Consider the following 576716-nt stretch of genomic DNA (forward strand, 5'->3'; position numbering starts at 1 on the left):
TCTAATGTCCATGGGAAGGGAGAGGGGCCTAGTGGGGTTCCCCAGCTCGGACGTCAGGGTAGCGTCCAAAAACTCTCATTGGCCCCAGAGTTGCTGAGTACCCCTGTGAGATTTCGGCTGGTTCCATCACAGCAGGATGGCATGGAAAGGGGTGCGAGTAAGGGGAGAGGAAAGGTTCTCCATAATGCCCACCAGAGTACTCGCCCCTTCTTGATCAGCCTTGTTTTTTAATGGGCAGGTAGCTACGAAATGTCCCGTAGCTCCACAATATAGACAGCTCTGGGTGTGGAGTCGGCGTAAGCGCTTAGCCGGCGTCTATCTAGCCCTGCCCAGGTGCCTGGAATCTGAAAGAGGCGAGTCGACGGCCCTCGGTGATTCCTCAGAGAACCCGGGTGACGTTGGGTTCACTCGAACATGTAGACTTTGGCGGTCTACGGGATTCTTCGGAGGCGAGGTGGAAATCGAGGACGAACGAGGGCGACTGGGCACAGATTCCCTCTCCCTCCTATGTTCTCGAAGCTGCTCATCGATCCTTATAGTCAAGGCTATGAGGGAGTCAAGGTCCATCGACAGCTCCCGGGCTGCATGCTCATCTTTGACCACCTCTGATAATCCGTGAAGGAACATGTCGAACAATGCTTCCAGATTCCAGGCACTCTCAGCCGCCAACGTACGAAAATCCACTGTGTAGTCTGCCACACTACGGGAGTCTTGACGTAGCTGGAGCATCTTACGAGCAGCCTCTCTCCCGGACAATGGAGAATCAAACACCTTCCGAACTTCTGCCACAAACTCCTCTAGACTGAGGCAGACAGCGGACTATTGCTCCCACACCGCCGTAGCCCAGGCGAGTGCCCTCCCGGACATCAGCGTTATGATGTACGCTATCCTCGAGGGGTCCGAGGTGAACGAACACGGTTGCAGCTCGAAAATGAGGAAGCACTGGGAGATAAAAGCCCATCAGGTTCCAGAATCTCCAGTATTGCGCTCCGGAGGAGGTAAGCAGGGTTCTCGGGACACTGGGATAGGCTGGGAGATTACAGGTGTGACCCGCTGCCCAGTGGGGAATCCGCGGAATTGCTCCAGAAAAGTCTTGAACGCTTGGTCATGGCATTCTGCCAGGGTATGGTCCCTCCATAAGACATTGCAGTAACTCCTTCTGTCGTCCAATGATGGCTCCTTGCAGGGAGATGGCATTGTGGAGCTGGTCTGTGTTTGCTGGGTTGGTCATGGCCAGTTCGTAGTATCACGTTTTTAGGGAACACCCAGATGCAGACAGTGTCGAAGTAACAATAGTTTATTATTAGAACAGGGGCAGGCAAAACGACAGGCCAATGGCAGACAGAGGTCAGTAATCCAGATCAGAGTCCAAAGGTACAGAACAGCAGGCAGTCTCAGGGTCAAGGGCAGGCAGAGGTCAATAATCCACGGCGGTGTGACAAGGTACAGAACAGCAGGCTGGCTCAGGGTCAGGGCAAGCAGAATGGTCAAAACCGGGAAAACTAGAAAACAGGAATTATAGAAAAAGACAGGAGCCAGGGGAAAACCACTGGTAGGCTTGACGGACAAAATGAACTGGCAACAGACAAACAGAGAACGCAGGTATAAATACACAGGGGATAATGAGGGGAGATGGGAGACACCTGGTGGGGGGTGGAGACAAGCACAAAGACAGGTGAAACAGATCATGGTGTGACACATGATCACTTTCTCCATATTGGAAGGCATTGTTTTCACTTCAAAAAGTGACTCTGTATTTTTATTACCAATCTCTGTTGGATATTCACTTTCTGCTTCAATATTAATTAAATGTCTATTATTTTAAGATTCATATGTAATGCGTTGGAGGGATCAATATGTATTAACTGGGTTGCACTGTCTTAGTGCCCAGTAGATGTCACTCTCTGTCCATAATAAGTCTGGCACCTGAGACAACAGGGAAACAGACGCAGTCTCTATTTTGCCTACTTATCGGGGGGGACCCACTGATCCTGAAGAAATTTTAACAGGAAATCATGTTCAACATTCATTGGTTCTTTTTAACTGGGTATGGGCTTATTTCAAAATGTATTACCAGGCTGCAGGAAATCTTCTAAGCTTTTATAGTTCTATTGGTTAGGAGTAAGTCAAGTCCTGTACAATGCTTTAACTCAAGACTTTACAAGTTGCATTTATATTTTCGTTCAGAATAGGTTGTGCCTTTAGATTTTGAGAAAATGAACAACTGAAGAAGAATTTTTCACTTCTCTTATTGATTTCTCAAACCCCAGACCATGGCCCTGTCTACTTGGTCTGCATCGCTGACCAAGTAGACAATGTTGCGCCTTTGGGTTTGAAACTCTGTGCTCAAATTCTCAAACTGCCTTGTACATTGGTCTGAAAGTTTGATATATGAAGTTCTGTAAATTATAATGTTCCAAGAAGTTACTGTCTGATATTCTATGCAGCAATGACAATCCGTTGGTGTACAATGTGAGCTTGATACTTTCTTATCTCTGTTTGCTCAACCTGCTCTACCTGTTTTAATGTCTATGGCTACAACACCTTGAAAAGGGGGTGCTGTATTGAAGCCATCATGCCTCCATCTTGGCACTCCCCCACCAGTGTAAAAAATATATTGGAAGCTATAGAAATGTTATTTATTAATGTCTCCGTTCGTTTTTGACATGTTTATTCTATTACAAACACCTTACTGCATACTTGTAAATTATATTAGGTGCACTAAACAAAAACAAAAATAATTCCTTAAAGTATCATTTTTTGAGATTACTAATGTTACTGTTCTCACTACAACAACAAAAATACTTAAATACAGGTCCTTCTGTCCTTCAAACATTTAATTGAAGTACTGTACAATTCCATTCATTCCTATGGAGGACTGCTCCTACTGGGGATTACCAATATGGCCAAAAGGTGGTTTCCAAGCCTCTCAATGGCCAATACATAGCAACAATTCGTCGGGGGCATGGACTCTAGGAGGTGTCGAAAGTGTTCCACAGGGATGCTGGCCCATGTTGACCCAGCAGCTTTGCAGTTCTTGACACACTCAAACGGCACCTACCGCCATACCCTGTTCAAAAGGAACTTAAATATTTTGTCTTCCAAATGGCACACATACGCAATCTGTGTCTGAAGGCTTAAAAAATCGTATTTAACCTCTCCTCTTCATCTATGCTAGGGTTTAATACATTTTGCACACTCTTGGCAAAGCATGCCATTCCATGAGTGCAGCATTTATTTTTATTTTCGAATCAATGAGCCCAATCAGTCCTCCATGACAACAAAATCATAAACAACAGAGTAGAGGTGGCTAATAAATCCTTCGTTTTGGGGTCGTGCTCAGGTAAAACAATTTGGCTAATCTATACTTCCATATTTCCAAGTCCTATTCTTGAAGATCAAGGGGTATAACATTTATTGGAATGACTGTATTTCTGATATAATTGAATCATATTATTATATGTAGTAGAAAGTGATGGGATAGAAGCCTACATAACCAAGCCATAAAGTAAAATTTAACATCCATAAATAGCCAGCTATGTAAACTTTAACATTGATTTATCCTGCAATATATGTCGTTCAATTGGTAACATACATTTTTGTCTATCACGCTGGTATGAATGATTCGAGAGACAGACGCAGGACTGCGTAATAGGTGTTTGTATTATACCCAAATATGGCGTGCCATGTAAAGGCACGGGGACGAAGACCAACCAAACACTATACAAAACACAGGGTTGAAACCCAAACAAAAGAACGAGGAGTACTTCGAATAAATAACACAATGATTATCACAAGGGACGAGACCTGTAATCATCTGCGCAATCCACAATGGCATGAAAGCCAAAACACACAGCACACGTACTCACACGCACCAACGGACATTGTAAAATAATCAACAGGACACTGGTAAACCAAGGGCACACTTATACAATTGCTAATCACTGGGAATAGGGGCCAGGTGTGCATAAAGAACGTTCCGGGGGGATCCATGACATTGTCTTCTTCTAATGCCTCATCTAAAAAGTAACGGAATGTAATCAGAAATGTCATCTAAAAGTAACTGAATGTAATCAGATTACGTTACTGAGTTTGGGTAATCCAAAAGTTACATTACTGATTACAATTTTGGACAGGTAACTTGTAACTGTAACTGATTACATTTAGAAAGTAAACTACCCAACCCTGCTGATGAGCCATATATTAAATACACTTTATGAGCCCTGCATTAACGATATTTAATGAGCCCAAATGATTGTGCTGTTATCCATTTCATATATGATATAGGCTACTGCACATTACACATGACAGAAAAACATAAAAGCCCATAGATGTAGCTAACTATATTCTATCTTGGGTAGATAAATGAAACTAGCTCCAGTAGCCGAATCTTTTTCAGTGTGAACTGTATTACTGTCCTGTATTGTAATATAGTGTATTATATGGACTGTATTATATGGAATTATGCACATCTTTCAAACCATGATAAAGCAGAAGAGAACATGTGATTCTAGTGCAGCACATGCGGCCTACAAAGTTTCAAGTATAGGCTAGCGAATTTGATTTTAACTATTAAATATAATTGGCCGTATACTGCTTCCCATACTGAGATGGGCTGTCTGTCCCCACCCTGAGCGTTGATTCATCATGCAGAGGGCGTAGAGAAGACAGATTTAGACATTGCATATAATTTAATTTTCCATTTCACGCTATGCTGTTCATATAAATATTTTATTATAATTTACCGGTTTCTTGCAGTTATTTATCCTGGGAAAAGGGAGTGGTTTTGGGTGGTAAATCCCGGTAAATCTCGGTTCCCGCCATTCAACCCTAAACTACACTGATTGAAGTGGATTTAACAGGTGACATCAATAGGGGATCATAGCTTTCACCAGGTCAGTCTATTTCATGGAAAGAACAGATGTTCCTAATATTTTGTACACTCAGGCATGCTGACGCCTGATGGTGAGTAAGGTAGCTATATCACTGCTTTAAAATGGAACAGCTAGCTAATAATTATGTAACATGGGTTAGCTGTGTTCTGCAGTTGGACAGTGTTGTAACCAGGTGGGCTGCAGGTTATGAGTTCTTGCTTTGCGGGAGCATTCATATGAAAACAAAGTAAGTACATTTTCCTAAAAAATAATTGATATGATGGGGAAAAAGTCAAGACTACCAGTAGTGAAGCAAATATTTCATCATATTTAACAATGTATTTTAGATGAATGCCAGTCACCTGTGTTTTTATCCCCTGTTGTGTAAAATGGGACAGGAAGTTAGGCTAGTGGTATGTTCTCATTTGACATACTCATGACTGGGCAACAGTATCTCTAACATTCCTTTCCTATTTTCTTTGTCATTTAAAAAGTAATCTACAATGAGGCTCTGAGCAGCTTTTTCCAGAATGTTGACTCAAGGTAATTCCATCCCGCCCATCTCTTGCTGTGACCCATTCAACCCTAGCGACTACATGCCTGTGAAACGTGCATACTCAGTCAGTCAGTCAGTCAACCTTTACTCACCTTCTCAAATGACCATTGTTGTTCCCTGCTATGTATGTATTTCCAGGAGAAGCGATGGGGTGCTTGTGACATCATCGGTGGGAGGATACGATCCCAGGGTAAATTCCAGTGATGATTTATTGTGTGTGTGTGTGTGTGTGTGTGTGTGTGTGTGTGTGTGTGTGTGTGTGTGTGTGTGTGTGTGTGTCAGCTTCACACACCCTCTGACAAGAAGAATGCCCTCTCTACAGGCGGTGTTGGTAAACGTGGAGGAGGCAGGGGCGGAAATCCCGGGGGGGACGGGGGGGACACGACCCCCCCATCCTGGGAAAAATATGATTTGTCCCCCCCAATATATCACTGAAACATAACTATGTAATTTAAATAATATTAATAATACGCAATGAAAGCAATTGTGCTGATTATAGACACTTAATAGCTCGTTTTTAAGTTTCAAAAGATTGCGACCCCCCCACCCTTTGCCTCACAATGGTTTGATCCACTGCCAGTTCCTTAGCTTGTGAGGTAAAGTAGAGGTTGTATCTACTGTCTGAAAGGCACTCAATGCACGTAACTGACGTGAGGTTAATCCAGTCAATCGCGCACACACACTAGCTGAATATGCAGAGCTAGCGCGCAAATATTAACTATTAAGCTAGCTAGTACCTATTCCATTTATGTGGCGTCGTCAAAGACGGAATCTTTGCTATCGTCAATTTATTCCAAGATCAGCATGCATGTAAGTTAGTGCTTCAAAGTCCCTGTGATAAGGTTAGCGATAAACTGAACAGAACTACACTCTCTTCTACCATTGTTTTAAATATATTTAATGGTCTCGTTGCAAAAGCTAAATTGTCGCAAGGGAACTTTTATTTATATATTTTATTTCACCTTTATTTAACCCGGGTAGCAAAGATTATAGCAAACACCACTGAATTGGTGCTCGCTAGCTTTGCAAATTCAGCTATTGTTAGAAGCCAGCCAATATGAAACAAACGATTAAAATTACAAAAGGTTGCAGCATATGTTGTGTAAATGGTGAACTCATACAGCTGTCAACTCTTGTCACTGCAATCCGTTTCACATTTGCTAGCTACCTTTTAGATCGAAGCCCATATAGAATTATAGAAGATAAGATGATAGAAGCCCATCTCCTACTGTAAATAACCTACATACTGTGTGTGTGTAGCCAACCAGGTAGAAAAATGGCAGAAAAAAGACAGACATCAGAGTATTTTTCAGTACACCAAAACGCAAAGTAAGAACCCTAGTAGCCTAATATCTCAAAGACTAGTTGATAAAATGTTCATAAGAAAGAAATGAAATTCTAATGGAAATGTTTCACAATGATGTCATTAGGCAGAGCAGGCAACAGATGGCACACAGACAGCAGAATTGGGGACAGATATGCAGGGACAGACTGGCAGAGACAGGGAGTCTCAGGTAAGTTTGTTGAGTCTTTGTTTGGCAACATTATGAAAGGTTCTCCATTTTTTTTACTTGTAAAATAGGAACATAATTGGAAAATGCCATGGATACCCCTACTCTCAACCTAAACTGGTGACTGAACTAAGATTTGTTAAAGGCAATGGTATTGCTGTTGTGATTAGTTGTGTAGTTTTGGGTACCGGTAGTTAGGAGTACGGCAAACACATTATTTCTTTGGTTCCTCAATATACATTTACCATATTAAACGTAGGCTATGTGTTACAGCACTACTTTTGGTGTCCCCCTCAGGAATTGCTCTTGAGAAAATGTAATGTAATTGTCCCCTCCAAAGTTGATATCAGATTTTCGCCCCTGGGAGGAGGGCATGGTGAATGAGATCCTACAGGGCCCGCATGAGAGAGATGTTTGACAGCACTCAGCTCATCATTGACATGTCTGGCTCAGGCAACTGGTGAGTGACTAACTGAGTGACTGACTGTCTCTCTGTCTGCATGCCTGCCTCTGCTGCCTCAGGATTGCCATCTCACATGCCCACATGCAGCATATGAAACTCCTTTTTTTGTAAAAGTTCTGAATAGGCCAGGTACCTCAAACTCAACTCTAGACCTCGAAGTTAGTTTCAATGTGCTTTTCCATTGTTCTCATCTAACCAGGGACTGACTTAGACCTACAGTAGGACTCCAGGTGGGTGCAATTAATTCTCAGGTATAACAGAAAAACAGCATGCTCCTTACCTTGTAGGGGTAAAGAGTTTAGTACCCCTGAGCTTTACATGGTAATCACTTCAGTATATGGCACATAAATAGTCTAATTCAGTGGAGATAGCATTGTCAGTGGTTTGGTGTGTAGTGATTAGTGTTTTTTTATCTGTTCGGTTTCGGTTCGATTATAAATAATTATCATGGTTTTCGGTTACGATTATTTATTTTTTAGACATTAAATGCACTATGCATTATGTGGGTTTAATGCTGTAACAACACAGAATAAAACAATTCACAAAAGTCCCTTGATGGTGGGCACTGCCCATTATTGCTTATCACTCATTAACCATAATTTATTCACATTACTTTACTTTAATAAAATATTTGTTTTAGTTGATGACTATATTATTTAATTCCAAGTCATCATCTCTATAGAGCTGCTGCCTATGCTGTCTGACAAAAATCACTATTTAGTAGTTCTTCAAAGTAAATAAGGCATACTTTTATGACTGCTGAATACCAACTATCAATCACATAGATCCTGTATTTTTCGTCTCACAAAGCACCTGCTTTCTATCCCTCTCGATCATGTGTTCCGCACAGACCAGACAAGTTTAAACCGACTCGCAATGGATTATGGTCATTGTAGTTAATTACAATGTTTTCTGCGCTAAACTATGTAGAATATTGTCCTGTTGGAAACTACAACTCCCTACTACATCGCACGGTTCAGACTTTATCTAATTTATCTCTACAGAAACTGCACATCTAGCTCACAGAAGAAAAAAAACTAAATGGCATTCAAATATTTAAGCCGACATCGGTCAATTAGTAGTTTGAAAATAACCGACTTTGGTTAATCGCTCAGCACTAATTGTCAAGCACCACTGACACTGATGATAGGTTTCTGGCTAAAATCTGAACATTAGGACTAGTCAAAAAACTTCTAATTATCGAGGTAATTCTGTGGTCAAACAATGCCAAACTTCTTCTGTACAGCAAGTGTGCAACCTCATTAATTTATCTCCAGGGCAGTGGGCCACTGGACGTTTGGCTCAGCCTACAGGGAACAGATTGTGGACCAGTTGAAGAGGGCAGCAGAGCATTGTGACTGGCTGCAATGCTTTCTCATTCGCTCAATGGTTGGCGGTGAGGACTCGGAGTGTACAAATGCATTCATAGTCTCATAACTACTGAACCACATTAATAAAAACATTATAACTGCATGAACGGCAGTGTAAAGTTTTGGATGACCATAATGTGTTGTGTCTTATGCTGTGATGGCCTGGGACTGGGTACCCGTGTGTTAAAACTTGACGTCATCACCTCCTACAACAGTGTCTTGGCCATGCAGTAGCTCACCGGGCATGCCGACTTGTGTTCTCCTTGTGGAGAATCAGGTGTGTGTCTGTCTGTGTGTGCGTGTTACTGCCTGTGTGTCAGGGTTAAAGTGTAATCTTAGTCTTTGATTCAATGCTCAGGTCTTTCCTCATTATGCATGTCCTCCATTCTGTTTCTGACAGTTAAAGTTAAACCACAGTGATTTACTTACTTTGTCCATTTTTGTTATTCTTCTTCCAGTCATTGGTAGACATAGTGAACAAGATAAAGCACATGTCCCACAGTGGAATGGTAGGTTCTGTGATCAAGAAGGACACTGCCATCATCTCAGGCCAGGGAGGGGTCAGTGGAGCGGAGAAGCCTTTGATGCCATGAACAATATCGTAGCCAACCTGCTGCTCAATTTCAGCAGGTAGACTACTGGAGATAGACAGACTGCTGTATGTGGCACTAGGCCTCTTCATTGAGCCTCCCAGGTGTTTGCAGTTTGGTCTCCTCCAGTGCATTTTACTGCCATTGTAAACACCAACATCTGTTTTTGGATAAAAAAGCAAGTTTTAAGAAAATGTAGAGGAAATTCTGAGTTATAAAAGTGCTATAATAGAATTACAAAAGACCCACCCCACCACCAACAACATAATTGCACAGTGCAGTTATTGCACTGTTAAAGGGGGTTTATTTGTGTCAATAAAGAATAATGCTTGTTTGTCTGAGGTATTAGCATCTGTCTGCTTGGTTCTTACATGTCTGATGTGCTACCAATTCACTGTTTATGTTTCTCTGCTGCTGTAGTTCGGCTCGTTTTAAAGGATCGCTCAACATGGACCTGAATGAGATAGCCATGAACCTAGTTCCCTTCCCTCGACTGCACTACCTGGCGCCCAGTGTTACCCCTCTCTACACCCTGGCTGATTTTAACATCCCCTCTAGGAGATCTGCTCTCCTGTCCCAACAGCTATTTTTACCCATAGACTTCTCTGGAACTCAGGATATTACATTGCCCACCGCCCTCTGTACAAGTGCCCATTGTTGACAGTCAGTGAAAAGCAAAGCTCCGTCTCACCGATGCTGTCTACTCTGATCTATGCTATATAAAACTGTAGTATCTTGAATAGACAAACATATAATTGGAGAACACTGGATGTAATCTTTACTTGTCATTTATTAGAAACTGATTTACACCACTATCTATCATGGAGACCAATACTCAACTAACTCTCTCTATTGCTCACAGAACCTACCAACCTATGATGGCGCCGCCTATTGGTTAGATGAGCCAGCATCATTTATTGCTTCATAACAAAAACAGTGAGTGATAGTGATAGCATGGTATCAAGCACTCATTATAAATTCTGGTGTCTCAAAGTGGAATCGCACAGTGAACTAGGAATACTAGAGAGACCTATGAATAGCCCATTATGCCAATGGTGTGTCCTGGCGTGTATAGTGTAATGTGAAAGCACTATACAATAGCATATTATCTTTGTTAGTTAAATGCGTTTAGTTACGGTACATTGCAGTCTTGTGTGGCGCTGTTGGTAGAGCATGGCGCTTGCAACGCCAGAGTTGTGGATTCGATTTCCAAGAGGGACCAGTATGAAAAAAATTACAAAAATGTATGCACTCAATACTGTCTCTGTCTGTGTCTATCCTACCTCAGGCTGGACCAGATGTTCACTGATGCCTCCAGTAAAGACCACTACCTGGCCTGTGCCCTAAGGTTCCGGGGCAACATGCAGGTGTCTGACTTCAGCTATCCTCCCGTTTCCAATCTCTAATAAAAAGTACTGCAACTGCCTGTTCACCCAGACTCATACATACTCGTAAGGCCCAGAGATTACCTTCCCAGCCTCTCACTCTCAAATAGTGTTCCTATTCACCGCTGTGTGTTTGTGTTCCACTACAGGTGCCTCTGAATCATGACTGGCCAATTCAGCTCCCACCTTCTCCCCTCACCTCTCCCTGCAGAGATCATTTTCATGTGGCATGTTGTCAAGAGCAACAGAAACAGGAGCTTCTATGAGAGCACATACCTGTGCGTGACCACCATGTAAACCTGGAGGAGAAATCTCCTGGAGCACAGACACCTTGTGGCACATTTAGGTGACTTTGGATAGCGACAGTTATTATTCCCTTTGGTTGTTCAATTAGACTGTACATCTAGATGTGATTTAAAGTAAACCCTGGAAATGTGGGCTGCTTCCGTGTCTGGTAACCTATGGGCTCATTTCCAGGAGCCTAAACTTCTCCTTTGAGAATGAGAATCCTACCCTATATGTTTTCATAGAAAAGCAGATTGACCAATGGCAGCCCCATATTTATTCTCTCTTCTTCTCTTCTTCGTCTTAGACTGAGGCCCACACTGCCCTTTGTGTCGTGGAACCAGGAGGGATGGAAGACGGGGCTGTGTTCTATGCCCCCTGTGGATCACTCCTTACTGGCCCTGGCCAACAACACCTGTGTCAAGCCTACCTTCATAGAGCTCCGAGACCGCATCACCAAGCTCTACAGGAAGAAGGTGCATCCTAACCTAATCTTCAATCACAACAACCTTAAACTCTGTTGCAAAAGAAGTGTTTAGGGTCCAGAAGATTGAGAGGTAAAGACCGCAACAAGACCATTTCCATTTCACAGAGGACAATAGCAAAGTTCTACTAAAGAAGGAGAAGCGGTTCATGTTCTCTAAGCAGGGCTGTCGGCATCAGGATTTTCCCTGTGATCAGTGTAGAGTACCTCCCTATCTGACATAATGTATTGTTTTGGCAGGCTCACTTGCATCACTACCTGCTTGTGGACGGGATGCAGCAGGGCAGCTTCAATAAAGCCATATTCTCCCTGATGGACGGGATGAAGAAGGGCTGCTTCACCGAAGCCATCTCCTCCTTCTCCTACCTGATGGACAAGATGGAGCAGGGCTGCTTCACCGAGGCCATCTCCTCCTTCTCCTACCTGATGGACGGGATGGAGCAGGGCTGCTTCACCGAGGCCATCTCCTCCTTCTCCTACCTGATGGACAGGACGGAGCAGGGCTGCTTCACCGAGGCCATCTCCTCCTTCTCCTACCTGATGGACAATATAGAGCAGGGCTACTTCACCGAGGCCATCTCCTCCTTCTCCTACCTGATGGACAGGATGGAGCAGGGCTGCTTCACCGAGGCCATCTCCTCCTTCTCCTACCTGATGGACAGGACGGAGCAGGGCTGCTTCACCGAGGCCATCTCCTCCTTCTCCTACCTGATGGACAGGACGGAGCAGGGCTGCTTCACCGAGGCCATCTCCTCCTTCTCCTACCTGATGGACAATATGGAGCAGGGCTGCTTCACCGAGGCCATCTCCTCCTTCTTCTACATGATGGACAGGATGGAGCAGGGCTGCTTCACCGAGGCCATCTCCTCCTTATCCTACCTGATGGACAGGATGGAGCAGGGCTGCTTCACCGAGGCCATCTCCTCCTTCTTCTACTTGATGGACGGGACGGAGCAGGGCTGCTTCACGGGGGCCATCTCCTCCTTCTCCTCCCTGATAGAGGACTACAGTCAGCTGGATGCCACCAAGGACAGACTAATGCCTGACGCTGCCAGACTCAACATTGCCACATTAAGGTCCTCTCTGTGTGAGTGTGTTAGCACTAGCAGACTGTACACATAGTGGACCATGTGTGGTAATGTGTTGGTGTATATGTGCAAAGCAATTTAGTATTTTACTACAAGAAAATAGTACAGTAATTTGATAAATAACTGGTTTATTTCTTGTTTCAAAAGATTTCTTATACTTTTGTGTCTAAATGATATTCCTCATCCGTCAAAATAAATGACAATGGATTGCTGAGTAGTGAGTATGTATACCTTGAAACAAAAGGTTATTATGTCGACAATACAAACACACATTACTACCAAACTAACAATTCAAACTAACAATCCAAATCTGTAGTGAACCAAAGTGGATATGAGATTGTAAGATATTTTGGAGCTAACTTGGTTGAGAATTAACTGGTAGAAAGATTCATTTTTTATCCAGCTGGAATAACACTGTGTTTGGTATTGATAAGGGGTTACGATCAGTTGTTCTCTAGATCATAAAAAATGTTTAAGAAGAAAACTGACCCAGAACATGTTTGCTCTATCTGTCCCTGTTACCACTATTGGCCTCACTGACAGCACTACTGTTAATGAGGTACTGTAAAAACCATAGCATTTGAGGTTTAACCCCAAATTGTCGTTACTTACATTACGTTTCCCTTCATGTTAATTGTTAAGCAATCAGTCAAACCCTAGTTGTCTCTATCCAGTCACACTTCATGAGTTGAGATTCCACGTGTTTCAACTATCCTCTCTGCATCTAGAGGGGAAAAGGACATAGTTAGATTGACCCTGGCTGTGATCCCACACTCCAAGGGTGTCTTAGGGAGAGTTGGGATATGCAAAAATACACATTTCCAACTCACACATGCGTATTAATACACACCTGAAATAAGACAAATGTAAGCACCCACCAAATGATTACTTAAGATTTACATAGGAACCCTATCATACTTCTTCTGCTGTGAATGTATACAGTCGATCCAAGACCACTGTCATATTCAGGGTGTTGTGGGCATAGAGGGAATTCTTTTTACATTTCACCCATCATCACCATCTTAACAATGTATCATCAACCCCCAGAGAGAGCCTGGCTGGTCAGTGGTCGGTCACCTTGACGTTCTTCATGATGCTCTTCTCACACAGCCGCAGCAGGCAGAGGCGGCGGTCCTTCCTCATCTCACACTTGCCGTTGTCGTTGTTGACCCGGACTGAGAAACCCAGGCCGCAGGTCTTGGAGCAGGGGCTCCACGGAGTGGTCTGGATCAGGCAGTTCTTCTTCCAGACTAAAGGAGGATCCCTGTAAGCTTTCAGTATTAAAGGGCAACGGGTGAACACCCAGACGGCTTGAGGAAGGAACCCGCCTGCACCTGCCATTCTGCCACAGAGCACATGCTGTTCAGAGTGAATCAAGAGCCCTCAGTCCTCAATCATTCTGCCTGCTAAAGACTATTGGATAACCCAGTTGGAGAGAAATCTTTAGGCAGGCCATGATGCCAAGATGGTTTCAATTGCCAATTTATAAGATTTGAAATCAGCGATTGAAGTCATATTCAATTTGTGTAATGGCAATATCAAAAACATCAACACCAAGTGCCTGCTAACCTTTCAGATTCACTAGAAAGCAGGATGTTTCTTGTTTTTCAAGCCAAGCAAAGCAGACATTTATTCAAATATATCAAAGCATACTTAAAAGAGGCCTTGTTGCCTTTGATGGAAAGTGAGCTCCAGCTCTCTATGGTTCATGACTGGAACCATCCACCCTACTCCCTAACAGTCAGTCAGCCACACTCCATCCTCTCTACACTTCCCAGCCAAAGTCATTAAAATGCCCTCTGCCTCCCTCTTTCCATCCAGCTTACTTTCACAGAAATTAGCATTCCAGGGCAGACAAGCTGGCAATTCTGGCCCTGGTTTTCTCTACTAACACACACCTGGCATGGCGGCCATGTAGGTCGTATCCTGCTGGTGGTTCCTAGAAGCACCGGGGGCGCTCTGGAGGCCGGCTGGCAGGGGCGTGTTGCTCCTCAGAGGGGCAGGACCCAGGAGAACAGCACAGAGAACAGTATGAAGGCCAGGGTGCAGCCGATGGCTCCCGCAATGCATGTGCACTTATACAGTGAGCTGGGCTGGAAGGCCTCACCGTTCTCATAGTGGACCCCATTCAAGTCACAGCCCACTGCCATCAAGTCTAGAAGCAGGCGATAAGGGAAACAGAACTCAACTCAGTTGACTGGCCTGTGCAGTGCTTGCCACATTCTTGTGGTGTTAGTGTGTCTCTAAGTGTGGTCAGCCTTGGGGTATTTGCCTGATTGAAATGTGTGTTTGACCTAATGGGGTCTTTTGATGATCAAAGAGACCATGGGTAAATGAGTAAACCAGTCCTGTGGAAGTACAGGTTTATGCAAATCGCATGGGATTGAAGTATTTTCATGTAGTAAAGTATCTAGCCAGTTCTTTGAAGTAGCAGAGCCCTATTGCACAGTACAGCTCCTGCCCCCTTTGAAAATAAGTAATTGACCTTGAGACATTCAATTGTACATTGACTTAACTCTGTTGATAGCCCATGGGCTAGATTTGACACGTTCACTCACAAGCGCAGACTCCGACCTCATATTGCGGCTGGTCTTTAGAGAAATCGCAGTACATGCCCTTGTGGGGGTCGCAGATGTCCCTCTCGTTGCAGGCCTCTCTGATCTGCCGGGCACAGCTCTTACAGCAGCCGCAGCCGTCCAGCACCGAGCTGACCCCAGAGGCACACTGGGGCTGAACCCTGCACTTACAGGGCCACTGGCAGAACTGTTTCCTCTCCAACATGGCCTTGCTGCCTCTTGGAGCAGACAGCTGCCCACCATGGTTCTGAGCCCTGCATAGAGACTGGAGGGAAGACGAGGACAGGGTTCTTGTACGGTTACGGGTAAAAGAGCACTGCTTGGGAGGTGGGCTGGGTCCCCTTTAACTAAAATAAATAATATTATACAAAGCCTCTGATTTACTGTTCTGAAAGTGTTGCTTTATGTGACGTAATATAGAAGTTCTTGATAAAGTTTAAAGTTCACAAAGAAGTCACCTATGGTTAAAACATTCAGAACATTCACATTTCACATCAGTTAAGAGGCTAAAGGATAAAACAAGGATAAAAAGATCAGAACACCAAAACAAAGTATGATTAGGAGAAGTATCAACAAATTCCATAAATCGATTTGAAAAATCTATGTTAGCCAAAGGCGCTATCATTTCGATAAATGTTTTGGTACACACTTTACAATATATCATACATTCCTGATGTGTAAATTATGTGTATTTTTCTTTCCCTGTCAAACATACAGTTGAAGTCGGAAGTTTACATACACTTAGGTTGGAGTCATTAAAACTCGTTCTTCAACCACTCCACAAATTTCTTGTTAACAAACTATAGTTTTGGCATGTCGGTTAGGACATCTACTTTGTGCATGACACAAGGAATTTTTCCAACAATTGTTTACAGACAGATTATTTCACTTATAATTCACTGTATCACTATTCCAGTGGGTCAGAAGTTTACATACACTAAGTTGACTGTGCCTTTAAACAGCTTGGAAAATTCCAGAAAATGATGTCATGGCTTTGGAAGCTTCTGATAGGCTAATTGACATAATTTGAGTCAATTGGAGGTGTACCTGTGGATGTATTTCAAGGCCTACCTTCATCATGGGAAAATCAAAAGAAATCAGCCAAGACCTCAGAAAAAAAATGTAAGACCTCCACAAGTCTGGTTCATCCTTGGGAACAATTTCCAAACGCCTGAAGGTACCACATTCATCTGTACAAACACTAGTACACAAGAATAAACACTGTGGGACCACGCAGCCGTCATACCGCTCAGGAACGAGACGCATTCTTTGGTGTGAAAAGTGCAAATCAATCCCAGAACAACAGCAAAGGACCTTGTGAAGATGCTGGAGGAAAAAGGTACTAAAGTATCCATAATAAATCAAGTCCTATATCGACATAACCTGAAAGGCCGCTCAGCAAGGAAGAAGCCACTGCTTCAAAACCGCCATAAAAAAGCTAGACCATGGTTTGCAACTGCACATGGTAACAAAGATCGTACTTTTTGGAGAAATGTCCTCTGGTCTGATGAAACAAAAATAGACTTCTATGGCCATAATGACCATCGTTATGTTTGGAGGAAAACGGGGACGCTTGCAAGCCGAAGAACACCATCCCAACCGTGAAGCACGGGGTGGCAGCATCATGTTGTGGGGGGGGGGGGGGGGGGGGGGGCTTTGCTGCAGGAGGGACTGGTGCACTTCACAAAATAGATGGCATCATGAGGGAGGAAAATGATGTGGATATATTGAAGCAACATCTCAAGACATCAGTCAGGAAGTTAAAGCTTGGTCGCAAATGGGTCTTCCAAATGGACAATGACCCCAAGCATACATCCAAAGTTGTGACAAAATGGCTTAAGGACAACAAATTCAAAGTATTGGAGTGGCCATCACAAAGCCCTGATCTCAATCCTTTCAAAAATGTGTGGGCAGAACTGAAAAAGTGTGTGTGAACAAGGAGGCCTAGAAACCTGACTCAGTTACACCAGCTCTGTCAGGAGGAATGGGCCAAAATCTGGACAAGAGGAATACCTATGTAAGAATGCTGTTCATCGACTACAGCTCAGCATTTAACACCATAGTACCCTCCAAACTCATCATTAAGCTCGAGACCCTGGGTCTCAACCCCGCCCTGTGCAACTGGGTCCTGGACTTCCTGACGGGCCGTCCCCAGGTGGTGAGGGTAGGAAACAACATCTCCACCCCGCTGATCCTCAACACTGGGGCCCCACAAGAGTGCGTTCTCAGCCCTCTCCTGTACCCCCTGTTCACCCATGACTGCGTGGCCATACACGCCTCCAACTCAATCATCAAGTTTGCAGACAACACTACAGTGGTAGGTTTGATTACCAACAACAATGAGATGGCCTATAGGGAGGAGGTGAGGGACCTCGGAGTGTGGTGTCAGAAAAATAACCTCACACTCAATGTTCACAAAACAAAGGAGATGATCGTGGACTTCAGGAAACAGCAGAGGGAGCAGCCCCCTATCCACATCGACGGGACAGTAGTGGAAAAGGTGGAAGGTTTTAAGTTCCTCGGCGTACACATCACGGACAAACTGAAATGGTCCACCCACACAGACAGCGTGTGAAGAAGGCGCAGCAGCGCTTCTTCACCCTTAGGAGGCTGAAGAAATTCGGCTTGTCACCAAAAACACTCACAAACTTTTACAGATGCACAATGGAGAGCATCCTGTCGGGCTGTATCACCGCCTGGTACGGCAACTGCTCCGCCCATAACCGTAAGGCTCTCCAGAGAGTAGTGAGGTCTGCACAATGCATCATCGGGGGCAAACTACCTGCCCTCCAGGACACCTACACCACCCGATGTCACAGGAAGGCCAAAAAGATCATCAAGGACAACAACCACCCGAGCCACTGCCTGTTCACCCCGCTATCATCCAGAAGGCGAGGTCAGTACAGGTGCATCAAAGACTGAAAAACAGCTTCTATCTCAAGGCCATCAGACTGTTAAACAGCCATCACTAACATTGAGTGGCTGCTGCCAACATACTGACTCAACTCTAGACACTTTAATAATGAAAAATGTATGTAATAAATGAATCACTAGCCACTTTAAACAATGCCACTTTATATAATGTTTACATAACCTACATTACTCATCTCATATGTATATACTGTACTCTATACCATCTACTGCAGCTTGCCTATGCCGTTCGGCCATCGCTCATTCATTCATCTTTCTGTACATATTCTTATTCATTCCTTTACACTTGTGTGTGTATAAGGTAGTTGTTGTGAAATTGTTAGGTTACTTGTTAGATATTACTGCATGGTCGGAACTAGAAGCACAACCATTTCGCTACACTCGCATTAACATCTGCTAACCATGTGTATGTGACACATAAAATTTCATTTGATTTGATTTGAAATTCACCCACCTTATTGTGGGAAGCTTGTGGAAGGCTACCCAAAACGTTTGACCCAAACAATTTAAAGGCAATGCTACCAAATACTAATTGAATGTATGTAAACTTCTGACCCACTGGGAATGTGATGACATTTCACATTTTTTAAATAAAGTGGTAATCCTAACTGACCTAAGACAGGTTTTTTTTACTAGGATTAAATGTCAGGAATAGTGAAAAAGTGAGTTTAAATGTATTTGGCTAAGGTGTATGTAAACTTCCGACTTCAACTGTACATGGACAGTGTTTGCAGTTTCAGCACTGACTTCTTGGAACCGAGCCTTAACTGCTTCCCAGGGTCTCTGGGGGTTATGTCAAAAATCTGAAGCCTTTCTGCCAGGCTAACAGAATGAGGTCATTTCATGGTGTGAAAACGGACCTTCTCTACTGAAACCTTTCAAAACACAGAATACCTCATAACTTGCCCTCTCTTTTGGCAGTAACCTCTTTTAATTCTTTAGAGTCTAAGATGTGTGTGTGGGGAGGGGGGGGGGGGGGTCATACTAAGATGGTCATACTATGGATCATTTAGCCATTTGATTCAGAATTTTAGGACCCCTTTAGGTATAAAAACCATATATACATTTTTTTGGGATAAAATATTGACTTTGATGGATAAAAAATATATATTGATTATTGATTTTGTACTATTATATAAACACATTGAATAAAACATTCATAAATGTCAAAAAGGACATTGAAGTGTCTGTCCTAAATCTAGGAGATATATATTTTTTTAAAAATCAGGAAGCATTTTGTTGGTTTTAACACATATTTAACTCCTTTTTTGGGTTAGGCACAAAACTACAGTACCTTCATATTTCCATTCGTTTTTTTGAACCGGTACCGGTTACCCTCAGACAAGTCCCGTGACACTTGTGGGGGTCATACAGCAAACACCATCATGTTCGTGAGAATCTCCTCTTTCCACAGGGGTGTCACATTAGTTTGTAGCCCAACAGTTTGGACACTACCAAACATCAGTTGGCACATCGACGGTACCAACTTCAGATGAGTCTCCTGACACTTGTGGGGGAGAACACCATCATCTTTGTGAGAGTTTCCTCTTTCCATAGAGTGATCATAGTCAATAGTTGTGTAGGTCAAAATGTTATTTTTTTTGCGAGAAAACCAATTTTCAAGATGTCTCATGGTCTGAAGTCAGGATGTCTCATGGTCTGACAAACACAGCTCTAGCTCTGCCACCTTTCACTACAGATGTGGAAATGTGAGACTGGCGGATGCAGTGGATTCAGAAGCATCCAATGCAAACAACCTGATATCTTTAGCTTAAACTGACGTATTTTGATGGGGAATATTTGGGTTTGTAACTTAGATTGACAGACCGGTGCGTCAATCGACTCTAGAAGATTAAAAAGTGATGCAAAGGGAACCCTTTCTACTGCAACTTTACTACAACATTACCTCACTCAACAAGGCTCAATAGTAATTTCCTGCAACTGAAGAATTGGCTACTCATTCATTACATTTTTTTTTAATAAATAAGGACAAGAAAATACTTTCACTCAAATAAAATAACCTAGAAAGTAACCAATGCAAGTTCAATGTATTGTAAGGTATGAATAACATATACAACCATGGCCTTACTCTGAGACCAACCCTACCATCTTTCTCTATGACTTGCTGTCCTCACCCTTTTCCTGGTTCTCCCTAGAAAGCAGGTGTTGAGTATCACATCAAGCCCCATCCTATCAGAGACACAACTCATCTTTATTGTGAAGCAAGAGAAAAGGAAAGTCGCAGCTCTCACCTGTTGAGCTAGAATGACCAAGAGCGAAGAGCAGAGCAGAGATAGCATCTTTTAAGTACTCAGGTTTGTGTGAGCTCTGGGAGCTTGTGAAAGAGAAAGTGGGAAGGAAGAATAAAGAGTGAGAGAGAGGGAGGGGGAATGGGAAAGAGCTAGGGGGAAGAGTGATCGAGGTAGCTGACCTGGCAGTGAGGGGCACAAAGTGCCTCTGTCTCCTCTCCAAACACACCTTTCTGTGGCTTACTTGATCTGAAGGAGAAAGGTTTCTCTACATAACTGCTGGCTTGCTCTTAGACCTCCAAGCCCAGATCACTTGTTTATCCCCCAGTCTGTAGATCTATTGCCTAACACAAGCACATTTACATTAGATTCATCTGTGCTTTATTCTTAAACTTTGTACGGTTAAAACATATTTGAAACCACTGACACATTTTAGATGAACATGTTTGTTTACACTACACACATGCTCTCTAGTGAAACAGTAGATGTGATATATTTTTTTGACAGAAGTGATATTCTCTGTTCAAGCATGAGTGTACAGCAGGGGTATTCAGGTCTTACCCTACGACATGGTTTCCCAAACTCGGTCCTGGCGACCCCAAGAGGTGCACATTGTGGGTTTTGCCCTAGTACTACATAGCTGATTCAAATAATCAACGTATAATCTAGCAAAAACTAAAAAGTGCACCATTTGGGATCCCCTGGAACGAGTTTTGGAAACGCTGCCCTACGAGGTCCGGAGCCTGATGGTTTTCAGTTCTTACTAATGAATGAGAAAGTTACAAACGCACAAATGTCATACCCCCAAGACATGCTAACCTCTCGCATTACAATAACCAATAACGGGAGGGGGGTAGGATATCTATGCCTCTGTAACTTTCTCACTCATCATTATTCACGATTCATTCAGGATTATCCGTAATCAAGGTAGCATCCACATTCATGTAGAAGTATTTAGAAAACTGAAACAATACATTATTTACCATTCATTTCTATTGAATTTAATCTGAAACACAACCAAAACAAACAGCAAATGCATCCAACAAATTTGTAGAGTCACTAGCTTGATGTACTCATTGCGTGCTATGAATATGGGACCAAATACTTCACGTTTTACTACTTTACATATGTATATGATTGTGTCTATAGACAGTATAGACAGTATATGAATAGAAAAGGTACAGCAGTAGTTATATAGGATGAGCCTCGACTAGAATCCAGTATATACATATGAAGTGGGTAAAACAGTATGTAAACATTATTGAAATGACCAGTGTTCAATGACTATGTACATAGGGCAGCAGTCTCCAAGGTGCAGGGTAGAGTACCGGGTGGTAGCCGGGTGAAAAGGCCGTGGCTCGGGTGGCTGAAGTCATCTTGTAGTAGCAGTAGTAGTAGTATTAGTAGTAGTTGTTGTAGTAGTAGCAGTAGTAGCAGTAGTTGTAGTAGTAGTTGTAGTAGTAGTATTAGCAGTAGTAGTAGTAGCAGTAGTAGCAGTAGTAGTATTAGTAATAGCAGTAGTACATTGCAAGAAGTGAAATCTAAGCAAGCCTAAATATCTTATATTGAGTGATAATTCACTTACAGTTTGTTTTTACAAGCTAAATTATCACTCAATGGAAGGTAATGTTACTTAAAAAAAATTCAAACGCTTAATACAAGTACTTTCTTATTTCAAGATATTTTTCACGATTTTTCTCTGTAAAAAAAAACAAAACTAAACGTTTTAAGTGAATTATCACTACTGTAGTAGTAGAATGCCTATAGAAACATTTTTTTTCTTCAGATATGTTCACCACACCATTGCTCTCTATCTCACTCTGCTGTGTGTGCCTCTTGCTAACTGTCACTCAAATGTCAAGGAGCTGAATCTCATTGGAAAAAAATAAAGGGAAAATGGCGCCCGCACAGCTTCCAGAAAACAGTGGCTTTCAAACTAGAGATTTTTGGCTAATTAAGGTAAGACAGTAATTCTGCTAATAGATTATGCATGTAGGAACTACACATCGACACATCCAGCACAAAGCGGGATGTTTAAAAAATACTTACTAGTCGCCAAAGTTCTGGAGCATTTCTTTAAAATGAGTCCAAGACGTCAGTTGCTGCAAGTAGTCTAGAGGCAGAAGTACGCTGAATGATAGGTCAAGGCATTCTAGGCATTGATGCCCCTTAAAAGCTGATAATACAATGCCTGGGGTGAGAATATTATCAAACTCAGTCCTACTGAATTGTTGCTGTTAGTGTATTGAGAAGTGAAGTTGTGTTTCTTTAGTGTACCATAAGCCTCAACAAAATAAAAACACCAAGGATTATTTGGATGTTTACATTTTACTAGTCTCATTCGCTATACAAATGTTAGTGGCAGTGTTTAATAACACTTCAATAGGAAAAGTGCCAGGAAAGTCCAACTGAACTAACTGAGAAGCAGATCAAAGAAAGGGAAGCTAAGTGAGGATATGAACAGACCGTCAGACCTCCTGGTATTGACTGACAGACAGACAGGAATACAGGCTGATTTTAAGCCCAGTGAGTGTGAGGTCACAAGCTTCTTATGTGTCCCCCTCCCTCTTGTGCCTTACACAAGGAGGGGTCTGTGGGCAGGATACTGGGCCTAGGACAGAGCTGCTGAGACTGAGGTCACGCACGCACACAAACACACACACACCTGTATTTGTTTCTTAATGAAGTGGAAGGGCCTTTGGCCTGATGCCTTACTGTACACACTAACACACACAGTCTCTCTCTCTCTCTCTTTATCTCTCTCTCTCCCTCTTTCTTTCTCTCTCTATTTCTAACACACTGATCTGGAACGCAGCCACATTGTTCTACTCGTTCAGGCAAGACTCCCCTTCATGAATGATCACTCTTTCCAGGAGAATTATGTAATTTTCATAATGTCCATACATAATGGTTATTTTTACTCTATGAATGAAATATATTTTTAGCGTATGGCTTGGAGTTATGAAATATTTTCTCTTATGGCCAGTGTATGGCAGCAAAACATTCTGAAGACCAGTCTTTAGTAACCCTGCTGAGAGTTTTGTTACTGCCTGTTGCATAAAATATACTTCTCCTACCACAAGGGGGCACACAGAGTAATCTGAGGGAATCTTGTATTACAAACAACATTTGGGGATTGTGATTGGTGCATAAAGAGTTCTTATGGAACCCAAGGCAACATGACCTCATATGCTTTTTACATAAAGACACAAAATGGACCAATAAAATTGTCCCACGTTCAAGCCAGAGCTTCTTTCATGAACTCCATTGTGCAGTAAATGTCTCTGGGTTTCAAACAGAGTAGTTATTTTTACTGTCACTCTCGTGTTAATTAAATCACCAAGACCCAGTGTCTTGAACTTGACAGTTACAGCGCAATTACTCACACTTCTCTTTACGCCATAGGTGATCACTCAAACAACTTCACAAAAATGTAAGCAAAACCTTTCTGACTGCTTTCATGAATGTTGAAACAGAGCGCCACCTCCTCTCCTCCTCCTCCTAGGAGACAGCTCACTGACAGGTCCCCTAGACAGGAGGGCCTTAGGGGATATTCCTGTCCCAAACTGTGCCACTCCGCTCTCAGCCACTCATAAATTACACACACCTTTCACATCATCTCCCACTAGAACACAGTAAAGAAAATGCCATTGCCAGTTGCTAGAAGTGGGTTTAGTTATAGAAACCATCTGTGGTTGGAAATACTGTATGCTGGACTGAAAAATGAACAAAGTGATGCTTTGGCAGTAGTGTGACGCATCCTCACATAACACAACTTATTAAAGGTTTATGGGTTATGAAAGGTGGAAAGATAGTGTGACGCATCCTCACATAATGCGACTTATGAAAGGTTTATGGGTTATGAAAGGTGGTAAGAGTGTGACGCATCCTCGTATAGCATGACTTATGAAAGGTTTCTGGGTTATGAAAGATTTGTAAGGAATGTGTCAATCCTCAGGGCCCTCAGGCAAACCAAAGATTCCCCACATTTCCCCCACAATTTGACTAGTAGATTAATTAAGTTAAAATTACAAATGTATTGTTTTATGGATATAACATACATTAACAATATTAATAGTTATCCTTGAAACACATCCTTCAAAGAATTTTAAAAGATAAAGATGAGAAGAAACGGCAGAAATTGTCATTAAAAGATTTAGGCAGAGGCTTCCCACCACCATACGACTGGCCTAGGCTCATTTACATCCATTATCTTAACCCTAGCTTCATGTCCACATCCCAGCTCAACCCTAACCTCAACCCTAACCCTAACTCTAGCTTCATGCCCACATCCCAGCTCAACCCTAACCTCAGCCTCAACCATAACCCTAACCCTAGCTTCATGTCCACATCCCAGCTCAACCCTGACCTCAACCATAACCCTACCCCTAGCTTCATGTCCACATCCCAGCTCAACCCTAACCTCAACCATAACCCTAACCCTAGCTTCATGTCCACATCCCAGTTCAACCCTGACCCCAGCCTCAATCATAACCCTAACCCTAGCTTCATGTCCACATCCCAGCTCAATCCTGACCTCAGCCTCAACCATAACCCTAACCCTAGCTTCATGTCCACATCCCAGCTCAACCCTGACCTCAACCATAACCCTAACCCTAGCTTCATGTCCACATCCCAGCTCAACCCTAACCTCAACCCTAACCCTAACTCTAGCTTCATGTCCACATCCCAGCTCAACCCTAACCTCAGCCTCAACCATAACCCTAACCCTAGCTTCATGTCCACATCCCAGCTCAACCCTGACCTCAACCATAACCCTACCCCTAGCTTCATGTCCACATCCCAGCTCAACCCTAACCTCAACCATAACCCTAACCCTAGCTTCATGTCCACATCCCAGCTCAACATTGACCTCAGCCTCAACCATAACCCTAACCCTAGCTTCATGTCCACATCCCAGCTCAACCCTAACCTCAACCATAACCCTAACCCTAGCTTCATGTCCACATCCCAGTTCAACCCTGACCCCAGCCTCAACCATAACCCTAACCCTAGCTTCATGTCCACATCCCAGTTCAACCCTGACCCCAGTCTCAACCATAACCGTAACCCTAGCTTCATGTTCACATCCCACATCAACCCTGACCCCAGCCTCAACCATAACCCTAATCCTAGCTTCATGTCCACATTCCAGTTCAACCCTGACCTCAGCCTCAACCATAACCCTAACCCTAGCTTCATGTCCACATTCCAGTTCAAGCTTGACCTCAGCCTCAAACCTAAATGTAACCCTAGATTCAAGTCCACATTCTAGTTCAACCATAACCCTCCACCACAAACCTATCCCTAGCTTCATGTCCACATCCCAGTTCAATCCTAACCCTAGCCTCAACCACAACCCTAAACCTAACCCTAACCCCAACTTCATGTCCACATCCCAGTTCAACTCTAACCCTAGCCTCAACCACAACCACAACCCTAAACCTAACCCTAGCTTCATGTCCACATCCCAGTTCAACTCTAACCCTAGCCTCAACCACAACCCTAACCCTAAACCTAACCCTAACTTCATGTCCACATCCCAGTTCAACTCTAACCCTAGCCTCAACCACAACCCTAACCCTAAACCTAACCCTAACTTCATGTCCACATCCCAGTTCAACCCTAACCCTAGCCTCAACCACAACCACAATCCTAAACCTAACCCTAACTTCATGTCCACATCCCAGTTCAACCCTAACCCTAGCCTCAACCACAACCCTAAACCTAACCCTAACTTCATGTCCACATCCCAGTTCAACCCTAACCCTAGCCTCAACCACAACCACAACCCTAAACCTAACCCTAACTTCATGTCCACAGCCCGGTTCAACCCTAGCCTAATCCAGATCCTTAACCCTAGCTTCATGTCCACATCCCAGACTCCCTCACCTCCGGGCTCCATCCAGGGGTCTCCAATTAACGGAATTCAGGGAATAAATAATCTGCTCTCCTCCTTTCCTCATCCCTTCCCCTCCCTTCCTCCCCAACTCCCCTCTCCCCCTAAAGCGGCTAAACAGGGGCAGGGAGCCATGCATACAATGGGTGACAGTCCTGACCAGTAAACATTGGGAGAGAAAATGGGTATGTATGAGGATAACCACTGTATTACCTCCCCTGTGGAATGACAGGAATGCCATGTCATTTTATTGAGTGCCCAGACCAGTGGAGACTGCTGAGGGGAGGACGGCTCATAATACTGGATGGAATGGAGCCAATGGAATGGCATCAAACACATGGAGACCAATGTGCACAGGTCCTGAGTTACCTGAGGGGTGTCTACAAGCCAACAAGGGATGTCTCATCTGCAAACGCAGACATTCCACTACCCCTCTTGGTCATCACAAAAATGAAGCTTGGTTAGTAGAAAAGGTACTTATCTTTTCCTACTAGCACTGGCTTTGCTGATAAATACTTTGTTGAGGGAAAATGTACATGATACGATTGTGATGTGTTGTTGTCTCACCTAACTAACTTAAGATTAATGCACAAATTGTAACGTTTTTGTATACATCAGGGCTGTTCAGTTTCAGTCCTGGAGGGCCAAAACACTTCTGGTTGGTGATTCTACCTGGTAGTTAATTGCACTTACCTGGTGTCCCAGGTCTGAATTAGTCCCTTAAGATGAAAACCAGAAGTGTTTCGGCCCTCCAGGAGCAACATTGAACAGCCCTGGTATACATGTATGTGTATGAGTCTGTCACTTACATTTTGAGGTCAAACATTCCCTTTCTACTCCCCATTCTCCACAAGTGACCACAGCTATCATCCATTGTGTTGCAGATGCTCTGTTGTGTAATCTGGTGAGATAAAAGGATTGCAGAAGGATCCAATGTAGTTGCATTCCATCTACAGTATGTGTTCCTGTCAAGTATGGACAATGTTGGAGAAGATAACTCTTATCTATGAGTCAATGTAGTTTATGATAACCAATACGCAGCTCCTTTCCCCATCCTGCTGCAGCTCACTAGACTGTAAACCAGTCTAAATAGATTTTATTTTATTTTTGGGGGTTTAAATACCACGTTGATGGAATTTCCTTCTTCATTCCCTCTTCTTACCACAAACCTCTTTATTTACTGCAACAACTAAGAGTGTGGCCTTTTTCCACATTTTTTCCCCACTATTAAACCCTTAAATCACGGGTGTGCTGCAGCAAATCACTTTCTCTGGGAACCTAAAAGTTGACCCAGATTTGATATGTGGCCTATTTTATTGAGGGTGACTTATGATAGGGTTTATTTCTGACTCTAAGACCTTTGTAGAGTTCCAGCTCACCTGGAGAACAGAATATTCAGGTTCTCTGGCCTGCTGGGCTGAGACTTTGGTGCCGTGTCTGACATTCTAGGAGTATGTGGAGTGTTGTGTTCGGAAGCGGATGGCATTGGCTTCATCTGCATTAAACCTACTCCGGACCACTGCCCAATGCCCACTGCCCACGGCCGACCACTCAACCACTCCAGGTCTGTGACAGATCTGCCAACAGTTATTTACTGGAAAAAGCCATTTGCCATTCACTGGCCCAGCTGTTTGCCACTAAACTAAGGTTTTTATTCCTGTCCTAGTGATGTCATACCTTTGCCTGCAGTATCTGGCTCACTCAAAGATGAAGTTTCCGTTAAGAAATCCCCACTTTCTCCTTGAACAACTGTCAGAGTGTTCTCTGTACTACAGGTAACTATTTTTCCAGTGATCAGAGGTGTTGATGAATGGTGTTCACTTGCCCTCTGAGCACAAAGGTCCAAACAGATGCCAGATGAATGTAATGACTACCTTGCTCTCTGTAACATGAACTAATAGTATTTATGTGAGCATTTCCACTCAAGCTGATAGTATTTTTGTTTTTGTAACTCTTATTATTGATTGAAAGCTTTCCATTAAACATCCATCGCTGTTTCTTGTAGACCATTTATACTGAACAAAAATATAAACGCAACATGTAAACATGCAAAGATCTCCGAAATGTTCCATATGCACAAAAAGCTTATTTCTCTCATATTTTGTGCACAAATTTGTTTACATCCCTGTTAGTGAGCATTTCTCCTTTGCCAAGATCATCCATCCACCTGACAGGTGTGGCATATCAAGAAGCTGATTAAACAGCATGATCATTACACAGGCCACTCTAAAATGTGCAGTTTGTGACACAACACAATGCCACAGATATCTCAAGTTTTGAGGGAGCGTGCAAAAGGCATGCTTGACTGCAGGAATATCCACCACTTGCCAGAGAATGTAATGTTAATTTCTCTACCATAAGCTGCCTCCAACGTCGTTTTAGAGAATTTGGCAATACGTCCAACCGGCCTCACAACCACAGACCAAGTGTAACCATGCCAGCCCAGGACCTCCACATCCGGCTTCGTCACCTGCGAGAATCGTCTGAGACCAGCCACCCGGACAGCTGATGTAACTCTTGGTTTGCACAACCGAATACAAAAGGTGTAGACCTTACAGTGAAATGCTTACTTAGAAGCCCCTAACCAACAATGCAGTTTAAAAAATATGAATAAGAATAAGAAATAAAAGTAACAAGTAGTTAAAGAGCAGCAGTAAAATAACAATAGCGAGACTATATACCGGTACAGAGTCAAAGTGCGGGGGCACCGGTTAGTCAAGGTAATTGAGGTAATATGTACATGCTTAGATAATAACAGAGAGTAGCAGCGGCGTAAAAAGGGGGGGGGGGGGGCAAGGCAAAAAATCTGGGTAGCCATTTGATTAGATTTTCAGGAGTCTTATAGCTTGGGGGTAGAAGCTGTTTACAAGCCTCTTGGACCTAGGTTTGGCGCTCCGGTACCGCTTGCCGTGCAGTAGCAGAGAGAACAGTCTATGACTAGGGTGGCTGGAGTCTTTGACAATTTGTAGGGCCTTCTTCTGACACTGCCTGGTATAGAGGTCCTGGATGGCAGCAAGCTTGGCTCCGGTTATAAATCAATTAATCAAATATATTTATAAAGCACTTTTTACATCAGGTGATGTCACAAAGTGCTGTACAGAAACCCAGCCTAAAACCCCAAACAGCAAGCAATGCAGATGTAGAAGCATGGTGGCTAGGAAAAACTCCCTAGAAAGGTCGCAACCTAGGAAGAAACCTTGAGAGGAATCAGGCTCTGAGGGGTGGCCAGTCCTCTTCTGGCTGTGCCGGGTGGAGATTATAACAGACCATGGCCAAGATGTTCAAACGTTCATAGATGACCAGCAGGGTCAGATAATAATAATCACAGTGGTTGTAGAGGGTGCAACAGGTCAGCACCTCAAAAGTAAATGTTAGTTGGCTTTTCATAGCAGATCATTCAGAGTTAGAGATAGCAGATGCGGTAGAGAGAGAGTGCAAAATAGCAGGTCTGGGACAAGGTAGCACGTCCAGTGAACAGGTCAGGTTTCCATAGCCGCAGGCAGAACAGTTGAAACTGGAGCAGCAGCATGACCAGGTGGACTGGGGACAGCAGTCATCAGGCCAGGTAGTCCTGAGGCATGGTCCTAGGGCTCAGGTCCTCCGAGAAAAGAGAGAGAGCGAGAAAGAGAGAGAAGGAGAAAGAGAAAGAGAGAAAAAGAGAGAGAGAAAATTAGGGGGAGCATACTCAAATTCACACAGGACACCGGATAAGACAGGAGAAATACTCCAGATATAACAGACTGACCCTGTCCCCCGACACATAAACTATTGCAGCATAAATACTGGAGGCTGAGACCGGAGGGGTCGGGAGACACTGTGGCCCTGTCCGACGATACCCCTGGATAGGGCCAAACAGGCAGGATATAACCCCACCCACTTTGCCAAAGCACAGCCCCCACACCACTAGAGGGATATCTTCAACCACCAACCCACTGCCCTGAGACAAGGCTGAGTATAGCCCACGAAGATCTCCCCCACAACACGAACCCGAGGGGGGTGCCAACACGGACAGGAAGATCATGTCAGTGACTCAACCCACTCAAGTGACGTACCCCTCCTAGGGACAGCATGGAAGAACGCCAGTAAGCCAGTGACTCAGCCCCCGTAATAGGGTTAGAGGCAGAGAATACCAGTGGAGAGAGGGGAACCGGCCAGGCAGAGACAGTGATGTACTGGTCTGTACGCACTACCCTCTGTAGTGCCTTGCTGTCTCGTCGTTGTCAGTGATTAGGCCTACCACTGTTGTGTCATCGGCAAACTTAATGATGGTGTTGTAGTTGTGCCTGGCCATGAGTGAATAGGGAGTACAGGAGGGGACTGAGCACGCACCCCTGAGGGGCCCCTGTGTTGAAGATCAGTGTGACGGATGTGTTGTTACCTACACTTACCACCTGGGGGTGGCCTGTCAGGAAGTCCAGGATCCAGTTCCACAGTGAGGTGTTTAGTCCCAGGGTCCTTAGCTTATTGATGAGCTTTGAGGGCACTATGGTGTTGAACACTGAGCTGTAGTCAACGAATAGCATTCTCACATAGGTGTTCCTTTTGTCCAGGTGGGAAAGGGCAGTATGGAGTGCAATAGAGATTGCATCATCTGTGGATCTGTTTGGCCGGTATGCAAATTGGAGTGGGTCTAGGGTTTCTGGGATGATGGTGTTGATGTGAGCCATGACCAGCCTTTCAAAGCACTTCATGGCTACAGACATGAGTGCTATAGGTCAGTAGTCATTTAGGCAGGTTACCTTAGTGCTCTTGGGCACAGGGACTATGGTGGTCTGCTTAAAACATGTTGTTTTTACAGACTCGGACAGGGAGAGGTTGAAAATGTCCTGGTAATCCGTCTGGCCCTGCGGTCTTGTGAATGTTTACCTGTTTAAAGGTCATACTCACATTGACTATGGAGAGCGTGATCACACTGTCGTCCGAAACAACTGGTGCTCTAATGCATGTTTCAGGGTGATTTGCCTCGAAGCAAGCATAGAAGTAGTTTAGCTCGTCTGGTAGGCTCGTGTCACTGGGCAGCCCTTGGCTGTGCTTCCCTTTATAGTCTGTAATGGTTTGCAAGCCCTGCCACATCCGACGAGCGTCGGAGCCGGTGTAGTACAATTCGATCTTAGTCCTGTATTGACACTTGGCCTGTTTGATGGTTTGTCGGAGGGCATAGCGGGATTTCTTATGATCTTCCGGGTTACAGTCCCGCTCCTTGAAAGTGGCAGCCCTAGCCTTTAGCTCAGTGCGGATGTTGCCTGTAATCCATGGCTTCTGGTTGGGGTATCTACGTACGGTCACTGTGGGGACGACGTCATCGATGCACTTATTGATGAAGCCAATGACTGATGTGGTGTACTCCTCAATGCCATAGGAAGAATCCCAGAACATATTCCAGTCTGTGCTAGCAAAACAGTCCTTTAGCTTAGCATCTGCTTCATCTTACCACTTTTTTATTGACCGAGTCACTGGTGCTTCCTGCTTTAATTTTTGCTTGTAAGCAGGAATCAGGAGGATAGATTTGCCAAATGGAGGGTGAGGGAGAGCTTTGTACGCGTCTCTGTGTGTGGTGTAAAGGTGGTCTAGAGTTGTTTTCCCTCTGGTTGCACATTTAACATGCTGATAGAAGTTTCGTAAAACAGATTTCAGTTTCCCTGCATTAAAGTCCCCAGTCACTAGGAGCGCCACCTCTGGATGAGCGTTTTCCTGTTTGCTTATGGCGGAATACAGCTCATTGAGTGCAGTCGTAATGCCAGCATCGGTCTGTGGTGGTATGTAGACAGCTACAAAAAAATACAGATGAAAACTCTCTAGGTAGATAGTGTGGTCTACAGCTTATCATGAGATACTCTACCTCAGGTGAGCAAAACCTCGAGACTTCCTTAGATATTGTGCAACAGCTGTTGTTTACATATATGCATAGTCCGCCACCGTGTGTCTTACCACGACGCCAGTTCACTGTCCAGAAGTTATTTTCGGTCATAAGAGACGGTATCAGCAGTGTTATGTACAAAATAAGTAAAAGATTAAGTTACAAACAACGCAAAAAAACGAACATAAAAACACAATCTGTTAGGAGCACGTAAAACGTCCGCCATCTCTCTGGCGCCATCTGATGAATTCAATGGCAATTTGAATGCACAGAGACACCACAACGAGATCCTGAGGCCCATTGTCGTGCCATTCATCCGCCACCATCACCTCATGTTTCAGCATGATAATGAACGGTCCCATGTCGCAAGAATCTGTACACAGTTCCAGACATGCCACCCATTGAGCATTCTTGGAATGCTCTGGAATTGATGTGTACAACAGCATGTTCCAGTTCCCGCCAACATCCAGCAACTTCGCACAGGCATTGAAGAGGAGTCGGACAACATTCCACAGACCACAATCAACAGCCTGATCAACTCTATGCAAAGGCGGTGTTGCGCTGCATGTGGCAAGTGGTGGTCACACCAGATACTAACTAGTTTTCTGATCCACACCCCTACCTTTTTTTAAAGATATCTGTGACCAACAGATGCATATCTGTATTCCCAGTCATGTGAAATCCATAGATTAGGGCCTAATGAATGTATTTAAATTGACTGCTTTCCTTTTATGAACTGTAACTCAGTAAAATCTTAGAAATTGCTGCATGTTTGGGTAAATGTTTTTGTTCAGTATTTTGCTGTCCTTGTCATTGATTGACTTCATATTTGTTTGTGGTCATCTTTATGAAGAAGGCATTTGCCTTTTATGGCACTCCACATCTGTATCAAGGAGAAACAATTGGATTCCTGTTCTCCTCTCCAGATAAAAAGCAATGCACCTTATGTTGCCTATTCACTACAACGCAGCCATTTACAGGATCTAATGAATACCCACTAGGCACACTGGTTGAATCAATGTTGTTTCAACGTCATTTCAATTAAATTTAAAAGATCTGATGTGATTTATCAAAAGACCAATTAGTGGAAAAAAATATAATGATTAGTCTCTGTCTAAACGCAGCTTATGTCACTTTAGACACAGGAAAACTTCACGTGCTGAGTTTCACATGTGAGTCTGAGGAATATGATAATGATAGTCAGTTGCAGCCATTTCAACATCCCGACTTTAATGTCCTTTCCTAGCTGCAATGTTGTCATTTATTCATTTAATGTTGTCATTTAGGAGAGGTCATATACTGTAGATGTTTCCATTTGTGTTTTGTGTATTGTATGCATAGTACGAGAACCCGGAACTGAAGCCCCACACCCCTCAAAAGAATGCAGAACGGTTATCTCTGGGTGTTCCGTTCCATTTTGATGAATGGTTGTGATTTGAGATGAGAGCAATGGGCTGCAGCTCACTAAGAGAAAGAGCGCTCGCCATATTCAGACATGGGACACCACAACAGGGGAAAGGATAAAATGATAAGACTGAGGAACGGGAGCCAGGATGATGGATAATTATGGAGTTGCCAGAATCCAGCTCTTTCATTGGTGTCAAGGGGACAAACCTTAATCCCTTCTTCCCATGGCATTAATCTGTTGCTTTTGTCTGGCCAGTTTAGCCAGCTCTCCACTGTTGGCATCCCTATGTCAGATGAATCATTGGATACCAGATGGAATCTGCATTTCTTTAGAACTGTATTAGTTTTCCACTGATAGTGTTTTGCAACTGAAGTGTCCCAGGACGCAGTCAAGTGGATTTGTAGCTTTCATCGTTGTTGCAACAACACACATACACACCTGTACACACACACACACATGACTTATTCCACCATTTCTGACTCTCACCATGCGAAAAAACAGAGAGATGGGGAGCAAGAGGGATATACAGTATAGAGAGATTTTAACAAATGCAGTCACTCAGCCAGCACGAAGAGCAGTTCCTCCCTCTGAGCTGAGACTCCACCCGCAGGATCTAGGGCCCTCCCTCCCCGTACAGAATGGTTATATTACCCTGCAAATGCAGTGCTTCAAGTTCACAACACTGCAGACAGCGGCAGCAGCCTGTCTGCGCTTAGGGTTCACTACACCACAGACAGGTGTGACTTCATCTGAATGAGGACTGAATGAGAATTACACAAACCAGCCTGTGTAGTTTATCCTGAGCTCTGTGAGGTGTCAGCTGCCTCTCAGCCTTCTGTTCTACTCCACTCTCAGTCCATTCAGAAGTTTAAAATCTTTGTTGGCAACTTGAGAGAGCACTATTCTGTTGGACCTCTTATATCTGTGATGATACATTAGGGTAGCATCTGCATTGGAATAGCAGCTATGGAAAGAAGCATGAATTTTGACGAGATTCTTTCCCATATCGGAGGCTTTGGCAAGTTCCAGAAGATCTTGTATGTGTGGATTTGCCTCCCCCAGATCCTGCTGGCATTCCACATGCTGATATCGGTCTTCACGGGGGCCGTCCCCCCTCATCTCTGTCGCTCCAACAACACCACCTGGGCCTTGCCCGCCAGCTCAGACGCATTCAACTTCAGCCTGGTGACGGGCCCAGACGGTGACCCTGGCCTGTCCTGCTCTGCCCCTGGGGGGGTCCCTAGCACCCCGCTAGCCCAGTTGAATCACAGCACCGCCCTTGCCCTTAGCGATGACCACGTCACCGGGGTTTGTCAAGGGGGGTGGGAATTCAGCAAAGAAACCTTCCACAGCACCGTGGCAACTGAGGTGAGTTAGTGGTGGTGCAGTAAAACAGACGGGCAGGGCAACCTCTCTGTCTGTCTGTCTGTCTGTCTGTCTGTCTGTCTGTCTGTCTGTCTGTCTGTCTGTCTGTCTGTCTGTCTGTCTGTCTGTCTGTCTGTCTGTCTGTCTGTCTGTCTGTCTGTCTGTCTGTCTGTCTGTCTGTCTGTCTGTCTGTCTGTCTGCCTGCCTGCCTGTCTGTCTGTCTGTCTGTCTGTCTGTGTCTGTCTGTCTGGGGGGCTCAAACATGATCATTTAACAGTGTAGTGGTGGGTCTCGTGCTGCTTGGGTTTGCCACGTGACGGACCCTCACACAGTGACAGTAGCCGTAGTGGAATGGTCCCAGCCAGCAGAACCTGTTATGATTTATAAACACTAGGATCAGACCTTCACTGTGAGGCCCACTGTTGGAGGCTGTCTGTATGATCTATAATAACTCATATTTTCTGTCACATTCCACCCTGATTGATGTCAGAGCCCTGAAGGATGTTTAGATGGAATCTGTTGCATGGCAAGGTGCTCACAGGCTTCTATTGGAATCTGTTGAGAAGTAAGGTGCTCACAGGCTTCTATTAGAATGATTTGAGAAGCAAGGTGCTCACAGGCTTCTATTGCTCAGGGGCAAAGGAGTAGGACACCACAGTCAAAATACAGTTACCGTGTTGTGCGAGTGTTAACCTTCACAGTGTAATAGGCTATGTATAGTCAATCAAGGACAAAAGCCTGGTAACAGGGATATAGTATCATTTGAAATCTGAAATGTTATACCTAGTACATCGTTTATAAAGAATGTAGGTGAAAATACAGATGGGCTTGTCAATATGATGTAGCATTTCATCTCATTTGAACCCTCTGTCCTTGACAGTGGGATCTGGTGTGTGATAATGCCAATCTGAACAACATTGGTTCCTCAATCTACATGTTTGGTCTTCTGGTCGGCGCCGTGCTGTTTGGTTCCTTAGCTGATAAGTATGTATAAAACAACCATGCGTCTTCCACCAGTGATACTTATGCATTTTTAATCTAATTTATAATTAGCTTGGCTCAGATACATTAAAGAGCCTGAGGATCCATGGAACATGTATTGTAGGTAGGTCACAAACTTAATAGAAGGTCATGCTAAACAAATATAAAGAGAGAGGTCAGTCACACTTTAGGTGAAGTAAAACTAAAATTGAGCTCAATGAACACTTTGCAGCTTGTATTGCTATGTACATTTGCTAGTATATTTTATTTGTGTATCTAGGATTATTCATAGAAAGTACACAAACAAAATGTCTGTACAGACTATTTCAGTACTAGCTGTCTCATTCATTGATATTTCTAGGCGGCAGTGATTTTATTTGAAATGCACTCTTGTTGGCCAAAGTCAAATGTCAAAAGCATTTGAAGCATTTAACACTGGGTATTTTAAAGAGTGCATCTAATTTGCAGCACCTCCCAGTCCCTAACAGTCTAATTAATTCTCAACACACTTAGTGTGTTTTGAATTCTGTAATGAATGTAATGTTTTTAAAATTGTATAACTGCCTTAATTTTGCCAGACCCCAGGAAGAGTAGCTGCTACCTCTTTCTTGTTTCAGGTTTGGACGCAGGAACATAATCCTGGTTGGTCTGACTATCCAGTCAACCTTTGGGGTTGGTGCTGCTTTTGCCCCAAATTTCTACATTTATGTCTTTCTGCGCTTTGTGGTTGGAACCACTATTTCAGCTGTCATCATGAACGCATTTGTTTTAGGTTAGTCTCACTCTTGCTCCCTCTCACTCTCTCTCAAACACACCACACACATACACACACACATGAAACATTAATAAGGTTTTTGACTTGTGATCTGAGAAAAAATTCAGATGATAAGGTGTTAGTTTTCTACTCTCTATACTGTTCTGTTGTTGCCCCCAGGCACAGAGTGGACAGGATCAAAGCACCGGATGCTAGCTGGGATCATCACAGACTACTTCTTTGGGTTCGGCTACATCACCCTGGCGGGCCTGGCCTACCTCATCAGAGACTGGCGCAAGCTCCAGCTGGCCATCTCAGCACCAGGCTTCCTCTTCATCTTCTACATCTGGTGAGTCACTGGCCAGCCGCAGCACGCCTGTAGCCTTAAATACAAACGGAATATCACTCACTTTCAATATCTTCCGTGAAGTGAAAAGATCATTCAGTTTGGATTCCAGGCTAGCAAGCCAACTCACTAAAGGAGAAATTCAAGAGAATGTAGAGGAACTCTCTTTTTTCATCAATAATCAAAACCAGATGGGTCATTGAATGTCATTTGGGAATACCTAAAGTATATCTAAGTTGCAAAATTGTGTGCATAGTACCAAATTATTTTCTTTTCTTTTTCTAATATTTTAGTACTAGTATTGGCCTATATCCTGCCTCATGACTAAATGTATCTTCATGTTTATATCTCTTGTTCCCATGGTGCCAAACTTATGCGGAGTGTCATATGTAGTTGTTTATGTGTGTGGGTCAGTTGAACACCTCTCTTCTACATTCTTAGGGTCCTACCCAAGTCGGCTCGGTGGCTATTGGCCAACCAGAGGAATGAGGAGGCCATGGATCTGATCAGGAAAGCTGCTCTGATGAACGGCAAACCCCTGCAGGAGGACATGGAGACATGTCAGGTGTGGTTACGCATGTGCACGCCCACATACACACACACACACACACACACACACACACACACACACACACACACACACACACACACACACACACACACACACACACACACACACACACACACACACACACACACACACACACACACACACACACACACACACACATATAACTGGACTCAGGAGGACATTGTGGATCAGGTGTGTTTTTTGTTGTTGTGAAGCTAGCACAGTATCATTAACCTTGTCCCAAGGCTAATTGTTATAGAGAGAAATAGCCGGCTGGTGGACGAGATTAAGCTATCATTGATCATTATGAAATTCAACAACCTTGATTAAAGCACTTGCCAAACAACGTTTCTATGTACAGGCAATGTTGAGCGCAATACCGCCAAAACCTGAGCATATTAAAGTGCTTTGCATGCTATCCTCTATGCTGTGTAGGCATGCAGGACATGCAAATTATATGAGTTGCATTGGTGTGCTTTTTGCATTGATGAGGTCATTCCTTTTCTGAGAAGCATCAGGCGAAATGCTCAGGGCTCATCTGCTCTTGTTATTTTTCAGGGGTACAATGATATGGTGAAGATGGAGGAGAGGAAAAAGGACACAGTCATTGACCTGGTCCGTACCCCAAAAATGAGGAGGAATTCATGTATCATGTTTTACCTGTGGTGAGTGTCATACCGCTCCTTTCCCAGTATTCCGTGTGATGTTGGCAGTAGAACTTTGTCAGGACACATCCTGTTGTGGGGCAAACAAGAATTAATCAAATCTACTGTATCAACTACTGTTTCATTGAGATTTCTGTTTCTGCCAAACATTCATGTATCATTCACACTAATGATGAATTATTAACTCTTTTCATTATGGGTTGATTCCCTTGACGTGGTACGCCAATGGAGTTCTCAGAACTGTTCACTGCACAGGCTTCTTGAGGCCTCAGGTCACTATGCTTGCTGTGTAAGCCATTTGAATTGCAGTGTAACACTCACTGAGGCAACACTGACAGATTATTATTTGAATGGGAATACTTTACGTAGCTTCCCAGGCACTGAGAAGTGAGTGTTAATGTAGAAAACATTGTCAATAGATATCACTACAGTAAAATGTTGCACTATATTCCGTGTCAAATACAGTTTACAAGAGGTATATACTGTAATATTACTCTGTTAGAAAGTACCTTGATTTTGGTTCAATTATCCTGTCTGTGGCTAGAGAGACATTTCTGCTTCCCAGACATCTTTCCACTCTGCATGATAGACTTGTGTCAAACCAGCAAAAGAAGGGAGTCCTTGTTTCACTGCAGTGACAGTGATGTTATTAATCCTTCCCTTTCCTCACCAGTGTTTCCTCCACCATTCCATCTCTGTGTCTGTCCAGGTTTGTCAACGTGCTGGTCTACTACGGCCTGTCTCTGAACATCTCTGACTTTGGGATGAACATCTACCTGACCCAGCTGATCTTTGGCCTGGTGGAGATGCCTGCCAGGACCATCACCCTATTTACCCTGAACCGCTCCAGGAGGATATCCCAGCTAGCCTTCCTCGCTGTGGGAGGCCTGGCCTGCCTGCTAACCATCTTCATTCCTGATGGTATGGCCCATTCCATAGAACCCTCTGCTAGGTGTCAATACGTCTTTAAGACGTTTATACACACCCTGAGCTACATGACGAGTTACAGTATCCTCCGGGCCCTGAAAAGACTTCAGTTGACTTGAATTAAGTTGTTTACCAGTGTAATTAAACCATGGCAGTCCTTGAATGATGTCATAGTTGTGTAGTTTTATAGCCTTGTTTATAAGGACTTAGCTAGTAGTCAATGGAAAGTCTTTGTGGCTTGGAACTTGGCTTTTGTTCGAAACTGAAAAACTTATGCAAGCCACATTTAAACGTTATATAACTAGCTTCCTTTTGTAACAACCAGAGTTTGTCACTGACGTGACCTCCTGGGTGTAGAGTTGTTATTAACTCCCACCGGGGCCCTCATGGAAGTCATGTCAGCCGTACACTTGAAGACACTACCTTGGTTACGGTCTCCATTAAGTTCTACACTACCTTAGGTGGTTACGGTCTCCAGTAGGATCTACACTACTTTAGGTGGTTACGGTCTCCAGTAGGATCTACACTACCTTAGGTGGTTACGGTCTCCAGTAGGATCTACACTACCTTAGGTGGTTACGGTCTCCAGTAGGATCTACACTACCTTAGGTGGTTACGGTATCCATTAGGATCTACACTACCTTAGGTGGTTACGGTATCCATTAGGATCTACACTACCTTAGGTGGTTACGGTCTCCAGTAGGATCTACACTAACTTAGGTGGTTACGGTATCCATTAGGATCTACACTACCTTAGGTGGTTACGGTCTCCATTAGGATCTACACTACCTTAGGTGGTTACGGTATCCAGTAGGATCTACACTACCTTAGGTGGTTACGGTCTCCAGTACCTTAGGTGGTTACGGTCTCCAGTAGGATCTACACTAACTTAGGTGGTTACGGTATCCATTAGGATCTACACTACCTTAGGTGGTTACGGTCTCCATTAGGATCTACACTACCTTAGGTGGTTACGGTCTCCAGTAGGATCTACACTACCTTAGGTGGTTACGGTCTCCAGTAGGATCTACACTACCTTAGGTGGTTACGGTATCCATTAGGATCTACACTACCTTAGGTGGTTACGGTCTCCATTAGGATCTACACTACCTTAGGTGGGGATGCTGGAGAGTGATTCACAGTGATGTAACCTAGAGTTTCAGATGCTATACACACATAGCCCAGCTATTTACCCGTTTAATCTCGAACCCCATCACTTCTCTCTCCCCCATACCCCCCCCCCGTTTAATCTCGAACCCCATAATTCACCCCCCCTTGTTTAAGCCTAACCCCATCACTTCTCTCTCCCCCTGTTTAATCTCTAACCCCATCACTTCTCTCTCCCCCCGTGCCCCCCTATTTCATCTCTAACCCCATCACTTTTCTCTCCCCATACACCCCAATCACTTCTCCCCCATACCCCCCGTTTAATCTCTAACCCCATCACTTCTCTCTCCCCCATACCCCCCCATTTAATCTCTAACCCCATCACATCTCTCTCCCCCCCATACCCCGTTTAATCTCTAACCCCATCACTTCTCTCCCCCCATACCCCCAGTTTAATCTCTAACCCCATCACTTCTCTCCTCCCCATACCCCTAGTTTAATCTCTAACCCCATCACTTCTCTCTCCCCCATACCCCCCCGTTTAATCTCTAACCCCATCACTTCTCTCCCCCCATACTCCGTTTAACCTCTAACCCCATCACTTCTCTCCCTGTTTAATCTCTAACCCCATCACTTTTCTCCCCCATACACCCCCATCACTTCTCCCCCATACCCCCCGTTTAATCTCTAACCCCATCACTTCTCTCTCCCCCCATACCCCCTGTTTAATCTCTAACCCCATCACTTCTCCCCCATACCCCCTGTTTAATCTCTAACCCCATCACTTCTCTCTCCCCCCATACCCCCCCGTTCAATCTCTAACCACATCCCTTCTCTCCCCCAATACCCCCTGTTTAATCTCTAACCCCATCACTTCTCTCCCCCCCATACCCCCTGTTTAATCTTTAACCCCATCACTTCTCTCTCCCCCATACCCCCCCATTTAATCTCTAACCCCATCACTTCTCTCTCCCCCCATACCCCCCCCGTTTAATCTCTAACCCCATCACTTCTCTCTCTCCCCCATACCCCCTGTTTAATCTCTAACCCCATCACTTCTCTCTCCCCCATACCCCCCCATTTAATCTCTAACCCCATCACTTCTCTCTCCCCCCATACCCCCCCGTTTAATCTCTAACCCCATCACTTCTCTCTCTCCCCCATACCCCCTGTTTAATCTCTAACCCCATCACTTCTCTCCCCCATACCCCGTTTAATCTCTATCCCCATCACTTCTCTCTCCCCCCATACCCCCCCCATTTAATCTCTAACCCCATCACTTCTCTCTCCCCCCATACCCCCTGTTTAATCTCTAACCCCATCACTTCTCCCCCCATACCCCCTGTTTAATCTCTAACCCCATCACTTCTCTCTCCCCCCATACCCCCCCGTTCAATCTCTAACCACATCCCTTTTCTCCCCCAATACCCCCTGTTTAATCTCTAACCCCATCACTTCTCTCCCCCCCATACCCCCTGTTTAATCTTTAACCCCATCACTTCTCTCTCCCCCATACCCCCCCATTTAATCTCTAACCCCATCACTTCTCTCTCCCCCCATACCCCCCGGTTTAATCTCTAACCCCATCACTTCTCTCTCTCCCCATACCCCCTGTTTAATCTCTAACCCCATCACTTCTCTCCCCCATACCCCGTTTAATCTCTATCCCCATCACTTCTCTCTCCCCCCATTTAATCTCTAACCCCATCACTTCACCCACCCCCCACACACACACACACACACATACAGTGGGGGAAAAAAGTACTTGATCCCCTGCTGATTTTGTACGTTTGCCTACTTACAAAGAAATGATCAGTCTATAATTTTAATAGTAGGTTTATTTGAACAGTGAGAGACAGAATAACAACAACAAAAAATCCAGAAAAACGCATGTCAAAAATGTTATAAAATTATTTGCATTTTAATGAGGGAAATAAGTATTTGACCCCTCTGCAAAACATGACTTAGTACTTGGTGGCAAAACCCTTGTTGGCAATCACAGAGGTCAAACGTTTCTTGTAGTTGGCCACCAAGTTTGCACACATCTCAGGAGGGATTTTGTCCCACTCCTCTTTGCAGATCTTCTCCAAGTCATTAAGGTTTCGAGGCTGACGTTTGGCAACTCGAACCTTCAGCACCCTCCACAGATTTTCTATGGGATTAAGGTCTGGAGACTGGCTAGGCCACTCCAGGACCTTAATGTGCTTCTTCTTGAGCCACTCCTTTGTTGCCTTGGCCGTGTGTTTTGGGTCATTGTCATGCTGGAATACCCATCCACGACCCATTTTCAATGCCCTGGCTGAGGGAAGGAGGTTCTCACCCAAGATTTGACGGTACATGGCCCCGTCCATTGTCCCTTTGATGCGGTGAAGTTGCAAATCAATTTATAACATTTCTGACATGCGTTTTTTCTGGATATTTTTCTTGTTATTCTGTCTCTCACTGGTCAAATAAGCCTACCATTAAAATTATACACTGATCCTTTCTTTGTCAGTGGGCAAACGTACAAAATCAGCAGGGGTTCAAATACTTTTTCCCCCCACTGTACATAGATCTCTCCATTATTAGAACTGTCCTGGCTATGGTGGGGAAGTTTGGGATCACCGCCTCCTTGTCCATCGTCTACATCTACTCAGCAGAGGTCTTCCCTACTGTCATAAGGTGAGTGTCTGACTCAAATGGCACCCTATTCCCTTTATAGTGCACTAGTTTTAACAAGAGCCCTATGGGCCCTGGTCAAAAGTATTCCTTTACATAGGTAATGGGGTGCCATTTGGGACACACATTTGGAGTGTTCTGCTGACTAATGTGGACTGCTGATGTCTGGGCAGGTTTCCATCAGTATCATTCAGTAATAGTGCATTAGATCACAACATGAGTCTAACCATCCTTGGAGTTAATCCTCTACCTGACACTATCAATATCTCTGTGACCTTAATTTTGTTGTTGAGGGCTGAGACAAGGTATGTCATAAGAACGATAACGCGCCATTGTTTCATACAGTGAGCGTGTAGAAGGGGCTCCTGGGTACTCTAGAAGACTCCAAGAGGCAAGTCGCATTCAGATTCTCCTCCTCACAGGCCATGTCAGAGGGCCATGGTTTCACTCTGTGCATATGGGTCAAAAGATCCCTGTGTAACGGTAGTTGCCAGGGCTCATCGGGAAGTATCTGTGCTAGTCCTTTGTTAGCATGGTTGGCTAGCCTTGCAGCTAGTTAGCCAAGTTAGCTAAAGCCTTGCAGCGATAGCTAACCAAATCTCGAGAGCTAGAGACTGACGGGTAGAAAATGTATTTGCTCGGTACTCAACACTATCGACAGGAGCTGAAATACTATGTTCTGCAGTGTTAACTTCATGGTTCGCCTGAAAACAGTTCAGTAGCAAAACAGAAATCCAGTCGCGCTGAGGAGAGCTTTAGTGAACACAGTCACTTCCACAAGGAAGACAGGCAAGAATGACTAATTTGGCAGGCGAGTGGCTCCTTTTATGGAGGAGAGAGGCTCACCTCATTCACCATTCGACCACTCTGTCTCGAACAGACGCTGTGTGATTGGTTTCTTCGAGCTTGTGGACATGTCCAGGTGTATCCATAGTGAGACATCAAAACAAGTATTTGAAATAGAACTGTTACTATTTCAGTCAGCAAAAATGATTGATATACGTGAAGCTAAGTTTCGTAATACTTATTGATTGCATTTTACATCGATAAGTAAATGTTGCGTGTGTTCTTTTTTTATGTGGACACATCTTTTACCTACCAATGCCAATAACGTCTTTCCTCATTGCAATAGTCAACACTGACTCAATAGGTGTATAAAGGTCTGTTAATTCCTAACCCTAACTTTTGAACTTCTGATAAGGGCTGAAACAACTGTTGCATGATGTCACAAGAGTATTCTGAATGGCTGCTCAGTTAAATTACCTGTCCTGATTTGTCATAGACTCTTGCTAAAAAACTTTAATGAGCAAGCCTTCCTTCATTACCTGGTCTCTGTAAATTGGTATAATATCAGCAATATTATCTGTCGAAGATGCTTGAACCTTCTTTTTTTATATTTTCAGTGGTATTGTTAACAAGCACGCCCTCATAAAGAAAATGTGTATTCAAAACAGGTTCAGCCCCTGGTTCGACTGTGATCTGGCAGAGTTACTCCACCTCAAGAATACCATTTGGCGAAAGGCTCGGCACACAAATATTTAGACTGTCTGGCTGTCGTTCAGGCAAATGAGAAATAAGTGCACTCAGGCTATCCGGAAGGCCAAAGTTAGTTACTTTAATGAGCAGTTCTCTGTGGGTCTAACCTCAAGAACCTCTAACCTCAGCATCCTGGAGTCACCTCTACACTGTATACATTGAGACTGTTGTTTTGCGGGTGCTATTTAATGAAGCTGCCAGTTGAGGACTTGTGAGGCATCTGTTTCTCAAACTACACACTCTAATGTACTTGTCCTCCTCCCACTCCTCTTCTATTCTGGTTAGAGCCAGTTTGCGCTGTTCTGTGAAGGGAGTAGTACACAGTGTTGTATGAGATTTTCAGTTTCTTGGCAATTTCTCGCATGGAATAGCCTTCATTTCTCAGAACAAGAACAGACTGACGAGTTTCAGAAAAAAGTTATTTGTTTCTGGCCATTTTGAGCCTGTAATCAAACCAACAAATGCTGATGCTCCAGATACTCAACTAGTCTAAAGAAGGCCAGTTTCTTTAGTCAGAACAACAGTTTTTAGCTGTGCTAACATAATTGCAAAAGGGTTTTCTAATGATCAATTAGCCTTTTAAAATTATAAACTTGAATTAGCTAACACAACGTGCCATTGGAACACAGGCGTGATGGTTGCTGATAATGGGCCTCCGTACGCCTATGTAGATATTCCATAACAAATCTGCCATTTCCTGCTACAATAGTAATTTACAACATTAACAATGTCTACACTGTATTTCTGATCAATTTGATGTTATTTTAATGGACAAAAAATTAGCTTTTCTTTCAAAAACAAGGACATTTCTATCCAAACTTTTGAACGGTAGTGTATATCTCTCACTTTCAGGAAGTGTCCTGCCCGGTGTCTAACCATTCATACTATTCATAACATTTAAATCAGATTCTGATGTTTCCCGTGATTTGCCTAGTGTACATTTATCTGACCCAAACAACCTCAATAAGAAGGGAGGCAGCAGACTAGCTGAGCAGCTGTTGTTAATTGTTTGGAGATGTGGCAGAACTGGTCTTAATGCACATTCTTAATTACAGTAGTGCGACAATGTGGAGTTATTTTGGCTGAACACGCCTCCTCTTTGCTCCACAGGCAGAGTGGAATTGGTATGGGCTCCATGTGTGCCAGGGCAGGGGGAGTCCTGGCTCCCATCATCTACCTGCTGAGGGGTGTCAGTAAGAATGCTCCCATGGTGCTGTTTGGCCTGTGTACTCTGCTAGGTGCAGCCCTCACCCTGCTGCTGCCTGAGACAGCCCACCAGCCCCTGGCTGACACCATTGAGGATGTGGAGGGATCCAGCATGAGGTCTGAATCCCATCTCTATCCATTGAAGGGGAAGACAGTGAGAAGATTCTATTACATAGTATTTCAATTGAAACCAGGAGTGAACATCTTAGCTTGGGTTAACAGCCATTTCAACCTTTCTGATTGTAGTATAACTGTTATTCCGGTGCTGAACTGGGGTTAACTGTAGGTTCATGTAATGTTAATAGTAATCCAAAGATATCCGCTTGTCTCGTCTAGTGAGGAATCAGAGGAAGGGAACATGAAGCCAGCCCTCTATGAGGAATGTCCAACAAGGAACCCAGACATCATAATCTGAAGAACCAGGAGTGGGACAAGGCACCAGTCCACTGATACTTTGAGACCTGTGGTCCTGTCATCTGGAGAACTTTTAAGGGAAAATACCATTCCTCCAAGGAACTCAACTGTGCATTGTAAGATATCTGCTAAGAGTGTTAGAACAAATGTGTAGCTTGTAAAGCTATTTCCTATTTTGTACATAAGACATTGATGTCACTGAACTGACATTTTATACCGTTTTATTTTATATTTAAACATTTTTCTTTTGTTTTGAAAATATGTACTATATATTGATGTTTTATAGTGACTATCAGTTCACATTTAGATTGATAATGAAGTACATTAGTAACAGTTTATTTATGCATCAAATATCCATTTATCAGATTCTGTAAATACTGTCAAGGACACACCATTGTTTGGTGCCAATAGCCTTGTGCTCTTTTTATCCACATTTCTTTAATGGTGCATCCATCTTCCTGAAACGGAACTCACTCCCATCCTGTCCCTGTCTGTTAACTAGTAGGTCTTCCTGAATGCCTGTCTTGTCTGACTAGGCACCCCTACAGTACTGTTCATACCTAACAGGTTTACCTTAAGATGTTAGCTCAGTTTCAGCCAACGAATGCCGTACTGTTCATCATGCATTGTGATTTTGTATAAAGTGACCACACTGTGAACGAGCATAGATAACAACTTTTGCAAACTATCACACATATGCAAGATGAATAGCTAAATATTTTTTTTCTATTTTATAATAGAATTTTGTTTACTTGGTGGGTTCTGTATTAGACATTCCTAACTCTCAATTTAGAAGTGAATGTGTTTGAAGTTGATGTTGGTCTGTGATCATGATGAGTTTTTTAAAAGTGTGCACTCTCCAGAACAGCAGGCTATAGGACAACTGCTCCACAGAATGCTTGTTAGAAAATCATGCTGATATACTAGCCATCTGCTGGCAGCCTCCTACCAGCCAGGTTGTGAAAACAGCCATGGAATCTCAAGTGCCCATGTAACGGAGTTAAGAACGTTCTGTTCACTCCATGGCAAACATGAAATGTCGGGGATGGGAGCTATAGAATAAGATATTTTCCGGTGGAACGTTGTCAAGGAGGATGGTGACGTGTGTTGCGAAGCAGAGGATCACTGGTTCAAGCCCAGTATGGGGCAGTCAGACACTGGAGGAAGCTAAGCTGTTAGCAGCACACTGACCCCCAGTACAGCCAGTGTCCGCTCCAAGATTACCCAGTTAAAGGTTTCTAGGGTCAGCAGATGAGCTGTGGTATCTGTAATCAGCCTTTACACAAGACAAAGATGCCCTTATACAAGACAAGGATGCCCTTATACAAGACAAAGATGGATGAACTGAATGATAAACAGTTATGACAGTGTTACTCCAAGTTAGGAAGCCATCTCTTCAAACATGAAGTTTACATTCCACATTTACATTACATTATTAACATTTCAGCTGAAGGCTTTCATTCTGAGTGCTTACAGTCAGTATATAAAGTACATTATAAACTGGGTGGTTCGAGCCCTGAATGCTGATTGTCTGACAGCCGTGGTATATCAGATCGTATACCATGGGTATGACAAAACATTTTTACTGCTCTAATTACATTGGTAACCAGTTTATAATAGCAATAAGGTACCTCAGGGGTTTGTGGTATATGGCCAATATATCACGGCTAAGGGCTGTATCCAGGCACTCCTCGATGCATCCTGCATATGAACAGCCCTAAGCCGTGGAATATTGGCCATATACCACACCCCCTCGTGCCTTATTGCTTAACTGAACCGCAGCAGTAACACCAGAGAGACAGATCCGAGTTTGAGATCTTTCACATCGGGTGGAGAAGAATAGAAGACTGATGTGATGACATGCTCTCTCTGTGGTACTTTGGGTGGATCTTATTATTTTTATGGCAGTGGATGATTTGACAGGCATCAATTGTTCCCCTGTCATTGTAAGGCTTAGGAGAGCAAAGCCGCACATTCTTGCTTTGGATGAATCACAGGGTTTGCCTTACGGTCATGTAACCAAACGACTGTAATAGGCCTATATGTTTAGTAAAAGTAGTCAACAGGAGTTCGATGTGTTGTGTTAGTGATCACTGCCACTCTCTGGATGAAAGTGGTACTTGCTTCTTGTCTGACATCTCTGACATCTCTGTATATACGGTAAGTACTGTAATGGGGCACAAGCATGATGACCACAGAGATTGTGTTACAACATGTGCATTTCCTGATTCTGTAGAATCAGTACTTTTATACAAATGTATAACAAATTTACAAAATCAAAGTAAAATTGGGAAGTTATCCATGATGTGATAAAAAATATATATATACTAACACATTTCATTTGTACAATATAGTTCTGTTTACACAATGTTTGCTATGCTGTGTGTCATTTCAAAAAGGCCTATAGTCAATGTTGAGGGGCAGCACCGGGGCTGATAAGATGCCGGTGTTAATAGACTTGTTTTTGGGGATCAACTGCAGGTTTGTTGCTGTCTGACTGACTGAGTAGCTGGCACATAAATGCAGCATGGCTGTCAATGAGTCGCTGCCCAGGGGACATTAGCAACAACTGTTATTTCAATTAGACTACAGCAGAGGATCCAAGAACAGCTGCAAGTACCCACTGCCCATCCCGCCACCACACTACAGCCAGGGAGAGCTGTTGTACAGTATTTTGTCTGTGAAAGCTTTGACTAAATATTTAACAGTTGTAGTGGCATTGTGTAACGGCTGTCTTCGTGAAGAGATGACCAAAACGCAGACGGGATATGAATGCTCATCTTTATATTTAATTTGAATAAAGTGAACACAGAACGACAGGTGACAGTTTCACAGGCTATAACGAAGACTAGCAGTGCAAAATCAACAACCCACAAACCCCAGGTGAAAAACACACTCCTAATATATGACTCCCAATCAGGAACAACGATAACCAGCTGTTCCTGATCGGGAGCCACACAGACCAACAAAGAAACAGACATACTAGAAAAACCATACAACACAAACCCTTCTGCCACGTCCTGACCAAAATACTAATACAATACTCCCTCTGCTGGTCAGGATGTGACACATTGTCTATGTTGTGGAATGTACATTAGGCTTACTGTCATTGTACAGCCCAGATGTGAAAAGATGCATTGTAAAAAATTACAGAGATGCTTGTGTGAAACAAGGGTACAGCTGTAGGCACACATCTCCTTATCATGCCTGCACTGACATTTGTTCTGGTAGTATGCTGAGAATGTATCAACAGTGTCCTAGGCTCGTTTGTCATTTTTTAAAGGTGTGTTTTTTACAGTGTGGAATTACAGTGAAGTGAAATTATTAGGAGTTGTTTTCATTCCACTAGGACTATTACTTGCCAGAGCTCTGTTTCTAGAGTATAGACCCGAGTGCCTATTTCATTGGCATTGGCATCAAATTGAAAAACAGACGTTTCATAAGTGTGACTATGTTTCTATATCTGATCTCACTGGTATTTGAATAATCCAGATCTAATTTCCTGAATTCTATGAAGGTATAATGAGTGATAACTAGGGAGCAGTTTGAGTAATACGAACTGGTAATTGTTGGCAGCAGAGGGCGCCACAACGCAATGATTATTAGAGCGCAGTGTCAACGCGAGAAATCATTGATTGAATTCCAAAATCTTTGATTCAATCGCACTGATGATGATGATGATGATGATCTTCACAACACTTTGTCCCACAATACAATGTACACATTTTCCCTGTATTGAGCAGTTATTTTTCTATTAGGCTATCGTCTAAACTATAGAAGTATCGAACATTTGGTATTCGTGTAGGCATGTATGTTAATTGGTCACACACTTTTCTTAAGAACTGATGCAGTTGTCAATTAAAACATCACATTTTCCCCATCCCTGTCATGTGAAGTAGGCCTACTTCATCCCTCCATCTACTGATGAACATTCATTATGGGCAGCCATGTCTTCACCTAGTCTAGACCCAAAATGAATCTATTGTCCTGGAAATACCTCTAACGCAATAGTCTCGCAACCTTAATAATCTTCAAAATGCCAAACCTACTGACTTTATGGCTACCGAACCTGTTTACGATCCCCTGTTCCTCACTACTAGTAGCATCCTCCCATTCTATTGGCTGGTGGTGTTGTCAATCATTCCACTGGTCCCGTTAGTTTCATTGTGGTCCTGCAAAGACAACGCCATCATACCCCATACTCAGCAGCTATAGTGAGTGGGGCAGCTCGAATATCACACAGGATTTATGTAGGCTATTAGGTTATTATTGTCACAAAAACATCAAGCGTCTCATCTTCAACTACAATGGAATACATTCGTCCGGTTAATTAGACGCCTTCGAATCGGTAAGGAACCATTTGTCCTTACTATCCTGTTTCTGTTGAATCGCACCTATACCAATGCGAAATGAATTACTTTGATTTTATCTTTATTGGATGGCATAATGGATCTACTTAGTGTGTTCTTATGGATAACGCATTTGCTCTCATGTCTGTAGGCTAGCTGAGATGTTACAAAGCAGATTTTTCATAAATATCTTTATAGACTGCCTTTGCCATGATAACAGACAAATTGCATTGGCCAATTACAAGTATCCTGGCCTCGATCGCCGTTATGTCATGTGTAGGCCTATTCATTAGAAATAAAATCTATGTGCTGTGTCTGCAAAAACATTCAACCTTCTTGAGTGCCTTGTTGCATTCAGAGGCTTGGTGAATTTGTTTACCGTGATATAGTAGTGATAACCCTCTCCGTCAACATGCTATCTCATTCATTCTTAAAAGATGGCATCATGATGACGGATTCAATGTAGCAAATGCTCCTACACTTAGAAAAAAAGGTGCTGTCTAGAACCTTAAAGGGTGCTTCGTCTGTCCCCATGGGAGAACATATCCACAGAAGGTTCTACATGCAACCCAAAATAACCCTTTTGGAACACATTTTTCTAAGAGTATTATGTTGGGTAGGCTATATAGATTTTTGTTGATTGGTTTCTATTGATTTCTATTTTATATGGCGGACATATTCAACCAGTCAACAATCTTCCAATAACTTGGTTGTGAAGACCATGATCATATGCTCCCAATGTATGTTGTCAACTTGTATTCTTTCCTTTGCTATGTGTTCATCACGGCATTTGTTGATGACAAACTTTTTCCATTGCATTAAGTCAGAAATATGAAATCAAATAAATATTATTTGTCACATGCACCGAATACAACAGGTGTAGTAGACCTTACAGTGAAATGCTTACTTACAAGCCCTTAACCAACAATGCAGTTTTAGGAAAAATACCTTTTAAAAAAAGAAATAATGTAACAAATAATTAAAGAGCAGCAGTAAAATAACAATAGTGAGGCTGTATACAGGGAGTACCAGTACAGAGTCAATGTGCCAGGGCACCGGTTAGTAGAGGTAATTGAGATAATATATACATGTAGGTAGAGTTATTAAAGTGACTTATGCATAGATAATAGCAAAGAGTAGCAGCGCATAAAAGAGGGGGGAAAATGCAAATAGTCTGGGTAGCCATTTCATTAGATCTTCAGTAGTCTTATGGCTTGGGGGTAGAAGCTGTTTAGAAGCCTCTTGGACCTAGACTTGGCGCTCTGGTATCGCTTGCCGTGCGGTAGCAGAGAGAGCAGTCTTTGACTAGGGTGGCTGGAGTCTTTGACAAGTTTTAGGGCCTTCCTCTGACACCGCCTGGTATAGAGGTCCTGGATGGCAGGGAGCTTGGCCCCAGTGATGTACAGGGCCGTGCACACTACCCTCTGTAGCGCCTTGTGGTCGGAGGCTGAGCAGTTGCCATACCAGGCAGTGATGCAACCAGTCCGGATGCTCTCGATGGTGCAGCTGTAGAACCTTTTGAGGAACGGTCATTCAGAATAACACTGCTATTTGTGTATATTTCAAATAATCTTAATTACATCAAGTGAGTTAGATAACCTACTCAAGTAGATACTCCTGAGAATATGCAGTATTTGAGAATAAACCAACCCATTGTTGTGAAATTTGTTGCCACGTTCCTTTGATAATTGGGGTAAATTGCACTGGTTGACCATCACATCCTTCAATACAATACTAGTTATCCTTCCCAAATTCTACTCATGCTGAATGCACATGCTCTTTTTCCTCTGTGCAGGTCAGAAAAATACTAACTGGTTGTTATTACATAGGTCTATACATTATCATTGTTGCATTATGCTTACTGTCCCAAATAGGAGTACAGAGAGCATGTCTAAGGATTTGTCTTAGGAAACACATGTTTACCAAGTTCCAAACTACCTCTGGAAGCAACATCAGCACAGGAGCTGTTCGTCGGGAGCTTCATGAAATGGGTTTCCATGGCCAAGCAGCCGCGCATGTAACGTTCATCGTATGGAGTAGACCAAAACGCAGCGGGAATGTGTATACTCATCTTCTTTTATTTAGAAGGAAACTTGAACACTTAACAAAATAACAAACAATTGACGAATACAGTCCTGTAAGGCAACACACTATACACGGAACAACTACCCACAAACACAGTGACAAAACCCCTTACTTAAATATGGCCTCCAATTAAAAGCAACGAAGAACAGCTGCTTCTAATTGAAGGCCAAACCAAAAAACCCTGAACATAGAAATAGACTAAATAGACACAGACATAGAAATATACTAACATAGAACATTGCCCAAAAAACCCCGAAACACACTAAACAAACACCCCCTGCCACGCCCTGACCAAACTACAATAACAAACAACCCCTTTTACTGGTCAGGACATGACAGTACCCCCCCCCCCCCCAAAAAAACACAAAAATAAACCCCAAAACAAAAATAATCCCAAACTAAAGGGAGGGAAGGGAGGGTGGCCACCGTCACCGACGGTTCTTGTGCTACACCCCCCCCCTCCCCAATCCTCCCCCCTACGGAGGTGGCTCAGGAGTGGGACGCAGACCCCGCTCCACCACTGGCTCACCCCACGTTGGTGGCGCCGCTAGAGCGAGGTCCCTCGTCGCCGACCCCGGACTGGGGACCCTCGCGGCGGGCGACTCTGGCTGCGCCGGACTGGAGGCCGTCTCTGGTGGCTCCGGACTGTACAGGCGCACTAAAGGCCTAGTGCGTGGGGCTGGCTTTGGAGGCGCCATACTAGGGACACGCACCTCAAGGCTAGTGCGAGGAGCAAGAACAGGACGTACTGGACTGGGCTGACGCACTACATGCCTGGTGCGTTGGGCTGGCTTTGGAGGCGCCAGACTGGGAACACGCACCTCAAGGCTAGTGCGAGGAGCAGGAACAGGGTAAACCGGACCCTGAAGACGTATTGGAGGTCGGGAGCGTACGGCCTGCACAACCCTTCCTGGCTGAGTGCACAATATAGCCTGGCCATGCTGAGGAGCTTCCATCGATCGCACCAGCCGTTGAATGCTTCTTCGTATACAGTGCGCATTTCCGCATAACTCGGTGCCTTCTTCATTCGTCGCTCCCCATAATAAGCACGGGGAGTTGGCTCAGGTCTCCATCCTGACTCTACCAAACTCCCCGTGTGCCCCCCCCCCCCCATTTTTTGGGGGGGGGATGCCTCTCGGTCTTCCTTAAATCCTCCATAGCCCTGGATATACTCATCCTCATCTCCTCCCATGTCCATCCTTCTTCACAGTGCTCCTTACCCCGCTGCTTGGTCCTTTGTTGGTGGGTAGTTCTGTCACGTTCGGCGTATGGAGTAGACCAAAACGCAGCGGGAATGTGTATACTCATCTTCTTTTATTTAGAAGGAAACTTGAACACTTAACAAAATAACAAACAATTGACGAATACAGTCCTGTAAGGCAACACGCTATACACGGAACAACTACCCACAAACACAGTGACAAAACCCCTTACTTAAATATGGCCTCCAATTAAAAGCAACGAAGAACAGCTGCTTCTAATTGAAGGCCAAACCAAAAAACCCTGAACATAGAAATAGACTAAATAGATACTAACATAGAACATTGCCCAAAAAACCCCGAAACACACTAAACAAACACCCCCTGCCACGCCCTGACCAAACTACAATAACAAACAACCCCATTTACTGGTCAGGACATGACAGCGCACAAGCCTAAGATCGACATGCGCAATGCCAAGCGTCAGTTGGAGTGGTGTAAAGCTCGCCTTTATTGGACTCTGGAGCAGTGGAAACGCATTCTCTGGAGTGAAAAGAATCATGCTTCATCATCTGGCAGTCCGACGGACAAATCTGGGTTAGGCAGATGCCAGGAGAACGATACCTGCCCCAATGCATAGTGCCAACTGTAAAATTTGGTGGCGGAGGAATAATGGTCTGGGGCTGTTTTTCATAGTTCGGGCTAGGCCCCTTAGTTCCAGTGAAGCATACAATGACATTCTAGACAATTCTGTGCTTCCAACTTTGTGGAAACAGTTTGGGGAAGCCCTTTCCTCTTTCAGCATGACAATTCCCCCGTGTAAAAAGCGAGGTCCTTACAGAAATGGTTTGTTGAGATCGGTGTGGAAGAACTTGACTGGCCTGCACAGAGCCCTGACCGCAACCCCATCGAACAACTTTGGTATGAATCTTCCCCGCAGCAATGTTCCAACATCTAGTGGAAAGCCTTCCCAGAAGAGTGGAGGCTGTTATAGCAGGAAAGGCTGGACCAACTCCATATTAATGCCCATGATTTGGGAATGAGATGTTCGACGAGCAGGTGTCCACATACTTTTGGTCATGTAGTGTATATTTGGTACATTTCCTTTATACCCTGTAGGAAAGTTTGGTCAAAAACAGGTCGGAAATGTTTTCTGTTTTTCTTTTTGTGTATTTTATTGCGCAATGCAATTTTTCTTGATGTAGGTTACTGGTTTGAATAGAGTAAGTTTTCCGGTACAGTAGCTGATGCCGGTACTATCTTGTCTCTCCATCATCTTGGTTTCCTCTTCAAGTTGCTTACTGCTTCAGAATCATCCTGCACTTGGGCTTCATATCATATTTGCTTGCTCTTTATTATTGATGTGAATAACTCTCACAAATAGAAAAGGTGTAATTTGTGATCGTTTTCTTCTCCTATAGCTAAGAATATTAAGACATCAGCCTAGGCTTGTACTGTTATTCCTATTTTCCGTTGCTTTTTGACCAATGACTCGGAATGGCAGTGAAACCAGCTGATTCGACTTACTGTAAGTCTTTCACAGAAAAGTTGCTTGTATTACAATTGCAGAATATGGGCCAGTAATGTTGATTTCATGTATCAGGTATGGATGCATAGTATGATTGTTTGGTGTGAAAAGATGTTTGCAAAAATCTCCTACAGTTTTTGTAGGATCCACAAAGGTAACCTTGAAAACCACAGAAAGCCCTGGTCATCCTGAAGTATAATCTTCCATAGAAGTCACACAAATACACCAACTCAACATGGTTCACAACGTTACGGGTTACGGTCCATGTACGGTCTTGTTCTAATTGTTTAGTCCTTGAGGAAGTGCATGAATAGTTTCAAGCTTCAAGTTTTAATGTCACGTGCACAAGTACAGTGAAATGCCTTTCTTGCAAGCTCTAAACCCAGCAGTGCAGTAATCAACATCAATGTAGCACTAACAATAACATAAGGTAGAACAAAAACATAAGAAATAAGAAGAACACGAGAAGTAAGTAAGTTATATACAGGGTCAGTTCCAACACCATATTTACAATGTGCAGGGATACTGGAGTGATAGAGGTAGATATGTATAGGGGTAAGGTGACTAGGCATCAGGATATATGATAAACTGAGGGTGTTTCTCAATATGCATAATACCCTGCTCCACACTGTCATGCTCCGAGTGCATTCTCTGACCACGTTCTCTCGAGTACGTTCTTGTGAGGACAAGAGTGTGGAGAATGCATAAAACAATACATTTGAGAAATACTGGCACACCTACTTTATTACCTCACGCTTCACCATTCACTGAACCTTCTTCCAGCCAGGAAAATGGCAACAATAGACGAAACAAGATATACACAAAGCAAACATTTCACTTCATAATTATCAGCGAGATATGTGAATTGTAATAATCTAGCTAACCAGCTAGTTAAACAGGCAAAAGTGACCTAAAACTAATGTTATGCAATGTAGATGTACATTTCCCATGGGTAGCTACTAATTTTTTGTGGCTATCTAGCTAGCCAGTTAGCCCTATTGACTTACTATGGACTTACAGCACCCATTCACTGAACTATCTTCCAGCCAGGACAACAGTGACAATAGAGACTAAACAAGATATACACAAAGTAACCGTTTTACTTCATAACTATCAGCTAGCTATGAATTGTAATAATGTAGCTAACCAGATAGTTTACCAGGCAAACATTTCCTAAAACTATTATTATGCAACATAGATGTCAATTCTTTGTGGGTAGCTAGCTACCAATTATTTGTGACTATCTGGCAGTACTATTTTTTATTTATCTTTATTTAACTAGGCAAGTCAGTTAAGAACAAATTCTTATTTTCAATAACAGCCTAGGAACAGTGGGTTAACTGCCTTGTTCAGGGGCAGAACAACAGATTTTTACCTTGTCAGCTCAGAGATTTGATCTTGCAACCTTTCGTTTAGTAGTCCAACACTCTAACCACTAGGCTACCTGCCGCCCTACCTACTGTTACTAGTAGCTTGCCAGCCCTATTGACTTATTATGTAAACATGCCAAAATTAACACAACATGTATTTATTAACGTGGCAAGATAAAATAGCCAACATTCCGAAGTCTGAGTTTATTTTCTCTCGCTTCAGCTCAAATAATGTCCGCCATTGATTTCAAGAAATGTTGCGTAATTTAACCTGATATTGAAGATCCATGGAAAGTATTTTTTCTGTGTAATTCACCAGAATTCACCACAGCCCAGTCAGTCTGCATACAGTATGTAAGCCCAGTCAGTCTGCATACAGTGTGTAAGCCCAGTCAGTCTGCATACAGTATGTAAGCCCAGTCAGTCTGCATACAGTGTTTAAGCCCAGTCAGTCTGCATACAGTATGTAAGCCCAGTCAGTCTGCATAGAGTGTGTAAGCCCAGTCAGAAAGACAGCACTGTGCTCTTCCTCCCAATCAGTCCCATTCTTCTGCTGAAGAGAGAGCTGCCAGACACCCATGTTGCTGCTCACTGTTGATCCTGTGACAGCATGGCATGCTGCTACTCTCTGCTGTCACACTACAGAGAGACAAAACTGCTCTGAAATGCAGTGTATCATACTATACAGTAGGTACTTCGGACTGGCTTTTGTCCATCAGGTGATTTCATTTGAGCTGGGATGCTTTGGTTCATATCTCGCCCCAAACATCACCACATTTGTGGGCTTAATCAATCCAGAACTTTGTATGGGCATTTTGAGGGTTGGTTGGATGTAGGCTTGTTGGATGTGTATAGTACACTCCAACTACTTTGTGCTCCAGTTTGGCAATCTGGTTAAGTGGGGGCCGCTGTAGTTACACTCTTCTGTGTGACATCCCCTGTCCCGTCACCCTCTTCTCTGACAGCAGAGGCCATTTTGAACTGGCCATGACCAGGTGTGTGTTGTGTTCAGTGCTGATGTAATCACATAGCTCCTGTTCTGAGCCCACTATCAGTCAGATGTGGGGCTCACGCGTGGGTTGTCGTCCTCCTAGCCTCAGAGCTCAGCAGCCGCTCTGTGCTCAGCAGCCGCTCTGTGCTCAGCATCAGCCCAATGCTCAGCATCAGCCCAATGCTCCGTAGTCACACACAACAACGATGCCCTTTGTCACAAATATAGTGTGGGGAAATGAAACGTATTTCTGTGTGTATTTGACTGTTTTTGTTCAGTTTGTGTGGTTAACACTGACACACTGACAGGCTCAAATTAACTGCTTTTTACAGATGAGTAAATGTTTACCCATGGATGAATGCAAAGTATGACAGAGCCACGAGGGATGTAAACTCAGCAAAAAAATAAATGCCCTCTTACTGTCAACTGCGTTTATTTTCAGCAAACTTAACATGTAAATATTGTAAATATTTGTATTATGAACATAACAACATTCAACAACTGAGACATAAACTGAACAAGTTCCACAGACATGTGACTAACAGAAATTGAATAATGTGTCCCTGAACAAAGGGGGGGGGGGGGGTCAAAATCAAAGTTACAGTCAGTATCTGGTGTGGCCACCAGCTGCATAAGGTACTGCAGTGCATCCTCATGGACTGCACCAGATTTGCCAATTCTTGCTGTGAGATGTTACCCCACTCTTCCACCAAGGCACCTGCAAGTTCCCGGACATTTCTGGGGGGGGGGGGGGGGGGGGGGGGGGGGGGGGGGAATGGCCCTAGCCCTCACCTCCGATCCAACAGGTCCCAGATGTGCTCAATGGGATTGAGATCCGGGCTCTTTGCTGGCCATGGCAGAACACTGACATTCCTGTTTTGCAGCAAATCACGCACAGAACGAGCAGTATGGCTGGTGGCATTGTCATGCTGGGAGGGTCATGTCAGTATGAGCCTGCAGGAAGGGTACCACATGAGGGAGGATGTCTTCCCTGTAACGAACAGCATTGAGATTGCTTGCAAGGACAAAAAGCTCAGTCTGATGATGCTGTGACACACCGCCCCAGACCATGGCGGACCCTCCACCTCCAAATCGATCCCGCTTCAGAGTACAGGCCTCAGTGCAACGCTCATTCCTTCGACGATAAACGCGAATCCGACCAACACCCCTGGTGAGACAAAACCGCGACTCGTCAGTGAAGAGCACTTTTTTCCAGTCCTGTCTGGTCCAGCGATGGTGGGTTTGTGCCCATAGGCGACATTTTTGCCGGTGATATCTGGTGAGGACCTGTCTTACAACAGGCCTACAAGCCCTCAGTCCAGCCTCTCTCAGCCTATTGCGGACAGTCTGAGAACTGATGGAGGGATTGTGCATTCCTGGTGTAACTTGGGCAGTTGTTGTTGCCATCCTGTACATTTTAGGTAGCTAATGTAATGGATTTGTCTAGATGGCACTAGCTGTATTATGCCTACACCTAGCGGATTGAAACATCACTGTTGTATCTCCACAGCATGGACATAAACTACATTTCATTTGCATGAACATAAGATTAAACAACTGAGACATAAATAGAACAAGTTCCACAGACATGTTACTAACAGAAATTGAATAATTTGTCCCTGAACAAAGGGGGGGGGGCAAAATCAAAAGTAACAGTCAGTGTCTGGTGTGGCCACCAGCTGCATTAAGTACTGCAGTGTATCTCCTCCTCGTGGACTGCACCCTCAGTCCAGCCTCTCTCAGCCTATTGCGGACAGTCTGAACACTGATAGAGGGATTGTGCGTTCCTGGTGTAACTCGGGCAGTTGTTGTTGCCATCCTGTACCTGTCCCGCAGGTGTATGTTCAGATGTACCGATCCTGTGCAGGTGTTGTTACATGTGGTCTGCCACTGCGAGGATGATCAGCTGTCCGTCCTGTCTCCCTGTAGCGCAGTCTTAGGCGTCTCACAGTACGGACATTGCAATTTATTGCCCTGGTCACATCTGCAGTCCTCATGCCTCCTTGCAGCATGCCTAAGGCACGTTCACGCAGATGAGTAGGGTCCCTGGGCATCTTTCTTTTGGTGTTTTTCAGAGTCAGTAGAAAGGCCTCTTTAGTGTCCTAAGTTTTCATAACAGTGAATTTAATTGCCTACCGTCTGTAAACTGTTAGTGTCTTAACGACAATTCCACACGGGCATGTTCATTAATTGTTTATGGTTCATTGAACAAGCATGGGAAACAGTGTTTAAATCCTTTACGATAAAGATCTGTGAAGTTATTTGGATTTTTACAAATTATCTTTGAAAGACAGGTCCTGAAAATGGGACATTTATTTGTTTGCTGAGTTTATGTTGACATGTGAAGCTAAGCGATCAGGTGAATCCCCCAAGCATCTTTGTGTTGTTTGTGCTGTAGCATTTTCACTTTAGTGCTATGAAAGTGAAAGGCCTGTGTGTTCACTTCTATAAATCTCGTAGACTCCACCCCAAAATCACTGCCGCTTGGCCATTGTTGCAGCAATATCATGGGATTAAATGATGTATGAAACCAATATGCTTGCATGAAAGCCTGTCAAAACAAGGTTGGCTCAGGCCTATAGAGATGACCATCTTGGGAATATTCCTTCAAAGGAATTCAATTAGCTGCAACTGTTTGTCTAACATCAAGTCCCCAGATCCAGAGGCAGATTGTATCACACACTCTCCTTATCAACACACACATCACTTCTACACATCACTTCTACCTGTGTGTGCGTGTGTGGTTGAGAGCATCAGCACAGCAGCAGGGCCTCTCCTAATATGGTCCTCAACGGTTTCTATTTGAATATTTCTCTACATTTAATCTCGAACTCCAATGTACCTTTCATCATCAATAAAGGCCAGTATTCAGGAGTTTTGCAGTGTAATGGCACTCTTCTGTGCAAACAGACAAGACTATATTTAAAATTATATTGCTAAATAAGTACATGGATTCTACCAACCACCAACCCACATATTCTTACCAATGCACACGTACTGAGGCAGCAATGGTAGAGTTCTCGTAACAGATTTCCGCCATATGCTGCTGTCTGCGAAACAAGCAAAATCTCAATGCTATGATCTAGGTCACGTGTCAAACTCATTCCACGGAGGGCAGTGTCTGCATATTTTCGCTCCTCCCTTGTACTTGATTGATGAATGAAGGTCACTAATTAGTAAAGAGCTCCCCTCAACTGGTTGTCTAGGTCTTAATTGAAAGGAAAAACAAAAACCTGCAGGCGCTAGGTGTCACAGGTGCAGAGAGGAGTAGGCAGTCGCAGGTTTAGAACTACTGAATTGATTTAAGCACCATAGAACAAAGCGGAACGAAACCCAAACATTGTTGTGCTCAAAATATATCTTCATAAACATAAAGGCACAGGGCGAACCCAAAGTGCAAAATATAAAATTCTCAGGAAATAGTAGAAAACAAGTAACATGTACAATGACCGACAAAGACAAATGGCAGAGGGAGTATATATACAGCGATAGAGTGAGGATTGGGACCAGGTGAGTGTAATGATGACGAGACAAGTCCGGGGTTGATGAGTGAAGGGCGTTTTCCAGCAGAAGGTTCGGCAGCAGCTAGAAGGTCCACGATGCCGAACGTGGATCTTCAAGGATACTGTACTATATTGTTGCCCTTCATTCTTTGTTGAATGGCAGGCCGTTTTCTCTCTCGGTCCCTCCCTACCTGCATATGAAAGAATATCAGTATAACATGTGGTGAGATTGGGTGATCGTGTACGTTGTGATATGTATGACTCGAGGAGGACTCAATGTTTTTTCATACGTTTAAAGGTAGATATGGCATAGATGCAGAAAGTAAACAGTACAGTGGGTCAATTCCCGTACGAATTTAAGAGTGTTGAAGCGCGAGGCTCAACTTGTCCGCTGTTTTGGTCCCGTGGCTACCACGCTGTAAAAGCCTGAAGCGAATCCGTGCAAATGCTGTGTGCGACTGTGTGAGAGCGAAGCGTTGCATCTCGCTCATCTCAATATCTTCAGTGCTGCTCGTGGCAACGTCATTTCGCTGAGTCTGCCTTTAAACACTGATAAATGGTAAACATTTGAGTTGGTTTAATGCATTTCCCCCGCCAGAATAAAGTATGAATCATGTGCTGGTGCTATCCCCAATAGGAGTATGAAAAGAGTTTACAGAACAGTATGTTTGCTAATTTATTAACGATATGTTGCCCTAATGTCAAGCGTCTGCATTTTCAGGGGAAACAAAAGTGGTCTGTTTGTTTGCTGTATGATTGTGTCCCGGGAGATTTTATGCGTCTTTATTTGTGTTTGATGTCATACATTATACATTTTTGTCACAAAGGCTCTGTTCTTTTCTGTCAAAATATGTCCCTGTGCTCTAAGCTACTACTTCTGCTGTATCAAAAGCAATGCTACACTGCATTACAAAGAAGCCATTATGCATTTATGAATTTCAGTGAGAATGTTGTTCATGCCACATTTGAGCAGATTTTCAACCAAGATATAGGCTAGTTAACCGGGAACGATTGGGATATAAGCAGATAGCCTTTTAGGCTTACCCATTGGACTGCAGTAATATGAAGCAATACTCTCCCATGTCAACATAAGTTGTGATATACAGTAGTAGTACAGCAGAACTGTATGGCAGACAGCTTCATTGCAGTCAGTTATACAGTGTCTTAGCAGTGCCTGTCTGCCCTCCATACTGTATCACTCCAATAATACTGTATAGTGATATACTGGTTTACAGTATAACAGTAAAACAGTATAAGAGGTAGCAGTTATACTGTGTCTCTGAGTGTAAGTTCTGAGTCTACATATGTTGCTGGTATATTCTGTTTATTGTGGTAGCACCACTTCACAGAGTCAAATTCCTGTACATGCAAATGTATTTGGTGAATAAAGTTGATTCTGAGTGGTGCCTGTCTGCCAGCCATGCTCCCTGCTCCTCTCTGTTGCCTCTCTACAGTGTCATTTTTCTGCAATGCTGATGCAGCTGCTGCTGGCTGGGGGGCTGACAAAGGAGACGTTTGCTCATCCTGGAATCACGAAAGCAGCCTGGCTGGCACACCAGGCCTAGTTCCTCAGTATGCCCCATTCAAATCCCCCCTCATTGCCAGGGGATAAAACAATATTGACCGAATTATAGAGCTTTACCTTTTAGGAAGCCCTGATAAAAATCAAAGGGGCCATTGTTAATGTAAATGTATTTCTCTTTAATTAGTGTAGTGGGAGAGCAGCAACAGAGCTCAAAGTAATAAGGGTTTATTTCACACATGCTTCTTCTGCAAGTTATTTTGAAGGAATCTAATTTTCTCATAATTGTGTTGTGTATTCAGTGTTGACATTTGCAAAGTTCCCCTGGTCTAGGTTAATGTGAGGTCTCATTGTAGTAGGCTACAGTGAGTCTTCATCCAAACTACCATTCAACTCTAACCTTTCATTCATTGTGATCCATTGCCTCCGCTATGTTGGTGAAATCCTCCTGCACTGTACATTTGAGGCATCCTGCCCATACACATCATCCATGGAGCCAGAGCAGATATTTACAGTGAGGATGTTTGTCCATGTTAATCCACCCTGGCTCTGTCAGTCAGATGCTGAGTCCCAAATGGCACCACATTCCCTATATAGTGCACTACTGCCCCAATGGCTCTGGTCAAAAGTAGTGCACTATATAAGGAATAGGGTGCCATTTGGGACGCTCCCAGAGAGCCTCTGTGTGAAGGCTGTCTGCTCATATACAATCCTGACCTGTCAACCAAAGCCCTGTCTGTGTTGTGGGGACTGGCTGGGGAGTGGTGGTCTTTTCTCGTGTTTAGTGCCAATACCATATCTGAGATACTGCTGTGTGATTATTATGTCTATGCAAGACATGCAATTATTGCTCAGGATGTACTGTAGATACTGCTGCTACTGAAATGGCAAAGTGACTAGTCCCTTGGTCTTTAGAGGCAAGCCCTGAAATTAACTTGGTGTGCGTTAGAGATGGTAGATGTAGGAGTATGAGATCGGCCAGGGCTGTGGCTACTGTCCCTCAGGCGGCATATGGCGTGCCCCTGCTTAGTGCCTCCCCACGCAGGCTGTGCAGGGAGAGCTACTCCCCCTCTGGGGAGCCAGTCTATCAGCCCTAGCTTTGTGCTCTGCTTTCCACTCATCTGGCCCAGTAAAGAGCGACAGTAAGAATGACTGAGCTCGTTGTGCCCTGACAGTCATGTGATCTGTGTGTGGCTGAATGGCTCCCCCCGCAGGCCTCAGCCCCAGTGCCATTATGTTTTATTGGAGGGGCTGGGGATGAAAAGAGAGCCAGCTCTGCTCTGCCCCTGGTCCCTGGACTGCGGCTTCACTCACTCAGAGAGCACGGCCTGCTGGGAGCTCGTCGCCATGGCTGCCCAGTGCCCAGACAGACAGAGACAGAGCGAAAGACAGAGGGAGGGAGAGCAGAATGGAGAGAGAGAGAAAGAGAGAGAGACCACAGAGTGGACACAGACATGAGGAATGGCTAAATGACAACTTTCTGCTGGTGTAGGGTGCTGAAAATCACGTTTTACTTCCACACATAGAGCTGTGTATTTTTGGGACTTGCTCTCAGTTTCATCCAGATATACGCCCAAAATAGGATAGCTCAGCAAACCTCTCAATTTGAAAAAAAAATGTCATTTTTAGAGTGGTGTCTGGCAGAGCAGAATACTTCTGAATGAGGCGACTTGCTTTTTTGTCCCTTTGTCTCCAAATGAGACTTTTAATTGTTTGCAGATTTTGCCAAAATTATATCCTTTTACATTTGCGTGCCATTTTATCCTTTATATTGTATACCAGCCTATTAATAGCTATCTCAGCCATCTGCCTGTGATTTCTACACTATAACAGGATGGCTTCAATATGTGATGTCATGCATCACCCAGAACAACAGTAGAGAACAATGGGTCAAGGAAAGTCTGAAGGAGGGAGAATGTCAAACCTGATTATTGCTTGTCTCTACTGGCCCATTCTCTGTTCTCTGCCAGCAATTTCTGTCTATCTGTCTGACCAGCCTCAGTCAGAGAGAGGTAATCAACTACTGAAACTGCCTCTCATATATCTTACCCACCAATTTCCTCTGGCCTCAGTATCTAAATCAAGATATATTCCATTTAGTCTGATTGTGAGTTTTCATTAGAAAAACCCTGTGTCTACAGTATTTGTAGTACAAAATGGGGGGTGCGATTCAAGTCAATTTGTATGTTCAAGCTACATAATGACTGCCTCAGTTACCTCGTACCCCTACACATAGACTCGGTACTGGTACCCCGTGTGTATAGCCAAGTTAATCTTACTCATTGTGTTTTTATTCCTCGTGATATTATTTTCCTATTTTTTTATTATTTCTATTGTTTCTCTCTGCATTGTTGGGAAGGGCCTGTAAGCATTTCACTGTTAGTCTACATCTGTTGTTTACCAAGCATGTGACAAGTACGATTTGATTTGACTGCCAGACTATTTAGACTATATACAAACTGGAGAATTACACACAGAAGACCAAACTAGAAGATAAAATATTATCTCATGCTTATTCTTATACCGGTTACAACAAAGTCAAAAACAGTTTACAGATTCAGATAGAAATACATGCATTTGATGAACAGCTCTCTGCTCAGAAGTCGACTTTGTGTGCAATGAGTTATAACAGATTTGTCTGTGGAAAATCGGATTCTGTCGTAGATAAAATACATTTAGTCAATTTTCCATGTAGCTAACCCCTGTCCCTATGGGCACGATGACTCCACTCTGAAGCCTTAGTGTCTCCTCGTTTCAAAGTGCTGGCAGGGCATGGTGCATTTGTTGTGTGCTGTTTTAAGTGGAGATTTGTGTGCAAGTTCAGCTGTTGTATTTGCCGGTAGTAGATGTTTGGTTAAATGCAGTTTAGGATCTTATGCACAACAAATTCATACAAACATATTGTACGAATTGGATTCCTAACATATCATTACACTTATCTTTTTTTTTGGGGGGGGGGGGGGTCGTAGTACACAATTGGATGACGTAGTACACAGAGAACGGGCACCACTTTCAAAACTACTGGCTGAAATTATACAAACGTTTTGGAGCATCACTTTAATGTTGTGCAAAAGGTTGTGGTTCTTCAAACCTTGTCATCTCAGTTTGAATGAATTGTTGCAGCTTTATGTTTTTGGGGTGCTTTTATCAATTATTGCTGTGATTTCTACTGAAAGGCTGCAGTGGACTCTGTCTCTGTTATGAAGCCAATATTTCCACTTGCTGGATGAAGGATTACTAGATACTTAAGATGTTGTAAGTTACTCAGTAAATAGGTTAATAATTGCTTAAAGCACACTTTGCTTCATGCATATCGTCTGTAGTTATTCCAAGTATCAGGAGGCAAAGCTCTGTAACACCTGTATGAGGCTCTTGATTGAAGGATACTTGATGAAAAACACTCTCATTCAAGCAATTTTAGGTAATACTATTTCAGCTCAGAACATTGAATGAATTAAGCCCCCCAAATCCACCTACCTGGTACAGGAAATATATAGAGAGAAATGAGGCCATCATACAGACGGATTGTTTTATTAAGCCTGGCACCTAGAGTATGTCCCACACTGCAACCTGTTGTTTACCAATGCACAGATATTGAGGTCACGGTTCAACAGAGCACAGCCTGTCACAACTTCCAAAGGCATTAGCTCTGAGGGCTGGGGCCGGGGCGGAAAATGAAATTGCAAGACCCATTTTTGGAGTGACGCTTACGGTAAATGAAAATTGGCTGGCACACAGTTGATAGTCATGTTTTATTGAACACTATAAATGAATAATTAAATGCTTTTTTCTCCCCACAGGGCCTCTGTTTTCGCAGTACACAAAGCAATGTGGAGCAAATAAAGATCCTGATACACTGAAACCAGAGGTACGTACCTCAGCGCTGCCTGCCACAATAATTACAGCTCACACAGCAGACGGGCTCACACACACACACACACACACACACACACACACACACACACACACACACACACACACACACACACACACACACACCAGCTGGCCACCGCTGGTCTGGAGTTTGTGCTACAGGCACTCCTGCTGTCCACAGCTACACTGTCTGTCTTTCTACCTCTACAAGTAGGATGATACTCATAGCAAATGTGTGTGTTTATTGTTTCTCCTGTACAGTAGGTGTCTCCCAGCTAGGCAGCAGGGCCCTAGTGCCCCTACACTAGCTCAAATCTCAGGTGACCAAGTCAGGACGAGAATATTCAGTAGCGTCCCAATTGTGTCAATCTCTCACTGTCTGGGCTGTGTAGGGTGAAAAAGGCATAGGATGTTTTGGCTTAATGGGATCTCTCTCTCTCTGTCGCTCGCTCGCTCTCTCTCTCTCTCTTCTCTCGCTCTCCCTCCCACAGTCCTCTATCGCTTTCTCTCTGTCCCTCTCTCTCTCTCTTTCTCCATGCTGCAAGCTAAAGCTCTGTGCAGGTCAGCCCAGAAAATCACCCTACCAGTAGGGTGATTCTTACTGTTTATACAGTTGAAGTCGGAAGTTTACATGCACTTAGGTTGGAATCATTAAAACTCGTTTTTCAACCACTCCACAAATGTCTTTTTAACAAACTATAGTTTTGGCAAGTCGGTTAGGACATCTACTTTCTGCATGACATTAGGAGATTGAAATTATTTCACTTATAATTCATGTATCACAATTCCAGTGGGTCAGAAGTTTACATACACTAAGTTGACTGTGCCTTTAAACAGCTTGGAAAATTCCAGAAAATTATGTCATGGCTTTAGAAGCTTCTGATAGGCTAATTGACATCATTTGAGTCAATTGGAGGTGTACCTGTGGATGTATTTCAAGGCCTACCTTTCAACTCAGTGCCTCTTTGCTTGACATCATGGGAAAATCAAAGGAAATCAGCCAAGACCTCAGAAACAAATGGTAGACCTCCAGAAGTCTGGTTCGTCCTTGGGAGCAATTTCCAAACGCCTGAAGGTACCACGTTCATCTGTACAAACAATAGTATGCAAGTATAAACACCATGGGACCACGCAGGCGTCATACCGCTCAGGAAGGAGACGTGTTCTGTCTCCTGGAGATGAACATACTTTGGTGCAAAACGTGCAAATCAATCCCAAAATAACAGCAAAGGACCTTGTGAAGATGCTGGAGGAAACAGGTACAAAAGTATCTATATCCACAGTAAAATGAGTCCTATATCGACATAACCTGAAAGACCGCTCAGCAAGGAAGAAGCCATTGCTCCAAAACCGCAATAAAAAAGCCAGACTATGGTTTGCAACTGCACATGGGGACAAAGATCATACTTTTTGGAGAAATGTCCTCTGTTCTGTTGAAACAAAAATAGAACTGTTTGGCCATAACTGTTTGGCCATTGGCCATGTTGTGGGGGTGCTTTGCTGCAGGAGGGACTGGTGCACTTCACAAAATAGATGGCATCATGAGGGAGGAAAATTATGTGGATATATTAAAGCAATATCTCAAGACATCAGTCAGGAAGTTAAAGCTTGGTCACAAATGGGTCTTCCAAATGGACAATGACCCCAATCATACTTCAAAAGTTGTGGCAAAATGGCTTAAGGACAACAAAGTCAAGGTATTGGAGTGGCCATCACAAAGCCCTGGCCTCAATTCTGTGCGAGCAAGGAGGCCTACAAACCTGACACAGTTACACCAGCTCTGTCAGGAGGAATGGGCTAAAATTCACCCAACTTATTGTGGGAAGCTTGTGGAAGGCTACCTGAAACGTTTGACCCAAGTTAAACTATTTAAAGGCAATGCTACCAAATACAAATTGAGTGTATGTAATCTTCTGACCCACTGGGAATGTGCTGAAAGAAATAAAAGCTGAAATAAATCATTCTCTCTACTATTATTCATTTCACATTCTTAAAATAAAGTGGTGATCCTAACTGACCTAAGACAGGGAATTTTTACTAGGATTAAATGTCAGGAATTGTGAAAAACTGAGTTTAAATGTATTTGGCTAAGGTGTATTTAAACTTCCGACTTCAACTGTACATGCAACTGTTCTGAGCAGTTATCCATCCAGCTTTCTCACTATCTTTCTGTTTCTTCTTCACTAGTGACATGTTTTCTATTTTATCATAATCCTTGTCTTTGCATGCTGGGCGGTTCCTGTCACGGAGGACCAGACAGTGACTTCGATGCTAAATTACTTATCAACATCCAACAGCACTCTGTTCTCTCCTCCTGAGGCAAGTCTATGGATGCATCCCAATTGGTATCCTATAGTATTCACTACTTTTGATAGTGCACTAAATAGTGACTGCAATGAAGTGGCTTTCTTCTGCTTTGCAGTGAGCTCACTTGTTTTGTGAAAATCAACATAGAGCAATCAGCATAGCGCTCAAGCCATGCTTTGGCCCTGTCAAAAGACCTGCACTCTGCAGTTTCTTCTTCCTGTGTGAAGACTGTGGAGCACAGCATAGGCAAGCAGGCAGAGAAAGGGGATGGATTGTGGTAGGAACCCCGCCGGCCAGTCCGAAGCAACAATACAACAAGCTATAAATAGAAAGGAAGCTTTTTTGGGGGCAACCGGTTTCCACTTACCAGAGTGGAAACCAGTTGGTGCACAACGTTTTCTTCTTCCAAGAACCAGCTTGAAGCTTCTATCGAGCCAGCTGAGTATTCAACAGGCTTAGCAGTTGCATACATTATGCAGGCAGATGCACAGCTGTATGCCTCTGTTCTGTTACATACTGTATGTATGCTGTCTCTCATACATATACAGTAATCCCATGATCTGGTTGAGCCATGGCAGATGGTTTGTAATGAAGTTGATGAAGCAGAGAGAGTTGTGGATGTGACTGTAACGCTTGTGGTCTGAGTTGAGATTGTGGAGAGAAACAAGGCAACATGGCGGGCCAACCCTGTGACTCAGGCTCTGGAGAGTGTCTACGTCCCAAATAGCACCTTATCCCCTACATAGTGGTCAAAAGGAGTGCACTATGTAGGGAATAGGGTGCCATTTGGGAAACAGATGGTGTGTATGAAGTAGTGGTGCCTGTCTGCCTGGTGAGTCATGACATGCTGGAGTCATCAGGAGCTCTGCAGTGGTGACATCATGGCTGTTGTGGCTGAACATAGAGAGGTACAAAGTCACCCTCACTGGCACACTGTCAGTGGAACTATAGACAGTGGGAGTTTATGGTGGGTGTCGTGTGTGTATGTGATGGTTAGTGAGAGCTGAAAATGAATCAGTCATTCCAGTGAGGTTGTTCCATGTGAAGACCTCCCATCTTTCCCCCCCCCATTTTCTTTCCTTGTGTCTTTTTCATGGTCTAATTTTTATTTCTTTTGTCGAATCTAACTGAACACTGTTCTTCAGTATGCTTGGTTTTTCATAATTGCATCACTGTCTTTAGGCCCTTAACGATGAGTATGAATTATCTGTTTTAATTAGCTACTTTCTTACACCCCTTTATTTCACCCTCAATGAATAGCTGTGGTATGGGCTTGGAACAATGTTTCTGAATTGTCCGAGTAACCCTCAAACAGTTGTTGTTTCACTGTGGTTGACTGTAAATCAGATTAGCCTGAGACACAGCAGGCTGGGCTGTGGTGGTAACTGCTAACCTATTTTAGCTGCGCTCCATTATGTTGGCACATCTGTTGACATTTTACCTCCACATTTTACATTTTTAACCTTTATTTAACCTTTATTTAACTAGACAAGTCAGTTAAGAACAAATTATTATTTACAATGACGTCGGTGTGCTGACGTTTAAAGCTCATCTCCTTCTAGTTGCATCGCTATCGCTCTGTCGAGGTGCAGCGGTGTTAAAGAAACATGAGACATCACTCTCTGTCTCTCTCGCTCTTTCTCTCTCTCTCTCTCTCTCTGCGGATGAAAGAGAAGAAAGAGGGAGAAGGAGAGGAGTTTAGCAGAGGCAGCTTAATGATCTCAGACTCATTCAACCTCTCCTTACTTTTCCTCAGTCTATCCATCTTATTTGGTGGAGGCAGGTCTGCTGGAGGAGCACACACACACACACACACACACACACACATGCATACATGCACACGCATACACACACACGCATACACACAAACACGCACACATGTGCAGGGCATGTGTGTTTGGCTCCAAGGGAACTTGGTTATTTATGCTGTGTGTCTCTGTTTTCTCTGGATTTGTCTGTTTGTTTGTTTGAAGTTAACATGGTTTAGAGTTTAGGAACTGTCTCTGTAGCTGCTGTTGCTGCACTTAGATGCTGACTATGATGGGGGAGTGCTCTGCTCTGCTGCAGGATGTGTGGGGCTGGGGCAGGAGCAGCCCCCTCATCTTTGTGTGGGTGGGTGTTGATTGTGTGTGTGTGTGTGTGTCCTGTCTGTGTCTGTCTGTCTGTCTGTCTGTCTGTCTGTCTGTCTGTCTGTCTGTCTGTCTGTCTCTGTCAGGGATTTCTGGAAAAAAATGTAAGCTAATAAATAAAACTGTTGCCGGACAAAATTACCCCAAAAATAAAATCCCATTGCCAAATAATGCTTTTTATTCATTAATGGAAATACCAGTCGAAGGAAATAAACTCATTTTAAAGGGTTTAAACACTGTTTCCCATGCTTGTTCAATGAACCATGAACAAACAATTAATGAACATGCAGCTGTGGAATTGTTGTTAAGACACTAACATCTTACAGACGGTAGGCAATTAAGGTCACAGTTATGAAAACTTAGGACACTAAAGAGGCCTTTCTACTGACTCTGAAAAACACCAAAAGAAAGATGCCCAGGGTCCCTGCTCATCTGCGTGAATGTACCTTAGGCATGCTGCAAGGAGGCATGAGGACTGCAGATGTGGCCAGGGCAATAAATTGCAATGTCCGTTCTGTGAGACGCCTAAGACAGCGCTACAGGGAGACAGGACAGACAGTTGATCGCCCTCGCAGTGGCAGACCACGTGTAACAAAATCTGCACAGGATCGGTACATCCGAACATCACGCCTGTGGGACAGGTACAGGATGACAACAACAACTGCCCGAGTTACACCAGGATTGCACAAGGCTGGACTGAGGACTAGTAGGCCTGTTGTAAGGCAGGTCCTCACCAGACATCACCGGCAACAACATTGTCTATGGGCACAAACCCACCGTCGCTGGACCAGACAGGACTGGCAAAAAAGTGCTCTTCACTGACGAGTCGCAGTTTTGTCTCACCAGGGGTGTTGGTCGGATTCGCGTTTGTTGCCAAAGGAATGAACGTTGCACTGAGGCCTGTACTCTGGAGCGGGATTGATTTGGAGGTGGAGGGTCCGTCATGGTCTGGGGCGATGTGCCACAGCATCATCGGACTGAGCTTGTTGTCACTGCAGGCAATCTCAACGCTGTGCATTACAGGGAAGACATCCTCCTCCCCCATGTGGTACCCTTCCTGCAGGCTCATCCTGACATGACCCTCCAGCATGGCAATGCCACCAGCCATACTGCTTGTTCTGTGCGTGATTTCCTGCAAGACAGGAATGTCAGTGTTCTGCCATGGCCAGCGAAGAGCCCGGATCTCAATCCCATTGAGCACGTCTGGGACCTGTTGGATGAGGGGTGAGGGCTAGGGCCATTCCACCCAGAAATGTCCGGGAACTTGCAGGTGCCTTGGTGGAAGAGTGGGGTAACATCTCACAGCAAGAACTGGCAAATCTGGTGCAGTCCATGAGGAGGAGATGCACTGCAGTACTTAATGCAGCTGGTGGCCACACCAGATACTGACTGTAACTTTGATTTTGACCCCGCCTTTGTTCAGGGACACATTATTCCATTTCTGTTAGTCACATGTCTGTGGAACTTGTTCAGTTTATGTCTCAGTTGTTGAATCTTGTTATGTTCATACAAATATTTACAATACTTACATGTTAAGTTTGCTGAAAATAAACGCAGTTGCCAGTGAGAGGACGTTTCTTTTTTTGCTGAGTTTACATTTGACCGTCATGCTATAGGTTAATTTGCATAATTTAGTGGAATTAAATTGGCCTGTGTGTGTTTTTGTTAGTCATCATGTATCTGATTTATCCAACACAACTATCACACGTGCACAGCATAAAGAGACTATTTTGAGCAGGATTTCTCCTGCAGCTCCTCAGCTGGTTGTTTTGGTGCATGATTAAAAATGGCTACTATTTTTATTTTCTCAACTGGTAATTGAAGCGCGCTTCCCATTCACCATTCAAGTACAGGCAATAGGCTATCAGCGCATCACCCACCACTTTGTGAGCTGGAGACAGTAAGCATTTTGAAAACATACTTTGTTGTTGGAAACCTGCATGCTTTATTACATATTATAAGGCATGTCTTACCTTGCTTCAAAGCAGCCAAATCATATGTGCATTTTCGTGGAACAGTTTCATTTCAATAATAAAGTTTTTGTTTCTCAAAATTATTATCATGTGGTTAATCATAAAAATCTAAAAGTTAAAAGTCAACTAATGCGAGAACACCAGCCTCTGCGATATGGACACATTGATACACCGTGATCCATTGGCGGCTAAAGAAATGAGCGGATGGAACTCATAGCCTATAAACCAATGCAGCAGTACACTCTTAGAAAAAAAGTGCTATCCAGAACCTAAAAGGGTCCTTCGGCTGTCCCCACAGGAGAACCCTTTGAAGAACCATTTTTGGTTCCAGGTAGAACCCTTTTGAGTTCCATATGAAATCCTTTACACAGAGGGTTCTACATGGAACCCGAAATAAATTGTTGGAAAGATTTTTCAAATAGCATACTGTGAGGAACTTTAGTTTTTATATACAATAATTAGGCCAGGTACTCTATACGTACTCAGCTGAGCGCGCTCCCTCAACATTATCAGCACAGAGAAACCAGACACATGCTCATTGCCCACATGGAGCACTCCACACAAAAGTAATTGAAAAAAATGACAAATCTCATAAATTATGGTTCAACCAAAACTTGTTTCTCACAAGTGTAGCAGGTTGGGAACTCTGCAAACAACGTTTCCACTCTGAGAATGGTAAATGACTGTAATTAATACATGCATTAACATAAATTAATGTAACGAAATGACGCGGATTAACGCTACATTTACTACAGGTGGCATATGTAATGGGGATTTTTTTTTTTTTTATCTAGATCAAAGGGCATACAATTCACATAATGAAACAAAGACACCTGAGCCATTCTGGAGAGAGACTTGCCTATATCTTCGCCACACACCCCTCCTGTCAAGGCTCAGGAGAAGACCCAGATGCAGACAGTTCCGAAGTAACAAAAACAAGGGGGCAGGCTAACGACAAGTCAAGGGCAGGCAGAGGTCAGTAGTCCAGAGCAGAGTTCGAAAGGTACAGAACGGCAGGCACGCTCTGAGTCAGGGCAGGCAGAGGTCAGTAATCCAGCCTTCCCTGTAGCTCAGTTGGTAGAGCATGGTGTTTGCAACGCCAGGGTTGTGGGTTCGATTCCCACGGGGGGGCAGCAAAAAAAATGTATGAAATTGTATGAAATGTATGCATTCACTACTGTAAGTCGCTCTGGATAAGAGCGTCTGCTAAATGACTAAAATGTAAAAATGTAAATGATGTGACAAGGTACAGAACGGCAGGCAGGCTCAGGGTCAGAATGGTCAAAAACCAGGAAAGCTAGAAAACAGGAACTAGAGACAGACAGGAGCACGGGAAAAAACACTGGTAGACTTGACGAAACAAATGAACTGGCAACAGAGAACACAGGTATAAATACACTGGGGATAATGAGAAGATGGGCGACACCTGGGGGGGTGGAGACAAGTACAAAGACAGGTGAAACCTCCCTTTATTCTTGTCTCAACATTTTCAATTATACTCGAGACACGTTATCTTCATACATATTATAGATGCTTTTCACTGACATCCGCAGCTCAATAATCAGCTAGGCCTATTGCCACGTGCGCTGCCTAAATTGCGGGTTTCCCAAATAGTCATAGGCATATGACCTTGTGATTTTAAACAATCCACAGCTATTTTTTAATGTAGCTAATGGTTCTCGATTCCTCTGTGGCTAAGTCAAGTATTACAATTTATTTTATTGATTTATGTAAACACAGGAGTAATTATGTAATTTTGGCAAGTGTATTTTTAGTTATTTCCCTATAGGACTCACCGCTACGCGTTTTCTCTCCTGTTCTATTGGTTTTCATATACATTTTATTTCGTTGTCCAGAAGCAAAAGGCACAGTCCTAGTCATTTTAGCAACCTATCCTAGTTGTTGCATCTTTACATTCCCCCTCTTTCTAAATTTCTAACAGGGAACCGCTATCAGGTGCACTGTTTACAACGGTGTTATCCCAGGTGCACTGTTTACAACGGTGTTGTCCCAGGTGCACTGTTTACAACGGTGTTATCCCAGGTGCACTGTTTACAACGGTGTTATCCCAGGTGCACTGTTTACAACGGTGTTATCCCACGTGCACTGTTTACAACGGTGTTATCCTAGGTGCACTGTTTACAACGGTGTTATCCCAGGTGCACTGTTTACAACGGTGTTATCCCAGGTGCACTGTTTACAACGGTGTTATCCCAGGTGCACTGTTTGCAACAGTGTTATCCCAGGTGCACTGTTTACAATGGTGTTATCCCAGGTGCACTGTTTACAATGGTGTTATCCCAGGTGCACTGTTTACAACGGTGTTATCCCAGGTGCACTGTTTACAACGGTGTTATCCCAGGTGCACTGTTTACAATGGTGTTATCCCAGGTGCACTGTTTACAACGGTGTTATCCCAGGTGCACTGTTTACAACGGTGTTATCCCAGGTGCATTGTTTACAACGGTGTTATCCCAGGTGCACTGTTTACAGCGGTGTTATCCCAGGTGCACTGTTTGCAACAGTGTTATCCCAGGTGCACTGTTTACAACGGTGTTATCCCAGGTGCACTGTTCAGAATGGTGTTTTCCCGCAAATTGCACTTTGGTAAATGTTAACCCTCAATGGCAGTTAGAAACGCCAAGGTTAGCTTTTTCAAACAGAAATTCGCTTCGTGCAACTCCAACTCTAAAAAGTTCTGGGACATTGTAAAGTCCATGGAGAATAAGAACACCTCCTCCCAACTGCCCACTGCACTGAGGATAGGAAACTCTGTCACCACCGATAAGCCCACTATAATTGAGAATTTCAATAAGCATTTTTCTACGGCTGGCCATGCTTTCCACCTAACTACCCCTACTGCATTCAACAGCACTGCACCCCCCACAGCTATTCGCCCAAGCCTCCCCCATTTCTCCTTCTCCCAAATCCATTCAGCTGATGTTCTGAAAGAGCTGCAAAATCTGGACCCCTACAAATCAGCTGGGCTTGACAATCTGGACCCTTTCTTTCTAAAATTATCTGCCGAAATTATTGCAACCCCTATTACTAGCCTGTTCAACCTCTCTTTCGTGTCGTCTGAGATTCCCATAGATTGGAAAGCAGCTGCTGTCATCCCCCTCTTCAAAGGAGGTGACACTCTTGACCCAAATTGCTACAGACCTATATCCATCCTACCCTGCCTTTCTAAGGTCTTCGAAAGCCAAGTCAACAAACAGATTACCGACCATTTCGAATCACAAGTAAAACTAAATGCATGCTCTTCAACCGATCGCTGCCTGCACCTGCCCGCCTGTCCAGCATCACTTCTCTGGACGGTTCTAACTTAGAATTTGTGGACAACTACAAATACCTAGGTGTCTGGTTAGACTGTAAACTCTCCTTCCAGACTCACATCAATCATCTCCAATCCAAAGTGAAATCTCGAATTGGCTTCCTATTTCGCAACAAAGCATCCTTCACTCATGCTGCCAAACATACCCTCGTAAAACTGACCATCCTACCAATCCTCGACTTCGGCGATGTCATTTACAAAATAGCTTCCAATACCCTACTCAACAAGCTGGATGCAGTCTATCACAGTGCCATCCGTTTTGTCACCAAAGCCCCATATACTACCCACCACTGCGACCTGTACGCTCTCGTTGGCTGGCCTTCGCTTCATAATCGTCGCCAAACACATTGGCTCCAGGTCATCTACAAGACCCTGCTAGGTAAAGTCCCCCCTTATCTCCGCTCACTGGTCACCATAGCAGCACCCACCTGTAGCACGCGCTCCAGCAGGTATATCTCTCTGGTCACCCCTAAAGCCAACTCCTCCTTTGGTCGTCTCTCCTTCCAGTTCTCTGCTGCCAATGACTGGAACGAACTACAAAAATCTCTGAAACTGGAAACACTTATCTCCCTCACTAGCTTTAAGCACCAGCTGTCAGAGCAGCTCACAGATCACTGCACCTGTACATAGCCCATCTATAATTTAGCCCAAACTACTACCTCTTCCCCTACTGTATTTATTTATTTTATTTATTTTGCTCCTTTGCACCATATTATTTATATTTTATCTCTGAACTTTCTTCAAACTACAAATCTACCATTCCACTGTTTTCTTGCTATACTTTATTTACTTTGCCACCATGGCATTTTTTTTTTTGCCTTTACCTCCCTTATCTCACATCATTTGCTCACATTGTAAATAGTCTTGTTTTTTTTTCTACTGCATCATTGATTGTATGTTGTTTTACTCCATGTGTAACTCTGTGTTTTTGTATGTTGTCGAACTGCTTTGCTTTATCTTGGCCAGGTCGCAATTGTAAATGAGAACTTGTTCTCAACTTGCCTACCTGGTTAAATAAAGGTGAAATAAATAAAAAAAATAAAAAAATGATTGTGTGACCTCTGACTGATGGGGACACGTCACACTCTGGGTTGTTAGTTTATATGTATGAGAGGGAGGGCTGTAGGCTTCAGGCGGCCATATTGCCTTACTGAACCCAATGTGCTCATTACAAGTGGAGTTGAGCTGACCTGAGCGTCACTCTGCGCAGATTTTATTGGCCAAAATGAAAAGGCATTGACGCAGGAATCAGAGACCCCAGGGACAATGATCGCTGCCTTTTCTTCATTGTTAAGGTTAGACTTAATGCTCCCCCTGTTGAGAGGTGTGACAGGTATGTTGTGAGAGGATCTGAGAAAGCCTTAAAGTGGCACTGCAGTCTCCTTTTCACCCAATGTAACTCCTTTTAACCTTACTTAAAGCTGTAATCCTTAATGGTGAAACGGCCACGTCCGTTTGCGATATTACAACAAAGAAGTTACTGCAAACAGCGACCACAGTTTTTTCCCCTCGGGCATCATTGCACGCGCGATAGAAGAGCAATGTTTGTTCTCTATTGCGCCTCTATTGTTCCTCAAGCAAGGGGGAGGCTGATGACATCACCGATTCCCATCACACCAACTCTTTGAAGTTCGCAGTTGTGTCTAAAAAAAAAATACTATTTTGCTCAAAAATATTTTTTACCTTTTAGTGTGTGTACTTTACTGTATTTATACTTGGGATATCGCTTTTCAACAGTGAAAGTAAAATCGCTGGAGGACGTCTGGACCAGGCCAACTAAAGGCTTCACACATAGATGGGCATATTATGGACTTGGGTGGACGGTGACAATGGTCTGTTTCACTTGACCATGATGCGTCGGACACTCCTTTATGGAACATCTGTCGCTGGGATGCAAATTTGCCAAATTCTACCCAGTCAAGATGGCCGCTGACACCAAGATCCTTTAATTCCCTCTGTATCAGGGGTTGAGACCCATTTAGAATGCTTTTGCTAGTGAACTGAAATTCAACTCAAGAGTCTGATTCGATAAAAGAAAAAGGTTTTGCAAAACATCAGACCAAATCTCTGATATTAATGTTGCTTAAGGATGATTCACGTAGCTAGCCATACACTTGATCTACAGTACCACCTTCTTTCTCTGCAGGGCAGAGGGGGAAATTTGGAAACAATCTAGTGATTGTTGTGGACAGGCTGGTCAGTCCCATTAAACAGTGCCCAGACCTAGCATGGTGTAGTGCTAGAGTAGGAGGGGCTCTTTGATGTTCTGTTTGCTTCCTCTGCTCCAGGCGGACCCCATGCTGTCCATAAGCTTACATAAGCACCACTCCACTTGTTGGAGGTTTGGTTTGTTGACAATGGCGATGTCCTTTTAATTATAATGGAGGGAGACAACTGTTGAGCTCTGGACATATGGCCGCTCTGTGGCCAATATCTTTTAGCGACTAGCCACAGGCGTATAATGAACAGTCCCAGTGGGTTCACTAGCCTACTACTCACTGTTATGCTGCTGCTGCACCAGTGTTGTGTCAGGTCGAAGTGGAGTGGCCCATCTGAACTCTAAACTGATTGAGGGCATTAATAGAGACAGGTGTTTCAGTGGGAGAGGAGGGAATAGGCATGTGTACTGTACCATAAAGGGGGAACCCAAATCACTGACCTATTCAGGACACACATGTAAATGTCATTAACCAGATGAATGAGATCTGACTGAGGTTGACCCATCATCTAGTGATTGAGGAAACATGAAAAGAGGAACCTGTGGTTACAGGCTGAGCAGCGAGACTTCATCAGGGAGTTCATATCCAGTTCCTTATCCTTATTCATCATAGAGTTTCTTTATTACCCAATGTTGGCACCGGGAATGACTCCTTTTATACACAAGAGAAAGACATGCATATGCTTGCGTCACAAATGCCATCCTGTTTCTTGTAATACGGCCTATATAGTGCACTACTTTTGACCAGGTTCCATAGGGCTCTGGTCAAAATGATTGCACTATTAAGGTAATAGGGTGCTATTTGGGACGCAAACCTATAAGAATGGCTATTTGGGTGAGTGGCGGCAATAGGCTTCCATATAAACGTGCTGGCAGAGCTTGTGTGGCTAAGTGGGTGCAGTGTTGGCACAGAGTGGGCATGGTGTTGGCCACGTGGCAGTGCTTCAGCCTGGGCCGGGATAGTAGGTCTATGAGGTTGGGTTTTAACTCTGCGTGCCGTTCTGATTAGTACTGAGGCTCCCACAGTTGGCCGATCTGGACGGGGAAAGGAAATTAAGAGCACTTTTTCTTCTTTTAAATGCACCCCACCCCTTGCTGTCATGAATTTAAGGCTGAAACCTCTCATGTACAATACATCTGTGACAGTAATTTACCAGCTGACATCTAAGCTTTAATTTCGTTTCTGCTATGAAATCATACTCATTTCGTTAGTTCTCCATTACATGGAATTTCATAAGCTCTTAGTCTCAGTGCTCTCAGTCTCAGCACTCTCTGTTTGTAGTCACACAGGAAGTTGTCAACACAGCGGTACTGCAACATAAGCAAAAATACTACTGTACTGCACTGTGGTACTGCATCTCTTTGAGGTATTCATACATTATCTGTTGATTGATCCTAATGGAAACCACCCGCTGAGCAATGCCAAAAGCCTTGAGAAATGTGAGGCGAAAGATCCTTTGAGCCAAATCAGATCAGACCATTGTGAATAACATACTTATCTCTAGTGACTACTGCATGCTCAGGTGCAAAAGAGAACAAGTGGAGCATTGGCTGTGGGTTGGCAAAATATCTTAATGTACCATCTTTCTCAGGGTGTTAACAGAGTGTTGGTCAGAAATGAAAATGAATGTGGGAACATTCAGAGCAATCCTATTAGAGTAACCGTGTTCCATATAGACCGGGTTAACCAATTGCCGTTGCTGGTTCAGTGGACACTGCCTACCACACCAACTGATGATAGAACAGGCTTCTCCAGTCAACAGAACAGTAATGACGAGGACAGTTCCTGTTCAGTTCTGCACCAGTTCACACCATTGATCATGTATACACTTAGTGTACAAATTAGAAACACCTTCCTAGGGCTGACCCCATTTAGTCAACTGGTCGATTGTTCGGTCGATAGGTTGTTGGTCGACCAAGATTCTTTTAATCGTGCAATCGCAAATATATATACAGTACCAGTCAAAAGTTTGGACACCTACTCATTCAAGGGTTTTTCTTTATTATTACTATTTTCTACATTGTAGAATAATAGTGAAGACATCAAAACTTTAGTAACCAAAATTGTTAAACAAATCAAAATATATTTTATATTTGAGATTCTTCAAAGTAGCCACCCTTTGCCTTGATGACAGCTTAAAACACTCTTGGCAATCTCTCAACCAGCTTCACCTGGAATGCTTTTCCAAAAGTCTTGAAGGAGTTCCCACATATGCTGAGCACTTGTTGGCTGCTTTTCCTTCACTCTGCTGTCCAACTCATTCCAAACCATCTCAATTGGGTTGAGGTTGAGTGATTGTGGAGGCCAAGTCATCTGATGCAGCACTCCATCACTCTCCTTCTTGGTCAAATAGCCCTTACACAGCCTGCAGTTGTGTTGGGTCATTGTCCTGTTGAAAAACAAATGATAGTCCCTCTAAGCGCAAACCAGATGAAATGGCGTATCGCTGCAGAATGTTGTGGTAGCCATGCTGGTTAAGTGTGCCTTGAATTCAAAATAAATCACTAACAGTTTCACCAGCAAACTCCCCCACAACATTACACCTCCTCCTCCATGCTTTACCGTGGGAAGTGGGAACCACACATGCGGAGATCATCCGTTCACCTACTCTGCGTCTCACAAAGACACGGCGGTTGGATCCAAAAATCTCAAATTTGGACTCATCAGACCAAAGGACAGATTTCCACCGATCTAATGTACATTGCTCATGTTTTTCTTGGCCCAAGCAAGTCTCTTCTTCTTATTGGTGTCCTTTAGTAGTGGTTTCTTTGCAGCAATTCGACCATGAAGGCCTGATTTTGTCCTATATTTATATTTATTTTTTATCCCAGCCCCCGTCCCCACAGGAGGCCTTTTGGTAGGCCGTCATTGTAAATAAACATTTGTTCTTAACTGACTTGCCTAGTTAAATAAATGTTAAATAAAAAAAATCTATACAAAAAGTCACGGTCTCCTCTGAACAGTTGATGTTGACATGTGTCTGTTACTTGAATTCTGTGAAGCATTTATTTGGGCTGCAGTTTCTGAGGCTGGTAACTCTAATGAACTTATCCTCCGCAGCAGAAGTAACTCTGCGTCTTCCTTTCATGTGGCGGTCCTCGTTTTTCCGAATGCACTTTGTCACATCCGTCGAATGCAGCAGGTGTAGACCTTACAGTGAAATGCTTACTTTCAAGCCCTTAACCAACAATGCAGTTTTAAGAAAAATAAGTGTTAAGTAAATATAGTTAAATAAAATAAAAATAACAAATAATTAAAGAGCAGCAGTATAATAACACTAATGAGGCTATATACAGGGGGTACTGGTACAGAGTCAATGTGCGGGGGCACAGGTGCAGCAATCATGTTGTAGCAGCGGCGTCTCTAATCCACTCTGAACATGGGCCTGTATTGTCTAGCTGGCTGCCAGTACAGGGGGTTCACTGTCTGTACCCAGGGATAACTAATGACTGGCGCAATGGGCCACCATGGTAACATGCACACTCCCTCTCACTCTCTATCTCTCTCTATCCTTGATTTCATTGGGATACGATCACATATCCCACTGTATTTATGCGTGGAAATACTTGGGAACAGATTTTCTCAATTACAATCACTTTGAGCTGATTTCCTGGTAATTTTTATGTCTCTCTCTCTCTCTCGCTCTCGCTCTCTCTACTCACTCACGCTCTCACTCTCTCTCTTTCTACTCACTATCTCACGCTCTCACTCTCTCTCTCTCTCTCTCTAACTCTGTCGAGGGCCAGCAGGCATCCTGAAGCCACCCAGTGTCCCTTGCGCACACACACACATACACGGCTCACACACTTATCCCTTTCTCTCAAGCCTAGTCATATGCTCCTGTATCATTTTCCCTCTATAGTTGACACTCCCCAGACCTGAAAGGCTCTCCTGGCCAGCAGCAAAATGGCTGATAGTACTCTGTGTGTCAAGGAATGTCAGTAACCTAGCAACGGGTCTGAAGTGAGTGACAGATCACTCTGTTGGTCTGTGATGGGCGGCTGTGCGTCAGGGATGGCTGGCTATTACAGTGCTCTGCTGCTGCTGGGTTGGAACTGGTGGTGGTGGAGGTGGTGGGGAGGTGGTGGTGTTGGAGCTGGAGCTGGTGATGGTTATGGTAAGACTTAATGCTGCTATAGCCAGGCTATATCTGGGCCATTCATTCATCCTGATATGAAGTATGCATGTGATGTAGCATGTCATAGACCATGGCTCCCCAATAGCCGGCACATGGGTGATCTCCCCCCCCCCCCCCCCCCTCTTGTTGTTGGACATAAAAACCACCAGGAAATCAGCTCAAAGTGATTGTAATTGAGAAAATCTGTTTCCAAGTATTCCCACGCATAAATACAGTGGCATATGTGATCGTATCCCAATGAAATCAAGGTTTAAAATTATTCTGTTTTTGTTAAATATTATATCTGTTTGGGCTTCTTGCGGTCAATTTGCAGTGTACAAATTATTTATAACTATGTTCCGGCCCCCTGAACATCCGCTCAGGAAAATAATCTGTCCTCCTACATATGGAAGCAGTGAATGGAAGTAGTTAGTGCCTGTTTCCACTGTCTGACTGTGGGGACTCTATTCTCTAACCATAGCGTTAAGCTAAAACTCTGCACTCTCACCCACGCCTATAGTCAAAACGTTATTCTCGGCAGCAGAGTAATTGGAAACTTTACACTTGGAAGCCCACATGATGGTTAACCGCATCCTGCTCAAGCAAAGTTGTAAAGTTGTGATGCTGCTGTGAGATAGCCTTCACGCTGTTTGTGTTTCTGTGTTAACCACCAAGGTAGCTTGCTAGCTTATGGGGGGCAGAGTGTTGCACTTACCTTCAACAACATGTGCAGTAGTGATGGAAAGTTCAGCTCTTTTTTTTACTGACTCAGATCTTTTCGACTTGTTCAGTCAAAATAACAATACTTTCGACTCATTTCGTTCATTTCAGTCAGTTATGCCCAGAGCACGCAGGACCCGATACCAGCAAACGATAAACTGAAACGTTTTTTGCTAGACTGGATACAGCTTTTGTCAGAATTTTTTTTCGTAGCAGGTTAGGAGAACTTATGCAGCAGGTTAGGATAAATATGTTAAGGTTAGGAAAAGGGTTAAGGTTAGGGTAAGGTTTAGCTAAAATACAAATCAAGGGGCCTCCAGAGCTGGGCATAATAAAAGTAAATAAAACGAATAATCTTTTTCTTATATATACACTGAACAAAAATATAAATGCAACGTGTAAAGAGTTGGTCCAATGTTTTAGGTGCTGAAATAAAAGATCCCAGAAATGTTCCATATGTACAAAAAGCTTATTTCTCTCAAATGTTGTGCACACATTTGTTTACATCCCTGTTAGTGAGCATTTCTCCTTTGCCAAGATAATCCATCCACCTGGCAGGTGTGGCATATCAAGAACCTGATTAAACAGCATGATCATTACACAAGTGCTCCTTGTGCTGGGGATGATAAAAGGCCATTCTAAAATGTGCAATTTTGTCACACAACAATGCCACAGATGTGTCAAGTTTTGTGTGAGTGTGTAATTGGAATGCTGACTGCAGGAATGTCCACCAGAACTTTTGCCAGATAAGTGAATGTTCATTTCTCTACCATAAGTCGCCTCCAACATCGTTTAGAAAAACATTGTGGTACATCCAACCTGCCTCACAACCGCAGACCACGTGTAACCACGCCAGCCCAGGACCTCCACATCCAGCTTCTTCACCTGAGGGATTGTCTGAGACCAGCCACCCGGACAGCTGATGAAACTGTGGGTTTGCACAAGCAAAGAATTTCTGCACAAACTGTTAGAAACCGTCTCAGAAAAGTTAATCTGCGTGCTCATCGTCCTCACCAGGGTCTTGACCTGACTGCAGTTTGGCGTCGTAACCGACCTCATTGGGCAAATGCTCACCTTCGATGACCACTGGCACGCTGGAGAAGTGTCCTCTTCACAGATTAATCCCAGTTTCAACTGTACCGGGCAGATGGCAGTCAGCGTGTATGGCGTCGTGTGGGCGTGCGGTTTGCTGATGTCAACGTTGTGAACAGAGTGGCCTATGGTGGCGGAGGGGTTATGGTATGGGCAGGAATAAGCTACGGACAATTCATACGCCTCCATCACCTCATGTTTCAGCTACCTGGAAGCTGAAAATGTCCCAGTTCTTCCATGGCCTGCATACTGTACTCACCAGACATGTCACCCATTGAGCATGTTTGGGATGCTCTGGATTGACGTGTACGACAGTGTGTTCCAGATAACAGCCGTTTTACAGGCTCCTGACCAATTTTGTGATTTTTACACTGATCTTAACTTTTTTGTACATAATGTCTCCGCCATAATTTCCTATGACTGAAAACAGCTTCTGGACATCAGAACAGTAACCTCGTTTTGGATGACAGTTTCTACTTCATTGAGTCGGCAGCTCTGCATGTTCTGCTTAGTCCGGACCAGGCCCTAATTCTCCGGGACTCGATTCGAGAAAGCAACGGCACAAGAGAGGCAGACAAGCCGGCATCCTGACGAGAATACGTTGGCAAGCAAATTAACCGCCTCTACCCTCTGTTCTATTGGCGAACGTACAAACACTAGAGAACAAACTGGACGAGCTCTGTTCGAGACTATCTTATCAACGGGACCTGAAAAACGGCAATATTCTATGTTTCTCGTAGTTGTGGCTGTACAAGGACATGGATATTATACATCTTGCTGGGTTTTCCATGCATCGAAGGGGGTAGGAGTGTGTCTGTTTATTAAAAAAAGCTGGTGCGTGATCTCTACTGTTAAAGTAGTCTTTAGTTTTTGAATACCTCATGATGAGCTGCAGACCATACTATTTACCAAGTTTTCATCTATGTTTTTCGTAGCTGTCTATTTATCACCACAAATCAATGCTCTATACTCCACACACAGAAACACATACAACACTCTCCCTCACCCTCCCTTTGGCAAATCTGACCATAACTCTATCTTCTTTGATTCCTGCTTACAAGCAAAAACTCAAACTAGAAGTACCAGTGATGCGCTCAAGTGGTCCAATGAAGCGGATTCTAAGATACAGGACTGTTTCACTAGCACAGACTGGAATATGTTCCTGGTTAACATTTGGGAGTTTACCACATCAGTTACCGGCTTAATAAGTGCATTGACGATGTCATCCCCACACTGTACGTACATATCCCAACCAAAAGCCATGGATTACAGGCAACATCCGGCTCTGGCGCCAGCTCTGGCGCTCGTCGGTCGTGGCAGGGCTTGCAAACTATCATAGATTACAAAGTGAAACCCAGCCACGAGCTGCCCGGTGAGGCAAGCCTACCAGATGAGCTAAATACTCTCTATGCCCGCTTCAAGGCAAGCAACACTGAACCATGCATGAGAGCACCAGCTGTTCCAGAGTGTAATTTCGCTCTGCATAGCCAATGTGAGTACCACCTTTAAACAGGTTAACATTCACAAGGACACAGAACCAGATGGATTACCAGGACATGTACTCAGAGCATTCGCTGACCAGCTGGCAAGTGTCTTCACTGACATTTTCAACCTCTCCCTGACCCAGTCTGTAATACCTACATTTCTCAAGCAGACCACCATAATCCCTGTGCCCAATAATGCCAAGATAACCTGTCTAAATGACTATCACCCCATAGCATTCACGTCTGTAGCCATGAAATGCTATGAAAGGCTGGTCAGTACTCACATCAACACCATCATCCGAGACACAGTGAACCCCTACAATTCGCATACCGCCCCAACAGATCCACAGAAGACTTAATCTCTATTGAGCTCCACACTGCCCTCTCCCACCTGGACAAGAAGACCACTTTCGTGAGAATGCTGTTCATTCACAACAGCTCAACATTCAACACCATAGTGCCCTCCAAGCTCGTCACTAAGCTCAAGACCCTGGGACTGAACAACTCCCTTGACAACTGGATCCTGGACTTCCTGACGGGCCGTCCCCAGGTGGTGAGGGTAGGCAACAACACATCCACCATGCTGACCCTCAACACGGGAGCCCTTCAGGGGTGTGTGCTTAGTCCCCTCCTGTACTCCCTATTCATCCACGACTGCATGGCTGCACATGACTCCAACACCATCAAGGTTGTCGACGACATAACGGTGGTAGGCCTGATCACCGACGACAATGATGCAGCCTATAGGGAGGAGATCAGTGACCTGGCATTGTGATGCCAGGCCAACAACTCTCTCTCAACATCAGCAAGATGAAGGATCTGATCATGGATCACAGGAAACAGAGGGCCGAGCATGATCCACATCGACGGGGCTGTAATGGAGTGGGTCTAGAGCTTCAAATTCCTTGGTGTCCACATCACTAAGGAATTAACATGGTCCACATACACCAACTTTGTCGTGAAGAAGACACGACAACACCTCTTCCTTCTCAGGAGGCTGAAAAGATTTGGTATGGGCCCTCAGATCCTCAAAAAGTTCTAAAGCTGCACCATTGAGAGTCTCTTGACTGACTACATCTCCTCTTGGTATGGCAACTGCTTGGCACCCAACTGCAAGACACTGCAGAGGATAGTGCGTACGGCCCAGTACATCACTGGGGCTGAGCTCCCTGCCATCCAGGACTTCTATAGCAGGCAGTGTCAGAGGAAGGCCCCAAAAATGACTCCAGCCACCCAAGTCATAGACTGTTCTCTCTGCTACCACACGGCAAATAGTACCAATGCACCAAGTTTGGAACCAACAGGACACTGAACCCCCAAGCCATAAGACCAAATAACCAAATAGCTACCCGGACTATCTGGATTGACCATTTTTGCTCTAACTCCTATGACTCATCACATATACTGCTGCTACTTATTATCTATGCTGTTGCCTAGTCACTTTACCCCAACATATACAGTATGTACATATCTACCTCCATTACCTCGTACCCCTGCACATCGACTCGGTACTGGTACCCCGTATATACAGTTGAAGTCGGAAGTTTACATACACCTTAGCTAAATACATTTAAACTCAGTTTTTCACAATTACCTGACATTTAATCCTAGTAAAAATTCTCTGTCTTAGGTCAGTTAGGATCACCACTTTATTTTAAGAATGTGAAATGTCAGAATAATAGTAGAGAGAATGATTTATTTCAGCTTTTATTTCTTTCATCACATTCCCACTAGGTCAGAAGTTTACATACACTCAATTAGTATTTGGTAGCATTGCCTTTAAATTGTTTTACTTGGGTCAAATGTTTCAGGTAGCCTTCCACAAGCTTCCCACAATAAGTTGGGTGAATTTTGGCCCATTCCTCCTGACAGCTGGTGTAACTGAGTCAGGTTTGTAGGCCTCCTTGCTCGCTCACGCTTTTTCAGTTCTGCCCACAAATTTTCTATACGATTGAGGTCAGGGCTTTGTGATGGCTACTCCAATACCTTGACTTTGTTGTCCTTAAGCCATTTTGCCACAAATTTTGAAGTATGCTTGGGGTCAGTGTCCATTTGGAAGACCCATTTGCGACTAAGCTTTAACTTCCTGACTGATGTCTTGAGATGCTGCTTCAATATATCCACATATTTTTCCTATCTCATGATGCCATCTATTTTGAGAAGTACACCAGTCCCTCCTGCAGCAAAGCACCCCCACAACATGATGCTGCCACCCCTGTGCTTCATGGTTGGGATGGTGTTCTTCGGCTTGCAAGCCTCCCCCTTTTTCCTCCAAACATAATGATGGTCGTTATGGCCAAACAGTTCTATTTTTGTTTCATCAGAACAGAGGACATTTCTCCAAAAAGTACGATCTTTGTCCCTATGTGCAGTTGCAAACCATAGTCTAGCTTTTTTATGGCAGTTTTGGAGCAGTGGCTTCTTCCTTGCTTAGCGGCCTTTCAGGTTATGTCGATATAGGACTCATTTTACTGTGGATATAGATACTTTTGTACCTGTAATCCTCCACCATCTTCACAAGGTCCTTTGCTGTTGTTTAGGATTGATTTGCACGTTTTGCACCAAAGTACGTTCATCTCTAGGAGACAGAACGCGTCTCCTTCCTCAGCGGTATGACACCTGCGTGGTCCCATGGTGTTTATACTTGCATGCTATTGTTTGTACAGATGAACATGGTACCTTCAGGCGTTTGGAAATTGCTCCCAAGGATGAACCAGACTTGTGGAGGTGTACAATTTGTTTCTTAGGTCTTGGCTGATTTCTTTTGATTTTCCCATGATGTCAAGCAAAGAGGCACTGAGTTTGAAGGTAGGCCTTGAAATAAATCCACAGGTACACCTCCAATTGACTCAAATTATGTAAATTACCCAATCAGAAGCTTCTAAAGCCATGACATAATCTTCTGGAATTTTCCAAGCTGTTTCAAGGCACAGTCAACTTAGTGTATGTAAACTTCTGACCCACTGGAATTGTGATGCAGTGAATTATAAGTGAAATAATCTGTCTGTAAACAATTGTTGGAAAAATGTGTCCTAAAATTTGTCCTAACCAACTTGTCCTAACCAACTTGCCAAAACTATAATTTGTTAACAAGAAATTTGTGGAGTGGTTGAAAAATTAGTTTTAATGACTCCAACCTAAGTGTATGTAAACTTCCGACTTCAACTGTATATATACTCATTGTGTATTTATTCCTTCTATTATTATTATTATTATTATTTTTCTGCATTGTTGGGAAGGGCCTGTGAGCATTTCACTGTTAGTCTACATCTGTTGTTTACGAAGCATGTCACAAATAAAATGTGATTTGATTTTAATTAAGCAGCAGCAATGCGATGCTTTCAGAGCGGGGCAGAGAAAAGAAAAAGAAAGAATGAAACAAAAAATTTTTTTAACCTAAGTTAACGCATTTCTTTGCTAAAAAGACACAGATACTGCTGATAATAGTGCCATCGTTGTCGAGACAGAGAACATGTATGTGTAGCCCGTGGGCTACATATAGTAAGACAGAGGGGGCACTGTTTCACTCACTCCAGTGAGATAGTTTCAGCCACTTGCAAATTGAAGGAATGTTGACGGGTGCATAGTGCACTGTCCGGATGCTGGAATTATTTGGGATGAGCGTGCAAAGGTAACCTAGTTTTTTTGTTGATTTGTTTGACAATCTGATGAAAACATCATGACATCATACTGGCTCCTGCCTGCGGCCTCCGAATCAATAAGTCCGACCCTGCTTATTGGAGCTGTCATTTGTGACTGAGACTTGTAAAAGACTTGTAAAATGTACATTTGTTGATTGCTTGGCATACAAATACGATTATTTCTTGGTACATTTGAAACTAGGTCTAGTTGTGGCTGCAACCGGACTAGATTGTGAACGACTCTTGATGGAATGCCTTACTTGACTGCCATCAGGGTGATAAGTACAATATTGTTTCCGAACTGCAGAAACGATTAGTTTTCAAGTTCGAGTTTGTTGAGCAGAGGCTTTGTATGTTTTGGTTCTACAAAGCTGTGTCCATCATAACGTTCAATAATGAATTCATTGCATTTATTCTTGCACCATGTGATCAATTATCAGTTCTGAACATGTATTTTTATTCCTTATGCTTCTTGCAGCATGATCTATTTTACCTGACAATATGACAGACCGTTTTTGGACAGCTGGTAAAACAAACAACTAAAATGAACGATTCACTCAGAAAAACGAATCATGACTCCCAAGTCAGTAAAAAGAGTCATTCAAAAAGAACGAGTCGCTTCCTTCTGCCTGACACACAAAAGCACAAGATGTTTACTTCCTTATTCCTAAAAAATCAGTTGAAGCTGGAGGATTTTCCCTTTTTAATGCCATGCCCAATGCTAAATTCCTTTTCATTTCAGACCTCTAACATTAGACCTCCATTTTGTGGTCCCCTGTAGCTCATTTGGTAGAGCATGGCGCTTGCCAGGATTGTGGGTTCGTTTCCCAGGACCACCCATATGTTAAATGTATGCACACATGTTGCTTTGGATAAAAGCATCTGCTAAATGGCATTTATTATTATATTATTATATTATTTTAGTTCAGACTTAAGTTTAGGCATAGTTTAGGTTTCTGCTACTGTGAGAAAATAAAGGAAATCACATCTGTGTAGTATACTAAAACAACAGGAGCAGTAGATTTGCATAAGCTGTCTCCGTCCAGTAACCTCACTGTCTTTGTGTGTTGTTCAGCCCACCATGCAGTCAAATAAGATGTATCAACAATGTTCCTGCTTCACCTTGAGTCCCCAGCCTTTTGTCTGATTGTGCTGAAAACAGAGGAACTGGGCAAATTGCAACAATGTGTCTTAACGATGCTTTACTTCCTTAAGTGTACTAACCAGAGGTGGGACCAAGTCATTGTTTTACAAGTCACAAGTAAGTCTCAAGTCTTAGTACTCAAGTCCCAAGTCAAGTCCCAAGTCAAGACAGGCAAGTCCGAGTCAAGTCTCAAGTCAAGACCGTCAAGTATCAAGTCCTAAACTTTGAGTTTCGAGTCCTAAACAAGTCATAATGTGCTCTTCACCAAATGTAATACCATTTCATATTTTTAACCAGAGTAATAGTTATTATATTACATTTACGCAAATCATGAATTCTTTTAAAAATATCTATATATTTATTACTTTCCAAATAAACATTATATTTCCATGGAAATACATGGGTAGCCATGAGGTAGACCCCCCCACCCCCCACCCAATAGTGATCGACTATCGAGGATTGCTATCGGGCGCAATCGGGCAATGTAGGCTTGTACACAGTCGCCCAACCTTGTTTTAGGAACATCAGGCAGGATTTAGGCTACCAACTGCCTAGCCAGTTGTAGCTCAATCTTGGGTGCAATGATCACGTTCCCGCACTGACTGACTGTGGAGGCTCATTGATTTAACGTTACATTAGCCTACATGATACACTAGTAAAGTTATAAAATATATAGCTGTCGGCTATATTAGCCACGACTTACTGTTCTTTGTGCAGCTTCAAATGTCGAACAAAGTTGGAAAATGTTGTGCCTCCGTCTGTAATTTTCTTCCCACATGTTTTGCAAGTTGCAATCCGTTTTTGTTGATACAGTGTCGTCTTTATATCCGAAAATAATAATTTTGGGTATCATCTTTCCAAGGGCTTCATCTGAATTCACCCACCGACGTTCCTCTGCACTGCCACACACAACTTTTTCTCAGTTGGCACAATTTGATTGGCTGCTGTCCGATTCAAACTGTAATCCGTTAAATGAAGAGTTGATGCACTGCACACTTTTTTTCAATAGCATAATTTTTATATATTTGGGTTTGGGGAGGGTATCAAGTCAGGTCAAATCATAAGGCTCAAGTCCAAGTCAAGTCACGAGTCATTGGTGTTAAAGTCAAAGTCGAGTTGCAAGTCATCATATTTGTGACTCGAGTCCAAGTCATGTGACTCGAGTCCACACCTCTGGTACTAACTGTGCTGCACGCAATTGGTCTTTCAACCCTTGCAGGAAATGCTTGGAAGCCCCATAGTGTCATGGCACATGCCTGCACGCACATTTCACTCACACATATGCTAGTGTCATCATCATTTTCTATATTTATATTACTAGGGCCTTGGCAACATCTTGGATAGGTGGTATAATGCTGTTGGTATAATGCTCCCCTCTCCGGGGGAGCTAAAGGGTGGAGGTCAGGGGTCACATCACGGACACAGCTGCATTGTTAACACAAGTTCAGCTGGCAGCATACTTCTGGAGGGCTCCATGACATGGTTTCAAAATGACATGTTCCATTTAGGGGAAGATTGTATTTATGTCACTGTTTATTTTTTTTTACTCATCCTCTACTTTTATGCTTGTCACTCGGCCAATCATTTACTCAGCCCTATGTTTTGAAGCATCTCTTTGAAATGTAACACAGAACAAATGCATGTAAGTGGTTGATAAACCTACAGTAGCATCCTATGTTATCATGCAATGAGAAAATAGCAGTGGAATAACTACAGTAATAGTGGATTGTGTTGTAAATGCATAATAACACAATGTTGGTACTTGATTCTTAGCCTGATTAAACACCGACTAACGGTTTCCACTGACTGCAGTCCCAGGGAGAGAAAGCAGGGAAGCCACATTGCTAATCCCTAACCAGAGCGTATTAGGCTCGGCTCATGCAGGCTAACAGGTAAGGGCTCAGGACGGCTGAAGCCCGAGGCTCAGTGGTTAGAGCAGCAGCTCTCCCAGCCAGGCAGGCAGCTCCTCTCCTTTCCCTCTCTGCTCTTTGGGATAGTGCTAGTCAGGTCCCCTCAGTCCCTCCTCCAGCAGCACTCTGAATGTCACAACTGACACTGAATGATCCTGACACAATGGTGCCAGCCCAGGCCCCTCCCATTCATCGAGCACAGCGCAGCCTGGGCTGCCCTGGCCTTTGACTGACAGGAGCAGGCAGGGCAGAGGACAGTGGCCTTCCTTGGGAGTTGAAGGAGGGGGGGGGGGGGGGCTGGCTCAGTGTTATGATCCTGGCTCAACCAGTGGAAAGAGACTTTAAGGAAGGAACGAGCGAGAGGAGAGAAGGGTTATCCACAGTTTTGACAGCTCACAGTTTCATAATCCCACCCAGAAAGACAGCCTCCAATGCCCTAAAGCAGCTTGTTGAAATGAACCATAAACGGTGGGGGGAAAACACGCTCTATTCCAGGAGGAAACACATTAACGTCACACAACTTAACTGTCTCACTTATCATCCTCTGTAATTTATGGCTGTGGCAGAGAGAGGCAAGGCTACAGAGGCTTATCTGCTCTTCTTATCTTCACCCCAGGAAGCAGAGTTAGACACTGAGGAGCTTATTGTGGGGGGATAGAGTGGCCCCTGCTTGTTTTTTAATTACGGAGCTTGGCGCATCCTCCAGCAGACCTCATGGTGGGCACGATTTGGGAAAAAGTGTCATGGAACAAGATAATCCAGCCCAGATACACACACTGACTCCCATTCCCTTTGAAATACCTGATATGTGTGCTCAAGGCTGCTAAATGCTTGTTTGGATTTTAAGGAGAAATATGTTTTGTATTGAGTAATGGCCTTAAAGAGACTCTGAACAGTGGATTGGTTAGTCTGTGTGTTGCTGATCAAGGTAACAGCAGGATAAGCCTTCTTATTAGGCCTAATCAGTTTCATATCTCACAAGATTCCAGATGGAAATGGGAGCTTCCATGCTGTTTTCCTTTCATTCAGAGTAAGCCATGGAGTGGGCAGGATACCGACCTCAGTTGCTTGGTCGGGTGAGGAAAGCGTGGGACACAGTCTTTTTCAGGTCTGGAGGGGAGATGAGGGGTCAGATAGGGATGTGGGGGGCAAGATGGTGGTGGGTGGGTTGGGGGGACTGTAGTGCTGAATGATTACTGGTTTTTGAAGTTGGTTTGGTTTTGGTTCGATTATTAAAAAAGATTCACGGTTTTCGATTTCGGTTTAGATTATTTGGGTTGAATGCTGTAAGAACACAGAATAAAACAATTGATAAAAATCCAATGATGGTAGTGAGTGCCCATTACTGCTTATCACTTACAGTATTAACCATCATTTATTCACATTACTTTACTGTTGTGTTGTTACATTACATGTTTTATTTGATGACTTTATTATTTCATCTGTATAGAGCTGCTGCCTATGCTGTCTGACAAAATCACTATTTTAGTAGTTCTTCAAAGTAAATAAGGCATACTTTTATGACTGCTGAATACCAACTATCAATCACTTAGATCCTGTATTTTCAGGTAGAGATACCCCGTGAAGCAACAGCTGCTCTCTATATCAAATCAAATGTATTTATATAGCCCTTCTTACATCAGCTGATATCTCAAAGTGCTGTACAGAAACCCAACCTAAAACCCCAAACAGCAAGCAATGCAGGTGTAGAAGCACAGTGGCTAGGAAAAACTCCCTAGAAAGGCTAGAACCCAGGAAGAAACCTTGAGAGGAACCAGGCTATGAGGGGTGGCCAGTCCTCTTCTGGCTGTGCCGGGTGGAGATTATAACAGAACCAAGATGTTTAAATGTTCATAGATGACCAGCAGTGTCAAATAATAACAATCCCAGTGGTTGTCGAGGGTGCAACAGGTCAGCACCTCAGGAGTAAATGTCAGTTGGCTTTTCATAGCCGATCATTCAGAGTATCTCTACAGCTCCTGCTGTCTCTAGAGAGTTGAAAACAGCAGGTCTGGGACAGGTAGCACGTCCGGTGAACAGGTCAGGGTTCCATAGCCGCAGGCAGAACAGTTGAAACTGGAGCAGCAGCACGGCCAGGTGGACTGGGGACAGCAAGGAGACATCAGGCCAGGTAGTCCTGAGGCATGGTCCTAGGGCTCAGGTCCTCCGAGAGAGAGTAAGAAAGAAAGAAAGAGAGAAAGAGAGAAAGAAAGAAAGAAAGAAAGAGAGAGAGAGAATTAGAGAGAGCATACTTAAATTCACACAGGTCACCGGATAAGACAGGAGAAATACTCCAGATATAACAGACTGGCCCTAGCCCCCCGACACATAAACTACTGCTGCATAAATACTGAAGGCTTAGACAGGAGGGGTCGGGAGACACTGTGGCCCCATCCGACAATACCCCCGGACAGGGCCAAACAGGCAGGATATAACCCCACCCACTTTGCTAAAGCACATCCCCCACTCCACTAGAGGGATATCTTCAACCACCAACTTACAATCCTGAGACAAGGCCGAGTATAGCCCACAAAGATCTCCGCCACGGCACAACCCAAGGCGAGGCGCCAACCCAGACAGGAAGATCACGTCAGTGACTCAACCCACTCAAGTGACGCATCCCTCCTAGGGACGGCATGGAAGAGCACCAGTAAGCCAGTGACTCAGCCCCTGTAATAGGGTTAGAGGCAGAGAATCCCAGTGGAGAGAGGGGAATCGGCCAGGCAGAGACAGCAAGGGCAGTTCGTTGCTCCAGTGCCTTTCCGTTCACCTTCACACTCCTGGGCCAGACTACACTCAATCATAGGACCTACTGAAGAGATGAGTCTTCAATAAAGACTTAAAGGTTGAGACCGAGCCTGCGTCTCTCACATGGATAGGCAGACCATTCCACAAAAATGGAGCTCTATAGGAGAAAGCCCTGCCTCCAGCTGTTTGCTTATATCCCCTCACGATCGCCTCTTGAACTGAATATATGAAAATATATTAATTTGAAGATTGTATCTGTAACCCCCCCAACGAAACAATTCCGAAATAAGAAAACATTTGATCATAAAAGAAATAATAAGCTGTGGAGAGGGAGAACATAAAATGGTATTTCCCTCACTCTCTTTTTGTGAAGGCAGCTCCTTAGAAAATGGGAGGCAGATTTCTCCTTTTGTGGGCTGCAGGAGAGGAAAGGGGGCTAGTCCGGCCAGCCAACCCTCTCTTTGGGCTATGCAATTCTTGGGAGGTTTCGGGGAGGTTTGGATCCCGCCTGCTCCTCCAGCAGTGGTATTGTGCCTGATTGTTTCCTCGGGGCCATGCCAGGTGACCCCGGTAACCCGGCGGCAGTGGGCCAGTCCGTCCTGAACAAGAGCTCTCTCTCCTCACAGAGACACAGCCAGATCAGTCAGACCCGGAAGCAGCACACCATTGCACTCTGTCTCTCAGCCAGCTGATGATGAATAACACCACACCAGACCATCGCACTCTGTCTCTCAGCCAGCTGATGATGAATAACACCACACCAGACCATCGCATGTGATGGAGGGAGAAGGAAAAGGAGGAGGGTTCTGATGCGCCACACAGTCCGATTAGAAACCTAAATAAGGATCTCTGTCAGACTGTTAGTGCAGTGATTTGGATTAATTCCATGGCTCGCCTTGTAGCTGTTGTGATAATTGTGCTGCTAGCACTTACACACACACACACACACACACACACACACACACACACACACACACACACACACACACTGCTTTGAGGGAATTGAGCAGCCCACCGCATTGTTTCTTGAGATCTCGCATGTGTTCATACTAAGAAGGGTGGTTTTAGATTGCGTGTGTTGGGTGCTGTGTTTGTCTTCCTGTTCATGTTAAGTGTAGGTTGATGATTGTGTGTGGAATGAAAGAGCCATAAGCCTCTGAGCGTTAACCTTGAATGGCGCAGACAGGCAGGCAGGCAGGCAGGCCTGCTCGTGATGCGGCTGGCTGTAATCACACTGAGAGCACAGAGGCAAGGCCATTTCCCGGCGGACTGAGTCTCTGCATGTGACGCCCAGCACTGATCATTATCTGGCTCCTTTTGTCAAGAGCTGTGCTCCTCCTCCTCCTTCTCCTCCCTCTCTCACACTTTGTTAACTTCCCTCTCTCTTTCTCTCTCCCCTTCTCTCTCCCTCTCTTGCTCTACCATATGTTTCTCTCTCATCTCTCTCTCTCGCTTTCTCTCTCTCAATTCAAATAAAACATTGAATGGGCTTTATTGGCATGGGAAACATATGTTTACATTGCCAAAGAAAGTGAAATAGACATGAATTAAACAAAGGAAATAAACAATAACAAATTAACAGTAAACATTACACTCACAAAAATGTTGAAAGAATATAGACATTTCAAATGTGATATTATTTGCTAAGTACAGTGTTGTAACAATGTGTAAATAATTGTATGAAAGGGGTAATGTATAAACAGATAAATACAGGTTGTATTTACAGTGGTGTTTGTGCTCCACTGGTTGCCCTTTTCTTGTGGAAACAGGTCACACATCGTGCTGCTGTGGTGGCACACGGTGGTATTTCAACAAAAAGATGTGGGAGTTTATCAATATTTGATTTGTTTTCTAATTATTTGTGGGTCTGTGTAATCTGAGGGAAATATGTGTCTCTGATATGATCATACAGTTGGCAGGAGGTTAGGAAGTACAGATCAGTTTCCACCTCATTTTGAGCACATAGCAGCCTCTCTCAATAGGCCTCTCTCAAGGCTATGCTCACTGAGTCTGTACATAGTCAAGGATTTTCTTCATTTTGGGTCAGTCACAGTGGTCAGGTGTTCTGCTACTGTGTACTCTCTGTATAGGGTCAAATTCTATTCCAGTTTGCGCTGTTTTTTTTGTTGATTCTTTCCAATGTGTCAAGTACTGTAATTACCTTTTTGTTTTGTCATGATTTGGTTGAATCTAATTGTGTTGCTGTCCTGGGGCTATGTGGGGTCTGTATTTGTGAGCAGAGTCCCCGTACCAGCTGGCCAAGGGACTCCTCTCCAGTTTCATCTCGGGACTCCTCTCCAGTTTCATCTCTCTGTATGTGAGGGCTTTCCTATGGAACGTTTGAGAATCACTTATTTTTAGGTGGTTGTAGAATTGAATTGCACTTTTCTGGATTTTGATCATTAGTGGGAATTGTCCTAATTCTGCTCTGCATGCATTATTTGGGTTTTTACGTTGTACACAGAGGTTGTTTTTGCAGAATTCGTCAAGCAGAGTCTCAATTTGGTGTTTTTCCCATTTTGTGCATTCTTGGTTGGTGAGCAGACCCCAGACCTCACAACCATAAAGGGCAATGGGTTCTATAACTGATTCAAGTATTTTAAGCCAGATCCTAATTGGAATGTCAAATTTGATGTTCCCTTTGATGGCGTAGAAGGCCCTTCTTGCCTTGTCTCTCAGATTGTTACCTGTGGTGCTGATGTTTAGGCCAAGGTAGGTATAATTTTTTGTGTGCTCTAGGGCAATGGTGTCTAGGTGGAATTTGTATTTATGGTCCTGGCAACTGGACCTTTTTTGGAACACCATTATTTTTGTCTTATTGAGATTAACTGTCAGGATCCAAGTCTGACAGAATCTGTGCAGATGATCTGGGTGCTGCTGTAGGCCCTTCTTGGTTGGGGACAGAAGCACCAGATCATCTGCAAACAGTAGACATTTGACTTCAGAGTCTAGTAGGGTGAGACCAGGTGCTGCAGACTGTTCTAGTGCCCTTGCCAAGTCATTGATACTGTATATATATTGAAGAGGGTGGGGCTCAAGCTGCATCCCTGTCTCACCCCCCGGCCCTGAGGAAGAAATCGGTGTATTTTGCCACAGACTAGCACATGTTCCTGGGTCTGGAAATGATTGTTCTCTCCCTCTAGGATGGAGAAGCTGTCTTCATTAAAGTATGGGGATCTAGTGGGGGGATATAGGTAGCACACAGGAGGACATTTTTCTCTGTTGAGAGCATTTCCTTATTTAGGCTTGGACCATTAGGTGTGAGCAGAGCATGCTGTGCATCTGGTGCATCTGGTGCATGGATAGGTCGCAGGATGGGGCTTGGGTAGGTGTATTAGTGGGCTTCTCTATTCATCTGTCCCTCTCTTAGACAGGCATTGTCCTCCTCCCCTCCGTCTCCTCTCGCCCCACTTAATCATCTTCTATCTCATTATCTCTGTAGACCTGATGCTCTCTCTCTCTGTCTGGAAGTTTATTTTAAAATCCCTCTGATGAAGGGCATGACACAGAGGCAGAGTAATATTTTACACGCACAGAACTGAAGTGAGAGAACAAAACCAAACGTCTTGATCCTTTGTCTGGCTCTGCAGTGGCGAGAGAGAGACATGACTGGCTGCATGGGCCACATCATTGACCTGGCTTGACTTTTAGACACACATTAATGACTAGGTCATTGAGATGAGCTCACCCAAATATCTACAGACCCACAAATATACATAGGAGTGTACAAAACATTAAGGACACTGCTCTTTCCATGACATAGACTGAGCAGGTGAATCCAGGTGAAAGCTATGATCCCTTATTGATGACACCTGAATCAGTGTAGATGAAGGGGGTGAGACAGGTTAAAGAAGGATTTTAAGCCTTAAGACAATTGAGACATGGATTGTGTATGTGTGCCGTTCTGAGGATGAATCGGCCAGACAAAATATTTAAGTGCCTTTGAACAGGGTATGGTAGTAGGTGCCAGGCACACCGGTTTGTGTGAAGAACTGCAACTCTGCTGGGTTTTTCACGCTCAACAGTTTCCTGTGTGTATCAAGAATGATCCACCACCCAAAGAACATTCAGCTAACTTGACACAACTGTGGGAAGCATTGGTGTCAACATGGCCCATCATCCCTGTGGAACGCTTTTGACACCTTGTAGAGTCCTTGCCCCAACGAATTGAGGCTGTTCTGAGGGCAGAAGGGGGCTGCAACTCAATATTAGGAAGGTATTCTTAATGTTTTGTACACTTAGTGTATGTCCTGTATAAGCAGCCATTTTGTTTCCCTCTCCTCCTCCCTACTCTCTGCTCAGAAAGGATGGCTTCCTGTAAAGCCTGAGGTGTTCTGTCCAGACAGAGGGTGTCCCAAAATTTTCCAGACCGTCCGTGTAGAGTGGTGATAAAAGGCTCTCCCCCCAGGGCATAACGTGACAGTGTAGCCCCCCCATACTAGTGATTCACCCCTCCCCACCCCATCACCCCCTATGAAATATACATGCCTCCATCCAGGGCGTTTGGTCCCTCTGCAGCTCTCTTGCAGCTAGCCCAACACCAACTCTGAGGCATGCCAACCTTGACTTTCCACAACCGCTCCATTCATATTTGACACTGATCTGTGGATGGATCTGGTTTTATCCCCTATCTCTTATCCTCTTTTTTGAGAGACGGATTGCAGAACATATGGTAAAAGGTGACACCCATTTAACTTGATGTAATCAATTGTCATCCCTTGTGCTTTTTATTTAGTTTAAAGCAGCCTTAGATCCTTCAAAGTTTTTGATCTTTGGCTTTCAATTAAATATCTTAATGAATTTGGTCCATATAGATCCTATATGAATGGCCTTTACTTTAACTAGCTTCTGGTCATGTTCTGCTTTATAATTGGTTTTCCATGAAGGACCATTGATCTGATTGGTTGAACCAATCTGATGAGAATAAGAGTGATAAGGCTGTGGGGTTCTATATACAACACTGTGCTGATGGCTATCAGTTGGTTTCTATATGCAACACTGTGCTGATGGCTATCAGTTGGTTTCTATATACAACACTGTGCTGATGGCTATCAGTTGGTTTCTATATACAACACTGTGCTGATGGCTATCAGTTGGTTTCTATATACAACACTGTGCTGATGGCTATCAGTTGGTTTCTATATACAACACTGTGCTGATGGCTATCAGTTGGTTTCTATATACAACACTGTGCTGATGGCTATCAGTTGGTTTCTATATGAAACACTGTACTGATGGCTATCAGTTGGTTTCTATATGAAACACTGTGCTGATGGCTATCAGTTGGTTTCTATATACAACACTGTGCTGATGGCTATCAGTTGGTTTCTATATGCAACACTGTGCTGATGGCTATCAGTTGGTTTCTATATGCAACACTGTGCTGATGGCTATCAGTTGGTTTCTATATACAACACTGTGCTGATGGCTATCAGTTGGTTTCTATATACAACACTGTGCTGATGGCTATCAGTTGGTTTCTATATGAAACACTGTGCTGATGGCTATCAGTTGGTTTCTATATACAACACTGTGCTGATGGCTATCAGTTGGTTTCTATATACAACACTGTGCTGATGGCTATCAGTTGGTTTCTATATACAACACTGTGCTGATGGCTATCAGTTGGTTTCTATATGCAACACTGTGCTGATGGCTATCAGTTGGTTTCTATATGAAACACTGTGCTGATGGCTATCAGTTGGTTTCTATATACAACACTGTGCTGATGGCTATCAGTTGGTTTCTATATACAACACTGTGCTGATGGCTATCAGTTGGTTTCTATATGCAACACTGTGCTGATGGCTATCAGTTGGTTTCTATATACAACACTGCTGATGGCTATCAGTTGGTTTCTATATACAACACTGTGCTGATGGCTATCAGTTGGTTTCTATATACAACACTGTGCTGATGGCTATCAGTTGGTTTCTATATGAAACACTGTGCTGATGGCTATCAGTTGGTTTCTATATGAAACACTGTGCTGATGGCTATCAGTTGGTTTCTATATACAACACTGTGCTGATGGCTATCAGTTGGTTTCTATATGAAACACTGTGCTGATGGCTATCAGTTGGTTTCTATATGAAACACTGTGCTGATGGCTATCAGTTGGTTTCTATATGAAACACTGTGCTGATGGCTATCAGTTGGTTTCTATATACAACACTGTGCTGATGGCTATCAGTTGGTTTCTATATACAACACTGTGCTGATGGCTATCAGTTGGTTTCTATATGAAACACTGTGCTGATGGCTATCAGTTGGTTTCTATATACAACACTGTGCTGATGGCTATCAGTTGGTTTCTATATGAAACACTGTGCTGATGGCTATCAGTTGGTTTCTATATGAAACACTGTGCTGATGGCTATCAGTTGGTTTCTATATACAACACTGTGCTGATGGCTATCAGTTGGTTTCTATATACAACACTGTGCTGATGGCTATCAGTTGGTTTCTATATACAACACTGTGCTGATGGCTATCAGTTGGTTTCTATATGCAACACTGTGCTGATGGCTATCAGTTGGTTTCTATATGAAACACTGTGCTGATGGCTATCAGTTGGTTTCTATATACAACACTGTGCTGATGGCTATCAGTTGGTTTCTATATACAACACTGTGCTGATGGCTATCAGTTGGTTTCTATATGCAACACTGTGCTGATGGCTATCAGTTGGTTTCTATATACAACACTGCTGATGGCTATCAGTTGGTTTCTATATACAACACTGTGCTGATGGCTATCAGTTGGTTTCTATATACAACACTGTGCTGATGGCTATCAGTTGGTTTCTATATGAAACACTGTGCTGATGGCTATCAGTTGGTTTCTATATGAAACACTGTGCTGATGGCTATCAGTTGGTTTCTATATACAACACTGTGCTGATGGCTATCAGTTGGTTTCTATATGAAACACTGTGCTGATGGCTATCAGTTGGTTTCTATATGAAACACTGTGCTGATGGCTATCAGTTGGTTTCTATATGAAACACTGTGCTGATGGCTATCAGTTGGTTTCTATATACAACACTGTGCTGATGGCTATCAGTTGGTTTCTATATACAACACTGTGCTGATGGCTATCAGTTGGTTTCTATATGAAACACTGTGCTGATGGCTATCAGTTGGTTTCTATATACAACACTGTGCTGATGGCTATCAGTTGGGTTCAGGCTGTTATTCTGCAGCAGAGGAAGGGGAGGAGAGAAGGAGTAAACAGCAATACAAGTGCCTACGGCTAGCAGGTGTTTTCTGAACAGGAGGGAAGGGGGCAAAGAAAGAGATGAAAGAGTTTGAACCCAAACTAAGGGAGCAGTGATGCTGAGCTCAGTCCCTAGCCTGTGTTGAGGGGTCCGCAGTGAGCAGGATTCGTACTGGGCTGAGGCTCTGTTGTGGCTGTCTGTTTGTCTCCTGCTGTGAGGGCTGTCTCATAGCTGCCTACTGAACGGTAGAATAACAACACTGTGAGTGGTGTGCTGTTACCAGAGGCAGCTTTGACTGTATTCAGTTAACAACATCCTGCTTCCACAGATTACTCTGACATTTACCACAACACAAGCCAAGCCCTCTGACCGGATAACAGAGATCAATACAAATGTCGATGTCCAGAAGCCAATCCAATCTCTCTCTGCTGCTCAGCGGCTATGTTATGAGATAGATTATCGAGCAACTTTGAGCATTTTAAGTGATGCAACAAGTTGAAGACGATTAGAGATGCTGTGGAATCCACCACTGACCGTTGCAGTTAACTGATTCTTGGCTCTCTTCCTGTCCAGGGCTTGTTGTGGTGGATTACAGTGTTAGCCCACTGAGTCATTGTAGTATTCGCACGTCGTTTTGCGGAGCCAGGGATTCGTTGGTTGCCAGGCCACGGTCAGAGGCCAAATACTAGCCGCTGTCTGATATGTTATTTATTATATGAGACTGGATGATGTCACAGAGATTCCTTTTTATCTGATCACTGTATCTGTGTGGATTTAGCCTTAATCTACAACTTTAAACCAACATGTGTATTGTTCAGTTGTTTAAACTTTAATAGATTGAGAATCCTAATGCTCTCTCTCTCGTCTCTCTCTCTCTCTCTCTCTCTCTCTCTCTCTCTCTCTCTCCATTTGCCAAGTGTTCGTCAGTCAGTGATGATGTGGGAAGCAGGTTCTGGACCTTGACCATGCTCAATGGGTGGCCATTGTGTGTCAGCTGTGCTGATTGATGGAAGGGAGGAGGGCTTCCTATAATCTGGGCCTTGTTTTTTTTCCTCTGGCCAAAGGGAAGCATACTGGACCACATTCTTTCTCCCATGTGTCTTAAGTGACTGCAGACTGCACTTCCTTCTTCTATCAGAAGAGATGGAATAGACACACCACACCAGGCCAGGAGGCTTGGGAAGAGGGAGCGAGAGATCAGAGAGAGGGAAGAGGGAGAGAGAGAGAGGAGAGAAAAAGAAGGATAGAGAGAGACAGACAGACAGACAGACAGACAGACAGACACAGACAGACAGACAGAGATCGACAGTGCAAGGGAAACAGGGCTCTTATTGATATCCTGAATATTTTCAAATGACACGCTTGAGGGCAGTCGTGGCTATAGCTGAGGACTAGATCAGCAGTCTGTCTCCAAGGGAACACGGCAATTTACAGTCTGTTTGTCTGTGCTGGTCTACACAGACAGTGTTATTTTCATGTTTATTTTGCAGGCTGGTAATGAGATCGCATTAATTGTCACAGGGTGAATAATTCTGTCCAGTGGTAATCTTCCCCAGCACCACAGTAGTAGAGCTCTACACTAGCCAGTTGATAAACTTTAAACGCTTTAATTTTGTGCCAATACCATCACAGCCAAGACATAAACAGTCTCCACAGAAGGTATTTGAACATGTTTTCTTGTCTGTAGGTGTTTACATACCAGTATTTGAAGACCTTGATTATACCATAAAAGGAGACTATACTTGGTTTAGTAATAGTGTCGAAACATAGAGATGTCCTACAGGAAATATGTCCTGTCTCTTTAACAGACAGAAGCAACGTCCCACAGAACCGGCCGGTCGATGCTGGCAGTGATGTTATCGTGGAATAATGGATGAGTGAATACCCCTATGACCGATCCTCCATGGGTCCCCTTCTCCCCGACTAGCTCTCCTTCCCCAACACTAGTTTTTATCTGAGTGTATTTTTTTCCCCTGGCCGTGAAAGAGACACAGTGTTTGTGTGAGTCATCCGGAGCTCTGCTGTGTGTGTGTGTGCGCGTGTGTGTGTGCGCGCCTGTGTGTGTGCGCGTGTGTGTGTGTGCGCGTGTGTGTGTCAGGCTATAAACCTCCCAGTGCTCCTTGAGAGACAGCATTTCTCTAATGAGACAAGGACATGTCATCTGAGGAGAGAGGAGAGCAAGCCAAGAACAATGTTAAAGTACACCTCTATTTCATGTACTGTGGCTTGTCATCAGCCCTGTAACCTACCTTTTCCTTTTCAGACTGGATGTTCTATTGATATACAAGCAAGTTGATAATCCCTCTTCTTCTTCTCTGTGTTTCTCTCTGTTTCTCTGTGTTTCTCTCTGTGTAGAATATAGATAATGGGCTGTGTACAATGCAAGGATAAAGAAGCAACGAAACTCACGGACGACCGAGACACCAGCATCTCCCAGAGTGCCACAGGCTTCCGCTATGGCGCCGATCCCACGCCGCAGCACCAGCACTACCCCAGCTTCGGGGTCACCGCCATCCCCAACTTCAACAACTTCCAGGCGCCCGTCGGCCAGGGGATGACCGTCTTCGGAGGGGTCAACACCTCCTCCCACACTGGGACCCTACGTACCCGTGGCGGAACAGGTAGGGGTGTCCATACATTCCCCTTTAGCCCCTCTCCTGACTTCACCTCGCGGCCCAGTCCCGGCCTCTCGACCCTGTGTTGGAACGTCCGGCGCTTGCACAGCCCTTTGTGTGTGGGTTCATTGTTTACATAGAGAATATTCCCAGTCAGGATATCCTTTATGTTTCACTGAGCCTCTGCTGCTACAAGAGGAGCTACAGCGTTTCCACTTAATTAACACGGCTTCCATCAAAGTGTGGATTATTTCTGTCCCAAAATGATCCAAATCCACTGTCAGTTGCAGGGGACAAGGGGGGTTTAACTTCGGTAAAAACTCCCTCTCTCTCTCTCTCTCTCTCTCTCTCTCTCTCTCTCTCTCTCTCTCTCTCTCTCTCTCTCTCTCTCTCTCTCTAAACCACTTTCATGACAAAATAGTGGTAGTGCCTTGTCTGTCTAACAGGCACCATTTTGCCGTTCAGGCTCATAGATGAGGTGCCATTTGTGACATTCTATCAGGAATCATTTGATCTGTATGCGCTTAGATAACAGTCTGAACTGAAATTCACAGCTAGTACTGTATGTCCCATGACCTTAAGTTACTGAATTGAATGGGCCTCACTCACATGCCAATCCTCAGATTACTATAATAAGTATATAATAAATAATAAACCATGCGTAACCAAAGCCTGGTTGTTGTATTCTGGCTTGCTAGGGGTTTCTTGTAAGTGGAGGAGATGTGGAGACATTTCTTCAGAAGTGATGCAGTCTGTTTGTATCTTGAGATGAGTGTGACAGGTAGATGCATCAGAGGTGTGGCATGCAAAATCCCCCTGTGTGCATCCTCTCTCTCTCTCTCTCTCTCGCTCTCTCTCTCTCTCTCTCTCTCTCTCTCTCTCTCTCTGTCTCTCTCTCTCTCTCTCTTTCTCTCTATCTCTCTCTCTTACTCTCTCTCTGTTCTGTGTCATGTGAAAGGCAGCAGCTTGTTCTCTTCTCACTGCTACTATCCCCAAGAGCCCTGCTCTCAAAGCACAGACTATTCATTTCCACAGTACACTCAACACTGTCCCAATACTCAAAAGACTGTGTAGGCTTCCACCACCACCATATTGCTGTGGTGCATCAAGTCCTTTCAGATCAGGGAAAGGAGATGAATAAAGAAAGCTCTTTAGACTTGTGGAGACTTATGCTGAGAGATTCAGCAGACTGCCTGGGTAGATGGAGCAGGCTCAGCCCCTCTCTCTTTGGACTTCCTCTCAGCTTGTCTCCCTGTTCTCTCTCTCAGCCTATCTCCCTGGACGGTGTCAGCCTGTCTCCCTGGACGCTCTCTCAGCCTGTCTCCCTGGACGGTGTCAGCCTGTCTCCCTGGACGCTCTCTCAGCCTGTCACCCTGGACGCTCTCTCAGCCTGTCTCCCTGGACGCTCTCTCAGCCTGTCTCCCTGGACGGTCTCTCAGCCTGTCTCCCTGGACGGTCTCTCAGCCTGTCTCCCTAGACGCTCTCTCAGCCTGTCTCCCTGGACGCTCTCTCAGCCTGTCTCCCTAGATACTCTCTCAGCCTGTCTCCCTAGATCCTCTCTCAGCCTGTCTCCCTAGATCCTCTCTCAGCCTGTCTCCCTGGACACTCTTTCAGCCTGTCTCCCTGGACACTCTCTCAGCCTGTCTCCCTAGATCCTCTCAGCCAGTCTCCCTAGATCCTCTCTCAGCCTGTCTCCCTGGACGCTCTCTCAGCCTGTCTCCCTGGACGCTCTCTCAGCCTGTCTCCCTGGACGCTCTCTCAGCCTGTCTCCCTGGACGCTCTCTCAGCCTGTCTCCCTGGACGCTCTCTCAGCCTGTCTCCCTGGACGCTCTCTCAGCCTGTCTCCCTGGACGGTCTCTCAGCCTGTCACCCTGGACGCTCTCTCAGCCTGCCTCCCTGGACGCTCTCTCAGTCTGTCTCCCTGGACGCTCTCTCAGCCTGTCTCCCTGGACACTCTCTCAGCCTGTCTCCCTGGACACTCTCTCAGCCTGTCTCCCTGGACACTCTTTCAGCCTGTCTCCCTGGACACCTAGGTAGTTGGTAATCATAATAGAACTCTTCTATTACATGTAGTATGTAGTGTATGTGCCACCTACCTGCTACCTACCTACCTGCTACCTACCTACCTGCTACCTACCTACCTGCTACCTACCTACTTGCTACCTACCTGCCTGCTGAAAGATTGTATGAAGGACCTTTTCATTCATAATTGCTGCAGTGTTTGTATGCTACCTTCCAGGGGAAAGATGTCCAATACTGTATGAAGGCTTATTTCCAGCTATTTATACTGTCACCAATTTAATGGATGATTTCACATTCAATTCACTACAGCTTAGTATATCCACTGCATCCAGAAATGGCTGCAGCCTCTAGTATAAAAGCTACCGTGCACCCAGCTTCCCTTCCAGGGTCAGTCAGTTCAATGTTAGTCTCTCAGACTCTAAGGTTCATTTGCTGCACTTCCTAATGGCGTGAGTGCTGACGCTGTGTGTTTCTCTCGGCAGGAGTTACCCTCTTCGTGGCACTTTACGACTATGAGGCGCGGACAGAGGACGACCTCAGCTTCAGGAAAGGGGAGAGGTTTCAGATTATCAACAGCACGTAAGTACAGTATAGTACAGCCACTTATCACACATCACACCTACTGCACTGAGAGTGGAAAAAGGTCTACATTCTACATGTAAATATCATATTAGAATCACTCTGGTAGCCTGGCTGCCTAGGTTTATCACTTTGACCGGGGAAGGTGTTGGAATGACTGTAAAATCAGTTTTATTTCCATTTTCAAGACATCAGCATTTAAATTGTATGGAGCAGGCAGGGGCCTTTAGTTTGAGGTGGGTGATGTGGAATGGTTCTGTGTTGTTCTTCAGTCTGCTTTAGTCTGGTGTAGACTTTCTCTTTGAATGGTCTGACACGAAGTGCAGCCGCTCTGTTACCCATCTGTCAGCACAACTGTCTCAGACCAGCCCACGAACATGCTGCTCTGAAACCTCATGGATAGTTTTTTTACGTATCAGAAGGTTTTAGTGACACACTGCAAAATGTAATTTGATATTTTCTCTCAGAAGTATGACTGTCTGTGTCTGTTTAGGTTTGTGATTTCCCAGCTCCTCCTCTGCTGTCCCCATGTTCATGTTCACCCATGTAGTTGTTCAACCTAAAGCCCAGGCAGCATAGTGGATACTCACCAGTCTCCATACTGCTTTAACAGCTGACATCCTGTCCTCTCTCCCCTGTGGAAGGGCTGCTCCTCATACCCCAGTAGCACACGTTTAACCACCACCACCCACCGCCCACCCATCTAGAGCAAAGGCAGGAAGACACCATCATTAGGCCCCTCCCTATTCTATCCTCCCCTCCTCCTCTCCTCCCTTCATCTTCTCCTCCTGGCCAGTGGCCAGTCAGAGCTGCAGCCTCAGCCCTCCATCATCCGCCATCCATCCGCCCACGCCTCCCTCACTTCTAACTTCCCTCCCTGGCAGCATCCAGGCTCTGTTCCAGCTTGGCGCACTGCCCCCTGCTGGAGAGAAGAGTAACTGCACCCAGCCCAGGCCCAGTCTTTCCCTCTCAGGCCAGGCTGCCTGGCAAACAGACAGTACATGGTAGATGCCTGTTCAGGCAGGGAATCACGTGAGCAGCCATGGGACTCCTGTGGGTACTGAGCACAGGGTCTGTTGTGTTGTATTACGATGGCATCTTCTCAAGGAATCGCTGAGCTTGGTGAATGCAAACAACACGTTACAGGGAAGCATCCCAAACAATAAGACTCAAGTGTTTATAATGGTTGATTCCGATTGCTTAGAATAGTTTCCTATAACGTGACTGCTGTAACAAGATGACACATGTATCGTCTTCATCATGCAATTGCACATTTAGCACATTTTTTCACAGTCTGTTTTTGTAAAACTACCTCAGAAATAAGCAGGAAATACCACATATGTTTTGTTTTTAATGATTACTCTGTCATTAGCAGTGACCACAGGGAAAGAAGCTAGTTTAAGCATAACAATACTTCTGGAGATGGGAGAAGGCTGGTTCTTTGTTTGTTTACCCATGTTGTTGTTTTCTGTCTTTGCGGCGCAGCCGAGTTGGTTTAAAGAGCGTTTGTTTAAGAAGACAGAAGTGGTGAATGGACAGGGGTCCATCCGGTCCCTCTCAATCTCTCTCTCTCTCTCTCTCTTTCACTCTTTCGCTCGCTCTCTCTGTCTTTCTCGCTCCTCCTCTCCTCCCAGCAGCCCATCATTCCTCTCAGCTGTTGACGTTAGCGTGTTAGCTTGAACATACTAGCCCTCCAGATGGAACCTCCATTGTCCTCTCAGAACAAATGAAACCGGTCTGTGATGTCATCCCCGGTGCTCCCCGTCATGTTTTTATTCAGGACAAATGAACCCGGTCTGTGATGTCATCCCCGGTGCTCCCCGTCATGTTTTTATTCAGGACAAATGAACCCGGTCTGTGATGTCATCCCCGGTGCTCCCCGTCATGTTTTTATTCAGGACAAATGAACCCGGTCTGTGATGTCATCCCCGGTGCTCCTCGTCATGTTTTTATTCAGGACAAATGAAAGACCTCTACTAGGGATGTAGTAGTAGACAGTGGTAGGTGGTTCTGTGTGTGGGGGAGACAATGTTTGAGGGGCCAGTGTGTGTGTGTGTGTGTGTGTGTGTGTGTGTGTGTGTGTGTGTGTGTGTGTGTGTGTGTGTGTGTGTGTGTGTGTGTGTGTGTGTGTGTGTGTGTGTGTGTGTGTGTGTGTGTGTGTGTGTACGGGCTAGCAAATAGTGGACCACTCCTTAAGGCATCACCTATGTCTCCTGTACTTTCCATGTGTGTTTTTGATGGTGTTGTGGAGGAGTCAGGGGGAAGGGGAAAACAGGGAGGAGGCTGGGGAGGAGAGGATACATGAAGGATTGGTGGGGTACTGTGGATTACATTGAGAGGAATACAGGGAGATTGAGAATGTAATGCAGTCTGGTGCTGGAAAGAAGAAGGGACTATACTGTGTTTGAGAGACAGCGAGGGATAACAGTTAAGTGTGTCAGGAAGTGGAGATATAAAAAGAAAGATGAAATGTGTGAGGGAGAGAGGGATATAAAAGAGGGCAGTGTGTTGGGAGGACAGGAGAGTGAGCGTGATGGAGAGATGGTTGTTAGAGGGAGAGAAAGAGGACAGGAGAGAGACGGTAATGGCTGCATGGGCATGCAAGCTGTGGTCGTTAAGAGCTCTCCCTCCTCCCAACCCCTGCTTGTGATCAGACAGTGCTGCCAACACATGCTGCCTCCCTACAGTATAGGATTCCATATGAACAAGGCATGTACTGCTACAAACGTATTCACGTCAAATGCATTATTGATCACAGTGGTTCATTTGTTATTTCTATAGGCGATCTCCTAATACATGGTGTACATGAAACCATCTGATCCCACGTGGGTCCCTTTGGTTAGCTGGGGTTAAACCCTTTAAGCCTCACCCCTACCATGACTGACTAGTATGGCACATGTGTATTGATCAATACTGTATAGAATGTTATGTAATGATGCTTTTCCTCTGCTCTCTCTCTCTCTCTCCATCTATCGCCCTCTCCCTCCCTTTCTCTGCCCCCCTTCTCTCTCTCTCTCTCTCTCTCTCTCTCTCTCTCTCTCCCTCAGTGAAGGGGACTGGTGGGATGCTCGTTCCCTCACAACCGGTGGAAATGGTTACATCCCCAGTAATTACGTGGCTCCAGTGGACTCCATTCAGGCTGAGGAGTGAGTAGCAATCTGTCATACTGGGTTTTATTGGGACACTCTCTGACAGAGCTGAATACATGGCATACCAGACACCAGGTCACAAAGTGACACTTCTCCTGTCACGTCACTCACACACGCGCGCGCTCTCTCTCTCTCTCTCTCTCTCTCTCTCTCTCTCTCTCTCTCTCTCTCTCTCTCTCTCTCTCTCTGTCTCTCTGTCTCTCTAACTCTCTCTCTTCTCACTCTCTTTCGCTCTCTCTCCTCTGTTTTCTATCTGAGACAACAGGGAGAGAGGAAGATGTCAGAAGTTTAGACAAGCGCAGATATCCTCTCTATCTCTCAGCGCCTGAAGTTAACAGTCAAGACAAGGCTCTGAGGAGAAATGTAAACATACTGGGATTTGTACAGTATGTCTCAGCAGAGCTGACACTTTCACCAGCTCATTAAAAACAATTTTATTAGACACTATAAAAGAGAGGAGAGTTGTGGGGGAATTGTTAAATGCTGTGTTTTCAGATATTTGAAATGTCAGATACAGTGTGAGAGTTTTCCTGTGTGTGTGTGTGTGTGTGTGTGTGTGTGTGTGTGTGTGTGTGTGTGTGTGTGTGTGTGTGTGTGTGTGTGTGTGTGTGTGTGTGTGTGTGTGTGTGTGTGTGTGTGTGTGTGTGTGTGTGTGTGTGTGTGTGTGTGTGTGTGTGTGTGTGTGTATATATATACCTTAGTGTCAGACAGTGCTATAGGCCCCTTCCCCCACCTCACTCTCCATCAGACTCTGGTGAATAATGATGTCATTATTCTATTGGTGCACCACGAGGTACAGTATAGCATGATGGACTTAAACAGCCAGGGTTTGTATGGGGGGTGGTTCAATCCACCAACACTGGCTTATTACTGTAAGAGAGGGGGAGACATTTCAAGCTCCCTCTCTGTATGTGTTTAGCCAGTGTTCAGCCTCTAGTCTCAGAGACCATGGCCAAATGGTGATTTATTGACAGTGTTGCAGTGAGAGTTTTAACTGGCCTTGTGACTGGTGTCACAATCAACGTGTCTCTGATCGCTGTGTATCAGATGATCATTTTTAAAGTCAAAGACCCTTTACACGCACAGTCTGTACCAAACCAAGATGGATGGTTTATGATGGTGCCTTCCTCACTCATTGTTACCCACTCTTCATAGCTGGTACTTTGGGAAACTAGGCCGGAAGGATGCGGAGAGGCAGCTGCTGTTCACTGGTAACCCTCGTGGCACCTATCTCATCAGAGAGAGCGAAACCACAAAAGGTAACCACCAACTCATCTAAGTAAGAGCCTGTATGCAGTGGTGGTGAAGTACCCAACTGTCATACTTCAGTAAAAGTAAAGATGCCTTAATAGAAAATGACTCAAGTAAAAGTGAAAGTCACCCGGTAAAATACTACTCGAGTAAAAGTCTAAAAGTATTTGGTTTTAAGTATACTTAAGTATCAAAAGAAAAAGTAGAAATTATTTAAAATGACTTCTGTTAGCCAATCCAAATACCACAATTTTCTTGTTTTTTTATTTATTTAGGGATAGTCAACAGCACACTCCAACACTCAGGCATAATTTACAAATGAAGCTTGTGTGTTTAGTGAGTCTGCTGCATCAGAGGCAGTAGGAATGACAAGGGATGTTCTCTTGATAAGTGTGTGAATTGAACCATTTTCCTGTCCTGTTAAGCATTCCAAATGTAACAAGTACTTTTGGGTGTCAGGGAAAATATGTGGAGTAAAAAGTGCATTATTTTCTTTAGGAATGTAGTGAAGTAAAAGTATAAGTTGTCAAAAATATAAATAGTAAAGTAAAATACAGATACCCAAAAACCCATTTATCCAACTGAGCAGCTGACTAGCAGGAGCAGCTGACAATTCTAGAAAAGCTCATTCTGTATCTGTTAATACTATCAATCATTTCCCATGACCCTCAGTGCTATTACTGCATGAGGTAAGTGATTGTTTCCCAGGGACACTCTACTCCCCACCTGTGTGTCCTATAGGTGCCTTCTCCCTGTCCATACGAGACTGGGATGACGTAAAGGGGGACCACGTGAAGCATTATAAGATCCGTAAACTGGACAGCGGTGGTTACTACATCACCACCAGAGCTCAGTTTGAGACCCTACAGCAGCTGGTGCAGCACTACTCAGGTAAGAGTCAGAAACGGTCCAAGTTACACCATTCATACACCATTCATTACACATATATGACAGAAATGCATACGATAGCCATATTGCCTCAAAAATGGCTAGTTTATCATCAGTTTAAGTGCAGGCCTGGAGTTACAGTAACAGAGAGCTGACCAAAACAGTCAGTTATACCATTCATACATCATTATTAGAATGTTTATTAGACATCTATGAGTGACATAGCTATGATGACCTGTTAGAGTTACAGTAACGTACAGTGGAACTCCTCCAGGCAGAGCTGTAGTCATATTGGTGTTATGGTATAGTGGAGACAGGACATGGACGTAGCAGATGATTGGAAAGCCTAAATAGATACAAGAGGCTTCTCCTCTGTCTGGTGTCCATTTCCTCTGTCTGGTGTCCATTTCCTTGGAGTGATCCAGAAATGCATTATGTTGACACTGTTCATCTGTATAATCTCATTTACACTGTTAAGGCCTCTTCAAATGCAGAAATAGAAAGTGAAGCTCAACCTTCAGATTTGAGAAGGGAATAGAGTGCAGTTGAAGTGAAATTGAAGTAAGGGCTAGTGGTAATGTAAAACATAAATGCAAACTTCAAATACTCAGCTTAGCACTTTCAAAACTTTCAGAAAACTGTTGAGGATGCAACAGATAAGTGATTAAAGAATTGATGAAGTGACACATTTTGAAATCAATTATTTTACTACTATTGAGACACTAGTGACACTTGCGCCACTTATTGTTGTTTGAAAAGGGGACCCTGCATGGGTGAAGTAGCCTACTCTATCTATCTAGTCTTAGTGTGAGTTACTAGGCCTATTGGTTCACTCTAATGGGCATGTTAGTCCCAGTCGTACAGACCATGTTCTCAGCAGACGACGAGGACTGTTCAACGTCACTCTGTTGATGATGACATACTGCAGTCATGAGGACGTGTTGGTGTAAGATGAGAGCTCTCTCTCTCTCTCTCTCTCGCTCTCTCTCTCTCTGTCTCTCTCTCTCTCTCTCTCTCTCTCTGTCTCTCTCTCTCCCTGTCGCTCTCTCTCTCTGTCTCTCTCTCTCTTTTGCTGTCTTTCTATCTCTCTCACTCTCTCTCGCTCTCGCTCTCTCGCTCTCTTTCTCTCTCTTTTGCTGTCTTGCTATCTCTCTCTTTCACTCTCTCATTCTCTGTCTTTTCCTCACCCAATCTCTCTCACTCTACTCTCTCCCTTTCTCTCTTTCTGCATCTCTCTACCTCTATGTATTTGTCCATCTCTCTCTATGAGAATGGTGATGTGCTCCAGTTATCACATTGACATATCGATGCTTAGTCCACTGGAAATGAACCGTATGGATTTTATGTGTATGTTTGTGTCACAGTGCATTAACCTTGTCTTTCCATGCCCTCTATTGACACCCCAGGGAGCATATAGTGTGAAGTGCAAACACACCTCTTCAAATGACCTTGACCGCTGTTGTTTTCTTCCAGGGCTTGTGCTTCTTCTGTTGCCTTTTGCTTTCTCACGATCTCTCACTTGGGTTTTTATTGAGGTTTAATTTCTATATTGTCAACGCATCTTTCCCACAGCAGTCACACAGCAATCACATAGGCCAAAACACCACCACTTTTTGGAACCAAAAAGGGTTCTCCTATGGGGACAGCTGAAGAACCCTTTTGGATTCCTTTTTTCTAAGAGTGTAGCTTAAAAAATTTAAAATGAAATCCTTATCTCGGAAATACCACTTTATCTTAATAGCCAACAAGGACAAATAACTGTTTTGATATCTGCTGTGTGCATGCAGTGTGTCCAACGCCAGCCTCTCCCATTTGCTGTATTGACATGTTTTATGATAGTGAGACTGAGACATAAAGTACAGTATTGATCCTGGGTCACAGCAGCAGGTCCCGATGGGCTTTAATGGCTGCAGCACAGTCAGACAGCACTCCCATTGGAGAGACACAAGCCTTTATCTCCCCTTTACTACCCTGAGCAAACAGCCTGGTCTTTATCTCCGGGGGGCCCGGGGGCCCTTGCATGTCAGGGGAATCAAAGTGGAGGGACAGCGGCGGAAGCACCATCCACACGCCTCGCTTTCAATCGATGGTGGGCAAACACGTCTACTTCCTCTGCGGAAAGAAGTAACGCAAATGTTCATGTCAGGGATGAGATAACGGGTTTTCATCATCACACACTAATGGACACACAGCTACCAGCCACAATGGCTTCTGCTGTCCCTGTCTCAAATCTAGACTACAGTACCCTCCTTTACTACCTAGTTTGCATGAACATTAAAATGTCCTAGTTGTGATGCACTGTGTTGTGCATTAATAACTATGTGGTCTCTATGTGTTTAACCATCATCACAACTAGGACGTTTTAATGTTCATTTGGAGTGATTGACAGGCCGGCTATCTCCAAGCAATTACAGTCATTATAATGAAGTGTTGGGAGTCACACATGCCATTAGCCAGAGTAGAACCATTAATGTGGCCATCTATAGCGGGCTGTTGCAGTCAAATCTGACCTTTGCTAATCACTTCATTATAGCTTTGACTAAGAGCAACCAGTACACAAAACAGGTTGCAACCTAAACAACACTGACCCTCCAATTCCTTACTGAATTCCTTACTGAATTCCTTACATTCAAAGGAATATAGTGCAGCTGGTAAAAATTCCACTTTTCTGTGTGTCATCAACAGAGCCGACAGAATCCTAATGCGGTACTGTGCGATACTTAAAGGGGGGAGGATAGCGGGTGGATGGAACAGCACTCAGTGTGATTTGATGAACAGTAGCTAAGAGGGCGTTAGACAGATTGAGGCTTGACTTTATGGCCTGGGGACAGACACTGTCTGGGACATCTCGTGGGACAGATTGACTGGCTGCTGTGGTGCTTACCGCTGGATGCACCTGGAACTGTGCTGCTAATAGAGTTCACCTTAACTGACTGCTACTACTTCTCTCTCTCTCTCTCTCTCTCTCTCTCTCTCTCTCTCTCTCTCTCTCGACCCTCTCTTTTTATCCTTTCTCTCTCTCTCTATCCTCTCTCTTTATCCTTTCTCTCTCTCTCTCTCTCTCTCTCTCTCTCTCTCTATCCTCTCTCTCTTTATCCTTTCTCTCTCTCTGTTTATCCTTTCTCTCTCTCTCTCTCTATCCTCTCTCTCTCTCTCTCTCTCTCTCTATCCTCTCTCTCTTTATCCTTTCTCTCTCTCTGTTTATCCTTTCTCTCTCTCTCTCTATCCTCTCTCTCTCTCTCTCTCTATCCTCTCTCTTTATCCTTTCTCTCTCTCTGTTTATCCTTTCTCTCTCTCTCTCTCTATCCTCTCTCTTTCTCTCTCTCTCTCTCTCTCTATCCTCTCTCTTTATCCTTTCTCTCTCTATCCTCTCTCTCTTTATCCTTTCTCTCTCTCTCTACCCTCTTTCTCTTTTTATCTGTTCTCTCTCTCTCTTTATCCTTTCTCTTTCTCTCTCTTTCCCTCTCTCTCTCTCTCGCTCTCTACTCTCTCTTCTCTCTCTCTCTCTCTCTCTCGCTATCCTTTCTCTCTCTATCTTCTCTCTCTTCTCTCTCTCTCTTCTCGCTCTTTCACTCTCTCTCTTCAAAGTGCTTTGCTAACTGCTTTCGTTCAACCCCCCTCTCTTTTCTATCTCTCTCTGTGTCTCTGTATGCGTGTGTGTGTGTGTGTTGTGGGTATGCGTGTGTGTATGTGCGCGTGCTCATTATGCCTGTCTGCAGAGCGGGCAGCGGGGCTGTGTTGTCGCTTGGTAGTGCCCTGCCACAAAGGGATGCCCCGCCTCACCGACCTGTCCGTCAAAACCAAAGACGTGTGGGAGATCCCGCGGGAGTCATTGCAGCTCATCAAGCGTCTGGGGAATGGGCAGTTTGGGGAGGTCTGGATGGGTACGGGCAGATTCGCCTCCGTAAACGTCTGGCCACAGGCTACATGAAAGGAGGCCACACTGACTGAGAAAGCAGAGACATCAGACAGAGAACAGATTCAGTCTCCTCACAACCTCTCTCTCTCTTAGAGAAAAGGGCGACGTCAAAAACGTCTTTACTGTTAAATGAGATCATCATTAGTTGGTCTCTCCTAAGGGACACTTTTAGTCCGTGATCCATGTGAAACACAAACAATGAATTCAACAAACTGTCAATGTCTACAAACTCTGCTCTCTCAATTCAATATGGCCGCCTTCCATCTGCCTGTTTGCATGTTCCTCTCCCTGGTAGTTAACCCTGTGTGCCTTCCCTTCCATGTTCCCTCCCCTGTAGAGAGTGCGGATGGTTTGTGCTTTAATTTAACCGGTGTGTGTGTGAACTACACCCCTGATACTGTGGGCCTGACTCACGATTCCTGGGAAATCGCCAGAGACTCACTTGAGTTCGAAGTAAAGCTGGGGGCGGGATGTTTTGCTGAGGTGTGGTGTGGTAAGAACAAAATAGTTCCATCATTTTCTTTTAATTTCTAATGAGGGGTGTCCGGGAGGAAAATTTGATAACTTATATTTATTTATTTTCTAAATATTGAATCACCTGGGGAAATTTTCAGTCTATAAATCACAAAATGAAACTTTTGTGCAGGTGGTTCAGTTTTGTAATGTAATGGTTAATGAAAATGTAAGTTATCGTTCCTTTTCCAGGATACCCTACATTTTTGCAAATATTATTTTATCATACTTCATTTCAGGGCTTAAAGGCTTAAATCAGTAGTCTAAAAGTTACTTTTTAAACATACAATCATACTATTATTTTAATGTATCTTGTGTAGAACTGGCTAAATGAACTACTTTTGTGTCCAGAGTTTCAGATCAGGGGTGTGTCCTGTTATAATGTTTGGACATGCTGTTTATGGGTTTGGGGTTTTGGTTGGGGCTAGTCCCACACCCTGCTGCTAGTGACACCCAGTTCCCTGGGATCCCATTACCTCAGAACCCAGCGGGTGACCTCAGCACAGTCACTGCACAGTACCAGGCCCCAAAAAGACTGACGAGGCCCAGCAGTCATAGCTGTGTCACTTATCAACACCGCTCTCCTGAATTTATTCAAATTCTTAAATTAAAATCCCCAAACTCACCGCAGTAGAAAAGCATGTGGAGCCCAATGTCACACACTGATTCGAGGTCTGTCTTGCCTTTTAGGTCACATTTAATATTTTGCCATTATTTACTGTGACAGGCCGCTTCCCAAATGGCATCCTATTCCTTATATAGTGCCCTACTTTTGGGCCCTGGTCAAAAGTAGTACAGGAATAGGATGCTATTTGGGACGCAGCCGCAGAACAAGCTAAATTACCTTGTATGAAGAAGACCTTGATTTCAGTGGTTCAATGTTTCACAGTGTGCTTACTGACACAAAGGCCTGAAGCTGTAGGTACAGTATTGTAGAGAACAGTGGCATGCTCACACTGTGCTACAGTACAGTAACTTGCACGACACCAGAGAGGGCCTTACTTACAGGGCTATTGCTTTTGTTAATTATCCTACAATGGATTATCCTTTCCCGTGTTGGTATATTGTGGGGTTTAAAACCTTGACAGATCTCTCTCATGGCTTTTGAAAGGCATTTGAAATTAAGGGTCACTATAAATGTCATACATATTGATTTGTCCCTCAGGACAACCTTTGTGCATGTGAATTAAAGGCAAGCAGACATCAATGTCCATTTCTGGGTTGTGTGCTGTGTTGTTGTATTTCAAAGCAAGACTTGTCTGTTTATTCAGTTTTTAGATATGTACATACTATATTGTACACAATATTACTTATTGAATTCACAACAAAATGGTCTCAAGTCTTGCTTTGTGACATGATGTACTGTATACATCAATGAACAGTTTTCCAGATCCAGATTGAGCCTAGTCCTGGACTAACAAGCATGCTCAATGGAGAATCTCCACTGAAATAACTTAATCCAAGACTAGGATTAAACTGTGTCTAGGAAACCAGCCCCAAAAGTTGTGAGATGTGATGGCTGTACTTATACTTTGTTATTGGTGGGTAACAGGAACGTGGAACGGCACCACTAAGGTGGCGGTGAAGACGCTGAAGCCGGGCACCATGTCTCCTGAGTCCTTCCTGGAAGAAGCCCAGATCATGAAGAAGCTCCGGCATGACAAGCTGGTGCAGCTCTACGCTGTGGTGTCTGAGGAACCCATCTATATCGTCACTGAGTACATGGGCAAAGGTATTGTCAATCACACACCCATGAATGGACGCATGCACACATAGAGACAGACACACACACACACACACACACACACACACACACACACACACACACACACACACACACACACACACACACACAGTTCATGTTGTAACACACAGAAAACACACAAAAACACACACACAATACAATACCTTTGTCCACGTACTCTGCGACGATTCTATGGAGAAAACGGACCCTAGAACTCAATATTTCTTTAAAGAATAATCCAACACTGACACTGTGTTGAGCCAGCACCTTCAGTGACACGCTGTAGGCCTAGCTAGATAGACTATGTAACCATCTGCCTTGTTGCAAGCCCTGTGTGTTTTTTCAGGGCAACAATAATTGAAGCCTATAGTTAACTATGGCACAGTCGGCCAACAAGCTGACATTTACGAGCACCACAAGAAAGAGCTTCAGATCAGTCAATTAAGTATAAAACAAATTTGATGAAAACTTTGATGTGATCATTGTTTCTTTGGCATGCTGGGAAGGAATCCCACATGTTGGTCAGACTGTTAACTGACGTTCAGAAGACTTGTTTCAATAAAGATCTTCTATTTCAAATGCATGTTCTGACAACAGATATCTCCTGTTGTGTAGGAAGCCTCCTGGATTTCCTGAAGGATGGGGAGGGACGAGGACTGAAGCTACCCAATCTGGTTGACATGGCAGCCCAGGTAAGCCCTGATAAAGATGTCACTCACTCAGCTCTGTGTTTATATAACTGTGTGACTTCACAAACAAGACGACTCAGCAGCACTGACACTTCAGGACGGGGCTGTGTCACCGTGTGTTGTATTCTCTCTGGAACTACGTTTAACTCAGTGATTTAACTGTCTGTCTGTCTGTCTGTCTGTCTGTCTGTCTGTCTGTCTGTCTGTCTGTCTGTCTGTCTGTCTGTCTGTCTGTCTGTCTGTCTGTCTGTCTGTCTGTCTGTCTGTCTGTCTGTCTGTCTGTCTGTCTGTCTGTCTGTCTGTCTGTCTGTGTTCCAGGTGGCAGCAGGCATGGCGTACATCGAGAGGATGAACTACATTCACAGAGACCTGCGCTCGGCTAACATCCTGGTCGGGGACAACCTGGTGTGTAAGATCGCCGACTTCGGATTGGCCAGGCTGATTGAGGACAATGAGTACACAGCACGGCAAGGTGAGGTCACACACACACACACACACACACACACACACACACACACACACACACACACACACACACACACACACACACACACACACACTAATGATTGCCTTAGTTCATGAAGAGAGTTATTCCAACACAATACTGTGTGCATCATCACACCCAGACAGGATGTCAATGGCTCACTGTCTGTCTATACCACTGTACTACAGACTAGATCAGAGACACTGAGAGACACTCCCATCTCTGGAGAGACAGAATACCGGTAGCCATATGTAGCTAAGTTACATCCTGCCATCCACTCATCCCCCTCTGTTCTCTCCCAGGTGCTAAGTTCCCTATTAAGTGGACGGCCCCGGAGGCTGCTCTGTTTGGGAAGTTCACCATCAAGTCAGACGTGTGGTCGTTCGGCATCCTGCTCACTGAGCTGGTCACCAAGGGACGGGTACCCTATCCAGGTGAGGAGGATCAAGAGACAGATGACCAGAGAGTCAATGGTTTCGTCTCTAATGGCACCACAGGGCTCTGGTCACTATGTAGGGTAGAGGGTGCCATTTCTGGACGCAACCCATGTGATATAATGTCCACATCCTGACAGAGCTCAAGACGATGTGTGTTGTGTTTGTTTTGATTAAGTTACTATTATGGATAAGCCTCACTTGTATTAAGAATAGGTAGAGGACTATGGTGCAATTATAAATCACAACAGCAACTTATATACCAAGTTGCAGGCAGCTCCTGCTGTTTACACTAAAGAAAAGAAGAGGTCTAACTATGGCTGAGTAACTTTGTTTTCCTGCCAGAATCAGAGATTTCTAACCGTTAATCCAGGGTCTGCCTCTGGGCCGCTGCTAGCCCATGTGAGAGGACTGGTCAGGGGCAGGGAGTTGACTGAGATCAGCGCGAGGGAGGGAGGGAGGGAGGGAGGGAGGGAGGGAGGGAGGGAGGGAGGGAGGGAGGGAGGGGGGGAACACGTTTGTCTAGATGGGCCACTTCACTGAGCTGGTGTGCAGGAGGGAGGGAGGGGGGGGGGGGGAACACGTTTTTCTAGATGGGCCACTTCACTGAGCTGGTGTGCAAAAGGGAGGGAGGGAGGGAGGGAGGGGGGGGGGGAAGTTTGTCTAGATGGGCCACTTCACTGAGCTGGTGTGCAAAAGGGAGGGAGGGAGGGAGGGAGGGAGGGAGGGAGGGAGGGAGGGAGGGAGGGAGGGAGGGTATGGGCACGAGGGGAGGGCTTGCACGCTATGGAGGCCAAGCTGGAGCTAAGGGGATAATAGCATCACCCTAACAGATGTCTTAGCAGCTTTTGAGGCCCTTTCTCCGGACTCTTCTTGTTGATGCAGAGGCTACATCTCTTAGCTAGTCAAAAACAGATAGTAAGCCATTCACACATCCCCAGGTTGTAAAACCTGTAACCCCTGTGTTACATAAATGCTTTTCCAGGTCCAGATGTTGCCTTAAGATCAGCATCTCTGAGGTTTAAAACTCAATGTCTCTGTCATTAAGGTCATTCATTAGAGGTCAAAGCTGATGTCTTTCATTGAACTGTCTTATCGGTTACTTTAAAAACCTCTGCTGTAGTTACTGAACTTCAGTCTATCTCTTTTCCTGTGTGTGTGTGTCTGTGTGTGTGTCTGTGTTTGTCCGGCGCGTGTGTGTGTAGGGATGAACAACCGGGAGGTGCTGGAACAGGTGGAGCGAGGCTACAGGATGCCCTGTCCCCAGGACTGCCCCATCTCCCTCCACGAGCTCATGGTGCAGTGCTGGAAGAAGGACGCCGAGGAGAGGCCCACCTTCGAATACCTGCAGGCCTTCTTGGAGGACTACTTCACGGCCACGGAGCCACAGTACCAGCCAGGGGACAACCTCTAAACGCTGGGCTCTGGGCTGGGAACAGGACTGGACTGAACCGTAGCTCTCTGGAGCCCCACCAGGGACCAGGGACCTGTACATCTTCCTCAACTTAACAGAGCATCTTGTCTCAACTCTCCTCACTCTCCATTGCTGACCCTGAAACTCAACAGACTGGATACCAGAGGTTTTGTGTGTGAGGGAGAGTGGGGTTTGATCTAGCTGGGGCTGGGTTAAATAGGTTGGGCGTGGATGGGTTATGAAGGAGGGAGGGAGGGAGGGAGGGAGGGAGGGAGGGAGGGAGGGAGGGAGGGAGGGAGGGAGGGAGGGAGGGAGGGAGGGAGGGAGGGAGGGAGGGAGGGAGGGAGATTTGGGTGTGGTTGGGTTTGTCATGATGCAATGAAATGCCTGTATTCAATGTAAATACGAACAGCTTGTTTGCTTAACTTTTGGGCTTTATTTTGTTGGTTTGTTTGTTTGACATATTTTCTCTAGCACAATAATGATGATGACGATGATAATAAAGAAATTTGACCATTTCAAAAGTGCACCATGAGACCAATATCTCAAGATATCTGGTCTCTTCCAATCCAGATTCTCTTCCAATCCAGATTCTCTTCCAATCCAGATTCTACAGGACATTCCTTTCTTTGCAAAGCCATCTGTTTTACCGACTTCAGGCTAGCATGACAAAGTAGTCCCTTTTTTTAGCAATGCTTCTTATGAAGTAAGTTTGATATGATTCATCAATGTGAGATAGCTTTGTCCTCCTCATAATAATAGATGTTGGGCTAATGCTGTAACAAAGTTATTTTACAAATAATGTATGTTACATTTTGTAATTACAGCCAAACGTGTAAGAATTATACTTTTGAACATATCTCTTCTCGCTTACCAGATTTTAAGAAAAGTAAATAACGGGAAAAAATCTGTCTTTCCAGGTATTATTTAGTGTGTACTGGAAGGGCATACCGTTTATTTAAGAAGAGAAAGATGTATGTCTACATTTAATGGTCTTATTTGAACTTGTATACAGAGTTCCATTTTAACAGCCATTCCAAGGCATCCATCTCATGGACCTTGTTTCCTCCCTGATGTGTAGCCATGTACTGGGAAGTCTTTGTGGGCAACGTCTCTTCCTCCCTCTGTGAACAGTGACATGTCCCCATTCACCTGCACCTCAATACTCATGTCCCACCCTAGGTCTGTCTGTATGCAGTACAGCACCACCAGTAGGATCCTTTCTCAGCTCATCTCTGGACCACTTCCTTTGGATTACTTTACCTTTTTATGTTTAAACTGACATGGATATTTTAAGTCTTGTGTCTTCTGTTTCAGAGTATGTTTTATTTAATCTTAATTGCTAGATCTTTGAGGAATGGGTTGTACTGTATCTTCAAGGGGAATGTTGAAAGACACTGGTGAAGCGTCCAGCTGTAAAGCTTGACCTTGTTTAGGCTCAATGTAGTATTTGTTCTTATCTTAAGACGGTTAAAGTGATAATCGGGATCTGTTTAAGATTGAACCCCATCGTTGTTTTCCAGTTTTACAGCTTCATGGTTTTAAAAGTGTCAGTAACCTTCCTAGTTTATTTCTTCCATTTTCAATTTTTTTTTACATTTCTGTTTTGTTAATTCAGTGACTTGGCATTTGAAATTCAAAAAGAACAATAAACATTTTACACTCTTTCCAAGACACTTATTTTATTTTTATGGAATTGCTGCTTCTATACGTCGTGTGTGTCTGGACATTGTAATCCACTAGGCTTGTCCATCTCTGCCTTCATGACCACCAGGCGTTGCTACAGGGTGAAAAAGAAGAGTTTTGAAGAAGACTCTCTCTAGCCCTGTTTATACCTGCCGTTAACATGCATCCTTCAGGACAAAGGACGCATGTTAGAACCAGGTATAAACAGGGCTGCTCTCCATCTCTCTCACTCGCTCTCTTTTGTCTCACTGACAGACTGGACCTTTGACAGCTGTGGTTCTTCAGCCCCATAACTGTATGATAAGGAGAGGGCCAGCAGCCAGCAGGTCTCTCCAGCCCCCATAGCTGTATGATGAGCGGGCCAGCGGCCAGCTGGTCACCTGAGGAGGTGCTAAATGACTGGTCCATGAACTCAGGGCAGGCCTGCAGCGGGTTGAGGCACCAGTGCCAGGTAGATACAAGGGAACACTATGGCCAGACACGCATACACACATAGTCTGCAGCTCAGGCAATCAGTAGTGACACACCTCATCATGTAGCTCATCAACTACATTGGTAAAGGTTGCTTAGGGACAGCTCAGCTATGACAGGCTCACACATCAGAGTCAAATACACAGCTTTCTAGCTCAGTGTTTAGTCATATAATCACTACCAGCAGCAGCATCAGTACTGTTGTTTGTTCTCCGTTATTTGATTTCTGAATCAATGTTTATGGGACGAGTCGTGATGGCTGATAAGCTGCAGGACACGTGTCTGTTATCAGGCGAGAGTCACTGCACAATCTCTGTAATAGAAAAAGCATTATGTTAGCAGGCAAGTGTGGAACGTTATTCACTTTTTTTTCTGTCCGTGTTCTACAGTAATCTTGAACAAGACCAGTCTGATAGTGAGTGTTATTTTTCTGTTCAGACCACCAGATGGAGTCTTTTCCGTGTGTGAGTGTGTCACTGGCGGGGGTGTACTGAGCTCAGAGACAGAAGAGGAAGCGAGGCACCTCACTCAGCTGTCTATACCCCCAAAATTGTGTGTGTGTGTGTGTGGGGGGGGGGGGTTCAATTAAAGTCAATTAGCTAAGTAGATCAGACCCAACTGCTATTGCTTTGGTGACTATGGGAGACATTCAGACACACCCAGTTAAGTAGGCCGGAACAGGCTATTTGTTTTCAATGGTAAACAGCCTGAGTGAAATATCTTCATTTATTCACCAACAGCTGCCACGATTGGTAACTTCATTGATGAATCATGGTGACTTGTAATACATCTGCTTGGATGCATCACAATAACAATATCTCAATCAATACTTCATTTGTTATAAGGACATTATAGGGATCTTATTCAATCGCAAATGATACCATTTTGGTTATCATGGCCTGGATCTCACAGATCAATATAAACCCTACAGAGGTCTGTCCTACGCTGTGCAGCTCTGTCTGTCCACCTGTGCTTCTGGTGACGTGACACCTGTAGATGAGGCCTCCTTCCTGTATGTAGATTTGCCCGGAGAGAGAGGGAGAGAGATAGAGAAGCTTTATATGACCTGCAGCTGGTTCACTTGGTCCTCATCATCACCTAATACTACTGGACTGGACTGGACTGGACTGGACTGCCAACACTGTGGATCTCTACTCTACCAGCAGGCCTGCCCCTCCGTGTAAATAACCTGTACTAACACATTATTGTTAAGTATGTGCTTACATTGATGGGATTATTGTAGACAAGTGCATGTTTTGGGGGGGTTGTAAATGTGTTTTCATTTTATTGATAAAATATTGGAATCTAAACTCTCAGTAGTGTTAAATTTATCATACAGTTTTCCATTTGTTTTATTCATTTTGAAAGGGATGGGAAAGGTACAGCAAGTAGATTCTAGCACTTAGTCATGCAGTATCATGATATATATATATATATATATATATATATATATATATATATATATATATATATATATATATATATATATATATATATAAATATATATATATATATAAAATTGTATAGGCTACAATAGATTTACTTGTGCTTAAAGTCTATGACATTCCAAGTGTTCTGCTAATTTCCAATGATTTGACTTTGCTATATGGCCATCCGGGTATAAAATGGTGTTAGTGCTATATTGACACAGGTGGAATTGCCTTTTATGTTTCCCAGTTCCAAGAAAACCACAGATATATGATAACAGCACAAATTCACCCTCATCTGCATGTCTCCTGGTCAACGTCGATACATTACCACAGAGTCATTTAGGCACCTATAGAAACCCTTCAAGGTCATAGGTACACAAGGGTCGTCATGTTGTACTCTCTTATTCTGTAGAGACTTGACAGATGAGATATTTGCATGTTTCAGGCAGTAAATATCCTTTGCTGTTGTTGACATAGCTATCGTGTTAGTCATCACCAGTTTCACAGTGTTTCACGGTATATGACACTGAATCAAATGCTGTCCGTACGTTAATCCTTGCCTTGAGATGTATGGAAGCTTTTCAAATGTGATCATGAAGTCTGACGAATCTGTTTTGAGTACTTCCTTTTCTCATTGAAATGTACCCTTAATGTCTCGTCAACAAATAACCAACCCCAATCATAATATATCCATAAAGGCCTAGTAAAAACCAAAGTGTTTTTGGGGGAGAAATATGTAACCCTTCTCGGTCCTTCTCCACATATTGTTTAGAACACTGTGCTCATCTCCGTGTCAATAATGTTCTCCCATCCAGCTAACCTTAATGGGTTTATTGCAGGCATTGCCATATCTGCTATTGCCTGGTGCTGAGGAGGAGGACGGAAACATGGAGGGGGACAGTGGCTTCATCACTGTTCAGAAGGTCTACTACCCTTTGCTGTGCATTCTGGGGATCCCAGGTGTGTGAATCTTCTATCTTGCTTGTGCTGTTTCCTAAATGTATTTGTGTCTGTGTGATGTTCAGAACTTGTTTTCATGAATTATTGTGAGAGCAATTGAAAAGGAAATGTCACAACTCAAAACGGATGCCATTCTATTTCTTCTTCCTCAGCCAATCTCTTCACGTTCTACGTGATCTGCTTCCGGAAGTGTGGAATGTCTGACACGGCCATCATCTACCTGAGTTGCTTGGCCATCGTGGACACCTTCTACCTGGTGTGGGTCATCCTGCTGGACCTGACGCTCACCTTCTGGCAGCTGCAGCCCTTCTGGCACTCCCACCCGGCCTGCGGCATCATGGGCTTCCTGCAGTACGGCTCCCTGTACAGCTCCTCCTGGATTGTGGTGGTGTTTACCATCGAACGCTACCTGGTCCTCAGCAGCACGTCTGCCAAGCAGCACTTCTCCCAGGCCAAGGTTACTAGGCTGACCTGTGTGTCTATCATCCTGGTCTCACACCTGGCCTCCGTGCCCATGGGCTGGATCAACGTGGTGACGCCGAAGAATTTCACCATAGAGGGGAAGAATGTGACTCTGCCCTGGTGTCACTACAGGGGCCATATCTATTCTACTGTCCTGGTGTGGGTCACTACATTCCTCTCTGGTGGCATCCCCATCATCCTGGTCATCATCTTCAACTCGCTGATCGGCCACCACCTGACCCGTGTCAGAAAGATGTTTACCAAGGAGGAGCGGCGGGTCATGCGGGGGGGGAGCACCAAGGGCATGGTGCGGAGGACCATCTTCCTGCTGGGCACAGTGTCTGTGACCTTCGTGGTGCTCAGCCTGCCACGCTTCGTCACCTACTGCATCCTGCGCACCAAGTACAACCACGACTGGTTCGACCGGAACGACTACCGCATTCCCATCAACTTGATTAGTGACCTGGCCAACATGCTGCAGAACCTCAACTCCACCACCAACTTCCTGCTCTACTGCATGGTGAGCCGGCGCTTCCGCCAGGAGCTGCTCCACACACTCACCTGCAAGTCCAAGGCCCGAGAGCTGGGCTCCTTCCTCACCCAGACCACAATGAAGGTGTTCTCTCTGGTGGACCATAAAACACCGCCGACCAGAGACCCCATCACTGTAGTCCTCACCAACCTCAAACAGACCCAGTAGAGAGGAGGAGAATGGGGGGGGGGGGGGGATGATGTGTATAAACCCTGCATGACTGACAGGAGGTGCTGTATTGAAGCCACTGCACAGCCATCTTGGAACTTCTCCATTGTAAAGCTATAAAATGTAAAGCTATAAAATGCAATGTCTACATTAGTTTTTGACACGTTTATCGTATTACCGACACCTTAATGCAAATATATTTCTTTAAATTCCTTTAAGTCGTTTTTTTTAGAGAGTACTAATGTTACCGTCCCTACTACAACAACAAAAAATACTTAAATACATATAATTTTGTCCTTGAACCATTGAATTGAAATACTGTAGAATTCCATTCATTCCTATGGATGACTGCTCCTACTGGGGAGTGACAATATGGCCGATCGCCTTGTGACTTTCAATGGCCAATACATAGTATTAGCAGTCCAGGGTTTATATACCTCATTAGGAAAGCAGGGGGGAACGGAGGACATGGTGATTGGACTACTTTTGAATATGAACAACTTTTAGAATTGCTTGTTTTCTTTACTGGATACCCATTTCTATAATTGTTGGTTTGAATGTTTGTATTTTATTGTATGTTTGTAGGATTGTTCTGTGTTGTTATAAACTATGTTTGAATAGTGTTTGTTAGCCTACATGGACTTTTTTCTAAACAAAGAAAACTCAACTTGTAAAACAACATTTGAATTTATACTGACGTGGAAATTCTTACACAGGGACACTCGAAGTCAATCTTAAGTGAATCATTGTTTATTGTCAGCGCCCTGGAGAGGTTCCAACCAACTCAATGCACCATAGCACACGTCAATCAGGAGCTCTGCCATAGGCAGACCCAGCAGTTGTCTTTCATACGGCTATACACAGACAAGTTATATTTGCATGATTTAGCATAGTTAATTCATCTTTACCATTTTGTTTCATTTCAGACCAATACTGGTTCATAACGTGACAGACCAATACCTCACGAGGCTTCTTCTCTCTAAGCTAGACCTTGAAACTGAGATATATTTTGTTTGTTCTCAAAACAAGGTCTGGGCGTACTGCCAACTTGCAGCTACTGATAGTGAGGATTTGTACAGTCAGCCACTTGCATGAACACAGAAATTAGTTATAAGAAAAGCGCAAACATAAAAATGTTCATTACAATACCAAACCGTGTGGGTTATTTTATATCCATTCGTGTGGAGGTTAAAAGCGTGTTCACTTTAATGAGCGGTATACTTTCCATTAACCAAGTGCCTTCATATCTGTGGGTATGTTTTCACTATCTCATTCCACAAGTACCGTCATTTATCAGTTCAAACTACAAGGTTCATCATGACTGGTCGCAGAATTCCTGCTCTGTTTGGAGAACAACCTGATTGGCAGACGTGAACTGCATGACCCACATTATTTCCATATATTGTGCAAAGGAACTTCTCTGCTTTGCATGAGCTGATCTCTTCTTCAAACATAAATAGTGGGAATGTTTGCTGTTCGCCTCATAGCAGATTTGCATGTAGAGGGAGCCAGCGAATACACAGCTCTGGCACAGATAGGTGTGTAAAGTTGAGTGGGGCTGGGCTCAGGTTTAACTGTTAAACGTGACTGTAAATGGCACACTTTACTGTAAGTTTTAACTTGTTTTCATTGTTTGAAGTCGGGAGAATTTAGTAGATGACTTGTTTTTTTATTACTCATTCACAGACACCATGCAGGAAGGTTTACAGTAGTTGCTTGAAAGAATGACAAAGTTCACTTTCTAGGAGCATTGATTTGACTGGTTATAATCGTATGTATTACAGTGACTCTTTGTCGCCAAAGGACTGCTTTGAGTTCTGTATAGTGAAGTGGTAAGTGCTTTACATCGATCTAGAATGATAGCTATAGATCACTGCTATCTGTTTCACTCTAAAACAGTTTGTTTCACTTGTGAATACAAGGCTCTGAAAAGTGTTGCCAGGAGTGTCATGTCATGCTGCTATCCACATAGTTCATATTCTATTCCTGATATACCACGTTTATTCCTGTAATACCGCGTTTGTTTCAGTTTCACAAGAAGTCTATCCCTCCTGAGAGAAGAATGGACTCTATCACGGTATGGAATTGTCAGCTACACTAAAGGAAACACTACTACACTACAGGAAAAACTACTACACTTAACAGACAGAAAAGTTAACCTTACACTTCACTAAACTCACTCCTAGTTATAACAAATAGTTTCGTCCTTTACTTCTTCTAAAAGGCTTAAGCTGAATAACAACCTCTCTTTTTATTTTTGTCAGATTCCTGTTGTCATAGAAGCATTCGTTTGGAGACAGATGAGTCTATGACATTATCAGCCCTGGACCTACTGTGACCTGTGGGCCAAAGGAAGAGGGCTGGTTCGCCCCTGAGGTGACTGTCAATGACGTAGGCCAGGTGGACGACCCCAAGGACCCCTGGAGAAGCCCAGTGGAGGACCCTCAGGGTCAGCCTCCACCCCCGCCCAGAGCCCCTTCCCTGCCTGGGCCATATCAGCAAGCTATGTCCCCCCACACCCCTGATTGCCTGATGAAAGACCCCCACCCTGACAACCTCAGGTTACACCCCTACAGAGAAAAGGCTCAGTGGACTGAGGATGAGGACTTCTCTTTATCTGGGCTTCTCCAGCGGAAGTGGAGGGCTTCGCTGGTCCTCCTAGCTGGCCACGACCTTGGGACTGTTCCCTTAAAGGAGCAGAACACGTAGAAGCCCCTCTTCCTCTCACGTCTGACTTAAACAACATCAACTCTGTCCCTCCAAGTCACCAAGCACACATGCCTCCTCAGTATAAGTAACATGATGTACTGTATATGACTACAGTATTCATAGAATTAAACAGAACAGATATACAGTCATGACCAAAAGTTTTGAGAATGACACAAATATTAATTTTCACAAAGTCTGCTGCCTCAGTTTGTATGATGGCAATTTCCATATACTCCAGAATGTTATGAAGAGTGATCAGATGAATTGCAATTAATTGCAAAGACCCTCTTTGCCATGCAAATGAACTGAATCCACCCAAAAACATTTTCACTGCATTTCAGCCCTGCCACAAAAGGACCAGCTGACATCATGTCAGTGATTCTCTCGTTAACACAGGTGTGAGTGTTGACGAGGACAAGGCTGGAGATCACTCTGTCATGCTGATTGAGTTCGAATAACAGACTGGAAGCTTCAAAAGGAGGGTGGTGCTTGGAAACACGTGCCATCATCTTTGCTTTGCACAAAAAGGGCTTCACAGGCAAGGATATTGCTGCCAGTAAGATTACACCTAAATCAACCATTTATCGGATCATCAAGAACTTCAAGGAGAGCGGTTCAATTGTTGTGAAGAAGGCTTCAGGGTGCCCAAGAAAGTCCAGCAAGCACCAGGACCGTCTCCTAAAGTTGATTCAGCTGCGGGATCGGGGCACCAGCAGTACAGAGCTTGCTCAGGAATGGCAGCAGGCAGGTGTGAGTGCATCTGCACGCACAGTGAGGCGAAGACTTTTGGAGGATGGCCTGGTGTCAAGAAGGGCAGCAAAGAAGCCACTTCTCTCCAGGAAAAACATCAGGGACAGACTGATATTCTGCAAAAGTTACAGGGATTGAACTGCTGAGGACTGAGGTAAAGTCATTATCTCTGATGAATCCCCTTTCCAATTGTTTGGGGCATCCGGAAAAAAGCTTGTCCGGAGAAGACAAGGTGAGCGCTACCATCAGTCCTGTGTCATGCCAACAGTAAAGCATCCTGAGACCATTCATGTGTGGGGTTGCTTCTCAGCCAAGGTAGTGGGCTCACTCACAATGTTGCCTAAGAACACAGCCATGAATAAAGAATGGTACCAACACATCCTCCGAGAGCAACTTCTCCCAACCATCCAGAAACAGTTTGGTGACGAACAATGCCTTTTCCAGCATGATTGACCTTAACCCGTTCGGCAATTTCATTGGTCTAATGAAAGCTTCATACCGCCAAAAAACTGAGCACGTCACAGAATGTGTTTTTTTTGAGAAAAAAAAATTGAAAGCGGGAAAAAGCCATATATTAGCCGCGTCATTGTTTAAGCCACAAGGTTCAAAGCATGGGAAAAAAGTTGCGGCTTATAGTCCGGAATTTACGGTAGTGGAGAAAGATAAGAATTGGGCTGCCTGTGTAAACGCAGCTGAAGTAATGACTTTGATTTGGAGCGCATCCAAGACAGGATGTTAAACCTTGTGTAGTCTTAACATTCTGTATACTCCCCTTGTCCTAAGGTTAAAAAATGACCCGCCTTCACTAAACCCCTAAAATAAAGCAGCTTAATTGAATTTTAAACCCCAAATCTATTTTGCATGAAGAATTAACCTGTCATTCTTCACAAACTTTGTGAATATCTGGGTTTTCCTTCTTCACAATCCAGAAAGACTGCATTTAATCAGTGGGCACCATTTGTTTTTATTACAACACACCTGTCATACTTGTTTTCTTTACTAAAGTAGAGGTTAATTATTATTATTATTATTGCTAAAGGTACTGCATAGGTGTAAACATACATTTTCAGCAAGAGATAGCACTTGTATAGCCTAAGAAAGTAGCAGAAATGTGCAGAGAGTAGTTTTGAATGCATTTTATTGAAGGTAATCAATAACAGTCTTGATCTTTTTTGGCAATTCTTGTTCTTATATACTGTACAAAGAGGAATTCAACTACAAAATACTAGTCTTCTCCCATTTTTTTTACCATTGCCCCCACCCACAAGGTGCAAAAACAACAACAATAAATAAGAATAATAGAAGATAATAGATACAAAACAAAAATGTGACGAACACAAATCAATCAAATCTAATTAGCATATGTAGGACAGTATGCAGGTGTGTGTGCCTGGACTTTGCAGATGTATTATTGACATGTGCAGCACATTGTATTTGTTTTACAGTCCTTCTTTGGGGGGCAGAATTGGCATCACCTCCTCTTGCCTGCCCCAGCTGCAGCCTCAGGTGGATCAGGACAAGATTCAGCCCCCTGAACAGCTTTCACAAGCGCTGCATAGGTTGCTGTGCGGGGAGGCACTCCCTTCTTTGAATGTGTGGGGTTACAAGTGCCTTTCCCAGCTGCTCCCTCCTCTTGTTCCGCTTATTAGGCATACAGATAGGGTTGATCTTGTTCCATATCACAAAGGCATTGTACGAGGACACATCAATCATGTTATGGAAGATGACCAGGGGCCAGCGGGCAGTCATCCTCCTGCAGCTGTAAGTTCCAATCACCTTATCCAGGTTGTCCACGCCTCCTTTGTTGTGGTTGTAGACCAGGATGATGGCTGGCTTCTTTCCTCACGATTACTGATCTCAGCCATTTTGTGCAGTGTGCTCAGGAGGACCACATTCTTGTTCCTCTTTGGGAGGTAAGAAACTAGAGTGGTGGTGAAGGCAAACTTTGATGAGAAGGCCTCTCTCCCCCTTGTTGTGAGGGGTGCAGGGGGGAGCTCAGGCTTGTTCTTTCTGTGCCAACCATGGTGATCTTCCTCTTCAGTAGCTGCTGGCAGAGTTCAATCAGCAGCACACATAATCAACATTTCTCATTGTGTGTGTGTGTGTGTGTGTGTGTGTGTGTGTGTGTGTGTGTGTGTGTGTGTGTGTGTGTGTGTGTGTGTGTGTGTGTGTGTGTGTGTGTGTGTATACGGGCTAGCAAATAGTGGACCACTCCTTAAGGCATCACCTATGTCTCCTGTACTAATGTTGGGGTCACTCTAGGAAAAGTCATGAAATTTCAAGTTGAGAAAATATCATTTAGGGGGTTTTCTCTGCTGTTAAACATAGTGGCGGGTCATTTTTGTCTTCTCACATCAATCGACAGGCCCAGATCCGGTGCACAGCAGGTGTCAGAGACGGTACACATGTCAGCAGCCCATAAATCAAATGTGTCTCCTCTATAATCATCATTATTGTAAGGGTTGCGGAAATGGTGGCAGTGAAGTCAGACGCAGGAGAGCGGGGATCGGTAATAGCCGGAGCAGTTTTAATTCCAAAACCCACGGCAATACAAAAAGAAACCTACATGGGTACAAAACCCGACGCGCACCAGTAGCATAGCGTACAAGCACTCACAAACAAACAATTCCACACAAGGATATGGGGGAACAGAGGGTTAAATACACAACAATTAATGATGGAAATGGAAACCAGGTGTGTAAGAAAACAAGACAAAACAAATCGAAAATGAAAAGTGGATCGACGATGGCTAGAAGACCGACCGCCGAACCCTGCCCGAACAAGGAGAGGAAACGACTTCGGTGGAAGTCGTGACAATTATAACCATCTTCACCCTACGGAACCTCAGCAGGACCCTCACCAGTGCCCACTGTCCTGGATCACTAAACTTTCCTACACTGTATTATTAGCCTATATATTAGCGTTGTTATAGTCAACTAGCAAATGTTTCTTAACCTCTACAGCCAATGTAATCCCGTGGCGCGATATTCAAATACCTCAAAAATGCAAAAACTTCAATTTTTCAAACATATGACTATTTTACACCATTTTAAAGACAAGACTCTCGTTAATCTAACCACACTGTCCAATTTCAAAAAGGCTTTACAACGAAAGCAAAACATTAGATTATGTCAGCAGAGTACCCAGCCAGAAATAATCAGACACCCATTTTTCAAACTAGCATATAATGTCACATAAACCCAAACCACAGCTAAATGCAGCACTAACCTTTGATGATCTTCATCAGATGACAACCCTAGGACATTATGTTATACAATACATGCATGTTTTGTTCAATCAAGTTCATATTTATATCAAAAACCAGCTTTTAACATTAGCATGTGACTAGCATGTGACTAGCATTCCCACCGAACACTGCCGGTGAATTTACTAAATTACTCACGATAAACGTTCACAAAAAACATAACAATTATTTTAAGAATTATAGATACAGAACTCCTCTATGCACTCGATATGTCCGATTTTAAAATAGCTTTTCGGTGAAAGCACATTTTGCAATATTCTCAGTAGATAGCCCGGCATCACAGGGCTAGCTATTTAGACACCCAGCAAGTTTAGCACTCACCAAAGTCAGATTTACTATAAGAAAAATGTTATTACCTTTGCTGTTCTTCATCAGAATGTACTCCCAGGACTTCTACTTCAATAACAAATGTTGGTTTGGTCCCAAATAATCCATTGTTATATCCAAATAGCGGCGTTTTGTACGTGCGTTCAAGACACTATCCGAAAGGGTAAATAAGGGTGACGAGCATGGCGCATTTCGTGACAAAGAATTTCTAAATATTCCATTACCGTACATCGAAGCATGTCAACCGCTGTTTAAAATCAATTTTTATGCCATTTTTCTCGTAAAAAAGCGATAATATTCCGACCGGGAATCTGCGTTTAGGTAAAAAGAGGAAAGAAAATAAAGCACGGGGTCGACTCATGCACGCGCCTAAGCCCATTGTCCTCTGATCGGCCACTTGCCAAACGCGATAATGTGTTTCAGCCAGAGGCTGCCTCGATATCATTCAGCTTTTTCCCAGGCTCTGAGAGCCTATGGGAGCCGTAGGAAGTGTCACGTTACAGCAAAGATCCTCAGTCTTCAATAAAAAGAGCCAAGATGAACAACAACTTGTCAGACAGGCCACTTCCTGTTCAGAATCTTCGCAGGTTTTTGCTTGCCATATGAGTTCTGTTATACTCACAGACACCATTCAAACAGTTTTAGAAACTTTAGGGTGTTTTCTATCCAAAGCCAATAATTATATGCATATTCTAGTTACTGGGCAGGAGTAGTAACCAGATTAAATCGGGTACGTTTTTTATCCGGCCGTGTCAATACTGCCCCCTAGCCGGGGTTTTGTGGGGCTCCAAACCCTGCTGCTGGGCATTAGAATATAAATTCAACTCTTCTACACTTTTTCCCTCTCTAGGACTCCCATGGCTCAAACAGACTATATGGACAAGAAGCTCTAAAAGCCTCCAGTCTAAATCTTCCTCAGTGTGTCGCCCCTCCCAGACAGGTGATGAGGGAGGTCAGTGTGGTGCCCTCCTACCCAGCGACCCCTGGGCAACCAGGTGGGGGAGGAACAGCTACACAGGAACTGAGGAAGACCATCAGTCTATCTGAGGAGTGCAGTAATTACGTATCAATGTCCATCGCTCAGAAAAACCAAGATCATTCATTTTTAGACATTAAAGATGATTGTTCATTAAACAGTGGACTTTCGGTGAATCAGAAGAAAACACCCTAAAGTTTCTAAAACTGTTTGAATGGTGTCTGTGAGTATAACAGAACTCATATGGCAAGCAAAAATTGTGTCACCCTATGATTTGGCTTTTAAGAATTCAATATTAGGACTTAAAACATCCACAAAAATGTACTGTAAATATTTGTTTGAGCACAATTAGCATCCATGTGGTACAATGCTTTGTTTGTGTTCATTACATATTCTGTGGACACAGCCAGTGAGATCTTTACCTTTGTGAAGTTTCTGACAGATCAGGGCTTTAAACCAGATGTACGTTTTCCATTTTATTTTATTCACCCACTCTTTGAAATACTACTATTCAAACATACTTCCTGTCTCTGGCAGATTGACATCTTTGATAGCACGGTTAGAATGGACATCAACAAGTGAATGGACAGCTATTTAAAGGATGTAAGTCTAAGCTGTCAGCATTTTTAGGACATCAATTGGACCTATCCAATTACGAAACTATACATAAAACAACTGAACTGACTAGGAGGTGCCGTGTTGCAGAAGTCAGTGCTGATCATCGTGGTCATCAGTCCCAAGTACAAGGCAGACGTGGAAAGAGATAGAGAGGATGAGCATGGTCTCCACACAAAGTTCAGGTAGACACTTACATGTACCTGTACGAGTATATCAGATACATGTGTGTAGCTACAGAATCTTTTAGATTATGGAGTCTCAAGACTAGGACTGTAGAAGGAAACTGCTGTGTCATTTGTAAACATACATAAAGCTTGCATACAGTAATGTTCATACACTGCTCAAATATTGTGCTTGTAGTTTCCTCCCTGTGGTTAGTCGGGGTCAATAAACCCTCAGTGTCCACCTCCCTGGTTACACACAGAATAGGCCGATGAAGTAACAGCTCCTGGGGCTGAAAAACAAAGCGGTTCATCTCAGTAAACCTATAATCACAACTGCCTGCTGTGCTCATTCACCCAGGTTCAACCTGTCACTGTCAAAACAGCGACTTGTCAGTGAAGAGCACTTTTTGCCAGTCCTGTCTGGTCCGGCGCCGGTGGGTTTGTGCCCATAGGCGACGTTGTTGCTGTTGATGTCTGGTGAGGACCTGCCTTACAACAGGCCCACAAGCCCTCAGTCCAGCCTCTCTCAGCCTATTGCGGACAGTCTGAGCACTGATGGAGGGATTGTGCGTTCCTGGTGTAACTTGGGCAGTTGTTGTTGCCATCCTGTACCTGTCCCACAGGTGTGATGTTTGGATGTGCCGATCCTATGCAGATGTTGTTACACGTGGTCTGCCACTGCGAGGACGATCAACTGTCCGTCCTGTCTCCCTGTAACCTCCTTGCAGCATGCCTAAGGCACATTCACGCAGATGAGCAGGGACCCTGGGCATCTTTCTTTTGTTTTTCAGAGTCAGTAGAAAGGCCTCTTTAGTGTCCTACGTTTTTATAACTGTGACCTTAGTTGCTTACCGTCTGTAAGCTGTTAGTGTCTTAACGACCGTTCCACAGGTGCATGTTCATTAATTGTTTATGGTTCATTGGACAAGCATTGGAAACAGTGTTTAAACCCTTTACAATGAAGATCTGTGAAGTTATTTGGATTTTTCGAATTATCTTTGAAAGACAGGGTCCTGAAAAAGGGACGTTTCTTTTTTTGCTGAGTTTAGTAACCAAAAAAAGTGTTAAACAAATCAAAATACTGTATATTTTATATATTTCTTCAAATAGACACCCTTTGCCTCGTAGACAGCTTTGCACACTCTTGGCATTCTCTCTAACCAGCTTGATGAGGTAGTCACTTGGAATGCGTTTCATTTAACAGGTGTGCCTTCTTAAAAGTTAATTTGTGGAATTTATTTCCTTCTTAATGCGTTTGAGCCAATCATTTGTGTTGTGATAAGGTAGGGGGATATACAGAAGATAGCCCTATTTGGTAAAAGACCAAGTCCATATTATGGCAAGAACAGCTCAAATAAGCAAAGAGAAACAACAGTTCATCATTACTTTAAGACATGAAGGTCAGTCAATACGAAACATTTCAAGAACTTTGACAGTTTCTTCAAGTGCAGTCACAAACACCATCAAGAGCGATGATGAAGTCGGCTCTCATGAGGACCACCACAAGAATGGAAGACCCAGAGTTACCTCTGCTGCAGAGGATAAGTTCATTAGAGTTACCAGCCTCAGAAATTGCAGCCCAAATAAATGCTTCATGGAGTTCAAGTAACAGACATCTCAACATCAACTGTTCAGAAGAGACTGTGTGAATCAGGCCTTCATGGTCGAATTGCTGCAAAGAAACCATTACTGAAGGACACCAATAAGAAGAAGAGACTTGTTTGGGCCAAGAAACACGAGCAATGGACATTAGACCGGTGGAAAGTTGTCCTTTGGTCTGGAGTCGAAATTGGAGATTTTTGGTTCCAATCACCGTGTCTTTGTGAGACGCGGTGTGGGTGAACGGATGAACTCCGCATGTGTATTTCCCACCGTAAAGCATGGAAGAGAAAGTGTTATGGTGTGGGGGTGCTTTGCTGGTGACACTGTCTGTGATTTATTTAGAATTCAAGGCACACTTAACCAGCATGGTTCAGCATTCAGCAGCGATAATCCATCACATCTGGTTGAAAAGCATTCCAGGTGAAGCTGGTTGAGAGAATGCCAAGCGTGTGCAAAGCTGTCATCAAGGCAAAGGGTGGTTATTTGAAGAATCTCAAATATAAAATATATATATTTAACACTTTTTTTGGTTACTAAAATGATTCCATATGTGTTATTTCATAGTTTTGCTGTCTTCACTATTATTCTACAATATAGAAAATAGTAAAAATAAAGAAAAACTCTTGAATGAGTAGGTGTTCTAAAACGTCTGACCAGTAGTGTATACCCTAGTCATCTATACAGTGTGTATAGTTTCTGTATAGTATACATTTTATATGCCATGAAGACATATCATAACAGCGTTAGGTGTTTTTCTTTGATCATCACCTTTTCTCATTTCAGATCCAGAATGAGTTCATCCAGCAGCGCTGCCTTCATTTTCCTCTACCAAGGTGAGTGGATAACCAGATTTCCCATTCACTGGGTTAGGCTATACTGTTGTTATATTCTCCAGAGTGTAATGTCCATCCATCACTGTCTTCCAGAGACATGTTAATACTGTTGTTATATTCTCCAGAGTGTAATGATTCTGCCTATCCTATTTTTCTCCTACAGAGATATGTCCCTGCCTGGCTTCAGAGCACCAGGATATACCACTGGCCCCAGGATACCCAAGACCTACTTCTGAGTCTGCTATTAGAGGAACTCTACATTGGCCCCCCTTTGGGGAAAGAGCTGACCCTCTCTGTACGACACCTCTGACATCTCTGACAACTGCCGACTGTGTTGTGGTGCTTCATAGATTTCAATGTTTATATGGAAATTTAGTAAAGGCTTTTTGTTTTACTAAACTGGAATGGTGTGGAAGTAGTGGTGTATCTCAGCAGTACTCTCAAATAGCCAGAAGGTGGCAGTATTTACTTTCTAATGTTTCAAGTCCTAGACATTTGCTTGCTAAGGTGGTAATGGGTTACTCCTGGCATTGTGTGGCAACTGTGGTCCTAATAATACGTGATCTGAAGATGTATTCTATTAATAAATTAAAGTAATAATAGCCTGTTGACTGTGAGGTTGTTGAATTGCCATGCTAAACATTTTTACATTGTAGCCTATACTACATAGTTACTACGGTATTACCCAGTACAACGTCAAGGTCTCACATTTTTGTGGGTAATACCAGATAAGTAGAACATGGTGTACAGGTGGTTATAGTGGCCCCCTATTCATTGTTGATTTAAGATCCACAGAGGGGCCACAGGAAGAACCGTCACTGAAACATCAATCTTCTCCAACATATGGAGGGGCTGGGGTTCACACATGTTCTTCTCTTTACACTTCAGTGTATTGTGTCTGTGGTGGTTTCATCATCCTTTGATTACCCAAACAAAACTATGTTCTGTCGATAATGACAATCATACTCCACTGTAAATAACAAAGAATTAAAATGGTAGGTACTGTATTTCTATGTATTATTGGAGACATACAGTGCCCTCTGTAATTATTGGGACAGTGAAGCATTTTGTCTTATTTTGGCTCTGTACTGCAGCACTTTGGATTTAAAATGATACAATGACTACGAGGTTAAAGTGCAGACTGTCAGCTTTTATTTGAGGGTATTTTCATCCATATCATGTGAGACGTTTAGAAATTACACCACTTTTGTACGTGGTCCTCCAATGTAGGGGTCCAAAAGGATAGGGGACAAATTCACTTATGTGTACTAAAGTAGTCTAAAGTTTAGTATTTTGTCCCATACTCCTAGCACGCAATGATTATTTACATCAAGCTTGTGACTCCACAAACTTGTTGGTTGCATTTGCTGTTTGTTTCGGTTGTTTCAGATTATTTTGTGCCCAATAGAAATGAATGGTAAATAATGTATTGTGTCATTTTGGAGTCACTTTTATTGTAAATAAGAATAGAATATGTTTCTAAACACTTCTACATTAATGTGGATGGTACCATGATTACAGATAGTCCTGAGAAAGCTACAGACAAACAAAGATCATACATCATACCCCCTCCCCAAAATAAATGCTAACCTCCCATTATTGTAATGGTGAGAGGTTAGTATGTATGATATTTGTTTACGATATTTGTGCGTCTGTAACTATCCGTAATAATGGTAGCATCCACATTTTTGTAGTGTTTAGAAACATATTCTATTCTTATTTACAATAAAAGTGGCTCCAAAATGACACAATACATTATTTGCCATTCATTTCTATTGGGCAAAACATTATCTGTACAAAAAGTGCTGTAATTTCTAAACGGTTCACGATATGGATGAAAATACCCTCAAATTAAAGCTGACAGTCTGCACTTTAACCTCAGTCATTGTATCATTTAAAGTCCAAAGTGCTGGAGTACAGAGCCAAAACAACAAAACATTTGTCACTGTCCCAATAATTGCAGAGGGCACTGTATTATAATTTCTGCTATTCTCGAAAGAAAGCCAGCCATACATTCTATCAGCCTAATGCATTTGTTAACCATGAGAGCTTAGTATAAACTCAGGCTTTTCCTGCACCCATAGCACTTGCACCACACTAGACCAAGCCTTATCTGACCAACCCAAAGCAACCAAAGGGGTTGGGGAAGGGGGAGATGGGATTGTCTCCTGCAGGTGGCTTGGTGTGTGAAACTGAGCCTGTCAACTTATCAGTGACCACATTTACATGTCCACAGTATTCCGGATAGTAGCTCATATCCCACTTAAGGTCTTATTTGCACCTTTGATATCCCACTCATGAGTATCCCTGTAGCCATGAATAAACAGAATATTCCTCATTTAAGTTCTATTGGTTAAATGGAATAGAAACTGAAATATTGCACTGAATGTAGGCCTATAACCTCTCACATGTAGAGTAATATAATATTAACTCCTGCAGAATAATACAACAAATGTTAATTTTGTTTCAGGAACAGCAGTGGAGAAATATTATTTATTTCCATCAGCATCTCTTCAGAAGCTGGATGTGGAGGTCCTGGGCTGGTGTGGTTACACGTGGTCTGTGGTTGTGAGGCCGGTTGGACATATTGCCAAATTCTCTCTAAAACTACGTTGGAGGCAGCTTATGGTGGAGATATTAATATTAAATTCTCTGGCAACAGCTCTGTTGGACATTCCTGCAGTCAGCATGCCAATTGCACGCTCCCTCAACTTGAGACATCTTTGGCATTGTGTTGTGTGACAAAACTGCACATTTTAAAGTGGCCTTTTATTGCCCCCAGCACAAGGTGCACCTGTGTAATGAGCACACTGTTTAATCAGCTTGTTGATATGCCACACATCACCGTGCTTCTACACCTGCATTGCTTGCTGTTTGGGGTTTTAGGCTGGGTTTCTGTACAGCACTTTGAGATATCAGCTTATGTAAGAAGGGCTATATAAATACATTTGATCAGGTGGATGGATTATCTTGGCAAAAGAGAAATGCTCAGTAACAAGGATGGAAACAAATTTGTGCACAAACTTTGAGAGAAATAAGCTTTTTGTGCATATGGAACATTTCTGGGATGTTTTATTTCAACTCATGAAACATGGAACCAATACTTTACATGTTGCGTTTATATTTTTGTTCAGTATAGATTACTAATGCATTCATTCTATTGATGTAAGACATTATTCTGGTGAGCACTTTACTTAGTCTTCTGGGGCAACAAGTTATGACAGAAGCTGCATGTGTCAAACTATAGTCGACAAACAAATAGCTTACCAAATGTCGGAAATTATAAAATGGCCATCAGAATGTTGGAAATTATAAGCAGGAACTTAATTGAAATTATAGTAAATTAGTTATAGTAGGTTAAATTATAATGGTGTGTCAAACTCTGCAGGTAGCCTACTTTTTGAAGTGATTTGTTTGACAATCAGATGAAAACGTCATCACACAACACCCATGATATGTGAAACTGAGCCTGCGCAGACTGCAAAAACAACAGTAAACGGCATAAGATGTTTTCATGCCACAGTATCCCGTCTTAGATCAGCATAGCCCAGGCATCATATCCAGGGATCTCATAACCAGGCTACAAGCTTTTGGGGGTTATTGTTAACGGGATATGATGTTTATATGCATCAACTCAAAAACAGAATACTTGAGTATCCCGAATAATAACGGGATATTAGTGTGCATGTAAACTAGGTCAGTGAGGTGACTGCTTGATTAACATGGGCAAACTGGTCTGTGCCTCCAGATAACAAGGCGAAATTCTCCAACCATCAACAAGGAAAAAAGTCCCTTCACAAAACTATTGCTTTCATTCCTACAGAGCTGTGTGTGAACTGGTGTATGTGAATACTTACCTGAACATCTCTAGTGTAGTGAGTTCTGGGCTATCCCAGATTGTGATGCATAGACGTACCTTTCAGCAGAAGACTGCTATTAAACGGACTCACCTCATTTTCACCTGCACTGATTGGTTTCCAGAGAAAGGGCTGAAGCCCACTGAAGGTCAGAGCACACTCCGTGTGACAGATGCTCCCACTCCATCCAGATTAAATGTTAATGACACATTCTTCATCATCAGGGAGCCATTGAGTGTGACTGTGTCCCCAGTGTGAGCCGGGGTTTATGGGCCTTTCAGTTTATTATGGAAATCTAGATGGAATTATATTAAAGGGCAACTCCACCACTTTTCAAACTAATTTTCATTATCTCCAGCACAACACCAGTGTCAACATATGTGAAATCGGCACATTTCTACATTTGAAGAAAAAAAATATGAAGTTAAAAAAGTTGTACCTACTGACATCATCAAAAGTGAAAACATTTTTAAAAACAATGATTTTCATACACTATGAGATTCAGGGTAACATGTGGAGCAAGAAAATACCCTCCCTTGGATAGAAACTCATTGCAGGTTTTGAAAATCACAGTTTTCTCACATTTATACTACCCTGGGATGTCACAGAGACATTTCTTCTTATCTTTTTAACCACGGATCATAGAAACACGCTGTTTTCAAATATGTAGACACTGGTTTGGTGCTGGAGATAATGAATATGAGGTTGAAAAATGGTGGAATTGCCCTTTAACCAATGTGAAGTTTAAAAAATCTGACAGGAAAGTAGAAAGAAAGTACCAAAAATATGACTGTAATTATAAAAAAGGCCTTACTCTTTAAGCAGTAGTGGCAAATATTGTTGTGTGCCACAATATTGTGTGGACTGACTGAAAGGTCTTGAGGAATGTAGAACCATGTTATGATCTGTTTTTCTATGTACTCTTATGGTAAGTACATCATTTAGGGGCACAGTAACACAATTGCACACATTTGGATGTAGGAATTATAGGGACAACATTTGACACATGTATCAAAATATGGTCATTGTACTGTAGGCTACTAATATACTGTAGTAAGGAACTTCTAGAAGTGCTCAAAGTACACCACTAAGAAGTGTGTGAGAGCCAATTACAGCAAGGCAAACTTTACAGTAATCCAGTCTTGCAAAAAGGTTTCGCCCATAGAGAATGATAGAGGCCTCCAGTGGCCAAAAGGCCACCTTAGCCATAGACATTAAAACCAGTAGATAGCGCTGACGTCATCCATATATTCCTAAGGCAATTTTCCTGTCCTGCTAAGCGTTCTAAATGTAACGAGTACTTTTGAGTGTCTCCAAATGTATGGAGTAAAAAGTACATCATTTTTTTTAGGAATGTAGTGAAGTAAAAGTAAAAGTTGTCAAAAATATAAATAGTAAAGTAAAGTACAGATAACCCCAAAAACTACTTAAGTAGTACTTTCAAGTATTTTTACTTAAGTACTTTACACCACTGAGGGCGCGAGCCTCCTCGTAGCCTGCCAGCCCGTGATTGGTCTGTGTCAGCACGTGGTCCTGTTTGACGACAAATGTAGTAGTCAGAATGGATCACTATTTAATTAAATATCTCTATTTGTAGCAAACCTGAAAATAATTCACTGTGGGGATCAAACTTGATCATAATAAACAAATTGTGTTTGGCTGTTCTGGCGATAGTAATTTACATAGGCTTTCTAGGGCAGACCAGGGCTTTTGGCACCGCTAGGTTGCTACGCAGTAGCCGATCAGCAGAGCTCGTGACTTCACCCTCCAGACCGGACACTGGGGGCCTGGTATTAGCATGGGCCACACCATTGAGGGCTTCCACCATTTTAATGTAGTCAACTGGGTGGGGCTTCCAACTTCATTGGCTGGTCCCTCCTGGTGACCCTGTTGGAGTCATGTCCAATCGGGTCATCAGGAGCGATCATCCAATCGTGAAGAAGAAAATGTACAACTTTAAAATGGAGATTGCCTAAATGGCGATGCCTAGGCTGTCACAGATGCTATAATGGCACAGATACAAAGGGTCCTCAATCTAACTCTATGTTCTAGACAGTCTGCAGAACGCAAACATCCTTCTGGATTCGGCAATTTCAGCCTGCGGGTGGTGTTTTTTTTTGTTCAATACGGGCAAGTTATTTTCTGTAAATGTTTAATTGCGAAAGTGATTTCAGTCGAAATCAGGCAATTTCAAGTACATTTTGTAATCGTTTATCATTGAAATGCGCAATTTCTATGTTTAGTTTATCAGTGGAGCAGTATAATTATTGTAGGGTGTTAACAGTCAATATTCACAAAATGTCCCCAAAAAAGTTGACACTTTAATATATATTTTTTGAGGAATAATAGGATTTGGCCTGTCATACCCATGTCCCGCCCAAAGATTTCTAAACCAATTAAAAAGCTCACTTTCACATGATCGCTTGTAAATGGACCAATGGAAAACGCGGTACTTCTACGAACACCATCTGGGACTGGATGTGACTCCTCTGACTGGCCGTGTTGTTGGAAATGCTGCAGTAGCTATCAGTAGACGCAAACACTAGGGGAGGAATGGCGTTGCTTAGGTTTAGTGAAGAGTGTTGTGATCATATTACAGAGAAGGGTAAACCTTGTCCGCTGTGCCACATTGGAAGCCACTAACTGCAAGAACTGCCACATAGAATTGTATTTGCACGCAAAGCTGAATACTTGCATTAACATCTGCCTCAGCAGGAAAGTAACTCAACGATTCCCAATTTTTCAGAATGGATATGCCGTAGCACCTGGACTCCGCGAGTGGGAACAAAGTGGTTTATGTTTAGCTGGCGAGCTAGTTTGTTAGATAGCTATGGCACGTCTCATGGAAGCCCACACTTGTCTTAATTTTTAAGTGGACGGATAGCGGCTACTAGTTGCAGCATTGTAAATTCTGAGACGAGTGTAGTAGCTATGTCAATAGTAACTGAATCACGGGGCACCTCCATTAGCTACAGCGTGGTCTCACCAGCTGCAACTCGGGTCACTCACCATAGTTCTTAGCTTGCAAGCTAGCTGGAAGATGGGGCATCTCGGCGCTCCGCCTCGATAAACAAACTCTTTGGTTTATTGCTAGGTTGCTAGCTATGTGTAACTAAAAAGGATTGTTTGGATCATTCGTCGGTTGTTACATTGTGCCAAACAATTGATTCTCCTTCTGGTCCTAGATGATGCCACAGTTTGTGTCCCATGCGCGCTCCGCATAGTTGATTGTATCTAACACAGCAGTCATGTTTGCCGTCCGTATCGTCACCGCTGACTACTACCTTACAAGTCCTCTCAAAGACTTGGACGTCATTTATAACGAATTCAGAGAAAGTGACGTGAAGAAAGTACCAGTGGTTCGGATTTTCGGGGCAACTCCAATAGGTATGTTAATATGGTTTTTAATCAATGACAATGGTCATCTGCAGCATGGTACAGTACCGCCACGCGGTGCACGGATGTAACACACATTTGCAACATCACAAAACCAACCCTATTCAAACATATGAAATGAGTTGTAATAAGACAGACGCTGCCTTATGAAAGATGTTTAGTGAGGTGACACATCGTAATAAACCATGCTCCACCCGCAGCAGTTTGCAGCATGCACGAGATACATGGTTGCTTTGTTTTCTATCTCGATCTCCACAGGGCGGTGGACAGACCTCTACATCAGCATTCGGCACATAACCCACTTTACTAAACCGTTAATAAAATATATTATGCAGTCTCTTTTCTGTGCCCAACAACCTGTGGAGTGGTGCCACAGCAACGTTGGAATCACAGCATGACAAAGTTGCCACAATGGAGGTGTGACTGTCTGACTTAACTGGCTGCAGTAGTCATGTCTAGATGGGATACAGCTTTTGGCAAATTGACGCCAAAAGTAGATTTTTGTTGTTGTATTTTAGCAAACCCCTTTCCTAACCTTAAATTAATTATCCCTTACCTGCTGCATAAATTCTAAACCTGCTATGGAAAGTCAATTTTGACAAGCTGCATTCCATCTAGAGAAAATAGTGCAGTTTTAAAGAAGAGCTTGCTGAAAATCTACCCATTTTTCCATGGGGGTGGAATTTATTCATGATGTCTGAGTGAGAGTGACTAAGAAAATCAATGGGTGCAACAGGGATCAATGAAATGTAAATCTGGGAGGTTGTTTTTGTCAGGTGAATGCCTTAATACAGTAATTCGACCATGATTGCTTCAAGTTTAGATGGCAGGCCACTAGACTAATTGACCAATCTAAAGAATGTTAGCTGACATGGGATAATTCATTGACTGTCACTGACTGACATACAAGAGAAACTGTCTCTGGAAATTGATCTGCAGCCCTACAAAAAGGGGGCCCTGGGTCGCATGCCCATCCCTGTTCTAGACAAGGCGAATATGGAGGACGGACATGCCACCCTCTTTTGCTTTCTAGTATGGGTTGTAATCGCAGACCACACAAGGAAATATTTTCAGCAATAATTCCCTTCATTCACTGCACAGCAGCATAACCTACTCTGTTTTTGGTCCTTCTTTTTGTATTTACTGTAGGCTGTGTGGATATTCACAACAGGCTTTGATGTAGGACTGGCATCTGAGAGAATAAATGGCATTGTGGGTCAGGGTGTCAATCTAATTTGGTCAGCTAGCCCCAGACCTTTGCATTTGGTTACATCTGCATTGTAAAGGCGGCAGCTCTAACAGCTTATCACACACTTATCATATCATCTCTCAGACAATGTCCCAGTCCCCCTCACTGACCAGTTTCCTCACAGCTCTATAGTGTAACAAGTTGCAGTGGTTTTGGTTCACCAATGCCATGTAGACTGCTGTTGCCACTGATTCCCTTGTCAGTGATTTATGGTGAGCGTTTCATAATCTGTTGTTTACGACCCCCCCCGGACGATTAGTCAACATGAGGTCACACTGAGGCAAGCACAGACAGCTGTCATTTTACACACAATCTTGTAGCTTTGTATTGTTCTGCAACGTTCTTGAGTCATTGTTACCTCCAGGTATTGTGAGGCTATGGGTTTCAATAACAATACAACAAGGCATCTGTTTCTATATGTATGGTTGGAGTTTTGGCAGAGTGCATTGTTTTACAGTAACTTCTGCAGCTCCACACTGTCGATACTGCTTGTGGCTAGCCTAAGTCTGTGTTGGCTCTGTATTTTCCATGTGAAATTGCATCACCATCTGGAATACATTGACTTAAAGCACAACTCCTTTTTTATTTTTCCGTTTTGAATGTCTGCTGAAATACAGCGTTAAAAAGAAAAGCTGGGAAATGGGTCACACAGACACCCATGAAGAGAATACATTCTTTAGTCCCTTGTATACATGATGAGTCAGGCTTGAACTATAATAAATTGGCAGTCTCTTTAACATTTCTACCTACACCCATTCTCATTCTGTGGGAGTTGCTGGACTAAAAAGGAAGAATTGGCTAATCAGCTCAGTGTGTCCTCTCCTGACCTGACCCACTGAAGCCTGGAGGGAGACACCAGTCTTCCCTCTGTTACTGGACACCACACTCTCTGTTTTCACCTAACCTGGCTACTCTTCATTGGCCAGCCCCTGAGGCCCTGCCCTGATACAGCGTGGTGTTCTAGCTGCCTGTCTACAACCATGACGGACCAATATCTATGATGGGATGCTAGAGAGACTGATGTTCTTTCATGGTTTCAGTTGTTTTTCCCAATGCACACCATCTTTGCTTATTCAGGCCAAATGATAGTGGTTGTGTGCAGTGGTAATCAGTAATTCATTGCATATGTAATAGGCCAGCAGCAGCCAGCTTGATTGTGAATGAGCAGTAGTGGCAGGCTTGATTGAAGTATCCATGCATGGTAAATACTGAGTGTCTCCCACACTGCTGGGAGTTGCAGTTTGCTGCAGTCTTTGAGCTCTGACAGCATTGATCCTGCTTGGTATCTAGCAAGACTAGATTCAGCAGGCATTCCTCACTGCCTGGGAGAGGCAGGAAGCCAGGCCGGCACTCTGTTTTTGTTTTTTGAATATGTGCATGCACACGTTGGGGTGTGTGCTGGGGAGACCTGCATGAAAAATTGACCTGAATGAGGGGTCAAGCAGTGAACCGCAGAGTGGGATAAAACAGAGGACCTCTCTCCAACCCTCTCCCCCCTGCCCTTCCTTCCTCCCCTTTTCCTCTCATCGGGGGAACTCTAATGCCATCTAAAGGAATTCCTCCCGGATCCATTAAGAGGATAATGGGGATTGGAAGACTTGGCCGTTCATTAGTCAGAAGGTCATTGTCTCCTGAATGGTTTACTTCCCTTTTCTGTTTATTGGATTATTTAATAGCATCCTGAAGCTGTAGCCTAGTAGGTCTGACTCTTATTAGACCACTTTGACGTTGATACGACTAGCTACTTATTTCTCATGTTTTGTAGGCTAATGGTTGTCTTTTGTGGGCCTAGTCCCTTTACCCTCACTTGAATCCTTCACTTCATCTCGTTTTGATGCCAAAAATAGCTGCCAGACAAGAATGCATTGCCCTGTGAGAAAGGAGTTTGCTGTGAATGGTGAGCCAGATGAGCAGCTGCAGCCAGATGAGCAACTGCAGCCAGATGAGCAACTGCAGCCAGATGAGCAACTGCAGCCAGATGAGCAGCTGCAGCCAGATGAGCAACTGCAGCCAGATGAGCAGCTGCAGCCAGATGAGCAGCTGCAGCCAGATGAGCAACTGCAGCCAGATGAGCAGCATGAACCCGGGCCCCTGATAATCCTGAGGTGTGTGATGTTAAGAAACTGAGGCCCTGGATCTTTAAAGTGGGCCCCAGCCTAGTGAAGACACATGCATGTCCAGGTTTCATTAACCATTAATAAAGGCCTGTCGTTCCTGTGTTTGTCATCCATGCCTTCTCTTTGGGCCTTCCCTCCATAGTACGTCAAGGTGGTCCAATCAGTGGCCCTTTGCCTTTGATCTATAGGAGACATTCATGGCACATCGTTGTGTTTCTTTATGTGGGCGTGAAGAAGCGTCTCCGTGTCTCTGTCATAGGGGCCTCACATCAACCCAGGAATTCCAGGAGTGCTAGATCCGGTTTCAAAGGGTTCAGCGGGCACAGTGATGGACTGTCTGCTGCATTGAGAGCTTAGCAAACAAATATCCCTCATCCTTGCAACAGGGATCAATCAAATGTAAATCTGGGAGGTTGTTTTTGTTAGGCGAATGCCTTAATACCACAGTTGGCCTCTGGAGGATTACTTTGTATTAAAGCTGAAGAATGGCCCCCAGCCCTTTCTCTGGGTAGTGATGATGACCTACTGCTGTTGCTTCTAGCCTGGTTACTGGAGAGGTAGGTCTATGTCAGTTAGCTTGCAGCCTATATCTTTACTGTAGCCTATACTTTTAGCCTTTACCTCATAGCTGAGTTAGACATATAGCCTGTAACATGAAGCTGAATGGAATACCTTTAGCCTGGCCTGCAGCTGAACTGTTATAGATTTGGTCTGTACTGTTGCCAAGGCTATGTACCTTTTTTAGGTTAACCCATAGCTGAGTTATAGGCTACGGGCTTACTCTTTAGCCTCAAACCTGAGGCTGAACTGTTAGGCCTAACTTTTAGTCTGGCCTGTGGCTGAACTGTTAGGCCTACCTTTTAGTCTGGCCTGTGGCTGAACTGTGTGAGGTGTCTTTGTCCTGTCTAATGGGAGGTTTTTCTGAGCCCTCTCTGGCGCTCTCACCGGCTCCCCCTCCCCTCTTTCTCTCTCCTGAGGTTTCTCTGTACAGTACACAGATGCCCTTGCTGCAGCACCGGGGCCTGGGTGATTGATGGCTTTAACAGCTCCCTCTGGTTCTACGGCGGCTATTTGAATGTGTCGCCTCACCTGCCTCCGAGGGTAGGAATGTGCTGCTGCAGCAGCACTAGTCATTGTCCCGTCCATCATTTTCTGTCGCCCAGGTTGAGTTAGGTGACACCCTGGTCTTTTTACTGTAGTGCTGTACCCACCAAGCCCTTCAGACTTTTCCTCAGATGTCTTTTCTCCCCACTGAGACCTATCACAGCCTCACTGCGTAGCCCATATCTCATATTTAACCTTTACAGTCAGTTGACCAACGGATTACAGGGGGAATTACAGTCATATAACACAGCCAGGTGATGTATTTAGCGTTGTTCCAGGCTGAATGTTGTGGATCTGGTAAAAGAAGAAGAGTGAGATGGAACCTTGGTGTGGTGGCCACATTTTGTATTTTTTTTCCCAGCTAACAATAAAAGCGGCAGAATTGCAGGCCGTATAACTGCGTGATGGATGGCAGATTCATTAGCACGGGGGAATAGAATGTGACAGTCAGCCACTGCCTGGTCTGCTCTCTGGGCTCGCTCGCCTCAAGGTGGGCTGGGTTGGGCTAAACCTTATGACTTTGCTGCAGACAGGTATGTGTGTGTGTGCGCAGGACTATTATTTGCTGTCTAGTTGATTTGTGTTGCATTGGCCATGTCAAGGTCACTCCACCAGAGGGAGGCCAGGATCTACCTGTCCCTATGATCTCTGGCCCCCATGGCAGGGAAATGTGCATCCCAAATGGCACCCTATTCCCTTTTATAGTACACTACTTTTGACCAGGGTACCTAATATAGAGAATAGGGTGCCATTTGGGAGGCAGACACAAGCCACCTCTTCTCTCTGGTGCTGGTACTAGGCTGGTACTGGCGCTAGGCTGGTGCAACACACTTGCACGATGGGCATCTACTTCACAAAATTCATTACCAAGATATCTGGAGATGGAACATCTATTAAATTTACTTTGAGTACCAGTCCTAATGGCCTTGCTAGGTGTAGCCGTTCAGGTAAAAGCAGCAGCCGGTGCCACACCATGCCTTGATGATTCACCCGGTCAGTTCTCATCTGTGTTAGCCTCCCACCTTCTGAGAGACCACCGCTGGATGGCCAATTGTCTGAGTTAGCAGCTCTTTCCAGCACCGTTTGATTTGGCTGGGTCTAATCAATAGGAGAGCTGCTGTGTTAATAACACACAGACAGACGGGGAGGAGGTGGAGGTGGCCAGCTGGCTTTACTGCTTGTTGATGGTCAATACGTCTGCTGTCTGCTGACTGCAAATCACACTGACTGACTGGGCCCAGACTGACTGACTGACTGACTGGGCCCAGACTGACTGACTGACTGACTGGGCCCAGACTGACTGACTGACTGGGCCCAGACTGACTGACTGACTGGGCCCAGACTGACTGACTGACTGGGCCCAGACTGACTGACTGACTGGGGGGAGTTTGAAGTAACAGACTAACTGACAGACGGGTTATACTTGCAGTCTGAGGGGAAGTAACCATAGAAATAGAATGATCTATAATTCAATCTAATTCTATGGAGGAAACAGACAGCCAAGCCTTGGTCTCCACTATCAGTAATCCAGCACATGGTATATAGCTGACATGGGACTCTGTCTTTTAAACGGCTGCCCCAACCACATTTAAAGGAAGTACTAGGGCATGTGGGGATATCAGTGGGCTGTTGCTGGCAGCCAGGCCTATAGCAGTATCCTGTCACTGCTGCCTGCCAGTGAGGTAATGCAATTAGGCTAGTTCTTGAGTGAAGCTGGACTGGACTCGCGTTGGTTGCCAGTGACAGGCCAGGAAGTGCTTCCTTTTTGATGTACTGTATGAAAGAACGCCGGTGTTCTTCTCGTTTTGATGTGGAGTGCTCAGTAGTGGAGGTGCTGCCAGCCTGCCAACGGTTGTGTTGGCATGGTAGCCTAAGTGGATTTGTGTGCTTTGAATGGAGGGAGTCCCTAAAAAAAACAGGCATCAACTGTGTGGTCCCACTCTGGTCCAGGGAGCCCAGTGTTGGCACATAGAGTTGGGTTGCTGCTGAGGGTAACCAACATTTGCCCTCTCCTCCTGGCTCTTTGTCCCTACAGTAGAGTACTGGGGGTGAGAGGCCCTGCCAATTCAGGCTGTTAGAAAGTTCTATCTTTCTGTTCCTAAGGCCATCTCTCACTGTTTTTACAACTTATTTAAAAGAATGAAGGAATTTGTCAGAGAGGGCGCCAGAACTGGAACAAGGGAATGTTTTCAACCTGTCAGGCACATCATTTCTTAACATCTGGATGTTAATAAAGCAGACGGAGGTATCTGTTAATGGGTAATCTCTCGTGGACAGATTAAACTGCGAGAATCTGTCAAGGCTCATGTAGAGTTATGTGATTACGAGCAGCAGTAGTTCGAGAGGTGCGTTCAGTTAGCTTGAATGTTTGCTTCATTGCAGAGCAGTTTGTACTGAACAACACGTTTCCCCAAAATATTATTGTACGTTCTTGAACAGACTTTGAGGTATGTTTGGTGGGTGTGGCTTGAAGCAATGAGTGACGTATTTAAAGGGCAGTGGCCATGCTGACAGCGTTCCCCAACTCCACAACCCAACCCCGCCCCGTTTTTCAATTGGTCGTTCAGTACGGCACCGTTTCCGTTCAATTGAACGTTCCAGTACGTAAAAACGTACTGAACGCAGCCCTGGTTTGGGTTTTTGTCGTTGATTATTTGGACAAATCAGGATTGGGTGAAGGCGGTGCTTAATGAACTGTTGAGGTGATTTTCAAGCCATGTGTGGACCATTAACTGTTTCCACTAGATTCCGCAACAACAAAGTCAAAATTGGCTATATCGTAAAAATTCATAACTTCCTTTTTCGAGCATGATAAACATGGGTGAAATTAGCGGGAGGGAGGGTTTTGGCCAAGAGTTTCTGTTTGCAAGGGAGGACACTTAGCTTCCTTCCTTTGCAAAGGTCATCACAATTTGATAACTGCATTCCACCTTAGAATTAAAGCAGGAAATTATAAACTTGCGAGAGAATTTGACTTCTGGGTAACTGAGATTAGTCAATGGGGAAAGAAGAGTAGGCCTACAGAGTTCTGTTTTTAAGCTCTAACTATGACAGGAAAGCCCTGGGTTTTGAACACTCCATTCTACACTCCTCCTTGTAAGAACCTGCGTCTGTCTGCTTCTGAAGACCAAACGGAATGTTTTGATACGTTTATTCCACAGTTCCACTGTGCACAGTGTGTATGAAAGCAGGCTTATTCAAAGGGGAGGGGGAATTCTAGCTGGCTCTAAAAATAGCCCAGCTTGTTTTTTAAATGCAACCAAGCTTGCTGCTTTCTCTTCTGTTGTGTCAGTGCTGGAGGGGAACAGTGAGGGGTCCTACTTAAAACACAGACTCTGGGGTCGACCAGAACATACTAGTCTTCTGCTGCCTGTCCCATTTTGGAAGCATCTGGGGTTTTTTTCTTGAAGGGAAATGTCTTAACCTGTTTCCCATTTCCCCTTTGTTGTCCTAGCTACTTTATTTTCCCTCACAGCAATATTTCAGCTGCAATTTGGCGTGTGTGTGTGTGTGTGTGTGTGTGTTTTGAGAGGGGGAGACTGAACGTGTCTCTCACTCGTCTAATGCACCAATCGTGCCTCCCCTAAGCCGTGTGATGTATGGCTGGGAGGGAGACATGACATGAATATCACATTTCGACGGGCAGACCTGTTAAGGGAAAATCTCCTGTTGTCTTGATCAGGCCGTTTGGACGCAGTCGCTGCTTTCCTGGAGTATAAAACAACAGAGGTCGTGGAAACCAGAACTCCTACGTTCTGCCTGCCGGGCTCCATCCAGAGTCCTTTGATTGGATTTTGATGGCTGCTGTCGACTGTTTGAGTACTCACATCATTTTCTTCTGAGTACTCGAATGGGGGGGGGGGGGAAATATTTTTAGAACAAGGCTGTGGAAAATATGTGCACATTTATCTATAGGCCTTTGCCAACAGTGCACAACAATACTTCATTTATCATGACCATTACAGATAACAAATCATAATTACTAAATTGCCCCATACATATACACTAACGTTCAAAAGTTTGGGGTCACTTAGAAATGTCCTTGTTTTTGAAAGAGAAACATTTTTTTGTCCATTTAAAATAACATCAAATTGATCAGAAATACAGTGTAGGGATTGTTAATGTTGTAAATTACTATTGTAGTCGGGTGGCAGTAAGAAAGCCATTGCTAGGATGGCAAAATAAGAAATAGAGGCTTGCCTGGGACATGAAGCACTGCCAGTGGACTACTGAAGACTGGAAGAACCACAGGTCTTATGGACCGATGGAACATAAATCTTTAGTTCATCACGCATGGTTTTTGTACGCCGTCAAGTAGGGGAAAGGATGGGTCCTCAGTGTGTGACACCAACTGGAGGAAGCGTGATGATCTGGGGCTCTTTTGCTGGATCCAGAGTCGGCGACTTGCACAGAGTGAGTGGCACCCTGAACCAAAATGGCTACCACAGCATTTTGCAGCGCCATGCAATACCCTCTGGTGTGCGCCTAGTTGGTCAGGGGTTCATCCTACAGCAAGATAATGACCCAGAACATACCTCCAGGCTATGGGTTTCATCCTACAGCAAGATAATGACCCAGAACATACCTCCATGCTATGGGGTTCATCCTACAGCAAGATAATGACCCAGAACATACCTCTGGGCTATGGGGTTCATCCTACAGCAAGATATTGACCCAGAACATACCTCCAGGCTATGGGGTTCATCCTACAGCAAGATATTGACCCAGAACATACCTCCATGCTATGGGGTTCATCCTACAGCAAGATAATGACCCAGAACATACCTCTGGGCTTTGTCAGAACTACCTTAGGAGAAAAGAACAAGACGGTAGGCTTCAAATCATGGAATGGCCAGCACAGTCTCCAGCCTTAAACCCCATCTTTGGGATGAACTGGGCAGAAGGGTGAAAGCAAAGCAACCTACAAGTGCAACATGTTTGTGGGAACTTCTGCAATAATGTTTGGAAGAACTTTCCGAACAATATTTAATTTCTGTTGTAGAAAGAATGCCACGAGTGTGTTCGAATGATATGTCTGCAAAAGGTTGTTACTTTGAGTAAAAAATGTACATTACATTTTGTTAAACAAAATTCCATGATTTATTTTTTTTGTCTCCAATTGTTTGTTCTATGCTTTAATTTCAGAGTACATTAAGACATTAAACTGAGTGAATGTCAATAAAGACTGGAAAAATGGAGCTGTTCTTAAACTTTTGACCGGTAGTGTATATTCAGTCAATAAAAAAACCAAGTGCCATTTAAGATCCAGTTATTGAAACCGTAATATCAACTGGTTATATTATACGGTGGAGCGCAATCTTCAAAAAGGCAGTAGCCTCAGCAGTGGCGCTAGCTTGTAGAACCCTATGGCTGTGCAATGGTATAGTCTTGCTTTGTTCATTTAGCAGACAAGACACTTATTTCCCAAACCCTCACAGTCAAGACACCTATTTTATAGTAAAAAAAAAACAGGACGTAATATAACAGAATGAAATAAAACAGAATATTTTTCCAAATGAAAAAAGTTGCCAGTAAGAAGTGATGTGCATCTCTCGTCTGGAACAGTTGTTCTCGAAGAGTGATCATTTGAAACGGGGCTCAATTTGGTGAGTTGAAAGACAATCTTTCAGGGTTACAAACCAAAATCTGTCTTTTTGATATGCAGATGTTTAATTTAGTTTATTTAGCCTTTTCTTTGGAATTTTCTAAATGAATGAACAATTCCACATTGAACTTTGCATGGGGATGAATTACGGCCACAACATCTGTTTGGGGAGTAAGCCTATGCTTAATGATTCTGCTGAAAATATGCTCTTTGTCTTTATCACACTTGGTCTAGCTAGCACTTTACGCTGGGGACACAATAGCGTTATTTTATTCCATCTCTCTTGTCATTGGTAGATTCAAAGAAATGATGTTGCCACGAGCAGCACCACAGATATTGTGAAGAGCGAGATGCAAGACTTCACTGTCACACAGTATTTGCGCATGGGTTTGCTTCACTTTGTTACAGCATGGTGGTAACGGGTTCTAAACAGTGGAGAAGTTTAACCTCGTGGTTTAATGCTCTTAGTTGTTGAGGAAATTGACCCACTATGCTGTTTAGTTTGCGCATCTACGTCATATCGCTGAGTCTACCTTTTAATATCACACAGTAATATATCGTTTCATATTTCAGTTCAATTAAGATGCAGAATCATCCATCTCCCTTTTGTTCTGTGGACTGTTGTCAAACAAGCTCATCCATTTCTCATTTATTTAGCGTTTCGCAGTCACTCCAGACTGCTTGGCAGTTTCTGAGTAAATTAATATTAAATCTCCAATCCAAACACTGTGACTCTGTCCATAATTGACTAGATTGGAATATTTGGCTGCCTGTTAGTGCAGAAGTGTAGTGTACTACTGTGAAAGGAAGCTCATTCTGTGCAGCGTCCAGTGTCCATGTCGGCTGGCTTTTTCTTACAGTATACTGTGTCCCTTTTCACCTGCAGTACAGTGTCGTGGCCATGTGTACAGCATGATTGTACCTCCACTGTGTGTGTTTTCAGGCTAGTCTACACGGTGCTGTCAGACTGGGAACAGCAGACACTGAGGATTCCCCACCCGCTGGTCACAGTCTTGTGGCTCTCTCTCGCTCACTTTTCCACTCTCTGTGCTCTCCCTCTCCCCACGCTCACTCTTCTGTTCCTTTCTTCTCCTCTACCTACACTTCCTGCAGATCCAATTTCTCTCAATTCACTTTTTGTTTCTCACCTTTACCCAGAGCACTCTCCTCCTTTCTCTCATCCCTTTTTTCTGTGTCAGAGGTGAGCTGACCCTGCAGGTGTCGTGTCACACTGTGTTCCTTCCTGTGTCAGAGGGGACCTGACCCTGCAGGTGTCATGTTACACTGTGTTCCTTCCTGTGTCCTGTGTCAGAGGGGACATGACCCCAGCCAAAATGTGACTTGTTCAGTGATGTGTGTGTGGGACAGAAGCTGCCCTCCCTGGCCTCTGCCCTCTCTGACCCTGTCATTCCCCTCTCACCCTGATACCCCTCCCTCATCACCCTGAGCCAATCACATACCTGAGCTCCAACACAGCGGCAAACATTAGTGAAGACTCAGAGTGAAATTAGTGCCTGGGACCTGACTGGGCAGGTCCTTTTATGTCTGACGTCTGGCTCGGTGTTGGCATAGTAGCACAATGCACTTCACTGGATTAAGGGTTTATTATTCAAGGCCCTAAGAGGTCCCAGGTCTGTGTGGGGTGTGTGACCATTCAGTGATGTGGTAGAGCTCTGTGCTTAGGGGCCCTGCTTCTATTATGCTCTTATTGAGTTAATGCCCCTTCTTCCTCTCCTTCTTCACCAACTCCTCCTTTACCCTCTACCTCCTTCTGCTCGGTCGTCCTCCTTCCCCCTTCCACCACGACCTGCCTGTTCTCCTCCCCTGCTATGTAGAGACTTCCTCTAGTTGTCGTCATGTCTCCAGTGGATTGTGTCCTGGCCTCAGGATCGGCTGCTCTGGTCTGCTCTGATGCTCCTCATTGTTAAGTGGACTGCTCGGGTCTCTGGTCAAACAGACGTGGCTTTGTGTCTGGACTACTTGGGAAGAAAGCGGCCCTGGTCGGTCGGGTTCTTCGGCTTCAGCCTGCTGATTATACTCCCTCTACTGTAACAAGAGGCAGGGAGGAGGGCTCTAAGGGGCACTGTGGTATTAGTGCCTGGGCCCCATATAAACATACTGTAGGTGAGAGGACTGGACCACACAATAACAGCACGGCCAAACCACAAACAATAGCCTGGTTCAGTCTCTTTGTCCTAGGAGGACTGGGGTTCTGTGGACTGGCATGTGTGTCACTGTGGGGGTCACCCACTGCAGTGGTAGCGGGCTGGACTGGATCCCCTCTGTCATTGTCTGTCTCTTTTCCTCTACCCATCGAACCATCGCACAGCCACTGCTTGCTCTGCCACATTGCAACACTCTCCATGGAACGTTAGTGTGGAAAACCCAACCCGTAACGGTGACTAGGGTCTGGTTTCAATGATGGACTCTTTTGGCAACTTCAATAAAACACAATTTGGGGTGGGTCCTCTTCAGACAACTCTCCCAACAAATCATGAGGCAGACATGCCAGAATGTTGCGATTTCAACTTTACAGACAAAACCGTTGCAGTGGTTTTAGTGAAGGTAGTTGATGCAAACTTGCCACTTGCGAAACGCAAGAACCTCTGAGCTCCATCTTGCTAGCTACTAGTTAGCATTTTAGTCAAGCGGATAAAGTAGTGAAAGACAGTGACGTAGTTCCTATATGACAAGAGTCTCATTGAAACCAGAGCCTAGTCTCACTGTTGCTTGTTGAGGTGGTTGGACATGCAGACTTTGATTGATGTAGCATGTTTGTGTGTTGGTGTGAGCACAGCTAGAGCTGGCAAGGCATCGATCGACAGGCTGCCGTCGCACTAATCGTGCAGGTCTGGCAGATGCACACACGTTACTCAAACACGCTCCTCTCTCTCTCACACACACACACCTAGACACTGCAGTGATGACCCTGGATAAATAAGCAGCCATACAGGCCTGTTGCTACAGTAATAGTGTTCCAGCCTATGGACCTAGGACCCTGCTTCTTCCCAGTCCTAGTATTCCCTTCCTGCTGTGTGACATCTTTTGACTGCTCGTCCTTATTCTGTCCCCCCAGGGGGTTGTGTGTGTGTGTGTGTGTGTGTGTGTGCCCCTGCTGTGACACTCCAGAGGGAATGGAGGCCCGTCCATGCCGTTAATCAGCCGTCCCGGAATCGTTAGTGCCGCCACACATCGTCACTGGATGAATGAACTGGGGCCTGTCATCTCCACTCATATCCCACACCGGAGATGGATGTGCGCAGAGGGGGGCCCCTGCTGCCTGCCCAGCCGCCCACATTACACCTTCAGCTGGGATGGATTCTCACAACATAGGCCTATACCCATGAGCCCCCCTGGAGAAGGATGTGTTCATGTGACGTAGTGCTTAGTCGTCATTCAGAAAGACAAAGAAAAAACGCATATGAAAAAACAACGATGCTTTTGTATTCTGCTGTTTTTTTGTGCTGTGGGTTGGTGTGAGGTTATGTGGCTGCCAGACCATCTGTTGAGTCTCCTGCTCAAATATCTGGCACTGGTTGGCAGGACAATCTGCTCTGTTTGTGCCTCAACACACTGAAGTGCCAGGGATTTCTTTAGTGAACCCAGCAGGAGACTGCTTGGTCCAGTCTGGAGCTTCACAAATACTTTCTAGGCGTTTTATACTTCAGTCTCTTTGTCCTAGGAGGACTGTGGTTAGGGCTGTCTGGGTTATGCTTCAGTCAGGACTGTAGGTTAGGGCTGTCTGGGTTATGCTTCAGTCAGGACTGTCGGTTAGGGCTGTCTGGGTTATGCTTCAGTCAGGACTGTAGGTTAGGGCTGTCTGGGTTATGCTTCAGTCAGGACTGTCGGTTAGGGCTGTCTGGGTTATGCTTCAGTCAGGACTGTCGGTTAGGGCTGTCTGGGTTATGCTTCAGTCAGGACTGTCGGTTAGGGCTGTCTGGGTTATGCTTCAGTCAGGACTGTCGGTTAGGGCTGTCTGGGTTAGTCTTAGGAAGCCCCTTGCAGAGTATAATGAGTTTTGGGGTGTTGTCTGTTTACCTCAGGACTGTATTGTAAGGACTGTCTGGGAGTACAGTACATAGGAATGACAGTTATATGGGGGGTTGAACACCTGTAAATGCCATTTCCTGCAATGTAGAACAAAAAGTCACCTAGTATGATACATTTCTTTTAACGTTTTTTTTTTAAATAAAAATGTTACAAGGTGGCGCAGCGACCATTTTACATTCTTTGGGGAGAACCCTGGTGATTTCACGTTTCAGATTCTGGCTTGTTTTCTCCAGTCTGTGCTCGAGTCAGGCGTTCTGCCAGGACAGGCCTTGGCTGTGGAGAAGGGGAGGGGCCGCCCAGCTAAGACCTCAGCACAGTCACTGGGTAGACTGTTGTCTGCTCCAGGATTGGCCCTGGAACCACCACAATCTCCACCAGCGTAGTCACCTCAGCCAGGAAGGCCTCTGGCTCCTAGCTAGGACACAATGAAAGCATTTCCTTGCAATCAGCCTCTCGTGATACTTTATATTGGAGGCCTGGAGACACACGGCTGAAGACACTTGTGTTCAGAATCAGATGTGGATACAGTCAGCGGTGAAATAAGCCTGGTTAATCCACAGTAGAGGAGCTGTTCAGGAAGGAAGGAATTACAGAACTTAGTGGTTAGAGTGAAGTCTTTCCTGGACATGCTGGTTCTACCATTGTAATTTCAGACAGGACTGGAGATGTTTCTGTGTTCGTCTGAGTCAGATCTTGAGACGTGGCCAACAGTGGAAAACAGAACAGGGGAGAGAGCAGACCAGGCAGCTGCAGCGGCGTACTACTCTGCCAAAGGGAATATGGAATGAGAGAGAAAGCGAGAGAGAGCTCTCCTCTGGTGCCCATAAAGAAACAGGCCTCCTCTCATGCCTTTGTTTTGTGTTCTAGCAACAGAAAATAACCCACTTGCATATGCACTTTGAAGGATGGGTGATTGAAGGGATGTGGGTGTATTATCGCTATGGCCAAATTTCAGTTTTAGAGAGTGTGTGTGTGTGTGTGTGTGATGGAGGTGGTGTGAGGAGTAGAGGGTATGGGGAAGACTGGTGGCAGAGGGAGGCTCTGCGGTCCCTTTGTCTGTCTGCTCTGCGGTGTCTGTCTGCTCTGCGGTCTGTCTGCTCTGCGGTCTCTGTCTGCTCGGCTCTGTCTGTCTCTGTCTGTCTGTCTCTGCAGCCTCTGTCTGTCTGTCTCTGCAGCCTCTGTCTGTCTGTCTGTCTGCTCTGCAGGCTCTGTCCTGCTCTGCACAGCTCAACAGACTCCATGCAGCCAGTCAAGGCCAAAAATAGTAGCACCCCGCCTTGACGTCTGTGCCTCTTCTCCCTGAGACACACACACACACACACACACACACACACACACACACACACACACAGTGCAATCAAAGTCTCTCCACAGCATGGCAGACTCACTGTTTACTCCCTCTACAGGGTGGTCATGCCCCCAAACAACACCACTTCAGAAATGCTCTACTGGCAGCATTTCAATAGTCTCACCCAGGACTAGCATTAAGTAGGGTCTGCTAGAAGACATGCTGCTTAAGTAGTTTATAAAGCAGGGGCATACATTTCTTTCCCCCACTTTGTTTAGGCTGATCACTCTTTCATTTAGGGAGCAGGTGACTTGACTAAATCCATTAGAAATGTGATTTTAAATTACACTTTCATTTTCTCTCTGAAGGAGTCACTCTGCTTTTCCCTCTTTTCCTCTCCTCCCTTCACTGCAGTCTGTTTCCTCCCTCCTCAGTCTCTCTCTCTCTGTTTCCTCCCTCCTCGGTCTCTCTCTCTCTGTTTCCTCCCTCCTCGGTCTCTCTCTCTCTGTTTCCTCCCTCCTCGGTCTCTCTCTCTCTGTTTCCTCCCTCCTCGGTCTCTCTCTCTCTGTTTCCTCCCTCCTCGGTCTCTCTCTCTCTGTTTCCTCCCTCCTCGGTCTCTCTCTCTCTGTTTCCTCCCTCCTCGGTCTCTCTCTCTCTGTTTTTCTCCCTCCTCGGTCTCTCTCTCTCTGTTTTTCTCCCTCCTCGGTCTCTCTGTTTTTCTCCCTCCTCGGTCTCTCTGTTTTTCTCCCTCCTCGGTCTCTCTGTTTTTCTCCCTCCTCGGTCTCTCTGTTTTTCTCCCTCCTCGGTCTCTCTGTTTTTCTCCCTCCTCGGTCTCTCTGTTTTTCTCCCTCCTCGGTCTCTCTGTTTTTCTCCCTCCTCGGTCTCTCTCTCTTTCTCCCTCCTCGGTCTCTCTCTCTGTTTCTCCCTCCTCGGTCTCTCTCTCTCTTTCTCCCTCCTCGGTCTCTCTCTCTGTTTCTCCCTCCTCGGTCTCTCTCTCTCTTTCTCCCTCCTCGGTCTCTCTCTCTCTTTCTCCCTCCTCGGTCTCTCTCTCTCTTTCTCCCTCCTCGGTCTCTCTCTCTCTTTCTCCCTCCTCGGTCTCTCTCTCTCTTTCTCCCTCCTCGGTCTCTCTCTCTGTTTCTCCCTCCTCGATCTCTCTCTCTGTTTTTCTCCCTCCTCGTTGTGTCTCTCTGTTTCCTCTCTGGCGTCTTTGAAGTAAACCCACAGAACTGAACCATCACGTGAGATGGGCAGCACATCTACATCATGTAGATATGCATGATGTAGATGTGCATGATGTTGACTAGAGGCAGGTACAGCACATTGAGATTCTCCCTCATGGCCATGTTAGTATTGTAATCCTGAGAAGTGTGCTGTAGAGAGAGTAAATGTCTGAGGAGAATGTCTCTGTTTAGAATGGCCATGCGTCTACACGAGGAAGTACGATGCACCCGTCCACAATTCAATTCATTAGAAGGAAGGGGAAGGAAGGTAAATGGTGGTGCAGATATGGCTAAGCAAGCAGGTTTTATTGATCGTCTCGGCCTCTTTGTGCAGCAGCTGCACACTATTAGTTTGTTCCTGCCATCCATCCCTTCTGTCATAGCGTACCGGGCTACGGACAGATGTCTGGATAAGCCAGGCTGTTCAGTCAGTCGTTCAGGCCACTGATGGGTTGGGCTGTGGTGCTCTCTCTTCTGCAGGTGCTCTGGCAGGGACGTAGCTGTGACTATGAAGCATCATAACGGTTAGGGGATAGATTTTATGATGCCAGGTGCTCTGCCATCCCCCCCCCCCCCCCCCTTCTCTCGCTCGCCCTTTTTTCCCTCCTCCGGGCCCACTCTAGGTCTCATCTGTTTGGCTCTGTGCCAGCCTGCTCACTGCTCTGTGTGTAAGAGACTGTCTAATCCCTCTGTGTGTGTCAGCTGTGTATGTGTGCATCACCTCACCCCTGTGTGTTGATTGCTTCGCTTTGTATGAGGACCCCCCCCAGTTCATTCTGTGTAAGGTGCCCTGCCCTGCCCCCAGTGCCATGGCATTCAGACAGACCATGCTGGAGGCTCTTTACAGGTGTTGTAGTACCAGTGTTAGGGTTCATTAACCTCTCGTCACACTCCTATACTCCCTACAGTGTTAGGGTTCATTAACCTCTCGTCACACTCCTATACTCCCTACAGTGTTAGGGTTCATTAACCTCTCGTCCCCACTCCTATCCTCCCTACAGTGTTAGGGTTCATTAACCTCTCGTCCCCACTCCTATCCTCCCTACAGTGTTAGGGTTCATTAACCTCTCGTCCCCACTCCTATCCTCCCTACAGTGTTAGGGTTCATTAACCTCTCGTCCCCACTCCTATCCTCCCTACAGTGTTAGGGTTCATTAACCTCTCGTCCCCACTCCTATCCTCCCTACAGTGTTAGGGTTCATTAACCTCTCGTCCCCACTCCTATCCTCCCTACAGTGTTAGGGTTCATTAACCTCTCGTCCCCACTCCTATCCTCCCTACAGTGTTAGGGTTCATTAACCTCTCGTCCCCACTCCTATCCTCCCTACAGTGTTAGGGTTCATTAACCTCTCGTCCCCACTCCTATCCTCCCTACAGTGTTAGGGTTCATTAACCTCTTACATCTAGACGTTCCGCTAGCGGAACACCTGCTCCATTATCCAATGATGGGCGTGGCGCGAAATACAAACTCCTCTAAAATACAAAAACTTCAATTTTTCAAACATATGACTATTTCACAGCATTTTAAAGATAAGACTCTCCTTTATCTAACCACACTGTCCGATTTCAAAAAGGCTTTACAACGAAAGCAAAACATTAGATTATGTCAGCAGAGTACCAAGCCAGAAATAATCAGACACCCATTTTTCAAGCTAGCATATAATGTCACAAAAACCTAGAAGACAGCTAAATGCAACACTAACCTTTGATGATCTTCATCAGATGACAACCCTAGGACATTATGTTATACAATACATGCATGTTTTGTTCAATCAAGTTCATATTTATATCAAAAAACAGCTTTTTACATTAGCATGTGACGTTCAGAACTAGCATACCCCCCGCAAACTTCCGGGGAATTCGCTAACATTTTACTAAATTACTCACGATAAACGTTCACAAAAAGCATAACAATTATTTTAAGAATTATAGATACAGACCTCCTCTATGCACTCGATATGTCCGATTTTAAAATAGCTTTTTGGTGAAAGCACATTTTGCAATATTCTAAGTACATAGCCCAGGCATCATGGGCTAGCTATTTAGACACCCGGCAAGTTTAGCACTCACCAATATCAGCTTTACTATTATAAAAGTTTCATTACCTTTTGTTGTCTTCGTCAGAATGCACTCCCAGGACTGCTACTTCAATAACAAATGTTGGTTTGGTCCAAAATAATCCATCGTTATATCCAAATAGCGGCGTTTTGTTCGTGCGTCCCAGACACTATCTGAAATGGTAAATCAGGGTCGCGCGCATGGCGCAATTCGTGACAAAAAAAATCTAAATATTCCATTACTGTACTTCGAAGCATGTCAACCGCTGTTTAAAATCCATTTTTATGCCATTTTTCTCGTAAAAAAGCGATAATATTCCGACCAGGAATCTCCTTTTAGCTAAACTGAGGAAAGTAAACAAAGCTTTCGGTCGATGCGGGCACGAGCCTGAGTCTCACAGTACTGTAACCAGCCACTACCCAAACGCGCTACTTTGTTTCAGCCAGAGCCTGCAAAGCCACGATTCAGCTTTTTACCGCCTTCTGAGACCCTATGGCAGCCTTAGGAAGTGTCACGGGACAGCTAAGATCCTCACTCTTCAATAAACAGAGACAAGAAGAACGACACCTTGTCAGACAGGCCACTTCCTGCCTGAAACCTTGTCAGGTTTTTGCCTGCCAAATGAGTTCTGTTATACTCACAGACACCATTCAAACAGTTTTAGAAACTTTGGAGTGTTTTCTATCCATATGTAATAAGTATATGCATATTCTAGTTACTGGGTAGGAGTGGTAACCAGATTAAATCGGGTATGTTTTTTATCCAGCCGTGAAAATACTGCCCCCTAGCCATTACAGGTTAACCTCTCGTCCCCACTCCTATCCTCCCTACAGTGTTAGGGTTCATTAACCTATCCTCCCTACAGAGTTAGGGATTGGGTTCATGACCAGGCATCTATCATGTCCTCAACATGGGTTCAGGCTGTGTTAATGAGCCTCCCCTCCACTGTGCTCAGTTCTGTTCTCCCAGTCTCAAATCTTGGCCTTATTCTCTTACTGCAAGACCCAGTTGACCTTTGGTCCGTAATCCCAGTCCTGACTCCCTTCCCCTGCGTTGTCCATATTGACTACTCCGGTTAAGTCTAGTGCATGCTGGCCCAGAGGCAATAGCAGAGGGGATGTTTTCCCCCTACATAACTCCTACTAACTTCCCTCGCTCTCTCCCCCTGGACCCCTCACTCTCTCCCCCTGGACACCTCACTCTCTCCCCAGCTACGTTCATCTGTGAGAGGGGGGGTTCTGTACAGTCGTGGCCAAAAGTTTTGAGAATGACACAAATATTAACTTGCACAAAGTCTGCTGCCTCAGTTTGTATGATGGCAATTTGCAGAATGTAATGAAGAGTGATCAGATGAATTGCAATTAATTGCAAAGACCCTCTTTGCCACGCAAATGAACTGAATCCCCAAAAAACATTTCCACTGCATTTCAGCCCTGCCACAAAAGGACCAGCTGACATCATGTCAGTGATTCTCTCGTTAACCTCTCTAGGGTCGGCGGGACGAAATCGTCCCACCTACGTAACAGCCAGTGGAATCCTGTGGCGCGTTATTCAAATACCTTAGAAATGCTATTACTTCAATTTCTCAAACATATGACTATTTTACACCATTTTAAAGACAAGACTCTCGTTAATCTAACCACACTGTCCGATTTCAAAAAGGCGTTACAACATGAAAGCAAAACATTAGATTATGTCAGCAGAGTACCCAGCCAGAAATAATCAGACACCCATTTTTCAAGCTAGCATATAATGTCACATAAACCCAAACCACAGCTAAATGCAGCACTAACCTTTGATGATCTTCATCAGATGACACACCTAGGACATTATGTTATACAATACATGCATGTTTTGTTCAATCAAGTTCTTATTTATATCAAAAACCAGCTTTTTACATTAGCATGTGACGTTCAGAACTAGCATACCCCCGCAAACTTCCGGTGAATTTACTAAATTACTCATGATCAACGTTCACAAAAAACATAACAATTTTTTGAAGAATTATAGATACAGAACTCCTCTATGCACTCGCTATGTCCGATTTTAAAATAGCTTTTCGGTGAAAGCACATTTTGCAATATTCTAAGTAGATAGCCCGGCATCACAGGGCTAGCTATTTAGACACCCAACAAGTTTAGCCCTCACCAAAGTCAGATTTACTATAAGAAAAATGTTATTACCTTTGCTGTTCTTCGTCAGAATGCACTCCCAGGACTTCTACTTCAATAACAAATGTTGGTTTGGTTCAAAATAATCCATAGTTATATCCAAATAGCGGCGTTTTGTTCGTGCGTTCAAGACACTATCCGAAAGGGTAAAGAAGGGTGACGCGCCCGACGCGTTTCGTGACAAAAAAAATCTAAATATTCCATTACCGTACTTCGAAGCATGTCACCCGCTGTTTAAAATCAATTTTTATGCCATTTTTCTCGTAAAAAAACGATAATATTCCGACCGGGAATCTCTGTTTAGTTTCAGAGACGAACGAAAATAAAAACATGGGGTCGATTCGTGCACGCGCCTAAGCCCATTGTCCTCTGATAGAGCACTTGCCAAAAGCGCTAATGTGTTTCAGCCTGGGGCTGGAATTACATCATTCAGCTTTTTCCCGCCTTCTGAGAGCCTATGGGAGCCGTAGGAAGTGTCACGTTACAGCAAAGTTCCTCAGTCTTCAATAAACAGAGTCAAGAAGCTCAAGGAATGGTCAGACAGGCCACTTCCTGTAAGGAATCTTCTCAGGTTTTTGCCTGCCATATGAGTTCTGTTATACTCACAGACACCATTCAAACAGTTTTAGAAACTTTAGGGTGTTTTCTATCCAAAGCCAATAATTATATGCATATTCTAGTTACTGGGCAGAAGTAGTAACCAGATTAAATCGGGTACGTTTTTTATCCGGCCGTGCAAATACTGCCGCCTATCCCCAACAGGTTAACACAGGTGTGAGTGTTGACGAGGACAAGGCTGGAGATCACTCTGTCATGCTGATTGAGTTTGAATAACAGACTGGAAGCTTCAAAAGGAGGGTGGTGCTTGGAATCATTGTTCTTCCTATGTCAAGCATGGTTACCTGCAAGGAAACGTACCGTCATCATTGCTTTGCACAAAAATGGCTTCACAGGCAAGGATATTGCTGCCAGTAAGATTGCACCCAAATCAACCTTTTATCGGATCATCAAGAACTACACTGAGTGCGGTTCAATTGTTGTGAAGAAGGCTTTAGGGTGCCCAAGAAAAGATGATTCAGCTGTGGGATCGGGGCACCACCAGTACAGAGCTTGCTCAGGAATGGCAGCAGGCAGGTGTGAGTGCATCTGCACGCACAGTGAGGTGAAGACTTTTGGAGGATGGCCTGGCATCAAGAAGGGCAGCAAAGAAGCCACTTCTCTCCAGGAAAAACATCAGGGACAGACTGATATTCTGCAAAAGTTACAGGGATTGAACTGCTGAGGACTGAGGTAAAGTCATTGATGAATCCCCTTTCCAATTGTTTGGGGCATCTGGAAAATAGCTTGTCCGGAGAAGACAAGGTGAGCACTACCATCAGTCCTGTGTCATGCCAACAGTAAAGCATCCTGAGACCATTCATGTGTGGGGTTGCTTCTCAGCCAATGGAGTGGGCTCACTCACAATTTTGCCTAAGAACACAGCCATGAATAAAGAATGGTACCAACACATCCTCCGAGAGCAACTTCTCCCAACCATCCAGAAACAGTTTGGTGAAGAACAATGTCTTTTCCAGCATGATGGAGCACCTTGCCATTAGGCAAAAGTGATAACTAAGTTGCTCGGGGAACAAAACATCGATATTTTGGGTCCATGGCCAGGAAACTCCCCAGACCTTAATCCCATTGAGAACTTGTGGTCAATCCTCAAGAGGTGGGTGGACAAACAAAAACCCACAAATTCTGACAAACTCCAAGCATTGATTATGCAAGAATGGGCAGCCATCAGTCAGGATGTGGCCCAGAAGTTAATTGACAGCATGCTAGGGTGGATTGCAGAGGTCTTGAAAAAGAAGGGTCAACACTGCAAATATTGACTCTGCATCAACTTCATGTAATTGTCAATAAAAGCCTTTGACACTTATGAAATGCTTGTAATTATACTTCAGTATTCCATAGTAACATCTGACAAAAACATCTAAAGACACTGCTGCTTCAGACTTTGTGAAAATTCATATTTTGGCCACGACTGTACAGCTCCACACTCCTGCTCTGTGTGACCCAGGGCTTCCTGCAATCAATCGGGTCCAGAGAACAGGGAATGAATGGGTATTCGTCAAGATGGAAGGTCTGAGTTGCTGGTTATACGCACGCACGCACACACAGACACACACACAGGCCAATTTCCATACGGATTAGGTCTGCTCCTTGCAGTGAGAGTGACTCTTAAAGAGCTGTCTGGTTGGAGTGATCCACAGGTCTGTGTGTCTGGGCATAATAGCAGCTAGCAGGCAACAACATGCCACTCTGACTGTACCACTTCAGTACAGTCCTGACACTAGAGCTGCTGCCATAATGCTGAGTCATTCAACCCTGATGCAGATCTGGAGGAGAGGGATAAGATGGGGAGGGATGGGGAAGGGGAGAGAGAATGAGGGGTATGGGAGAGGGAGGGATAGGGAATATGAGGGGGAGGGATAGAGAATGAGAGAGAGGGAGGGATGAATAGGAAATATGAGAGAGAGCGAGAGAGAGGGGGGGTGGGGAATGAGAGAGATGGGGATGGGGAATGAGAGAAAATGAGAGGAAGAGAGAGGGGGAGGGATGGGGAATGAGAGGAAGAGAGAGAGGGAGGGATGGGGAATGAGAGAGGGTGCAGGGAGGGATGGGGAATGAGAGAGGAAGGGATGGGGAATGAGCGAGAGGGAGGGATGGGGAATGAGAGAGAGGGATAGGGAATGAGAGGGAGGGATAGGGGGAGGGAGGGATAGGGAATGAGAGAGGGGGAGGAATGAATAGGACATATGAGAGAGGGATTGAGAGAGGGATAGTGAATGAATGAGAGAGAGGGAGGGATGGGGAATGAGAGAGGGAGGGATGGGGAATGAGAGAGGGAGGGATGGTGAATGAGAGAGGGAGGGATGGGGAATGAGAGAGCGAGGGGGAGAGATGGGGAATGAGAGAGCGAGGGGGAGAGATGGGGAATGAGAGAGAGAGAGATGGAGGGGGAAAGATGGGATATGAGAGAGGGAGGGAATGGGAGAGAGAGAGTGTGATCGAGAGGGAGGGAGTGAGGAATAGGGAATGAGAGAGGGGGAGGAATGAATCGGAAATTTGAGAGAGGGATAGGGAATGAGAGAGAGGGGGAGGAATGCATTGGAAATATGAGAGAGATGGGGATTGAGAGAGGGATAGGGAATGAATGAGAGCGGGAGGGATGGGGAATGAGAGGGAGTGAGGGATAGGCAATGAGAGGGAGGGGGAGGAATGCATAGGAAATATGAGAGATGGGGATTGAGAGAGGGATAGGGAATGAATGAGAGAGAGCGGGATAGGGAATGAGAGGGGGAGGAATGAATAGGAAATATGAGAGAGAGAGAGATAGGGATGGGGAATGAGAGAGGGATAGGGAATGGGAATGAGAGGGAGGGATAGGGAATGAGGGGGAGGAATGAATAGGAAATATGAGAGAGAGAGATAGGGATGGGGAATGAGAGAGGGGGAGGGATATGGAATGAGAGGGAGGGAGGGAAGAATAGGGAATGAGATGGAGGGATAGGGATTGAGAGGGAGAGAGGGATAGGGAACGAGAGAGAGGAATAGGGAATGAGATGGAGGGATAGGGAATGAGAGGGATAGGGATTGAGAGGGAGAGAGGGATAGGGAATGAGAGAGAGGAATAGGGAATGAGAGGGAGGGATAGGGAATGAGAGAGGGGGAGGAATGAATAGGAAATATGAGAGAGGGAGGAATGAATGAGAGAGCGAGGGGGAGGGATGGGGAATGAGAGAGAGGGAGAGTTAGGGAGAGGGAGAGATTGTGATCGAGAGGGAGGGAGTGAGGAATAGGGAATGAGAGAGGGGGAGGAATGAATAGGAAATATGAGAGATAGGGAATGGGAGGGAGGGAGAGCTAGGGAATGAGAGGGAGGCATAGGGAATGAGAGTGGGAGGGATAGGGAATGAGAGGGAGGGATAGGGAATGAGAGTGGGAGGGACAGGGAATGAGAGTGGGAGGGATAGGGAATGAGAGTGGGAGGGACAGGGAATGAGAGTGGGAGGGATAGGGAATGAGAGTGGGAGGGATAGGGAATGAGAGTGGGAGGGATAGGGAATGAGAGTGGGAGGGATAGGGAATGAGAGTGGGAGGGATAGGGAATGAGAGTGGGAGGGATAGGGAATGAGAGGGAGGGATAGGGAATGAGAGTGGGAGGGATAGGGAATGAGAGTGGGAGGGATAGGGAATGAGGGAGAGAGAGATAGGGAATGAGAGTGGGAGGGACAGGGAATGAGGGAGAGAGAGAGAGGGAATGAGAGGGAGGGATAGGGAATGAGAGTGGGAGAGAGAGAATAAGGGAGGGAGGGATTTGGGGATGAGAGGGGGGAGGGATATGGGGATGGGAGGGATAGGGGATATGGATATGGATGATTGGAGAAAGGGGGATAGGGGATGGATTGAGAGAGGGAGTAGTTTGACAGAGTGTGATTTTCGGGCCCTGCTTGCAGTATTGCCACAGTCCCTGGTCTGTTCCTCCCTCCCATTCACAAATCAGTGAGTCTCACTCGATTGGTCAGGAGCTGATGAGTGTTTGGGGACTACATTCTACTCAGACAGGAAGAGAGAGAACAGCCCTAGGGCCTAGACCTCAGTCATTCACAACTCCCTCTCATGTCCTCAATCTATCCCTACCTCTTTATCCTTCTCTTTTTCTCTCCCTCCCTAGACCTCAGTCACTACTCTCTCTGTCTCTCTCTGTGTGTGTGTGAGAGAGAGAGAGTGTGTGAGAGAACAGGCCAGCTGTGTGGAAAGAATCACTTGTTTATATCTTCCCACTGTCTGTCAGGGGCTTGTGCTGCTCACTGGCCTACGTTACCTAGCAACTGCAGTAGCAGCCTCACAAACAGCGTTGTCTGTGTGTGTCTCGACTGTTAGCTAGCAAGGCACATGCATCCCTCAGAGAGCTCTCTGCCTGCCAGGGTGGTGTCCTTTGTGCTGCTGGCTGCCTTGTGTGGCTCTCTGGGTAATGTCACAGTCAAAGGAGTGGATCTATTTTCCTCTTTGCCACACACACATGCATACACACACACACACACACACACACACACACACACACACACACACACACACACACACACACACAAAACAGAAACACCACACACACACCTCCTCCTCGTCACACATGCTCCCAAATGTACCTACCTTACAGTTCCTTTTGTCTGCCCTCTGCTCCCCCGGAGGGCTGTATACCAGTCTACCTGTCAGTCCTTAGAGAGGCCCTCTGCTCCCCTGGAGGGCTCTATACCAGTCTACCTGTCAGTCCTTAGAGAGGCCCTCTGCTCCCCCTGGAGGGCTCTATACCAGTCTACCTGTCAGTCCTTAGAGAGGCCCTCTGCTGCCCCGGAGGGCTCTATACCAGTCTACCTGTCAGTCCTTAGAGAGGCCCTCTGCTGCCCCGGAGGGCTCTATACCAGTCTACCTGTCAGTCCTTAGAGAGGCCCTCTGCTGCCCCGGAGGGCTCTATACCAGTCTACCTGTCAGTCCTTAGAGAGGCCCTCTGCTGCCCCGGAGGGCTCTATACCAGTCTACCTGTCAGTCCTTAGAGAGGCCCTCTGCTGCCCCGGAGGGCTCTATACCAGTCTACCTGTCAGTCCTTAGAGAGGCCCTCTGCTGCCCCGGAGGGCTCTATACCAGTCTACCTGTCAGTCAGTCCTTAGAGAGGCCCTCTGCTGCCCCGGAGGGCTCTATACCAGTCTACCTGTCAGTCCTTAGAGAGGCCCTCTGCTGCCCCGGAGGGCTCTATACCAGTCTACCTGTCAGTCAGTCCTTAGAGAGGCCCTCTGCTGCCCCGTGTCAGTCTGTCAGTCCGTAGAGAGGCCCTCTGTGTGCCGTGCGCAGTCTGTTTCTTTGTGGTTGTGAAAGGGATTGGATGTAAGATGGGGCTGCTCTAGAAGTGAAGGGTTATTTAGGTCTAGTCTGGTGGGTTTGTTGATACCTGCTGTGTTTACTACAGTTATCTACAGGGTGCTCTCTGGAGAGCTGCTCTGTCTTGGTTTATGCTGTTTGCCCACACCCACCTCAACATGGTGGTCTGATGTTTAGTGGTGGCTTGCAGTCTATCTCCTCACCTTGTTCTTTGACCTTCTTCTCCAATGGCTTCCTCCCCAAGCTAACCTGGTGATGAGGTTAGGCCTGGAATAGCCTGCACCTGATCTGGACCATCAATCAGTAAGGTCTAGATGGCTTGGCTTCCGTTTAGTGATGTCTCACACACTTTTTCTTTTAACACGCTACACGGCTTCAGGATGACCTCATCCCATATCAGTCACCCCCCCAATCATGGAGAGAGTCCCCCCCCCCCTCTGCTATCCACGGAGTTATTTAGCTAATGGTCTGCTTTGTGCTGTGTGGTGGCGTGCATTCATGTATCAATGCTCCTTTGCATGCCTGAGCAAGGCTGGCTGGCTGGAGGTATTTGTCTTCCCGTCGTTGGAAAGTGTGTAAGTCAGAGTTGTTTTACTGGACTGGGTGAATTTCCTCCTCCCTAAGCAGAGGCCAATCCGTCTCCATTGTGTGCAAGTCTAGTTTTAAGTCTCTTAGTAAATGCAGTCATGTCACTCGACTGACTGCATCACAGGCTGTAAATGTATGTTTAAAGTGGGCGTGCTTGCTTTTTGGTAAATTAACTTTAAGAGTCTGGCTACTACTTTAATTCGTTTTATCTCACTGTTTAATGCTGATTTGCTTTGTCTTTTGACTCTGTGCCAGTTTCACAATTGTTACTATGGGTTGAGGTAACCAACTGAGTTTGGTACCACAGCTTCCGGTCTCACATGAAAACAAACTCCTGTCTAAAGTACTCCCTCCCAATCAGGCTTGTCCTCTTTCTGTCCTGTCTCTCAGGTCAGAAGACCTGTCTCCACCTCCATGGCATCTTCCCCTACCTCTATGTGCCCTACGATGGCTACGGGCAGGAGGCGGAGCTCTACCTGCGTCAGGTGGCCTTCAGCATCGACAGGGCCCTCAACGTGTCCATGGGAAACCCCTCCTCTAACACGCAGCACGTCTTCAAGGTGGCGCTGGTCTCCGGCATGTAAGTACCCGCTCCCTCTCTTTTACACATCACTGTTCTTTACTAGGGTCACTCAATACATAGCAGAGGCTCTTTCTCAATTTGTTTTTCCACATTGGAGGAGATGGCCCAATGTTCCTCCCCTAAGCCATTCTCCTCCCTATGGGTTTTGAGTGGGAGGCGAAGAGGGAAGACATGAGAAATCAAGAAAAGACTAATTGAGAAAGTGCCAGAGTTTAGTCTAGAGGCTGACAGCGTCGATGTTAGAAGGTGAATGATAGGTCAAGTCCATAATCGGGCATGGTGATGGTTTCCCAAGAGGTTTGTCTGATCGTAGTCTCCCTCTCTCCACAGGCCTTTTTATGGATACCATGCCAAAGAGAAGACGTTTATGAAGATCTATCTGTACAATCCTCAGATGGTCAAAAGGTGAGGAGGGTGTTCTACTGGTTTAGCCTTAGATGGCGCTTCTCACTGGTCTGTGTTTTGAGCTGTAATGGCCTTAACATTGATCCTGTGTTTCTCTTGTTGAAGAGTGCTATTCTCTCTCTCTGACTGCTCATGACTATGATGCTGACTCTGCTGATATTGATTGCTAGGCTTATATAGTACAGAGCACTCGCTGTGTGTGTGTGTGTGTGTGTGTGTGTGTGTGTGTGTGTGTGTGTGTGTGTGTGTGTGTGTGTGTGTGTGTGTGTGTGTGTGTGTGGTGTGTGTGTGTGTGTGTGTGTGTGTGTGTGTGTGTGTGTGAGAGAGTCCTAAAAACGAGGTTCAAAGTTCAGTAGCACCCCTGAACCCACAGGTTCAGAGACATGAGGAGAGGGACTGAGATAGGAGAGAGGGACTGATACTGAGAGGTAAGAGGGACAGCGAGAGAGAGGGGGGGACTTATGCTGAGGGATAGAGGGACTGATACTGAGGGGGGAGGAGAGGGAGACAGGGACTGATACTGAGGGGGGAGGAGAGGGAGACAGGGACTGATACTGAGGGGGGAGGAGAGGGAGACAGGGACTGATACTGAGGGGGGAGGAGAGGAGAGGGAGACAGGGACTGATACTGAGGGGGGAGGGGAGGAGAGGGAGACAGGGACTGATACTGAGAGGGGAGGAGAGGGAGACAGGGACTGATAATGAGGGGGGAGAGAGGGAGACTGGGACTGATACTGAGGGGGGAGGAGAGGGAGACAGGGACTGATACTGAGGGGGGAGGAGAGGGAGACAGGGACTAATACTGAGGGGGGAGGAGAGGGAGACAGGGACTGATACTGAGAGGGGAGAGAGAGGGAGACAGGGACTGATACTGAGAGGGGAGGGGAGGAGAGGGAGACAGGGACTGATACTGAGAGGGGAGGGGAGGAGAGGGAGACAGGGACTGATACTGAGGGGGGAGGGAGACAGGGACTGATACTGATGGGGGAGAGAGAGGGAGACAGGGACTGATACTGAGGGGGGAGAGAGAGGGAGACAGGGACTGATACTGAGGGGGGAGAGAGAGGGAGACAGGGACTGATACTGAGAGGGGAGGGGAGGAGAGGGAGACAGGGACTGATACTGAGAGGGGAGGGGAGGAGAGGGAGACAGGGACTGATACTGAGGGGGGAGGGAGACAGGGACTGATACTGATGGGGGAGAGAGAGGGAGACAGGGACTGATACTGATGGGGGAGGAGAGGGAGACAGGGACTGATACTGAGAGGGGAGGAGAGGGAGACAGGGACTGAACTGAGGGGGGAGGAGAGGGAGACAGGGACTGATACTGAGAGGGGAGGAGAGGGAGACTAACTGGTACACTGTCTGCTCCTCAGCCTGACTGGGTGCTTATGAGCGGATGTCTGGAGCCCCTGTCTTATTTCAGATCAGTCACTTCGGGGTGAACTGTCACTGTGACCTACGTTGTTATTATTCATATAGGACAGACAAAGACTGGCGCTGGGGCTGATGACGTGGCAAATGTCAGCGTAGGAGGCACAGCTTGTCCCGTGAATTAATCCTAAAACTAAGGATTAGCAGATAACTGCGAAAACAAACATTCTGGATAATATAGAGAACCTGAACTATTTATTGATCAGCATTTTGATACGCTCAAAAAACAATCTGATACATCGAAGCGAATAAGAGGAAGACCTTTCCTCGAGCTCGGCGAGCGAAACTGAAGGGAAACCGCCATTTAAAAATTCCAAATTTAACATTGGAGGGGGGTGTTTTTATAACTATGTCTCCAGAAGATAGAGCATTGCTTACAAGCACGAGAGAGCAGTAAAAAACTGGATATATTGCCTGGGCAACTGGGGAAGGTTGAGGCCTTAAAAACAGGAATTGATTACAGTAATAAAATGATGGAAGATATACGAGCGGAAAATAAGATATTGAAAACTACTGTGGACTCTATGGAGAGGCTACGGTATGATAATCAATCAATGAAAGCCAAATGACTTGATCTAAAGTGCATAAGTATGAAGAATAATATTGTTACAAAGGAGAATGGAAATGGAAACTCAGTCAACAGAGGAAAAACTCAAGATTTTTTATAGAACGTAATCTCAAGATACAATTGATTTTCAAAGGGCTCACCGTTTCGGTGGCAGAGGGGAGGGAAGGCCCTGTCCGATAGTAGCTATGCTAACTTACTACAAATGACGATTGCCTTGCTACAACAGGGTAGGGAGCTGAAGAACACCCCGTTCTCTATTAATGAACAATCTCCCCATGAAATAATGGAGAGACGACGTTCCCTGTACCCCACTTTCAAAGGGCTCCGAGCAGAGAAGCACAAAGTTCATCTAGTGGTCGATAAATTGTACAGAAACAACCAAATGTTCAAGGACTTGAAGGTTACAACATGGCTGTGAGTGATAGCTACCTCCTGTGGAAGTCGTTCCGATACACATTTGCCGCTGCATTACAATTATGGAATTTTTTCTTTTCAATTTTTATGTTCAAAAAAAAAATGTATGTATGATTTACTCTTTTTTTTATTTTTATGCAGTACATAACCGTAGACTATGTGGACTTAAAATAAGGTTGGACTTTTGTGAATGCGAAATGGGTAAGATAGACTTATCCTTTTTTTTATTTAGGCAATACCGAACTTTGGACTATATGGACCTAAAATCATGTTTTGATTTAGGGGAAGGCGAAGATGGGTAAGGCTTTATATTTAAAAAGGAAAGAAATAATAATAAACTTTATTTTTTAGATGGTATGGCCTAATTGTAGAGATGGGGGTCTATTATGACTTAAAAGCTGTTATATAGTGTGACCCTTTTTGGCGGATGTGAATCGGAACAAATAGAATTGAAGATAAAACGTAATAAATATGAATTAATCTAATGTAGGGCTAGGATCAAGTATTACAGAATTTAAAACCTGTCTAGGTTCTCTACTTGAATGAGCCTATACAATTCTAAAGTAATTGGTGTCATTGTTCTTTTACATTTAAAAAATACATCTCATCTCAAATGTGAAGGACCTATTATTGTTCCAATACACAACGGAAAATGCATTGGGTATTGTCAACAGGGTTGTTGTCTCTATTAGTGTGCGGCTGGCTGGTTAACACTGGGTTAAACTGATTCAAGTTAACGGTAGAGCCGACACATTTAACTGGCTTATGGAAGCACTTCTCTGTGCGATAAGGGTATTTAAGATTTTTACATGAGCTATTTATGCTACCCTTATATTCTTGATTCTAATGATATAGGCCTCATATATATACCTAAAACAGCTTTGGTGATGACCCTGGAATAAAAAATAAATGTTTGTTAGTGGAGAGAGGGTTGGTTTTACAGATTTACTCGATTTGGATTGTCAGTACTGCATATCGTCTTGGCTGTCGTGCCATGGCTGTGTCAGGGTCGATTGTAAGTTCAACTTATGTATCCCTTTATGGGTAGTGTGATGCTTAAGACACATTCTGACAGCCAGTAAAAATGTATGTTCCTTTTTCATTATTCCTTTTCGTTGGAATAAAACAGTATATAATAAGGACTATATGAAATGTGTTTCTCTGCCGATAGGCAGTGTGCATGTAATGGACGTAAAGAACTGCTCTTGCGATATTTATAGGTATTTTTCTCTTCAGTTTTCTTGTTTTTTTCCCCCAAACAATTGGATCCAATGAACTGAGCAGGCTGGGCTGACATGCTTATAGCCTTTGCTAGGACTTTCTTAATATGAGCATGAATCTATAATATTGTGCTGTTAATATTTCTATTAATATTATCTATTATTATAGTTTATTTGTCTGACTGTTTTCCATGTTATTTGGTTAGTTCTCTCTCTTAAAAAGTACCCTCATCAATATGCAATAGACCTATGGGGCTTTGAATGTGTAAGTGCAGGGTGCCAGTATTTAATTATTTTATCATGGGACTGCCTATGCCAATTGGCGGCCAAGGGTTTGCCTTTGTGCATCATGAGGGAGATGGTTTGATGGTCTTAGTGGCAACAGACCTCCTAGATATGGGGGAGGTTTTAGTGGGTGGAATATTAGGAAAATTGGAGGTTTACACAATTGCATCTACGGTATTCTTAACTGTGCACATATTATGGTACAGCTATATGGACACTTAATTATCATAGTGTTTTTTGATGGTAAGTATAATTGAAACTTGGTTATCATTATGGTAAGTGGGGAACTAAATATAGCCAGTTACAATTGTAATGGCTTAGTAGATCGTTAAAAAAGATACATTTTTACCTGGCTAAAATAGAAAGAATATAATATCTATTGTTTATATGGAACTCACTCTACATATATAGATGAGGTTGGGTAGAAAAAGGACTGGGAGGGAGAAATATATTTTTGTCATGGGCAAAGAAACTCAAAAGGGGTTATTTATATTAATTAACAACAATTTTGATCTGACTGTGCAAACTGATCCTTAAGGAAGATGAATCCATTTAAATATGTTATTGGAACAAAAACGGATTTGACTAATTCATCTATATGGGCCAAATAATGATGAGCCACACTTCTTCTAAAGTATATATAATCATCTATTGAGCTCACCAGCAATTCATTTATCTATTATTATGGTGGGAGATAATAATACGGTTTTAAACACCTCATAGGATCGTAAAGGAAATCGCACAACAAACTATCACCCTCATGCACTTAAGGAGATCATGGATACATTAGAACTAGTGGATATATGGAGGCTGAAAAACCCTGACCTAGTGAGATATACATGGAGGGGGCTTAATCAAGATAGCCATCTTGACTACTTCCTGGTCTCATTCTTTCTAGTATCAAAAGTTGAATTATTATTAGGAGAACGAATGCGAACGGACCACCATCTAATTGGCCCCCACATAACTCTTACAGAATTTCCACATTGACGGGGATATTGGAAATTTAATCAAAGCCTAACGGATGACAATTTGTTCTTAACAAAGACAAAGTAATTAGAAATTTACATTTTTCTACACAATGTAGGTACAGCAGGTTCCCTTATTGTATGGGAAACATTTAAATGCACTTTTAGAGGTTATTATTAATACTCATCATTAAAACAAGCAGTTTAGGTCAAAAGAGATGAATAAATAGAGGAAATAACAGGTCATGGAAACTACTGTAGAGGCACAAAATAGAGGGAAAAATGCATTAAAATCAACACTCAAGACCCCATAATGACAAAGCAAGTAAGTTTTTGCAAAGTTATTGAAATTAAAAAGCTGAAATCACATTTTCGTAAGTGTTCAGACCCTTTACTCAGTACTTTGTCGAAGCACACTTTGGCAGTGATTACAGCCTCGAGTCTTCTTGAGTAGGACGCTACAATCTTGGCACACCTGTATTTGGGGAGTTCTATTCTTTGCAGATCCTCTCAAGCTGGATGGGGAGCGCATCTGCACAGCTATTTTCAAGTCTCTCCAGAGATGTTCAATCGGGTTCAAGTCCGGGCTCTGGCTGGGCCACTCAAGGACATTCAGGGACTTGTCCTGAAGCCACTCCTGCTTTGTCTTGGCTGTATGCTTAGTGTCGTTGTCCTGTTGGAAGGTGAACCTTCGCCCCAGTCTGAGGTCCTGAGCGCTCTGGAGCAGGTTTTCATCAAGGATCCCTCTGTACTTTGCTTCATTCATCTTTCCAGTGATCCTGACTAGTCTCCCAGTCCCTGAAAAACATCCCCACAGAATGATGCTGCCACCACAATGCTTCACCGTAGGGATGGTGTCAGGTTTCCTCCATACATGACGCTTTGCACTCAGGCCAAAGAGTTCAATCTTGGTTTCATCAGACCAGAGAATCTTGTTTCTCATGGTCAGAGTCCTTTAGGTGCCTTTTGACAAACTCAAAGCAGGCTGTCATGTGCCTTTTACTGAGGAGTGTCTTCCATCTGGCCACTCTACCATAAAGGCCTGATTGGTGGAGTGCTGCAGAGATGGTTGTCCTTCTGGAAGAACTTTGGAGCTCCTTCAGAGTGACCATCGGAAAAGTCTTGGTTGTTCAACACTTCTTCCATTTAAGAATGATGGAGGCCACTATGTTCTTGGGGACCTTCAATGTTGCAGAAATGTTTTGATGTCCTTCCCCAGATCTGTGCCTCGACACAATCCTGTCTCTGAGCTCAACGGACAATTCCTTATAGACAGTTGTATGCCTTTCCAAATCATGTCGAATCAATTGAATTTACCACAGGTGGACTCCAATCAAGTTGTAGAAACATCTCAAGGATGATCAATGGAAACAGGATGTACCTGAGCTCAATTTCGAGTCTCAAAGCAAAGGGTCTGAATACTTGCGTAAATAAGGTATTTCTGTTTTCACTTTGTCATTATGGGGTAGTGTGTGTAGATTGAGGAGGATAAATATTAATTAAATCCATTTTAGAATAAAGCTGTAATGTAACAAATTGGAAAAAGTCAAGGGGTCTGAATACTTTCCGAATGCACTGTATGCAACATTCTCATCTCTGTAGATTTTACCGTGAAGAGACAGAATCACTAGATAATTTATTCTGGTATTGCGCCTATGTAGCTTTTTCTGGTCACAGGTTTAGGATTGGTTAAAAAATCCCAACATTCACTTAAAATGAACCTTACAAATACCAGTGTTGGGTGATTTTGGAAAGCTGTAGTCAATCAATCAATAATATAATAATACTCGTAGGAAAGGTTTTCATCTTTAGCTCACAATCTGTGGATACTATGCGATTAGAAAGGTTAAAAATGAATGTACAACAACACAATTGAAAACTATATGGCACATGGTGGGGTGGGATTAAATACAGTTTAAGTCAGAAGTTTACATACACTTAGGTTGGAGTCATTAAAACTTGTTTTTCAACCACTCCACAAATTTCTTGTTAACAAACTATAGTTTTGGCAAGTCAGTTAGGACATCTACTTTGTGCATGACAAGTCATTTTTCCAACAATTGTTTACAGACAGATTATTTCACTTATAATTAACTGTATCACAATTCCAGTGGGTCGAAGTTTAAGTACACTAAATTAACTGCCTTGAAACAGCTTGGAAAATTCCAGGAAATGATGTCATGGCTTTAGAAGCTTTTGATAGGCTAATTGACATAATTTGAGTCAATTTGTGCTGTGGATGTATTTCAAGGCCTACCTTCAAACTCGGTGCCTCTTTGCTTGACATCATGGGAAAATCAAAAGAAATCAGTCAAGACCTCAGAAAAAAATTGTAGACCTCCATAAGTCTGGTTCATCCTTGGAAGCAATTTCCAAATGCCTAAAGGTACCACGTTCATCTGTACAAACAATAGTACGCAAGTATAAACACCATGGGACCACGCAGGCGTCATACCGCTGAGGAAGGAGACGCGTTCTGTCTCCTAGAGATGAACGTACTTTGGTGCGAAAAGTGCAAATCAATTCCAGAACAACAGCAAAGGACCCTGTGAAGATGCTGGAGGAAACGGATACAAAAGTATCTATATCCACAGTAAAACGAGTCCTATATCGACATAACCTGAAAGGCCGCTCAGCAAGGAAGAAGCCACTGCTCCAAAACCGCCATAAAAAAGCCAGACTACGGTTTGTAACTGCACATGGGGACAAAGATTGTACTTTTTGGAGCAATGTCCTCTGGTCTGATGAAACAAAAATAGAACTGTTTGGCCATAATGGCCATCATTATGTTTGGAGGAAAAAGGGGGATGCTTGCAAGCCGAAGAACACCATCCCAACTGTGAAGCACAGGGGTGGCAGCATCATGTTGTGGGGGTGCTTTGCTGCAGGAGGGACTGATGCACTTCACAAAATAGATGGCATTGTGAGGAAGGATAATTATATGGATATATTTGAAGCAACATCTCAAGACATCAGTCAGGAAGTTAAAGCTTGGTTGCAAATGGGTCTTCCAAATGGACAAGTTGTGGCAAAATGGCTTAAGGACAACAAAGTCAAGGTTTTGGAGTGGCCATCACAAAGCCCTTGACCTCAATCCCATAGAAAATTTGTGGGCAAAACTGAAAAAGCGTGTGCGAGCAAGGAGGCCTACAAACCTGACTCAGTTACACCAGCTCTGTCAGGAGGAAAGTGCTAAACTTCACCCAACTTATTGTGGGAAGCTTGTGGAAGGCTACCTGAAACATTTGACCCAAGTTAAACAATTTAAAGGCAATGCTACCAAATACTAATTGAGTGTATGTAAACTTCTGACCCACTGGGAATGTGATGAAAGAAATAAAAGCTGAAATAAATCATTCTCTCTACTATTATTCTGACATTTCACATTCTTAAAATAAAGTGGTGATCCTAACTGACCTAGGACAGGGAATTTTTACTAGGATTAAATGTCAGGAATTGTGAAAAAAACTGAGTTTAAAAGTACTCTGCTCAACGAAATAAAGAACACTAAAATTACACATCCTAGATCTGAATGAATGAAATAATCTTATTAAATACTTTTTTCTTTACATAGTTGAGTGTGCTGACAACAAAATCACACAAAAATAATCAATGGAAATCCAATTTATCAACCCATGGAGGTCTGGATTTGGAGTCACACTCAAATTTAAAGTGGAAAACCACACTACAGGCTGATCCAACTTTGATGTAATGTCCTTAAAACAAGTCAAAATGAGGCTCAGTAGTGTGTGTGGCCTCCACGTGCCTGTATGACCTCCCTATAACGCCTGGGCATGCTCCTGATGAGGTGGCGGATGGTCTCCTGAGGGATCTCCTCCCAGACCTGGACTAAAGCATCCGCCAACTCCTGGACAGTCTGTGGTGCAACGTGGCGTTGGTGGATGGAGCGAGACATGATGTCCCAGATGTGCTCAATTGGATTCAGGTCTGGGGAACGGGCGGGCCAGTCCATAGCATCAATGCCTTCCTCTTGCAGGAACTGCTGACACACTCCAGCCACATGAGGTCTAGCATTGTCTTGCATTAGGAGGAACCCAGGGCCAACCGCACCAGCATATGGTATCACAAGGGGTCTGAGGATCTCATCTCGGTACCTAATGGCAGTCAGGCTACCTCTGGCGAGCACATGGAGGGCCGTGCGGCCCCCCAAAGAAATGTCACCCCACACCATGACTGACCCACAGCCAAACCGGTCATGCTGGAGGATGTTGCAGGCAGCAGAATGTTCTCCTCAGCGTCTCCAGACTGTCACGTCTGTCACATGTGCTCAGTGTGAACCTGCTTTCATCTGTGAAGAGCACAGGGCGCCAGTGGCAAATTTGCCAATCTTGGTGTTCTCTGTCAAATGCCAAACGTCCTGCACGGTGTTGGGCTGTAAGCACAACCCCCACCTGTGGACGTCGGGCCCTCATACCACCCTCATGGAGTCTGTTTCTGACCGTTTGAGCAGACACATGCACATTTGTGGACTGCTGGAGGTCATTTTGCAGGGCTCTGGCAGTGCTCCTCCTGCTCCTCCTTGCACAAAGGTGGAGGTAGCGGTCCTGCTGCTGGGTTGTTGCCCTCCTACGGCCTCCTCCACGTCTCCTGATGTACTGGCCTGTCTCCTGGTAGAGCCTCCATGCTCTGGACACTACGCTGACAGACACAGCAAACCTTCTTGCCACAGCTCGCATTGATGTGCCATCCTGGATGAGCTGCACTACCTGAGCCACTTATGTGTGTTGTAGACTCTGTCTCATGCTTCCACTAGAGTGAAAGCACCGCCAGCATTCAAAAGTGACCAAAACATCAGCCAGGAAGCATAGGAACTGAGAAGTGGTCTGTGTTTACCACCTGCATAACCACTCCTTTATTGGGGGTGTCTTGCTAATTGCCTATAATTTCCACCTGTTGTCTATTCCATTTGCACAACAGCATGTGAAATGTATTGTCAATCAGTGTTGTTACATTGTGTTGTTAAAGTGTTCCCTTTATTTTTTTTCTCCACAACAGTATCTCGGACCTGCCTGGTGTGTTCCTTGTTCTTCATGATGCTCTCTGTGCTTTAAACGGACCTCTGAGACTATCACAGAGCAGGTGCATTTATACGGAGACTTGATTACACACAGGTGGATTCTATTTATCATCATTAGTCATTTAGGTCAACATTGGATAATTCAGAGATCCTCACTGAACTTCTGGAGAGAGTTTGCTGCACTGAAAGTAAAGGGGCTGAATAATTTTGCACGCCCAATTTTTCCGTTTTTTATTTGTTAAAAAAGTTTGAAATATCCAATAAATTTCGTTCCACTTCATGATTGTGTCCCACTTGTTGTTGATTCTTCACAAAAAATTACAGTTTTATATCTTTATGTTTGAAGCCTGAAATGTGGCAAAAGTTCAAGGGGGCCGAATACTTTCGCAAGGCACTGTATTTAGCTAAGGGGTGTATGTAAACTTTCAACTGTAGCTTATGTTCGGTAATGTATTATTGTTACGTTCGGTAATGTATTATGGTACCTTCCTCCATCTTCTGCCAGCTTGCTACCTATGGCCCGACAAGCTGTCTGAACCTCACTGGACCCTTATGATCACTCGGCTAAGCATGCCTCTCCTTAATGTCAATATGCCTTGTCCATTGCTGTTCTGGTTAGTGTTTATTGGCTTATTTCACTGTAGAGCCTCTAGCCCTGCTCATTATACCTTATCCAACCTTTCAGTTCCACCACCCACACATGCTATGACATCTTTTGGTTTCAATTATGTTTCTAGAGACAATATCTCTCTCATCATCACTCAATGCCTAGGTTTACCTCCACTGTATTCACATCCTACCATACCTTTTTCTGTACATTATACCTTGAAGCTATTTTATCGCCCCCAGAAACCTGCTCCTTTTACTCTCTATTCCGGACGTCATAGACGACCAATTCTCATAGCTTTTAGCCGTACCCTTATCCTGCTCCTCCTCTGTTCCTCTGGTGATGTAGAGGTGAATCCAGGCCCTGCAGTGCCTAGCTCCACTCCTATTCCCCAGGCGCTCTCTTTTAATGACTTCTGTAACCGTAATAGCCTTGGTTTCATGCATGTTAACATTAGAAGCCTCCCTAAGTTTGTTTTATTCACTGCTTTAGCACACTCTGCCAACCCGGATGTCCTAGCCATGTCTGAATCCTGGCTTAGGAAGTCCACCAAAAACTCAAATCTTCATCCCTAACTACAACATTTTCAGACAAGATAGAACGGCCAAAGGGGGCGGTGTTGCAATCTACTGCAGAGATAGCCTGCAGAGTTCTGTCCTACTATCCCAGTCTGTACCCAAACCATTTGAACTTCTACTTTTAAAAATCCATCTCTCTAAAAACAAGTCTCACCGTTGCCGCCTGCTATAGACCACCCTCTGCCCCCAGCTGTGCTCTGGACACCATATGTGAACTGATTGCCCCCCATCTATCTGCTAGGTGACCTAAACTGGGACATGCTTAACACCCCAGCCATCCTACAATCTAAGCTTGATGCCCTCAATCTCACACAAATTATCAATGAACCTAGCAGGTACCACCCCAAAGCCGTAAACACGGGCACCATCATAGATATCATCCTAACCAACTTGCCCTCTAAATACACCTCTGCTGTTTTCAACCAAGATCTCAGCGATCACTGCCTCATTGCCTGCATCCGTAATGGGTCAGCGGTCAAACGAACTCCACTCATCGCTGTCAAACGCTCCCTGAAACACTTCAGCGAGCAAGCCTTTCTAATCGACCTGGCCCGGGTATCCTGGAAGGATATTGACCTCATCCCGTCAGTAGAGGATGCCTGGTTATTTTTTTTTAAATGCCTTCCTCACCATCTTAAATAAGCATGCCCCATTCAAGAAATTTAGAACCAGGAACAGATATAGCCCTTTGTTTTCTCCAGACCTGACTGCTCTTAACCAACACAAAAACATCCTGTGGCGTTCTGCATTAGCATCGAACAGCCCCGTGATATGCAACTTTTCAGGGAAGTAAGAAACCAATATACACAGGCAGTTAGAAAAGCCAAGGCTAGCTTTTTCAAGCAGAAATTTGCTTCCTGCAACACAAACTCAAAAAAGTTCTGCGATACTGTAAAGTCCATGGAGAATAAGAACACCTCCTCCCAGCTGCCCACTGCACTGAGGATAGGAAACTATGTCACCACCGATAAATCCACTATAATTGAGAATTTCAATAAGCATTTTTCTACGGCTGGCCATGCTTTCCACCTGGCAACCCCTACCACGGTCAACAGCACTGCACCCCCCACAGCTACTCGCCCAAGCCTTCCTCATTTCTCCTTCTCCCAAATCCAGTCAGCTGATGTTCTGAAAGAGCTGCAAAATCTGGACCCCTAAAAATCAGCTGGGCTAGACAATCTGGACCCTTTCTTTCTAAAATTATCTGCCGAAATTGTTGCAACCCCTATTACTAGCCTGTTCAACCTCTCTTTCGTGTCGTCTGAGATTCCCAAAGATTGGAAAGCAGCTGCGGTCATCCCCCTCTTCAAAGGGGGGGACACTCTTGACCCAAACTGCTACAGACCTATATCTATCATACCCTGCCTTTCTAAGGTCTTCGAAAGCCAAGTCAACAAACAGATTACCGACCATTTCGAATCCCACCGCACCTTCTCCGCTATGCAATCTGGTTTCAGAGCTGGTCATGGGTGCACCTCAGCCACGCTCAAGGTCCTAAACAATATCGTAACCGCCATCGATAAGAAACAATACTGTGCTGCCGTATTCATTGACCTGGCCAAGGCTTTCGACTCTGTCAATCACCACATCCTCATTGGCAGACTCAATAGCCTTGGTTTCTCAAATGATTGCCTTGCCTGGTTCACCAACTACTTCTCTGATGGAGTTCAGTGTGTCAAATCGGGTGGCCTGTTGTCCGGGCCTCTGGTAGTCTCTATGGGGGTGCCACAGGGTTCAATTCTTGGGCCAACTCTTTTCTCTGTATACATCAATGATGTCGCTCTTGCTGCTGGTGAGTCTCTGATCCATCTCTACACAGACGACATCATTCTGTATACTTCTGGCCCTTCTTTGGACACTGTGTTAACCCTCCAGACGAGCTTCAATGCCATACAACTCTCCTTCCGTGGCCTCCAACTGCTCTTAAATACAAGTAAAAACTAAATGCATGCTCTTCAACCGATCGCTGCCTGCACCTGCCCGCCCGTCCAGCATCACTACTCTGGACGGTTCTGACTTAGAATATTTGGACAACTACAAATACCTAGGTGTCTGGTTAGACTGTAAACTCTCCTTCCCGACTCACATCAAACATCTCCAATCCAAAGTTAAATCTAGAATTGGCTTCCTATTTCGCAATAAAGCATCCTTCACTCATGCTGCCAAACATACCCTTGTAAAACTGACCATCCTACCGATCCTCGACTTCGGCGATGTCATTTACAAAATAGCCTCCAATACCTTACTCAATAAACTGGATGCAGTCTATCAATGACTGGAACGAACTACAAAAATCTCTGAAACTGGAAACACTTATCTCCCTCTCTAGCTTTAAGCACCAGCTGTCAGAGCAGCTCACAGATCACTCTACCTGTACATAACCCATCTATAATTTAGCCCAAACAACTTCCTCTTCCCCTACTGTATTTATTTATTTTGCTCCTTTACACCCCATTATTTCTATTTCTACTTTGCACTCTCTTCCACTACAAATCTACCATTCCAGTGTTTTACTTGCTATATTGTATTTACTTTGCCACCATGGCCTTTTTTGCCTTTACCTCCCTTATCGCACCTCATTTGCTCACATTGTATATAGGCTTATTTTTCTACTGTATTATTGACTGTATGTTTGTTTTACTCCGTGTGTAACTCTGTGTTGTTGTATGTGTCAAACTGCTTTGCTTTATCTTGGCCAGGTCGCAATTGTAAATGAGAACTTGTTCTCAACTTGCCTACCTGGTTAAATAAAGGTGAAATAATTATTTATTTCTTAAATGTATTATTGTTCGGTAATGTATTATTGTTTTGTGATTGCTGTATATCAATCAAATTTATAAAGCCCTTTTTACATCAGCAGGTATCACAAAGTCCTATACAGAAAGCCAGCCTAAAACCCCAAACAGCAAGCAATGCAGATATATAAAAGTACCATGTATGTAAAAGGTATATGTTGCAGAAAAGATGTAAAAACCAAAAAAGATGTGTCCTCCTAAGAGGAGGGCGGGTTAATAAAAAAAAAAAATATATAAAGTTTGAAAAGTAAAATTGCGTGTTGTCACAGTAGGGCTGGGCAATAGGGCCTAAAACTATTGCAATGTGTTTTCTCTAAATAAGCTGTGTTGCACAATTTAAAGGTCAAGTACACTGCATTTAAGACAGTCAGCAATACCATAATGAATTTAGAGCTTTTGGAATTATACTAGGCTGAATATATTCCTTCCACAACCATAAGACCCACTAATAATTACATTATTTCATCAAAATAGTTGTACCTGCTTTATTTGCGATAATCACTGATCTGGCTTTCAGGTCTGTCTATAACAATGCCAGTTATGTTACAAATGTAACCAGAACCATGCATATTGCACATTCACTAATAATGTAGCCGACACCGGTGTCATAAACTCTAAAGGATAAGCCCACGCGCTAGTGAGTAGCCAGCTAATATTTTTATTTTAATCCAATTTGGATCTAGGTATAATTTCACAAGCTCTGAATTCAGCTAACACGCAAAACAGTTGAATTGTTATGAACACAACCTTCTGTCCTTGTCCAACTGTTTGAACAGAATGCTAGCCTGTCCACTTTGTTCAGATGTTGAAATCAAGTGGCCTACCTTATTTCTCAGAATAAAAACAAATAGCCAATTCCTTATATAATTGTTTTATGCTTTTTGCACATTTTTAAAACACACTAAAAAGCTAGTATAACAAACTTTGTTTGACTAAAATGCTGCTAGCTATACGTGGTAGCGTAAAGTACGCGACAAACTGAGCATTCATTTTCCAGAATGAATGTTCATTGGTACATCCGTTTGATTAATGTCTGCTCTGCTTGAAATTTGAGGAGTTGAAACATAACCTTTCGAACCATACCCTGTTTAACTTCTCCTCTATTACATTAAAATAATGTATCCATGTGTTTCCGTGTCCATATGACCAATTCTGTTGGACCAAACCTCAAATGCAAATAGGGAGTTGAAACCGTTTGTTAGAGTGGAAGAAGTGATCTCATCTTTGTTGTTATGAGTGGTGGAGGGAGGGGCTTGGGAGAAAGAGGCAAAGCGAGTGATTTCACTCTCCAAAATCTGTCCAAAATAAGCCCAATGCATTTCTATGCGCTTATTTTGAACCTAAACTCCCTTTGTTAGAGCGGCGACATTAGCATTTTTTCATTATATACAGATATCTGGTGTAAATGGGAAGGTGCAAAAGGCAACATGAGAACAAGCGAACATAAACGCTCATAAAAACGAAAAATACAACAAACCTCAATTCTGCGATACAGGCATTTGGAATGTCGCGCAAAAACATAAAATCTAAATAATCAAATACATTTTATGTATCCCCCAGCCCTATGTCACGATATCTTTCCAGCAACTAGGTCTACAAGGTGAATGAGATTTGAATGGTGTTTTGAATTGAAAGCATATTAGCCCATGATTGAAAGAATCTCTGGCTCAATCTCTTGCTAATTTGTTTATTTTGTTGTGGATTTTGGAACACATTGCTTTTTCTGTACGCAAAGTAAATGTCTGTGAATAGCAGCCAAAATATATATCTAATCGTGTGTGTGTGTGTGGTTCCAGGGTGTGTGAGCTGTTACAAGGAGGTGCTGTGATGAACAAGAGCTACCAGCCCCACGAGGCCCACATTCCCTACCTGCTGCAGCTATTCATCGACTACAACCTGTACGGCATGAACATGGTCAACCTGGGAGCTGTCAAGTTCCGCCGGAGCCAGCAGTGCAAAGGTAAGGGACGCTCTGGTGGTACACATCTAGGATCAGTGCCCCCCCCCCCCAATCATAACCTAAACAATTAGTGGGGGTGCTAATGAGATTTACACTTTTTCTCTTGTAGTTCTTCTGCATCTTCTTGAATGTGTGGGGGGGGTACTTTTTAATGCAGTTATTGATATTACTGTTGACTGTTAGTGTTAGATGTGGTTTATATTACTGTTGACTGTTAGTGTTAGATGTGGTTTATATTACTGTTGACTGTTAGTGTTAGATGTGGTTTATATTACTGTTTACCAGGGGTTGGAACCGGTTCATGGAACAGAACCATAAAACAAAAAATAACGAAAAATGTTAAAGGAAAAGAATCAGGACCGGGAGTGGAAAGGTTATTTTGGCCAAGGGGAAATGCTTAGTAATAGGGATGTAGACAAATTTGTTTACTACATTTTAGAGAAATACGTTTTTGGTGCGTATGGAACATTTCTGGGATCTTTTATTTCAGTTAAAAAACATGAGCTGGCGCACCCTAAATAAATTAATTTTATGTAGAGGTGCTGACTAACGGAGAATTAACTATAAGCTATAAAAAATAAAGAGTCGCACACTCTCTATATATTTATTGGGTAAATCGCCAGCGTTTTGGCAGTGATTTACCCAGTAAATTACTGGGAATATATATATATATATATATATATACTGCTCAAAAAAATAAAGGGAACACTTAAACAACACATCCTAGATCTAAATGAAAGAAAAAAATCTTATTAAATACTTTTTTCTTTACATAGTTGAATGTGCTGACAACAAAATCACACAAAAATAATCAATGGAAATCCAATTTATCAACCCATGGAGGTCTGGATTTGGAGTCACACTCAAAATTAAAGTGGAAAACCACACTACAGGCTGATCCAACTTTGATGTAATGTCCTGAAAACAAGTCGAAATGGGGCTCAGTAGTGTGTGTGGCCTCCACGTGCCTGTATGACCTCCCTACAACGCCTGGGCATGCTCCTGATGAGGTGGCGGATGGTCTCCTGAGGGATCTCCTCCCAGACCTGGACTAAAGCATCCGCCAACTCCTGGACAGTCTGTGGTGCAACGTGGCGTTGGTGGATGGAGCGAGACATGATGTCCCAGATGTGCTCAATTGGATTCAGGTCTGGGGAACGGGCGGGCCAGTCCATAGCATCAATGCCTTCCTCTTGCAGGAACTGCTGACACACTCCAGCCACATGAGGTCTAGCATTGTCTTGCATTAGGAGGAACCCAGGGCCAACCGCACCAGCATATGGTCTCACAAGGGGTCTGAGGATCTCATCTCGGTACCTAATGGCAGTCAGGTGAGCACATGTAGGGCTGTGCGGCCCCCCAAAGAAATGCCACCCCACACCATGACTGACCCACCGCCAAAGCGGTCATGCTGGAGGATGTTGCAGGCAGCAGAACGTTCTCCACGGCATCTCCAGACTCTGTCACGTCTGTCACATATGCTCAGTGTGAACCTGCTTTCATCTGTGAAGAGCACAGGGCGCCAGTGGCGAATTTGCCAATCTTGGTGTTCTCTGGCAAATGCCAAACGTCCTGCACGGTGTTGTGCTGTAAGCACAACCCCCACCTGTGGACGTCGGGCCCTCATACCACCCTCATGGAGTCTGTTTCTGACCGTTTGAGCAGACACATGCACATTTGTGGCCTGCTGGAGGTCATTTTGCAGGGCTCTGGCAGTGCTCCTCCTGCTCCTCCTTGCACAAAGGCGGAGGTAGCGGTCCTGCTGCTGGGTTGTTGCCCTCCTACGGCCTCCTCCACGTCTCCTGATGTACTGGCCTGTCTCCTGGTAGCGCCTCCATGCTCTGGACACTACGCTGACAGACACAGCAAACCTTCTTGCCACAGCTCGCATTGATGTGCCATCCTGGATGAGCTGCACTACCTGAGCCACTTGTGTGGGTTGTAGACTCCGTCTCATGCTACCACTAGAGTGAAAGCACCGCCGGCATTCAAAAGTGACCAAAACATCAGCCAGGAAGCATAGGAACTGCGAAGTGGTCTGTGGTCACCACCTGCAGAACCACTCCTTTATTGGGGGTGTCTTGCTAATTGCCTATAATTTCCACCTGTTGTCTATTCCATTTGCACAACAGCATGTGAAATGTATTGTCAATCAGTGTTGCTTCCTAAGTGGACAGTTTGATTTCACAGAAGTGTGATTGACTTGGAGTTACATTGTGTTGTTTAAGTGTTCCCTTTATTTTTGTTGAGCAGTACATGAGTGTGTGACTCTCTATCTTTTATGTCAGCTAATGAAACATGGGACCAACACTTTACACGTTTATATTTTTGTTCAGAATAACAAAAATGTATAATAAAAGAATCAGCTTTAAAAAAGAACAGAAAGTAACAATATAAACCGGTATTTGTTGGGTTCGAACCGGTTGTAGAACTTTATTTAGCTGGTCAGAAAGGTGGAAACGGACCAAAAAAGTTATGGTTCTGTTAAGAACGAAACGATTTGAAATTAATTTCGGTTTCAACTCCTGCTGTTGGTGTTAGATGTGATTGATATTACTTTTAGTGTTAGATGTGGTTGATATTACTGTTAGATGTGATTGATATTACTGTTAGATGTGGTTGATATTACTGTTAGATGTGGTTGATATTAATGTTACTGTTAGATGTGGTTGATGTTACTGTTAGATGTGATTGATGTTACTGTTAGATGTGGTTGATATTACTGTTAGATGTGGTTGATATTACTGTTAGATGTGGTTGATGTTACTGTTAGATGTGGTTGATATTACTGTTAGATGTGGTTGATATTACTGTTAGATGTGGTTGATATTACTGTTAGTTGTGGTTGATATTACTGTTAGATGTGGTTGATATTACTGTTAATGTGGTTGATATTAATGTTACTGTTAAATGTGGTTGATATTACTGTTAGATGTGGTTGATATTACTGTTAGATGTGGTTGATATTACTGTTAGATGTGGTTGATATTACTGTTAATGTGGTTGATATTAATGTTACTGTTAAATGTGGTTGATATTACTGTTAGATGTGGTTGATATTACTGTTAATGTGGTTGATATTACTGTTAGATGTGGTTGATATTACTGTTAATGTGGTTGATATTAATGTTACTGTTAAATGTGGTTGATATTACTGTTAAATGTGGTTGATATTACTGTTAGATGTGGTTGATATTACTGTTAGTGTTAGATGTGGTTGATATTACTGTTAGATGTGGTTGATGTTACTGTTAGATGTGGTTGATATTACTGTTAGATGTGGTTGATATTAATGTTAGATGTGGTTGATATTACTGTTAGTGTTAGATGTGGTTGATATTACTGTTAATGTGGTTGATATTAATGTTACTGTTAGATGTGGTTGATATTACTGTTAGATGTGGTTGATATTACTGTTAGATGTGGTTGATATTACTGTTAGATGTGGTTGATATTACTGTTAGATGTGGTTGATGTTACTGTTAGATGTGGTTGATGTTACTGTTAGATGTGGTTGATGTTACTGTTAGATGTGGTTGATGTTACTGTTAGATGTGGTTGATGTTACTGTTAGATGTGGTTGATATTACTGTTAGATGTGTTTGATATTACTGTTAGATGTGGTTGATATTACTGTTAGATGTGGTTGATATTACTGTTAGATGTGGTTGATATTACTGTTAGATGTGGTTGATATTACTGTTAGATGTGGTTGATATTAATGTTAGATGTGGTTGATATTACTGTTAGTGTTAGATGTGGTTGATATTACTGTTAATGTGGTTGATATTAATGTTACTGTTAAATGTGGTTGATATTACTGTTAGATGTGGTTGATATTACTGTTAATGTGGTTGATATTACTGTTAGATGTGGTTGATATTACTGTTAATGTGGTTGATATTAATGTTACTGTTAAATGTGGTTGATATTACTGTTAAATGTGGTTGATATTACTGTTAGATGTGGTTGATATTACTGTTAGTGTTAGATGTGGTTGATATTACTGTTAGATGTGGTTGATGTTACTGTTAGATGTGGTTGATATTACTGTTAGATGTGGTTGATATTAATGTTAGATGTGGTTGATATTACTGTTAGTGTTAGATGTGGTTGATATTACTGTTAATGTGGTTGATATTAATGTTACTGTTAGATGTGGTTGATATTACTGTTAGATGTGGTTGATATTACTGTTAGATGTGGTTGATATTACTGTTAGATGTGGTTGATATTACTGTTAGATGTGGTTGATGTTACTGTTAGATGTGGTTGATGTTACTGTTAGATGTGGTTGATGTTACTGTTAGATGTGGTTGATGTTACTGTTAGATGTGGTTGATGTTACTGTTAGATGTGGTTGATATTACTGTTAGATGTGGTTGATATTACTGTTAGATGTGGTTGATATTACTGTTAGATGTGGTTGATATTACTGTTAGATGTGGTTGATATTACTGTTAGATGTGGTTGATATTACTGTTAGATGTGGTTGATATTACTGTTAGATGTGGTTGATATTAATGTTAGATGTGGTTGATATTACTGTTAGTGTTAGATGTGGTTGATATTAATGTTACTGTTAAATGTGGTTGATATTAATGTTAGATGTGGTTGATATTACTGTTAGATGTGGTTGATATTACTGTTAGATGTGGTTGATGTTACTGTTAGATGTGGTTGATATTACTGTTAGATGTGTTTGATATTACTGTTAGATGTGGTTGATATTACTGTTAGATGTGGTTGATATTACTGTTAGATGTGGTTGATATTACTGTTAGATGTGGTTGATATTACTGTTAGATGTGGTTGATATTAACCTCTTGGGGCTAGGTGGGACGCTAGCGTGCCACCCGTGGTGCACTCCATCAACAGCAGGTGCATTTCAAGAGCGGCAAATTTGAATCCAAATAAATGTCAAAATTCAAATTTTTCAAAAATACAACTATGTTACACCATTTGAAAGATAAACATCTCCTTAATCTAACCACGTTTTACGATTTCAAAAAGGTTTTACGGCGAAAGCATAAATTTAGAGTATGTTAGGACAGTACATTTACAAGAGTTGTGTGTAATGTTTTGTCAAGTCAAAGACAGGGTCACCAAAACCATAAAACCAGCTAAAATGATACACTAACCTTTTACAATCTCCATCAGATGACACTCCTAGGACATTATGTTAGACAATGCATGCATTTTTAGTTCTATCAAGTTGATATTTATATCCAAAAACAGCGTTTTACTATGGCATTGATGTTGAGGAAATCGTTTCCCTCCAATAACCGGCAGTCAAGTCAGCGTCACAAATTAAATAATTAAAATTAGAAAACATTGGTAAAATATTATATTGTCATTTAAAGAATTATAGATTTACATCTCTTGAACGCAATCAACTTGCCAGATTTAAAAATAACCTTACTGGGAAATCACACTTTGCAATAATCTGAGCACTGCGCCCAGAAAAATACGCGTTGCGATACAGACTAGACGTCATGTTGGGGAGATCTAAAATCGAAAATACTATGTAAATAATCCATTACCTTTGATTCTCTTCATCAGATGTCACTTCCAGGTATCACAGGTCCATAACGAATGTAGTTTTGTTCAAAAAAGCTCATCATTTATGTCCAAAAATCTCCGTCTCGTTAGCACATGATGTAAGCCAGCCGGACTTCTCGTCATGAACGAGGGGAAAAAATATATTTCCGTTCGTTCAAACATGTCAAACGTTGTATAGCATAAATCATTAGGGCCTTTTTTAACCAGAACATGAATAATATTCAAGGTGGACGAATGCATAGTCTTTTATAACGTATTGGAACGAGGGTACCCAACATGAAGTAGCGCGCCAGGTGTCTAATGGGACATCACCGTTCCATGGCTCTTGTTCGGTCAGATCTCCCTCCAGAAGACTCAAAACACTTTGTAAAGGCTGGTGACATCTAGTGGAAGCAATAGGAAGTGCCAAAATATTCCTAAACTCCTGTGTTTTTCAATGGGATAGGTTTAAAGTCAATACAACACATCAGGTATCCACTTCCTGTCAGAAAATGTCTCAGGGTTTTGCCTGCCAAATGAGTTCTGTTATACTCACAGACACCATTCAAACAGTTTTGGAAACTTTAGAGTGTTTTCTATCCATATATAATAAGTATATGCATATTCTAGTTACTGGGTAGGATTAGTAACCAGATTAAATCGGGTACATTTTTTTTATCCAGACGTGCAAATGCTGCCCCCTAGACCCAACAGGTTAATGTTAGATGTGGTTGATATTAATGTTAGATGTGGTTGATATTACTGTTAGTGTTAGATGCGGTTGATATTAATGTTAGATGTGGTTGATATTAATGTTACTGTTAGATGTGGTTGATATTAATGTTAGATGTGGTTGATATTAATGTTACTGTTAGATGTGGTTGATATTACTGTTAGATGTGATTGATATTACTGTTAGATGTGGTTGATATTACTGTTACTGTTAGATGTGGTTGATATTACTGTTAGATGTGGTTGATGTTACTGTTAGATGTGGTTGATGTTACTGTTAGATGTGGTTGATATTACTGTTAGATGTGGTTGATGTTACTGTTAGATGTGGTTGATATTACTGTTACTGTTAGATGTGGTTGATATTACTGTTAGATGTGGTTGATATTACTGTTAGATGTGGTTGATGTTACTGTTACTGTTAGATGTGGTTGATATTACTGTTAGATGTGGTTGATGTTACTGTTAGATGTGGTTGATATTACTGTTAGATGTGGTTGATATTACTGTTAGATGTGGTTGATATTACTGTTACTGTTAGATGTGGTTGATATTACTGTTAGATGTGATTGATATTACTGTTAGATGTGGTTGATATTACTGTTAGATGTGGTTGATATTACTGTTAGATGTGGTTGATGTTACTGTTAGATGTGGTTGATGTTACTGTTAGATGTGGTTGATATTACTGTTAGATGTGGTTGATGTTACTGTTAGATGTGGTTGATATTACTGTTAGATGTGGTTGATGTTACTGTTAGATGTGGTTGATGTTACTGTTAGATGTGGTTGATGTTACTGTTAGATGTGGTTGATATTACTGTTAGATGTGGTTGATATTACTGTTAGTGTTAGATGTGGTTGATATTACTGTTACTGTTAGATGTGGTTGATATTACTGTTAGATGTGGTTGATATTACTGTTCGATGTGGTTGATGTTACTGTTAGATGTGATTGATATTACTGTTAGATGTGGTTGATATTACTGTTAGATGTGGTTGATGTTAGATGTGGTTGATGTTACTGTTAGATGTGGTTGATATTACTGTTAGATGTGGTTGATATTACTGTTAGATGTGGTTGATGTTACTGTTAGATGTGGTTGATGTTACTGTTAGATGTGGTTGATGTTACTGTTAGATGTGGTTGATATTACTGTTAGATGTGGTTGATATTACTGTTAATGTGGTTGATATTAATGTTACTGTTAGATGTGGTTGATGTTACTGTTAGATGTGATTGATGTTACTGTTAGATGTGGTTGATATTACTGTTAGATGTGGTTGATATTACTGTTAGATGTGGTTGATATTACTGTTAATGTGGTTGATATTACTGTTAGTGTTAGATGTGGTTGATATTACTGTTAGATGTGGTTGATATTACTGTTAGATGTGGTTGATATTACTGTTAGATGTGGTTGATATTACTGTTAGATGTGGTTGATATTACTGTTAATGTGGTTGATATTAATGTTACTGTTAGATGTGGTTGATGTTACTGTTAGATGTGGTTGATATTACTGTTAGATGTGGTTGATATTACTGTTAGATGTGGTTGATATTACTGTTAATGTGGTTGATATTAATGTTACTGTTAGATGTGGTTGATGTTACTGTTAGATGTGGTTGATATTACTGTTAGATGTGGTTGATATTACTGTTAGATGTGGTTGATATTACTGTTAGATGTGGTTGATATTACTGTTAGATGTGGTTGATATTACTGTTAATGTGGTTGATATTAATGTTACTGTTAAATGTGGTTGATATTACTGTTAAATGTGGTTGATATTACTGTTAGATGTGGTTGATATTACTGTTAGTGTTAGATGTGGTTGATATTACTGTTAGATGTGGTTGATGTTACTGTTAGATGTGGTTGATATTACTGTTAGATGTGGTTGATATTAATGTTAGATGTGGTTGATATTACTGTTAGTGTTAGATGTGGTTGATATTACTGTTAATGTGGTTGATATTAATGTTACTGTTAGATGTGGTTGATATTACTGTTAGATGTGGTTGATATTACTGTTAGATGTGGTTGATATTACTGTTAGATGTGGTTGATATTACTGTTAGATGTGGTTGATGTTACTGTTAGATGTGGTTGATGTTACTGTTAGATGTGGTTGATGTTACTGTTAGATGTGGTTGATGTTACTGTTAGATGTGGTTGATGTTACTGTTAGATGTGGTTGATATTACTGTTAGATGTGTTTGATATTACTGTTAGATGTGGTTGATATTACTGTTAGATGTGGTTGATATTACTGTTAGATGTGGTTGATATTACTGTTAGATGTGGTTGATATTACTGTTAGATGTGGTTGATATTAATGTTAGATGTGGTTGATATTACTGTTAGTGTTAGATGTGGTTGATATTACTGTTAATGTGGTTGATATTAATGTTACTGTTAAATGTGGTTGATATTACTGTTAGATGTGGTTGATATTACTGTTAATGTGGTTGATATTACTGTTAGATGTGGTTGATATTACTGTTAATGTGGTTGATATTAATGTTACTGTTAAATGTGGTTGATATTACTGTTAAATGTGGTTGATATTACTGTTAGATGTGGTTGATATTACTGTTAGTGTTAGATGTGGTTGATATTACTGTTAGATGTGGTTGATGTTACTGTTAGATGTGGTTGATATTACTGTTAGATGTGGTTGATATTAATGTTAGATGTGGTTGATATTACTGTTAGTGTTAGATGTGGTTGATATTACTGTTAATGTGGTTGATATTAATGTTACTGTTAGATGTGGTTGATATTACTGTTAGATGTGGTTGATATTACTGTTAGATGTGGTTGATATTACTGTTAGATGTGGTTGATATTACTGTTAGATGTGGTTGATATTACTGTTAGTGTTAGATGTGGTTGATATTACTGTTAGATGTGGTTGATGTTACTGTTAGATGTGGTTGATATTACTGTTAGATGTGGTTGATATTAATGTTAGATGTGGTTGATATTACTGTTAGTGTTAGATGTGGTTGATATTACTGTTAATGTGGTTGATATTAATGTTACTGTTAGATGTGGTTGATATTACTGTTAGATGTGGTTGATATTACTGTTAGATGTGGTTGATATTACTGTTAGATGTGGTTGATATTACTGTTAGATGTGGTTGATGTTACTGTTAGATGTGGTTGATGTTACTGTTAGATGTGGTTGATGTTACTGTTAGATGTGGTTGATGTTACTGTTAGATGTGGTTGATGTTACTGTTAGATGTGGTTGATATTACTGTTAGATGTGGTTGATATTACTGTTAGATGTGGTTGATATTACTGTTAGATGTGGTTGATATTACTGTTAGATGTGGTTGATATTACTGTTAGATGTGGTTGATATTACTGTTAGATGTGGTTGATATTAATGTTAGATGTGGTTGATATTACTGTTAGTGTTAGATGTGGTTGATATTACTGTTAATGTGGTTGATATTAATGTTACTGTTAAATGTGGTTGATATTACTGTTAGATGTGGTTGATATTACTGTTAGATGTGGTTGATATTACTGTTAGATGTGGTTGATGTTACTGTTAGATGTGGTTGATATTACTGTTAGATGTGTTTGATATTACTGTTAGATGTGGTTGATATTACTGTTAGATGTGGTTGATATTACTGTTAGATGTGGTTGATATTACTGTTAGATGTGGTTGATATTACTGTTAGATGTGGTTGATATTAACCTCTTGGGGCTAGGTGGGACGCTAGCGTGCCACCCGTGGTGCACTCCATCAACAGCAGGTGCATTTCAAGAGCGGCAAATTTGAATCCAAATAAATGTCAAAATTCAAATTTTTCAAAAATACAACTATGTTACACCATTTGAAAGATAAACATCTCCTTAATCTAACCACGTTTTACGATTTCAAAAAGGTTTTACGGCGAAAGCATAAATTTAGAGTATGTTAGGACAGTACATTTACAAGAGTTGTGTGTAATGTTTTGTCAAGTCAAAGACAGGGTCACCAAAACCATAAAACCAGCTAAAATGATACACTAACCTTTTACAATCTCCATCAGATGACACTCCTAGGACATTATGTTAGACAATGCATGCATTTTTAGTTCTATCAAGTTGATATTTATATCCAAAAACAGCGTTTTACTATGGCATTGATGTTGAGGAAATCGTTTCCCTCCAATAACCGGCAGTCAAGTCAGCGTCACAAATTAAATAATTAAAATTAGAAAACATTGGTAAAATATTATATTGTCATTTAAAGAATTATAGATTTACATCTCTTGAACGCAATCAACTTGCCAGATTTAAAAATAACCTTACTGGGAAATCACACTTTGCAATAATCTGAGCACTGCGCCCAGAAAAATACGCGTTGCGATACAGACTAGACGTCATGTTGGGGAGATCTAAAATCGAAAATACTATGTAAATAATCCATTACCTTTGATTCTCTTCATCAGATGTCACTTCCAGGTATCACAGGTCCATAACGAATGTAGTTTTGTTCAAAAAAGCTCATCATTTATGTCCAAAAATCTCCGTCTCGTTAGCACATGATGTAAGCCAGCCGGACTTCTCGTCATGAACGAGGGGAAAAAATATATTTCCGTTCGTTCAAACATGTCAAACGTTGTATAGCATAAATCATTAGGGCCTTTTTTAACCAGAACATGAATAATATTCAAGGTGGACGAATGCATAGTCTTTTATAACGTATTGGAACGAGGGTACCCAACATGAAGTAGCGCGCCAGGTGTCTAATGGGACATCACCGTTCCATGGCTCTTGTTCGGTCAGATCTCCCTCCAGAAGACTCAAAACACTTTGTAAAGGCTGGTGACATCTAGTGGAAGCAATAGGAAGTGCCAAAATATTCCTAAACTCCTGTGTTTTTCAATGGGATAGGTTTAAAGTCAATACAACACATCAGGTATCCACTTCCTGTCAGAAAATGTCTCAGGGTTTTGCCTGCCAAATGAGTTCTGTTATACTCACAGACACCATTCAAACAGTTTTGGAAACTTTAGAGTGTTTTCTATCCATATATAATAAGTATATGCATATTCTAGTTACTGGGTAGGATTAGTAACCAGATTAAATCGGGTACATTTTTTTTATCCAGACGTGCAAATGCTGCCCCCTAGACCCAACAGGTTAATGTTAGATGTGGTTGATATTAATGTTAGATGTGGTTGATATTACTGTTAGTGTTAGATGCGGTTGATATTAATGTTAGATGTGGTTGATATTAATGTTACTGTTAGATGTGGTTGATATTAATGTTAGATGTGGTTGATATTAATGTTACTGTTAGATGTGGTTGATATTACTGTTAGATGTGATTGATATTACTGTTAGATGTGGTTGATATTACTGTTACTGTTAGATGTGGTTGATATTACTGTTAGATGTGGTTGATGTTACTGTTAGATGTGGTTGATGTTACTGTTAGATGTGGTTGATATTACTGTTAGATGTGGTTGATGTTACTGTTAGATGTGGTTGATATTACTGTTACTGTTAGATGTGGTTGATATTACTGTTAGATGTGGTTGATATTACTGTTAGATGTGGTTGATGTTACTGTTACTGTTAGATGTGGTTGATATTACTGTTAGATGTGGTTGATGTTACTGTTAGATGTGGTTGATATTACTGTTAGATGTGGTTGATATTACTGTTAGATGTGGTTGATATTACTGTTACTGTTAGATGTGGTTGATATTACTGTTAGATGTGATTGATATTACTGTTAGATGTGGTTGATATTACTGTTAGATGTGGTTGATATTACTGTTAGATGTGGTTGATGTTACTGTTAGATGTGGTTGATGTTACTGTTAGATGTGGTTGATATTACTGTTAGATGTGGTTGATGTTACTGTTAGATGTGGTTGATATTACTGTTAGATGTGGTTGATGTTACTGTTAGATGTGGTTGATGTTACTGTTAGATGTGGTTGATGTTACTGTTAGATGTGGTTGATATTACTGTTAGATGTGGTTGATATTACTGTTAGTGTTAGATGTGGTTGATATTACTGTTAGTGTTAGATGTGGTTGATATTACTGTTAGATGTGGTTGATGTTACTGTTAGATGTGGTTGATATTACTGTTAGATGTGGTTGATATTACTGTTCGATGTGGTTGATGTTACTGTTAGATGTGATTGATATTACTGTTAGATGTGGTTGATATTACTGTTAGATGTGGTTGATGTTAGATGTGGTTGATGTTACTGTTAGATGTGGTTGATATTACTGTTAGATGTGGTTGATATTACTGTTAGATGTGGTTGATGTTACTGTTAGATGTGGTTGATGTTACTGTTAGATGTGGTTGATGTTACTGTTAGATGTGGTTGATATTACTGTTAGATGTGGTTGATATTACTGTTAATGTGGTTGATATTAATGTTACTGTTAGATGTGGTTGATGTTACTGTTAGATGTGGTTGATGTTACTGTTAGATGTGATTGATATTACTGTTAGATGTGGTTGATATTACTGTTAGATGTGGTTGATATTACTGTTAATGTGGTTGATATTACTGTTAGTGTTAGATGTGGTTGATATTACTGTTAGATGTGGTTGATATTACTGTTAGATGTGGTTGATATTACTGTTAGATGTGGTTGATATTACTGTTAGATGTGGTTGATATTACTGTTAATGTGGTTGATATTAATGTTACTGTTAGATGTGGTTGATGTTACTGTTAGATGTGGTTGATATTACTGTTAGATGTGGTTGATATTACTGTTAGATGTGGTTGATATTACTGTTAATGTGGTTGATATTAATGTTACTGTTAGATGTGGTTGATGTTACTGTTAGATGTGGTTGATATTACTGTTAGATGTGGTTGATATTACTGTTAGATGTGGTTGATATTACTGTTAGATGTGGTTGATATTACTGTTAGATGTGGTTGATATTACTGTTAATGTGGTTGATATTAATGTTACTGTTAAATGTGGTTGATATTACTGTTAGATGTGGTTGATGTTACTGTTAGATGTGGTTGATATTACTGTTAGATGTGGTTGATATTACTGTTAGATGTGGTTGATATTACTGTTAGTGTTAGATGTTGTTGATATTACTGTTAGATGTGGTTGATATTACTGTTAGATGTGGTTGATATTACTGTTAGATGTGGTTGATATTACTGTTAGATGTGGTTGATATTACTGTTAGATGTGGTTGATGTTACTGTTAGATGTTGTTGATATTACTGTTAGATGTGGTTGATATTACTGTTAGTGTTAGATGTTGTTGATATTACTGTTAGATGTGGTTGATATTACTGTTAGATGTGGTTGATATTACTGTTAGATGTGGTTGATATTACTGTTAGATGTGGTTGATATTACTGTTAGATGTGGTTGATGTTACTGTTAGATGTTGTTGATGTTACTGTTAGATGTTGTTGATATTACTGTTAGATGTGGTTGATATTACTGTTAGATGTGGTTGATATTACTGTTAGATGTGGTTGATATTACTGTTAGATGTGGTTGATATTACTGTTAGATGTGGTTGATATTACTGTTAGATGTGGTTGATGTTACTGTTAGATGTGGTTGATGTTACTGTTAGATGTGGTTGATATTACTGTTAGATGTGGTTGATATTACTGTTAGATCAAATAAAATTTATTTTTATATAGCCCTTCGTACATCAGCTGATATCTCAAAGTGCTGTGCAGAAACCCAGCCTAAAACCCCAAACAGCAAGCAAAGCATGTGAAAGAAGCACGGTGGCTAGGAAAAACTCCCTAGGAAAAACTCCCTAGAAAGGCCAAAAACCTAGGAAGAAACCTAGCCTGGTTCCTCTCTATGAGGGGTGGCCAGTCCTCTTCTGGCTGTGCAGGGTGGATATTATAACAGAACATGGTCAAGATGTTAAAATGTTAAAATGTTCATAAATGACCAGCATGGTCAAATAATAATAATCATAGTAGTTGTCGAGGGTGCAACAAGCACGTCCGGTGAACAGGTCAGGGTTCCATAGCCGCAGGCAGAACAGTTGAAACTGGAGCAGCAGCACGGCCAGGTGGACTGGGGACAGCAAGGAGTCATCATACCAGGTAGTCCTGAGGCATGGTCCTAGGGCTCAGGTCCTCCGAGAGAAAGACAGAAAGAGAGAAAGAGAGAATTAGAGAGAGCATATTTAAATTCACACAGGACACCGGATAAGACAAGAGAAATACTCCAGATGTAACAGACTGACCCTAGCCCCCCGACACATAAACTACTGCAGCGTAAATACTGGAGGCTGAGACAGGAGGGATCAGAAGACCCTGTGGCCCCATCCGATGATACCCCCGGACAGGGCCAAACAGGCAGGATATAACCCCACCCACTTTGCCAAAGCACAGCCCCCACACCACTAGAGGGATGTCTCCAACCACCAACTTACCGTCCTAAGACAAGGCCGAGTATAGCCCACAACGATCTCCGCCATGGCACAACCCAAGGGGGGGCGCCAACCCAGACAGGAAGACCACGTCAGTGACTCAACCCACTCAAGTGACGCACCCCTCCCATGGACGGCATGGAAGAACACCAGTAAGCCAGTGACTCAGCCCCTGTAATAGGGTTAGAGGCAGAGAATCCCAGTGGAAAGAGGGGAACCGGCAAGGCAGAGACAGCAAGGGCGGTTCGTTGCTCCAGCCTTTCCGTTCACCTTCACACTCCTGGGCCAGACTATACTTAATCATAGGACCTACTGAAGAGATAAGTCTTCAGTAAAGACTTAAAGGTTGAGACTGAGTCTGCGTCTCTCACATTGGTAGGCAGACCATTCCATAAAAATGGAGCTCTATAGGAGAAAGCCCTACCTCCAGCCGTTTGCTTAGAAATTCTAGGGACAATTAGGAGGCCTGCGTCTTGTGACCGTAGCGTACGTGTAGGTATGTACGGCAGGACCAAATCGGAAAGATAGGTAGGAGCAAGCCCATGTAATGCTTTGTAGGTTAGCAGTAAAACCTTGAAATCAGCCCTTGCCTTAACAGGAAGCCAGTGTAGGGAGGCTAGCACTGGAGTAATATGATCACATTTTTTGGTTCTAGTCAGGATTCTAGCAGCCGTATTTAGCACTAACTGAAGTTTATTTAGTGCTTTATCCGGGTAGATGTGGTTGATATTAATGTTACTGTTAGATGTGGTTGATGTTACTGGTAGTGTTAGATGTGGTTGAGGACTATGTAGTTGCAGCATGTCCAGTCATAACAGATGAAGGCTGTTTTCTGCTCTGATGGACAGACAACCCAGGCTACAGAGCCACCTCCTCCACCGGCCTCTGGCTCTGTGGGGAGGCTGTAAGGGAGGACAAGGAGAGAGGGAAAGCTGCCATGCTTTGTGTCATGATGTATTAGTACATTTCTTTACAATGGCCTTGAGATGCCTCTGCTGCTTCTCTAGCTCACACCATCTATCTCACACAGGTGTACACACACACACACCTCCTTGTCCTGCTACCCAATGCATCCTGGTCAGTGTGGAATTTTTGAAAGAGTGCCAACCAGATGACACCCTGGCTTTTCAACGACCTGACCGTATAGATAGACTAGAGAATGTTTTAATCATAAAGCTCTACAATGACAGTGCTTTGAATAGTACACCTTGCAAACACACAGCAAAGCTTACAACAGAAGGACAGATAAAGAGGGAGAACTAGAAGCAATGGGGTGCCGGCCAGGTGGCAGCCCCCCTCCAGCCCTGAAAATAGACTAGAGGAGTAACTCTTAGCTCCTGCCTCCTGCACATTCTCCTGGAACCCCAGAGCATTCTGGAACACCGCCAGCCTGTTACAGACAATAAGTCATTATGCACAAGATTGAGAGATTCAGGCCACATCCCTGTATGTCACCCAATCCAGGAGCCTGAGGCCCATTCCTAGTAATATCATCAGTCTCTTCCTCTGTTTCACAGAGCTGGACAAACAAACACCCTGACGTCAATCTAAAGAAATAAATCAGTAAGGGCTTGGATATGGATCTGTTTACTTCTGACCTTTTGAACTCGGTCGTTTATTGAACTTGTACTTTACACAGCTGTTTAGTATTAATATGACCTCCCGCCTCTCCTCTGCCAACCAAAACAAAGCCGCAGCAACAAGCCAAGCTGGGACATTTGATATCTCCTAGTGAGAATGATAAAGTCGAGCCTGTAATCTGAGGGTTGAGGCCAGGGGGGGCGGTCAGACATGGACTCCCTACCTCCTACCTCCCTTCATCCCAGGAAGTGAACCTGAGAATCACAAGGTCCCTCAGTGGGAGGGAGATAGCGGTAGAACAGGGGAGGTATCTCCGTGGGAGTGGAGGATCAGGGAAGGTATCTCAGATCTGAGGGTTGAACTTGGCCTTGGCTTCACGCTCCACACCTTTTCTCTCCTGCCTGATGGCTGTGAATAAAGCGGCAGATAGGCCTTTTCTGTTTGATCTTGACAAAGGCTCAGTAAGTGCTAATCCTGAGCCAAGATGGGACAGGTATCTCTACTCTGCACTGCTCTTCATGCCAGCGGAGGCAGAACCCAGCATCACACCACCAGGCATGGAAGGGTTCATGAATCGGCCAGGAACTCCCCCCAGACAAAGAGCGGGCTTGAATGTTAAATCCACCTCTGGATTTCATGCAATCAATGGAAAAGGAGTTGATAAGAACTAAAAAGTAGAAAGAGAGCAAAGCGCTGTGACAATGTTTACATACGTTTTAGTATTGTTCCAACTTCAAAGTGAGTTTGTAATCTGGGATGAAGACGATGACAGACATTTGGAAACCCGGTGTAAAAATCTGTGTAGATCCAAATCAATTTGAAATACTGAGCTGGTATGCTTTTTTAGTCTTGCTGTATGTTGAAAGCACAATGTTTGGACTGTCTCAGCAATAAAATCTCCTCAGATTGACTTCCAACACATGACTCACATTGGTGTGTGTGTGTGTGTGTGTGTGTGTGTGTATGTGTATGTGTATGTGTATGTGTATGTGTATGTGTGTGTGTGTGTGTGTGTGTGTGTGTGTGTGTGTGTGTGTGTGTGTGTGTGTGTGTGTGTGTGTGTGTGTGTGTGTGTGTGTGTATGTAACAGAGGGGTCTCCCCCAGATCGCCAGGGCTTCCGCAGCAGACCCAGCACCAGACCCTTGAAGAGCCCCTGTACCTCCAAACTGGGTGACAGTACCCTGGGAGGCGCGTTTGTCCGCTGGCAGGAGGATGCCACACCCTGGTGAGCTACACCTGCTCAGACGGGCTCCATTCACATGTTGTGGGCCTCTACGGTGTCAGAGTTTTAACGCTTGTTTCTACATGATAACTGTGGTTTCTTTTTCTGTGTAAGGTTGATTTGATCTCTCGCACCCTCCTCAATTCCATTCAAGGGTTTTATTGGCATGGGAAACGTATATTAACTTGCCAAAGCAAGTGAAGTAGATAATAAACAAAAGTGAAATAAACAATACAAATTAACAGTAAACATTACACTCACAGAAGTTCCAAAAGAATAATGGCATTTCAAATCTCATTATGTCTATATACACTCTGTCTCTCTGTGTCTCTCTCTCTCTGTCTCTCTCTGTGTCTCTCTCTCTCTGTCTCTGTCTCTCTGTCTCTCTCTCTCTGTCTCTCTCTCTCTCTCTCTCTCTCTCTCTCTCTCTCTCTCTCTGTCTCTCTCTCTCTCTCTCTCCGTCTCTGTGATGTAGTTCTCTAGTCCTGGAGGATGTGGAGAAACAGAGTACATGTGAGCTGGAGGCAGATGCTGTGGCTGCAGACATCCTCAACCGTCTGGAGATAGACAGTAAGGACAACAAACTTGAACACCTTTTTTTGTCATAGATCAAACAGTCAACCAGTCAGGCAGACACGGTCGGCGCACACGAGGAGAGCCTGAGGGAGGGGATGGCTACTGACTCACTCCCGCTCTGACTATGTAACACAGTTGAGTGATGGTGGCTTTTCCACATTAGTGGTTGCCTCTCAAATGGCATTCTATTCCCTGTAGTGCACTACGTTTGACTAGAATCCCTAAAGGAGCCCTATAAAGGGAATAGGGTGCCATTTGGGGCGCAGCCTATGTGACACAGATGAGTGACGGAGGCCTTCTCCAGATAAAACGCTGTCAGTCTCTCACCACACTGCCAGGCTCCTGCTCTCCAGCACATTGGAGCATGAGATCAGTGACCATCCGGCCCAAAACAAACACTGTCCACTCACCCTATCTGTCTGCCTTCTGTCTGGAGAGGGGGGAGGGAGAGGGAATTGGAAACTGGGGTGTAGGGTGGAAGAGCATATTGAACTGAGAACTTAAAGCAAAAAGAAAACACTGTGTTTAGAACATGCAGAGACATGTATGAATATTCATCTGTTGCTAATTTCTCAATTCACAATGAACTCTTTTTACAGACTTCCTGCTATTCTTGATACATACTAGGAACAAAAGAAACAAAGTGATTGCATTTTTGATTGTGTTTTAGATTAGCTGTGCTCATAATATGGAGTGTTGGCAATGGACACACACAATTATCTGCACAAGGTAGAAAGAGGGGCACACCATGGCAGTCCACATATGTGGTCTTGGCACGTAGATTTTCCATCTGCCCCAAAAATGGATATACAAACTCTCTGTTGAAAAGGAAATGGTTGAAGACAGATTCTATGATTTTGAGTTTGTGCCTAGTTCTGAGTGGTTGGCTCTGGATCTATGATCTTTAACTTTGCTTTGTGTGAGTAGGGCTGTAACCGACAATTATGGACAAAAACCGTCAACTACAAAATGTATTGTCTTATTACATTTATTTTAGGAGAAGGGGGAATTCACTTTATACTACAGTAGATATAATTTACCCAAATGCAGTCTTTCATTTTTGCATCAAGTAGGTAAAGTTGGTAATCATTTTAAGAGCATCACAGTCAACAGGAGAATCTTTATTTCCAAAAGTTCTATGCAGTCAAAACCATGAGTTAAAAAAAATCAAATAACAGGGGTGTCTCCAAAGCTGTGCTGGATTCATATGTTGTAGATCATTTTCTATATAATATATCTCTAAGGACAATTATGACAATAACGGTGACAATGAATCATTACCCCAAATTCTATAATTGTCACATTCCTATGTGTGCGTCAATGTTCTCTTCTTGAAAAAGGCCTTCATCCTACTGACGGTAGATAAAAGGATAGAGTGGGAAGTGCAGAGGTTTATATATATGTGTGTGTGTGTGTGTGTGTGTGTGTAGATCAGATTGGCAGGAACCCTGGCCTGCAGGTCATCTGGGAGGACGAGAAGCAGAGACGACGAGAGAAGAACCAGTCATCTCAGATCGAGACCCCACAGTCACAGGGTGAGTGAACCAACCAGTCATCTCAGATCGAGACCCCACAGTCACAGGGTGAGTGAACCAGTCATCTCAGATCGAGACCCCACAGTCACAGGGTGAGTGAACCAACCAGTCATCTCAGATCGAGACCCCACAGTCACAGGGTGAGTGAACCAACCAGTCATCTCAGATCGAGACCCCACAGTCACAGGGTGAGTGAACCAACCAGTCATCTCAGATCGAGACTCCACAGTCACAGGGTGAGTGATGGACAGAGCTATACCTCCCCACAGCCCAATCCTCCATTAGTTAACACCACAGTTGAACTTCTAGCAGGTCTACATGCTCATTGACCGAATATACACTCAGTGGCCAGTTTATTAGGTACGACCCGTTCACGTAAATGGCTAAAAACAAGAAGAAGCGGCTCCACTGGACAATTGAGGAGTGGAAAAACATTGCCTGGTCCGACGAATCCTGGTTCCTGTTGAGTCATAATAATGGCTGAGTCAGGATTTGGCGTTAGCAGCATAAGTCCATGGCCCCATCCTGCCTGGTGTCAACGGTACAGGCTGGTGGAGGTGGTGTAATGGTGTGGGGAATGTTTTCCTGGCACACGTTAGAACCCATGATACCAATTGAGCAATGTTTCCATGCTCCAAAGAATTCCGGCTGTTCTGGAGGGAAAGGAGGGACCGACCCAGTACAACACTGAACAAAAATATAAACGCAACATGCAACAATTTCAAAGATTTTACTGAGTTACAGTTCATATAAGGAAATCAGTCAATTAAAATAAATTCATTACATATCTGGTGAGTATGCAGGCCATGGAAGAACTGAGACATTTTCAGCTTCCGGGAATTGTGTACAGATCCTTGTGACATGCAGCAGTGCACATTATCATGCTGAAACATGAGGTGATGGCAGTGGATGAATGGCACGACAATGGGTCTCAGGATCTCATCACAATATATTTGTGCATTCAGGTTGCCATCGATAAAATGCAATTGTGTTCGTTGTCCGTAGCTTATTCCTTCCCATACCATAACCCCACCTCCACTCTGTTCACAACGTTGACATCAGCAAACCACACGCCCACACGACACCATACACGCTGTCTGCCATCTGCCTGGTACAGTTGAAACTGGGATTAATCTGTGAAGAGCACACTTCTCCAGCGTGCCAGTGGTCATCAAAGGTGAGCATTTGCCCAATGAGGTCGGTTACGACGCCGAACTGCAGTCAGGTCAAGACCCTGGTGAGGACGATGAGCACGCAGATGAGCTTCCCTGAGATGGTTTCTGACAGCTTGTGGAGAAATTCTTCGGTTGTGCAAACACAGTTTCATCAGCTATCCGGGTGGCTGGTCTCAGACGATCCCTCAGGTGAAGAAGCTGGATGTGGAGGTCCTGGGCTGGCGTGGTTACACGTGGTCTGCGGTCGTAAGGCCGGTTAGACGTACTGCCAAATTGGAAATACCTACTAAACTGGTTACTGAGTGTGTATAGGACTATGCCGCAAAATGTGCCATCGTCTGCTTGTTGGAAAATGCTCAAAGTGAGCCGAGTTAATAAATAATCTAGTATTGTCTCTGTCAGGAATCATTCATATCTCTTGAGTCTGACTGTGTTCCATGTGCATCAGACATACATCAGCGTAATAATTAAACCGCTGACTGTGTTCCATGTGCATCAGACATACATCAGCGTAATAATTAAACCGCTGACTGTGTTCCATGTGCATCAGACATACATCAGTGTAATAATTAAACCGCTGACTGTGTTCCATGTGCATCAGACATACATCAGCGTAATAATTAAACCGCTGACTGTGTTCCATGTGCATCAGACATACATCAGTGTAATAATTAAACCGCTGACTGTGTTCCATGTGCATCAGACATACATCAGCGTAATAATTAAACCGCTGACTGTGTTCCATGTGCATCAGACATACATCAGCGTAATAATTAAACCGCTGACTGTGTTCCATGCATTTTACAAGCGTTTCGCTACACCCACAATAACATCTGCTAAATCTGTGTATGTGACCAATAAAATGTGATTTTATTTGATGCTCCTCCAGATCGCAGGTTTGTCGCCTCGACGGAGAGCGAGAGAATCTTCATGAAGAGATTGAAGGAGATCCTGAAGGAAAATGAGTTTGATGTGTAAGTAAAAACTTTCACCCTCGATCTTGCTGTTTTTTTTACGTGGGCTAGGCTTATCACTTTCCCAGTCTTTAGGCTGTGCTTGGTTTGGAGAGTTTGGAATGGAGGCAGCAGGGCTGCTCTTTCAGCGTAAACATATGCTGCTTCCAATCTCGTTAGCACGATGATGTCTACCGCCGGAGACCACATAAATTGGGGTTTGAGAGAATTTACATCTGGTCTTTCTTTATGTTAAAACGTCCACTTATTTTCCCAATGCCTTTTTGGTTGTCTACTGTGTATGAGATGGTGACCGCATGTCTCTTCCTGGTTCATCTTAATGACCAGAGATGAGCGAGGAGGGAGGGTGTTGATTGGGTTACAGTGCTGTCTAGTATATCTCTGCTCCCTGCTCCCCCTTCTTTCTGAGCAGAAATCATTTCCTTAGATAAATAAAAGTCCAGTTGGTCCGGTGTGTGCTGTTACATCAGGTCCAGATAAGCTAAGTTGTTACCAATGGGAGGAAAATGAAACGGTTCTATCGAAGGTAGGTACAGGCCAGTATGGGAGCAGTTTGGACCTTGGCACAGGGACCCGTCTCCTCTCACCTGGCGGAGCTTTGTCTTGGCAGAACTGTGCCACACACACACACACACACACACACACACACACACACACACACACACACACACACACACACACACACACACACACACACACACACACACACACACCCAGCTCACAGCCCTCACTGGCTGACTGGCGCTCTTTCACATATACAAGTACAGTCTCTCTCGCACCGCACATTCTCTCTCTCTCGCGCGTGTTCTCTTTCTCTCGTGCCGCACGTTCTCTCTCGTGCCACACGTTCTCTCTCGCGCCACGCGATCTCTCTCTCTTGCGTGCGTTCTCTCTCTTACGCGCGCACGTTCTCTTTCTCTCGTGCCGCACGTTCTCTCTCGCGCCACGCGATCTCTCTCTCTCGCGTGCGTTCTCTCTCTCTTACGCGTGCACGTTCTCTTTCTCTTGCGCGCACACTATTATTCTACAATGTATAAAGAAAACCCCTTGAATGAGTAGGTGTCCAAACTTTTGACTGGTACTGTATATACTTCTTAATTCCATTCTTTTACTTTTAGATTTGTGTGTATTGTTGTGAATAGTTGGATACTACTACACTGTTGGAGCTAGAAACACAAGCATTTCGCTACACCCGCAATAACATCTGCTAAATATGTGTATGTAACCGATACAATTTTATTTTATTTTGATTTGATTTGTGTGTCTCTCTCTGTGTCTCTCTGTATCTCTATGTCCCTCTGATTGTAACCTCAGACAGGCTGTACTGCAGTAAGAACAGTAGGGCTGAAGGAATCCCCTGATACCTCCTAGGCTCCCCCTGTAGCCACAAAAGTCATTAGTGACGAGACTAATTAACAAAGAGTGAGACAGTCCTGCACACACAGGCCCATCTCTGGAGCACATCTGCACTCCTTCATCCGCCCTACAATGACAAATTATGATTTATTTTTTTTGTAGAGAAAGTGAAGTAGTGGTTAAAATATTTTTGGGGGCTAATTCCGGCATTGCTTGTTCCACCTTTTTGAGTTCCACCTTGCATGTTTTTCAATATTTAGTTGAGTTGCTAAGTAGTGAGTTGCTAAGCAATGCAAGGTTACAGCACGGAACAGAGCGGATGGCGGAGCCTGATGGTCAGAAAGCCTGTAGCCAAGAGGCATTTGGGGTAAATCCCAAAGAACCACTGGCCACTTGCCAGCTTTCCATTCATACCTCCTCCTACACACACTGTACACATACACTTGTTTCTCTCACTCTCCCTCTCTCACACACACACTGCAGCCATGTCTCCTGATTAAGACAAGGGATGCTAATAAAACCTGACTGCTGCAGCGCTGTCCCAGGAGCCCCGTCTGTGACTGGTGATAACCTTAGCAGTTACATGCCCACAACAGTCTCCCTTATCTCCCTTTGAACTAATGCCTCTTTTTAAATAGGACTCAGTCTGGGTCTGTGGAGGGCGCGGCAGAGGAGCAGGATCCCTTCCCAGCTGAACTGTCTGTATACCCCGATGTCCTGACCCCAGAGCTGCTGCATTGTACACCAGCTAACCAGGTGGAGGTTCACAGAGACTCTCAGACTGGTGAGAGCAACAAATCTCCCTATCGACCCTCCACTACAATGTCTCTTTCTGCCAGAGAAGGTGGATTGACATTTGTCCTAATTCTCCCCTAACTTTCCTACTGTGACTGAATTTCAAGTGTGACACACAGTGTTGATCTACATTAGCCTAATCTGCTGGCTCAGTCTGCCAAGTCTCATGTAGGAACAGTGGACATGCCAGGGAGGCTAGGCGTCTGGCACACACAGAGAGCCAGGATGGAGTATGGCTGGGCCTCATGCTGAGCCACTCCCTGTGTCATGTGTCCCAAATGGCACCCTATTCCCTATATAGTGCACTACTTTTGACCAGGGCACTATGTAGGGAATAGGCTGCCATTTGGGACACACACGCACTCTGTTTGTCAGTAATGATCATTTTCCCCATGTCTCGCTCTATCTCGCTCCCCCCACCCCCACCCCTCTCTTCCCTCCACTCAGACACTAAAAGGAACTGTGGTAAAGACCAGGGGGAGGCCATTGTGGATGAGGAGGCCATTCTGAGTCTGTTGGAAAGCAGCCAGACCTTCCTCCCCCTCTCCCAGAGATCCAACCACTCCCCCTTACTAGGTAGGCAAACAAACCTCACTGATTACTGTGTTCATTTGGTCTATAGAGAACAGCATATCCAACTGATCCTATGTCATTTTCATTTCAAAAATCTGTTTTTAATCAACATATTGTTTCTATGGCATAACTAGTGCCAGGAGATTGATCTGACCATATGACCTGACCAGGAAAAGCTCCGGGCCCTAGTTATAACTCCAGCCCATAAGCAAAGCATCTAAGTATGGAGCTGATTGACCTCAGAGGTAATTTCCCCTTACCATGTTGTGTTTGCTGTGTGCGTGTTGCAGATAGCAGCCGGGACCATGCCATGGTTGACCTGCTGGCAGGCCTGGAGGATGATGGGTACAGAGAAGCCCCTATGAGGCAGAACTCCCAGCATTCTCTGCCCGGGGGAGGGAGCACTCACTACAACAGTGACGAGGAGGAGGAGGGGCCAGAGCTAGAGAGGGAGGAGGCAGAACTCAGTCTGATGATGTCACAGAGATGGGACAGCGACCTTCCAGAACAGTCTCCTAGACAGAGGTGACTGATTTTTCTTTTCATTCTTTGCCTTGTTCTTTTTGCTCAATATGAACGAATTATGAGTTTAATAATAACTCATTAAATAAAGAAAACAAATCTAATTACAGCTTTCTTTGAAAAAATGCATGTCATCAATCTTGTGCCCCAGTTTTCATGCTTATTTCTTGAGGAGCTGGATTCCTCTTGTCACTTAATTCACATGATGGTAAACAGTAAACGCAGACGTTTGGCAGTCGGATGAAGGTCATCTGCGGTGAGCCGTGACTGTGAATAGTTTAAGCGACGCCTCATTGTTTAATCAATGTCTCTGTTACCTCCCTCTAGACCTGGTGTGAAGGATGCAGAGGAGAGCTTCAGTGACGAGCCCCAGGAATCCTCCGATGAGGAGATGGAAAGGAGGGGGGACAACTCTCTCTCTGCCAACCTGTCCATTCCTCAGCTGGACGGCGCTGCGGACGAGAACAGTGGTGAGTTATAAGAACGTAATGATAATAAACTACATATATCACATCTAAGATTGCGTCATTGATGCTTTCCTTTGATTCCTGTCACAGTATTTATATGTTATATCTGCTCTCCATAGATTCATCGTTAACGGACAAAGGCTCCAGGACCCACTCGTCCCTCACCGTCACAGACAAGATCCTGGGGAAGAGGAACCCCTTTCCTGGGGAGACTGTCCGCCTGGAGCCCCTGTCCTCCACCAAGGTCCTCCTGGAGTTCAAACACCCTGAACATAGGCAGGCCCACTCACAGGACGCAGAGGAACCAGCCAATAAGCACTTCCTCGGCCAGGACAGTCACGAGTGCTCCACGGGGTTCAAGGTGAATAAAGAGAGACCTTACATCCAGCCGGTCAAACACCCCATCCCCTGCAATATCGCCAACCAGGCTGAGGTTTCTCAGATCTGTGTGGACAAAATGGACGTTGTTCGGCCTCTGTACACCTACGAGAAGAAGACGATGGCTCTGGATGAGTCAGACCTGGACGTCTTTCCGTTCAGCAACGGGAAGATCACCCAGAGCAGGAAGAAGTACAGCAGTATGAAGAACGTCGAGAAGAATCGTCTGTCCATCCTGCAGAACCACAGGAGCTTTTCCCTGTGTTACTCTGAGCTGAGGAACTGCCCCAGCACGACAGATCTGGAGCTGGGTCAGAAAGGCTGTAAAAGCCCAATACTGAGAAACAGTATAACCCCAACTCCCTGCCCCATAGAAGAGGACGAGCTCCTGGCCCCGCTGGAGGGCGAGATGGGCCAGGACAGCGAGGACGGCGACATGGGTGAGCTGAAGATCAGGTACGAGGACTATCAGGAGAACAAGACTGAGAGGATCATAGTAGCCCAGAAGGAGGCGCACTATAAGTTCTTCCCCAGTGTTATTCTCTCCAACTGTCTAACCAGGCCAGCTAAGAAGGTAGTGGGCAACAAGCTGACCGATGGCTGTGCTAAGCTAGAGCAGGCAGAGACACGCAGGTCCAGGCTTAAGCTTGGCAAGAGGTCTTTGGCTGCTGCAGCCCAGAAGGCTAATGCATACGCTGGGGAAAGCCCAGCCTCTGACACCCAAGTCAGCACAGCCTTTATGTCCATCACGCCTACTTGTCCAAAGAGCACGGACACCGAGGAGAAGCCAGTCACAGTGGCAAAGTCAGTTGTAGTGGAGACTGGGCCCACAGAACCACTGCCAGAATCCCCTGCCCTGGCCCCTACCCCTCTGCCAGCCCCTATCGCTTCCCCTGCACCGGCCCCAGTCCCTGCCATTCTGAATGAGGTGTCTGTGGAGGGCAGGTTGGCCCCACTGCTTGAGCTCCCTGTTAAAGTAACCTGCACCAAAGCCTCAGGTCTGCCTGGCAGCAAGTACACCCTGAGGGCCAAACGAAAGATGAGCTACGACAGCAGCGAGGACGGGGAACAGTCGGTATCCTCTCGCATGAAACACCCTCTGGCCCTCCGAGACCGCTTCAAAGAAAACTACGTCCTCAGCACGCAGGAACTAAAGTACCAGAAACGACGGAAGATGTACAGAAAGGAGCCAAGGGAGCCGCCCATCATCATCAAATACATAATCATCAACCGGTTCAAAGGTCAAAAGAACATGTTGGTGAAGATGGCCAAGGTGAGTGCTGAGGAGCAGCGGGTGGTGCTGACACCTGACAGAGTGGAGACGTACACCAAAATGGCCCCCATCAAGACCTTCTGGCCTAAGGTTCCAGAGTCTTGTGCGGTCAAGTTCCCTCTCAGTGAGCCCAAGGCTAATAAGAAACAGCCCAAACGAAAGGCCAAGGTCAACACCACCACTAAGAAAACGGTCAGCAGTCCACCCAGAGTCCGAGTTAGGCAGGGGGGTGAGAGGCCTAGAAGGACTAGAGGCCTTAGAAAAACCTTGACTCTGCCCTCTCTGCCATGCCCCTGGCCATGTTACTGTGAACTGGCCGATGACCACATCACTGAGTACACTGATGTGATGGTGGAGTTGGGTTATCTATCTGAGAGATCTCTTAGCCCTGTTGATTCAACCCCACCCCGGTGTTGGTCCCCCAGTGACCCCCTTATGGAAGCCATAAGTTCTGATCGGTTGATGAACCGATTAAATGATCCCTGTCTCACTTCTGTTTGTCACAAACCCCCCCCAGAGTCCTTAGGCCGAGGCGTGCGGAACCGCAGCCGGACTGCTAAACCTAGAAATGTAACCTCTACCAGCCCAAGAAGACGGATGAAGCTTTCAGAGGAAGTCAAAAAGGAGAGCACAGCGAGAAGGAAAAGTACAATTGGGACTCCAAGGAGGAGAAAGAAAGATCTAGAAACAGTTGATGGAACTAGTGTGGGTGGTGTCTGTACTACTGCCATCGCCACAAGAACGAGGAGGCCTCGGAGGAAGAAGCAGGCAGAAGAGCCTGAATTGCCCCCTGTCAGAAGCAGAGACTGTGACAGTTCCCAGCACCTCTTCCCAGAGGGTGAGCTGCCTCCTACTGAATCCTCCTCAGAGGACATACCACCCTTTCAGAAGCCAGCCAGCAAAACCAGCCAAATCATTGACGGCTCCAGCTCTAAATCCCTAACCCAGTTCTCGCAGTCTATTGAACCAACGTCTGAGGACTGTGAAAGCTCCATTATGAAGGTGAACCAAAGCTTTGCTCTTGAACTCGCCCAAACGCAGCCTGACCAACCGAAGGGTTGTGCTGTGAAGGCAGACACTACTGCTGATGAATGCACGTTCCATCAGGTTAAATCCCCAACTCAGGTGGGGGACAGAAAGGGCGCCCCCAAAGCAGGGTCCCCCCACTCAGGCCTTCAGAATGGGAAGACCTTACCTGAGGACATCTCTGGCCTGGCTGTTCTGAAGAAGCTCCAGCAGAGAGGTGGGCAGTGCCTTTCCACTACAACACAGCCCCCTGGCTCCACACCAGAACCTGCTGCAGCCAAGCCATCAAGAGCCAGGAGAGCTCCCTCAGCCACCCCACGGAAACCCCGGGCCCCAAGAACTACAACTGCCAAGGAGGGGAAACCCAGGAACAGGAAGGAGAAGGCGAACTCTCAGCCGGAGGTACCTGTGAAGCAAAAGCTCCCCATGTCAGATGACAGCCCAGTGTTCCTGTCAGACCCAGGCCTGGACAGCTGCTACTCCATAGAGGACAGCCTGTCCCCAGAGCTCCCACACAACTACAACTTTGACATCAACGCCATCGGTATCGGTAGCCAGGCAGAGTTCTCCAGCCTGTACATGGGCAGCCAGTTTGTTCTGACCGACAAGAACCTGCCTCAGAAGTTCCTGAGTGACATCACCCAGGATGCGGTACCTGCCTTGGCGCTGAGCTTAGAGAAGAGGCCTGAGGTGTTGTTTGGCTCAGGGGAGGAGCTCCATGAAAGCTTGTCCGGACCTCTGACTCCTGAACTCTTTGACAAGCCAAAAAATGGCGAGCTTGTGTTCAATCATCGATCACCTCTGGACTCTGAGAGGTTACCAAGGAGCAGAGAGTGGGGAACATCTCTGGGCAAACTCCATGGCCTCAGCCACTTCCAGGGCTTTCACTGTGAGAGGAAAGAGCTCCTGTTCTCTGCCTTTGACCCCATCTTACCACTGCCTTTGAGCTCTGTGTCTTTTGCAGACAACGAAGGGTTACCGACTGGGGACCTACTGGAGGGGAATTATGCTTTTACATCGACCACGCCCAGTAGTTCGCGGCGCTCCTTCAGCTCTCTATCCCAGGTGAAGGCCATCAGCCAGCTCCTCAGAGGGACAGGGGGGGGAGCCCACATCCTCAAGCCCCTCATGTCCCCTCCCAGCCGGGAAGAGATCCTCACCACCCTCCTGGACCTGGAGATGTCTGAGGCCACCTTCCAGGAGCCATTCTGCAGCAACCCTTCAGACGCCCCAGGGAAACCCAGGTAAAATCACTAAACTCATGGGATTACTTTAAAAGCACTTTATGACAACTACTGATGTGAAAATGGCTTTATAAATACAATGTGATTGATTTGATTTAAGGGTTGAATGATACTCAATAGATATCTATGATTGATGAGGCTGTAATAAGGCGGAATATTGCCAATCATTCCATCATTAATGTCCATTTTCAAATCTCCAGGGAGGTTGGTGGGCGTAAGCTGATGGTGGAGACAATGTTGACCAAGGAGCTGGCTGAGTTCAACGGGGACCTGTGCCTGGAGGGGCTACAGTTCTGGAAGACAGCCTTCTCTACCATGACCCGGGCCGGCTCCTCTCACACACTGGGAGCAGAGGACACCAGAGACCAGGCCCAGCTCAGCCCCTCTTCAGCCGGGGACCAGAAGGTCATCCTGCTGCCTTGCAGGAGTGCTCCCAGGCGGGAACGCGTCCAGCTATGGCTGGAGGCCAGAAAACAGTACGAGCATCTGCAGAGGGGCAGGAGAGACATGGGAGAACTGGAGAGGGGAAGGTTGGAACAGGTAACAGACGAGCAGCAAACAGACAGGACTGAACAGCCCACTGCGTTCCATTGTTCAGCATTGGAGGACGAGGAGGAGTTTGAGAAGCCCTCAGGTATCAGGACTCGGAGGGAGAGGAGGGACAATCTGTCCCTACAGATATCACCTGTTGGAGGGGTGGAAACTCAGGACAGCCCCAGAGGAGTGAAGCCTGTACCGGACATTAACATCAGAGACTCTGAGGAGGAGTACTATGGTAAATCCATCTCTCCAGACTCACCAGACCTGCTGCCATGGCAGGAGCCCACGCAGCCCAGTCCCTCAGGACCAGACGCAGTAGAGGGAGAGAGGAGAGGGTCAGATCGAGGGTTACCCCTGTCCCCCAGGCTCTGCACATCCCCAGAGAGGAGAGAGGAGAAGCACTTCCTCAGTCCTTCTCCCTTCTCTTCCAAGAAGACCCGGGGGGACGGGGAGTGTACCAGCCCCCAGCTCCACAGCACCCCAGTCCTTAGGCGACACAAAGGCAGGTGTGAGTCGGAGACTGTGTGCAGCACCCCTGTGACTCAAGGTAAGCCCCTTTATTCACCGGCCGCAGGCTATTAGCAGCTGTCACTCTTCATCCTGCCTCAGCCACCAACGTTAACTCAGACCATGGAAAATTACATTAGCGATAGCATCCGCTATAATCTTTTATTTTACTCCAACTTTCTTTCTTACCTCAGTGGGAAATTGTTATGGCTGCCATAAACAACTACATAATTGACTAATCAAGCGTACCAGAATTGTAAACCTGTCACAGTCATTTATTGAATTAGTTTTAATAGGAGGAAGCCGTCTGCATGCGGTTGTTTTGTCCTCTGGAATGTCATTATGCGTCGCACCACCCCACCACGATCCTTAATTCATTTTGGGGTTTCTGTTTGGGGTTTCTGTTCCAGACGCAGAGTCCACGTCTCAGAGACTGCAGCACAGGAGAGGGGAACACACAGAAACCCTGAGGAGAGTGCTACTGACCACACAGATGAAGGTCAGGACAAACGCACAGAATTTAAGCTCCTGTTTATTTAGGTCATTCCCTCCAATGATCATTTGGTGTTTTGTTGATGGTGGTGGATAAAGCTCTCTCAGGCGCCATTCCAGAATCTCCCATAAGTGTTCCATTGGGTTGAGATCTGGTGACTAAGACGGCCATGGCATATGGTTTACATCGCTTTCATGCTCATCAAACCATTCAGTGACCACTCATGCCCTGTGGATGTGGGAATCGTCATCCTATGGGGGCATAGCCATGGTAGTAATAATGGCCTGCCCAGTATTTGTATGCATGACCCTAAGCATCGGGGCTCCCGAGTGGCGCAGCGGTCTAAGGCACTGCATCTCAGTGCAAGAGGCGTCACTACAGTCCCTGGTTCGAATCCAGGCTGAATCACATCCGGCCGTGATTGGGAGTCCCATAGGGCGGCGCACAATTGGCCCAGTATCGTCCGGGTTTGGCCGTGGTAGCCCGTCATTATAAATAAGAATTTGTTCTTAACTGACTTGCCTAGTTAAATAAAGGTTAAATAAAATAAATACAAATAAAAGCATAATGGGACGTTAATTTCTTAATTAACTCAGGAACCACATCTATGTGGAAGATCCTGCTTTCAGTATACTTTTTATTTATTTAATTTTTTTATTTAAGGGGTGGATCAGCTTAATATGGCGGAAAGAATATTGCTTCCATCAATGTAATTGTCTGCATCATTTCCAATCCCCCATATATTTTTGGGGTAAATATATATATCCATATACATACACGCATGCATACATATACACATATATACATACACATACCTATATAGATATACATACTTTTTTTAGAATATACCTTTATTATTCCCCGCAAACCCTACCACCCTTCCACCAATTGGAGTAAACCAATAAACACTTAGGCTTCTACCTTCAGTTTATATATCTTATTCACATTTTACAGACACAATCTATTTTACAATAGTTATATTTTGTTTGTTTTTAGTCCTTCCTCTATTTCTGATGTCCATCCAGTTTGATTTCTATTTGTAACTGTGCTATTTCACAAAAGTTCTGAACCTATATATTTTACAGACCCTGTATGTTTTACATTGGTTATCTTGTTATTAGTCCCACCCTTCGGCTCCATTCAACCCCTCCCATCTATCTCTCAACATCATCCATTTTGGATTTCTATTTGCCATATATTTTTCAACTGTGCAGTGATGCTTCACAAAAGTAGTGAAACTTTCTATTCTCATAGCTTCTACAGATTGTAAATTAAAAATACACATTTTTGCTAAAATAATTATTACATTATTGATTGATTGACTATGGCTTTTCAAATCACCCAGTATTGCTATGTGCAGCATTAGTTCTAGGCAAATGTTGCAATTCTTCAGCCATTCCTGGACCTGTGACCAAAAACGAGCTATATATGGACAATACCAAAATAAATGATCTAATGACTCTGCCTCCTCACAGCAGAATCTGCAGAGCTGGGAAGATTGTGTCCCCCATATATATTTAACATTCTATTGGTTGCAAGAATTTTGTATAGTAATTTAAATTGAAAAATTTGAAGTTTAGAATCTGCCGTTGTTTTGCGTATCAATTCATAAACCATGTGCCGTGGAATGGGTACATCGAAAATCTCTTCCCAACTATTTTGCAATTTATATGGCACAGCTGTCCGTTTTTTGGTCCTTAAATGAAATTGGTATATGTTTTTATTTATCACACTTTTCTTTAACAATTTATGTTCTTTAATACAGGGCCGACATACAAGTTCCTTACTTTTTCCCCTTCTCCTTGCCTCTTCCATTTTTGTGGTAATGCTGCAATTAATTGGTTGTAATTTTGGGTAGAGCAGACATTTCCATATGTCTGTGTTAGCTGCATGTGTGACATCACTTCACCAGTCCTATTTATAATATCATTCACTAAAATTATACCTTTTTTAAACATTTCTTCGAAAAATACGTTTTTTTTATCAATTAGCATATTTGAGTTTAACCACAATATTTGTTGTATTATTTGTTCTGTCGTTTCAGGTGGATTAAACTGAAATTGCAACCAACTTTCTAAGGCTTGTTTAAAAAATTACGATATTTTGGAGATTATTTCCCTTTCAAACAACCGAAAGTGGGCAGGTGTAGTCTGAATAAAGGGAAAAAGGCCCTTCTTGAACATAGGATGAGACATTCGTACCAATTTACTAGAGAACCAGTTTGGATTTAAGTATAACTTTTGTATGACTGATGCCTTTAGTGAGAGGTCTAATGCTTTAATATTTAATCATTTCTGCCCTCTGAATTCATATTCCTTATATAAATAGGCCCTTTTAATTTTGTCTGACTTGCCGTTCCAAATAAAATAGAATATTTTTTGTTCATATAATTTAAAAAGCAGGTCACTAGGTGTAGGCAAAACCATGAGCAAATAGGTAAACTGTGATATGACTAAAGAGTTCATCAGGGTGATTTTCCACAAATAGACAGGTATTTACCTTTCCATGGTAGCAAGATCTTATCTATTTTTGCTAACTTTCTATAAAAATGTATTGGAGTGAGATCGTTGTATCCCTAATTTACTCAAGTGTTTGCGTTATTTTGTCAGTTACCTGTGTTGGCCTCAATATACCCGGATGAGCAATGTACAGTTTTAGAATATTGATGAACAGCATCAATCAAGTAAATGGCCCAAAACAAATGTCAGATTTCACGTAATTAAAAAAATATCCGTAAATGGCTTTTAGCATTTACTTGATCCGCCCTGATACACTGTTCTCTCTTTAATGTGATGTGAATAAGCTTTCCCCCTATTCTCCGTCCCCAGAACCAGTTTGCTGCTTTGAACGCTCCAAAGAAAGACAACTCTCAGATCGAGGGCCCCAGCATCAGCAATTCATACGGATTCAAAGTCAACATGCAAGACCTCCAGGACGCTAAAGCCATGCACGAGGTGAGGCGCACACACACACACACACACACACACACACACACACACACACACACACACACACACACACACACACACACACACACTCCCCACTGACTCAGCTGTTTTCTCACTGACACAAACACACATACAATGTAGTTGGAAGGAAGGAATGTGACATCTTGCTTGTCTTTCATCTGTAGGTGCAGCACCTGACGTTGATGAGCATGGAGCTTCACGCGCGGACCCGACGGGACCTGGAACCCGACCCCGAATTTGACCCCATATGTGCCTTATTCTACTGCTTCAGCTCTGACACACCTTTACCTGACTCAGACAAGACCCAGCTGACTGGGGCCATCGTGGTAGATAAGGACTGCCAGGAGAGTGGCCAAGGTGATGGGTCACACACTCTGTCCCTCCTGCCAAGCTGTGGATGGACCACACTTATCTGACCTTCAAGTATTGTTGTATTGTGTTCATGGTCATTGTGCTTAGATTTGAAAGGACAGTGTATGGCTGTGTTTACACAGGCAGCCCAAATCTGATCTTTTACCAAATTATGGGCAACAAATCTGATCTGATTGGACAAAATACCAATTAGTGGCAAAAAAAGATCAGAATTGGACTGCCTGTATCAATGCAGCCTATATGTTTGTGATATACAGTTGAAGTCGGAAGTTTACATACACTCATTAAAACTCGTTTTTCAACCACTCCACACATTTCTTGTTAACAAACTATAGTTTTGGCAAGTCTGTTAGGACATCTACTTTGTGCATGACACAAATAATTTTTCCAACAATTGTTTACAGAAAGATTATTTCACTTATAATTCACTGTATCACAATTCCAGTGGGTCAGAAGTTTACATACACTAAGTTGACTGTGCCTTTAAACAGCTTGGAAAATTCCAGAAAATGGTGTCATGCCTTTAGAAGCTTCTGATAGGCTAATTGACATAATTTGAGTCAATTGGAGGTATACCTGTGGATGTATTTCAAGGCTTACCTTCAAACTCCGTGCCTCTTTACTTGACATCATGGGAAATCAAAAGAAATCAGTCAAAACCTCAGAAAAATAATTGTAGACCTCCACGAGTCTGGTTCATCCTTGGGAGCAATTTCCAAACGCCTGAAGGTACCACGTTCATCATACTCCTCAGGAAGGAGACACGTTCTGCCTCCTAGAGATGAACGCACTTTGGTGCGAATAGTGCAAATCAATCCCAGAACAACAGTAAAGGACCTTGTGAAGATGCTGGAGAAAACCGGTACAAAAGTATCTATATCGACAGTAAAACGAGTCTTATATCGACAAAACCTGAAAGGCCGCTCAGCAAGGAAGAAGCCACTGCTCCAAAACTGCCATAAAAAAAAGCCAGACTACGGTTTGTAACTGTACATGGGGACAAAGATTGTACTTTTTGGAGAAATGTCTTCTGGTCTGATGAAACAAAAATAGAACTGTTTGGCCATAATGACCATCGTTATGTTTGGAGGAAAAAGGGGGAGGCTTGCAAGCCTAAGAACACCATCCCAACCGTGAAGCACGGGGGTGGCAGCATCATGTTGTGGGGGTGCTTTGCTGCAGGAGGGATTGGTGCACTTCACAATGCAGATAGCATCATGAGGGAGGAAAATATGTGGATATATTGAAGCAACAGCTCAAGACATCAGTCAGGAAGTTAAAGCTTGGTGGGTCTTCCAAATGGACAATGACCCCAAGCATACTTCCAAAGTTGTGGCAAAATGGCTTAAGGACGTCAAGGTATTGGAGTGGCCATCACAAAGCCCTGACCTCAATCCTATAGAAAATTTGTGGGCAGAACTGAAAAAGCATGTACGGGCAAGGAGGCCTACAATCCGGGCTCAGTTGCACCAGCTCTGTCAGGAGGAATGGGCCAAAATTCACCCAACTTATTGTGGGAAGCTTGTGGAAGGCTACCCAAAATGTTTGACCCAAGTTAAACAATTTAAAGGCAATGCTACCAAATGCTAATTGAGTGTATGTAAACTTCTGACCCACTGGGAATGTGATGAAAGAAATTAAAGCTGAAATAAATCATTCTCTCTGCTTTTATTCTGACATTTTACATTCTTGAAATGAAGTGGTGATCTTAACTGACCTAAGACAGGCAATTTTTACTTGGATTAAATATCAGGAATTGTGAAAAACTGAGTTTAAATGTATTTGGCTAAGGTGTATGTAAACTTCTGACTTCAACTGTACCTCTATCTGTGTGTGCCCTCCCAGGTGTCAGAGGAACAGCGCCCCTGCTGGTAAGATCAGGTGTCTCAGGACTGCAGGTCACCTACGCTGTGAATGAGAAGCAGCTGTTCCAGGAAGTTGTCACTATCATGAGGAGGTACAGTAAAGCACTCGACAGCTTCTGGTCCTAAAAAGCTGAAATGAGTTGGTTCGTTGGCCATTCCTATGGGGGAAATGAATGGTGAAAGAATGGGGTTTTGGGATGAACGGCGAAAATAAGTTATAAGGTTAACACAGTCTTAGCTCTTAAACATGTTATTTTATGAGATAATATCAGTCAGTTAACATGACCTTTATGAGTTAGGAACCCTTTATGTGCTTGTTCTGATTACATAAATGCTTTGAAATTCACAAAAAGTGTCATTAGCTGATGAAGATTATCTCATAGAACAAAATGTATAAGATCTCCTAAGCTTGTGTTTATACCACAGACCTTATGTGAAGGTTGACCATGCAGTAGGATTTTAACAGTGTGGAGGCATGCGATGAAGATCTGTTTTTCTTGCCAGAGGGAGGCTATTTATTTGCATGTGGGTATAGCCGGCAAACTGTACAAACATAAAAAATAAAAATACAAAAACAGGACGATGAACAAAAGATAGGCTCTAACCAAAGATAACCCGGGCTTCAACCATGCCTGTAAACCAGGCCGCATGCTGACCTGTTACCCATCTGTCTTTCAAATAAAGAAATGACATGCTTCTTGTAGCAATACCCATTACCCAGAATGCATCACAAACCCTACCAATTACCGAATTTACAATCAACTTCAATAAAGTTATGAAAAAGATACAGTATACAAACACATTCAGGTAATATATTCCACATGATAAATATCCCCACATCATTAAGTCAATAAATGTGTGTCTGATAATGGATCAATGTTTAGAAATACCTAATCAGGCAAGACTTTAGCTGATGTGACAGAGGACAATCGTCACACCTTATTTTTGGCGTTGATCCCAAAAACCAAAACCTTATTCATTTCCCCATAGGCTTTGGCCAACGAGCCAGCCGCCGTTAGTTCCTACAAAAAGATGGAATTTCTATTGCTCTCTATATTGGCTCCTGTTGATTTGACCTTGATCCTTACTTTGTGAAAAAAGAGATCTGAAGCACACAGCACACAGCAGCACACAACATTTACCTGGGTGCTCATGTTCCCAACACTGACGGTGCATAAAGCACCCCAAACATATTTTGGATTTCAATTCAGTGGCAACTTTAGCATGTAAATCTTGGTGGGGAAAACTCTTTTTAGATGCAAACCAGCAAATCCACTACAGAACAGCTTATTATTTTATTCGGACTACAGTGCATTCAGAAAGTATTCAGACCCCTTGACTTTTTCCACATTTTGTTACATTACAGCCTTATTCTAAAATGGATGAAATTGTTATTTTTTCCTCATCAATCTACACACAATACCCCATAATTACAAAGCAAAACATGTTTTCAGAAATTTTTGCAAATTCATTAAAAATAAAAAGCTGAAATATAACATTTACATAACTATTCAGACCCTTTACTCAGTACTTTGTTGAAGCACCTTTGGCAGCGATTACAGCCTTGAGTCTTCTTGGGTATGACGCTACAAACTTGGCACACCTGTATTTGGGGAGTTTCTCCCATTCTTCTCTGCAGATCCTCTCAAGCTCTGTCAGGTTGGATGGGGAGCGTCGCTGCACATCTATTTTCAGGTCTCTCAAGAGATGTTCGATCGGGTTCAAGTCCAGGCTCTGGCTGGGCCACTCAAGGACATTCAGAGACTTGTCCTGAAGCCACTCCTGCGTTGTCTTGGCTGTGTGCTAAGGGTTGTTGTCCTGTTGGAAGGTGAACCTTCGCCCCAGTCTGAGGTCCTGAGCGCTCTGGAGCAGGTTTTCATCAAGGGTTGCTCTGTACTTTGCCCCATTCATCTTTCCCTCGATCCTGACTAGTTTCCCAGTCCCTGCTGCTGAAAAACATTCCTACAGCATGATGCTGCCACCTCCATGCTTCACCGTAGGGATGGTGCCAGGGTTCCTCCAGATGTGACACTTGGCATTCAAGCCAAAGAGTTCAATCTGGTTTTATCAAACCAGAGAATCTTGTTTCTCATGGTCTGAGAGTCTTTAGGTGCCTTTTGACAAACTCCAAGTGGGCTGTCATGTGCCTCTTACTGAGGAGTGGCTTCCGTCTGGCCACTCTACCATAAAGGCCTGATTTGGTGGAGTGCTGCAGAGAAGGTTACCCTTCTGGAAGGTTCTCCCATCTCCACAGATGAACTCTGGAGCTCCTTTAGAGTGACCATCGGGTTCTTGATCACCTCTCTGATCAAGGCCCTTCTCCCCTGATAGCTCAGTTTGGCCGGGCGGCCAACTCTAGGAAGAGTCTTGGTGGTTCCAAACCTTTTCCATTTAAGAGTGGAGACCACTGTGTTCTTAGTGACCTTCAATGCTGCATACATTTTTTGGTACCCTTCCCCAGATCTGTGCCTCGACAATCCTGTCTCTGAGCTCTACGGACAATTCCTTCAACCTCATGACTTGGTTTTTGCTCTGACATGCACATTCAACTGTGGGACCTTATATAGACAGGTGGGTGCCTTTCCTAATCATGTCCAATCAACTGAATTTAACACTGGTGGACTCCAAGTTGTAGAAACGTCTCAAGGATGATCAATAGAAACAGGAATGTACCTGAGCTCAATTTTGAGTTTCATAGCATTTGGAAACATTTCTAAAAACCTGTTTTCACCTTGTCATTATGGGGTATTGTGTGTAGATTGATGAGGAAAAATATTTATTTAATCCATTTTAGAATTAGGCTGTAACGTAACAAAATGTGGCACAAGGGGTCTGAATACTTTCCGAATGCATTATCCACTTTTATAGACAATATACCGACGCACAGACAGCGCATTGCGCACCCACACAATATCAACTGGAAATACATGGGTCGAATACTGAACTTTTTGTTTAAATTGCCATTCTCTTCCCATTAAAATAAAACAATCATGGTTACAGACCCAACAACATTATATAGTATCTCCTCCCCGTGAAGAAAAGCACAAACTAATTATGATACACAATGTAAGCAAAACAAGTAAATCATTCCAACATTGCCTAAAATGAGGAATAAGATACTAATGAGAGAGCCCGGTAGAAGCAATATAACAATTGAGATGTATAAACTATGGCATAAGGGAACGATGAGCTGATAAGAGGCAAGCTGTAATTTCTATTTAAGACGTTAATGAATGAGTAGTCGATATAATTATTTTTTCAGCTCTTTTGAAATGTACAGCTACAGAATTCAGAACATGGGCCGTTCTTACAGTATTCTCCCTGTACATCAAGTCAGAACCGTAGGATAAATAAAGGGGGCATATAAGCAGACAATGAGAAAGCTCTTACAATATTCAATGATGACATTTCTCTAAAATAGGCTATATGTGCACCACCAAGTCAGAACAGTAGGCTAAATGTTGAGGAGGAAAGAGACCAAATTATTAGGTTGAGGCACATGGGCTACTTAACAGCTTACTACACAACATACACTTAGTATTACTTTCTTAGCTACAGTATTCATATCTCCCTGGCAATTTTACATAATTTATGCAGCAGCATACAAGACATATTTTTGGATCACCGTTGTTGTGCTGTGCTCACTTGAACGTGGCACGAATGTCCTTTGTAATCAAACTTTGTCAGCAGAATCTGTCATTCTCTGGATTTATGGTGCTTTCAAGACAACTGGGAACTCTTGGGGGGGACAAGGTTGAATTATGACTCCGTGATCTTCAGGTCTGAGCTCTACAAAGAGGCCCGAGTTCCCGACTTGGAATTCCGAGTTGGATGACCGTTCAAAACGTATTTTCCCAGTCCGAGTTCCCAGTTGTCTTGAACGCACTGAAGTCTGAGATTTCCCAGTTCCGAGTTTCCAGTTGTTTTGAAAGTGGCAGAAGTCATGGATTGACAGCATTGGCAATATATTCAACTTTTTCTGGCCCATGGTGTTGCGTATCAATGTTTATCCTTTTTAAGCTTGGAAAAGAGAACCTTTCAGACAGATGTCCCTAAACGCAGACTTGGACCACACACCTTCTCCACCGAATAACAGGCAGGGGAAGCAAAATAGTGATTACTTTGTGACGCTTGCAGTTAGCCATTGATTCCTTCCAAACCACTCATTGTTTAATTTTCGATTTCCGAATTGTTGTGTAATGTTTGTCCAATGGCCAATGAGCACAGATATGTCTTATCTATAATTTCTCTTCATATGACAAGGGTTGGAAAGGATTTGCTAATAGATTGTCGACGTGATTCATGATGATGACTGCTTGTCTAGCTTGCTCGCTAAGATTTTGAAAGTATGATGTTGACATGATCAGTCCAATCAAAGCTACAGTAGTTATAAAGTGATTTGACGTCATTTTATAAATGACCTTGAGCCTTCTTGGACGGGCACTTCTAATGTAAATCTATGGCAGCACCCAAGGGGGCTTGAACTGCCTGGCTCTCCTTGTAGATTCAGCGGTGACGTAGGTTCCCCATGAGTGACAGAACACTGAGTCAATCACGGCGCAACTAGAGAAGATTACCAACCCCTACGCTCTGTATTTTTGCTGGCTACCCCTCCACCACAGAAAGCACTGAGCTAGGCTGCAACACTTGCATTTTGAAGCTGCCTTACTCAAGAAAGAGACCATGTTTGTATTTGGCTTTATTAACTCAATATTGATTTCAAACTGATATGTGACACACATTAATGCCAAAATAACATTCAAAACAGGCACATTTTTTTAAATATTTTTGTTGTTGCTAAAAGGTGGTGCTCAAAACAGGTGGGTCGCCACTGATCGATATGACGATTATATGTTATAATATACTGTGTGTGTGTGTGTACTATTTTCTACATTTTAAAATAATAGTGAAGACATCAAAACTATGGAATCATGTAGTAACCTAAAATGTGTTAAACAAATCAAAATATTTTTTCTATTTTAGATTCTTCAAAATAGCCACCCTTTGCCTGGATGACAGCTTTGCACACTCTTGGCATTCTCTCATCCAGCTTTATGAAGAATGCTTTTCCAAAAGTCTTGAAGAAGTTCCCACATATGCTGAGCACTTGTTGGCTGCTTTTCCTTCATTCTGCGGTCCAACTCATCCCAAACCATCTCAATTGGGTTGAGGTTGGGTGATTGTGGAGGCCAGGTCATCAGATGCAGCACTCCATCACTCTCCTTCTTGGTCAAATAGTCCTTACACAGCCTGGAGTTGTGTTGGGTCATTGTCCTGTTGAAAAACAAATGATAGTCCCACTAAGCGCGAACCAGATGGGATGGCGTATTGCTGCAGAATGTTGTGGTAGCCATTAGGGTTGCACATTTTGGGGAATATTCAGAGTTGGAAACTTTCCGTGGGAATTAACAGGAATATATGGGAATTAACGGAAATATATGCAAATTAATATTAATACCATTTAAATGTAGATGTTTTTTTGCATTGGATATATTTACCATATATGGAGACAGAAACATAAACTTTTTACCATAACATAAGTTGACATAATTGCAAATGATTAAATCCTTCCAAAAGAAATAAATTATATATTTAGTTATGAATTGAACTTTAATTAAATTAGTTCACTTTTCACATGGGATGATTTCACTGAACAACAAAAGAAAGGGAATATTGAATGATCCCCAATGATCCATCGCATCTCCCAAAAACGTTTTCTGTAAAATGATAGTCTACAAACTAAAGCTTTGATTGTCTTCCTCTCAGGCTTCCATGTCTTCTCCCTGGACCTCCTCAATGTCCACCTCTTGAACATCAGACTCTGAGGCCTCATCTTCACTGTCACTTTCCAAACCTGTTGAGGATGGCTTGTTGTCAGGCTCAAAAAGCCTCAAATTTGCCCGGATGACCACCAATTTTTCAACCCTTGTATTGGTCAGCCTGTTGCCTACTTTGGTGTGTGTTCCCAAACAAGGACCAGTTGCGCTCTGAGGCGGCTGATGTTGGTGGGATTTGGAGGATGATGGAGGCAACAGGGGAAAGAGCCTCAGATCCACAAAGTCCCTTCCACCAGATGGCTGATGAGATATGTTGGCACGACTGCCATATTGCATCTCCAACCCAAAGCCCTTGCTTGGAAGTGTACTTCGCCAGACTGCCAAGAACCTTGCCCTCATCCAGGCCAAGGTGGCGAGACACGGTAGTGATGACACCATAGGCCTTGTTGATCTCTGCACCAGACAGGATGCTCTTGCCAGCATACGTGGAGTCCAACATGTACGCTGCGGTGTGTATGGGCAGAAGTCTTCATGCGTTTTGATGTATTTCAGAACTGCAGTTTCCTCTGCTTGGAGCAACAGTGAAGTGGGCAGGGTAGTACAGATTTATTCTCTTACATCTGCAAGCACAGTCTGAACATCAGACAGGATAGCATTATCTCCCTCAATCCGTGCAATGGCTACTGCTATAGGTTTCAGGCTGCTTACCACTCTCCCAAAATACATCATCCAGGAGGATCCTCTTGATGGGGCTGTCCATATCGGCAGACTGTGATATGGCCATTTCTTGGAGAGACTCCTTCCCCTCCAGGAGACTGTCAAACATGATGACAACACCACCCCAACGGGTGTTGCTGGCAGCTTCAATGTGGTGCTCTTATTCTTCTCACTGTGCTCAGTGAGGTAGATTGCTGCTATGACTTGATGACCCTTCACATACCTAACCATTTCCTTGGCTCTCTTGTAGAGTGTATCCATTGTTTTCAGTGCCAAGATGTCCTTGAGGAGCAGATTCAATGCATGAGCAGCACAGCCAATGGGTGTGATGTGAGGGTAGGACTCCTCCACTTTAGACCAAGCAGCCTTCATGTGCGCAGCATTGTCTGTCACCAGTGCAAATACCTTCTGTGGTCCAAGGTCATTGATGACTGCCTTCAGCTCATCTGCAATGTAGAGACCGGTGTGTCTGTTGGCCCTTGTGTCTGTGCTCTTGTAGAATACTGGTTGAGGGGTGGAGATGATGTAGTTAATTATTACTTGCCCACAAACATTCGACCACCCATCAGAAATGATTGCAATACAGTCTGCTTTCTGTGTGATTTGCTTGAACTTCACTTGAACTCTGTTGAACTCTGCATCCAGTAAATGAGTAGATAAAGCATGTCTAGTTGGAGGGGTGTATGCTGGGCGAAGAACATTCTGAAATTTCTTCCAATACACATTGTCTGTGAGCATCAGAGGTGAACCAGTTGCATACACAGCTCGAGCAAGACATTCATCAGCATTTCTCTGATGTTTCTCCATTGAGTCAAAAAAAACTTCTGATTCCAGGAGGACCATGAGCTGTTGCTATTGATAAGGTGTCTGATTCATCATTTTCACCTCGAATAGAAGCAGAGGGACTTTTGTCAGAGGTTGCTTGTTATGAGCGCTGAGGGAACTTTATGCACTTGGCCAGATGATTCTGCATCTTTGTTGCATTCTTCACATATGTTTTGGCACAGTATTTGTAAATGTACACAGCTTTTCCTTCTACATTAGCTGCAGTAAAATGTCTCCACACATCAGTTGAGTGGCATTTTCCTGTAAAGATGAGAAACAAATGAGTAAGAAAACAACAAATACAATTCCATGTACAGATAAATAGTTAAGCAGTTAGATTAAACAACTCCTTTGTAAGATAAATGTTTTAAAATGGAACATGTATGGAAACAGGTGAATTAACACTCAGTTAGCAGGCTCAAGCAAGCTAAAACCCACATGGTAGCAAAAACTAACTAGCAGAAATTAACAAGTTAGAAATTATTTAAACACACTTTGTGGAGGCTACTGTTTACTAGTTAACAAAAAATAATGTATGTCATGAAAAATATTTTCGCCCCACTCAGTATTGTAATCAAAACTTACCAGAATGTAGTCTTTGGATCAGACAGTGTAGTCGTGTGGGCTCAATAGCATTACATTTACATTTTTTGTCATTTAGCATGTCGTTAGTGTGCAAGATCTTGAGAATCAGCTGTACATGTGATGGAAGAATGCACTGTGAATGCAGAGGGTTGTAATTCCATTGAATTGGGGATATTTTAACCAAAATATGCCAGAAGACTGAGAATTGCCTTATGTGTATCCCACAAAAAAAGTGTAACTCTTATAAGCTAACTTTTTTGATGAATTTAAGCAAAATTCCCCAAATTCCAGGGCTTAACTCCCCATGGAAAATTTCCGTAAATTTACCGGAAAGTTTCTGACCCTTTGCAACCCTAGTAGCCATGCTTGTTAAGTGTGCCTTGAATTATAAATAAACCACTGACCGTGTCACCAGCAAAGCCCCCCACACCATCACACCTTCTCCTCCATGCTTCACGGTGGGAACTACACATGCGGAGATCATCCTTTCACCTGCTCTGCATCTCACAAAGACACGGCGGTTGGAAGGACAGATTTCCACCGGCCTAATGTCCACTCAATCAAATCAATCAATCAAATGTATTTATAAAGCCCTTTTTACTTCAGCCGATGTCACAAAGTGCTATACAGAAACCCAGCCTAAAAACCCAAACAGAAAGCAATGCAGATGTTCGTGTTTCTGGCGAAAGCAAGTCTCTTCTTCTTTTTGGTGTCCTTTAGTAGTGGTTTCTTTGCAGCAATTCGACCATGAACAGTTGATGTTAAGATGTGTCTGTTACTTGAACTCTGTGAAGCATTGATTTGGGCTGCAATTTCAGAGGCTGGTAACTCTAGTGAACTTATCCTCTGCAGCAGAGGTAACTCTGGGTCTTCCTTTCCTGTGGCGGTCCTCACGAGAGCCAGTTTCATCATAGTGCTTGATGGTTTTCGCGAATGCACTTGAAGAAACTTTCAAAGTTCTTAATGACCTTCACGTCTTCAAGTAATAACGGACTGTCGTTTCTCTTTGGTTATTTGAGCTGTTCTTGCCATAATATAGACTTGGTCTTTTACCAAATAGGGCTATCTTCTGTATACCACTCCTACCTTGTCACAACACAACTGATTGGCTCAAGCACATTAAGAAGGAAAGAAATTCCACAAATTAACTTGTAACACGGCACACCTGTTAATCGAAGTGCATTCCAGGTGACTACCTCATAAAGCTGTTTGAGAGAATGCCAAGAGTGTGCAAAGCTGTCATTAAGGCAAAAGGGTGGCTACTTTGAAGAATCTCAATTGTAAAATATATTTTGATTTCTTTAACACTTTTTTGGTTACTACATGATTTACTACGTGTTATTTTATAGTTTTGATGTCTTCGCTATTATTCTAAAATGAAGAAAAACCCTTGAATGAGTGGGTGTGTCCAAATTGTGACTGGTACTGTATATATTTGTATTTGTTCACATTTCTAAGTAATCTAATACTCTTTTCTATATTGTTTTGGCCAGTGTTAAACATTTGTACTGCTCTTTCTCCTGTCATGTAAGTCGCTGTTCTGTCATGGCAGGTTTGACCCAGACATTCTGGTGGGCTACGAGGTCCAGATGCGTTCCTGGGGCTACCTCCTCCAGCGGGCATCAGCACTCAGTGTGGACCTGTGCCGGCAGCTTTCCCGGGTGCCAGGTAGGGTGGCACTGATCCTGGCCCCCTCTGCTGCAACAACACTGCTTTATTACCAATACAAATTGTCTGATTGAAGGAAGAGTATGAACTTCCTCTCCTAAAGGAAACAGTGACAATTGTTAAATACACAGCTTGATATGCGTTTTGTTTGTTACATATTACATAGTAGTTACATATTTGGTAGGGTGGCACTGACCCTGGCCCTGTTTGCTGCCACAACACTGCTCACTCACACCTTTTAGCTCCTATAAAACAGGTCTGAAGAGAGAATAAAATAAGCACTTCCTCTCCTAAAGGAAGTCATGGCATATAGCTAATCCACAGCTTGAGAGCTTATTTATTGAGTGTAGATATTTCTCTGTGATTTAGGTAAAGCATCGTGTTTCGTAGCATGGGGGTGTTCTATTTGGAATCTGATTCGATTAAAATACTGTGCATTTGTGGGAGTGAATTTATGCTCCACTCAGTGTGAACTGAGTGAACTCTCAGTGTATTGAAATATATTGGCACTCGTACAGAAACCTCAAGCAGGTTTGTCTTTGATGTTCTACTGTTCTATACCCAGCCATTCTATCCAGGTCAAAGGAGAATGTCGTCTGGCTGCTCCTCCATGGGTGTAATAACGTCTGTCTGTCTGTTGTCTTCAGGTGACGCCAAAGAGAACCATTTCGCAGCAGAGAGAGACGAGTATGGAGCAGACACCATGACAGAGATACACATCATCGGACGTATCGTCATCAACCTGTGGAGAATTATGAAGACTGAGGTAGCTGCTGCTGCAGACATTATTAATCACTTCCCTTTTATTTTCGGAACGTAACCACCAGATACTTTGGTTTCTTAGGTCATTTGTAAGTGTGTATTTCATTGTTTTTTTTCCCAGGTGACATTGAACAACTACAGTTTTGAGAATGTGGCCTTCCACATCCTGCACCAGCGCTTCCCCCTGTACAGCCCCCGCTCCCTGTCAGACTGGTTCGACCACAACACTGACCTGTACAGGTGGGCATTACACCATCCTTCTGGATACACTCACCCACTTACCTGGCTGCTCTCTCTTTTCAAGAGCCGACAGACATGGCAGCTCTGCTTCTAGCTCCTAAGCAACTTTGCAGTATTTTGTTTTTTTGTGTGTTATTTATTACATTATTAGCCCAGAATGTTTTTTCTGTTATTGTATACAGACAGAAATAACTTTTGGATATCTGAGCAGTGGTAACTCACCAGGATTACGACTTTCCCGAATTGGATCGTTTGTTCGTACCCCACAGGGCAAATTAACTTATTCCAGAGGCTGCTCCAAGAAGCAGCCGGTGGAGGAGAGGTATTCGGAGTGGACTTCTAGTCTGACTCAGGAGGCGTGCACACCAGCCACCGCTTCTGAGTATATAACCCGCTAATGTTAAGTCTCTGGACAATAAAGTAGACGAGCTCAGGGCGAGGAGCTCCTACCAGAGAGACATCAGGGACTATAACATACTCTGTTTCACGGAATCATGACTCTCTCCGATGAAGTGTTTTGAGAGGCTAGTTAAGGATCATATCACCTCCACCTTACCTGACACCCTAGATCCACTTCAATTTGCATACTGCCCCAATAGATACACAGACGATGCAATCGCCATCACACTGCACACTGCCCTATCCCATCTGGACAAGAGGAATACCTATGTAAGAATGCTGTTCATTGACTATAACACCATAGTACCCTCCAAGCTCGTCATTAATCTTGGGGCCCTGGGCATCCTGACAGGCCGCCCCCAGGTAGTGAAGGTAGGAAACAACACCTCCACTTCACTGATCCTCAACACAGGGGCCCCACAAGGGTACGTGCTCAGCCCCCTCCTGTACTCCCTGTTCACCCATGACTGTGTGGCAACGCAAGCCTCCAACTCAATCATCAAGTTTGCAGACGACACAACAGAGGAGCTGATTGTGGACTTCAGGAAACAGCAGACGGAGCACGCCCCTATCCACATCAACGGGACCGCAGTGGAGAAGGTGAAAAGCTTAAAGTTCCTCGGCGTACACATCACTGACAATCTGAAATGGTCCACCTACACAGACAACAGCGCCTCTTCAACCTCAGGAGGCTAAGGAAATTCGGCTTGGCCCCTAAGACCCTCACAAACTTTTACAGATGCACAATTGAGAGCATCCTGTTGGGCTGTATCACTGCCTGGTACGGAAACTGCACCGCCCGCAACCGCAGGGCTATCCAGAGGGTGATGCGGTCAGCGCAACGCATCACCGTGGGCTCACTGCCTGCCCTCAAGGACACCTACAGCACCCGATGTCCCAGGAAGGCCAAAAAGATCATCAAGGACATCAACCACCCGAGCCATGGCCTGTTCACCCCGCTATCATCCAGAAGGCGAGGTCAGTACAGGTGCATCAAAGCTGGGACCGAGAGACTGAAAAACAACTTCTATCTCAAGGCCATCAGACTGTTAAATAGCCATCACTAGCCGGCTACCACCCGGTTACGCAACCCTGCACCTTCGAGGCTGCTGTGCTATATACATAGACATGGAATCACTGGTCACTTTAAGAATGGAACACTAGTCACTTTAATAATGTTTACATACTGCTTTACTCATCTCATATGTACAGTCGTGGCCAATAGTTTTGAGAATGACACAAATATTAATTTTTACAAAGTCTGCTACCTCAGTTTGTATGATGGCAATTTGCATATACTCCAGAATGTTATGAAGAGTGATCAGATGAATTGCATTGAATTGCAAAGTCCCTCTTTGCCATGCAAATGAACTGAATCCCCCAAAAACATTTCCACTGCATTTCAGCCCTGCCATACAAGGACCAGCTGACATCATGTCAGTGATTCTCTCGTTAACACAGGTGTGAGTGTTGACGAGGACAAGGCTGGAGATCACTCTGTCATGCTGATTGAGTTTGAATAACAGACTGGAAGCTTAAAAAGGAGGGTGGTGCTTGGAATCATTGTTCTTCCTCTGCAAATCATAGTTACCTGCAAGAAAACATGTGCCGTCATCATTGCTTTGCACAAAAAGGGCTTCACAGGCAAGGATATTGCTGCCAGTAAGATTGCACCTAAATCAACCATTTATCGGATCATCAAGAACTTCAAGCAGAGCGGTTCAATTGTTGTAAAGAAAGCTTCAGGGTGCCCAAGAAAGTCCAGCAAGCGCCAGGACCGCCTCCTAAAGTTCATGGCCAGGAAACTCCCCAGACCTTAATCCCATTGAGAACTTGTGGTCAATCCTCAAGAGGCGGGTGGACAAAGAAAACCCCACAAATTCTGACAAACTCCAAGCATTGACTATGCAAGAATGGGCTGCCATCAGTCAGGATGTGGCCCAGAAGTTAATTGACAGCATGCCAGGGCGGATTGCAGAGGTCTTGAAAAAGAAGGGTCAACACTGCAAATATTGACTCTGCATCAACTTCATGTAATTGTCAATAAAAGCCTTTGACACTTATGAAATGCTTGTAATTATACTTCAGTATTCCATAGTAACATCTGACAAAAATATCTAAAGACACTGAGGCAGCAGACTTTGTGGAAATTAATATTTGTTTCATTCTCAAAACTTTTGGCCACGACTGTATATACTCTATTCTACTTTATTTTAGTCAATGCCACTCCGACATTTCTCGTCCTAATATTTATATATTTCTTAATTACATTATTTTACTTCAGATTTGTGTCTATTGTTGTGAGTTGTTAGATACTACTGCACCGTTGGAGCTAGAAACACAAGCATTTCCCTACACCTGCAATAACATCTGCTAAATATGTGTATGTGACCAATACAATTTGATTTCATTGATGTGCTCCCATTATTACTATCGGCAGTGGCGCATCTTTTACTGAAATTGCATTTTTGCGCCCCCCAGTTTATCATTGGAATGTGATACAAAACGAGGCAACTGTGTGGTTTAGGACCATGCGGACGTCTTTAACCGGTCCAGTAGGCTGTTTGGAGTGTTTATCCAACTAGATAAATAAAAAAATATATATAATAATTATGTCCCCCCCACTTCTAAAACCAAAGTTGCGCCCCTGACTGTAGTCAAAAAAAAATTGTGATCAACTCTTTATTGGTTCTTCATACCAATTCAGTAGAAACTGAGACAATAAAACTTGTCTTTACATCTGCAGTACCTTTGATTTCCTGTATGACGTTGACCCAGACCGTGTTGTGTGCCTGCCAGGTGGAAGGTGGTGGACCACTATGTTAGCCGGGTGGCCGGTACCGTGCAGCTTCTCCAGCAGCATGACATCATCGGCAGGACCAGCGAGCTGGCCAGGGTGTTTGGGATCCAGTTCTACCACGTGCTCACCAGGGGATCCCAGGTCAGGACCCAGCACACGTTGGAACGTTATTGGATGAGATGTGAATTAGCACTGTGTTGATGTAATGTTTATCTACAGGTACAACATGGGGTTTTGCACCAAGGGTTAGTATAGTTTGGTGATTTTTCCTATTTTCTTTATATATATATTAAAATTCAGTTTGTTTTCTGACCTGATTTGCAGATTTTGATTTAGTTTTAGTTGTATCAAAATGTTAATATTTATTTTTAGTGTTTGGGACAGAAAGCATGCGTGGGAGACTAGGAGCCGTTTGTGTTGTATAGTTTGTTTTTTGGGATGTCACTTCCTGCAACTTGGGTCAGTAATACATAAGGTGACGGGTCTGGTCATAGTTTAGGTTAGGTTTAAATTGTAAAGCCAACCTCAATGTGACTTGGATTTAAAAGGAATAGCACAGAGAAATATGGTGACACCAATCCAATGCTTTTTAACTTTAATAGTACAGATCTATCTAAATTTGATCAGTTTCACAGCAGGAAAGTAATCCTGCAGCAACAAGAAATGTGGATTATAATTCTTGGACATGTTTGTAGGGGTTGATAAATGTTTTTGTTAGGGCAAATTAAGTCTGACATTTTTAAGTGAAAATTACAAGTTTTTTTAAAAATTTTAATTGTCTTTTTTATTACTCAAATACACTAAAAGTGCTGTCCTGGAAAATTCTATGAGACAAGAGTGATCAAATGTAGATAGTATATCTCTGTACTCGTTGGAAGAATCAAGTTGGCTACCCCCCATTAGTTAGCTAGTGATTGTGATACACAAACCCATCCTATTTGGAAAAATCACCACCTCCTGGCTGCATTTACCCACCAGATTGTTAGCTTGAAATCCCCCCAAAAGCTTGAAAACCCCATTAGATAAAAAAAAAAATATATATATAATACTAAAACTGAACTGATTTCATGACTGTTTTATTTTTACTTCGTTTTGGAATCAAAGATAGTTTCAGTGTAGCATTATTTTTTTAAACAGATTTGTTTATTTCAGTTTACTAAATCGTTTTATTCATGATTTTAGTTTTCGTTTACAATAATAACCTTGCTTCACTCACTGTCCAATGTAGCTGATATGCCTCTCATCTAGTGCAGTTGAAGTTCAGGCTCACCTCTACCTCCCCCTCTGTAGTAGACTAGAAGGTGTCTGTCTGGCTCACCTCCCCCTCTGTAGTAGACTAGAAGGTGTCTGTCTGTCTCACCTCTACCTCCCCCTCTGTAGTAGACTAGAAGGTGTCTGTCTGGCTCACCTCTACCTCCCCCTCTGTAGTAGACTAGAAGGTGTCTGTCTGGCTCACCTCTACCTCCCCCTCTGTAGTAGACTAGAAGGTGTCTGTCTGGCTCACCTCTACCTCCCCCTCTGTAGTAGACTAGAAGGTGTCTGTCTGGCTCACCTCCCCCTCTGTAGTAGACTAGAAGGTGTCTGTCTGGCTCACCTCCCCCTCTGTAGTAGACTAGAAGGTGTCTGTCTGTTTCTGGGATCTAGGAATTGGTGATTGTCCAGTGGATGGTCAGAAAAAGTACTTCATACCACAAATTAAAGGAAAGATGATCAAGGGAACTTTATATAAAGACTGAGCTAAACCAGATAGAGAGGAGTTGTCAGTGATCAGTCTACTGAGAAAGTCAGATGAGATGTCTCACTGTACTCTGCCCTCTCTCCCTGTCCTCTCTCTCCTCTCTCCGCCCTGCAGTACCGTCTCTCCCTGTCCTCTCTCTCCTCTCTCCGCCCTGCAGTACCGTCTCTCCCTGTCCTCTCTCTCCTCTCTCCGCCCTGCAGTACCGTCTCTCCCTGTCCTCTCTCTCCTCTCTCCGCCCTGCAGTACCGTCTCTCCCTGTCCTCTCTCTCCTCTCTCCGCCCTGCAGTACCGTCTCTCCCTGTCCTCTCTCTCCTCTCTCCGCCCTGCAGTACCGTCTCTCCCTGTCCTCTCTCTCCTCTCTCCGCCCTGCAGTACCGTCTCTCCCTGTCCTCTCTCTCCTCTCTCCTCCCTGCTGTACCGTGTGTCTCACTCTGCTCTCTCTCTCCTCTCTTCTCCCTACTGTACCGTGTGTCTCACTCTCCTCTCTCTCCTCCCTACTGTACCATGTGTCTCACTCTGCTCTCTCCCTCTCTGCTGTACCATGTGTCTCACTCTGCTCTCTCCCTCTCTGCTGTACCATGTGTCTCACTCTGCTCTCTCCCTCTCTGCTGTACCATGTGTCTCACTCTGCTCTCTCATCCCTGCAGTACCGTGTGGAGTCCATGATGCTGCGTGTGGCCAAGCCCATGAACTACATCCCGGTGACGCCCAGCATACAGCAGAGAGCCCAGCAGAGGGCGCCGCAGTGCATCCCGCTGGTCATGGAGCCTGAGTCGCGCTTCTACAGCAATTCTGTGGTGGTGCTGGACTTCCAGTCGCTCTACCCCTCCATCGTCATCGCCTACAACTACTGCTACTCTACCTGCCTGGGCCACGTGGACAGCATGGGAACGTAAGGGACAACGCCTAGATAGAGAGACGCACACCAAGCATGCTTACACTCCACGCGTTCTCATCATTCTGATAGGTTGAGATGTGAGTCAAGGTACAGAGACCAACCACTGTGAATTGTTTCAGGGCCGATGAGTTTAAGTTTGGCTGCACCTCCCTGCGGGTTCCCCCTGAGCTCCTCTACCAACTCCGCAATGACATCACCGTCTCTCCCAACGGCATCGCCTTTGTCAAGGTACAACTAGTCCTCTGATACTGTCATGTGATTAACGTGCACTTTTTCTCCTGGAATCGGCGGATTTTGATCAAACAAACGACAAACTATCATGGATCTTCTAAGACGAGCTGTGCGTGTGTGTGTCCTCTCCGTCCAGCCCACGGTGAGGAAGGGGGTCCTGCCCAGCATGTTGGAGGAGATCCTGAACACGCGGTTCATGGTGAAGCGCTCCATGAAGACCTACAAGCAGGACAAGGCCTTGATGAGGCTGCTGGACGCCAGGCAGCTGGGACTCAAGCTCATCACCAACGTCACCTTCGGCTATACCGCCGCCAACTGCTCTGGACGCATGCCCAGCGTAGAGGTGAGGGCCTGGGGTTCACACACACACTGTCACACTCACCAAAATCTGACTTAACTGTTTGTCTCCTGTTGTGATTTGTGTTTGTAACGTTTTGATCTGTGAAAATCATTTCCTCTTAAAAGGATAATATACGCTGAGTGGTCCGTTTTTATTAGGTACACCCATCTAGTACCTATCTAGAGTCGGACGCCCCTTTGCCTCGAGAACAGCCTGAATTCTTTGGACATAGAGACGTTGCTCAATTGGTATCATGGGTTCTAATGTGTGACAGGAAAACATTCCCCACACCATTACACCACCGCCACTAGCCTGTACCGTTGACACCAGGCAGGATGGGTCCATGGACTCATGCTGCTAACGCCAAATCCTGACTCTGCCATCAGCATGATGCAACTGGAACTGGGATTCGTCAGAGCAGGCAATGTTTTTCCACTCCTCAATTGTCCACTGGAGCCGCTTTATGTTTTTAGCTGATAGGCGTGGAACCCGATGTGGTCGTCTGCTGCAATAGCCCATCCTTGACAAGGATCGACGAGTTGTGTGTTCTGAGAAGCCGTTCTGCACACCACTGTTGTACTGCGCCGTTTTTTGCCTGTTATCTTGCACCATTCTTGCCGTTTTCCTTCAACCTCTCATCAACGAGCTGTTTTCACCCACAGGACTGCCGCTGACTGGATGTTTATTGCACCGTTCTCTGTAAACCCCTAGACAGTGACGTGCGTGAAAAGCCCAGGAGGCCAGACGTTTCTGAGAAACGCCTGGCACTGACGATCATACCACGCTCAAAGTAACTTGTTTTGCCCATTCTAACGTTCAATGGAACAGTAACTGAATGCCTCGATGCCTGCTTTATATAACAAGCCATGGCCACGTGACTCACTGTCTATAGGGGCGAACCATTTTCGTGTACGTGGTGGTGTACCTAATAAACTGGCCTCAGTGTATACAATCTAAATCACTGTTACTAAAGTCAACGTGATACAGTTTGTCTCATTTTCTTTTCCCTCCCATCACATGTTAGCTGGGTTTGTATTAACCTTAACCATGAGAAAAAAAGCGTTAAGCTATCTTTCTCCCTGTATGGTGTCGTTAGGTTGGTGACAGTATTGTCCACAAGGCCAGGGAGACCCTGGAGAGAGCCATCAAGCTGGTCAACGACACCAAGAAATGGGGAGCCCACGTTGTGTACAGTGACACAGACAGGTAAGGGATGAGATTTAGAGAATGAATCGTCAGATATTGTATCGTCTGGTTTTTCTGAACTCTCTGCTTGTCTCTTTCAGCATGTTTGTCCTGCTAAAGGGAGCAACTAAAGAGCAGGCCTTCAAGATCGGCAACGAGATCGCAGAGGCAGTGACTGCTACCAACCCTAAACCTGTCAAGCTGAAGTTTGAGAAGGTACAGTCTCTGCTCAGTATGAAGTGTCTAGACTGGCTGGCTGTGTCAGTCTATTTACAGTCTGTCTTGTTCAATCAACAACTCACGTTTGCTACTATCAGTGTGAATTAGGATGTGTTGACATTGTGTGTGTGTGGTATTTGTTTGAGTCTGTGCATTAATTACATAACCATTAGTTTAATCCTTTGTGTGTGTGTGATCCCAGGTGTATCTGCCGTGCGTGCTCCAGACAAAGAAGCGGTACGTGGGCTACATGTACGAGAGGCTGGACCAGAAGGACCCCGTGTTCCACGCCAAGGGGATTAAAACAGCGCGCCGAGACGGATGCCCTGCTGTTTCCAAGGTAACCGGCAACATTAGACTATTTCTGCCTGCTCTCTCACTCTGTCTACACCCTTCACAGTCACGCCAGTTGTATATTAGCAGCCCGTGCTCAGACTAATACACAGATAGGAATGGGAGAAAGGATTTATTTTTAAAACCTGGTTGATGTATACAATATAGACTGGTGTGGGACCTCCCTGTCTCCCTAGATTTTGGAGCGTTCCATCAAGCTGCTGTTTGAGACGCGGGACATCAGCCAGGTGAAGCAGTTTGTGCAGCATCAGTGTGGGAAGGTGCTGGAGGCCAAGGCCAGCATGCAGGACCTGACCTTCGCTAAGGAGTACAGGGGCAGGAGCTCCTACCGGCCGGGGACCTGCGTCCCTGCTCTGGAGCTCACCAGGTACACCAACAACACGCCGCCCGAGGGGAGTCCTACTGTTTATGACATGATACTGTCTGAATTACTGGAACAATAGCATCATTGAGAAATATTGTGTGGGCATGTGGGCCGACGTGTGTGTGTGTGTGTGTGTGAGTGAGCGAGACCTCCCTCTCATCTGCCTGCTTGCTCTTTGTGAAGCCACTTACTGATTTCCCAGAATGCCCATTGTCTGCCTGCACTACAACCGGCCTAGCTCAGTGTACTGTACCTGAGACAGTTGCTTAGCAACCCAGCTGGGTGTTAAAATGTGATTTCAGATGGTTTAAGAGGGGAATATTCAGTGTGATTCATGAAGATTAGCTAAGACAATTTATTACAGTCATTTATCTTGCTGCAGTACAAAACAAGGAATCAAATGCATAATTCATATATTTTCCCTTTTGAAGAAAATTATACAAATGTGATCATTTTAAAATCTGAATACTGCATGTGTGGTCCTACACCACAATATGGATTTAACTGTACATATCTGGGGTGCCCCCAGGCGTATGATGGCCTATGACCGGCGCCTGGAGCCACGGGCGGGCGAGAGGGTGCCCTACGTGATCGTGTACGGGACGCCCGGCCTGCCCCTCATCCAGCTGGTGCGGCGGCCCTTAGAGGTGCTGCAGGACCCAAGTCTGCGCCTCAACGCCACCTACTACATCACCAAGCAGATCCTGCCCCCGCTGCAGCGCATCTTCCAGCTCATCGGCGTGGACGTGCTCAGCTGGTACCAGGAGATCCCCAGGGTGAGGCTATGAAAGAGTGGTGGGCCATCTGCTCCAAAAGTTAGTTACTGGGATTCATTAAACTGATTAAACGATTGATCTATTGATGTTTGTTGACACACACAGACTACTGAAGCAGACATAATGATTTTGAAAGCTTTGTCCAGACTGTAGTGCAGACGGACAACAAAAGAAAAAAAGGGCTACATGTCACAAATCGAATCAGACTCATCCAATGACATTGTGCCCAAGTCATTTAGAGGCACTGCCTTTTTGAGATGCCAACGGTGCCATCTAGTGGCGAATTGTGTATAGGACATGCTCATTTCATACTGTTGTCTTGGTAGCCTGCTTCAGACTAAAGCACCAAGGGACATAACTCTTAGAGGATAAAACAGTGTCTGCCCTGTCAAATAGTGAATGACAGTCTTGATGATAATAACTACATTTATGTGATTGATGACCACTTTTCCTATTATAGTCCAGCCCATGGTTCGAAACATGTCCTCTCTGTTCAGGTCCAGAAGGCATCGTGCTCCACGGTGGCTGAGAGGAAGGGGACCATCTCCCAGTACTTCACCACGCTGCACTGTCCTGTGTGTGATGAGCTTACCCAGCTAGGTGTGTGTATCAGCTGCCGGGGCGAGCCCCAACGCGTGGCCATCACTCTCTACCAGGACATGCGGCTGTGGGAGAGCCAGCAGGACCAGCTGCTACAGGTTAGCGGTCGGGGCGCAGGACATCATTGGGAAGCTACCACAGGCTGCAGATATGTTAAAGCTCATTCTAGTTTTTCTAAAAAGATAGAGTAGAGCGAGAGAGCTAAGCTTAGAATTGTATTTTTAACACTGATGTAATATTACAGGGATAGGTCACTGGTTGGTGAAGATCTGTAGATAGAACAAGCTTTAACGATTCATTAGTGTTTAAACTCCATTAACCAGCCTCCTGTTTTCCATTGGTCCAGATCTGTAGGAACTGTAGCGGCAGTGCGGAGCGGCAGGTTCCGTGTGTGTCTCTGGACTGTCCTGTGCTCTACAAGCTGTCCCGGGTCAACAGACAGCTCTCCAAGGTGCCCTACCTCCGACAGCTCCTGGAGCAGTTCTGATTCTGAACACGTTCTGGACTGCTGTTCTGGTGCTAAACCAACGCTGTCTCATCCAGTTCAGTGTTTCCTTTAAATGGTGCTTTGATTTGTTCTCACTCGCTCAGTCTTCATTAGCTGCTATTGGTTGGTTGTGCGTGAAGCTGATTTTTCTTCAGATGGTCTCGTCTGTATCATAACGATGGCATTGACTCTGATCGAAGAGGACCTTACACTTTTATCCTGTACTCGCTGTAGCAATTTGTAAATGCAAGACTTGTAAGTCTGAACGGTATTCCTAAGGAGCTCCCGACGATACGAAGATTGACTAAAGAAACCACTGTTCAACTTCATTTCCCTTTTTATATCAAATACCATTTTATAAATAGTTATTGTACCGTGCCCATCTGAATTATCTCTGTGCATCAGCATTAAAAAAGGAAAGCTCTAATCACAGTGGACAAATCAACTAGCTAGTTTTTATCCATTCTGTTTGTGTGCCATGGTAATACGTTTTTTTTTTTTTTTTTTGCCTCGATTGTATTTGTCCATTTTGGCAAAGCATTATCCTTATACTCCGAGACACTGATGGGGATTATTCATTTCAGTTTTTACTTCTGGGACTGTTGCAATACTGTATTTTGATAATTTATGGCAAGAGAATATTATTTCCTTAAGCATCTTTTTTTTTAATGCTTTCTCCATGTTAACAGCATATTTCATCTAACCATGTCAAGATGGATTCTATTGTTTCCCAAAACAACTATACACAGGATCTGTGGATTTGTATAAATGTAAAAAGAAAAATGAAGGAAATGTTGTTGTTTTTTCCCGTTTTTAATGGACATTGCTGTGGGTGCAGGTTGAAGATTGGTTTAATAAAACTCCATGTATTAGTATTTGTATTTTGTCATGGTTTTGATTTTCATTGTTTTAATAGAATAATTCAGAGATTGATCAAGTTATTAGCACAAAGATCACACATCTGAATGAAAAACTACAACTGATCACTGCACAACACTTCTAAATGGTTTTCTAAAAGATATTTTTTTTTTTTACAAAAAAGTGCAGAAAACGAACTTGATTCAAAGGTCTGACAAAAACATAATTCATAATCAGGCCACATTGGTGGCTAACATCCCTATCTTTAACTGCTGATAATTCACATATTACTAAATATGAATGACAAAGAAATTACATCTAAAGGAACCTATTTTCAATGTTACATTGGTGATTCTTCCGTATTCCTACTTTTATCATTCATTACCAGCAACCGTTGTAAGAGGCCTAAACGTTTCCCCCTAAACACAGCCTCAAATAACATAGTAGACATAAGCTGTGGGGTAAGTCACATTGCACTGTAAATCCGTAGTGTCAAACATTTTGGGCTCTATTCAATCCGTATCGCAGGAAGTTCAGCGTTAAGTCATGATTGAAATTTAAAGGCAATGTTCCCGCGTTAGCAAAGGCTGCATTCACGGTAAACACTGCATATGTCGGCACAATCGGAAATGACCTTTACATTTCTATTGCGCAATCTGTAAAGCTTCAGCGATCCAGATTAAATAGAGCCCTTACATGTGAGTGTTAACAAGCTAAAGAAGCACATGACAAACAACCAGACATTAACAAACAAGTTTCTCTCGAGAGGAAGACGGGGCTCTTCTATAATACTAATATATAAAATACTTATTGTAACGTCTTTACAGCACTCATGGTGCATTTCACACCCAGACTAGAGCCCCTAGGCGTGATTCATTCCGATTGCACTTCGTGACTGCCATTAAAAAAGGTAATTTCCGATTTAGCTGACATATGCAGCATTTACTGTGAATGCGGTCTCCGCGAACGAGGGAACAATGCCTTTAAAAGGACCATTGTGGACAAAGCGCAATTGGATTGAGTCCTGGCCTTGCCGCTGATCGGATTGAATCCCAGGTTTAAGGCTCTTCAATTTGTATCGCTGAAGCGTTAGATTTACATTTCTAGTGCGCAATCCGTAACGCTTCAGCAATACAAATTGAAGAGCACATGAGGCGGCAGCGTAGCCTAGTGGTTAGAGCGTTGGACTAGTAACTGAAAGGTTGCAAGATCGAATCCCCGAGCTGACAAGGTACAAATCTGTGGTTCTGCCCCGGAACAAGACACTGTTCCCCGGTAGGCCGTCATTGTAAATAAGAATTTGTTCTTAACTGACTTGCCAAGTTAAATCAAATAAGCATGTAAGGGCTCTATTTAATCTGGATCGCTGAAGCTTTACAGATTGCGCAATAGAAATGTAAAAGTCATTTTGGATTGAGCTGATTTATGCAGCGTTTACAGTGAATATTCTCTGCTAATGCGGGAACATTGCCTTTAAATTTCAATCACGCTGAATTTCCGCGATATGGTTTGAATAAAGCCCCTAGTCCCTCTTTTCCCGGTCCAGGGAAAGCAGCATTTTCTGTCCGGGTGAGTCCTCCAGCAGAGGGGGAGAGTCTGAAAAAGAGGTCCCAACTGTGGGCTCTAGGGACTGGGCAGTAGAGGGGACAGATGTGGCACTGATGTCGCCTGATGTCCCCGTAACATCAGGTGGTGGGAGCCCTTTGTTAGGAGATGACAACGCTTTATTAGGAGATAAAGAGAGCGCTTTATTAGGAGATAAAGAGAGCGCTTTACTATGAGATAATGCTTTATTCGGAGAGTTTATAAGGCTGGTGTCATCCATCTCGATTACCTCAAAGTCGGCGTCATTCCACTGGTCTGCCTCGTCATCCTCCTGCTGCTCCTCTTCCTCGTCATTGGCTCCTGAGTCCAACAGGCCTTGGCGGTACTCACTGTCGTCGGGCTCCTTGCGGCCCCTGATGCGGGGTGTCCTGCTGGGGCCGCTGGGGGACGAGGCCAGCCAGAACATGAAGGGGAAGAGGATGGAGGTGATTGTGGCGGTGGTCAGGGTCAGGTACATCAACAGGGGGTGACCATGGATCCTCCCCAGCAGGAAGCCCATCAGAGCGGGCAGGACCATCTCCCCCAGGGCCGCCCCCACCACGAAAACCGCCGCCGAGCGCCCCGTCACTGTGGTGTACTGCTCCACCCAGGAGATCCCACTGGGGAAAGTGGTCGACATGGAGGCACCATAGACACCAGTGCAGATCCACAGGGCCACCCTGTTACTGCTGAAGAGGGTAAGGAACAGGGAGGACAGGGTGCAGCCCACCAGGCTCAGTAGGATCATGGTGCCTGGGTGCATGCAGGTCGCAAAGAAGATGGCCAGGCCCCGGCCGGCAGCGAACGTCCCCCAGAACAGGGAGTTGAGCCCTGCTGCCTGGGCCTCGTCCATATGGATATAATCCTTAGCATATGTGAAGATAAAGGAGCCGTACGCCACCTCGGCCCCCACGTACCAGAAGAAGAAGACAAAGAGCATGGCGATGAGTGCGTTGTGATGCTTGGACACCAAGTGCTTCCCTGAGGGGGTCTGGGCCCTGCCCTGAGAGGGCCTGTGGCGGGCGTAGAGGATGAAGAAGAGGAGGGAGATTAACAGGATGAAACCACTGATCACAATGTAGGCCCACATGGAGTTGAGGGTGCTGCTACTGAGGACATAGCTTCCGGGTATAAAAGAGGGCGGTGTTTGGGGCATATTGTCTGTGACAGCCGGAGAGGTTGATGTTGCCGGCGGGGCTGCCATGCTGCCATTCGTAGCCACATCCCGGTCTAAGTCTGTTCCAAAGAGCAGCTTGGCGATGATGGGCGAGACGAAGGCCCCCGCGGCGAAGCTGAAGTGCAAGGCCTGCAAGTGCGAGCCAGCCTGATCTCCCCATGTCTGCAAGATCAGGACATTACCACCTGCCAGAGAGGACAGCAAACGGCATCAGAGGCATTCACTAAGGACCATGTCTTGTACTGTGCAGTAAGTAGGTACCTATTTACTATATTAAAGATAGATTGTTTGTTCCTACCTGTATCTAGAAAGCCCATAGAAACTCCAATACTGGACATCAGAGCAGTGAGGAGAAGGGCCGTCTTACAGAAAGGGATTGCAAACATCCCAAACGCTGTGACCAACATGGAAAGGCCTGTGATGAAAATACAGTGTTATACAGTGCACCATGCACTGTGGAAAAAGGTAATGACCCACAAAAAAACAACCTACAGCATTATTTGATAAACATAGGTGATGCAGTAAGGCAGTAAGGCTTCGTGCATACTGTGTAGGCTAATATATTTGGAACAAAAATAAACACAACAATTTCAATGATTTTGCTGAGTTACAGTTAATAGAAGGAAATCAGTCAATTGAAATAAATGTAAAAGGTCCTAATTTATGGATTTCTCATGACTGGGCACGTGGTCTGCGGTTGAGGCCGGTTGGACGTACTGCCAAGTTCTTTCTAATGACATTGGAAGCGGCTTATGGTAGCAAAATGAACATTCAATTCTCTGGAAACAGCTCTATTGGTCATTCCTGCAGTCAGGCTGCCAACTCCACACTCCCTCAAAACTTGAGACATCTGTGGCATTGTGTTGTGTGACAACTGCACATTTTAGAGTGGCATTGTATTGTACCCAGGACAATGTGCACCAATCTGGCGTGGTCTGCATGTGTAACCATGTCAGCCCTGAGTATTTCTGTCTGTAATAAAGCCCTTTTGTGGGGAAAACAAACATTCTGATTGGCCGACCCATGGCTGCACCACTGCCCAATCATGTGAAATCCATAGATTAGGGCCTAATGAATTTATTTCAATTGACTGATTTCCGTTTATGAACTGTAACTCAGTAACATCTTTGAAATTGTTGAATGTTGCATTTATATTTTTGTTCAGTATAGCTTCTTGATATGCCACACCTGTCAGGTGGATGGATTGTCTTGGCAAATAAGAAATGCTCACTAACAGGGATGTAAACAAATTTGTGCACAGAATTTAAGAGAAATAAGTGTATATGGAAAATTTCTGGGATCTTTTATTTCAGCTCATGAAACATGGAACCAACAATATATATGTTGCGTTTATATTTTTGTTCAGTATTATAATAATAATAATAATAAATGCCACTAAGCAGATGCTTTTATCCAAAGTGACTTACAATAATGCATGCATACATTTTTCATATGGGTGGCCCTGGTGAAGCAACAATCGCGGCATTGTAAGCACCATGCCCTACCAACTGAACCATACAAGACCACAAACCTTAGAGCTGAAATATAATAGGAGGTTTTTTTGCCAACGGACATCATTTATTTGTGGTTTGAGTTGATGTATATTTTAATTTGTTAGACATACCCAGCAGAAGAAGGCTGTTCATGCAGTCAAAGAGAATCCCGGACAACACAGAGCCGCCTATATAGCCCATCGAGCGGCCTACGAAGATGTAGGAGATATTGCTGATGTCCTGGTTGACGTTGATGGCCAGGTCTTGAAACGTGGGGCCTAAAACAGAGATACTCATCCCCTAGAAGACAGAAATAATAAAAAAACACTTACTAGTATTATCAAGTATAAGTAAGATACAGCCCTGCCCCTTGTGCAGTTCTCAGGCAAACATTGGTAGCATCTAGGGCCCCATCATTTTCTAGGATACATGTATTTTGAACTTTGTGTGGCAACCAAATGGTAAAGAATGTAAAAATGTTGTTTTCATGTCCCTTTCTAAGAAGACAGTTATTCAGAATTGTACATTTGGACAGGTGCCAGGAAGTAAAAGTTCTGAAGTTGAAGAGCCAGTTTGACCAACTAGCTATGCCTTATGTCAGAATGAAATGTTTATCCATGTTTATCAAACGTCAAATTTCGAAGTGTTCAAGGTCAAGTGTAAGCATTAACTCTGCATTTTTAAGGTTAGGGTTAAGTATAGGTATTAACAACGAAATCCTAAGGTTAGGCATTAACTCAGAATGGTTAAGGTTGGGGATAGGCTTTAAACTAAAATCTCTAAAACAACTTTATCGCTGTATTCGAACATGCAATCTTTGGCCCCAGAGTTTAGGCACTAACTCCGAATTGTTAAGGCAAGGGTTAAGGTTTGGCATAGGCTTAAAAGCCTTGAGACATCTGTCGCTGTGGTCGAACATGCAACCTTTGGCACTATAATCATATGCTTACGCCCATCAACGTTCAATGCCCTAGCAAATCTGAAACCTACTTGAACATAACAGCACTCACTGTTGCCCATGGTGGCGGGTTTTAAGGTCCTCAGACATGGATGAACTTCGAATACTGACTTGTATCACGGGTGACCTGGCTGGTTTTACAGCCATGAAATGCAAATTCTGCTCATTCAGGATCTAGGCCTAACAACGCTCATTTTACCTCCACTGAAACAACCACAATCACAGAAATAATGAACTCAATGAATGCAATTTGGAAAGTCTAAATCTTATTGAATGGGAATAAATACATTGACTTTGTAAAACTCAAGTACAATAAGATGAAGCTTTAAACATTTAATGACAACCTGCGATTTAGTGTTAGCGAAGATATGGGGATAGGGAAACATAATCCTAACAACAATTTCCATTTTAACCAAAATATGCAATAAACCAGGGGAGTATTCATTCTGTTGCAAAACGTTTCTTAAACGGAAGCAAACGGAACAAAACCGAGAGGGACCTACCGGTACCTGCATTTGTCCAACAGAAACTCTCGTTTTGCTCTGTTTGGTTCTTAAACGGTAAACGGTTACCGTAATGAATACACCCCTGGTAGAAATATAGTAGCTAATTTCAGGGCCTTGATGTTGAAAATTGTCAAATTCAGTCCCTTCTACTTGCCTACTAGCCTAACAACAAGCACTCTTACCAGTCCGAGGAATGATGCACAGAGCGCCAAGGTGATGATCCAGCCGCTGCAGCCTCCAGAACCGCTGGCGCTACTAACTTCACCGATGATTTCAACCTCACCATCAAACCCCGAATTCGAACTCTCCTGCCTCCCTTTCATTACACTCATCACCCCTCGCCTTGTGTCTTTCCTCTTGTCAAACAGAGTATGTTCCTCTTGGTCATCGTTATTATCATCCTCCTCCATCCTTGCGAAACGAACATGCTTCGTTTTCCCAACAGGATCTCTGGCGGCCGAGACCGGCATTGGTCGAGCAGTCAAATGATGGCTGCGCTGTATTCTGCTGGTTGGAAAGCTTGCGCCAGTGCGTTTGGTAAACAAACTGTGCGCACTGACCGTTCCTTCAACGACACTTGCTGATATATTTTCGAGTCATTCATTCATTCATTGCATGAAGAATCGGACATGGAGAACGTTGGCTGGATGGTAAAAGCCGTGGTTCCTTATGTCAAGTGTATGACATTAATATGGAGATCAGCGTACTGGAAGTACTAGTCATATGATTTAAATAAATTCACGAATACAGCGACATCTAGCCGTCATACTAGAAATGTTAGATGTTTTCTTTATCATTATAAATATTTGTGCTTCTGTGCTTTACATGCACGACTACAAAAAAAAATAATTATACTTGTAAAAATGTCTACATTTGAAAAAAATGCTATAAATTAAAGGGTGGTCCAATATTGACATTGGATTACAGCACACAATACAATCACCCTTTGCTTTATACACTGAGTGTACAAAACATTAGGAACACCTGCTCTTTCCATGACATTGACTGACCAGGTAAATTATATGATCCCTTACTGATGTGTTACCTGTTAAATCCACTTCAAATCAGTGTAGATGAAGGGGAGGAGACAGGTTAAAGGAGGATTTTTAAGCCTTGAGACATGGATTGAATACATGTGCCATTTAGAGGATGAATGGGCAAGACAAAATATTGAATGAAATCAAACTTCATTTGTCAGAATACAAAAGGACATCCAACCTTACGATGAAATGCTTACTTACAAGCCCTTAACCAACAGTGCAGCTCAAGAAAGATTTAAGAAAATATTTACCAAATAAACTAAAGTAAATCATAATAAAAAAGTAACACAATAAAATACCCCAAGTGCCTTTGAACAGGGTATGGTGGTGGTGCCTTTGAACAGGGTATGGTAGTGGTGCCTTTGAACAGGGTATGATGGTGGTGCCTTTGAACAGGGTATGGTGGTGGTGCCTTTGAACAGGGTATGATGGTGGTGGTGCCTTTGAACAGGGTATGATGGTGGTGCCTTTGAACAGGGTATGGTGGTGGTGCCTTTGAACAGGGTATGGTGGCGGTGCCTTTGAACAGGGTATGGTGGCGGTGCCTTTTAACAGGGTATGGTAGTGGTGCCTTTGAACAGGGTATGGTAGTGGTGCCTTTGAACAGGGTATGGTGGTGGTGGTGCCTTTGAACAGGGTATGATGGTGGTGCCGTTAAACAAGGTATGGTAGTGGTGCCTTTGAACAGGGTATGATGGTGGTGGTGCCTTTGAACAGGGTATGGTGGCGGTGCCTTTGAACAGGGTATGGTGGCGGTGCCTTTGAACAGGGTATGGTAGTGGTGCCTTTTAACAGGGTATGGTGGTGGTGCCTTTTAACAGGGTATGGTAGTGGTGCCTTTTAACAGGGTATGATGGTGGTGCCTTTGAACAGGGTATGATGGTGGTGCCTTTGAACAGGGTATGGTGGTGGTGCCTTTAACAGGGTATGATGGCGGTGCCTTTGAACGGGGTATGGTAGTGGTGCCTTTTAACAGGGTATGATGGTGGTGCCTTTTAACAGGGTATGATGGTGGTGCCTTTTAACAGGGTATGGTAGTGGTGCCTTTGAACGGGGTATGGTAGTGGTGCCTTTTAACAGGGTATGATGGTGGTGCCTTTTAACAGGGTATGGTGGTGGTGCCTTTGTACAGGGTATGATGGTGGTGCCTTTGAACAGGGTATGGTAGTGGCGGTGCCTTTGAACAGGGTATGATGGTGGTGCCTTTGAACAGGGTATGGTGGTGGTGCCTTTGAACAGGGTATGGTGGTGGTGCCTTTGAACAGGGTATGGTGGTGGTGCCTTTGAACAGGGTATGGTAGTGGTGCCTTTGAACAGGGTATGGTGGTGGTGCCTTTGAACAGGGTATGGTGGTGGTGCCTTTGAACAGGGTATGGTGGTGGTGGTGCCTTTGAACAGGGTATGGTGGTGGTGCCTTTGAACAGGGTATGGTAGTGGTGCCTTTGAACAGGGTATGGTGGTGGTGCCTTTGAACAGGGTATGGTGGTGGTGCCTTTGAACAGGGTATGGTGGTGGTGGTGCCTTTGAACAGGGTATGGTGGTGGTGCCTTTGAACAGGGTATGGTGGTGGTGCCTTTGAACAGGGTATGGTAGTGGTGCCTTTGAACAGGGTATGGTGGTGGTGCCTTTGAACAGGGTATGGTGGTGGTGCCTTTGAACAGGGTATGGTGGTGGTGCCTTTGAACAGGGTATGGTGGTGGTGGTGCCTTTGAACAGGGTATGGTGGTGGTGCCTTTGAACAGGGTATGGTGGTGGTGGTGCCTTTGAACAGGGTATGGTGGTGGTGGTGCCTTTGAACAGGGTATGGTGGTGGTGCCTTTGAACAGGGTATGGTGGTGGTGCCTTTGAACAGGGTATGGTGGTGGTGCCTTTGAACAGGGTATGGTAGTGGATGCCAGGCGCACCGGCTTGTGTCAAGAACTGCAACACTGCTGGGTTTCCCGTGTGTATCAAGAAAAGGTCTACCACCCAAAGGACATCCAGCCAACTTGACACAGCTGTGGGAAGTATTGTAGTCAACGTGGGCCAGCATCGATCGATGTGTAACGCTTTCGACACCTTGTAGAGTCCATGCCCCAACGAATTTAGGCTGTTCTGAGGGGAAAAGGGGGTGCAACTCAATATTAGGAAGGTGTTAATCATTTAGAAAGTAGGAACCTTGAAGAATGGTGTTTGTAGAAGCATAAATAAACTAGGCCCTATACAGAGATGTTGAAACACTCAAATTGTGTGTGACCTATAATCATTTTACCATGATGCAACTGAAGAGTGATGAATGAGAAACTCAAGAAAAAAAATGATCAACAACTCATTACTTTGTTAAAAATATGTATTTAAAATGTGTTTATTACATATCACACAATCATGCAATTAAAAAAAACAATATATGAAGACTTTATGAAAAGCAATAACATGCTGAAATGACTAAATAAAGCTATGTGGGATTTGGATGATCAGCAATACACCATGTGTACATAAAGAAATATGTGTGAACCAGGAAAATGACAGAAAACATGGGGTGAAAGTGAAAGCTGCAAAGTATATATTCTTTGTGACACAGTATGCATTACAGAATTCTCCTTGCATTATTAGGCATCAGTATACACTCAATTACTCCTGTGTACAGCAAGAGTTGCAATAAAATCTATATATAACCTACGTAAGTAGAAACGTATAACACCATTTCAAACAATATGCTGTTGAATTTGGTCTTTAGCCACTTAACAAAAATAGAACATGCATAGACTCATCTTTACATTCTCTAAATACCGGGACATTCCCAAACAGTGACACACTTCTTTGGATGGCAAGGAATTCATTCAGTATGAGAATCAATAATTATACTAAAACAATTAGTATGGTTTATGGCAAAGGGGTATATCAGTAAACCTCTGGGAGGTATGAGTTCAGGAATATCCATTACTTGAGAAATTACCTGAGGCTTTCATTGGTGAATTGTGCAACTGTGTGTCTATGATGTAAAAAAATATAAAATTACCATAAACTTAAAAAATAAAACGAATTATATATAATTAGAAATACCCTATTCGAAAGGTATTCTCTGGTTAGAAAAACAAAACATCTCCAACATTCCTTGTAACAAGGGTATTATTTCACTTTGAAATTAACAGCAAAACATTTAAATGTGGAAATGAATAAAAAAAATAAAAAAAAGCTAATTCCAAAAGCAAGATTGAAGTTCAAGATAGCAACTTTTCTTCTCAGAATTAGAGATTTATTAGCATTTCCCAGGTCACAAAATTCCACTGAAGTACTGTACTTCTCAGACACAAACACTGTTCTGTGGTACAGATAGGCAGCAACACACCCTTTCTGAGGAAACAATGACGCCTAGGAAGCTGAAATACTCTTTTACACGGTCTCTCTCTATGTTTGGATAATAAATAAGGACAGTGGCGTGGAAGGGAAACGTTGCCCGTTTTGTAATCATTTGAATCTCCATCCTGTCAGGACAAAATACCAGAAATTTGCATGACATCGGAGGTAGATTGCGTCACAAGTCTTGCCTTGGAGAAACCAATGACCCACAAAGCTGGATAGTATGGATTTTGATAAATTATGACTTTTCTGCGTGCTTAGTGGTCAAGGGATTGTCGAGTCAAAATCCTTCACTGTAAAAGTTGTGGGTTCTCCAAGGGCAATCTTTATAATTATCAATGATTGTTGAATTGCAGGAGGGTGATAAAATGTTTGAAAAGCCTAATAAACTATCCTGAGGGTGGTGCTTTGGTAAACAGAGTTGGCCATAGACAAACCAGCCATTATCTTTTCTTTACATTTCAAGGCCACACGCAGAAGAATCAATACAAAATAAAATGGTGGACCATTTGGCCTTCAATATATCAAATAATGAGAAAGGCCAACACCCATCAATTATGGCATGACATCAGGCATTAAACAAATTCTAGAAAAAAATAAATACAAATATGAAAAATATGATCGTTAAAACAAATGCTTTTTCTAATAAAAGGTTAACAAACTGAGCAGAGAGTTACATTGAGTCAAGTTAACCATTGACTACTGGTCACATTTGTCAATGACTAATGGTGCTCGCATCTCAAGTTACATTTGAAATATGATGGAGCGAGTGAGTCTACTACAATTAGAAGATATGCTGAAAGTAGAACATTGGTTTACTATATGTGCGGGATAAAATACTCGTCAACTTCAACAATAAAAATTCATTCATAATATGAATGAATGAATCCACGTCGCATGTAAATGACTCCCTACAAATCAACATTGACATTCATCCTTCACTCACGTTGCATAGTCAGACAAGCAGACGTTTAGTTTTAGGATCCTGTTTTGTGCTGGCTATAAACTATGTATACTGAAATGACAAATGGTGGTTCTGATGTAGAAACACTGAAAAGGATTTTTAGGCACTTTGTACGCCGGGCAAAATAAGCTAAACTGTATCAGAGATCATAACGACTGAATACAGCCTCAGGTAAAGTCAGACCTATTTCAGGTCCAGACTACTGCAGCCTTGAGATGACGATGATGACAGTTCATATCTCATGGGTGGGACGCTTTAATTGTGCTTTAAGCAGCTCCCTTGAGGTGCCCAAGCACCTTTAAAACTAAGACAATGGTAAACCCTACAACCACTAGACACAACCTACCTCCCCACCCATTATGGCATACAGTACTTCTTTGAAGTGACATTGTACACTCAGGTCATACTTCAAAAATATAACTCACTAATTCCCCACACATTCACAATCTTGCCATGTTTTAAGAGAGTATAAAACCCCCCACAAATAAACTGAAAAAAAGGTTGATTTAAGGTTGACAGTATTTTTCCTGGTTAAATCTACTCACCAGTATACTTTTTGTATCTTTGTTATACTGTAGTCAAGACAAGCAACACCAACTTACTTATACTACTTAAGAGATGATTGGGGTCATTTGACAAACAATAGATACTGTTTCTTTGACCATATATGGTCAATTATATCATCAGTGTTGATTGGAAATATATTTTTAAAAACAAACCCAATAAATCTAGTTTGTGTTTGTTTATCTTATCAAAATTCTGCAAAGCCTTAAATCTATATTCAAGCTTGTATTGGACATTTCTACTCAATGAAAATAATGATCCTCAAAGAATGCACATTGAAAACGGGAGAATTTGCTAGCGAGACTGGCCATCGCTATTCTTATGTAAATAAGTGCTTGCAGCCTTCAAAAAGCACCCAAGTAATGCGCGTGTTCCCTTGTAAGAAATATAAAATGTGAGATTTCTCCATTTTCCATTTGAACCTTTAAGGTAATTCAACAGCTGGAAGATTGATGGAACAATCTGATGCATAGCTCTTCAAGATCACATTCAATGTATTATTACTTCAGAATTTTCCACACATTCTCCGGCAAAAGCAGCCATTAAAATATTGTTTACACATACACCACAGGTCAATACATATTTCGTCTATACTTGTATCATTAAAAAAGATATAATCAGCAGTTCCAAGTGTGTGTGTGCCTGAAAGTGAGTATGAACTCTATGTCTGGACGCATCTCTGTGTTTTGAGTGTGTTTTGGATGACAGACTTAAATGACAGATTTGGCGTCTGCGGTCTTCGCTGCTAGTGCATCTCCCTGACCCCCACTGTTCCTCTTGAACTCCAGAATTTGGGTGACATCCTTGGCTGCCTCTTGCTCTCTCCTGATACGTCTAGCCTCCACCCAGGGGATCAGACACAGCACGGCCCCACCAACGATGGGAGGGATACCAGCCAAATAGAAGGCCACGTCGTAGTTCCCCAGCCTGTCCCTGAGGAACCCTGGAGGGAGAGGGAGAGACATCAACATCTGGGAGTCGCTCATCATGACTATTGTAGTGTCCTAAAAACTGGCCTCAACAAAACGAGGTACAATGTTCAGCAGCACCCCTGAACCCCACAGGTCAGCTATAGTATGCCCCCAGTCCTGAGAGCATAACCCTGTAACGTCAAACCACAGTGAACACCTTATTTGGTCCTCTCAGATATAAAACAAAGGCAGGTTTATCTGTGCTGGGACTGAGTGATACTAAGTAGTGTGTCCAAACCCACTCTTGTAATACAAACATTGCTGATTATTACTGTCCAGTGAAGACTGAGTGGATTAGGGTCAGAGCCAATAAGCCCCCTCTGTTCGTCGCCCCTTGTGGTCGTTTCCCGTCCCTCGGCAGTTGCATGACTTCCTGACTTTCCCTTAGTTTCCTTCTCTCTCCCTGGAATGCCAGTCTATTTGTGAGAAAAACAGATGCTCTGTCTGTAGTACAGTGTAACCAGGTTGCACATGACTCATGAGGATATGAATGACATCAAGTTAGAAGGAGCTTAACATGAATGGACGTCTGCACTCAACATTCCAGTGGTGGAATTTACATACATTTCCCACCGGGTATATAATTTCTTACACATGTATCATTTCCCACAGGGTATATCATTTCTTACACATGTATCATTTCCCACAGGGTATATCATTTCTTACACATGTATCATTTCCCACAGGGTATATCATTTCTTACACATGTATCATTTCCCACAGGGTATATCATTTCTTACACATGTATCATTTCCCACAGGGTATATCATTTCTTACACATGTATCATATTCATGACATAATGTCTCTACTCATATCAACTTTGTAGAACGTGTGAAGTTGCCATGTTCTGAATAGATGTATGTATGTACCTCTATGTTTGGTGGAGTATGAATGTAACCCCTTACTTTCACAGTTCCACAGATAAACACCAAGTGGCAGCAGTTTATAGAAAAACAACTCATATCAAACTCATACTCCAGGGAGAAATGCATCAACGTTTTACATCATCAAGCTAAATGTTAATATATTTCAAACCATCAAACAGCACAAACTGTGTAGCTGTATAATTGATCTTGCAGCAACAGAATGTCCTATTATCCCCAGCAGAATGTCCTATTGTCCCCAGCCGAATGTCCCCAGCCGAATGTCCTATTGTCCCCAGCCGGATGTCCTATTGTCCCCAGCCGGATGTCCCCAGCAGAATGTCCTATTGTCCCCAGCCGGATGTCCCCAGCAGAATGTCCTATTGTCCCCAGCAGAATGTCCCCAGCAGAATGTCCTATTGTCCCCAGCAGAATGTCCTATTGTCCCCAGCAGAATGTCCTATTGTCCCCAGCAGAATGTCCTATTGTCCCCAGCAGAATGTCCCCAGCAGAATATCCTCTTGTCCCCAGCAGAATGTCCCCAGCAGAATATCCTATTGTCCCCAGCAGAATGTCCCCAGCAGAATGTCCTATTGTCCCCAGCAGAATGTCGTCATGATTCTACAGAGACTGGGGCTGCATCCCAATTCAAATCAAATCATTTTTTCCCCTCCACCCTTCTCCTAAAGTGTGCACTGGAGGTAGTTTCCATCATTGTTAAATCTATGACGGGAGAAGGGCAGAGCATTGGGATGCTGCCTGGCTTGTCCACTGTACTATACCTGCAATAGGAGGGCCCACGGTCATGGGCACAGACATCATGCCCAGCAGGAAGCCGATGGCCTGGGACACGTTCTGGGAGCCCACCAGCTCGAAGGCGATGGGGGCCATGATACAGATGAAACAGCCGTCAAACAGGCCCATGAGCAGACACACAGCGATCAGCCCTCCGAACACATGACACAGAGGAATCATCATGGACATCACGCCGATGACCATGAATGAAGACACCTGGGGGGACAGGAGAGGATGTCAGGGAGGAGATGTAAATGTGATGAACACAGCAGCATTGCATCTTTACATCAATCATTGCAACAGCTGATTACAGTAATGGTTATGACATGAGGTTGGAGATGCATGTTAAATGACACCCTCAATTCCACATAGAGTAGACTATAGGAGGGTACAGGGTGTCGTCTGGCCAAAAGTAGTGCACGACAGTTACCGTAATTTCCGGACTATTGAGCGCACCTGAATATAAACCGCACCCACTGAATAAAAAAAAAAAGCCGCAGGTGCCTACCGGTACATTGAAACAAATGAACTTTACACAGGCTTTAACGAAACACGGCTTGTAATAAAAAATTTGCAGTAAACACCAAGAAAGTCATTGGTAACTATCTTCCTCCTCCTGTGCACTGAAACCACTGAAGTCATCTCCTTCGGTGTCGGAGTTGAATAGCCTCAGAATTGCTTGATCCGATATTGGCAATTTCATTGGTCTAATAAAAGCTTCATGCCGCCAAAAAACGGGAAAAATCTATATATTTGCCGCGTCATTGTATAAGCCGCGAGATTCAATGCGTGGGAAAAAAGTTGCGGCTTATAGTCCGGAATTTACGGTATATGAGGAATAGGGCACACTTGAGACTTCGGTCTAGTCATAGTCTGGCCTGTGTAGGATCTGAAGAATAGTAGGCGTTACCTGTAGGTAGACCTTGTTGACTCCATGTACGTAGTCAGCCACCCGGCCGAAGATGAGGCGGCCCACGCCAGACGTGACGCCGATGCACATGAGCAGAACCTCCTTGTTGGCGTCTTTCCCGAAGCGCTCCTCAACGTGCTTCATCTATGGGACAGACACGGAGGACACGACCACCTCATCAGCACTCAGACACATCAGAACACAGCTGCCAAATCAAATGGTACGTCGAGTGGAAAACTGACACAAACGAATTCTAGATGCTTTGTTTATAGATGTCATTGGAGGGGTGGGGAGATGAAAAGGGAAGCATATGGAACACAATGTCTTAGCACTGTATGTGCATGATTCATTGGGGATCTACATGTGTGTTTGTGTGGGGGGCGCACCATTCATACAAGCAAATAAAACCCACCCCCATCTTCACAGTTATACATATCAGACTCCTATATAATATTTACAGCAGCCCCTGAAAATCATTCTGCTCAATTCACAGACAAAGCGAGAGTACTATCACAAAAATCTGGGAATGCATAGTTGCGGTGATATCAGAGCATGTGAAATGCAGCCCAGATGTTGGTTGTTCAAGGCTGCTGCCGGTCCCTTCTACCCAGGAGCACCAATCTGTGAGCCCCAGAGCTGGGGAGGCTGCCCGGGAGGCAGGGATTCCCGGCCCGGTAACCTGGAGCCCCGCCAGTAGCTACAGCCTCCAAAGACTACATCAAAACCCCTTCCTGCTGCTGCCTCCCAGTCACAGAGCCTCTATTCCACCTCCCTGACCCGCAACCACCTCCCTGACCCGCAACCACCTCCCTGACCCTCAACCACCTCCCTGACCCTCAACCACCTCCCTGACCCTCAACCACCTCCCTGACCCTCAACCACCTCCCTGACCCTCAACCACCTCCCTGACCCTCAACCACCTCCCTGACCCTCAACCACCTCCCTGACCCGCAACCACCTCCCTGACCCTCAACCACCTCCCTGACCCGCAACCACCTCCCTGACCCTCAACTACCTCCCTGACCCGCAACCACCTCCCTGACCCGCAACCACCTCCCTGACCCTCAACCACCTCCCTGACCCTCAACCACCTCCCTGACCCTCAACCACCTCCCTGACCCTCAACCACCTCCCTGACCCTCAACCACCTCCCTGACCCTCAACCACCTCCCTGACCCTCAACCACCTCCCTGACCCTCATTCACCACACACACACACACGATTTAACTGTCATTATGCAACAACAAATTCTCTATTCATTGGTTTCCTGCTTTATTGGCGCCAAGGGGTTTCCTCCACATACTCCCAGGGGCTGTGGTTGAACCTAGGCAGGGTAGGGCAGGTCACATGGTGTGTGCGTATGTTGATGCTCCCATCACAGTGTAGTCTTAAATGAGAGCAGCTGTGAAACACACACCTCATCCAGTCAGTCACGCCCCCCTGGGGACATTAACTTTCAGAGAAACACCATATGGGCCCAGGATTGAGTGAGTGAGTGAGTCTGGTCAGTCAGTCAGTCAGTCAGTCAGTCAGTCAGTCAGTCAGTCAGTCAGTCAGTCAGTCAGTCAGTCAGTCAGTCAGTCAGTCAGTCAGTCAGTCAGTCAGGATTATGGCCGGCATTGTGTTCCCTGTGGGCCTATGCTACGGAAATGGAGGTTAAAGGGTTTACATGTTCAAGGCGTGTCCTGTGCTTTCCTTACCAGTCATAAACACCACAATGGAGTAGGCCAATATGGAGCGCTCATATTTTGCCCATGTATCTTGACTAGTTTAAGGAATTTGGGCTTCCAACAGTATGTTCTAAAGAATCTTGGCTTCATCTCTAATTTACAGTATCAGACAAACTCAAAACAAACTGGTCCCCACAAGGAAAAATGCTATTTTAGGGTCACAATTAGGGTTAGGTTTATCAGTACATTTATCTAAGGCCATCCCTTTAAATTTGGTGTACCTTTAATTAGAATTTGACAGACTCAGACTATATGTAGAAAATGGTTCAGAATATTAGGGATCCATGTAAACGTGCATATTCATCTCCTTTTCAGCACCAATTGGTACATTTAAAAATACTCAAATTTAGTGTTAGGAAAGTATTTCTGAATAATAAAAAACAGGGTTGGAGAGCCTTTACGCACTATATTGGTGAATCAAAAATACAGCGGTTTGATTCATCCTGAAAGTTGTCATATTCAGTTGTTCAATCCCTGAACTATTGGAAGGTGAAGTGTTCATTCAATATGGGTTGAACAGTAGCCCTATATATCATGTGCCAGCCACTCACTCTTAAACTGCTACGTATGGTCTGTGTTCCATAATGATTCAAATAGGCTACATGTCACAAATTATTGCATGTCCCAAATATGATCCACTATTGCTAGCGATCCTCAGGAACAACCACGCCAACGTGACAGAGTAAAAGGTACACTAACGATGTAATGGAATGATTCAAAATGTAAGGACGCTAACACTAAAGTGACAGTTATAAATTTAGCCTGTTTGGGTATAACTGAAGGTGGCTACCGATAGTGGCTAATATTTAACAGGATACAAATTGTAAAAAAAATACAGTGAAAAGTCTGGGCATATAATTAAAAGATTCTAGAAATCATAACTCAACTCAGTAAGTTTGGCGCTATACTGTCATTTGTGCATGGCTACAGAAGTTTATAGCTTGGGTCTCCAAACTTCATCCCAGGTTATAAGGCCGGCATTTCATAAACTGCCCTGTGGAAAAGGTGATATGTTGATATGCTTCACTTTGTTGCCATATGATTTGTCTCCAGCAATCATAAGGTAACATAGATCTTTAACAATTGTCATTCATATTTACAAATCTCCTTATCCAAACAGCATACTAATTTACCTAGATTAGATCCATGTGTAAGTCAATGCATGGAGAGTGTTATTTCTATAGGAAAAATAAAGCCGCTGTTGTTCCACTTGAAACCCACAGGTTGCCCCACCTTATTCATCATGCGTAAAAGTGGTGGAATTAAGTCAAGGTTTGTATAGCGTAGCTGTAGACACACCTTCATTTTTAAAATCTCCACCCCCAAGTGGCGCTGTGGTCTAAGACGTCACTACAGACCCTGGTTCGATCCAGGGCTGTATCACAACCGGCCGTGATCGGGAGTCCCATAGGGCGGTGCACAATTGGCCCAGCGTCATCAGGGTTAGGGGAGGGTTTGGCTGAGGTAGGCCATCACTGTAAATAAGAATTAGTTCTTAAAATTAAAAAAACAAAATATTGGGTGAATAGCAAGGTCAGAATATACGCGTAGAGAGAAGTGCATAACAAGAGAATTACGTTCCAGTCGGAATGTGCACGGGGTGACAGGGCATTCTCACCCTGGGCTAGCACCCTAAGTCACATGATAGCCTACATGTAACTGCCAAAATAAAGGAAACACCAACATAAAGTGTCTTAAAAGGGTGTTGGGCCACCACTACAGAGAACAGCTTCAATGCACCTTGGCATAGATTCTGGAACTCTATTGGAGGGATGTGGCATCATTCTCCATGAGAAATTCTATCATTTGGTGTTTTGTTGATGGTGGTGGATAAAGCTCTCTCAGGCGCCATTCCAGAATCTCCCATAAGTGTTCCATTGGGTTGAGATCTGGTGACTAAGACAGCCATGGCATATGGTTTACATAATTTTCATGCTCATCAAACCATTGACCACTCATGCCCTGTGGATGGGGGAATCGTCATCCTATGAGGAAATAGCCATGGTAGCCAAAATAATGGCCTACCCAGCATTTGTATATGACCCTAAGCATGATGGGATGTTCATTCCTTAAGTAAGCACCTGCTTTCAATACACTTTGTATACCTCATTTACTCAAGTGTTTCCATTATTTTGTCAGCTGTACATCTGGTCAGGTATATTGACAGTCTGAATTCATCGGCTATGAAGATGGCACAGACACATACTAGTGACCTTTTAAGCGGAAGAATTTGTGCTGCCCAAATGTCTACTATTTTTTGTGCCAATTTTTATATTCCATGGTATAACCTAGTAGTCTCATTAAGCCAGCCTGATCTTGCGAGCTCACATTCTGTTTCACTTCACGTATCAAGTGAAACAAAACGTAAGCTCAGTGGTCAGTCTGGTTTCACGGGGCTATAGTTCTAAAGCCCACAGACAACATTCCTCCAGTCCACAGGGTGTCCCACTCCCTGCTGTTTGTCTATTATACTACCCAGCAGAACCTGGGCCTTAAACACTGCTGGGTCATCTATCTACCCTTTACTTATTAGAGAACCCAACGCCACCCAGCCCAGAACCCATGCCAACCAGCCCAGAACCCAATGCCAACCAGTGGGCATCCTATTATATATAATAGGTTGGCGTTGGGTTCTGGGCTGGTTGGCGTGGGTTATATATGCACACAAAAGTATGTGGACACCCCTTCAAATTAGTGGATTAGGCCATTTCAGCCACACCCGTTGCTGACAGGTGTATAAAATCGAGCAGACAGCCAATCTCCATAGACAAACAATGGCAGTAGAATGGCCCGTACTGAAGGGCTCAGTGACTTTCAACGCGGCACCGTCATAGAATGCCACCTTTCCAACAGGTCAGTTCGTCAAATTTCTGCCCTATTAGACCTGCCCCGGTCAACTATATGTGCTGTTATTGGGAAGTGGAAACATCTAGGAGCAACAACAGCTCAGCCACGAAGTGGTAGGCCACACAAGCTCACAGAACGGGACTGCTGAGTGCTGAAGAGCGTAGCGTGTAAAAATCGTCTGTCCTCGGTTGCAACACTCACTACCGAGTTCCAAACTGCCTCTGGAAGCAACGTCAGCATAAGAACTGCTCGTCGGGAGCGTCATGAAATGGGTTTCCATGGCCGAGCAAACCTAAGATCACCATGCGCAATGCCAAGCGTCGGCTGGAGTGGTGTAAAGCTCGCCGCCATTGGACTCTGGAGCGTTCTCTGGAGTGATGAATCACACAATGTCAAATACAGGTAGCCTAGTCTAGTCAAATAATTAACATCCAATCCCATTAACCGTTACCCTCTCGTGGGAATTCCAGCCAAACGTAGCTGCTGCTCATGTTGGTATCTGTACTGATGGTGCAAAAGCCATGACAAGGAGACATAGTGGAGTGGTAACGCGCATGCAAGCAGTTGATCTCGACACCACTTGGGTACACTGCAGCATCCACCGAGAGACTCTTGCTGCCAAGGGAATGCCTGACAGCTTGAAAGACGTTTTGGACACCACAGTGAAAATGATTAACTTCGTTAAAGCAAGACCCCTGAACACTTGTGTATTTTCTGCACTATGCAGTGATATGGGCAGCGACCACGTAACACTTTTACAACATACAGAAGAAGTGTGCTGGTTATCAATGGGCAAATTATTGACACGTTTTTTTTTAATTGAGAGACGAGCTTAATGTTGAGGACAGACGTTCCGCTAGCGGAACGCCTCACCAAATATCCAATGGTAGAGCGTGGCGCGAAATACAAAAACCTTAAATGCTATAACTTCAATTTCTCAAACATATGACTATTTTACACCATTTGAAAGATAAGACTCTCGTTAATCCAACCACATTGTCCGATTTCAAAAAGGCTTTACAGCGAAAGCAAAACATTAGATTATGTCAGGAGAGTACCCAGCCAAAAATAGTCACACAGCCATTTTCAAAGCAAGCATATATGTCACAAAAACCCAAACCACAGCTAAATGCAGCACTAACCTTTGATGATCTTCATCAGATGACACTCCTAGGACATTATGTTATACAATACATGCATGTTTTGTTCAATCAAGTTCATATTTATATCAAAAACCAGCTTTTTACATTAGCATGTGATGTTCAGAACTAGCATACCCACCGAAAACCTCCGGTGAATTTACTAAATTACTCATAAACGTTGACAAAATACATAAATTATTTCAAGAATTATAGATACAGAACTCCTTTATGCAACCGCTATGTCAGATTTTAAAATAGCTTTTCGGAGAAAGCACATTTTGCAATATTCTGAGTACATAGCTCAGCCATCACAGGCTAGCTATTCAGACACCCGCCAACGTCGGGGCAACCTAAACTCAGAATTACTATTAGAAAAATTGGATTACCTTTGCTGTTCTTTGTCAGAATGCACTCCCAGGACTTCTACTTCAACAACAAATGTTGTTTTGGTTCCAAATAATCCATAGTTATATCCAAATACCTCCGTTTTGTTTGTGCGTTCAGGTCACTATCCAAAGGGTAACGCGCGAGCGCATTTCGTGACAAACAATTTCAAAATATTCCATTACAGTACTTAGAAGCATGTCAAACTCTGTTTAAAATAAATTTGTATGCGATTTTTCTCGTAAAATAGCGCTAATATTCCAACCGGACAACGTTGTATTCATTCAAAGAGGGAAAGAAAAAAATGGTGAGGTCTCGTGAACGCGCATCTCTAGTCTCTCTGTCCCCAGGCAGACCACTTACAAACTCTGCTCCTGTTATCTGCCCAGAGACAGGAGACGCGTCATTCCGCTTTCTGAAGGCTTTAGAGAGCCAATGGAAGCCTTAGAAAGTGTCACGTAACAGCTCAGATGCTGTAATTTCAATAGAGATGCAACAGAAGGACCACAAATTGTCAGACAGGCCACTTCCTGCATGGAATCTTCTCAGGTTTTTGCCTGCCATATGAGTTCTGTTATACTCACAGACACCATTCAAACAGTTTTAGAAGCGTTAGAGTGTTTACTATCCAAATCTACTAATTATATGCATATTCTAGTTTCTGGGCAAGAGTAGTAACCAGATTAAATCGGGTACGTTTTTTTATCCGGCATTGAAAATACTGCCCCCTATCCACAACAGGTTTTAAAGCTTTCTTTACTGACCATAATTTTCACTTGTCTGACCGCTTGCATGATGATGAGTTTCTCACACGACTGGTCTATCTGGGTGATGTTTTTTCTCCCCTGAATGATCTGAATCTAGGATTACAGGGACTCTCCACAACTATATTCAATGTGTGGGACAAAATTGAGGCTATGATTAAGAAGTTGGAGCTCTTCTCTGTCTGCATTAACAAGGACAACGCACAGGTCTTTCCATCATTGTATGATTTTTTGTGTGCAAGTGAACTCAGGCTTACGGACAATGTCAAATGTGATATAGCGAAGCACCTGAGTGAGTTGGGTGCGCAATTACGCAGGTACTTTCCCGAAACGGATGACACAAACAACTGGATTCGTTATCCCTTTCATGCCCTGCCTCCAGTCCACCTATCGATATCTGAACAAGAGAGCCTCATCGAAATTGCAACAAGCGGTTCTGTGAAAATGTAATTTAAAATCCGAAGCCACTGCCAGATTTCTGGATGAGAGTATCCTTCCTGCCTTGGAAAATTGCGCTGTTAAGACACTGATGCCCTTTGCAACCACGTACCTATGTGAGAGTGGATTCTCGTCCCTCACTAGCATGAAAACTAAATACAGGCACAGACTGTGTGTGGAAAATGATTTAAGACTGAGACTCTCTCCAATACAACCCAACATTGCAGAGTTATGTTCATCCTTTCAAGCACAGCCTTCTCATTAACCTGTGGTGAGTTATTCACAATTCTTGATTAACAAATAAGGTTTTATATGTAAGATGGTTAAATAAAGAGCAAAAGTATTATATTATTATTACTTGTGCCCTGGTCCTATAAGAGCTCTTTGTCGCTTCCCACAAGTCGGGTTGTGACACAAACTCACACTCATTCTTATGTTTAATAAATGTATCATATGTGGCAGGCTTACAATGGAAGACAAAAAACAACAATTGAGAGTGCGCTGACCCTGGTGCTAGAGGGGGTACACAGCTGGAGGTTGAATGTTTGAAGGGGTACGGGACCATAAAAGGTTTGGGAACCACTGTTCTAGACGATTCCAACTTTGTGGCAACAGTTATGGGAAGGCCCTTTCCTGTTTCAGCATGACAATGCACCTGTGCACAAAGTGAGATCCACCCATCGAACACCTTAGAGATGAATTGGAACGCCGACTGCGAATCAGGTCTAATCGCCCAACATCAGTGCCCAACCTCACTAATGCTCGTGGCTGAATGGAAGTAAGTCCCCGCAGCAATGTTCCAACATCCAGTGGAAAGCCTTCCCAGAAGAGTGGAGGCTGTTATAGCAGCAAAGAAGGGACCAACTCCATATTAATGCCCATGATTTTGGAATGAGATGTTCGAAGAGCATGTGTCCACATACTTTTGGCCATGTAGTGTACTGCACTACTTTGACAAGAGCCCTATGGGTCCTGGTCAAACGTAGTGCACTATATAGGGAATAGGGTACCATTTGAGACGCAGCCTCTAATTGTGTCCCTGTCTGAGATCACATATTCCGTAGTATTCTGGCACATGGGCTGACCATGTGACCTACTGCTTACCGACTTACCACCCGCCAGGTGCACCTGTCGGGAACATGGACCAGCCACACACACCATCTCCAACACAGCACAACCAAGGCACGCACACACACACACACACACACACACACACACACACACACACACACACACACACACACACACACACACACACACACACACCATCTCCAACACAGCACGACCAAGGCACGCACACACACACACCATCTCCAACACAGCACGACCAAGGCACACACACACACACCATCTCCAACACAGCACGACCAAGGCACGCACACACACACACCATCTCCAACACAGCACGACCAAGGCACACACACACACACCATCTCCAACACAGCACGACCAAGGCACAGGCACACAAACACCACAACAGCGTCACTGCACTCTGACGCGCGCACAGGCAAACAAACACAACCATCATCATCATCAATGACACTCTCTCCACTCTGCGCACACACACACACACACCCCCAAACTACTCTTTCAAACCAATATACACAAACATGGCCATTGAGAGCTCCACAGATCTGCTCTGTTCTTGCTAAACTAATTCCACCTGCAGCTCAGCCAGACAACAACACTCCCCCTCATTCTTTCCAAGAGCTTTATTATAACTCTTTCAACACCAGACTCTCTCCAGCACCTGGTTGCGTAATTTAAAACAACCTAAATGGGTTTGTTTGTTTGTTGTCAAAGTGGTGGGAGTTAAAACTCTCACCAGTGAGTGTGACTATCACAGTAGTGCAAATCCAACATCAATGGAAATGCTGAATAAACCTTCTAATTTGATGAAAATTTTTCATAATTTGCTGTAATTAGGAAGCACTGAGAGAAAGCTAACCTGCACTGTGACACTGTACCTGTAGTTTTTCACAACACCTAATCTTCAGACCAAGTCTGCAACACTGCAAGCACATCTGCTTTACACTCAGCTTTCAATTGTAAAACACACTTTTTTCAAAACACAGTTCTCTACATTAGACACATCATTCAAAAGTAACAGGTCTTGTGTTTCGCTTGGAAAACACTGCCATTCCAAATGCCACACTCATTTACCGATTACCTTCACCCAGTGATCACGTGTGAAAACACACAGCCAATTCCTTCACTTAGAAATCACAACTTGAGCACTATAAATAGGCTTCAGGTTGGCTTTCTTGGTTTGTACAATGGAGGCCAATTTTGGAGAGAGAGTTATATGAAGAGTGAGAGGAAGAGGGGGATGAGGACAAGGAGGAGGAAGAGGACAAGCCAAATTGTTTCTCTTCTACTCTATTTGTTTTGTCTGTTACTGTTCATCCCAAAATCTGGCTGAAAATACAACGTTTTGAGAAAGAAATACATTTTATTCCCCCCTTGCATGTCTGATTACAGTGTAAACATATACTGAATATGCATACATACTGCATATTTGTGCACATACATGTACGTGTGAGTGTTATGACAAACTGCCGTGGACTCCACTGCACATGCAAAAGACACGAGATAGTGTTTTACATGTGTCACATCCGTGTTAGTTGGCGTGTACAAGAGCTAATCATTTGATGGTTTGTGTGTGGAGTTTTCATGCAAAAACACCAGTTTGAGAAGAGTTCAAATAGTTTTGAATTAAGTGTTTGGGTTTGCAAGAGATCTGTGACGTTTTGCATGTTGTGTGTGTGTTTTGGGGTTTTGTGTGTAGAGTCTAGAGAAAAGGAGCCATAGTTTCAGAAATCATGTGGAAGCAATTGTCAAAAACTGTAATACAATCCATGCACTGACTGGATCTTCTGCTGCCTGCCCTTTTTGTTTTGCACCCCAATATTATCCAGGCAGCGCTGAGGCATCCCTGGCAAATAGATTCAACATTGGACATGCAGCAACAAGAGTAAACTTGTGTAAACTTGTCCCTGGAAATGCCTTTCCCTTTGATCAGACCTCTACAAACACAGTCGTACATGAAAGACATTATCTAATCCTCCAATATGTGAAATACCTGGAATAGAGTGAGGGAAAGCTTCTGCAGGACTTTAGACTCCCACAATCTTGAGCTGATGGGAACGGGCTTGGCTTCAGATAAGGGGGAATAGTACCTGCGAGTACGACGTGCACGCACAAACAAACACTGTGGCACTAAAAGGGACTCAGCACTTTGACCAGAGCAGAGGGAGGAAAAACAGAACAGCTAGCATATCCCACTAGGCTTAGCGGGCAGCTCTGTTAGTCCCTGCACACAAAGGTGAGCTTTCCCTTCCTGAAACGTAAGGTGAACAATCCAGCCTTTCACCCCTGGGTTCCCCTTTCTTCATGATGGTTCTGGTGACAGAGGGGCTGGGGATGGACACTGACAGGGCCCAGCGGTGTCCCAGACGTGTAGCAGACACTGGAGAAGTGTTAGGAAAACATGGAGGGCCTTCCCCAGGAGAAAGTGACCTCCCTCCAAAAACAAAGTCATCTCCTCCAAGTAAACAGTGGCCTACTGACCCTCGACCCTTCCCTCCCCACTTCTCCCCTCCCTTCTTACCAAATCATATTTTTCCATCCATATTGTATTTTTTCTTCCTATAAATTGTACTCAATACTGGAATAATAAGACCTGTGATTATGTTACTTTGCCTCAGCTGAAACTGAACTATTTTTACTCCCCCCAGATCAAACCTCCCAACCCGACTCTCCACAGACCACACAACTAATGCATCTATAGTAAGGCATTGCTATAAAATAGTGCGACTGGTACGCATCCAAACAACTTGTAGCACATTTAGAAACTGTTAGGAATGGAGTGAAAAATCTATATTTAGATATCTTCTGTCTGGAATCTGGGGAGTCTCATGCTCTGTGACATATGCTATGTACAGTATAATATCGGCTAAGCCTGATGTGCTACTGTTCAGACTTCATCAGTTATCTAAGAATGTGAAAGGCACCACAGATTAACAGTCCAGTATGATACGTAAGCAGTGCTTGTATTTTATATATGCTTGTATTTTATATACCATTTAAAGAGAAAAAAAAAAATCTTAAATAAGCTGAAAGAAAATCATCGATTGATGCGTGTGTCTAAACTTGATAAGCCGAGATCATAGCAGCATTTCAAATGTTGATATTCAATGAAAAGAAAAATAGATGCTTATGATTAAATGTGAAACAATACTCTGTTGAACTGAGAATAATATTTCTAGAACGGCCAAAAAGGTCAGGAGAGGTGCTTAAAAGCAACTGTCATACAGTTCAATGAGACCACACAGTAACTCAAGTTCACACACACAGACATACTGTATTTATCCCCTCTCCTCACCTTTCACACTAGTAACACTTGATACTAATGTGTTTTGTATCTGTGTTTGTGAAGCTCTATAGACCCTGATTACTGCTAACTGAGTTACCCAGAGATATTAAGAATGATGGACCGTGTCTGCTGGAGAGGCTGCTGGGGGGAGGACGGCTCATAATAATGTCCGGAACGGAGAAAATGGAATGACCTCTAACACATGAAAACCATGTTTGATACCATTCCACATGTTCCGCTCTAGCCATTACCACAGGCCCGTCCTCCCCAATTAAGGTGCCACCAACCTCCTGTGAAATCAACCCCACATGTTCCACACTGCCACATCTCTATGGTGCGTTTCTACATGCCAGTAACCTTTAACACAGAGACCTGAGTAATGAAACACAAACACACAAATCAACACACACGCACACAGTTCACAACAAAGATTCCCCCATGAAAAACGAAACCACTCACCAGGTGGACGTAAGGCACAAAGTATCCGTAGAGGGCTGCAGGGATGCCGAAGACCCAGATCCGGTAGCCCAGAGAGTTCCAGATGCTGACGTTGAACAACTTGCTCATGGGCGGGCAGCGGCTGCCTGGCTTATTGCTGTTGACAGGCTTGGGCAGCAGGGGAGTGTAGGTTAACCCAGCCAGCATGAGGATGAACATGAGGATGCTGAGGACCCTCATGGTGTTCTGCAGGCCCACCTTCTCCAGCAGGCCGGACAGGACGAAGGGCAGGGTGACGGTGAACGCAGAGCTGCCGGCCGTCACGATGCCGTTGACAAGGCCCAGGCGCTTCTTGAAGTAGTGTCCCAGGATCACCAGACTGGGCTGGTAGGCGAAGGAGCAGCCCGTGGCGAACACGATGCCGTAGGTGAAGTACATGGGACCCAGGGTCCTGTGGGGTCAGAGAGGAGAGACCGGACAGGATGCGAGGTCAAGTTTATGTTTACAGCTGCTTAAAGTTCACACAAAGAAAAACACGTTTGAGGAACTTGACTCCATAGAGGAGCTAGCTAAACAAGTTCTCATGTCTGACTCATTTAAGTCTAGTTTGGAAAACAAACTAGACTTGCTGGCTTGGTTCAACTTCCAACACCTGGAGGGTATCAGTTACAGCCTCACTCCCAGGGTGTGTGTACTATGCTGACTGAGTAATGTCAGCCATGTGTGTTTGTTTACCACCCAGCCCTCTGTGAGCCAACAGCAGGCTGGACTGTCGGAGGGTTACCGTTAGCACAAAGCTAATTGTGGATAAATAGATGAGCTAGGGAGGTCAGGGGTGAGCTGGAGCTGCTTCTAGGCCAAGCCAAGCCAGGTTAGAGCTAATGGCAGGTCTCTCAGAGTGCTACAGTCATCAACACAAGAGCTCTAATGTTTACTCACTTCACACCACTACAGGGCTGATACCAGATAACACACAGCTTATGCATTTATGGACCCACCTTTAATGATCCTTTCCCAGTACTTCTACTCAGTGGTGGAAAAGTATGCAATTGTCATACTTCAGTAACAATAAAATACACCTTAATAGAAAACGACTCAAGTAAAAGCGAAAGTCACCAAGTAAAATACTACTTGAGTAAAAGTCTAAAAGTATTTGGTTTTAAATATACTGAAGTATCAAAAGTAAAAGTATTAATAAATATTTAAAAAACCTAATGGCACTATTCCAGTTTTGTATTTATTTTACGGATAGCCAAGGGCACATCGTTTACAAAGCATTTGTGTTTAGTGAGTCAGCCAGGGATGTTCTCTTGATGAGTGTGTGAATTGGACCATTTTCTATTCTTGCTAAGCATTCAAAATGTAATGACTTTTTTGGGGTGTCAAGGAAAATGTATGGAGTAAAAAGAGCATTATTTTCTTTAGGAATGTAGTGAAGTAAAAGTTGTAAAAAATATAAATAGTAAAGTACAGATACCCCAAAAAACTACTTTAGTAGTACTTTAAAGTATTTTCACTTAAGTACTTTACACCACTGCTTCTACTGTACCCTGGTGATCTTTGTTCACTCATTTTAGACTTTCATGAGTCTGGATATGCAGAAGTATGACCTTAATTTGAGCCATTTTGCTACAGCAGGAAAATAGTCCTGCAGCAATAACAGGACATATTAATTATGTGTATTATAATTAAATTGACATTTTTGTAGCGGTTGATACATTTTTCATAAGGAAAAAACTAGTCAGATTTCAAAGCGGAAACTTAAGCCTTTTTAAACCTCAAATACACTACCAGTTTTAAAATGTCCTGCATTGCAGGAAAGTTATTTCTGCAACAGGGTGATCAAATTAAGATCCTACATCTGTAGGACAACCCAGAGGGTTTTCTAAGTGTTATTTGAAGGGCATCAAGATACTGACTGAGCTGACTGTATTATTACACTGGCCAGGTGCAGAACATTGTTTGCTTATAAGCAATATTTAATGCTATGTTAGGTGATGGAAGTTTCAACAGAAACTATTGTGCACTGTATTTCTGCGCAGTCAAGGTACTGTTGTGTGTATTAACATAGACTAAATTGTTGAGTTTGGTAGTGTACCATCACATGAGATGATTAGAAAGGGATGACGGGAGACCAACCCTTAACTGCAGTAGGCCCTTTATCTTGTTATCACACACACACACACACACACACACACACACACACACACACACACACACACACACACACACACACACACACACACACCACACACACACACACACACACACACACACACACACACACACACACACACACACACACGTGTAAGGAGGACTTTAGTATAAAGAAGTCCCCAACACACACCGACAACATTTCAACACAACACATAAGAATGGTTGATGAAAGAGGGTAGCTATAGAAGTACTGACGTCACGAAAGAGCTGGCCAGCAGTCCCACCAGGCCCACGGCGGCGCCGCCCACGGCGGTCACCCTGCAGCCCAGCAGGTCTGTGAAGACGCTGACGATGGGAGAACAGAAGAAAATCATCCCCATGGACAGGGAGCCCACCCACGCTGCAGGACAGAGAGACACACAGAGAGATAGGAGAGTTAGGCTTAAAGCACATACTGTATTACATTACAGCTCAGAGACAATAACAGCAACACTTCACACAGACCATAGAGATCCTATTCAATAATACAGACTGTTGTTACATGGGAAATGTCGCTGGAGCGTGAGGCACCCCTCTTCCGGCTGCCACGCTAAACAAACTATTAAAACAGGTTTTATGAATTACTATGAACAATTCTTGTCAACAAGAAAAGACATGAGTAAGTAAAAGCTTGCGTCATATAGGTTAAGCTCATATGCTTAGGTGTGCATTATGTACACATACATCAGATAGGTTCTGGGTTAAGAGATTTAAGCTTACTACAGTACAAGCTCTACGCAGATGCAAGATTCGGAGTGTTGCAATGTCGTTTTTCGTCACAAATGTGAGGCTCCGCTCTGGCACTCAACATACTTTTTTACGACTTGAAAATTGCGACACCGTGTATCATTCCTTCCGCAGCTGTAGGAGCAGTGTTGTCGCTTTGTTCCCTGATCTGATCTATAGGCTGTTCATCAAAGTAGACAATTTTGCATTGATAACCAAATATAATCTCAACGAATGTTCAAACAGTAAACCAAACAACAAGAATCCATCCAAAAAGGTATTTTGTTTAGAAGTAATAACTAGTATTTACAGACTATTGTGAAATGGTAGAACCTGCTGTAGCCAACTAGCTCGCCATGTGCTTTTTTCTGCCTGACCAAAACATGACGAGGTTCTATTTTTAGTTGATATGGGAATGAATTCACAAGCAGCATGAACTGGGATAATGTTTTAGGTTACACCGGCAAGTATAAGAATATTTGCCAAGGCATATATTTTTATTATAAATCTGATTATTTCACATGGAGATGTGGGAAGCTAAAAGGCTAGCTAGCCAGGCTAAAGCTAGCTAGTTACTACTACTAGAAAGGGAAGGCCGCTCTTCCTTGCTTTCACAAAATGAAAAGACACACACACACACACACACACACACACACACTTTACCATCCCCCCATTGGGAATGAGAGTGGGACCGGCGAGGATATCATGTTACCAAAAGGTGTCCCCTACTCCAAAAATCCCACGTAGATTGACAGAGTGAAGCTTGTAGTAACCTTTAGGTGTAACTCCTCAGATCATTGAACTAAACAAATGCATAAACTCAGGTCTAAACTTTGACTAATCCTATGGAATAGGCTTATCTACACATGACAGTCCTCAAGTATGACGAGGATGAGTGAACTAAATGTCTGAATGAGTCCCTGAGTACATTAGGAACATCTTAATATTGAGTTGTGTGTACAGCCCAGTACATCACTGGGGCCAAGCTTCCTGCCATCCAGGACCTATATAATAGGCGGTGTCAGAGGAAAGCCCATAAAATTGTCAGAGACTCCAGTCACCCAAGTCATAGACTGTTTTCTCTGCTACCGCACGGCAAGCGATACCGGAGCGTCAAGTCTAGAACAAAAAGGCTCCTTAACAGCTTCTCCCCCCAAGCCTTAAGACTGCTGAACAATTAATCAAATGGCCACCCGGCATATTTACATTCACCCCCCCCCCCCCATTTGTTTTGTACACTGCTGCTACTCGCTGTTTATTATCTATGCATAGTCACTTCACCCCTACATACATGTATAAATTACCTCCACTAACCTGTACCCCATCACATTGACTCGGTACCAGTACCCCCTGTATATATCCTCGTTATTGTTATTTTATTGTGTTACTTTTTATAAAATTTTACTTTAGTTTATTTGGTAAATATTTTCTTAACTCTTCTTGAACTGGACTGTTGGTTAAGGGCTTGTAAGTAAACATTTCACGGTAAGGTCTACACTTGTATTCGGCGAATGTGACAAAGTTTGATTTGATTCGATTTGAAGTTGGCTGGATGTCCTTTGGGTGGTGGACCATTCTTGATACAAATGGGAAACTGTTGAGTGTGAAAAACCCAGCAGCATTGCAGTTCTTAACACAAACCGGTGCGCCTGGCACATACTACCATACCCCGCTCAAAGGCACTTAAATCTTTTGTCTTGCCCATTCACCCTCTGAATGGCACACATACACAATCCATGTCTCAATTGTCTCAAGGCTTAAAAACCCTTCTTTAACCTGTCTCCTCCCCTTCATCAACACTAATTGAAGTGGATTTAACAAGTGACATCAATAAGGGATCATAGCTTTCACCTGGATGCACCTGGTCAGTCTGTGTTATGGAAAGAGTAGGTGTTCTTAATGTTTTATATACTCACTATATAGTACAGTAAACTACAATGCTTTTTGGCTATAGACAGGTTTTTCCAAAGGCTTGATCTAAACATGTAGCACCTCCCAGACCAGTATTGAAGAGCAATGGTTGGTAGGACAGTGGAAGAAACTGAGGGAAGAGGAAGCTCTACAGACAATGTCCTAACAGACAGATACAAATAACCCTTACAGTTCTTCATTACAAAAAAGGCCTATGTTATCAGTCCTTTATGAATTATGACATTACCTGGTCAGAATACCACCTAGATCAAATATATTTCAAAACAGAATACACACTCAGTTTTCTGCCAAGAATGTGCTTATTCCTCTTGTTTAGTGAGCAGGTAAACTACTACAGAAGCCAGTCTAATAGAGGTGATAACAACACCAGTGCAACCGGCTGTTTCCGACCTACAGACCCATGGCTGTTCTGCTTGTCTGATCTGGATTTGGGTCCCAGCAGGCATTAGTCTATTCTACCACCATGCCATGGCCATTAACAACACTCACTCTAGGAACCCTCCTTGAAATAGTCTAAATAAACACAGCATGGAGCTGAATAAACATTGTTTCTGGCCTTTATTCTTATCATAGGAAATAAGCAAACATGAGATGGGGAGAGGAAAGACAAGCAACGTCAGTGAAAGAACACACATGCGCGCACACACACACACATGCACGCACACACACACACACACACACACACACACACACACATGTACGCACACACAAACGCGCGCACACACACGCGCGCACACACACACACACACACACACACACACACACGGCAGTTGTGCAAGAGTCAGCCCGTGCCCTTTGACCAGAGAAATTATAGAGAAGTATAATTACCAAGTGAATAACAAATGTTTGGAGCAAGACCGACTGGGCCAATGCTATGGGTAACTCCCAGTTAAACTGACTAGCACCACAACTCACAGACAACAGGGGATCATTTCTGCTACTAGTTACCCCACAGAAATAAACCAGTCTGGGGAATGTGACAGGGGAAACAAAACTTCACACAAGTGAAAGTGCTGAGCCCTTAAAAGGTGTTTAGTTCTTTTCCCCCCATTCCACCCAGGGGAAGAACATGGGTCAGGATTCAATGTTTATTCTCCTCTTATTTCCCCTTTGAGGAATCCCTTTTCTCCCGAGGCTGCCTGCTAGGCTAATTCTATTATTCCAGATTGTCATCACAAGTGTGATCTAGTTGTACAATCCATCACAGTCCAAAACCAGTAGGTGTCTATAATATCAACATGATAAATAAGACTTAGGCCCCACAAGTGAATGTATATAGTACACCCAACAAATCCTGATGGTGCCATCTTGCCAACTCAAGGACCATAGGAGCTGGTGAGACTGCACAAACAGAGCTGGTGACAGGCTAGTGAACAGACTCAATGCTAGAGCCACTCCCAGGGATGGAAACACAAGGCCAGGACATTGACTTAGTGTACCCAAGGCTCTGTCTAGCCTGGTGACTAGTGGTGGCGTGGCATGATATATGAGGCTAATCATTCAGCTTGTAATAAAGCAATATCTGTGTGCTTAATGAATTTAATCTACCGCTCTGCGAAATGAACGATTGAACAGAGTTTGCAGAGTCACAGAAGGTAACCTGAGTTGGCTTATTAGAGCTACTTAGTTCTAAAAGCAGGTCGGAACGTTCTCCACTTACAAGCTACATTACATAGTCTGTTCATATTTTCTGATTTAGTAATAGCCTACACTGAGTGTACAAAACATTAGGAACACCTGCTCTTTCCATGACAGACTGACCAGCTGAAAGCTATGATCCCTTAGTGATGTCACTTGTTAAATACACACCAATCCGTGTTGAGGAAGGGGAGGAGGCAGGTTAAAGGAGGATGTTTTAGCTTTGAGACATGGATTGTGTATTTGTGCCATTCAGATGGTGAATGGGCAAGACAAAATATTTAAGTGCCTTTGAATGGGTTATGGTAGTAGGTGCCAGGCTCACTGATTTGAGTGTGTCAAGAACTGCAATGCTGCTGGGTTTTTCACACTATGGGTGCAGTCATAAACAGGTTAAAGCCACATTTAAAAGGTCTGTATTCGGGTCCCAACTCAACAAATCCCTCAACATTCTATGGATGTTCTAAGAGTCGGTCTTCTCATATTTGCTGAGACGTCATGCCACTAGCCTACATTATGTAATACATGGACGTGAACAAAAAGGAAGAAAAATCTCACAAAAGACAACAGGAAATTGCTGTCCTGTTTTCATCTTTGGGCTTTCTCGATTTAAAAGCATTTACGCTTCAGACAAAGGGAAGAATATCAAATTGAAAATGTAATATCAGGACGATCCTCTTTTCCAGGTGACATCCTGCTAGTGCCGGAGGCCCCGACAGTACAGTCACTGACAGACAGTCCGGGCAGAGCTGGTCTAGGTCTTCTCTGTTCACTTCCTAATCTCTCTCTCTCTCTCTCTCTGTTGTGCTCCGAGACTGGATGGTGAACCCAGTCAACCCAGCAGCAGCCAGACCAGACCTACCTTACCCCACACCATGAAACAATCCCCTCACACGCAATTACCCTGGGCCTGCATCTCCCTCTCCTAAGACCTCACTGGGAAGCTATGCAACTAAGGGTCAATGAACACTCTTGCTGTAAAACATTTATAGCTCTAGCTAGCATTTCATAGTTTCTACAATGTCAATTCATTATGCGAATAGGGTTCGAGCAGCAAACATTGTTTTAAATAGATTCAGCTGGTATGGCAGTTATTATACTAACGCAAGTGCTTTCAGAAGGGAAATCAGTCTGTCTCACTACTTGGTTCCTATTTTCCGGTGATTCAGTGACAGAGCCCAGGATGACCGAGAAAACTGGACAAAATGTTTGTCCTTTTCACATGGTGAGGAAGTTGTCTGTCCTGTCCCCCCTCTAGGCTCTTCTCTGGCAGTAACATTAAACAGGATCTAGCTGCGCACAGATTCTGAACAGGACGTCTCAGGGTTCTAGTTAATGGAAGATGGTGGCTACCCACTCCGGACAGAAGTCAATTCAACGTCTATTCCACGTTGGTTCAACGTAATTTCATTGAAATGATGTGGAAACAATGTTGATTCAACCAGTGTGTATGTCCAGTGGGTAGAACTTAAAACTCAGTAAATACACTAAAAACCTCACATTTAGCCCCTTAGCTGGGGGTAAGGCTACTTATTCACCGCAGTCAATGGAAAGTTACTACTAAGGGCAATGCAGAACATCCAATATTACCCCTTTTCAATGTTGGTCAAACAGAAAGCCACTCATAATGCATTCTAGGAAAGAGGCTTAATTGAAACAGCCTGGATGGCCTAGCAACATGGAAAATGTAAATAGATACACACATTTTCAGCACACAGGCTTCACCTGACACCACACAGCCCAGGGCCAGAGAAGAGAACCCTCACACCTTTAGGGCTCTCCCTTCCTACCCAGCAGAGCCAAGTGTTTATAAATCAACAGAACACACCGTTCTTAGCTCACACTTAGCTCACTTACATATTGTTCATGTGTCATCACACCACGTTGACATCTCATTGATCCACCTTTGGGAATTCAACAATGTGTTATCACTAAGCTTTAAAACCATCTAAAAGCATAACAAAATTCCAATGGACAAACAATTGTCATCTAAATGTGCTATCACTGCGCTTCCAAATATTCAAACTTGAAGATAGATGGGGAGTGGTGGTGAACAGCAAACTTAACAGAGCATGAGAAAATCTGCAAGGAACAATGGGAGAAAATCCCCATACCCAAGACGAGTCAAAGCTGATACAGGCATACCCAAGACGGCTCAAAGCTGATACAGGCATACCCAAGACGAGTAAAAGCTGATACAGGCATACCCAAGACGAGTAAAAGCTGATACAGGCATACCCAAGACGGCTCAAAGCTGATACAGGCATACCCAAGACGAGTCAAAGCTGATACAGGCATACCCAAGACGGCTCAAAGCTGATACAGGCATACCCAAGACGGCTCAAAGCTGATACAGGCATACCCAAGACGGCTCAAAGCTGATACAGGCATACCCAAGACGGCTCAAAGCTGATACAGGCATACCCAAGACGGCTCAAAGCTGATACAGGCATACCCAAGACGGCTCAAAGCTGATACAGGCATACCCAAGACGACTCAAAGCTGATACAGGCATACCCAAGACGACTCAAAGCTGATACAGGCATACCCAAGACGAGTCAAAGCTGATACAGGCATACCCAAGACGGCTCAAAGCTGATACAGGCATACCCAAGACGGCTCAAAGCTGATACAGGCATACCCAAGACGGCTCAAAGCTGATACAGGCATACCCAAGACGGCTCAAAGCTGATACAGGCATACCCAAGACGGCTCAAAGCTGATACAGGCATACCCAAGACGACTCAAAGCTGATACAGGCATACCCAAGACGACTCAAAGCTGTAATAACCGCCAAAGGTGCTTCAACAAAGTATTGACTCAGAGGTGTGAATACTTATGTAAATGAGATATTTCTGTCATTTTCAATAAATTTGCAAAAATGTCTAAAAACATGTTTTAACTTTGTCATTATAGGGTATTGTCTGTAGATAGGTAAAACAAAACATCTATTTTGTATTCAGGCTGTAACACATAAAATGTGGAATAAGTCAAAGGGTATGAATACTTTCTAAAGGCACTGGAGTTACAATAGGAAAACCTCAAAATGAGTACCACATTCATGGCCATATTTTAAGGTTGAATAAATACTGTTACATTCGTTTGTAAGCTAGCCTTAACTTTACTGTATTACAAAAGTAATATTGAATTGTGTTTAGTTGACAACGCAACCAAATATCAACATTTAAAGGATATTTAATACTTGGATAGAATAGGATTAAGCCAGTGGCTCCAGATAAAAAAAAAACCTTTTTCGGTTTTGTTGGAGACTAAACATATCATTTGTTAACTTGGCGACAAATTATTAGGCTATTTACTGTATTGCAAAAGTGATATAGAATTGTGTTTGGTTGTCAACACAACCACATATCAACATTTGAAGGAGATGTATCTTTTGTGCGACTGACTTAGTCTGGCTTGAACTGCAATTTGTCTACAAATTAATCATTAATATGTTGGATTCACGTCTCCATCTAAACCAAGTCTCAGTGTTAAAGAATAGGACTAAATCAAACTTTACATTTAAAGTTTGATTTGATTTAGTCCTAATCTTTAACTTAGATTTTTGGTTGAGATGGAGACGTGAATCCAACATATTAAATGATTAACTTGAAGATTCCATTTGAAATCAACCAAAGCTTGAAACCCGAGGCCTATATGTATTATTATTTGAATCCTAAGAGTGGGTTGAATTTGAAAAAATAGCTGTTGATGACTTTGCAAATGCTCTATAGGCCTAAATAGTATAATTGATGATATATGACTTGACATTTAATTTGTTCTGTTAAATCTACCCTTTGGAATGACATGCATGTTTGTGTGCCTGTCTGTTGGAATATTCAACCTGGTCTCAGACTAGACGTAACATAGTAAATGTAAATCTGGGAGCCTCAAAAAAGTATGATATGTTACGTTTGGTATGGTTACGTAAGATGGGTGGGCGTATAACGCGAATGTCTAGCAACTCAAAGGTTGTGAATTGGTTGTGTAATGTTAGCCACCTAGCTAGAATTCATAACATATCATACGTTTTGCACCTCGTAACATATTGTATGGTTTGCAAATGCGTACAGTGTACTTTTTGCAAATTGGTAACATAATATGAATTGTAATTCGTAACATATCATACGAAATGGATGAAGGACATCCACAAATGAATACATACAATACGAAACAAACATAATACTACGAAATGCTCCGAGACCAGGTTGGAATATTTAATGACTGAGGTTTCCCCACAATATCCTAAAAACATGCTAATTTTCGAGAAAAGACACACCATCCAAGACTAATCATCCATGTATGACTTTACACTACCACTCTGTGCTAGGTTACATTTTTATATCAGCAGAGTGACCAGTTGCTCCCTAATCTAACCACTAACCAGTATGGGCAGGGGTGCAGGTGATCGGTCTTCAGGTGGAGCTCAGCTCAGTGACTTATTAGATCCATTTAAGGACTGGAGGCTGCAGGAAGGCATGCTCAGGCCTGCTCCTCAGTCTCAGTCTGGGCCTCCCCTGCCTGTCTGCCTGATTAATAATACCATGCAGCCTTGCTCGCTGACGAGTCGCTTCACACAGAATACACGGTGCTGGCTAATGACCAATACATGCTTTAAATGCACTATTAAGGGCAGGCATATCACACGCTAACATCACACCCTGTTGATCAGAGTAGGTATTTCATTGAAATCTTCAAAATATCTTTTACTCATCTAATGAATTTCTGAAACTTCACTTCAGTGAAACCCTTGTGACCAGGCAGTGACACATACTACTACTGGTAGAAGTGGGTCACAATAAATGACGTAACACTTAACGAAAGAAAATGAGCTATCATAACATGGTTTTTCTTATGCTAGAAAGATTACAATCAAGTAGGTTGTGGCCTAGCACACAACTGCATAAAGCAGCCTCAATTACACTTCAGCTTTGTAGACACTAAAAAGACAAATATTTTTGTTCACTATACTGAACAAAAATATTAAATTCTACAATTTCAAAAACTTTTGCTGAGTTACAGTTCATAAGGAAATCAGTCAATTGAAATAAATTAATTAGGCCATAATCTATGGATTTCACATGACTGGGCAGGGGCGAAGCCGTGGGTGGGCCTGGGAGGGCATAGGCCCAGCCACTTGGGAGCCATGTCCACCTACTGGGGAGCCAGGCTCAGCCAATCAGATTGAGTTTTTCCCCACAAAAGGTCTTTATTACCGACAGAAATACTCCTCGGAACCCCGCCCTCCCCCCTCTGATGATCCCGCAGGTGAAGAAGCCGGCTGTGGAAGTCCTGGGCTGGTGTGGTTGCATGTGGTCTGCGGTTGTGAGGCCAATTGGACTTACTGCCAAATTCTCTAAAATGACATTAGCCTCCAAATGGTAGAGAAATTAACAAAATTATCTGGAAACAGCTCTGATGGACACTCCTGCAGTCAGCATTAGAGGTCGACCGATTAATCGGAATGGCCGACTAATTAGGGCCGATTTCAAGTTTTCATAACAATCGGTATTTTAGGACACCGATTTGCCGTTTTTTTGTTTGTTTTTTAATACACCTAATGCAAGTCAGTTAAGAACACATTCTTATTTACAATAACTGCCTTGTTCAGGGGCAGAACGACAGATTTTTACCTTGTCGGCTCGGGGATTCGTTTTTGCAACCTTCCGGTTACTAGTCCAACGCTCTAACCACCTGCCTTACATTGCACTCCACGAGGAGCCTGCGTGGCAGGCTGACTACCTGTTACGCGAGGACAGCAAGAAGCCAAGGTAAGTTGCTAGCTAGCATTAAACTTATCTTATAAAAAACAAATCAATCTTAACATAATCACTAGTTAACTACACATGGTTGATGATATTACTAGTTTATCTAGCGTGTCCTGCGTTGCATATAATCAATACGGTGCCTGTTAATTTATCATTGAATCACAGCCTACTTCAACAAACGGGTGATGATTTAACAAGCGCATTTGCGAAAAGAAGCACTGTCGTTGCACCAATGTACCTAACCATAAACACCAATGCCTTTCTTTAAAATCAATACACAAGTATATATTTTTAAACCTGCATATTTAGTTAATATTGCCTGCTAACATGAATTTCTTATAACTAGGGAAATTGTGTCACTTCTCTTGCGTTCCGTGCAAGCAGTCAGGGTATATGCAGCAGTTTGGGCCGCCTGGCTCATTGCGAACTGTGTGAAGTCCATTTATTCCTAACAAAGGCCGTAATTAATTATGACATAACATTGAAGGTTGTACAATGTAACAGCAATATTTAGACTTAGGGATGCCACCCGTTAGATAAAATATGGAACGGTTCCAAATTTAATTGAAAGAATAAACGTTTTGTTTTCAAAATGATAGTTTCCGGATTCGACCATTTTAATGACCAAAGGCTCGTATTTCTGTGTGTTATGTTATAATTCAGTCTATGATTTGATAGAGCAGTCTGACTGAGCGATGGTAGGCACCAGCAGGCTCGTAAGCATTCATTCAAACAGCACTTTCGTGCGTTTGCCAGCAGCTCTTCGCAATGCTTCAAGCATTGTGCTGTTTATGACTTCAAGCCTATCAACTCCCGAGATTAGGCTGGTGTAACCGATGTGAAATGGCTAGCTAGTTACCGGGGTGCGCGCTAATAGCGTTTCAAACGTCACTCGCTCTGAGACTTGGGAGTGGTTGTTCCCCTTCCTCTACATGGGTAACGCTGCTTCGATGGGTGGCTGTTGTCGATGTGTTCCTGGTTCGAGCCCAGGTAGGAGCGAGGAGAGGAACGGAAGCTATACTGTTACACTGGCAATACGTAAGTGCCTATAAGAACATCCAATAGTCAAAGGTATATGAAATACAAATCGTATAGAGAGAAATAGTCCTATAATAACTACAACCTAAAACTTCTTACCTGGGAATATTGAAGACTCATGTTAAAAGGAACCACCAGCTTTCATATGATCTCATGTTCTGAGCAAGTAACTTAAATGTTAGCTTTTTTACATGGCACATATTGCACTTTTACTTTCTTTTCCAACACTTTGTTTTTTCATTATTTAAACCAAATTGAACATGTTTCATTATTTATTTGAGGCTAAATTTATTTTATTGATGTATTATATTAAGTTAAAATAAGTGTTCATTCAGTATTGCTGTAATTGTCATTATTACAAATAAAGCATTGTATTTTGATTTTTTTTAATAAAAATTTAAAAAGAAATCAAAATAAATAAATAAATAATAATAAAAAAAATTCAAAAAATATCGGCATCGGCCTTTTTTGGTCCTCCAATAATCGGCATTGGCGTTGAAAAATCATAATCGGTCGACCTCTAGTCAGCATGCCAGTTGCACGCTCCCTCAAAACATCTGTGGCATTGTGTTGCATTTACATTTTTGTTCAGTGTTCATAACTACACAAAGGGGTTTCGGAGCATGGACGGTGATATACAGTAGGCTAACAACTAGAAAGAGACAAATAGGCTAGTCCTCATAAGGACTAGCCTATCAGCCAACCTGATTAGTCGGTCCGGACCATGAGGCCTCGGACTCTGTCCCTCCTCCTGGGTTTGATCTGGGATAGGCTAAGCTGCTCCATATTGACAAACTGACCCAAATCCAGACCCCTCCCGCAGGGCGAACACATCCCCATCCTGGCCTGTGTTACACGGAGCTGGAGAGCCATGGCTGCATCCCAGTCATTTCAGGACAGGCCCAGCTCAGGGCTCTATTAAGGGGGGAAGTAGTGGAGCACAGCGCCAGCCCTGCGCCAGAGCAATGCAGAGCCTCAACCCCACCAGGCAGCACAGTCACGTCGCATTATGATCAGCCTATCAAAGTCATTTTAGACCCAGCCACCTCTGACACTGACTCAGAGATTGTACTGTAACTGTATAACAGATAATACCTATATGGTGTCAGAGAGAGCGAGTAGGGTGTAGGGTGTGAGGCTAAGTGGATTTGAGAAGAGATGCATCGAACACAGGAGAAGGATAGTAGACTAGAGTAGGGATTAATGGGTTTAACACACAAGGCTCCATATGTTAAGCATGCTTTTAACATAACAGGCTGATGTTAAATGTGCAACAATGGGGGTTGGGGTGTAACGGCCGCAATCCTGAAACAACTAAATCGGTTGTTAAAACACACTGTTTACGTTCAGCCCACAAAAGAGCATTGACTGCTCTAAGATACAGAAGTCATGGGAAGACATGTCCCAATGGGCAAATCCCGTCATTTCAACATGGATAATATTTACTTGAGACGTTGATCAATGAGATTACAAACTATATTCACCCACTCAAAAAGACAGTTGAATTTCTAATATGTTATCACTATGCTTTCAACCATCAAAAAGCACAAGCAAATTCCAATGGAAAAAGAGTCTGATTTCTGGTTGTCGTCGTCACCCAAATGTCTATCACTGCGCTTTCAACCATTTAATAGTACAGCAAAGTTTAAATGGGAATACAATGTCAGATATTTTGTTCATTTATACTGCAGATTGTGTTATCACTGCGCTTCATCTAACAGCAGAACTAAATGACCTGGATTGCAGTTGAACTTACATTAAAAGTACATGGTGCAAGAGATCAATGCCGTTCGAGATTCTCAGGAGATTATTACAGCAATTGTGAAAATCTTTATTGACCTGTGACAACCTGTCCATGCTATCTTGAACATGCACGCTTTATATGATTACATAAACAAGACATTTATAGTTACAGTAACCTCAAAATGTGGACAAGGATGTGTTACTCATTTTAAGGTTGAACGTTACATTAGTTTGTAAAATAGCCTTAACTTTAGGATATTTACTGTATTTAAAAAGTGATATTGAATTGTTTGGTTGTCAACGCAACCAAATATCAACATTTGAAGGAGATGTACTGTATCTTCTGCTTGGATAGTTCCATCTGTGCCATTGATTTTTAGTCTGGCTATAATTGCAGTGTGTCTACAAGTGAATCATTAATGTGTTGGATTCACATCTCCATCTCAACCAAAAAGTGAAAGAATAGGACTAAATCAAATGAAACTTTAAGTAGGACTGGGCTTGGTTAAAACACTGAATGGGAGACCAAAAGGGTAGTTGTAGACCGATCAATTCTTCAATAGGAGATGCTGATGTTGTTTTAAAAAGGAACAAATTCAACATATTTTATACAATGTTGAAATTTGGTTACCATGACATAATCCTGTGGTTGAAATTTCACCCTCAAAACAACAACTTTTTTCAAATCCAAAATGTATTTTCCACGTAGATTCCACATCACAACACGTTGACAAATTATGTTGAAACAACGTTGGTTCAACTAGTTTGTGCCCAGTGCGGTGGGTCTTCATAACCTGTCAGAATCTAAATAAATCTCAATGATTCAGCCTGTTAAAAAAATGATCTAAGATTCATTCTCATGATGACCACGGACCAATAATACGACAGCAGTCAGCATGTGTGCAGTGGTTGCCAAGGAACCAGTAGCCTCTTAGGGTTTGACAATGACCAGAGACAAGTCTTTCCCAGTCCCCACAAACGGCCATTGACAGAGAGAACTATCTGAAAGACATTACAGAACTAAACTGATCAGCCCTTTTCATCCCACAGGAAGTCAGTATCCATTTGTAGTAGGGCTGATATTGTCCAGTTCTACCTGAGCACTTTGGTGTTACACTGAACCAGTTATGACACTCGGCTCAGGCTGCCAGCAGCTCCATTCTCTCCTGCTCAGTGCTTAGTTAGCACTGCCGCCTACCATCACCCCCATCCCCATCCCCATGCCAGCCCAGATTCTCTGTGATGTCAAGCAGTACTGAGAAAGGCCCCAGTCATGCCATTACCAGAGCTCGTAGCCGGCAATTACACCAATCATTTGAGTGGGTGGTTGGTTAATCCTCCGGCCCCCATGGAGGGCCACAGTCCACTACTCCAGTCCACCTCTGGGACTCACTGTACACTACACAACCACAGACCTGGGTTCAAACACAATTTGAAAATATTTGTTATATTTTATCTGGTCTTGATTGAGCTTGCCTGGTGCAATGGAACCAATAGCATAGTTGCAAAAGTGCGAACTCAGTCCTTCCTGACACTCCAGAAAGACTAAAGCAAATGCAAAAAGTATTTGAATGATTAAAAAAATATATTTGAACCCAGGTTTGCTCTACACACCACTACTCAAGCATTAGTCTCACTCCCTCTCCTCGCACTCACTCCCAGCTGGAAGGCATTACACTTGCCTGCTCTATAGAGGGTTTTGGCTTTGCTCTGCACACGGTCGAGATTTCGGTCTTTCATTCTTGAATATGAAAAACTCACACACGTGCTTCATGACCAGGGGAAGTGGAGAGAACAAATAACCTATGCTGACATGCCAAAAAATTGCAACGGACACTAATTACTTATGGCTTGGAGGATATAAATTAAAAACATCAACTTGTTTGGCAAGACATTCCTCTATATAGTTATGGGAGTCGCAGAGGAGGAAAGGGGTGGTGTACTCTGAGTGAATGGTGATTGGGGAGTTTCTCTCCCACCTCCATATACTGTAACATGGAGCCTGGCCAGTCTACACACGGTTTTCATTTGGGATTGTTTTTTTTATACCAGTTTGAACAAAAAGATGGGTTTCACAGAATGTGACACTTCAAAATATTCACAAAATACTACGCTTTTAAATCTACTGATACACTCATTATCATTGACTGCAAAGCCTTTTCATCTCAGTAAGTTCTATTTTGTTTAGGCTTACTGCAAAACCTTTAGTCTTTCATTTACTGCAAAACCTTGTTCCCTTGAAGTTCTCAGAAGGGGAGTCAATTCCATACCATCAGGAAATCAAAGGTGGTTTGTACAGTATATTCTGCTGTAGAGAGACAGCAGCTGCCTTCCTCTAAGTGCAGTTTCAAATCGAATCAAAGTGAGAGATATTACAAACAGATGGTCGCCCGGGCCAGATTAATGTTTATTTAGAGGGTTACTAAACAGGAATAATTTGGATCCAAAACAGAGCTGTTTGCGTCCACCCTGAGGCGTCAGAGAAACCAATGCCAGGCCAGCCTCCACACCACAGAATGCCTCTTATTCAGATGAGGTTGTTTGATAAACATAAAGTTTAGTGATGAGCTGTTGCTGTCAGCTCTTCTGAGTAAATGCGTTCCCAAGAAATCGAGCCTCAGGATGTTTTAATTACTACACCAGAGAGGCATATCTTTTGACTTACTGACTCCCACTCTACCTGTTTCCAAAGCACTAGGCCTGCTGTTGCTGCTCTGTCACTAACAGCCATTCGCTGGTGTCCTTTTCCCAGCCCCTCAGGCTATGGGCTGACATTGACTATCATAAATCAGGAAGCCAAGCAATTGGTGCTCGTGCTGCTGCTGTGGGCCGTGTTCTGCTGTGCTTGCCGCCAGTCGGTTTACCTACTCATGCTTTATCTCCCAATAACCTTCACCTAAACGCAGTGTCAAGCTTACACGAGTCAGAGGTAAAATGCTCTGCCAAACATTAACCAGTATCTGCTTACTAATCAAATGTTTCTGGAGAGCTTCGTTACACTTCTTTTTTACTCTGTGTGACAACTATTTTTGTGCACGTCTCAAGTAGGCTATAGTTCTCTTAGTCGCAGCCGTAAAAATAACAGACACATTCAGGATTGAATTAAACCCAAGGGGCCACAGGTTGTTAATGTTAATGTCCAATTTCAAAACAAGGCTGGGAATGCGGACCATTTGTATGGCTGAGCCCAGGATAAGGGGTATGGAAGGAGAGTGACAAAGTGATGTTAGACAAAACATTTTACAAGGCTTGATAAGATCTCTCTCTCCACCACAGGCAGACATGGAACCACTACCATTGTGTTCTTGTATTTTCTTGAATCACTTTACTGCTCTGTGGTCCATTCTCAGACAGCTCCTGGAGAACCTGAGCTGGAGACCCTGAGAGACGAACGAAGGAGAAAAGGCCTCGCCCCACTCCACCTTGTTTTCTGTTCCCCCAGCAGGTCCATGGGATCCAGACTGGGAGGAAAGTGTGCCAGCTTTAAGTCAGATTGGGAGAAAACAAACCGACTCAGTAGCGGCGTCACATGGGACAGATGGAGGATTACCCTGAGAAACACTGCAAGGTCGGGAGGGGAGGATTATCTAAAACGTACATCTTGATCCCAGGCTGTGCCATCCTCATTCGCTTCCTCATTTACAAATTATCAGGAGAAGTAAATCAGTCGCAGTGATGTGTACCCGACTACCTGTACTGTTGAAACGCTGTATTAATGCGTAAGAGAATTACAGACATTTGCACAGCGTTATGTAATCATTGTTCATGTTGTTTTTGTTCCCTTGAGTCTATCAAACTGAATTTATAATTGCGACCGGCAGTAGTGATGACTCATAACCTGCGGGGCAGGCAGGTTTAGGGTCATGAAATATTGTGTGGTTAAAAGGGGTGAGTGGGTTGAATAAAGAGAAAACAATAACTTAAAAAATCCATAAATGTATCAATCTATTGGCTTTTTTCTTTCATTCTTTTTGGCTATCTGGCATTAGTGCGTAAACCTATGCTTTAGGGCCTAAAAGACGATTTATGCTTGATCTGGAAATGGGGTCCGAGGCTCCGTACGGTGGGTGTGACAAACACGGAGCCTCCAGAGGTCTGCAGAGGCCAAATCAAGCTCTGTACGGCAATGTTTAGCACCTCCCAAATGTTGTAACAATGCGGAGGGCTTGGTATAGCTCCGCATTGACATGATTGGTTGACAGTAGTTGGGGGTGGTACGTCCTGTATAAACACAAACTCCCTTCCTTCACAACAGCTCTGCTCCACAAAGTGCAAGACATATGAATGCCCTGACTTCTGCAGAGGCCGCATCGCAGTAAATGCTGTACGGCCAAGGCAGACCCCAGATTGACCATGCTGCTAGCTTAACTGTACACGCGCCAAATAGTCTACACGCCAAATGCTTTTGGGAACGGGCAGAAGAAATTTACGCCGATCTACGGAGGCAATCTACAGAAGCAAAAAGGACAGTGTCGGAGTTTAATTCAATAGGAGAAAAGCTGCGAGGGCCAGGAAAGTCATGTTTTTGCTAAGATTTGGTGAAGTGGTAAAAGAGGATGATGGCAGTGCCGGCTGTGTTATGTGTGACGATTGTGAGGCGCCATTTTAATTCCACAGTCACAGGGGAACTGTAGCCTAGGCTACTGTTCAGATGTGTTAAAGTGAAGGTTTTATATAACAACGGTTAGAAAAGGAGAGAAAATAGGACCTCTGAAATTAAAATGGATAGCCTCGATTTAGCTAAATATATTTTACTTAAACCCTCCCCAATCCACAAAATAAGAATAAAAACAAAGTAGGATAGCAGAGAACATATCTACCATTTACCCTCACTTCTTGGACATACCAGAGCCTTAGATATGGAGTTTTTAAAAAACGGTTCTTCGTCTTGTAAGCATCACACAGCAACGCGGTGATGTTGAAAGCCACGGGACTGCCAGACGTGGCTTCGCAGACCACGGTGGACAACAGTAGCGGTGGAAGATATCCTTTATAGTAAAAGCATTGCATGAATCTATCATCGTATTGGCAGGTCTGAGAAATAAAAATGTCCTTTTATAAACATTTCATGCAATTCCACGTCATTTTACACATTAGCAGAATCTTTTGTAGTACCACACAAATTAAAGAAATTACAGGCTAGGAACTGACAGAGCGACAGGTCAATGTGTTCATTTTATCATATTTCTCCAATGCCAAATCAGTGTCTTGTTTGCAACGAAACTGTCCCTGTTTGCAAATAATTAAATCTGAGATGACATCTGAGCATGATACTTTTTAAAGTTAGGCCTAACTTTCCACTCCAGACAGAGTAGGCCTAACTTTCCACTCCAGACAGAGTAGGCCTAACTTTCCACTCCAGACAGAGTAGGCCTAACTTTCCACTCCAGACAGAGTAGGCCTAACTTTCCACTCCAGACAGAGTAGACCTACTGACACAGAAAAATGTAAGCTTTAACTGTTGCCTACTCTTCTTCTGTGGTTTAACCCAGTGAGAAAAGGCCACAAGTGTTTCCCTAAAAGCTGACTGGGTTTAAACATCTTCTACTATACAGAAAGTGAATAGCATAAATCAATTGATAATAACAGAATTAGATTACTTCCCAAGCAAAGTCTATTTTTTGTCTCCTCGGCTTTAGAAGTTTGAAGCTCAGCCTCTGAATGTCAAAGAAACAAAAACTATTATATTCCCATATGCCTCGGAGTCACGTCTGTCCCAGGTATTTTACAGCTTGTTTCTAGCATAAAGCGTCGCGGACCAAAGTGCTGTTATAGATCACTTTAGATCATCAGATCCATTTTATTTAAGCTAACAAGGGGTAGACCTGTGCTTTTTGCCATTTTCTTAAAAAAAAATACCCCCTTAGAGTCATGGATTTGACTTAACTGCACTTCACTGACACAGAGGTAGGCTATTTAAAGACTGCATGGTGACTGACAAATCTATGGATATAGCAGCCTATAACCTAATTGTGTCTGTCAAAGAAATAGGTTCCAACACAAAGCCCTGTTGTTGATAGTAAAGTCTAATCAAAATGGTTGAAATTAATTATGCATACTAGAATTCGCCTACTTTCAGCACCATGAGTGGTTCATTTCTGATTGATTGTGCCGCGGCTGCTGCTTCAACGTTCAATTCTAGTAGTAGCAAGCTACAGTATCCAAGTTGACCTCCGGCTCTTCTTCACATTCTCCTTTGAAAAAGCATGACGCTCCCCCATTTTCCTCCAGGTAACCATTATGTCAATTTCGATCCATCCATAAATGGAAATTGAAATCTGGACACTGACTGCCGGTTTATTTTTATTTTATTTATTTATTTATTTATTTCACCTTTATTTAACCAGGTAGGCAAGTTGAGAACAAGTTCTCATTTACAATTGCGACCTGGCCAAGATAAAGCAAAGCAGTTCAACAACATACAACAACAGAGTTACACATGGAGTAAAACAAATATGCAGTCAATAATACAGTAGAAAAATAAGTCTATATACAATGTGAGCAAATGAGGTGAGATAAGGGAGGAAAAGGCAAAAAAAATAAAAAAAATAAAGGTCCATGGTGGCAAAGTAAATACAATATAGCAAGTAAAACACTGGAATGGTAGATTTGTAGTAGAAGAAAGTGCAAAGTAGAAATAGAGTTAATGGGGTGCAAAGGAGCAAAATAAAATAAATAAATAAATACAGTAGGGGAAGAGGTAGTTGTTTGGGCTAAATTATAGATGGGCTATGTACAGGTGCAGTGATCTGTGAGCTGCTCTGACAGCTGGTGCTTAAAGCTAGTGAGGGAGATAAGTGTTTCCAGTTTCAGAGATTTTTGTAGTTCGTTCCAGTCATTGGCAGCAGAGAACTGGAAAGAGAGACGGCCAAAGGAGGAATTGGCTTTGGGGGTGACCAGAGAGATATACCTGCTGGAGCGCGTGCTACAGGTGGGTGCTGCTATGGTGACCAGTGAGCGGAGATAACCTCTCATAACCTCTCACATAGCCTTCATATTAACTCCTGCAGAATTAAGCATTTCTTGCAGTAAAATGTAGGCTACATTTTTACTCTGGAACAGGAGTGGAGAAATATGATTTATTTCATTCAGCATCTTGAGAGAATGTGAATGCACAGTTAGCACCTCTACAGATGCTATCTATCTTTATCAACATCCTAAAAGCTATTTCAACCACATTGAATATGCATCCAAGCCAAACTGAAATCTTTTCAGAAACATATTGGGTCATTTTCACAGCTTTTTATTTCCTTACAACCAGTCAAACGGCACAGAAAATCTTTCCTGTTTTGTTTTAAAGTTATTGTATTTTCTCCCAGGTCCCTAAAGGTCTTTGCTCCGCGAAATAAACAAACAGATCTTTCCCAGATTGAAGCATTCATTCTATCGAGTTCTGACATTATTCTGGTGAGCAAGGGTTTATTTAGTCTTCTAGGGCAACATATAATGACAGAAGAGAAGCGGCATGTATCTAATATAGACAAGTTGACTAACAAATAGCCTACCAAAATGTTGGAAATTATAAACAGTCGGGTCTCAGATATTCACATAGTCGGGCGGTTGCAGCTGCATTATTAGCAATTGTGGGCGGGTGCAGGCGAACAAACAGCTGACTCGCACACCAACTAATGGGCAGCAGGTCTAGTGTTGGATGCACAAGTACAACTAATGGGCGGCAGGTCTAGTGTTGGATGCACAAGTACAACTAATGGGCGGCAGGTCTAGTGTTGGATGCACAAGTACAACTAATGGGCGGCAGGTCTAGTGTTGGATGCACAAGTACAACTAATGGGCGGCAGGTCTAGTGTTGGATGCACAAGTACAGAGAAATGACTTTCTTTGAGTTCGTAAGGAAGGCATTTATTTCACTGTACTTGTGCATATGACATTAAAACTTGGAAACTTAAAACAGACTGTATTCCAGCAGGTCATTGGCCTTTCAGACCCTTCACACTGTAGCCAGTTAAAACCACCAGGGGGAAGTCATAGCAACTCCTATCAATTGTAGATAAGCACAGTTGGGTCTGACTGGGAGTGATAACGAAATAATATTTTCAGTTCAACCCTTGAGTGAAGTTCAGTTTTTGTCAATATGTGAATTTCACATCAAAAGCAAACCCATTTATCAGCGTCATCATCCGTCTCCCTGTCCATTTTTGTTTTCTTCGCTAGGCAAAACAATATCAGCGTCATATTCATGAATACCTGTTTACTCTAGCTGAATGTCAAATCAATCATTCAGGTTGAACTTCCTATTCATCAAAACAGTAACACTCTTTGGGACTTTTAGCTGTTTGCCTGACTAACCCAAAAGGTTGTTTACAGCTACTCTAACATTAGGCTCTCTGGGCAAAGGGCTTTTATGGCAAAGGGCCTAGCAATAATCCCATCTGGCATTCCTTTAGGGGAGTGAAAGAGAGAGAGAGAGCGAGGCAAGAGAGCCCGAGCACATTACACAGATGTGAAGGCCAGTTACCTGGCAGGGGGCTCCCTACCCCCCAACATCCCATGCCGTGATGGCAGAGCAGGAACCTCGATCAGCCTAAGATTCCTTGTGTTCAGATTTGGTACAGTGAGTACTGTGTAGGGGAGTAAACCATGTTACCACGTGACAGCACCAGCCTGACAGACTTCACTGTAAATCACACCATAGGGCCTTATAGAGAGAACATCCAAGAAAGACTGAAGAACACTCAGATGTATTTACTGTGTACAAGGTAATGAATACCTCTGGAGTGGATTGCATGTGGTGAAAATAATATATGGTCATTCCTGAAGGGATATTTATCCATCTTATAGATTAAAAACATGATTTGTCTTTTTAAGGGATGATACTTGTGGGTACTCTGGGGTCACCGTTAGTGGGATAGAAATGGAGAAGGTAGATACTTACTTGTTTTATCATCTATCCTGATACCTAATCACGTTACCCTGCCTTGATGTACATATCTACCTCAAATACCTAGTACCTCTGCACATTGATCTGGTACTGCCACTCCCTGTAAATAGCTTCATTCTTGTGCATTTTATTCCTTGTGTTACTATTTTATTTGTTGATTTTTTTACTCTGCATCGTTGGGAAGGGCTCGTAAGCAAGCATTTCACGGTAAAGTCTACACCCGTTGTTTTCGGCGCATGTGACAAATAAAATTTGATTTGAGCCGTGGAATGGATGTGAAAAGGCAGCGTGTGCTTGGCACCACAGAAAAGGTCAGGGTCTTTTTTCTAAGTAAATCTCCTTAAGGATTATCGTAAAGTATTAAATACTGAGCTGCTTTGAGGCTATGGCAGAATATTTAACACCTCATCATGACAGGATGACGACTATAAGACCACACAATATAACGGGACAAAGATTTGTCTCGCCTCTTAACACACACTAATCAACTTTGAAGTGATTCCTAAAAATAACATGTAGGCCTGCACACTTTGCCCACCACTGTGAGTGTGGAATTGGTGGAGAAATATGGACTGTGGGTGGAGGGCCTTGCTTCTACATGCTGCTGAAGTAAATTGCTATTGCAAGTTCATATGGGTTCAGCGGGGTCATAAAGGACTGGAGCACAGGCATGAGGACCACCTCTGTAGGATTTTGCTAAATAAATGAGTAGGAGCTACAGTATTATTAATCCTCACCATGGTGGGCAAAAATGCTTTGTGATGTAAAGGTTTTAGAAGCTATTCATGAGCTATAGCCTAATTACGCATCAAAAGCTTTTTGTTGCCTATACAACGGAATCCATCCTCAAAAAATATTTCCTTCTTGTGAGTGAAGTCAGTTAGGCTATTATTTGATGTGAAGTATTTCATTTTCCTGGGCACATTTACAGGCTAACAAGTGAGACAGCTAACTTATGGCAGAGGAGCAGAGACAGTGCTAGACTAGAGGCCTGCTGGAGGGAGCAACACACCCGTCAAACCAACAGTAACTGGTCAGTACAGCCTACACTCAAAAAATTAGGGGTTCAACAAGGTTTCCTCTAAGAACCTTAGTGTTCTTGGCACTGAAAATGTACCCAAAAATGTTCTTCCAAGAACCTCATAGAAGGTGGGGTTCATCGAGGAACCTCCTTAGTTGGTGGGGGTTCTTACAGGAACCGAATGGCCCAACTGAAACATTTGGATTTGAAAGGACAGTAGGTGCAGGCACTTACCTTTAAATTATGGAGATCTTTACATTTTTCAGTTAAGGTTTGTCCCTTGTATGATCTAAATTGATATTGTTTTGTGATGATAGCATCTATCTTTTCATATTTGTGCAAATCTTTCTAAAACAGAAAATGGACACAATTCAATGGATACCAAACAAAGAATATGTTGAAGGCTATAAAAATATGTTGAAGGCTATAAGAATATGTTGAAGGCTATAAAAATATGTTGAAGGCTATAAGAATATGTTGAAGGCTATAAAAATATGTTGAAGGCTATAAGAATATGTTGAAGGCTATAAGAATATGTTGAAGGCTAGCTGTATTGGGTCCAGATGACTGATCTGCTCACTTTTGGGTCTGCAGGTATACAGATGAGGAGGCATACAGAAGGCATGTATATTATGCAGATCACATGTACCATCCTCCTCCCTTACCGCTTCAATGAATATCCCATAGGCCTCTACATTATGGACAAGATATGTGTATGAAAACCATTTCATTCACCTTTACCACAAAAACCAAGGTATGAATACGGTCATGTGCATGTTTTTTGAACATCCTCCCTACACCTCTGATAAATGTAATGTTCGATCACCATGCACTGCAAAAATCATTCTGGCTATGGATACTGAGAACGTCAACACATTAACATCATATCCTCTGGTGTGTCACTGTACCCATGTGACTTGGGGCTCTACTGGGAGTTTACCTCATATTTACATTTATATTCTGCTTCGCCACTAAAATCATAAACACTGACAACTAAAATTTTGTATTATTGTTATGCGTATTATTATTTAAAAAAAGATGTATACATTATTATTATTATTTATTTTTTTTTAAACAAAGGGGGAAGTTAAAAAATTAACCCCAAAATGTTCTTCGAGGATCCATTAAAAGGGGTTCTTTGAAGAACTTCCACACAGTTTCAATTTGAAGAACCCCTAAAGGATACTCCAGGAACCTTTTATTTTTATAGTGTAGCCTAGCTGCCCTCTTCTCCTCACCACAGTGGAGAGAGACCCCTCACCATGAATATCCATGTCCTCCTCATGACAACCGGGCATGGTGTTAGGATCATTTACCGTCAGGGATGCACGCTTCACACACACGCCATGAGTTTAGGCCACCTGATCTTTGATCCCTCCTCTCTGTCTTCTCACAGCTTTTACCACTACATTAGCTAGTAATCATTTGTTTATCCTTCTCAGCGGGCAAGCTGAATTGGCATCAAGTGGCTTTCATTCTGTTTTCACCAGGAGGGCTAAGCCTAGGGCCAAAAGAAAGGGGTTTACCACTGCCCCCCATTTGTGGCGGTACACAGGACCATATTAATTGGATTAAAAAGGGGACTCTAGAAGATTTTCATATAGATTTTGACAGCTCTGGGGAAATGTGGAAATGCCACGACGTCTACCAATGTGTGGCAATTGTTGTCTATGACCCACATTGATGACCAACTAACCTGGCCAAGGGTCAGGCTGATATTGTTAAGCCTTACGACAAACGAGTCACAGTGGCCAAGAGAGGCTGGCATTGTTTTCACAGTCCCTACATCCAGACAAAAAAAAGTTTTCAACAAAACTGGTGGCCAATATTTAGACCAATAGTCAGGTTGAAGTTGAATGCTGAGGTTAAATTGATTTGCTGTTTTCTCTGGGCTTAAATGCATTTATTCAAGTCACTAATTTGATTCCGCTGACATAGCAATTCAAGCTCTTTTATATGAGGTGTGCCATAAATAGAAAAGTGAAAAGTGATGGCACTAGACAAATCTAGTGCCATCTAGAGCTAAATCTACACACCCGTCCTTCAACATCAGCATTGCCAGTTGTATTTGATGCCAAGGCAGCAGCTACTCTTCCTGGGGTACAGCAAAATGAATGCATTGCTACTCAATAGGAGAATAAACATGCTTGGACATGTGCTTTGGAATTCTCTATATCCACTTTCAAAGAATTGCATTGGCAATTGCAAGATGAAGCCAGATTAACATCAAACCAGTCTGATTCCAACGGGACATTTGAAATTAAACGGGCCCCGGTACGCATGCCATAAATTCCTATTTCTCTAATGAACTACATATCATCACTGAGGACTAAGATTATCTAATGACCAAATTCATCACAACTACCACCAAGCCAAATATGCTTTCAGAGAACATGTTCTGCCCTGCCCTGGTAGGAGCAGTGGTCAGATAATATTTGTGTAATTCACACTGGCTTTCCCAATACGGTTCCTAATCATTTGGTTCCAATCCAAACCTCCTTAATTTCAACTGAACAGACTATGATAATTCGAAGAAAATGTCATGCATTTTACACCTCAAACTCTTCAGTCGATATGAAAGAGTGCAGGCTGGCAACTGAAAAATACAGGTCTGCTAGTTTAAACATCAAGGAGGCCTGAATACCAGCAATTATTTATTTTATACTGAAATTCTTGGAGGCCCATAGCTACCTAACTAAGCTGGGCCAGTCCACCAAACTTTAGAACCCGGTCTGTGGCTCAATATAAAGTTTTAGTCATGCACAGTGCTGTGGAATTAGAGCACATCTTATAATGGCAAGCATCCTAGAAATGATCAATAAAACATACATGCTGAATTTTCATTCATCTAGAATAAGCCTAGACCTGCTATCGGTATCTACCATATTTTTCATAAAAGGGAGGAGATTTAACTGGGGAGCACGGAGCAGGACAGTTTGTGGCTACATTGTCGAGCCTTGGAGATGAATGCCAGCATGTCTCGAGTACGATAAACCCCATGTCTGTGGTCTCCAGATACATAGGGTCATGTCCTGATGAAGGGTGGTAGTTACTCAGTTAGTGACGCACTCCGTGCACTCTCACCCTCCCTGCCAGTACTTTCACTACTGCTTTCTGGGCGATGCATCAGATGAGAAAGAGACAGGTGAATAAACACTATCAATAGGTTCATTCAGCATGCCTACATGTAGGCTAGCCTTGTGCATATGAACTCATAGAAAACAATTAGAAAATGTTATTCAATACTATATAACAGCCCAATCAAGATGTGCATATACCACTTGACTTATTCCACATTTTGTTGTGTTACAGCCTGAATTAAATCAAAAATAAATTCACCTTTTTTTTCTTCTTTTACACACACACACACACACACACACACACACACACACACACACACACACGGTACAGAGATTTGGTAGTCATTCAAAATTCATGTTAAGCACTATTATTGCACATAGAGTGAGTCCATGCAACTTATTATGTGACTTGTTAAGCGAATGTTTACTCCTGAACTTATTTAAGCTTGCCATAACAAAGGGGTTGAATGCTTATTGACTCAAGTCCACTTTGGCATTATGGGGTGCTGTGTGTAGGCCTGTGACACATCTCACTTTAATCCATTTTAAATTCGGTCTGTAACACAACAAAATGTGGAAAAAGCCTAGGGGAGGACAGCTCATAAGAATGGCTGGAACGGCACCAAACACATGCATATGATACCATTCCACTTCAGCCATTTCCACAAGCCCGTCCACCCCAATTCAAGTGCCACCAACCTCCTGTGATTGGTGGTGTGTCAAATTAATCTAGTGTTAACATCCACGCATCCTGTCAAGGCAATGGGCCTCCCACCGTCGCCATTCCCTTCAACTTCCTCTACTTAGAAGCAAAGCAGTGCCGTAAATGGAGTACATTTAGCGCAAACGCTTCCGCCAAGGTGCACTTTGCCACAGCACTCACTCCAGCGGTCCCAACACCAGCGTGCATGCAATTGCAAACACATTCGTGGGGAAACAGTTGTTCACTCATTTATTATGGTGTTAAACACACAGAAAGCTACATTTTTTATTTCACCTTTATTTAAGCATGTAGGCCAGTTGAGAACAAGTTCTCAATTACAACTGCGACTGGCCAAGACAACGCAAAGCAGTGCGACACAAACAGAGTTACACATGGCACTGTGCATTCAGAAAGTATTCAGACCCCTTGACTTTGACAGCCTTATTCTAAAATAGATTTTTTTTAATCCTCAACCTACACACATTACCCCATAATGAGAAAGCAAAAATTGACTTTTAGAAATGTTTGCAATTTTTTTTATTTTTTTATTATTACAAATAAAAACTGAAAACTAATTTACATGAGTATTCAGACCCTTTGCTATGAGACTCGAAATTGAGCTCAGGTGCATCCTGTTTCCATTTATCATCTTTGAAATGATTCTACAACTTGATTGGAGTCCACCTGTGGTAAATTCAATTGATCTGAGATGATTTGGAAAGGCACACACCTGTCTATATAAGGTCCCACTGTTGACAGTGCATGTCAGAGCAAAAACCAAGCCATGAGGTCAAAGGAATTGTCCGTAGAGCTCCGAGACAGGATTGTGTTGAGGCACAGATCTGGGGAAGGGCACCAAAAAATGTCTGCAGCATTGAAGGTCCCTAAGAACACAGTGGCCTCCATCATTCTTAAATGGAAGAAATTTGGAACCACCTAGACTCTTCCTAGAGCTGGCCGCCCGGCCAAACTGAGGAATCGGGGGAGAAGGGCCTTGGTCAGGGAGGTGACCAAGAACCTGATGGTCACTCTTACAGAGCTCCAGAGTTCCTCTTTAGAGATGGGAGAACCTTCCAGAAGGCCAACCATCTCTGCAGCACTCCACCAATCAGGTCTTTATGGTAGAGTGGACAGATGGAAGCCACTCAGTAAAAAAGGCACATGACTGGCAGCTTGGAGTTTGCCGAAAGGCACCTAAAGGACTCTCAGACCATGAGAATCTCTTTGGCCTGAATGCCAAACATCACATCTGGAGGAAACCTGGCACCATCCCTACGGTGAAGCATGGTGGTGGCAGCATCATGCTGTGGGGATGTTTTTCAGCGGCAGGGACTGGGAGACTCGTCATGATTAAGGGAAAGATGAATAGAGCAAAGCAAAGAGAGATCCTTGATTTAAAAAAAACCTGCTCCAGAGCGCTCAAGACCTCAGACTGGGGCAAAGGTTCACCTTCCAACAGGACAACGACCCTATGCACACAGCCAAGACAACGCAGGGGTGGCTTCGGGACAAGTCTCTGAATGTCCTTGAGTGGCCCAGCCAGGGCCCGGACTTGAACCTGATCGAACATCTCTGGAGAGACCTGAAAATAGCTGTGGAGCGACACTCTCCATCCAACCTGACAGAGCTTGAGAGGATCTGCAGAAAAGAATGGGAGAAACTCCCCAAATGCAGGTGTGCCAAGCTTGTAGCGTCATACTCAAGGCTGTAATCACTGCCAAAGGTGCTTTAACAAATTACTGAGTAAAGGGTCTGAATAATTATATAAATGTGATATTTCAGTTTATTTCTTTGCCAAAATGTCTAAAAACCTGTTTTTGCTTTGTCATTGTGTGTAGACTGATGAGGAAGAAAAACTATTTAATCAATTTTAGAATAAGGCTGCAATGTAACAGTTGATTTGTGGAATTTCCTTCCTTAATGCATTTGAGCCAATCAGTTGTGTTGTGACAAGGTAGGGGTGGTATACAGACGATAGCCCTATTTGGTAAAAGGCCAAGTCCATATTATGGCAAGAACAGCTCAAATAAGCAAAGGGAAACGACAGTCCATCATTACTTTAAGACATGAAGGTCAGTCAATCCGGAACATTAAGAACTTTGAAAGTTCTTCAAGTGCATTCGCAAAAACCATCAAGCGCTATGATGAAACTGGCTCTAATGAGGACCGCCACAGGAAAGGAAGACCCAGAGTTAGCTCTGCTGCAGAGAATAAGTTCATTAGAGTCAACTGCACCTCAGATTGCAGCCCAAATATATGCTTCAGAGTTCAAGTAACAGACACATCTCAACATCAACTGTTCAGAGGAGACTGCATGAATCAGGCCTTCATAGCTCAATTGCTGCAAACAAACTAATACTAAAGGACACCAATAAGAAGAGACGTACTTGGGCGAAGAAACATGAGCAATGGACATTAGACTGGTGTAAATCTGTCCTTTGGTCTGATGAGTCCAAATTTGAAATGTTTGGTTCCAACCGCCATGTCTTTGTGAGGCACAGAGTAGGTGAACGGATGACCTCTGCATGTGTGGTTCCCACTATGAAGCATGGAGGAGGAGGTGTGATGGTGTGGGGGTGCTTTGCTGGTGACACCGTCTGATTTATTTAGAATTCAAGGCACACTTAACCAGCATGGCTACCACAGAATTCTGCAGCGATACGCCATCCCATCTGGCTTGCGCTTAGTGGGTCTAGAATGTGTTTTTTAACATGATACTGAACCAAAACACTCCTCCAGGCTGTGTAAGGGCTATTTGACCAAGGAGAGTGATGGAGTGCTGCGTCAGATGACCTGGCCTCCACAATCACCCGACCTCAACCCAATTGAGATGGTTTGGGATGAGTTGAACCACAGAGTAAAGGAAAAGCAGTCAACAAGTGCTCAGCATATGTGGGAACTCCTTCAAGACTGTTTGAAAAGCATTCCTCATGAAGCTGGTTGAGAGAATGCCAAGAGTGCGCAAAGCTGTCATCAAGGCAAAGTAGAGATGGGCGATATGGCCTAAAAGTAATATCTCCATTTTTTACAGATGTTTGGATGATTCACGATACATACATACACACATCTCGATTTCTTGTTTTTGTCTAAAATTTAAAAAAGGCCAAGACATAATTCTTAAATGAATTTCCTTTTTAAAAAATAAAAAAATATACAAGGCCTATTTGTGCAAAACAAATGAACACACCCCCACATGTCTATTCTATTGTTTCGGAATGTTTGACCACTAGCTGTTTGAATATGTAATTTATATAACCATTTTGATTGAAAATGTATTAATTTAGTTAATTTGTTGTTATAATTCAAAACAGCCTGTGGTTATTTGTTATTGGAATGACACAACTACTAACACATTAGCCTACAGCTGGCCTGAACATAACTTTTTTGAATGCACTTTAAGCCTGTGCCCAAAGCACTGCAGGCGGGTTCAGTTTTTAAAGAGCAATGCTTTTATCATGTTGTTCCTGCTGTCAGTTGTCATGCACACCTGTCGGTCTTCGCTCATCTTCCACGATGCCAGAGTGTCTTTGAGACCCTGGGCTATTACTTCACCCGTATGATCATCGGGGAAGTAAGACATCTGGAGGCAGACATTTTGCAATTTCTAGTCTTCATTTATGTGGTGGACTGTCAAACTTAAGTATGGCTCTGGCGTTCTGCTAGACCATAGATCGGCTGTGGTGGAAAAATAAGAAACACTAGCCAGCAGTGTATAATCGCAGCAGGGCTTCTTCCGTGAAATACTTGCGGCTTGGCAGCTGATATGTGGTCAACTGTACCTAGCAGCTTTTTAAAACCTGGCTTTTCTACTGTAAAGATTGAAACTATATCCTTCGCTATGTAATAGGTCACTGCATCCATTATCTCCTTCCACCTCAAACTTTTGTCATTAGGGATTACGTTTGAAAAGGATGCGGCTATGGTAGTTTGTCTTTTAGCAGACGTTTTGGGAATTGGACGACTGGAATCGGCATTGTGTAGTCTCACGCATTCCTCCCATTCCACCGCATGTTCAAGTTGCAGGTGATGGAAGGGGTCGGTTGTACTGCTGCATTTCGTAGCAATTGTCTTTTGACACAGGACATTCTTTTGCTGAACATCAGACTTCTTAAACCCGAACCACTTCCATATTACTGAAAAAAAATATTGCTGCCCTTTTTGGGGATGATTTCATCCTCACGAGAGGCTGAGCTGGATTTCTCACTTTCCATTTTGGTGGAACTCTTACCTCCGATACACTTCTCCGGCGTGGTTAAAATTTGAGAAAGGCTGTCTAGGGTTGTGATTGGTGGATAACCTCTGTGCACGTGTTGTCACGCAATTGGGACATGATTTGACATTGGGCTGACAGAAGAGACAGTGAGACGCTGCATTTGTAAAACGTTACAACATAACAGCACCTCGATTCTTGCGATACAGGCATTTTCCATATCGCGCTAAAACTCGAATATAAAGAGGACAAAAAACTTGATATATCGCCCAGCCCTAAGGCAAAGGGTGGCTACTTTGAAGAATATAAAATAGATTTTCATTTAAGACTTTTTTGGTTACTAAATGATTCCATATGTGTTATTTCATAGTTTTGATGTCTTCGCTATTATTCAACAATTTAGAAAATATTAAAAAGAAAAACCCTTGAATGAGTAGGTGTCCAAACTTTTGACTGGTACTACAGTTGAAGTTGGAAGTTTACATACTTAGGTTGGAGTCATTAAAACTCATTTTTCAACCACTTCACAAATTTCTTGTTAACAAACTATAGTTTTGGCAAGTCAGTTAGGACATCTACTTTGTTCATGACAAGTAATTTAAAAAAAAAAATTGTTTAGACAGATTTCACTTATAACTCACTGTATCACAATTCCAGTGGGTCAGAAGTTTACATACACTAAGTTGACTGTGCCTTTAAACAGCTTGGAAAATTCCAGACGATTATGTCATGGCTTTAGAAGCTTCTGAGTCAATTGAAGGTGTACCTGTGGATGTATTTCAAGGCCTACCTTCAAACTCAGTGTCTCTTTGCTTGACATCATAGAAAAATCAGCCAAGACCTCAGGAAAAAAAAAAAAGTGTAGACCTCAAGTCTGGTTCATCCTTGGGAGCAATTTCCAAACGCATGAAGGTACCACGTTCATCTGTACAAACAGTACTCAAGTATAAACACCATGGGACCACGCAGCCGTCATACCGCTCAGGAAGGAGACGCCTTCTGTCTCCTAGAAATGAACACACTTTGGTGCAAAACGTGCAAATCAATCCCAGAATAACAGCAAAGGACCATGTGAAGATGCTGGAGGAAACAGGTACAAAAGTATCTATAGCCACAGTAAAATGAGTCCTATATCGACATAACCTGAAACGCCGCTCAGCAAGGAAGAAGCCACTGCTCCAAAACCGCCATAAAAAAGCCAGACTACGGTTTGCAACTGCACATGGGGACAAAGATCGTACTTTTTGGAGAAATGTCCTCTGGTCTGATGAAACAAAAATAGAACTGTTTGGCCATAATGACCATGATTATGTTTGGAGGAAAAAGGGGGAGGCTTGCAAGCCGAAGAACACCATCCCAACCGTGAAGCATCATGTTGTGGGGGTGCTTTGCTGCAGGAGGGACTGGTGCACTTCACAAAATAGATGGCATCATGAGGATGGAAAATTATGTGGATATATTGAAGCAACATCTCAAGACATCAGTCAGGAAGTTAAAGCTTGGTCGCAAATGGGTCTTCCAAATGGACAATGACCCCAAGTATACTTTCAAAGTTGTGGCAAAATTACTTAATGACAACAAAGTCAAGGTATTGAAGTGGCCATCACAAAGCCCTGACCTCAATCCTATAGAAAATGTGTGGGCAGAACTGAAAAAGCTTGTGTGAGCAAGGAGGCCTACAAACCTGACTCAGTTACACCAGCTCTGTCAGGAGGAATGGGCCAAAATTCACCCAACTTATTGTGGGAAGCTTGTGGAAGGCTACCTGAAACGTTTGACCCAAGTTAACAATTTAAAGGCAATGCTACCAAATACTAATTGAGTGTATGTAAACTTCTGACCCATTGGGATTGTGATGAAAGAAATAAAAGCTGAAATAAATCACTCTACTATTATTCTGACATTTCACATTCTTAAAATAAAGTGGTAATCCTAACTGATCTAAGACAGGGAATTTTAACTAGGATTAAATATGTCAGGAATTGTGAAAAACTGAGTTTAAATGTATTTGGCTAAGGTGTATGTAAACTTCAACTGTGTGTGTATGTATATACACTGCTCAAAAAAATAAAGGGAACACTTAAACAACACAATGTAACTCCAAGTCAATCACACTTCTGTGAAATCAAACTGTCCACTTAGGAAGCAACACTGATTGACAATACATTTCACATGCTGTTGTGCAAATGGAATAGACAACAGGTGGAAATTATAGGCAATTAGCAAGACACCCCCAATAAAGGAGTGGTTCTGCAGGTGGGGACCACAGACCACTTCTCAGTTCCTATGCTTCCTGGGTGATGTTTTGGTCACTTTTGAATGCTGGCGGTGCTTTCACTCTAGTGGTAGCATGAGACGGAGTCTACAACCCACACAAGTGGCTCAGGTAGTGCAGCTCATCCAGGATGGCACATCAATGCGAGCTGTGGCAAGAAGGTTTGCTGTGTCTGTCAGCGTAGTGTCCAGAGCATGGAGGCGCTACCAGGAGACAGGCCAGTACATCAGGAGACGTGGAGGAGGTCGTAGGAGGGCAACAACCCAGCAGCAGGACCGCTACCTCCGCCTTTGTGCAAGGAGGAGCAGGAGGAGCACTGCCAGAGCCCTGCAAAATGACCTCCAGCAGGCCACAAATGTGCATGTGTCTGCTCAAACGGTCAGAAACAGACTCCATGAGGGTGGTATGAGGGCCCGACGTCCACAGGTGGGGGTTGTGCTTACAGCCCAACACAGTGCAGGACGTTTGGCATTTGCCAGAGAACACCAAGATTGGCATATTCGCCACTGGCGCCCTGTGCTCTTCACAGATGAAAGCAGGTTCACACTGAGCACATGTGACAGACGTGACAGAGTCTGGAGACGCCGTGGAGAACGTTCTGATGCCTGCAACATCCTCCAGCATGACCGGTTTGGCGGTGGGTCAGTCATGGTGTGGGGTGGCATTTCTTTGGGGGGCCGCACAGCCCCCCAAAGGAGTGTGTCAGCAGTTCATGCAAGAGGAAGGCATTGATGCTATGGACTGGCCCGCCCGTTCCCCAGACCTGAATCCAATTGAGCACATCTGGGACATCATGTCTCGCTCCATCCACCAACGCCACGTTGCACCACAGACTGTCCAGGAGTTGGCGGATGCTTTAGAGCAGGTCTGGGAGGAGATCCCTCAGGAGACCATCTGCCACCTCATCAGGAGCATGCCCAGGCATTGTAGGGAGGTCATACAGGCACGTGGAGGCCACACACACTACTGAGCCTCATTTTGACTTGTTTTAAGGACATTACATCAAAGTTGGATCAGCCTGTAGTGTGGTTTTCCACTTTAATTTTGAGTGTGACTCCAAATCCAGACCTCCATGGATTGATAAATTGGATTTCCATTGATTATATTTGTGTGATTTTGTTGTCAAGCACATTCAACTATGTAAAGAAAAAAGTATATATATATATATGAGAGAGAGAGCTAGCAATCGAAAAGTATTCAGACCCCTTGACTTTTTCAAAATTCTGTTACGTTACCGCCTTATTCTAAAATGTGTAATTAATGAAATGTCAATATTTCTCAGTGTTTTAGAATTAGTTCCTTATTAGGATATATATGTGCCAGATGCCGCCCCTCATCTCCGATTCTCCGCTGGGCGCACAATATCAAGTGCACCTATAGGCCAAAAAAAAATGAATATATTTTTTAAATCTTTATTTAACTAGGCAAGTCAGTTAAGAACAAATTTTTATTTACAATGGCGGCCTATCATTGTGTGGTCTCAATTAAATGATCCATAGCCTATAGGCTACGAATTTCATGCTCAGAGAAGCACAGAACAAAGTTATATTTCTAAAAAAGCTGCTGGGATGGTGTAAATAAATCTAGGCTGCATTACACACCGCAATTAATATTCCAGCGCAGACTAGCATATATTCTGTTCAGTTTGAGAAGGAGAATGCGAAGATGAGAAGGAGGACCAGAGGTCAACTTCGATAGCTTGCTACTACTAGAATTCATTTTTATTAAAAACAATATGTATCTTGCCCATTATGTATTTATCAGAGTTATTGACCAATAAGCCAGATTCGAGTAACTTCCATTGTGGTGCTGAAACTTGAAGCAGCAGCCGGGCACAATCAATCAGAAATTGATCATTCATGGTGCTGAAAGCAGGTCAATTTGAGTACGCATAATTTGTTTAAGTGTCTTCATATTATTTAGACTTTACTAACAACAAGAGGGCTTTGTGTTGGAGTCTATTTCTTCCTATTCAAGAAATAACAGGCAGGCCTACCTGTTTGGACCATCCATTTTCATTTCAAAAGAGGTCCCATTCTTTCCATATAACCCTTATTATAAATAACGTTCACTCCCTTATCAAGCCAAAATAAATACCATGTTTTATCAACCCAAAAACCACAATATAATCAATATAATTAAGTAGATAGAGCCCAGGAACAACTATATGTGGAACACAATTTCCAACCCTACTGTGCCGAGTCCAGGCTATTGCGCAACACCCAACAGTAGTCTATTTTCCTTTCTATTATTCAGGACAGTAGATTATCCGGTTATGAAATGTATGTTTCACCTAAAATAGACTATTAAATCCTAAAGTCATAGGCCTATATTGTTGTTAGACACTAATGTGTCTCTTCTCACTGATGTCAATGAATAAATGGACGATCAAACTCATAATTGTCCATGTGACTTGATGGCGAGAGCCCAGTAATAGATTTACTGCAGTCCCTTTAATCAGAGGCTATTGTTACTTTGTGTCTCTAAAATCAACTTCTTTCCATTTCTATAGTCATGTTACAAAGATAGTTTTTTTTAAATGTCGGCCTTTTACCAGATCCAAATATTTTGGCATGAACTGTAGGCTATAACTGATACAATTTCCTGCCCATTTGAACAAATGTATTTTAGGCCATAACCTAAAAAACAGCCACACATGATTTAATGAAAAGCAGCAAACATACACAACATTGTTTCACATTCTTTAACAGACTTATAGACACAAGCATGCAATAGACTACAGCTTGCTTCACAGCCGTTTCCCGCCCAAAACACAGGGGAACTCGATTTATTGTAGCTTACAGTGTGCGGAGGGCTCTGTAGTCTGTATAGTGTTGTACCGTCGCTGTCGCATCTTGCACGACCAAAAGACACTTAAGCACATAGAACTATAGAAGACTTCCTGACAGAACAGAGGCAGGTAGCATTTGTGCAAGACAATAATCTCCCCCCCTTGAACCCCCTCTACCCCTGCTTTACTTCACCCTCACTGCAGGAAGCTCAGAGCTTGAGGCTGTAGCTGGAAGAAAGGCCTTTGCTCTCTGCCAATGGGCTACATCCATGTTTGAGAGGGAAAGGACATAAATGAATGTTGTTTGACATCATTAGTCCAACTGCTGAGACAAACTAAATCTAATAGGAAATGTGCTGTTATTGTCCAACTGGTGACTGGAGAGCCAACACCTTTAGAATCTGACTGGATAGGAAGGGTGACTGGAGAGCCAACACCTTTAGAATCTGACTGGATAGGAAGGGTGACTGGAGAGCCAACACCTTTAGAATCTGACTGGATAGGAAGGGTGACTGGAGAGCCAACACCTTTAGAATCTGACTGGATAGGAAGGGTGACTGGAGAGCCAACACCTTTAGAATCTGACTGGATAGGAAGGGGTCAAGGGGTGACAGCTAATTTTAGGTCCCAGTTCATCTCGACACCATTGGGACAGGGCTGATCTGTAGCTGTGCTATTCTATAAAAAGCAAAGAAAATGTGTTCATGATCCATCTAGCTAGCTATTCCAAATTAATCAAACAGATCCAGAAACCCCCCTAGAAGTTAATTATAAGATCTCTGTAGAAACCCCTTATGTGTTCCCCATTATTTCTGCAGCCATACCAAGCCCATGATGTCATGCATAGTAGAGAAATGATCATGCAGCAGGGTCTACAGACAATCATGGACTACAAAAGGGAGAACCAGCCATGTCGCGGACATCGACGTCTTGCTCCCGGACAAGCTAAACACCTTCTTCACCCGCTTTGAAGATAACACAGTGCCACCGACGCGGCCTGCTCCCAAGGACTGTGGGCTCTCGTGTTCCGTGGCCGATGCGAGTAAGACATTTAAAAGCGTTAACCCTCACAAGGCTGCCGGCCCAGCGGCATCCCTAACCGAGTCCTCAGAGCATGTGCAGACCAGCTGGCTGGAGTGTTTACAGACATATTGTGGCTCAGTTGGTAGAGCATGGTGTTTGCAACGCCAGCATGGTGTGTGCAACGCCAGGGTTGTCGGTTCGATTCCCACGGGGGGCCAGTACAATAAAAAAATTGCATGAAATGAAAATGAAATTGATGTATTCACTACTGTAAGTCGCTCTGGATAAGAGCGTCTGCTAAATGACTAAAATGTAAATATAATATTCAATCTCTCCCCATCGCAGTCTGTTGTCTCCACTTGCTTCAAGATGTCCATCATTGTTCCTGTTTCCAAGAAAGTGAAGGTAACTGAACTAAATTACTCTCACCCAATAGCACTCACTTCTGTCATCATGAAGTGCTTTGAGAGGCTAGTTAAGGATCATATCACCTCCACCTTACCTGACACACTAGACCCACTTCAATTTGCATACCGCCCCAATAGATACACAGACGATGCCATCGCACTGCCCTATCCCGTCTGGACAAGAGGAATACCTATGTAAGAATGCTGATCATTGACTACAGGTCAGCCTTCAACAGCATAGTACCCTCCAAGCTCATCACTGGGTCTGAACCCCGCCTTGTACGGGGTTTAGGACTTCCTGACGGGCCGCCCCCAGGTAGTGAAGGTAGAAAACAACACCTCCACTTCGCTGATCCTCAAAACAGGGGCACCACAAGGGTGCGTGCTCAGCCCCCTCCTGTACTCCCTGTTCACCCATGACTGCGTGGCCACGCCTCCAACTAAATCATCAAGTTTGCAGACAACAACAGTAGTAGGCCTGATTACCAACAATGACGAGACAGCCTACAGGGAGGAGATGAGGGCCCTGGCGGAGTGGTGCCAGGAAAATAACCTCTCCCTCAACGTCAACAAAATGAAGGAGCTGATCGTGGACTTCAGGACAGCAGAGGAGCACACCGCCATCCACATCGACGGGACCGTAGTGGAGAAGGTGAAAAGCTTCAAGATCCTTGGCGTACACATCACTGACGATCTGAAATAGTCCACCCACACAGACAGTGTGGTGAAGAAGGCGCAACAAATTATTTTCAACCTCAGGAGGCTAAAGAAATTTGGCTTGGCCCCTAAGACCCTCAAACTTTTATAGATGCACAATTGAAAGCATCTTGTCGGGCTGTATCACTGCCTGGTACAGCAACTGCACTTCCCACAACCGCAGGGCTCTCCAGAGGGTGGTGAGGCCAGCCCAACGCATCACCGGGGGCAAACTGCCTGCCCTCCAGGACACCTACACCACCCGATGTCACAGGAAGGCCAAAAAGATCATCAAGGACATCAACCACCCGAGCCACTGCCTGTTCACTCCACTACCATCCAGAAGGTGAGATTAGTACAGGTGCATCAAAGCTGGGACCGAGAGACTGAAAAACAGCTTCTATCTCAAGGCCATCAGACTGTTAAACTGCCATCACTAGTCGGCTACCACCCGGTTACGCAACCCTGCACCATAGAGGCTGCTGCCCTGTATACATAGACATGGAATCACTTGTCACTTTAATAATGTTTACATACTGCATTCTATTCTACTGTATTTTAGTCAATGCCACACCTACGTTGGTCGTCCTAATATTGATATATTTCTTAACTCCATTTACTTTAGATGTTTTATTTTTGTGAATTGTTAGATGTAACTGCACTGTTGGAGCTAGGAACACAAGCATTTTACTACACCCGCAATAACATCTAGTAGTGTAACAGTGACATGAGTATACATCAGTATACTGTAGGTAAAATATACATGATATAGGTTGCCAAAGGCTCCAGGAACTCCCCTCTCTCTGGGACCTTTAGCTACTGGCAGTGTGCCTAGCTGGATTATGTTCCTCTCAGGATATCCCTAGAGGAGACCTCTGACAACTGGAGAGGGACTACGACTGGGGAAGTGGAAGGCAGGGCAACAGCTGGGCTTGAAGCATGCTGATGCAATCCTGGTTACTCATTTCAGACTGAGGAAGAAGACATGGTACTGAAGAAAAACAAGGAAATCCATGGCCAATGAGTGATTATTTCGAGTGATAATTACAATGTAATTACAATGTGACAATGCTGTGATTAGTAGCTATCAGTTAACAAGATCAGATAGATCTATGTAGTGATTCACCTACATCTGGATCATCTATATCTGCAAATCTTCCTAAAAATCACAACAATGTCAATTTTAGGAAATGGGTGATTCCTGATTGTTTGGTAATCAAATCCATGATGATTAACACTGCCAAGCACAGTGCCAAGCACTGCCATCTTCCCAGCTTTGATCCTATATTTGATGCAGGACCTTCTGTTTGAAGAGGTTATAGGCTACACCAATGAGTCTCCTTAACACGCAACCTAATCAAAGAGTGGAAAATAGCCTACTCACACTTCTCACCCATTACTGTGGCCAGATGTAAATCACACGTCAACAGAAACCAATTCTCAAACCCCAATAACATCAGCAACAGGTGGCTAAAGACAGTTGAACAACGTGGGATCATTATCCATGTGGTGGAGGTGAACCTTTAGCCATGGAGAGGAAAAATACACACTGGGCATGTTCACTCACTGTCTGAACACTTTCCAGAAACGTTTTAACCTTTTAATGGCCCTGAAACTGACAGGGCTGTGGTCATCGGTTTCAAGGCTACCCCGCAAACTGTTATGCCTGTGTTGTACAAAGGAGGTTCTTCTTATCTAATACTGTGAGGATGAAATGGCAGTGCAATTTATATCCATTAACTATGAACAGCCAAATGTATTGAGATAATCTTTCATGGGCTTCTTTTCAAGAGCAGCTGCCAAAGAATACACAATGCACATGGAGACGGGCCAGAGAATCAGTGGGAGTGGAAATAAACCCCTTCCCCTATAGTAGGCTACATACAGTGCATTCGGAAAGTATTCAGACCCCTTGACTTTTTCCATATTTTGTTACGTTACAGCCTTACTCTAAAATTGATGAAATATTTTTTCTCAACAATATACACACACAATACTCTTTAATGACAAAACGAAAACACATTAAAATAAAAAAACATACCTTATTTACACAAGTATTCAGACCCTTTGCTATGAGACTCGAAATTGAGCTCAAGTGCATCCTGTTTCCATTGATCATCCTTGAGATGTTTCTCCAACTTGATTGGAGTATATCTGTGGTAAATTCAATTGATTGGACATGATTTGGAATGGCACACACCTGTCTATATATAAGGTCCCACAGTTGACAGTGCATGTTAGAGCAAAAACCAACCATGAGGTCGAAGGAATTGTCTGTAGAGCTCTGAGACAGGATTGTGTCCAGGTACAGATTTGGGGAAGGGTACCAAAACATTTCTGCAGCATTGAAAGTCCCCAAGAACACAGTGGCCTCCATCATTCTTAAATGGAAGAAATTTGTAACCACATAGACTTTTCCTAGAGCTGGCCTTTTCCTACAGCAGGAGAAGGGCCTTGGTCAGGAAGGTGATGGTCACTCTGACAGAGCTCCAGAGTTCCTCTGTGGAGATGGGAGAACCTTCCAGAAGGACAACCATCTCTGCCGCACTCCACCAATCAGGCCTTTATGGTAAAGTGGCTAGACGGAAGACACTCCTCAGTAAAAGGCACATGACAGCCCACTTGGAGTTTGCCAAAAGTCAAGGGGTCTGAATAATAAAAGTCAAGGGGTCTGAATAATTTCAAAATGCACTGTAATAATAGTAGCCATAATTCATAAATGGCACCATGCAGGGTTCTGTGTGGAACCATTTTGGTTCAGTGAATCTGATCCAATTACCCTATGAAAAAGGTTCTATATAGAACATTTAGGGGTTCCATCCATGAAGCAAGAGAGAACCCTTTTAAGTTTTTCTAAGAGTGTAAACATCACCTGCACAACATAACCTTGATAAGCAGGGATGGATCAAAAGCCTGCACACCCAGTAGCTCTCCAAATGGAGGGTTGACCACATGTGTTTTATACAGTAGCCTAACAGTGCAGTTATTCTACTTTGTGGGGGGTTGAGTGCCTTGATCAAGGGCACAACGGCAGGAGATAGTAGGTCTACATGGGATCAGAGACCAGCAGCCTTCTAGTGTCAACACCACATAAATGATGACTTTTTCATGTAGGCAACATAGAGACACACCAATTATTGGTCATGGAAAAATCATGAAATTCCATCTTTTAAGAACCCTTGTATGAACCCTTAACAGTGAATAATCAGAGGTCTCTATGGCATAGCGTAATTTGTGAATTTCTGTGAACCGACTTGAAAAAAGACATTTCCTCCACCTCAAGCACTGTCTAGCCATGTGGCACGCTCGACTCGCTGACTGACACCAGATAACGTTAGCAATCTAGACCGTGCTAGCTGGAAAGGTGATTAGATCGGAAACTTAGTTTGAAAGTAAATTAATGACATTCTCTAAACTTTGTCACATGTTGACATGCAGCCAGAAAGCAATACACATATTTTATGAAGCATGCTGATGCTAGCTAACTCGCTAATACAGTATTTAGCTAGATTACTAGCGTTATGCCGACTTTTCTCACCTGTTTTGAATCTGAGGTCCTCGTCATCTGCTGACCCGAATTCATTCAGAAGGGACATGAACAGGATGCCAAAGGCGTTCTGGATACCGAACACCGCTCCATTGCACCACATGGCAGCCAGCATAACCACCCACCCCCATCCTCCTTCTGGGTGCTCGAACTCAGGCTCCTCCGCAGTGACGGGGACCTGCTCCTGGATGGTTCCTTTGCTACCCCCGTTCTCCTTCTCCTCAGCTTCACCCGGGCGCTTTTCAAATGACTTCATTGGTGTCTCTTCCGCAGGTTCCGCAGCAATCATTTCTTTAGTCGTCTCAGATTCATTGTCTGTCATGTTGGTACCTTCTGTCATTTCTTCGCACGACTATGCAGATTTTTAACACTGTCAAATATGATGACAGCAATAATGTGACTATGCCGCTAACTAGTCTAAATGATGTACTCTCAAGCTGCAGTCAAACTCAACTGAAGAGATTCAGATGATGGTATGCCGCAAAATGTCTGTCTACAAATATGAAGACTTTGCATCTTCTTTCATCGAATTGTTATGGAGAAGTTGCATCCATTCAGAAGCAGCAGCCGTAATGAACTGATCTACCAACCGCCCGCACGGTCTTTAGTGCATGTCAAACGCCAGTGTTGTAATATTGTATAAATAGATAACCCAGAGGGCGGGACGTGCGTACATTACGCCGGGCTTTTGTCGCTCATTGGATTTACTGCCGTACTTTTCAAGTATGACGTCAGAACATTGAAGAATTACTGTAGTGTTTGAAAAAGTGAAGAACATTTTTTTTCAAGAAAAATAAGATCCAGAACACATGTATTTTTCTCTCTTATCCAGAGGTTCCTCTTGCAAGGAAAAGTAAACCTAGCAGTCTATAAATTGTGCTGTAATGAGTAAGGGATAATCAACTAGGGGCTATGCGTTCTATGGAAAATAATGAACGACGTGGAAGGTGTGTTCCCAACGTTTTCTAAATTATCTGCGTGATAGGCCTGTACATTGTTAAAAAATAAATCTATAACTTTTAAATATGACTTCATTTAAATAAGACTTAATTTGACAATTTTTGCTATTGATTTCAGTATAACACTGGAGCCCAGTTTTCAAATGAATAAAGTCAAACAGCTACCTCTTGTGTACAAAGTAAACTATCCACAGAAACATCCAGCGATTTAATACCAATACTTCTGATTTCTTATCTGCCAGCAACCTTTTCATACCTGAAAGCTGACTGATATATACCAATTTATCTAACGTCAGATTACAATTGTAATTTGTTCATATGATGGTAAGTTTATATACCTAAGGGTTTTGTGGCAGCAGAGTGAAAAGTAGAATACTTACAGTCCCTTCTCCACAGTGACATGGTTTATTTGTCCCACCCTTATGAAGCTTTCCCTCTACTCTCACTAAACTCTCTACCACCTAGATAAGAGGAATACTTATGTGTTCATTGCTGTTCATTGACTATTGCTCAGCGTTCAGCGTTCGTCACCGAGCTTTAGACCCTAGGACTCCTTCTGCAACTGGTTCCTGGACCTCCTGATGGTCCGACCCCAGGTAGTGAGAGTAGGCAACATCACCTTGGCCACGCTGACCCTCTATACTGGGGCATGCTTTGTACCTTCCTGTATCCCCCGTTCACCCACGACTGCGTGGCCACGCACGACTCAAGTTTGCGGATGACACGATGGTGGTAGGCCTGCTCACCGGGGACGATAAGACAGCCTATAGGAAGGTCAGTGACCTGGCAGTGTGGTGCCAGGACAACCACTCCCTCAACGTCAGTAAGACCAAAGAGCTGATCGTGAACTACAGGAAACGGGGGATGAGCCCACCCCCATCAATGGGGCTGCAGTAGAGCAGGTTGAAGCTTCAAGTTCCTTTGTGTCCAAATCACTAAGGCCTTAAAATGATCCACACACATGCAAACAGTTATGAGGGCACAAAAGCACCCCTTCCCCCATCAGGAGGCTGAAGATTTGGCATTTGTCCTCAAAAAGTTCTACTGCTGCACCATTGAGAGCATCTTGACTGGCTGCATCACTGCTTGGTATGGCAACAGCACCGCCGTTGATCGCATGGCGCTACATGACTGAGGCCGAGCTTCCTGCCATCCAGGACCTCGCTATCAGGTGGTGTGAAAGGAAGGTAAAGCCTCCAGCCACACAAGCCATAGACTCTTCTCTCTGCTTCCGCATGGCAAGCGGTACCAGAGAATCAAGTCTGCATCGACTATTTTTGCACTAACTATGCACATGCTACACACACACAACATGCAGACACTTTCAAACTGACTAAACACACACAATCATATATCCTGATGCCCAGTCACCTTACCCCTATACATATCTACCCCTACCACTTCAGTATCTCTGCACATTGTAAATATGGTATTAGAACTGATCCTGTGTATAGCTTACTTGTGTTCTTATGTGTTTTTCTTCTACTTTTATAGTACTATCAATATTTATTACTGCATTGTTGGGAAAGAGCTTGCAAGAAAGGCATTTCACTGTGCATGTGACAAATCAATTGTAAAACCTCTGAAAAGAACAGCACGACAGATGTACAAAATAAATGTAATCATTGAGACAATGCTTCCGCGATGTACAAGTAGAGATTAAAATTAAAATACAGAAAATATTTGAGTATTTTATTTTAGAACAATGGCATCTTATTGAACTACGCATTTTTTTTTTCTTATGCACATACATCTGAGGCTTGCCTTTCACACAAAGCATTTCCAGATTAAGCAACATGAGCAACAGAATGATGTACAATTTGTCTTTATTAACAAGAGATATTGACAAACATACCTGCAGAAGGTAAACATGTGGGGGTAATTCTTTAATAATGACAATTCTGAAGACATCGGTCAACATCCACAGTTAGCGTGACGTGAGCCTGTGAAATGTCCACTTAAAACCTGCGAAGACTTCACACCACTTCTACCTTGGCTGTTTTCGGGGATGTCGCTCCCTCCGCAGCGGCTCCCGGGCCCCTCCTCTTCCTCAGACCCTTCATCTTACGTGTCTGGAGCTTGGCCAGATCCTGCTTCTGCATGTGCAACCTGCCAAACTTTGTACCAAAGGTATCGTGGGATATGTTCTTCTTCTTCTTGGGCTGTAAAGAATAGAATTGACAAAGAACATGACTGATTGCCTTGATGTTTCATTTCACTACATAGATACTTCTAAATGATTTGGCCAATGGCACACAATACCATTGTGCAATTAAGATACTTTCAAAAAGAATAAACCTTCCGTGACATTCAACATAGGGACTCATGAAAGAGATTGAAAAAGATGACTGCAACTAGAGTTGTTTCATACCTTCAGAGCCTTGGGCTGTCTGTGAGCTGTCTTGTAGAGGTCGTCTGATGCCAGGTGTGTTCTCCGCAAGACAAAGTCAAAAGACGGCCCAATCTCCTCCAGCTCAATCCTTGGTGTACGACATCCAGACTTCTTCAACAGAGATCTGGAGAACCCAAAGAGTTTTGACTAGTGATCATTTCAGAGGTGAAAGATGCAGATCATATGTAATTCAGCCATAATCTGTCATGAATAATAGGTGATATTGGTAGATGGTCTAGCTGCTAGCAGGCAGACATGCCTGTAGCTGCGCATGTAGATTTTCCCCTCCAGAGCAGTGAAGTGCAGGACATGCTCCAGACCAGCCAGGCGCACTGAAGGCACAACAGGACCCCTGAAGAAGTCTGTACGACAAGACAATTAGAACAAAACAAAAAAAACTGGTCAATAGCGTCGCCGACATGAAATGCAATATTATTACAACCTACAGAAATACTACAGATTGTGAAGGTATGTTTCCCCCACAAAAAATTATGTGCTGAACAAAAATATAAAACGCAACTGGTTAAGTGTCGGTCCCATGTGTCATGAGCTGAAATAAAAGAGTGCAGAAATTTTACATACACACAAAAAGCTTATTTCTCAATGTATTTATTACATCCCTGTTAGTGAGCATTTTTCCTTTGCTGAGATATTCTATCCATCTGACAGGTGTGACATATCAAAAAGGCCAGTAAAATGTGCAGTTTTGTCACAACACAGTGCCACAGATGTCTAAAGTTGAGGGAACGTGCAATTGGCATGCTGACTGCAGGAATGTCCAACAGAGCTGTTGCCAGAGAATTTAATGTTAATTTCTTTACCATATCCACCCATATTTTCTTTATAGAATTTGGGGGGATAATTCACTTATTTCAATTGACTGATTTCCTTCTTTTGAACTGTAACTCAGTAAAATATTAGAAATTGTTGCATGTTGCGTTTATATTTTTGTTCAGTATAGTTAGAGGAATTTCTTTCTAACTGAAGAGGTAGGACTGAAATTAACCCCACGATGTGCGATTAACACCAAATTCAAATGTTTAGCTTAGACGAAACTGTACCTGTAAGAAGGCTCTTTAGGCGTTTGTGGTCATCATCATGGTCAAAAGCCTCCCCTGCAAACACCAGCATCGGTTTGGTCCCCTCAGGACATTTGCTGTTCTGCAATGCATTGGAAACAGAACATAAAATTACAGGAGGAAGATTGTGATATAACAGGTAACATTAACTTCACTTGTTTGCAGTCCAGAGTGTATTGGCATGTTATCAGTAAAACAAAAATGAAAAAAATTCAAAGACCAGGGAAACAGTGTGCCTAAAATAGTGTTAAGATCTCTCTTTTGACAAACATATCAAGACTGTTTCAAGGACAGCTTTTTTCCATCAACGTAACATTGCAACAGAAACTTTGTCCAAAAATGATGCAGAAAAATGTATCCATGCTTTTGTCACTTCCAGGTTAGACTACTGCAATGCTCTACTTTCCAGCTACCCGGATAAAGCACTAAATAAACTTCAGTTAGTGCTAAACACGGCTGCTAGAATCTTGACTAGAACCCCAAAATTTGATCATATTACTCCAGTGCTAGCCTCCCTACACTGGCTTCCTGTTAAGGCAAGGGCTGATTTCAAGGTTTTACTGCTAACCTACAAAGCATTACATGGACTTGCACCTACCTATCGTTCCGATTTGGTCCTGCCGTACATACCTACACGCACGCTACAGTCACAAGACGCAGGCTTCCTTATTGTCCCTAGAATTTCTAAGCAAACAGCTGGAGGCAGGGCTTTCTCATATAGAGCTCCATTTTTATGGAATGGTCTGCCTATCCATGTGAGAGATGCAGGCTCGGTCTCAACCTTTAAGTAAGTCTTTACTGAAGACTCATCTCTTCAGTAGGTCCTATGATTGAGTGTAGTCTGGCCCAGGAGTGTGAAGGTGAACGGAAAGGCACTGGAGCAACGAACCGCCCTTGTTGTCTCTGCCTGTTCGGTTCCCCTCTCTCCACTGGGATTCTCTGCCTCAAACCCTATTTACAGGGGCTGAGTCACTGGTGCTCTTCCATGCCATCCCGAGGAGGGGTGCATCACTTGAGTGGGTTGAGTCACTGACGTGATTTCTCTGTCCGGGTTGCACCCCCCCTTGGGTTGTGACGTGGGGGGAGATCTTTGTGGGCTATACTCAGCCTTGTCTCAGGACAGTAAGATGGTGGTTGGAGATATCCCTCTAGTGGTGTGGGGGCTGTGCTTTGGCAAAGTGGGTGGGGTTATATCCTGCCTGTTTGGCCCTGTCCGGGGGTATCGTCGGACGGGGCCACAGTGTCTCCCGACCCCTCCTGTATTTATGCTGCAAAAGTTTGTGTGGGGGGGGCTAGGGTCAGTCTGTTATATCTGGAGTTATATCTGGAGTTCTCTCTCCCCCTCCCCCTCTCCCTCTCGACTACCTGGCCTTATGACTCCTTGCTGTCCCCAGTCCACTTGGTCGTGCTGCTGCGCCAGTTTCAACTGTTCTGCCTGCGGCTATGGAACCCTGACCTGTTCACTGGACGTGCTACCTGTCCCAGACCTGCTGTTTTCAACTCTCTAGAGACAGAAGGAGCGGTAGAGATACTCTGAATGATCGGCTAGGAAAAACCAACTGGCATTTACTCCTGAGGTGCTGACCTGTTGCACCCTTCTTCCTAGGTTCTGGCCTTTCTAGGGAGTTTTTCCTAGCCACCGTGCTTCTACACCTGCATTGCTTGCTGTTTGGGGTAATAGGCTGGGTTTCTGTACAGCACTTTGTGACATCAGCTGATGTAAGGGCTTTATAAATACATTTGATTGCTTGATTGATTAACCTCTCTGTGAGTAAGGCTAGTTTCCTGAATTTCAGCCTGTCTGACATGCCCAAAGAAAAGTGCCTGTTACTCAAGCCCAGAAGCTAGGATGTGCATACAATTGGCAGAATTGGATAGAAAACACTCAAAGTTTCTAAAACTGTTAAAATAATGTCTGTGAGTATAACAGAACTGATATAGCAGACAAAAACCCGAGGAATATTTTTGTTTTAGTTGAGCTCCGAATGACTTCCAATGCAATTGAAAGATCTAATTTCCGCCTCCCAGATTGCAGTTCCTATGGCTTCCAGTAGGTGTCAACAATCTTTATACAAGGTTTTAGGCTTGTTTTTTTGAAAAATGAAGAAGTATTTGTAGTCTTTCCAAGTTGAGCGCCAGGGCAAAACACCGTAATTTCCGGACTATTGAGCGCACCTGAATATAAGCCGCACCCACTGAATAAAAAAAAAAATATATATATATATATATAAGCCGCACATGTCTATAAGCCGCAGGTGCCTACCGGTACATTGAAACAAATTAATTTTACACAGGCTCTTGGGGCTAGGGGGCAGTATTTTCACAGCCGGATGAAAAACGTACCCAATTTAAACAGGTTACTACTCTGGCCCAGAAAATAGAATATGCATATTATTAGTAGATTTGGATAGAAAACACTGAAGTTTCTAAAACTGTTTAAATGGTGTCTGAGTATAACAGAACTCATATGGCAGGCAAAAACCTGAGAAAAATTGAATCAGGAAGTGGGAGAAATTAAAAATGTAGTTTCTTTTGAATCCCTTGAAAAACTACAGTGACATAGGATTTACGTTGCACCTGCTAACTCTTCCATTGGCTGTCAACAATCTTTAGGAACTGGTTTCATCCGTCACCTGTTACCGGGCAGAAAATTGTGGCTCAGTCTGAGGACAGGTGTCTCGTGACACGCGTGCACTTGACTTCGTTGTTTTTTATTTTTCTTCTGGGATGAATACCTATTCCCCGGTTGTAAAATTATCACAGTTTTACGTTAAAAAATACCCTGAAGGATTGATTGTAAACATCGTTTGACGTGTTTCTACAAACGGTAATGGAACTTTGAACATTTCGTCTATGGATTTGCGTCCACGCCACATGGCATTGTAAAGTGTTCTGGATGGGTCAACAAAACGGACGTATTTGGACATAAATGATGGACTTTGCAGAACAAATGAACATTTCTTGTGGAAGTGGGTGCCCTTCCGGGTGCATTCCGCCGAAGATCTGCAAAGGTAAGTAAATATTTCGAACATATTTTTAGAGATTTGTCGACGCCGTGATTGTAGGCTAACTTTATAGCTTAGCATTGAAGGCTAAGTTCTGTACTCAGAATATTGTACAATGTGCTTTTTCCGTAAAGTTATTTTGAAATCTGACAAAGTGGTTGCATAAAGGAGTAGATTATCTCTAATTCTTTAAATAATTGTTATACATTTTGTCAACATTTATGAGTTCTTCTGTAAATGAATGTGCCCATTCACCGGAGGGTTATGGGGAGAAAACATTTTCTGAACGTCACGCGCCAATGTAAAAATTGGGTTTTTGGATATAAATATGAACTTGATCGAACAAAAAAATGCATGTATTGTCTAACATGATGTCCTAGGAGTGTCATCTGATGAAGATTGTCAAAGGTTAGTGCTTAATTTTAGCTGTGTATCTGGTTTTGTGATGGCTATCCGTGCTTGGAAAATGGAATTGTTTTTGCTAAGGTGCTATGCTAAAATAATCGAATGTTTTGCTTTCAACGTAAAGCCTTTTTGAAATCGTGATTGGATTAACGAGTAGAGTATCTTTAAAATGCCGTATAATACTTGAATTTTAATTGAGATGATTTTTTATTTTATTTTTAAATTCGCGCCGTGCTCTCTCACTGGTTGTTGTCCAACCAATCCCTTTAACGGGATTGTATCTCGAAGGGGTCCTCAAGAGGTTAACGAAACACGGCTTGTAACAAAATAAATAGGCTTTAACGAAACACGGCTTTTAACAAAAAACATAAAATTAGCAGTAAGCTTTAGTTGTCTTTTTGCACTGAGTCAATTCCTCACGCTGCTGTTTCCAACGTCTTATCATCGACTCATTAAGACCAAGCTCCCGTGCAGCAGCTCTATTTCCTTTTCCAACAGCCAGATCAATCGCCTTCAACTTGAAAGCGGCATCATATGCATTTCTCTGTGTCTTTGCCATGATGAGGGTGACAAAATGACTACCGTAATCAGAATGATGGGAAGTTTGAGAGCGCTCGATTTAATCCAAACAGTAAACAAAAAAGTTGTTTGATCTTAACCCGTTCGGCAATTTCATTGGTCTAATGAAAGCTTCATGCCGCCAAAAAACTGAGCACGTCACAGAATGTGTTTTTTGGGGGGAAAAAATTTGAAAGCGGGAAAAATCCATTTATTAGCCGCGTCATTGTTTAAGCCGCAAGGTTCAAAGCGTGGGAAAAAAGTTGCGGCTTATAGTCCGGAAATTACGGTAGTCTTTTTACAGGCGTGAACGTGGGCGCGCTCTTTGTTCTTTTCCTTTGCTATTGAACATAGTAATCTCCATCTGAAATATTATTGTTTATTTAGATATTAGACAACTTGAGGATTAATAAAAAACATTGTTTTGACTTGTTTGGACGAACTTTGCTGGTAAGATTTTGGAATCCTTTGTATGCATGTTGAAGGACTGGATTATTGAATTCAAAGGCGTCAACTAAACGGCGTTTTTAGGATATAAAGGACTTTATCGAACAAAACGACCATTTATTGTGTAGCTGGGACCCTTGAGATTGAAAACAGAGGAAGATCTTCAAAAGTAAGTGATTTATTTTATCGCCATTTGTTATTTCGTGATGCCTGTGCTGGTTTGGAAAAAATGCTAATGTAAGGCGCGGTCCTCAGACAATCGAATGCTATGCTTTCGCCGTAAAGCCTTTTTGAACTCTGACAACGCAGTTCGATTACCAAGATTCTAAGCTAGTATTTTCGTGAATGTTTAATATTACGATTTTGTATTTTGAATTTGGCGCACTCCGATTTCACCGGATGTTGTCGAATTTGATCCCGCTAGCAGGATCTCCGCACTAAGAGGTTTTTAAGAGAAAATAGTTCATTTGTAGTTCATTTAGACCACTTGGAGACCAAGGAGGTGTATTCGTTTGGCTTTTTTTAGCAGTGCGAGTGTACAATTTGGTGACGACACTTAAAGAACTAAGATTCGTAGAGATTAAGAACGTACAGAACATCAGGAGGTGCTGAAGGCACTCTGCTAAAAATTAAAAAAAAGGATCTTATTGGCAAATAGAGAACTCACATAAGTGGCATCATGCAGCAATGTGAAACAATGCAACTACAAATGACTATAGGAACTGCAGAAACATCACCTTGATCTCATTCAAGGAGTTATACTTCTCAATGCCCAGCTCAATCATATCCAGCACGTGGAAATCAAACAGGCGACCTGTAATCAGCAAAAAGGAAAGGAGAACAACAAGGTCAAACCCTTATCTGCTGTGAAAAGTACTAGACATCTCGTGTCTAGTCTCCCAGTGATAGAATACAAAAATGCTTACCAAATATGAGATTGTTTGGCCTTTTCTTGTTGTGTGAGCCAAACAAAAACAGCGAGCTATCAGTTTTCTTCGAGAAGAATTCCTGTAGACAGACAAAATATTAGTGATCGGAAATGGCAGTGCAATGAATACATTGTATTTTAAAGTGATGCTAACTAATACACTACTGCAGTGTTTTTTTATCCTGGTCCTGTGGACCCAAAGCGGAGCAAATGTTTGCATTTTCCCTAGCACTACACGCCCGATTCCACAATAATTCCGGTGGGGCTACAACAACGTCCCTTGAACCAGGACTACTGCATTGAAACACTCACTATACTGTATGTTTAGGAACTAGAGGAATCAAAAACAATTAGAATTCTCAGGTTAAACAAACCAGTTTTTAGAGGGTACTGAAGACATGTAATATCTCTAGTTAACTGACCAATGATGTAGAATCTTCAAATGGCCTGGTTATATTTTTCCTGGAAGGAAAGACAACATTTAGTTTACACGCAGGATAAAAAAAAAAACATTTCTCAAGTACCAACAATAGATGGACTATTTATGTTTTGTTATTATTATTTCAGTATACACAGTCCTTTATGCCCAAGTTGCTATAAATATCCAATGTTTACAGGGGAAAAATAAAACATGAAGACTAAATACAATAATTTCAGTACAACCACAATACTGGATTTTTAAAATAATAATAGTACTCCTACTTGAGTAAAAGGCCCAGTGCAGTCAAAAACATGGTTTTACTCAGATATTTCAACATTGTAGAATAATAGTGAAAACATCAACACTATGAAATAGCACATATGGAATCATGTAGTAACCCCAAAAAAGTGTTAAACATATCAAATTATATTTTAGATTCTTCAAAGTAGCCACCCTTTGCCTTGATGACAGCTTTGCACAGGCCTGGCATTCTCTCAACCAGCTTCACGAGGAATGCTTTTCCAACAGTCTTGAAGGAGTTCCCACATATGCGGAGCACTTGTTGGCTGCTTTTCCTTCACTCAGTGATCCAACTCATCCCAAACCATCTCAGTTGGGTTGAGGTCAGGTGATTGTGGAGGCCAGGTCATCTGGTGCAGTACTCAAGATTGGTGGAAAAACTGAACTGTCCTGCACAGAGCCCCGACCTCAACCCCATCGGGATGAATTGGATTGCCAACTGCGAGCCATGCCTAGTTGCCCAACATCAGTTCCCGGACTTACTAATGCTCATAGATGAATGGAAGCATGTCCCTGCAGCAATGTTCCAACATCTACTGGAAAGCCTTTCCAGAAGAGTGGAGGCTGTTATAGCAGAAAAGGGGTTACCAACTCCATATTAATGCCCATGATTTTGGAATGAGATGTTCAGGTGTCCACATACTTTTGGTCATGTAGTGTACCACAGTTGCCAAAGAAAACAATACGAAAGCACACATTTATCAGTAGAAACGTATTTTTAGTTGATATTTTAATAAGAAAATTCTGGTTGCTAGAGACCCGACCCAGTCATTCGTTCTTTATGTTCTGTTGCCATGCTAAGTGGTTTTTACTAGATTACTTGTAGTTTTTCATGTTGTTTGTCTAATTTTTGTAATGACTTGGCGCTGCCTATCTTGGCCAGGACGCTCTTGAAAAAGAGATTTTAAATCTCAATGAGCCTTTCCTGGTTAAATAATGGTTAAATTTAAATAAAATTAAAATAAAATTAATTAAATTAAAGTGGCAACATTCTTGTACCTTGCTTGCTGCTAGCTAGCCAACTTGCTACGGATACGCAATCACTACCACTGTAGCCAGAATAACAGCATTTTCATTAAACTTTCATTGCATAACCCCCATCACGCAAAGGCTATATCCATATCAATAAATTTGACAAAGCTAAATATTTATTAAGTCTTGGCTATAACATGTCCTGAGCGAAATGGCCAAGGGGTCTCAAATGGTCAAGACTATCTATATCCTATTCTTATTGCCAGATCTGTTTTCCCTAGTCACTGCATGTGCTTCAACTATTTTGTTTAAAATGTATTTAGAGGCTATATTTAGAGGCCTGTGAGCTAGGATCTTTTTTTATGGGGAGCCCTATAATAAAAACAATTATAAAACAAATAGACTTGATCGCCTAAATTGCAATGCCTACAAGTTGAAGGCCTATTTTTTATTTGGATAGGCTTAAATTAAACAATGAATTATTAAAGTGATAGGCTAAAGAACTTGATAATTTTGAATACATATGGATTTCAATAAACAAATGGACAAGACTTCTATTCTCCTTGATTTAGTTCCTATTGCAACTCAGACAAATGACTGACTGGATGACATACTGACCGACTTAACTGGATGAATTAAATGTTCAAATTTGTTGGAATGACGAGTTGCACGCACCATGCATGCTCTGCACTTTATTTGGCTAGTAGGCAAAAAGTCATTTTATCCTAATGTAGGCCTATGACTGCATGCCTCCAGAAGGGCATCTTCTGAGGCTGAGCAGTGTTTTTCCGAAGGCGCATGGTGCTGTGGCGCTGCATGGAGATCACAAGCTCTTCAACTGGGCAGCAGTATCACGATGGAGGGAATAGCCTACACGGAGACTACCTAAGACCACTGCAACAGAGTTACTGTAAAGTGTGGGAATAAGCTAATGCTACACTTTGCCTACCTCGCCCATGTTAATTTCATAGTCTATATGTTCATGAACCGATTTATATAAATCACATCAAATTATTTTAAATTCATATTAACCCCTGCTACAGGATATGCTTTGGCAAGATTTTGAGTGATGAAATAAATATCTAAATACTCTATTGCGGAGTGGCAAAACCTCCTGTGGTCATACATAATTTATAGATTCACCAAGCATCTATTATTCCTGGAAGATACTACTGGTTATGATTACCGACAAAGCCCAGAGAATGGGATGGTGCCATATTGAATTAGTCATATTTTGATAGGATGCATGCATGAGGATGTCCACAACACCCAGAGATAAGCTCAGCAAAAACATCACTTTTTCAGGACCTTGTCTTTCAAAGATAATTTGTGAAAATCCAAATAACTTCACAGATCTTCATTGTAAAGGGTTTACACACCGTTTCCCATGCTTGTTCAATGAACCATAAACAATTAATGAACATGCACCTGTGGAATTGTCGTTAAGACATTAACAGCTTCCAGACGGTAGGCAATTAAGGTCACAGTTATGAAAACTTAGGACACTAAAGAGGCCTTTCTACTGACTCTGAAAAACACCGAATGAAAGATGCCAGGGTCCCTGCTCATATCTGCATGAACATGTCTTAGGCATGCTGCAAGGAGGCATGAGGACTGCAGATGTGGCCAGGTCAATAAATTGCAATGGCCGTACTGCGAGACACCTAAGACAGAGCTACAGGGAGACAGGAGGGACAGCTGATCGTCCTCGCAGTGGCAGACCACGTGTAACACCACCTGCACAGGATTGGTACATCAGAACACACACCTGCGGGACAGGTACAGGATGGCAACAACTACCCGAGTTACACCAGGAACACACAATCCCGCCATCATTGCTCAGACTGTCCGCAATAGGCTGGGAGAGGCTGGACTGAGGGTGCAGTCCATGAGGAGGAGATGCACTGCAGTACTTAATGCAGCTGGTGGCCACACCAGATACTGACTGTTACTTTAATTTGGACCTCCCATTGTTCAGGGACAAATTATTCCATTTCTGTTAGTAACATGTCTGTGGAACTTGTTCTATTTGTCTCAGTTGTTTAATCTTATGTTCATGCAAATGAAATGTAGTTTATGTCCATGCTGAGGAGATACAACAGTGATGTTTCAATCCGCTAGGTGTAGGCATAATACAGCTAGTGCCATCTAGACAAATCCATTACATTAGCTACCTAAAATGTGACGTAACCTCAAATGAAAACTAATAGAGAACTTGAAAACGTGCAGGATACCTCTTTATAATACCTATAATGTTAGACTGTATCGTAACATGGTGTTTGTATGTTCACAGATTAAATGTTAAGTTTACGTTCATGTTTCACGCATGGCTTTTCTTATGATCCTAACAATTTACGTATGATCTTCCTATGATCCTAAAGACACGTACGTTCAACATATGGGCAGGTATACGGCTCCATAAGGTCACCAGACGGTAAATTAGTTAAGACCAATAACAGAGCTCCAAACCTCTCTTCCATAACTCACAGATAGCTTCTTAGTAAAGGACTCATATGCTAGGACTATGTTTCTTTTTTTTACCATTTTAAACAATCACAGTAAGGTAGTTATTTGTTACCTAGAACTTATTTGAGAGAGTAAAACGGCTGCATTGGTACTTTAAAATCAATCACTTACTTTTTGTACAGTACAGCACTTGGTTTCTTCAGGGCATACTAGAGGGAAAAAACATGTATTCAGAGTTACCTAGCTATCTGGCACTCAAAACTTGACAATCTTCAATATTCTGGTAGGGGAGGAGGGTCGACAGTCAGAAAACGTACAATGTCCTTCAGTGCTTGAGTGACAGTCATACTGGTGTTGCCTCCTTTCATGATCATGGCATTCTTGACGTTCTCTGTAAGCTTGGGAGCTCTGTTGTCAAGAAAGCGCTTAGCCCTCTTCGTCTTAGGTTTTCTGAGGAAACAGTCATTCAACAGGAAAACACTTCAGCTATAGACACCATGACACTTGAGTAAAACACAGATGCTTTGACATAGTATATTTCGCTTGATGGAAGATCTCAAACTAACACGGTTTAGAAGACTACAGTAGCTACTAGCTAGGTAGCTAACTACATGGCTAGCAAGTGACGTTAACTATACAATAATAAAATACGTGAGTTAGCGAAACAAAAAAAGACAACCTTACATTACTCCTTCCTTTTGTTTCATTTTGGTTGCTTCACTCGTTTGCTTGATGGCGCTTGCTTTAAAATACTCCACGTGAATTCACAACACCGGAAAATGTCGCAGTTACATATACGTCACATCCGTTGTTATGTACAGTATATACACACGTCGTACTCTTGTTTGGCCACATGATGGCGATAGAGAGCTATAAACCCCCTCTATAACTCAAACCCCAGAACCCAACATCAACCCCAAACTTTTGTGGTTTACCATTTTTTCCAGAACTATTAATTTTCAAGTATATGTTAACTTGTGTATCTTTACAAAATATCACATTCATGTGTGATATGAAATCATACAGGCCTTCTTATATTTCCGAGACCCGAAAGGGCAAATTCTATTAATTGAAAATGCTAAGAAGGGACAAGATAATAGCAAGGTGGGTTCACATCCCTAGCATTTTTTATTTTCTTGCCACATAATCGCGTTGCTCTTCAATGGCCTGTCCTCATAATTCATCTATTGGCTGAAACATTTTGAAATACTCCTGTCTACTTCAGTGGAATACATTCAACAACAGCACATAATGTAAATGTGTTCTTTTGAATAATTATTTATTTTTTCTAACCTGGTTGTGTAATGGATGATATAGTCCTGGGGTAATCAGTACTGTGGAAGGGTTGGTGAGAGTACTGCTACTGAAGAACAAATTAACACAGCGGTTTCCTACATGGAATGAGATATTGAAATGGAATGTGAACCTTGTAACTTCCACAAATGTTCATCAATGACATTAACTTGTGTGACACTTTGAATCATAACCAGTCATTCTCCCACTTTGGTTGTATTACACCACTTACTATTTATACTGTATTTACCATTCAAATGTTTATGGATTTCACAGAAACCTTCCTGTCTGCACAGCTGCAAGACCTGTCAGGGTTCCCCAACTGGCAGCTGATTTTATTTAGCCCAAAAATATATGATCCCCCAAAAATTATTTGAACTCCCAAGTTTTCTGAACATTTATATACAGTACCAGTCAAAAGTTTGGACACAGCTACTCATTCAAGGGTTTTTCTTTATTTCTACATTGTAGAAAAATAGTGAAGACATCAAAACTATGAAATAACACATATGGAATCCTGTAGTAACCAAAAAAGTGTTAAACAAATGAAAATATATTTTATATTTGAGATTCTTCAAAGTAGCCACCCTTTGCCTTGATGACAGCTTTGCATTTCAATTAACAGGTGTGCCTTGTTAAAAGTTCATTTGTAGAATTGATTTTCTTCTTAATGCGTTTGAGACAATCAGTTGTGTTGTGACAAGGTCGGGGTAGAAAAATATCAAGTCCATATTATGGCAAGAACAGCTCAAATAAGCAAAGAGAAATGACAGTCCATCATTACTTCAAGACATGAAGGTCAGTCAATCTGGAAAATTTCAAGAACTTTGAAAGTTTCAAGTGCAGTCCCAAAAACCATCAAGCACTATGATGAAACTGGCTATCATGAGGACCGCCATAGGAAAGGAAGATCCAGAGTTACCTCTGCTGTAAAGGATAAGTTCATTAGAGTTACCATCCTCAGATTGAAGCTCAAATAAATGCTTCACAGAGTTCAAGTAACAGACACATCTCAACAAACTGTTCAGAGGTGACTGCGTGAATCAGGCCTTCATGGTTAAAGTGCTGCAAAGAAACCACTAATAGAAGAAGAGACTTGCTTGGGCAAAGAAACATGAGCAATGGACATTTGACCACTGGAAATCTGTCCTTCGGTCTGACGACTTGCTTCCATTCAGCCACAAGAGCATTAGCGAGTTCGGAAACTGATGTTGGCTCGCAGTCGGCGTTCCAATTCATCCCAAAGCTGTTCAATGGGGTTGAGGTCAGGGCTCTGTGCAGGCCAATCAAGTTCTTCCACACCGATCGACAAACCATTTCTGTATGGACCTCACTTTTTGTCATGCTGAAACAGGGAAGGGCCTTCCCCAAACGGTTGCCACAAAGTTGAAGCACAGAATTGTCTAGAATGTCATTGTATGCTGTAGAGTTAAGACTTCCCTTCACTGGAACTAAGGGGCCAAGCCCAAACCATGAAAAACAGTCCCAGACTGCAGTTTGGAGCTTGGTAGTGAGGGTTACAACCTATGACAGACAACTTTTACACGCCACGCACTTGGCAGTCCCGTTCTGAGCTTGTGTGGCTTACAACTTAGCAGCTGAGCCATTGTTGCTCCTAGATGTTTCCACATCAAAATAACAGCACTTACAGTTGACCAGGGCAGCTCTAGCAGGGCAGAAATTTGACCAACTGACTTGTTGGAAAGGTGGCATCCTATGACAGTGCCACGTTAAAGTCACTGAGCTCTTCAGTAATGACATTTTACTGCCAATGCTTGTCTATGGAGATTAAACTGCTGTGTGCGATTTTCTACACCTCTCACCACAGCCTGTGGCTGAAACAGCCAAATCTACTCATTTGAAGGTGTCGACTTTCTATTGTATGCATTTAATGTAAATATTCATTTTTTGGACTTCACTAAAAACCGCACCAAGTGATTTTACATTTTGGAAATCAGTTCCAAAGTATTCCCACACCGAGAGATGTGACCTTTCACAAAGGTTTGAAATTGTTTTAATCTATGTGTTTGAGCTTCTTGAGTTCTGCCCATAAACTCAAGAAAATAAATCATCCTGCGGCAAAATCTCATTCATTATCCCAACCTCTGGAACACCAATTGCCATTAGGTTTAAATACTTTTTCACCATTTACTTAGGGTGAATTTCCTAGTTTTAGTGAAAGACATGGTGAACTGGACTTATTGCTATATCTAAAATACCCAATACTGACCAACAAACTCACAGGAGAAAGAGCAATATTTTTTATTAAAGCATCAAGCTCATAGTACAGATACATTTAGCACATCTTGACCATCCAAAGAATAGCCAGAGAGTTACAACAGCAAACATTTTCCCTTCAGTACATCCTGCAATTGCACCCTCACATCAGGGGAGGAGTTTACCTTTTGCTTGGTAAGGCAAACAAAATACATGATTAAATTAGCTTGTTAAAAAAAAAAAAAAATCCCCTCAACTTCAGAACAAATACATTTGGAACACTGGTTTTACAACAAAGAGGTAAACAAAAAGTTGGTCTGTAGGCAAAAATGCATTTCTTACAAAAATGTTTGTAAAAATGGTATTGAAAAAAGAATGACTTTAATAAAAAAAATAAGTTAAACAGGACTACCCAGATCAAGTCTAAATAGGACTTTATCCAAAAGCAATCAAAAGTTACCTTTATTTGTGAACAGTCCTGGTGTCTATTCCCTAAACCGGTCAATACAGCTCTTAGAACAGTGGAGGCCGGTCACTAAACAGACATGAGTCATAACATTTCAGATAAAGACTGTTGGCAAAAGTTGGTCCTCAGGGGAGAGGAGAAAAAAATAAAGAAATAAAAAATATATAACCATTCCAAAAGCCACAGCCACAGATGTACTGGAGGCAAGTCGTTCCAATTGTCAACTTTGCCCAGGTCCTTACATGAATTGAAGTACTCATTCTAGTGGTCCGCTTGTTATGTCTGTCACATTGTTTTTTTAAAGAAAGCCCAATTTTCTGTTAACTACAGTATACCATCATGTGATGGTCTCCAATGTTCTAAGGGCCTTCTAAACTAGCTGGGCAAAGCAGCACCAGTTATAACCCTCAGGAGTTCTGAAGGCAGGCCCGAAACCGCAGTCCCCCCCAAAAAACAATCTGTCCACCCCAGCTGTCTGCAAATTAAACTCAATCTGCATTCGCTGGCAGGAGAAGCATCATGAACATTACTGACCAGCCAATGGAGAACAATCCTCAACATCCTATCAAAACCCGCTCTCAAATTACAAACCTCTCAAAGTCTGTATACTAACCAGATAGATGAGGGCATGCCTTCAGCACTGTAAGGTGGCTGTATGTATGCATGTTATTAAAAAATAAAGTATTAACCCCCATCCCACCTGCTCAATAAATCAGAATGCCCCAGTACATTTGAGCTGATTAAACAAGGTGAAGCACATTGATCTACTTACACAGGAGAAACAGACAGCAGCACACTACACTGTCAAGCAATACAGAACTAGTAGTCACCTGTGCCACAGGATTTTTCTCACTAAACAAAAGGGCATTGATGGTAGGCCAAAAAAACTGCAATGAAGTCACATTTTCGACCAATTCACTGCAAAATGTCTGCCCACAATAACATTTATAAAATGGCACTTTATGCAACAGTTGTGTGGAATGATCCGGGATCACCCTGGCATGCTCAGATTGGTGGGCCTCTATTGTGTGCTTACCGACTCCTGTATGGGGGGGGGTACATTGTTTAGAAAAAGAAAATGCTTTGCTGGGCCACCACTGTACTAAGCAGAGTGTGATTCGTTATTTCCATTCAGGGCCACACTGCGCAGCCATCAGCACCTCTGTCAAGCATGGTTCTGGGGCCAGATGACAGTGTCTGCTATGGGGGGGGGGGGGGGTTAGTGCTAAGGGACGTCCCTACCCCTTAGTTTTAAGTATCTACGGGGTGGGCGGGACGACAATGGCGGACCATGCTGGACAGCAGAGGGCAGTTCTGGCCCACACCACAGCTACAAAGGGTCTACTAGGTCTCCTTGCAATTTACATTCAGATATAAAACACCTCAACTGGCTCCACTAGTCTAAACAAGCCCCTCCTACAATCACGGTTGGCACAGCCTTCTTTCTTACGCGACTGATTCTTCCATTTAAGTTTGGATGATTTATTTTAAATCAAATTTTCATGAATGCATACACGAGTTTAAAACCACAGGGAATTCTAACCACCAAAGCCATCCAGTTGGTACAGTATACTGTAGAATGAGCCTTGGTATAAAAGTGCATATATTACACATTCCATCCCATGACGTAGCCAACTGGACATCCTAAATGATTTGCTCTAACGCATACTGTTGTCTGGGACAAGTTTAAAGCCTGTCCATTTGAGGACACATTCAACAGCTAAATGATTGTCGAGGTGGAGAGAAGCATGGCAGACTGAAGTGGGCGTTCTGACCCAATTCTAGCAGGAATTCCTTTGGCTGCAGTGCAGTTTATGCCAAGAACAACTAGATAATGTTGACCTAGAGGTCAGCCTCTAGCCAAGCCTCTGGTAGCGCAACACTAACAAAGTATGGCATTTTGATTTGACAAGGAATTCATTAGACTCTGACGTTACATGACAAATGCTATATGGCCCAAAGCTCACATGCTTCTAATCACTGAATAAAAGACCATAGTCAGGAACATTCTAGAAAACAAAAAAAGGGTTGCCGTTTCCTGTTTTGGTATTGAGGAGTCCTGCTCCAGTTGGATGAAAACAATATGTTCTTAAAGTGCACTCAAAAGTCAAAACCAAAAAGGATGCAAACTTGCAACAGATCGATGAAGCAGCATATCAGTTGAGGAAGGAAGAGTGTGTGTGGGGAGGCGCGTTTCAACTGTCGGTAAGCACAAAATAGTGGACCCATCTGAGCATGTCAGGGCCCTGGACTAGTGGGAGCGGAAGCCCTGTCTGTGGGGAATGAGGGGGGAGACCTGCAGCAAGGAGGCAAGGCTGGCCAGCAACAAACAGAGAGTGTTTAAATCCTCTACATGCACTTCAAGATCACAGCAAGAGTGAGCTAGAATATCTAAACAGAGAAAAGAGCTTTCATGCAAGAGATCTAAGTTATAGGTACAACAATTCAAACTGGAGGTTACACGAGTAGGGCCTGTGGCCTCGTCGGAACCAATAAATCCTGAATAACAATGGCAGCAAAGGGGACTGTGCCTCTCTGCTCGGGCAGAGAGATGGCCGCCGTGGGGGCATAGCCCTGCTACGCAGCAGTGTTTCTTTTTTCGCTTCTTTTTCATTCTTAATCCTCAACTCTGCTGGTGGCTCTTGGCGTAACTGGTAAAGACAAAATTGTAATCATTGAATTGGGCCAACTGGCGGTCGAGGCGCTTGTACCCCTCAAGTTTCTGGGCGGAAGAAAAGACACTGCGACATTTGGAGCTCTGTGGGAGAAAATAAAAATTAAGTTAACAGTGAAAATACCCTAGTACAGTGAAGACTTAAGATGTGATTTATGAGTGCAATGTTCTGGAAAATAGTCAAACATCCACAAGCAACATCAGACCCATTTTGAACGAGGACATACCTGGTTAACAAACAGCGTAGTCACAAATTTTCCTGGCTTAAAGATGTCCACAACTTTCCTGACCAAATCATCGTAGGACGTCTGAGAGAGGTTGGTTTCGAAGCTGACATAGGAGAACTCTGGCTCTGGAGTGATGTGAATCGTCCAGTAAGTTCCCTGTAAGACAAAGACAGACATTTGTTTTAAATGACTTAAGGCGTATTTAACCTCTAGGGTTGGAGGGACGATAGTGTCCCACCTGCCAACGTTCAGTGAAATTGCAGAGCGCCAAATTCAAAAACAGAAATACCCATAAAGATGAACTTCTTGTTAATCCAGCCACTGTGTCAGATTTCAAAAAGGCTTTACGGCGAAAGCACACCATGCAATTATCTGAGAACAGCGCCCAGCAGACAAATTACAAACAGTTACCAGCTAAGTACAGGAGTTACACAAGTCAGAAATGGCAATAAAATTAAATCGCTTACCTTTGATGATCTTCATATGGTTGCACTCAGGAGACTACCATTTACTCAATACATTTTTGTTTTGTTTGATAAAGTCCCTCTTTATATCCAAAAACCTCCGTTTTGTTAGCACGCTTTGTTCAGTAATCCACAGGCGGTCACAATAGGCAGACGAAAAATCAGAAAAGTACAGGTAACGTTCGTCGAAACATGTCAAATGATGTTTATAATCAACCCTGAGTATGTATTTTCTCTAAATAATCAATATTTCAACTGGACAAAAGACTCTTCAATAGAAAGTAAAAACGAGCGGCGCGCTCGCGGGAACGAGCGAAACCAGCACTGTATACTTCCGTGGCCCTCTGACTAAAATGGCTTTTTACTCGTCGTTTTTCAAGATAAGCCTGAAATCATGTCTAAAGACTGTTGACATCTGGTGGAAGCCATAGGTACTGCAATCTGATTCCTAACCCATTGGATTCTCTACAGGCATTGATTTGAAGTACAGCCAGATAAAAAAATCATTCCACTTCCTGGATGGATTTTTCAGGTTTTCACCTGCCACTGCCATATCAGTTGTTATACTACACTATTTTAACAGTTTGAAACTTTAGAGTGTTTTCTATCCAATACTACCAATTATATGCATATCCTAGCTTCTGGGCCTCAGTAGCAGGCAGTTTACTTTGGGCACACTTTTCATCCAGAATTGAAAATACTGCCCCCTACCCCAGAGAGGTTAATAAAGAGCCAGAAGACAAAAGAAAAAAAATAAATATTTTTTTTAAAGAGACTTTGCTGATAAATACTTGAGGGAAAATTGGACTTGATACGATTGCGATGTGTTCTCAACTTGCCATCTTAAGTTGAATGCACTAATTTTAAGTCACTCTGGATAAGAGTCCGCAAGATCCACTTACGTCAGTCTTCATTCCATTCATCGAGTATCCACAAGGGTTGAACATTGTGGCGTCAATCACAGAACCTGGTATCAGGTCACGAATTCCACTCATCTGAAAAAAACAATATATATATATATATATATATATATACACAATGTGCGCTACAAAACAGCAACTGACTGATGAACAGTCAGCTTTATGATGGTGTTGCTCTATACAATAAGGGGAATATTACTGGTGGACACCAATAGAGATAATTCAATATGATATTGATATAGTTTCATAAAGATAGGAGCAAGGCAGTGATATTTGGGTGTTCCATTTACCTAAATGATTATGTAAAAAAGCATACACTACTGTTCCAGCATGCACAAATCCCCTTCACAAAACTCAGGCTGGCAACTAGGGCCCTAGAAAATTAGTGATCATCTTTGCCTGACTCCATTTTGTTTTTCCAGGTAAAGAAAATTGCTTTTTTTTAATAGAATGTTCCAAGTCCACAACCATGCTTAAAATGCATCAGGAGAGGACTTGAGCTCTGAAATTAGAGAAATGTTGATTTTTGGGTAAAGTTACCCAAATGAAAGTGTGCACCAGAAAAATACCGTTGTTTGGTTTGTAGCACTCATGTGATCGCAGAGTTTGCAAAACAAGTGGCCACTGGATTGATGCAAATAATCATGATGATATTCTGCCAGGTAGTCATAAGCTACTTTGTAGTTTACATTTAATTGAGAAGGCTTTTAGGAAAGCCTTATCTATACCAGAAGGTTAACAGCTACACAAAGTATAGACATATGCAAGCACTGCAGACATTCCTGTGTCGATACAGAAAGTTGCAGGAAAATACAAAATCACTGATGCATTTTATTAGTGTCTTATGATTAACTTGAGCAAACTAATGCATTTTCTGATAAACTAAGTGCAATACTTGTTTTTAGATTGAATTCAGATTATGTCTGAATTCCATGGTTGTGTCAGCAATGCAGATTTTATAGTCAATTTATTATACTTAATTGCCTGCTGATGAGCCATCAACAGTTGATAAGCTTCTGATTGTATACAAAATGGTTGGGTAGGTTCCCAGAATATTCAAGTCTGGCCCAATGGGCAATCAACAAGCAGTCGTCTCTACGTCAGAGATGTGGAAGTCAACATTTTACACAGTTGCAATGTTTTTTTTTAATAAAACCAATATATCGAAAAATTAACTGATACTTTCCATATTGGTGCCCTTACTAGGGAATATCATTACAGAACAGATCAATGTCATAAGGACAGGTCCCCTTGAACAGTGGGCTACTGAGTGAGCCCTCGTGAAAATCAAGACTAAATAACGATCCCCAACATGGCTAGTTTGCGGGCCTTACACGAGTGACATCATTTGCAGAAACACCATCTTTCATGAAGAACTGATCCATAATTGCTGGATCAAGGTCACTCATCAGAACTTCCAGCGTCTGATCTGCGTGCTTGTTCTCCCAGAACTCTGGCAAATCCAGAGTAAACAGGTACCTGTAGGGAAACAAGGACGTACAGGAAAACACGAGCACGTTCAGCAGCACTGGACAGTGTAGTTGAAGTTCAATGGCAATGTCCACTGCATTATTAAGGTCTCATTAAGGGAACAGTATCTTGACTATATTCAAATCTAATTTTGTAATATGCGCTGAATACAACAGGTGTCAACCTTGGTGAAATGCTTACTTACAAGCCCTTAATCAAAAATGCAGTTAAGAAAAAAAGAGCCAAAAAAACACTAAATTAAAAGTAACAAAAAGTGCAGCAGTGAAATAACAATAGCGAGGCTATATACAGGGGATACTGATACAGAGTCAATGTGCAGGGGCACCGGTTAGTCAAGGAAATATGTACATGTAGGTAGAGTTATTAAAGTGACTATGCATAGCATAGATAATGAAACAGTAGCGTAAGCAGGGGGACCTTACCAGCAATCAGAATTCAAACGTCCCATACAGTACGCTGCTCCATCTGTAGAAGGAAGATAATGTCATTTCTTTATCTTATGTGCCCGTGTTTCAAACCCCTCCTGATTAGAGAACAGCATATGAAGACAGCCTGTATAATGTCGCTGACTCACCCCATCCATGCATTAGCACATACTCTTCCTGGACTCCAGGGATTAGAGTTGAGGAATTGAATTTGGAGCGTGGGCATTAGTACACACTCTTCCTGGACTCCAGGGATTAGAGTTGAGGAATTGAATTTGGAGCGTGGGCATTAGTACACACTCTTCCTGGACTCCAGGGATTAGAGTTGAGGAATTGAATTTGGAGCGTGGGCATTAGTACACACTCTTCCTGGACTCCAGGGATTAGAGTTGAGGAATTGAATTTGGAGCGTGGGCATTAGTACACACTCTTCCTGGACTCCAGGGATTAGAGTTGAGGAATTGAATTTGGAGCGTGGGCATTAGTACTTACTTGGGAAAATCTGGCTGAGAAATTCCACTTCCTCCTGGAAGTTCCGATGAGGGAACTCCTGATGGGTTGGCTTCATGAAGTTCTTGCGAGAATAGAAGAAATTCTGTAGGTTGTGAGGAGATGTTAGAACTAACCCATCCTGTCCACAATAACACCACCGCAAACAAAGATGGTATAATGTACAAACATAACATGTTGAGGCGTAACATTGTTTATAAAACATATACGAGTGTACACATTGGGTTTTATGAACACGTACATAAAATGGTATTCCATTTTGTTTGCATGTATGCATGCATAGTGTTCCTTGGACGTCATGGTAGAGTTTATGCTCTGATATGCACCGTGAACTGTGGGACCTTATATAGACAGGTATACATCTTTCTAAATACTGTCCAAACAATTAAATTGGCCACTGGTGAACTCCAAATCAAGTTGTAGTGACATCAAGGAAGAGCAAAGGACATTAGATGAACCAGAGCTCAATTTGGAGTGTCATAGCAATGGGGTGTGAATACTTCATTTACATTTCAGCATTTCATTTTTCAATACGTCTGCAAAAATATCTAAAACTGTTTTCACTATCATTATGGGATATTGTGTGTAGATGGGCGAGACATTTATTTAATCCAGTTTGAATTCAGGCTGTAACATAATGTAGAATAAGTCAAAGGGGTATGAACACAAAAATAAATCACATTGGCTGCATATGGCCTGTCAGCAAGGAACTTGAACCATTGTATCAACTTGGTCCAGCCCAAAGCTTGTGCTAACAAACTTGCAACATTGTATCTAATATTCTGGACCCTTAGTTTACAGGGTCAGTGAGCCCTGGAGAGAGGAGTCATAAAATAGGCCTACTTGATTACATTTCCACCTCAGATTATGGCATTTTTCCCCACTTAGTGGTAATTGAAATGGAGAGACCTGGAAAGACTGTTCAAAATAGGCTACATTAGAGGAACTATAGTCATTCTCAATGGATGTAAAAACAAACTGTTTACTTGCTGTTTGAGATGAATAACAAAAAGTACTTTGGAGAACCTCCACAGCTCATTAGCGGTGGTGAGTTGAAGACAGATCTCCAGTAAGCATACCTTTGCGTGCAGCCCAGGTAGCCTAGGCCTACTTCTATGCATAATCAGGCGTGCATCCTTACTCAACATTGACAGGAGCGCACCAAACAAAAACGCAATGAACACCTTGACAACACGTAAATGGAATAAAACAAAGTGTAGCCTAGATTGCAGAGCGCACAAACATATGCACTCAATATAAGAACTGGAAAATACTACTAATAAATTGAATGCATTAAGAAATGATGGTAACCAAACATTGCGGCCGCCGCAATGGATTAGTCCACTGAGACTAGAGTCAATCAAGATGAGCCATAAAAATGTATATTTCTTTGCAACTGCCCAACTAAAATAAATTGTATCGCTAGAACAAACAATCCACCAGTCAACTAAAAAATGTATGTATACCATGTAATTTTGAAAAAGCCACATTTCTTTTAATACCATCAATACCTTAATCTATTTCTTTGAAATGTTTCAATAGAATATAACCATTTGTAGCTACTTTAAGTTAATACCTGCAGTCAAATTGTGCAATACATTAGGAGAAAGCAGATTGTGTTCAATTAACCCGTCACATGAAGCTTACCGTAGTTTGTAAATAGCACAACTGGAGAAAGCAGGCACCGGTGAAAGCAGGCACCGGTGAGGCCATAGCATTCTATATCTCTCCGCGTGTCTCTTGTGCAGCGTACATCATGTGATTGACTTGTATGCAATTCACTACTAATTGTTTGCCATCAGATATTTTCTAATGCTTTCTGACAGAAGTCAAAGAGCTCTGGATGAGTCATCTGCACAGTTGCCCTTTTCCCCCTGATCTTATTAGCGTCCAACCCCCCCGTTCTTGTCTACTCTGCTCAGTGTACACATGCATGCTTTTCTGAAGGAAGACCATCATCACAATTTTGTTCGTTTGAAAAAAATGTGTTTGTAAATGTCCACTCATCGAAATTCGGTAGCTACTAGCTATGCTCGTTTAACTTCATGAGCTGGATTTGCCCGTCTTTGAAATTATACTTGATATATTCTAAAAATCAACATGCAACTATTTAAGACTTTACTGAGTTGGTTCATAGAAGGAAATCAGTCAATTGAAATACATTGGGCCCTAACCTATGAATTTCAGACTGGGCAGGAGCACAACCATGGGTGGGCATAGGCACACCCACTTGGTAGCCAGGTCCACCCACTTTTACCCCACAAAAGGGCTTCACTACAGACAGAGACAATCCTGAACAAGCCCCTCCCCAACAGACGATCCCACAGGTGAAGAAGCCGGATGTGGAGGTCCTGGGCTGACGTGGTTACACATGGTGTGCGGTTGGACATAGTACCAAATTCTATAAAAAGACATTTGAGGCAGCTTATGGTGGAGAAATTAACATTCAATTCTCTGGCAACAGCTATGTTGGACATTCCTGTAGTCAGCATGCAGTGGCTTCGGAAAGTATTCAGACCTTGACTTTTTCCACATTTTGTTACAGCCACACACACAAAGCAAAAATAAGTATCCAGACCCTACCAAGTACTTTGTTGAAGCACCTATGGCAGCGATTACAGCATCGAGTCTTCTTGGGTAGGACGCTACAAGCTTGGCACACCTGTATTTGGGGAGTTTCTCACATTCTTCTCTACAGATCCTCTCAAGCACCGTCAGGTTGGATGTGGAGCATTGTTGCACAGCTATTTTCAGGTCTCTCCAGAGATGTTCAATCGGGTTCTGGCTGGGCCACTCAAGGACATTCACAGACTTGTCCCGAAGGCACTACTGCGTTGTCTGGGCTGTGTGCTTAGGGTCGTTGTCCTGTTGGAAGGTGAACCTTTGCCCCAGTCTGAGGTCCTGAGCACTCTGGAGTAGGTTTTCATCAAGGATCTCTTGTACTTTGCGCCGTTTATCTTTGCTTCAATCCTGACTAGTCTTCCAGTCCCTGACGCTGAAAAACATCCCCACAGCATGATGCTGCCACCACCATGCTTCACCGTAGGGGTGGTGCCAGGTTTCCTCTAGTGGCAACACTTGGCATTCAGACAAAATAGTTGGTTTCATCAGACCAGAGAATCTTGTTTCTCATGGTCTGAGTCCTTTAGGTGCCTTCTGGCAAGCTGTCAATGTGCCTTTAATGAAGTGTGACTTGTCTCACCACTACCATAAAGGCCTGATTGGTGGAGTGCTGTAGAGATGGTGGTCATTCTGGAAGATTCCTCCATCTCCACAGATGAACTCTGGAGCTCCTTTAGAGTGAACATTGAGTTCTTGATCACCTCCCTGACCAAGGCTGTTATCCCCAATTGCTCAGTTTGGCCGGGCGGTCAACTCTAGGAAGTGTCTTGGTGGTTCCAAACTTTTTCCATTTAAGAATGTAGGCCGCTGTGTTCTTGGGGACCTTCAATGTTGTAGAAATGTTTTGGTACCCTTACCCAGATCTGTGCCTCGATAATCCTGTCTCTGAGCTCCACAGACAATTCTTTCGACCTCATGGCTTGGTTTTTGCTCTGACATGCACTGTCAACTGTGGGACCTTAAATTGACAGGTGTGTGCCTTTCCAAATCATGTCCAATCAATTGAATTTAACACAGGTGGACTCTAAGATGTAGAAATATCAAGGATGATTAATGGAAACAGGATGCACCTGACCTCAATTTTGAGTCTCATAGCAAAGGGTCTGAATACTTGTGTAAATAAGGTACTTGTTTATTTATTTTGAATAAATAAGCAAAAACTTCTAAAAACCTGTTTTCGCTTTGTCGTTTTGAGGTAGTGTGTGTAGATTGCTAAGGGAAAAATATTTAATCAATTTTAGAATAAGGCTGTAATGTAACAAAATGTTAAAAGTCAAGGGCTCTGAATACTTCCCGATCATGCTGTTTGATTCTGTTGCCATGCCACACCTGTCAGGTAGATGGATCATCTTGGACAAAGGAGAAATGCTCACTAACAGGGATGTAAACAAATTTGTGCACAATTTGAGAAAGCTTTGTGCGTATGGAACATTTCTGGGCCCAACACTAAATGTTGCATTTACATTTTACTCAATATAGTTGGTTCTCGCTCGTTAGTATTTAGCTAAGTGTCTAGGTGAATTTGCCATCAGTTGGTGCCAATTTCGCAAATTCTTGCGCTTTTCCCACAATCCAGCGAACGTATTTGGTGTGTCGTCATAGTGGTCTCTGACTTGGTCAGACTCAGACGGAACAAAAGTAAACTTTCGCCTTTTTTCAATGCTGATTTTTACACAAACATGCTTTTTGAATTTAAAAGTCAACTGATTTTGCAAAAGTACCCGTAATCTGATTACAATATTTTTGCTGGTAAAGTAACAGAATAGTTAGTTTTTTGTAATCAGTTACTCCAACGCTGTGTGTGCGCTCATGTCACACTGACCTCGATAGCATCAAAGCCACAGTACTCCCTGGCCAGTTCCAGCAGAGGCATCAGTGCTTGCAGTAAGAGGGTGGTTCCACACGTCTTCAAAATGAAACGTCTCTTGGAGACAAACATGCTACTCTCACTGAATGGACAAAGGGACAGAAGGAGAATAGCAATATTATGAGTTTTACACACGTTACATACATATCACAAGTTCCACAGTTAAATAGCCTTAAGGCCAATTTTACATGAGCTCAATTTACATCCAACATGCATGTACAACTGTTCAAACGGAAAAAGTAGAGTTCCTCAGGTTCAACGCCTTCCAGCTAAGTAGCGTGTACTGTTTAGACACCTGGAGAGTTAAAAAATAAAATATTTTTTTTTAAAGTTAAGACACCATGACGTGGCAGACTGACAGCCAGGCATGGCATTACCCTGGTGACTGCTTGCCATTTATTCTATACAGGGTAAACCTAAAGCAGCACATGCTACAAACAGCTTAACAGTCTGCCTTGAGCATGAATTCAAAACCAACCACAGGGCATTAGTGCATTACTGTTATCATGAGCCTGAAATTGTTTACAGCAGCAAGCCTGTCTAGAATTCAGGCCCACAGACTCCTTGAGGAAACATAGCTGGGTTATCATTAGTCATCTGCCTCTTAGTTACAGACTAGTCCCAGGGAGGAGTGCAAGGAACAGTCAATTGACTGCAGTATAGCTAATGAGTACAGATGGGGGAAAAAATATATATATATTTATTGCGATAGCCCATCGTATCACTTTGAAAATATCACTACTATTTTTGCACTAGTTCAACGCTCTCTTCTCCCTTTGCAGCAGACGTATTCCCTGACTGTTCAAAACATTAAGAACACGTGCTTTCCATGACAGACTGACCAGGTGAACGCTACAATTCCATAGAGGTCAGCTAAATATTAGGAAGTCCTGATGTTTGGAATACTCCGTGTATAGTGAGCAATATGTTCGGAACATCGAATCAACAAAATTGCAGTATCGAATTGCAATACATATCGTATTGCCAACTAAGTATTGTGATATTGCGTCGTCCCTGGTCATTTCCAGCACTACTAGTGAGAAGGAAGTAGTTTGTGTGGCATATGTAGGTTGACAACACCAATGTCTACTTGCAGTCAAGCAGAAAGCCGTCACAGGTAGTCGTCCCCTGAATCAGCACTGTCCCATTCCCAGAACAAACCTCAAGAGTGGAGAAGGCTACTCCGTTGTGCTAGCCCCGGCCCGGTCGAGGTCTGTGCAACAGCTAGACAGATCAACCCTACCCCTCGTTACCAGATGGTTGTAGGTGGGACTTAACCAGCAGAGGGAGCTGAGATTGGAGACCTCTCACAACAGCCTCCGCAGCCAGACTAACACACTCAGGGTCAGGCATGTACTTTTTACTGGCAATGATGACTTGCCCCAAAGACCAGTCTGAGTACACTGGTGTCACAAAGGGCAGATTTCACCATCAAATATTGATTCCTAGGAACCTAAATTGACAACATGTGCCTAATATGCTTGTGGGCTGCCAGGGTGTTCATTTAGCCATCTTTCACTCGTCCATCTGGGCTCAGATAAGACCCAGGTCATTAGGCGCTTCAGAACAGAGCCAGGGAGACCTGAGAGATCTAAAAAAAGAGCTCTGCTCAGTCAGTCCTTTCACCCTAGGGGAGAGAAGTTTCCATGCAGCCATTCACAGCGAGACGATTACAGATGACGCAATCCCAGCTCTCTATTCTGAAACGGGGACAAGCCCAGGTGACAGTGGTAAACAGAACAGGGATTCAGTCGCTACTCACCTGAGTATATAAGCTTCCTGCTTGTCGGTCTTTGTCACACTTATGATCAAACAGTGCACATTCTCCAGAAGTTTGTCCCACTCAAACCTGAAAGACAAAAAGCATTTGTTCATGTTTTTTAACACTGCAGCACACTCAATTTAATAGTTCAAGATTTGCTTTTTCAAAATAGAAGCAACTGTCAGAGGCTAGACTGTAGTTCTAGTGCTATGAGAGAATTTGAATAAAGATTTCACTTCTAAGCTAGTCATTTCACAATTCTGGGCATGGCACAATTCTGGGCATGGCACAATTCTGGGCATGGCACTTGGGGTGTCTAACTGGTGTGACTGATGACTAAATGACAGTGAAATTAATCTACCAACAAACTATAAGGGCTGTCTAACAATGTCTTGCTTTAGATTTTAAAAAAGGCCTAACCAACTCACTTTACTTAGATAAACAAATGTTTGAGGCTAGTAACAGTAGGAAGAAAATCTACAGCACTACACTCAGGTTGATTTTGAACTGGGTCCAGAGCCCTGGCATTTCCTGGAACAGTGCAGACAGGTGCACTCTGGCAAACAGCCTCCCTGCTGTACTATAGGCTATTATTAAGCAACAGCCTGCTCACAAGACAGCAGGTAGAAGTTGACAATCCAGTTTCTCCACCGCTTCTATGTTTTGAAGAAATGTAATAACCGTAGGAATTAGGCCTCGTGCTGACTATGATCATCCAAAACAGTTAAAGATGGGTAGATCAATCAAGAAGGGTGAGACCCTGTTCAACTGCAAATAGTGTTTAAAAACAGATGTCAATAGAAGTTAATCATTTAGCTCAGGGACAGGAAACTGGCAGCATGCATCCCTGTGTCGGCCCGCAGATCAATTACCAAAAACAAAATAATTAAATATATTTGAGGAACTCAGTCGGGGTCTCAATTTACTGTTGAGAGTTAGAATACGAGGCTAGGGCCGGCTCTGACCGCACGTGTGTGTACGGCTGTGTCTACGCAGACCCACAAGTCACTGCAGCCCCTCAGGAGTTGATTGTGGGCTCCAACCCATCAAAAAGTTGCCCATCCTTGGTTTAGTGCATAAATCCACCATGTCACATGTCATAAAATCAGTTAGCATGGTTCTGTTGAGCACGACTTTGTAGACTGCATGATCGCAAGATCGTTTTACAGAACCAGGACTTATTTTAGGGGGGAGGGGGGGGGGTCACTGAGTTTGAGCATAACAACTTTTCCTAAAAACCCCTTGTAACATCTGTCAAGTCTCATATTGAGATGAGTTACCTTTAAGAGCATTGTATCAGCTCAGTGTGACATGAACAATGTAGTTACGAAGTGTCAAGTTTCCCCAGACGAGAATGGATGGAAAGTCAGGATACAACATAGCAAATAAATGCCAATGGGCACCTCTCAAAACAAACACATGGCCAGTCTATCTGGGGAACTATTTTTCTTAGAAATGTGCAACACCATTTGTATTAATAGACCCTCAATATAGGTCAAATGAGTAGGTGGACTTCCCATTAGAGTGGCAGGTGTGCGGATTAACAATCCTCAGGCGGATGTCCATGGACTCCATACCAAGAGAACTGTTAAAACACCAACATTTCTGCTGACCATAAGAAAAGTTTTAGCTGCTACTCAGCCCAGAGAAAGACAGTGGCAGGTGTAAGGTACAGATCTGTGAATCAGATGCCCTTGTGGACTTATTTGGACATTGGCAGGCGTCCAGCATCCCCGATCCACTGCCTCTGATCTGTTAATCTTCCTTGGCTGTAAATTAATACCCACTGTCATTCCTAACCAAATGTTAACCATGAAAACCCTGGCTTTCCCTTGGATTGGCAAGAGTAGCCATGAACCTTGCCACAGAGAGGCAGGTGAAGAACCAGGTGTAATCACACCAGCTCAGGACCTAAACATCCATCTTCCTCACGTGCGGGATCGTCCGAGAAGCCACTAGGACAGCTGATGAAACTACAGGTTTGCACAACCAAAGACCTTTTGCAGAAACTGTCAGAGAGAAACTCATCTGCATGCTCGTTGTCTTCATTGGGCAAATTCTCACCTTCGATGGACACTGGCACGCTGGAGAAATGTGTTCATTACGGATGAATCCCGGTTTCAACTGCACCGGGCAGACGGCGTGTGAGCGAGCGGTTTGCTGATGTCAACGTTGTGAACAGAGTGCCCCATGGTGGTGGTGGGGTTATGTATGGGCATACATAAGCTACGGACAAACAATTGCATTTTATGCAGAGATACCATGAGGTCCTGAAACCCATTGTCGTGCCATTCATCCGCCTCATGTTTCAGCATGATAATACACGGCCCCATGTCGCAAGGATCTGTACACAATTCCTGGATGCTGAAAATGTAAAAGTTGTTCCATGGCCTCCATACTGTACTCAGACATCACTCATTGAGCATGTATGGGATGCTCTGGAGCAACAATTACAACAGCCTGTTCCAGTACCTGTAAATATCCAGCAAAACAGCCCCCCAAAAAAAAAAATCACCCAAGTCCGTAAACTGTCACAGAATTGAGTACTAATGTATGCAAACTATGCATGCTTCCCAGTCAAAACAGCTGACGCCTTAAGGAACCCTAAAAACGTGGTCTTTGTCAACAAGTTATTCACATCAAATATTTGAGGATTGGCAGCAAAGGTTCTCAGGCTACAAGCATACCACTCTGCATCCCACTGCTGGTTAAGGGTTGGTCCTGGTCGGTCCCTGGATGGGAGACCAGATGCTGCTGGAAGTGGTGTTGGAGGGTCAGTAGGAGGCACTCTTTCCTCTGGTCTAAAAAATAACATTCAAGTGCCCCAGGGCAGTGATTGGGCACATTGCCCTGTGTTGGGAGCAGTCTTTCCGATGGGATGTTAAACAGGTGTCCTGGCTCAGTGATCACTAAAGATTCCATGGCACCTATCGTAAGATTAGGGGTGTTAACCCAGTGTCCTGGTTAAATTCGCAATCTGGTCCTGAACATGACTACTTAATCATCCAACTTCCAATTGGCTCATTCACCTGCTGTAACTATTCCCCAGGTCGTTGCTGTAAATAAGAATGTGTTCAGTCAACTTACCGAGTAAAATAAAGGTTAAATGAAAGTGACTACAAATCGTATTAAAAACAAGAGCATTGAAATAATTCAACATGGTTGACTGTTCTTTATTAGATATTAGGGCCAGTGGTGGAAAAACTACCCAATTGTCATACTTGAGTAAAAGTAAAGATATCTTAATAGAAAATGACTCAAGTCACCCAGTAAAATACAGTAAGGGTACAGAAGTATTTGGTTATAAATATACTTCAGTATCAAAAGTATAAATCACTTATATTAAAGCAAACCAGACTGCACAATTTTTTTATTCATTTACAGAAAGCCAGGGGCACATTCCAACACTGACATAACTGACCAAAGCAGCATGTGTTTAGTGAGTGTGCCAGGTCGGAGGTAGTAGGGATGACCAGGGATGTTGTTTTCGTGATACCGCAAGTTAGTTAACTGGACAATTTTCCTGTCCTGCTAAGCATTCAAAATGGAACGAGTATTTTTGGGTGTCAGAGAAGATGTATGGAGTAAACAGTACAGGTTTTCTTTAGGCAGGTAGTAAACTTAGTTGTCAAATATAAATCGTAAATGAATGTACAGATAACCCCAAAAACTACTTAAGTAGTACTTTGATGTATTTGTACACCACTGATTAGGGCAATGCAAATAGGCCTAGTTTGAAGGGTTTTGTAGATACCCATGCATGGGGCCATCACATTATATGTACAAGTAACAGCAACTACAGGCGTTGATCCCGATTGGGTAAATTAGACTTGTGAAGATTGCCAACCACGTAGCTGAGAGGCCAATCAACTCAAACTGATCCGGGATAATGGTAGATATCGCTTGCCTATTGAGTCTGTTAATGGCCTTCGTTCATTGCAGATGTTGTAAATCTTCAGCGGCGAGAGACCATGATTGCCAATGCGGCATATCAGAGAAAAGATCGGTGGCCACACGGCGCTACAGTACCACATCGTGACGCAGAGAAGTGAAATGGAAAATTACTACAGCTAGCCAGAAGATACACAATGACACCAACAACTTCAGAAGTTGAGTTGTAGACTTAACTAGCTACCTGGTTACATAAGATACACGATTGCATAAAGACATGAGCTATTTAGCGTGTTTAGTGTCATATCAAATCCGTGGGCAACATGTTGAGATTATCACCCTAGTATGGACACATCGAACACCAATGCATGCGCAGTATGCGTAAAAACCCGCGCTGTCAAACTCACCCCAATCTGACCACTTTTCTTGCCAAAACAATTCGCTAGCTTGCAAATTGGAATACCCAACATTGCATTAATGGTACATACAATATTCAAATACGTTTCTAAACATGGATAATGAGTCTTACTGGAGCGCTAATGAATGGCAGTAGCGGACATTAGTCAGCAGCTGACTGAACCGCATGAATGAATGACTCGGCTACCGCGTTCGCTACCCTGAGCAAATGCCAAGCTAGTGGTGGTCAGTGTGGGGGATGGTAATTCCTGAGTGACGATGTTATCGGAATTTAGCTAACCAGTTGGCTAGGTGTTCACATTAGCCACCACATGACATGTCAGTGAAAGATTGTGGTTTACGAGATAACCTTAAATCAGTTTAATAACGATCCCAGTTAACCAGATAAATATATCCTCATTACAATGTTTCTTTCTAGCGCGTGTTGAGGGTTGAATCTCCATCCAGTCTTCTTGAGTGGATTGTTGGAGCCACAGGGGCTAATGTTAGTAGCTTAGCTAACGTTAACTAGCTAGCCAAAGGCAGAATGTATTAATCACATCGCGACTTCACAAACCTCGGGATGGTACGGAGGTCCCCTGTTCCTTTGATCTCATCTTGCCGGGAGAACCACACCTCCAACAGCTTCTCGGTTCCCTCGAAGAAGTGTGCACCGTTCGCTTCCATCGTGAGTTAACAGACACCAACAGAAATTAAACGTCGGTTACGTTTTCAATTGAATTAGCCCTTGTTTGAACGTTATAATTTATTAAGTACAGTCCTTTAGCAATCCAGGTGTAATTTCTTGGTTTAACCGTCTTCCCTTTTACAGAGAATACTGTAAAGCAAGTGCTAGCTAATATCGCCGGCCATACTGTGTAAAGCGCAGAAAAGGGAACGCGTATTGCTTTTATTCACCCAGCCTAAAACGTCATCCCCACGTTAGTCGAATCACGTTGCTGGGTTCTTGCTGATCGAGTGGCGATTGGCAGTGGCAACTGTCAGCGTAACAAAATTGTACATTGCCAATCTTAAACGATAATACATTTAATTGGCAGATATGCCATATTTCCCTGATAATAAACGCTACTCTGCGTTCAGGTAAACTGTTCCCGTCTGCTCTCAAAACATGTAGCAATCAGTCATGCTCTCATTGATTTTAACTTAAAATGCCATAGGGCCTACTGATTTGTAATGCAACAGAAGACACATTAGTACATACACAGGTGTAATTTCAATACGTGCGTTACCTGGGCTATGTACAATATTTTTTTTTTTTATATTTATTTTGTATAGGTATATTACATGTTATATCCAATAGCAATGTGATTCTATTGGCATTGTTTTGACTTCTGTGTTGAAATAAGTTTCTCTGTCCTGATCTCTGTTTTTTTTAATGTATGATGTATTTCTGTTTTTCTGTTTTGTATATAATGTTTCCATGTCTAGATGTTCACCGATGTCTAGACGTTTTAGGGACTACAGCTGGAAATGAGCTATTAGCTAAATCTGGTGCGACACGTTTTCTCAGTGCTCTGGGACGTTTTTGTTGTCCATTGTCCCTGCCAAATAAACGTAATAAATACAATTAATAAAAGTATCTAGGCCTACTTCTGTTCTTCATAAACGAGTTATGGTGGATGTCATAATAGTGTAATATGATTGCATATGCATATTTTATTTTACAGATTACAAATTATATGCAGATTTGCTACATGTAGCCTACCTTTCTCGTGTAAAAGCAAAAGGCTAAAACGAATAAATGTCACAGGTGGGATTGTATGGTACAGCCTATCCCTCCAGTTGAGGCTACTTCAATATACCTATTTTCTATTCAAACACATATTGGAGACCTGCACATGTTCGGTCAAACTTCAAAAGGATTACACATTTGTTGTATACAAATCATGAAATGTTACAACTGATCCACACATTTTCTGAGCGCGTTCATGAGTACGCAAGTGCAGTAACTGCAGCGCGAAATGCGGAGTGTAGTTTCACAGACCTTTTACTTCCATGTTGATGAGGCAGGCTAAGGCTTTTGTAAACTACGGTCCCCAGTAAGCTTTGCGTGTCAATTAGAAACGTCAACGAGCCAGTGAACATTAAGCGGAGCAGACCAAAATCCCAAACAAGGAAATGGTGGGGGAATAAAACGACCATATTATTTAATTAATGCATGTTATAATTAATATTTTATTTCATTGTAAATTAAGAAATATTTATGGGTTAAAATGGATTACGACTTCAAAACAAAGCTCGCAGCCGAACGAGAGAAGGTAGAAGATCTGTTCGAATATGAAGGTTGCAAAGTGGGTCGAGGCACCTACGGGCACGTTTATAAAGCTAAGCGCAAAGACGGGTAAGATTCAGATAACGTTATTGTGTACTCAATAAACTGATTGCAGAATACCTTATCAAGACTAGGCTATATCTCCTTGCACGTTGGACAAAGCAAAGGATAGATTTTAACTACCCTGAGCGCTGCCCGTGTCTGTGTTTTTGTTTTCATGTACACACTCACTCAACGGTCCTCCCCCACAACAACACAGTGATGATGTTTATTATTTGACACACTTCATGGAAGCGCAGGCTACTTTCAACATGAGTTATTTTCCTAATATCACCAGTAGGAATGTGTAGGCGTAATGATATTCTCTGATCTTGTTCAACTTGGCTTAGTCTAAAATAATCATCCTATTATTGCCAAGCTCTCTCAAGAGCACTTGCATAGTCGAACTCGATGTAACGCTAAACTCCCTTTGGTGCTTCAATGCAAAACAAATAAGTGTGCATATATATATATATATATATATATATATATATATATATATATATATATATATATATATATATATTTTAATATTATTTTATGATTAAAAAAAACAAACAATTTGGACATATTGACACTATGAAACCGGTTTCAAGTCAAACTCCTCGTTAAGGCCAAGAGAAGAGTGTGTTGAGCCTGTGGATCCAGAAAGATTCCCTTTGAAGAAGTTTCCTGTCAATGTCCTCTCCCCTGCATGACATCTTGACTGTTTCTATTCCAATGTATCTCAGAGAACTAATAGGATGTCCAGCTTGTACAAAAGGAACAGAAACCAGATTTTTTTGTCTCACCTGTCCGTATATTGATGCGGTGCTCACTGATCCATGTCTTAAGCCTTCTATGGGTTTTCCCAATGTAAGACAGACCACCAAGGACATTTCAACATGTAAATAACATTGGTGGACATGCAGGTAATCAGGCCCTTGATCTTAAATCTTTGTCCTGTGCGGGGGTGGGTAAATTAGTAGCATTTGTACGTGAAGCTGCGTTGAGCACATTGTCCACCCTCCAGAACTTTGTCTAAGAAAGTTTCCCTTTTCTCCGGTGGGTAATATTGTGAAACTATGTTATATATTTTTTACCTCCTGTTTCAGGAAGTGATGTCACTGAGTACTGCCCCTATATATAGGACCTTCCACCCCCACCTGGGATATGGATACCTGATTGTTATAAATAAATATCGCCTCGGAGCATGAGCAGCAGTTTGATTGCGCAATTTGAATGGCAATCAAACAGTTGAGGGTAATTTTTCTCTTTAGAGCCAACTGGTGATTTGTCATAGGACCTTCTGGAGTGAAAGGGCCTTCTGGTGTTCCGTTCCTTGCATTTCCTGCGCCTTCGTACAGGTAGCTTCACCTGTTATTCGAGTAATCTGACAATACAGTCGTTTTTTTCTCTCACAGTTTGCGTATTCATTCATGTCATTTGTAGGCTTCAACAATGGAGGCTACTAGGCTATTGATAGCATTGCCCACTCTATTTAGTTAGTAGTAAACATCCTGGATAGTGTCTCTCAGTGGTGTAGTGGAGGGTATACGCAGGAATATGTATTTTTTTTTTTAGCGGCCATTGCTTATACTCACTTCTTAATCTCAACAATGCTTATCAAAGTAGTGTAGTGGTGGTATACGCCATAACAATAAAAACATTTATTGAACATTTTTATTTCACCTTTATTTGACCAGGTAGGCCAGTTGAGAACAAGTTCTCATTTACAACTGCTGCCTGGCCAAGATAAAGCAAAGCAGTGCGTCAAAAACAACAACACAGTTACACATGGGATAAACAAACGTACAGTCAATAACACAAGAAAAAAAACACAATAGAAAAATCTATGTACAGTGTGTGCAAATGTAGTAAGATTAGGGAGGTAAGGCAATAAATTGGCCATAGTGGCGAAATAACTACAATTTAGCATTAATACTGGAGTGATAGATGTGCAGATGATGATGTGCAAGTAGAGATAATGGGGTGCAAAAATAAATAACAATTTGGGGAATGAGGTAGTTGGGTGGGCTATTTACAGATGGCTGTGTACAGGTGCAGTGATCGGTAAGCTGCTCTGACAGCTGATGCTTAAAGTTAGTGAGGGAGATATAAGTCTCCAGCTTCAAACCCACAACCCTGGCGTTGCAAACACCATGCTCTACCAATGCTCTACCAACTGAGCCACACGGGACCGGCAGTCAATGCAGGCTTGTTATCATAAAGGCACTGCTAAGGTTTTAATATTAGTTTCATGTGCACCACATAAGACATGAAGAATGATCCATCCTTGCTGGTCAAGAATATAAAACACTCTTCATGCAAAGTTTGGCCAAGTAGATGTAAAAAATTTGTCGTATAGAACTGTCAGTGGAACACATTGAGACAATTTAGTTTTTGTTGGTTTTTCCACAAGGTTTCCCCACTGTCTGCAATAAATAGCAGAAGTAGCACTTTGATGAGGTGTGAAGACAAGCTTTCTCTCTGTAAACAGAGAAGAGGGAGTGTCTCTATTGTCATATATGTGATTGGGAACATGATTCAGGCTTGTGGCCAGATGACTGTAGGGGCCATGCAGGCTTGTTGAGAAACCCAATATGCAGCCTTTGGACTGTGCGACAGCCCTACCCACTCTGGCTCCCTGCCAGCTCCTCCAGGAATCTCTGGACACTAATCGAATGTGAATGCCCAGAACAGCTGTAATTCACCATCCCCGTTGTGTGGTGGAGCTTATTATGAAAAAGATGTTTGGTGTAAATGGTAAAAAAAGAAGACAAATAAATGCCATTGTACCCCTCTACCCCCTCCAACTCACATTGTGTTCCTGTGTTTGTCTGTGCATTAGCACTTTTTGGACTTGGCAGTCCTCTGTGTTGTGTGTTGTTCATGATAATAAAGTGCTATGTTTATAGGGCATGAGAAATTAGAGTGGTTGTTTGTCTGTCTTTTGTGTCCATTGCTTAATTAATCAGAAGGTGGAGATTGCTACAGTAAATTCATATTCATGAGCAATCAAGGCTGTTTTATCACAGACCTAAACGTCCATTAAAACAGTGTTGAAGGAAGCTCAGTCAAAATCAGATGCGAGAGAGTAGTGCCTGAAACCTCCAGCCTGAAACCACCACTATTGAATGCCCATTACCCATTCTTAAGTAGGCCAGTTGGTGATGTCATGTTTGATGTAGGTACCACACACACACACACACATACAGACACAGATTCTCATTAAACAAATCAGCTTTTTTTGTAGATATTTGGTCTTCATTCTTTTTTTTACCTTTTCACAAATCTTCTGCAAGAAGTAAGCTATACAACAGGCCATGTTTGTAATGGCTCAATAATACACTGCTCAAAAAAATAAAGGGAACACTTAAACAACATAATGTAACTCCAAGTCAATCACATTTCTGTGAAATCAAACTGTCCACTTAGGAAGCAACACTGATTGACAATACATTTCACATGCTGTTGTGCAAATGGAATAGACAACAGGTGGAAATTATAGGCAATTAGCAAGACACCCCCAATAATGGAGTGGTTCTGCAGGTGGGGCCACAGACCACTTCTCAGTTCCTATGCTTCCTGGCTGATGTTTTGGTCACTTTTGAATGCTGGCGGTGCTTTCACTCTAGTGGTAGCATGAGACGGAGTCTACAACCCACACAAGTGGCTCAGGTAGTGCAGCTCATCCAGGATGGCACATCAATGCGAGCTGTGGCAAGAAGGTTTGCTGTGTCTGTCAGCATAGTGTCCAGAGCATGGAGGCGCTACCAGGAGACAGGCCAGTACATCAGGAGACGTGGAGGAGGCCGTAGGAGGGCAACAACCCAGCAGCACGACCGCTACCTCCGCCTTTGTGCAAGGAGGAGCAGGAGAAGCACTGCCAGAGCCCTGCAAAATGACCTCCAGCAGGCCACAAATGTCCATGTGTCTGCTCAAACGGTCAGAAACAGACTCCATGAGGGTGGTATGAGGGCCCGACGTCCACAGGTGTGGGTTGTGCTTACAGCCCAACACCGTGCAGGACGTTTGGCATTTGCCAGAGAACACCAAGATTGGCAAATTAGCCACTGGCGCCCTGTGCTCTTCACAGATGAAAGCAGGTTCACACTGAGCACATGACAGACGTGACAGAGTGTGGAGACGCCGTGGAGAACGTTCTGCTGCCTGCAACATCCTCCAGCCTGACCGGTTTGGCGGTGGGTCAGTCATGGTGTGGGGTGGCATTTCTTTGGGGGGCCGCACAGCCCTCCATGTGCTCGCCAGAGGTAGCCTGACTGCCATTAGGTACCGAGATGAGATCCTCAGACCCCTTGTGAGACCATATGCTGGTGCGGTTGGCCCTGGGTTCCTCCTAATGCAAGACAATGCTAGACCTCATGTGGCTTGAGTGTGTCAGCAGTTCCTGCAAGAGGAAGGCATTGATGTTATGGACTGGCCCGCCCGTTCCCCAGACCTGAATCCAATTGAGCACATCTGGGACATCATGTCTCGCTCCATCCACCAACGCCACGTTGCACCACAGACTGTCCAGGAGTTGGCGGATGCTTTAGTCCAGGTCTGGGAGGAGATCCCTCAGCAGACCATCCGCCACCTCATCAGGAGCATGCCCAGGCATTGTAGGGAGGTCATACAGGCACGTGGAGGCCACACACACTACTGAGCCTCATTTTGACTTGTTTTAAGGACATTACATCAAAGTTGGATCAGCCTGTAGTGTGGTTTTCCACTTTAATTTTGAGTGTGACTCCAAATCCAGACATCCATGGGTTGATAAATTGGATTTCCATTGATGATTTTTGTGTAATTTTGTTGTCAGCACATTCAACTATGTAAAGAAAAAAGTATTTAATAAGATTATTTCTTTCATTCAGATCTAGGATGTGTTGTTTAAGTGTTCCCTTCATTTTTTTGAGCAGTATATTTTCTGGTGAGTCAATGTTGGGGTAAGTTCCCTTTCTAGGAGGATACTGCTTATCTCAGATAATCCATAGTTCCCTACCTCACAGTGTGCTGCTGTACGTGTGCACACCACAATACGTCTAACATTTCTTAATTGTCAGCTTCATGCCTTCAATGCCTTTTTCCACCACCAACAGATTTTTACAAGGGCACATAAGTACCCTCAGAATGTCAAGAAAAAAAGCCCTGGGATTTGTCCTGACACTGCATTTATTAAATAAAATCCTATTTAAAATCCATTCTGATTCTGCACTGTGTGTGTTATGAGAAGGAACAACGCCCAGCTCGGTGTGAAGGCTATGATGAAGCCAGAGCATGTGTTTGCATTGAGGGGGGTGGTGAAATGCAGGGTGGATAGATAATTATGCTTGCTCTGGGGAGAGGCTGCACTCAACAACAGAGCATGCCCGTGGAGAGGGAATAGCTGTCTTCTTCAGCCAGAGGATGTTGATAATGGCAGGGATTCTACTGTTCCATAACAACAAGTCAAGCAAGAGCAGTCCATCTCCATCATTTTCATATCCCATGTTCTATCTTACTGTTGCTCATAAACACACGACCTTCAATACCTGGAACTCTATTTCACTAATCTATGTTGTTTAAGAACGTGGGTTTACGGTGTTGTTACATACTTTCCAAATAAATAAAGTGATGTGCTGATTTTTCCCCTTGTGTCTCTTTCTTTGCAGGGAAGATGAGAAGGAATATGCACTGAAACAAATTGAAGGCACTGGAATATCGATGTCTGCTTGCAGGGAAATCGCTGTAAGTTAAGATACTGGTTAAAGGCGCTGTTTTGTCCTTTATTTTGTCCTTTCTCCTATCAATGTTATTTTCCTTTCTACTGTGCTTTCTGTCTCCTACAATAAGGTCTTATGTGTAGGAGCACCATGCCATCACTTGGCTCTAGCCTCAGCTGATGCTATATAAACGAGTAGAAACCTAAGAACTGTTCTAAGAACTGTTCTACTTTGACTGTAGAGTGTAATCCTGCACCGCTGTGCTTCCAGGATTGTAATAGCCCAAGAGTTGTATCTGCATGGTGCAGTGTTCCTAATGGCTGAGGCAGAAGCAATAGAGACATCACCATGGCCATGTAAACATGATATATACCAGTACTCAAGTGCTTGGCAAGATACACACTGTAGGAGAACAATAAAGGTCTGCACATTTTATGGCTCCCACATATCTGTTGTATAGAGTTCAGGCCTTCAATATGTTAACCAATATGATCTCTCTGCAAATAGATAAACACACACAAACAAGTGTCCTTGTGAATAGGCCATCCACCCAGCTACTCTTTGCTTACACTCAGCTGTCACTTTTCATTTTTTCACATGCTCTTTAGGTTATTCCTAACCCAGTGTTAACCCTTTACACTTGTGGGAATTGGCCCATATGGATAGGGCTAAACTGAAATGTTTCTTAAATAAGAAATATGAAAAGCATATGCATAACCATGGTATCAATTTAAAGGGCACAGTTTTGAGATTATGGGAAAATTATAATACCAAAGTTGAGGACACAACAGTTCACAAGACTGAATCCAAACATTACACTGGTGATTTTATGTGCATTTTACATTCACTGTACTTTTCACCGCATTTGTTGATAACGAAATCTGAAAATACTCTGGATATATATTCAGTAACATGATAAGACTATTCCTGGAAAATGTGGAGTCGGAGCAAGATAAGACAAAAGAAGGACTTGAGTGAAGACCAACTGGTCTCCATGTGGTCACACACCTCTCCACAATGTGCACAGTTCCTAAGCAATTTTAATGCACTTTTCAATTATAAGGTGCTTTTTTTTAGCTCTCCTAGCTGTGCCATTGAGGAACTAGAGCAAGCACACTTGTAGTTATTTTGTTTGGAACAACAACGGCCCATCATAAATCACAATCTGGATCAGGTGGGCATCATTTCAAAGCTTGTTCTTTTGCCAACATGACTAGCTAAGTTATAAAATACGATCTTACAGTGGTAGACTTTCACAGGGCAATTCAGAGAAACAGATGGTAATTTTGGTGTGCATAGAAAGGAGTCATGCGTGCATTCAGGTGAGTGCATTCAGGTGATTGCATTCAGGTGCGTGTTCCACGGCAAATTTTCTTCACAATAAACAAACGGGCTCATTCTGTTCAGAACAACCCAGTATGACGCCATGTCATCTTGTAACTGTACATCAAACATAGTGATAATAAACGTTGACACTGTATATGACAATACTTTCATGATTTGGAGATGTGAAGTACACATTTGGATTCAAGGGTGTCTGGCTTGTATGACATCAAAGCATATTTATTATAATCCTCAACATCTCATCTTTCAAAATACATCGAATCCTCTTAAATTAAAGCATTTCCCTCACTCAGACAACAAAACACCTGTACAGCGCTGTGAAGTGCAGGGCTTGTGCTCTGATGTCATGTATAGCATGTTACTGTACAGTCACTACGTTCCAATTTAGGCGCTTATCAGTGGCCAAATCTGCCATTTTCAACCCGTATATAGGTACGAGTGTAAAGGGTTAAGCAATAAGCAGTCCAAGAACACATACTGCGTTGGTTTACTTTCAGCGCTAGGGTCGCCTTATCTAAAAACAGGAAGGCAGATACTCTTTAAGTGTACATGGGGATTATTGCTAACACATAATACTGTAGGAGTGTTATTAGGCTATTTATGCTGAGAGGTGAGTGTCATCTGAAGCCATATCTGTGTGTCATTCATCTAGTTCTCTGTGAGGAACAGCAGATGGTCAGAATGTGGTCCTTGTGACATGTGAGCTGACTGGGTTATTTAATGTTACTGTATGTACATCAGTTTTCCACCTACCAACTTCTCTGGGAATGTGCTATATGATCCACACATTGTCAGAATGTTGTATTGTGGTACACTAGTTAGTTGTTGTGATGACAAACCTGCTGTGTTTCTACCCACAATACAGCCAAACTTACTCAGTGGGTGATGATTGACTGACTACCCACTGTGAAAGTAGATAGAAGGTGTGCATTATTGTTTGGCTGACTAATCTTAAAGAATAAATGGTTCTTGGTAGGGCGGGACACACACACACACACACACACACACACACACACACACACACATTATTCGTGTTCTATAGACTGTCAACAGAATAGTTAATTTCATCTCCATTTGGAGGTAAGGTAAATAAGGAGTCTTAATTTGTACAGAGGTGCGGGCGTGTGTTGGTTACAAACCACTGCCTCAGCTCTGGCTGCACAGTACTGCAGAAATGGACTGAATGACTGGATGAGGTCCATCTGGCCCTGTCTACAAAAAATAAATATGGGTGTTTAGTTGGTGATCTGACCCAGTATTGGTCATCTAGCTAGCGTGTCTGTTCTGTTTCCATAACACACCTATCCCTGTCTCTCTCCACGGTGGATCCAATCATCCTGGGCTATGATCATGTGTAACTGACTCGGTTACTGCTCTGCTGTTCTCTCTCTCCTGGCGCCGTCCTCTAGTTTGTGCTACAGGAGACTGAACTGTCAGAGAGCACAGAGTTCTGACCCCACAGACAATTACTCCTTTATGTGATCTCTGATTCTTATTCATTGTACTATAAACTGTTGGATTAGTCAGCCCTGTGTCACCACTAGCTGGCTTCCCCTCATGGAAAGGTGACTCATGACTTTCATAACTTGTAATGGTGTTTATGCTTTTCACACCTTGCTGTAAAATTGCCCACAGGTCAATTCATGAATTTCAATTGCTTACCTTTTATTTTTTGGCATTGCCATGGGATTGACCCAGACCCCGTGGATGCCCTCAGCCAGAGGGGAATGGAGGAAAGCAGTGGCTCTGTATCAGAAAACAAGTGTTTCCAGGTAGCTATGGCTCTGTATCAGAAAACAAGTGTTTCCAGGTTGCTGTGCAAACTCAACTCTGTCAATACATCTCTACGGAGTTGAGTTGAGACAGGTGTTGAGTTGAGACAGGCTAGAAAGGTAACTCCAAACACATTTGCACTAAGAGCGGCTGTTTAGCTGGTTAAACAAAGGTTAGCCATGTGTTGGCAAAGATGTATGTCCAAGTCAAGACATCTTATCAGCAGCTAGCGGCACTTGCCACACTGCTAGCCTATTCGCCGGTGCTTTTTCAAAGCCCATGTCAGATATTCCAGTGAGTGTAATTGGCTCCAATGAGTGTAATTTGCTCAAAATTAGGAGTTGAGAAATGAAGTTCACATAATTAGAAAGAAGATATTCTCTTCTTTTCTACTGTAGGTATGTAGTTCAAAATGTTTATTCTGTTGTTGATAGCGATATATATACTTTTTTGTTGTTGACATTTTCACCTAAACAAAAGGAATATCTATGTAAGAATACTGTTCATGGACTACAGCTCACATTCAATACTATAGTCCCTTCCAAGCTCAGGACCCTTGGACTGAACACTTTTCTCTACAACTGGATCCTGGACTTCCTGACGGGCCGCCCGCTGGCGGTGAGGGTAGGCAACAACACATCTACCACGCTAACCATCAACACAGGGGCCCCTCAGGGGTGTGTGCTTAGTCCCCTCCTGTACTCCCTGTTCACCCATGACTGCGTGGCCGTGCACGACTCCAACACCATCATCAAGTTTGCTGACGATACGACGCTGGTAGGCCGGATCACCGACGACGATGAGACAGCTTATAGGGAGGAGGTCAGAGACCTGGCAGTGTGATGCCAGGACAACAATCGCTCCCTCAATGTCAGCAAGACAAAGGAACTGATCGTGGACTACAGGAAACAGAGGAGCGAGCACGCCCCCATCCACATCGATGGGGCTGTAATGGAGTGGGTCGAGAGCTTCAAGTACATTGGTGGAATTACTAAGTAATTACATGTCTACGGAGTTGATTTGAGGAATTAACATGGGCCACACACACCCACACAGTTGTGAAGAGGGCACGACAGCAACTCTTCCCCCTTAGGAGGCTGAAAAGATTTGGCATGGACCCTCCGATCCTCAAGAAGTTCTACAGCTGCACCATTGAGAGTATCTTGACTGGCTGCATCGCTGCTTGGTACGTCAACTTCAAGGCACCTGACTGCAATGCGCTACAGAGTGTGGTGAATATGGCCCAGTACATCATTGGGGCCGAGCTCCCTGCCATCCAGGACTTATATATCAGGCAGTGTCAGAGAAAGGTCCAAATTCAAAGACTCCAGCCACCCAAGCCATAGACTGCTCTCTCTGCTACCGCACGGGAAGCAGGACCAGTGCACCAAGTCTGGAACCAACAGGACCTTGAATAGCTTCTACCCACAAGCCATAAGACTGCTAGACAAGACTGCTAGATATCAAATGGCTACCCAGACTACCTACATTGACCCTTTTGCACTAACTGTCTTGCATTGACTCTATGCACACACACTGGATTCTACCCACACACTCACACATACTTACACACACACACACACACACACACACACACACACACACACACACACACACACACACACACACACACACACACACACACACACACACTACATATGACCACACACACATGCGCACACATGTATACTGAGGACACGCACACACTCTCTCACACACACTTTCACACTCACCACATACGCTGCAGCTACCGTCTATTATCTATTCTGTTGCCTAGTCACATTTCCCGTACCTACAGTGCCTTCAGAAAGTATTCACAACCCTTGACTTTTTTTTGGTGTGTATGCCAGTGACAAGAAATACATTTAATCCATTTTAAATTCAGGCTGTAACACAATAAAATATGGAAAAATTCAAGGGGTGTGAATACTTCCTCAAGGCACTGTATATGTGCACTGAACAAAAATATAAATGCAACAGGTAAAGTGTTTTTCCTATGTTTCATGAGCTGAAACAATTTTACATATGCACAAAAAGCTTATTTCTGTCAAATTTTGTGCACAAATTTGTTTACATCCCTGTTAGTGAGCATTTCTCCTTTGCCAAGATAATCCACCTGACAGGTGTGGCATATCAAGAAGCTGATTAAACAGCATGGTCATTACAAAGGTGCACCTTGTGCTGGGGACAATAAAAGGACACTCTAAAATGTGCAGTTTTGTTACACAACACAATGCCACAGATGTCTCAAGTTTTGAGGGACCATGCTGACTGCAAGAATATCCACCAGAGCGGTTGCCAGATAATTTAATGTTAATTTCTACCATAAGCCGCATACAACAACTTCTCAGTACATCCAACTGGCCTCACAACCGCAGAGCACATGTAACCTCGCCAGCCCAGGACCTCCACATACTGCTTTTTCACCTGCGCGATCACATAACCAAAGAATTTCTGCACAAACTGTCAGAAACCTTCTCAGGGAAGCTCATCTGCGTGCTCGTCATCCTCACCAGGGTCTTGACCTGACTGCAGCTCGACATCGTAACTGACTTCATTGGGCAAATGCTCACCTTTGATGGCCACAGGTGAAGCCGGATGTGAGCAGTGCAACAGGAGGCTCTCATCATCAGACCAAAACACCTTGAGGGTCGCCAGCTGAAGTTAAGAGCCACAAGAAATGGATTTTGCTCAAAGTCTCTCAAACCAGCTTCGCTTAAACAGAACAATAGACTCTTTGTGTCACCAACAACCCCCCGGTCCCCCATAAACACTAACTGTGCTAGAGTTTAATGTTTGGCATGCCACATTCACGACTGACTTGAGGGAGGTTTTGCTGCCATGTGTTATTGGTTTTGTGCATTCAAATGGCTTGAGGATCTTTTTTACTTTTTACGTGTTGGTATGTCCCTTCAGAAGTTGTGGAAAAATCATTACGTGCAAAATAGTTTAAGAACTGAATGTACTGTACCTTTTTTGAAATTGATCAATCTTTCGAGTTAATTCATTCAGGCTTTTACATAATGTGTTGGGTAATGTTTCCTCACCTGTAGTTGTTTTGGGGTAATGTGTCTGACATGAAACCAGATTACATGCATATTCATTGTATTGAATTAGGCAGGGTCCTGCAACTCATCTGGATCAAAGGACCCACATGTCACCATTGCACTGTGCACTGCCATTGAGCTGGTTGTTGAAAGAGAGCTTAAAGCAGCTGGTTGCGTAATGTATTCTAGACCAGTCAGGGAGGATTCAAGTTCAACCTCGCTCACCCCTTAAACCACTAACAAAGCAGACCATGTTTAGATAAAAGTACTCAGAAAATATACTGACCTGTGGAGGCATGTACTAAATGAAGGCCTCAGTGTTGTGAGCCTTCCTAAAGAACAAATGCTCACTTTCACTCAGGTCAGTCAGTGAGTGTATCATTTTTACATTTGAGTAATTTATCTTATCCAGAGCGGCTTACAGTAGTGAGTGCATACATTATCCGTACTGGTCCCCCGAGGGAATCGAACCCACAACCTTGGCGTTGCAAGCACCATAATCTACCAATTGAGCCATATGGGACCTTTGTCTATGTAGTTGATGGGGTTTCTCAGTGAGTTCTCAGGCCTTTTTCACTCACAACTTTTACTAGATACAGTAGTAGCATTGTATTAAACATATCTTTAGATGTGTCATTCTCTGTTCTCTCTCAAACTCAGTCAGTGTTGGAAGATTCTCAGAATCAGGAGGGAATAAGCAGGACGTCCGGAATCCTCCAACCAGGATTTCTGGAAAACCAAGGAATTTATTGAAAGTTCCCAGAATTTTGCCTAGTCAAATCAAATCAAATTGTATTCATCAAATGCTTTGTAAACAACAGGTGTGGACTAACAGTGAAATGCTTACTTACGGGCCTTTCCCAACAATGAAGAGAGAGAGAAATATTAGAAAAGTAAAACACGTAATAATAAAAGTAATAATAGAAACACAATACATAACTATAACTTGGTTATATACAAGGGGTATCAGTACCGAGTCCATGTGCAGGGGTACGAGGTAACTGAGGTAGATATGTACAGTGCCTTCAGAAAATATTCACACCCCTTGACTTTTTCCCCCAAAAAATTGTGATACAAAGTGGATACAAATGGATTTAATTGTCATTTTTTGTTAACGATTGATACAAAATACTCTAATATCAAAGTGGAAGAAAAACATTTGTAAAACATTTATGAAAAATAAAACACTAATATATCTTCATTACATAAGCATTCAACGCCCTGTGTCAATACTTGTTAGAATCATTTTTAGCAACGATTGCAGCTGTGAGCCTTAGTTCCTAAAAGCTTTCCACACCTGGATTGTGCAACATTTGTCATGATTCTTTTCAAAATTATTCAAGCTCTTTTCAGGTCTTGCCATAGATTTTCAAGTAGATTTAAGTCAAAACTGTAACTCAGCAACTCAGGAATATTCACTGTCTTCTTGGTAACAACTCCAGGGTAGGTTTGGCCTTGTGTTTTAGGTTATTGTCCTGCTGAAATGTGGATTCATCTCCCAGTGTCTGGTGGAAAGCAGACTGAACCAGGTTTTCCTCTAGGATTTTGCCTGTGCTTAGCTCCAATCTGTTTTTTTTATACTTAAAACTCCCCAGTCCTTAACGATTACAAGCATACACATAATATCATGCAACCACCACTATGCTTGAAAATATGGAGTGGGGTACTCAGTAATGTGTTGTATTGGATTTGCCCCAAACATAACACTTTGTATTCAGGACAAGAAGTTAATTACTTTGCCACATTTTATGCAGTATTACTTTAGTGCATTGTTGCAAACAGGATGCATGTTTTGGAATATTTTTATTCTGTACAGGCTTACCTTCTTTTCACTCTGTCAATTAGGTTAATATTGTGGAGTAACTACAATGTTGTTGATCCATCCTCAGTTTTCTCCTGTCACAGCCATTAAACTGTTTTAAAGTCACCATTGGCCTCATGATGAAATCCCTGAGCGGGTTCCTTCCTCTCTGGCAACTGAGTTAGGAAGGACGCCTGTATCTCTGTAGTGACTGGGTGTAGTGATACACCATCCAAAGCCTAAATAATAACTTCGCCATGCTCAAAGGGATATTCAATGTCAGCTTTTTTTTATTCTTTTTTTACCCATCTACCAATAGGTGCCCTTCTTTGCGAGGCATTGGAAAACCTCTCTGGTCTTTGTGGTTGAATATGTGTTTGAAATTCACGGCTCAACTGAGGGACCTTACAATTATCTGTATGTGTGGAGTACAGAGATGAGGTAGTCATTCAGAAATCATGTTAAACTCTATTATTGCACACAGAGTGAGTCCATGCAACTTGTTATGTGACTTGTTAAGCAAATGCTATAACAAAGGGCATGAATACTTATTGACTCAAGCCCTTTCAATTTTAACATGCGGTATTGTGTGTAGGCCAGTAACAAAACATTTCAATTTAATCCATTTTAATTTCAGGATGTAACACAACAAAATGTTGAAAAAGTATAGGGGTCTGAATACTTTCTGGAAGCACTGTACATGTAAAGTGACAGATAGTAAACCGTAGCAGCAGCATGTGTCAAAAAGGTCAAAAAGGTTAGTGCAAAAATGGTCAATGCAGATAGTTAACCAAATAGCTACCCAGACTATTTAACTTACTATTTAGCAGTCTTATGGCTTGGGGATAGAAGCTATTCAGGGTCCTGTTGGTTCCAGACTTCATGCATCGGTACTGCTTGCCATGCAGTAGCAGAGAGAACAGTCTATGACTTGGGTGGCAGGAGTCTTTGACAATTTTTAGGGCCTTCCTATTCCACCTTCTGGTATAGAGGTCCTGGGTGGCAGGGAGCTCAGCCCCAGTGATGTACTGGGCCATACCCACTACCCTCTGTAGCGCCTTGTGGTCGGATTCCAAGCAGTTGCCATACCAAGCGGTTATGCAGCCAGTCAAGATGCTCTCAATGGTACAGCTGTATAACTTTTTGAGGATCTGAGGACCCATGCCAAATCTTTTCAGCCTCCTGAGGGGGAAGAGGTGATGTCGTGTGGTTGTGTTTTGGACCATGATACATTATACAGTGAATTTGGAAAGTATTCCAACCCCTTCCCTTTTTCCACATTTTGTTACTTTACAGCCTTATTCTAAAATTTGAAACAATTATTTTTTTTCCTCATCAATCTACACACAGTACCCATAATGACAAAGCGAAAACAGTTTTTTTTTACATTTCTGCTAATTTATAAAAATGCAAAAGTTAATGAAATACCTTTATTTACATAAGTATTCAGACCCTTTGCTATGAGGCTCGAAATTGAGCTCAGGTGCATCCTGTTTCCATTGATCATCCTTTAGATGTTTCTATAACTTTATTGGAGTCCACCTGTGGTACATTCAATTGATTGGACATGATTTGGAAAGGCACAATCCTGTCTACATAAGATCCCACAGTTGACAGTGCATGGTCAGAGCAAAAACCAAGCCATGAGGTCGAAGTAATTGTCTGTAGAGCTCCGAGACGGGATTGTGTCGAGGTACAGATCTGGGGAAGGGTACAAAAAAAATTCTGCAGCATTGAAGGTCCCCAAGAACACAGTGGCCTCCATCATTCTTAAATGGAAGAAGTTTGGAACAACCAAGACTCTTCCTAGAGCTGGCCGCCCAGACCAAACTGAGCAATGGGGGAGAAGGGCCTTGGTCAGGGAGGTGACCAAGAACTTCGGTGGTCACTCTGACAGAGCTCCAGAGTTCCTCTGTGGAGATGGGAGAACCTTCCCGAAGGACAAACATCTCTGCAGCAGTCCACCAATCAGGCTTTTATGGTAGTGGCTAGACGGAAGACACTCCTCGGTAAAAGGCACATGACAGCCCGCTTGGAGTTTGCCAAAAGGCACCTTAAGACTCTCAGACCATGAGAAACAAGATTCTCTGGTCTGATGAAACCAAGATTGAACTCTTTGGCCTGAATGCCAAGCGTCACATCTGGAGGATACCTGGCACCATCCCTACGGTGGAGCATGGTGGTGGCAGCATCATGCTGTGGGGATGTTTTTCAGCGGCAGGGACTGGGAGACAGGATCGAGGGAAAGATGAACTGAGCAAAGTACAGAGAGATCATTGATGAAAACCAGGACCTCAGACTGGGGTGAAGGTTCACCTTCCAACAGGACAACAACCCTAAGCACACAGCCAAGACAACGCAGGACTGACTTTGGGACAAGTCTCTGAATGTCCTTGAGTGGCCCAGCCTGAGCCCGTACTTGAACCCGATCAAACATCTCTGGAGAGACCTTAAAATAACTGTGCAGCGAAGCTCCTCATCCAACCTGACAGAGCTTGAGAGGATCTGCAGAGAAGAATGAGAGAAACTCCCCAAATACAGGTGTGCCAAGCTTGTAGTGTTGTTATACCCAATAACACTTGAGGCTGTAATCACTGCCAAAGTGCTTTAACAAAGTGTAACTGAGTCAGGTTTGTAGGCCTCCTTACTCACACACGTTTTTTCAGTTCTGCCCACAAATTTTCTATGGGATTGAGGTCAGGGCTTTGTGATGGCCACTCCAATACCTTGTCTTTGTTGTCCTTAAGCCATTTTGCGACAATTTTGGAAGTATGCTTGGGGTCATTGTCCATTTGGAAGACCCATTTGTGACCAAGCTTTAACTTCCTGACTGATGCCTGGAGATGTTGCTTCAATATATCCACATCATTTTCCATCCTCATGATGCCATCTATTTTGTGAAGTGCACCCATCCCTCCTGCAGCAAAGCACCCCCACAACATGATGCTGCCACCCCAATGCTTCACGGTTGGGATGGTGTTTTTCGGCTTGCAAACCTCCCCCTTTTTCCTCCAAACATCACGATGGTCATTATGGCCAAACAGTTATATTATTCTTTCATCAGACCAGAGGACATTTCTCCAAAAAGTACAATCTTTGTCCCCATGTGCAGTTGCAAACCGTAGTCTGGCTTTTTTATGGTGGTTTTGGAGAAATGGCTTCTTCCTTGCTGAGCAGCCTTTCAAGTTATGTCGATATAGGACTAATTTTACTGTGGATATAGATACTTTTGTACCTGTTTCCGCCAGCATCTTCACAAGGTCCTTTGCTGCTGTTCTGGGATTGATTTGCACTGTTCGCACCAAAGTAGGTTCATCTCTAGGAGACAGAACGCGTCTCCTTCCTGAGCGGTATGACGGCTGTGTGGTCCCATGGTGTTTATACTTGCGTACTGTTGTTTGTACAAATGACTGTGGTACCTTCAGGTGTTTGGAAATGGCTCCCAAGGATGAACCAGACTTATTTATGGAGGTCTGCAATTGTTTTTCTGAGGTCTTGGCTGATTTTCTTTTGATTTTCCCATGATGTCAAGCAAAGAGGCACTGAGTTTGAAGGTAAGCCTTGAAATACATCCACAGGTACACTTCCAATTGACTCAAATGATGTCAATTAGCCTATCAGAAGCTTCTAAAGCCATGACATCATTTTCTGGAATTTTCCAAGTTGTTTAAAAGCACAGTCAACGTAGTGTATGTAATCTTCTGACCCACTGGAATTGTGATGCAGTGAATTATAAGTGAAATAATCTGTCTGTAAACAATTGTTTGAACAATTACTTGTGTCATGCACGAAGTAGATGTCCTAACCGACTTGCCAAAACTATAGTTTGTTAACAAGACATTTGTGGAGTGGTTGAAGAACGAGTATTAATGATTCCAACCTAAGTGTATGTAAACTTCCCACTTCAACTGTAGATGTATATTATCAATGTCCATGTTCAGCCAAGTTTCCGAGAGACAGGATAATACAGTTCTTCAGATCCCGTTGATAGGATAGTCTCGAACAGAGCTTGTCCAGTTTGTTCTCTAGTGTTTGTACATTCGTCAATAGAACAGAGGGTGGAGGCGGTTAATTTATTTGCCGTTTCAGTTTCATCAGGGTGCCCACAATTCAGCCTCTATATTGTCGTCTCTTTATGTTCCAAGTGTCAGGGTTTAGGGCCTGGTCCGGGTTGAGCAGTATGTCCTGCGCCACTGACTCATTGAAGTAGAGATCTTCATCAAAATTCGAGGTTAGTGATCACTGTTCTGATGTCCAGAAGCGCTTTTCGGTCATAGGAACCGATGGCGGAAACATTTTGTACAAAAAAGTTAAGATCAGCACAAATCAACACAGAATAGCAGAATTGGTTGAATTATTTATTTTTTATTTGGTGTTTGGTGATAGGCCTACTTCCCATAAGTGGGCTATTACCGCTGTGGTGTGTCCTGAGGTTTGCCGGTGCTTATTATTTTGTCTGTGACTCATGCAGAAAATCTGAGCAATGTATTGGCAATGAAACACCAAACAAGACTGTTATTGTGCAATTCTGGCATCCATTTCACCCAATCTATTTTGAGGATCTAAACTACCAGGTTTAGATTGTTGTTGTTGTTGTTGTTGTTGTTGTTGTTGTTGGTCTAGTTTAGATTGACCATCAGGGGTTGATACTGTGTTTGATAATGCAGCGTGTTGCGTGCTCATAATTATATTTTAATGAAAACGAACACTTATACAAAAGAAACAAAACAACAGTCAACAGTTCTGTCAGGTTACATGAACGAAACAGAAAACAACTACCCACAAAACACAATAGAAAAACCCCCAACTTAAATATGATCTCCAATTAGAGACAACGCGAACCAGCTGCCTCTAATTGGAGATCATCCCAAAAACCTCCAACATAGAAATAGAATAATAGAACTAAACATAGAAACATACAATGCCCACCCATATCACACCCTGACCTAACTAAACAGAGAAAAAACAGCTCTCTTAGGTCAGAGTGTGACAAGTTTGTTATCACCAAATGGCTTTTGTTTAAATACAATCAAGGAGACCAGGGTAAATGTCCTTCAGACAAAAACAATGACAACAGTGATTTGCACAACATTTATTTTTATCCACGAAAACAAGAGGGAGGGTAAAGAAGGAATTGAGTGAGTGATTAATGAAAGATGAAGAGGTTACCCAACCATCTTCTTTATGTTGTAAAATTTAAAAAAATTACTAGGGGACAGGGAAAACGTGTGCCTCAGTACACTGAAACACCTGATACTGAATGTTCTGTGAATCCTATGGTCGTCCGATGAATTAAGTCTGGGACCTGCCTTGGCTCAGTCTACGAGTAGTTCAGCTATTCACTCTGTCAGCCAGCCAATGTCAGCTATTCTTTCCGACCATTCTGATCACTGTGTAAACATTACTATATTTTAGTTGTGTTTGCAGAGGGAGTGGGTTAGCAGGCACTCTCACTTGGTTGCCATGGATGAAATGACAGCCAGAAGCTAGGTTTCCATCCAAATTTTCATGTGAATATTCTAAAATCCGCATAAAAACAATATGCACATTTTCCCACCAGAGATGTGCTACCATCAAATTGACTTGTTGCAGATAAAGGGCTGTGCGCGATGACGTAGTGAACATAAAATACCTTTTGTGTTTAAATACCCATGTATCGAATAAAAAATACAAGTTAAATGGGTTTCCGTCACATTTTCAACTCCGCTGATGGTTTTATCACAAAAAAAAAGTGTTATATTGCGAGTGTGCACTCTCTGGTATTGGCACGGCAGAGAGCCAACAGCACTGTCTGCCGAGCCAGTTCCCAGACTTAATTCATTTGTTAATTTTTATTTGTCAAACAGCAGCCAAGCATCGATTATCATGTCACCAGAATAAGACAATCGATATTTATTGGAAAGGAGCATCAAGCTCATCTCCTTGCACTTTCACCACCCTTTGAAGTTAATTATAATTGATTTAATCTGTAACCTAATAAACTGCATGCTTTCCCGACTAGTCGTAGTGGGAGGACCACACAACATGTCATCTAGTGACTCCAAGTGATGGTTATTATATCAATATTTACGCATAAAAGCATTTAAACTGACATTTTTCACATCATTCGTTTTACCGTCACAAAAGAGCCCACCTTGTCTAGTGTATTTAGTTTTGTCGACATTTGTAAAGTTTACCGAATTTTTTTGTTTGTTTCCATCAGGCCTGTCATGACATATGCTTTAGGTTAGTGACAGTGTGTCCATGCAGGGGAAGATCCTTAGTACTGTAAATAGATAAGGAAGACAGTTGTATAATTAAGCAATAACGCCCGAGGAGGTGTGGTATATGGCCAATATACCGCGGATAAGGGCTGTATCCAGGCATTCCGCAACACCACAAACCACAAAGCCCTTATTGCTATTATAAACTGGTTACCAATGTAGTTAGATGTTTTGTCATACCCGTGGTATATGGTCTGATATACCATGTGTGTCAACCAATCAGCATTCAGGGCTCTAACCACCCAGTTTATAAATGGAATTTTGTTTCATAAGAAGTTAATAAAGGAAAAAATAGAGAAGCTATTTTAATGATGATATATAAAAGCAAAGGAGATTCAAATTGTATCGCGCTCTGCTTCAGTATATAACACACATAATCCACAACATGCATTCTTCAATGGCATTCTAATACGTGCCATTGAAGAATGCATGTGGGTATCCATGTGGGTATCCATTCTGTCAGAGAATATGCTGCTAGTAGCTACACTAATCTTCCCTGCGCCACAGACCATGGTTACTCAACGACACAGCTTCTAACAGAGTCAGCATGTTCTCTCAACACAGAATAACAAGAGCAAATGTCTGGCGGCAGCTGAGCAGAGAGAGCAGAATGCTTGCCTTGCCTTTGTTCAGTCTCAGGGAAAAGCTTGGCATGCACATTTCCACACACAGAGCCGTAGTGTTTCACTTGGACCTGTAGTGGTTCTCGGTCCAAAACACACAGCAGCAGCCCGCCTGCTCTGGATTTATCGACCCAGTGCGCTGTAGCCGCATGAAGGAAGCCAGCTCGTTAGTCAGTCCCTAGCTGCATCCCAAATGGCACCCATAGGGCTTTGGTCAAAAATGTGTGCGCTACAGGGAACGGTGTGCCATTTTGGAGACACAGCTTTCTCCAGGCCCAACTCAGGGAGACACGGTTTTCTTGTGGTTCCTCTCACTCTCTTATCCCCAGATTTGTGTCTTGTTTTGACTCGTGCTCGTTGAGTGTAATACAAAACCCACATTGATCTAAAACCCTAAATGTGTATAATGTGGTAATGACTGCCAAGGCTTAAATGCCCATAGAAATAGACTGAATTGCAAGCTATTTAAGTTTCCAAATGTTATGTGGGGTTATATATATGAGCCAGTGGTGGTTAGTGAACTGAAAGCCGAGGCCTCGTGGATCCAGGTTCATGTGGCCTCTTTAAAGGTGTATTGGCTGTCCTGACAACAGAGGCTGTGCTAACATTTGGCCCACATCCAGCCAGAGCTTTCCGTGTGAAGCTGTTGAAAAACATGACCCATTTTTCCCAGAACAGGCCACGGACAACTGCACTGTTCTTATATTCTTGCCACACATTCACAATGAGGGTTCTGTGCAATGGTAAAGGCCACATTATTTTTAATGTCTTTTCTTTTAATGTCTTTTCTTTTGACATCTCTTTGGCTGTTTCTGATTTTGACAGACAAACAGGTTTGATAAGTAGATTTGAAACAGGAAATGTGTACATTGGGATGTACAGCACTTTCACAGAATATTGATTGCACAAAACTTTTATGTTTCATGGATCTAGCAGATTGTGTGTGTAACCTTTATTTAACAAGGCAAGTCACTTAAGAACAAATTCTTTTTTACAATGAAGGTAGTCCATAAATCGTGACCTTTTGATGGTAATTGCTGCAGTCGTTAATTGACACACTGTGTGTTATGTGGAGCAGAAAACCAGAATCTACATAGATATAATCTCATCTTGATCCCATAAAGTGGCTGAGTCAGAGTTTTTATTTACTCAGTCCAGTAAAATGTCCCCTAGGGCAGCTGCCATCTTGCTTCCTGTGGACCAGAGAGAGAGAGTGGATTAAGGGCATCTGATTACGGCAGTGAGGTTTGACTGAGGTGATGCCCCCTGTAAAGGAACATAGGCACTGACAGACAGAGACTGTCCTGATGACATGCTGTCTGTTGCACTACACTGGCTTTGCTCCTCTTCTCTGCTCTCAAATTCATTTGAGAGTGGAGTGATTCTAAAAAGGTTCAGTCCCCTGTGATGGATTTACTGCAATAAGCTCATTGATTCTGTGTCAATGTGGAAGGAGTATTATACTGAAATGCTAAGCTGAAACAACAACACTGTTATTTTCAGTACTCTACTGTACAGTATAATAGATCATATATGCCATTTAGCAAACACTTTTATTCAAACTACTTACAATCATGCATGCATACATTTAACATATGGATGGTCCCAGGAATCAAACTCACTATCCTGGTGTTGCAAGCACCATGCTCTACCTACTGAGCTACATAGTCTGGCCTTCCCCCTGGATAAATACAATGTGCATCTTTGCATTTGGCATAACGAAATTACCTCTATACCTTTTGTAGAAGTCATGTGACTGCACAGGATCCCTGTTTGTTAGTTTAGCTGATTATAAAGAGTGCATACTGTTGAGCGCCGACCGTTGCGGGGTACTACGAGAAAGCAGTTATACCAGAATTGGTCTGGTGTGGGTGGCTAGTCCTTGTGGCTCTGTGAGTCCAGTCAGTGTGGCCAGCGTCACAGAGGCAGGGGTCTGCCTGTAGTATGCCTGTAAGCCCAGGGCTTATTAGCACAATGCCGTGTCATAGCCCAGGGATTAGCTTGTTATTAAACACTAACCTCAATAACCCCCTCCTCATTTCCCCCATCCAAAGCCCAAATCAAACTTACGGCATATACAATCACAGCATTATTCCCCCTGCTCTGTCTCTGCCCCTCCCCCTCCCCCTCACTTTTCAAGCTTATTACTCCAGTACTAGCCTGCCTTGCGGGTCGATCCGAGGGGGGAGACAGGCTGTGTGTGTGCATGGTTGCGTGCGTGTGATATAGTACATTGTCAATGCAGAGAGCCACTCCCCCCTGGCTGTAACCCTGTCTGTCCTTGTCGGCGGACACTCTGAAATTACAGCCAACTGTGCCCTAGCTCGAGCCAACGCCCTGGCTGCATGTTTAGTGTACGGTGTCGTCAGGATCGCAGGGAGGGACACTCACAGGGAGGGACACTCACAGGGAGGGACACTCACAGGGAGGGACACTCACAGAGCGGTATTCTTCCATGGGATTTCAGGTCAGGTGACACTATGGGTGTATAATTAATTACGGCCCGTTTCAGCTCTTTCCTAACAAAGCCACACACACACACACACACAACCCCCCTATTGAGATCGTAGTCTATCTAAAGGGCTCGATTGATTATGGATTCAGTTGTGCCTCCGCTGACAAAACAAGCTGGGAGAGGATGAACATGAAGAGAAATGGCTGATTGTGTGGGAGTATAATGTCTTTATCTTTGTGCAGTAATACAGAGTCCTTAGTGTGTAGGAATATAATGTATTGATGTTAATACAGTATAGTGAAGGGAGACTGTAGTGGTGTGTCTCTCAGCCTCAGCTGTGCAGGGGCTGTGTGTTGCCTGCCACAGTGATGTTGGAACATCTGCTTTGGGCCCATTAGTAAGACACACAAGGTTTCAGTGGAGAAACTAAAGCATTCAGCGCAGGTGGGAGCATCTCTCTTATGTAATAAATCCATGGACACACAGCTGGGCTGGCTGCATAGCCTGATGTTCCATCTGTCTGCTGGTGCAGAGGGTTGGAGTGAGATGGAGAGTTCACTACAACAACAACACGAGTTCCCACTTCATGTGATTAGAGTAGTGTGGAAATCCCTCATGAGTTGTGAGTAAACTAGTATGGGCATGGATAATCCAATATCTAGATATCCGAATGGAGGTTAATATTTGATTACTTGAGTGAGTGTTCATTTTTGGAGGTCTTTTTTAACAATGGAAAAGCTTTGTCTAAATTAAATTAAATGATCATTGTGACATTTTAACCTATATATCATGATATTTAAAATTCTTGATTTTATTTTTTATTTTTTTATTTTATGTACCTGTAGTTCTTATAACGGTGCGTTGAGCTACTTCTGTGCATTTAGCCATCAAAGGCTGCCCTGACGTCGGTATGCTATTTCCCCCACTTAAAATGGCAGTTACTGGTGCTCACCTAATGGAGTTTCCACAATACCTGACATAGATCAGTGCAAAGCTCGCACCAGAAAATGTTTTTGTAACAGAATCAGTTCTATCATGGTGAAAAACAGACTTCTCTTTAGCTGTTGTTGCTGTTAGCCAAACTACCGGAGAAAAGTAACATGTCGGCTGTAAGGCATGTACATTTGCGTCATTCTGATTGGTCAAATGAATAGTGGTATTTTAAAACAAAAATGTAATTTAGACTATCCTGATGTTTCATGACATTATTCAAATAGTACAATTATTTCAAATGCCCATCCCTAGAGGAAACAATTCCACTCTTCCTTTTACATTTTTATTTTTAGTCATTTAGCAGACGCTCTTATCCAGAGCGACTTACAGTAGTGAATGCATACATTTCAAACATTTCATACATTTTTTTCCCTCCCCGTACTGGTTTCATTTTCCATATGCTGCCAATCTTTATCTGACATGTTGATGTGAGGATAAGACATGAGAGATGTGAGGCACATAGCCTCCAGTACAGCATGTAGAAAACCTGTTATATTTAATACAGTGTAATTTTTTCCAAGTTCGTGTCAGAATTCTGCAAATAAACTGAATGACTCTTGTCCCAGTTCAGTAATTCAGAAGGTGTTAATAAATTGCATTGAAAGAGGTGTTTTTGCTGTTAGAGATTTATGGAAGCTCTTGCTGTGTGTTACAGCTGTTACGAGAACTAAAACACCCCAACGTGATCGCCCTGCAGAAAGTGTTCCTGTCTCACAGTGACAGAAAGGTGTGGCTCCTCTTTGACTATGCTGAGCACGACCTCTGGGTAAGTGTTTCATCACAACTGCTAGTTTTTGGTTTTTGTTTGGATGTTTCATCAACCTGCTCTTTTAGTTGTTTCATCTTTGTTCTTGACGTTTTCCTGTCCGTAAAGGACCGTGTATGGTACATGATGTAATGGTATGTATGTTGTGGAAACTAGCTGTTTGATTCCCTTGCTTGATCAATTTCTCAATGCCACTTCCTCTGGTCTCCTTTCAGCACATCATCAAGTTCCACCGAGCCTCCAAGGCCAATAAGAAGCCCATGCAGCTGCCGAGAGGCATGGTCAAGTCTCTCCTGTATCAGATTCTGGACGGGATCCATTACCTCCATGCCAACTGGGTGCTTCACAGGGATCTGGTGAGTAGAGTGTACTGTAGTTCCAGTGTCCCTTTACAATGCTGCTACACATGCTCACTGACACCTCATCTACTGATCTGTCCTTTTCCTATTGGTCACTGATATGAACTGCTTTTAACCAATAGGGTGCATGCAAATAAGTTACTTGTTTGCATATCGAGATGCAGCAATGAATGGTGTTCACTGCAAAAAGGATCATTAAAGCAACCCTCTTGCCTGCTGACTGAGTCCTGTGTTGTCTGGCACAAGTGCTGTAATATCCTTGTACTGTTTATTATTATGATTCTAAGGCCCTTGGCTGTGGAGCAAAGTGTCTTGGCTTGGTGAATGTTGTCAATTCTGCCCCCCTACCCTCACCCCCACCACCACCAGCCTGTACTCTAGCACCCCTGTGAGACTTTCTCCCCCATACCTTTCCCACAGTGTTTTCCTGGAAGGTCGGGCTGTTCACCTGACTCTGCTGGGCTCATTGTAGCGGAAGGTCAGCCCTGGGCCCAGCTGGAACGAGGTCACAGGATTGTTCTCTCTCTTATCTGGCTGTAGAAACCTCCTCTCCTCAAGGCCCCTCTCAACACAAGAGCACTCTCTCTCTCTCTCTCTCTCTCTCTCTCTCTCTCTCTCTCTCTCTCTCTCTCTCTCTTATCTCTTTCTGCAGTTCCTTTCAGAAATAAGATTTTATTTTGCTTGAGAAGCTTTTTTATCTTCTCTTCTCTTCAGCTGATTATGGTGCAAAATGGACATTCCATGATAAGGGCTATATTACACTGTTATAACACTACATTACCCTTATAACAGTATATTACACTTTTATAACACTATATTACAGTGACACAACACCTATGGCTGGGAATTGCCAGAGACCTGACGATACGATATTATCACAATACGATATGTATTACGATTCTCACAATTTTATATGTGTTGCAATTCGATACTGTGATTTTATTGACATTCGATGTTCCAAACGTTCACCATATGTCTGCTACAGAGGAACGAGAGAGAGCCACGAGAACGAGTTTTGATCAGTCATGGAAATAGAAGTGCTGAAAACAAATTGGCTCCTTATTTAAAAAGAAGAAGGAGAACAAGCAATACCTGCACAAAAATACTGGAGTTTTGGTGCAGGTACAGCCAACTAGCGCAAAAATGATATTGCAATATTGTCAAAACGATACGATATATCGTAAAAAATAATATCCCAATATGTAACTGTATCAATTTTCCCCCATCACTAATAATAGTATATAACAGAGGCATAACAATTACCAACTAGCTGATCGTTTATGTCCTGCCAGCCAGTGGGAAGTCAGCTGCTCTTAGAGGACACCAGCTGTGTCATTATACTGACATTCTTCAAGCTGTAAACACAGGAGATGATTGCAATGAGTAGAAGACTGTTGTAAAGATATTTTCCTGATAACACACTCATCAAAGTGTTAAAACAGATAAAAATACACCTTATGGAACAGCGAGGACTACGAAAAGTCACACACACATAGCATACACACTATACACACACGTACGGTCCCTCTTTTGATGAGTGTGTATTATAATGCATATTACTTCCTTAATTTTTTATGGACCCCAGGAAGAGTAGCTGCTGCGATAATAAATACAAATGTCCATGGGTGGATGAATGGGTAGTAGGAAATCTATTCTATTCTAACTCATAGGTGTCCAGATGTTTGGTGTTTACTACCAGCACACTAATTGAGTCGGCACAGTTCAGAGCATAAGTCAGTCAGTTGATGTGACTTCCGTTCCGTCACTGGAGACTAAGGCAGAGTAGAATGAATCTGCAAGTCCTACAGCTCCAGCATTCTTATCAGGCCTTCATCGGGCCATCCCCTCTCATGTAATCTCTCTCAGCTCTCCCAGATGGCAGCATGGTGCGATGAGGACCAACGCTAACTCCCGTTATATAAATACACAGGGATCTATCAGTCAGGGCCTCAGCCTTACTAACTCGGCATATACCACAACAGCCAAGGTGGAGTAATGCAGGGATGAAGACATACTACTGCACTGCCATGCCATTGATGGTCCCTTGTTCACCATGTGTCCCTTGTAGGGGTTATTTTGGAGGTGAAACCCGAGTTGATTGATAACTTTGCGAGGATAGTGGATCACGTTGTCGTTGATGATGGTGGTTGCTGAGCAGTTTATGACATGGTATTACTTGTTGAGAGTGTGTCATCAATAGCGTATTTCTTTAATTCTGCTTAGAGATTCTATAGGATTAAGCAGGTCTTTAATGCCTGGTCAATAGTTAATGAATCACCCAGGATACAACAGAAGGGACAATGGTATTGTGTTTTTGATTTCATGTGTCTGACCTCAACACTAATAGGGTATGTGCGGCCGTAGCTGCCTTCCTGTTGCACAAGCAAGCCTGTATCTAAGCAGGGGTCTCTGTCAGTACTACTGTACATGGTCAGCACATAGCTAGCTACTGCTGGAATTAAAACACACTGGCACAGTAGCTAGCGTTGTTTTTCTCTCTTATCTTGACACCAATTCTTCCGGCTCTTAATAAATATTTTCTTTGCCGCAGGGTGAATTTCTCTGTTGTCGCTTTCTCCGTGTCTGATTCCAGATAAAGGTTGATGTTTTGCAGTTTTCTCAAAGCAAGCACTTCCTGCTATTGTGGAAATTCCACTCTCAAGCTGGTGGTGTTCGGAATTGGGATACGTGGGTATGTGTAGTCTGTTTTGCACAGGGAGTTTGTTGGCCATTCCATTGTGAAATTGTCCTGAATATGAAAGAGTCAACTCCCTTTGTCTACCACTTTATAGCCGTGTACCTCAGATTTAGCTAGTCAATGGAAAATGCCACGTTCCACCCCATCTGGACATTTTCCTCCCGAGTCATTTTTGGGGGAGGTGTGTTAGATTTAGGCTAAAGGGTGAGTAATGCAAACAGCATTCCTAATCTCCTCGGGGGCTAGTTACTCCAGCGACTCAGTGCTTTATCAACAGCCACAGGGGTAGGGCAATTGCATGTCTTTCATGGCTCCCTACACCACTCTGTCTATTATGCAACACTCAACCTTGTGCTGCAGCTGGGCACTGTACCGCTGTTGAGAAACCAGCCTCCCCTCACCACTGTACCCATCCTCAGTCTCCAGTGAGACAGGCAGCACCTCCCCATCCTCAGACAGGCAGCACCTCCCCATCCTCAGTCTCCAGCGAGACAGGCAGCACCTCCCCATCCTCAGTCTCCAGTGAAACAGGCAGCACCTCCCCATCTTCAGTCTCCAGCGAGATGGCAGCACTTCCCCATCCTCAGTCTCCAGCGAACCAGGCAGCACCTCCCCATCCTCAGTCTCCAGCGAGACAGGCAGCACCTCCCCATCCTCAGTCTCCAGTGAGACAGGCAGCACCTCCCCATCCTCAGTCTCCAGCGAGACAGGCAGCACCTTCCCATCCTCAGTCTCCAGCGAGACAGGCAGCACCTCCCCATCCTCAGTCTCCAGCGAGACAGGCAGCACCTTCCCATCCTCAGTCTCCAGCGAGACAGGCAGCACCTCCCCATCCTCAGTCTCCAGTGAGACAGGCAGCACCTCCCCATCCTCAGTCTCCAGCGAACCAGGCAGCACCTCCCCATCCTCAGTCTCCAGTGAGACAGGCAGCACCTTCCCATCCTCAGTCTCCATTGAGACAGGCAGCACCTCCCCATCCTCAGTCTCCAGCGAACCAGGCCACACCTCCCCATCCTCAGTCTCCAGCGAACCAGGCAGCACCTCCCCATCCTCAGTCTCCAGTGAGACAGGCAGCACCTTCCCATCCTCAGTCTCCAGTGAGACAGGCAGCACCTTCCCATCCTCAGTCTCCAGTGAGACAGGCAGCACCTTCCCATCCTCAGTCTCCAGTGAGACAGGCAGCACGTCCCCATCCTCAGTCTCCAGCGAGACAGGCAGCACCTCCCCATCCTCAGTCTCCAGTGAGACAGGCAGCACCTCCCCATCCTCAGTCTCCAGCGAGATGGCAGCACTTCCCCATCCTCAGTCTCCAGCGAACCAGGCAGCACCTCCCCATCCTCAGTCTCCAGCGAACCAGGCAGCACCTCGACCTCCTCAGTCTCCAGTGAGACAGGCAGCACCTCCCCATCCTCAGTCTCCAGCGAGACAGGCAGCACCTCCCCATCCTCAGTCTCCAGTGAGACAGGCAGCACCTTCCCATCCTCAGTCTCCATTGAGACAGGCAGCACTTCCCCATCCTCAGTCTCCAGCGAGACAGGCAGCACCTCCCCATCCTCAGTCTCCAGCGAGACAGGCAGCACCTCCCCATCCTCAGTCTCCAGCGAGACAGGCAGCACCTCCCCATCCTCAGTCTCCAGCGAGACAGGCAGCACCTCCCCATCCTCAGTCTCCAGCGAGACAGGCAGCACCTCCCCATCCTCAGTCTCCAGCGAACCAGGCAGCACCTCCCCATCCTCAGTCTCCAGCGAGACAGGCAGCACCTCCCCATCCTCAGTCTCCAGCGAGACAGGCAGCACCTCCCCATCCTCAGTCTCCTGCGAGACAGGCAGCACCTCCCCATCCTCAGTCTCCAGCGAGACAGGCAGCACCTCCCCATCCTCAGTCTCCAGCGAGACAGGTAGCACCTCCCCATCCTCAGTCTCCAGCGAGACAGGCAGCACCTCCCCATCCTCAGTCTCCAGCGAGACAGGCAGCACCTTCCCATCCTCAGTCTCCAGCGAGACAGGCAGCACCTTCCCATCCTCAGTCTCCAGCGAGACAGGCAGCACCTCCCCATCCTCAGTCTCCAGCGAACCAGGCAGCACCTCCCCATCCTCAGTCTCCAGCGAACCAGGCAGCACCTCCCCATCCTCAGTCTCCAGTGAGACAGGCAGCACCTCCCCGTCCTCAGTCTCCAGTGAGACAGGCAGCACCTCCCCATTCTGAGTCTCCAGCTAACCAGGCAGTCCTGCCCCATCCTCCTGCCTAAGTTATATAACCCACACCAGCCACCAGCCGCTAGCCAGCACAGTTAGATCCCAGATCGCAGGTCCCACTCCCCCACTGAAAGTCAATATGTCCAGGCTTTCAGATTTCAGCTGCAGCATATAGCTAGGTTGCACTCTCTCACCTGCCGGCCAATGGTGGGTTGTTGTCATGATTGATTACTAAGGACATGCCCTTATCTCTGACGTAATGGAATATTGTTCAAAGCTGGAGTAATCCCAGGCTACCCGCAGTCACATGCCACGTCCGCCACAAGAAAATGTCTAGGAAAATAGCATCCACACCAACTGTCCTTTGTGTGAATATGTATGTGCCCTGCCTAGGTCTATATCCTGTGTGCAGTGGGCTGTGGCAGGCCTGCACTGCTATAACATGGTTCTGACAGTAGTGGTTAACACCTGTGTGCCGAGAAAAACAGGGTCATTACTTAATCTGAAAAAAAGACGACTACAGAGAAAAGCAAGGAGAAAGCCTCTGAATTAATAATGGCACTGTTGTATGGTTCCCAGTACATGTAAAGCTAGTGTTAGCCTCTGGCCTTTCCTGGCCTGAAAATAGGGCTATTTTTGACTCAACATGGGGTATGTTTTTTTGTGAAAGAGAGGTACCTCCTTAGGGATTGCGTTTTCTGTCCATGGAGGATTTACAGCAGTGTTTCCCAAACTCGGTCCTCGGGACCCCCAATTAATCATCAAGCTTTGAATCAGCTGTGTAGTGTTAGGGCAAAAACCAAAACCTGCACCCTTGGGGTCCCGAGGACCAAGTTTGGGAAACGCAGACTTAGGGATCTGTTTACCACTCCTGACCCACTGCACAAAGTCTCCTAACTTTTCTGGGAAGCTAAGCATATGTTAGAGTCCATAAAATCCAAACTTTTGCAGAAAAATTGTATCAGACAGCAACATTACAACCTCATTAACATGCTCATTTTACTTTTTAATTGCCCGTTCATCCAGTCTCTGTTTTATCAGTGTTTTCATAGTTGTTTACCTGTATGAAAATATGATCTCTTTCAACATTGGGCCAATGAAAATGAATGTGTTTGGATTGAATCCATTAGCCCAGTTTAGAATTTCAAAGAGGAGCCGGTGCCAGTCATTTGGGCTTGAAAAGAAACCCTCCTCATGTGAGTCGTCATAGTGTTTGCCGATAGCAGTGTTTTGTTGTGTGTTTGAATAATAGAGCTCATTATAAGTGGCATCCCTATGGCAAACCCTGTTTGCTATAGGAACCTGTTTGTTGAACAGATTGAATCCTATGAGATTTAAGATTCACACAGATTCAGGGAACTAACAGACAATGGGAGGATTTGGAGTGGAGATCAAGATTATAAATTGCTTGGCTGATGAGACAGTGGATTGCGCAGTCAGATGGAACACAGTAAATAGGCATTTTAACGTCACAGATTTAGCCGGCTGGAATGCGGTTTTAACCAATCAGCATTCAGGATTAGACCCACCCGTTTTATAAGATGAAATAAATAGTGGGTTGCCTACTAGTTGAATATAGTCATTGGAAATGTTATTGTGTACTGTAAACATCTGGCACTGTGATGTCTTTAATGTGCAGCATGGATAGTGGATGGGTAGGAGATGAAGCAGAGTTAGACTATTTTTCTTTGGGCATAAATCTTTGGATAAAGTGAAAGTGAAAACAGTGGTGGTTATGTGCTGGACACACCATGGCAAACTGTGTTCTTTGATTGACATATAATGCAAATTTGTTTTCTGCGAGATGAGTTCTTGGAACACAGGCTGACTGGCTGGTTTCTCCATGTGTCCGGGTTTGAATTGGCTAGGTCAAATCAAATCAAATCAAATTTCTTTATATAGCCCTTCGTACATCAGCTGATATCTCAAAGTGCTGTACAGAAACCCAGCCTAAAACCCCAAACAGCAAGCAATGCATGTGAAAGAAACACGGTGGCTAGGAAAAACTCCCTAGAAAGGCCAAAAACCTAGGAAGAAACCTAGAGAGGAACCAGGCTATGAGGGGTGGCCAGTCCTCTTCTGGCTGTGCCGGGTGGATATTATAACAGAACATGGTCAAGATGTTAAAATGTTCATAAATGACCAGCATGGTCAAATAATAATAATCATAGTAGTTGTCGAGGGTGCAACAAGCACGTCCGGTGAACAGGTCAGGGTTCCATAGCCGCAGGCAGAACAGTTGAAACTGGAGCAGCAGCACTGCCAGGTGGACTGGGGACAGCAAGGAGTCATCATGCCAGGTAGTCCTGAGGCATGGTCCTAGGGCTTAGGTCCTACGAGAGAAAGAAAGAAAGAGAGAAAGAAAGAGAGAATTAGAGAGAGCATATTTAAATTCACACAGGACACCGGATAAGACAAGAGAAATACTCCAGATGTAACAGACTGACCCTAGCCCCCCGACACCTAAACTACTGCAGCATAAATACTGGAGGCTGAGACAGGAGGGATCAGAAGACACTGTGGCCCCATCCGATGATACCCCCAGACAGGGCCAAACAGGCAGGATATAACCCCACCCACTTTGCCAAAGCACAGCCCCCACACCACTAGAGGGATGTCTCCAACCACCAACTTACTGTCCTAAGACAAGGCCGAGTATAGCCCACAAAGCTCTCCGCCACGGCACAACCCAAGGGGGGGGGGGGCGCCAACCCAAACAGGAAGACCACGTCAGTGACTCAACCCACTCAAGTGACGCACCCCTCCCATGGACGGCATGGAAGAACACCAGTAAGCCAGTGACTCAGCCCCTGTAATAGGGTTAGAGGCAGAGAATCCCAGTGGAGAGAGGGGAACCGGCAAGGTAGAGACAGCAAGGGCGGTTCGTTGCTCCAGCCTTTCCGTTCACCTTCACACTCCTGGGCCAGACTATACTTAATCATAGGACCTACTGAAGAGATAAGTCTTCAGTAAAGACTTAAAGGTTGAGACTGAGTCTGCGTCTCTCACATGGGTAGGCAGACCATTCCATAAAAATGGAGCTCTATAGGAGAAAGCCCTACCTCCAGCCGTTTGCTTAAAAATTCTAGGGACAATTAGGAGGCCTGCGTCTTGTGACCATAGCGTACATGTAGGTATGTACGGCAGGACCAAATCGGAAAGATAGGTAGGAGCAAGCCCATGTAATGCTTTGTAGGTTAGCAGTAAAACCTTGAAATCAGCCCTTGCCTTAACAGGAAGCCAGTGTAGGGAGGCTAGCACTGGAGTAATATGATCAAATTTTTTGGTTCTAGTCAGGATTCTAGCAGCCGTATTTAGCACTAACTGAAGTTTGTTTAGTGCTTTATCCGGGTAGCCGGAAAGTAGAGCATTGCAGTAGTCCAGCCTAGAAGTAACAAAAGCATGGATTAATTTTTCTGCATCATTTTTGGACAGAAAGTTTCTGATTTTTGCAATGTTACGTAGATGGAAAAAATCTGTCCTTGAAACAGTCTTGATATGTTCTTCAAAAGAGAGATCAGGGTCCAGAGTAACGCCGAGGTCCTTCACAGTTTTATTTGAGACGACTGTACAACCATCCAGATTAATTGTCAGATTCAACAGAAGATCTCTTTGTTTCTTGGGACCTAGAACAAGCATCTCTGTTTTGTCCGAGTTTAAAAGTAGAAAGTTTGCAGCCATCCACTTCTTTATGTCTGAAACACAGGCTTCTAGCAAGGGCAATTTTGGGGCTTCACCATGTTTCATTGAAATGTACAGCTGTGTGTCGTCCGCATAGCAGTGAAATTTAACATTATGTTTTCGAATGACATCCCCAAGAGGTAAAATATATAGTGAAAACAATAGTGGTCCTAAAACGGAACCTTGAGGAACACCGAAATGTACAATTGATTTGTCAGAGGACAAACCATTCACAGAGACAAACTGATATCTTTCCGACAGATAAGATCTAAACCAGGCCAGAACTTGTCCATGTTGACCAATTTGGGTTTCCAATCTCTCCAAAAGAATGTGGTGATCGATGGTATCAAAAGCAGCACTAAGATCTAGGAGTACGAGGACAGATGCAGAGCCTCGGTCTGACGTCATTAAAAGGTCATTTACCACCTTCACAAGTGCAGTGTCAGTGCTATGATGGGGTCTAAAACCAGACTGAAGCGTTTCGTATACATTGTTTGTCTTCAGGAAGGCAGTGAGTTGCTGTGCAACAGCTTTTTCTAAAATGTTTGAGAGGAATGGAAGATTCGATATAGGCCGATTAGTTTTTTATAATTTCTGGGTCAAGATTCGGCTTTTTCAAGAGAGGCTTTATTACTGCCACTTTTAGTGAGCTTGGTACACATCCGGTGGATAGAGAGCCGTTTATTATGTCCAACATAGGAGGGCCAAGCACAGGAAGCAGCTCTTTCAGTAGTTTAGTTGGAATAGGGTCCAGTATGCAGCTTGAGGGTTTGGAGGCCATGATTATTTTCATCATTGTGTCAAGAGATATAGTACTAAAACACTTTAGTATCTCCCTTGATCCTAGGTCCTGGCAGAGTTGTGCAGACTCAGGACAATGGAGCTTTGGAGGAATACGCAGATTTAAAGAGGAGTCCGTAATTTGCTTTCTAATGATCATGATCTTTTCCTCAAAGAAGTTCATACATTTATTACTGCTGAAGTGAAAGCCATCCTCCATTTGCGAATGCTGCTTTTTAGTTAGCTTTGCGACAGTATCAAAAATAAATTTTGGATTGTTCTTATTTTCCTCAATTAAGTTGGAAAAATAGGATGATCGAGCAGCAGTGAGGGCTCTTCGATACTGCACGGTACTGTCTTTCCAAGCTAGTCGGAAGACTTCCAGTTTGGTGTGGCGCCATTTCCGTTCCAATTTTCTGGAAGCTTGCTTCAGAGCTCCTCGGTTAGGTGGTTAACTGATTTTTGTCCTCTGACGTCCTTGGGTAGGCAGAGGGAGTCTGGAAGGGCATCAAGGAATCTTTGGGTTGTCTGAGAATTTATAGCACGACTTTTAATGCTCCTTGGTTGGGGTCTGAGCAGATTATTTGTTGCAATTGCAAACGCAATAAAATGGTGGTCCGATAATCCAGGATTATGAGGAAAAACATTAAGATCCACAACATTTATTCCATGGGACAAAACTAGGTCCAGAGTATGACTGTGGCAGTGAGAAGGTCCGGAGGCATGTTGGACAAAACCCACTGAGTCAATGATGACTCCGAAAGCCTTTTGGAGTGGGTCTGTGGACACTTTCCATGTGAATGTTAAAGTCACCAAAAATTTGAATATTATCTGCTATGACTACAAGATCCGATAGGAATTCAGGGAACTCAGTGAGGAACACTGCATATGGCCCAGGAGGCCTGTAAACAGTAGCTATAAAAAGTGATTGAGTAGGCTGCATAGATTTCATGACTAGAAGCTCAAAAGACGAAAACATCATTTTTTTTTTTTTTGTAAATTGAAATTTGCTATCATAAATGTTAGCAACACCTCCGCCTTTGCCGGATGCACGGGGGGGTATGGTCACTAGTGTAACCAGGGGGCGAGGCCTCATTTAACACAGTAAATTCATCAGGCTTAAGCCATGTTTCAGTCAGGCCAATCACATCAAGATTATGATCAGTGATTAGTTCATTGACTATAACTGCCTTGGAAGTGAGGGATCTAACATTAAGTAACCCAATTTTGAGATGTGAGGTATCTCAATCTCTTTCAATAATGGCAGGAATGGAGGAGGTCTTTATACTAGTGAGATTGCTAAAGCGAACACCGCCATCTTTAATTTTGCCCAACCTAGATCGAGGCACAGACACGGTCTCAATGGGGAAAGCTGAGCTGACTACACTGACTGTGCTAGTGGCAGACTCCACTAAACTAGCAGGCTGGCTAACAGCCTGCTGCCTGGCCTGCACCCTATTTCATTGTGGAGCTAGAGGAGTTAGAGCCCTGTCTATGTTCGTAGATAAGATGAGAGCACCCCTCCAGCTAGGATGGAGTCCGTCACTCCTCAACAGGCCAGGCTTGGTCCTGTTTGTGGGTGAGTCCCAGAAAGAGGGCCAATTATCTACAAATTCTATCTTTTGGGAGGGGCAGAACACAGTTTTCAACCAGCGATTGAGTTGTGAGACTCTGCTGTAGAGCTCATCACTCCCCCTAACTGGGAGGGGGCCAGAGACAATTAACCGATGCCGACACATCTTTCTAGCTGATTTACACGCTGAAGCTATGTTGCGCTTGGTGACCTCTGACTGTTTCATCCTAACATCGTTGGTGCCGACGTGGATAACAATATCTCTATACTCTCTACACTCGCCAGTTTTAGCCTCAGCCAGCACCGTCTTTAGATTAGCCTTAACGTCGGTAGCCCTGCCCCCTGGTAAACAGTGTATGATCGCTGGATGATTCGTTTTAAGTCTAATACTGCGGGTAATGGAGTCGCCAATGACTAGGGTTTTCAATTTGTCAGAGCTAATGGTGGGAGCCTTCGGCGTCTCAGACCCCACAACAGGAGGAGTAGAGACCAGAGAAGTTTCGGCCTCCGACTCCGACTCGCTTAATGGGGAGGTTGGTTCTGGTGTCATGCAGGAAACCACAGAACTATACTGGGCATCATAATATAATTCCTCCCCAAAACCCTAAAACACAGACTAAGTAAGATATTATTGTGTGGTTGGAATCAGTGTCCCAAAGGAACAGGCATGATTCACAACCATGGCAGACCTTGATATCAATGATCAGTACAATCATTGACAGAGCAATCTTTCACAGAAGTTTTATAGAAGTTTGACCTCTTTTCTTTGTCTTTGGCAGTATGGAGGTCAATAGCATAATTCACTTTCCATTTGGCATGCTCTGCCTCTGTTATTTGTATGTTACACTGATATTACCAAAACTTCCCTCCAAAAAGACATTGGAAATGCATGGCATTTTTGTCTATTTAAGCAATAAGGCTTGAGGAGGTGTGGTATATGGCCAATATACCACGACTACGAGATGTTCTTATGCACGACGCAACACGGAGTGCTTGGATACAGCCCTTAGCCGTGGTATATTGGCCATATACCACAAACCCCCGAGGTGCCTTATTGCTATTATAAACTGGTTACCAACGTAATTCGAGTAGTACAAATACGTTTTGTCATACCCGTGGTATTGGCTTTCAGCTAATCAGCATTCAGGGCTTGAACCACACAATTTAGAATGTCTGAAATACCACAGCTTTCAGCCAATCAGCATCCAGGAGCAAAACTACCCAGTTTATAATATGTGATACACCTGTGAAGTGAGTGTAACCTCATTTCTATGTTGTGTTGTCTTACTTGGTATTGGAGCCTCTGAGGCTTCCCTAATGGCTGAAACGCACACAGAACAAGATGGTTAACTGTTTGTCTGTCTTTCTCTCCTCTAGAAACCAGCCAACATTCTGGTTATGGGGGAGGGCTCAGAACGAGGGCGAGTGAAAATCGGTAAGATGGGCTAAATGTACACACTGAAGTCAATACACTGTAGATGATTGATGGAGCGGGCTGCTGATTCAGTTATTTAAAGCTTAAAACTCTGTCAGTAGGTTGATTATACATCATATTATTTGTATTCACATTTGAAACTTGAATGTGAGCAAAACAGCTTAATAATGTGACCATTATTTCTATAGCAGATACAGTTAGTCGGAAGTTTAAATACACCTTAGCCAAATACATTTAAACTCAGTTTTTCACAATTCCTGACTTTAACCCGAGTAAAAATTCCCTGTCTTAGGTTAGTTAGGATCACCACTTTATTTTAAGAATGTGAAATGTCAGAATAATAGTAGAGAGAAGGATTTATTTCAGCTTTTATTTCTTTCATCACATTCCCAGTGGGTCAGAAGTTTACATACACTCAATTAGTATTTGGTAGCATTGCCTTTTAAATTGTTTTACTTGGGTCAAACGTTTCGGGTAGCCTTCCACAAGCTTCCCACAATAAGTTGGGTGAATTTTGGCACATTCCTCCTGACAGAGCTGGTGTAACTGAGTCAGGTTTGTAGGCCTCCTGGCTCGCACACACTTTTTCAGTTCTGCCCACAAATGTTCTATGGGATTGAGGTCAGGACTTTGTGATGGCCACTCCAACACCTTGACTTTGTTGTTCTTAATGTCACGACTTTCGCCGAAGTCGGTCCCTCTCCTTGTTCGGGCGGCGTTCGGCGGTCGACGTCACTGGCCTTCTAGCCATCGCCGATCCACTTTTCATTTTCCATTTGTTTTGTCTTTGTTTTACACACCTGGTTTCAATTCCTCAATTACATGTTCATTATTTAACCCTCTGTTTTCCCCATGGTTTTTGTGTGTGTTTGTTTTATGTATTTCGGGCCTTATGTGTGGGCTTGCTATTTACTACGTGTATTTGGTAATTTTGAGTAAAGTTACTTTTATTACTCATCTCTGATGTCCTGCACCTGACTCCTCTGCACCAGCTACATCCAGACCTTTACACTTAAGCCATTTTGCCTCAACTTTGAAAGTATGCTTGGGGTCATTGTCCATTTGGAAGACCCATTTGCAACCAAGCTTTAACTTCCTGACCGATGTCTTGATATGTTGCTTCAATATATCCACATAATTTTCCTTCCTCATGATCTATTGATTTATTTTGTGAAGTGCACCAGTCCCTCCTGCAGCAAAGCACCCCCACAACATGATGCTGCCACCCCGTGCTTCACGGTTGGGATGGTATTCTTCGGCTTGCAAGCTTCCCCTTTTTTCCTCCAAACATAACGATGGTCATTATGGCCAAACAGTTCTATATTTCTTTCATCAGACCAGAGGACATTTCTACAAAAGGTACGATCTTTGTCCCCATGTGCAGTTGCAAACCGTAGTCTGGATTTTTTTATGGCGGTCTTTCCTTGCTGAGCGGCCTTTCAAGTTATGACGATATAGGACTCGTTTTACTGTGGATATAGATACTTTTGTATCTGTTTCCTCCAGCATCTTCACAAGGTCCTTTGCTGTTGTTCTGGGATTGATTTTCACTTTTCACACCAAAGTACATTCATCTCTAGGAGACAGAACGCGTCTTCTTCCTGAGCGGTATGATGGCTGCATGGTCCCATGGTGTTTATACTTGCGTACTATTGTTTGTACAGATGAATGTGGGATGAACGTGGTACCTTCAGGCGTTTGGAAATTGCTCCCAAGGATGAACCAGACTTGTGGAGGTCTACAATTTTTTTTCTGAGGTCTTGGCTGATTTTCTTTTGATTTTCCCATGATGTCAAGCAAAGAGGCACTGAGTTTGAAGGTAGGCCTTGAAATACATCCACAGGTACACCTCCAATTGACTCAAATGATGTCAATTTGCCTATCAGAAGCTTCTAAAGCCATGACATAATTTTGGGGAATTTTCCAAGCTATTTAAAGGCACAGTCACCTTAGTGTATGTAAACTTCTGACCCACTGGAATTGTGATACAGTAAATTATAAGTGAAATAATCTGTCTGTAAACAATTGTTGGAAAAAGTACTTGTGTCATGCATGAAGTAGATGTCCTAACCGACTTGCCAAAAATATAGTTTGTTAACAAGAAATGTGTGGAGTGGTTGAAAAACAAGTTTTAATGACTGCAACCTAAGTGTATGTAAACTTCTGACTTCAACTGTACATCAATGAGGTTGTTTACTTGACAATGGCTGCAGCTTTAACCTTCAACCAGCCTCTGAGAGGGTCTCTGAACACAGGGACACAGGACCAGGCAGAGAGCCTTAAAATGGCCACATCACACAGATCACACTATTGCATAACCCACTCCCCAGCATGGCACTGTTCTGGGATGATGTCACAGGTCTGCAGTGCCGGCCGGACTCTATTTATACCCTAACCCTGAGAGTCTAGCATTAGTGCTAAGTTATTGTTTTAGAGTCACTGAACCCCCATGATAACTGCTGCTCAGGGATGCCTGGGTGTCAATGGCAGTGTGGGTGTCACACTGCCATTGACACCCAGGCATCCCTGAGCAGTGTGACACCCAGGCATCAATGGCAGTGTGACACCCAGCATACCAGACCAGACCACCAAACTTCACTTCAAGTGCTGCACAGACACAGAAGACCTTCCCATAAGAATACAAACAGAAGCTCTTCCCATAAGACTACAAACAGAAGCTCTTCCCATAAGACTACAAACAGAATCACTTCCCATAAGACTACAAACAGAAGACCTTCCCATAAGACTACAAACAGAAGACCTTCCAAAAAGACTACAAACAGAGAACCTTCCCATAAGACTACAAACAGAGGACCTTCCCATAAGACTACAATCAGAAGACCTTCCCTTAACACTACAATCAGAAGACCTTCCCATAAGACTACAAACAGAAGACCTTCCCATAAGACTACAAACAGAAGACCTTCCAAAAAGACTACAGACAGAAAACCCTCCCATAAGACTACAGACAGAAAACCCTCCCATAAGACTACAGACAGAAGACCTTCCCATAAGACTACAGATAGAAGACCTTCCCATAAAACACACTGGCAGTGTGGTGCCAGGACAACAACCTCCCCCTCAATGTGAGCAAGACAAAGGAGCTGATCGTGGATTACAGGAAAAGGCGGGCCAAACTGGCCATTAACATCAACATGGCTGTAGTGGAGCGGGTCGAGAGTGTCCACATCACCAACGATCTATCATGGTCCAAACACACCAAGACAGTCATGAGGGCACGACAAAACTTTTTTCCCCCTCAGGAGACTGAAAAGATTTGGCATGGGTCCCCAGATCCTCAAAAAGTTCTACAGCTGCACCATCGAGAGCATCCTGACTGGTTGCATTACCGCCTGGTATGGCAACTGCTCGGCATCTGACCGAGGGCACTACAGAGGCTAGTGCATACGGCCCAGTACATCAATGGGGCCAAGCTTCCTGCAATTCAGGCTTATATAATAGGTGGTGTCCGAGGAATGTCCATAAAATTGTCAGAGATTCCAGTCACCCAAGTCATAGACTGTTTTCTCTGCTACCGCACGGCAAGTGGTACCGGAGCGCCAAGTCTAGGACCAAAAGGCTCCTTATTAACAGCTTCTACCCCCAAGCCATAAGACTGTTGAACAATTAATCAAATGGCCGCTGGACTATTACATTGAACCCCCTCCCCATTTGTTTAACCTGTACCCCCGGTACCCCCTATATATAGCCTCGTTATTGTTATGTTATTGTGTTACTTTTTATTATTTTTTAATTTAGTTTAATTGGTAAATATTTTCTTAACTCTTCTTGAACTGCACTGTTGGTTAAGGGCTTGTAAGTAAGCATTTCACGGTAAGGTCAACACTTGTTGTATTCGGCCCATGTGACAAATAAAGTTTGATTTGACTCCAGTGCTATGCAGACCTGGCCCATAAGATGACTTACTGACAGCATTGACATAAACACCAGCCATAAAGCATTGTATATTTTGATTTCAGAGAGAGAGAGAGAGAGGCAGGCAGGCAGGCAGGCAGTGGAATTCAAGCATGGTGGCTTTGACAAGCTATACATTAATCATGGTACAGATGTAGGATCTTAGTTTGATCAACCTGTTTCAGGAGAACATTCCATTTCAAATTGTAAAACTTGTAGTGTATTTGAGGTTAAAAAAGTCTTCGGAAGTTTGTAATTTCCACTTGAAAATTCAGACTTTTCTTTGTATTGACTTTACTTTGTTTAAAAGCTTTTTTGCGTTCCATTGGCTGTAGCCTGGAATAAAGTGGGCAGCCAGCGTCTTCTCCAGCCAGGGGATACCCATGGTGACGGGTTCTTGCCTTCCTCTCTTGCCTTCCTCTCCACTCTGGTAAAGGGCAAATATGATTTTGCCGGTTCCCTTGCCATTAGTTGTTCATCCCAGGAGCCTCCTGCATACCTATCCAGCGAGGGCATGGCAGGAGCTATAGGTTCCGCCACTTTGCATCGCTGAGCCAGAGGCCCGCCCACCATCATGTCAGTATCTCTGACTTGACCGAGCCCCCTCGATAATTCCTGGGAAGTCGGAGCGTAGGGAAGTTGGCAGAGCGGACGATTGTCCCGAAGGAGAGGTCGGAGAACTCTTCCCTCTCCTCGGTGTCACTGCTACACTTAGCCTCCCCGGGGGAGGGGAGGCCGTGAGCTTGGGTCAGTGGAGTCGGCCCTTTGAAAATCTTGTCCTCCATATCCCCAATGTCGTCAGTTTCATCATCTCCAGAAGAGCCCTGAGAGTGCGGAGATAACACCAATTGTTCCCGCCACATCTTGGAGGATAACAGGATGCAGCTGACGCATTCCGGGGGTCCTGGATGCCGTCCCTGGCGTGCTTTGGGCCCAAGCAAACGAAGCAAGTCGTGTGAGTCCAGAGCCGCCGAGAGAGAGGAACAGAAGCATTGAGCTCTTAAAAGATTTTGGGGGTGGCAGGACCGTCTTGAGGCTTATCTTGTCATGTAATTCTTCAGACCAATCTTCAGTCTCGCTGAAGGAAAAGTAATCCACATGATAATTCACATTTGCTGTTGCTGCAGGATTATTTTCCTGCTGTGACAAACTGGCTCAATTTAAGATCCTACATCTGTATGGCTTGCTCAACAGAGCCTGAGATCCTTCCTGAAACCGAACACTACCTCCCTCACTGAAATCAAATCAAAGTTTATTCATCATGTACACAGTTTACAGCAGGTACAAACGGTGCAGAGGCTTACTTGCCAGCTCCCTCAACAGTACAGTACAGTACAAATAACAATAATAATCAATATCAATAGTAGCATTGGGTTCAGGCCGCCCTGTGTTTCATTGTCATTTATTCACGTTGATACTATTATGTTTCCCCCACTATCTTATTCACGTTGATACTATGTTATGTTTCCCCCACTATCTTATATACGTTGATACTATGTTATGTTTCCCCCACTATCTTATATACGTTGATACTATGTTATGTTTCCCCCACTATCTTATATACGTTGATACTATTTATGTTTCCCCCACTATCTTATTCACGTTGATACTATGTTATGTTTCCCCCACTATCTTATATACGTTGATACTATGTTATGTTTCCCCCACTATCTTATATACGTTGATACTATGTTATGTTTCCCCCACTATCTTATATACATTGATACTCTGTTGTGTTTCCCCCACTATCTTATTCATGTTTTAGCTGACATGGGCTTCGCCAGACTCTTCAACTCTCCTCTCAAACCCCTGGCAGACCTTGACCCCGTCGTGGTGACATTCTGGTACAGGGCCCCTGAGCTTCTTCTAGGGGCCAGACATTACACCAAAGCAATCGGTGAGTCATTAGCCTTAAGGCAAGAGGTACATACATCAAAATACCTTCCATAGAAGTTATTATGTAGCCTGAATTATTTTCATACTAAAGGTACATACGTTGAAAGACATTTCAGAGAAGTTATTGTGATATTCATACCTAACACATGCTTCCTATTTTGTAACCAAAGCGTGGAGATTAGATGGAAATGAATTGAAAACCGACCAGCACAGACAGGCCAGTAGAACTTTGCTCCTTGATTGTTTACTTAAACAGTTTTTGCATTTACTCTTGTTACTCTATGCCAGCCTCAGAGCCATGTTTGGTCCTGTGTGGCTCAGTTGGTACAGCATGGCGCTTGCAACGCCGGAGTTGTGGTTTCGATTCCCACGGGGGACCAGTACGAAAAAGGACGAAAAATGTATGCACTCACTATTGTAAGTCGCTCTGGATAAGAGCGTCTGCTAAATGAATAAAATCTAAAATATACAGCTCTGGTCAGACTCAGTATATGTGGACATTCACAGATACCTCGTGGGTGTCATTGACAGCAAGGGCCTGACAAGCAGTGTGATGCGTGGTCTTTATCTGTATGAGGGGTATGTCTTGTGTATAATTAGCTAGATGACATCCCTAGCAAGGAAGCATGTTGTTTTACTGATTCATTGTATTATTTCACACACACCACACACATGCCTGCCTAACACAAACACACACACACGCACACACACACACACACACACACACACACACACACACACACACACACACACACACACACACACACACACACACACACACACACACACACACACACACACACACCTACTGTTTGTTTGCTGTTGTATTTGTACTGTTGCCAGTGTCTTCTGTCTGTGTTGTCCATTTTGTCTTAAATGGCATTTGTTCTTGACTTGCCTGGTTAAATAAAGGTTACATAAAATAAATCCCTGGAATACTTGCCTGGGAATGTCAAGTATAAATGACATGTATTACTCAATCGAGCCCTCCAGGCCAAACCCAACAAGCCCTCCAGGGTGTCATCACAGATACATACAGTGTAGCAGATCTACACACTTAAAGTCCCTAGGCATCCATTACAGCCTGTGACTGTTGAAAGGAGTTTAGAGGAGTTTAGTTTGTGTCTCATAATACACAGAGTACCCATTGTTTTCTGTGTCCTGTAGTGGAGAAACAGAGGGAAGAATAAAGACAGTCTCACTGACAGATATTTGAATCCTTCACTCTGTTTCTCCACAATGGGACATGTAATATAATGGGTACAAAAGGCTAGTTTCCAAACAGAGTGAAGGATGAAGACATTGTCACAGACAGATAGCCCTTGGTGGCTGATGTCTTTGTGTCTGTCCCTGCTAAGGTCAAAGGTATAGGCCCAGACCACTGAGTCTAATTGCTAGCTGCTTGTCTGTCCGATGCAGACATTTGGGCGATTGGCTGCATCTTTGCGGAGCTGCTGACATCGGAGCCCATCTTCCACTGTCGCCAGGAGGACATTAAGACCAGTAACCCCTTCCACCACGACCAGCTGGACAGGATATTCAGTGTCATGGGCTTCCCAGCAGGTCTGACCCACACACACACACACACACACACACACACGCACACGCACACGCACACACACGATAAAACCATGTGAAGAACACAGTAAAAGTCCAGTTACATTCTCACGGTCATGAAAGTCATGACGTATACTATGTCATCATCAACCTTGACCTTCTCATGTGCTTGTTGTCATAGCTACAATATGTACAGTAGATAACATTATCCTCTGGAGGTAGCATGTGCTTAGTCCAAGTATAAGAATTGGGTTAAAGTGACTGAAGTCTTTCTGTTTGAATTGGCCAGATAAAGATTGGGAAGACATCAGGAAGATGCCAGAGTACCCAACCCTTCAGAAAGACTTCAGGAGAACGACGTGAGTGGCTTGACATTCTGACCATACCTGGGCTTTCTCGGCTGTCAAATGATACCTGAACCTTTTACACACATCTTACATTATGTTTCAACCTTTCTCTCAAGGAGACAGCATGTTGAGACTATTCCCCTGCTTTAAGATGTCGGTTTTTGTCTTTGCTGTGTTTCACCCATTCTCAGGTATGCAAATAGCAGTCTAATCAAATACATGGAGAAGCATAAAGTCAAACCTGACAGCAAGGTTTTCCTGTTGGTAAGCACACCTTCTAGTAACCATTAGATGCTTGAACATAGGTGCCAGTTTATGGAGGGCATGCTAACGTATCTACTCAACCACACCGTAGGGTGATTTATACTTAAGCAATAAGTCACGAGGGGTTGTGGTATATGACAAATATACCACGGCTCAGGGTTGTTCTTATGCACGACACAACGCGAAGGTATATTGGCCATATACCACAAACCCCTGAGGAGCCTTATTGCTATTATAAACTGGTTACCAATGTAATTAGAGCAGTACAAAATGTTGTCATACCTATGGTATACGGTCTGATATACCACGGCTGTCAGCCAATCAGCATTCAGGGCTCGAACCACCCAATTTTATAATGGAGAATTTAAGATAAGGCCCAATCTAGATATTAGTGCTGTAAAACCAATACGCCTGGGCTTGCTGATCGGGTTTGCTTGGCACCACTAACCCAGTGTTCATTAACCACCTTTCAGCTCCAGAAACTCCTTACAATGGACCCCACTAAAAGGATTACGTCTGAACAGGCACTACAGGACCCATATTTCCTGGAGGATCCCTTACCAACCTCAGAGTGAGAGCTACTAAACTTCATTTTCCAAACACAGTCTAGATCGTAGTCATCCTCTCCACATATTAACACAGTTACATCTTCACCATGATACATCTGTCTGATAAACTAACAATGGAGATTGTTGATTAAGTGAACTAAAAGCAGCCCACTTCCAATTTGATTTCATAGTCATAGTCTGGTATTTGAATTTGATAGTTTCCTGTTTTTATCTTGAGTGGCCTGGTTGTGTGTGTGTGTTTTTTTTTTAACATAGATACAGTACCTTGCAAAAGTATTCATCCCCCTTGGCGTTTTTCCTATTTTGTTGCATTACAACCTGTAATATACATTCATTTGTATTTGGATTTCATGTAATGGACATACACAAAATAGTCCAATTTGGAGAAGTGAAATGAAAAAAATTACTTGTTTCAAAGAATTCTAAAAAATAAAAAATGGAAAAGTGGTGCGTGCATATGTATTCACCCCCTTTGCTATGAAGCCCCTAAATAAGATCTGGTGCAACCAATTACCTTCAGAAGTCACATAATTAGTTAGATTGCACACAGGTGTACTTTATTTAAGTGTCACATGATCTGTCACATGATCTCAGTATATATTACACCTGTTCTGAAAGGCCCAGAGTCTGCAACAACACTAAGCGAGGGGCACCACCAAGCAAGTGGCACCATGAAGACCAAGGATCTCTCCGAACAGGTCAGGGACAAAGTTGTGGAGAAGTACAGATCAGGGTTGGGTTATAAAAAAAGATCAGAAACTTTGAACATCCCACGGAGCACCATTCAATCCATTATAATAAAAAAAAAATTAAGAATATGGCACCACAACAAACCTGCCAAGAGAGGGCCGCCCACCAAAACTCACGGACCAGGCAAGGAGGGCATTCATCAGAGAGGCAACAAAGAGACCAAAGATAACCCTGAAGGAGCTGCAAAGCTCCACAGCAGAGATTGGAGTATCTGTCCATAGGACCACTTTAAGCCTTACACTCCAAGGAGCTGGGCTTTACAGAAGAGTGGCCAGAAGAAAGCCATTGCTTAAAGAATAAAATAAGCAAACACGTTCGGTGTTCGCCAAAAAGCATGTGGGAGACTCCCCAAACATATGGAAGAAGATACTCTGGTCAGATGAGACTAAAATTGATATTTTTGGCCATTAAGGAAAATGCTGTGTCTGGCGCAAACCCAATACCTCTCATCACCCCGAGAACACCATCCTCACAGTGAAGCATGGTGGTGGCAGCATCGTGCTGTGGGGATGTTTTTCATCGGCAGGGACTGGGACACTGGTCAGAATTGAAGGAATGATGGCGCTAAATACAATGATATTCTTGAGGGAAACCTGTTTCAGTCTACCAGAGATTTGAGACTGGGATGGAGGTTCACGTTCCAGCAGGACAATGACCCTAAGCATACTGCTAAAGCAACACTCGAGTGGTATAAGGGGAAACATTTAAATGTCTTGGAATGGCCTAATCAAAGCCCAGACCTCAATCCAATTGAGAATCTGTGGTATGACTTAAAGATTGCTGTACACCAGCGGAACCCATCCAACTTGAAGGAGCTGGAGCAGTTTTGCCTTGAAGAATGGGCAAAAATCCCAGTGGCTAGATATGCCAAGCTTATAGAGACCCCAAGAGACTTGCAGCTGTAATTGCTGCAAAAGGTGGCTCTACAAAGTATTGACTTAGAGGGGGTGAATAGTTATGCACGGTCAAGTTTTTTGTCTTATTTCTTGTTTGTTTCACAATAAAAAGAAATTGCATCTTCAAAGCAGTAGGCATGTTGTGTAAATAAAATTATACAAACCCTCAAAAAATCTATTTTAATTCCAGGTTGTAAGGCAACAAAATAGGAAAAATGCCCAGGGTGGTGAATACTTTCGCAAGCCACTGTATATCAAGAATAATTGGTCTTTGTACGCATAGCACCCAGCTAGTCTGTTTCTGATTATCTGTATCCCTCGTCTCATTCTCTCCTGTAGTGTATTTGCCGGATGTCAGATACCTTACCCAAAACGAGAGTTTCTAAACGAAGATGAGCCAGATGAGAAAACAGAGAAGAAAATAGAGGTGAAATGCTTTGGGCTATAGACTAAAAGTGTAATACTGGGATATGCATCAAGAACCCCCCACAATTCTGAGCCTTCTTTGTCCATATGCTTTTATTAACAACTGTCATCGTGCTGTCTGAATAGACCCAAAACACCTTACTAAATAGACCCAAAACACCTTACTAAATAGACCCAAAACACCTTAATAAAAAGACCCAAAACACCTTAGTAAAAAGACCCAAAACACCTTAATAAAAAGACCCAAAACACCTTAGTAAAAAGACCCAAATCACCTTAGTAAAAAGACCCAAAACACCTTAGTAAAAAGACCCAAAACACCTTAATAAAAAGACCCAAAACACCTTAATAAAAAGACCCAAAATACCTTAATAGAAACAGTAATGGAATGTCAGCCCAGCAGTAGGGGTTTCATAAGGTTATTGAAAGTGCAGGGTAAGGGTCCATTGAAAATGAGCAGTCTGGGGCCTAGGGTGATTTAGTGTTCTGAGCCGCTGCCTCCGGACCACATATACCACTGCAGCAGCATGGATTTGATTCCGGATCCATCTTTACTGTATACCTCTGTCCTATCCAATAAACAGAAAATATGGGAGGAGTGGGACTGCCTTAAAATAAGGGAAGAGAGAAAGACATACCATGGGATATGTAGGATTAAGGACAAGCTGCACAACAGCAGCAGCTTCAGCCAGCACCACAGGAGAAGGGTTGGTCCAATCACCTCTGGAGGTGAACGTCACTCCAGTTAGCCCGTCCCCTGATAACACATCGGCTAAACAAAGATGAGAAATCAGAAGGCAAAACTCTGAAGTATGTCAGGTGGTTGCCTTTAGTTCATGGGATACAGGTGGATGAGTGAGATATGAATCAAGAGGGAACCCCAGGCCTTCTCTCTCATACACTTTTTCTATGCGTATCTCGCTAAGCTCTCGAAAGCGTATCTCGCTAAGCTCTCGAAAGCTAAGCTCTCGAAAGCGTATCTCGCTAAGCTCTCGAAAGCGTATCTCGCTAAGCTCTCGAAAGCGTATCTCGCTAAGCTCTCGAAAGCTAAGCTCTCGAAAGCGTATCTCGCTAAGCTCTCGAAAGCGTATCTCGCTAAGCTCTCGAAAGCTAAGCTCTCGAAAGCGTATCTCGCTAAGCTCTCGAAAGCGTATCTCGCTAAGCTCTCGAAAGCGTATCTCGCTAAGCTCTCGAAAGCGTATCTCGCTAAGCTCTCGAAAGCGTATCTCGCTAAGCTCTCGATTCATATCTTACTTGAGGTAAAGGTCACTGATGTGGAGCTGTTCCCCTGATAGCAGATAGGCTACAGGAGGCTTTACTTGGACCATAGTGTTACTGATAATGTACTGTTGGCTGGCTGGTATCAAACACCATGTTGTGAATATACCAGACCCTATAGAAAGCAGGTGCTTGTATGATGCCCAAGCCAAATCAGTGTGTTTGAGGTGAAGGGGAGTGTATGCATGTGCTACAGCCAGAGAAATACCAGTCCCCTTCCCACTGAGCGGTTTCTGCGAATCCCCGGCCCTGCATCACATTGGCAGCTGTTGTCAAGTAGGCAACACCTGATACAAGTGTTGCCTCAGAGCAGCCGTCAGGAAGGCTGCAGGGCCTCTGTGCCAACCAGGGCCCAGAGGGTATGAGAGGGACTCATTGTTTTAGCTGACCCAAACTTTCACGTGTCTCAGCCTCGTGGTCGTGGAGCTGTTGAGAAGTGATAAGCTGGACTGAAGGCTCGGAGCGTAATTCTTGTAAATCATTTCAGCCCACTGTTTACCAGGCCCAAACAAACACTGCAATACTGGGAACATACTTCCCAGTTCCCAAATACTGTAAACAGTGACCATGATTGATCAGTGAGCGATTTGTACATTTGGCTCTTGTTGAACAGTAATGTTGTCTTGATACCATTTATTGAGTTAGCAGACCTTATTTACTATGTGCATGTATGGAATATGTTTTGTATGGATAGGAAACTGTGAGTGTGTTGGTGCACAATGGAATATTATTGCAGTCTCCATCTGTTACTCTGTATCTGTCCAACTGAACATTAATGTGTTTGTCCTCCATCAGAACCCGGTCCAACAGCACCAGCAGACGACAGCCCAGGCCCAGCAGCAGAGTGGCACCCAGCAGGCTTCTAACCAGCAGAGCTCCACCCAGACCAACGGCAATGCAGGGGGCACTGGAGCCAACGCCGGGGGAGGCCTCCAGCACGGCCAGGATCAGGGGCCCCCCAACAAGAAATCTCGCACCGGGCCTTCAGGAGCCTCCTCAGGCACTGGGATCCACCAGGTTTGAGTTTTTACAGCCTTACATACATCCATAGTATTACTGTTCGTTTTTTAATTGAAAGGAGATGGAAGGCGATGACAGTCACCAACGGTTTATAACCTACGGCATGTTTGTTATCTAGGGTTGACTTATTCAAATTTGCTTAATCCAAATAGGCCCTTGGAGTACCCAGAACTTGTGCCATCAACAGTGTTCCTTTATTAATGATTAATTTGACTATGGAGTAAAAATTAATGCCTGTGAACTTTTCCCCAAAGAGCCCTCAAGGTTTAAAACACGTACAGACGCGTACAGCAGAGTATGTCAGGGACGTGCAAAACACGTGTTGTGCTCGGTTAGTGAACAGACACAACCCCTTCAACTCAGACCAGAGTGGAGTATTGTGCTAGCTAGTAGGATTGCAGGTCATGTTATATCAGAATGATAATGTCATTCCTCCAGTTCAGACTAGCCTGTTGATAAAGGTGACAGCAAAATAAGCTGCCCTCATTGTTGTTCCCCCTCTTGGCGCCTGCTCTATCTTTGACTGAGCCCCTATCAGGGAGGGAGGGAGGGAGGGGAGGAAGGGAGGGAGAGAGAGAGACTGTAGTTAGAGCAAGAGTGAGTTAGTAAGTGAGATTGTAGTTAGAGCAAGAGTGAGTTAGTAAGTGAGAAAGAGAGGGACTATGAGCAAGAGTGACAGAGTGGAGGTCATGGTACAGAGGAAGGTAGAGGGTATTACATATGAGAAAGGTAAGATAAAGGTGATCTCCCTGTTGTCCGGATCTCAATGGTGTTCTGTTCAGAGGTGTCTCCTCCTGGCTTGGCCCGGACCCTGTGGGGTTCTGGACTGACTGACTGACTGACGAGGTGCTAGGCTATATTTAGCAGGGGGCTGAGGCTGCATGTGGACAGCTGCTGGACTCTTCAAAGTCAAGCCTTAGCAGAACATATGTATTAATATCCCCTTGCTTTCTGGATGGGCAGACAGAGCTAGCTTGCTGTGGCGTCACATTCAACGCCCTACTTTCCCCCTCATTGATCACTTTCCCCAAGGCTATAGTATCCTAATGTGCACAACTCACTCCTCCTTTCTGCCTGTGAGTGTAGATAGATAGATAGACTGCTAGACAGGCGGCGACTGGAATTAGTTTGGCCGATGTCTCCGTACTTCAGGGGTTTCAGCCATGTTCTTCTCCTATTCCCTCAGCCCTCCATCCAAGCCCTCTTGGTCCCTGTCCAGCTGTAGCTCCTCAGGGCCTAAGAAATGTTTATCATCTAAAGACCAGGGACTTCTGCCTTTTCTTGCCTCTTTAAGAGGACATTTGGCCTTGGGCCCGGTCTGAGTTGGTTAGCGTGAGTCACGGTCAGTAATTAGTCATTGATTCAGAGCTTTCTTCATAGCTGTAGTGTAAGGTGTTTAGTTAGCCCTTCTGTTGACGTCTATTGATGTGTGGCTCAGTCCCCTTTTAACCCAGATCAGTAATTCATTCAGACCCCCAGGTCTTCGGCATCAGCCACTTTTGATTTTATTTTACTCCGTTGTGTGATATACAGTATACTTTTTAGGATATAGAATTGTAGGTCATGGTACTGTAAATAGCTTGGAATTGGGTCGGTAGTCTCTGGCTAAATATGTTGAGAAATCCATGAGAAGTAGTCCACATCTTTAGATGCCAAGTAAACAACAGTGGAAAGCTGTGGCGGTATGTTGATAAGCACTACAGATCTATGGCTGTGTGCATCATGCTTTTCTATTTGACTCGTTCTTGACCTAGAACTTATTCCGCCATTTTTACAATTGCAAACATTGCCAACAAAAGTAATTTCCCTCCAACAAGGTCTCCTAAGGTAAAGTTATGGAATAATTTATGTTGTATAGGTTTTATTTTCAAACCCCATGCAAGGTCAAAATAAACAATGGTATTTTTCCAGTGGTGTTGACCGATAAATAATGAATGACAAATGTGGTCTCTAGCTGTCAACGGTTTACTATTTCCTCTCCATTCTTCTCTCCACTTCAGCACTCCAGCTCCCGCCTTGGTTACCAAAGCAACGTCCAAGGTTCCACTCAGTCCCAGGGATACTCGTCGTCATCCCAGCAGAGCTCACAGTACTCACACCAGTCACACCGCTACTGAGGCTCTTAGAACAGGCCAGGGGCCTCTCCCAAACCAACCCTCGACCAAAAACAAACCTTAGCATAACCTCTCACCTCCCTCTGGCCAAGGTATTACTGACTCCTCCTCCTGATCAGACCTCATTATGTGTCAGATAATTCCAACAACACAACAGTCACTCATTATCCGCCTTCATGTCAGCCCTACTACACTGACTGACCCTGGCCTCACTTCCACCCAATGTCCTCACACTTACCCACCCGAGGGCACTGCAATATGAAGGCCAACTCAACATAGGAACCAAAAACAAACCCTGCCTCCTTGAGGGGTAGGACAAGATTTTTGTTTTATCATCAAGTGACAAAATCGATTGATACTAGATTATAAGAAGGAAACACGTCAGGTTCAACTGACTACACACGCCTACTACACAAAGACTGTGAACCATGACACTTACAAAAAACATGTTCTTCAAGAAGAAGAATTGCAGCTCTGTTCATATATAAATATATACTATGTAGTACATTTTTTACATTTGTTTAACAAGAGACTTGTTTTTGCTCGTTTGCTCTGTAGAGTTTGTTTACTTTGATTGTGGATGTTTTTGTAAATATTTAATGTTTCATTATTGTCCTTTACATGTTCAGTTTGTATTTCCTCTTATTCAGTCAAAGGACTGCACTGCTGAACGGATCTGCAAAGACCTGGAACAAATATGCCTCTTCAACTCCACACCCCTGGAATTAACCCAGGTAGAAAAATGGTTTCTTATAGTACTTATCCTGTGAACTAGTTGACTGGATCTGCACTGTGCGTGCGTGCGTTCGTGCGTGCGTCCGTCCGTTCGTCCGTCCCCAAACATACAGAGACTGAAGCTGGACATGGGATAAGACAGCCACTTCAGCTTCTTCTGTGACTAGGGAAGGGATGTGGAAACATTGACATCTTGTGGCTATTGACAGAACGGGACCTCTTGTTCAGTGATGGTGAACATGTATTGTGTTCAGTATATGTTACAAGGATCAAGGCAATCTTTATCAAGACCGTGCATTACGATTCTTTAAACTGCCTTTTGTGATGTTCAGAAACACAAGTCGTGTTCAACTGGCATATGTTGACGATGATGATCATCAACACTGTCTTTTTGTAGCCAAAGGAGAGAGACTCTTATTTTGTTTTCTATAGTAAGAAAACATTCACAGCAACAATACAAGGTACTAACATGTATTGAACAACTGATAGACTGCTCTCTGTGAAGCTGTTTGCTTCTGACAGTGATACTTCACAGTTCTTCAGCGTTTGATTTGTCTGTGATCTCTGGCTCATTCAAACAGGTGCATTTAGAGAGCCCCTCGTATTGAGAGATCTGCTGTTGATCATCATCTGTCTGTCTGTCCGTCTGTCTCCTCTCTCCTCACAGACCAGATTTCTTTCTCAGCACTCCCAGGTTACTGAAGTACAGTATGTCTTATGTGTGTTGAGGTGAATGCCAAAACACTAGATGAACAAGAGGGACTGCTCCCTCCTTGTTCAAGATGAGTTCCTAACAGTCGCCCAGAATGTTTTGCTTATCGGACTGGCTCTCTATTTGATGCTGATACATTGTAACTGTATTGGTTTGGGTTTGAGTTTCTCTTCTATTTTCCGTATGATCTGGCAGGCACACAGGCCCAGTGGATTAATAACAGCCTTCCCAGAACAGTGGTGTTTACTCGGGAACAAAACCAGCAACTATTGAACGTTTTTTTCTCTTTTATTCTATTGGCGCATATCTGAAGTATAGTTGAAGAGCATTGAGGATACATTAGATACTGTTTCTCAATTTATCTCTACACAAGCGAGGTATCAAAAGTATTATTCATTGTGCGGCTCCAACAAGTGATAGTGGGGCAAATAACTGTTAAACAGTTCCTATGCAAAATCACAGAGAAAGGTGCAATGCTTCAATTTTACTATGAGAGCATGAGAGTTTTCTTAAGGTTTTTAAAATGATTGGGATATCCATTTCCACATCGTAATTCTAATGTTGAACATCATAATTGAAGAAGGCATTCACTTGTTTCTTACAGCATTGTTAATTGTACTCTAAATGAAATATTGTAAAGAAATATAAACTATATGGATGGTATATGGGTCGTTCCATGAGTGCCTTTTGCGTCCCTGTGATATTTTAAGTAGAAATTGTGCACCAATTTTGAATTTTAAAAGCCTGCTATATTAAATGAAGTGCCCTTTTTAATATAGACCACATGTAGAATTCAATCCAATCTGATTATTATATGAATAAAGGCTTTCTAAAGTGCGAAAATCCTGTATTTTGACATGCCCCCCAGTTAACCCTGTGTCACTGAAAGGATGATTTCAACCCACTTAATCCAAACATTTCTCCAAGTTTCACCATTATTGTAAAGACCTAGTTATTTTGTTGCTTTGACAAAGTCATTTCTGGAGATTATTATTTATTTCATGTGATTAGTTATTAATTTACGTCTGTCCCTCATTTTAAGGTCAACCCTGTTATGTGAACTCAACTCTATTTTTAATATGGTGAAACTATTCCTTCTCAAAACAAATATTGAACATCTAATAGTCAAATCATAGTGTAAAATCAGGTGAGCTGGTTCTACTCTTTTTGGCCATTTTCTGTTGTTTTGTGGTGGAAAACTGAGCTGTTGCGCATAAAACGTCAACCTTGTTACCCGTAGATATACAGGCTAGAAATGTTTTAGCAATTTCTTATTTTTTTGTGAAGCTTGCGTTTAATTGCCACTCCACATGCACACAACATGATTCCATTCCCCCTGTCACGATAGGATTTATGGGTGATTTAAGATTAAATTGTCAACCATGTTACGGTTAACTGTGTTACTTTATTTGGCACTTATTAGGCACTTGCTATAGTAATTATTTTTGAATTTAACCTCTTGAGATGGGAAAACATATTTTTTATGAAGGTGAACATGTGCTCTCTATGACAGAATGTTAAAATTAGGTGACATCCCCCCAGAATTTGGACCAAGTTACACTTCTCAAATGGCACCGAGTTGGTGGAAAAACCCATACATTATACAATCATACAGTTGAAGTCGGAAGTTTACATACACTTAGGTTGGAGTCATTGGATGTAGTTCAAGGCCTACCTTCAAACTCAGTGCCACTTTGCTTGACATCATGGGAAAATCAAAAGAAATCTGCCAAGACCTCAGAAAAAAAATTGTAGACCTCCACAAGTCTGGTTCATCCTTGGGAGCAATTTCCAAACGCCTGAAGGTACCACGTTCATCTGTACAAACAATAGTATGCAAGTATAAACACCATGGGACCACATAGCCATCATACCGCTCAGGAAGGAGACGCGCTCTGTCTCCTAGAGATGAACGTACTTTGGTGCGAAAAGTGCAAATCAATCCCAGAACAACAGCAAAGGACCTTGTGAAGATGCTGGAGGAAACGGATACAAAAGTATCTATATCCACAGTAAAACGAGTCCTATATCGACATAACCTGAAAGGCCGCTCAGCAAGGAAGAAGCCACTGCTCCAAAACCTCCATAAAAAAATCCAGACTACGGTTTGCAACTGCACATGGGGACAAAGATCATACTTTTTGTAGAAATGTCCTCTGGTCTGATGAAACAAAAATAGAACTGTTTGGCCATAATGACCATCGTTATGTTTGGAGGAAAAAGGGGGACGCTTGCAAGCCGAAGAACACCATCCCAACCGTGAAGCATGGGGGTGGCAGCATCATGTTGTGGGGGTGCTTTGCTGCAGGAGGGACTGGTGCACTTCACAAAATAGATGACATTATGAGGAAGGAAAATTATGTGGATATATTGAAGCAACATCTCAAGACATCAGCTGTCTGATTTGGCTGATTTCTTTTGATTTTCCCATGATGTCAAGCAAAGAGGCACTGAGTTTGAATGTAGGCCTTGAAATACATCCACGGGTACACCTTCAATTGACTCAAATGATGTCAATTAGCCTATCAGAAGCTTCTAAAGCCATGACATAATTTTGGGGAATTTTCCAAGCTGTTTAAAGGCACAGTCAACTTAGTGTATGTAAACTTCTGACCCACTGGAATTGTGATACAGTGAATTATAAGTGAAATAATCTGTCTGTAAACAATTGTTGGAAAAATTACTTTTGTCATGCATAAAGGAAATGTCCTAACTGACTTGCCAAAACTATAGTTTGTTAACAAGAAATTTGTGGAGTGGTTAAAAAACGAGTTTTAATGACTCCAACCTAAGTGTATGTAAACTTCCGACTTCAACTGTATACAGTACCAGTCAAAAATTTGGACACACCTACTCATTCAAGGGTTTTCTTTATTTTTTACTATTTTCTACATTGTAGAATAATAGTGAAGACATAAACTATGAAATAGAACATATGTAATCATGTAGTAACCAAAAAAAGTGTTAAACAAATCAAAATATAATTTAGATTTTAGATTCTTCAAAGTAGCCACCCTTTGCCTTGATGACAGCTTTGCATACTCTTGGCTTTCTCTCAACCAGCTTCATAATGAATGCTTTTCCCACAGTCTTGAAGGCGTTCCAACATATGCCGAGCACTTGTTGGCATTCCAGGTGAAGCTGGTTGAGAGAATGCCAAAAGTGTGCAAAGCTGTCATCAAGCCAAAGGGTGGCTATTTTGAAGAATCTAAAATATATTTTGATTTGTTTAACACTTTTTTTGGATATTAGATTATTCCATATGTGTTATTTCATAGTTTTGATGTCTTCACTATTATTCTACAATGTAGAAAACAGTACAAATAAAGAAAAACCATTGAATGAGTAGATGTGTCCAAACTTTTGAATGGTACTGTGTGTGTATATATATATATATATATATATATATATATATATATATATATCTATGTCTGTATATATATATATCTATGTCTGTATATATATCTACGCATATATATATGTACACGACATGACCAAAAGTATGTGGACACATGCTTGTTGATCATCTCATTCCAAAATCATGGGTATTAATATGGAGTTGGTCCCTCCTTTGCTACTATAACAGCCTCCACTCTTCTGGGAAGGCTTTCCTCTCGATGTTGGAACATTGCTGCGGGGACCTTCTTCCATTCAGCCACAAGAGCATTAGTGAGGTTGGGCACTGATGTTGGGTGATTAGGCCTGGTTCGCAGTCGGCGTTCCAATTCATCCCTAAGGTCTTTGATGGGGCTGAGGTTGGAAGCACAGAATCGTCTAGAATGTCATTGTATGCTGTAGCGTTAAGATTTCCCTTCACTGGAACTAAGGGCCCTAGCCCAAACCATGAAAAACAACCCCAGACCATTATTCCTCCTGCACCAAACTTTACAGTTGGCACTATGCATTGGGGCAGGTAGCGTTCTCCTGGCATCCACCAAACCTGGTTTTGTCCGTCTGACTGCCAGATGGTGAAGCGTGATTCATCACTCCAGAGAATGCGTTTCCACTGCTCCAAAGTCCAATGGCAGCGAGCTCTACACCACTCCAGCTGATGCTTGGCATTGCGCATGGTGATCGCAGGCTTGTCTGCGGCTGCTCGGCCATGATAACCCATTTCATGAAGCTCCCGATGAACAGTTCTTGTGCTGACGTTGTTTCCAGAGGCAGTTTGGAACTCGGTAGTGAGTGTTGCAACCGAGGACAGGCTATTTTTACGTTCTATGTGCTTCAGCGGTCCTGTTCTGTGAGCTTGTGTGGCCTACCACTTCAAATCAAAGTTTATTTGTCACGTGTGCCGACAGTGAAATGCTTACTTACATGCCCTAACCAACAGTGCGATTTTAAAGTAAAAAATAGTATTAGGTGAACAATAGATAAGTAAAGAAATAAAAACAACAGTGAAAAATAACAGTAGCGAGGCTATATACAGTAGCAAGGCTATATACAGGCACCGGTTAGTCAGTAATTGAGGTAGTATGTACATATAGGTATGGTTAAAGTGACTATACATATATGATAAACAGAGAGTAGCAGTAGCGTAAAAGAGGGGTTGGCGGGTGGTGGGTGGCGGGACACAATGCTAGTCGGGCTAATTGAGATAGTATGTACATGAATGTATAGTTAAAGTGACTATGCATATATGATAAACAGAATAGCAGCAGCGTAAAAGAGGGGTTGGGGGGAGCGGGACAATGCAAATAGTCTGGGTAGCCATTTGATTACTTGTTCAGGAGTGTTATGGCTTGGGGGTAAAAACTGTTGAGAAGCCTTTTGGTCCTAGACTTGGCGCTCCGGTACCGCTTGTCATGCGGTAGTAGAAAGAACATTCTATGACTGGGGTGGCTGGGGTCTTTGACAATTTTTAGGGCCTTCCTCTGACACCGCCTGGTGTATAGGTCCTGGATGGCAGGCAGCTTAGCCCGAGTGATGTACTGGGCCGTACGCACTACCCTCTGTAGTGCCTTGCGGTCGGAGGCCCGAGCAGTTGCCATACCAGGCAGTGATGCAACCAGTCAGGGTACTCTCGATGTTGCAGCTGTAGAACCTTTTGAGGATCTGAGGACCCATGCCAAGTCTTTTTAGTTTCCTGAGGGGGAATAGGTTTTGTCGTGCCCTCTTCATGACTGTCTTGGTGTGTTTGGACCATTCTAGTTTGTTGGTGATGTGGACACCAAGGAACTTGAAGCTCTCAACTTCACTGCTGAGCCGTTGTTTCTCCTAGCAGTTTCCACTTCTCAATAACTGCAGTTATAGTTGATCGGGGCAGCTCAAGCAGGGCAGAAATTTGACGAACTGACTTGTTGGTAGGAGGCATCCTATGGCGGTGCCACGTTGAAAGTCACTGAGCTCTTCAGTAAGGCCATTCTACTGCCAATGCTTGTCTATGGATATTGCATGGTTGTGTGCTTGATTTTATATACCTGTAAGCAGCGGTGTTGCTGAAATTGCCGAATCCACTAATTTAAAGGGGTGTCCACATAATTTTGTGTGTGTGTGTATATACCTGTGTGTGTGTGTCTATATATATGTCTATATATATGTCTATATATATATATATATATATATATATATATATATATATATATATATATATATATATATATATATATATATATATATATATATAATGTGTATATATATATATATATATAATGTGTATATATATATATATATATATATATATAATGTGTATATATATATATATATAATGTGTGTATATATATATATATATATATATATATATATATATATATATATATATAGACATGGGTATATATATATATATATATATATATATATATATAGACATGGGTATATATACAGTTGAAGTCGGAAGTTTACATACACCTTAGCCAAATACATTTAAACTCAGTTTTTCACGATTCCTGAATTTAATCCTAGTAAAAATTCCCTGTCTTAGGTCAGTTAGGATCACCACTTTATTTTAAGAATGTGAAATTTCAGAATAATAGTAGACAGAATGATTTATTTCAGCTTTTATTTCTTTCATCACATTCCCAGTGGGTCAGAAGTTTACATACACTCAATTAGTATTTGGTAGCATTGCCTTTAAATTGTTTAACTTGTGTCAAATGTTTCAGGTATCCTTCTACAAGCTTCCCACAATAATTTTGGCACATTCCTCCTGACAGAGCTGGTGTAACTGAGTCAGATTTGTAGGCCTCCTGGCTCGCACACGCTTTTTCAGTTCTGCCCACAAATTTTCTATGGGATTGAGGTCAGGGCTTTGTGATGGCCACTCCAATACCTTGACCATTTTACCACAACTTTGGAAGTATGCTTGGGGTCATTGTCCATTTGGAAGACCCATTTGCGACCAAGCTTTAACTTCCTGACTGATGTCTTGAGATGTTGCTTCAATATATCCACATAATTTTCCATCCTCATGATGCCATCTATTTTGTGAAGTGCACCAGTCCCTCCTGCAGCAAAGCACCCCCACAACATGATGCTGCCACCCCGTGCTTCACTGTTGGGATGGTGTTCTTCGGCTTGTAAGCCTCCCCCTTTTTCCTCCAAACATAACGATGGTCATTATGGCCAAACAGTTCTATTTTTGTTTCATCAGACCAGAGGACATTTCTACAACTTACTGCAACTCGCTGTTGGCGGGGCTCCCTGCCTGTGCCATCAAACCCCTACAACTCATCCAGAACGCCGCAGCCCGTCTGATGTTCAACCTTCCCAAGTTCTCTCACGTCACCCTGCTCCTCCGCACACTCCACTGGCTTCCAGTTGAAGCTCGCATCTGCTACAAGACCATGGTGCTTGCCTACGGAGCTGTGAGGGGAACGGCACCTCCGTACCTTCAGGCTCTGATCAGTCCCTACACCCAAAGAAGGGCACTGCGTTCATCCACCTCTGCCCTGCTCGCCTCCCTACCTCTGCGGAAGCACAGTTCCCGCTCAGCCCAGTCAAAACTGTTAGCTGCTCTGGCACCCCAATGGTGGAACAAGCTCCCTCACGACGCCAGGACAGCGGAATCAATCACCACCTTCCGGAGAAACCTAAAACCCCACCTCTTTAAGGAATACCTGGGATAGGATTAAGTAATCCTTCTAACCCCCCCTACCCTCCCCCCAAAAAGATATAGATGTACTATTGTAAAGTGGTTGTTCCACTGGATATCATAAGGTGAATGCACCAATTTGTAAGTCGCTCTGGATAAGAGCGTCTGCTAAATGACGTAAATGTAAATGTACAAAAGGTACGATCTTTGTCCCCATGTGCAGTTGCAAACCGTAGTCTGGATTTTTTATGGCGGTTTTGGAGCAGTGGCTTCTTCCTTGCTGAGCGACCTTTTAGGTTATGTCGATATAGGACTTGTTTTACTGTAGATATAGATACTTTTGTATCTGTTTCCTCCAGCATCTTCACGAGGTCCTTTGCTGTTGTTCTGGGATTGATTTGCACTTTTCTTACCAAAGTACATTCATCTCTAGGAGACAGAACGCGTCTCCTTCCTGAGCAGGTATGACGCCTGCGTGGTCCCATGGTGTTTATACTTGCGTACTATTGTTTGTACAGATGAACGTGGTACCTTCAGGCATTTGGAAATTTCGCCCAAGGATGAACCAGACTTGTGGAGGTCTACAATTTATTTTCTGAGGTCTTTTCACAGGTACACCTCCAATTGACTCAAATGATGTAAATTAGCCTATCAGAAGCTTCTAAAGCCATGACATCATTTTCTGGAATTTTCCAAGCTGTGTAAAGGTACAGTCAACTTAGTGTATGTAAACTTCTGACCCACTGGAATTGTGATACAGTGAATTATAAGTGAAATAATCTGTCTGTAAACAATTGTTGGAAAAATTATTTTTGTCATGCACAAAGTCGATGTCCTAATCGACTTTCCAAATCTGTAGTTTGTTAACAAGACATTTGTGGAGGGGTTGAGAAACAAGTTTTAATGACTCCACCCTAAGTGTATGTAAACTTCCGAGTTCAACTATATATATATATATATATATATATATATATATATATACCCATGACTAGATATAGACGGGCACTTCTGTCCAACAGAGCCTGAATCACTAAGATTATCATTCTACCACAAACTTGCTTGTCAACTTGATATCGCCCAGTTTTTTAAAAGTGAATTCTTCTCAATAAACATGAAATAATCATATCTAGTTAGATACTGACTGTGTGATATCAAGTAGTGCATCGTCATGTTATCTTGTTTCTGATGTATTATGGTATTGGCACATTTGGAGGATTTAGAGCTACAATTGTCCCTTTTGCTTGTTTCCCTTTGCTGTGTCTTTTCTCAGTGTGATCAGATCTGCCTCCGCTGCTGCTTGGCTTGTTTGTGTTTTCTACATTGTCTATAAAGTCCAGTGCACTTTCTCTCACATCTATACCACCTCATAAGTTTTACAGGACTGAAACAATGCATGTTTTATGTGTGGACAGTGCCTTTTTTAGTCTGAGTGTTTATGTTTAAAGTTGCCATCACATGATGGGATTTTCAGGACTGTGTTTATTTCTCTTTGTCCTACGCCTTCTTTTATAGTACATTTGAGTTTGTTTCTATATATTTTTGGGTTTTTATATTCATGTAGTGTCTGTTATTTACTAAATTTGTTCTTTCCAAAATTTGGCAGCAAGCAGTTAAATATCAGCTTTGAGTTCAATGTATCCGATCTCGAATTTAATGAATGCAAAAAGTACAACGTAGAATGATTTAGCATTTTCTCTTCTAATCAATATTCTCCGAACACGTTGTTGAAACTAAAACGCTGTACATACGAACAGATTAATAATTTGTCATTGAATCATATTGATAAGATAATTGTCTTTTAATGCACTGTTATTGCGGAAATATTTTGTGGTAAATGAAAAGTATATATATTTGTTCTTGTTTAGACACTAAAGATATGGCAGGTAATGAAAGTTATAAGCCAGATAAAGCTCTTTTTAGGAGTTCTTACACACAGTATAACTAATACCCATTGTTGCATGTCTTTCTGTCTTTTCCAATCTAGAACTTAAGCACTTATTGGCACCTTCTCAACAGTATGTACAGAAAGACAGACACTCCATTTGCAAAGTGCTCCTGTGATGCATCAAAATGCCTTCTGAGATGTTTGTTTAGGACTCTTGCGCATGTAGAGAGGCACTCTCTTAGCCTGGTACCAGATCTGTTTGTGCTCTTCCAACTTCATTGTTTAGCATGACAATGAGTGACAAGGAGTTGGAAAGATAGCACAAACAGACTGGAATTCAGGCTAGTGCTCACTGACCTCCAAGATGAAGGCAATTTGCCCATTTAACCTGAGCATTTATGGTATGCGTTTCCTGTTTTGAAAGAAAATATCTGTTTGGCTATACTCTCACCATGCCGTTTAAGTCTCACAGAAAGACAAAAAGCAACACAATTGTTTGTACATATTTATGTCACGGAGCACTCCTCATCTCTCAGTTTTAGTAAGACATGAAGTGTTCCACTCTGTTGTTCTGCTGTCTACACTACATCCCCCAGGCTCCGTGGCATGAAACAACAGTGCTTTGCAGGTGTGGGTGTCTGTCAACTCTAAAGCATTTTCTGTGTATTTTGTGTGCGTAGAAATGTGTGTGTGCACACAGAAGACGTTCAGAATAGACACATGGCCTAAATGTATTGTGGTTCCATAGCTTTCATAAGTAAGGTAATGGCACAGAGCAAGAAATAAAAATAACACATTTCTTAAGCGGCTTTTAGCTACTTTGTCCTAATTTCACTGTTAAATTAGATCAAAGTTGTGTATATTTATTTTATATCCTCTATTGTAATAAAATATATTTTGCTTCAGATAGCAAGTCTCATTCCAATGTCCTGAGTTTGAGTGTGTGCAACTAGAGTATGAGAGATGTGTCAGTGTAACACTGTCTAATAACTTTGTGTCATTGGATCCTATCCACAGGGTCTGTGGCATTGTAACAGCTGTCTTCAGGAATGGACCAAAATGCAGCGGAGTTAGTATTCATCTTTCAATTTAATTAGAAAGAACACTATAACAAACAAAACAAGAAAACTGACAGCCAACAGTCCTGTCAGGTGCAAACACACTAAACAAGAAACAATTACCCACAAAACCCAAAGGAAAAACATGCTCCTTATGTGTGACTCCCAATCAGCAGCAACGAGCTTCAGCTGTGCCTGATTGGGAGCCACACACATGGCCCAAAGCAAAGAAATACCAAAACATAGAAAAATGAACATAGAACGCCCACCCAATGTAACACCCTGGCCTAACCAAAATAAAGAACAAAAAACCCCTCTCTATGGCCAGGGCGTTACAGGCATAGCAATTTAAATCTAGCGTAGCCTATTGTTTGAGCCAATTAATGTTAATTTGGATGCTTGTGTCAATTGGAATGCATGGCTCAAATGTGAAGACCCATGGTTTAGATTTCACTGGATTTTTAGTATCTTGATTTCTGGATATTGAAATACTCAACTATGGTCATGCTCACAAACATACAGTACACATCGGATGAAGAGAAAACAAATGTAAGCTGTGTTCTCTTGTTTGCCCACATGGTGTCATCAGTGGGTATATTTGTATGGTGTGATTTTCCAGCTGCAATCCAGTCCGGTGACATTGAAAACTGTCATTATGGGGTCATTTTTAATAGTCTGACTGGACGGGGTTTTGAGACACCTTATCTTAAGCCGTGTATAAACTAACTATGATCAAAGCAAATGCAATACTATGTTTTTTTTCTAAATTTCACCAGCTTCCACTTTCTGGAGTCTGCCCACAGTACCTTTTCACGCACCTGGAAAGATAAAGGGGAAGATATGGTAATTGTGGATGGTTTTAAATACATTTTGTTCATGAAACTTCCTGCAACGTTTATATAGTTCTGTGTTTAAAAATCAAGCCCTTTCACATTCACTATCAACACTGAGTTATTTATCTGCATGGGATTCCATGAGATGTGTCAAATGGGTGCCACATTCAAGATCATTTTATAGGCTGGAGGCTGCTGGAGACTCGACAGTGGGACCAGTGCAGGCAGGGCAAGCTGAGAACTGACATCAATCATGCAGTGAGGGTGAACAAGCAGAGACTGTGTCCCAGATAGCACCCTATTGCATTTATAGTACACCCGAGTGAACTCCCAGGCCCCTGACTTATTACTTGTCCTACCACTTAGAGAAATGTATGAGCTGGAGGGTTCTCCGCAGAATGTATTAACACAGATGTGATCCCATTTCCACTCTGTCTTAAGGTGCCCCACCCACACAAATGGGTTCTTCGGCTGCCTCCATAGTTCGCCTATAATGTGACCCTTTTTGGTTCCGGGTAGAACCAGTGGTGTAAAGTAATTAGGTAAAAATACTTTAAAGTACTACTTAAATAGTTTTTTGGGGGTATCTGTACTTTACTATTTATATTTTGACCATTTTTACTTCACTACATTCCTAAAGAAAATAATGTACTTTTTACTCCATAAATTTTCCCTGACACCCAAAAGTATTTGCTACATTTTGAATACTAAGCAGGACAGAAAAATTGACCAATTCAAGCATGTATCAAAAGAACATCCCTGGTCATCCCTATTACCTCTGATCTGGCGGACTCACTAAACAAACACACATGCTTAGTTTGTAAATGATGTCTGAGTTTTGGAGTTTACCCAGTATTTTTCATTTTACTCATCTTTACTAATCTTTAATCTTTACTAATCTTTAATCTTTACTTGGTTTCAGGTAGAACCTTTATGGGTTTCATGTAGAACTCTCTGTGATAGCACCTTTTTTCTAAGAATGTATTATAAGGGAGCCACATGGGCATCAGTTATGGATGAGAAGTCCCCTGCTTGAAGTGCCACTGAGCAATAATCTGAAGGGCGAGGTCACCTAGAGAGAATAAGTTTCCATCCTCCTTGTTTGGGGGAAGATCATACTAGCCCAATGGGGCTTGGCTAGGGGCCTAACCTCTGGGAACATCCCAGGGGAGAGATGATGGTTCCTGGTTGTGTGTGCCCTCTCAAGAAACAGTCTCTGGTAGTTGTGAGTGTGTTTCCTCAGTCCCCTCAGGTTGGGAGGGAGGAATGCTGGGCTGATCTACAGAAGGTCAGGCTGACTTCGTTGGGGTGCGCAGCAGATCTACGTCTGGATCTCAGCCACTCCACTCTGCTGTTTGCAGAGGCACCGCACTGCTTGGTGGGTATGTTTGACAACAGAAATGTTCTCACACCCATTTAAACTCATGCAAAGTCTTGCAATTTATTGGTTTTATTGGTTAAAGCTGGCATATGGACAAAGATTTTAGAAACCAGTTCAAAGCTGTTGAATTAAAACCCAAATTCATTATCATTAATAAACTCTAATAGATATTTGGTGATATCTTATTACGTTGTTATAACAACATCAGGCACTTACTAAGCATACTGTATTATTGCTTGGTTAGATACTGAAAACTGATATGGAGTGCAAATTCTCCCTATACCTATAAGTACTGTTCGTGCTCTGTAAAACTCTTAAGGGAGAATTCTGAGCAAGCTACAAGGGTGTCAGTTTCTCTGTGCTTAGAATGTTCCGTCCTACACCCCCTCGAGTTGATGATCACTGAAGAGGACCGGGTAACATTCCTGTCCCCACCTCCCCCTTTGCCTCCCCTTAAGACACACACACACACAACCCACAAGCCCTTCGCCCCCTAAGCACCCTCTTCCTCAAGCCTTGTTTCACACTTGCTAGTAGGAGAGCAACTATACCTGCTGCAAGGTCAGTGGACACTGGATTGCCACATTGGATGCCTAAAGTTTGCTTGGAGTGGAACAATGAGTGGCGACCCGCTGCCGCTGCAAGCTAAATCTCCACTGTTGACCCGTGACAGGCTGTACTCAGACCGTGAGAAAAGGACCTCTTTCCATGCCAGGAATGTGGGTGGCCAGCTTTGTTTCCCAAGAAGCGCGACACAGCACATAGCACCACCACATGTAGTGGTGTGTCTTTTTTGGGGGGACAGAAAGTCTTTTTTGGGGGACAGAAAGTCTTTTTTGGGGGACAGAAACAGTCTTTTTTAGGGGACAGAAAGTATTTTTTGGTACAGAAAGTCTTTTTTGGGGGACAGAAACTGTATTTTTTTTGCATGAGCTGCACTTTTCCCCTCTTGCCCCCCTATCAAGTTTTCACTGTGATAATCTGTGTGCACCAGACCAGTACAGCATGTGCATGAGAAGGGAGTGATTTGGTAACAGTGTAAAGCTCCTTATAACATTCTGTGACACATTCTTCACTGTGACGCGAGGCAGGGCGACAGCCAGGGAGGACAGCCAGGGCCACTCCCTTCCCTCTGGGTCTTTGACTGGGAGTTGCCAATGCAGTGTACAGTGTCCACCTGCATCCCACACATGGCACTTACAGAATGAGACAAAGTCACTGCTTAAACTGGTAAAGACATTTTAAAACGTTCCCACATTTTTGGAAGTATTTTTTATAATCTTTTGCTGACTCACGGACTGCTCCTCCCCTTTGACATACACATGGGGGGTGAGGACTTAGAGATGTGTGTATCAGCCATTGTTAACAGAAATGAATACTCTGTGAAAGGGCTGAGTAGGGAGGATTTTGTCTGTGCTTCGGGGCTTTCAGCTCAGTTGGCTCCACTCACTAGACCCCAGAGTCAGGAGGTCACGGTCTGTGCAGATAACAGGGGCCACAGTGTGTGTGTGTGTGTGTGTGTGTGTGCCGTGTAAGACTGAGTGAGTGTGTGTGAGTCACTCCATTACGCAGACACACGAGATGCCATATGTTTCCACCCAGTCCACTGAAGAACAAATGCGCCGTCCTTTTTCACGAGAGGATTCAGCAAGCGTCTGTTTTCCCACTTACCCCATGTGTGGGTTAATGCAACAGAGCAATAGACTCGGTCCACATCAATTAAGTTGTAAAAAACTTAAATGGGACACCTGTTTATGATGTCCTCACAGACACATTCAACCATCTAATTTAACACTGAGGGCAGACTAACTGACACAGAACAGCACATAGAGCACCCAGAAAGTGGAAACAGTAGTTTCACCCAGGAGGACCTGTCCTGTATAGATCTGTTTACAATCTCCTGGGAGGAGAGGAGGGTGACAGTCTAGTGACACAGTCTATGATGATTTATAGATGTGACCCCCAGTCCTGTCATACAGATGTAGGATCTTAACAGGAAATGTGAATTATTATGTGGATTATAATTAATGGACATTTTTTGTAGGTGTCATGTTGGTAGAAAGGGATCGGGAGACAGGTGCAGGAATGAGTAATAGGGTTTTTTATTTACCCAAATTACAACATGCCATGTAAAGGCACGGGGACGAAGACCAAACAAACATGTATACAAAACACATAGTTGAAACCCAAACAAAAGAGACAGGAGTACCTCGAATAAATACATCGGGGCGAGATCCGTAACACGCACACAATGAAACCCGTAATCATCTGCACAATACAAGTGGCATGAAAGCCAAAACAACACAGCACAGGTACTCACACGACCAACGGACATTGTAACAATAATCGACAGCCCAATGGTGAACCAAAGGGCACATTTATACAATTACAATCAGGGAAATGGGGACCAGGTGTGCGTAATGACACAGTTCTGGAGGGATCCGGGATGACACCTGCGCTGGAGGACAAGTACAGGAACCGCAGTGCAGGTCAATCAGGACCCGATGCAGCTGCTGAAGTTGTGTCGTCGTCGGACGGGCCAGTTGCAGCTGCTGAAGTTGTGTCGTCGTCGGACGGGCCAGTTGCAGCTGCTGAAGTTGTGGCGACATCGGACGGCCAGTTGCAGCTGCTGAAGTTGCGGTGGCGCCGGACGGACCAGTCACAGCGTCGTCGGACGGGCCATTCCCGCTGTCTCCCTTAATGGTCGATTATTCTGTCACGTTGGTATGAATAATTTGGGAGACAGGCGCAGGAATGTGTAATAGGGTTTTTATTACAACCAAATTACGGCGTGCCATGTAAAGGCACAGGGACGAAGACCAAACAAACACTGTACAAAACACAGGGTTGAAACCCAAACAAAAGAACGAGGAGTACCTCGAATAAATAACACAAGCGCACAATGATTAACACACGGGACGAGACAAGTAATCATCTGCACAATCCACAATGGCACGAAAGCCAAAACACACAGCACACGTACTCACACGAACCAACGGACAATGTAACAATAATCGAAAAAACCATGGTGAACAAAGGGCACATATATACAAATACAATCAGTGGGAATAGGGGCCAGGTGTGCATAATGAAAGTTCCGGAAAGATCCGTGACAGTAGGGGTTGATGCAAATCAAGTTGGACGTTTTAAAGTGGAAATTGCAAACTTTAGAAGCCTTTTTAAACCTTGAGTACACTACAGATTTGAATTTCCTGCTGTGCAGAAAATGATCAGGAACAAAAGATCGATAAAATAAAGATCCTATATCTGTAGCTGCCCATCCATGTTCTTCTCTGAAGGAGTGAGTGGCTGTGTTCCAGAGCATGAAATCGTTGATGAGTCGTGAGTAAATTGTGACTGACTCACTGATCTACAAATAATAATGAGTAGTTATTTATTATGCAAGGTGATTTGTAGATCAGTTAGTTGGCAGTCGCTGATTGCAATGCAGTCGAAATCAAACAAGCCCAATGTGTGAATGATGCCCCCTAAACACTTGATTGCCCAAAGTGAACCCCTAATAAGCCACACAGCCCTATTGACCTCCTCCTCACCCCCACATGTCCTCATTAACCATGACAGGTACCAGGAATGTTAAATCCCCACTTCCACTTCCCAGTTCAATTAGGGGAGAGTTTGGCATGTCATTCAAGTTGTGTTAACACTGAATAGTTTTGTTCCATCTCTGAAGTGTGAATGCTCTCACTACATAAAATCATGTCATGAGGGTAAGCCTGATGAGGAATGGCGGCTGGTAGCTTAGTGATTGGGCCAGTAACCGAAAGGTTGCCTGTTTGAATGTCTGAGTATTTCCCGATGTTCACTTGAGCAAGGCACATAACCCCAATTGCCCTTGTAAGTCACTCTGGATAAGAGACTCTGCTAAATTACCAAAATACATTTTTTTATATAAATGGGGTGGGGATCAATAAGTATAGAAATACCTACAGACTTACAGTAAAGCAAGATGTTTATGTCTTCAATAACCACTGAAGTGAACCCTTCGCAGAACACAGTGCAACATTCGTTTTTTTCCTTGCTCTTTTGTAGGTCTCGGAACTCCTCTTTGGGGGGCAAAAACACACAGTGACCACCCACATGACCATTATAACCTCCCACTGGCTCCGAGCTTTAGTATAGCTGTCTGAGGGGAGGACCTGCTTACAGCTGACCACCAGCTGAAACAAGCTTTTTTTTTTAGAAGGTGTTATTCTGGACATCATTTTTTGTTTACAAAATCACTTACAATCTGTTTTGTCTGTTGGATAAATTTTTTTAGATATTATGGGTGTGTATTATTATGGGTGAGATATCATTGTGAGTGTGTACTTACCAATTTACAGTATTTTTACTATAGCAGCACATAACTATTGTGACCTAATTTTCTCTGTTGTTCCATGAGACTCAGTGACACAGACCTAACCCCCACCTGTATTCCTCCCACACGTCTGTTGATAGTTTCCATTCCAATAATATTACCACAAACTGTTCATTCTCTGTCTTTGCTTCTACAGAGGATTTAGCAATCATACTTCCTCTCCCCTAACATAACTTTCCCCTAAGAGGAAAAATGAAAGTCTCGCGATAGGCGCTCGTTTGTGCAGCCGCCATATTCTGTGACAAGTATTTTGATTCGTATCTGTTGGAAGTAAGAAAAGAGAAATTAAGGGGGGAGTAGAGGGGGTAAAGAAGAAGAGCTGTCAAAAGAATTCCCGTGTCTCTGAAACAGCGGGGGCTGTAGTAACCCCCCACTCGAGTCAAAACAGAGAAGGCCTGGGTACCGTAGAAACTCCGTCTACGAAGTCCACCTCGCCGCTTTTCTTTCAGCACCACGGCCCTGTGGGAGATTCGGTGGCTGAGTTTCGGGTGTTGAAGGTGGCCCGGGGAGCGGCGGCGGAGACGGTAAGCGAATGCTTCAGAATAGGCCCAGAACCAGAAGTGGTTGAAGTTGTAGTTGAGTTACTGTAAATGAAAATTCGGTCTAACAACTCCCTACTAACATGTTCGAAATGTATGTGCGAGCACATCCCTCTGGTAAGTAGAAAACGAAGAACAAACTTTCTGTTGTCGGCTTTTCAGGTGTGAAAAAGTTTTTGACTGCATCTGGCGAGCTATTTCGTTTAGCTATGTGCGATTTGTTGTGTCCAGCATGCATATGTTATTACACATTTGTAATAAAATTTAGCTGTAAACCTTGCATTTATAGCCCGCTCATTTTAAAGCTGACGTGCATGTTTTGTAGCTTAGACAGGCTACAGTATAGTCGCTACATTTTTCCATAGAGAGTTCTTGCAAAATTTCTTCGTCAGCCATGGTGTTCCGAGTGCACAACTAAATTGTAACACGGCCGTTATAATGCCAATATGATTATATCAAGTGTTGTGACTTCAAAGAAGTTAGATTTATTTTTTGGAAATAGTTTTCAAAAAGTTAGTTAGCTCGGTAACGTAGTTAAAATAGTAGCTCGCAAGTAGCGATAGTTCGTCTGGTAATTTACCCGGACGTTTGATGCTTCCTAAATTTAACAAGTTAGCTGCAGTTGTTGCCAGCATATAAATGTGTAAAACATTGCTTTACAATTATATGATGGCCTGTCTATCCTATCCGCTGCATTGATGGGCCTCCCCAAATATTGCCTAGAGACATATTAGGAGTTCCGAATGGCATAGCACAGGCCCAATTTAATAAGTAGGCTAATCGAAAGTCTCCTGTAGACTACATGTTATGAATTGTATTGCTGCACGAATTGAATTACCTTGAGGTGTCAAACGCAATAACAGTAGCCTGCCCTGTACTTTCTCCTTCCCTTCTATGTAACTTATATGAAATATGTTTGCACATTCTCTCAATTAGGCTATATGTTATTCTATATCATTTTATAATTGTTTGTTCGCTCACTTATGTGATACAGATATATTTCTTAGTTAAAGTGAATGTAATCACTTAGTTTGATCATCTGAGGAGATTTGACCCATGTATTGAAATGTCCCTTCAGGAGTATTTCAGATGAGAGGTTTGACAGCTTTCATATGGAAAGGTGCAGGGGAGCATGTGTGGGAGGTGGGTTTGACACATTAAAATAATAATATATTTACTATCTTACCTTAACAAACTATAATTATCTACAAATACATAAATGGTTCAGGCCTTGTTTGCAATGGTTTAATGTAGCCTATTTGGCTATTTGTGCACACTTTGCTCATCGTGTCTTTCAAAATAATGAATACTTTATCACGTGCCCTGGCCTTTATAGGCTACATGTCAGCCAGTAACTGTTTTAAGCACAGATTGTTGTTGCTCACTTGGAATTAAACAATATTCCCCTTGTAAGGCTCTTGTTTTTGAATATTTAGGGCAAATCAATCATTTGGAGTATGAAGCTCAGCCTTCAACCACGCTAACTTTATGGATACACAACATGGATACTATCTCCATGCATAGTAGTTGTCACTGCACACAAGGACCATCTTGTTATCTTGCCCTATTTTTGTCCATATAGGCTATTAATTCAGCTCTCTTGATTTAACTCTCTTCCAAATAATTGTGTGGTTTTCCTGATATTCCATGTATTAAAAGTAAATGCCTGAATGTTCCTTTGTGGTATTCCTTTTGCTACAAAGTTAAAATATTTAACAGTGATTTGTTAATAGCCTGGCTGTAAAGGGTCTAGTGCAGTCCATTTAAATTTCTACTAGGCTTTCTAGAATCTCTTCTCTATTGGTCTCCAATGGTTGTGTTGGTGTTGCTGATAGTGGTTTGGGTAGAGTATCATTCATTAGCAGCTTGTGCCTGTCTTGACTTGCAGTCAACATTGAACTTCCTGACCAATAAGCTGACATGGCCAACTGTTTATAGGTGCAGACCCCTAACTGAAACCATGTGTGCCTGTAGCTGGGCAAATATATGTCGCTCGCTGAGAAAGGCCTGCTGATTTGCCACTCTTTGGGGGTGATAGTTTCACGGTTTACTCTGATAAGTGCTAATCCACAGATAAATCACAAGTTCTAACAAGACGATGACTGGAGTGGATGGATGTTCTGTGTAGGTCTTCATCAGAGATAATAAAGTTGTACATTCAGTTTTTCAATTATTTTGAAAGTGCAGGGAGTGGAGCACAGTATTTCTTCAATGACTTGGTGTTTTGTGAGGGTGAATGAAGGGAGATTAGGCTGAACATTTATATACAGTGTTGAGTTAGTGAATAAGAATGAAGTTGTTTGATGTTGTTTGCAAGCTCACGGTCAAAGTGTTGTCTCCCTGCTTAGTTTCCAAATGTGCCGTTTGCAAACACACATTGGACAAGGTAGGTAGATGTTAGTCAACCAAATCTGAAAAACAAAGAAAATGCATTGGCGTGCTTTTTTATTTCATGGACTAATATTCAGTTCCTGTTGCTGTTGTATCTTTAATGGCATGGTGTTTCAAAATGTTATGGTTCATTATTGCCAAGACTGGAATCCTCTCTCCTGAAAGACTGGTTTTGAGGTTTATCATTTGCACAACAACCCCTTGCCAGCCAGAGAGGGGCTGTTTTTTTGACTAGGCAGGGGGAGGGATAATTATATGAGTATTCTAGCTTGAGTACAAGTGCTAGTTGTTTGGATCAACAGTACAGAGGACATTTAACCTAGGAAGTCATGCTGGCTTACCTTCCTATCTGTCAGTCACTGGATTTTGTTGATTTTGCCACCAGAGTGTTTTTCTGTCCTGTTCATAGTTTTATCAGTAATAGCTACCCTGTGAAGTAGTTGGAGTGTTCTGGTAAAATGTTGCATCACAATTACCCTACCAGGTGGACACTAATGTTTTATTGATTGGTTTCATATTGCTTGTTATAGTCATGTTGCCTTATCTCCACGAGAGCAGTACGTAGTAAGTACACTATAAGGATACATCACATTATGCCAAGTGCAGCAGTCTGTCTCAGGAAGAGAGAGACAGAGCCTCTGGCTTTAACCCTCCCCCACCCTGGCCTGTGTGTGGCTGCCTGGCTGTCAGGAAGAGAGACTCAGTTGAACCCCCCTCCCCCTGGTAAAGCAGCTCTCTAAACTCCTTAGCTTCAAATGGAATCCTCCCATTTCACATGGTGGACTTTCCAGTTCAGTGGTTAAATTGCATGCATCGACTGAGTATGACACTGCAAAGGTTACGTGGACTGACTCCACCACCATTAGAGCCTAGTTGCAAGAGACACTTTGCATTACTGAATCATTACACGTTGATAAGGTTATTTGACACATTGTTGGAATACCATTGTGGTAGGTTTTGCAGGGTCCGCTGCAAGTAATCGCTCAGTTCAACGGATTCCAACCACTTGAGGCGAAGTGTGGTTAGAGTTTATTTTTTACTTACAAAAAACAGTAAACACAACATTGTAACATGACATAAACCAAAACAGTAGAACCACCACACGTTTACACATTTTACTAGATAAGAGAAGGACATTGCTAAAGAGTGAATCTTTAAGAAATGGGGTTTATAACTAAGTCGTGAAATTGGGGAGTAACACAAGGTTATGACGGAACAATCCTCACAGTGACAGAATAAATAGTTCTTAACAACTGTGTCATTTAAAGCAGCTAATCTAGTTAGCTCTCTGATTTTAGCAAAATCAAAACATTCACACAGCATCATTTTTTTGCTCTCCTTCATTTGCTTGAATTGAAGAAGAAAGGTCTCAGTCATCAGTAGTAATGGGCCAGCTCCTTTTGTGTGACTGAGCACAACCATGAGGTCTCCAGGCTGTTCTACCAGAGCACACTGACAGGACCACAGTGTCTCTGTCTCTGGATGTGTCCCAAATGGCTCTGGTCAAATGTAGGGCTCTGGTCAAAAGTAGCGCACTATGTAGGGAATATGGTGTTGACAGGAGCACAGGGCCTCTGGCTCTCACTCAATTCAATTTTAATTTAAGGGGCTTTATTTGCATGGGAAACATATGTTTACAGTCCAAAAACAAGTGAGATAAATAATAAACAAAAGTGAAATAAACAATTAAAAAAACAGTAAACATTACACTAAAAAAAGTTCCAAAACATTTCAAATGTCATCTTATGTCTATATACAGTGTTGTAACTGTCTCTCTCTCTCTCTGTCTCTCTCTGTCTCTCTCTCTTTCTCTATTCTGCCAGTTCTAGGATCTGTTTGATGTGAACATCACATATTTATCTCTGACTCAGGAAATGCAATTGTTTATTACCTTTTGGTTTGTTGTCCTCTCTCCGCATTCACATTAATTATTGAATAGGACCAATTAAACGTGTTATTAAAGTGATGATTTGACTTTTAAGGACTAGTTATAGCTTGAGTTGAGACTTTAGGTATAGGCCTATGACTCAAGAATTGTTGATGTGTTTATGTGAGTGAACTTGCTCAACCTCTCTGTGGATGTCTTTGGTGCATAAAGGATGAGTTGTTTGCCTGTTACGGCACATGCTGTAGTCAGCTGTTTTGAAAGAGGTGAGAGGTATTAACTTTTTGCTCACTGACAGGGAGGAAGTAACCTTGGTTGTGGTTTATTGCTTCATGCCTAGAAATTGTATAAACTATACCATGATCAGGTGAAAACACAATTAACCATTGTACTGCCACCCCCGCAACCACTTTGCTTTTGTAAATGCTGTGAGAGATTCAGTTACACTTTGTTGGTTCTGTGTTCATGCCTCTGGGTGCTCAACATGCTGTGTGTGCAGTCAAAGGTGTTATTATAGCATAGCTGCCTTTTTAGTATCTGTTGCCTCAGGAAATGGGAGAAGTGTGCACCACATCCTATAGCGAGACTGTGCACTCTGCCCCCCTGCTTGACCTTGGATAGTATTTTCCACTACTTAAATCAGTCTGCATTCTCCTCCTTAAATCATGACAGTGTGTTTTCCCCTAAAATCAGTCCCATTACTCAAATCAATGCATCTTCTCTTTTTCAAATTAGCCTAGTTTGGCCTCAACTGAAATCAGCACACCCTCCTTCAATTTGTATTCAGTCGGCTGAGCCCCTAATGTAACATGTCGTATTCAAACCAGAACTTTCCTATAGTAGGTACTGTATCCACTTGGGAACCATATGTTTTTTTATAGATAGTCTAGTTCTGCTGAATGTCTTTGGCTGCGTTCCAAATGGCACCCTGTCCCCTATATAGTGCACTATTTTAAAAGTAGTGCACTATATAGGGAATAGGGTGTCATTTGGGAAGCACACTTTGACAAACTTGTAAATAGTTCAGTCAGTGGAACCAATGTTCCTAAAATAGCCATCCTCAGCAACACAAGCACTTAATCAGCATAGAAAACAGAAGAATAATTAGAGAGCATGCTTTTTCTGCTAATTAAGTGTTTTTCAATGTTCCTTTCCCTTGCTGCATTTACATCCCAAATGGCACCCTATTATCTACATAGTGTACCACTTTTGACCAGAGCCCTATGGGCCCTATATAGGGTATATGGTGCAATTTGGGACACAGCCCAGGAGGAACTCTGCTATGAAATAGGATAGTAGCACAACCATCAATTAAAGAAATATAGGAGAGTGCCTCAGCTGGGTTTCTTTGGATGTAGCATTTAAAGTAATTAAAAACAGAGCAGACTCGTGTGTTAAAAAGGGATGTTTGGAAAGACAGGAGTGCAAGTCTCGAGACATGTTTATTTAGCATTGTTAGAGAAATGCTCTATTGTGCACTTAAAGGGCAATTCCACCACTTTTCAACTTCATTTTCATTATCTCCAGCACATACATACACTACATGACCAAAGGTATGTGGACACCTGTGGACGTCATTTAAAAATCATGGGCATTAATATGGAGTTGGTCCCCCCTTTGCTGCATTAGCAGCCTCCACTCTTCTTGGAAGGCTTTCCTAGATGTCGGAACATTGCTACGGGGACTTGCTTCCATTCTGCCACAAGAGCATTAGTGAGGTCGGGCACTGATGTTGGGCGATTAGGCCTGGCTCGCAGTCGGCGTTCCAGTTCATCCCAAAAGTATTCGATGGGGTTGAGATCAGGACTCTGTGCAGGCCAGTCAAGTTCTTCTACACCGATCTCGACAAACCATTTCTTTATGGACCTTGCTTTGTGCACGGGGGCATTGTCATCCTGAAACAGGAAAGGGCCTTCCCCAAACTGTTGCCACAAAGCACAGAATCGTGTAGCATGTCATTCATTGTATGCTGTAGTGTTAAGATTTCCCTTCACTGGAACTAAGGGGCCTAGCCCGAACTAGGGTTGGGCGGTATACCGTTTTTTGTGATATACCGGTATTGATGCACGGATCGGTTTGGGTTTTTACTTTACACTCTATAATGGTATTTGAATGTTTGGTTTGTTAAATGTGATATGCAGAGTGTAATGTCCATTTTAATAGTTTACTTCGCTACTTGAGTCGTCTCTCTCCGCTCTTTCTATACCGCTTTCCACACAGACCTAGCCCCGCCCCCTGTCCTTTAAGGAGCGCATTTGATGTTCCTCAACCACAAGACACTTGTGTTCAGTCTGCATGGTCAATGCAGCACATGCAACAATGTTGATGACAATGATGCAGTTCTCACTTTGCTTCTTAATATAAATCTACTAGCATTATATAATTACACTATAATTACACAATTAGCTTGTGTTTCTTACTTCTGCAAACAGCTAGTTTGTCTTTTCTTAGCAAGTTGTTCCTAAATCTTGTTAGCCTCTGATTGTTAGCCGCTAATGCTAATCGCTAGCTAGCTAATACATCTACTGAGTAAGAGCAAACGTAATTAGCTATACAGCCTGATAATACCAGTGATGGTGTAGACCTAAATCAGCATGTTGTTTGTGCAACAGTGTCTTCTAAATTAAAGAGGTAAATGCAAAGTAAGAATATGTTAGCTACGTGAAGTAGCTAAGAGAAAACATTCAATGTAGCCAAAGGTGTTTCCTAGGGGACCCTATAATCTATCAACACATTAGTTCCTACCCTGTCACAATAAGTCATCCCTGGCATTTTAATTCGTTGTCATGTCAAACAACACTGTATTAAAAGTGCCCACTATTATATTATAACTATATAATTAGAACAGACATTCTATTCCCATGATTCCAAAAGTTAAGTGTTTTGCTCTAAATCGCAAGTCAAATTGCAACATTTGGTTAAAAATAAGGCCCAGATTGCTTGCCCATATCGTGCAGCCCTACGTTGCAGTGTGGAAATGATCTCAAATGCAGAAATTGATGAAAATTATGACTTATGTTGGGGTTGAAGTTGAATTGAACAGTATAAAACAATCAGAATGGAGAAAGACTCATTGAAATCACTTAGAATGTATGTGTTGCCACCCTAGGATCTCTTACTACTCAGAAATCATTTACCTCTGATAACCTGAATGACCCTAGAACGTTTTGGAAAGCTATTAACTTTATGTCTGGAAACAGTAATGTTAATGAATTACCGTCATCTGTATTGAAGGACTTTGTTGCTGTAAATGACAAAACTGAAATGCTGAATTGTTTCAATTAGCACTTTGTATCATCTGGTAAGCTGTTTGATTCAGTTTCCTCTGTCTCTGAACAACCCTGTGTGGATGAACCAGCGAGAGCTGGTCAAACTTAGCTTTTTGCCATTCTCAGTGCAGGAGGTACATAAAGCCCTGAAATCCTTAGATCAGAGAAAGCCTGCAGGTCCTGATCTTTTTGATCCCTGCTTTTAAATCTGGCTGCTGATTTCATAGCTGAACCACTTACATATCTATTCAATCTAACCCTGGAATGTAAGGAAATTCCAAAAATCTGGATATCAGCATTTCTTCCACCACTTTTAAAAGGGGGAGATCCAACTCTTTAAAAAAATTATAGGCCAATCTCAAAGCTGTCACCCCTGGTGAACATACTTGAAACCCTTGTGAGTGAACAGCTAAATGAATTTTTAAATACTATTTTATGTATCAATTGACAAAAAACAGCACTGTGTCTCACTTTTTATTGATCTCTCTAAGGCTTTTGATACAGTTGATCATGCTATACTGAGGCAGAGATTGTCGAGTGTAGGTCTTTCGGAGCATGCAGTTGCAGTATCTGTCTGATAGAACTCAGTGCACTCAATTTGATGGGCTCATGTCTGTTAAATTGTCTGTCTGTAATGGTGTGCCCCAGGGCTCTGTACTTGGTCCCCTTTTATTCACTATTTCTATAAATCATTTTGACAAAAATTTGCAAAATGCGCAACTTCACTTTTATGCTGATGATACTATTATTTATTGTTGTGCCTCGTCTCTCAAAAAAGCTTTCCAGAACTTGCAAACTGATTTTTATACTGTTCAACATACCTTGTGTCAGTTGAAGCTTATCCTCAATACTGACAAAACTAAACTAATGGTGTTTTCTAAAGGAAGAAATAGACCTCTGAACTTTTGACCTATTACTACCTGTCAGGGCAATGAGATTGAGAGTGTAACCTCAAATAAATATCTTGGAATTTTATTGACGATGGCCTCTCTTTTAAATTTCATATTCAACAATTTACAAAAAAATTGAAGCTGAAGTTGAGATTTTATTTTAGGAATAAGGCCTGTTTTTCTTTTGAAGCCAGAAGGAGGCTAGTATCAGCTACATTTATGCCTTTACTAGACTATCGGGATATTTTATATATGAATCCTTCCGCTCAGTGTTTGAGATCAATTGACACCCTTTACCATGGCGCATTGGGATTTATTTTAAACTGCAAAACCCTTACGCACCACTGCACTTTATATAGCAGGGTTGGCTGGCCTTCTCTAGTCACTCGTAGGCTCAGTCACTGGTATACTTTTATTTACAAAGCCATTTTGGGTTTACTACCATTTAATTTGGCCATTTTTATTGTTCAGAAATGTGGTGGTACTCTCTTCGTTCGCAGGACTTTATCCTGCTAACTGTTCCGATTGTCCGAACTGAATTTGGTAAAAGGGCTTTTATGTACTCTGCGCCATTGGCTTGGAACGCCTTACAAAATACTTTTAAACTGGAAGAACTTGTCCAGATTGGTGTTTTTAAATCACTGATGAAGGATTTTGAGGCTGATTCCATGACCTGTCAATGTTTTAATTTGCTGTTTTATGATTTTGTTGAATGCTATGGTTTTTACCAGATTACTTGTAGTTTTTCATGTTGTCTGTCTGTAATTGTGTAATGACTTGGTGCTGCCTATCTTGACTAGGAAGCTCTTGAAAAAGATATTTCAAATCTCAATGAGCCCTTCATGGTTAAATAAAAAGAATACAAAATAAAATAAAGCAAATTTAGAACTTTTATTTATTCAAAAACATAAAATACCATCATACCGTATTTTTTTTTTAAAATACCGTGATATAATATTTTGCCCATATCGCCCAGCCCTAACCCGAACCATGAAAAACAGTCCCAGACCAGTATTCCTCCTGCACCAAACTTTACAGGTGGCACTATGCATTGGGACAGGTAGCATTTTCCTGGCATCCGCCAAACTCAGATTCGTCCGTCGGACTGCCAGATGGTGAAGGGTGATTGATCACTCCAGAGAACGCGTTTACGCTGCTCCAAAGTCCAATGGCGGCGTGCTTTACACCACTCCAGCCGACGCTTGGCATTGCGCATGGTGATCTTAGGCTTGTGTGTGGCTGCTCGGCCATGGAAACCCATTTCATGAAGCTCCCGACGAACAGTTATTGTGCTGATGTTGCTTCCAGAGGCAGTTTGGAACTCGGTAGTGAATGTTGCAATTGAGGACAGATAATTTTTACACGCTACGTGCTTCAGTACTCAGCGGTCCTGTTATGTGAGCTTGTGTGGCCTACCACTTCGCGGCTGAGCCGTTATTGCTCCTAGATGTTTTCACTTCACAATAACAGCACATACAGTTGACCGGGGCAGCTCTTGCAGGGCAGAAATTTGACGAACTGACTTGTTAGAAAGGTGGCATCCTATGACAGTGCCACGTTAAAAGTCATTGAGCTATTCTACTGCCAATGTTTGTCTATGGAGATTGCATGGCTGTCTGCTCTACTTTATACACCTGTCAGCAACAGGTGTGGCTGAAATAGCCGAATCCACTAATTTGAAGGGGTGTCCAGATACTTTTGTATATATAGTGTATGTGACAAGGGGATATTTCCGCTTTTTGTAGAAAGAAGTATAAAGTTAAAAAGTTCTACCCGATTACATCAACAAAAGTTAAAACATTTAAAAAACTGTGATTTTCAAGCACTGTAAGATTCGTGGTGACGTGGGGAGTAAGAAAATACCTTCCCTCTGGCTAAAAACTCATTGCAGGTTTTGAATATCACCTTTCTTTCTTTTTAACCTCAGATCATAGAAATACGCTGTTTTCACATATGTAGACACTGGTATGGTGCTGGAGTGAATAAATATGAGGTTGAAAGTGGCAGAAATGCCCTTTAAGCAATGACTTTCCAGTTTTCATTTATGAGCAAGCGGTAGGTCAATGGACTTGGAATAGTCCAGTGGGTTTTGGAGAAAAGGGGGGCTATGATATATGCAGTATCTGTAGTCATTCTGTTGTCATCTCCTTTCGGACAGTTTGAATGACAGGTTGCACACACAGGAAGACAGAGCAGCAGTGATCATAACATTGCACACCATGGGATTAAGGAGACTGCAGCCAGACACTGTGGCAGGATATGTGTGCGTGACATACAAACACTTCCTCTTGTCAGGGACAGTTGTGATAACCACCTCAACTCTCACGCTAGCCAACTGGCACCTCATCCTCCCCTTCATATTTAATTACACTGAATAAGACACTCCATTGTCAATGCAGAAGGAATGCCAAAGAAATAATAGCAGCATTGACGATGCTAACTGATAGCTTGCTTGTCCTCATAAATTGAAAGATATTTGTTTTTCATGAATTGTGGTGCCAGTTTATCATACTAGCATCAGTCAGTCTGTACAGTTAATTCCATTCCTCCTCCTTGCAGCTCAAGGACACTGCGAACCCCCTTCTCTCCCGAGTCTCCTCCCAGGTGTGTAATATTGGGGCCTGACTGCAGTCTGAGTGGGGTCTCTCATCCTGCACCAGTAAGGGGTTGTGAGGTGGTGCCTGTACTGTTGTCCCTCCCTCACTACTCTGTGACATGCTCTGTTGTGCTCTCAGGCAGCCCTGCTAAAATGAAGGCCCCACAACGCCACCCGAAGCCACACAAGACAACATGGCGGTGGTGGATTCAGTGGAATTAGGGCATTGAGCTTGTATTTATTTAGAGGAGAGGAGGCCAGGAAAGCCTTGAGGGGAATTGAGCCAAATAGTGGTGACCAAGATAGATATGCTGGTGCTGGCGGAGTTGTCTATCTATCTGATGTGACAGTGAATGGTTTAGAGGAATGTAGCTAGCACCTGATCGTGGACACTGGTGATGGTTTCCTCTGCAGGCAGCTGACTGCACAAGTTTCTGGGTGGGAGCCGCCCCCCTTCTCCATGTACACACACACAATACTTTGCTAGTAACAGATGACATTCATATTCTGACAATCTCTGAAACTCATTTAGTTAATACATTTGATGATACAGTGGTAGCAATACATCGTTATAACATCTACAGAAAATACAGAAACGCCAATGGTGGAGGTGTTGCTGTTTATATTCAGAACCACATTCCTGTAAAGCTTAGAGAGGACCTCATGTTAAATACTGTTGAAGTAATATGCTACAGGTTCATCTGCCTCACCTAAATCCCATTCTTGTGGGAAGCTGCTATAGACCACCAAGTGCTAACAGTCAGTATCTGGAAAACATGTGTGAAATGCTTGATAATGTATGTGATATCAACAGAGAAGTATATTTTCTGGGCAATTTAAATATTGACTGGCTTTCATCCAGCTGCCACTCAAGAAAAAGTTTCAAACTGTAACCAGTGCCTGCAATCTGGTTCAGGTTATCAGTCAACCTACCAGTGTAGTTACAAACAGCACAGGAATGAAACAGATGCCTCTCAAGTCCTCAACTGGCAGCTTCATTAAATAGTACCCGATAAACACCAACGTCTCAACGTCAACAGTGAAGTGGCGACTCCGGGATGCTGGCCTTCTAGGCAGAGTTGCAAAGAAAAAGCCATATCTCAGACTGGCCAAAAAAAGAAAAGATTAAGATGGGCAAAAAAACACAGACACTGGACAGAGGAACTCTGCCTAGAACGCCAGCATCCCGGAGTCACTGTTGATGTTGAGACTGGTGTTTATCGGGTACTATTTAATGAAGCTGCCAGTTGAGGACTTGTGAGGCATCTGTTTCTCGAACTAGACACTCTAATGTACTTGTCCTCTTGCTCAGTTGTGCACCGGGGCCTCCCACTCCTCTTTCTATTCTGGTTGGAGCCAGTTTGCGCTGTTCTGTGAAGGGAGTAGTACACAGACTTGTACGAGATCTTCAGTTTCTTGGCAATTTCTCACATGGAATAGCCTTCCTTTCTTAGAACAAGAATAGACTGACAAGTTTCAGAAGAAAGTACTTTGTTTCTGTCCATTTTGAGCCTGTAATCTAACCCACAAATGCTGATGCTCCAGATACTCAACTAGTCTAAAGACGGCGAGTTTTACTTTTTCTTTAATCAGGACAACAGTTTTCAGCTGTGCTAACATAATTGCAAAAGAGTTTTCTAATGATCAATTACCCTTTTAAAATGGTAAACGTGGATTAGCTAACACAATGTGCCATTGGAACACAGGAGTGATGGTTGCTGATAATGGGCCTCCATGCGCCTATGTAGATATTCCCTAAAAAATCTGCAATTTGATGTTATTTTAATGGACACATTTTTTTATTTTTCTTTCAAAAACAAGGACATTTCTAAGTGACCCCAAACTTTTGAATGGTAGTGTGTGTGTATATATATATTTTTTTAAATCCTACCCCCCGTCCCGGCTGGAGGCATTTTGCCTTTTGGTAGGCCGTCATTGTTAATAAGAATTTGTTCTTAAAACCTCTTAAGGATACCCTAGGATAGGGGGCGCCACAGCGCATTTTGAAAAAAATTAGTTCCCATTTTCAACGGCCTACTAATCAAACTCAGAAGCTAGGACATGCATATACTTATTATATATGGATAGAAAACACCCTAAAGTGTCTAAAACTGTTTGAATGGTGTCTGTGAGTATAACAGAATTCATATGGCAGTCAAAACCCCGAGACCGATTGAAACAGGAAGTGGAGTTCTGAATTGTGGACTCGACTTCATCACTTTGCCTATTAATCACACCGTGAGCAATGGTTCACTGAGCACTTCCTATTGCTTCCACTAGATGTCCCCAGTCTTTTCACAGTGGTTTGAGCCTTATACAGTCGAAACTCAGTGAATGAGACGCATTGGAAATTGGTTACAGGGGATGGGCCATCACCATTATGACGTCGGCGGCCCACTCTACCCCCACCTTTGGAAATGTTTCAAAACACTCTGCAATCGTCCCCGTTGAATCTTATTGGCTCTCTTGGTGTTACAGGCCCTGAAGATGAATGTTTTACAACGTTTGACATGTTTGAACGAACCTAGAGGAAGTAAAAAGTACATTTTCCGAAACTACTGTCCCGCGCACGTCGGATGATTTGGAGATAGCCCTAGGACACGCTACCAACAGCAGGCTAATGGAACATGAATTATGGACTTTTTCAACCGAAAATACATCTGTTGTGGACCTGGGATTCCTGGAAGTGCTTTCTGATGAAGACAACTAAATGTAGGCGATTATTGACAATATTATACAAGATCAGATGTGACTTGCGATTGTTCCAAGATGGCGCGACGCTAGTTTTCCAGGCTCATTTTCTGAGTATCGCATCTCCTTGTATCGCAAAGTGTGATTACCCAGTAAAGTTAATTTAAAATCTGGTATGACAGGTGTTCTCAAGAGATATTCATCTATAAATGTTAGATTGACAATATAAATTTAAAAAATTGTTTTCGAATAGTAATAAAAGGAAGTATGCACTGTTTCCCGGGACGCATTTGAGGGGAAAATAGTTATCAACGTCAGACGCCGATGTAAAATGCTGTTTTTATATATAAATATGACCTTTATTGAACAAAAGAATGCATGCTGTGTGTACCATGATGTCCTAGGTGTGTCATCTGATGAAGTTTGTAAAAGTTTAGTGCTGCATTTAGCTGTCTTCTGGGTTTATGTGACATTATATGCTAGCTTGAAAAATGGGTGTCTGATTATTTCTGGCTTGGTACTCTGCTGACATAATCTAATGTTTTGCTTTCGTTGTAAAGCCTTTTTGAAATCGGACAGTGTGGTTAGATTAACGAGAGTCTTGTCTTTAAATAGCTGTAAAATAGTCATATGTTTGAGAAATTGAAGTAATAGGATTTTTAAGGTTTTGAAAATCGCGCCACAGGCTTAAAGTGGCTGTTAAAGAGGTTAACTGACTTGCCTAGTTAAATAAAGGTAAAAAAATGTTTGCAAAAATAAACTCCGGTCGGGCAACATCTGAAAAATAGCGCACTTGGTAGTGTGTACCGGTGCTTGACCAGTCGGCGAAAGCCAACATCACCTACGACAGAGAACGGTTGATTGTCAAGGGCAATGAATTCCATTATATTGGCATTAACTGATGTTCTTACTCGTTCAAATGAATGCTCGACTTGTTGACTGCTTAATCCACACAGCAGACATTGTGGGCTAGTTTAGGAATGCTGTGTTGCACGTGTAGCGCAACATTTTATGCGCCGTCATTACGTATGCACGTCAGCTTTGACATCGGTTTTGCACATCGGCGTTAAACTAGACAGCGGGCCGTGTTGGCATTTTTAGCTAATATCGGCCGATTCTGATATCTTCACCAATATATCGTGCATCCCTAGTATTTACAGATGGTATACACGTTTGTTATTAAGGCACATGAAAGTTCACATGTTCCAGAAGGCATTTCTGCCAAAAAACACATTTTAGATTTTTTGAAAAAAAGTTTACCTTCAAATGGCTCTCTTGTGAAGTAGTGACCTGCGACATACTACTAGTTTCCTGAAACAAGTCACATATGTGATAGTAGAATAGTGGCCTGAGGGAACACGCTTTTATTTTTTTATGCCCAATTTTGTGGCATCCAATTGGTAGTTACAGTCTTGTCTCATCGCAGCAACTCCCGTACAGACAATGCCCACTTAACCCGGAAGCCAGTCGCACCAATGTGTCAGAGGAAACACCGTACACCTGGCGACCGTGTCAGCGTGCACTGCGCCCTAGTGCGCGATGGGACGAGGACATCCCTGCCGGCCAAACCCTCCCCTAACCCGGATGACTCTGGGCCGATTGCGCGCCGCCCCATGGGTCTCCCGGTCGCGGCCAGCTGCGACAGAGCCTGGACTCGAACCGAGAATCTCTAGTGGCACAGTGCCTTAGACCACTGCGCCACTTGGGAGGCCTGAGGGAACACACTTGATGTGTTGTGAAAAGTGTTATGAAATGTAATGTCATGTAATGTTTTTAATTGTATATAACTGCTTTAATGTTGCTGGACACCAGGTAGAGTAGCTGCAAATGGGGATCAGCTAATGGAGATTCTTAATAAATACAAGTACAAAATACACACACTGTCACGTCCTGACCAGCAGAGGGCGTAATTGTGTTAGTCTTGGTCAGGATGTGGCAGGGCGTTTGTGTTTGTTAAATGTTGTGTGGGTGATTGGACTCCCAATTGAAGGCAGGTGTGTTGAGTTGCCTTTGATTGGGAGTCCTATATAGGAGTGTGTGTTTTTCTTTGGGGTTGTGGGTAGTTGTTTTTGCACTGCGTTTAGTTAGCCTGCAAAACTGTTGCTGTCTTGTTTATTGTTTTTTCACCGTGGATGCTTTACTCTTTTTTTAATTAAACTATGAGTATCCACATTCCCGCTGCGCCTTGGTCCATTCTTGAAGACAACTACCCACCACAAAAGGACCAAGCAGCGGAAGAGGAGGAAGCCACAGGAGAACAGCGTGGATGGATGGACTTGGCAGGATGAGCGAAGATTCTGGGAGGACAAGTTAAGGGAACCCGAGAGGCAGCCCCAATAATTATTTTTTTGGGGGGGGGCACAAGGGCTGTTTGGCGGGGCGAGATTGGAGCCCCAGGCCAGCTCCCCGTACCCTTGTAGGGCAGACTGGACAGGTCCCGTGCTTTGGGGTTGGGGCTGTGGTGAGGCCTGGGATTTTCAGGCCGGTAGGCACAGTACCAGCGCCCCGCATGTGCCAGGGCGAAGTAGGCATCGAGCCGGAAGGGGTGATGCCAACCCTGCGCTCAAGACCGCCAGTGCGCCTCTACGGTCCGGTGTTTCCCGCCATACGCACTAGCATGGAGGTGCGTGTCTCCAGGCTGGCATGTCCAGTACCAGTCCCACGCATCAGGCGTCTAGTGCGTCAGCCCAGCCTCGCCAGTCAAGAGTCGCCAGAGCTGCCCGCCAGTCAAGAGTCGCCGGAGCTGCCCGCCAGTCAAGAGTCGCCGGAGCTGCCCGCCAGTCAAGAGTCGCCGGAGCTGCCCGCCAGTCAAGAGTCGCCGGAGCTGCCCGCCAGTCAAGAGTCGCCGGAGCTGCCCGCCAGTCAAGAGTCGCCGGAGCTGCCCGCCAGTCAAGAGTCGCCGGAGCTGCCCGCCAGGCAAGAGTCGCCGGAGCTGCCCGAGTGGCCCGCCTGTCCTCCGGTCCAGCCCGAGTGGCCCGCCTGTCCTCCGGCCCAGCCCGAGTGGCCCGCCTGTCCTCCGGCCCAGCCCGAGTGGCCCGCCTGTCTTCCGGCCCAGCCCGAGTGGCCCGCCTGTCTTCCGGCCCAGCCCGAGTGGTCCGTCTGCCAGGGTCAGCCCGAGTGGCCCGTCTGCCCGGCGCAGCTATCGGCGCCACCGAAGTGGGCGACGCCGAAGGTGGAGCGAGGTCCACGTCCTGCACCTGAGCCACCTCCAGGATAGGTGGGTTGGGGAGGGAGGGTGTAGCACAGTGCCGTCGGCGACGGCAGCCACCCTCCCTTCCCTCCCTTATTGTTTAGGGGTTATTGGTTTTGTTGGGGTATTGGGGATTTTTGTGTTTTCTTTTTTTAGGTGCATTCCGGGGTCTGCACCTTGAGGGGGGGTACTGTCACGTCCTGACCAGCAGAGGGCGTAATTGTGTTAGTCTTGGTCAGGATGTGGCAGGGGGTTTGTGTTTGTTAAATGTTGTGTGGGTGATTGGACTCCCAATTGAAGGCAGGTGTGTTGAGTTGCCTTTGATTGGGAGTCCTATATAGGAGTGTGTGTTTTTCTTTGGGGTTGTGGGTAGTTGTTTTTGCACTGCGTTTAGTTAGCCTGCAAAACTGTTGCTGTCTTGTTTATTGTTTTTTCACCGTGGATGCTTTACTCTTTTTTTGAATTAAACTATGAGTATCCACATTCCCACTGCGCCTTGGTCCATTCTTGAAGACCGCTGTGACACACACACATCTTCTCCATGTAGGCCTGCACCACTAGCACCTACTGTTTCTCAGACGGGACATCAGCTGTGATAGACTAATATTTTTATCCGTTAAATTAGTACAGGCGGCCATTCAAAACCCCAGGAAGAATGCGAAACTGTGGAAACTAGTGAAAATGGAAAGAAAAGGCGTTGTTGCAGCAGTTATTTCCCCTTGCACTGTGATTTGACATTGAAATGAGGAGCTGCAATAATACATTACTAACTACATGTTTTTACCTTCCTGATTCACTATTGAGTTTATAAGAAACATTGTGTTAGAAACAAGTAGGGTAAGTCTACCTATTAAGCCTACCAAAATCGAAGCTTAGACATTTCTAACATATACTGCCCTAATTTATTTAAGAAAAGTCAAGATAAAATGAAATATTAATTTATGATGTGAAGTTTTATGAATTTACTTGCAATTGTTTTTTTATTAAAAAAATGTTTTTTAAACTTCACCCACGCCGGCCATGCAACAAAGACCATAACACACACAAGTGTCAAGTAATTATATGAAAGCGGATTCACATTTGCTGTACTGCTATTCTTGTTAATTAGTTTGACTTGTCTTCCTGAAGTCTATCTGAAGACTGTTTCAAATCTCCCTCTCTACTGTGTATTACAAAGGTACAGGTGGTGGACCAACAAACGGGATCACCTGGATGAATGAAGGACAACAATATGACAATGCCCCCACCCAAAGGTGCATGAGTAATCACCCAACAGTCATCTTCATGTCCCTAGCATTTTTGTCCACCACTTGTAGGTCCTTTATCCTTCAACCCTGGTCTTATTCTTCTCTCTCTGCATCAACGACTACCTGTCCATTCCAAACGTCTTGGAGAGAGTACAGAGGTTTATAATTGTTTCTAATCTTGGGAAAGGCGTATGGCTAGATGCATAATATGCATAACTGTAGTTTTTGTGTGATTTAAACAACTTAAATCTGAAGAAAAAAAAGATTTATGCATGATCATTGAATATTAGGGATATCAACACACTATCCCCATGGGTTTAAGTGCAAAATGAGCTTAATAGGAGCATACTGAACTTAATTGGAACAACAGTGATTTAAGTGAAAAAGATAGCAAAATCAATATTTGGAAACCGATGGTTTGGGGTATACATATCCACACTGTAGACTACAATATTATGCAAAGTTGGTATTGAACAATATTTATCTATTACCATTTACATTCTGCATAGAGGGAGTTTCCTTTTTTTGCTACTGTACCCCCTAAGCCCACCTGAGATACACGTACAATATACAAAAATGTAATCTATGTATAACAATGCAAGGTTAATTTAACGGTAAAATAAGACAAAATGCATTTGAAAATGTAAGCTGTAAATGCCTGAAATCTATTGTCTTGTTGTAGTTCATCAAGTTATTTTGCTCCTGTGTGACTGTGACATGCAGGCACGACTGCTATCGGGAAAAACCCAGATTTTCAATTGGCAAGAAGTAGTCATTAATTCCCATGAAATATGCTATCATGTGCATATACATGTACATTAATATCTGAATTTTACATAAAGTATGATCACTTATCTGAGACGGTACTAAAAATATCAGACAAATGTGTTTATCTGAGGGTAGCCTTAACACCAACATTTTTTTGTTGCTTTGATATTGACCACTAGTGGGAACTTACACAACGGGCAATAACTTAATAATAAAACATCTGATTCTTAGAATGAAAACTGTTATGATATAACAACCAGATGAATAGGTTGAAACATTAAACAGCTGAAAATGTTGTTTTTATTTTTTGAATTCAAAGATGGAAGTGGACTTAATAGTTATGCTTACCCTATTTTGTGCTTAGTGCTACAATACAAGAGTGACATTTCAATACAAGAGTGTTCACGTAATGAGTCAGCATATTGTGTTGACCTGCCTGTTGCTTGTTTTGAGAGGTCTAGATATCACAAGACAGTCAGTTGCCTTATCACCACTCTCTTTGCTTATCCTATGGGCAGATTACTGTCCCATGTCCATGTAGACCTCCCCAGGCTGTAGACAGAGAGACTGTTCTGTTCCAGTTGTGTTATTCTCTGCTGTTTTTTTTACTGCCGTGCAGAGACGACTAGGTCTACTCTGTCCTTCATCATTGCTCTCACAGTTTGCTGATTGTCTTTCATCTATTGTCTTCTCTCTCAGGTTTTTACTCACTAATGCTGTGAAAGAGCTTTGATCTGGTGTCCTACAGCCCTATCAGCACAGTGTGGGCCTCAGGCTCTCACCCTCCATTGCCCTCTCTCTCTCTCTCTGAGTCTCTCTCTCTCTTTCTCTCTCTCCTCCCCCGGAGCGCTCTCTCTCCCGCTCTCAAAACATTTTGTCAGGGTGTGGTGGACAGTGAAGTCCACACAGTTGAAATGCTTTTGTTTGTTGTGGTTTAGTATGGCTTTGCCAAGGGCAACTGGCTGTTGTGTGGGTCTATCTCTCTCTGTAATTCCTGAAATAGTAGCGGTCTATTAAATTACATTTGGCGATGTTTTGCAACTCTTGAATCTTGAATGCAACCTCCTGAGCCCCGGGGAAGAAAACAAGCCATACTTCCCATTGAGCTTGGAGACAATATTTTTTCCAACACACAGATTTCACAACAGCACTGCAAACATACACAAAAGTTAAGTTTGTGGATTGTGGAACCTCTACCCACCCCCTTGGTTTTTGATCAGAATTACTTTTTTTCAATGCTGAGGGAAAAACGTTTCACGAAGTGCCCACAGAGTTAGTTTAGAGAGGAGCATGCTGAGTGCAGGCTTGTAAAGGTGGAAGCAGGCCACAGTGCTCTTATTACGTGAGAGTGGCCTTTTTCCAAGCTGCCCTGAGCCTCCTTTTCTTTTGGTCGTTTCCTTGTTCCTTGTCGCTGATCCATGGAAACTTCTCTTGACTTTGAAGCTGGCGACTAGAGAGGGGGGCAGCAGAGCTGGGGGAAGGGGGTACCTGACCCTACCCCCCCTCTACACCCCCTCACTACCTTTCTCCTTGTCCTCTGACCTCACAGGCCCACCCCTCAATACCCCGTCCCTGCTCCAGGTTAAAGATGTCATAACAGCGTGGCTGGGGCTCTGCTGGGTTATTCCTCAGAGGAATGTACTGCCATGGACCCTGGGTCCTGGTCCTGTGTGTAGTTTGGCTGCTGTCTGCGCTGCGGATCAGGCCTGGCCGCTGCTGGCACCCTCACAGGCACACCTGTCAGTGCCATTCTGGGCAGAGCCGGCACTGTCCCTCCCGTCCTCTGTGGGCACCAGAAGAGCCACTCAGTAGAGCCTCCAGTCCATACCCCTTCACATGCAACACAGCCAAGCCTGGTGGGTGTGGTGGGGAAAGAGGCTGACAAATTCACATTTCATGATTTTAAAAACATCCACGCGGAATCCGTGATCACTGAGGTCCCTTTGGTCAGACTTCATGGACGCAGTGTTATAGTACACCTGGGGGAGTGGAGCCACTTATGGCATAAGTTCATACTGTCAACAGAGATGACTTATTGTTATATAGTTAATCATAGATAAGCATTCCTGTCAGTCATGACTGGCCTGTTTTCAATGTATCAATAGTCATGACATTCTACAGTAGCTAGCTACTAGGTTACATCCCAACTCATTTACAGTGGTGGGGTGAATACAGTCGCTCAGTGAGAGAAGTATGGCTAGAATGTTTAGAGAGGGCTGGAATAGAGTGCCTTTCTACCAATGGCATCCTGCGGTGGACGAGTCATGTGACTTGGCTGCCATTTGTCTTTTGGTTGGCCTCAAGGTGGGGAATAATACTCCTAGCAGCTGCGGAAAGCATTTCCGGCGGAGGGTTTTCTCCTTAGCGGAGCACATGGAGGTCTGTCCAGCCTGCCGCGATACACTGTAATATAAACTGGAGAGATCCACAGGCTTCACAGAGGGCTTCTCTCTCAGTGTGAGAGGGCATATTTACACCCCAGGGTGGTAGAGGAAGGTGATAGAATGGACCAAAGCCACAGGGAGAGATGGTACACTAATAAATAACCTGCTGGCTATGTGCTGCTCTAAAGAGTGTGATGACACGCCATAAGTGTATTTACTAAGGGGCAATTCCACGGTAACGGAATTACACTTTGACTCCGTTTTTTCACTTTAAACTGTATGCCAAAGAAAAACTATTGATTTAAAATGTTAACACACCATACAACTCTATGTGCAAGGACTACTTTCAACAATACAAATACAACAATTTAGTGGAAGAACTGTGCAAATGCATACTTTGGTAACAGAATTCTGGTAGAATCTCCCTCAGGGTTTTCCAGAAGCTCTGCAGAAAGAATTGGTTGTCAGCTATGACTTGGCACCTTGAGTTTGAAAGAATCTATTTTGGTTATTGAACTACAGTAGGTGAAGTGGATTTGTACTCGGTAACGGAATTACATCATGGGTCCCTGATCTGTAATACACAAAAATGCAGAATTATGGATGTGAATGTCATTCTGCTCATGTTTCACAAGTTTGAACATCACAGCAGAGCACAGTGCAGTACAATAAAGTAGAGTAGAGTACAGCAGAGTACAGTAGTACAGTAGAGTACAGCAGAGTACAGTAGTACAGTAGAGTACAGCTGTATAGTAGAGTACTCTACTGTATTGTACTGTGCTAGTGTACTGTGTTCTACTCAATGTACTGTATTGTATTGTACTGTGCTATCCAAACATCTATGATGAGTTCAGATTTGATCCAGTCCAGTCCGTCTGTGGACATCAAGGCCAGGGTGGACTGACCAAATTTCAAGTACTTTTCAAAGTCCATGGACGTCCGGTGTCGGTCGGTGCTCAGTGGGTGAGGATGCTGGTTACAGTAAATGGAAAGAGAGGGGGCTTTTGGGTAGGTGTCAGTAAGAGCTGGGAGAGTGAGAAGCAGGGAAAGAGAGAGAGTTTGTTTTAACACTCTTGGTTTGACCATCAGACAAAAGAAAAACAAACTGTTATGAGCTGAACATAACAGTGGAAGGGAGGACGGTAGCAGGTAGCGGCAAACTGTGGTTTGTGACTATTATGATTTCCCATTGTAGCCAATTCACTTGCAGTAATTCCATTACAGATTTTTGGGGAATTCCCTTAGAAATTTGGAACTTACAAGTGTTTTTTTTTTACCCCTTTTTTCCTCCCCAATTTCATGGTATCCAATTGGTAGTGTCTACTGTCTTGTCTCATCACTGCAACTCCCGTACGGACTCGGGAGAGGCGAAGCGTCGAGAGCCATGTGTCCTCCGAAACACAACCCAACCTAGCCACACTGCTTCTTGACACAACACACATCCAACCCAGAAGCACCAATGTGTCAGAGGAAACACCCTACACCTAGCGCCCAGCCCGCCACAGGAGTCGCTAGTGCGCGATGAGACAAGGATATCCCTGCCGGCCAAACCCTCACGACACTGGGCCAATTGTGTGCCGCCCCATGGGCCTGCCAGTCGCGGCCAGCTGTGGCAGACCCTGGGCTTGAACCCAGAATCTCTGGTGGCGATGCAGTGCCTTAGACCACTGCGCCACCCGGGTGGTCCGGAATTATGAGTTTTTATCACTTAATAATTACATAAACATAATGTATATCAGTAAAATCACTATAACTTAATTGGTAGGTCTTGTTACTTCTGTGAACTTTCATTATTATTTCAGAGAAATGTGAAAATATCTTAAAGATATGTGAGTTTTTGGTAATGGAATTACAAGGCAAAAGTTAATGTTTCTTAAACTTACAAAGGTAAACAATTGTTGATATTAGTTGGCAGGGTTCTTTACGTCAATATTATTGTGTTTTGATGTAGGCTATTTCTGATACCTTTTCAAACTTTTTCTGGTAGATGTTTTCTAAGACCTCTTTTCTATCTGTTTATCCATAAATCAACGCCTTTACTTATGCAACATTTTTAAGATGGAAAATGGTTGAAAATGTATCTACAGTGCATCCGGAAAGTATTCAGACCCCTTCCCCTTTTCCACATTTTGTTACGTTACAGCCTTATTCTAAAATGTATTTAAATAAAAAATGTTTCTCATGCATCTACACACAATAGCCCATAATGACGAAGTGATAACAGGTTTTTAGAAATGTTTGCAAATCTATTAAAAATAAACAACAGAAATACCTTATTTACATAAGTATTTAGACCCTTTACTAGGAGACTTGAAATTGAGCTCAGGTGCATCCTGTTTCTATTGATCATCCTTAAGATGTTTCTACAACTTGATTAGAGTCCACCTGTGATAAATTCAATTGATTGGACATGATTAGGAAAAGCACAAACTTGTTTATACAAGGTCCCACAGTTGACAGTGCATGTCAGAGCAAAAACCAAGCCATGAGGTTGAAGGAATTGTCCGTAGAGCTCTGAGACAAGATTGTGTCAAGGCACAGATCTGGGGGAGGGTACCAAACAATGTCTGTAGCATTGAAGGTCCCCAAGAACACAGTGGCCTCCATCATTCTTAAATGGAAGAAGTTTGGAACCACCAAGATTCTTCCTAGAGCTGGCCGCCCGGCCAAACTGAGCAATCGGGGTAGAAGGGCCTTGGTCAGGGAGGTGACGAAGAACCCAATGGTCACTCTGACAGAGCTCCAGAGTTTCTCTTTAGAGATGGGAGAACCTTCCAGAAGGCCAACCATCTCTGCAGCACTCCACCAATCAGGCCTTTATGGTAGAGTGGCCAGATGGAAGCCACTCTTCAGTAATAGGCACATGACAGCCTGCTTGAAGTTTGCCAAAAGGTACCTAAAGGACTCTCAGACCACGAGAAAGAAGATTCTCTGGTCTGATGAAACCAAGACTGAAATCTTTGCCCTGAATGCCAAGCGTCACGTCTGGAGGAAACCTGGCACCATCCGTACAGTAAAGCATTGTGGTGGCAGCATCATGCTGTGGGGATGTTTTTCAGCGGCAGGGACTGGGAGACTAGTCAGGATCAAGGGAAAGATGAAAGAAGCAGAGTACAGAGATCCTTGATGAAAACCTGCTCCAGAGCGCTCAAGACCTCAGACTGGGGCAAAGGTTCACCTTCCAACAGGACAACGACCCTAAGCACACAGCCAAGACAACGCAGTAGTGCCTTCGGGACAAGTCTCTGAATGTCCTTGAGTGGCCCAGCCAGAGCCCGGACGTTCACACATATCTGGAGAGACCTGAAAATAGCTGTGCAGCGACGCTCCCCATCCAACAGAGCTTGAGAGGATCTGCAGAGAATAATGGGAGAAACTCCCCAAATACAGGTGTGCCAAGCTTGTAGCATCATACCCAAGAGGATGTAATCGCTGTCAAAGGTGATTCTGAGTTCTGAGTAAAGGGTCTGAATACTTATGTAAATGTAATATTTCTGTTTATTTTTTATACATTTGCAAAAATGTCTAAAAATGTCTGTTTTTGCTTTGTCATTATGGGGTATTGTGTGTAGAAAAGTCAAGGGGTCTGAATGCTTTCCGAATGCACTGTATGCTTTCATTTCCCAAAAATATAGACTCTTAGCTGTCATTTGACACCCAATTTGACATGCTCCTATGAACTTCCCATGTTAGTGCTCATGGGTCCTTTTTGATGGATATGCCCTGAGGCAGTAAAGGGTGATTTGCCTGTGCATACCTAGCATATCAGAGCTGAACATCCTGCAAGCAGCTTCATTGTTCAGTTACAATAACACTGCATGGGACAAGATGACCACAGTACCACAGTTTTCAAGCCAGTGGGACTTTCAGGTGTTTTGCAATTATCCTAACCTAACAATAGCTAACCTAAAGGTTGGTTGTGTTTAGTAGGAAATATAGGGTGAGATCTTGTCAGAGCGATGGCATGCTTTCTGTGCGTGCCTCCATTGTTGCGCCATTCAAAGAGGTGTGGTACTTCCTGTTGAAGGTGTGGCTGTGGTATGAGATTAACATGAAAGATATGTCTGGTATTTATGGATTTTTCTGCATGTTGCATTGTGATCCCAAGGACAGGGCACAGTTCGGTTTGAGATACTGCCCTGAGCCTTTTCCCAGCTCTATGGCATGTGTATAACAGTCATGAAGATGTAACTCAGTGATATTGGGCTGTCAGTTTATTATATTGCCAAGAGGGATGCGTTTCTCGTAAGCTTCCTTCCATAGTAATAGCATGCCATTTGCTGGAGTGCCTTGATGCTAAGCTAAGGCTACACCACTGAGTTCCCAAAGTTAGGGCTGACTGCGTTGTGATCCCTAATGACTCGGTCAGTGGAAGAGGAGGCTCTGTCTTAAGACCAGAAAGTAGTACCAGGGGGTCGTCTCCATGGCTCTCAAGCCAACAAATAACCTGTAATTGTGAATCATCTAGCGGAGGAATATGTTGCTAGGCACTGGGCCAGTGAAGCTGAGCAGCCTTTGAAACTCCTGTCGGAAAATCTATCAGAACCAAGAACCAACTGTTTCTGAACCTTTTTTTAGCCTCCTCCCACCTCTGTCCTCCGAACTATCACAGATCAGTTTTCACATACTTGTGCGCTTTCTTCAATTCACCACTGTCTTTCTTTGTGACATGACAGGCAGCCGCATTGTGTTCACACATTCCTTTAGTTTTTTTCGTGGGTATTCTCTCCAGAATCAAAGTTCAGTTATGCTAAAGCTTTTACACAATGGTTTTGAGTGTTACGCCAAAGGCTACTGTATAATATACTGCACTTGTGTAGTACCTTTCATACAACCGTTTCATCATTTGTTTTGCCTGTCAAATATACCACATAATAACCTTTTTGTTACATTACATTACAGTCCTGTGTACTGGGAGGCATACTGGGAGACAGTCTTCTAGCCTACCACATACAGTGCATTCGGAAAGTATTCAGACCCCTTGACTTTTTCCACATTTTGTTACGTTACAGCCTTATTCTAAAATGAATTAAATGAAAACAATCCTCATCAATCTACACACAATACTTCATAATGACGAAGCAAAAACGAGTTTTTAGAAATTTTTGCAAATTTATAAAAATAAAATAAAAATATCACATTTACATAAGTATTCAGACTCTTTACTCAGTACTTTGTTGAATCACCTTTGACAGCGATTGCATCCTCTTGGGTATGATGCTACAAGCTTGGCACACCTGTATTTGGGGAGTTTCTCCCATTATTCTCTGCAGATCCTATCAGGCTCTGTCAGGTTGGATGGGGAGCGTCGCTGCACAGCTATTTTCAGGTCTCTCCAGAGATGTTTGATTGGGTTCAAGTCCAGGCTCTGGCTGGGCCACTCAAGGACATTCAGAGACTTGTCCCGAAGCCACTCCTGCGATGTCTTGGCTGTGTGCTTAGGGTCATTGTCCTGTTGGAAGGTGAACCTTTGCCCCAGACTGAGGTCTTGAGCCCTCTGGAGCAGGTTTTCATGAAGGATCTCTCTGTACTTTGCTCCTTTCATCTCTAACCCCGATCCTGACTAGTCTCCCAGTCCCTGTCCCTGAAAAACATCCCCACAGCATGATGCTGCCACCACCATGCTTCACCGTAGGGATGGTGCCAGGCTTCTTCCAGATGTGATGCTTGGCATTCAGGCCAAAGAGTTCAATCTTGGTTTCATCAAACCAGAGAATCTTGTTTCTCATGGTCTGAGAGTCCTTTGGGTACCTTTTGGCAAACTCTAAGCAGGCTGTCATGTGGCTTTTACTGAGGAGTGGCTTCCAGGCTGGATTGGTGTAGTGCTGCTCAGATGGTTGTCTTTCTGGGAAGTTCTCCCATCTCCATAGAGGAACTCTGGAGGTCTGTCAGACCGAGGCCCACCTCCCTGACCAAGGCCCTTCTACCCCAATTGCTCAGTTTGGCCGGGCGGCCAGCTCTAGGAAGAATCATGGTGGTTCCAAACTTCTTCCTTTTAAGAATGATGGAGACCACTGTGTTCTTGGGAACCTTCAATGCTGCAGACATTTTTTGGTACCGTTCCCCAAATCTGTGCCTTAACACAATCCTGTCTCGGAGCTCTACGGACAATTCCTTCAACCTCATGACTTGGTTTTTGCTCTGACATGCACATTCAACTGTGGGACCTTGTATAGACAGGTGTGTGCCTTTCCTAATCATGTCCAATCAATTGAATTTACTACAGGTGGACTCTAATCAAGTTGTAGAAACATATCAAGGATTATCAATGGAAACAGGATGCACCTGAGCTCAATTTCAAGTCTCATAGCAAAGGGTCTGAATACTTATGTAAAAAAGGTATTTCTGTTTGTTATTTTTTTATACATTTGCAAACATTTCTATAAACCTGTTTTCACTTTGTTATTATGGGTTATTGTGTGTAGATTGATGAGGATCTTTTGTTATTTAATACATTTTGGAATAAGGCTGTAACGTAGCAAAATGTGGAAAAGGGAAGGGGTCTGAATATTTTCTGAATGCACTGTAACTCTTCTTCATTGTTTTTCAAATCGTAAGTCTACGACATGAGCAAACTGACTGTTGTGGATGCCCCGGCCTGCTGTGTAAGCTCTCCCTGAGGGTGTGGGCCAGATCACCTCTCAGTATGGATCTCTCAGGCCAGGGATGACTCCTCAGGGGTTTGAAGGATTTGGGGGAAAGACATCTGACTCCAGCTGCATCACTGGGCTCTGTGTAGAAGCCACCGGAAAACACTCCTATCGGTCTGGCCTCGTTCCTGAAGCTCTCCAAGACTCCAACTAGGCCCATCTCCTTGCTCAGGGCTCAATGTCTCAGACTGTCTGTGTTATTCAGCTCCTTTCATTCTGTCTTTGATGCACTAAAATGATTGGAGTGGGACTATGTAGGATTTTCTCATGATAAAACCTCTTTTAGTCTGAGACACTGTCCAAATATAACAGGATCCGCACAGACGTGCTGTGGTGCATATGATAAATAACAATATATGAAACAGAAAGCTCTTCGCTAAAAGAAGCAATTCAGCATTTGGTTAGGATCCTCTTGCTGACTGTGTGCTGTAATACAAAGCAACCAGGCATCAAACTGGTTGATATATAGGACTATACAGTGTAGTTTAGGGTTTGCATTTAAACTTTGAGGGTTTGTTTTGGCACTTCATGAGAAATGTAATTGGTTCAGTGAATTGAATTCCACACCAAGCTCTGCAGAAATAGTGTATCCATACTAAAAGAATGTGTCTACTTCTCAATTTAATGCAAACTATTTATTAAGCTCTGGCTCCAACCATCATCGTAGGCATACTATCCTAATAAGGTGTAAAAGTATAAGGTGTTATGTTCGGTAAGTAGCTGTTAGCTCTCTATGCCCAAATGTTTTATAGTTTTAACTCTTGAAACAGCCTGCCTAGGCTACATCACGTAGCCTATCTTTTTCAGGTCTCAGTTTGGAAACTTAGGCTATACGTTATACCTGCTTAATGAGAGTCTGTGTTGAGGCTTGTCAGCTGGCAATTAATGTTTCCACAATGTAAGAAAAACACTGTGCGCACTGTGCAGTGAGTTTTCCGTCAAGACTGTTGTTGCTAGGATCCATTTTTACATTTCCATTTCTCAGTCTTCTCACCACCTCTTTTCTTAATTCAAACTTCCTTTACTTCTTGGCAGAAACAAAACAAAAAGATTAGTGGTTTAGGATAACGTTTTTCGTGTTGCTAAAGTTTCTATTTTAAGATTAGGCTGTGGTCTTGACATATAATTCCTTTAGGAGGAGGAGGAAGAGGAGGGGGGGTCTTCAGGAATAAGGAGCATTCAGGCCACACGGCTGCAGAGGTGGAGGATGGTTGCACAATCTCTTACCAGAGCTCTGCATTCTGGTGCACACTACACCTCCCCATGTTTTTAATGCTTGATGAAAGGGAATCATTTAGCCGACGTGGGACTGGGCCTGTAAATATTGTGGAATGCTGAAATACAATGATATGCAAATCGCCATAATGATAGCTGTACAACATATATTTATTTTACAGTTTCTGTTTAAAGGCAATTATTGGTCTTGTCCTTTTATAAACTTGCTTTGTGTTTCAGTCTACAGTATATTGGACACAGGATTTCCGTTATGAAAGTGTGGCGCCGGACATTTGACCGGCAGAATTGTAATTTTCCTGACATTTTAGAAATTTACTGGACAAATATGCATTGGGTACGTATCCTGATTAGGGCATCCACCCATGGTGCTCAGAGTGACAGAAATCACATGTTGATTATGGTAATTCATCTTAACAGAACATGCAACTCGGGGATGCAACGGTGTGCGTCTTTCTTACCGAATCCCAATGCGCACTTTGAAGATGCTAGAATAGCTGTCCACATTTACTTTTCCTCAGCCAACAAGACAAGTAGCGAACAGTAAAATCACTAGCCTGTCAATCTACTATCCCCCATAGTAGAAAAATGTACATATTCTATTGGTCAGCTTGATGTTATGTGCGAGAAATACTCTATTTCAAACAGACTCAGGGACAGTTGTGGGATGATAGATCCCAAATTCATACAACCAGTACATCAAAATAACTTTAAAAAGCATTGAGGCTGATGCAACAGATCAGAACATTTAGCTTAAAATGTTGATCAACTATTATTTCTTCACATTATAGCTGTGCAGCAATGTAATTAGCGGGAAAACACTGTTGTCAAAACCGCACTGCACATTAAAGCGGGTTCATGTGACAGAGATGGAAATATCCTTTAGAAATGTTGAAATATGGGGGATCTAAAGATGCAACAACTAGCATGGGTTGCTTATATGACTAGGATTGTGCCTTTGGTTACTGGACAATGAAAGAAAGTTGTTTCGAAAACCAATAGAACATGAGAGAAATAGACTACTGGTTTCAATGGCATATGCAAGTCTTTATAAAATAATTGCCTCCATGTTTAAAGAAACAGATTTTGGCTCGGCTACTTTGAAGACATGCCTCATAATATGAAGTAAAACGTTAAGATTTCACTCAATAAGGTATATGTTTTCAAAATGCATACTACCTCCAGCTCACATTAGGTGTGTGACGCGCTGAAGCCTGCCTACCGTTGCCCAAGTACTTGAATAGCGAATGGGAAGTGTGCTTCAATTACCAGTTGAGAAATAAAAATGGTAGCTATTTTTAATCGTGACCATCAAAACTGTTTTCAACATGCGATTGCATTTAGAATTGTTGTGCAATGAATGGGCTTATAAAAGCATGTTTTACTCCAGCAGCAACAGGAGCTGTAGCAGCAGCTCTTTCTTGCCCTGGCTTTCTTTATTAGATTATGACTTCTCATTTTCTCTAATATGAAGTGATGGATATCAACTAAGCAGTCTGAAGCACTGACTCATACATTTTTATTGCGAAAGCACAAATATAAATTGAATGTCCCCTATATAATTATGTACAGTGCATTTGGAAAGTATTCAGACCCCTTGACTTTTTACACATTTTGTTACGTTACAGCCTTATTCTAAAATCGGTTAAAATGTTTTTTTCCACCTCATCAAACTACAGACATAACCCCATAATCATAAAGCAAAAACAGGTTTTTAGAAATGTTAGCAAATGTATATTAAATATACAGATGCGGGCTGTCATGTGCTTTTTACTGAGAAGTGGCTTCCATCTGGCCACTCTACCATAAAGGCCTGATGCAGAGATGGTTGTCCTTCTAGAAGGTTCTTCCATTTCCACAGAGGAACTCTGGAGCTCTGTCAGAGGGACCATTGGGTTCCTGGTCACCTCCCTGACCAAGGCCCTTCTCCCCCGATTGCTCAGTTTGGCCGTGCGGCCAGCTCTAGGAAGAGTCTTGGTGGTTCCAAACTTCATCCATTTAAGAATGATGGAGGCCATTGTGTTCTTGGGGACCTTCAATGCTGCAGAAATGTTTTGGTACCCATCCTCAGATCTGTGCCTTGACACAATCCTGCTGCGGAGGTCTACGGACATTTTTTATTTTTTATTTAATCCATTTTTATTGATGAGGAACATTTTTAGAATAAGGCTTTAACTTAACAAAATGTGGAAAAAGTAATGTGGTCTGAATACTTTCCTAATGCACAGAACAAAAATATAAATGCAACATGCAACAATTTCAACGATTTGAAAAGGAGAAATGCTCACTAACAGGGATGTAAAAAATGTGTGCCCAAAATTGGAGAGAAATAAGCTTTTTGTGCGTATGAACATTTCTGGGATCTTTTATTTCAGCTCATGAAACATGGGACTGCACAACTTTACATGTTGTGTTTATATTTTTGTTCAGTGTATATATATATTCAATTTGGCAAGGCTGGTTGTTTAGTGCTACGCTGGATGCTGTAGTTTTCACTGCGGATCAGTGCATTAAAATATTAATTCTATGTCCACATTTTGACTTTATTCCTGTGATGGCACTGTGATTAATATTATATTTTCTAGGTGTTTTTTCATTTCTTGGAATCTTTAACCTGGCAGTGTATAGCTATGGTTGTTGGCTGAAAAAGTGTCCCATGAAAATTGCTCACACCAGTCAGAGCAGTAGTGATTGTGCCTTGCCTTGATTGGTGTGCGTGTAAATCCAGTATGCACTGTGTTCTCTTTAATTCAGATGTAATGCAGAACATTCTCACCTCTTGTCACAGCCATGGTACTCATGCAGAGTCGAAACCACCCGATGATTATTTACAACCTCTCTGGCAGAGATGTTTGGAAATTACGGTGGTGGTGTTAAATGTTAATTTCATTTTTCTGTCAGTAATTCCACTAACGTAGACCAGATGCGTCCTGTTGACTGTGCATTTGTACATTCACTTGAGTTTATTTATTTACTCGGAAACACTGTACATACATTTACATATTTTACTGGGTAGATACAACAGCTCTCTTGGGTGCTCTTTCTGTAATTATCCATAGTTGATTTGTCATCTGTTTGCCTATGTTGACATGGAGTTTGAAAAAATTCATCACTTGTAGGCCAAGAAGTGTCTTGATAAAAACTAAAAGACAGGGTTTGGCTGAATGAGTTGAATCCTCTATTATTGCGATAGTGTTTGGTAGATGCCTGCTTCATTTAACGGGCCTTGTCCTGTGTTTTTTCTATTGTTATTTTCCTATTGGTTTTATCTAGGCCTACGCCTCAAGGAATGCCCAGCATGTTAATCAGTGGCTGATTGACCACAAGGCCTGTAAGAGGGTAGCGATACAAGCCTAAAGTCATGAAGTAATCAGAGCCTCATCTAGGTTGTCTCCATTTAACCTGAACCAAACTGTGACTCTTTGATTGTCAGCCTGGCTGGGTTGAGCAGTGAGATTAAAGCCACAGGCCAGGCTATAACTATTGCTATATATGTGTACGTGACCGATACACATTTATTTGATTTTATTTATTGCATAAACTGTGCCTGTAGACCGATCTAGTCACGCCCAGCTGTAGGGTGAACCCCTGACCTTCACATCTACAATCACCCAATGGGCTGAGTAAAGATCTAGTCACACCCAGCTGTAGGGTGAACCCCTGACCTTCACATCTACAATCACCCAATGGGCTGAGTAAAGATCTAGTCACGCCCAGCTGTAGGGTGAACCCCTGACCTTCACATCTACAATCACCCAATGGGCTGAGTAAAGATCTAGTCACGCCCAGCTGTAGGGTGAACCCCTGACCTTCACATCTACAATCACCCAATGGGCTGAGTAAAGAGAGGACAAAAATACATGGTTCAAACCTCTTTCCAGTTTTCCAACAACGTCTTGTCATAATAAGTCTTAACATAATTATGCTCTGATATAGTATTGTTTTCCTGACCGGGTTTATTTATCATAGGGAACAAGATTGTAGTTTATACAATGTTATAGATTACCCTGCCCAGAACCCAATTACCACTTGTATCAAGATAACTGCAGGTTTAACCCATTTATCATATTCATTGATGGAATGCAACAGCATTTCCACTTCCAAGTGGCTGCTAGGTGAACTCAGCATTTTGTTGCCCACAGAAATGTTGTGTTAAAGAGGTGGGGGAGGAGCAGAGTAAAGGGAGGGAGGGAGAAGGAGGGAGTGAACCAGTGAGTGAGCCTGTGTGGGTAGGAGAGCGAGACACACACACACACACACACACACACACACACACACACACACACACACACACACACACACTGAAAAGCAAGCTGCAGCAAGCGCCTGGAAGAGAGCTTCACCCACTTCTAAATCCCCTCTTCCCCTCCTGCTAATTCCTTATACGGTAAGGAAAGACACAACCCGCCAGGCAGCTTTTCCACCGTTATTTACCGTGTTTACAGAGGAAAACAAAAAGTGGAAATTGACAACTCCTTTGAGTACTCACTAAGACAAGAAGTGGAGTAGAGGTTTAGGTTCCTCTGTGTTTGTGAGACCTCCCAGTTTCCCACAGTGCCCTGGGAGGGGTTGGTCGACCTGGGGAGCTGGTGCCCTAGCCTGCTTCCAATCAACCACCAGCTGCAGGCTGTGGTGCTGAAGAATTGTTGATTTCCTGTCCACCCCCTACTACACACACACACACACACACACACACACAGAGGAAGCCGTCTACCCCTGTTTTCAAAAGTAGGCAACTAAAAGCTCAGCCTGTCTTCTAAATGAAGTGCCTAGCCGATCTAATCCCACAGTTCTCTGTGCAGCATGAGGCCCCAGCTTCATGGCACAGTTGAGTGCAATTTGGGTTCTGCACGTAAAGTTTGTTTCTGTTACTCACGTAAAGCACTTCAGTTACTCACATGCATGTGAAATAAGAACATGTAAATGTAGGTCTAGGCTATACGTGTTAATCCATTTGTGAAGTTATACAGTATTTTTTATATATTTTTTATCCGTAATGACAGAGAGATTTAAAATGATATGCATGTGTGCACTGTGCATGTGTACTAAAGAAAGCCTACATTTAAGGGACAATATAGATAAAAATAAATGCAGAATCATACTAGATATATTAATTTGGCAAGAGATTCTAGATAAAATTCTAAATGAGACAGTCTGGTTTAAGTTTTTATAATTGCAGTCATGTGATTGTACTTGTCTATTAAAGTCTACCTATATGTTCATTCTGTTTAACAATATGACATTAATGTAGTGGTAAACCACTTTGATTCCTAGAGGGGAGGCTATGCGATGTCTTTGCTGTATAAATACTTCTCTGTTAAGACCAGGCACCTCAATGAAGTTTCTGTCCAGGCTTAAGCTTTCAAAATCCTCAGTGGAAGGTAAAGGCTAGCGGTTCCTCACAGTGTTGTTGAATCAAAACGATATACTGTACGCGCACAGTGCTGGAACAGTTACTGTATAACCGACGGTTATGGGTGAAGGCCGTCATGAAAATAAAATAACCTTAGTTAAAAATACATGCACAGTGCCTTCGGAAAGTATTCAGACCCTTTGACTTTTTCCACATTTTGTCAGGTTACAGCCTTATTCTAAAATTGATTAAGTCGTTTTTTTCCCCTCATCAATCTACACATAATACCCCATAATGACAAAGCAAAAACAGGTTTTAGACATTTTTGCAAACTGAAATATCACATTTACATAAGTATTCTGACCCTTTACTCAGTACTTTGTTGAAGCAACTTTTGCAGCGATTACAGCATCGAGTCTTCTTGGGTATGACGGCACAAGCTTGGCACACCTGTATTTGGGGAATTTCTCCCTTTCTTCTGTGCAGATCCTCTCAAGCTCTGTCAGGTTGGATGGGGCGCGTTTCTGCACAGCTATTTTCAGGTCTCTCCAGAGATGTTCGATCAGGTTCAAGTCCGGGCCACACAAGGACATTCAGAGACTTATCCCGAAGGCACACCTGCTTTGACTTGGCTGTATGCTTAGGGTCGTTGTCCTGTTGGAAGGTGAACCTTCGCCCCCAGTCTGAGGACCGGAGCGCTCTTGAGCAGGTTTTTATCAAGGATCTCTCTGTACTTTTCTCCATTCATCTTTGCCTCGATCCTGACTAGTCTCCAGTCCCTGCCGCTGAAAAACATCCTCACAGCATGATGCTGCCACCACCATGCTTCACCCTAGGGATGGTGCCAGGTTTCCTCCAGACGTGACGCTTGGCATTCAGACCAAAGAGTTAAATCTTGGTTTCATCAGACCAGAGAATCTTGTTTCTCATGGTCTGAGAGTCTTTAGGTGCCTTTTGGCAAACTCCAAGCGGGCAGTCATGTGTCTTTTACTGAGGAATGGCTTCCGCCTGATTGGTGGAGTGCTGCAGAGATGGTTGTCCTTTTGGAAGGTTCTCCCATCTCCACAGAGGAACTCTAGAGCTCTGTCAGAGTGACCATCAAGTTCTTGGTCACCTCCCTGACCAAGGCCCTTCTCCCCCGATTACTCAGTTTGGCCGGGCGGCCAGAATCTTGGTGGTTCCAAACTTCTTCCAATTAAGAATGATGGAGGCCACTGTGTTCTTGGGGACCTTCAATGCTGCAGACATTTTGTGGTACCCTTCCCCAGATCTGTGCCTCAACACAATGCTGTCTCGGAGCTCTACGGACAATTCCTTCGACCTCATGGCTTGGTTTTTGCTCCGACATCCACTGTCAACTGTGGGACCTTATATGAACCGGTGTGTGCCTTTCTAAGTCATGTCCAATCAATTGAAGTTATGACAGGTGGACTCCAAGCAAGTTGTAGAAACATCTCAAGGATGATCAATGGAAACAGGATGTACCTGAGCTCAATTTCGAGTCTCATAGCAAAGGGTCTGAATCCTTATGTAAAAAAGGTATTTCTGTTTTTAAGGTTTTTTTTTAATCTAAAAACCTGTTTTCGCTTTGTCATTATGGGGTATTTCTGAGGATTTCTTCAAATGTAATCTATTTTAGAATAAGGCTGTAATGTAACACAACTTGGAGAAAGGGAAGGGGTCTAAATACTTTCCGAAGGCACTGTATATAACATTTGTTGAACGAACAGCTGACTGAATAACTACAATGCAGCAGCAGCACACATAGAAATAGAATGAATAGAACAGGCTTAGCACCTCTAACCCTGGCCATTTCACTGGTAAACTCATGAGTACATTCACAATGGCTGCATGGTACATTTGACATTTAGTCATTTAGTAGATGCTCTTATCCAGAGTGACTTAAGGTTACTGCATTCATCTTAAGATAGCTAGGTGGTACAGCCACAGATCTCAGTCATAGTAAGTACGTTTTTCCTCAATAAAGTAGTTATCAGCAAAGTCTGTGCTAGTAGGGGGGAAAAGGTAAAGTTTGAGTGTTAGTTCATGGAAAGAAAGGTTGTTTTGTGGGTGGGGGTGCGAAGGCGGGTGCTGTGGGATTATTTAAAATACTCTTTGAAAAGGTAGTGTTTCAGGTATTTTCGGAAGATGGGCAGGGACTGCTGTCCTAGCTTCAGTGGGAAGAGAAGAGCTTTGACTGGGCTGAGCTGGAGCCGCCCTCCTGTAGGGGTGGGAGGGCCAAGAGACCAGAGGTGGTATAAACTGAGTGCTTTGGTTGGGGTATAGGGTTTGAGCCTGATGGAAGGGCGGTGTAGTTTCTCTTGCTGCTCCGTAGGTTGCAGGGGTTTGATGGCACAAGTGGGGAGCCCACAGCGAGTTGCAGTAGTCCAGAGAGGAGATGACCAGTGCCTGGATTAGGACCTGTGCCGCTTCCTGTGTGAGGTAGGGTTGTAATCTACGGATGTTGTAGAGCATGGATTTGCAGGAGCGAGTCACTGCTTTGATGTTTGCAGAGAACGACAGGTCCCACCAAGGTTTTTTGCACTCTGGGAGGGGGACACCGTGGAGTTGTCAACCGTGATGGAGAGGTATTTGAGCGGACTTTCCTGGGAGGAAGAGCAACTCCATCTTGTCAAGGTTGAGCTTTAGGCGGTAGGCCGACATCCACGCTGAGATATCTGCCAGGCACGCAGAGATGCGTGTTACCACCTGGGTGTCAGAAGGGGGAAGAAGAAAAGTAGTTGAGTGTCATCCGTATAGCAATGATATGAAAGACCATGTGAGGATATGACGGATCCTAGAACTGAGCCCTGGGGGACACCAGTAGTAACGTGGTGCAGACACAGATGCTCTCCACGTCACCTGGTAGGAGCGGCCTGCCAGGTAGGATGCAATCCAAGAGTGTGCAGAGCCTGAGACGCCCAGCCCCGAGGGCGTGAAAAGGAGAATGTGATGGTTCATGGTATTGTGACGCTATGGGTACACTCGCAATGGTCGCCTTGTCCACCCATTATGCCATAATTGACTTGAATGGGGACGATCGTTATATTCATTTCATTTTTATGGCAGCTATTTCTGGGAATTTACAATAAATTCCCTGGTTTTCCCGAAATCCCGGTTGGAGGATTCACTTAATCAGGAGGGAATAAGCAGGCAATCCGTGATTTAGGGAAAACCAGGTAATTTATTGAAAGTTCCAGGAATTGTGCAACTGTAATGGCAGCACATGCGTCTATTGCTATTAAAATCGTTATTATGGTGACCGCGGTCATTTGGCTGGCAAATTACCATCATCCAACATTCCATGACCGTCACAGCCCTAGTCACGCATGCGTGTGTGTCACCCGTGTGTGTGTGTCACCCATGCGTGTGTGTGTGGGTGAATATGAGAATGTGTGTGTTAGAGAGAAGAATTAGTTCCCTCGGTAGGCCTGGCTTCAGTTTGTTTCCATCAAGGCTGTAATCTGAGGAACAGCACATTGTAGAATCAGCTGTTTCCATCATGGCTGTAATCTGAGGTAAACCACGCATTAATGCGAGCTGTTTCCACTATGGCTGTAATCTGAGGTACACCACTCTTTAAGACGAGCGGTTTCCATCATGGCTGTCTCGTGACGGGACTATTTATCGAATCAACTAACTATGTTTAATTGTTACCCGATTAAATTAATAATGTAACAATTAACTCGTTAGGATTTGGGGCCCCATGGAAGAAGTTGTTTAACAAGTTACCATCTCCCGAATTAAACTCTAGAAGATATATAAGTTATATATCAATAACAGTCACTTTTTAATCATTACCTCATATCAGTCTCATTCTGAACAACAAATACTCCTTGGATCCGCAAGAACCCCAGCTTTACTTATGATTCAGCACTACACAAGATTTGTTAAATTATTTATTTACTAGCTAACTAAATAACAACACAGAATAACATAAACACTTAACACATGAGTAAAAGTCCCTAGTGGACTAACAACAGCATGACTGCTTGGTTACCACAAGAGGGAGGGGTAGATAGGGAGAGACAATGAGAGTCAAACTTATCGTTGATGCATTTGGAAACTACCCTCAAAGTAATAATTTACTCTGCACACAAACCACTACCCATTTGGGTAAGAGATCATGAATGTATTTACGGGTCGATGTCTTTGTTTGTCGTCTCTGTTGAAACCAATCAATCCTTCGATTGGGAAGTTTTAGTGTCCTGCTTCGGTGTCAGGCTCTGATTGTCCACCAGAGGTCATAATGCCCTTCTTCCTAGTTGTCTTGGTCTTGTAGTCGAGTGTTCAAATAGAACAGATACTCTGTGATTGTCTGAGATGGAATTTTTTCCTTCCCACCTTGTGTCTTTAGTCAAAGTTCGAAGACCACTTTTACATGCCCAGCTGCAAACTGGCAATGTTAAGGTCTAGTCTTTATCTTCTTCACCTCGTGTGGAGATTCAAAGTTCTCACCATTTTCAGCCGTGTAGCTGTTTTCTGGTCTAAAGGAATTATTCAGGCTTCCGACCGCTTTACACGCCAGTAGCAGCCCAACAATGTTTTGGTCTGGTAGGTGAGGTTATCTTCTCATCTAGTGTTGAGAGTTTCCAACCATTTCAACGTGTGGACCACGGTCTCACGTCTTCTGGTATGGTATGTTAATTCTTAGCGAGTCCTTTTAAGCACTCTGGACAGAAAGGATGGTTCCATCACACTGACAAGCTCTTCTGACCTCATTCGGAGGGTGGCTACTTAATGTGCAAAGGATATGAAAAACCATAATCTTATTAGAAAACCAAAATCACATTCATATCTTAACAAAAATAGTTTCATTGTTCTTCATATTGTATTCACTATGTATTGGATGACAGCCAAAGGGGGTTTCCTTCCTAAGTTACAGTATTTGGTTCAGACAGTTTTTAATAACATCACAAAATGACAAGCAATATGGCATGATTATTCTTTAGATCCCCACTGACCATTCCTAACATTCCCATCTTATAAATATTTTTCCAGTATTCAGTTTTTGGGTGTTATAGTTTTGGCGGCAAAAGTCTTCTGGGGGACAAAGGCATTCCTTTGGTTGATACTGAAGCGCAGGAGGGAGATTCCCCTCCTCCCTAATTTATGAGTGTAAGGTGTGAAAACCGGCCCAGATTCTTCAAAGTAGCCACCCTTTGCCTTGATGACAGCTTTGCACACTCTTGGCATTCTCTCAACCAGCTTCATGAGGTAGTCACCTGGAATGCATTTCAATTAACAGGTGTAACTTGAATTTCTTCCCTCTTTAATGCATTTGAGCCAATCAGTTGTGTTGTGTCAAGGTAAGGGTGGTATACAGAAAATAGTCCTATTTGTTAACCTGTTATGGCTAGAGGGCAGTATTTTCACGGCTGGATAAAAAACGTACCCGATTTAATCTGGTTACTACTCCTGCCCAGTAACTAGAATATGCATATAATTATTGGCTTTGGATAGAAAACACCCTAAAGTTTCTAAAACTGTTTGAATGGTGTCTGTGAGTAAAACAGAACTCATATGGCAGGCAAAAACCTGAGAAGATTTCATGCAGGAAGTGGCCTGTCTGACAAGGTGTCGTTCTTCTTGTCTCTGTTTATTGAAGAGTGAGGATCTTAGCTGTCCCGTGACACTTCCTACGGCTGCCATAGGCTCTCAGAAGGCGGCAAAATGCTGAATCGTGGCTTTGCAGGCTCTGGCTGAAAAAAAGTAGCGCGTTTGGGTAGTGGCTGGTTACAGTACTGTGAGACTCAGGCTCGTGCCCGCGTCGACCGAAAGCTTTGTTTTCTTTCCTCTGTTTAGCTAAATGGGCATTCCCGGTCGGAATATTATCGCTTTTTTACGAGAAAAATGGCATAAAAATGGATTTTAAACAGAGGTTGACATGCTTCGAAGTACGGTAATGGAATATTTAGATTTTTTTTGTCACGAATTGCGCCATGCGCACGACCCTGATTTACCATTTCGGATAGTGTCTGGGACGCACGAACAAAACGCCGCTATTCGGATATAACGATGGATTATTTTGGACCAAACCAACATTTGTTATTGAAGTAGCAGTCCTGGGAGTGCATTCTGACGAAGACAACAAAAGGTAATCAAACTTATAATAGTAAATCTGATATTGGTGAGTGCTAAACTTGCCGGGTGTCTAAATAGCTAGCCCGTGATGGCTGGGCTATGTACTTAGAATATTGCAAAATGTGCTTTCACCAAAAAGCTATTTTAAAATCGGACATATCGAGTGCATAGAGGAGTTCTGTATCTATAATTCTTAAAATAATTGTTATGCTTTTTGTGAACGTTTATCGTGAGTAATTTAGTAAATTGTTAGCAAATTCCCCGGAAGTTTGCGGGGGGTATGCTAGTTCTGAACGTCACATGCTAATGTAAAAAGCTGTTTTTTGATATAAATATGAACTTGATTGAACAAAACATGCATGTATTGTATAACATAATGTCCTAGGTGTGTCATCTGATGAAGATCATCAAAGGTTAGTGCTGCATTTAGCTGTCTTCTGGGTTTTTGTGACATTATATGCTAGCTTGAAAAATGGGTGTCTGATTATTTCTGGCTTGGTACTCTGCTGACATAATCTAATGTTTTGCTTTCGCTGTAAAGCCTTTTTGAAATCGGACAGTGTGGTTAGATAAAGGAGAGTCTTGTCTTTAAAATGCTGTGAAATAGTCAAATGTTTGAAAAATTGAAGTTTTTGTATTTTTGAGGAATTTGTAATTCGCGCCACGCCTATCATTGGATATTGGAGCAGGTGTTCCGCTAGCAGAACGTCTAGATGTAAGAGGTTAAAAGACCAAGTCCATATTATGGCAAGAACAATTTAAATAAGCAAAGAGAAATGACAGTCCATCATTACTTTAACCTCTCTAGGGTATGTGGGACGAAATCGAAAAGCGCGATATTCAAATACCTTAGAAATGCTATTACTTCAATTTCTCAAACATATGACTATTTTACACCATTTTAAAGACAAGACTCTCCTTAATCTAACCACACTGTCCGATTTAGAAAAGGCTTTACAACGAAAGCAAAACATTAGATTATGTCAGCAGAGTACCCAGCCAGAAATAATCAGACACCCATTTTTCAAGCTAGCATATAATGTCACATAAACCCAAACCACAGCTAAATGCAGCACTAACCTTTGATGATCTTCATCAGATGACACTCCTAGAACATTATGTTATACAATACATGCATGTTTTGTTCAATCAAGTTCATATTTATATCAAAAACCAGCTTTTTACATTAGCATGTGACGTTCAGAACTAGCATACCCACCGCAATCTTCCGGTGAATTTACTAAATTACTCACGATAAACGTTCACAAAAAACATAACAATTATTTTAAGAATTATAGATACAGAACTCCTTTATGCAATCGCTATGTCCGATTTTAAAATAGCTTTTCGGCAAAAGCACATTTTGCAATATTCTGAGTAGATAGCTCGCCATCACGGGCTAGCTATTTTGACACCCACCAAGTTTGGCACTCACCAAACTCAGATTTACTATAAGAAAAATTGGATTACCTTTGCTGTTCTTTGTCAGAATGCACTCCCAGGACTTCTACTTCAATATCAAATGTTGGTTTGGTTCAAAATAATCCATTGTTATGTTCAAATATCCTCTGTTTTGTTCGTGCGTTCAAGACACTATCCGAAGGGTAATGAAGGGTGATGCACCCGGCGCGTATCGTGACAAAAAAATTCTAAATATTCCATTACCGTACTTCGAAGCATGTCAACCGCTGTTTAAAATCAATTTTTATGCAATTTTTCTCGTAAAAAAGCGATAATATTCCGACCGGGAAACCCTGTTTTCGTTCAAAGACTGAAAATCTAAAAATGGACTCTTCACGTGCATGCGCACCCCCGTCTCATTGTTCTCAGATTGACCACTTACCAAATGCGCTACTGTTTTTCAGCCATGGCCTGCAAAGTCATCATTCAACGTTCTGCCGCCTTCTGAGATCCTATGGGAGCCGTAGGAAGTGTCACGTTACAGCAGAGATCCTCAGTTTTCAATAAAGAGAGTGTAGAAGGCCAAGAAATGGTCAGAGAGGGCACTTCCTGTACAGAATCTTCTCAGGTTTTTGCCTGCTATATGAGTTCTGTTTTACTCACAGACACCATTCAAACAGTTTTAGAAACTTTAGGGTGTTTTCTATCCAAATCAAACAATTATATGCATATTCAAATTTCTGGGCAGTAGTAATAACCAGATTAAATCGGGTACGTTTTTTATCCGGCCGTGCAAATACTGCCCCCTACCCTAGAGAGATTAAGACATGGTCAGTCAATCCAGAAAATGTCTCGAACTTTGAAAGTTCTTCAAGTGCATTCGCAAAAACCATCAAGCGCTATGATGAAACTGTCTCTCATGAGGACCACCACAGGAAAGGAAGACCCAGAGTTACCTCTGCTGCAGAGTATAAGTTCATTACAGTTACCAGCCTCAGAAATCGGCAATTTACTGCACCTCAGATATCACCTCACACAATTCAAGTAACAGACACATCTCAACATCCACTTTTCAGAGGAGACTGCGTGAATCAGGCCTTCATGGTCGAATTTCTGCAAAGAAACCACTACTAAAATACACCAATAAGAAGAAGAGACTTGCTTGGGCCAGGAAACATGAGCAAATGTACATTAGACCTGTGGAAATCTGTCTTTTGGTCTGATTAGTCCAAATTTGAGATTTTTGGTTCCATCCGCCGAGTCTTGGTGAGACGCAGGGTAGTTGAACAGATTATCTCCGCATGTGTTGTTCCCACGTGAAGCATGGAGAAGGAGGTGTGATGGTGTGGGTGTGCTTTGCTGGTGACACTGTTGATGATTTATTTAGAGTTCAAGGCACACTTAACCAGCATGGCTACCACAGCATTCTGCAGCGATATGCCATCCCATCTGGTTTGCGCTTAGTGGGACTATCATTTGTTTTTCAACAGGACAATGACCCAACACACCTCCAGGCTGTGTAAGGGCTATTTGACCAAGAAGGAGTGTGATGGAGTGCTGCATCAGATGACCTGGCCTCCAACCACCCGACCTCAACCCAATTGAGATGATTTGGGATGAATTGGACCGCAGAGTGAAGGAAAAGCAGCAAACAAGTGCTCAGCATATGTGGAACTCCTTCAAGACTGTTGGAAAAGCATTCCAGTTGACTACCTCATGAAGCTAGTTGAGAGAATACAAAGCTGTTATCAAGGCGAAGGGTGGCTACTTTGAAGAATCTCAAATCTAAAATATATTTGTATTTGTTTAACACTTTTTTGGTTACTACATGATTCCATGTGTGTTATTTCATAGTTTTGATGTCTTCACTGTTATTCTACAATGTAGAAAATAGTCAAAATAAAACCTTGAATGGGTAGGTGTGTCCAAACCTTTGACTGGTACTGTACATATTTTGAATGGGATTCCTTGTCCTCCCATGTTCAAATATAGTCCTTGGATAGTTAGAAATGTTGGGTTGTTGAATGCGGCCTTGAAGTTCTCAGGTGTAGCACTGATGCTTTTGTTTTGTTCTACTGAGAATTTGACAACAATATTTCGTTCACAATTGTGCCTGGCCCAAAATATTGAAGTGAATGTTACCTTGACCCACAGCAGATATGTGTTTGCACAGTAGCGTGTGTGTATCTGTGTGTACACACTCCAGCATAAGCACGGCCATGCTGGATGATTGGGGTGCCTGTCAGCAGGCCTCAGAGCGTCCACTGCCAATTAGACCCTTTATTTGTTTACATTTGCGAGGCATTTGCGAGGCAGTTAGACATTCCACACAGTGTGGCTGCCTGGTGCCTGATGCTGCAGAGGACTGCTCTGATTGAAGACTGTGGGATTTTTATGGTTTTCGCCGTGGTAACAGCCCTGGTATATTGATGGCATAGCCAGAAGATGAACCAGCTGGTTTAACCCAAGGGGCTGTTGGTGTTGAAAGGTGTGTTAGGCACTGGGACTGGAGGAGGAAAATGCTGCCTGGCTGCCAATGTAATTGGCCTCTATTTTCTATCAATCAGAGGAAAATCTGCTGGCCAATGGCCATATATAATGATATCTGATCCCCACAGATAGGGTTACCTTGGAACTGCAACCCTCCGGGCTCTCATTTATAGAAGCTGTGAACTTTACCTACTGCAGCTACACACTAAATTAGGAAAGTAACACGCTGCAGGTTGTGTAAGTGTAAGAAGTTGCATTCATCATATCCATATGAACATGCAGGCCTAGATTAAGTATTTACTTGTTTGTTTGGAAGTTAGTTAAAATCTCTCTACCGAAGGCTCCCGTGCGTTGATCGTTAATTCACATTACATTTTTTCTTTAATTGACGTGGACATTTTTTAAGCTGCACCCACTCCTACCGAGTGAATGAGTCCATTGACAGAGCGTGGCAGGGGAGGTTACCTCCAGAAATTAGCCTGGAGCTGCAGGTAAGAGCTCTGGGACTGGGAATAACAGCTCAGCAATAGGAGATTTGTTTTTATCTCCACTGGTTCCACAGTTCTCCTTTCAGGGCCCATGTGAGCCATGGATTACAGATTACATGTCAAAGAAACGTCCCTTTTTCAGGACCCTGTCTTTCAAAGATAATTCGTAAAAATCCAAATAACTTCCCAGATCTTCATTGTAAAGGGTTTAAAAACTGTTTCCCATGCTTGTTCAATGAACCATAAACAATTAATGAACATGCACCCGTGGAACGGTCGTTAAGACACTAACAGCTTACAGACGGTAGGCAATTAAGGTCACAGTAATGAAAACTTTGGACACTAAAGAAGCCTTTATACTGACTCTGAAAAACGCCAAAAGAAAGATGCCCAGGGTCCCTGCTCATCTGCGCCTAAGACAGCGCTACAACACCTGCACAGGATCGGTACATCCGAACATCACACCTGCGGGACAGGTACAGGATGGCAACAACAACTGCCCAAGTTACACCAGGAATGCACAATCCCTCCATCAGTTCTCAGACTGTCCGCAATAGGCCGAGAGAGGCTGGACTGAGGGCTTGTAGGCCTGTTGTAAGGCAGGACCTCACCAGACATTACCGGCAACAACGTCGCCAATGGGCACAAACCCACAGTCACTGGACCAGACAGGACTGGCAAAAAGTGCTCTTCACTGACGAGTCGCGGTTTTGTCTCACCAGGGGTGATGGTCGGATTCACCTTTATCGTCGAAGGAATGAGTGTTACACCGAGACCTGTACTCTGGAGAGGGATTAATTTGGAGGTGGAGGGTCCGTCATGGTCTGGGGCGGTGTGTCACAGCATCATCGGATTGAGCTTGTTGTCATTGCAGGCAATCTCAACGCTGTGCGTTACAGGGAAGACATCCTCCTCCCTCATGCGGTACCCTTCTTGCAGGCTCATCCTGACATGACCCTCCAGCATGACAATGCCACCAGCCATACTGCTCGTTCTGTGCGTGATTTCCTGCAAGACAGGAATGTAAGTGTTCTGCCATGGCCAGCGAAGAGCCCGGATCTCAATCCCATTGAGCACGTCTGGGACCTGTTGGATCGGAGGGTGAGGGCTAGGCCAATCCCCCCAAAAATGTCCGGGAACTTGCAGGTGCCTTGGTGGAAGAGTGGGGTAACATCTCATAGCAAGAACTGGCAAATCTGGTGCAGTCCATGAGGAGGAGATGCACTACAGTACTTTATGCAGCTGGTGGCCACACCAGATATTGTTACTTTTGATTTTGACCCTCCCTTTGTTCAGGGACACATTATTAAATTCCTGTTAGTCACATGTCTGTGGAACTTGTTCAGTTTATGTCTAAGTTGTTGAATTTTGTTATGTTCATACCAATATTTACACATGTTAAGTTTGCTGAAAATAAACGCAGTTGACAGTGAGATAATGTTTCTTTTTTTGCTAAGTTTATTTCTTGATTAGATAAGTATTCAACCCCCTGAGTCAATACATGTTTGAATCACCGTTGGCAGAGATTACAGCTGTGAGTCTTTCTATGTAAGTCTGTAAGAGCTTTGCACACCTGGATTGTACATTGTTTGCCCATTATTATAAGTTGCCCATTATTATAAGTTGGTTGTTCATCATTGCTAGACAGCCGTTTTCAAGTCTTGCCATAGATTTAAGACAATTTAAGTAAAAACTGTAACTAGGCCACTCAGGAACATTCAATGTCGTCTTAGTAAGCAACTCCATTGTATATATGACCTTGTGTTTTAGGTTATTGTCCTGCTGAAAGGTGAATTTGTCTCCCAGTGTCTGTTGGAAAGCAGACTGAACCAGGTTTTCCTCTAGGATTTTGCCTGTGCTTAGCTCTCTAACGTTTTTTTCTGCTGGGCAGGCCAACACTTGAGGGATACAAAGTGTATTGAAAGCAGGTGCTTCCTGCTTAAGCAATTAACATCACATCATGCTTAGGGTCATGTATAAAATGCTGGGCAGGCCATTATTTTGGCTACCATGGCTTTTCCCCCATAGGATGACAATGCCCACATCCACAGGGCACGAGTGGTTTGATGAGCATGAAAACGATGTAAGGCATATGCCAGGGATCATCAACTCGATTCAGCCGCAGAACAATTTTTTTCATGAGTGGATGGTCAGGAGGCCAGAACATAATTACAAATAATTTGTAGACTGCAAATTGACCGCAAGAAACCGATATAATATTTGACTAGAACGTAATCATTTCAAACCTTGTGTACTTTTTTATATGATCACATATACCGTTTTCTCTATTATGAGTTGGAATACTTTGGAACAGATTTCCAAAATTCAAATCACTTGGAGCTGGCCAATAATTTGGCCCGCGGGCCGCCAGTTGGGGAACCCTGCATATGCCATGGCCGTCTCAGTCACCAGATCTCAATCCAATTGAACACTAATGGGAGATTCTGGAGCGGCGCCTGAGACAGCGTTTTCCATTACAATCAACAATACACCAAGAATTGTGTCTCATCCCTCCAATAGAGTTCCAGACACTTGTAGAATCTATGCCAAGGAGCATTGAAGCTGTTCTGGCCCAACGCCCTATTAAGACACTTTATTTTGGTGTTTCCTTTATTTCGGCAGTTACCTGCAAATGTTTCCCTTAAATAATGTGCAGCTTTTTTTTTTACCATAATTTTATTGTAGTATCAGAACACACACCAATGTAGCACTATGCGTACATATAGAGGGTAGCTGGTTTCTGTATTACAGGTCTACCAAGTATTCATACCACAGACAGAGTTTTATGATTTTGTACATGGTCATACCTAGTTACTACCATAGGTGAGAACATAAGATACTCCATCTCTGCAGGTGATCTGTCTATCTGGTCCAAATCACTGATACAGGTTCCCCTCCACCCTCTGGTGGTATCGATAACTTGTTATTTAGTCTCCAGAGAAACCTGGATTCAAATAAAGATCCAATCTATCAAATTATTATAAGTGGATTTAGGTGTTATTGGCTGGGGTCAAAATGTCCCCCATATTGATACAGATACACTAAACAGTGATTTAGATTTATTAAGAACAAGTTGATTCACAAAGTCATGAAAAATGTGAGGATTTTTATAAACCACCTTTGGGCTATAATAAAAAATATGTCAATGAGGTCAAAATAACCCCAGTTTGGTAGTATGAGGGAATGAAAAATAATAAACTCATCAAATAAAAAAGTAAATTATATACACAACAGAAATATTTTGTGAATACATTATGGTTAATAAGTGATAAGCGGTAATGGGCATTCACTACCTTTATGAACTGTAATTCATATTATTCTGTCTTGTTACAGCATTCAACCCACTGTCATTGTCAGGAAGAAGGCATGTGATGGCTGAGAGAAGCTCTAAAATCATTTTTATGTTATTATTTCATAATGCATTTCATGTTTGAAAAGGAAAACCGTGATTAAAAAAAATAGAAAAATCAAACAAACTGAACCGACCCCAAAAAGCACTAATCACTCAGCACTAGCGTGTGCTCCTTTCTTTTGACGCACTGAAATGTATTCTTCAGTCTGGTGGTATGATTGCAAAACATTCCATTTCCTTGTATTGCAAAGGACAAAAGAAGTCATTGACTGACGGTTTGAGTGCCTGGGATGAAAGAACATTATGTACCAGCCTGTTATTATGTTGTTTGATTTAAAGTGTCTCACTCTGAAACATTATTTAAATGTTTTTCTCATGTGAGTGCACATTTTAAATAGTGTGTCACAATCAAGCTAGTTTCATTGTACCATCCAATTGAATATAATGGCAGTTTTCAGAAGGTATCCCAGCCGGTCTTGTTTGAGGCAGTCTCAGGCTGTTCCTGTTAGGACTAGAGCCCTGTTGCTGTGGTCTCCCTCTTCTGACAGTAGCCCAGTTGCCCCTCCCCCTGTTATCAACAGCTCTGGTGGGATGCTTTATCATCCAGATTTACATCTCCTCAGTTATGACATTTACACATGCTCACAGCTTAGATAAGACAGCACTGCTACTTGCTATGTCATCTCCTTGGCACAAAAGGCCTAGAAGCTGCACTGTCTTACGCCCCTTATCAGAGAAGTATAATTTGAGTTTAATATTCTTAAAGACGCTTCTGGATTTCATTTGGCCCAACGTCAAATCTGATGGATTGGATTACCATCAAGGGACCTGTAACTGAGAGAATCCAGGATGTTCCTACTTAGCACTACCCACATTGTATTGATCTCTGTAGGCTTTTCCGGGCCTACAGCGCAGGTTTAGAAGCAGAATGGAGAACGGGTGTGCTACTGTCACAATGTTTTCACTGGCATATTCTGAGCCTCCCACTAGAGGAAGTTTTGAAAGAGTGTGGTTAGAAATAGGTCAAGAGTGTGGGGGCATGTGCGAAAGACATTCACCATGCTACACCGTGCTAGTCTCGTGAAAATCTCACACAGTTTTCAGATGTGCTAACATAATTGCAAAAGGGTTTTCTAATTATCAATTAGCCTTTTAAAATGATAAACTTGGATTAGCTAACACAACATGCCATTGGAACACAGGAGTGATGGTTGCTGATAATGGGCCTCGGTACGCCTATGTAGATATTCCCCAAAAAATCTTCAGTTTCCAGCTACAATAGTCATTTACAACATTAACAATGTCTACACTGTATTTCTGATCAATTCGATGTTATTTTAATGGACCAAAAAAAAGCTTTTCTTTCAAAAACAAGGACATTTCTAAGTGACCCCAAACTTTTGAACGGTAGTGTATAATCTTTTGTTGTTGGGTTTAACTTCCTCCAAATATCAATCAACCCCTGTTCTTCAAAGGGAAATTGAACTGCTCTAGACATTTATAATATGGGACCACCTGGTTGTGAATTGTCCAAATGTGGAGATAATGTGCAATTAAAGTCATCTCCAACTACACAATGTGTATTTGAATGCTTAGCAATCACTAAGAAACATCTATTAATAAATTGTGGGGAATCATCATTTGGTGCATACAAATTAGCTAAAGTAAAATGTATGCTAAATAATAGTCATTAAATAATAACAAACCGACCCTCTGTATCAGTTACCTTATTTTTCAATGTAAAAGACAACCTCTTATTAAGCAGTATACAAACACCGTTTATTTTGAGGAGGAGTGAGAGGAGTCTGACCTACCCATTCCCGTTTAAGCTTTTTGTGCTCCTCGTCTGATAAGTGGGTCTCCTGGAGGAGGGCAACGTCACAATCCATTTGTTTTAGTTTAAATATTTTTCCCGTTGAATAACGTGGTTTAAGCCCTTCATGCTATAAATCAAAACGTTAAGTGGTTTCATTGTCAGTATAAAGTGTCAATATAAATCACTACAGACCTTGATTTGAATTGACCTTTCCCTTGTACCCATAACTGCAGACAGAAATGCTCATTTGTTTTTCATGTCAATACAAAACACACACAGAAACAACAAGAACATCAACACAAAAATAAGTGTCTCCACTAGAACGAAGGGAGCGCGAACAGTGAAATTAAAAGTAGAGCACATAAAACTGCCACATTCCTGGTTGGCAGATCTTGTTGTTGTGGTGTTCTTTAAACAAGGGAGGTAACTCACAAGACCAATAGTGGGACAATTGTGCAAACTAAGTGGCATTTTGGCCAATAGTATATCTGATGTAATATTTATCACTTGATAATTTCACTTCAGCAACCTATCGTTTTAAAGAGTAGCCTGAATGCAAAAAATAAATATGAAACAAAAAAGGGGAGGAGCCCATAAACAAACCCGCATGGATGTGGCGTTCCCTGCACTCCGTTATAAACTATGAAATATAGCCTTTTAGGCAAATATTTTCAATAACCTACACTATATGTAATTGCCATAAAACAATGTTAAAAATTAATCATCTTTACTCTGTAGCCTACTAAAAGAGAAAGTGGGAATGAGGAAAGCAGGCTATTCTGTTTGTTCCAGATTAAATCATTACCATATCATCCTGACAAACTGTAGGTCAAAGATTGATGAATTAGTCCAGCAATAAGGTCCCAATTAAGAGCATAAATCCAGGTACTTTCAAGTCCTTAATTCTTTAGGGATAGGGGGCAGCATTGGGAAGTTTGAATGAAAAGCGTGCCCAGAGTAAACTGCCTGTTACTCAGGCCATGAAGCTAGAATATGCATAGATTTGGGTCGAAAACACTCTAAAGTTTCCAAAACTGTTAAAATAATGTCTGTGAGTATAACAGAACTCATATGGCAGGCGAAAATCTGGGAAAAATCCAACCAGGAAGTGGGAATTCTGAGGTTTGTAGTTTTCAAGTGAATGCCTATCGAATCTCCAGTGTCTGTGGGGTCAGATTGCATTTCCTAAGGCTTCCACTAGATGTCAATGTCAACAGCCTTTAGAAGTTGTTTCAGGCTTCTATTGTGAAAGGGGAGCAAATAAGAGCACTCTAAGCAGATGGCCCAGGTGAAAGCTTTTAGTTTAGTCACGCTCGTGGCCGTGTTTGCGAGCTCCGTTCCCTTTCCTTTCTAATGAAAACAGTATTGTCCGGTTGAAACATTATTGAATATTTATGATAAAAACACCCTGAGGATTGATTAGAAACATCGTTTGACATGTTTCTACGAACTCAAATGGAACTTTTTTTACTTTTCGTCTGGACTTTGTGCCTGCGCTTTGTACATTTGGATTACTGGACTAAATGCGTGAACAAAAAGAAGGTATTTGGACATAAAAATGAACTTTATCGAACAAAACGAACATTTATTATCTAACATGGAGACCTGGGAGTGCCATCAGATGAAGATCATCAAAGGAAAGTGATTAATTTTAATGCTATTTATGACTTTTGTGACACCTCTCCTTGGTTGGAAAATGGCTGTATGGTTTTTGTGTCTAGGGGCTGACCTAACATAATCGCATGGTGTGCTTTCACCGTAAAGCCTTTTTGAAATCGGACACTGTGGTTGGATTAACGAGAAGTTTACCTTTAATATGGTGTATAATACTTGTATGTTTGAGGAATTTTAATTATGAGATTTCTGTTGTTTGAATTTGGCACCCTGCAATTTCACTGGCTGTAGGCCAGGTGTTCCGCTAGCGGAACCCCCTTCCCAGAAAGATTAACCAACAATGCAGTTTTAGGAAAAATAAGTGTTTAGAAAGTATTTACTAAAACAAACTGAAGTAAAAAATAATAAAAAGGGTTAATAAATAAAATAGAAAAATAACGAATAATTAAACAGCAACAATAACATAACAGTAGCGAGGATATATACAGGGGGTAATAGAGATTGCGTCATCTGTGGATCTGTTGGGGGGGTATGCAAATTGGAGTGGCTCTAGGGTTTCTGGGAAAATGGTGTTGATGTGAGCCATGACCAGCCTTTCAAAACACTTAATGGCTACAGATGTGAGTGCTACGGGTCGGTAGTCATTTAGACAGGTTACCTTGATGTTCTTGGGCACAGGGACTATGGTGGTCTGCTTGAAACATGTTGGTATTACAGACTCGGTCAGGGACAGGTTGAAAATGTCAGTGAAGATATTTGCCAGTTGGTCAGCGCATGCTCGGAGTACACGTCCTGGTAATCCGTCTGGCCCTGCGGCTTTGTGAATGTTGACCTTAAAAGTCTTACTCACATCGGTGATCACACAGTCGTCCGGAACAGCTGGTGCTCTCATGCATGCTTCAATGTTGCTTGCCTCGAAGCGAGCGGAGTAATTTAGCTCTTCTGGTAGGCTCGTGTCACTGGGCTTCCTTTTGTGGTCCGTAAAAGCCCTGCCACATCCGACGAGCGTCGGAGCAGGTGTAGTACGATTCAATCTTAGTCCTGTATTGATGCTTTGCCTGTTTGATGGTTCGTCATAGCGGAGTATCTTCTCTTTGATTCCAGCTTTCACTTGAATACTTATCCTCACTCATTGCAAATTCCAATTTAGGTCAAGTATGTTCTTTTAACTCATGAAGTTCAATTTAGGCCAAAATTGTCACAGAGCTTGATCAGCAATTCCGTGCTCTTGAAGGTCAGCATCACACTTTGTGGCCTTGCTGCTCCGTGCTCTGGCTGGTCTATCAGAAGTAAAGCAGTGTTTCTGCTTGCCTCAAAGCTCCACTGTAGTGCTGGCATTGACTTTGAGGCTTAACTGATGATTATGTGCAGATTGCTGCAATACTGAGAACTACTGTTTGGGTCTGCTCTGTCCTTAATAAGAGAATGTTTACATTAAGATCGGTTTGAAAGGCTTTGCTTCCTCAATAGTCCAAGGTGGTTTCCTACTTTTTTATTAAGAGGCTTTTGGGGAGGAGAAGGGCTGTGAAATGAATGCCTTTCATATATTACAAGGGTTTCTGAAATATTGTTTTGAAAGCTCACCACCATAATGAAATTGGCGACTTCAAAATGTCTGACGGGTGTTTATCACTAGTATGAAGTTTGAATAGGCTGCTATGTCTCTGGGCGCCGAAGACGTGGATGTCGGTTAAGGCAGCCCCCCGCACCTCTCTGGTTCAGAGGGGTTGGGTTAAATGCAGAAGACACATTTCAGTTGAAGGCATTCAGTTGTACAACTGACTAGGTATCCCCCTTTCCTCTTTCCCGTATGCGCTCCCTGCTTTCCTGTCACTGCAACACGCATAGGCCTACCTTGTTATTAACATCCTTTCAAAACACAGACTGGTACAAATACAGTACACACTGTCTCTTTACTGTGTTTAGAACAAGAGAGTATGAGTATGAAACAGTGGGAAACCAGGAAATGGGTGTGTGTGTGTGTGTGTGTGTGTGTGTGTGTGTGTGTGTGTGTGTGTGTGTGTGTGTGTGTGTGTGTGTGTGTGTGTGTTTGGTTACAGCTCTGGGTGCTAGCCTAAGCAACTCTGTTTGTTTTCCAGAAGATGCTCAAGCTGTGGCTGAGGTGCTGCCACCACTGAGGCATCGTCAGTGTGCTGAACGGAGCAAGCAGAGCAGTCTTGACCTGGCAATACACGAATGGCCCAGGGAAGCCACCAGATTGACATTCAGGTTTTGCACGACCTGCGCCAGAAGTTCCCTGAAGTTCCAGAGGGTGTTGTTTCCCAGTGTGTTCTGCAGGTGAGTCTGGTGTCTCCTCATTTTCAATCCATTTGTTAAAAAATATATATAAATATTGTAACACCAGTTCTCATCACAAATGACTGATTTGAGCCTTCTCTTTTCCTCAGAATAACAACAATTTGGACGCCTGTTGTGAGTACCTGTCTCAGGTAAGCCCAGGCTACTTGTACAGCAAAGGAGGCAAACTCAACTACCCTGACGACCCCAGCTTCATCAGGTTCCGGAATCCCATGACCCAGCTGAACCTGGCCCTGCAGTCTCAGTCTCAGAATGTGCATGCAACCCCGGGAAGGGACAGCCTGAGGATGAACGGCAGCAGGACACTGTCCCACAGCCTTAGCCTGAGCGACGGGCCCCTACAGACAGGACAGCCCCCGAATAGTGACTTCTTCCAGCAGGAGCCCCAGTCAGCCCCGGTGCAGGTGCCCACCAGCCTCAATGTGTTTGGTGTGATGGAGCCCACGCGCAAGACCCAGCCACCCCAGCACCTGGGACTCTACCAGCTGGGGGGGAAAGGACAATCCATGGGCCAACATGGCCAGCAGATGCCCCGCTTCAACCCCATCACTGTCACCCTGGCCCCCAACATCCAGACGGGTCGCAACACCCCCACCTCTTTGCACATACACGGTGGGCCCCATACACAGTCCGGCTTGAGCAGTCCACAGGGTAACTCTATCTACATAAGGCCTTACGTGACCCAGCCCAGCGGTACAACCCGGCAAAGCCAGCAGCAGCTTCAGCAGCAGGCAGGCAGGGCCCAGTACAGCCCCACCTCCCAACCCCAGCAGCAGATCTACCAGATCTCCCATCCCACCTCACTGCCTGGCTCCTGGACAGGCCCTTCCTCCCAGCAGCACCAGCACGGCTCCTCACATACCTCACAGCACCAGTCACAGGGCCACCAGACCTCCCATGTCTACATGCCCATCAGCTCCCCCACCAACCCACAGGCCCCCTCCTCTATCCTCCAGGCCCCCTCTGGAGGTCAGGGCTCCTCTTCTGGTGCCTCCTCCTCTGGCATGCCCTCTGGCATGTCCTCCTTCAGCCAGTACAACATCCAGAACATCTCCACCGGACCGCGCAAGAACCAGATAGAGATCAAACTTGAATCTCCTCAGAGGAGTAACTCCACCACGACCACGGCCGTGCTGCGCACCAGCAGTGGCCCCCGCTCCAACTCCTCCACCTCCTCCTCCTGCCCCTCATCCTCCTCCTCTGTTGGGGCAGGCCCTGGCCCAACCACCACCCCCCTGTCCATCGGAGGCCCAGGTCTGAGCCGCAGCCAGCCCACTGTTTACATCTCTGCCAGCCCGCCCACTGTTGCTGCTACCACCCCCTCTGACGAGGCCAACATGGCCTCATCCGGCTCTCGCTCCCAGCCCAAGTTTTACATTACTGCTAATAACGATGACGGTGGGGGCAGAAACCCTCCAACCGTCTACATCTCTGCTCAACCACCTCCGCACGGGTCCCAGGGGCCCCGCAATATGGGGGGCCAGGTGAGCATGGGCCCCGCCTACATCCACCACCACCCACCCAAGTCCCGCGCATCTATGGGTGGGGCAGGCACGGCCACCTCGCCCCGAGTGGTGGTCACCCAGCCCAACACCAAGTACACTTTCAAAATCACCGTGTCCCCCAACAAGCCCCCAGCGGTGTCCCCCGGCGTCGTGTCCCCCACCTTTGAGGCTACCAACCTCCTCAGCCTCCCCTCGGACCACCATTTTGTGGAGCCAGACCCACATCATCTCTCAGACCCGCTGTCTGTACACAGGGAGAGGCCCAGTGAGCCACGCAGACTCAGCATGGGCTCAGATGACGCAGCATACACACAAGGTGAGGCCAGATTAGGGTACTAAACTTTTTCATCTGTTAGTTGCTTTGCATTGTCGACGGTCACAGCCTATGGAATTATATAAACACACCAGGATATAGTTCGTTGTGCAATTCTTAGGCTGAACAACAGTATCCCTCAGTCACATGAAGATCAAGTTGTGCAACAAAAGTCAAGTGGCCAAAGAGATATAACATCCACTTACAAAGTATAATGGTTGAACGAGGCTGCAGGAACTTTTAAGAGAGTAACTTTCCCTCATAACAGTAAGGAATAGTATACACTTTTGTCCACCAGTAGTAAATGCTTTTTCCATTGCATTCTGCCAAGAAAGTCATTTGACTATTGCTTATCGTTTATGCCTTGTTTTAACTTGGATTTCCATATGATGACACTAATGCATTTTTAAAGCCAAATTGTGTAGACGCTGGTCTCATTAAATAGCTATCTGTCTTAAAACCCTGCTTCATCTAAGCCTGATTTGAGGGAGTAGGTAGATACATTCTTAAAGGTGACTCGCATGGAGAGGGGTGTGATTGCAGCATGAGTCGGCTGCAATAATGCTGGATTTACGCTGACAGCCCTTTGACTGCGGCAGTGTGAGTCAAATGTGTTGGAGCGCAGTGTTTCCTTTTTTGGACTTTTGACTGGATTACGTGTGAGTCAGTGCCTGTGGCTCTTGCTAGGCGCTCGCTCATGCTGCTGTGACTACTGTGGGGCTTCTCTTCTCTCTCCACGGCCCTGAGCCTGGGTCTTCTGCCCCTTATCTTTCACTGCAGGCAGCCCTCTCCATGCATCCCTCTCTGGCTCACATGACATTCCCAGTTTGGCTTGGCCTGGTATTGTTTTTGTTGTTTACTTTGTTATTTCTGTGCCTGGGGGGGGTAGTAGTTCTTGAGGTGAAAGGTTTATGACATGTAGGCCTAGACTGTCACTGTATGTTACAATTAGAAAAGCAGGGACAGCTCATTTCCACATAGCATATAGCATTTTATGAATGCTTAATAAGACAATATAACACTTCTTATGAAGCGCTATAAGCAATGTTTTTCCCAGGATCAATGTTGACTCCCCCAAAAGCCCTTTCTGAAGTAGGCCATGAAATGAAGAACGATTATGCAACTGTATGATTCTTACTCAGCCCAATGCACGTACAGGATATTTCCGAAAGGGGAAATGTATTTAGCTATAGTGGTAAGCCTGTACTGTAAATTTGGTTGTTAACCTGGCCCTTCAGCTCTCAGAGATTGTCTAAGCCAGGACTCTCCAGCCCTGTTCCTGTAGAGCTACCGTCCTGTAGGTTTTCACTCCAACCCTAATCTAGCACACCTAATTATATTAATTAGCTGGTTAATAAGCTGAATTAGGTTAGTTACAACTGGGGTTGGCGTGAAAACTCAACATGTACTGCACTGACATAAATGACTGATGATTGGTTGAAAGAAATTGATAATAAGAATATTGTGGGAGCTGTACTGTTAGATTTCAGTTCAGCCTTTGATACTATTGACCGTAACCTGTTGTTGAGAAAACATATGTTTTATGGCTTTTCAACCTCTGCCATATCTTGGATTTAGAGCTATCTATCTAATAGAACTCAAAGGGTTTTCTTTAATGGAAGCTTCTCTAATGTCAAACAAATAGGGTGTGGTGTACCGCAGGGTAGTTTTCTAGGCCCTCTACTTTTTTCTATTTTTACCAATGACTACGTGTCAGCAACCACAGCTAATTAAGTTACTGAAACTCTTAAGGAGTTGTAGTCCGTTTTGGAATGGGTGGCCAGTAATAAACTGGTCCTGAACATCTCTAAAACTAAGAGCATTGTATTTGGTACAAATCATTCCCAAAGCTGTAGACCTCAGCTACATCTGCTAATGAATGGTGTGGCTGTTGAACAAGTTGAGGAGACTAAATTACTTGGTGTTACCTTAGATTGTAAACTGTCATGGTCAAAACATATGGATTCAATGGTTGTAAAGATGGGGAGAGGTCTCCGTTAAAGAGATGTTCAGCTTGTTTACACAACACTCCACGAAGCTAGTCCTGCAGGCTCTAGTTTTGTCTTATCTTGATTATTGTCCCGCCATGTGGTCAAGTGCTGCTAAGAAAGACTTAGTTAAGCTGCAGCTAGCCCAGAACAGAGTGGCACATCTTGCTCTTCATTGTAATTAGTGGGCTAATATACAGTGCATTTGGAAAGTATTCAGACCCCTTGACTTTTTCCAAATTGTGTTATGTTACAGCCTTATTCTAAAATGTATTAAATCGTTTTTTTTTTCTCATCAAACAACACACAATACCCCATAATGACAAAGCAAAACAGTTTTTTAGACATTTTAGAAAATGTATAAAGAAATATATATCTGAAATATCACACTTACATATGTATTCAGACCCTTTACTCCATATTCTTTTGAAGCAACTTTGGCAGCGATTATAGCCTCTAGTCTTCTTGGGTATGACGCTACAAGCTTGGCACACCCGTATTTGTGGAGTTTCTCCCATTATGCTCTGCAGATCCTCTAAAGCTCTGTCAGGTTGGATTGGGTGCGTTGCTGCACAGGCATTTTCAGGTCTCTCCAGAGATGTTCGATCGGGTTCAAGTACGGGTCTGGCTGGGCCACTCAAAGACATTCAGAGACTTGTACCTAAGCTACTCTTGCATTGTCTTGGCTGTGTGCTTAGGGTCATTGTCCTGTTGGAAGGTGAACCTTCACCCCAGTTTGAGGTCCTGAGCACTCTGGAACAGTTTTTTATCAAGGATCTCTTTGTACTTTGCGCCGTTCATCTTTCCCTCGATCCTGACTAGTCTCCCAGCCCCTGCCGCTGACAAACATCCCCACAGCATGATGCTGCCACCACCATGCTTCACCGTAGGGATGGTGACAGGTTTCCTCCAGATGTGACACTTGGCATTCAGGCCAAAGAGTTCAATATTGGTTTCATCAGACCAGAGAATCTTGTTTCTCATGGTCTGAGAGTCTTGAGGTGCCTTTTGGAAAACTCCAAGCAGGCTGTCATGTTCCTTTTACTGAGGAGTGGCTTCCGTCTGGCCACTCTAACATAAAGGCCTGATTGGTGGAGTGCGGTAGAGATTGTTGTCCTTCTGGAAGGTTCTCCCATCTCCACAGAGAAACTCTAGAGCTCTAATAGAGTGACCATCAGGTTCTTGGTCACCTCCCTGACCGAGGCCCTTCTCCCCCAATTGCTCAGTTTGGCCTCTAGGAAGAGTCTTCCATTTAAGAATGATGGAGGCCACTGTGTTCTTGGGGACCTTCAATGCTGCAGAAATATTTGGTACCCTTCCCCAGATCTGTGCCTCGACAATCCTGTCTTGGAGCTCTACGGATAATCCTTCGACCTCATGGCTTGGTTTTTGCTCTGACATGCACTGTCAACTGTGGGACCTAATACAGACAGGTGTGTGCCTTTCCACATCATGTCCAATCAATTGAAGTTACGACAGGTGGACTCCAATGAAGTTGTAGAAACATCTCAAGGATGATCAATGGAAACAGGATGCACCTGAGCTCAATTTCAAGTCTCATAGCAAAGGGTCTGAATATTTTAGAATAAGGCTGTAACGTAACAAAATGTGGAAAATGTCAAGGGGTCTGAATACTTTCCGAAGTCACGGTAAATACTATGCATGCCAGTCTTTCTTGGCTAAGAGTTAAGGACATTCTGACTGCATCACTTCTTTTCATAAGAAACATTAATGTGTTGAAAATTCTAAGTTGTTTGCATAGTCAACTTACACACAGTCCACACACTTATCCCACCAGACATGCCACCCGGGTCTTTTCATAGTCTCAAAAATCCAGAAAAAAATCTAGAAAGTGTACACTATTATATAGAGCCATTATTGCATGGAACGCCCTTCCATCTCAGATTGCTGAAATAAACAGCAAACCTGGTTAAAAAAAGACAGATAAAACAACACCTCGCGGCACAACGCCATCTTTTGTGTGTATGTTTTGATATGTAGGCTGTTTGTGTCTTTTTTAAATGTATGTAGTTCTGTCCTTGAGCTGTTCTTGTCTAGTACTCTTCTGTATTATGTCATGTTTAATGTTCTGTGTGGAGCCCAGGAAGAGTAGCTGTGGCTTTCACAACTTAATAAAATACCAAAAACCTACAGGAGGGTAGCTCTCCAGGAACAGGGTTGGAGTGAAAACCTACAGGAGGGTAGCTCTCCAAGGAACAGGGTTGGAGTGAAAACCTACAGGAGGGTAGCTCTCCAAGGAACAGGGTTGGAGTGAAAACCTACAGGAGGGTAGCTCTCCAGGAACAGGGTTGGAGTGAAAACCTACAGGAGGGTAGCTCTCCAAGGAACAGGGTTGGAGTGAAAACCTACAGGAGGGTAGCTCTCCAAGGAACAGGGTTGGGGTGAAAACCTACAGGAGGGTAGCTCTCCAGGAACAGGGTTATAGTGAAAACCTACAGGAGGGTAGCTCTCCAGGAACAGGGTTGGAGTGAAAACCTACAGGAGGGTAGCTCTCCAAGGAACAGGGTTGGAGTGAAAACCTACAGGAGGGTAGCTCTCCAAGGAACAGGGTTGGAGAGCACTGGTCTAAGCCATCAGTCTGTCCCCATGTCAGTTTTTTTGTGTTAATGTGTACTATGTATCTTCCAGCACTGTTGGTTCACCAGAAGGCCCGTATGGACCGGCTGTGGCATGAGCTGGAGCTGAAGAAGAAGAAGCTGGAGAAGCTAAAAGAGGAAGTCAACGAGATGGAGAACGATCTGACCAGGAGACGACTAGAACGATCCAACTCCCAGTCCCAAATCCCCTCGGTAAGTCCCCACAGACACTACTCTCCCAGCTACTGTCACATGAGGTTGGTGGCACTTTAATTGGTGAGGACGGGCTCGTGGTAATGACTGGAGCGGAATCATCTGAGTGGTATCAAACACATGGGTATTTGTTGCCATTCCATTTGCTCAGTTCCGTCCATTATTATGAGCCGTCCTCCCCTCAGCAGCCTCCTGTGCTGTATTAATGCGTTTAGTTTGGTCATTTTTGTTTACTACAGATTTAACAGCATATTATCTTCATAGATATCCGACTTGATAAGAAATGACTTCAAATGGGTACGTCATGTTTGACATATTGCTCAGTCTTAGTAGAGATCCATGGCAATTTGACTTCACAACTCACTCCTAAGTCACATAGTGTATTTACTGTATGTTTCTAAGGAATCCATGATTCTTTGGGGCAAAAACGCACACACACTTCCATGTTTTCACCCAACGTCATGTTAACATTAAGAGTGCAGCTGTGAGTTTGTTGAAATATATCAGAACGCAAAATCAAGTGGTGCTTTGAGTTTTCGGTTCTTGCCAGCTATCAGTGTGTGTTTGTCAGGAGAGGAAAAAGGGGACATGGAAGGTCAAGTTAAAAGCCTGGAGTTCAGCTCAGTAGCTCTTGTGTTGTGTATTCTGTGTATTCACTAGGCCAGAGAGATCTGGAGAGAACTCTCCTTCTGCGGTGTTAGCCCACTTGGCTCCCTGCACCTCCATTGACGTATTATAGGCTAGACTTGTGTTGTGTGTCAGTACTGTACAGCTTGTGCCTAGGCTATCACTCTCTCTACTCCTCCACTGTGTCTCTACAGCAGACAGTGCTGCCTGTCTGCCTGCCTGTCTGTAAATGGCGGTTTATATGAACCTGATTCATTCTCTCTTATCAGATTGAGGAAATGCAGCAGTTGCGATGCAAAAACAGGGTACTGCAGATCGACATTGACTGCTTAACTAAAGAAATCGATCTCCTTCAAACAAAAGGTAGGAGGCTCACTTGGTTTTGTGGGTGTGCTTGTCAGTGTTGTGATGAATGTAACACCAGCTCTCTGTGTGTGGTGTGCATACATGTGCTGGTACGTCCAGTGTGTTTATGGTGTACTGTGGTGTTTTAACATGCCGTCTTTTGCAATGCAAGGAAGGTTCAGGTTCAGCCTGGTACTCATTTCATGTTTAGTAGTGTTTGTGTATTCTGTAATGGGGAACGTACTGCGAAGCAGAGCGAGGCAGAGTGGGGGAAATGGCCTGTGGAGTGTACAGTGCAGCTGTAGTAGAAGTAGTAGGACTGCATCTGCCAGGCCTAGTCTGGTCACATCCCCTCGGCACATGCAGTCAAGGTGCTGCCATTGTAATGTTAACTACCAGTTGTTTCCTGAATTGCATCCTGTTGCTAGTTGGTAACAAGGCATTTATAGGCCCCCTGGCAGCTCTCCACGGCTGACAGGATTAATACACCAGCTAGCACAGTCACACAGGTGACACACGGAGAAACAAAAGTGGCTCAGAAATGAATATTGCCCCTTACTGAAGCCAACAGACAAATATGTTAGGAGTAAAGTGTTATGGGTTTGTTTTCTGAGTTTATTTGTTTTTGTGATATAGGCCTATAACTTAAGGTGTTTTACTGCAGTGTTTTCCTTGGGTCGTATGTGTGACTGGTGTATCTATGTTCATATGCTATACTGATGCTCACTATTTCAATTTAGCTTAGGATGACTTTGGTTCAGTCTCTGTCCTGTATTGCAATCCCTTGTTTCGGTTTGTTGCAGGACCACACTTTAATCCCAGTGCCATTCATAACTTCTATGACAACATTGGATTCCTAGGTCCTGTCCCACCCAAACCCAAAGGTACTTTATCTGTTGGTAAGTTTAGAAAAGGTTGCATGGTCGCCTCTGGACAACCAGACCCTCTTCTGCTTCCACTACCATCTGTCATTTTTTGGTGTTAAACTTTGTCATAAATTAATATCTATTAGTACTTGGGCTTTAGATCGGTACTTGTGATGGTTTCTAACAGATATTTATTTATTTATTTCTATCCTGGTCAAGTCTGCATTGATTAGATGATTCTCATTACATCATGTATTCTTTCATCCTAACTGTTTTCATGTAATTATCTGTTAGTGTTTTCATTCATACATGCTGTATTTTTCACCTCTGCATCTGTCATCTTTGTTTCCCTGCCATTCCTCTCCTCCATCTCTTCCTTCCTTCCCTTCATCCTGTGCTTGGGACCTGTCAGAGCCAGAGGGCCTGGGGAAAGACAGGAGAACATTTAATGTCACCTCCACCCTAACCATGGAACCCTCCTCTGCCCCTCCTCCCCCTGCTGCTCTCCCTCTGGGTTGGTACCTGTAGCTCTGTCTGTCTTTCCGTCTGTCTGCCTGTCTGTCTGTCTGCCTGTCCCTCTGTTTGTCTGCCTGTCCCTCTGTCTGTCTGTCTGTCTGTCTGTCTGTCTGTCTGTCTGCCTGCCTGCCTGTCACTCTGTCTGTCTGCCTGTCACTCTGTCTGTCTGCCTATCCCTCTGTCTGTCTGCCTGTCCCTCGGTCTGTCTGCCTGTCTGTCTCTCTGTCCCTCTGTCTGTCTGCCTGTCCCTCTGTCTGTCTGCCTGACCCTCTGTCTGTCTGCCTGTCCCTCTGTCTGCCTGTCCTTCTGTCTGCCTGTCCCTCTGTCTGTCTGTCTGTCTGTCTGTCTGTCTGTCTGTCTGTCTGTCTGTCTGTCTGTCTGTCCCTCTGCCTGTCCCTATGTCTGTCCGCCTGTCCCTTTGCCTGTCCCTCTGTCTGTCTGAATGTCCCTCTGCCTGTCCCCCTGTCTATCCCTCTGTCTGTCCCTCTGTCTATCCCTCTGTCTGTCTGTCTATCCCTCTGTCTGTCTGTCTGCCTGTCTACCTGTCCCTCTGCCTGTCCCTCTGCCTGTCCCTCTGTCTATCCCTCTGTCTGTCCCTCTGTCTATCCCTCTGGGTTGGTACCTGTATCTCTGTCTGTTTTTCTGTCTGTTTGTCTCTCTGTCTGTTTTTCTGTCTGTCTTATCTGCCTGTCCCTCTGTCTTTCCTTCTTTCCCTCTGGGTTGGTAGATGTCTGTCTGTCTGTCTCTTTGTATGTCTGTCTAGCTGTCTGTCTTTCTGCCAATCATCTGTCTTTCTGCCTGTGCCTCTGTATGTCTGTCCCTCTGTCTGTCTGTCCCTCTGGGTTGGTACCTGTAGCTCTGTCTATCCGTCTGTATATCCATCTGTATATCCATCTGTCTGTCCCAGTGGTCCAACCTCTCCCTTTCCTCCTTCATACTGGGTAGGCCCTGTGTTCTTCCCATCCACAAAGGTGGTGATCCCTGACATCTTAATAATTATCACCCAATCTCAAAACTTGAGATTGTTCAGCGAAAATATTAGAACTCTTGGTAAATTCTCATCTGTGGTCCTTTTTAGACAAATGTATTCTGAATGCTCACCAGTCAGGCTTTAGGCCAGGACACTGCACCATCTCGGCTGCTTCTCTAGTCATAAATGACATACAATGCCTTCAGAAAGTATTCATACCCCTTCACTTATTCCACATTTTGTTGTGTTACAGCCTGAATTCAAAATGTATCATTTTTCTGACCCATCCACAATACTCTATGATGACAAAGTTAAACATGTTTTAAGAATATTTTTCACATTTATTGAAAATGAGATACAGAAATATCTCATTTACGTAAATATTCACACCCCTGAGTCAATACATGTTAGAATAACCTTTGGCAGTGATAACAGCTGTGAGTCTTTCTGGGTAAGTCTCTAAGAGCTTTGCACACCTGGATTGTACAATATTTGCACATTATTATTTTTACAATTCTTCAAGCTCTGTCAAGTTGGTTGTTGATCATTGCTAGACAGACATTTTCAAGTCTTGCCAGCGATTTTCAAGCTGATTTAAGTCAAAACTTTAACTAGGCCACTCAGGAACATTCAATGTTGTCTTGGTAAGCAACTCCAGTGTATATATGACCGTGTGTTTTAGGTTATTGTCCTGCTGAAAGGTGATTTTGTCTCCCAGTGTCTGTTGGAAAGTAGACACCCAGGTTTCCTCTAGGATTTTGCCTGTGCTTAGCTCTATTCCGTTTCTTTTTATCAACAAAAAAACTCTCAAGTCCTTGCCGTTGACAAGCATACCCATAACATGACGCAACACCACACTGTTTGAAAATATGAAGAGTGATACTCAGTGATGTTGTGTTGGATTTGTCCCAAACAAAACGCTTTGTATTCAGGACATAAAGTTAATTTCTTTGCCACATTTTTTGCAGTTTTACTTTAGTGCCTTATTGCAAACAGGATGCATGTTTATAGAATATTTGTTATTCTATACAGGCTTCCTTCTTTTCACTCTGTCATGTAGGTTAGTATTGTGGAGTAACTACAATGTTGTTGATCCATCCTCAGTTTTCTCCCATCACAGCCATTAAACTTTGTAACTGTTTTAAAGTTACCATTGGCCTCATGAGGAAATCCCTGAGTGGTTGTAGTAACTGGGTGTATTGATACACCGCCCAAAATGGAATTAATAACTTCACCATACTCAAAGGGATATTCAATATCTGCTTTTTTTTATTACCACCCATCTACCAATAGGTACCCTTTTTTGCGAGGCATTCGAAAACCTCCCTGGTCTTTGTGGTTGAATCTGTGTTTGAGACTCAATGCTTGACTGAGGAACCTTATAGATAATTGTATGTGTAGGGTACAGAGATGAGGCAGTTATTCAAAAATCATGTTAAACACTACTGTTGCACACAGAGTGAGTCCATGCAACTTATGTGACTTGTTAAGCAAATTTTTACTCCTGAACTTATTTAGGATTCTCATAACATTTTCATTTTTAATTAGTTTGTAAACATTTCTAAAAACATAATTCCACATTGATTTTATGGAGCATTGGGTGACACAAAATCAACATTTAATTAATTTTAAATTCAGGCTGTAACACAAAAAAATGTGGAAAAAGTCAAGAGGTGTGAATACTTTCTGAAGGCGCTGCAGTTAACGCACTAGACAGGAAACAGCACGGCGCTGCGCTTTATATTGATCTGTCGAAAGCGTTCAATATGGTTAATCATGCACTCCTGCTACGGAGGCGATCTGAAATTGGTCTTGACCAAGCAGCTGGTTAAACAACTACCTGCACAACAGAAGTCTATGTATATCTGCTGATGGAGTTCAGTTTAATTAACATAACCAAAGGAGTGCCACAAGGCTCAATACTAGGCCCTTTACTGTTCACTATTTACATTAATACTGTTGGTTTGTCCCTGAATAATAATAACTGGGGCCTACATCTATGTAGATGACACAGTAATACACAGTAATATTCCTGTGCCCCCTCAGTGCAGCAGGCCATTCACAACCTTCAGCTTGGCTTTGATTCAATTCAAGAATCGCTCACCTATCTTCAATTAGTGATAAATGTTGATTAAAAAGTTTGTTGTTCTCCAGGTAAAATTGACCCTAAAGACCTGCGTATCTGCACCTTGAAGGGAGCTCAAATTGAGCAAGTCCCTCATAATAAGTATTTAGCGGTGGATGCTGGTGGGAGGAGCTATAGCAAGATGGGCTCATTGTAATGGTTGGAATGGAATGAATGGAACGGTGTAAAACATGTGGTTTCCGTATGTTTGATGTGTTTGATACCGTTCCATTGATTCTATTCCAACCATTACAATGAGCCTGTCCTATAGTTCCTCCCACCAGCCTCCGCTGGTATTTAGGTATTTGGGTTAATGATAAGCTGTCCTTTAAAACACACATTTAAAAACTGACAAAGAAGTTGAGAATTAAGATCGGTTTCCTTCATAGAAATAAATCCTGCCTTACGTTTGAAAACGAGAGGAAGATTGTTCAAGCATCCCTCCCAGTACTGACTATGATGATATAATCTACATGCACCCAGCAGCCTCTGTTTTAAAACCTTTAGATTCAGTCTATCACTGGAGGCAATTTTCGGAACACATCATTTCCTTTTATATAGTTCTGTTGGCTGTGAGTCTCTGACTACCAGAAGGGCCCAACATTGGCTGCTATTTGTATATAAAGCAGTTCTCCAGACACTCCCATACTACCTCACCTCACTTCTAAATTGGAAATCCAGCCAACATCAGACTCGGTCTCAAGACTGGCTGGTTCTAGAAGTTTTGCAGATCTCCATAGAGTCCGGGAAGATTGCTTTTAGTAATTGTGCCCCTATAGCATGGAATGACCGGCAGGCCACTTTGATGCTTGACTCGCTGGTCTCGAATGGTCAGTTCGGGACTTTGATAAGGAATGTGCTGAAGGAGAACTGCACTTGTTTTGACTGATGTGTCATTTTATCTGCTGCTTTTGAATTTGAATGTGTAATTGTACGTTTTTAGTGTTGTATTGAGATGGATCATGTTGGTTTATTGTTCCCAGGGCACCCTTGTAAATGAGACCCTGGTCACAATGGGTTTCCCCTGGTTAAATAAAGGTAAAATACAAAATGTTAATCAAAGCCACCCTGCACACCATTTCCTAACAATCTTACAACAGATGACCTTCAGATAAAATGTTGCCATTTCACACAAAGAAAGCACCATTGACATTTGTTGATGAGAGGTTTGCATGTTGTTGCTATTTTAACATTTGATAGGATTCTCCTAAGCACTCTGATACTTCCTTAGCATTAAGCGTTTTCTTGTGCAATACACATCCTGGAGAGTGAAAGAACCAGAGTGATTCACCAACTACCAACAACTGCCAATTCAACCCATCAGTGGTGCAAGTACAAAATTCCAGTTTTATTGCAGAAACCAAAACAGCGCTGTATATGGTGATAGCTAGATACACCCCTAATATTCAAGGGTATCATTTGAAGGAACAACCCTTGACAGTCTGACCCCATTTTGATTGATGTTCTACAGCTGACTGTGTGTCTGTGTGTTTATCTCTGGAGTCTGTTGGGTGACTAACTCCTCTCCGTCTACCGCTCTCTCTTTCCTTCCCTCCCTCCATCCAGAGTCGAGCAGTAAGAGCGTTAAGACTGTAGCAGACCAGGAGGAAGACGAGGGGACGCAGTGGAGCTGCACGGCCTGCACCTTCCTCAACCACCCCGCCCTCAACCGCTGTGAACAGTGCGAGTTCCCCCGGCACTTCTGAGCCACAAAGACGCCAACAATACCAACAGCCCGCTTCACTTTTCAATGCGAATCAAAGAAACTACATTAGAAAAGACTGGGTTTTTTTTCTTTCTTTTTCTAGTGGTAAGAAAATGAATGGACAGGGGTTTGTAGTTTTTTCCATTTTGGGACTGTTTCTTTCCCCCCTCCTCCAAGGTTTGTAGAATGCTATCCACTGAAGGCTTGACTGGATAGTGTTTACAGGTTGTGTTACTTTACTAAGCCAGCAGAGTTGGATGATACCTCACCTTGGAGTCTCTGCATGCGTGGGGTCACCCCCCTCTCCCCCCTCCTGCTCAACGCTCGGCAGGCGACTTTACCCCTGGGGATGCCTCGCTGCTTCCATATACAGTATTAACAAGTTGTCCTGCAGTGTGTTGGCACACACAAACACGTAAGCCAACATGGGTGCCAACGTGCATTTGCTGATTTTTTTCTTCTTCTGTGATGGCCTAATCAGGAATGGGAACTTTGGTCAGCCGTCACCTCGCACCTGAAGGGAAAACTAACAGACTACTTGTTGACTATTTGTTTGGTTGCTGTTTCTAGAGGATGACAGGGGGAAACTTACTGCCACCAAAACTTTTCTCTCGTCCTCTGTAATGTCCCTTATCAATCTGCGTCTCTTCAATCTAGAGTAAAAAGAACAGAAACTCAATTGCATGCTTTATGTGTACAGTACATGGAGGGAGGAAATACCCTTATGCTTTTTACTGTACATCATTTTTGAATGTGCCTTAAAAGCCTTCTTTCTCACTATGAATCACTTGTATTTCCTGTAAGTATAGCTTTATAGACTTTATTTACTTTGTTTTGTCTTGTTTTGTTTCCATTTTCTTTCAAACCAATAAGCACGGTGTCCTTTTAAGCTTTTTACTCGATTTCTGTGAGAATTGAAGCATTGTGGAAAAAAGAGGAGCAGTTGAATGAAAACTATGCAGTCATGAAGCTTCTTCCGCTCAGTCTGTCGTTCATCGCTTGTGTATATGCTGAATTTCCTGTGTACGATCTGCAGATGCAGCAAAGTCGAAAGAAAGATGGAGTTTTTTTTAGGATGCAAGAGCTCTTGGACAGGTGAAAAAAGCTCATAAGCAGAATTACAAACTGCCATCTTATCTGACAACTGGAATGTAGGTTTAATATTTGGGGACTTTTACACCTCAGTGCCAAGAGACGCATGAATTTTACAGTTCATCCTAAAACTTGCATCAGAATAGAAGCTTTCGAGTCGGATGAAAGAAAGACGGACTTTGGTAATTGTATTAAGGTGTTAAGGCCCATGTACAGCTTGGTGGAAGGTGACTGTTTCCTGAGGGCTTTCAGAATCAAAATATTTTGCTATGCAGTATAAATTGGGTAAGTGTTCCAAGTGAATATGTTTTAAAGTATTCCTCTTTCAAATCAGCAGATATTTATATAGGTATGTGCTTTACCGTATCTCCCCCTGGCCAGAAGTTTAGAATATCTCCTCTAATAAAAGACAATAAGGACAGTGCCATTGTTATATTTCCAATAAAGTGAGACAAAATAGTGTCTGTCCTCATTGTATAATCATGTTTTAATTGGTTTAACTTGTCCTGTGAAGCTTTTTTTTTTATGAGGATAGTTTAAAAGTTTACCATTGTAATGATTTTACCTTAATTGTGGAATAGGTTATTATTGTTGGTTTTTCACGTTGTGAAATGCTGCCACACATTACTGCCTTAGAATGGCATTTGTATTGACAATCTATGCAGTCACAAATTAAGATGTCTTTTTTTTTTTACCAAAACTTAGTATTGTCAAAAACTGATTAGGTAGAAGCCAAATTCTTAGTTGTCTCTTAAGCACTTATAAAAAAAAAAATCTGTAAAAACCCCTAAGAAACAAATTGTTCAGCTTTATCTGCAGCTCGGTGTGAAGTCGGTTAATAAATGTTTTATTCATAAAAAAAACAAATTTGGATAACTAAAGTGTTTTTTGATTTTAGCTGGGAAAACTGTCTTTGTAACAGATAAGTTATTTGTAAAAATAAAAATAAATATATTCTGAAATTCTGGATTTCTTACTAGATATTCCACATTTTGATTCCATTCCATTGGTTGTTGGCTTGCAGTGATGTGATGACGATTGTCACATCTCCTCACTCCAGTAGATGGCAGTAGAGACCTAAAATAGTTGCTATGATAAAGTTCAGGAAGCTTGGCAGTGTAATGTGGTAAATGAGACAGATCATCAGACAATTTTCAAGGACTTATGTTTAATATGGACAACAAACAAATGACAAGGACAGTATTATTCTGCATACCGTACAGGTTAACACCCATTTTGTCAAATAGCTTCCCTCAGTTTGAGGCTACATGTTAAAACAACACATGCTGCTTTGATAATCTTTAAGTCAATGCTAGATTCAAAATGAACTAGCATCATTCAGAAGATGGTAGTGCATTGCACTTGACTTATACATACATAGGAAATTCAGCACAGACTGCTACATTTTCAAGCTTGTCTCTAGTCTGCTGAGGAAGAACTACTGTGTTTAATGCTTACAGAGAAAGGTCTTGCATGTTAGAAGGGAACGTGGCTGGTTCTGAACCTCTGGATCAGAGGAACCAGCTCTGACTTGTTGAGGGTGTGTGGGTATAGACTCATCACATAGTCTACCATGCTGGGGGGGAAGAGGGTGCTGAGCTGGTTCTTCACACTCCTCCTCTGCTCACTATCTGGAGCTTTACCTTCATTGGACCTAGTCATCTCCATTCTCTCACCAGAGAGGCCCTGTCCCAGGCTGTGTTCTGGGAGGCTGTGACTCTGCCTTTGTGGGGGAGGACTCTGAAAGTACTGCTCTGTGAAATGGATGGGGTTACTGTGAACGACATAGGAGCTCTTTCTTAGCTGTGGCTGGAGATGCTGGTGGCCGTACATGCACTGGCTGCACTCACAGCTCTGTGAGTGGTCACAGCCACACTGTAGCAGTCTTTGGGGGGCATAGTGGACTCCCGAGGAAGGCCCACCCAGGCTGAGCCTCTGTGTGTTGCTGCCGTGACTGTGGCTGCTGTAAGTGCTGGAGGGGTAGACGTCCCCACTGCCCTGGCTGCAGCCGGCCACCCCGCTGCTGTATGTGTAAGACACCCCGGGCCCTTTGGTGCTGTTTGTCTGGTCCTGGACATATAGCCTGGACAGGGAGGCCTCCATAGAGCCAAAGGCCTCGTCAGTGTCTGGGCTGGGGCAGAAGTGGTGGCTGGACTTGTGGTGTAGAGCTGGGCTACCTGTTTCTCTCTGGCTGGTGAACTGATCACTTGGCGAAGCTCTGTGGGAATGGGAATGTTCATTTTTTCTAAGGTGAGGTGGTGTGGAAGGATATCTGTGTAGATGATTAGTAGTGTGGTCTGGCTCATAAAGGGATGTGTAGATATGGGCCTCCTGGCCGAGGCCTGAGGGGATAAATGACCACTCCCTGTCTGTCTGAGCGGCAGGTTTGCTCTTGGCTCTAAGCTCATCTGCTACAGACAGCTGCGATTGGTTGGAGCGCTCTGGGTGGTAGAACTTGCACTTCACTCCATAAGTACACTTCTTCCCTGGAAAGAAACATATAAGGAATATTTATGGGCTTTCAAAAACATGGCTCACATATGTAACTCTGTAACTCTTTAAAGAGACTGTCAACTAGGATGTGTGTCTGTCTCAGTGCACTCACTGTAAAGACCTCTTCCCCCCTTCTTTAGTACTGTAAACACACTTAGCAAAGCAAACAAAATATGTCTAGTCTCCAGCCTGTTTTTGTTCCACTAGGTACACGGCAGAGTGCTCTGAGGGTCTGTTGTACTCTGACAGGAATAATCCCAGGCCTGCCGTTAGCTCTATTATCCTGGGTGTTGATAATACGGTATTTTGTTTGTGAGTGGCGCTGTGCTGTAGCCTTGGAGTGGTGCTGCTCTCTCATTGCCAACAGCCGACTGACACGCAGCCAAATGAAATCACAACTGATCCAACTACTAGTCACAAACTACAAATCAAATCCTGCTCAGCTGGCTCACATTGGATGAGTTACAGTCAAAACCCCCAGGTGAATGAGGTAGGAAACTGAAAATAAAAGTGTGTATTGTAAAATATCTACCAACCATACGGGCAACGCTCCTTCTTGTTTTCTGGGGTCCACTGCTTTATTCTCAGAAAGTTGTCAATTGTCGGGCCATTCCTTCCCAGAGGATCATCAGGAGGCATGAACCTTGAATATAAAGTCATTTGAATATGATGTAAACATGAACCTTGAATATAAATTCATATGAGTATGATTTAAACATGATGCCCAAAACTCCTGAAGTCATGTCTTCATTACAGATGTATTACAAGTATACAAGCAGGAGGGATTTTGTAGGTGGTGGAACAGTTGATATACCGTCTCTCATATGCCAACCCCAAATGAAAATGGTTTATATCCTCCTTATAGGCCCTTCATCAGGTTCCCTCTTAGATGCTGTAAGTCTTAGTGTTGGGACTTACTTGTCATTGGCGAAGCTGTACATCAACAGCCTTTCCTCTATAAACGTCTTCCACTCTGGCTTCTCTATCTGCAGATCTCTGTAGTTGTCATTGGACACAACGATGCCATCGGACTCGTAGGCCAGTTTGATGATGTAGCGGTCGTCGTAACACACCACTCTCTTCCCGTTGACGCAGCGTGACGGGGTGTACACCAGGATCTTTCTCTTCTCCAGCTCATGGAGGATTGGCTGATCTGCAGGGTCACGTGACGAGAGGTTAGAGTTCCATAGACTTGATTGATTGTATCATATCAATCATTAAAAAGACAAGAAAGAAGTGCACAGCCTACAGGGTGTAAACAACAATTCTCAGTTATAAAAGGCCATCAATACTGTATGGTGTAGGAGCTGAGTGTGTTGGTGACCTGTGGCTCCACAGTGCCATCTAGCCCTGGTCAGATAGTATAACAGGTGTGTCCTACCTGTCATGGGGGCCTCAGGACGGGGTTGCTCCTTTCTCCACAGAGGCACGAACACTGTGATGTCACGGATACCTCTCTCCAAAAACCACCTGACTGCCAGCAACAGCCCCCGGCACGAAAAGACTTGCTTGTTGCCATGGCTGCAAAGACAGGAGCCACAGTAGAACATTAGCTTCCCTTTTTCAGTTCTAAAACGACTGCCACGTCTCTTCTTCCTTTTCAGGAAGCCAGCTAGCTGTGTGACTCACCTACTCCAATTCATGTGAACTCTTTTGCATAGCCCCAGCAAAGAGACTGTTGTGTGTCCTTTAATCCCAGAAAACAGGTCTAAAGTGAAAACGATCTCCCCAAATGACCAAAAACTGGAATAACAGAAAGTCTTGGAGAAGATACAAAGTTACAAAAGTGTAACATTATGTCAGATGTGAGCTGCAGCATCCTAATAGTGGTGCGATGTCTCCAGCAATACTTTAGACAGGCCTAAGACCTATGGTGCTATAAGGCCTCCCAGTCCCTGACTGACAGCAGATCACAGGGAGTGGATCATTTGCCTATACAGACAGCTCTATATATAGTGTGGGGTTTCCCTGCACTCAACCATCAGGAAGTGGTAGGCAACTTTGCATAACAGGCCACCAAAGATAAGACATTGTTGCCTTATAAAGCCACTGGGGCAGGGCACCGAACCCAACAACAATAGCACAGGTTATAGAAAATACACAATGATTAGTAGAAAGATGTACTTTGCTTAGAAAGTTTAGGGAGTGTTCTGGGACAGAGACCTTTAGGAACAAGGAAACTCAGGACTTGAGTAATCAAAAGGCTGCTTTGTAAGCAAACTGTAAATGAGATTTAAGCCAAAGTTAATTTGAGCAAGAGGAGTGAGTTTGCCTGAGAAGTAGAATCCTTTAAAGGTCACCCCCCCCCCCCCCCCCCAGCTTTAGTTTGAGAGTGTCATCACCTGTTGATGTATTTGTAGCATGTGTTTTTCACTATTGTTATAACATATCTGACAATACAGGTGCTATGGGTGACAAGATAAATCGCTATGTGGTGTTATGTTTTCATTAGTACATACATTAGCTTAATTAGTGCCAGCATTTCAATTTATACTCTGTCTTTATCTATTTAATGCTAAAATTCCTATAGTCCAAAATGAAGTAGTACTCTCACCTCATGGCCACATTGCTTCCATCAATTACCACCGGTCTGAATACCAAAGTGGGATCCCTGTCTGTAGCTGAGCTGGGCCGTAGTGACTGGCTGGGCTGGGGAGAGCTGCAGCCTCGAGGGACCAGCTGTGGGCTGGAATGGGCTGAGCGGCTGGCTGGTATGGATGGGGTGGGGGTGGTTGTTGTAGTGGTGATTTGGCAGGTCTTGATCAGCTCCTCCAGTATTTCGTTGGTCTGGGCGTCATGACGCAGGCTCTCTAGCACTCGTACAATGTCACTATGGGAGTAGCCCAGCTTGAGGAAGCGCTCCACTTTTCCATGCTGCTGGTCCATGCCGCTGGTCCTCAGCTCAGTGTGGCACACTCTGCCTCAGGTCCGTCAATGTCTAGTAGTAGTGTCCTTCCAGGCTTCTGTCAGGACTCTGTCTGTTGGGGAATCCTCCTCGTCTCCCTTTTCTATCACTTCATCACAGTTTCCACAACAACAGCATCAGTTTTGGAAGATGTGACAGGTGCAGGAAGGCCGGGGGGGGGGGGGGGGGGGGGGTGAGGTGAGGCAACCTCTGACTCTGTAAACACATGAAGAAGCATGGTGGAGGTCACGGGGCTTTCAGACACTTTCAATGTGGTTAGGTGCACACTGCGCAGGGATAGAATCGGCTGCTCGCGCCGCCACAGTCTCATGACTGCACGCAGACGCTCACGTCATACTGGTCTAGAAAGCCCCTATAGGCTCAGGTGAACTTAAATAAAGTGTTTGATACAGCTGGCGTCCGTTGTCATAACAAATATAGACCACTGGAATTCATGAGGATATTCCTTACTTTGAACCAAAACAGAAATGTTTTATGATATTTGTTTCGCAAATACTTTACACCAGTCCAGTCAGACACATCCTCCATTTAGTGGTCTGGAAAAACCCAATAATTATTTTACAAAGTGATTACTAATGACTGAGTATAAAAGGTAGAAAAGTGACATGCTGTGCATACCTTCACCACACCCTTTACCTTCTATTCTGGGTAGGCCTATGGAATGTTGACTTTATATCTAAGAATAGCAATATATTTAGAAAGTGTTATTTTTCACCAATCATGGACTATCATGGTGACAGTGAACAAGCACACATTGAAACTCCTCATCTCTACTTTAACATGCAGTGTTACATGCGCGCGCGCACACACACACACCACACACACACACACACACACACGTGTATGCCCCATCATATGTTCCTTAAGACCACCCTTTCATCCTGAATGCATTCAAATTGGAAAGGCACTTGTGTTTTCAAGATCAAATCTAATTTTATTTGTCACACGCGCCGAATACAACAGGTGACAACCTTAGACAGAGTAGACCCAATCAAACCCAAGTTTGATAAGAGACGTGTTTAATGTTTATTGATGCATCATAAAAGCCTCTTGGAATAAGGAAGAAAATGTCAGGCTAAGACAAACATTGCTCAGTTTACAAGTAAACTCTAATGGAGAAGCATACCATGCCAGTTAATGCACAACTATATAGGGGTGATAATTCCAAGATAAATATGGGTTACGATACCCCACACCCCCACTCATTTGCACGTGACAAAAGTGAGATTAGGGTTGTTGATCTTATACCTCTGAATAGTTTGAACAATCTACTTCTAACCACATCCTCTCTCACCGCTGCATCTCAAACCAGAACACTCTTTCTGCACCACTTCTACAAGACTAGACACAGTCCTGAATGCCAAGTATGAGGCTTCCCACGCCTGTCTTACAATGATCACACACTTCATGTCTCACTGAACACTTGCTGCTAACTGTGTGGTAGTTGAAATGAACACTTGCAAAACTCTCAAGCACACAACATGAAGACAATCCCAGTGAACTATCAAAGAAACCAAAACTACCTAAATAAGTGATATCAGCTCTAAGAAGTTACAAACATTTACATACAGTAAACCCTTGTAGCGGAACAAGATTTGGATATTAGGTGGATTGTGTGCTAATTCTGCTCTCACTCTCTCTCTCTCTCTCTCTCTCTCTCTCTCTCTCTCTCTCTCTCTCTCTCTCTCTCTCTCTCTCTCTCTCTCTCTACTTACAGTTCCAGTGAGTGGCAGTTAGAAGGAGCATCAATCAGCCTGCTTGTCTGGTGGAGAACCTGTTGATGTGTGTGAGAGAGCGTCAATCTCATGGAGAGACAGAACCTGTGTGTACTCTTATTAGTCATATGAGGAAGTCTCCAGAGACTTTGCTCAGACCAATGCCAGCAAGGAAGCAAAAGACAAATGCAATAATTTCACTTCCTCATCTGAGCCCAATACAGAGTATGGGTCAGAATGCAGCTTGTTATAGGTAAGCCCTTAGAGTTCTTCCCTTCTTTCTCTGATCTTCCTGGTGTGGCATTACAAAACAGTGGGAACTGCCTGAGACTTGATACTGTACCTACCCAGTTACCCGGCACTGCTTTGTACTGTTACATATTGTTCAGTAGTAGGTGAAGTTCTATTATGTATTAGATTGATATCATAAAAGCAGAAGTTTAGTAACCCCAACATACACCACAGGTGGCACCTTAATTGGGGAGGACGGGCTCGTGGTAATGGCTGGAGCAGAATAGGTGGAATGATATCAAATTCCATTTACTCTGTTCCAGCCATTATTATGAGCAGTCCTCCCCTCAGCAGCCTCCACTGACATACACACACATCATTTTGACATCTGAAACAAGAAGAATAGCTTTCAGGAACAGTGAAATATAAATCAATTTGCATAACATGTCATGGTGGTATGTCTGTCAAAATAAAGTCTTTAGTTGAAAATCTAGAGCTTGTCTTTCTTGTGATACAGCACACACAGAGGCGAGTACTATTACGTATTTCCCTCTGGAATGCTAGACACCATTTCCTCCTGCAATGAACTCACCTGCTCTCTGAGTCGTGGCTGCAGCTCAACTGACAGATGAGATTGACAACAGCCAGACCCATAAACCCTCCCCATGAGAGTCAAGATGCTCTTAAATGAAATGTTTTGGCCATACAGGTTTAGAATCAAGGACATTATACTTATTCAGTACACATAAATATGCAAAAACACCCAGGCTACATATTTGCATGAAATTTAAAACGTATGACAAATATTGAATACATGTATTTGGACAATATAGTATCATGTTACAAAGGAGTTGGGTGAACAACAGATGGTCACCCAAGCTACAGTTAAAATATTTTGCATGCATACATACATACATACAACACAGCATAATGCTCAATGTAGAGTAAACCTTATCCGGCTGATTAAAATTGCGTTGTGACACTATACAATAGGTTAGTTACCTCTCAATGTAGATGCTTGAGGTACTTAATGACAAAACAAGACATTTGATGATTGATATATTTACAGAATATTTTCATGAATATGTTTAAAAAAAGAAAATCATTTCTGGTTGGGGTGGGGCATCCTCGTAGGCCATGCATGACAGTGGTTTCCTCAGGAACAGTTTCCACATACAGCAGTTAAACTGGTAGAGATTCCTAAGAAAGTGTCTTACACATCCTTATCTACCTGCATGTACTGAGAATAACTGGATAAGTTGTGTCTGTAATGTATTTCTCGTTATGTGTCGGACCTCAGTTATACTATCTGTTGCCATCGGCTTTGGCTAATGGGGATCCTAATAAATCTAATCTAAATCAAATAAGTGGAGGGTTCATTTTACAGAGCAAGTAGATTTGATTTATTTTGATGGATATGCTATAAAGTGAATGAATGACTGCTTTTTAGTGCAGTTTCAAGTGTTTGGTCTTTACAAAGATAAAGGTTTAGTACATTATCTAAACATAGGTTTCTGCCTCACAGGTTGATTACTGGTCTATTCTCTTGGTGTACTTTCAATCAGGTACTGTAAATACACAGTGAGTGAGTAAGATCCACACCATTGGAGAAAGAAAGAAAAACACATTTGTGCTTTCAGTTCCTTTAAAGCTATGGTTTTTCTTCCACACGTTGGTGAAATGGAGAAGGAACACAGCAGGTAATCATGACGTGTGACACCAGACAACAGGTTTCAACATGATCATCACATGACTCATTTGGGCGGCCTGAGCACGTTGAGCTGTAGGCGTGTGCAAGAGAAATTGAACCTTTATTTAACCAGGGAAGTCAGTTAAGAACAAATTGTTATTTACAATGACGACCTACAAAAAAAGGCAAAAGGCCTCCTGCAGGGACAGGGGTTGGGATAAAAAAATAAAAATAAAAAAAATAAAAAAAATATATAGGACAAAACCCACATCACGACAAGAGAGAAACCACAACACTACATAAAGAGAGACCTAAGACAACAACATAGCATGGCAGCAACACATGACAACACAGCATGGTAGCAACACCACATGACAACAACATGGTAGAAACACAACATGGTAGCAGCACAAAACATGGTAGCAGCACAAAACATGGTACAAACATTATTGGGCACAGACAACACCACAAAGGCAAGTATAGAGTGCAGTGATGTGTCCTATAAGGAGAATTGGTGACAAATCTGATGGCCGAATGGTAAAGAACATCTAGCCGCTCGAGAGCACCCTTACCTGCCAATCTATAAATTACGTCTCTGTAATCTAGTATGGGTAGGATGGTCATGTGAATCAGGGTTAGTTTGGCAGCTGGGGTGAAAGAGGAGCAATTACGATAGAGGAAAGCAAGTCTAGATTTAACTTTAGCCTGCAGCTTTGATATGTGCTGAGAGAAGGACAGTGTACCATCTAGCCATACTCCCAAGTACTTGTATGAGGTGACTACCTCAAGCTCTAAACCCTCAGTGGTAGTAATCACACCGGTGGGGAGAGGGGCATTGTTCTTACCAAACCACATTACCTTTGTTTTGGAGGTGTTCGGAGTACTGTTAAGGGCAGAGAAAGCTTGTTGGACACTAAGAAAGCTTTGTTGTAGAGCATTTAACCCAAATCTTGGGAGGGGCCAGCTGAGTATAAGACTATCAACACTTTTGATAAACAGGGCAAAATAGAAATTGGCCTATAAGAGTTAGGATCAGCTTGATCTCCCCCTTTAAATAAAGGACGCACTGTGGTTGTGACTATCCTCAAGACATGAGGCAATCAAATATCACTTGACAGTTGTGGAGGCAAAGCAAATGAGAGCTCTCTATTCCTCCTACTCACCCACTGGCTCTACTTCTCAGGAGGACCCGCCCTCGCCACTTTCACTGAGCTGTTTGATATTTATCTGATAACAGGGGAAATAAGTGAGAGGGTGGAACCTTTAAAAAGAACCTAATACGTTTCCTGGAACTGACAAACACTTTATATCACAGTAGATAAACACTAGAAAAAACATCAGACGCCAAATCACCAAATTCATGCACAGCCATGCACATAAGAAACAATAGATATCAGGCCATTTATTCTACAACGAATTGTCTTGTATAACAAAGTAGAAAGGAACAACGTGAAAGTGGGTGAAGTTTTTCTAACATTTGAGCAGATTTGTATTGTTGACCGAATAAGTTATTGTCTAGCCTTATCTTTAACTAATTTTCAAAAGGCTTAACTGCACAAATACATTCCTAGCTCTTACAACTGACCCACTCACTGCATGGGCACACACTGGTTGAATTAACGTTCCTTCAAAGTATTGTGATGTGGAATCAACGTTGAAAATGCAATGTATCAACCAGTACTGTCTTTCATTTACATTCTACATTTAAGTCATTTAGCAGACGCTCTTATCCAGAGCGACTTACAAAATGGTGCATTCACCTTATGATATCCAGTGGAACAACCACTTTACAATAGTGCATCTAAATCTTTTAAGGGGGGGGGGGGGGGTTAGAAGGATTACTTTATCCTATCCTAGGTATTCCTTAAAGAGGTGGGGTTTCAGGTGTCTCCGGAAGGTGGTGATTGACTCCGCTGTCCTGGCGTCGTGAGGGAGCTTGTTCCACCATTGGGGTGCCAGAGCAGCGAACAGTTTTGACTGGGCTGAGCGGGAACTGTGCTTCCTCAGAGGTAGGGGGGCCAGCAGGCCAGTGGTGGATGAACGCAGTGCCCTTGTTTGGGTGTAGGGCCTGATCAGAGCCTGAAGGTATGGAGGTGCCGTTCCCTTCACAGCTCCGTAGGCAATCACCATGGTCTTGTAGCGGATGCGAGCTTCAACTGGAAGCCAGTGGAGAGAGCGGAGGAGCGGGGTGACGTGAGAGAACTTGGGAAGGTTGAACACCAGACGGGCTGCGGCGTTCTGGATGAGTTGTAGGGGTTTAATGGCACAGGCAGGGAGCCCAGCCAACAGCGAGTTGCAGTAATCCAGACGGGAGATGACAAGTGCCTGGATTAGGACCTGCGCCGCTTCCTGTGTGAGGCAGGGTCGTACTCTGCGAATGTTGTAGAGCATGAACCTACAGGATCGGGTCACCGCCTTGATGTTAGTGGAGAACGACAGGGTGTTGTCCAGGATCACGCCAAGGTTCTTAGCACTCTGGGAGGAGGACACAAGGGAGTTGTCAACCGTGATGGCGAGATCATGGAACGGGCAGTCCTTCCCCGGGAGGAAGAGCAGCTCCGTCTTGCCGAGGTTCAGCTTGAGCTGGTGATCCGTCATCCACACTGATATGTCTGACAGACATGTAGAGATGCGATTCGCCGCCTGGTTATCAGAAGGGGGAAAGGAGAAGATTAATTGTGTGTCGTCTGCATAGAAATGATAGGAGAGACCATGTGAGGATATGACAGAGCCAAGTGACTTGGTGTATAGCGAGAATAGGAGAGGGCCTAGAACAGAGCCCTGGGTGACACCAGTGGTGAGAGCGCATGGTGCGGAGACAGATTCTCGCCACGCCACCTGGTAGGATCGACCTGTCAGGTAGGACGCAATCCAAGCGTGGGCCGCGCCGGAGATGCCCAACTCGGAGAGGGTGGAGAGGAGGATCTGATGGTTCACAGTATCAAAGGCAGCAGATAGGTCTAGAAGGATGAGAGCAGAGGAGAGAGAGTTAGCTTTAGCAGTGCGGAGAGCCTCCGTGACACAGAGAAGAGCAGTCTCAGTTGAATGCCCAGTCTTGAAACCTGACTGATTAGGATCAAGAAGGTCATTCTGAGAGAGATAGCAGGAGAGCTGGCCAAGGACGGCACGTTCAAGAGTTTTGGAGAGAAAAGAAAGAAGGGATACTGGTCTGTAGTTGTTGACATCGGAGGGATCGAGTGTAGGTTTTTTCAGAAGGGGTGCAACTCTCGCTCTCTTGAAGACGGAAGGGACGTAGCCAGCGGTCAAGGATGAGTTGATGAGCGAGGTGAGGAAGGGGAGAAGGTCTCCGGAAATGGTCTGGAGAAGAGAGGAGGGGATAGGGTCAAGTGGGCAGGTTGTTGGGCGGCCGGCCGTCACAAGACGCGAGATTTCATCTGGAGAGAGAGGGGAGAAAGAGGTCAAAGCACAGGGTAGGGCAGTGTGAGCAGGACCAGCGGTGTCGTTTGACTTAGCAAACGAGGATCGGATATCGTCAACCTTCTTTTCAAAATGGTTGACGAAGTCATCCGCAGAGAGGGAGGAGGGGGGGGGGGAGGGGGAGGAGGATTCAGGAGGGAGGAGAAGGTAGCAAAGAGCTTCCTAGGGTTAGAGGCAGATGCTTGGAATTTAGAGTGGTAGAAAGTGGCTTTAGCAGCAGAGACAGAAGAGGAGAATGTAGAGAGGAGTGAGTGAAAGGATGCCAGGTCCGCAGGGAGGCGAGTTTTCCTCCATTTCCGCTCGGCTGCCCGGAGCCTTGTTCTGTGAGCTCGTAGTGAGTCGTCGAGCCACGGAGCAGGAGGGGAGGACCGAGCCGGCCTGGAGGATAGGGGACAGAGAAAATCAAAGGATGCAGAAAGGGAGGAGAGGAGGGTTGAGGAGGCAGAATCAGGAGATAGGTTGGAGAAGGTTTGAGCAGAGGGAAGAGATGATAGGATGGAAGAGGAGAGAGTAGCGGGAGAGAGAGAGCGAAGGTTGGGACGGCGCAATACCATCCGAGTAGGGGCAGAGTGAGAAGTGTTGGATGAGAGCAAGAGGGAAAAGGATACAAGGTAGTGGTCGGAGATTTGGAGGGGAGTTGCAATGAGATTAGTGGAAGAACAGCATCTAGTAAAGATGAGGTCAAGCGTATTGCCTGCCTTGTGAGTAGGGGGGGAAGGTGAGAGGGTGAGGTCAAAAGAGGAGAGGAGTGGAAAGAAGGAGGCAGAGAGGAATGAGTCAAAGGTAGACGTGGGGAGGTTAAAGTCACCCAGAACTGTGAGAGGTGAGCCATCCTCAGGAAAGGAACTTATCAAGGCGTAAAGCTCATTGATGAACTCTCCAAGGGAACCTGGAGGGCGATAAATGATAAGGATGTTAAGCTTGAAAGGGCTGGTAACTGTGACAGCATGGAATTCAAATGAGGAGATAGACAGATGGGTCAGGGGAGAAAGAGAGAATGTCCACTTGGGAGAGATGAGGATTCCAGTGCCACCACCCCGCTGGCTCGATGCTCTAGGGGTATGCGAGAACACGTGGGCAGACGAAGAGAGAGCAGTAGGAGTAGCAGTGTTATCTGTGGTAATCCATGTTTCCGTCAGCGCCAGGAAGTCTAGGGACTGGAGGGTAGCATAGGCTGAGATGAACTCAGCCTTGTTGGCTGCAGACCGGCAGTTCCAGAGGCTGCCGGAGACCTGGAACTCCACGTGGGTCGTGCGCGCTGGGACCACCAGGTTAGAGTGGCAGCGGCCACGCGGTGTGAAGCGTTTGTATGGCCTGTGCAGAGAGGAGAGAACAGGGATAGACAGACACATAGTTGACAAGCTACAGAAGTGTTGTTTCTTGTATTATTGTCTCCTGTGTCTTTAGAGAACTGTTTCACTTTGATATCCTTTTTCTTCTGTCCTGATTTTCTCTTTCTTTTCTTCTGTTAACTAGATATTCTTTGTTGTTCTTCGTTAGCTAGCTAGCTTCTTCCAAAAGAGTCCCTAGCAACTGCTTAGCAACTGGTAAACAATTCAGCTTGCTAAGATAACTACAATTTTATGAAAAATAGTTATCTTCTTTGTTTGTTGCTTGTTTTTTCTCCTATTCAGTCTTGCAGTTTTCTTTTGCTTTTTTCCGATGTACTTCAATCTAAAAACCATGTAAATTTCAATATTTGTAGGAGCTCATTTTTCAGCTGCTGCTGCTCAAATTGGAGTTCCGGAACGAACAGTGCATTCGGAAAGTATTCAGACCCCTTGACTTTTTCCAGATTGTTACGTTACAGCCTTATTCTAAAATTGATAAAAACATGTTTTTTTTCTCATCAATCTACAAGCAATACCGCATACTGACAAAGTAAACAGGTTTTTTGAAGTTTTTCAAATGTATTAAAAATAAAAACAGAAATACCTTACACATATATAAGTATTCAGACCCTTTGCATCCTGTTTCCATTGATCATCCTTGAGATGTTTCTACAACTTGATTAGAGTCCACCTGTTGTAACTTCAATTGATTGGACATTATTTGGAAAGGCACACACCTGTCTATATTAGGTCCCACAGTTGACAGTGCATGTCAAAGCAAAAACCAAGCCATGAGGTCGAAGGAATTGTCCGTAGAGCTCCGAGACAGGGTTGTCGAGGCACAGATCTGGGGAAGGGTACCAAAACATTTCTGCAGCATTGGAGGTCCCCAAGAACACAGTGGCATCCATCATTCTTAAATGGAAGAAGTTTGGAACCACCAAGACTCTTCCTAGAGATAGCCACCTGGTCAAACTGAGCAATCGGGGGAGAATCTCTGGTCTGATGAAACCAAGATTGAACTATTTCGCATGACTGCCAAGCGTCACGTCTCGAGGAAACATGGCACCATCCCTACGGTGAAGCATGGTGGTGGCAGCATCATGCGGTGGTGATGTTTTTCACCGGCAGGGACTGGTAGACTAGTCAGGATCGAGGGAAAGATGAATGGAGCAAAGTACAAAGAGATTCTTGATAAAAACCTGTTCCAGAGCGCTCAGGACCTCAGACTGGGGCAAAGGTTCACCTTCCAACAGGACAACGACCCTAAGCACACAGCCAAGACAATGCAGGGGTGGCTTCGGGACAAGTCTCTGAATGTCCTTGAGTGGCCCAGCCAGAGCCTGGACTTGAACCTGATCGATCATCTCTGGAGAGACCTGAAAATAGCTGTGTTGCGATGCTCTCCATCCAACCTGACAGAGCTTGAGAAGGGGAGAAACTCCCCAAATTCAGGTGTGCGTAGCTTGTAGCATCATACCCAAGAAGACTCGAGGCTGTAATCGCTGCCAAATGTGCTTCAACAAAGTACTGAGTAAAGGTTCTGAATACTTATGTAAATGGAATTTCAGTGTTTATTTTAAATAGGCAAACATTTAAAAAATCTGTCATTATGGGGTACGTGTGTAGATTGATGACGGGGGGAAGTATTTAATCCCGTTTTTAAATAAAGCTGTAATATAACAATCTGGAAAAAGTCAAGGGGTCTAAATACTTTCAGAATGCACTGTATATTAGGGACATGTGGTAGCTAACTAGCTTGTTAAGTGTTTACAAACAAATTAGTAAATGTGCTCAAAAGCTAAACAGCTACCTAGCTAGTTGATTGCTGAGGCTAGACAAAAAGGACTAGTTTTGAAAGTTGGCTCATCTTATCTTTTTGAACATTCAAAGCAACTGGGGAACATCCATGGCAGGCATTGTTGTCACCTTAGTTTACTACTTAACTTCTGAGTGATAGGAATCATGAGCACCACCACCAATCAGCCTAAACCACTGTGCACACACCCGTCATTACTATGACAACTAGCGTAGCCATGTTAGCAAATGACTGCTGTCTGAACAAACACAAATCTGAGTTGATCACTTGTAACAAAACTGTATTGAGCATTACGGTCTGCAGTGTGAACAAGGCTTTAGCACATAGATGTAGGCATCTGGATGGTAGACTTGTTCTCACTGAAGTGCATTACCCCTCATGTACCAGTAGGAGGCAATGTTCTGGCAGGAACTGTTGGACTGTAGCTTCACATTTTATTTCAATATATCTCTTTATTTAGGTTGTTGGCATGACATTAAAATAATGACGTTGATTCAAACATACCATTTTACTATTAAAATATGTCCAAATAAAATATGCCTAATCAAATATGAAATTCAACAATTTCAACCACCCAATATAGTATGAAAAATATTCATGTTTCTACGTGGAACGCAATTTCAATGTATACATAGTTCTGTTGATTATGTTGGAATTAGATTGACTGACTTAAATACATTGATGTAACAACCTGTTAGTCAAGCTAAGTTTTACCCTAATTTCAGTGTTTACAACGCTGGTTGAAATGAGATTGAAAACAGTAGTTTGATTACTTTTTTTTAAAATCCTATTTATTTTCCACATATGCTTCCACGTCACAATACGTTGACAAATTACGTTGAAACAACGTTGATTCAACCAGCGTGTGCCCAGTGGGGAGACATTTGTACACCCGGCTGTCTCTAGAGCAAAATGGATGACTATGACTGTCAAAGAACTGTACACTTCCCTTGGTCCCAAGTCCTTCCTAATTCTGGTCAATGATGGGAATCAGCTTCTGACCGTGGGATCCTACAACTGTCTGCTCATGATTTACATTTCTACAGGGCCATTATATTCACTCCTTTTGTCAAGTGCAATTTGCTCTCACTCAGGTACTGTGGGCAGTTGGGGAAGTCTGACAGTGGTTAGATATGGGGGTGGAAAACAAAACTTGCATACCTCTGTCTATCTGCAGTCTTTTTACAACTTGAACCACGCAAAAACCTCACCGGCTTCCCTCCAACAACAGTCTGGTTCCACCACCACCCCACCCCCACACTCAATACAAGTTAAAAACAACCCATTTTGGGAAGCTTCAAAATGGCATCTCATTCTGAGAAACAACCAAATGTGAAATGATTCCAAATGTCAACAGACCAAATATGGTGAATGTTGACTTGGGTCTCTCGTGCTTTAATTCAGGGAACTCAGAGGGGGCTAGAAGTGGTGGCCCACAGCATTGGACAAGGAGAGGCCCTGTGGAAAACTCAACGACTGTTCGCTAGCTGCACACACTAACCCTCACTGTGCTATTCTTCTATGACTGCCAAGGCTGAAAACATTATTCTGAACACTGTCAGGACTGTATCGAATTACATATAGCCTAGCTCTCTTTTGGTTTTCCCCTCACATCCCAATATACTTCAGCACAGGATTCAGGTTGGGCTAACTGATACCCTCTCTGACAGTACTGCCAATATACACAGACCCAAAACATTTAAAACTGTCGCCAAAAGAGGATCCCTCATTTATAAATGTAGCCCACACAACTTTCAGCTAGCATAGCTTCCTCCCACTTGTTTTCTCAGCGAGGTGGAAGGTGAGATATCATGCTATTTCAGTGATATCACACTGGCCGACCTCGTGGAGAGGGTTACACAGGGAATTCCCTCTGCAGTGCACTCACTCAGACAGACAACTCATGTTTTCCATGCCCACTTAATTTATTTACTCTACAAAATCTGTAAGAAACTACAGTAAAAGGTCAAAGAGAAACATGGAAAAAAAACGATTCACCCGCCCTTTGATGAACAGAGAAAGAGAGGTGGGGTAGGTCAAACCAAAAAACAAATATACTTATACAACCTTACTAACTGCCGAGGTTTTAGTCATGATGAGTCCCTGGTTCTGCTCTCCCAGACATGGGTGGTGGTGGTAGGGTAGTATGGGCCACAGAGGCAGGTATTTGGGAGGACCAATTCCACTTCAATTCAGTCAATTCTTGAAAAGAACTGACATTTATTTTTATAGAGGATTTTCCAATTCCATAATTGATGGAAGTTGAAATGGAACGGACCTCAATCCCATTCCTCTCCCTCTGTCATCATCGGTGTCTGCTCCTCTCCTTGTCTTTAGACTTCTTGGGTGAGTGACTACGGCTACTCTCCCTGTGGCCCTTGTCAAGGCCCTCCGGGCGGTGCTTTTCATGGGACTTACTGTGCTTATGGTGGCCGTCGCCGTCGTCTCTTTCCCTGGAGTGAGAATGCTGCCGGTCTGTCTTTTCCTCCCGCGGGGTTCCTCCCTGTCCCACTGTAGGTATAACATGGGAGAGAAAGAGGTTTGAGAAAGGTTAGAGAAAAATCTTTGGAGTTGCAGTAACACAGCCAAGTCAAACTCTGCGGAATGACTGTATAGCTGGAGTGACAACTGTTGAAATAATAGGCCAAACCCAAATCACATGAGCCATGCTTACTCATATATTCTTACTCTAATGCTCTGACTGAACATTATTGTGAAACAAAGGACATTTTTCACAAACAATGAGTTGGGGAGACATTTTCAGTCAACCTTGGATTTCTTGGACTTCCCGGTGTCCTCATTGTCTGAGTGATTGTGCTTCTTGTCTTTGTGTTTCTTCTCAGCATGTCCTCTAAAAGCAGGTCGTACTTGGAGCTTTTGGGAACATTAAGTAAAACGTGAGGAAGTAAAGCGAGTAATTCTTTAAAAGGTTTGCCAAGACAACATTTCAAAGAGAAACTCTTTCTTCCAGAGAAATGTAACTTCCTCCAACAGAAACGTCTTCACAATAGTCGACCTCTCTAACCTGATTACTATGTGAAATGGTGCACAGTGGAGTTATTTTACACAGTTCTAACCCCCATCTTTCACTTCATATGAATAGCAAATATAAAAACATTTAGGGATACTCTGGCTTGGGTTTGACTTTATCCTTAAGAGCTCATTTGTATCCCATGTCTTTTTCATAGGCCTTGAAGTCATCTTTCGTATACTTCTCACCTAGAAAACCCCAAAAAGACCTTGTTAAGTTCTCTACTTAGAAGAGAAGGTAAATGGCACATCCTTTAGCTAAAGTGCCTGATTAAGGCTTAAAGTCTCTGAAAGTATTTATCATGGAATTACTGAAAAACCCAAAATATTAAAAAGAAGTTAATGAGTTATGTTTTAATAAGTGATTACCTTTGCCTTTCCATTTCATCTTTGAGACAGACTGAGACAGTCCACATGTATGCGTCGGTCATCTATGAGCACGTTGTCCATCTTGAAGAAAGCCTTTTCACAGGGGTCAACTGAGCCCTTATGTGTATAGTCAATAAGGAAACAACCTATCAATTCAGTAAACAAAACCCTTTCAAGTGAATTAATGTGTACTCTCTCAATTTTGACTAACTGGTGCCCTCTATTTGTATTCTGCATAACTGCACTTAAACGATTCCAAAATTAATCTATTTTTAGCTTAGTCTTGATTTGGACTTGTGAATCTGAGTGGATCATTGTTCAACGTTTAAAGAGGGCTAAAATTACTTTATGCTAACTCATGGTACATATAGAAATCAAGTGAAAACCAAACAAATACACATATTTTCAAACTCAATGAAAGCATAGCACAGAGACTCTCCTGACTTCAAGTCTCTGATGATCTCACAGCTGTACCGAAATAAGAACATGTTAATATAGGATAATACACCAATATTCTACCAAGTCTCTGTTCAATTTTAATATTGAAAATGGTTAGGACTAGGTCTATTTCTAATTAAATATGTATCGTAGTGTCATGGAAGCCAGTATGTTGAAATAGACAGGGTGAAGGGGTCTATCTTACCATTTTATAAGTCCGAAGCGAGAGAAGATGATTTCCAGGTCCTCATCTGTGGTCACAGGGTTCAGCTTCCACACAAACAGAACATTCTCCGGAGGCTTCACTTCCGCATCAGGAAGATCACCCACCTACACAAGCACATATGCACATACACACGGCAACATCTCAAACCACAAAACTCTTATAAAACCACCATATAATCTTTACAACACTAACATGTTTACCAGCTAATTAACTACTGTTGGGTTCTTCAACAGCAATCAGTACACAAAATGGTAATGTGGAGTGTTAAAAAAAATATCCTCTGCCATCACGCCTGAAAGTATATGCATCCTCTACAAGGCTAGGTGGACAGATCCACAAGACCCCCATCTCACCATCTCCAGAAGGATGGCCTGGCCGCCTCCTCCTTCAGCAGCTCATCAGCCTCCTTCCCATCTGTGTCGTCGATCACTTCCTCTGCTCCAATACCACTCTGCACACCAAAGAGGGTTTGACTTTGCAAATCAACAAAAGGTGTACAGTACACAACATCAAAAAATCTAAAGTAACATCACAGTTACTTTTGTTCAGGTACTGAGAAAATCATTCACCTTTCCTTTGATGAACAGAGAAACTATAAATTAAACCTTATGGCTTTTTATGAAAGTAACATTGTTTTCAAATTGTTCAAATTTCATCCACTTTTGCTCTGAAATGGGAGATATGCATTGCTTTGACTTCAAATGGTACCGAAAGTACCCAGTCACTCACATCCAGCTGTTCCTTGGTAGGCTCGGGGGAGCGGTCCGGCACAGGCAGGTCAGCAGGGTCATCGAAAGGGTCTTCCAGGATCACAGTGTGGTTTATCCTGCAATGACACAAAACAAGTATCACACTTCTCTTCTCCTCACTTTATACTGGGATGTCTGAGTAGGTCATTGCATCTACACCTCTGTATGGGAGCTATTCATGAGGGAATTTGAAAGTGTATTCAATTCTATTCTAATTTACCCCTAACATTGCTGCATTTAAATATGGTTCAAGGAAATGAAATCTGCTGACCTGATATCCTGAAAAGGGATGAAGTCCTTATCAATGAAGGTGTCATTGATCTTATCCAAGACACCAAAACCCTCTGACACCTCACCGAACACAGTGCGGCCCCCATCCAGGTAGTCCAGGTTCTCACCAGTGGTGATCAGGAACTGGGGGGGTAAAGAGATTGTTACAGCACAAGTATGCTGACCTGAACATTTCTGAGATTTCAGATGCTTGCTATCTATCCTGCTCGAATCAGTAGGCTAACTTTGTTGTTTTCAAACTGCAGTTAAATGTAACTTTTATTTAACTAGGCAAGTCAGTTAAGAACAAATGATTATTTACAATGACGGCCAAACCCAGACTACGCTGGGCCAATTGTGCGCTGCCCTATGGGACTCCCAATCACGGCAGGTTGTGATACAGCCTGGATTCGAACCATGGACACCATCCCCTTCTTTCTGTGTTTGATCCATGGGTTTTTCTTTGCATCAAAGAAGCGGGCTTGGTCTCCATAGAGTTTACTGAGGGTATAGAAAAGACATCATTACATTTACATTTTAGTCATTTAGCAGACGCTCTTATCCAGAGCGAATTACAGGAGCAATTCGGGTTAAGTGTAGCCTCTTTCAGAATCCAAGAGTGAAATACTTACACACTCGTCTCTAACACGTAGTCTCAGCATTGCCGAACAGTCCCATTACAAGTCAGAATGTGGTTCTAACTTTTTCCGCAGATTTTTTCCCCTATATCGGAAGTAATCTGATATAAAGATCCACAGGGAAATGTTATCAACCCGACCTTCAGTACACTTGTCTGTATATCGGTTTGTATCCGGTTTTATTTTCAATACTGTTGCAATTCGCACATGACAAACCGAACCACAGACCGAACAGCAAACACTCCAGCTGAATATGAGGAAACATGCTTCGGTCAACTGCGTTCGGTTACATTCGGCTATTGTCTACATATTGTGCAATGAGTCTAGAGATTGAAAACACAAGGGACATACCAGCGGCGCTGCAAAAAAGTTGAGTAAACAACACTCGCCTGTAAATACCCTATATCCTGCTCTTACAGCCAAAATCATCAACAGCATGTAAAACTGGTAAAAGTAAGTGTAAATATCATTGTATTCAACGTTCTGGCTTGTAGAGACTATTGCGTACTTTTAAGGGCTACCTCGGTCAGACTGAAAATCACTGGAGTAACCATGGTAAGAGTCTGACGTTTAGGCAAGGTTAAGTGCTTTGCTCAGGGCTGTTAGGGTTGAACTGGCTATTTGTTTGCATGACTTATATAATATACTGGGGAAACTATGCTACAATATTAAGTATATAAACTACGGATAAATCAACTGTTGAAGACAAGAAGAACTACAACCGGCAACAGGAAGTGCGTCACGAGGCTGGGACCAGCCTGCACGCCGACGATAGGAGGAGCAAGTTTAAACCACGCTCCTCTGACAGGCCAGCATTGGGCGGGAACTATCTCTGTCAGAGTATAAAAGAGAGAACAATAGAATGTGACGCCCTCTTTCCTGTCTGCCCTGCAAGGTGTCACAGAGAGACCTTATACGAACGACATATTTACCATACACGTGTTTGCATTAATTCAAGTAAAGCTAAATCAGAAGATACTATGTGCTGACTATTTTGTTCTGATACCAGAAACGAATTGATGCAACTTTAACAAGGCACATCGACACATTTTTCACCTATCAACATTCCTGTAATAAATAAAAAACAGCTGTGCTGATTTTAGACATTGATGCTGATGAAAAGGACTGACCCATAGACAGATTCTCCACCACAGCCAGTCCCAGTTGGATCTCCAGTCTGCACAATAAAGTCTCTCTGGACATTGTGGATGAGGCAGTAGTTGTAGAATTTGATTTTGCATAACTTAAAAAAGGAGATTATCAGCATTATGAGAGCAACACATCACAAGACATTAGGAATTCCCTTGCTAAGAATTTAACTCCAGCAAGGAATTCCATAGCGGTTGATCATGACTCTCAGGTCCATTACAATCACACATAAGAATCATTGGAGAAAAAAGGTGTCTTCTGTATGGGGGAGTTTTGTTAAGAGCCCTGAACATTAACATGCATCACTTGCGATAAGGTTTTGGACACACAACTTTATAGGGTTAGGGTTCCCACACTGCCATATTTCCATGTTACATTGCTTGTTTACGGAAGACAGACGGAAGACAGAGTGGACTACCTGTAGTAATTAGCTATCTGCATCTCTGAACACCTGTGCGTAAACAGAAGATGGACGCCACAAACGTGTTGTCACTGAAAAAATACTGTCAGCTGCAACTGTTAAAACCAATCAAAACAGTGTACAGCAGTGGAGGCTCTTTAGAGGAGGATGGGGAGGATCATCCTCAGTGAATTTCATAAAAATAGTGAAACATTTAAAGTTATCGTTCTCACATTTACACTTAGCAGACACTCATATCCAGAGCAACTTACAGTAGTGAGTGCATACATTTTCTGTACTGGTTGGGAATCGAACCCACAACCTTGGGATTGCAAGCACCGTGCTCTACCAACTGAGCTACACAGGACATTTAGATAAAACTACACAAAATATATTCACATCACCAAATAATTTATTAAAACACACTGTTTTGCAATAAAGGTCTACAGTAGCCTCAACGGCACTCTGTAGGGTAGCACCAAGGTGTAGCCGGAGGACAGCTAGCTTCTGTCCTCCTCTGGGTACATTGACTTCAATACAAAACCTAGGAGGAGGCTCATGGTTCTCATCCCATTTTAGTCATTTAGCAGACGCTCTTATCCAGAGCGACTTACAGTAGTGAATGCATACATTTCATACATTTTTTTCTCCGTACTTGTCCCCCGTGGGAATCGAACCCACAACCCTGGCGTTGCAAGCACCATGCTCTACCAACTGAGCCACCACGGGATCCCCTTCCATAGACTTACACAGTAATTATGACAACTTCCGGAGGACATCCTCCAACCAATCAGAGCTCTTACAGCATGAACTGACATGTTGTCCACCCAATCAAAAGATCAGAGAATGAATCTAGTACTGAAAGAATAAGCTACTGCTAACTAGCACTGCAATGCATAACGTGGTGAGTAATGTTAGTTGACTCAGTGAGTCAACTAACATTACTCACCAAGTTGAACAGTTTTGAACTAATTAATTAATAAAAAATGGAGTAGGGAGAGAGAGAGCTAACTATATATATTTTTATAATTTCTTTTACTTTCACTTAAATTACTTAGCAAATGCAGCTAGCTAGTTTAGCCTACTCAAACAGAGTTAGCTAGCTGGCTATCCAACACTGGAACGCTTACCGAGGTAAATATAGTTTCAGGTTGGATATTCACTGGATATTCGCCTGTAGTTTTCCTTACTTCCACCAACAGCAGTTAGGGACCGTCAACATATTGACAAATCACATTTTTCAAATTTCAATAGCTCTTTAACCATTACTCCTAAAACATTCAGAACTGGTTGTAGCTAACCCGATGGCATAGACATACATTGCACACACTTTCTTTTTGTCGATTTACATCTCACACTATTTTAAAATATTTATTTACATTTTTGAATTTCATATGACCTACTGACTTCAAACATGTTTCAGAATGTACACTCAGTGGGCCTACACATTGCACACCCTTTAGTTTGTCCATTTTCATCTCACTTTTTTTTTTACATTAAATTTGTGAACTTTCAAATTGCAATAGCTCCTTGGTCATGTGACCTACTGACTTCTAACAAGGTTCAGAATGTCCACTGACTACCCTTATATAGTAGTCACTATAGTTATTCCACTGTACTGGATCTAATACATATTAGCATTTTACATACATTCATAAGTGTAATAACTTTTTATGACATACTGTGAAAAACTCTCTCGGCTGCTGGCTCTGTCACTTTCAGACATGCGCAGAGCAGACTGAAAGGGGAAGGGGAGATCTTGACTTGAACCACAGGGGTTCTCTGTAAAGAGAGAGTAATCCAAAAGGCACAGACACACCCCTTGACTTTCAATTGGCACCCTTGACCTGTATGTATTCTCTCCTGATTGGTCTCCGTGGTGTTTAGTCAATGGGAACTCCGTTGCCGGCCCCATCATAAAGTTTTTACACAGTCTGGCAGTCCGACTAAAGTGCCAGAGGTATGAGGAGAGACTTCCTCCTTTGTATTTATGGTAACAAATATTTCCTAACACTTTGGATCCTATTCTTGACACAACGCATCAATGCAAAAAAAATAAAAAAAGACTAATTACTGTCCATGAGCAACCTCAACCTTGTGGGTCTGTGGGTGTTTGGCCAATAAAGTGCCAACTCAATTTTACCACTGACTAGTCTCTCATGCCCCTATGAACGGGGACACAAGGCAATAGTTTTTTATTCTAAACCAGCCCTTTTTTACTGGAGTACACTAACCCCTAACTGGGGCTCTTTTCTTGACACATAGTAGCAGTTTACCAAATAAGAAGTCAAGAAGATCAAAAAGTAGATTGTTGTAAGGGTGTATTACATCCTGTGCTGGCCCCATTGTCATATCCATTCTGGATTCTGAGTGGTAAAATCATAACTGAAAAATGCCTCTATGTATGTGTTTACTGTATGTGGGAATGTTTTATGTCCGTCCTACATGTAGTGTTGGTACATAGAATATTCCTCAACTGCATATATCATAAATTGCTATTGCAAATAGAAGTATTATGTTCAACAACTGACATTTTCAGATATTATTTTGACAAACACACTAACACACTTTAGTGCTTACAATTCATTCTCGATTGTCATAGACTTAGACTGGGCACTGTCATCTGTGATCTTTGTGATATGACTTTCTTTAAGCACGTACTGATGAAACTGTCACTTAATATTTTTTTACTAAAGCCTACAAACGCTCTACATTTATTCACTCTGTGATAGGGTTGGATCCTATATGCTACTTCTATTATTATCCTGTAAATGGTTCAGTGCCTATAATTTAGGCTGTGTGTAGAATGGGGTATAAAGGAAATTACCTCTACTAGATTATAGAGATAAGGAAATCAGCATACAGTTTTGGCCTGTGTATTTATTTGCCTATAACTAATCAGAATTCCATTATGTTTACATAAAAAATAGAATACTTCAAAATGAGAAGATCCTGCCATGGAAAAGACAACTGAGGAGCTATTGAAATTCGAATGTAAACAAGTTCGTACTTTGTTTACGCTCCCTAACTAATTCAACTAGGAATACAAAATGCTGCTCACATTTCCACATGTTTATTAGATTTGGAAAGCGAATTAATGTCCAAATCATGAAAATAAGACCTGTGCAATGTTGTGCGCAATTTGTCCAGCATCATGACACTATTTGGAGTCTGTGGCTCAAGTGGTTTGAAAGTGCGAATATCCAACTTCAAACAGTTTTTACCTCAGTGGAACTCTTCCAAGTCAAGGTAAGCTTTTGGTTTTACAAATGTATTGCCACCGGTCTAACTGCTAAACTGTTTACTGACTATACTGCATGATTGTAGAGGGTTTACTAACGCGTTAGTTATTAGCCATGTTGACTATGAAGCTACTTTAGCTAATATGGTGACAACGATGTAGCGGTTATGATATGGAAAAGTTTTCGCTAGGTCACAGGCAGCTGATGTGTTGTGCATTGAAGTCCACAAGCAAAGGGAAAATGTGAGAGGAGAGCACATAGATGCGAGAACGAATACAACAAGCTGTTTGTATTGTTAAGGCTGCATGTGTTCGAATCTGATATAGGAACAAAGAGTCAATTATATTTTATATTAATGTCAATATTTATTCAGCAGTTAACAAATGGCAAATGCAATTTCCGTATATACGGGTTCACTGTAACACCTCGCAGGGCAAACAGAGAACTGAAAATGACATAAGTTCTTCATTAAATACTCTGACAGAGATAGTTCCAGCTCACTGCTGGCCTGTCAGGGAGGATGAGCGTGGTTTAAACTTACTCATCCTATCGTTGGCGTGCAGGCTGGTCCCAGCCTCTAGACGCATCTTTGTTGCCAAGCATAGTTGTCTTCTAGCTTATCTTCATGTGTGTACCCGAGAGTCAGACACCCAAGGACAGTGCCTGTTTTTATGCTACAGTTAGGACAGTTTTCTACCAGCCCCTCCCGTACACCTGTCCTTGAGCGGCCCCACAACCAGGCATTGTGTGTGTGTGTCACGAATCTACTCAGCCTACACTCCTACTAGCCAGCAACCCTCCAGTTAGTCATGTCTATTATATGTTGCTCAATCTATGTTAATACAATATAAACATCTTAGTGCATTACAGTCCGTTCATACTTAGGCCTACATCTACTGTAAATGGTAATGCATCATATCTAATAAGTGAAATAAAACCCAACAATACTTATTAGCTTAAAGGTATAGGTTAAACTTTAACACCCCATTATGCAGGGCCAAATCTCACAGTATGTGGCTATGAAAGTGAACGGTTTGCGCGCTATCAGGGCTGTATTCATTCCGCCGATTCTGTTGAAAAACGTTTCGTAAACGGAACGAAATGGGGATAAACATGTGAATTTGTCCAATAGAAACTCTCGTTTGCAACTGTTGGACTAATGACAACTACACCAGAGCCTAGACCTACTAGATGCAGGCAAGAGTATGCACCACTGTCTGTCACCTCAAATATTTCTCTCGACCCGTGTGCACCTACGTTGTAAACTTCTAGAACCGTACCGCAATTGAGAATTGATTCACGTTTAGATTGAGAATTTGTCTGTTTTGATTTCCAGACCAATTCGCGTTAAACAGAACATGTAAGGTCCTTTGACTTTAAGGATTAACGTGAGACTCCTTTAGACCATTAATATTGGGCTAGGAATTCTCTCCCGGCCTTAGTTTCAATGATCCACCACATCAACACAGAGTAACCTGTCATATTAAGCGTATCCATGGCAATCCTATGTTTCTGAAATGTTAGCGAGTTATCTGAAATATAATACTAACAAGTTACCTAACATTTAGCTTTACTAGCTAGCTAGCAATAAGCTATAGATTGGCAATGGTTAGCAATCTTGTTAGCAGTAGAATACAAATTGAGATTTTAATTTGAGCAAATGTCATTATCACATGTAGGCTGTGTGTAACCAGACATTAACGTTGGTGCATGTTTTCTTACTTTTAGGCCGTTCTTCTGTAAATAAATCAATAACTATATCACCAAATGTTGTTCAAGAAGAACCGCCATGCTTGCGCACGCGCTTTTGATTGATTTCGGAGTCACTTGGGCCGGGGGTGTTGTTTCCTCCACGACCATACGACAGCTAGAAGATGGCGATGAAACGAACATCAGTTTATACACTATGTGTACTGTTTATGTCATTCATTTTCGCTGAGTCTTCACCTCGACAATTGAACACGGTAGGAGACGACTCCACCACTAGATAGCTACATGAATTGGGGGGCAGGTAGCCTAGTGATTAGAGCGTTGTGCCAGTAAGTTAACCGAAAGGTTGCTCGATCGAATCCCGGAGCTGACGATGTAAAAATATGCCGTTCTCCCCCTGAACAAGGCAGTTAACCCACTGTTCCCCGGTAGGCCGTCATTGTAAATAAGAATTTGTTCTTAACTTGTCTAGTTAAATAAAGGTTAAAATAAAAGTAACGTTAATCTTGGTAGCTAGCTAGCTAGCTAATGTTATTTGGCTAATGGATGCTAACGTTACCTTTTGTTGCTATCTGACTCATTGCAGCTAGCTAATGTTTATGTTGTTTGCCAGGTAGCATGAGCGTAATACTAGCAAGCTAGAATGCCCTCAAGTATGTCACTCTCGAATGTTCTGATGTTTTGGTGAATACCTTGCTGCCTACCACATTAGCTAACTTATATCATGATCATAATAATTAATGGCCGCTTTCCTATTCTTGATTCTCACACAGGAAAGTATTCTGATCAATGTGACAGCAGGGACATTGAATGATACACAGGTGCAGGAGTCCAACAACTTGCAGGTACGCTATACTATGATGTAGTGGTCCATGATTAAGCCTGTCAGAATGGTATTGAATAATAACATAACGTATAGCTCAACACATGTTCATTTTCAGATCAACCTGAATATTTCAGTGGATGAAGAGCAGGTGCTCATCAATGACATCCCTGTGGAGTTGTCAGGGGTGACCAGGTTGAACTGCCAAGCCTTGCTGTGTGAGTAGTGAAAATGTTTCTGGTGCTTATAACTTAGCTACAGCACAGCATTCTGCACCTGATTTAAAACAGCCTTTCACTTGGTTTACAGTGGATACCACCAATGGCACAAGTGAATTTGAATCTGGTGACTATGTCTCCACTGTCACCCGGGTGATGGTGAGCCAGAATCGCTTGTGGAGTGATTCAGAAGAGGTGGTGGCTCTCCAAGTGTTCAGCGAGGTCATCGAGATGGAGGGGAAAAAGGTCAAGTTAGTTGATTGAGAAAAGGACAATAGGATATTTATGTAACAGCTAAATGAGCATATTTGCACCATGGTGGTACAATGATGGAAAATCTGTGATCTTATGTCTTTGTATCCTTTTCTATCATTTAGGTCCAGCAGCCAGAAATGTGTGAAGTGAAGATACTGATGAGCCCCAATTTCCAGACGCTTGCTCAGTATACCAACACCTATCCCATTGGACACAGTGAGATTTTCAGGATCCCAAGGGAAAATGATGTGGTCATCACAGATCCAACAAATCCTAAAAAAGGTATGCAAGAACAGCTGTTTTCGTTCACTTTTCATACTCTCACATGAAAGGACAAGATAACTGAATTATATTGCTAAAGCAATGTTCCTAAATCAATTTGTGAATGATAATGATCCACTTCCTTCTGCTCAGCTGAAGACCAAGTGATGTCCCAGACCACCAGTCATTACCCTCTGAAGCATGCGGACACCACCCAGGAGGAGACTGCTGCCCCAGGCAAGCTCCCTGAGACTCCCCTTCGCATGGACCCAGACCTGCTGTATGATAACAATGATGAGGGTGATGACTTGGGAGTGCTGTCGGATCAGATGCAGACAGAGGCACCACTCAAAGAATCTATTTCTTCTTACAGTGTAAGTAAATTGGACATTGGATCCAAATTGAATATTGCAAAATCCCTTTACTAGAATGTGCTCTGGACTTAAAATCTGTTTGCAGGCCATGTGTCGATGGGTGGAGGAGGTGAGGGACCGCCTGCGACGCTTCTGGTCTGAGTCCTTGCCCCTGTTCTTCTTGGTCATGTGGGTGGTAGTGATTGGTGTGGTTGGGTCAGCGGTCATTGTCAAGATCCTGGACATGTTCTTCCCAACATGCGAACACAAGTACGTTTTCACACAGGTCCGGTTGAACCTGCTTACATGATTGTTGTAGAATTAAATTGAACATTGCCAGGTCAGTGTGCAGGATTTTACCTTAGTGCCAAGACCAGTTAATTAGGCACATCTGTTCTCTCATCTTTTCTTAAGTGTGATGCTCATGATAATGTACTTTTCCTCTAGGGGAATTTCCCATTTAAATCCTGTGACTCTGATGCCGGAAGATGAGAAACACACCCTGCTGGAGAACATTGAAATAGAGGTAGAGGAGGTGAAAAGGCCTTCAATGAAAACTGAAGATGGATGAAGTGGAGTCTGATTGCATCTGTTGAAAACACAAGGCATTATGTGGTTAGAGAAACCATAATCTCTTTGTAGCACTTATTTCACATGCATTGCAAACACAACATGTTTAACTTTATTTCTCAAACATTATACCCTCCTCTCAAAGACGGAATCTGAAATGTTACTACTTTAAGCAGAGCTGCATACTGCATTATTTTTCATATTCTGATTGTGTTACCTCACAGTGCCTCTGTAACCATTCTACTTTGCATTATGAAATACTGACTTCCTATTGGCTTATTTTTGATTGCTCATTTCATAATATTTTATCATTCTGACTGGAGGATTGAACTGAGGATTTGGTGTTTGTTTGCATGCAACTTTAAGTCATAGGACAAATAGCTTTTATTTACTGTATTTGAACCATTGCATAATATTGTCAGAGCCTCACCAATACATTTGTTGTAAAATGTAAACAACAAAACATATTTTCACGTTGGTATTACATTTTGACTGAACTTGACTGGCCTGCGCTGAGGTTCATTAAAGGACAGGTGGTCCTAGTCTTGCACCCATCATTATGAGTGCAGTGTCGAACAGAGAATGAGCAAATATGAGATCTCATTCCAACCATTTCAATTGATAGAGACGGCAGTTTGTTCTTATAGCTGAATGATCTCTGGAACATAATCACTTGGATCTCTCACGGAACATAATCACTTGGATCTCTCACAGAACATTGCAGATAGACCTGGAAAGTATAGAACATACATTAACTGCTTAACAGAGTCATTTCCTGTCTATACAGTCCATTTCTGTTCACTCTGAATATACTCCTGCTGCTTTATGCCTTGAAATGTATGAATATGGTTACTGGATGTTCTTTGCAATGTGAGTGAATGACAATGGATGTTCTCTACAATGTGAATTACTCGCAAGGGCCGTGCACAGTCAACATAGACATCTGAAGCTACACTGATAGGACCTTATCCACTTTAGTCTCAGAATATACTCAAACCTACTCCTCTCCCAATAGCTTATTGGCTGGTTTGCCTCAAAGCAGGCTAGGCATGACCAAAATATAATTGTATCAATGTGATTCTCAAGATTAGGCTCCTGGTTGACATATGGGGCCCTTGCACATTGACTTAGTAGCCATAGTATGGAATGCAGTTGGCTGTCAATGAAACAACTTCATAATAGGAAACTGCATGCTGATTTGAACTTGAGTGGGTGAATTAGAACTTAGTTATTTTACCTTTTGCTTCTATGGTGCCTCAATTCAATTTCAATCTTGTGTTTTACTAAAGCATGGGAGCATGGCATGTGTGCATCATGTATTTTCATTCAAATCAAACTGTACATTGGATTCCCAAATCCGGCTCAATAAAAATGTTTCTGTAAATGTTCTTGTGACATTCACTCAGTCTACACAAAGCACATGGAAGCCTTGTCAATGCAAGTCATATTGTACTTTTAACTTTATTAACAAAATTGTTAGTGTTTATGATTGTATATACATTCAAATTTGAACCAGGTAGTCCCCTAAATACACATTAAGAAAATAAAATTAAGTGCATATAATAAACGGTTTCAGGTAGTGTAACTTTGATTAACAGATATCCCAATAGCACATCACCAGATAAAACCCAAAGACACTGGATACTTTGGTAGCAAAAGGTGTTCAAGGCAAATAGTAAGGATTATAGGATTAGCTCTGTGGACCCATAATAAAACCTATTGAACACAAATCTGGGAATCTTTCCTTCCAATTGTGTTATGCCCATGAGACTGACTAATTGTATATTTCATATTGTAAACCATGTAGTTTGGGTCCTGGATGCTAATTGGCTGATACAGCATTTCAACCATGTGTATACCAGACTATAGCACTGGTATGACAAATATAAATGTTTACCGTTCTATTTATGTTGATAACTTGTTTATAATCAATACAAGGCACCTTGGTGTGGTATATGGACTGTATCCAGGAGGATATTTAGCAAGAGAAGCAGTTGGTTACCCTACTTTAAGGCATGTCGCATCACCTAGCCTAAAATATAAATAATTTACAAAGAAAAGGAAGACATGAGTTAAAGTATTGTTCCCAGAATATATACTGAGCCTCCCACTAATTCCTCTGCAGATTTGAGGTGCTGCAGGCTTCCTGATTAACTTTCAGCAGGAGCCAAACTCTTCAATCCACTTCTCATACTCCTCCAGGTCGGAAGCTGATACAGACTTAGACACTTTCTTCAGAGAAGACTCAAAGTCCTCCATGGTGGTGGGCATGTGCATCTCGTCCCGGGAGATGTTATGGATCTCCTCTGGCGTCAGCCCCTCGATCCTTCGCCGCATGGCCATCAGAGAGGCATCCCTACAGACGTCATGGAGAGAGGGTTCACTCAAGGCAATGGAACACAAATAACATTACTTTCCACAATTAGGTTAAGAATGATTCCATTATTTCCTTATTTGAGAGGCATCTCATTTTCAAATCAGTGATAGTCTTCGCTGAGGTATTGGAACTAACATACTTGACCAATCTAGTGTTTATTTGTGACTGGTTTCTATTTGTTAAAGAAAAAACTAACCTAAACCTGAAAAAGTAAAGGCCTTACCTGCACACGTTGGTGATGTCTGCTCCTGAGTAGCCCTCCATCTGCTCTGCTATCTTGGCCATGTCCACATCATTGGCCAGCTCCTTTAGGTTTATCTTCAGCAGCTCCACTCTGCCCTTGGCTGCAGAGAAAACAAGCAAACATCACGTACGCCATTGTGAATGAATATATACAGTGCATTCGGTAAGTATTCAGACCCCTTCCCTTTTTCCACATTGTTACGTTACAGCCGTATTCTAAAATGGATTAAATAAAAAATGTTCCTTATCAATGTAAAACAATACCCTATAATGAAAAATCGAAAACAGGTTTAGAAATGTTTACAAATTTAGAGAACAAATGTACTTATTTACATAAGTATTCAGACTCAAAATTGAGCTCAGGTGCATCCTGTTTCCATTGTTCATCCTTTACTCGGTACTTTGTTGAAGCACCTTTGGCAGTGATTACAGCCTCAAGTCTTCTTGGGTATGACGCTACAAGCTTGGCACACCTGTATTTGGAGAGTTTCTCCCATTCTTCTCTGCTGATCCTCTCAAGCTCTGTCAGGTTGGATGGGGAGCGTCGCTGCACAGCTATTTTCAGGTCTCTCCGGAGATCTTTGATAGGGTTCAAGTCCGGGTTCTGGCTGGGCCACTCAAGGACATTCAGCGACTTGTCCCGAAGCCACTCCTGCGTTGTCTTGGCTGTGTGCTTACGGTTGTTGTCTTGTTGGAAGGTGAACCTTCGCCCCAGTCTGAGGTCCTGAGCAGGTTTTCATCAAGGATCTCTTTGTACTTTGCGTCGATCCTGACTAGTCTCCCAGTCCCTGCCACTGAAAGACATCCCCACAGCATGATGCTGCCACCATCATGCTTCACCATAGGATGGTGCCAGGCTTCCTCCAGATGTGACGCTTGTCCTTCAGGCCAAGAGTTCAATATTGGTTTCATCAGACTAGAGAATCTTGTTTCTCATGGTCTGAGTCCTTTAGGTGCCTTTTGGCAAATTCCAAGCGGGCTGTCATGTGCCTTTTACTTAGGAGTGGCTTCCGTCTGGCCACTCTACCATAAAAGCCTGATTGGTGGAGTGCTGCAGACATGGTTGTCCTTCTGCAAGGTTCTCCCATCTCCACAGAGTAACTCTGAAGCTCTGTCAGAGTGACCATTGGGTTTTTGGCAACCTCCCTGACCAAGGCACTTCTCCCCCGATTGCTCAGTTTGGCTGGGCGGCCAGCTCTAGGAAGAGTCTTGGTGGTTCCAAACTTCTTCCATTTAAGAATGATGGAGGCCACTGTGTTCTTTTAGGACCTTCAATGCAAAAAAAATTGGTACTCTTCCCCAGATCTGTGCCTCGAAACACTCCTGTCTCGGCGCACTACGGGCAATTTGTTGGCTCTAACATGCACTGTCAACTGTGGGACCTTATATAGACAGGTGTGTGCATTTCCAAATCATGTTCAATCAATACAATTTACCACAGGTAGACTCAAATCAAGTTGTAGAAACATCTCAAGGATGATCAATGGAAACAAGATGCACCTGAGCTCAATTTCGAGTCTCATAGCAAAGGGTTTGAATACTTATGTAAATAAAGTATTTCTGTTTTTAAAATGTGCAAAAAATTCTGAAACGTGTTTTCACTTTGTCATTATAGGGTATTGTGTGTACATTGCGGAGTTTTTTATTTTATTTAATCAATTTTAGAATAAGGCTGTAATGTAACAAAATGTGGAAAAGGTCAAGGAGTCTGAACACTTTCCGAAAGAACTGTGTGTGTATATGTATATGAGTTCACTTTTAGATTTTAGATGTTTAACTGTATGTTTCAGGAAAGCAGTGTCAAGTGTAAATTATCATAGTCCACAGACTCTGACACGTGATAGTCCGATGTCCCATTGTGACATAGCTACGTGGCTCTGAGACCACCATCCAAATGGGAATGCACAGCCCGAACGTGCACCTCCCCACGATTCCCAACTAATGCGGTTTCGGTAAGCGTCCTCCATTCATTTTAATGTGTTGACAGTTGGATAAATTGCTTGAAAATTCAAAAAGTATGAAAGCCAACAGACAAATATTCTAGAATACTGCTGTCCATATGCCTACATGTTTTTTGGACTATGATAGACGATTTACAGTGAGTAGTGTTTGTGGACCTGAAGGCAGAGGGATGTAGATTATTTTCTCCAGACGTCGCCTCAGAGCCTCATCGATGTCCCAGGGGGTCCCAGGGGAAGTTAGTGGCTGCCAGCACCATCACCATCTTAGAGGGATCCTCATTCTCTGATGCTCCTCCCACACCTAAACAACAGGATAATATCCTAGGAACGATAGCATCAAAAACTATAGCAAAATTCGATCACTGCTATGCATTTAGGGTACAATAATTTATTGGGCAAGAAACATTTTTATATAGACATGAATTGTGCATGTAATTAATTTGGCCTTCTATAAGCAGAGTAGCTGCTGTGTGTGTACCATCCATCTGGACCAGCAGCTCTGCCTTCACCCGTCGGCTAGCCTCATGTTCCTCTGACGTTCCTCTGCGGCTGCACATGGAGTCAACCTCATCGATGAATATGGTGGTGGGAGCATAGAACCGGGCCTGTCCAGATGAGAAAAGAAACACTGACTAGAGCCACAACACCTCAAAAACACCACCCTTTCACATCATGTAATATGATACCACCAGTTTTCTTCTAGGAAAAAAATATTCCGCCTGGGCAGGGAAGCTGACGAGGATCTTACCATTTCAAATAGAAGGCGGACCAGTTTTTCAGACTCGGAAGTGAGAGTAGAAGATGAAACATTGAAGAATGTGGTTCTGCACTCTGTCGCAACGACTTTGGCCAGAAGTGTCTTTCCTGTGCCTGGAGGACCCACCATCAGCACACCCTAGGAAAATATTGCACATGAATACACCACATATTAGCAAGGCATCGTATCAACTCTTCCAATCAAAATAACGTATTAATCAAGTGGGCCTTGGGCTTCCATGTATACCTTCCATGGTCTTCGTATGCCTTTGAAAAACTCTGGCATCTACATGGGTAGCACAACAGCTTCTTTTAAAAGCTTTTTTGCTTCTTCCAAATCGGCAATATCATCCCTACAGGCATTAAACAAGCAAGTGTTTCCTGTTAGACAATCCTTACAAAGAGAAACATTTTGTATGTTTTTAGAATTATCCTGTTCAGGATGTTAATAATCTTAATGTTAATATGTTAATAATCTTAACACTACAGCATACAATGACATTCTAGACAATTCTGTCCTCCCAATTTTGTGACAACAGTTTGGGGAAGGCCTTTTCCTGTTTCAGCATGACAATCCCCCTGTGCACAAAGAGAGGACCATACAGAAATGGATTGCCGAGATCGGTGTGGAAGAACTTGACTGGTCTGAACAGAGCCCTGACCTCAACCCCATTGGACACCTTTGGGATGAATTGGAACGCCGACTGCGAGCCAGGCCTAATCGCCCAACATCAGTGCCCGACCTCACTAATGCTCTTGTAGCAATGTTCCAACATCAGGTGGAAAGCCTTCCCAGAAGAGTGGAGGCTGTTATAGCAGCAAAGGGGTGGACCAAATCCATATTAATGCCCATGATTTTGGAATGAGATGTTCGACAAGCAGGTGTCCACATACCTTCTTGATCATGTAGTGTATGTACATGATGTATGGAAAAGGTGTGCACAGCAGTAGTTATATAGGATGAGCCTCAACTAGAATCCAGTATATACATATGAAGTAGGTAAAACAGTATGTAAACATTATTGAAGTGACTATGTACATAGGGCAGTAGTCTCTATGGTGCAGATTTAAGTATTAAGTGGGTGGCACTCCAAATAATACATTCATGTTCAGCTATTTTGTAGGCCAAAACTAAAAGGTCACATTTAGACCTCAAGTAGGTCTATACCTTTGTGAGCGCTGCAAGAAAGAAACCAGGCTACTTATTATCAGATACTCTGAGCAATAATCCCACTCATTATTTATTTTATTCAAACAAACAGTTTACTAACCAAACTACACACCCAATCAGATACTAATGTAAAGACCTGAAAACAACTTAAATATATTTTCCCAGTAAAGTGCAATATCCACTTATGAATGGGCCTGTAAATCTATACAATAGAATAGGAATGTGTGAGAAAGGAGTCCATACAGTACCTGCATTCTACTTGTACAGGCCATATGTCACTAACGCTGTCTTTATTACATGGTGGTTTGGATGGGGTGGTCTCCAGTTTAACATTTTCTAGAGTTGTCATTATTTCTTCAACCTGTTTGTTTTCTTCGTTTATCTCTTCCATACCTGTAAGAGATGTCAAGAGCAAGGGTCGAAGTGACATTTGCAGACATTTTCTGACCAAAACTCGGTTTAAATTAAACTTTGTTTTCAAAGTGAAACGTCTTATATTTTACCTTTTGCCATCTTTGTTGGAAGCTACTATCCCGTAATGTAAAAAGGTGTTTCTTAATTTGTTCAAGTACTCCCTGATAGCAAACAATAGCAGAACTGTAGTTCCCAAGTAAGGCGTACTCTCGAGCAAGTTTCACGTTTTCACTGATCTCATGCAGACTCATTCTAGGGGATGAAGAACATTAGTTGTTTGTACAGTTCTCTCCAGAAGTGATGACAACAGAGATTATGTAAAACAAAACATCAAGGGCAAGAGTCGACAAGACGGACATAAGGATGTGCCAGTTCTATCTGAATGTTAGCTTACTTAACATAGTTAGCCAGCTAGCCAAGTTAACTCAGCTAGCCAACACGTTTCAGATGAACGAGCAAACAGCACCACCATTTACAAAAACAATACCAGTAATACAACGGGCAAAAGTATTTGTCACAACGTTACTGGCACATAAAAATACAACTTCAAACTAGCTCCCAAACGTCTTTAGCATGCTAGTTAGCTCTAGTGCTAACGTTAACTAGCTAGACCCACCTGTTGCATTGTTGATGGGAAAGAGAAATACGACATAAAAAGTGTAGAACCGCACCCACGGACTGAAACACAAATGGATCCCCAAGGGTTTGAAAATGGCTAAAATCTATAGAATACTGGTAGCTACATAAATAGCGTTTATTTTCGTCTGACAAGAGAGCTTCAACAACCACAACAAAGCCGCCTCTGTTTGAAGCTGTCAAAGCGTCATATCCTGAACTGAATTCAGAACCATAGCGGCAGCAGTACTACTACTGTTGTCACTCTTTCATGTACCAAAAGTGCAAATAATATGGTTGTAAACTGTATTCCATGGGCTTTGACCCTCTTCACCAGACTCCACGTTTGGGTGAAGATACTGGCATTGTTGATTTGTATAGTTAGTAGAGCCAGCCTGTATATTGGATAGTTCCAGGGGTGTCAGGTGTGAAAGGTACAATAAAATGGCATTCGTGCAAGTGCTTTACATTGTTTATTAAATCACTCCCGTTCCCTGCACCCAACCTCCCTAAAATACATTTACACTCAAATCGAATTATGTAATCAAAACCAGTGCAGCAATGTCAGTGTTCCTATTCCATAATTACATTCATAGCTTTCCAAAACACATAAAAGGCAAAATGATGGGATGGAGTGGAGACCCATCCATCCACCATGAGCTACTAAAGAGTGCCCGTTCATAATCCAGTTTCCATTACAACAGTGTCAGTCCTTCATTAACAGGTCAGCTGTGTCAGTGAGCTCATACACAGCGTAGCCTAGTGCTTTGGTTGAGAGACTGAATGAAAGAAGTGATGAAAGCAGATGAAGTGGAAGTGAATGAAAGAGAATAACATTTACTGTACATAGCATAAGAGAGCCTGTCGGCCCCAACTGTTTTTTTTGTTGTATTATTACAATAGGTACCTTTCAGATTTTCCTTGGTGCTGAAAGGCCACATTAAACAAAATAAACACTGTGGAATGACCATTACCAAAAATTACTGAGGAAAGAGATTTTAGAGGGGAATAAAGAAGAGGGCCTGCCCTAATGAATATCAACTAACCAACAGAATAGAGAAAATATTTACAACAATTTATAAATACATTTTATGTATAAATTCAAAAAATACACACAATCCTAGTTCAATCAACTCAGGCTAGTCTAGTTTGAAATGGCAGTCCCATATACAGTATTTGGTGAAAGAGCAGAAGATCAAAGGCACAGGAATGAATAATTCAAGAGTTACTTATCCCTGCAAATCCTACCAGTTATATCACTAATACAGTATATCCCCATTGCAAGACCTTAAAATATAAATTAGGAACATTTCCAATAAAAACATGTTACAACAAAAAAAATCTCATTCATATATCAACTAGCATCACCAGTTTATAATATATTGAATAAATTAAGGCTGAAAACAGGGTTTGTAATTCTTCGAAGAAAACCCTGATATTTTCTTTCAATTAATTTAAGTCTGTTCAGAGTCAACACATATTAACCTTACCATGTACAACCCCATGAATACACTTGTAGTGTGAAAAGACTAAACCCTCTTGTAGACTGTAGTGTAGAGGGACTATACTGTAGTGTAGTTATATGTACCGTGTATCTGCTTGAATGGTACAATTATATCTGATCGTAATTGTTCCGCCCCACAGAATATGCCACTGAAAACCCACACACACACCCTGACCCGCTCTCTGACAAACCAGAAACCTGTTTCCCAGACCTATTATGTGCAAACAGTCCAGCAGAACAAACATGTTCTTAAACGATACTACACATAGACCAAATCACGGCCCTGTGCCCTGTTGCTCTCTTCCTGGTCTCCCTCCTCCTGTGTCAGGGCCTCAGAGTCTGCCTCATCCCCATCAAAACCCTCCTCATACTCTATGCCAATGGGCTTGGGACAGCTGTAGGGGTGGCCGTTGTCGTCGAAGAAGCGTCGGAAAGTGAACTCGTAGAAGGCGTGCTCGGGGTGCTTGCCGTTCCTGAACCACCCATTGAGGGTGTCGTTGTGGTTGCCCTCACCTTCATTGTTGCTGCTCCACAGCTTGTCTGGATCCACCGGGTCAAAGTTGGAGGTGTCTGTGCAGTGAGCGATGGTGGGGATGTAGGGGGCCGGCTGCATTTGCCGCAGGTCGTTGGAGAAGTCGATGGTCTTGAAGAAGGGCTGCACTTTGATCTCGTCAGCACCGTTCTTGCCGAGGCGGTCCTCGGGGCCACGGCATAGTTTAATGATAAGGTCTGATGCCTCTGGGCTCAGCTTTGCTTGAGGGGGGATGTGCAGGGTGGTCTGCCAGTTTATCACCTGGGTAGAATAACAAACCAGAGCTTTAAACATAGAGCGGAGGACAACAGCACTTAACAAACCAGGCCAACATGAGATATGCTCCGTTTTTAACTGGGTTAGATACCTTGAGCTGGGTTTCCAGGGGTGTAGTTGCTAAGAAAGGAGGTTGCCCAACCACCATTTCATACAGAATGACACCAACACTCCACCAATCACACAGTTGGGTGTATCCTTGAAAAGTGAGGTAACACAGTCACATGTTAGACACAATAACATGATGCACAAGAGACAAATAATAACCTTTCAAAATTCCACTCCTGCACTGGTCATTCAAACATCACCGATAATATTTTCAACTTCAGAGCGGATTCAAATTTTCCTTTTCACAGGCTTACCCGTCCTTAGCAGCACCTCTGGAGCGATGTAGTTAGGTGTCCCCACCAGGGAGTGAGCCAGGCAGCGTTGGTGTTGCCTCGCCTTCCTCCTCTCCAGGGGCTTGAGCCGGTCTGCACAGCGACAGTTAGATGGGTCCTGCTCCCATTCCTTACTGAAGTCCATGCTGTCCTGCCGAACATGGTCTCCTGCAGAGAGACGACACAAAGATTTGCATGGCTTTATTGACAATGAAAAGGGGGAGAACAGTGTTACCCTAAAGACCAAAACATCCTCTTGGATTGAAGCAGCAACAAGCATCATAAAACATGGATCATACTAACCACTCTGGTAGTACTTCGAGTCATGTGTCCAGCGGAAGCCGGTGCAGAGGCCAAAGTCGGTGAGCTTGATGTGTCCGTCCCGGTCTATGAGGATGTTGTCTGGCTTGATGTCGCGGTGGATGAAGCCCATCCTGTGCACACTCTCCACGGCGCAGGTGAGCTCAGCGATGTAGAACTGAGCCAACTCCTCTTTGAAGAGGCCCAGGCGGATCAGCAGACTCATCATGTCTCCCCCAGGAATGTAGTCCATCACAAAGTACAGGTTGTCCTTGTCCTGGAAGGAGTAGTAGAGCCGCACCACCCACTCATTATCAGCCTCAGCCAGGATGTCTCTCTCTGCTTTGACGTGGGCCACCTGGTTCCTGAGGAGAACGTCCTTCTTGCGCAGCGTCTTCATGGCGTACAGGGCTCCAGTGTCCTCCTTCCGGGCTAGACACACCTCTCCAAAGGCGCCGATGCCCAGGGTCTTGATCCTCTTGAACATGGACTTGTCCATCTTGGCCCGCTTCAGTCGGATGTAGTTGGACTCTTTCTGAGACAGCATCATGCGCATCTGTTCCTGGGCATCCCCTGATAACTTGACCTAAATTGCAAAATATGACAATTTACATTCAGGCCCTTAAGAGAACCACAGAACATGAATTAGACACAAAATAAGACAACCACAGATGTATTAGCAAAGCAATGGATTCAACCTGGCAGAATGCTGGCCCAGGTCAAGGAACACAAAATAGTAAGCATTAAAACACATTAGAAAGGTAAGAGATAAAAAACAACCAAAGAGATACAGCAGAAGTTCTCAATAAGGCTGGTTGTCTTGGCAAGCATAATTTAAGCTGGACGGAGCACTAAACATGGAAAGTGGATGGGAAGGCATGCATCTCCCTAAGGAGTTGGTGTGATGCGGTCAGTCAACAGAGGGCTTCATGCCGTTCAATTAAAGTGGCCCATCTTTCAACAGCTGCTTACTTGGTCACTGATCTGTGTGGACTATTCAGGTCACAGCATTGATAGGAGATACCTTTACCTTCTACATCAGCTGTTAGTGACAGCAGGGAGAGAAAAGGAGAGAAAGAGAGACAGCTAAGCAGAAGGGAAGAATATAACATTCAAAAGAATGAAAATATAAAATGGGAAATAAATAGTAAAGAGTCAGGAAGATTGAAAGCCAGGACTGCATGACAACATATTTGAAGAGGGTGCCAGAATCTTAAGGTTGACTGTCATTGGACATGCCAAATTACAGTGAAAATGTAGGCATTTCAGCTAATAAATAAATACCCTGTATTCCTCCGAATTGAATAGACCAAATGTATTTAGATTATACCATTATACCATAGATTAGACCAAATTTAACTCACAGGGACATTATAAGCAGTGACTGTGTACTCTCACCCTCTGCATCTCACTCTCCAGCTGTTTCTTCCTATGAATCCTCATCTGGTGGTTCTTCAGGATGTTCTCAACGTGCTGCTCCATGAAGAACTTGAAGGCCTGGGGAGAGTAGAGAGGCACTCTGGGGTCTCCTCGCCGTTCCTCGTCTTTCTTGTTCCGGCGCATAGGCACTGGAGATGTGGTGATCTGTTTATTCTCCTTCTCTGTTCCCACAGCAGCAAAGTCTGGGCCTTCTGGCCTGTCACTAGCGGTGCTGCTACAATCCTCCTCCTCTGCATCCTCCTCTCTCCCAGAACTGGGCTTGGGCCCTGGGTCATAGGCAGGGCAGAGTGCAACAGGCTGCTGGAGGAGGTGTTTGGGGTATGGGGGTGGAGGACCCTGGTAACTGGGCACCTCTGCTACTGGCATGGGTACCTGGGGCATGGGTGCTGGTGGTAGCGGCTCCTGGTAGGTAGTGGGAGGTGCAGGGGGCTGGTGCATCCAGGGTGGGTGTGCAGGGGCCACGGCAGTGTGTAGCTCAGGCTTCTGCACGCGCATGCTCTTTACAGGCTGCAGGATGGGGGCCTGGGTGATGGCCGTCACTGTGGTGGCAGAGGGCTGGGAGCTGGCCGGGTGGCCCTGCCTGTTGCTCATCTGGTGGCTGTTGAAGGAGCTGGATCGGACAGGGATGCTGTGCTGCTGCCATGAGGGGGACACGTCCTGGTTACCACTACCTGGGGAGGACTGAGGCTGGCCAGGGGTGGCTTGGGACCAGGACTGAGGCACGCCCATGTTGTACATGTCAAGGTTGTGACTGTTCCGGTTAGGCACCATCATGGACTGGGGGAGGTTACCACCGTTGATGTAGGATGGGGAGGAGGCAGGACCTCCGGCCTGCATCTGTTGAGCGGTTGGGCTTTGTCTGTTGCTCTGATTAACTGGGTAAGGGGGAGGGGGTTGTCTGCTGCCACCACTCTGGTGTCCCATGTAGTCTGGCTGAGGGGAGCCGTTCTGAGACCAGCTGGAGGGGAAGCTGAACTTGTTACCCCCAGAACTCTGCATGATGATGGGCTGACGGCCCATGGGCACTGGGCTGATGCCCCTCTGGTTCTGGGGGGCTGAGTAGCCTTCAGGCCAGGCCCCTTGGGGAACAGGAGAGATGCGGGGCATGAGGTAATCCATGTTGCCAGAGAAGCGCTTAGTGGAGAGGTTACTGTCCCAGGAAGGTGGGGGCGGGGTTGCACCTCTGTTTGGGGGAGGGGTGACACTGCGCACCTGAGGGGGTAGGGGAGGGTTGACCCGTTGGTTGTTGCCAGGGTGACCCTGTGGGAAGGCTGGGGGTGGGCCTCGTCCTGCCAGGTCACCCTGGGGTCCAGGGCTGTCTGAATGGTAAATCATCCCCTCCACCATCATGGGGCCATGTCTCTGAACCAGAGACTCCTTGGAACCCTTCCAGCTCTGCCTTCTTAGCACAGGCTGCTGAATGTGAGATGAGCCTGCAATGATGGAAAGAAAAACTACAGTTCATGGCAGCATATAAAAATGAATAATTATGTTTGCGATAGACATTACTGAAATATGAAAGAAAGCAAACCAGTGCCTTGTACAACATTCTCATTTGAAACACACTCCCTTCCCCCAAACCAGAGTTGTTCAACAGAATCTTGTTCCCTCATTGACAATTGATTGTATCTCCAGAGACAAATAGTATAGCCAAGTCCTAGATCCTGGAACAATGGTAGCCAGGTTTCCGTGAACAACCCTGGGTAAAGGAGTGGTTTGGTCCCAGAGGACAGACACCTACCGGGGGCTTTCATGCCTGCATTGACGGGGCGGGCGGCGGCAGCCACCATCTGCTCCCTCACAGGATCCTGGTAGCTCATCTTACTAATGTACTCTATGGCTGCCTCCACACTGCGACTGTTGGTCTGCTTCAGAGCACGGATCACCATTTCCTGCACACAATACATTTACTAGCTATTAATACCTGAAATAAAAGGTTTCTCGAGGCGCTATTAGACAAACATATCAAGTTTACAGGAACTACTTATCCACAACTCTCAAATACAATGGAATGAATATATATATATATATTTTTTGTATTTATTTAAGAACCAGACATATCAGCAGCTTTTTGACATACTTGGTTTCATTGATCTCTGCCGCAGGGCTGAGTATCAAATGTATTTGTCACATGCGCCGAATACAACAGGTTTCACCTTACAGTGAAATTCCTACTTACAACAATGATTTAAGAAAGAAAAAAAAAAACATGTTAAGTAAAAAATAGAAAATAAAAGTAACAAATAATTAAACAGCAGCAGTAAAACAACAAGCGAGGCTATATACAGGGGATACTGGTACAGAGTCAATGTGCGGGGGCACCGGTTAGTCGAGGTAAAGTGACTAAAGGTCACAGACAATCATGACACCCTGAGCATGCAGCTAAAGCTGGTCATTCCACATTGCATAGCTTTCATATTTCACATCAGTCTCCTGTCATCCACCAACAAAGGGAAAACATTCTGCAATAACTCATTTTGTGCAATAGCTTGAATATTTCAGAGTTGTTCATGGTATAAAGTGTTTCCCCTAAGATGTTTTTTTTTGTAGCGGTGGCAAAGTTAGCATAGTGTGTGTGTGTGTGTGTGTGTGTGTGTGTGTGTGTGTGTGTGTGTGTGTGTGTGTGTGTGTGTGTGGAGGTAGAAATGGACAATGGTGTGAACCCCGAGCAAACATTTATGAGTTCCTTCTTTTGCTCAACAAAATGTTGCTGTTTTAAAGCTAATTTCATGAAATTCTACATATTTTGTCATGGCTTATGCTGTGTTCTTATGCTATCTGAGTAACTGAAACATAAAATCAATGGGGGCCCCATGCCAAGACATTTTTGGAATTTTACATTCTCCCTGACTGTCTGGTTTTTATTTTGGTGAATGTTGTTAGTTCTCAAAGATTATCTTTATTTTTTATATATATATACATATAGCTCCATTATCTTTTCTGCATACTTTATATCTCGTTTTAGTCTTTAAGTTTACACTGAAAGCGTTGCACCATCCCGAATAAAAAAACATACAAAAATATTCCAAAATATAATCATTTGTTAGAATGGTGGTGACGATTTTATAACTTTATAACTGGTATAATTATAACTGGTATAATTCAGATTATTCGACAACGTTGCTTGACTGATTTTAAACATCTTAATTATTTTTGTTATATTCATTCAAATGAAAATAACTTAATTTACTACACAGTACTAATGCGCTACCTAGGTTAAGTAGTTTCCACTTTTACATTCTTCCTCCTTACCTCCTCAAAACCAGCAGAGAGCAGCACCAGCAGCATCTGTTTGTTAACCTCTGCAGTCCTTCCAGAAGAGCTGGGCTCATTGGCAAAAGGCATCAGGGACTTGCGAATCTCCTGCAAGGCCTTGTGGTAGGGGTTTTTGGGGTTGATGCAGCGCCCTTGCTGCCTGGGATCTTCAGGCATCACCTTTCCAGCGCCCCCCATGTCCACCTTAGGGAGGTCAGAAGGCCGGGAAAGGTTACGGAGACTCTCCCGAATTTCCTGCAGCATCTGGTGGCTGTTGCCACTGTAGTTGCTGGCGGGGAAAGTCTTGGGTCGCATCTGTCGATATCCTTCGGGTTTCTCCCCTCTCTTCATGTAAGAACATGTAGGTTGGCAGCCAACGGAGAGAACAAGAGAGGACTGCGAGGTTATCTGGGGCCAAGAGATGGTTCAAGAAGAATTACTTTACATCTGCATCCTGCTGAGTACCTGGGGATGACAAAACATAAACATGGTGCAGCTAGCTAATAGTAATGAATGCAACCTCTCAGCAGATACTGAAGCAGTGAAATGACCCTACATATTTTGTCAATTAATATATTCAGACAATTCATTATGGGAGATAAGTGTAATAGTTTACTTTTGTAGCTTTAAGTTACAACCTTATTAATGGAACTAACGTTTGTTAGCAAACGTAACCATGAAAACGAATGGTGTTGGTGGCTTACTTAGCTAGCTTACAATAGTTAACTAACGTTAGCAACCAAAGATGGTTAACCCTGTACCTATAAACGTTACTGACTGTAGAATGTTATGTAAGTAGATTCGTTTTCCAGCAACCTAACTTACAAAGCAAAAAGTTAGCTTAGAATACAATTCAATGTTTTATCTAGTTTACGCTAAAAAGTAACTAGCACCTGACTCAATTTCAGTTAAATAACTAGCTAGCTAGCCAGCCAGCTAACGTTAGCTAAACCAGACAGCAAAGCCCGACCACAGGTATAACAAGGCCCGGCTACTGCGGGTTGTCTTCGGCCGTCGGCGTCGCAAAACAACCACTAGCCATCCAAGTTAGCTATAACTAGCAGGTTGTTGTCAATGAACTTACCGGCAGCAGTGTTATTCTCCTAATCAAATCTCCAGATTTCAAATCAACTAGAAAGTGCGATCAACTATGAGTACATCTACTGTTTTAGACGTTTGAAAGTAATTCACTTTAATACTACTCCGTGTTAGTCCCAACTGTGGCTCGAATATTCCTGTGATGTCTGACAGAGACAAGTTTCCCGGATGTGCTGGTTCACTGGGTTGTTTCCCCCCCATCATCCCTTGTGATAGCGCCCCCCTCCAAGTACAACATATAAACAAAATGGATTCTATAAATAATCTCTCATAAGATTTAAAATGTGGTCCATATAATGGTTCTTTGTCAAACTGTATATCTTGTCTGTTATGAAAAGTGACACATAATTGGATAAGTGAGAACACATTTTTATGCAGACATTTTATTTCAAAACACAGGAGTTAAATGACATGAACACAACCAATATGACTTCCCCACAAATCAAGCACTCTGACTGGTGTTGAGCACAATTTCCTGTACAAGAGTAATATTTCAGTGGTAATAAAAGACCTGTATGCTTACAATTTGTTCAACCTCCTTCAGGACTATCAAAAACAATCACCCGATTGAGGTTATCTAATCCTCAGAAGCGAGACCTTTTACTGAAAACAGATTTTAACAATCAGTTAAAAGGTAAATAAAGTCCATCCAGCATGTCTATTAATGTTAATAGCAAAACAGTTTTCTAAATTGGGACCCGTTTGTTGACATAAATAGCCTCTCCGTCTGTTCCACACACCAAGCATTGTCCCAGCACATCCAGACTGTTCACAGACAGGGTCTGGCTCGGCAGCATGTGAGTGGTCTCAAGGCGTCCCTTACTTGAGTCTCCAGTGAGCCAGGAACTGATGAGGGACTGGTTCCCACCTGCTGGGGCTGTTGCGCTGCGCGAAACTATGCTTGTGTTCCGTCCACCTGGTGAACAAAAAGTACAATTCGGATTATGAATGATTGGTGTTACAGTAATGTTATCCTGCCAAATAAACAGGTTGATATATCAAATACTTCCATTTAGCAATAAACACAACCATCCTGCTCTGTGAGCCTTTAAAAATATATTTCTGATGACTTGCCTTGTAAGAAGGATGGTGTGTCTGAATTTGAGGAAGTCTCCCAATGCAACAGTGATCCATCCTCTGAGCATGAGAACAGGTGGTCTGGGTTTGATGGATGAAAATGGACCTCCCACACTGTGAGCACAAAAAAACTGTTAACCTGTGAACCAAAGATAGACTTGCTGTTTTAGTAAATAAACTACTTCCATAAATATCTTACTTTCAGCAGAGTGTGCCTCCATAAGTGAAAAGGGCATGTTGCCTTGTCTCACATCCCAGATACAGAGCATGCCATCCTGCCCCCCTGTGGCCACAATGTGTTGTTGGTTGGGGTGCCTGTCCACACAATGCAGTGGGACTCTGTCCCCAGTTCTTGCAGGCAAAACAAAATACATAAAGGACATTACACAACAAACTTGTAGGACCAGAAAAACTGATTTACATTAGCTCTTCAAATATTTAAACAGCTTACAGTGAAAGAATCTGCGATGGTTCATTGCCCTGCTGCCTGAAATCCCATATTTTGAGCTGGCCAATTGAATTGACAGTAAGGATCTCCGTAGTCCTTAGGAAAGTCACATCATGGATTGTGCTACTATCAGCATTTTCTGACAATTAAGAAAAAATAGTATGTCAGTATCATCTTGGTTAAAGGGTGGGATTTTATTTCAAGTTCCAGATGACTTTTGGAAATTAGCATGTAGGCCATTGCAAGTTCAAAATGCAACCTTGATGAAAACAATGTCCACTGCCAGGGGAGAATACAATTATCTATGAGGTATTGTTACTAAAGTATTGTTTCGACCTATGGTGCGCAGCACTCCTTCCTGGTCCGCTCTGAAGAGGATGATCCTTCCATCTTCCCCGACCGTGACAATCTCAGGGCTGTTACACACAATTCCAGTACATGGAGCGTTGTCGCAGGGATAATGATGTGCTCTTTCCCACAATTGAGAAACAGACAATGTCTGTTGAGAAGGGAATACAGGTGCTATTGAACACAAGGTCCTCCACAAGCTACCTTGACATTTGTAATTGTCTATCCATGATTGTTGGTGTATCTTCATTATGACGATGTCTCGTGAAATAACATCCATACCTGGCTGTTGTGGTGATGCCGAAAGATGATCACTGCTCCAGTCGATGATGCTGTTACTATTCTGTCTTCATCCAGAAACTAAAAGTGTAAGATTGACATTCAATTATGGCATTATATTTTGAAAATAAGGACCAAGTACAACAATATCAGTCTAATATCCTAGACCTAGTTGATAAACTTACTTGAAGGTCCAGAACATCCCCATTATGTTTGTGTTCACATACTAATTGGGGGTCTCCCTCAAATTCATCGTCCAAACCGGAGATCCCATTCTCTCCGATGGACCAAATGGAAATTTTGTTGTTCTTAAAAAGAGATGTATGCAATCAGACAAAAATACATGTTCAACAGCTGATTGATGGTAGCTAAGTATACTAGTTAGCTATGCATAAATTGCCCTAACGTTAGTGGCAGCACACTGGACTTCTGTAATGTAGGTAAGTAAAGTGACATGTTTGTTATTATTGACAGAGAATAATAAAGCAAACTAACGTTGTATTGACAGTACCGACAGTAGCTAGTTAACGGTACAGTTAGCGGTTTGGCTAGCTAGCAAACCCACCTCGTTATCCCAAGACCCAGTAGCAAAGATGTCTGGTTGCTGTAAAGACGAAGATGAGACCGGTCTCCATCTCGTTTTGCTGATTTTCTGTGACACATACTTTGCATTGATACCCTCCATCATAATAATCTTAAACGTAGCTACTTGTACTTCTGTTTATTTTTTTAATTAAAACAAGTCCCCTTAACATGAATTTTCCTGAATCCCGCCAGGTCTCATATGGTGGCCCATTAGGACAAACTGAACTAAATGAAACGTTAAACGCCTTGTAAACACGTCACTAATTCATTAATGAGTTAAGTTCTCGCGCCCCTTTAGTGGGTGAACGTGGAAGATAGCTTCATGCTCGGGCAATCATATCTGAGTGGTCAAAAAAACAAATTAAATATAAAACATCGTATTATGTAAATAATATGTCAACACAATTTATTCAGTGAATAACCGTGTGGAAAAAGCTGCAAACTGCGAATTATGTCGCGTGACGTATCCCCTCCATCTTTTTTAGAGGTTGTCAGTTTCGTTGGCGCAGGCTCGGCACTGACAGAGGCTCTCTACCTGCTCCGCAGAGTGTGTGTAATAATGGCCTGGAAATCAGGAGGAGCCAGCCACGCAGAGCTTGTAAACAACCTTCGCAGTAAGTTTACTCATTATATAAAGTGGATAATTAAGCATTTTGGTTTAGAGATCTAATGGGGAAAGAAGAATTGCTGCTTTCTCCAAAGCATGGTGGCAACGGTCGGGCTAGGCTAGAAATGGGAGGCTACTAAAGTTTTTATCGCGTTAGCTAGCGGTTGGGACAGCGCACTGTTTCCATTAGTTACCACAGCCAATGTGTTCCTCTGTATTCAAGTTACAGTAATATCAGGCGGATGTTAGCAAATCTGCAACTGTTAGCACAGTTTACTAGTTAATAATTGCGTGTTAACAATAGCTAGTGGCTTCATTTAATTGAAGGCAGTCGTATTTATAGAGCCTCCGATATTTTATGTGCGTCATATTGGGCTCTGCCCCCAATGCAATAATGTACATAATTGTTTTCCCCAACCTCTTTTTGTTGGCTTGGTAGTAGCTAACGCTAGTTACCTAACTTACCAACAACGGCTGTGTTGCGGAATCAAAAAAGAAACATAGCTAATTTGCTAGCTAGCCAGTTCATGGGATATGTATGGCATATGTGGAGAAATGTGAATACCGAAACCGTTTTGTTAGTGAGCTAGCCTACTAACTACATGCATGGGAAGTTCGACTGAATAGATATGTCTATGTTTTTACAACAGCAGCGAATATGGACAGCAGTGTAGTAGTTAGCGAAGAAGCTACCCTGTGTGCGGGGCATCCATGCGTTGCATGTTGATCCGCTGTACTGACCGTAGTTTCTGTACTGTAGGATATGCCATTCCTTGGGAGAGAGGCATGATCACACCCTGTTGTTATTATAACAGACTACTACTGGTCACACACTCAGCACTCATAGGTAGTTGTGCACTATTTCATTCAATTTGTAGTCACACCTGACACACCACTGTGGTAGTTAGTCTTGCTGTGAACCAGCTAAGATTTTTTTTCTCTCGAATGTCTATGTTTTCTTGTGTGTGTGCGCCATACAATAAGGAAGTGGATTAACTGATTGAAAGTTAGCTGATTTCGATTGAAATCTAATAGATAAGATTATATTGCTCAAATTCACCCATTTACTAGGAATATCTTTTTGTTAAAAAACGAGAACGATCTCCTGAAGACTTGGTGCAGAGAGCAGCTGGTTGGCTTGCCTAATTCAGTGTCCAACATGATTTGGCAAGCAGATCTAGTTGGCTATATTTACACGGTCAGTGTCCAGCAAAGCACTGCAGCAGACACTTTGGTACTAGGGCGGGTCTGAGCGTTTTGCCAAAATCCCTTTGGGTGAACATTGTTTACATTTGTGATATTGTATAGACATAAAAGGGGACATATTTCATGTTGAGAACATAACAACATGCACAACACTGCATCCAGGGATACTAAAACATGGGGTAAAATGTGATGCTGAAGTGGTGGAATATTTTATTCCCAAAAGTTGAGTTCTGGGTAAAAGTTTTTAGCAACACCCATGCTCCCCTGTTGTCATGTGCATGCTGACCCATTTAGGCCTACTCACCAGCTGCAAACCTTAAGTTAGCCTAAGCCGGATTTAAACGGGTCAAACTCACGATGCATGCTAATTACTGACTTTAGTGTTCTTTGTATCCTCCAGGTTTTCTCTGAGTTAAACGATGATTATAACACACAGTGGGTTCAAAAAAACCAACATTAACCTACTAGCCTATTGTGTGCATATACAGTGCATTCGGAAAGTATTCAGACCCCTTCACTTTTTCCACATTTTGTTACGTTACAGCCTTATTCTAAAAAGTATTGTTTTTCCCTCTCAATCTACACACAATACCCCATAATGACAAAGCAAAAAACAGGTTTAGACATTTTTGTAAATGTATTTTAAAAAAAATGATAAAACTGATATCACATTTCAGAATTATTCCAGACCCTTTACTCAGTACTTTGTTGAAGCACCTTTGGCAGTCATTACAGCCTCGTCTTCTTGGGTATGGTGCTTCAAGCTCGGCACACCTGTATTTGGGGAGTTGCTCCCATTCTTCTCTGCAGATCCTCTCAGGCTCGGTCAGGTTGGATGGAGAGCGTCGCTGCACAGCTATTTTCATGTCTCTCCAAAGATGTTTGATCGGGTTCAAGTCCGGGCTCTGGCTGGGCCACTCAAGGACATTCGGAGACTTGTCCCGAATTCACTCCTGTGCTGTCTTGGCTATGTGCTTAGGGTCGTTGTCCTGTTGGAAGGTGAGCCTTCACCCCAGTCTCAGGTCCTGAGAGCTCTGAAGCAGGTTTTCATCAAGGATTGCTCCGTTCATCTTTCCCTCGATCCTGACTAGTCTCCCACTCCCTGCCGTTGAAAAACATCTCCACAGCATGATGTTGACACCACCATGCTTCACCGTAGGGATGGTGCCAGGTTTCCTACAGATGTGACGCTTGGCATTTAGGCCAAAGACTACAATCTTGGTTTCATCAGATCAGAGAATCTTGTTTCTCATGGTCTGAGAGTCTTTTAGGCACCTTTTGGCAAACTCCAAGCAGGCTGTCATGTGCTTTTTACTGAGGAGTGGCTTCTGTCTGGCCACTCTACCATAAAGGCCTGATTGGTGGAGTGCTGCAGAGTTTCTCCCATCTCCACAGAGGAACTCTGGAGCTCTGTCAGTGACCATCGGGTTCTTGGCCACTTCCCTGACCAAGGCCCTTCTCCCCCGATTGCCTAGTTTGGCTGGGTCGGCCAGCTTTAGGAAGACTCTTGGTGGTTCCAGACTTCTTCCATTTAAGAATGATGGCCACTGTGTTCCTGGGGACCTTCAATGCTGCAGAAATGTTTTGGTACCGTTCCCAAGATCTGTGCCTTAACACAATCCTACTGACAATTCCTTTGACCTCAAGGCTTGGTTTTTGTCTGACATGCGCTGTCCACTGTGGGACCTTATATAGACAGTTGTGTGCATTTCCAAATCATGTCCAATCAATTGAATTTACCACAGGTTGACTCCAATTGTTATTGAAACATCTCAAGGATGATCAATGGAAACAGGATGCACCTGAGCTCAATTTTGAGTTTCAAGGGTCTCAATCGTTATGTAAATAAGGTATTTCAGTTTTGTTTTTTGTTTTTTTACACATTTGCAAACATTTCTACAAAGCAGTTTTTGCTTTGTCATTATGTTTGTAGATTGATGAGGGGGAAAATGATGTAATCCATTTTAGAATAAGGTTGTAAACATAACAAAATGTGGAAAAAGTCAAGGGGTCAGAATTTTTTACTTGTTCATCTAAAACTGTTGGGAGTGCAGGTGTAATGTATCCTTGTGACCACTGAGCAACATAGTGGTAAGGTTGGGGCCCGGGGTCTGGGGGAGTATTAATGAGAGCAGCAGCACTGGCTGTCGCGGGCACTTCCTACTGTTGGCACCAATTGTCAGTGGAGCCTCCTGTGGGGGGATTAGTCTACTCCGAAGACACTGCGGTGTTTGTGAGTCTGTGACTGTCCATTGTCCACTGTGGAGGATCACACTGTTTTCCTGTGTCCTCAGAAAATGGGATCATCAAGTCAGACAAGGTCTATGAAGTCATGTTGGCCACAGACCGAGGCCATTTCTCCAGAAGCAACCCCTACATGGACTCCCCACAGTCAATAGGTGTGTGCTTATTTCTTGTAGTACAATAAAGTAGGGTAGTGCAAATTCAATAAGCAAAGCCATTGATGAATGTTAGAAACTAACTATCCCTCACTTTGCACCCAAAGGCTATCAAGCAACCATCAGTGCGCCACACATGGTAGGCCTAGCTTTTACTTTTAATATTTGTTTAAATTGTTGCGTATCAAACATTGATCGCCTTGCTCTTCTAATTTATACCAACTGAGCAAAACCCAGAGGTTTACAAGTACAGTGCTGACAGGTATGTTGATCTCTCCCTCAGCACGCCTATGCGTTGGAGCTACTGCACGATCAGCTGTATGATGGGGCCAAAGCTCTGGATGTTGGGTCTGGCAGTGGAATCCTATCTGCATGCTTCGCACGAATGGTGAGCTACACATGATGATGGGTAAACACATAACATATTAGGTAATGTATTCTGGTGGGAGAGTTGGTAAATTGTCCATTTTCAGGTTTTGGGGATATTTTGGGTTCTGTGTAATGTTTGATGTCACAGACCTTCCTAATTTATTGTATTTAACAGGTAGGTCCCAAAGGCAAGGTGATAGGAATTGACCACATCAAGGAACTGGTAGATGATTCTATTAACAATGTAAAGAAAGATGACCCCAGCTTGATGTCATCTGGTCGAGTCAAACTAATAGGTAAGTCCCAAAAGCAACAAAGCAAGATGGGAATTTTTCTCTCCAATTTGGTGACTTGTATTGTTGAGTTATTAAAATGTATTGTACAAATGTGTCAGTTAAATATAAAATAATCACTAGTGAAAGTCTACACACCCCTTTGTATAGTCTTCACATTTTGCTGCCTTAAAATGTATTCTAAAAAGGGATTCTATTTGATATTTGTCCTTCCGATCTACACAGCCTACTCCACGTTTTTTCAAAGTGAAAAGGTTCCAAGTTAATACAAAATGAAGATGTATTGATTGCGTATGTTTCCACACCCTATAGTTAACACTTGGTGGAAGCACCATTGGCAGCCATTACAGCTGTGAATCATTTTGAATAAGATTCTACCAACCTTGCAACATATATCCATTGTTTTTGTCAAAAACATCAGTACATTTGGTTGGGAATCATTGATGGACAGCATTATTCAAACCTTCTCTGACTTAAATCTACTTTAAAATGTAGACTTCCACTAGACACTGTATAAGCTTAAAACAGGGTTGGCGATGCACTGACTGTCAAATAAGGAATGTTTCAAAGGAGTCTAATGAATATTGGTCACTCATTGGGAGAGCAACACAAAGCAGCTTAGTTGACGTGGGTCCAGCATTCTGCTGAATTATTGAAAGGAGAGTGTCTACTTTCGCGTGCCCTGCAGTCAAAGAGCGTGCCCTGCAGTCAAAGAGCGTGCCCTGCAGTCAACCAGCATTAGCCTCATAGGCCAGAGACGAGGTCGAGCCGTCATCTCACAGCTCTGCTGTGTGCCCTGGCACTCTGCTTCTCAGTGTGCAGCCTGCTTGGCGGGTATAATGCTGGCACTGCGGGGCGGCTGGCAGCATGTGAGTGACAGCTGCTGACTGTTTGTTGTGTTCCAGTGGGAGACGGGCGGATGGGCCATCCAGAGGAGGCGCCTTATGATGCCATCCACGTGGGCGCGGCAGCACCCAACGTGCCACAAGCAGTAAGTTCCCAAACCACAGAAAAACACAATTGAAGGCATCAAAGGGGTCCCGGCTAATAGGAGCCACATAACCTAAATCCACCATCATCCTTAGGAATGCTGTGTTCAGAGTAGAGATCAACAACAGCACTGATTAACTCTGTTAGATGAAACTTTGGTCGGTCTCAGGGAATGTTGGTGTGCTCTATGCTATGTTATTTTGTCAAACAGTCCCCTGGTCTATTCAATTGTAGCTACTCAGGCTAGACATTGCATGTTAAAGAGCGACTGAATGGAAAACCAACTTTTCTGTTTGAAAACGGTGGTGTCGACATGAGTCGGAAAAGATTCTAGTGTCAAAATTTACTACAATGTGTAAATACCGTAAAACTTAAATTAAATGCAGAGTCTTAAATAGCTGTCTGTTCCTTTTTAATAGCCGGGTAACGGAACACATTACAGAAAACAAATGCCTCTTTCAACTCAACGCCTGGTCTAAATCAATTGTTTACAAGATTACCATGAATTGTTTGAGGTTTAATGTTTGATTTGTTGCATTAAATAAAATATGGCTATCGGTTTTTATCGCCAGTAAGAAACTGCTTGCCATTGGCTGAGAACTGCTATCTAACTGGCACGCACAAAAACAGCCAACAACTTCGGGAGTACAGAACCTTAGAAATTGGCAGTCACCCTCTAGTGGTGAAAATAAGAACTACCGAAAATGCAATTTTATGGAGGCATACTAATCCAAAAGAAACGTGACACGTTGTGTAAATGGTAACACATTAGTGCAGGAAATTAGGAAATGGATTCAAATGCTGGAAGGAAACAATTAACTATGCAAATTAGCAAAAGCTCTGGACATTAAGGAAATAGAAACCTTTCTCTAATAAGCGCCTGTTCAGTGATTTAAGAAATTAAACACTCAGCCTATTAATTGACGTTTTATGGTAGGATCATTTTTGTCAAAGTCAGTCTCGTCTAAAACTGAGATTTGCGAGATGATTAGGGAAAAGAATTGTCGCAGATTTAAGGGTACACCAGTCGGTTAGGACATCTACTTTGTGCATGACTCAAGTCATTTTTCCAACAATTGTTTACAGACAGATTATTTAACTTATAATTCACAATTCCAGTGGGTCAGAAGTTTACATACACTAAGTTGACTGTGCCTTTTAAACAGCTTGGAAAATTCCAGAAAATGATGTCATGGCTTTAGAAGCTTCTGATAGGCTAATTGACACCATTTGAGTCATTTGGAGGTGTATCTGTGGATGAATTTCAAGGCCTACCCTCAAACTCAGTGCCTCTTTGCTTGACATCATGGGAAAAACAAAAGAAATCAGCCAAGACCTCAGAAAAAAATTGTAGACCTCCACAAGTCTGGTTCATCCTTGAGAGCAATTTCCAAACGCCTGAAGGTACCATGTTAATCTGTACAAACAATAGTACGCAAGTTTAAACACCATGGGACCACACAGCCGTCATACCGCTCAGAAAGGAGACACATTCTGTCTCCTAGAGATGAATGTACTTTGGTGCGAAAAGTGCAAATCAATCCCAGAACAACAGCAAAGGACCTTGTGATGATGCTGGAGGAAACGGGTACAAAAGTATCTATATTCACAGTAAAACGAGTCCTATGTCGACATAACCTGAAAGGCCGCTCAGCAAGAAAGAAGCCACTGCTCCAAAACCGCCATAAAAAAGCCAGACTACGGTTTGCAACTGCACATGGGGACAAAGATTGTACTTTTTGGAGAAATGTCCTCTGGTCTGATGAAACAAATAGAACTGTTTGGCAATAATGACCATCGTTATGTTTGGAGGAAAAAGGGGGAGGCTTGCAAGCCGAAGAACACCATCTCAACTGTGAAGCACGGGGGTGGCAGCATCATGTTGTGGGGGTGCTTTGCTGCAGGAGGGATTGATAAACTTCACAAAATAGATGGCATCATGAGGAGGGAAAATTATGTGGATATATTGAAGCAACATCTCAAGACATCAATCAGGAAGTTAAAGCTTGGTCACAAATGGGTCTTCCAAATGGACAATGAGCCCAAGCATACTTCCAAAGTTGTGGCAAAATAGCTTGAGGACAACAAAGTCAAGGTATTGGAGTGGCCATCACAAAGCCCTGACCTCAATCCTATAGAAAATGTGTGGGCAGAACTGAAAAGGCATGACTGAAAAAAACTGACTCGGTTACACCAGCTCTGTCAGGTGGAATGTTCCAAAATTCACCCAACTTATTGTGGAAGGCTACCCGACACGTTTGACGCAAGTTAAACAATTTAAAGGCAATGCTACCAAATACTAATTGAGTGTATGTAAACTTCTGATCCACTGGGAATGTGATGAAAGAAATAAAAGCTGAAATAAATCATTCTCTCAACTATTATTCTGACATTTCACATTCTTAAAATAAAGTGGTGATCCTAACTGACCTAAGACAGGGAATTTTTACTAGGAATTGTGAAAAACTGCATTTCAATGTATTTGGCTAAGGTGTATGTAAACTTCCGACTTCAACTGTAAATCTCGTTGTCAGTCAGGATTGAAATTGGGGCTAAATCAGTCATTTCAGCCGCCCTTTAATGTGAACAGCTTGTCTGAGAAGACTAGTCTGATGGGGTGGGAAATTTGAAATGTTTTGCCTTGGAGGGTATCTAATTCTGACCCAGTGAGCCTACTTCAATCTCCTCTCCCAGCTCCTGGACCAGCTGAAGCCAGGCGGCAGGCTGATTCTGCCTGTGGGGCCGGCTGGAGGGAACCAGATGCTGGAGCAGTACGACAAGCTGGCGGACGGCAGCACCAAGATGAAGCCCCTGATGGGGGTGATTTACGTGCCTTTAACAGACAAAGAGAAGCAGTGGTCCAGGTGGAAGTGACTTCCTACTCTCTCTCCCCCCTCTCTCCTTCACACAGTGGGCAAAGGTGAAATGGTGTGGCCTGGAGTAGATCATGGATCCCAAGGGGCTGCGTTTCCTGCTTGTCATCATTATTTGATTCTTCCATACTATGGCAACTGGCTGCACATTTTTTGTTTTGTTTTAATCCAATAAACCAGTATGCTAAAAAAAAAAAAAAGCTGTTCAGCTAAGCACATGTGGTGTGAAAGAAACCATGTGTGGATACTTTGGAATTATAACAATGGTTTCTCGGAGTTGAAATCTCATGTAAATACTATTTGATATGGTTGGTATTTGGCTGTGATACTTCTTGCTTGAGAGCATGTCAATTGTATCATCCTTGTTCTTGAGGGGAAGTGACATTTAGCCTCATTATAGCCAAGAGTGGGGTAAGTTGACTCACCCTTGTTTCTAGGAAACCATACACAAAATGTATAATTTGACCAAATATTTAGGACATAATTTCATGGAGTCTGTGAAGGAAGAAACCACATGGAAAAAGTGGTAAGCAAGTTAGGTCCAAAAAAAAGTCTAATGCCTTTGTGTTAGTGGTGTCATGATGCTTGTATCTAAACCAGCGTAGATTATTTAAAAATTGTTCTATACATCAGATTGGGTAAGCTACAATATGAGGTCCTAAACATAGCATGAAAGTGCATCCTTGTAGCTGTGTGGGCTAATATAGTCAAAATGTTTTCCTTGGGGAAAGTTGAGCAAATTGAAGTGTTTTCTTCCCAGGTGTAATGCAAGGCATTACCACTAGGATATGAGGTAGGATATAAGCCTGTGTTAAAATATGCTTAAAATTATTAAAAGGCAAAAACGCAATTGTGTTGAATTGTGTTTGGGAAATAAAGTGACAGGTTTTTAAAAGGTAGTAATATTTTATTCAGTACAGAATTAACCCCATACCCGTGGTAAGTTGTGCTAAAAGAACAAGCAATGTTTTCAGAACTGTTTTGTTTACATAAATGCTGATTATTTCCAGGGAAACCCCATCCTGAAATATATATATCTCTCTTTGTTAGAAAGAATACTATATTCCCCTTGACAGAGTGATGCTGAATGTAAAAAAAAAAAAAAAAAAATGGCTCAATTTACCCCACTCTCCCCTACTGCATTATATACTAGTACTTCATTGGTTAAATCTGAAGAGATGGAGAAATCAAATAACCATAGGGACATTTGGATTTTGCACATGGTGTGGGGCATTCTATAACAGTTTGTGCATGGGACTGTCTAACTCTAACCTACGGTTGCATGACAAGAGGAGGTTGATATGATTTGACATAGAGGAAATACACTATGTCCATCTCTTAATGTTTTGCCTCTTTCTCACAGGGATGAACTTTGAGGCGACATATTCCACATTTCAATGTGAACCTGGAGGAGACTACTTTTGGTTCCAACAACAGCCATTGGATTTCTTTGAAAACAACAAACCATGGTGATTTTGTTTTTCTCCTTTAACTCTACCTAGAGTATCATGCTGAGAAATAACCCCTGAGGTCGGAATAACGACTGCTGGAGATTGAACAGAAGAATGTGTCGGGGGTTGTTTAAAATATATATATATATTGGCCTGCATTTTTTTTGGTTGTGAATTTGCTTTTTGATTTGCTGCAAAATTGAGTTTTTGTGGTTACATCTTGATTTGCAATCAACCATTTCTACAATAATGAATTTCAGCTCCAAACAAAGCTGAGTGTAAAGAGGTTGCCAAACTGTTCTGATGAGGAAAGCCTGAGTTGAAGAGATTATTCAGCCCCTTACTCTGAAGATCTGACTGTAGATATCTGTACTGCTGCTCTGCTAACATATATCAGCGTCGTCGCCTAATAGGAAGTGAATGGGCAATGATGTATTGGGTTATTTATGAGTCACTTTTATTGTAAATAAGAATAGAAGCTGTTTCTGAACAATTCTACATTCATGTGGATGTTATGGGTGATCTTGAACAAATCGCGAATAGTGATGAGTGAGAAGGTTAGAGGTACGAAGACACCCCCCCCAATTATAACCTCTGTTATTGGTAATGGTGAAAGATTAGCATGTTTTGTTGCAGCCTTTGTAACCTTCTCACTCATTATTCATGATTCATTCATGATTTTTCTTAATCATGGCATTATCAGGGTTAATTTAGAAGGGTTCAGAAACATCTTCATTACTCACTTTGAAAGAAAATTACATTCTTCATTCAGTTTCTATTGGGCAAAACATAACCAAATCAACCTGCAAATGCATCAAACAGGTTTGTAGAGTCACAAGCTTGATGTAGTCAAGCGTTAGGAATAATACTCAACTTTTGACTACTTTAATACACTATAAGTCCATTTGTCCAAATACTTATGATTTCTTCAAATGGGGGACAAGATACATAGTGCTTTCCTTTCTAAACTAGTCAAACAAATATGAAAACACCCTAAAATAAACAGTGACATTCTATAATGTTGCCTCATATGAAACATTTGATCTCAAATCCAAAATGCTGAAGTACAGAGCCACATTTAAAATGTTAGATTCATTGTCCAAATACATATGGGAGTGAGTGTGTATATACACATGTGAACACATGCACACATTCAGGGTTGTGCTTTCCCCCATGATTTATCGTGTGCTGCCTCTGGTGTCCATGACAAGACTGTGCAAGCTTTACTGATTACCGACACTCAACAAAGCAGAGCCATACATATATATATGTATATATGTATGTGTGTGTGTGAGTGAAACAAGGTAGCCGGTGCTTTGCCAAAATACATTTTAATGCAAAGCGATTGAATGTCTGTTTAAAAATATTGGATGAGCTATGGCTTTCACAATTTCTGGAATGGCAAAAATGAAAATAAAAAGATGCTTATGTTTTTGTGCTATGGAGTGTTTATTGCTACTAGCTGTCTATGCTGTTGAAGACGGCTTCTATACTGCCATTTCTGTGTTATAGCAGAGAGAATTTAGTCTGGGTACCAGACTTTTTAGCTGGACAGAGATGGAAGAATCCACACTGTATATTCAGATTGCATCTCCTACGAATTTAAAATACTCCTAACACTTTGGCACAGAATCACAAAAGACATATTGATCAAGAGTTAACTTTACTATCTCACACAAACTGTATGCCTACAGACTTTTGAGATACATCTCCACATCAACATGGAAACTACATAGATGATAAAGAAAAGCAACATACCATATCAGACACATCCTAGAATGCTTTATGGCTTGATATGGGCTTTCCTGGAATTACTTGGTCTTATAACAAAATAATAATTTTCAGTAATGATTGTAATTTACAATAAATGCCATATCTTGCTATCCCCATATTTCAAAGTAGTCTGATAAAATTTGTAATTCTAGGCCAAGCCTAATATATACAGCATCATGGCACAAATAGCACAACAGTGCCAATCAGTGGCAGCAGTATTACATAATGGATAAAATACTATATATCTCCACGAAAATATACATCCGTGAAGTTGACATTTCGTTGTAATATTAAAATAAAATATATTTGAGGGTGAAAGAGAAATCATGAAAGAAAAAGGAAAGCATCTCTTTCCAAACCTAAGTGCAGACAAGCATCAGTTTGTACACCAAGTGAGTGTACAAAAGTGGCAAAAACATTTATTTCCTGTTAAAAGCTGTTTGATTTAGCTCACCTGTGACCCTGGAGTGCTGAGTAGAGTTTGCACTTTTGGGACCATTCCAAAGAGTGATCTCCGCCTACCTCGCTCGTCGAGTTATCTAAATCGAGTGCATTTGAAGAAGTTGTACACAATCGTGATGTCGTGATGTAGAAAGTTTGTTCGGTAATCATGAAGACTCCACCTGGCCAACAGTTGAATGACAGTGTTGGGGTTTCTGCCTGAGGGGATTCTGTGGGGAGGGTGCGTCCCATATAAATAGAATGAATTGAAGGGACTTGGAACCTCTCATTCTAGTTCTATGGAGCATCCATTCCTGTCTGTGCTGCTACAGGTACATGCCGTTGATGAGGTAATCAGACTCCTCAGTGGTGAGGGGGCGGGCCTTCTTCAGCTTGTGGCGGACCAACCGCAGGCGACAGCCAATCATGAGCAGCAGCAAAGCCGTGATGATCAGGCCTAGAGCCAATGGCAGGATAGCACCTGCAGGGGAGAAGAGAGAAAGGCACCTGTCATATACTATCTGTATTTCTGCATGTATAACATTATATTACAGAGTTATAAGTTGATAAGGATGAAGAACAGATCAGAAGAGAACCATGGCGCTCTCCCAGAAGCTTGGCTGGTGCACAAAACCTGCCAATTCAGACAAACAAAGGGATGTAATGGGTTTGGACTCAAGAAGATGCTGCATAAAGGTTCCTTCATTATTCAATGTTTTAATTATTTTCACTGCATCAGGGATAGCATACAGACGTTTCGGTTTTACAGCCTTCTTCAGTGTGTAGGTAAAATGTTATTTGAATTCAAAACAGCCTTTGTAAAGATCAACAGATAAGCAGCAGGTGCTGAACAGACCTGACTCAGGTCCTGGGTGTCCTCCCATTACTGAATGTGGTTTGGATATTGGGAACATGTCACTCTCTGGTAGTGGTTTGATCTCTGGCCACTTCATGGTCACTTTAGGTTCCTCCGCAGGAAATGTACTGGGTAAGACTGAAACAGGTGAGAGATTGTACTAAGCTCATTAATGATCATGTTCAGGCGTAATTATCACAAGATAATTAAATGTACCTGTCTCTGTGTGTTTGGCGGTGGGGGGAGGTGCCATGGTCGTTTGCTTGTTAGCGGGACCTGAATAATTTTGTTTCCATTATTCATTTGCATAATTGTATTCCTACATTTTATACACCTCATACAATATGTAATGATGATGCACATCAGAATCCAGATAATTCTTCAAAAATGTACTCTACTAGCAAAATCCCACCTGTTTTTTTTATACATTCATTGATGCAGTCTGCCACCTGCAGGAAGTTGTTATGGTTGCCCTTGCAGCCTCCGTAGATGAAGTGCTTGCACTCTTCAGCCACAGGGTCATAGAACCAGCGTGGGAAGACGCCTTTACACGGCCCCACAGCAGGGGGCGCTGCACAGGGCTCTGCTGGGACAGAGAAGGGAGAGAGGGAGAGATTTGGTCTGGTGGAACATAGAGAGAGCAAGAGGGAGGGAGAGATTTGGTCAGGTGGTCTCTGAAAAGTCTGTGATAAGGTAACATGGGAAGTACCCTGCCTCGTCTGTCTCAGGCTAGCCAAACCCAGGGATCATATGGCAGAGGACAGAGGAGTGCTTTGCTCCAGCGCTCAGGGGGTACATGGGAATGAAGGACCCCTGTCAGGCTCACTCCTGTCCCAGCCCTTCATGTCTCACAGTGCCCCTGTGGCCTGCATTCTGCCTTGCTCCAACGTTTCCAGATCAGCTTTGTGTGTTTGGTGGTGGGGGGAGGCTCAATGGCTGCCTGCAGGGGAGAATCTGCCTCTCTCTGCACTTACTAACACACAAAGGCCTTCTGCTCTCCGCTAGCACAGACAAAACTCTGGCCAACCGGAATGATGTGCAGACATGCCAAATGGATTTAATTCCTTCACAGCTGTAGTTGATGTTAACCATTATAGGTTTGTGTTTAAATCTGTTTATATGGTGTTTTGATGTGCATTAAATTGCCTACTGGGTTATAGCTAGCTAGGTAGTAACTACACAATAGCTAGCTAGATAATAGCTACACAATGACAGTACCTTGACAGACAGGGCTCTCCTGTTCACTGTGACTTGGCTGTGGTAGGACTCGGGGCACTGCCTTGCTCCAGTCACCAGACTGTGGAGTCTGTGGGGCTTGTGGTGGAGTTGGTCTGGCCTCCTCCATGTTCTTCCTGGGTCCACCCTGGGCCATGGAGTGGTCCTCAGTCTCCTCTGGCTGGGCCACAGGCCTGTGTGGGCTGGGTAGACCTGCAGGGTGGATCACTGTCTTCCTGTTCCCATCAACTGTAGAGAGGACAGGGTAGGGTCATCTTGGGCTCTCAGTCACAGTACAAACATACATTCGCCTGCTCATCATTCATTTACTGCAGCCCTCCTTGCTCTGATATTCCAGACTGTACAGCATCCATACAAATCCGTCCTAGTACACTCAAGTCTCAAACTACACTCCATCTTAGTACGATCAAGTCTAAAACCACACTCCATCTTAGTCCGATCAAGTCTAAAACCACATTCCATCTTAGTACGATCAAGTCTAAAACTACACTCCATCTTAGTCCGATCAAGTCTAAAACTACACTCCATCTTAGTACGATCAAGTCTAAAACTACACTCCATCTTAGTCCGATCAAGTCTAAAACCACACTCCATCTTAGTACGATCAAGTCTAAAACCACACTCCATCTTAGTCCGATCAAGTCTAAAACCACACTCCATCTTAGTCCGATCAAGTCTAAAACTACACTCCATCTTAGTACGATCAAGTCTAAAACCACACTCCATCTTAGTCCGATCAAGTCTAAAACCACATTCCATCTTAGTCCGATCAAGTCTAAAACCACATTCCATCTTAGTCCGATCAAGTCTAAAACCACATTCCATCTTAGTCCGATCAAGTCTAAAACCACATTCCATCTTAGTACGATCAAGTTGAAAACTACAATCCAACCTAATACACGCAAGTCCACACAGGAAACCTACAGCCCTCTATTTTATTATTATTTGTATTATTATATTACAATATGATCAACGTTTCATTTTTGTAACCCTTTACACTGGTATCCATATATACGGGTTGAAAATGGCAGATTTGGGCACTAATAAGAGCTTAAACTGGAATATAGTGGCTGTACGGTAAGATGAGTTTTGACTGACAGCTGCTGTGTGGGTTTTGAGTAACAGATGTTCTGAACTTGAACACTGCTCACGACAAGTTATCCCCATCCCTCCTGTAAATTAAGATGACTATTTATTTTGAAAGATGAGATGTTGAGGATTATAATAAATATGCTTTGATGTCATTCAAGCCAGAAACCCTTGAATCCAAATGTGTACTTCACATCTCCAAATCATAAAAGTCATGTCATATACAGTGTCAACGTTTATTATCACTATGTTTGATGTACAGTTACAAGATGACATGGCGTCATACTGGGTTGTTCTGAACAGAATGAGCCTGTTTGTTTATTGTGAAGAAAATTTGCCACAGCGCACACGCCTGAATACACTCATGAGTCCTTTCTATGCGCACCAAAATGGTGATCTGTTTCTCTGAATTGCCCTGTGAAAGCCTAACACAGTAATATTGTATTGTATAACTTAGCTAGTCATGTTGACAATAGAACAAGATTTAAATCATGCCCACCTGATCCAGATTGCAATTTATAATGGAACGTTTTTGGGGATTGCGTAAACAATCATGTGATGGCGGGGGATGCAGGGTTGTGTTCCAAACAAAATAACTACAAGTGTGCTTGCTCTAGTTCCTCAACGGCACAGCTAGGAGAGCTAAAAAAAAAACGACCTTATAGTTGAAAACTCTTCTTAGAGTCATAAAGTGCATTGAAATGACTTAGGAACTGTGCACACTGTGGAGAGGCCACGTGGAGACACCAGTTAGTCCTCTCACTCAAACCCTTTTCATTTTTTGGTCTTATGTTGCACCTACCCCACATTTTTCTGGAATATTCAGGAATAGTCCAGAAGATTTCATTATCAACAAATGCAGGAAAAAAGTACAGTAAATGTAAAATGCACACTTGTGTCATGTGAACTGTTGTGTCCTCACCTTTGGTGTAATAATTTTCCCATTATCTCCAAACGATTCCCTTTCAATTGCTACCATGGTTATGCATTTCATATTTATTCTCTAAGAAACATTTCAATTTAGCCCTATCCATATAGGCCAATTCCCAGGGTTAACCTTTATTTTTTACAGCGAAGTCAACCATTTCCTGGAGCTCCTGCCTCTCTGTGGCTATCAGTGTGAGGAAGACAGACTGAGTGACTCACAGCTCTGGCAGAAATCCTCGTCCGAGCGGTCTGGACAATTCTGCTTCCCGTCATGGTATGACAGTCCCCAGGTATACTTGAAAGCCTTCCTATGGTTGCTTTGTTAAAGTGCTGTTCTGTGTATTCAATAGGTCACCCATCTTATGTTTGTTGGAATTCGGGATATGACAGAAAAAATGTGATAATAATAGTACATTGTATCCATTACGTTACTGTAATATCTGTCTTAGAGGATATTCATGGCTTATAGGTTTAGACACATCTTATATAGGCCTTGTGACAGTGATCTATAGCTCCAGACATTTTTGAAGTTTTAAAGCTCATTTCCTGCAATTCTACACATTTTGTCATGTCTTGTGTGTGTTCATGTGATATTTCAGTGACTCAAACATTACAACAAAATGGGCTAAAAAACCTAGCTGAAAAACGTTAGCTGACATGGGTTAGTTGATTTTGGACATTTCTGACAAGTTCTAAATAGCTCTCTAAGGTATACAATGACTAACATGACAAGAGGAACTGATGATGCACTACCCAATTTAGAAACTGCACCTTGTGCATTCTACTATTACAACTTTCAAGAGTAAGTTGAACGCCAGACTGAGTTCCTTATCTCATCCATATGTGCATATCTCATCCATGGCCCCTCAATGCAGTGAATAGATTACAATTATTCCCTGCCTGCTCATATGAATGGCCATATCAGGCAGCCAGACATTTTACTAGAGGAGCAGGCTCACTTTCATTATACAATGGATTCAATCCATGGAGGCAAGGATTTAATTGCAGTGCAAAGTTAATTGTCTGTAATGCATTCGTACTCATTGCAGGCAACAGGTTCACAGAAAAGCACAAATCAATTTTACCACAACAACAAAATATTGCTGTTGATGTTAGCCAAAAATGAGGCGAGATCCACTAATGAATGATAGATGAACATGAGAAGGCATATCTGTCTGGTAATAACTTTCACTGAGAGAGGAGATGGAAGTGTTTGTCACCTTCAGCTTGGTTTTCTGGAGCCAGCACTGTCACAGTGACATTGTCTGAGCTCTTCTGTCCCGCGGTGTCTGTGACAGTCATCTGGAAGGTAAAGGAACCCTCCTGTAGACCACTGATTTTCAGTAACCCTGGCTGGGTCACCTACAGAGGTAAAGGGATAACATTTCAGACAGAAAGCAAAGACACAGTCTACTGGAAACATTGGGCTGGTTTCATGGACGCCATGACATAATGACACAAAGCATTTATCGGAGCCAAGTTTGTTAAGAGAGTCATGTTCATTACGAGTTTTCCACAATAACTAAAAACTCACATCACTTCTCAGCCCACAATAGGGCTCTTGTCCCTGGGTCAGGTTGGGATATAATAACCTTTTATCTGCATATATGCAGCAGAGTATTATGGATCTCTGGCTGCACCATGCAAACATCCATGTTGACTAACTACTAACTACAAATGACTAACTACTAACTACACATGACTAACTACTAACTACACATGACTAACTAAACACATCAGGTTAGTCGCTAACTGTGTGTGTTCTACATTATACCTGTTTTATAGCCTAGCCTACACCGGTTTTCTATTGCAAACACAGCATCCTTACTCCATACCTAAAGTGTATGGCTCACTTTTTAACAGAGAGACAGCCATGATTCTCAGACCTACCATACCAGAGCCACCTACAGTGCAACATTATGATGTTCAAGATTACAACTCTGAGGAGAACGTTTTTCTTCTAAACTATGTTTACCCATCTTTAAAGATGAATATGAAGATCACTTTATTGGTCAATTGTACACAAGGTCCAACCGAAATGTGACTTCTGCTTTATCCCAAGCCCTCAGAAGTACACATACTTCTTCTTTGTCTTCTTTGGTATCATGGCTTTGGCACATTCGTTTGTGCATGTCGCCATCTAGTGTGTGGTCGATCCCGTTCCATTTTGTGATACAAAAATAAAAAGGAAGGGGAAAAATTGCACCAACAAACCCTACACCTATATATCACTATTTAGTAAAAAAACTAAAACAAAAAAACTATTCCACTACTTTCGTTCAACACACCTTGTAACTTCTGCAGTAAAAACTTGTACACCCAAGTCTTTGCAGCTGCCACCACATCATCTATTCTCTGTGATTTAAGTTCCATTTCTGCAGTACAGTTGATAACCATGGCAATGAATGCTAAGAAGCCATACCACTCTGTATTGGCCTAGGCCTACTACTCACCCTTGACCCATCATCCTCTACTCTCTTCACTGCCTCAGTATACGACACCTTCTGTTCTATTCTGACACTGGCAACCTCAACTTGTCTCTCTCGCATCAGGCAGTTCTGATCCCCAGCAACATTGGCACACACTGTTTTTTCCACCGATACTACATATTCCTTTGTCCCATTGCACACTTCTCACATCTCAGAATCTCCCTCCTACACACTGCTGCAACATGACCATAAGCTTGGCATCTGAAATACATTAGTGGGTTTGGCATAAATTCTATCAATGGAAAGCTGACATATACTAACATGACTTTCTCAGGTAAAGGCTCTGCTTCAAAACTCAAAAGGACAGACAGTGTCTTCTCAGTTTTACCACGCTCGCCACCGGGTCTGCGCCGCACCAAACGGCGGGCATCACAGACACAGGGAATATTCCATTTCAGTAACTCCACCTCAACACTTAACGCCACCCCAGTAATCACTCCGTTCAAAAGCGCCCTGCTCCGGAGAGCAAAGCAAGTCACCGGTCTTGTCACGAGGCGTGTGACACGAAGCGGCCGCTCCCTCTGGGCGGAAGAAACCCAGAAAATCATCACAAGTCTACTTCAAGCTCCCTTCACCGATTAACAGTAGCCAATTTATTTTCTACCCAGCCTGAGACTACATATGGGTCACTCCAAAAGGCAGGGATCAACTTACCCCCAAAATCTCGCTCCTACTGGGCCAGAATCATCCTTTGCATGACCATCGAGACGAGTCCCGGACTCGGAGGTCTTCATCACACCTGCCACCGCAGATATTCATCTTCATCTCGTCAAGTTCAATTACTGAGCCATCAGACACAGCAGAGTACGGTCTGTAGTTCTTCCTCAACACACATCTTCCCTCCACTCAGCTCTTCTCCTTCTTCCTCGCTATCCATAACCACGTCTATCCGTTCACCTCGCTCATGCCGCACCTTCATCCGCTGTATTGTTTGCAGAACATGCACTGATGGCATTGCGACAAAACCTAACTTCTGTTTGTTAGCCCAATTTACTAGTCTGGCTATCTCTGGCATCTCCATGCTCACAAAACGTGCCACAGTCGTCAGCCAGGTCTCCTCCTCATCATCCATCTTCAGACAGGACACACGTACATACCGGCATACCGGTTGGAGTGGAGGTTGCTACACTGGGCACCCGTGGAGCTGTTGTTGTGGGGGGTTAAATGCCTTGCTCAAGGGCACACCGGCAGGCAATGGCATCGAGGATTTGATACTAGCAACCCTCCAGTTGCCAGCTCACTTGCCACCAATTTTTTCGTTCAGACCCGGGGTAACGCTCCGGCTGCTGGATAGCCTCTTTAAATTGCTAGGCTACCTGCCCCACATTTTCTACCAATGCCTCCTCCTTCATTGTTTTCAGTGCACTCTTCAGTGTTAGTGTTTACCTTCATGTTGATGGCCGGGTCACCCTTCACCAGGGCCCATTCATAGAGGGTGACCCCATGGTCGTCCACACTGTCCCGGCCGTCCAGTACCGCACAGTTAGTTGGCAGCTGGATAACTACATCCTGGCCGGCATCACTGCGGGGCGGCTCGTCCATGTCTGGAAACAACCCAGTCAGAACTAACCTTGTCAAACACACCTGGACTCACATTTAGATTAAATCTCATTTTAGAAGCAGGGGGCAATAGCAAATTATTAACCCAAGCCAAACACCAGTCTGATAATTGCTAGTGGTTGTGAGAACAGAATTACCAGCAACCAGTTATGTATTATGAATGTTTTGTCATAAGCAATACACTTGCATGTATATTGTATCTTATTGAAAACCTGTGATTTATATTCAATATAATTAACAGCAGACAGAACCTCACCTGGCATTTGAGTGTCATCATCAACTGTAGGGTTTTCCTCAGGCCTCCTAATCAAATTGACCAATTTGTTCACATCTCCATTGCCACTGCTGGAGACGAGGTGTCCTGTTGTATTGTGAGCCCGACTGTAGGTGCTAAACCCTGCCTGTGCTGCGAATGAACAAACGTTTTTATTTCTATAGGTGCAGCTGAACAAATAGCAGCTGAGGCTGTCGTCCGACTGTCTCCGGTCCTCCTGGACAACCGCCACCGTGCAGTGAGGGTCTGCGCAGCAGGCATGGAGACAGTCTTTCCAACTGTACACCCGGTCAGGCGCCGAGAGGAAGGTGGCTCCCTGCTCAATGGAGGCAGTCGCTCGTATGATGTGCTCCTCTACGGCGTTGAAATCAGCCAGACAGACGTCAACCACCTCTTCCTCCTCCCTGGTATATGTCTGGTCCTGTTGCAGCTGCTTGCGGAATTCCTCTAAGAGCTCCTCCACCCCAGATATTTTAGATTTCAAGTCTAATGTTTGAGAGGACCGGGTTTGAATGCTAGTCACCATACATAACAGCAGCATACACGTAATGAGTCGATGATGCTGAGCCAAAGCCATTATGTTTACGCAGTTAAATGGCATCCCTCTCAGCTATTTTCCCGATGGATGAGGAGAGGCCCTTATTTCAAAACAAGAAACATATAACGCAAAAGAAAAAGCATCATATTGTTTCATATCCAATAATCTCGAGTCCCAGATGAGCACCTTTGCTTCTTTAAAAAAAAAATGCAGTGCTAAAGGCTTTTTGTCGGTATCATGATAGCACTGCGCTGGGAGCGGCACAACATCTGTAGCGCAGGACATCCACAGCGATTGGAGGACTAAAGAAAGAATTGACGTCACGGTGTTCAGTCTCTGCACACCTGTCAGTTTTGGTTTTATGCAACTTCCTATGATTGAGATATGTCTGCAAGAGTAATACAAATTATATTTACTCAATATTATTTGGCTATTAGACCTGTGAATATTTTGAAATCATAGCACATTATTGGTATTCAGTTCATTATTTCAGCTGACACTTTATTTCACATTTACATTAAGAGAAATTTTTGTGTTACATAACAATATGTTATTGCACAAATAATGTAATAAATCTATCATGAATATGAAACAAAACGGAAACCTTTGAACAAAACGTTATTTCTGACAGAAATATTTGAAATAAAAAAGGAACAGGTTGGTGGTATAACAATATGAAAATGGGTTTTCAGTTATGATTTTCATTCAAACATATACATTTGATTTAAAGCATTTGCATTTTTAAAGATAATATATAGGCTACAAATGAAAGCAGGCTAAATAAAACTCCATACATTTTACAGAGTAAAATATTAATTGGGTCCTCCTACATCATAATTTTGTTCCATTGCCAGTATCAATAAAATCTAGAGAATATGGCTGTGAGCAGCAATGGATAGGGTTCACAGGATGACAAAAAGGACAAGATCGGTTGGGTAACAAAGCAAGCACTCTGTCATGTAGGAACGATCTATCCTTTATGTGCAACCATGAGTCTAAATACAACATCTGGAGTTAATCTGACATATGGTTCATGAGGGGAAGGTGAATTTGAGCATTAGCATTACATATGCAAAGAATGAGTTGTTAATGGTTTCCTTGTTTTTTGAAATATCAATACCAAATTCAGTGTGGCTCATGTTAGGGATGTCCATGATAGTGATGACAAGTTTCAAGTTGATAGGCCACTGTGGAGTGGATTTACAGTTGTTTAAATGGACACGTAAAATCGGATTTCCTGATTTATCAATAACTCAGCTATCTTTTTACCAATCCCTGATGTCACGGATGATGTTTCACATTCAGTCAGTTTTGGTTTTATGCATCTCCCTATGATAGAGATATATCTGCAGGATTAAGAAGAACTGAATATGTATTTAATATTAGGCTACTAGAACCATGACACATTATTTGTGTTCCTAAGCATTATTTCAGTTTACCCTTTATTTCACAGTTAAGTTTTTAAGACACATTTTTGTTTACACAATAATATGTTTTTGCACAAATAATGTCATCAATCTATCATGAATATGAAACAAAACGGACACATTTCAACAAAAATTCATTTTATAAGTTTCAAAGATGGAGGAAAATCTATCCTGACACACCTTATGGGTCCTTGAAGCAAATTTGTTCAGCATGAGGAAAGACGCCTACTTACAAAGTTTAAAGTCTCTAGGTCAAACGGGGAGGAGGATATGAGGGTTTAAGTGAGAAGGCTTATAACAGCGCCAGCTTTGCTGTGAACCCCCCAACACAAATTTGCGTTACATATTTGATAGGACATCTAGCCATTTCTAAATTGTGTCACTGAAAATAGTAATTTACTGTCAATAAAATGTGCTATATATTTACATAATTTACCCCAAAAAATAACACAAAATATACCTAACATATGTAAATGACGTTAAAAAAAATTACTTGAACAAATGAAGTCAAGAGTCATGATGTTTCAAAGCCTTCAATGCCAGTTAAACAAACAAGTACAAAAGGGCAGGCATGCAGTGATGGCAATGAGAGCAGGGCATATCCATAAAACACAGTTAAATAAAATAGTGATAAGAAGCCACTAGCAATAGCAATGTTGTTTATCAAGATAATGTACAGCAGCTCAAACACATCAGTTAACGTTGTATTTTGTCTCTCAGGCTTGTTTTAGAAAATGGTCAATCTCATGATAGTAAACACATGATAGTAAGGAGAAAATTCTACAACCTAATAACATTTAAAGGTTAAATTCTCAGATATGTTTCACTGTTTGCCCTGTAAATCTTGGCGCCGGTGTCATAACTGTTGAACATTATAAAACCAGTGGCACTTAACCCCATTTCAAAATAGTAATTTCCAAAAAACAACTCATGTGTCAATTCATGATAAACTACACTGGAACTGTCCCCCATCAGGACTGAGTCTTGGTCTGATAATTACTGAGATTTAAGTGCAGTGGTGAGTGTTGAGGAGAATACCGAGTTGTTGTTGTTGTTGTGCTTGTGCTAAAGGTCCTGTACTGTAGAGGTAGCTAACTCCACACGAGGGCTCCTCACACTGGTTTCTGTCTGTAGTCTGTAATGGCCTTCCATAGCTTACACAGCATCCCACCTCTGAGGAGGAAAACAAGAGAAAGATGAAGACGGACTTGAGATATTACAGTGTTTCAATCAGGTATTTGACATGGCTGGGTATTTGACAGTGTAGGAGAGAATACTGTATGTTGTGTACCTTAATCCCAAACTCTTCAGGTCGTCTCTCATCACATACTGGAGAAGGTCATCCAAAGTGTAATCCTCGGTCAAAATCTACAAAATGGAAGATGGATCATGGGTAAAATCATTGGTGCCTGAAAGAGATTAAGCTAGGCCAATAGATGGTGCTCAACTGTGTATCTGTTATAAAGGTTTTACACATACAGTATGCATGAAGCGTACTAACAATCAATGAATAGCCTCCAGGTACACCCAGGCCATTAGTTTTAACAGCTTTACAACACTGCAAACTGTTTACTGCAGTATAGGGGGATAGGATTACATGGACGTGAGTTTGTTTACATAATGTACCCATTTAAAACAGACGTGGCCGGGGGCTGGGCTTCCTCAGGACCTACCCTGTCCATGGAGTCATCGTCAGCCCCATGGAGTCTCAGCCACTTGATCAGCTCTGGGTCCCCATGGCTCACAGTGGACCGGCTCTTCTGGCTCACAGATGATGTAGGCATATCTGTCACACACATAAGTACAACTATTAACATCTACCATATATTCACCATATAACCAATCATAGTAGACATATCAAATCATATGCATTGTCTGTTTCCTGATGTTTGTGTTGTACAAATATTTCCATTAGGCATTTAAAAAGCAGTCTTTTTAATGCTCTTGTGCGCTCAGATAAAGGTGTGTACTAGTGTATGTTGGGACGTGCTCACCGATGGGTTCTGAGCGGATCCTCAGAAGTTTGATCTCCTGTTCCCTCTCATCCAGGACATGCTGGAGGACAGCCTGGTACTCTCTCTCCCTCGCCAGCAGCTGCTCCATCAGCCTGGGGCGACACAGCAGGGAGAAATGAGGGGAGGGGGAGACACAGGGTCATTCAATGAGGAAACACAATACTACTAAACACGGCTACTGCAGGCGCCATGATGAAAATAAACATATTTGTGTTTAGGCCCCTGTGTTGGGGCCCTTCTACATAACATAATTTACATTGGTGAGGAAACAATGTGAAGCTACAGGCAATATCTACTACTAATTGGTCACAGATGTGGAGTTAGTAGCAAAGGTTGTTCATGACTTGTTGGAATAAATCTGGTTTTGTGTCTGACAGTCATTATCATTGTTACGACAGCAAGATGTCCCACCTGTTGGTTTTCAGCTTCATCCTGCCTAGTTCCATGGTGACGGAGCACTGGGTATTATGGGATCTGTGTGAGACGGTGGAACTGAGCGTGCTCACACCGGAGGTGGCGACCGTGTTGTCATGGGCAGCGTTAGGAGGGGCTCTGCACTGATGGACGGAGTTATCCTCAGGCTCCACGTCATCGTCAACGTTATCCTGGTCGGCCGGGTCATCCTCCGAGGCCAGGCTGAAGTGGGGCCTTAGCTCTGGGCAAGGACACGTGATACATCATTACACCTTTACAGCAATATCATGACAAATAGTTCATATCCAACAGCTAAACTGCACCTTGAAAGAGGTAACATGAAACATTAAGACAGCAACATCACAAGCCTCAATAAAGATCACTCTATGACTACAATAATCTTTAAATGCAATTGTTATAATGACTGGTAGACACATATTCTTGTTAAATGCCCCATATACATAGTATCTAGTGCATTTCTGTATCCAAGGTTACACATTGATGTTATGATTAGATTGGGGCTCTGTTCAAAGTCATACTCTGGCAACCAGTGTCCTGGGCCGTAGGGGGCATAAAATGTCCTTTAAAACTCTGCGGCTGGAGGCACAGCTATTACCTGGCACCAGGATGGTGATGGCAGTCTGCACCGCTTTACGGATGATATTGTCCAGGGCGAACATCCAGTGGGGCTTGATGTTGTGGTTTCGTAGAACTTTGTTTACCTGGCGACGCATTGGTCAATCAGACAGACAGACAGACAGACAGACAGACAGACAGACAGACAGACAGACAGACAGACAGACAGACAGACAGACAGACAGACAGACAGACAGACAGACAGACAGACAGACAGACAGACAGACAGACAGACAGACAGACAGACAGACAGACAGACAGACAGACTCCATTAATAAACAGCTACACATGTACTACGGACATGTATGCATCCACATCTACCAGTATCCACACATTTGTGGAAAGGAAAACAGGCTTGACTCCAGCGGGTGTCTGTTTACATTGCGTGTGGTGGTTGCAGATATCTGAGATATCCCCCTATATAATGAGTCTATGGAAACAGCATTTCCCAGAAAAAAAGAGACAGCCATTTATAAAAAGCCATGCATTCTGGAAAATCCAAGTGTGAAAAACAAGTTTGTATCGTGAATTGATAATCTTTCGCAGACAATGTACCCTATAGACCAGAGCTGGTTTCATATGTATCCGCTAGGGGGAATCAGAGCTCAGTATTGACTGAGGCAGAAACAACCTCTGCCTCCCACAGGCAGCTACAGGCTAGTGTCATTTCATTTGCATAATTGTATTTGTGAGGCAGGGGACAGAATCAGCCTCTTTAAATTATGTGCTTTAAGCTGACACATTTCCCTTCTATTACCCTTTCTTAAAGGTCAGTAGTGTTTCACAGTCAATTGTCTGAGCTGTTTGTTTAAACAATGGCAGCATGGTGACATAATTCAGCTGTGAACAGTTTACGGAAACCCCCTTGAATCATACTTCAATGTCTCCAGAGCCTTTGGTCTATACAAGGACAATTTCAATTCCAACCCATTCACAGTGGACAAATAGACAATGGGATATCTTAATTATCATAGGCCATGTAATGCTTATAGAGAGACCTACTAATAGGTGAAGAAAGGGCACTTACTGCGTCCTGGAACCCAAATAGCACCACTTGGAGTTGGCTAATGGCTGTGCTGTCAAAGTCTAGCTCTAGTTTGAGCTGGGAGAGGGTGTTGGCTATGATCTTCCTGTCTGCCATGCGCACAAAGTCCCCCAGACTGACCACCAGGGTGGAGATATGCTGATGTCTCAACTTAGTGTCCGATGTCTCAGAACCCTGCACAGACAGGGTAGAGGAGGATGGAGAGAGGGGTGATGAGAGGAGGGTGAAGGTGAAGAAAGGAGTACATATGATAAGGGGTTTGTTTTACCCTGAGAAAGCCCCTCATCTAGCCTGGTCCCAGATCTGTTTGTGCTGTCTTGCCAACTACTATGGTCATTGTCATGCCGCGTGACATACCAGGGGGAAAAAACAGAACTGGGCCCAGGCTACCCCTCACCCTGTCCACTACTAGACTAGATGCTTACTGACCTGTTTGAGAGCCTCCACGAGGTTGGACACCACCTTGTCTCTGTCCTCAGTGAGGATGCGGTGCAGAGTGGCCCTCCTCTCGCTGTCCTTCCTCAGCATGAAGAAGCCAGAGTCCTTCTCATCAGGAGACGGAGGAGCACTGTGGTCCTCAAAGTTCTCCACTGGGATACTGGTGGGGAACACAGGTTAGATTAAAGAGACCTCAGGTTTAAAAAAATATATATTTATATAGGAGAACAACAAAGTTCCAAATATTACATGACATTCTTTGGCATCGTGGTATAAATGGGATAAATGACTCCTCTCTGTACATTATCTGGAACTAATGTACTCCATAGATGTACAAGGTTCCTACATTGTCCATTATTTCCAGATAATGTACAAAGAGTCAGCGTTTATCTCTTTCCTCCAGATTTAGCTTTTTTGGCATTGCTTTTTGTCAGTTGAATTGAGATGGCAGAGGTGCAGTGTTAGTGTGTTTTTCTGATCTCAAACACAAAATGCTGGAGTGAAAATGTTAGCTTCACAAATACATATGGTGCTGACTGTATGTTGTGTTACCTGAGGAACAGGGAGCGGGTTGCTTTGACATCCCGATCACTGTAACACTTAGTGCTGGGCTTGAAGCTGAAGGGGTTGGTGTTGAGGTCGTTCTCAGGGGAGACGGAGCCGTACTCGCTGCTGCTGCTGGTGTCTTCCACCACCACAGGCACTGGCAGAGAGATGCTGCGCAGGTACTCTTGAGGGCACAGTGACACCACTGTTACACAAAGAAAACCAGAGCTTTCTGGTTCTTTTACATTACAGTACTACTTCTGTGAATGAATCATCTCAGAGTAGGGTAGTCAACATGACAATTGGTTTAGCCTAATGTCATTAGGCTCAGACTCAGTGAACTCTAAAGAGGAAGCAGCACAGAAAGGCGCTCAAATTAACTCACCTGAACCTCCTGGTGTCAGAGCTGAGGAGAAAAACAGATTTTTTTATTCCATGATATGAATTGTGCAGAAACAACAAAAAAGTATCTAAAATATAAAGTATCTAATAGCAATTGTCTTTCTACTCAGATAGATCTATATTCTACTAACTACTTCACTGATTAACCGGTGAAGCATTGTCCTAGCTACCTGTAAAGCTGCTCTTGCCCCTCTTCTTGCGGCTGGTGACGGTGAGGAACTCATCAGTGAGCAGGTGCAGGGCGGTGGCCCTCTGGTCGGGGTCGGGTTCAAAGCAGCGTAGGATAAAGGCCTTGGCCTCCATTGACATGGAATCTGGGATCTCAGGATGGATCTTGAACATGCCAACCTGTAGCCAAGATAAAACAGCACAGTAATGTTATAGCTAAGGGCCTAACCTGCAGCTGCAGCCAAGATGAAACCCAGCCATGTTAGATCTAAGGGCCTAACCTGCAGCTGCAGCCAAGATGAAACCCAGAAACCCAGGATTGTTGCCAAATGCATTCTCGTCTGTACAACAGTATTGTACAACAAGCCATTGCATAATAAAAGCATTGACCAGTGATGAATCTGCATTTTAAGTCACACAGGATGAGACAGACAGAATAGCTGATGAAAGTCTTCTAAAAGATGGCTACATGTGTTGCATTAGAGATCTATACAACCTGCTACAAAACAGTGGTTTAAAAGCACTGCAAAATCCACAGCAATTTACTACTGTAATTCATGAACATTTCTGTCATTCTGTCCTGCATTCAACATGATCTCCATCACACTCCGCAGACCACCCAGTTGAATCACTAGCTCTAGTGTTTAATGGACTACATATGTCCAGTCTATGTAATATTGCTGATGAGGGAAACACTTGAAATTTCCACTTCCTATTTCTACAAGTGGAAAAAGCTTGAGGAGGGCTCATCAGCGGAACAGAGACTTAAAACAACACAAAGGATAGACTGTATTACACAGTCTATCTCCAGGTACTAGGTCTAATCTCACAGTTGGATAAGTATGTAATCCAATCACACTTGTGTTTTTAGCTAATAACCACAAAAAGTTGAGCTTTTTTCCCTTACAAACACAGTGCTGACAGCATGCTATGTTTGAGATAGTACTGTCCTGGTGATTCAACCATGGAGGAATGTGCCTGGAGGCGTGTAAGGACAGCCATCTGTCATGATCACTGCTGTGCATATTCCCCCCTAAGCCGACATTGCGACGGCTCTCAATGAACTACACTGGACTTTGTGGAAACTGGAAACTGCATATCCTGAGGCCGCATTTATTGTAGCTGGGGACTTTAATAAAGGAAATCTGAGGAAAACGCTACTGAAATTTGATCAACACTTCTGTGCTACTTGGGCATCAAACACTCTGGATCATTGCTACTCTCCCTTCCGGGATGGCTAAAAGGCCCTCCCTCCCTTAAACAGGAAGTACCCGTGGTAAGGACTGTTCAATGTTGGTCTGACCAATCGGAATCTATGCTTCAAGATTGTTTTGATCCTACGGAATGGGAAATGTTCCGGGTCCCCTCTGATAATAGTATTGACGTATACACTGACTAGGTGACTGAGTTCATCAGGAAGTACATAAAGGATGTTGTTCCTACTGTGACGATTAGAACTTATCCAAACCAAAAACCGTGGATAGATGGCAGCATGAAATTGGGAACCACTGTATTTAACCACGGCAAGGTGACTGGGAACATGGACGAGTACAAATAGACCAGCTCTGACCTCCGTAAGGCAATCAATGAGGCAAAATGACAGTACATGGAGTCGCAATTCAATGGCTCAGACACAAGATGTATGTGGCAGGGACTCCAGACAATCAAGGATTATAAAGGGAAAGCCAGCCAAGTCGCGAACACCTTCTTCGCTCGCTTCGAGGAAAACACTGAGCTAGAGACACGGGCC

General features: G+C 43.2%; 17 protein-coding genes, 1 long non-coding RNA gene and 3 pseudogenes across 40 annotated transcripts in view; 9 read left to right on the forward strand and 12 right to left on the reverse strand.

Annotated features, from left to right (window-relative positions):
- Nucleotides 1-13668: 13668 nt before the first annotated feature.
- LOC106571339 (cellular communication network factor 6-like) lies at nt 13669-27705 on the reverse strand (annotated as a pseudogene).
- A 6513-nt stretch (nt 27706-34218) lies between these two features.
- LOC106571318 (solute carrier family 22 member 6-A) lies at nt 34219-48424 on the forward strand. Of its 2 annotated transcripts, XM_014144251.3 has the most exons (10): nt 34219-34894; nt 35772-35875; nt 36490-36644; nt 36807-36975; nt 37414-37537; nt 38102-38208; nt 38918-39129; nt 42795-42903; nt 45547-45759; nt 45979-48424. In XM_014144251.3, exons 1-10 carry the CDS (start codon nt 34493-34495, stop codon nt 46055-46057), a joined length of 1674 nt encoding a protein of 557 aa, XP_013999726.1. In that variant the 5' UTR covers nt 34219-34492; the 3' UTR covers nt 46058-48424. The 2 variants fall into 2 exon arrangements, with proteins under 2 accessions (XP_013999726.1, XP_082817844.1); XM_082961718.1 differs by lacking the exon at nt 45979-48424 and having other exon boundaries at nt 42811-42903; nt 45547-45681.
- Nucleotides 48425-50215: 1791 nt separating this feature from the next.
- On the forward strand, nt 50216-122459 carry LOC106571317 (tyrosine-protein kinase Fyn). Of its 4 annotated transcripts, none has more exons than XM_014144246.3 (13): nt 50216-50404; nt 66404-66471; nt 104869-105134; nt 107633-107729; nt 110777-110875; nt 112034-112137; nt 112871-113020; nt 116737-116901; nt 119002-119181; nt 119809-119885; nt 120201-120354; nt 120669-120800; nt 122006-122459. In XM_014144246.3, the coding sequence occupies exons 3-13, from the start codon at nt 104879-104881 to the stop codon at nt 122212-122214; spliced, it is 1623 nt and encodes a 540-aa protein (XP_013999721.1). In that variant the 5' UTR covers nt 50216-50404; nt 66404-66471; nt 104869-104878; the 3' UTR covers nt 122215-122459. The 4 variants fall into 4 exon arrangements, with proteins under 4 accessions (XP_013999721.1, XP_013999723.1, XP_045551603.1 ...); XM_014144248.3 differs by lacking the exon at nt 116737-116901 and adding an exon at nt 117274-117429; XM_045695647.2 differs by lacking the exon at nt 50216-50404 and adding an exon at nt 66209-66315.
- Nucleotides 122460-126245: 3786 nt separating this feature from the next.
- Nucleotides 126246-127978, forward strand: LOC106571338 (putative G-protein coupled receptor 139). Its single transcript, XM_045695240.2, has 2 exons — nt 126246-126761; nt 126914-127978. Exons 1-2 carry the CDS (start codon nt 126626-126628, stop codon nt 127921-127923), a joined length of 1146 nt encoding a protein of 381 aa, XP_045551196.1. The 5' UTR covers nt 126246-126625; the 3' UTR covers nt 127924-127978.
- A 1294-nt stretch (nt 127979-129272) lies between these two features.
- Nucleotides 129273-132572, forward strand: LOC106571346 (uncharacterized). The gene is made up of 3 exons (XR_006759079.2): nt 129273-129755; nt 129953-130000; nt 130188-132572. It is a non-coding gene; the product is annotated as an uncharacterized LOC106571346 (long non-coding RNA).
- Nucleotides 132573-145525: 12953 nt separating this feature from the next.
- On the forward strand, nt 145526-248624 carry LOC106571315 (DNA polymerase zeta catalytic subunit). 2 transcript variants are annotated; one of them, XM_014144240.3, is made up of 32 exons: nt 145526-146411; nt 174180-174369; nt 174703-174777; nt 190479-190642; nt 208012-208147; nt 208620-208714; nt 210151-210255; nt 212320-212404; nt 214399-214544; nt 215003-215131; nt 215419-215653; nt 215978-216120; nt 216237-220038; nt 220239-221125; nt 221496-221584; nt 224407-224532; nt 224712-224904; nt 226765-226876; nt 236241-236356; nt 237004-237122; nt 237240-237358; nt 240557-240698; nt 242943-243187; nt 243313-243421; nt 243561-243767; nt 244861-244970; nt 245051-245165; nt 245371-245508; nt 245699-245889; nt 246416-246662; nt 247160-247360; nt 247609-248624. In XM_014144240.3, exons 1-32 carry the CDS (start codon nt 146273-146275, stop codon nt 247747-247749), a joined length of 9051 nt encoding a protein of 3016 aa, XP_013999715.3. In that variant the 5' UTR covers nt 145526-146272; the 3' UTR covers nt 247750-248624. The 2 variants fall into 2 exon arrangements, with proteins under 2 accessions (XP_013999715.3, XP_013999716.3); XM_014144241.3 differs by lacking the exons at nt 145526-146411; nt 174180-174369; nt 174703-174777; ... (2 more) ...; nt 208620-208714; nt 210151-210255 and adding an exon at nt 210389-210443.
- On the reverse strand, nt 248278-255036 carry LOC106571316 (solute carrier family 60 member 1). 3 transcript variants are annotated; one of them, XM_014144244.3, is made up of 5 exons: nt 254508-255036; nt 252993-253161; nt 251667-251783; nt 250442-251553; nt 248278-250308 (listed from the first exon to the last, which is right to left on the reverse strand). In XM_014144244.3, the coding sequence occupies exons 1-5, from the start codon at nt 254793-254795 to the stop codon at nt 250231-250233; spliced, it is 1764 nt and encodes a 587-aa protein (XP_013999719.1). In that variant the 5' UTR covers nt 254796-255036; the 3' UTR covers nt 248278-250230. The 3 variants fall into 3 exon arrangements, with proteins under 3 accessions (XP_013999719.1, XP_013999718.1, XP_013999717.1); XM_014144243.3 differs by having other exon boundaries at nt 248278-250329; XM_014144242.3 differs by having other exon boundaries at nt 248278-251553.
- Nucleotides 255037-257676: 2640 nt separating this feature from the next.
- On the reverse strand, nt 257677-320212 carry LOC106571314 (monocarboxylate transporter 10). Its single transcript, XM_014144239.3, has 6 exons — nt 319575-320212; nt 278303-278447; nt 275912-276341; nt 263773-263916; nt 262850-263078; nt 257677-261175 (listed from the first exon to the last, which is right to left on the reverse strand). The coding sequence occupies exons 1-6, from the start codon at nt 319921-319923 to the stop codon at nt 260943-260945; spliced, it is 1530 nt and encodes a 509-aa protein (XP_013999714.1). The 5' UTR covers nt 319924-320212; the 3' UTR covers nt 257677-260942.
- A 2139-nt stretch (nt 320213-322351) lies between these two features.
- LOC106571313 (ribosome production factor 2 homolog) lies at nt 322352-334305 on the reverse strand. Of its 2 annotated transcripts, none has more exons than XM_014144237.3 (10): nt 334200-334305; nt 333833-333965; nt 333687-333724; nt 329779-329818; nt 329355-329436; nt 329166-329242; nt 323996-324095; nt 323194-323296; nt 322914-323058; nt 322352-322704 (listed from the first exon to the last, which is right to left on the reverse strand). In XM_014144237.3, exons 1-10 carry the CDS (start codon nt 334220-334222, stop codon nt 322519-322521), a joined length of 927 nt encoding a protein of 308 aa, XP_013999712.1. In that variant the 5' UTR covers nt 334223-334305; the 3' UTR covers nt 322352-322518. The 2 variants fall into 2 exon arrangements, with proteins under 2 accessions (XP_013999712.1, XP_013999713.1); XM_014144238.3 differs by having other exon boundaries at nt 334195-334293.
- Nucleotides 334306-337054: 2749 nt separating this feature from the next.
- Nucleotides 337055-355634, reverse strand: LOC106571312 (S-adenosylmethionine decarboxylase proenzyme). Its single transcript, XM_014144235.3, has 9 exons — nt 355318-355634; nt 350454-350540; nt 348647-348773; nt 344185-344287; nt 343690-343732; nt 343111-343255; nt 341759-341851; nt 340393-340548; nt 337055-340249 (listed from the first exon to the last, which is right to left on the reverse strand). Exons 1-9 carry the CDS (start codon nt 355425-355427, stop codon nt 340115-340117), a joined length of 999 nt encoding a protein of 332 aa, XP_013999710.2. The 5' UTR covers nt 355428-355634; the 3' UTR covers nt 337055-340114.
- Nucleotides 355635-356838: 1204 nt separating this feature from the next.
- On the forward strand, nt 356839-412409 carry cdk19 (cyclin dependent kinase 19). 2 transcript variants are annotated; one of them, XM_014144231.3, is made up of 13 exons: nt 356839-357102; nt 362709-362784; nt 381714-381824; nt 382040-382180; nt 394488-394545; nt 400226-400357; nt 401776-401919; nt 402203-402272; nt 402452-402524; nt 402998-403095; nt 405079-405166; nt 407239-407460; nt 409464-412409. In XM_014144231.3, exons 1-13 carry the CDS (start codon nt 356975-356977, stop codon nt 409578-409580), a joined length of 1458 nt encoding a protein of 485 aa, XP_013999706.1. In that variant the 5' UTR covers nt 356839-356974; the 3' UTR covers nt 409581-412409. The 2 variants fall into 2 exon arrangements, with proteins under 2 accessions (XP_013999706.1, XP_013999707.1); XM_014144232.3 differs by lacking the exon at nt 405079-405166.
- Nucleotides 412410-427798: 15389 nt separating this feature from the next.
- LOC106571309 (TGF-beta-activated kinase 1 and MAP3K7-binding protein 2) lies at nt 427799-498070 on the forward strand. Of its 7 annotated transcripts, none has more exons than XM_014144224.2 (8): nt 427799-428113; nt 482023-482218; nt 482329-484060; nt 488695-488855; nt 489752-489845; nt 490631-490726; nt 491106-491207; nt 495871-498070. In XM_014144224.2, the coding sequence occupies exons 2-8, from the start codon at nt 482117-482119 to the stop codon at nt 496008-496010; spliced, it is 2427 nt and encodes an 808-aa protein (XP_013999699.1). In that variant the 5' UTR covers nt 427799-428113; nt 482023-482116; the 3' UTR covers nt 496011-498070. The 7 variants fall into 7 exon arrangements, with proteins under 7 accessions (XP_013999699.1, XP_013999705.1, XP_045551604.1 ...); XM_045695648.1 differs by having other exon boundaries at nt 427800-428113; nt 482020-482218; XM_014144226.2 differs by having other exon boundaries at nt 427800-428113; nt 482020-482218; nt 490631-490711.
- Nucleotides 498071-498252: 182 nt separating this feature from the next.
- On the reverse strand, nt 498253-507839 carry LOC106571305 (putative ribonuclease ZC3H12D). 3 transcript variants are annotated; one of them, XM_082961722.1, is made up of 6 exons: nt 504236-507839; nt 502149-502715; nt 500976-501115; nt 500513-500747; nt 500131-500237; nt 498253-499587 (listed from the first exon to the last, which is right to left on the reverse strand). In XM_082961722.1, exons 2-6 carry the CDS (start codon nt 502478-502480, stop codon nt 498578-498580), a joined length of 1824 nt encoding a protein of 607 aa, XP_082817848.1. In that variant the 5' UTR covers nt 502481-502715; nt 504236-507839; the 3' UTR covers nt 498253-498577. The 3 variants fall into 3 exon arrangements, with proteins under 3 accessions (XP_082817848.1, XP_082817847.1, XP_045551608.1); XM_082961721.1 differs by having other exon boundaries at nt 502149-504197; nt 504232-507839; XM_045695652.2 differs by lacking the exons at nt 502149-502715; nt 504236-507839 and adding an exon at nt 501224-502130.
- Nucleotides 507840-514180: 6341 nt separating this feature from the next.
- On the reverse strand, nt 514181-518488 carry LOC106571337 (peptidyl-prolyl cis-trans isomerase-like 4; annotated as a pseudogene). Its single transcript, XR_014380535.1, has 9 exons — nt 518459-518488; nt 518149-518193; nt 517828-517970; nt 517537-517633; nt 517161-517258; nt 516787-516911; nt 516144-516260; nt 515514-515618; nt 514181-515255 (listed from the first exon to the last, which is right to left on the reverse strand). The product of XR_014380535.1 is annotated as a peptidyl-prolyl cis-trans isomerase-like 4 (transcript).
- Nucleotides 518489-523106: 4618 nt separating this feature from the next.
- LOC106571306 (glycoprotein integral membrane protein 1) lies at nt 523107-528829 on the forward strand. Of its 2 annotated transcripts, none has more exons than XM_045695655.2 (8): nt 523107-523262; nt 525739-525810; nt 525907-526006; nt 526098-526252; nt 526384-526543; nt 526676-526896; nt 526982-527145; nt 527323-528829. In XM_045695655.2, exons 1-8 carry the CDS (start codon nt 523122-523124, stop codon nt 527444-527446), a joined length of 1137 nt encoding a protein of 378 aa, XP_045551611.1. In that variant the 5' UTR covers nt 523107-523121; the 3' UTR covers nt 527447-528829. The 2 variants fall into 2 exon arrangements, with proteins under 2 accessions (XP_045551611.1, XP_013999697.1); XM_014144222.3 differs by lacking the exon at nt 523107-523262 and adding an exon at nt 524923-525219.
- Nucleotides 528830-528887: 58 nt separating this feature from the next.
- LOC106571307 (katanin p60 ATPase-containing subunit A1-like) lies at nt 528888-535176 on the reverse strand (annotated as a pseudogene). The gene is made up of 9 exons (XR_014380616.1): nt 534984-535176; nt 534457-534619; nt 534202-534346; nt 533030-533135; nt 532775-532921; nt 532505-532631; nt 532183-532327; nt 530046-530166; nt 528888-529801 (listed from the first exon to the last, which is right to left on the reverse strand). The product of XR_014380616.1 is annotated as a katanin p60 ATPase-containing subunit A1-like (transcript).
- Nucleotides 535177-535436: 260 nt separating this feature from the next.
- On the reverse strand, nt 535437-543977 carry LOC106571304 (serine/threonine-protein kinase LATS1). Of its 2 annotated transcripts, none has more exons than XM_014144215.3 (8): nt 543754-543977; nt 542667-543134; nt 541156-541306; nt 539373-540847; nt 537978-538560; nt 537657-537842; nt 537386-537492; nt 535437-537279 (listed from the first exon to the last, which is right to left on the reverse strand). In XM_014144215.3, the coding sequence occupies exons 2-8, from the start codon at nt 543018-543020 to the stop codon at nt 536746-536748; spliced, it is 3390 nt and encodes a 1129-aa protein (XP_013999690.1). In that variant the 5' UTR covers nt 543021-543134; nt 543754-543977; the 3' UTR covers nt 535437-536745. The 2 variants fall into 2 exon arrangements, with proteins under 2 accessions (XP_013999690.1, XP_013999692.1); XM_014144217.3 differs by having other exon boundaries at nt 542667-543077; nt 543754-543946.
- A 157-nt stretch (nt 543978-544134) lies between these two features.
- LOC106571302 (nucleoporin Nup43) lies at nt 544135-546737 on the reverse strand. Its single transcript, XM_014144212.3, has 8 exons — nt 546485-546737; nt 546105-546227; nt 545923-546000; nt 545629-545791; nt 545296-545431; nt 545044-545195; nt 544842-544958; nt 544135-544683 (listed from the first exon to the last, which is right to left on the reverse strand). The coding sequence occupies exons 1-8, from the start codon at nt 546605-546607 to the stop codon at nt 544454-544456; spliced, it is 1122 nt and encodes a 373-aa protein (XP_013999687.1). The 5' UTR covers nt 546608-546737; the 3' UTR covers nt 544135-544453.
- A 78-nt stretch (nt 546738-546815) lies between these two features.
- Nucleotides 546816-558122, forward strand: LOC106571303 (protein-L-isoaspartate(D-aspartate) O-methyltransferase). 2 transcript variants are annotated; one of them, XM_014144214.3, is made up of 8 exons: nt 546816-547118; nt 550612-550716; nt 550824-550855; nt 551000-551104; nt 551261-551381; nt 552284-552369; nt 555063-555288; nt 556605-558122. In XM_014144214.3, the coding sequence occupies exons 1-7, from the start codon at nt 546956-546958 to the stop codon at nt 555240-555242; spliced, it is 792 nt and encodes a 263-aa protein (XP_013999689.1). In that variant the 5' UTR covers nt 546816-546955; the 3' UTR covers nt 555243-555288; nt 556605-558122. The 2 variants fall into 2 exon arrangements, with proteins under 2 accessions (XP_013999689.1, XP_013999688.1); XM_014144213.3 differs by having other exon boundaries at nt 555063-555232.
- Nucleotides 558123-563194: 5072 nt separating this feature from the next.
- LOC100286587 (low density lipoprotein receptor-related protein 11) lies at nt 563195-568552 on the reverse strand. The gene is given in 2 exon segments (NM_001146526.1): nt 563195-563306; nt 567504-568552. Coding segments are annotated over 2 exon segments (540 nt in total). The 5' UTR covers nt 567939-568552; the 3' UTR covers nt 563195-563201.
- Nucleotides 568553-569819: 1267 nt separating this feature from the next.
- LOC106571336 (mitogen-activated protein kinase kinase kinase 5) overlaps nt 569820-576716 on the reverse strand; it is a 59294-nt gene continuing 52397 nt past the window's right edge. The window contains exons 20-30 of the mRNA XM_045695654.2: nt 574969-575146; nt 574782-574802; nt 574403-574580; nt 573842-574010; nt 573395-573586; nt 572348-572453; nt 571729-571972; nt 571297-571409; nt 570976-571088; nt 570594-570670; nt 569820-570475 (exon numbers count right to left, since the gene is read on the reverse strand). Coding sequence (XP_045551610.1) covers nt 570415-570475; nt 570594-570670; nt 570976-571088; nt 571297-571409; nt 571729-571972; nt 572348-572453; nt 573395-573586; nt 573842-574010; nt 574403-574580; nt 574782-574802; nt 574969-575146 — 1452 coding nt within the window. The 3' untranslated portion in view covers nt 569820-570414. The remainder of the gene's footprint in view (nt 570476-570593; nt 570671-570975; nt 571089-571296; nt 571410-571728; nt 571973-572347; nt 572454-573394; nt 573587-573841; nt 574011-574402; nt 574581-574781; nt 574803-574968; nt 575147-576716) is intronic.

The sequence above is a fragment of the Salmo salar genome, chromosome 15 (assembly GCF_965601325.2).
Source record: "Salmo salar chromosome 15, fSalSal1, whole genome shotgun sequence".
Taxonomy (NCBI): Eukaryota; Metazoa; Chordata; class Actinopteri; order Salmoniformes; family Salmonidae; genus Salmo; species Salmo salar.

Excerpts from the sequence above, each read along its gene's own strand:
- LOC106571318 (XM_014144251.3), top strand. The coding sequence starts at position 34,493 with ATGGAAAGAAGCATGAATTTTGACGAGATTCTTTCCCATATCGGAGGC. Across the intron at positions 38,209-38,917 it reads TGTATCATGTTTTACCTGTG|GTTTGTCAACGTGCTGGTCT; the intron begins GTGAGTGTCATA and ends GTGTCTGTCCAG. Across the intron at positions 39,130-42,794 it reads AACCATCTTCATTCCTGATG|ATCTCTCCATTATTAGAACT; the intron begins GTATGGCCCATT and ends CACTGTACATAG.
- LOC106571317 (XM_014144246.3), top strand. The coding sequence starts at position 104,879 with ATGGGCTGTGTACAATGCAAGGATAAAGAAGCAACGAAACTCACGGAC. Across the intron at positions 107,730-110,776 it reads TTTCAGATTATCAACAGCAC|TGAAGGGGACTGGTGGGATG; the intron begins GTAAGTACAGTA and ends TCTCTCCCTCAG. Across the intron at positions 119,182-119,808 it reads CACTGAGTACATGGGCAAAG|GAAGCCTCCTGGATTTCCTG; the intron begins GTATTGTCAATC and ends CCTGTTGTGTAG.
- LOC106571338 (XM_045695240.2), top strand. The coding sequence starts at position 126,626 with ATGGGTTTATTGCAGGCATTGCCATATCTGCTATTGCCTGGTGCTGAG. Across the intron at positions 126,762-126,913 it reads GTGCATTCTGGGGATCCCAG|CCAATCTCTTCACGTTCTAC; the intron begins GTGTGTGAATCT and ends CTTCTTCCTCAG.
- LOC106571315 (XM_014144240.3), top strand. The coding sequence starts at position 146,273 with ATGTTTGCCGTCCGTATCGTCACCGCTGACTACTACCTTACAAGTCCT. Across the intron at positions 224,905-226,764 it reads CTGCCAGGAGAGTGGCCAAG|GTGTCAGAGGAACAGCGCCC; the intron begins GTGATGGGTCAC and ends GTGCCCTCCCAG. Across the intron at positions 247,361-247,608 it reads AGCAGGACCAGCTGCTACAG|ATCTGTAGGAACTGTAGCGG; the intron begins GTTAGCGGTCGG and ends CCATTGGTCCAG.
- LOC106571316 (XM_014144242.3), bottom strand. The coding sequence starts at position 254,795 with ATGCCGGTCTCGGCCGCCAGAGATCCTGTTGGGAAAACGAAGCATGTT. Across the intron at positions 251,784-252,992 it reads GAACAGCCTTCTTCTGCTGG|GCCTTTCCATGTTGGTCACA; the intron begins GTATGTCTAACA and ends TTTTCATCACAG. Across the intron at positions 251,554-251,666 it reads TATGGGCTTTCTAGATACAG|GTGGTAATGTCCTGATCTTG; the intron begins GTAGGAACAAAC and ends CCTCTCTGGCAG.
- LOC106571314 (XM_014144239.3), bottom strand. The coding sequence starts at position 319,923 with ATGACAGAAGGTACCAACATGACAGACAATGAATCTGAGACGACTAAA. Across the intron at positions 276,342-278,302 it reads CTGGCCAGCTCTTTCGTGAC|GACCCTGGGTCCCATGTACT; the intron begins GTCAGTACTTCT and ends CTGACCCCACAG. Across the intron at positions 261,176-262,849 it reads CGTGGGCCCTCCTATTGCAG|GGTTCCTCAGGGACAGGCTG; the intron begins GTATAGTACAGT and ends CTCTCCCTCCAG.
- LOC106571313 (XM_014144237.3), bottom strand. The coding sequence starts at position 334,222 with ATGAAACAAAAGGAAGGAGTAAT. Across the intron at positions 329,243-329,354 it reads GCCAAACAATCTCATATTTG|GTCGCCTGTTTGATTTCCAC; the intron begins GTAAGCATTTTT and ends TGCTGATTACAG. Across the intron at positions 324,096-329,165 it reads ACTCCTTGAATGAGATCAAG|AACAGCAAATGTCCTGAGGG; the intron begins GTGATGTTTCTG and ends AATGCATTGCAG.
- LOC106571312 (XM_014144235.3), bottom strand. The coding sequence starts at position 355,427 with ATGGAAGCGAACGGTGCACACTTCTTCGAGGGAACCGAGAAGCTGTTG. Across the intron at positions 344,288-348,646 it reads GTGGCTTTGATGCTATCGAG|AATTTCTTCTATTCTCGCAA; the intron begins GTCAGTGTGACA and ends CACAACCTACAG. Across the intron at positions 340,250-340,392 it reads CTACGCTGTTTGTTAACCAG|AGCTCCAAATGTCGCAGTGT; the intron begins GTATGTCCTCGT and ends TTTCTCCCACAG.
- cdk19 (XM_014144231.3), top strand. The coding sequence starts at position 356,975 with ATGGATTACGACTTCAAAACAAAGCTCGCAGCCGAACGAGAGAAGGTA. Across the intron at positions 362,785-381,713 it reads CTGCTTGCAGGGAAATCGCT|CTGTTACGAGAACTAAAACA; the intron begins GTAAGTTAAGAT and ends TGTGTGTTACAG. Across the intron at positions 405,167-407,238 it reads AAACAGAGAAGAAAATAGAG|AACCCGGTCCAACAGCACCA; the intron begins GTGAAATGCTTT and ends GTCCTCCATCAG.
- LOC106571309 (XM_014144224.2), top strand. The coding sequence starts at position 482,117 with ATGGCCCAGGGAAGCCACCAGATTGACATTCAGGTTTTGCACGACCTG. Across the intron at positions 482,219-482,328 it reads TTTCCCAGTGTGTTCTGCAG|AATAACAACAATTTGGACGC; the intron begins GTGAGTCTGGTG and ends TCTTTTCCTCAG. Across the intron at positions 490,727-491,105 it reads CAAAGGTACTTTATCTGTTG|AGCCAGAGGGCCTGGGGAAA; the intron begins GTAAGTTTAGAA and ends GGGACCTGTCAG.
- LOC106571305 (XM_082961722.1), bottom strand. The coding sequence starts at position 502,480 with ATGGACCAGCAGCATGGAAAAGTGGAGCGCTTCCTCAAGCTGGGCTAC. Across the intron at positions 501,116-502,148 it reads GGAAGCAATGTGGCCATGAG|CCATGGCAACAAGCAAGTCT; the intron begins GTGAGAGTACTA and ends CTGTCTTTGCAG. Across the intron at positions 499,588-500,130 it reads GAAGGAGCGTTGCCCGTATG|GGAAGAAGTGTACTTATGGA; the intron begins GTTGGTAGATAT and ends GTTTCTTTCCAG.
- LOC106571306 (XM_045695655.2), top strand. The coding sequence starts at position 523,122 with ATGAAAATAAGACCTGTGCAATGTTGTGCGCAATTTGTCCAGCATCAT. Across the intron at positions 526,253-526,383 it reads TCGAGATGGAGGGGAAAAAG|GTCCAGCAGCCAGAAATGTG; the intron begins GTCAAGTTAGTT and ends TCTATCATTTAG. Across the intron at positions 527,146-527,322 it reads TTCCCAACATGCGAACACAA|GGGAATTTCCCATTTAAATC; the intron begins GTACGTTTTCAC and ends CTTTTCCTCTAG.
- LOC106571304 (XM_014144215.3), bottom strand. The coding sequence starts at position 543,020 with ATGAAGAGAGGGGAGAAACCCGAAGGATATCGACAGATGCGACCCAAG. Across the intron at positions 540,848-541,155 it reads TGCAGGCATGAAAGCCCCCG|GCTCATCTCACATTCAGCAG; the intron begins GTAGGTGTCTGT and ends CCATCATTGCAG. Across the intron at positions 537,843-537,977 it reads CTCGAAGTACTACCAGAGTG|GAGACCATGTTCGGCAGGAC; the intron begins GTTAGTATGATC and ends GTCTCTCTGCAG.
- LOC106571302 (XM_014144212.3), bottom strand. The coding sequence starts at position 546,607 with ATGATGGAGGGTATCAATGCAAAGTATGTGTCACAGAAAATCAGCAAA. Across the intron at positions 546,228-546,484 it reads CTGGGTCTTGGGATAACGAG|AACAACAAAATTTCCATTTG; the intron begins GTGGGTTTGCTA and ends TCTCTTTTTAAG. Across the intron at positions 544,959-545,043 it reads GGAGGCACACTCTGCTGAAA|TGTGGGAGGTCCATTTTCAT; the intron begins GTAAGATATTTA and ends TTGTGCTCACAG.
- LOC106571303 (XM_014144213.3), top strand. The coding sequence starts at position 546,956 with ATGTCGCGTGACGTATCCCCTCCATCTTTTTTAGAGGTTGTCAGTTTC. Across the intron at positions 550,717-550,823 it reads GGACTCCCCACAGTCAATAG|GCTATCAAGCAACCATCAGT; the intron begins GTGTGTGCTTAT and ends TTGCACCCAAAG. Across the intron at positions 551,382-552,283 it reads TGGTCGAGTCAAACTAATAG|TGGGAGACGGGCGGATGGGC; the intron begins GTAAGTCCCAAA and ends GTTGTGTTCCAG.